Raw genomic sequence first — 519,129 nt, 5'->3', positions numbered from 1 at the left:
GACTGCGATGCTGGCTCAACTTAAGAACCACTGCTTTCTAGTCCAGAGAATCTTCCAGGGTATTAGCTGGGATACAAAAACCCCGTTGCTATCTGATCTCGTCACGCTTCTGCCAAGAGGAAATCTAAGAGCCCAAGTTCTTGATGCCTGACATCTTCTTCAGGTCACTTACCTGAGAACACTTGAGGACACCGAGGTCTGTCTTTCTGTGTGTATGTGTGCAGTCCCTGGGCTCCGAGAGATAGAAAGGAGAGCTAAGTGAAGTGTCAGTCCTTATGACCTTCCATTCACCTGTAGAATGGGGGATTGCCAAATCAAAGACCAAGAGAAACCAAAGACCAAGAGGGCTCCGAATGGTGTGGTTCTAACTGCTTGTGGGAACAGAATGGAAGCGCACACGTTACAGAACTCCCCCCACCCCGCCATCCTTCCTCGATTTTCCATTCTCTCACACCCAGCTGCTGCTACAGCCCCCTCCTTTTCCTTCCTGCTCACTGCCCACCCAGGGTTTACCCTAGTTTTCTCTTTTATTGCCCCTAACCTCCCCCATCTCTTGTCCTATTCCCCCCACCCCATTCTGGTTTTGTTTTAGATCACAGAAGTCCAGGGGGTAGATTCAGCAAGGACAGAGACCCCCGAAGGCAGGGAGAAAGGAGAGAACAGAGTGGACAAGGACAGATTTCGGTTCAGGATAAAGACTGAGAATATCCAAGTGCACTTGGCCATCATTGCTCCTGTCCCTGTGCAGTGCAAGCCTAGGGAAGGGAGACTGCGCTGCAGGCTGTGGAGTGTGGCAGAAGCTCCTGAGGGCCATTGGACTTGAGCTAAGCCTTGGCAGGTAAGGGGGCTCCAGGTGAGCAGAGGGGAGGGAGGAACCCTTCCAGCCCAAAGCAGGAAGGAGCCAGAGTGTGAGGGGCCATGGTAGCCTGTGGGGGCTGAGGATATGATGCAGAGTCGTGGGAAGTGAGGCTGGATGGGTCCCCAGATGGAGGAGGTAACAGATGAAGTTGGAGTTGTTTCCTGAGCAGAGAACTGTGTGGAAGAATGAATTCTGTCGGTACCAAAAAGGCATCCTGTCCTGCAGGAGTCATAATGGAAAGGCATGTGGTGTGAAGCAGGTCAGGTATGAAGCAGTCGGGCTGGGAGGGGCTGTGGCGAACTAGAGACAGTGCCCACTCTAATGTGGGGAATCACTGGGCAGTCAGAAGGCAGAACTCTGGACTTCTTTCTCTTAATGCAAAGTTTCTCCATTTTTTAAAGACTAGGTTTTTTTTAAAATTGAGGTATAATTAACATGTTGAGGTATAATTAACATGTTGTACACCTGAAACGTTAGTTTCAGGTGTACAACATGGCGATTTGATGGATGTATCCATGATGCTGTGTTCCCCACAAGTTAGCTCCCGCCTGCCCCCAAACAGTGCCGTTACTGTTCCACTGACTGTATTCCCTGTGCTGTATCTTCCATCCCCGTGGCTTGTTTATTCTGTAATTGGAAGCCTGTACCTCCGGCTCCCTGTCACCCATCTTCCTCACCAGCCCCAACCTCTTAACTTCTGGCAACCGTCAGTCTTTTCTCTGTATTATGGGTCTACTTCTGCTTGTTTTCATTGGTGTTGTTCATTTGCTTCAATTTTTAGATTCCACATATATGTGAAATCACGTGGTATTTGTTTTTCTCTCTCTGACTTTTTTCACTTAGCCCAATTCCCTCTAGGTCTGTCTATGTGGTTGTAAATGGCAAGATCTTATATATTTTTATGACTGAGCAATATTCCACAGTTTATGCATCATATCTTCTTTATCCATTGCATCCACCAATGAACACTTGATTTGCTTCCATATCTTGACTATTGTGAATAATGCTGCAGTAAAGAAGGACACATATGTCTTTTCAAATTAATGTTTTCATTTTCTTTGAGTGAATACCCAGTAGTGGAATTACTGGATAATATAGTATTTCTATTTTTAACTTTTTAAGGACTTCCATACTGTTTTTCACAGTGGCTTCCCCAGTTTATGTTACCATCAAGGATACACTGGATTCATTTTTCTCGACATCCTCACCAATGCATACTTCTTATCTTTTTTTTTTAAGATTTTATTTATTTATTTGACATAGAGAGATCACAAGTAGGCAGAGAGGCAGGCAGAGAGAGAGAGAGAGAGAGAAGCAGGCTCCTTGCCAAGCAGAGAGCCCGATGCGGGACTCGATCCCGGGACCCTGAGGTCATGACCTAAGCCGAAGGCAGTGGCTTAACCCACTGAGCCACCCAGGCGCCCCACTTCTTATTTTTTTGATGCTAGCTGTTCTGACTGGTAGGAGGTAATAACTCATTGTGGCTCTGATTTGCATTTTTCTATTGATGAGTGATGTTGAACACCTTTTCATGGACCTGTTGACCATCTGTAGGGCTTCTTTGGCAAAATTTTTATTCACATCCTCTGCCTATTTTTTTTTTTTTAAAAGATTTCACTTACACATTTGACAGAGAAAGAGAGCGCAAACACACAAGCAGAGAGAGTGGCAGAGGGAGAGGGAGAAGCAGGCTCCCTAGTGAGCAAGGAGCCCTCCCAGCCCTATCCCAGGACCCCCAGGACTCTGGGATCATGACCTGTACCCAAGGCAGACACCCAACCTACTGAGCCACCCAGGCACCCCCCTCTGCCTATTTTTAATTAGACTATTTGTTTCTTCATTTTAAAATATGATAGCTAATTAAAAATTTTAAAATTTGGGGGCGCCTGGGTGGCTCAGTGGGTTAAGTCGCTGCCTTCGGCTCAGGTCATGATCTCAGGGTCCTGGGATCGAGTCCCACATTGGGCTCTCTGCTCTCTGCTCGGCAGGGAGCCTGCTTCCCTCCCTCTTTCTCTCTGCCTGCCTCTGCCTGCTTGTGATCTCTCTCTCTCTCTCTTGCTGTCAAATAAATAAATAAATAAAATCTTTAAAAAAATAAAAATAAAATTTAAAAAATTTAAAAAATAAACATTTTAAAATTTGGGCCTCTGGCTGTCAGTTCTGACTTGGATTTTTTTTTTTAACTTAAAGGGTTTTTAAAAAAATTTTTTTTAAAGTTTTTATATATTTTTAATATATATATTTCAAAGGTTTTTATTTTTTTTTAAGTTTTTATATATCTATTCATGTAATCTCTATACCCAATGTGGGGATCAAACTCACAACCCCCAGGTCAAGAGTCTCATGCTCTTTCAACTGAGCCAGCCAGGCACCCCTCTGACTTGGATTTTTTTTTTTTTTCCTGGCCTGAGGATTTGTACCATACTCTGAAAATACTAAAGCTAGTGTATCTTCTTAGTTTTCTCCCTCATTCTTTTCTATTAAACCCACATATTATGGACAACAAAAAAATAAGAATGATGTTCACTAAACAGCAATGGTGCACTTTTAAATGCTTCCCTTGGATTACCCCCCATTTAATCCTCACACAACCCTGTAAGATTAGCTATTCCTGTCTTAAAGATGGGAACACTAAGGCTCAGAGGTTGCACAGTAAGTAGGGAAGCCAGGACTCCAGCCCAGGTGGTCACATTCCTGACTCAGGCCTTCAGTCTGTGTATAATATCCTTTCCTATATAGTTTAGTTACTGTGTTTCAATCATGGCTTTCCCCCTTCCAAGTGTGAGTGATATTTGTGAGGTTGCATTTTACCTTCTTGTGTTAAAATATTGGTGTACTTTTTCCTTGCCCATGCCTCGGTGTAGAATGTGGGTCTGCTCTGGTTGGTTTGACAAATATTTACAGAGTACTCATCACATGCCATGTAGCATGCTGGCACCAGTCATTCACAATCATGAAACCATTTTTATTTTATTTATTTTTTATTTTACTTATTTTATAAGTAAACTCTACGCCCCACTGTGGGGCTGGAACTCAGGACCCACCCTGAGATCCAGGGTCATGTGCTATACCTCCTGAGCCAGCCAGGCGCCCCATGAGACTGTTTTAATAGGAAATGCTGACAGAAGCCCAAAAATGTCAACATACTGTGGGATGTCATGTTGGAATAAAGCCATCCCCAGGATGTGGTGAGGTCACACACTGGAGTCCTGCATGTGGGGGGAAGGGTCGGTCAGGGATGACTTCTTGTGAGAAATGTCATGGTGGCTGAGTGTCTGAGAACTACGAGGAGCAGCGAGGTTCAACGGGCCCGCACTGGAAGAGCCAGCGTAGGGTGTAGGCAAGACCCGGAGAGTTGTGGCCAGGCATCAGGACGAGTTGGGGACCTCAGCGTTAGATGCACCCAAGAGGGCTGATAGAAAGCTAGTGCTAGAGGAGGCAGGGTTGGTGGGCTAAGGGGTAGACCCCACAGAGAGAATAGAGACTGGTTTGTGGGTGAATGGATGAGCTAAATCAGTTGAAAGGCTGGAAGAAGGCATCACGTGAGCTCAGCCTGACACATGGAAGGACTGACTGCCTCTTACTGGTGTGATAGCGTAAGCAGGCTGCTTCACCTCTGTGATCCTCCGTTTCCTTATGCAAAGTAGAGTGTTAGTCACACAGTTTGGCGAGTATTGAGTAAGATGCCCCTGGCAGGTCTAGGCCTGTGCCTGGTCAGGGCAGTGACTTAGTGTGAGTTACTATCATTGGAGGCATTTAGTAAATGTTTGTTGAATAAATGAAAAATAGCAATGGTTTAACCCTCCCCAGCGATACCAGTGGGAGTTGGGAGATCGTGCAGGAACTTAAGCTTGAGACTGGCCCGTGATTCTGCTTGACTATTGAGGACTGGGAAATAAGGGCTACGTTCATTTGAGACGGAGCTACATTTTGGCTTTAGCGTAAAGTCCCAGTGAAGCTATCTAGTCCCCCAGAGCAGGAGCCTGCCTCCGCACGCCCATCTGACTACAGATGCTGCAGCTGAATCAGGCGTCACTGGGTGCTGAGGCTGCTGATCTTCCCCAGAGGGCTTATCTGCACTCTGAAGAATCTAGCATTCCTGCAGGTTTCGTCATTCCCTCCAGGGGCTCACAGTCAGGCCAGCAGCACGCTTTCCACCGGGCAGCTGCAGCAGCCTGGCGCCTGGCACCGAGGATCCCATCTGCTGGAAATCTGCATCTGTTCAAGAGGCATGACAGCCTCATGGGCTTCTGCGTGTTGGATGGATACAGCTGCTTCCCTGTGTGCCTTGCTCCCAGAGAACACAGACGGGGACAGTCTCCCAGCCAGCTGGGTAGCTCCAGGTGGCCATGTTCACCTTGGGGATTCCCAGGAAAAGAGGGAAAAGCTCTAAAATAAATACAGTCACACTGTCCCTATCTGTAGTCATTTCCACTTTAGGATCTCAGCAGCTGGAGCCCATGGGAGTTTTTCTCCAAGGTTGCAGTGCTGAAATCTGTGTACCCTGATTTTCAGGTAGTGATGAGGGCCCTAGGCGGAAGGGACATGAAAAGTGCAAGTCTGGCTTATTTTTTCTGAATGAAAGAATTTCTGTAACAGTAGGTCCCACTCTTACCTGTGTGCCAGATTCCTCTCTGGAGTGGGAGACACACAGGGCTGCGAGTTCTGGAAGGGTACATATGTGGCCAGACCCGGACATTTGTATCTTTAATCAGCCCCCTTGGACTTCTCACAGTGTGGTCTGCAGATTGCCTGAATCCAATGACCTGGAGTGATTGTTTAAAAATGTGAGTTCGAGGGGCGCCTGGGTGGCTCAGTGGGTTAAGCCGCTGCCTTCGGCTCAGGTCATGATCTCAGGGTCCTGGGATCAAGTCCCGCATCAGGCTCTCTGCTCAGCAGCGAGCCTGCTTCCCTCTCTCTCTCTCTGCCTGCCTCTCTACTTGTGATCTCTCTCTGTCAAATAAATTAAAAATAATAATAAATAAAAAAAATGTGGGTTCGGGAATGCCTGGCTGGTACAGTTGTTTCAGTGTCCAACTCTTGGTTTCAGCTCTGGTTGTGACCTCAAGGTCATAAGATCAAGCCCCATGACCCACTCTGTACTCAGCGGGGAGTGCTTGAGATTCTCTCTCTTCCTCTGCCCTTCCCCCTCCCCCATGCTTGAGATCTCTCTCTCTCTCTCTCTCTCTCTAAAATAAATAAATCTTAAAAAAATTAAATAAAAATGCAGGTTCCTTGACCTGACCCCAGACTCATGAAATAGACAGCTTTAGGATTTTGAGGCACTAAGTTTTTTAAATTGAAGTGTAATTGACATTCAACATTGTATTAGTTTCATGATTCCATACTTGCATACACTAGGAAATGATCTCTGCAGCAACCCTAGTTAATATCTGTCTTCATACATAGTTACAAAAAGTTTCTTTTCTTGTGATGGGAACTTTTAAGATTTACTTTCTTGGCATCTTTCAGATTTGCAATAGAGTATGACTAACTATAGTAACGGTGAAGTACATGACATCCCGTTACTTATTTTATAACCGGAAGTCTCAGCCTCTTGCCTCCGCTCACCCATTTCACCCGCCCCCACCCCCCACCCCTCTGGCAACCACAAGTCTGTTCTCTATATTTATGAGTTCTGTTTTTTGTTTTGTTTTTGTTTGTTCATCTGTTTTGTTTTGTTTAGATTTCACATTTAAGTGAGTCCATACTGCATTTGTCTTTCTGTCTGGTTTATTTCACCCATCAATAGCTTCATTTTTAACTAGTGACCTAAACCTCAGGTCTTGAACTTGTGGACGTTTGAGAACCACTGCATCAGTGATTCTGACACATCATGACACGTGCAAAGCCATGCTCTACAACCGTTAAGCTTACATTTCCATCTTGCAGACCCTAGATTTTTTCCCCCTGACTCAACTAGACTTCCCCTCAGCAACAAAGAGCAGTATTGGCCAACAGAATAAAAAGAAGCAAAGAAAGTAGAAAAGTGATGTAATCCAAAGCCACATTGAGTCTGAGGCTGAGAGATTGTGATGGGAAAACACTAGGGCGCCTCACCTTGACTGTGACAAAGCTTCAGAGGGTGAGGTGTCATGTGTGAACCTTCTGAAAATTGTCAACCCTACACAGTTCTTGGGCACATGGGCCAGTTAGTTGTAGTTAACAGCTTCCTCCTGGAGAGCAATAAGCTGCTTCTAGACTTAGTTTGACTCCTTGTGGCAGTCTTGGGGCAGGATGGTGTGACCGGAGAGATTGGGAGCTTGGATCCCAGAGGTCAGAGGCCTCAGCCCTGGGCTGAGTCTGCAGTGTCTGACCTTGAGGGAGTCCACGTGCCTGTGTGGTATGTCAGGGCAGGCTGTGCTGCCAGCCCCATGGAGCCTTCACCCTGGTGGCCCCTCTCCTGGCAGTCAGTGAGGGCACTGTGAGTTCCTGAGGACCCAATGCAGAACCATTTTCTTGAAACCTAGCCAGCTGGACAATGGGCACTCTGTTCCTGTGTTCGCTAGTACCCAGCCAGTTAAGCCAGAGCTGCCCTTGTGCCCTGCGGGGCAGGCAAATTTAAAGACTCTCCTTTCAACTTTAGCCCCACCTCTCAGAGGCTGAAGATGCACTCTCCTCCCTCAAAGCCCAATTTTTCCATACTCGTTGACCATGATCTCTTTGGGAGGGTCTCTTTTCTTCCTCTGCAGCTGCTAATCCCTGCAGGATTTATAGATCTTCAGAATTCCCCCAGGAGCTCTGGGGACAAGAGCCACCTATGTCCACCGAGCAGTATGGACTAGGGGCACTCAGTGTCTTTCTCTCTCACCCCCATAAGAGTCAGAGATCAAATAGCCATCCCAGAAGACCATTTTTAAAATTTGTTTTTAACTTCATTTCATTGGTGTCATTTCAAAAACTGAGGCAGCTTACCAAATTGCATACAGTGTATCTCAGCAAGAGGAATAACAGCAAAGCGAAAGCAAAGGAAGGGAAACAGAAGAAACCAGGTAGAAGTTTTTGTATGAATTCCCTGGTATACTTATTAAAGACAGCACACAGATTTGGTTCTGAGCTTTTTAGCAAGCAAAGAAGTGATCAGTTCTAAACATACCTAAATAGCCTCCATCCTACCTTCTGCTTTATTAAAAAAAAATGTTGACTATGGAGCACCTTGGTGCTGGACACTGTCCTAGGCCCTGAGTATAGAGCCATATGAACAAAATTAAGTCCCTGTCTTCCAGGACCTTATGCTCCCCTTGAGGGAAATAAACAATATACTAGTAAACGCTGAAATGTGATAGTATGTCAGGCGATAATAAATGCTAAAAAAAAAAAAAAAAAAAAAAAGTGAAACCGTGTGCAGGAATGTATAGAGCCCAGGGGAGGGTACAGCCATTTCAGACCAGCTGGTGGGGGATGTCCTCTAGGGAGTAACACGAGCCACCTGAAGGGTGAAGAAGTAAGTTTTGTGGATGTAGGGAGGTGCATTTGGGGCACAGAGGGCTGCGTGTGCAAAGACCGCAAAGCAGGAGGGCAGTTGATGTGTCTGAGAAACTTCCAGGACATCAGTGGGGCTCAGACACAGTGAGGGGCACGGGGGCAGTGGTAGGTGGTGTACCATGCCTTTGGGAATCTGTGACCTGGCAGCCCCTGGGAGGAGGTGAGGTCAGAGGGAGAAAGGCATCTTCCAGGCCACATGAAAACTTTGACCCTCACCTGGAGTGAATGAACAGCATAGGGAGTGTTGAGTAGAGAACTGACAGACTTTCAAAAGATCACTCTGGCTGTTGTGTGAAAAATGGGCTGAAGAGGGTGTTGGCTAGCCAACTAGGGCAGGCCACAACAACATACCACAGACCGGGCCGCTGAAGCAACAGGAATAAGTTTTTGCACCATTCTGGAAGTCTGAGATCAAGATGTCAGGAGGTGTGTTTTTTTTCTGAGTCCCTCTGCATGTGTCCTTGCATGGTCTCTGTGCTCACACATCTCTGGTGTCTCTGTGTGTCCAAATTTCCTCCTCCTGTTAAGGAAATCAGTTAGATTGGAGCAGGGGCCACCCTAATGCCTCGTGTTAACTTAAGCTCCTCTCTCAGGGCCCTGTCTCCAAATACAGTCCTGTTCTGAGGTCCTGGGGTTCGAGCTTCAACACGTGAATTTGGGGAGAGAACAGTTCAGCCCATAGTGAGGCAAGGGTAGAAGCAGGACGACCCATTTGGAAGCTAGCTAGAGCTGCCAGTGGTGTGGGGCAGACTGATGGGTATACCAGAGTTCAAAGTGCTCCGATTCCGCAAATATCTTCAAGGTACAGTAGGGTTCTCTGGTAAAGGCTGTGAAGAAAGATCAGATTCAAAGATGGGCAACTGGAAGCCTGGGGTTGACAAAGCTATGAGGAGCAATCACACGGAGAGGCTGAGGTTAAGGAGTTCAGGTTGGTGCATGTTAAGTCTGAAGCATCCAACTTGTCCTTTTCTAGGGTGGCAGCAGAAAATTCAGAATTCTTGCTCTTTTCTCAGGCTGTGCCTTTCTGATCTTCTGTCTCAAGTCTCTATGTCAAGACCACACAGACTCTAGAGGCCTTCCCCCATGCCGCTGAGGAGTCCCTTTTCTTCCAGGCCCCTGATCCATTGACCTCATGGCCTCTACCCATAAATGCCTCTCTGTTGTCCCTCAGACCACTTTTCCTTTCACATGAGATGGATGATCACTCACAGATCCATCTGCTCATGAGATTTCCCATGTCCTTCCCATCCATTCAAGACCATTCTTGAATGTGTCTGTAATGCAGCCAACATTCGTTTTTCCTCTATGTCAGACCAAACTTTGTGTAAACCAAGCCAAGGCTTCTTTGCCCTCCTTCAGCTGCTCTTAATGCCACGCAACACGGCACAGGTGCAGGCCAGCTCAGAGACGTCTGTGCCACGGTGCTAGGTTACCCAGAAGTCTAGACTCTCTGTCCATGCAGCTTGATCCCAAACACACCGTTCCCAAGCAGGACTGCCGCTGGCCCCACCCAGCGTGATGACTTGGTGGACCTGACAGAACCAAGCTCATCAGAGGCACCTGCAGACACCTGATCACTTTGTTCCCAGTGGTCAAGCGTTCTGTCTCCACAGGGTCAGCAATGCATCACATTGTTTCTCCAAGGCTGTATGCTTGTCTGCCATAGATTACATGCCCTTGCTCTAGAATCCTTGGATTGCATCACGATTCTCCCACACGGTCTTTCTGCAATTTGTCTTTGCTTTAAAGGGGATATTCTGGGATGCCTCTGACCGCTGGACCCCTAAAATCCTCCCAGTGGTGTGGCTGGTCCCTGAATCTTGAAAACATTCTTACCCCACCCTGTGGGCTGCACTTGTCTTACCGAGGCTTCCAGTATTTGGCCGCCTCTTCCTCCTCCTGTCTGACCAGCCTGCTGCCCTCGGCCTGATGGGCCTGTGTGATGTTCTGGGGTGTCCCGGGGACCCAGCTGTCTGAAGTGTATGTGACAGAAGGTGAGAGAGTAAAAGAGCCTGGCAGCAGAACTATCATTGTGGTCAGTTTCATGATCATGGCAACTGTTTCTGATCCTCTTTTCTGATGAGAATAAAACACACGTTCAGCTCAGCAGGAGCCATCTGCTGTGTACCTTAGGCCTTACTGATACTGGGTAATGCACATGGCCCCTCCAGCCAGCCGCTGGGCCAGGGCTCCTACTTGGGTGAGCTACAGTCTGCTCCTGAGCCAGCAGGTCTCCTTTTACTGGCTCTCAGAGTGAAGGACTGTGTTCCCTGTGGGCCATCACTTTCTCTGGGCCTCTGAGCGCCGTTGGCTTTGTTGTCAATTGCGGTGGACAAATTTCCCAAAACTTAGTGGCTTAAAACAACAAATATACATTATGTCACACTGTCTGTGGGTCTGGTTGGAAGTGACTTGGCTGGATGCTTCTGGCTTAGGGACTCTCGTGAGCTTGCCATCAAGGCGTCAGCCAGGGGTTATATCAACTGAAGCCTTGATGAGGGTCTGGAGGCCATGCTTCCAAGAAGGTTCACTCACACGGCTGGCCCTTGGTGCTGGCTGGGATGCCTCCATTCTCCTCCACGTGGCCTCTCATCCTCCAGGACCTTTCTTCCCCATGTGGCTTCTCCTGAGAGACAGTCTGAACCTCTTTACATGGAGGCTGGACTCTGGGAGGGAAAGGCTAGCCTCAGAAAGCCCAAGTCATAAGCCAGTCTACTCAGGAAAGTGACATCCCATCACTTCTGCCATGTTCTCCATGGTAGAAGTGAACCCATAAGTCCAACCTATACTCAGTGGGAAGGGGTCCCTCCTGTACCAGGAGGCACAGGGCCATGTTGGAGACTGTCTGCCATAGGAACCCTATAGTAGTTTTGCCTCCACCCCTGGGCTCCTTCAGACATGAAATCCCGTGTCCCAAGAAAGCGTCTCCAAGTCAAAGTATTTTTTTTTTAAAGTGGATGCGGCAGGGGAAGACAGTTTTTTTTTTTTTTTAATTTATTTATTTGACAGACAGAGATGACGAGCACGCAAAGAGGCAGGCAGAGAGAGGGGGGGAAGCAGGCTCCCTGCCGAGCATGGAGCCCGACGTGGGGCTCAATCCCAGGACCCTGGGATCATGACCTGAGCTGAAGGCAGAGGCTTTAACCCACTGAGCCACCCAGGCGCCCCTCCAAGTCAAAGTATTTTTGAGTCCTCCATTCTTGCCCCTTGCTTAAGAACCCTCAAATCTAATCCCCAAGGTCCTTCTCTAGCCACAGGTGATATGTGCTAGCTGATTCATATAGCTCTCTTCGTAGAGTTACTTTCCTCCCTGATGAGGCTCAGCGTATCCTGGAGTTTCAACCTTAGCTATTAGAAAGTCAGAACAGCTTCTTGAGGGCTTTCGGGGAGGGGCCTCTGCAGCACCCTCTGGCCCTGCAGGGGCACTGCATGGGGGAGGGAGGCATCCCCCTGGAGGTGAACAACCCCAGAGCATCCATCCAAATGTCTCCATCCCACATTTCAGGACCAAGGTTTTCCAGCCATGGCTTTGACCTCAGCCTCACAACCAGTCTGAGCTGAGCTTGTGCAAGTCTCTGCAGCTCAGAAGCTCCCAACAATGGAGTTCTGCTTGGGTTCCTCAGCTCTGTTAGCTTTTCCCTTGCAGGAAATAAGAGCCTCTTTGTTAGCTCCCAGCTAAGCCCTCTGGCTGTCATAATTAGCCTTTAACTGTTTGTTTAACTCTTTGTTAATGACCCTCAGTTTCTCCCTCCTGGCCAAGCTTCAAGACAGTTTAGCAAGAACCAACAAACTCTGATGCCCTTGTAGACGGCACCCAAACTGCTCCCCGATATTGCTCAGAAGCCTGCTTCTTCCCATCTTCAGACTGCTTCCTTCCACGGGGACGCTTGCCCAGGCCCCCACCAGTGACACTGCAAAGAGGTGGCCACTTGCACCAGGGACTCTGAACCCCATGATCTACTCAGGATGGTGTCCTCTTTGCCTTCCTGGTGGTGAGTAAGGCAGCTGCCCATCTTTCTGCCCACTTTCTCCAACCATTCCTGTGCTCGTTTGGATTCTCTGGGAAGCAGATGCCAAGATGTGATGAAGTTCACAAAATTTATTTGGGAGAAGGGGAGGGAGCAGAATTGGGCAGGGCAAGCCTTCAGACTGTCCTATCGGTCGGAGATCCGTTCAAAGAGACCTAGGGAAGGAAGATGGTCACGAAGAGTCTCTGACCACAGAGCGGTTCTAAGAAAGTTTCAGGTGGCTAGTGGAGAGTTCTTGAGCCAGAGTCAGAGGCCTCATGCCAACACCACTGTGCACAGTCCTGGTTGGGAGCAGTTCTCGAAAGCGTTTGTCTGGGCACAGACATATGGAGGGGCTAGGGGGCTGTTGATCAACCACACACCACTCCCTCCCCTGCTTCTTGCAGCAGCATGAGAGCTGAGCAGACTTTTCCTGGTGTCCTAGTCTGAGGCTGCCCTGACTGCTAAGAACTCTGGTTGACTGAGCCCATCGAGAATATGTAAATGCCCCAAACCTCCAAGTATCCAAGCAGAAGCCCAGCCATATACCTGTCCTGGGCTGCCTACCCCCACCCCCACCCTCCCCACCCCAACTCTCCACACTGGCCCTGGGTGCAAGCCTGGTCTCAGGGATGCAAAGTGGCAGGACACGGGATTGTGACTTGTACAGACAGATGACAGGATCTCAGCTGTGCTCCCACCCTGACTTTGTGTACTGAACTTCTAACCATGGGAGCCATTCCTCAGTCCAAAACACAATCTTTTCCAGGCTTCGCCTTTTAGACTACACTCCTCACCCCTATCCCCGTCCCACCCTCACTTTCTAAGAATGAAATGATTAACTCTCAAGTGCTTCCATATGAACTCATTTTCCGGAATCCCAGGAAATATCCTCAATCTTGGGCAGGAGGACTTCACTGGCCGTGCATGACAGGGGGTGGGCACCGTGAGGAGGAGTGGTTAAGGGGGCACACGGGAAGCCTTGATCGTGAAGAAAATGGAATATTGTGTAATAGACTACCATTCTTTGCCGGGAGAATGTGAGCATTTCTTTCTTTCTTTCTTTCTTTCTTTCTTTCTTTCTTTCTTTCTTTCTTTTATGTGGCATATGGCTACTTGACGAATCTCCAGGTATCTGAGGAAGACACCCTTGTGTCTTTGAGGCATGAAAACAACCCTTAATGTCATGCAGTGGGTGGGCTAGGAAAAGGAAAAAGTCAGGCACTGTTTATGTCCCCTAGGGTGCCTCCAGCAGGTGTTGGGGACAGAGGAGGACAACAGGCCCAGCTCACTCTCCCTAGGCACTTTCCTGTTGTTGCCTCTTCACGGTGAAAACTATTCCAGCCCAAACCTCTGGAGGAAAGCGATACCCCCTTTGCTTGCCCTGCAGCCTTGCAGGACAGAATGCCTTGTTCCTCCCGGAAAGCAGGTTACTGTGACCGTTCTCTTCCACAGTCAGGCTCGTGGCCTGCCCTTGTTTCTAGCCGCAGGACAAAGAACCAAAGCCGAATGACCTAGGCTGGGGGTTGGCTTTTGAGCAGGGATTCTTCACGCACCTTGCAAGGGGATAAGGGTAGGGATGTGGGTCTCAAGGGGACTGAGCTCAAAGTGGAGCCCTCTCTGGTTGGCAAGGGGGATGCAAGCACCACACTCTACCATGTGCCCCAGACAGACCTGGAGCTGGCTGCCAAGCATCACTGTGTCTCGGCTTCTGAAACTGGTTAATAGATAGGTGATAAATAGATAGATAGATGATAGAAAGAACCTCCTTCACATCTTTATTTTGAGGTTTAAGGGGAGTAAGGTATACAGAGTGCCCAGGCCAGGCCTGGCCCTGGAATGTCTTACTAAATGAAAGCTGCCAGAAGTGTGGGTGTTTCTATAGTAGATATTGGCGCAGTAATCGACTTCCAAAACTCAGATGTGTCTGAAATGTCCCATTACTTGGTTATTTTTGTAAAAAATCAAAAGAAACCCAACTCTAATCCCCCATTCCATCAGGCTTTCAGGAAAGTCAGTTTTGATTATTTCTCCAGTTCCTCCATGCCCAGGTTTCACACAGTGCCCACACACTAGGGACACCACTACAGGTGACACAGCAAACGGAGGCTTGGGCCTTGTCCAGGATCAGGTGAGCACCTGTGACCTGCTGACCTTGCACTTCGTGCCTCCCAGGGTGCAGGAGTCCCAAGCTGAGCCTCCGCACCTGGGGCCTGCATCCCTGAGCCCACCATGAAGCTCTCTCCCCTCCCTCCTTCCACGCTCCGGGTGTCTATGATCCCAGGGATCTGCAAGAGAATATCTCTAAGGCCCCATCACTCACCAATCTGCAGATCCCCCTCTGCTGAAGAAAATCCTGCTTGTTTCCCTAAAGTCAGACCCCTTATGCAGTAGTCCTGCTAAACACCCCTTCCATTGGGTCTTCAACTTGGTAAGATATTCATTAAAAAGAGAAGGACAGGTTGGCTTTGGACAGCTTCTGCTTTTATCCTTTTAAAAAGATATCTATATATCTATATCTATCCATCTGTCTATCTGAGAGGGAGAAAGGGAACATGAGCAGAGGGATAGGGAAAGAGAGAATCTCCAGCAGATTTCCCCACTGAGCACAGAGCCCCAGTGCCCAAGATCATGACCTGAGCCAAAATCATAAGTCAGATGCCTAACTGAGGCACCCGGGCACTCCTGGACAGCTTTTAGCTCCGTGCCGCAAACCATTCCACAGCTGGGAGATGGGGTGGGGGTGGGGGGTTGTAAGAGAGTGAAATTTATATTCATATTTATTTACTTGTTCAAGAAATGTCTTCTTGGTGTCAGATACCACTCTAGTCCCTCAGATTCATCGGTGAACAAGTTGTCTCTCTCCAGAGGCTCCCATCCTCATGTGTGTTTGGGGGGGATTCAGATCACAAGTGCATAAATACAAGTAGAAGGTGATTTTGCCTAGTGTTAAAACACCAGAAAGAGAATAAATCAAAATAATAGGACAGAGAATAGAGCAGGGGAGTTCACATTTGGTTAGGGGTTTGAAGAAGGCTTCTTCCCGGAGGTGATGGCTGAATTGAGCATCACACGCTAGGAAGCCAGCCAGCTGAAGACGTGGGTGGGAGTGGTCCGGGGGAGGGAACACCTTGCAGTAGAAAGGAGCTTGGCCTGTTACAGAATTGTCAGCAAGATGGTGGTGTGAGATGGGGCCAGAGAAGTACACAAAGACCTGATCATGATTTTCAGGCCATGGCAGGGAGTATAGATAGTATTTTAAGTCCATTGGCAAGCCCTTAGGATTGGAAACAGAGTGGTCACGTAATCTCAGTGATATTTTTAAAAGATAATTTTGACATCTGAGCAGAGAATGGTTTATGCAGGGGCAAGGGTGGAAGCAGGAAGCCACTGAGAAGCTGTCATGGTGGTCCAGGGGAGACTGTGGCCACAGCAGGGGAAGGCCATCCCTCCAAGAAGACTTCCATCACTGTTAGTGTTTTGATATTGCCTACAAAAGCAGTATGGGCTCCTTTTCCTGCTTCCAGTAAACATTTGAATTAAACTCTGCCTCATTTCCCTTTTTATTTGGGAATAAACATATGCAGCTTCCCACCAAGTTGTTTGTCGTGATCAGATTAATTTATGTGTATGAATACAAGAGTACTGTCCTGACACGCTCTTTCTTTTTCCCAATTTCCATTCCTGTGGGTGTCGTAGATCCTCACCCATTCTTCTTCCATCTCTCTCCTTTTTTCGTTTTCTTGGGCTTGCCTCGGGGTGAATCCTGTCCCCATTTTTCTGTCCATTCCTCCTTGTACTCTTAAAAGCCAAACTGAGGCATATTAAAATCTTGAAGAGTTTATTTGGGCAAAAACCCTCTGGAATCAGGCAGCTCCAGACTGGAATCGGTTATGAGTGCTCCAGGGCCAGGAGCCAGGGAAAGACAGAGATGCTGCAGAAGCAAAGGAGGAAGGCATTTGATGGGCTCTGGCGTGCAGCCTACATGGCTGTTTGTGAATGGTTGTCCTCCACTTCTGTTCCCCTGCGGCAGTTGCCGGCTTCGATTCTGGTTTGCTTGCTTACTTAGGCCACCAGGGCATTCAAGCCACCTCAGTATAATGTCTCCTTGTGCAGTTCGTTTAACGGGCTCCTTTCCTGTTCTGCACCAAGGAAGAACATCAAAGTCTAAGTAAAGATGGCTACAATAAAAATCAGTCATACGTAGAAGCATACATTTCTTTCTTTTCTTTTCTTTTTTTTTAAAAAGATTTTTATTTATTTATTTGGCAGAGAGAGATCACAAGTAGGCAGAGAGGCAGAGATAAAGAGAGAGGAGGAAGCAGGCTCTCTGTTGAGCAGAGAGCCCGATGTGGGGCTCGATCCCAGGACCCTGAGATCATGACCTGAGCCGAAGGCAGAGGCTTAACCCACTGAGCCACCCAGGCGCCCCTCTTTCTTTTCTTTTAAAGACTTATTTATGTTAGAGAGAGAAGCTCAAGCAGGAGCAAGGGAGAGGCAGAGGAAGAGGGAGAGAATCTCAAGAGGACTCTCTGTGAGCCCCTTGTAGCAGGGCTCTATCTCACCACCCCAAGATCATGACCTGAGCCGACCTGACAGCTTAACTGGCCGAGCCACCGCAGCACCCCCATAAGCATTCACTTAGTGTATGTCAGGCACCCAGCTAAAAATTTGCCTCATTTAATTCTCATGACAATCCTATGAAATGGGTAATTTCACTCTGCCCATTTTACAGAAAAAGAAGAACTCTGGGAAGCTAAGCAGCTTTCCCCAGGTGTCATGCTAGAGTGAGAGGTAGACCCAGCATTCAGACCCAGGGCATCTGATTGGTAAACCACTTCACCCCCGGCCTGCCCCCTGCCCCCCTGGTTCATTGTTCTAGCCTTAGCTGACCCAGCCTGACATCAGAAAGATGTAGAACTAGGGGCACCTGGGTGGCTCAGTGGGTTAAAGCCTCTGTCTTTGGCCCAGGTCATGATCCCAGGGTCCTGGGATCGAGCCCCGCATTGGGCTCTCTGCTCGGCAGGGAGCCTGCTTCTTCCTCTCTCTCTCTCTCTGCCTGCCTCTCTGTCTACTTGTGATCTCTATCTGTTAAATAAATAAAATAAACTCTTTGAAAAAAAAAAAGATGTAGAACTATGGGAGCACAGACTACATCCATTTCCTTTCTCTGTACCTAAGTGAAGCCAACAGCATGCAAACTGAAGTTCTAATGCAAATAAGCACCTATTTTCTGAGTGTAGCCATTTGAGGCATTTTTGGTAGCAAGTCTGTGGCTCTCAGGGTGAGAGCAGGCCTTGATTGAATGTGATGTTGCCGTCAGTCCAGATTTGTGCTTACAGAAGCATGCAGGTCCCTGGAGGCCATGGGACGCTTAGATGCAGCCTTGCGCTGGCTCTTGCGCCCTGTGCCTCCCCTCCAAGTGCACAGAGCGGCTGCAGCTGCCAGGCCCATCTAGCCTAATGACCCTCTTCGTTTTCATGCCTGGCCATTGTTAATGACATTTGGCCATCACACACACCCTAAATAGAATTAGAATGTACTGGAAAATGTGACTTCTGCATAGGAAGTTACAAATCCAAAGCTTGCCATCTGGATCTTATGTCATCTTACACAATAAGACAGCCTCTCAAGACAGTGCATTTTGGGGGCAGCGTGGCAACGTTGTCTGCAGCTCTCTTCCTCCCTGTCCTTCCTGTCCCCAGCTGCTGAGGCTGGCTTTGTAGCTTGGGTGGAGTAGGAGAGGGCTCAGTACTTGAAGAAGCTATGACTGTGCCTTCCGTATTCTCACACTGGGGGCACTGACAGGCCAGGACACTTCTCACTGTCTTTGCTGATTCTGCAGGGAAGTCTGCTTTTCCGTTCTTGGAAACCCTGATGAAACCATCTCCCGGTATCCTCCTTGCCTCTCATTCTATGCAAGGATAACCCTTTAATTGTTTCGTGAATGTTAGGAAGGTGGGTGCAGCTTCCCCAAGGGTGGTCAGTCAGGAGGTGGTAAGCTCACACCCTCTGACTGTCACCATCACTGCACTGGTGCTCCCGCTGCTGGTACAGGAGGGAAGGGCCACTCAGGAGCCAAGCTGACCCAGGTAAAGCTGTTCTGCTCGTGGGCTGACCCTTAACCTGGAAGATAGCAGGTCATATAAAGAGTCACAAGATCCAACTCACGGGAGGCCACGAGACCTCACTCCCTCTGATGGTAAAAACCCCCAAAGTTGAACATTTATAAAAATTGTTCCCTGAGAGGAACTCCACAACCATTAAGACACGGGAAAAGCTAACTGCTCGACATAAGTGATGAACCCCAAGTTAGTCAGCCCCTCCTTGTACGGTTACTTGATTTTTAAAAACTTGTAAAACCCTGGGGGTTCCTGGGGACTCATCTGTTAAGCACCTGACCCTTGATTTCTGCACAGGCCATGATCTCAGGGTCCTGAGATTGAGCCCCGCATCGGGCTCCCAGCTCAACAGGGAGTCTGTTTGTCTCCTTCTCCCTCTGCTCACTCGCTCTGTCTCTCTTTCAAATAAATAAATAAATAAATCTTAAAAAAAAAAATCAAAACCTTATAAAACCCTTAGAGGCAAAGGGAGTAGGATTCTTTTCTCATCTGGGAGGAGAGACTGCAACTTTGTCTGTGAAGGAGCTCCTTTCTTACTTCTGTACTTAGTAACTCTTGGTCCCTGTTTCTAGATGGCTTGCTCTTGAACTCCTTCTTGTGCCAAGCCAAGAACGCTCATGGTGCTGGGCCTCAGCCCCTTGGTGTTACTGGCATTACTACTGTTGCTGCTCCTCCTAGTACTGCTACCACCGCTACCGCCGCTACCACTACTACCACCATTACCTCTACCACTACTATCACTACTACCACCACTACTACCACCATTACCGCTACCACCACTACTACCACTATCACTACTACCACCGCCGCTACCGCCGCTACCACTACTACCACCATTACCGCTACCACTACTATCACTACTACCACCACTACTACCACCATTACCGCTACCACCACTACTACCACTACTATCACTACTACCACCACTACTACTGCCGCTATTACCACTACTACCACCTCCTACTACCTCCACTGCCATCCCTACTACCACCACTGCTACCCCTACTGCCACCACTCCTACCCCTACTACTCCCACTGCTATCGCTACCACTATTACCACCACGGCCACCACTGCTACTACCTCTGCTGTCACCACCACCATTACTACCACCATTACTACCACCATTACCACCACTCCTGCTGCTGCCACTACTGCTAAGATCCTTCATGCAGGGTGCATGCCCTCTGAATCTCTTATATTCTAGCAGAGTGCCGGGTACACAGTAGATATTTACTGAACACTCTGCAGCCTGGTTTTATGCTTCCATTCCACTAGCTGTACATACCCCTCAGGGATCCCCAAACTTCTGTCATTTCGCATTACTTCTGCATATTAGCATACCATCCGTATAATTACTGTTGTCCGTGTTCTTTAAACCTGTTGATCACCTTTGTTGGATTTGATTTCTTTTACAGTCTGTTTATTACATCAGTTCCACAAATGGGAAACCCAGCATGTTCTGCATTAAGTAAAGGAAATTTTAAGTTTATTTTATAACTATTAAAAATAAAAAGGCTTGTTCTGGACCATCTAAAAACTTCTCTGTCACCGATGAAATCAGACATTGATGCCTGAGATTTACTTGAAGTGGCTGTAGCACTGACTGTTGGTATCCTTTAGACCTTGCTGCTTTCTTGTGCTGTCACCCCTTCTCATTGCCAGGATGTGCACCTCTGTGCCCAAGGGCTTTTTTCAGACATAGAGGCCCCTCTGCCCCTCAAGTAGCCTTGACCAGTGACTGATAGGAATTGGTGTAAAAGTAGCCCAGCTCCCCCCTTCCCACTCTGGTGGGATACTTCAGAAGCATGCCTTTTATACTGTTTCCTAGAGTTTCTCTGGAGGGTTGAGTTCCAGTCGCTTGGTGTAGCTGCAGACATACAAACACACTCTTGTTGGCTGCCTGCCTTTCCTCTGCCACCGCCCCGACCCTGACCCAGTGTCCCTGCACCTCCTAAATGAACTATTTGCTCTCAAGTCTTTGTTTCTTGGTCTGCTCTTTGGGGATCCCAAACCAAGTTAAAGGCTGTTTGCAAATCAGGGGATTGTGGCCACTTTTACACTCACCAACTGAAGTTTCATGATGTATGCTTTATACAACTATGTACCGTCTGTGCAAATTTATTAAATGGTAAGTGGGAACAAGTGTGACCTTTTATCGTACATATTTTATCCAGGTAACATTTTCCTACCAAAGTAACAATTTGAAAATATTTTCCAGAAGAAGAAATTAAACTAAGTCTAAACAGTTTCCAGTTGGCTCTTTCTAACACACATAAGTAAACATGAGACAAAAGTTGTATTTGGATAATGTTCTCCCATGGAGAAAAGTCAATATGCTTGAAGCCTGGGCGTTACTAGGCAGCAAAATTGTTGTGCATGAAATTACTTCAGTACTTCGAGAGGCTAGAGATAAAGGAGATATTCCCCAAGCATTACTGTCATCACAATAGTGTCCATGGTTAATAATTCTCAAATCCTCACTATTTTATCATGGTGCTGTCTTTTCAGTGAACCCCTACATAAAAGCTAGCTATGTCATTGTCTCCTGCAAAATCTTACTCCAGGGAATGAAACAGCAACAAAATCAGCTTGGGTTAAAAAGGCAAATATATATTTTACTTTGTTGATCTAGACGTTACTTATTTTCTACTTTGTCTCTTCAGAGACAAATGTCATCAGGGTCTTAGATTCCTTCCAGTTTTCTGATGTGCCATCATTAGTATATAGTCCTTGGCACTTCATATGTAGCCGAAGGATGCTAGAGTGCTGTTCACCATTACAGAAGTCCAGGCTCTGGCAAGGAGGAGGGTCTGAGTGCAAACAGACATAGCCAGCTCACCTGCTGAATTGGCTTTTTAGGGAACCAGAAGTACAAGCTAACGGCTTCTGTTCACATCTCATTCACTCAAACTTTGTCACGTGGTCACCCACTTGCAAGGGAGGCTGGGAAATATACCTTCTAACTGAAACTTCACTAGCAACAAAATGAGGATATTGTCAATGAGAAAGAAGAGAGATGGATCCTGGATAGGCAACTAGCACATTCTGCCACGGAATGAAGGTCGGAGAAAGCACCTTTCAGGAGTGACATGTCCGCTGAGACCTACAAATGAAGAATTACGTATCCTAATGGCAGTGGGACAGTCATTCCAGGAAGAGGGACAGCAGAGTAGGAAAGAGGGAACAGAGAGGAGGAAACAGAGCTTAGATTTCCAGGTTGAGTATCACATCATGAACAAGGTGAGAACCTGCCAGCCCTCTCCTGGCTTCACGTAGAAAGCAAGAGGACTGCAGCCAAATAATAAAAGAATGCTGAGCAGGAATATTAAGTGTGTGTTCTCAGAAAGCAAAGATTATTTATCACCATTCCTCTATGAATCATCTATTCCCAAATATCTTCAGTTTTGAGCCCTTGGTATTTTTTCCACTTTAAGTATGAAGTGGTGGGCCCTCTTCCTGCCAAACTCTTCGTCAGCTTTGTTCTGGACTTTGGAAAAAAGAAATCCTGTTTCCTGTCCTTTGTTTCCTGGCTGTGGACTCTGGTTCCGCCCCCTTCTTGGGCTCACAGGGTCTATTTCCGCCTCGGGCTCTCTTACAAGCCCACAGATCAGTCTTCTTTTCCTCCGTTACTCATTAGTCCCACAGTTATCAAAGAGGAAAATAACATCTCTCGATCCATTTTTTTTTTTCTTTCCCTGTGGATCACTTTGTTTTGTTTTTCCTTTAGTTTCTCAGACCCTCCTCTATGGAGGCAGGAAGAAACTAAGCAGGTGTTGAGAGCCTCATTCTCCCAGGGAATATACTAAAGCAATGTTGGTTTGAGACCAAAAATGATGTCATCAGGTCACTGGCAATACAACGAAGACTAGGAAAACTCCGGGGTTTTAGATCTTGGGTGGGGGTGTTAAGAGACATAGCACTATGGCCAGGAGAGGGGGTCAAGTGTGCCCCGTCTAAAAGCACAGCTTTGAGCTTGACATATTTCTGCTGTTTCTCAGCTGGCTGACCTTGACCTTGGGCAAGTTATTGGACAGCTCTAAGTTTGGGGGGTTTGGGTTTGTTTGTTTGTTTTTCGTTTGTAGAACAGGAGCTTTTAGTTTCTACCTAGTAAATTTGTGTGGACTAAATAAAATGAGAGCTATAAAGTGCTCATTGGGGTGCCACCTAGAAAGCACTCAACAAATGATCACATTATTATTTATTACTAATAAGATTTAGAGCACGTGTGGTTCTTTTATTAAAATAGTAATGTTCATGACATGTACAAGATGGGCATCAACCCTGAGCCCTCCCTCCATGGAGACTTGAGGGACAGATAATATACGCCTTTGATCCTGAAGGCTATTTGGGGGGATGGTATATCCCAAGTGTTCTCAATTTGAGGTCAGCACCAGCTCTCCAACAGACCTGGGCACTGCCTGAGGCTGAGGGAAAAACAGCCTGCTCTGGATTCTCCACAAGGGGTCAGTGGATTCGTCTATCCACAGGTGAGGAGAATTCCAGCTAGAAATACAGATTTGGGAATCATGATTCTCACCCTCACAGTGGCATAGAGGAATATCGCTTTGAATCTTTCCACCAGTCTGTTAAAACTATTGTGTTGTTGACCACAATTCAGAGCTTCATTTCTATAAAACACTAAACTGCTAGCTTCTGGAAATTGTTGACCAAGATTAGAGGATTAGTAGGCATGGCTCTGTGAGTGTGTCTGTTATATAGTCAGTTGGTTTGTACCTTTTCTAATCAGGCAGGATGGGTTAGATTATGCTGTAGAAACCAAGAGCCCTAAAATCTCTGTGGCTGAAAACAACCTAAGGTTATTTGTCTCACATTGGATGTCCAGATCAGTGTCCTCTGTCCCTGGTGGGCAGAAAGGGGACACATAAATCGTATTCTGATTCTTATAGACTATTGCCCACCTTCCAGGAGCTCCCATTCCCGCAGCCATACCTAACTTCAGCAGAGTTCTCTTATCACTATGTTAGTATTTCTCCCTCTCAGATGGTTCTGCCTGGAGGCATTGTGATCTAAAAGGTATCTTGAACTTTTGAAATCATTTGGCTTGAAACTATAGAGGACTGACCAGTGATCTAATGAAAAGAAGTAGGATGGGGATTTTTGAATGCCTGGTAAGAGTCTCTTGTGAGAAAGCGGTAATGTTTCATCTGCTCACTGTGTTCAAAGACAAACCTGCTCCATACCTTACAATGAAGCCTTAAAATAGAACGGAAAGTTTGGGCAATGAAGCAGTCAAGGTATGTCTAATAGCGATGTTGCTTTTCCTTAACAAATGGTCAAAATGATCTTTGTAAGAATAATAGATTTAGTAAATACAACAGGTTATAATTGGCCCAGGAAGAATAATAGATTATGACAGAGCTAGTAAGAAAAATAGATTTAGTAAACCTTTTCCAATGGAGAGCTCAGAACAGAAATGTCATGATAAGTCTATATAGCTTCCTTGCCTTATTCCTATTCCTAATTCATTCTGTTTCTAATTTGGAAGTGGAGAAAGTAATCTACATGGTTGAAGGAGGACATCAGATCACACCTGCCTCTTAAATCACCAAGAATGCACTGGACTCTGACTGTTTTGAATGAAATGTCTAAGTGAAGCCAGCAGAGGTATCATGAAGCCACCATTTACTGCTTGCTTCTCATGTGCCTTGGCATCAAGTTAAGCATTCCATACACATAATGACATTATCATATTCTCCCAAGAACAGGCAAGGTCACTTGGCTAGCACATGGCACAGCCAACACTTGATTTCAGGTTTGCTTGAATCCGTAGGCCAAACTCTGAACTGGTAACAGTGAAGAAATGAGGCCCCACTAAGGGAACCCCATAGACTTGGCAGGAAATTTTGGTGGGTTGTATATGTGGTTATTTGGAGGTTTTCCACATTTGGGGCACAAAAGGAATTTACCCAGGGATACCTCATGGATCTTGTGTCAATCAAAGATTAGCTGTTGTTCTGAGAGCTCCCAGTCCTCAGTGGAGTGCCTGGGACCAGATTTGGACATTTTGTGAGGTAGCCGGTCCTGGAAAAATTTTGACTTGTATGTCAGCCTTTTAGCTTCTATTTTCCCTCTCAGATTTTTAGAAACTTCCCCTCCTCAAACCTAAGCCAAAGCATGACTGTGCCTCAAAGAGAGAACAGCTTTTCTGAAATGGAAAGCACTGCCCAGGACCCCAAATTGAGAATCATCTGTGCTGTTTAAAGGCTTGGCCAAACTTTTCAGTTGGCTGGATTCTCTAGGGGTGATTTGGAATTTCTATTTCCTGAGAAGGGTCCCCTTGACAGGAACCCTCCTTTTCTGTAAGGTCTGAGGACCCTACAAGATAGTCATTGATTCCCTAAGCACTTTTTGAGCACTTCCTCTGTGCCAGACATGATCTGGTGAGACTGCGGTAGACAAAACATGGTTCGTGTCTTCAAGGAACTTATAATTTATCCAGGAAAACAGAACATTACGTGAATAGTCAGCCTAGTTGCCATTTGATTTGAGATGTAATGCCACATTCAGTACTCTTTCCAGTGATGTGTGGACTGAACAGGCACTTTCCACTTAAGGCAACAGGGCACAGTGGAAGGAAGTCTTCAGGACAAATGGGGACACACCAGTAGTAAGTGGTGGATTCTATCCATCATTAGCCCTACGCCTTAAACTCACTGAGCTTAGTTTCTCCCTCTGTAAAATGGGGATGATGAGAATACTAACCTGGAAGGGCCACTGTAAAGATTAAATGTGTAATGCCTATAAAATGCCTAGCAGCATGCCTGGTTCACAGGAAGGATTCACTTCACAGGATTCACAGGAAGGATTATGATAGTTAGAATCATAATCACAAAGATGCCTACCGAGACCAAAACAGCGAGGCATGGGTAGAAATAAGGTTGAGGCTGCTGAGAGGAAAAGGTTCAGTTGCTGAAGCTATTTCCTCTGCACTAGTCACCCTTCCAAGTGCATGTTTGGCTGCAATTTCCAGCCCTCTTTTAGATACTTCAAGAGTAGACCTCATCTTAAATGTGTGTGTAAAAAGGGTGAAATGCAACTGAAGGGGAGCTGGTTTAAACTGAAAACCAGACTCTTTTCCTTTATCTTTTTTTCTCTTGTCCTTTCCTTCCCTAAGGTCCAGGACAATGAACCTCATTTAGATCAAGAGTATTTACCCAAAGCCTGTTTCCATTGAAGACATTTTGGCAGGACAGTGAATAATCCTTTTTCTTATTGAGGAATTTTCACTGTCTATTATTACTGGAACAAAGACGTCATTATTAAAATAAACTCTTCGTGTAGAATGGCCACTTTAGTTATAAGAGCGTCATTCATAATGGCTTGATAAGAGTGGAAGCTCTGACATCATTATCCCGTAGAGTACTATCAGAGAGCTCAGTTCTAAGAATCTGTTAGGATTCTTCAGTGGCAAGCAACAGAACCAATTCTGGCTTACTTAGGCAAAAGAAATGGGCAATGGGGTCACTTGCAGATCCCAAGACAAAGCTTGGCAAACCAGGTTTCAAAAAGCAGAGGAGGCAGGATCGCTCAGGGAGCAGGAACCAACAGACAGACTTTTGGGGTCACTCACACCAGATGAATCAACTTCACTTACTTTGCTCTCTGTTTCACTTGTCTCAAGATTTCATCTCCTGGGAGAGAAAATCTGGTTGGCCAGACGTGAGTCTTGGGTCCACTGGTCAGCTAGGGTGCCTCAGAGCACCTTGACTGACACTCCTACCAAGCCTACCTACTATAGGAGAGGGGTCGTTAGTTGCCTGGGGAGACTGAGGTGCTGCCCCTAGAAGGGGGACTACATTAATGGGAAGGCCAGAAGAACTTTACACTTTGGAGAGCGTCCAGGCTAGAGATGTATTGGAGAGATTACTTACTGAGGAAATTGAGGTACTGAGTTCAAGTACAGTAGTCCCCTGTTATCCACAGTCTCAGTTACCAGCAGTTAATCACAGTCTATAAGCAGATCAACTCCTTCTGATTTAATGTCAGAAGGTCAGTAGCAGCCTAACATTACGTTCCAACATTCACCTCACATCATCTCACCACATAGGCATTTTAGCATCTCATTCATTGCAAGGATGAGTCCAGTACAAAAGCATACTCTAAGAGACAGTTAGAGACCGCACTCACATAACTTTTATTATAGTCTATTGTTGTAATTTCTCTTTTTTGTTTGTATTGTTCTTTGCATCTTATTGTGCTTAATTTATAAGTTAAACTTTATCATAGGTGTGTATGTATAGAAAATAGAACTATAGCTTGCTTCATGGGTTACATTTAATGACAGAAATGAACCTGTTGACTCCTACCAGCCAAATGGGAATTATTTCCTTATTTTTTTCCAGCTTGCTGGAGCAGTGGTTCAGAGACCTGGCAGAGCATCAGAATTACCTGTGGAACTTGTTAAAAATAGAGGAGTTGGGTTTGGCATGAGGCTGGGGTATCTGTATTTTTAATAAGCTTTTTATCTCATTGTATTTACAACTAAAATGGGTTAAGGTAATTCTAGGGAAAAGATTCATGTTTGGTGATAAAAATTTTTTGAGGTCCAGTTAGTGCTTGCTGTCTTCATGGTTTGCAGTTAGCAAATGTGAGGATAGGAAGAACTCTTCCCTGTTTATGTTAAGCCTGGGCCACGTGGATCAGGATGTTTGGGCTGCTATCCTGGGAAGCACTTACAATTGAGCTCTGCAAGGAACAGGGCTGGGCCCCTCTAGGGCTCTCCTGACATCTCTAGTGCTGGAAGGGAAGGATCAGATTATATGGGTAGATTACCCAAGTGCTAAGACCTGGAACACAGAAAAGGGGTGGGAAACAGGCTTGAGCTGGCACAGACAGGAAAGGGATCTGTTACCTTTCTCTTTGTCTCAGCACTACTGAGCAAGACAGGCCACCCTAAGTCTTGCAGCCAACCTGGAGGGAGGAAGAAGACTACTGTTCTTCTGGGGAGCCCCATTCCTCCTGGCTCTTCACCTGGCCACTCCTAATCATCCTTTGGTCCTTGTGTAAATACCACCTCCTCAAGGAGGGCTTCCTGGCCCTCTGCTGTCCTCTCCTGCGGACCCCTGTTCTTTCCCAGGGCCAGCTTCATGGGCATGCACCCTGTGCAATCACACAGGGCCCTGTATGCTGAAGACTGCGTGTTTAGTTTAATATTCTGTTATTGCTGTCTTGAAATTCTTTACTGTCTTAAAGATTTTATTTATTTGAGAGAGAGAAAAAGAGAGCAGAGATAGAAAGCATAAGCAGGTGAGGGGCAGAGGGAGAGGGAGAAGCAGACTCCCCACCGAGCAAGGAGCCAGGCTTGGGGTCATGACCTGAGCCAAAGGCAGATGCCCAATAGACTGGGCCACCCAGGTGCCCTGCTGCCATCTTGAAATAATTTTTTTAATAAGGGGCTCTCCATTTTTATTTTGACTAGGTTCTATACATTATGTAGGTCTTATATCTAAGATCCTACTGTTTCCCTTCCTTTATCTTAGTACCTTTTAATTATAGTGGCCCTAAGTGTCTAGCACCAGGCCTGCCAAGACCTAATAAATATTAATGATAGCCATTTGAAATTTGGCTATGTTTGACTTATTTTTTTAAAAACATATTCACAAAGCAATCTTTTAAAAAAGGGTGGGGGGCACCTGGGTGGCTCAGTGGGTTAAGCCTCTACCTTCGGCTCAGGTCATGATCCTGGGGTCCTGGGACTGGGCCCTGCATTGGGCTCCCTGCTCTGTGGAGAGCCTGCTTCCCCCCTCTCTTTGCCTGCCTCTCTGCCTACTTGTGATCTCTCTCTGTCAAATAAATAAATAAAATCTTAAAAAAAAAAAAAAAGAACATTCTTTTCTTCTGACTCTGGACACTGTCAGTTTTGAATGAGACTCCTAGAACTACTGCAGCCATCTTGCTGCCAGCCAGAGGATGAAACCAGCCCGAAATAGAGAGCAGAGCCAAAGGAATTGCAGAAAAGTTGTATGAGAATATATTGTGCATGGACCCTAATCTATCTCTGAACTTCTTATTATATGAGATAATGAAATTTTCTCTTGTTTGTTTTGGTTGTCTATTGCTATGAAATAATTATCTCATAACGGAGAGACATAAAGCAGCACCCATTTTATTATATTCCACAATTTTGTGGGCCAAAAGCCACAGAGGGCCCAGATGAATGATTTTTCTATTCCATGTAGCATCAGTGGAGCTCACTCAGTGGTATTCAATTGGCTAATGGGCTGGTCTGGCAAATCCAAGATGGCTTCCCTCATACAGTAGGTGTCTTGGCAGTGATGGCTGGAAGCCTAGGCTTAGCTGGGACCTTCAATCAGAGCATGTTTATGTGGGCTCTCCAGCATGGCCATCTCAAGGTAGTCAGACTTCTGAAATGGGGCTCAGGACTTTCAAAGAGAGAAAGTTCTAAGAGGCAGGAAGTGGATGCTGCCAGTCTCTTCTGGCCCAAGCCTTGACAGGCACAGAATCACTTCTGCCATATTCTATAGGTCGAAGCAGGTGTAAATGCTGCCCAGATTCAAGAGGAGATGGCATAGATTCCACCTCTTGATAGGAACGTATCAAAGAGTTTATGGCACCTTTAATTCTCCACATTACTTAAGTCGATTTCTGTTATTTATAGGCAAAAGAATCTTAAATAATTAAAGAAATTCAAGTTTATTTCTACCCTGGGAAGATATATCTTCCTATTCTTCTAACACAGGGTTCTGTCAACTTTTTCCACAAAAAGCCAGATAGTAAACAGTTTAGGTTTTATAGGCCACACAGTCTCCCAGCTCTGCCAATGAGGCATAAAACCAGCCATGGAAAATATATAAATGAGTGAGCATGGCTGCTTTCCAGTAAAAAATTTATTTATGGTCACTGAAATTTGAATTTCACATAATTTTCTTGTGTCATGAAATATTGTTATTTTATTTTGTTCCCCCCCCCCCCCCGAACCATTTAAAAATATAAAAGCCACTCTTACTTTTTTTGGCTGAACATAGAAAGAAGGCAGGCCAGATTTGGTCCCTGGGCCATATTTTACTGACCCCTCCCCTAGCACATCAAGCTTGCTCCAAGCCCTGGGTCTTGGCATATACTGACCTGCTGTCCAGAATGCTCCATTCCATGGACTTTCATATGGTTTATACCTTTTCTTTAGTTGGGTTTTAATCAATTATTACCTCTTCAGTACAACCTTCTCTGATAACTCTCTCTAAAATTGTTCCCTTATACTTCCTTGATAGCACTTCCCACTGTCTGAAATTCTGTTCACTTATTTGTTTACACATTGATTTGCTGCCTCTTTTCTACCCTCACTAGAACAGAATCTAAATGAAGCAGGAGTCTTGCCTGTAGGATTCTCCTCTGTATGCCCTTTACCTAGTCTAGTGCTGGCAGGTAATAGATATTCATTAGACATTTGGTGTATTTGAGTTAAATGATTACAACTCAGTTTTCCAGGGCTGACAAGAAAGCAAAAGACTACTCAGTTTATACTCATTGATGAGAGAAAGGTAGTAAAAGCAGAGGAAGAAGATCATCTGCCCTTGGAAGTGTTGATCCCTCTGTTATTTCTCAGGATTTTCAGCAAAAGCTGAAGGAAAAATTCTTCTCTTGTTTAATTCCGAAGATAGCTATTTTCCTCTCTTGGCAGATGTGAATGACTTGCCTCGCCTGTTTGGAGGCAGGAAAAGGGGAGACAGCTTTAAACAACCTAATTTAGGAGAAATAGTGTCATTATGGTGCTTGTGAAATAGCGTTCGAAAGCTGGATTCCAATAGGCCACTAAGGTATGATTTCATAGGCATTCCCGAGATCCCTGAGGGGATATGATAAAGGTCCTGGGTGGCACAGCAGTGACAGAAATGACAGAGTTGGGGATAGCATCAGGCTAAACTTGTCTTCACGGGGGAGGGAGGGAAAACAGCAACAGGTAGGGCATTCGGGACAAGAAGGCTGGAGCGTACTGGTGCCATTGGGTGGTAGCCAGAGCCCAACAGCCGGGCACTGGGCTTTCCAAGCTTGGGGACAGCAGTGGCTGCCATTCAGTCCTCCAGTCCAGCTTTTGTTATTTAAAAAGTCAGACTGCTATGGTAGAGAGAGAGCCCACTGGAGGTGAACATAATGCACAAGCAGTGTCCCCGGGAAGCAGTGAGGACCACAGCCTAGTGGACCTTGCAATGCAGAACATTGTGGGTTCTGTGAGTTCAGGTGAGGAACAGAGAGCTGAGGCAGAGAGAGCATCAGTTAGAAACAGAGAATGAAGCTGACACAGAAGGTGATGAGAGCACTTACAGATGCTGTGTTATAATGTGGGTTGCAATTCATAGGGTAGTTGGGCTAAGGGAGTTTCTATGACTTTACACAGCTGATTCTCTGTTGGCAGATAAAGCAGAAAAAAACGATGCCCTTATGTGTTTCATCTGGTCTTTTTTGAGTTCAAGAGGTGGGAAAGGTAACAAAATGTGGCCAAAGCTTTAAATGGACTGATCAGCTCATGTTACTAAGAAATACAGCAGTATGCTAGCTAGCTTCAGGTATGGCCAGATCTAGGATCCCAGTGTCTTTTGTACTTGGCCAGTCTCTCTTTCTCTTCATGTCTCACCTCTTCCTTCCTCTACATCAGCATCATTCTCAGATAGGCTCTCCCTATTATATGGTGACTCATATTAGCTCCTGGTATATATCCATATATATCCACCCAACTTCAAGTTCAATAGAGTACCTTTGGTCTGATTGCTCTACCGAGTCCAAGAATTCCATCTCATTGCCTTTGATTGGGTCATGTGGCTGTCATGAGCTAGTCACTGAGCCCAGGGCATCACCGTGTTTTACTGACCAACCCTGGGTCACATGCCTTCCCCTTGAAGCCCAGGGTAGTCAGCTCTACCCAAATCACCTGGACCAGAAATGGGGAAGATGTGGTTTCCCAAGAAAACTCAGATATCATTATCGTAAGAATGGGGTATGCAAATGGATGTTGGGTAGACAAAGACCAAAACAAAACAAAAACAAAGAAAAACTAGTATCATCACACTCACACATCATTGACGGGCAGCTTGCACCTGTGTCACCACTAGATGAATATAATACTAAGTGAATGATGCCATCAGGTCCTGGACATTCTATTGTTTTCACACTAATAAAGTTATATCCTCTGGCTTAAATCAGCATCAGGGAGTTAACACCGAGAATAAAAAATAATCATCGTGTGAGGAAAAAAAAGATTCAAACTGATTTAAGCAAAATCACAGAATAGCACAAATGTGATAATTAAATTTGTTAACTAGAAATGCAGCTCTTGGCCAAATAACCCTTGGATTACAAGGTGACAAAAATCTAAGGAAAGAAAAGAGAGACTTTTTTTTTTTTTTTTGGCAGGGGGCTCTATATTTGTCTAGAGACCCATTTCACTTTCCACTCAGAAAATTCCTGAAGAAATTTTAACAGTGGAGAAGGCTCAGAATAAAGAAGTCTTTCTAATACGTGATAATGTGTATGTACTTGGTTCCTATCTCACTTGATGTTCATGACATGACACCTTGCCCCTCCTCCACACTTCTGACTACTCCATTTCTGTATCCTTTCCTCAAGCCTGAACCACTGGGGTTTTCCAGAGTGTCCTGGCTCATTCACAGCTCTGTTTTTCTTACAAACACTAACTCTTCATTCATTCTTCCCAGCAGGTACCCACAGACAGCCTCCTTTGGGCCAAGCCCTGTGCCAGCCGTCCTTGTGGGTGAACTCCCGATCATCCATGTGCTCATGACGCCCACTCTCTGAAGTCCAGACCTCTCCCTTCACATTCACACTCCTACATTCACATTGTAGATACTTTAGAAATAGCTCTTAAATTAATGGATAAATGAATGAATGCCTTTCCCTTAATATTTTAAGTTCAATGCCTCTAAGATGAAATCCTCTTCCTGCCTGATATTGCTACTTTGAACTTGATAATAGCCTCAAGAAGAGAAACCATAAGGTCACACTTGCCTCCTCCTGGTCTCCTTCACATCAAGTTTCATTAATTTTAACTCACTGTTTCTAAAGTCTGCCTTTCTCCCCCATCTCTGCTCCTCCTGCCTAATTCAGACTTGTATCATCTTCTCCTTGGGTGCTCCCTGCAGTCTGCCTGTCTCCAAGCATGTCCTTACAGCATCCACATTCTCCTTCTTCACGGGCTCTCTGTTGCCTGCTGAACAAAGATCATGTTCCTTGCTTATGTTAAATCAAGTTCTTTGTGTCCTGCTCTCTGCCTTCCTTTCCAGCCTCACCTTAAGAGTATCTTGCCTCAAATGTCTGTGGTTTCCTACACACCGCATGCAGATTCTTTGCTTATGTTCTCCACTCTAATATATGACCCACTGTGTACTTTCATTTGTATACCTCCATGTAAGCCTCAGCATAGCTGCCCATCCCTCTAGGAAGCCTGGCTCACCCTCTTCAGGCTGAGTTGGGTGCCCTCCCCTTGGCTCCCATAGTACGCTGGGCATCCCTCTGTCATTGCTCTGTAAAGACCAGGTTCTCTTGCCATCACCTGGACTCCTTTGTGAGTTCCTTGAAGACGTGGGCCTCCCTTGTTCCTCCTTGACTCCTCAGTGCCTCACCAGCACCTGAAACCTAGTTAGATTTCAAAAGTATCTGTTGAAGGAAGGTCTATGTTTCCTCCTAAGTGGAACAGATGTTTCAGCCTTAGTAGCTTTTGTGGCATGAAAAGATACCCCCTAAGATACTAAAACTAGAGCAGATTGTTGTCCAAGACTGGGATAGAGGGTTACTAGCAGACAGTTGGAGGTCATCTAATTTGCATTTTTGCCCAAAGGGTTAACTCTAGGGACCTAAAGCAATTGCTAAAGACCGTAAACTATGTGCTGGTCTGACACCATAGCATCAGAAAAGTTACTAATAAGAGACAACAGATGTTGGTGAGGGTGTGGAGACAAAAGAGCCCTCATGCACTGTTGGTAGGAATGCAAACTGATAGAGCTCCTGTGGAAAACAGCATGGAGGTTCCTCAAAAAATTAAAAATAGTATTATCCTATGATCATGTTATTCCACTACTGAGTATTTACCTAAACAATACAAAAACAATTCAAAAAAGATACAGGTACTGTGTTTATTGCAGCATTATTTACAATAGCTGAATTATGGAGGCAGCCCAAGTGTCCATCCATAGAGGAATGGATGAAGAAGTTACGATAAACACACACACATACATAAATACATATACATCAGCCATAAAAAATGAAATCTTGGGGTACCTGCGTGGCTCAGTGGGTTAAGCTGCTGCCTTTGGCTCAGGTCATGATCTCAGGGTCCTGAGATCGAGCCCCGCATTGGGCTCTTTGCTCAGCGGGGAGCCTGCTTCTCTTTCTCTCTCTGCCTGCCTCTCTGCTGATTTGTGATCTTTCTCTGTCAAATCCATAAATAAAATCTTTAAGAAAAAAGATTTAAAAAATTAAATTTTGTCATTTCCAACAACATGGATGGATCTAGAGAGCATAATACTAAGTGAAATAAGTCAATCAAAGAAAGACAAATATCATATGATTTCACTCATATGTGGAATTTAAGAAAAAAACAAATGAACAAAGAAGAGGCAAATAAACAAACAAAAAAAGACTCATAGATACAGAGACTAAAGTGGTGGTGACCAGAGAGGAGGTGGGTGGTGGATGGGTGAACCAGGTGAGGGGATTCAGAGTACACTTACCATGATGAGCACTGAGGAATGTGTGGAATTGTTGAATCACTATATTGTACACCTGAAACTAATATAACACTGCACATTAACTACACTGGAATTAAAATTAAAACAAAAAGAAAAATCAGGTATTTCTCCAACTAAAACAGTTTATTAACTTTTGGTCAGACCTTCTATGCCTATGCCAAATTTTCAGACTTATATTATTAAAATTAATTGGGATCCATGTGGATTATCAGCCAGTCAGAGCAGAGTGAGTTGGGGGAGAACAGTAGAAAATGAGATGAGAAGAGTTGCATCCCTGGGCTAGATCATACTTTTGCTTTTCTTTTGGTAAGATGGAAAACTATTGGAGGCTTTTGAGCAGGAGAGTGTTGTGATATAATTTACTGTTCTGTTAGAATCACTCTGGCTGATTGGGGGAGGCTTAACTATAGGCGGCATGGGCAGAGTCAGGAGACCAGTTAGGAGGTTACTGCAATAATCTAGGGAAAAGGGGGGCACCTGGGTGGCTCAGTTGGGTAAGCCTCTGCCTTCGGCTCAGGTCATGATCTCAGGGTCCTGGGATCGAGCCCCACATTGGGCTCTCTGCTCAGCAGAGCTTGTCCCTCTCTCTTTGCCTGCTGCTCTGCTTACTTGTAATCTCTCTCTCTGTGTCAAATAAATAAATCTTAAAAAAAAAAAAAAAGAATAGGAGCTATCTTTAAAAAAATAATAATCTAGGAAAAATATGGTGATAGCTTGGGCCATAGTAGCAGGAAAGATGGAAAAGCAGTCAGATTACAGGTTTGTATTGAAGACTCAGCCAACAGAGCTTGCCAATAATTGGAAGACAAGGCTGCTTGTAAGGTTGTTGGCTTGAACATCTGTGGGGTTGGATTTGCCATTGGAAGGAGCAGATTTGGGGAGAAAAATCAAGAGTTCAGTCCAGGTCTCTTTCTAAGTTTGAGATGCTTATTTAGGTATACAGGTAAAGTGTTGAGCAGTCAAGCTATGTATGCCTGTCTGGAGTTCAGAGAAGAGGTCAAAACTAGGGTAGACATTCAGATTTTAGCTTGCAGATAGAATTTGTGCTTGTGAGGCAGGTTGGAGTAACCTAGGATGTGCGCGTGAATAGAGATTTTCCAGCTAACCTGGGAAAGTCCGGTGATCAGAGGATGGGAGAACAGGGAGGAATCAGCAAAGGAAACAGAGGAAGACGGGACAATGAGAAAGGAGACCCAAGGGCAGTGAGTGGGAGGTGACCCAGAGGCCAAGTGAAGAGAAATTATTGTGCCTTAAGTAACAACCTAGCAAATTCTGATGTACCCTGTCTTTGGATACTGTATTTCTCTCTCTCTCTCCCTGTGTGTGTGTGTGTGTGTGTGTGTGTGTGTGTGTGTGTGTAACTTCTTTGGCCTGGAGTCACCCACATATCACACACTCCTTGTATTCCCTGCCCTAGAAAGTCTGAGCCTCTGTGGTCTAGGACTTCAGTGCTGGGTCTGTGTGGTCACAATTTTATTAGTTTTCTTTTCCTTTTGTGTCAGCCACAAGATCAGTTCCCCTTCCTTTCTACACTTTGAGGGAAAGCCTGAAGCTTCTGCCAGGGCTGCCCATTCATACAGTCATTCATTCATTCATTCATTCATTCATTGGTTCATTCACCAGATAGTTACTGGAACAGCAGGTGCTGTTCTAGGGGTGGGAGGATGGAGCCATGAACCACATGATCCCAGCTCCGTCCTTGCCAATGAGGGGCTTACATTCTAGTGAAGTGAGGAGGAGGTAGGAAGAAGGGGGAGATAATGTGTCTGAGGGGTAGTCAATAAACAAATAACTTGAAATTGTTATGCATGCACTGAAGAAAACAAGCAGGGGTCTGAGATACAGAATAGCAATGAAGACCAAGAGTGAGGACTATTTTCAACTGGGAGGACAGGAAAGCTTCTTGAAGAGTTAGATCTGAATCTCTCCAAAGTAACCAGCAAAATCCTTTTCTGTTTTAGAGTCTGAAATTGAACCTGTGTTCCTAGTTCCTAGAAACCCCTGAGGCTCTTGGTTTCCTCTTGGTTTACTGGAACAATGGAGGAAACCTTTGGCATTTCTAGCTTCAAGCGCACCGTTACTGTTCTAGTTTACATTATAACTCTGAAAAACAGTTCTTTCACACTTAAATCTCATATCCAGCAGAGGAGACAAAAGATTATAAAAATGGATTTTATTTAAGTTCATCTTCTAACAAACAACATGGCCAGCTACTGCTTTATTTGTTTTTGAACCCACGATGCACGGCAGACACTGGTCTAAGGAATGCACACTTTCTGTGCATGCTACTATTTAATTTTCACAACAGCCCTGTGAGGTAGGCACCATTGTCACCCCCATTTTATACTTGAAATGCCGGAAACTTTGGGAGATTCTTTGGCCGTAGTCACACAGCCAGCAGGCAGCAGAGCTGTGGTTAAAAGCTATGTCTGTCTGTGCTTGAGATTTTGTTATTGGCATTACTTTATAGAAGATAATGTGAAGGGTGCCTGGCTGACTCAGTTGGGGGAGTGTGCATCTCTTGATCTATGGTTAGTGAGTTCGAGCCCCCAAATGGGTGTAGAGACTACTTAAATAAATTTAACTTAAAAAGATGATATGAGAACATTCTTGACCATGTCTTTTAACTACTACATCCTTCATCTTCCCCCAATTATTGTTAGCTAAGAAACTTAAATACAAATTAACAAGTGGTAGGGTGTCTCCATAGTTGAATGATTTGGGGGGTATTTCAGTGACCTGTGTTAGTGCTGTTAATCAGATGCCATCCTAAAGAAAGAAAAAGAAAACCTCCATCCTACTTTGTGATTTCAGTTTTAAAACAAGCACTCATCGTCTTTGAGGAATGCTATAAATAGAAATTCAAGGAAGTATTTCAACTAATAAGATAAAAATATGTTTGTTAAAACATCAAATACTTGGCTTTCACTTCTTAGCTCACTTTAAAAGCTGTAATTTCAAGATGTTTTTAGCAAGCATAGTACATTTGGAGGTTTTTAAAATTTCATATAGTAATACAAATTATAATTTATTGGGCATTTATTATGTCTGACAATGTACTAGGTAAATTATTTCATTTTTTCTTAACTATACCTCTCTGTGATAATTACTTACTGTTCATCTTCTAAAGATGAAGACATTGAGACTCAGATAGTTAAGTAACTTACCTGAGATTCGAAATCATTGTGTCAAAGCCAGAATTTGAACCTATGGATGGAAACTGATACTTTTTTCATTATACAACTTTATTTTTTATTCAGCCTTCAGAAGTGTTCTTTCCTTATTAGATTACTTTCGTTCTTTAGGTAAGTGACCTTGGGGAAGTATCTTTCTTCCCTGATACTCAGTTTCCTTGCCTTTAAGACAATGTGATTGAATTGGATATTTTCCATAATCTCTTTTAGCTCTAAGGCTACTTGGTTCTGTGAGTTCATGAATAGCCCAGTTCAGAGATAATTGGTTGGTGTGCAGTGGGACTCCTGGTTTTCTCATTTCTGCCTTTTGGGAAACAGTAAGAAATTGAATCTTCTAAATAAATTTAGTAGGTCTATCTACTATTTTTTATACTGACAGAGATATTATCTGGTCCTTTTTAGTTTCAAAATGTTTCTTCACTGTCATTTATAATACTCCTCACTAACAATAGGCCAAAGAAATGGATTTGAATTGCTTTTCCTTTCTTTCATTTGGTTAGTCCGAGAATTAGGAAACTATGGCTTGCAGGCCAAATCTAGCCTGCTACTTATCTACTTATATGGCTTACTAAGATTAGGTATTATATTTTTTAATGGCTGGAAAACAAAATGAAAAGAAGAGTTTCTGATGCTTGAAAATTACATGAAATTCACATTTCAGTGTCCATACAGTTTTTTGAAACCCAGCCACCATATTCATTCGTGTATTGTCTGTGGTTGGTTCCCTGCCACATCATCAGACTCGAGGAGGTACAATAGAGCCTGAATTGTCCAAAAAGCCTGGAAAATCTTTCTAGAAAAAGTCTGCCCATCTCTGGGTTAGTTTGTGTTAAAGTGATTAAACAAGGAGACCCACTGAGGTTGTTCTAAGGTCTTGATAGCCAAGTAACCAAAACAAAACCTAAGAAGGACTCAATGCACTTGAATCTGAGAAAATGAAACTGAAGAGCAACCAATCATAAACAACCACACAGGCTTTCCCACGTAAAACAACCACTTAAGTTATAACCAAATAATTGCTTTGCTTTGCTTCCAAGTCTTCTCCATAAAAACTTTGCCCTTAACTCCTTTCCGTGGAGCACTCCCAGTCATTCCATTTGGTGCTGCCTGATGGGATTGATGTTTGCTCAAATAAACCCTCAAAGAGTTTAATGTGCCTCAGTTTATCTTTTAACACCTGTCATACTGTATTGATTGCCTCCTGTTGCTAGGCGTTTTACAAGTAAGAGGGAACACAGCCATGGACAAGATACACAAGTTCCCTGGGCTCAAGGAGCCATTTCTAAACTCAAATCAAAAACAGAACAAATGGCTGCCTGGCCTGCTGAGTGGGTAGAACATGTGACTCTTGATCTTGGGGTCTTGAGTTTGAGCTCCAAGTTGGGTGTAGACATTACTTACAGGAAACAAACAACACCAAACAAAGTTGGAGGGACACAGGACTTCCAAATTTAAATTTCACCAAAGAATTTTTTAAAAATACTGCTCCTACCTTCATTTATCATCATCCTACTTTAAACAAAAAGAGTACGTTCATACAAAAAATGAGTATGTTCATACCAAATTTGCAGGAAGTACATAATCTCAAAATAGAAAGTGCTGCCTCCAATGGAATGCATGTTATGGAAAACTCATTGCATTCTCACTCTTTTTCTCGTTCCATGGTGGATCAGAGAAAACTTTGTTCTGTGCTGACAGAGGTCATTAGATCAGCTTTGGGAAGCGCAGGGCTGGTTCACATTGTCACTTTCCAGGCAAAACAGCCTTTAGAAAAGAGCTAGTTTTTAAATTGGAAAATGTTAGTGTGTTCGTGGTGCAATTCTTCAGGCTGAGAGTATTATAGCCACTAATTTTGTAAGTCAAATTTTTCTGCAGATGGTGCCGGGTAATATAAATGTAGTGATGGGAAATCCCAGAAACGAACTAGAAAGGGAAGTGGGGAAATAAATAAAAGAAATCTGCCAACATCTACTCTTGTAGATCCAGCAGATATTATATCCCCTATGCCCTGTGTGTAGATGCAAGATAACCTATTTTTGTACTCATGTTTCATACTGGCTTCTCCTTAGAAGGAAGTGATGGCGAGAATAATTTCTCTACGGAAATGCTGCCCTCTACTACACCACCAGGGCCACTGCGATAGAAAGAGCACCCACTAAAAACCACAGCATCACCACAAACCCCGAGCCATCTAAAGGGGCAGGGATCCCCAGAGAAGAGAACTTACCCACTAATAAGGATTTGAGGTTGGATAGTGAGTGTTTTCTAGTTGCTTTAGAAAGTTTTTAAATTCCCAGTGACAAACCTTCTATTTTGCAACAACTGAAATGGCAACCAAAAGACTAGAAATGACCCCTTTCTCCTTTGGCCCCGTTCTTGGTGTCTAGGATAGTGTTCATTTCCCAGATGTGTTTCATAGAGCACGAACTTTGGGGGATGTGTGGGGGAAACAGGTTCTGTACTCAAAGAAAAATGAAAAGAGCTACGTTCAGAACAGTCTCACAGGATTAATTACTACAGGACATCTCAGGACCTCTAATATGCTATCGTGCACGGTATACAAATGTACGTGAAGATATGGAGGCAAGAAAGAGAGCAAGTGTACAGGACTGCTTTTGTGTAGGTGAATTCACTGAAGTAAGCTATTGCCCTTGGTCATTTCAGCAGCAACAGCTAGGAGAAACAGACCGGTTATTTTTATGGACCCAGATAATCCTGGGTCTGTAATTGAAATTATCTTTGATAGTTTTCTGGTTTCATCTCAGTCTTTGAACAAGCTTATTTTTATTCATGGAGTATCATCTTTCTTAAATATCTTTCTTCATTTAATACACATTCCTGTAAATGTAGATATTATTTTTAAATGTTTAGGAAACCCTCCTTTAAGACCAATGATTCTCAGGACACCTGGGTGGCTCAGTCAGCTAAGTAGCTGTCTTCAGCTGAGGTCATGATCCCCAGGTGCTGGGATCAAGTCCTGTAAGAGGCTCCTTGCTCAGCAGGGAGCCTGCTTATCTCTCGGCCTTGCTGCTCCCCCTGCTTGCGCTCTCTCTCTGACAAATAAATAAATAAATAAAATGTTAAAAAAAAAAATCCTAATGATTTTCCATTTTGGAAACTCCCTAAGAACCATGTATTAATGCAGATGCCCAAAATTCAAGAGGAGGTGATACGATAAATAGCTTTTGTGATTAATGCATCATATCAGTTAGGGTTGTATCTGGCTTTGAGTAACCAAAAAGTCCATTAATGGTGCCTAAATAGGTTGAATTTCCCCCCTCTTCCTGTTCTGAGTAGTTGGTAGTTGGACATCCTAGCGCTGGATGTTGTGGCTTATGGATATCACCAAGGCACCTGGCATGTGGCATTGATCCTCATGGTTGCAAGGTGACTGCTGCTCCTTCACACATTACATCCATAGTCTAGGCAAAAAGAGTAGGGAGGGAAGGTGGACAAAAAGTGTGTGTTAGCTGTCCCTTTATCAAAAAACCAAAATCTTTTCCAAAGCCCCATCCAGTAGATTTCCAGTTAGATCTTGATGGCCAGAAAAAATGGTACATGGCCACCAGCAGCTGTGTAGACGTCGAGGAATTCAATTCTTTAGCTGGGAACTTGGGGTTCTACTAGTAACACAGCTTTAAGTCTGGAGCTAGACTAGTCCGGAGTTAGAATCTCAGCTCTGACTTTATTATTATGACTTTAGGTTAGTCATTTTCAGTATCCTGATAAGATAATAATAGGGTTGTTAAGGGATTAATTGAATTAATTTTTGTCAAGTGTGGAGGAGAGTATCTGTTACATAGTAAATGTTATATATAAGTACTTTCTCAATAAATGGATGAGGAAAGGATAGTGAATAAAAAAGTAGCAGGTGTGAAAAATGTTGATAACATATAAAACAGACCTGTATACTACAAATAACAAGTATACTACAAGTAATATGAATTTCACTGATTTCTTGAGCCAACGAATATTAATTAAGTGCTGCCATCTCCCCCGAAGAACTACACACCAATGAATTTGTAAGGATAGATTACTCTTTCTTCTTCCAAGGAAAATAAGGATTTCATGTCTGTTTTAGTCAATTGCTTCTACACTAATGGTAGGCGCCATGGATTTAAAGCCAAAACAAATTAGAGGCTTGCAGAATTATTGATAAATTGGGGGCATACCAGCAAATGGTCCTGGAAAAACACATACATTTCAGAATGAGATACGTCTTCTATCATTCATGTGTGGTTTTATTCCCGTTTTAGGTTTGGCTAGTATTATTAATTTTTAAAAATATATAAAATATTGGGGCACTTGGGTGGCTCAGTGGGTTAAGGCCTCTGCCTTAATGTATATATATATAAATCTTTCTTATGGATAGCCTACATGCAGATGGTTATTTAAGGCATATGGATTTGAATTCTTAGCCTAGTTCTACAACTAAGTATGTGACCTCAGGCACCTTACTTCTCTAATCTTTAGTTACTTTATCTAAAAATAAGGATGGTAACAGTACCTACTTCCCAGATTATAGTAAAGGTTAGAGTTGCAATAAAGAACTTAGCACAGATCCTACTACCAAAAAAAAAAAAAAAAAGCTCAATAAATATCATCATTAATATCACTACCATCATCATTTCTTTTCTTTTTTAAATTTATTTCACAAAGAGAGAGATCACAAGTAGGCAGGCAGAGAGAGGGGGAAGCAGGCTCCCTGCTGAGCAGAGAGCCCGCTGCGGAGCTCGATCCCAGGACCCTGGGACCATGACCTGAGCCAAAGGCAGAGGCTTAACCCACTGAGCCACCCAGGCACTCCTATCATCATTTCTTTTTTTTTTTTTTTTTAAATATTTTATTTATTTATTTGAGAGAGAGACAGTGAGAGAGAGCATGAGAGGGGAGAAGGTCAGAGGGAGCAGACTCCCCATGGAGCAGGGAGCCCGATGTGGGACTAGATCCCAGGACTCTGGGATCACGACCTGAGCTGAAGGCAGTGGCTTAACCAACTGAGCACCCAGGTGCCTCCTATCATCATTTCTTAAAATTAACTTTATTGAGGTATGATTTAGACACAATAAAATGCACCCATAAATTTGAACAAATGTTGACACCTGTGTAACCATCACCACAATTGAGACATAGAATATTTACAACATAATTCCCAAGTCATTACTTTAAAACCAGAAAACTAATGTCTTATCTGGTAATGATACAAAGGCAAAGTCACTATGTAAAAGCAACATGTGGTAGCAAATATAAAAAAGAATGAGTACATGCTAACTAGGATTACAAAACCATGGAAATGTAGCAGAAGGAGCATTCCTTTTGAGGAGGTTGGGTGACTGGTCAGATATATTGCTTATTATTGCTTCTGCCTATTCAGCATTAATTCCCTCTTTTCCTGTTCACAGACCTTTGTTTGTCCTTTGGGGGAAACAACTCTTCCCCAGTGCTTTACGTTTTAGGAGTGGGACTGTTTTACCCCTGGTTTCAGTCTTGTAATTTCTTGTAATTTCTGCTGTAATTCTTGCTGGGGTTGGGGGGAACCCCACTGTTACTGCTAATATTGCTTGATATAAGTTTGGAGGAGGAGAGAGCAACTGAGAATGAAGGCACCATAGAGGAAGGTCAGCGCATGGAATGGAGAGAAATCTTGTGCTGACATCATCATCCAAGTACCCAGAGGCTACTTCTATTTCTGGTCTTTAGTTGCATGAGGACCTAAGAACCTTAGGTTCTCATCGTGGACCAGCCCTGTTCTTCAGTTTGTGTTGAGGAGCCATGAATGAGTGGCCTCTGCTCACCTCTGCTTATGTGGGCTCAGAGAGAACATCTATGAGAGTGCTCTCCAATTTCTAAGTGGAAGGTCATTGTATGGCAGGTGTAAAATAAATTGGACAACTGAAGTCAGAAGTTACGGATTCAGACTATACTGATACTGAAAGTAGAACTATTTAGAGTAATCGTTTGACTAATTGGAAGGAATTCAGACATCTTCCAAAGAATTTAGACCAAGTTATTTTGCCTAATTTATTTCTATATTTCCTATGAAAGTAATTTTTGTTTTATTTGCCTTCATAGCTACAGCCTATATTGTCACACATGTTGCTGTTTCTTCCTTATTAAACCTGTGTCCCTTCTTTTGGCATTGTGCAGCTCTGAAGTATCCATTGCTGTTCAAAGCTGGGGCTATAGCAGCAGACAACACAAAATCCTCAACTTTGTGGAGCTTATTTTCTAGGAAGAGAGAAAGAACTGCACCTTCCATGTGCCAATTTTGTACTCAATACTACTGCATTCTAATTCTCTTTTTCTGATAATGTTGCCTGAAGTGTGGTAGGTATTTTTGGAAATTCCGGATTAAATTGATAAGAAATGAAATGTTATCCACACATATTTGTCTGCAAATGGGCATATTAAGGTGTATGTGTGTATGTGTCACACACTCTTCTCAGCTAGGTAACCTGGTTTAAGTTACAATTCTGGATCTCAGTTTCTCATCTGAAAGATGGGGATTATCATAGTACTAATATTACCAGGTACATATTAAATGCATATAAATAATTTAACATAGTGTCTGGCACAAACTAAGCGCTTGACAAATGATAGCTAATATTGTTATTATTAATACATTTATTTTAATTTATACACAGTTGCTCAATATTCTGCAATAGAAAATCAATCATTGTGGCCCCCATTTTGTTTCATTCATTTAACATTTGTTGAATATCCTGTGCCAGGCCCTCTGTGACAGATTGTTTTTTTCAGACATGGCTATAACAGTATCTCCCGTTCTGTCACTTCCCCACCTAGAGGCATAGTCTCATTCCCTTCCCTTTGAATCTGTGAGAGATTGTGACTTGCTTGTAGTTATTGACAGTGGTAGAAAACTGACTTCTAAGGCTAGGCCATAAAGGGTGGTGCAGCTTTCCCCTTGTGAGATGGGGCATTCACACTAGAGTCCTGAGACTGCCATGCAGTGAGGAAGTCCAAAGTCAGGCACACACAGAGCATGTGGAGAAGTCCTGGGCCCATCCAAGGAGAGGGAGCAGCTCAGCCAACCACCCTTGCTCCAATGCCTGTCACCATCTGATTGAGAACAGAGGAGACACTCTAAGATGGAACTACCCAGCTAAACTCTCCCCCAGATTCCTGACCCACAGAGGTCATGAGAGAAAATAGAAAGATTGTTGTTTTAGACCGTTAAGTTCCAGTGTGATTTCTTACGTCTCCATAGAGAACAAGAACACCTACCTTTTAAGTGCTCAAAATACAGCATTAAGTAGATTTTTCTCATCCTTGGCAAGTGAGGAGCAACTATTTTCAGGGTTTTAATTATCTATCCCATAGCTGTTTGGGCCCGCTCTCAAGTCTAAATTTGTAGCTACAACACCAAACAGATCACACCCATTCATTCATTTCTGCATTCAATAAACCAATCAATTTATTTCTCAACATAGATGTCTTCCCTGGCTCCTGAGTTGGCAACTTTTCCCTGTGTTTCCCAGCACTGAGGATTTCTCCTGTCTCACCACGCAGCACTATTGCTTTTCTCCCATCTCTCCCACCGAACAGCAGCAGTTAAGTTCATTCTGTTCCTCATCTTAGTATCCCTATCATCTAGTTCAGCACCTGCACACAGCAGACCTATTTAAACAAACAAACAAACAAACAAACAGGAAAACCTTAGCTGAAGGAGAGCCGCTAGTTCCTGGACATACAAAAATTCATTCAGGGACAGTCCTTATCCTCCAGGAATTCACAGTTCAGCACGAGGCACTGTGGGAACTAGAGTGACAAGTGCAGTAAAGTGAGCTGCTTGGTTTGATTCCAGTAGTGGAAGAGAGACAACAGGGCAGCACCCTCGGGGTGGGAGGTGGGGAAAGATTTATTCATTTATTCCACAAATATTTGTCAGTCACCCAGAGTACGTGGTAAGCTCTAAATTTTTGTTACTGAATGCAAGCAGCTGGTCTAGGTGTTGGGAATGCAGCAACGTACAAGAAAACTGCAGTGGTCCGTTCCCTCAGGAAGCTCAACACAGGCAGGACGTAATTATGTAAAATTGTGCTAGATGCCCAGCAGGAAAACAACAGGCGGCTGAAATTCTCCTAAGGATGTTAGATCCTTCGGCTGAGGGCAGCCGTGGGCGGATTTTGAGCAGGAGTGGCCATGAGGGGGACAGACTGTGGGGGGGCGAGAAGACTGCAGGCAAGAGAAGCTGGTAATTCAAAGATGCAAATATTTTCTGCTTGACTGGAATAAGGAGCGTGTGTTTAGAGTTGACATGGTGGTTCGGTGTGCTCGAGGTTCTCCCTGGGTAGGGAGCTGCATTTTGAGTGAAAGCTCGATTGCCCAGCCTTTGCAGGGCGGGCTGAGGGGAACTGCAACCCCAAATCCCAGTTTTTTCATGCTAGGCATATTTAGGGTCCTCTGTTCCCCAGACCAGCAGAAGCACCACCTCGGGTTCGAATTCGGGCCATAGTAAGTCAACAAGATCCGGAGTGGGAAAGGCCCATGCACCGCAGCGATCCCCTCTTTAACACCCGGTCTGCAACACCGTGCGGGCGGGAGGGGGCGGAGCTTGTGTTGCGGACCTAGGCGGTGGCGTGGACCAGCCCCTTACCCCAGGCCCCGCCTCCATGCCCCGCTGATTGGGTCAAGGCCACGGAAGGGCCGGGAGTCCCCGGGAGGCAGGGGGGTCGGGCTGAGGCGGGCGTGCTGATTGGTCCGGCTGGGATTAGGTCACCACTAGCAGGTTCGAGCGGCCCGGACGCCGGCGGGGCTGCTGAGGCTGCTGTGAGAGGGCGCTCGAGGCTGCAGGAGATCTATCAGGAGAAGGAGGCGGGGAGGCGGCGGCTGCACTCGCTCGCCTGCTAGCTCGCTTCCCGGCACCGCTGCGGGTCCGTCGCTGCGTTTCCTGCCCGCCAGCCGCTCCGTGGCGCGCTGCCGGAGCAGCCGCCCCTCGGCCGGGTCCCCACTCCGGTCGGGAGTCGTGCGCGCCGGCGGACACCGCGCGGAGGGCGAGCCGGCGCCACACCTGTGGAGCCGGCGGGCGTGGGGGGTCCCGGTCGGGGTCCCGCCGCGTGCGTGCTCGGGGCTGCGGGCCTCCCGGGCGCTGGGGGAGGCGCGCCCCCCGGCTGGGCGACGCGAGCACTATGGGGCTCCCCGCGCTTGAATTCAGCGACTGCTGCCTCGACAGCCCGCACTTCCGAGAGACGCTCAAGTCTCACGAAGCGGAGCTGGACAAGACCAACAAATTCATCAAGGAGCTCATCAAGGACGGGAAGTCACTCATAAGCGCGCTCAAGAGTGAGTGTCCCGAGTCCGGCGGGGACGGGGCCCTGACGCGTCAGGGCCGTCGGGCGGCTCTCGGCCCTGGGCGTCCGCGTGCCGGCGGCTGCCGTTCCGCACTGGGTGCACTGAGGGCCGGCTGTAGATGCTTACAGTGGGGCGAGAAGGGTTCGTAGGATGGGCGAGCCAGCAGCAGTCGACGAGGAAGGGCACCGGCCCCCTGGCCGTTGGCGTTCTGGGCTGGCCAGGAGGTGACCGAGGGCGAGCGGGGCTCTGGGGCGCGGCGGTTGGGTGTGCGCTGCACACAGGTGTCCCATGAGCCGGACGCCTGTGCCTGGCGCGCCGCACCGGGTTGGGAAATGCTGTCGCGTCCACCACGCCGGCTCCCTTGGGTGAACACTCGCTCACCCCTCGGTACCCAGCCGGGGAAGCAGAGCGTGCCCTGCCCAGGGGACGCTATCTCCCCTCAGGAGAAGGCGGCTCGGGATTGCTTCGCTCTCAGTCCGCCTACCCGCCCGGGGCCGCCGGGTTCTCCGAAAGGCACCGGCGCTGCCAAGAAAGGGCTGGGTGGAATGGTTGGTTAGCTCGCGGTTCCGGGCGGTAGCGGCAGCCGGTGGGTGACCCAGGGCCGTGTACGTGTGCAGGTTGTGATTCTTGTGTTTAGCAGAAGGTGACAGCGGTGGGAGTACAGCATCAGAGTGTTCCTTTACTCTAAACCGTGGGCGAGGGTTTAAAAATAGAACGAACATATCCTGACTCTCTCCCTCTCCCGCTCCCTCGCTCTCCTTTTTCCCTCTCCCATTATCGTTGAAAACTCAAAGGTTTTAAGGGAATGTCCTCTGGCCTCACTCAGAAAGCAGAAGTTTAAGCTCATCCCTCAAGATTCTGGAGCCTTTTGTAAAACCATTTTTACTTATTTCCTTTTGGTGGGGGAGGGGGGCGGAGCGGGACGAAGAAATGAGATTTGCATTCTGTGTATGATTTTCTCTTGGCTTTTGCAGAGCCAGAGAGTTTCTCCTGGGCAAACAAGAGTGTTTTAGGGATGAGCTCCTTGGATTGTGAGGTCGTTTTTGGTGCCTTGTCAATCTGCCCGTTTAAAAATAGTTCGGTCCATCTTTTAGTTTTGAGAACCAGGAATGAAGTGAAGGAAGATAGAAAGCGGAATTGTCTTTGACTTTACTTTTCCTATCTGTGTGATGGATTTCTTAATAGGCCATACCTTTCAGGTAAGACAGGTTGCCCTGACTGTGTGGGGTCCTACCTGTGAAAATTCTTCCCAGGCCTCTTGAAAGGAGACTTCCAGAAATCAAGTGCCTGAGATGTCATTTTTGTGATCCTGTTGCCTCTCAAAATGAAAAGGGAGATAATGGAACCCCAAGACAGCAATTGCCAGTTTTTTGGGGTGAAATACACATGAAATTGTGGTGTGAGGAGGTTCCTCAGAGGCAGGGTCTGAGGAACCTGATGAACTGAAGCCTATGAATAACTCTTCCTTTCTCTGTGTCATTCCTTGGTTCAGGGAACACTCCACCCTGGGTTTGGAGTAAGTTAGGAGCTCCCTCATAGATGGGGCCCACGAATTTTGACTGAATCTCAGGCTGGGTTTAAGTGGGCTTCTGCTTTAGTCAGCAAATGTATGGAGTGTCTGCTGTGTGCTAGGTGCTGCCCTGGGCCCTGACCATGGAGCAGTGAGTATTCTGTTCCCCTGTTCCCCAGACACAGAGACTGACTTCTTGCCAGTGAATTATCTCATGTTATTCATTTTACAAATGAGAACATAGGCTTGGTGGAGTCACTAGTCCAGAGCCACACAGCTGCAGCAGTGGGCCCTAGTTTTGAACCCCTGCATGGTCTGAGCCAGAGTTGGAGTTCCTGCTAATACAGAGCTCTTAATCCTTTCCCATCCTGCTTACCCAGAAAGGACCCTCTGGACCAAGCCTGGTAGATTTTGGAGACTGCACTTGTACGTCTGTCTTGAGTATGTGTAGGGTGCATTTGTGTGACTGGAAATTTATTTGTCGCTACTCTTTTTTTTGCCAGGGGTAAGAATTCCTTGGGTAGGAGGAAAATAATGCAGCGATAGGGTTTAAGAGTTATTTAAGTTGTCTAATGGAATGGAGCAGCCCTGTAACTTGGGGAAAAGACTAGTAAGGAACTTATTGTTCTAATCTCTGTATATCCAGTTGTATGTATTAACTATGCTCTTTGCAACTATTACTTGAATAGGTAATGTGTGACCTCTTCAGTGGAAAGAGAGGAGTTGATCTATCACTCTTTTCCAGGTTTCAGGCATTCCATTATCATTAGGTGCTTGCTACAGTGTGTATTAACTATCTTAAGATTTGTGTACTATTTTTTTCTTCTGTTCATCTTTCTTACTACTGAAAATATATATAAAGTCAGTGTTTTTAAAACTAATTACACAAAATAAATACGTCATTATATAAATAACCCTGGTTTAGATGATTTATAGTCTTAGCCAGCTATAAAATTTTATGGTTTTATTTTATAATTAGTATTCACAGAACTTTGGTTTTAGGTTTCCTTTGTGTGTTAATTCGAGGCAATAAAATTAGCCTCTTGGGATTGCCAAAGTTAAGCTGGATCATTGTTATTACTACTTTTATTTTATGCATGAAGAAACTGAAGATCAGAGAGGTCAGTAACCTGCCCAAGGTGACAAAGCAGTTAGGTGTATTTAAACCCAGGTTGTCTGATTCCAGAGTCTGTGCACTTAACCCTGAAGCAAAGCTGTTGTTGAGGTTAGTTGTCTCTTGAATCCCCTTGAGGATCTGATAAATAACCCCCTTCAAGTTCTTCCCTGGAGTCTAAGACTCTGCTCTGGATACATAGAAGAGAAACAGTAAAATATTTGTGACCTACCTTGGTAACTCTTTGTCAGTTTTTTTCTGTCCTGATTTGTCCAAGTCTTTTCTGTGGGTGCTCTTATGCCCAGGATTGTTCTGTACCCCCATGAATCAGTGTTTCAATCAGGAGGATTTTGTATGTTCAAGACTTTCTATTTTTCTGTAGAGATGATAGAATCTTCAAATGAAATTCAGACTTGTGGAGTTAAGTTTTAGTATTTCTTCAGTTCAAAGCTTAACCCCATCACTTACTGGTTGACTCTTGACAAATCACTGAACCTGAGCTCCTCCTATGTAAAATGGTAGTAGCCACCCTGATCTTGTGTTGTGAGGACTAAACGAATCATTGGTTGTAAAGAAGTACTTAGCTTGGACCCTGGTGCATAGCACTGCTCACTTGCTGGTAACTATAATCATCTTCCAGGATTCAAGGTTGTCAAGACGCAGAGCAAAAGTTAGTAAGAGCAGAGGTATATTTTTTGGTTTGGATGCAGGGAATTAGGCTTATGCCTTCTTCATAATTTATACAGTTGTGTATGTATTAACCACTGGTGGGAAGAATCCTGGTAATCCTGTTTGTATAATGTGGTTATGCCAAAAAAGTTCCACAAATTAAAAAGAAAAAAAAAAAAGTAAGTCTTCCAACATACTTCCTGTTCCTAATACCATTTCAGTAACTTAAATTTTCAACCTTCTTGATATATTAACATAACCCTTCAGTGGCAGGGCTGACTGCCTCTCTCTTGCCTTGCAGAAAAAGCTCGCAGAATGCTTTGGACTTCATGGCTGGTCTCATGGACCCTGTGGCAAACCAAATGTGGTTTCACAGAAGTGAAAGTGAATTAGACTGTTGGTTTTGAGGAGTGGTATGGGATTTCAGGAACTCTTTCTTTCCTTCTTGAGAGTTGGCTTATGGATTTGTTGCTGTATATTTGGCGTCTGCTTTCTGAGATAGAATGAATACCCTTATTCTCATAGTCTAAGGTGGGAGGGTTGGGGTGAAAATTCAAAATTTAAAAATATCAATTCTTTTAAGGTATAATTCACCCTACCATATAGTTCACTTACTTATAGAATCCACTTCAGAGGTTTTTAGTACATTCATAGAATTGTGCAGTAATCCCCGCAGTCTCAGAACATTTGCATCACCACAAATGTTCAATTTTAGTATATGTGCTGCCGAAGCGAGCACACCACAAATGTTCATTCGGAACATTTTCATCACCACCCCAGTGGGAAATTTAATTCCCACTGGCAGTCGTTCCCCATTTTCTCCAGCTCCCCCTGCCTCTATCCCCAGCCCTTGTCAACCACTAGTGTATTTTCAGTCTTTATAGATTTGCCCATTTCGAACATCACAGGTACAATTTTAGTAGTTTCCTCCTAGGTAGTGGTGACCAACTTTAGGGATAGAATTATTTTTTAAAATTTAATTTTATTTTTTCAGTGTTCCAAGATTCGTTGTTTATGCGCCACACCCAGTGCTCCATGCAATACATGCCCTCCTTAATACCCACCACCAGGTTCACCCAACTCCCACCCCTCTTCCCTCCAAAATCCTCAGTTTGTTTTTCAGAGTCCACAGTCTCTCATGGTTCATCACTGGCATTTCAGGTAGAACTTTGAATCCATAAACTGCTTTTTTTCAGGGGGGTTAACTAGGGATGAGATCCCAAAGGTGGAACAGTGTCCCAGGGCTGGGAGAAACCCAGGTATGCCTTTGTGTTTCAAATCCATGGGCAGGGAGTAGATTAGTTTTGGTTCATGGTACTGTGATGGATACAGAAGAGACCAAGATAAAATTAAGAATCTAGCCCCTTCCGTCTGTGAACTTTCAGTCAACTTGGGCAGGGTATGTGCTGCTCCATAATGCCTTACTTTGGGGTCTTATCCTGATGGGTGACATACAAAATGAAGCATTTATACTTCTGTTGTTGAGCCTGTAGTATTTATGAGAATTTTTGGAGATGATGTGCCTTTGTTTATTAGGTCCCACTTAAAATTAGGTCCCTTTTTTGTTTATAAGGCCCCTCTTATAATTAAGAGACTATATTTTTATGGCAGTTTTTTAGGGCACTTACCAAGTACATGTCACTTTGCCAAGTGTCTACATTGTCTCATTCATCCTTATCATCATCCTGTGAGATGAATCCTCTTACTTTTCTGCATCTTAGAGTTGAGTAACTTATCTAAGTTCACATAGCTAGGAAGTTGTGTAACCAGGTTTTGAACCTGGTAATAGACAGTAGGGCCTTCTCTTGAACATGTCTCTTCTTTGCCTTCAGTAACTACACTGGTAGTGAAGATGCAAATTCTTCATAGATCTACACCCTAGAAAGGAGAAGCATGCAGCAGGTGCTAGGTTAAGTAAAAATATTGTCCCATTGGTTTTTCAGACTCTGAGACCTGGGTAGGCAAAGAATAGCTAGTATTTTGTATTGTGCTTTGGAGTTTTGTGTTCCTTTCCATCATAGGATTAAAGATAGACTAGAATGGCAGAGGAGGGTGTCTGGCTATCTCTTGGTTTTATGTAACAGTAGAGTTTCCCTTTGGATATGCACTGAGTGATTATCAGTGATTCTTTTTAAAAATAATTTTTAAAATGTACTTTTATAGCATTAATTCCTTTTTTTAGTTAAAAAATTTTAAATTGAGGTATCATTGATATATAACTTGTATTAGTTTCAGGGGTATAACATGATTCTGTATTTATAGATGTTGTGAATGATCACCAAAATACTCTAGTTAATATCTGTCCCATACAGTTACAATTTTTTTTCTTATGATGAGAACTTTTAAGATCCACTCTCAGCAACTTTCAAACATATGCTACATTATTATTAACTGTAGTCAATATGCTGTACATTACCTCCTATGACTTATTTATTTTATATCTGGAAGTGATTCTCTTTTAGCTGGGTAATAAAGCATGAAACAGGAAGGCCAGAAACCTGTTCCCTGGTCTGATTTGATGTAAGATGAATGGTTTATCCTCTTTGCTCATTAAAATGAGTAAAAAAAAAAAAATCAACATCGGGAGTTACATGCTTTATTATTATTTTTTCTGTTTTGAATTTATTACTTTTTGTTAGAGTTGTATGCTTGAAATCATGTCACACTTTTGTAGTTCTTGAGACTTGGCATAGGCTTTTTGCATTAGTGAGATGAGCCCTGCATTCGAATGGCCTCCCAGAGGATGTTCATTGCCAACCTGCTTTGTTTAGGAATAATTATATTACTTACAAAATCCTAATAGGACAAATGGATATGGAGTTAGGTAGCCAAGAGGTTTTCCCAGTTCCTTTGCTTTGCTTTAGCACCTTGCAAATGAAAAAAGAAGGCGTTTCCTAAATATTTGTAAATGGTGGTAATTTGTAATATTGACATTTGGAATATTACTCATACAAATATAAACAACAATAAATTATATCCAAATATAATTTTGTAGTTTTTATATAACATTGACTGTAAAAAAAGTTCTTCCACGTTAATCCATTCTGTTCTCTACTGGGTTGAATAAATTGCATCTAATTTATAGTTCTCAACCTACTGAGAAAGGTTTAAGGTCCCTCTTATAATTAAGAGACTATATTTTTATGGCAGTTTTAGGTTTATAGAACAATTCAATGGAAAGTATAGTGCATTCCCATATAACCCTACATACCTATTCTTCTCTATTTCCCCATTATTATTATTTTTTTTAAGAGTTTATATATTTGAGAGAGAGAGCAAGAGAGAGCATGAGCAGGGGCAGGGCAGGGGAGAGGGAGAAGCAGACTCGACTCTGAGCAGGGAGCTCGAAGCAGGAGTGCATCCCAGGTTATGACCGGAGCCAAAGGCAGACGCTTAACTGGCTGAGCCACCCAGGTGCCCCTCTATTTCCCGTATTATTGACATCTTGCATTAGTGTGGTGCATTTGGTACAGCAGTGATACAGTGATATTAACTGATGTCCATGGCTCACATTAGGGTTCACTCTTTGTGTTATATATTCTGTATGTTTTGATAAATGTTTACTAATGTGTATTGGCCATTGCAACATCACACAGAATAGTTCCACTGCCCTAAAAATCCCCTTTGTTTACTTATTCATTCCTGTGCCCCTATTCTTGGCAACCACTGCTCTTTTTACTGTTTCCCTAGTTTTGCCTTTTCCAAAATGTCATATGTTGTGCTTGGAATCATAGGGTGTTTAGCCTTTTCAGACTGGCTTCTTTCATTTAGCAATATGCATTTAAGATTCCTTCATGTCTTTTTGTGGCTTGATTGCTCATTTCTTTTTATCATTGACAAATATTCCTTTGTCTGGATGTACCATATGAATGTATCCATTTACCTATTGAAGGGCATCTTGGTTGCTTCCAAATTTGGGCTATTATGAATAAAGCTGATAGACACATTTGTCTGTATTACAGGTTTATATGTGGACATAGGTTTTCAACTCACTTGAGTTGAAATACCTGGGAACACAACTGCTGGATCATATGGTAAGAGTGTGTCCAGTTTTGTAAGAAACTGCTAAACTGGGGCACCTGGGTGACATTTAAGCATCTGCCTTCAGCTTGGGTCATGATCTCAAGGTCATGGGATTGAATCCTGCATAGGGCTCCCAGCTCAGTGGAGAGGCTTCTTCTCCAGGCTTCTTCTCCGTCTCTGTCTGCCCCTCCTGTCTGCTCATGCAGCTCACGTTCTCTCTCTCTTTCTCTTTCTTTCTCTTGTGCGTGTGTGCTATCTCTCAACTAAATCAAATCTTAAAAAAAGAAAGAAAGAAAGAAAGAAACTGCTAAACTGTCTTTCAAAGTGTTGGACCATTTTGCCTTCCCAGTAGTGAAGAAGGAGAGCTCCTGTTGCTCTGTGTTCTCACCAGAATTTGGTGTTGTCAGTGTTTTGGATTTAGCCATAACAGGCATGTAGGGTTGTCTCATTGTTTTTTAAATTTGTGGCTCCCTAATAACACGATGTGGAGCATCTTTTCATGTGTATTATTTGCCCGCTGTGTATCATCTTTGATGGGGTATCTGTTCAGGTCTTTTGCCCATTTTTAAATTGGGTTGTTTGATTCTTTTTTGTTGAGGTTTTTTGTTGTTGTTATTGTTTGTTTGTTTTTTTGTCATGAAGTACAGATAACACAAATTTTACCACTTTAGTCTTCTGTAGGTGCGTACTTCCTGGGTGTTCAGTAAACTCAGTGTTGTACAACCAGCAGTGCTGCTGCTTTCCAGAACTTTTTGATTATCCCGAACTGAAACTTAATACCCATTAAACAATAACTCTTATTTTCCCCTTCCTCCAGTACCTAGTAGCCTCTGTTTTACTTTCTTTTTCTATGAATTTGACTACTCTGAGTACCTTATATTAGTGGAATGATACAGTATTTGTCCTTTGGTGTCTGGTTTATTTCACTTAGCATAATGTCTTCAAGGTTCATCCATGTTGTAGCGTGTGCCAGAATTTCACTCCTTTTTATGGTTGAATATCTTATTTGTTGGGCTTCCTTACCAACAACTATAATTAAGAAAGACTATAATTTCTCCTTTAAATCATAAAAAGCTCTTTTTCTGCTCTTCATCCCCCCCCCCAATGATCACTAAGAGTTGGAATTGACCTGTCAATTTATCATGAGTGCTTGTCATGAACATGATGTTTATGGTTATTTCTTTCTTTCCCTTTTTTTAAAAAAAAGATTTATTTATTTATTTATTTGACAGAGATCACAAGTAGGCAGAGAGGCAGGCAGAGAGAGAGGAAGGGAAGCAGGCTACCTACTGAGCAGAGAATCTGATGCAGGGCTCCATCCCAGGACTCCAGGGTCATGACCTGAGTCGAAAGCAGAGGCTTTAACCCACTGAGCCACCCAGGCACCCCAACGGTTATTTCTTTCTTTAAATATTTATTCATTTATTTTAGAGAGAGCGAGGGAGCACAACAGGGCGTGGAGCCCAACAGGGGCTTGATCTCACAACCCTGAGATCATGACCTGAGCAGAAACCAAGAGTCAGAGGCTTAACTGACTGTGCTGCACCCCTCTGGTTATTCCTTTCAAAATAGCCATTTGTTGTAGGTCAGCCTGTTTTGGGGTAATTGTTTTTGTTTTAAGAGCTTTATTGAATTAGAAAATTCACCAGTTTTAAGTGTACAATTCATTAATTTGTAGTTAGTTTACTACTATCAGTCCAATCCAGTTTTAGAACATTTCTGTCACCTCAAAAAAGCACTTTTTTATTCTTTTTTTTTTTAAATTTATTTATTTGACAGAGAGAGATCACAAGTAGACAGAGAGGCAGGCAGAGAGAGAGAGAGAGAGGGAAGCAGGCTCACCGCCGAGCAGAGAGCCCGATGCGGGACTCGATCCCAGGACCCTGAGATCATGACCTGAGCCGAAGGCAGCGGCTTAATCCACTGAGCCACCCAGGCGCCCAGCACTTTTTTATTCTTAAGCCTCAGACAACCACTAATCTACTTTTTCCTGTCTCTGTAGGTTTTTCTTCTGTGAAAATTTAGGCTGAATGGAATCATACTATATGTGTTCTGGTGCATCTGGCTTCTTTCAGTTAGTAGACTGTTTTTAGATTAATCCACGCTATAGCACGTGTCAGTGGTTTATTCCTTTTTATTATTGAAGAGTATTCCATTTTGTAAATCATACTTTCTTTATCCATTCACCATTCGATGGACATCTGGGTTCTCATTTTTGGCTCTTATGAATAATGCTGTAATGAAGATTTGCGTACATGTCTTTGTGTGGACGTAGGTTTTCATTTCTTATTTCATTTCTTATGTAGGAGTAGAATTGCTGGATTCTATGGTAAACTTAGGTTTAATTTTTTTTTAAAAACCTGCCAAACTGTTTTCCACAGCAGGAACATCCTTTTAAATTCCCATTAGCTTGGGGCGCCTGAGTGGCTCAGTGGGTTAAGGCCTCTGCCTTAGGTTCAGGTCATGATCCCAGTGTCCTGGGATTGAGTCCCGCATCAGTCTCTCTGCTAGGTGGGGAGCCTGCTTCCTCCTCTCTCTCTGCCTGCTTCTCTGCCTACTTGTGATCTCTGTCTGTCAAATAAATAAAATCTTTGAAAATAAATAAATTCCCATTAGCTTTGTACAAGTGTCTCAGTTTCTCTACATTATCACCAGTGCTTGTCATTGTCTGCCTTTTTTATTGCAGCCATGCTAGTGGTTGTGAAGTAGTTAATCTTGGTTTAAATGTTCATTTCCCTGTTCACTAATGATGGTGAGTGTATTTTCATGTGCTTATTGACCACTGGTACATTTTCTTTGCTGAGATGTCTATTTAGATGTTTTTCGTTGGACAGTGTTTTTTTTTTTTTTTTTTTTTTAAGATTTTATTTATTTATTTGACAGAGATCACAAGTAGGCAGAGAGAGAGGCAGAGAGAGAAGAGGAAGCAGGCTCCCTGCCGAGCAGAGAGCCCAATGCAGGGCTCGATCCCCGGACCCTGAGCTCTTGACCTGAGCTGAAGGCAGAGGCTTTAAATCCACTGAACAACCCAGGGGCCTCTGGACAGTGCTTTATGTCTGGGATTTTTCCCTTTTTTTTTTTTTTTAAAGATTTTATTTATTTATTTGACAGAGAGAGATCACAAGTAGGCAGAGAGGCAGGCAGAGAGAGAGGAGGAAGCAGGCTCCCCGCGGAGCAGAGAGCCCGATGCGGGGCTCGATCCCAGAACTCTGGGATCATGACCTGAGCTGAAGGCAGAGCTTTAACCCACTGAGCCACCCAGGCGCCCCAAGGGATTTTTCCCTTTATTTTGTCGCATAAAACTTTTGATGATTAAGTGAACAGCATTCAGTATAGTTTCTCCATTTGTCCTCATTTGGGGATTTTTTTTTTGCTTCTATTTGCTTTAACTTCAGATGCATTTGACTGCTCAGTTATAGGATGCCAGGGCTTAGGATGGTGGTTCTTAGGAGACTGAATTTCAGATTTCTGCTTTTGTAATGCCGAAAGCATCCCGCTGGGCAGAAGCCCCAGACTGGACTTCCTGATTCTGGTCATACTGATGTTAATGATCATATACTAAGCAATGATCACAAGCCCCATGAATTGATGAAATGAGAATGGGCCAGGGAGGAACAGTAATCACCACTGAGCTGTAGGGGAAAGGAACTCAGGAAGGTGACTTTGTTATCCTGTCAAGGCCATTGCATTTTAAAAAGCTAGCCAAGGGAGAGATTCCAGTATGAAGCTAATAACAAAGTGGTTAACAAAGTTAAATTTCTGACTGACCTTAGTTTTGATTTTTAAAATGATAACCCAGTGTGTTTCAAATGATATATTTTTTTGATGTGAAAGGAAGACTTACATTTAACAGATATGGAGCCCTGCTCTGCTCTTACTATGTCCTCCAAGCCCTAGAGTAATGGTTTTTGGGGTGGCAGTCACAGGTGCAGAAGTCATTAGGTGGGAGTGTGCAGGGGGTGTTGAAGACCAGCAGGGAGGCCAGTATGTTTGGAGGAACAGTGATGGCAAAGGAACCGGGAGTAAGTCCAGGAGGCAGGCCATGGTGTGAGTCCCAGAAAGGACTTGGTATTTCATTCTAAGTGTGATGGGAAGCCATGGGAGGTTGTGGTGTAATCCTGGTTGTGTTTTTGAGAGATCGTCAGGCTGCTATGGAGAATAGATATAGTGGGGGCAAGAATGGAGGCAAGGAGACCTGTTAGGAGCTGTTGGAACAGAGGAGGTAAGAGGTAGTGACACCTGGGGCTAGGGTGGCAGCACTGGAGATGGTGGTGTTTGTGGAGCCCACAGGACTACTGTTTAATAGGATTTAGGCCATGAGAGAAAAGAGTCAAGTCAAGAATGATTCAAATGTTTTGGCTAAAGCAGTTATGTGAATGATGGTGCTATTTTTTGAAATGAGGACAACTTAGGGATGGTGAAGTCTGGGGGGGGGGGGATTAACAATATGAATGGATGAATGACCCAAGAAAAAAAGTACACAGTTTGTTCATGAATACATTCTCCGAAGAGCATCAAAGAGTATGGAAATATACAGAGTAAAGAACCCACTTTCCTGACTTAACCAACTGTCAATTTTTTTTTCTGTGCATATTTGGTTTTTTGTTTATAAATGGCATTATACTATATGAATTATTCTTTTGCTTTTCTGGTTAATACTATGGTTTGGAGCTCTTCCATGTCAGTACCTGTATATAGTACATTCTTTTTTTTTTTTAAGATTTTATTTATTTATTTGACAGAGATCACAAGTAGGCAGAGAGGCAGGCAGAGAGAGAGGAAAGCAGGCTCCCTGCTGAGTAGAGAGCCCAATGCGGGACTTGATCCCAGGACCCTGAGATCGTGACCTGAGCTGAAGGCAGCGGCTTAACCCACTGAGCACCCAGGTGCCCCTGTATAGTACATTCTTTCTTTCTTTCTTTTTTTTTGTAATTAGAGTAGGCACCATACCAAACATGAGTCTTGAACTCATGACCCTAAATCAGGACTCACATGCTCTACCAACTGAACCAGCCAGGAGTCCCATAGTACTTTTTTTTTTTTTTTAGATGACTGCAGAGAGTTCTGCTGTGGAGAGTTCCCCATAGCTTATTTACCTACTCTTCTCTTGAAAGATATTTAGATTGTCTCAGTATTGTACTATTAGAGAAAGTGCTTCAGGGATCATTTGCACACCTACCTTTGTGTGTAAGCTCCAGTATTTCCATGGGAGAAAGATTCCCAGGATTCTTGAATATTCCTGGAAGTTTCCTCGATATGGAATTGTTGCTAATCTCCAAGTTTTACAATCTCTTTGTCATCTGTTGTTTAGGTCCTTTGCATCCGTTTATATTTGTCTTGTGCTCTTTTGAGTATGTTAGATTGTTTCTGAAGCTTCACCTTTTGCTTAAATTAAAAGCATCCTTAACAGAACAGGCCCATGGGGCACCTGGGTGGCTCAGTTGATCAAGCCTCTGCCTTTGGTTCAGGTCCTGATTCTTGAGCTCCATGTCAGGCTCATCCGGGTGCCTGCTTCTCCCTCTCCCTCTGCCTGCTGCTCAACCTGCTTGTGCTTTCTCTCTCAAATCAAATAAATAAATAAAATCTTAAAAAAAACACCCCAAAACAGAAGAGGTCTTTCTGTTAGCCACTGACATGGATTCTAAAAGAACCAGGGCATGGGATTAGAAAAAAAGAAGTGTGTGTGTGTGTGTGTGTGTGAGAGAGAGAGAGAGAGGGAAAGAGAGAGAGGTATTGGAAGAGACAGACAGAGAGTGCAATTAATTGGCTGTGTCCTAATTAGCTTTGGACCTGTCCAGTATGTTTTCTGAGCTCTAGGTTCTTAGGGATGAAATGAGAGATGGGATGGGGCTTTGCCTGTATTTAATAGGCTAGTCCAAGCTCAAATTTCAGGGACCAAGAAGGAAATCACATTTACTAGGGTGAGAAAAACAGCATTAGTGGCCAGAGGAATGTTTACAAATTTGAGTCACTGGGATTTACACATTTCTGTAGACACCCAGAGTGGAGAAATAGAGGAAATATTGAGGAAAGCAGCTTGGCAGTGTGGGCCAGAAGCTGTCACGGCATGTTTACATCTGGCTCCTTTCACCTTGGTTGGAAGGCACAGAATGCTTCAGAGGGTGAGCTTGGAGGCTGGGCAGTTGCCTACTATATTTAGAAAAAGGAGATTCCTGAGGTTAGAGTGGTCTGTGTGTGTGTGCATTTTCTTTGCCAGATGGACAAAGGTTTTAGGGGCTTGGGAATTCTGGACCAATCCTTGTTAACTAGCTGGCTTCTCTGAGCCAAGCCAGTAGCTGTACTTTGACTCCTGCTGCTGCTACAAAGGAAAAGCCAAAATAAACCCCATTTTACATGGTTTGTAAAGACATTACAGGTAGATTTCAAAGTGTATATGATCTCGCTATCAGATGTGCTCTTACGTTTACTCTAGGCTAATTTCAACACTTTCAGTCTATGAACTGGCTTCTCCTGTGAGACATTAGGTAGATTTCCAGGCTGACTGAGTTAGCTTGAGGCAGTTTCTGTGCCATGGAGACTGTCAGGCACATAGAACTAAAATCTTAACAGAGTCTTTACTGAGTATTTGTTATTGCACTTTGGGTCAGGTATAGAAAATGATTATTGGTTGAGCAATAAACTAAAATTAGAAAGGCATTTTTACTTTAATTCATACCTCTTTTTCTTTTTCTTTTTTTCTTTTTTAAAAAGATTTTATTTATTTATTTTACAGAGAGAGAGACCACAAGTAGGCAGAGAGTCAGGCAGAAAGAGAGGGGGAGCAGTCTCCCCACTGAGCAGAGAGCCTGATGCGGGGCTCGATCCCAGGACCCTGAGATCATGACCTGAGCCGAAGGCAGCGGCCTAATCCACTGAGCCACCCAGGCGCCCCATCTTTTTCTTTTTAAAAAGGTTTCTCTAAGTAGGTAATACCTTTATATGGTACATAGTTCAAAAGGGGCAAAAAGGGAATGCGAGTGTCCCTCCCAATTCCTCCTGCCTCCTGATCCCAAGTTCTTGTACTGGAGGCAACATTTTACCATTTCTTGTGAATTTTTTAGATAAAATTTATGCATGTGCCAGCGAATACATATTTATGTATTTTTTGGTAGCCTGCCATATGCACTGTTTTGCATAATTTACTTATTGCACAGTTTTAATGTATTTTAGATCTTATTGTACATTGGTACATATAGAGCTACTCATTTTTAGCATTACATTGTACTCCATTGAATGGATAGGACATAGTTCACTTAACCAGTCCCCTAATAATATATGTTTAGATGATTTCCAGCCTTTTACTATTACCAGAACATCTTGGTACTTGTCATGGACACTTGAGTAAGTAGACCTGTAGGATGAATCCTAGAAATGGACCTGTTGGGTTAAAGGGTATGTACAGTTTTTATTTTGATAAACATCCCACAGGAGTGTTTCTGGAAAGTTCTGAGTGAAGTCAACTTTATAAATCATGATTTTAGTGTAGGAAGGAAAGTCACTAGTTTATTACTTACTAAGTAGCCTCTGTAATTATTATTATTATTATTTTTAAAAGATTTTATTTATTTATTTGACAGACAGAGATCATAAGTAGATAGAGAGAGAGGGGGGGAAACAGGCTTCCCGACGAATAGAGAGCCCGATGTGGGGCTCGATCCGAGGACCCTGGGGTCATGACCAGAGCCGAAGGCAGAGGCTTTAACCCACTGAGCCACCCAGGCACCCCAGTAGCCTCTGTGATTAAACAGTGCTTAGAGTTTTCTCCATTTCTTACTCCCCAATCTGTACATAATGTTGATTCTGGGATTAAAAGCCACAAAATCTTTCCCTAAAATGAGACATAGCTGTACTAGGAATTTCTTGAAGGTAGGGCCCCAGAGAACTTGTTGGCATTACTAGTGAGGTTGCTGTTGAATTTTTATCTTTGCACAGCACGTGCATTATTCAGGAAGTTTGGCAGGTGTTAAAGGAGGGCAATCACAAGGACTTTGGGCCAGAAGGCACACCTTGTCTGTCAGCAAAGCTTTTATGGGCAATGGAATTTCTGGGAAGGGGTGAGGGAACAGGGTGTTTTATCCAACGTCTCTCTTGTGGTTGCCTCTCCTACCATGCTTAGCACTTTCCTCCGTGGAGGGTAGGATAGTGCCACCTGTCCCGTGTGGTCTTTACTTCACTGCCTGTGACAGCTCATGTTGGGATGGAAGGTTTCTAGTGGTAGAGTTTCTGGGACAGGGTGGTCATAGTCATTGTCTTCCAGGTGCTCAGCATCCTGGGCAGGGGAAGTACAGATGGTCCACAGTACCATTAGAAGTTTGAGAGTGTCATGGAGAAAGGAACAAAACTCAGGAAAGGCAGGTGAAGGCTTATCAAGTCCACAGAGGCAGTGTTCCTAATGATAAGTCATTTAAAACCACCTCTGTTAGTTTTGCCCCACCTTTACTACTGTTTATTTACTTTGAAAAAGTCTCCTTATTAAAAAGTACATTTATTTCAAAAGGGAACTTTATAGCATTCCAAAATTACAGGTTTATGTAATTGGCAGTATTTTTTCCCTAAAATATGTTCATGTAACCATTAAATCATAATCATTAAACTGAAAAGTATTTGTCATTGTATCACCTAAAATACTCCCATATTGTACCAGTGATTTGAACTTTAATCTGTTTAACACTGTCCCAAGGCAGAAATGTGTGAGAAAATGGATACCATCTGGTCATGGTGCCTGGAAGGAAGGGGAGGGGAGGTAAGGATGTGTTTCTCAGACTAGGTATGGGTGTTGGGGGAGGTGGCAGTGTGCCAGGGAGTATATAAAGCAAGTGACAGGGAGTACACTTTGCTGAAAATCTGGTTCACTCAATGGAATAATTATTTGAATATTCACACAAACACTGATAGATTATGGAGGAGAATGCAAGATTCCATGACATTTTTCTGAGGAGACATGCTGGTGTGGGTGAACAGAACATGTAGTCAACAGCAGACCGAGGGGGGAGGAGGCCAGGGTGTCTCCAGTTTCTATCTTAGGTCTTGGGGTATGGTTGAACTCTGTACCACAGGAGAAATGTGGTGTGTGATAGGGGATATGGGTCTAAGTAAGGTTTGTCTTTGCTGAGTTGTTCCCATGGAGTATATAGGTGGAAGCACCTACAAGGCAGTGGGAAGCAGAGGTCTGATGTTCTGGAAAGAGATTGGTGGGTTATGATGTAGATTTGCGTCTCACCAGGTGCTATCAGAGACCCAGGCAATGGTTCTCAGCCTTAGCTGCCCATTGAAATTGTCTGAGGAGCTGGGACTCATCCCAGGAGATTCTGATATAGTTTGTCTGGGTTGCAATGTGAGCATGGGGAATTTTTTTTTTTTTTTAAGATTTATTTATTAGAGAGAGGGAAGGAGAGAGTGCACTAGTCAGGGAAGGAACAGAGGGAGAGAATCTTCAAGCAGACTCCCCACTGAGCCTGCTTCAGGTCTCCATCTCATGATGCTGAGATGGAGACCTGAGTTGAAACCAAGAGTGGGGTGTTTAACTGACTGTGAACCATCCAGGTGCCCTGAGCCTGGGGAATTTTCACAGCTTTCCTGGTGATTCTACTCTGCATCAAAGGTGGAGAACCACTGGCTTGCAGTGGGAGAAGAGAGTAGAGGCCAAAATCAAGGAGAATAGTAACATTTAGTAGAGCAGGTGGGTTGAAGAGAGTGGGAGAGACTTACTTTTGCTCTGATGACAGGGTGTTTCATTTTGGCTACTTTGGGTGAGGGGTTGCCCAAAGTCCTTTGGATTTGACATTGGAAGTGAAACTGCAGAAAGCCCAAATATAAGGGTGGTAAGTATCCACCTTTTAATATTGTGAGTAATAAATGGGATAGTAGGTATTGTGTTTAAACAGAGTGAGCTTGCACATGGTAAGTGCCCTGTAATTGGAATGTGCCATTACGGACATTTCTACAGATTATCCATGTTCTAAGATGGTGGTTCTTAAACATGAATGTGGTAAGAATTCCCTTAACTGAGGATTCCTGATCTCCCCCCAGGAGATTGTTTTATGTGTGCTCTAGAGCAAGGTCTCGAAATCTGCATTCCTTGCAAGGCCCCCAAGTGATTTGCATGGAGTGGGTCCTTGGAATTGGCTGGAAGAGATTTTACATAAAGTTGTCTCAAATCCTCTGTCCCCCTTTAATGCACAAAACTGTGCCAGCTACCCTCATGCTGGAACCTCTCCGGTTTCTGGAAGGAGCCATTATGATAGGTCGAGGAATGGTTTGAAAAGGTACAAGTTCTAACGCCTTCACATCTCAGCATGTGGCTCCGTGCCTGGGACCTAGTTGTTCCATGAGCTTGGCCTGTGAGTCCGGACCCTTCTGTAGGATTGGGGCGGGCGGGGAACTCCTGAAATGAAACGTTATGTTCACCAGCAATCACAGGGCAAACGTTTTTCCCACAGTGAGTCTTGGGTGCTCTTGTCAGGGTTAAAGTCATTTGGGGTCAGAGCCTGTAATTATGTTGCACATTTTTTTCTTCAAAAACATTCAGGACACATAATGAGCTGGCTGAGCTGTTGCACAGCTCCAGGGGACTCAGTGTCTGGGGGAGATTAGGAGGGAGACTGGTTTGAGGAGGGGGGGGAGGTGCAAACCCAGAGAGCTGATCTCTTCTCCTCCTGTCTCAAAGGTGCCCTGGGGCAACTCATTTCTGGCAACAGCTTCCTCCTTATCTGTGTTCTGATCTTAGATGATTCTCTGCAGTCTGAGGGGGCTGGGTGAAAGAGCACCCCATGGCCCCTGCTGGTGAGACCCCTGGGTGTCACCGGGAGGGGCTCAGTGCTACTTTCCCCTGTTGTTTGCTTCTTAAGAAATTCTCTGGGCTGCTTTTCTACAGGCAGGGCTTTCTTGCATTTGTATCTGCCTTGTGCATTGAGATGTTTGACATATAGCCTACCTAGGCTGCTTATCTAGCAGCTCACCAGCCTCACAACTCCTGCTGTGGGTAATACTGAGGCCAGGCAGGCACTGGGGACGGATGCCTCCACACCTGCAGCCTTGCACTTTCCCTGCTGCACCGGCTGCCTCTGGTTTACAGGCCAGGCCTTGGGGCTACAGACAGCCTTCCCTGTTGAGGTCTCCCAGCCCTCTGACTGAAGCCGCCTTGAGCTCAGCATGCAAGGTCAGTGAGCTACCATGTTGCCAGTGCTGTTTAGAACAACAGGATGGTTCTCTCTCTGGAAAGAAATCCTGTTTCCTCTTTACATAGCCAGCATGCTTGTAATCAGCTCCTCAGCAGGGAAGCTCTGCTCCATTGCATAGAAAATTGGAGTGGAACCCAGAGCTTTTGGCCTTAGTGTCTTTTGGGATAAGACTTTGGCTTCCTTTTCATCTCCCCCCCAGCTCTTCTGGCCAGCATAACTTCACACTATACTGCAATGAAAAAACAAAAACGGCTTGGGGTTTTGTGCTTGGAGCAGCACAGAGTTCAAGCATGAAGATGATCACCAGCTGAAGATAACTTAAAATTGGCTTGTTTTCATAAGTCTGGGTTCAGAATGTTGGGATTTAATCTTCCCCATCCACTTGAATCTGGAGAACTGAGTCTCTTTAAGAAAGAAGAATGAAATGTTTTTTGATGGTTATCTGAAAGGAGAAACTTGTGAAATGTTAGGCAGGAGAAGGATGAGTCATGTCTCTTAATGTGACACCTCAAGCAGTCATATTACCGAACTCCCCAAATGTGCCTGCATAGGGTGAGGCAATGGTGGGTGGAGACCTTGGAGGTCCTTTCTTAGGGTTTCTTTAAACAGCTTTGTTGAGATGTAATTCACATGCCACACAATTCACTTATTTACAGTATACAGTTCAAGGCTTCAGTATATTCACAGAATTTTTCATCCATCTCCACAATTAGTTTTAGAACATTTCATCTTCCACCCAAAGAAACCGAGCACTCCTTAACCATTATTCCTTCATTCTTCCCATCCCCCTGGCCCTAAGCAGCCACTTCCTTAGGATTTTAAAGTGTGGTGCTGTCCTGTCAGCTTTGTTTCTTGATCTTGTTAAGCCACATATCCTTTTCCTTTGGTGTATCCAGACAGTTTGCAGATCCCAGGAATGCTGTGATTTCAATGCCAGGATGTTTGGATCTGGCACTCAGTTTCTCTCTATTCTTCTTCGGACAGACTTGCTGGTGCAGCAGGGCTAATGAGTGCATGCAGGTCTCTGGTTTAAGACTTCTTTTATCATACCTCTCTCTCTCTCTCTCTCTCTCTCTCTCTCGGTTCTGCTCTTGCTTTGGAGAGAACAGTTTCCTGGTGAGAGTAGGAAGGAAGAACCCAAAATCCAGTCATAGGTAGGTGCATTGTTTTGAGCAGAAGAGAGGAACTTTTGTACCTATCGAGGAAAAAATTCCAATAATCTGATTTGGATAGTTGTATTTGGAGGGGTTTATCCCTTTATCTGATTTATCGATTTTTGGAGCTGTTGATAAGTAATTTTCTTACGTGCTGAAATGATGATGGTTTGGGGTGTTGAAGCTTTTAACATGAAAGTCCTTCTTAGTTACCAAAGACCTTATATTGTTCTAAGAATTTCAGCCCAAGTGTAGGTAACTCGTTCTTCACCATCTGTTTTCTCTTTCTCTCATTTGCTTCCTTCCTTTTCATTTCCCTTCCCTTTCTCCCTCTCATTCTTTGACTGCCTGCTCTCTACCCCCCTTCCCCCCAATCCTGGGGTGGCCTTGCTAAAGAGCCAAAGATGGGACTGATCTCCCATCTCTCTTTTTTTTTTAAAGATTTTATTTATTTATTTGACAGACAGAGATCCAAGCAGGCAGAGAGGCAGGCAGAGAGAGGAGGAAGCAGACTCCCTGCCAAGCAGAGAGCCCGATGTGGGGCTTGATCCCAGGACTCTGGGATCATGACCTGAGCAGAAGGCAGAGGTTTTAACCCACTGAGCCACACAGGCGCCCCTCCCATCTCTTTATAATGGGAAAAACAAAGCCTTTTGTGAGTAAGAATGACCTGAAAATGATTTGGGGAGTTTTGGGATTAGAGCTCAAGAGATCAACAGATTTAAGGTGATTGAGAATCTATAGAACCAGGAAGTGTGGGCTGGGAGTGGTCCCATTTTGTTGGGGGGGGGAGCTCTCTGGGGTCTCCTTTCCTGTTACACATCCTGTGTTAGGTTTCAGAGGTAAAAGAACAAGCTCAGAGGCAGGCTAGGTACAGAACGTCCTGCTCACTGGTTGACAGCCGCATTGACCGGGAGCATTTAGGTGCTTATTTTCTGCTTCTCTAATGGCACCTGATACAAGCCTCAAGTTCCCTTTTTTATCATTAGGGTAGAGGGTGCTATTAAAGTTGTCTTTAACAAAGTAGGTCAGTGATTTATATTTCAAGAAGACAAATTTGGGGACACTGAATGAGAACATGATATTTGGGTTAGTTGAACAGCTCCAGATATAATTATGTATTTATAATGCCAATTAGGGACCTAGAAACCTATTTGGGATAGGTCAGAGACGTGGGTGTGATATCTGAGTCTTTGCCAGGTATTCCATCTAGAATCTCCAGGATGATATATTTTGACAAATTTCAGTGAGACCTGGATAACAAGGCTTACTACATGTCCCTTCATTGAGCTGCTACTTGTTAGTTCGCAAAGCTATTAACAGCAAAGTATCAGGGTGCTCCTCTCCCACTTTCTGAGATACATATTTCCTGTTCTTTCTGGTGACATAGGCTAGTCATTTGAAAAGAAAAAAGTCAAGCAATCCAAAGTCAGACTTTTTTTTTCTTATTTTATAGGCGTAATACATGCTCTCCAGTGAAAATTTAGAAATTACAGATGAGGTAAAGTAGAAAATGAAAATTACACCAATACTGCTGATTAGAGACAGTCATATAACCTGTTCTACTCAATAGGTCACGATCATCTTTCCGTATCATTAACTGCTTTCTAAGATTGTTTTTAGTGGCTACACAATGTTCCAGGGATGCTGTGTCAAGATTTACTTAACTGGTGGGGGTGCCTGGGTGGCTCAGTGGGTTAAAGCCTCTGCCTTCGGCTCAGGTTGTGATCCGGGGGTCCTGGGTCCTGGGATCTAGCCCTGCATTGGGCTCTCTGCTCAGCGGGGAGCCTGCTTTCTCCTCTTTCTCTGCCTGCCTCTCTGCTTGTGATCTCTGTCTGTCAAATAAATAAATAAAATCTTTTTTTTTTTTAAAAGATTTTATTTATTTATTTGTCAGAGAGAGAGACAGAGAGAGAACGATCACAAGTAGGCAGAGAGGTAGGTAGAGGCAGAGGGAGAAGCAGGCTCCCTGCTGAGCAAGGAGCCCGATACGGGACTCGATCCCAGGACGCTAGGATCATGACCTGAGCCGAAGGCAGCTGCTTAACCAACTGAGCCACCCAGGCGTCCCAAATAAATAAATAAAATCTTAAAAAAAAAAAAAAGATTTACTTAACTGATGACTTACTTTTGGACAGTAAGGTGTTTTTCTCTCTCTCTCTTTTTTTTTTTTCATGATTGTTGACTAGTCTTAGAGACATACTGTAATTATCTCCATAAGATAAATTTATATAGGCAGCTCTTCTGTTTCTTTCCATCTCTTTAAGATGCAGCTCTAACTCTCTCTGGTTCCTCACCTCTTTCTCCTGCTGGCAGAGCAGAACCTTGGGGACAAAGAGTAGACGTCTTCTCAGAGTGCCACAGAATGAAGAGTCTCATAGGTTGAAAACACGATGTTAAATTTATTTGAACCGCAGTAATAGTAATGGTATAGCTACCACCATTTAACTGTTTATTGTGTGTCATACCCTTTCGTTATATGTTTTACCAACTTGATTTCATTGAACCTTCACAACAGTCTCTTGAGAAATGTACCACTATACTATCCCCATTTACAGACCAGAAGACTGAGGCATGGAAAGTCAAATGAACTCAAATTGTTGCAGCCAGGATTGGAACGTTGTCCATTGCCAGCCCTTTTACTCTTAACTGGTGCTGTACTGCTGATTATGGAACCTGAGCCTCATCCCTTGAATCTTGTTTCCTCATTTATAAAATGGGGATATTAGTCCTCAGTTGAGACCATCATAAGGGTTAAATGAGGTAGAGCATCTGGCACAAAATCACAGCAGCCAGCTACTCTAATGACTAATTATTTTCACCTTTTGTAAGAGAGGACCTGTATGGAAATTTAAAAAATTGTTTTGGTGCTGTCTTTGCATAGAATCTCTGGCTTTCTCACTGGAAGTGAAACATATTAGCACTTATCTCTAGAAATTAGATTGAGGCTTGTACTCTGGCCAGTATTATATTGACCTTAGTCCAGATGTCTTGGTTTTAAAACTTGTCAATCACAACATTCCGTACTTTCTTCAAGACTGTCTTGTCGAAGGCCATTATGAAAGTGACACATCCCATAGGGACCTCTCTCATCCCAACCCCAGCCTCACCACCCAGAGGTGCACACCATCAGTTTCTTGAGCAGGCACCTAAGTAACTTCTAACAGTGAGTTCTTCTTTGACTCTAATGTGAATATCTCTTGCAGTGCTGTTTATGTAAAAGTTGTCTTTTGTGTAAACGTTATTTGGAGGAAGGTGAGCTCCATCCTCTGGTCATGATTTAGGCCTGTTCCCTCCTTTAGGGGTTTGTTGCCCCCACTTTACTCCAAAGTTGGTACCTCTCAGCAAACTTGAACCCTTGGCCAAGGAAAACAATAGCGTGAGCATCCCAAGGCCATATGTAGGCTGTGTTATCTTGGGATCCATGTCAAGGGAACTCTTCTCTCTCCTTACATCTATTGAATTTCTGAGGTCATTTTAGTCCTAACAACCCAGGAGAAGCCATTTGCCCTAGAAAAGAATCCAGAGTTCGGGGCTGGTAGGATATTTTGTTTCTTTCGAGTAGCAGTACAGATACGATCCTATCTTCATTAGCTCAGTCAACAAATATTTAGTGGACACCATCTGTATACTAGGGCATTGTTGTGGGTACTGGGAGCGTAGCTCCAAACAAGACAAAGTTCTGACTCTTGTTTAATTTGTCTGCCCTCTAAAATATAAACTGCACAAGTAAACAAACTGACAGGATACTCTTAGATAAAAGCACCAGGATGGACATAAAATGAGACTGACAGTGATGGATAGTGGTGGGTGGAAGTAAGTGTAGATTATGTCATCAGAGAATGCTTCTCTGAGGTGCTGAATGACCTTATATTCTGGACTAATACTTGGTGACCATGGTTTTTAAAAAAATTGTAAGCTATCACCTGATGGAGAGACTCTTTGCTGGATCATATTTTTTTCCTTTCTGTTTTCATGGGCAAAACCTTTTTTACTCACTGTAGTCATGACCACCCAGAACCTTAGTGGGTTTGGCAAGATAAAAATCTATCCCCATATGGCAGGCAGACTGAGGTTTTAAAACACATAAACTTTATCAAGTCACTCTTATCCCAGATTTCCCAGTGACTTCCCATATCACTCAGAATATAATTTTTTAGAAAGATTTATTTTATTTATTTGCGAGAGAGAGAGAGAGAGAGAGAGAGTAGACACATGAGCAGGGGGAAGGGGCAGAGGGAGAGGGAGAAGCAAATTCCCAAGACCCTGAGATCATGACCTGATCCAAATGCAGATATTTAACTGACTGAGCCACCCAGGTGCCCCATCATTCAGAATATAATTTTAACTCATTAACTGTGGCTTATGTGTGGTCAGGCTTCCGCCTACCTTGTCAGTCTCCTCTCTGTGCTTAAGCTTCTCTGGTCTCAGATTCATCTTACACACTGAGCACTTTCCAACCATAGGATTTTCCATTACTGCTCCTTTGGAGTGTCTTTGCTTCAGATCTTTATGTATCTATGTGGTCATCTGCTTCTTCTCATCTTCAGTTACCTTCAGAGAAGTACTTTGACCACCTAAAGGAATGATCTAACGTCTTAAGTAGCCATCCCTTCTTTCCCTGCTTTATACCATTTCCTGTTTTAGTTGTGAAAGTACTTTGTACCCTCTGAATTCCCTGGTGGAAGTTGAGTAAATAATATCAAATGTGCCTTCAAAGAGTCCAGCTTGACCACTTGCCTTGTATTCTCAAAGTGCCTCTGAGTGTTCACAGCCTCAAGCATCCCTTGGTTCTCTTTAGATTTGTTTTAAAGATTTCACCTTGGACAGATCATGTGTGACTGCTCTAATTGGATCGTGACCCAGTCTTCCTTTTGGGTAGTTCAAGAAATGGGGTCAAAAAAAAAAAAAAAAATCAAGCATCAGAACTAAGAGTTGATTAATGCTGTTACCAGCCTCCTCCTTGCTTCTCATCCCTCAGCCTGTGCTCTTTTTGTTGGATCTCATTCTCTATCTTTTTACTTTCTCGAATGGAAGAAAGGGAAGAAAAATCTAAAGTTTCTAAAGCTGTGTCATAAGTAGCACCGAGCACGAGGTCCCCATCTCCTTGGCTTGGCTAGTTAACCTATATCAATTGATTCCTTTCCTAATCTTCACACCTTGAAGAAATGGATTTATAGCTCTTAAATCAGCAAGGCTATTTACTTATTTTTTTTTTTAAAGAGAGATTTTTGACTCAGAGTATATCTGCTCCATACTCTCTCATTTGAAGATAATTAAGTTTCAATAACTATTTTAGTGACAGTGGTATGAGTGGGAAGGTACCCATTATAAGCCTCAGAATTAATTACAAAAGACTTTTCATTTTCCTCTAAAAAGATTAAAAACAATTCTCCCACATTTGTTCACATTATAGGCCTCTATGTACTGTATGCTGACAGCGTGTTCGTTCTGGAACCACATCTCTTGTTTTTCCAGTGGATACCCCCAAGACATAATTTCTGTAGAAGGTTTTTCTGCAACACTGTAGTGACTTTTTACAAGATTTAATATCAGTTTATTTGGGTAGTTCCATGTGGATAAATGGGTCTTAACAGGAATTCAGCCAATAAAAGACAATGCTTCCCATACAGTGTCTTAACTTTTAGGACTGGAGTCTTGCTAAATAGAATTTAAGTCTGAGAGTCAGTCTCTTATTTGTGTCTCAGGCTCTCTGTGTTCTCCAGAAAGCCAGTCATTCTTAGAAGTTTAATTTAGGAGTGGGCAGAGAGAGAGAAGGAATAGCATCACAGCTATCTTTGTACACGCAGATGACCTGTTTGGCGACTTGCAAGCACTAGAGATTCATTGACCCACATCTTTTCCTCCTTCTCCTGCTGTGTGCAGGCCATTTAGGGATCTGGTACCACAGTTACTACTAAAATGTGTTGCCGAATGCAGAAATCTCCATCCCTGTGGACTTCTCAGTTGTAGGAAATTAGCTCATGACCTAGAGGCAGAGAGCCCTGTGGCTGTGCTTCCAGTGCTGGAATTCTTGGAGGTGGCAGTGGAATGAGAAAGGTCCTGGAGGATTCAAGAAAATCCTGAAAATCCTCCACCTCAAACACCAGCTGACCTGTGGTGTTTTTCTGACTGGACACCGTCCCTTTCACTCCTTGGTAGTTTCTACGTTTTAAATAAATAATAAAATTGGGATGCCTGGGTGGCTCAGTTGGTTAGCATCTGCCTTCCGCTCGGGTCATGATCCCAGGATCCTGGGATCAAGCCCCAGGGCAGGCTCCTTGCTCAGTGGGGGGCCTGCTTCTCCCTTTCTCTCTGCCTCTCCCCTTGCTTGTGTTCTCCTGCTCTCTGTCACATAAATAAAAAAAAGTCTTTAAATAATAAAATTAAAGTTCTTTATGTGTCAGAACCTTTACTCTGTTTTCCTATCAAGTTGTTTTTGACAGTATTTTTGATCTGTTTTGGGGGAATATCTACAGCTTACATTTACTGAGGGCAGAAGTTAAAGGAACTTTGACCAGTGTGGGAGAGGCAGAAGCCCATGGGAGAGCCCTTGAAGACAGCAGTTGCTCCGTCGGCTGTTTGCCACTAGCTTTGTAGAACAGCAAGAGCCCACCCCTGCCTTGGAGTCATGGGGCCATAAACAGGACATGCTGCAAGACCTGGAGGTCTCACTTTTGTTCCCCTGCTTCTCCACTGGAATGACCAGGCTGAGGCCAGTTGCCAGGCAACCCTGGACATAATAGAAGCAAGAGAACTCCTCCACTGGCTTTAAATCTCCTTTGCTTTTTTTTTCTCTGTGATCTCTTCACTTAGTGGGCTTGAGGCTTACTAGTTTTGGATAGGAAGAGAAAAAAGTGTACTAATTGGAAATATTGATTGTGAGAGCTTTGCCTATTTAATTCTTACGAGTGTAGCTCTAATCAGATAACGATGTTACAGTAGAAGGCCCTGGCATCTGTCAGAGAGCCCCATGTCCCCTGATTACTTGGGGGAAAGAGAGGTAAACTCCATTTGGCATCAGCACGGACACTGAGTCTTGGTGAGGCACTCTGCCAACCATGAATGCAGCTTATCTTAATGCCATCCTTTGAGTTGGTTTTAGTAAAGTACTTTGTAGACACAGTGCCTCCACTCTGTGCCAGCAGGCTGCTTTCTGGCATGAAGGAGGGAAGAGCCAATCCTAGCTGCTTAAAGCAGAAAGGAAATTTATTTTGATATGTTGCTGGAAAGCCCAAGGATGTTCTGACTTCAGACTGGCCCGAGTTCTGTGCTCACATGATGTCTGCAGGACCCTGGTATCCCTTCATCTTTCGGTTCTGCTTTCCTTTAGGCTGGTGCCATTCTCAGATGGCCTCTTCCCTCGAGTTGGCAAGATGACTTGAAGCCAAGAGTTTGAACTGAAGCCCTGAGCTTCATATGGTTTCTTGTTGAGTCATATGCTCGTCCTTGAGATAATCCTTGAAGCTCGCCTGGCTTGAACCCAGAGTGGAGTCAACAGCATATGAAATAAATGTTCTGAAAGTCTGGGAGGGATGCTTTCCCAGAGGAATATTAGGGTGCTATAAATACAGAAGAAGGGGGGATAGCTGCCAGGCGGCCAAAGCAACAAAATTCCTCCACACTAGTCTGAGCAAATTGAACAAGGGTCATCCAAGGAAGAGAAAGGGTTCTGCCTCCCAAAAGCCTCATGGTTCTTCTCCACATTTGGATAAGTTAATGTGGGCTATCACAGTTTTTTCTTTTCTTTCTTTCTTTTTTTTTTTTTTCCCAGAGTATGTTTTAATAAAGTTACCCTGGAAGTTCACATTTGGAGAGGAACAAACAAAAGAGAGTTTTGAAGCCACTAGAATTGGGCAGACTGTGGGCAGCCTGAGAATAGTGTTTGGGAGTCAGGTGCCTAGTAAACAAGGAGTGGGGCATCAGGTGGGTGTCAGGGTGAGATGACACCACCTCTACTGGGACAAACTATAAAAAGTGAACGCAGAGCATTGTATGAGAACTATTAGGTAATGTAACAGATCCGTTGATTCCCCAGCCGACCATTGGTTGTCTTACAGCCTGGTCAGTATGAAAGCTAGTTTGCGGTCTTCCAGAGCCTGACTCTTTCATCTTATAATACTGAGGGTTTGGGAGACTATATCCGGTAGACCTTGTTTTGAATCTGCCCATGTCTAGTATAGCGGATTAGACTACAGGGCTTGGCAAACTTCTGTAAAGGGCTAGACAGTAAATGTTTTAGGTTTTGCAGGCCACGTAGGGTCTGTGTTGTAGATGCTTCTTTTTTGCCTTGGTTTTTACAACCCATTGATAATGTAAAAACCATTCTTAGCTCATAGGTCATACAAAAACAAGCCAAGGACCACAGTTAACAGAGTCCCAGTGTAGGTTCCTGGGTTCTAGTCTTGTCTGGATGGTTCATAAACTCTGGGCATTTTAAGCTCTCAGAGACTCACTTGCCCCAATTTTCTCTTCTATGGAGTGGGTCCAAGCAATGTACTCACCTCATGGGGTTATTTTAAGGATTGCTGAGAAAATACCTGCTCTTTGGGATCATGATGTTGGTTCTTTACTACTGCAGAGCATATTCTTGGGGAAATGGGGCTGAGCTTTCAGAGTCTGTAATTTCCATTGTTCTTCCTCTTTTGATGCATACTTTTTCTCTGTTTGGGCAACTCTTCATCAGGTTTTGGGAACTTGATGCCAATCTCAAGTTTCATTTCTGGTGTGTTCAGGAAGTGACCCACATTGTAATCCATATTTGGCAGTAACTGAAATAAATTGGCTCGGTTCATTATAAAAATGCAGAATATGTATTTGTTCTGCTTCCAGCCTGAAAATTCCCTTCATGTCCACTTTTTTACTATATTCCAGTTCATCAGCCTATCAAGGTCTCTTATTACAGGCAAAAGGAGAATTGTTTTTTCCTGCTTTATCAGAAAAAATGTCAGAATTGTGGATTTTTTAAAAGATTTTATTTATTTATTGGACACAGAGAGAGCGATCACAACTAGGCAGTAAGGCAGGCAGAGAGAGAGGGAGAAGCAGGCTCCCCGCTGAGCAGAGAGCCGGATGTGGGGCTTGATCCCAGGACTCTGAGATCATGACCTGAGCTGAAGGCAGAAGCTCAACCCACTGAACCACCCAGGCGCCCCTGGAATTGTGGATTTTTGTTTGTTGAACTTGGTGGACAGATTGAAATATTTGGAAAAGGACTAAATTTCCCCCCCTGAATCTCTGCCCTGCTGCTGTAATTTGTACAGGCAAATTATGATGGAATGGATAGAAATCCTATCACTTCTCAGGCGCATTTTGTCCTGCAAGCAGGTACCTTGTTCAGGTCCTTGCTCTGTTGTCACTTTCTCAGTGAGGCCTCCCCTGACAGCCCTTCTCCCATCCCAGTTTTTCATTCTAGTTTTATCTGTAGTACTTTTTTCATTCTAATATACTATATAATTTGTTTACCATTGTTTCTTTTTGTCAATTTCTCCTTGCTGGAATGAAAACTCTATAAGGGCAAGGTATTTGTCTTTGCTCTTATGTATTCCCAGTGCTTAGAATGGCATCTGGTACATAAATAAATACTCATTGAATGAATGAATGAATGAATGAATGAACGCTTTGATTCCTATAGTGGAATATTAACTACATCCTATTCTTTCTGGCCTAGAAGTCATGGGACTTGGGTTTGAATATTGACTGTGCCACAAATTGCATCTGTCTTTGAGCAAATCATTTAATCTCTGAGCTCTGTAGTTTTCTTATCTTTAAAATAAGGGGTTAGAGTAAATGATTACTAAAGTTCCTACTAGGTCTGTAGTTCTGTGATTATAATCTCTGGTTAAAAGAAGCAATGTACTGCTATTAAAATTGCCACAGATATTTCCTAAAAAGTTTGAATTTCATTGGTGGGCAAAGTGGATTGAAAGAGGCTTTCAGAAAAAGTTTTCAGAGACACGCTCTGCCTTCCTAAAACAGTTCTCAATATTCTAGTATGGTTGCTTTCAAGCACCTTTCCATACGCCCTTTTAAGATAAGGTCCTCTTGTCTGGATAGGGTTTCTGAGTCCTGCAGACTCTGGCCCTGCCTGATTTCCTCCAGCTTCACGCTGCCTCTTTGTCTAGGCACTGCGTTTCAGTCTTTCTTTCTTTTTTTGTTTTTTAAAGATTTTATTTATTTATTTATTTGACAGACAGAGATCACAAGTAGGCAGAGAGGCAGGCAGAGAGAGAGAGGAGGAAGCAGGCTGTCCGCAGAGCAGAGAGCCCGATGCGGGGCTCGATCCCAGAACCCTGGGATCATGACCTGAGCCGAAGGCAGAGGCCTTAGCCCACTGAGCCACCCAGGCGCCCCCATTTCAGTCTTTCTGATTTGTTTCCCTTTCTCGAAGGAATGATGGGTTTCCCAGCTTAAGTGCACTGACTATTTCTGTTCCTTCCACCTGGTGTCCTTGGTGCCTTCCCTATCCCCCTTTGTTTGGCCACTGCCTACCTATACTTTAGGTCTCAACACATAGTGGATCTGGACTTAGGGAGGGATTGGCAATAGGGTTCCAGTTTCACTGGGAATCTCACTACCTAAAATATGGAGACAGGACAGGGCCGGGTTTGCTCAAACTGTAGCTAGTCTGGGTTGGATGGAGCAGCTCTGCATAAGAATGCTAGGGTTTTGGGGATTAGATTGTGGAAGGCTTGGGTGCCACAGTGAAGAGTCTGTCTTTCTTCACTGGGTACTGGGAAGCCACTGCAAGCTTTTTGAGCAGCATGGTGACGTAATAAAAATTTAATGAACTAAACAATATAGATACACCTCAAACAGCATTGAAAACATCATTTCCCTAATCCCTAATGCATACTTGTGGGGGAGTGGGTAGGGATAAATGCTAGGGTTCCTGTTTTGTACATGGGAAAAGCTGGGATACATAGTGATTAAAGGACTTATTTTAGGCGTCACGGAAAAGCAGTATTAAGCCAGTAAGTGTTTTTAATAATTAGATAGAATGGTGGTCTGCAAGACTCATGAATGCTGCCAATGGCTTCGTTCATTTTTCAAGCAGGTAGTGAGGTGAATAGTTGTGTTGAGTGTTGAGAGGCAGTCCGTCAAAGGTGACTCATGGATGCTTCTGGAAGCTTTGGCAGAGGCTTGGATTCTGTTTAGTAGATAATGGGCCACTTTGGAGGGGATGGATACAGGTTGATTCTTTCTATCATTTACTGCTTAGAACCCCTCCTGGCCCCCCATTGTACCCGTGTATAATGGTCCTGCCCATTTGCATTTCCAGCCTCATCTCATACCATCTTTGCATTTTCCAGCCGTCAGGCCTCTTTTTCACCCCTTTTGATGCTCACGTGCCTCCCACTCTGAGCTTTGGCACACATAGTTCCCTCTGATGCAGCACTCCTCCACCTTCCTTCCACTTGCTATTCCTCCTTCCAATCTCAGCTCAAGTGTTATTTCCTGTGGAAGCTGCCCCTGGCTTCCCAGTGTAGTGACCTTTTGCTGCTGCCTCTTGGTCCATTGCCCAGCCATTCTGGCACATAGCTGGAGCCAGCATCGAGGAAATAGGGGGTTTTGTTGGTGCATTGCTGGATATTGTTTTCTAATTGTTCCCTCAAGTGGAACGTTGTGCATCATTTTAGGAAGTTGTAGATTGCACAAGAGGTGCCTTTCAGAAACTACTCTGCTTGGAAGGGTGGTGATGGTGAAAGTGTACTTGGTGTATAGGAGGAAGGGGATGAGCTAAGAGTTTCCGCCAGGAACAACTCTTGTCATCTAAAGCTGGGTTTGGAGGCTGCTCTTCATGTGTACACCCTTGGTGAATCGTCATATGTCCCTCTCCCTACCCCCATGCTTCTCCTTTTTCTCTTGTTCTTGCAGTTTTATAAAAGCAGAAACTAAACCCCAAAGGAAGGAATTGCCTAGTTGAGGGCTGTAAGAGAAAAGAAACCCAGGTCCGATTACAACCCAGGCTTCTTTACCCACCTGGCCATTGCTGGTGTGCATTTGCTTCTTGAAGCCCAGCAGCCTTTGACAGCTTCCTGGGTATGTCAGCTGTCCTGTTTAGGTCATTCTATTTCTTCCCAAACTGGAATGCCTGGAAGAGATGCCTTGAATATGTTTGGCAGAAAATCCAACACACCTCATTAGTTTGGTCTCCTTTCCTGCTGTGTCACTCTTTAAGCAGTGACTACTGTCAGAAGTAACAACTGTGGGTTTTTTTGTTTTTTTTTAAAGATTTTATTTTATTTATTAGAGATCACAAGTAGATAGAGAGGCAGGCAGAGAGAGAGAGAGAGAGAGGGAAGCAGGCTCCCTGCTGAGCAGAGAGCCCAACGCGGGACTCGATCCCAGGACCCCGAGATCATGACCCGAGCCGAAGGCAGTGGCTTAACCCACTGAGCCACCCAGGCGCCCCACAACTGTGGGTTTTTTAGAGGCATCTGTTAATGGTCCTTCCCCACCCCCTGTTCCCACTTTGGAGATTTCTTGTCTGCGTTTTAGAGCATTCTTATAACTTTTACAACTTAGACTATAAGGTACACTTAAATTCTGACCTCGATAGGCATGTGACTATATCCTAAATTGCCTGGGTGGCTCAGTGGGTTAAAGCCTCTGCCTTCGGCTCGGGTCATGATCTCAGGGTCCTGGGATTGAGCCTCGCATTGGACTCTCTGCTCAGCGGGGAGTCTGCTTCCCTCTCACTCTCTGTCTACTGCTCTGCCTCCTTGTGATCTCTGTCTGTCAAATAGACAAATAAACTCTTTAAAAAATATGTATCTAAATTGTCTGTGTAGTGACTGGAACATAATAACCACTCCATACATGGTCATAAGGAGAAATGTCTTAATTTATAATGTACTGGGCAGGCACACCTTCCCCCATCTTTCAGTAGTCCTGGTAGTGATTCTTTGAGGCTGAGGTAGTGATTCTTTGTACCTGTGAAATCCTCAGCAGGATCTGTTCCATGCGCTGTAGGGAGTGACATGAGCCACAGGAGCACATTTATAATTGGCTTCATAGCTGCTTATTCCCTTGCTTGAATTCACTGGCTTGAGCTGTGGGATATACAGTGTTAAACAAGATGGCTTGGTCCACTGGGGCACATCTAAAGGTGGTACCTTGTTATCTTCCTATTAGCCTTGAATGTGAGCTCTGAGGGGGACTGTGCTTATCCCCCTTGTTTGCTACAGTGATTCAGAGAACAGAATAAATAACTCTAGAAAATCCAGACTAAATGGATAAAGGATGAATACATTCATCCTAACTTAAAGGTTGGGGTGCAGAGCTGGGAGGTTGCACAACTTATTCACGTCTGTTCTCTGTGACTCATTGGAGTCCGTTCCTTCCCCTTCTCCCTCCCTCTCTCTTTATTTTGGGCTTCTCTTCCTTAAAACTGCCATCAGAAGGCCAAGCTCTTTTTCTTTTCTAATCCTTTATTTTGTGCTTCATTCCTAGACTTGCTTGTGGTGTCAGCTTAGTAATTTCCTGACTTTCCATGACTCTTCTCAGGAATCCGGCATTGTGTTCTCATGTGCTTTGACCTTCCTAGTTGGTGTCTCCTTGCAAGCTGAGGGGTCTTCGCACCGGGGTGGGAGGAAAGTGGGGGCTATGGCAGAGAGAGGTGGAAATGAAGCTGGTTCATTTCTTGTTCCAGTCTAAGCAAGTGTCCACACCTCCATCTTATATGGCTCCTATCCTCTCTGAGGAGGAACACTGGGTCTCCGATGGAGCGCTGGGCAGAGAGTGTGTGTTTGCATGTAGGATTCAATCATCAACTCACTGTAGGGACCACTTCCTGTGTGAGGAGGCATCTTTGATTGCAAGATGGGTGACTGTGTGGTTTAGTTGGTTGGAGTGCAGGGCTAATTGCTTTTTCTTTCTTTTAAAGATAATTTTCAGGACATTGCTTTGATTCTTTTCTTTGGTCTTGAGCTATGGAATTTCCATAGAAACCTTTTAAATTGTATTTTACATGTCATCCAGTTCTACCTCCTGTCATCTTGAAGTTTTATCAGTGATTCCAGTGCTGCCCTGGGGAACAGTGATGGTCATAATTAATATCTGCTGATGACGCTCTATGTGCCAGACCTTTTGTAAATCCTGTATACACTCATTGAATTCTTGAAACAGCCTTATAAGGTAGTGATAGTATCACTGTTGGTACCATCTCCATTTTATAGGTGAAGAAACCCATGAGATCCATTTGGAAAGATATTAGATGCCCCTTTTTGTTAAAATGAACAAAAAGAAAGCAAAAAATGTAATCATAAGGTACTATGATTCAGTACCTACCTTGGCTGAATCATAGCATATTTTTGAGGCTGCTGGCTAAGGTGTAAGATTCAGTACAGGGTCGTTTCCCCCCCCCCCCCCCCGCCCTTTTCTTTTTTAGAACTGTTACCAAGGAGACATATTGCCTTCCAAAGGCAAATACGATGAAGATTTCCCTCTACTTTTGGCTACTCTTTTGTTTGAAGAATGTCACCATATCCAACTGTTTTCCTTACAGGGAAGAGGGATAAAAATGTCTTGTCATGAACTCTTGTGGCTAGAGTGTTCCAACCTCTCAGGGAAACACTGCATTCTTTAAAAATGAATTCAATCCATGCCATTCCTATTCATCTGTAATGCCAGCCATTGGTAAGAGTGTCCATATACGCATTTGCCTTCTATCTGTTGAGACAAGAGTGGATGTGGGTTAGATTCAGTCACCTTGTGGGAAGTGGATAAAATTGGACTGAAAAAATGGACATCAAGGAGGGTCTGCTCCTTCTTAAATCCCTGGCAGCTCCAGAGGTGATGAGCATTGAGAAAAACTGTTTTATGTTATCTTCTATAGGAATAAGGCATTTGTTCACAACAAACATCCAGGAAATTTTCTTTTTTTATAGAAATGACTACAGTTTTGTCGCTTGTAGCCCAGTTCCATTATCACTGCTAAGAAGGATATACATGAATGTGTTGAAGTTGCCATTTTTCAGATTTCTTTTGATTCTTGTAGTCTCATTTTCAGAACATCCTTTAATAGAGGTATAGCCAAATAGGAAGATTTAACACACATTTAAAGTTTGGTCACCTTTTGTTTTTTCTGACCTTAGTTTTAGTAGAAAGTCTCCTGTGAAGTGAAATTGCTAAGGTCTGGAGCTGGGTGGAAGAGAGAAAAAGGAATTTTTGTCCTTAACTGAAGGGCCTTTAGAGTGCTTTGTGGATTGAAGTTTCTCTGTTTTATTAATAAGTAGGTATTGGAAAAATATTTTGTTAGCTTTGTTGAGCTGTAATTCACATGCCAGTGCCCTGGAAATGTAGAATTATCCCAGGGACACCTGAGGAGACAGTAGACTGGGTCTAAGATAGGTGAAAATGTTCCTAGACTTTACTTTTTGGTTCAAATTCGGTTCAAACTTGAGTTTGATTCTTCCTTCTCTAAGCCTCAGTCCCTCACCTGTAAGATAGAGGTAATAGTACACGGGCCTGCTTCCCAAGACTGCTTTGAGGATTCAGTGAGCTAATAGAGCATGTAAAGTACTGAACTGGCGCACCCTCAGTAAAGGGTAGCCGGTATAGACCCTTAAACCAGCTTCAGAGACGGAGTCATTGAATTTGGGAACTTTATCTTTCTGGCCTATACGGAGGGTGTATGTGTGTGCATGCGTGTGTGTGTGTGTGTGAGAAGATGCATGACTAGTTAATTGAATTGAAAATGCATTGCCTTATGTTAGGGAAATAAAGTAGGTATCTATGGGACCAATTGAACCTAGAGTTACCAATATAATACAGGATGCCCAGTTCAATTTGAATTTCAGATAAAGAACAAGAATTTGGTAGTGTAAGTCAACCTCCAAATATTTGTTGGTTACCTTAACTTCAGCTGCTTGTCTTTTATTTTTATTTGTGAATTCTGGCAATCCTAGTATAACCCTGTTTGCTGTTTGAAATCTTTTGGCTACCTTTATGATTACTACAAGTGAGGCAAGGGATTTCTAATAGGGTGTAGGGATATGCCTTTTTTTTTTTTTTGGGCATATTTCTCCCATAGCCTCATCCTTTGTTGTTGCTAGGAGAAACCTGGCCTTTCGTGAGTAGCCCCATCACGTACCAAAACACTGGTTGCATAGCAGCCAAAAATCTTTGTTGAGAAATAAGCATAAGAAAATCTCTGTGATGGCACTTTTTCTACTTCATAGTATTGCTGAGGTTGTGCTGAGGAGGAGGTTGGGAATGGAATCTTAAATGTCTGGCTGTGATGTTCACTTTTCACCTTGGGGCTCCACAGGTGGGAACTGTGTTCTCAGGCTTCAGTAGCCTTTCAGAAGCCTTACCCTGTGCAGGACTCCAGCAATGAGCACCCCTTGTATGCAAATCTAGGGAACACATGAATACCAAAGGAATGAAAATCCGGCTCCTTGATAACTGAGGAATGTGTAGTTTCATAGAGAGAGAGGATCAGCATGGATCAATAATTGCAGTAGTTTAGTGAAACAGAGTCACAAAGGAAGTGCTCAACGCTGATAGGTGCTTTCCATGTATTGTTATAGTAATTCTCACAGCAGCTCCATTAGCAAGATCCTATTATCCCCATTTTCCATGTTAGGAAATTGAAGCTTAAAATAATGGACTGAAGCCTGGAATCACACACAGGTTGGTCTGATTTAAAAGCCTCTGTTCTGTCTTTTCTCTTGCATCAAAAATTGCATGTATAGGTTGAATCACATGAAATTACCAATATTTTACCAATTCTTTTTGACCTACAAAAATGACAGTTGCAGAGAGAGTTCAACCTAGTCCAAAGAATTATGTGGTATACAGATGTACAAACACACACATGCACACATACACACAACTCAATTCACCATTATTATATGCGACTTGCTAGTTACACATGACTTACTGAGACTGGCTGGGGTGAATGAGATATGTGGACCTAGTTTAAGGCTTATCAGAGACGCTTCTGGGAAATTAGTTTTCATTTCTTCTACTTGTTTACTCACCCACTCACTCAATAGCTCACTCATTGAATAGAAGCTCACAAAATTCTGCCAAGCTTTATATTAAGCATAATTTTTAGCAGTCTCCCCCTATCTACTTTTTATGATAAAAAATTTTCCTCCTCCCTGTTGGTAGTGAATCCTCCTCTCACCCCTAGATAACTACTGATCTATTTTCTGTATGCTGGCCATTTCCGGGTATTTTGTAGAAATGGAATCATACAACATGTGGGCTTCTGTGTCTGGCTTCTTTCACTTAGCCTAATATTTTTCAGCTTCGTCCATGTAGTGTGTGTCACTAGTTCCTTCCTTTCTGTTGCTGAGTGGTATTCCATTGTACAGATACATTACATTTTGTGTTTCTCTTCATCAGTTAACATATATTTGGGTCATTTTTACTCTTTGGCTGTTATGTACATCGATACTATGAATTTTCTATACAAGTTTTTGTGTGGATGTGTATTTTCATTTCTCTTAGGTAATTCGGAGTGAAATTGTGGGGTCATGTGGCAAAATTACGTTTAACTTAAGCAGATATTGAGAAAAGAGAGTGAAAAATGGCTTTATACAAAGGCTTAAAAGTAGAAATGAGGTTTGGGTTAGTCAGCTAGGCAGTGATGACCTAGAGTTAAAGTACCCTGGTACCCAGCAAGTGTAGTGAGGCAGATTTTCAACTGAGAGTGAAGAAGGGCAGCTGGAGTTAGCCGCAGAGATCCTGATGTCCATGAAGACTAATGCTACTTCTCTTTTCATATTTGGCAGCGTGGTCAAAAGGTTTCTCTTTCTATTGTTGTTCATGGACCCAGATGTTGGAATACCATTTCGTAATCTTCCAACACTGATATTCCTTAACAGGAAAGTAGTGATGCCTCCTTCTAGAGCATCAGTTCTCAAATGCTGAGTCCCAGTTTCTGCTGAGAAAAATATAGACAGTATAAGTAATGAGTGTTTCATAAAGCTAAATTTATCTAAAGCAGAGGTCTGTGTCTTATTCTGAGAGTGTATCTTTCTTACTATTTTGGAATAGGTAAGACTTGTTTGTTATATTAAGTGATAGGGAAATATATTTTAAAAAAAGATTTATTCATTTATTTGAGAGAAGAGAATATGCAAGTGGTGAGGAGGGGGAGAGGGAGAGAGAGAGAATATTCAACCAGACTCCCCTGGCAGGCACAGAGCCCCATGTGGGGCTCAAATCCTAAAACCCCAAGATTATGACCGGAGCTGAAATCAGGAGTCGGCCACTCAACTGACTGAGGCACCCAGGTGCCCCACGAAAGACATTTTTTGAATGATTGTGCTTACCAGAATAAAATAGTGGCAAATAAATTCTTGTGTGTGTCTGTGTCTCTGTGTCTGTGTTTAGTTTAAGTTGGTTGTTTAGATTCCCAAATCTGGAAACCACTGCTCCAGAAAAGTTTTGGGAAGGAGGCTGTTGGAATCCATGGTGGCCCTCGTGTTTTGCCTCCTTCCTGGTTTTCTTCTGTAATTGTGGAGGGTAGACAACTGCAGTGAGGCTTGGATGAGACCTACTTAAAAGGTTAGTAAAAATCAAGAAAAGACCCTCACAAGCACACAACCCTGTTACTTACTTAGACATCTGACTCTGTAAATACATGCATTCGTTGGGCACATGCCACTATCAATCGCCTTGGTAGTGTGAGGAAGCCAAAATCAAGCTCAAGTTGGATTTCTTATACATGTTTGGGCTAACCAATAGTTGATTCTGTTCAAGGTAAGTGGTTGTTTCCTTTGGGTGCTGTGCAGAGGCCTGAGGTTCTTCACACAGTACTGTGGTGAGAGGTGTGGGGCAGGATGGCACCGGGTCCTCCTAAGCATGGAGGGAGCCCTCAGTCCTGCTCCAGAGTGCCCATTCTCTAGCATGGGGTTTAGGGAGTGGAATTTTTCTGTAATGTGATCTCGAAGTACACATAACCATTTCCCCAATTAGTAGTAACAATAGTGATGATGCCATGCATGACATTAATAGGAGTGAAGTGCATTGGGCCGAATACTGGGCCAAGTGCTTTCAGGCATGATGTAATCTGACCCTAGCAACAATTGTGTTAGAGAGATACAGTTATTCCATTTTTGTGCGAAGCAGTTTAGGGTCAGGAATGTTTAGTAACTTGTTCACTTAAGTTGCCACTGGATGAGGGATGTGGAGCTTACTGCCAGTAAGGGGACACGCTGGGATTCAATCTCAACCTGTTTTTTGTTTTGTTTTTTTTTAAACCCAAGACTCTCAGATCAGCACTTTCTACCCCAGATTTCATTTCCAGAAGCCCAGCACTTTGGATTCACCTTCTCTGCGGAGGTCTTGTGTATGCAAAAGAAGTCGAAGATGGATTCTGTGGGATTTGCTTAACAAGGCCTGCCTAAGGCGGTCCACACAGCTCTGGTGTATCTAACATGCTTTATTTGCTGCCCCTCTGTGTACAGACGATTCTATTATTCAGCCTTGGGAAGTCTTTGCCCTGGCTGACCTCTTCACCCCTTTTGTTGATACATCCCCAGAATCTTCCAAGTTCACACCCGAGTTGCAACCCCTGGCTCCTGGGGCTGAGGATGGGATGTAAGCACCAGCCCTCCTGCTCATTGGTGTCTGTGGGCCAGAGGGTTCTGCTGGATCTTGTGCAGGTGGCTCCCCCCCTTGCCTGCCCTTGGGAAATGGGGGCTATTTTTATGTTATCTTCACTCAGTTCTCACAGGCCGTATTTTAAATGCTTTGCCATTTTCTCATGAAGGTGGATTGGAAATTCGAAATTCGAAGGTTCTTTTCATTTCTCCTTTAAGTTTAAGAATGTATTGTAGGACAACATTGGACTGAACAACAGTTGCCTCTCTTGTATTTGCTTAATTTCGTCTATGGTTTGAGGTGGTGGAATTCCATTCATGTAGCTGGTATCATTATGCTTACTGGTACTGAAAAACTTTCTCCCTTCCCTATTCTTCCTTTCTACCCACCCCTCCACCAATTTAACATTTACCTTAGTTTTATCCTCAGCAAACAGTGAAATATGGCTGGCATTACTAAGTTTTGGTAAAATGGAGTCACGGAGGCATGCAGTGGTTGAGTTGTGCAGTATTTGGCTAGAATCAGACCTAGAAATCAGGTCTTTTGATTGCTAGCCCAGCTCATTTCCTTCTTACCACTTTGTGGAACAGACTGGCCATTGACAGTGAGATCTGAGCACTGGGCAGAAACAGAGGCCCCTCTTAGCTGGTGGTTGAGCTACATCTAGCATGGTCCATTTGTGTGGGACCAGGGTTGACCTCCAAGATGGACCAACCAGCTCCATGGAGAAAGAAAAGTTCTTTCATCAATGTGGAGGGTACCCTGGCTCCTATGCACTGGTGGAAGTTTCTAGCACTGGAAGAGAGTTGAGGAGCTGCTTTTCTTACCATGGATGAACTCAGAACATATGTCGTATCCATATTTGGCACATGACTTACTCAGCTTGTGTCCTTGTACTTGTTTAATTCTCTGGCACCTTGCCCATCAGTTAGTTGGCCCTTTTTTTTTAGATACGTGCCTGTATGACCGGGTCTTCTGTTTTTAAGTCATGAGCCTTGACTTTTACCAGAAATTTACAACTTTTCAAAGGACTTAGTTGAATACAGTTATATGAAATGACAGTGTTAAATTTTGTAGTGTAGACATGTTAAAATGGAACTTGATAAAATGTGCGCTCAGTGTCCTTTTTGAATGGCCTTATTTGCATGTTTTATCAGTCTGTGTTAGACATTTTTATTACTCTAGTTATCTGTATTCATTTGTAGAATGGTTAGAAGATTCAGATAAGCAAAGAGAAAGAGGAAAAGAAAGGGAAAAAATTGTATACTGTAAATAAAAGCCCCTCGAGAGAAGTCAGGATGTAGAGGGCTTTGAACTTCCCAGGAGAGGTTGAGGCAGTTGGTGCACATCATTATCATTCCCAAAATTGCTCTTTTCTTCCTTATTCCAGGCACTAGAGATCAAGACCGGTTGGGCTGTCTGAACATGTGCTGGAGGAAGTCAAAGTAACATTCATTTTGCTGCATTCTCTTATGAGCCCTGATGACTCTGGATCCAGAAGTCCTGCTTTTAATCTACCACCTACCATAGGTGGCTGTGAAAAGGGAAAATTACTCCTTTGGGGTCTCCTGATTATGCAGTTGCTAGTTCTCAAGCAGAAAGATGGAAATGTAGAGTCCTCCTTCTTGGCTTGCTCCTTCCAGCTCTGCTGGAGCTGTCCATTCATTCACTCATTCATCCTTTAATATTCATCTATCTATCCATTTAGTATCTGATACTGTGCACCTGCTGAGCACCAGACATTGATTGCATTTGGTTCTGGAATACAGCATGAGTAAGACAAGTCCCTACTGTCATGAATTTACATTGGATCGGTACGAATTGTGGTATCATTACTGCCCTTTCAGCTTTTTCTTCTATGGCATGAACGCCTTCTTCTGTCCCCTGGAGTTGATCAGACTCCTTGGTTATGTCTTTGGAGCTCATTTCACCCTCAGACCCACAGCCAACATGAAACTTGATTGTCCCCAACAGGAAAGGTGAGGAGAAGGCAGCAGTTGGCTGGCTGAATTCTTCACAAAATGGAACTTCACTTTTGTTTGGGAGGTACAGGGGAGCAGATGACAGAGGGAGGGGTTCCTGGTTTTATCAGAGAGAGAAAGCCTCATTGTGTGTTGTTGTTGGAACAGGTCCCAGAGACCGGTAGAGTTCTTTGGACAGGGCTGAGCTAAGCTACCATGCCATAAAATAATAGCCGAAAGAATCAGTGTGGAATTTAGGGTAGTATCAAAGGGAGCTCTGTGTTACAGCTCTCTCCAGGCAGAGGGCAGGACTTCAGCCCTGGGTCAAGCCCTGTTGTTAACTTTGTCACATATTAATCAACATGCCTTTTGTATCTTGTGTCTGTTCATACTCTTTCTTGGTCCCTCTTAATCTCTTATTGCTGTCTCTTTAGTCTCTCCCTCATTGTGTAGTCATTTTATTTATTAAAGAATTTTGATGCAAAATTTAGAGTTTAGTGTCTGTAAATTCTCTTTCTTTTGAACTATGGTGTAGTTAGTTGGGTGGATGAGTGAGTTGCAGGGATGGGGGCATTTGACATAGAGAACCCAAGAAAGTTCCAGGAAACTATATTTCCCAACCTTTAGTCACTCACGTATTTCCATCATGATTTTCTGTCACATAGATGTAACACCTGTTCTATTGCTTACCTAATATATTTCTTTAAATGGGAGTACTTAGTCTTTCTGAAAGGACACTCTTTTTTTTAAAGGAGTATTTCATAACTTGGTCATAAATAAAACACCCATATAATTTGCTCGAAATAGAACGTGATCATAAAAATCAATCTATCAGCTCTAATGTTTATTTATTTGCCACCTAAAATGATTTTGTACACCACAAGTTTGTATGCTTGCCACACTTTGGGAAGTTCTTTTGTACATTGTACCAGCTTCCCCAGCATGTTCCTGGAGAGCCCGAGGAATAAATCTCCTGCCCAGTAACTTGCCCTTCCTTCTCCCCTTCCTGCACTAAAGTGAGTCATTAGATGATAACGTAAGTTGGTGTGTGTGAGCCCACGGGGAGTGTCACAGCTATGAGGGAAGGGAACATATTTGCCTGCCCCTTTGTCCACGCATATGTGGTGCTGGCCCTTTGATGAACTTTGCTCTGAACTCTGGGTGCAGAGTAACATCGCCAGTGCTAAGGAACAGAAGGTGCAGACACTGAACTGTGCAGTGGACCAAGCTGTCCACATGCCAGGGGATGTTTCCTGAAGTTCTTAGCAGGTTTGCTCCATCTTGTGTGGTGGAGCAGAAGCTGGCACCAACAGCCAAGTTCACATCCCTAGCCTGCTCCTTCTGTAACATTGACAAGTAATCCCTTTCTTCACTTATTCAACAAATAAACATTGTGTGCTTTCTGTGTGCCAGCCAGTGTTGTAGGTTCTAGGGATATACTAGTTAACAAAACGGGGTGGGGGGGAGCATGTTTTGCAGAGCTTCTGGCTTTTCATGTGCTTAATGGGAGTAATGATGGCTATCCCTCCTCTGGTTATTGTGAGGTTTCAGTGAGTTGGTGTATATTAAGTCTGCTTATTAGTATTAGCCTAGTGCCTGGCTTAGCAATTGCTTAATAAATGCTAGCTGCTTAATTATGTTGTTCAGGTGCCCAGTGTGGTACCAGGCTTTGAGCCCACTTCTGCTTTATCTTCAACAACATCCAATCGAAATTTTACCTCCTTGTTGCTTAGACTTTTAGTAATTCTTTTCTTAATTATGTTAAATTAGCCAACGTATAGTACATCATTAGTTTTGATGTAGTATTGAACGATTCATTAGCCTTTAATTAATTCTTAAAACCCCACAGCCTCTAAAATGCCCCAACTTGGCTTGGAGCCTCCTCACCTGATCACAGGACTCTAAAATCCCCTGGTCACCCCCTGAAACAAGCTTGCTCATCACCTAGCTGCTACGATGAGTTGACATTCTCAGGCCCTGGGTGACATTTTGTCCTCTCTCTCTCCTGCTCCCCTTTCTCCCACTTTCCCTCAATACCACCTCCTTACTCCTGTAGTATGAAGAAGGTTTGGGCAGAAAACCTGGCCCAGCCCTGCGTTCTTTAACACAAAGCTTTATTGCTGCATATGGGAGAAACCCACAATACCATGGCTGGTGTAAAACAGAGGTATTGGTGCTGGGCCTTGGCACTTGTTTATAAAGGGCTTTGGCTGTATTTTAATTCTGTACATTTCTAAAATGAAAATTTGAATGCATCCCCTCTGTAATTAACCACACAAACATAAGGTTTGCCCTGTCCTAGTGGCAGAAGACTCCATAGACTCAATATGCTGTCTGATAGTGACTTTTGTGCCCTGTGGCCATGTTGTATGGGCCATTGCTTCAGAAGGGAAACCTAGCTGGCCTGTACCCTTCGAGTGATGGGACAATTATTTGAACAGTATATATAGTAGCATGTCTTAGTTTGCTAGGGTGGCCCTTACGACATAGCACAGACTGGGTGGCTTAAATGACAGAAATTTCTTTTCTCTTAGTTCTTGAAGTTATATGGCTGAGATTAAGATATCTGCAGGGTTGCTTTCTTCTGAGGCTTCTTTCCTTGGCTTGTAGATGATTGTCTTCTCCCTAGAATTTCATATGGTTTTCCCTCCATCATTGAATCCTAGTCTGTTTTTATAAGGGCACTAGTTATATTGGATTAAGGCCCACCCATATGACCTCAGTTTACCTTAATTACCTCTTTAAGGGCCCCATCTCCGGACACAGTCATATTCTGAGGTATTGGGATTGGGGCTTCAACTTATGAATTTTAGGGGGATACAGTTCACCCCATAACAGTGTGTTTCAAGAAGGCAGTTCTAAGGTACACTCTTTATGTAAGTCTTGAGTTGCTCTAGTGGGTCTTTGAGAGTTTTAGGAAGAACTCAAGGTGAGCCAGCTTCAGGCTAGGTCGCCTTTGCTGATCCTCAGGAGGGTTGACCAGGCCTCAAGTGGGTGTCCACCCACTATCCAAAGTAGGTAAGCTTTGATCATCTACGTTGTGTTCTGGCTACTTCCACAACAGTTTGGGGAAGGATTTGTTGATTGGGAAGGATAATATCGTCCATTGGACAAGAGTCAGAACTTTGTCAAGAGTTGGGAAAACCATGGCTGGAGCTTTCCAGTAATCTGAACCCCCCCCCCCCCCGACTTCCTTCCGGTTAGAGGTACTATAAACAGTGACTGCCTATAAGAGGGGTTTAGACTCTGTTGACTTTGGCCGAGATGTAGTCTGAGAAGATTCATCAGTTTCTAATTCCTGTTCTCTCAGGTTATTAGGTATTGCAATGAACTGGAAAACTTTTTATTAAAATTGGGGGAAGAGTTGGGGAGACATGGAACAGGAAGGGAGCTGACACCAGAAGTTTGCATTCCTTCAGAGATTATTTTATCTTTTTTGCATTGTCGGTGTTTAGTAGCTTAAATATACAGTAATCAGGGGCGGTAAAAAAACAAGTAGGAGTCCAGAAGTGCTGACATTATAGCTAGTTTGTGAGGCAGAATAGTGTGGCTGGTGGCTAACTTCTAATTAAGAATAAAAAGCACTGTATTACTTTGGAGTTACATGGATTTACATGAGTTTTGTCGTGGTCCAACCTTATTTGCTTTTCCATTTCTAGCCAGGTGAGCTTATTTTAACCTTTTTTTGAAAACGAGACTCACATGTAGGCAGGATAATTCTTTCAAATAAGTAACTTTTAAAAAAAATTTTATTTGGTATTCTGCTAAATATTGGATATTAAATATTGGTTAGTTTTATTGGCTAAAAAAATAGTATGGTAATTAAGTGAGGATCATGCATTCATATTTACTCTACACATTTATTTAGATGTCCTGTCACCTTCTTGCATCCTTCCTGTCCTTCCTTTGCATTCTCCAGTCATACTGGCCTTTCTCTCTTGCCCATGACAGGGCCTTGGCACAGACTATCTCTGGATCTGAAACCTTTTTTTGCAGCTTCCCCTTTTTACTACTCATACTTCAGACTCATCCTAGCTTCACTCTTCTGGCTGGCCTTCCTGGTCCCTCTATAAGACACTGATTTTTTTTCATTCTGCAGCATAGAAGCTGTAGCCAACTCTCCATGGAAATGTGGAAAGCATTCAGTAGGGTGCCTGGCAAGTATTGGGATTCAGGTAATGTTCTCTTCCCTGTGCCAGAAATAAGGAATTCAGATGGAGAAACAGGTGGGAGGGGAGGGAGCAAGACAAGGGTGTCAGCACAGCATTGAGGTATGAAGCTCAGCAGGTGGCTGGAAAAGCAGGAGTGGAGATGGCAAGGGAGAGAAATGAGTTTCACCTTTGTAGAGTTACTATTGAAGCAAAGGGAGAGAAGAAGGATGTCTTAAGTCTCTCTAGGCTGCTGTAACAAAGTGCCGTAGACTGGCTGGCTTAAAAGAGAATACATTTAGGGGACCTGGTTGGCTTTGTTGATTAATAATCTGACTCTTGATTTTGACTCAGGTCAAGATCTCAGAGTTGTGGGATCAAGTCCTACATTGGGCTCTATGCTCAGCATGGTGTTTGCTTTTCCTCTTCTCTCTGCTCCTCCCTCCCCTCAAATAAATAAATAAATCTTTAAGAACAACAACAAATCAGACATTTACTTCTCACAGTTCTAGAGGCTGAGTTCAAGAACAGGGTGCCAGGATGGTCAAGTTTTTTTTTTTTTTCTTTTTAAGATTATATTTATTTATTTGAGAAAGAGAGAGTGAGAAAGATCACAGAGGGAGAGGGAGAAGCAGACTCACTCCTGAGTGGAGAGCCTGTTGCAGGGCTTGATGCTAGGACACTGAGATCATGACCTGAGCCAAAGGCAGACACTCAACTGACTGAGCCACCCAGGTGCCCCTGGCATGGTCAAGTTCTGATGAGGGTTCTCTTCCAGGTTGCAGACTGTTATCCTTCTTATTGTATTTTTCTGTGGCAGACTACAGAGAGAGGAACAAAGCTCTCTGCTGACACAAGGATGCTAATCCTATCATGGGGGCTCTACCCCCATGACTTCATCTAATCCTGCTGACTTCCAAAAGGCCCCACCTCCTCATACCATCAGATTTGGGAGTAGGGTTTCAGTATGTGAATTGTGAAGAAGACACATTTAGTCTATAGATGGGATTTGGGCAGAACTTGGAGGACCATCTCCCTCTGAGGGTAAGAGGAAGAAGCAGGGAGCCTCGTGGAGAATAGTCAGAGATTCAGGGGAGGGACCCAGAAAGGATGGTGCCTTGAAAGCCTTGGTTCCTAAGGTGGGTTTTCCTGCTGTAACTTGGTAAAGGCTAAGAGGACCTTGGGCATGTTTTTGGCCTGCCACCTTTGTTATTCCTGTTCCTGACCACAGACTGCATCTCCACCCCTGGGCAGACAGTAAGTGGCCACTGCTGTCATGAGGTGGTATGGACAGACTGGTGCAGCTTCAGTGCCTGACTCCATGCCTTGCCCAGAATGGTCTTTTCATTCATCCTTATCACATTGCACTGTTTGCCCCTCTTGCAAAGATGGTGGCAGGTGGGTACCCCAGCATTGGTTTTGTAGGAAAATCAATCGCATTAACTTTGAAAACTTTAAGTGCCTTGTTTAAAATTCCTCACTAGACTTTGGATCTACTTGGAGTTTGTAGAATCAGAGTTTTGGTTATAATTGATTTCTGAATCTTTGGAAGGTTAGTTTTATGTTCTGATGTTCCGGTTTTAGAAATAAGATATAAATAGGGACACCTGGATAGCTCAGTTGCTTAAGACTCTGCCTTCAGCTCAGGTCATGATCTTGGGATCCTGGGATCAAGCCTCAAGTTGGGCTTCTTGCTCAGGTGGGAAGCCTGCTTCCCCCCACCCCCCACCCCCGGCCCCCACCCCTTCCCTTGCTTGTACTCTCTCTCTCTCATGAATAAATAAAATCTTTGGAAGAAAAGAGAACTAAGTATGAATAAAAGAGGTATCAGAATGGCCTCTGGGATTATAATTAAGGTTCTATTTTCTCACCCTTAGTGTGTCATCCAGTCCCAAGTCTGGGAATGTGGTTTCTGTTCCACTGTTGTTAGGAGTTCAGTTAGCACAGCTTGTGGCAGGTTTCCTTAGATTTGCCTGGCCTAGGAGCATGTAGTCCCTTCCATCCTATGTGGGACCACAAACAGGAATGCCATATACCAGTTACTGCTTTTAAAAAAAAAAATCATTCTGCTTTACCTTCTGGGACCTGGTCCAAGGCCGGGCTCCCCTGGGTCTTGTTCAGTCCAGCCAAGCCACGTCCTAGCCAGGTGACACACCTTCTCTCAGCTTCTTACCTTTATGCACCCTTATTTTCTTAGTGCTGCACCTGTAGGTGTGGTATTGCTGTTTGGGGGTATGGGACTGGCACAGGAGGCAGGGCTGCTGTAGGGAGGATCCTTTGGTGGCTGTGCCTTTTGTTGTCACTCGGACACTAGCTTTATTTGGTGTCTCTGTGCTATCTTTTAATATTATTTCGTAAAGGAAGGTAACATGATGCCTAGGAACTTAGACTCTGGAGTTTGGATCCCACATTTATTAGCTCTGTGGCTTTGGCAATCCCTTAATTTTTCTGAGTCTCATTTTCCTCATGTATAAAGTTGGAAAAATGAAATTACTGCCTTCATTGGACTCTCAGGAAGAATAAATGAAATCATAATTGTGAAGAGCCTAGTTCATATGCTAATATACTCAGTAAATGTTAGCTGTGTGTCATCATTCTTATCTGGGTCCTAACATCAGCAAAGGGTGGAGCTCCATGTGTCCTTATGCCATGTGCCCTTCTTGTGGCTCCTCTCACCAGGTGGTGTGGAGGGGACTCTCATTAGAGCCTCCTTTCCTATCCCTGGGTTAAGCCTCCAGCACCCCCTGCTTCTCTGGATATGTCTGCATGGGGGCCCATTCTGGCCCCGGCCTGCCTTCAAGCTCCACCCGTTTACCTGGGCCAGGGCTGTGCAACATAAGGAGTCTCAGTTTGGCAGCCATTTAGTAGCAAGAAGTAGCTGCCTGTTCAAACCAGCTGAAGCCAAGAGAAGAAATTAATTTCTGGGATACTGGGATGTCCCATGGACCCTGTGGCCAGGAAGTGCAAGCTGGCCTGGAACCAGGAATTGGGAAATCAGAAGCTGGGTTGAGTGTACTTTCTCTCTGGCGCTTTTCGTGTCTCCTGTCACTTGCCTCCACAGACCAGCTTTCTGCCACAGCATGCGCACAAGGGAGAAAGAGAACCCTGCCCCCCGACCCCCGCCACCCTGCCCAAGCCCAGTTCTTAACACTCCTCAGTTTGAATGTTCAGCATCAATTAACAAGCTCCTCTGTGCCCTAATTACAAATTCCCTGAATGGAAGCAGGTTGGCCCAAATAGGCCAGATGCCATCTCTGGTCTGTGCAGTGAGGAGCCAGGGCCAGGGGGTAGGGAGAGCATTGGTAAGGACAGGCAGGTCATAGAGAGATCAGTCACTTCCAAATGTGTCCTGTCTCCTGGCCCTCGCAGGAGAGAAAGTCCTTTCTCTTTTTCCCTTAGTCGACTCTGCCGGGTATATGTAGACTGAGGCTATTAAGTCACCTAGGATTTGCCATATAGATAGCCCCACACATCACAGGCGATGAGTGCCTCATAAAAATCCCCTGGTGGTTCCAGATCTTTGGATCATACAAACCAGCGTTTCCTGGGGAGAGGTTGTACTTATATACAGGTGACTTGAGAGACGGATTTTGGTGTTACAAGAACAAAATGTTTTTGTACTAATAATTAGGTATTTTATTTAGGAAACTTAAACTAAGGATCAGAGCCACAATTTCACAACTTACATGTGACATTTCCTTTTATATAATGTGTAAGTAAAAACAAGTGTTTAAAAATTTTTAAATAGCGTGAATCTGGGAAAAAAAGGGAAGGTGGTATATGAATGACTGAGTTGGGAAGCTGGTTATGTATAGACCGGGGTTTTTACCTGTGATTGCTAGGGAAAGACTTTAGGAGGTTTGTGAGTCCTTTGAAGTTGCAGGCAAAATTTTGTGTGTTTACTTGCCTGCCTTTGTTTCCTAGGGAGTAAGTCTTAGCTTGGTTTAAAAATTTAGTGTGCATCAGAACACATTGGAAGTCTCTGGGGGTTATTTATTAAACATTGCAGTTTCCTTACCCCCAAATTTTGATGTAGCAGTTGGAGTGGAGCCCAGGAATGTGTGTTTTTCACAGACATTTAGGTGACCGTCAACAGTCATTCTCAGATCATACTTTGAGAAACACTTCTTTTTTTTTTACTTGATTTTTTAAAAAAATATTTTATTTATTTATTTGACAGACAGAGATCACAAGTAGGCAGAGAGGCAGGCAGAGAGAGAGAGGAGGAAGCAGGCTCTCCGCTGAGCAGAGAGCCCGATGCGGAGCTTGCTCCCAGGACCCTGAGATCATGACCCGAGCCGAAGGCAGAGGCTTAACCCACTGAGCCACCCAGGCGCCCCTTTGAGAAACACTTCTTAAAGAGGTCCAGGACAATACAGAGTTGGGAATCCAATTGTGACCCATCCCAGCACCCTTAGATTGTTGTGCAAACTGGTAAAACTTTTTTGTCAAGAGGTTTTGAGGTCTATGGACAGGAATTTCCTCGATATATTTATATCACAAATTATTAAGGGCTCCTTAGCAATGTGGTTCTCTTTTCTCAGAACAGCTGTTCTGTGTTTGTGTTTGGCCATGTTAGTTCGAGATGCTAATAAAGTCCAAGGCTTGTGGTGAACAATACCAGCCTGGAGATGAAGGCTTTAGGTAACCTTAAATCCAGTGGTAGAGAGAGACGTGTTTGACCACAGTGGTTGTTAAAGATAATCACACATTTTTTTAAAAAAGGAAAAATTGACCACAGGTTGTTAAAAGATAATCACGCATTTTTTTTTTTAATCACGCATTTTTTAAAAAAAGGATAAAAGACAATCACAAATGTTCGTGTATGGCAGCAGCAGCCACCAGCATGATCCTCTGATGACTGGTGTGTATCTGTGCAATGATGGAAGAGTGGGAGCTGGTCTTTGCCCCAGAGGTGCAGTATAGCAGTTATGCTTTTCTATTGAGAAAAGAAAGGAATATGTATATATATACACACACACACACATTTATTTGTTTATTTGAGAGCACAAGCGAGTGAGCAGAGGGAGAGAGAGAATGCCAAGCCAACTCCATGCTCACCCTGGAGCCCCATGCAGGGCTTGATCCCCTGGCCCTGAGATCATGACCTGAGCTGAACAAGGACTTGGACCCTAGGGAGTAGGCCCCTAGGCACCACCGAGGTGCCCTGGAACATTTTCTTTTGAATAGGTCCTGATCTCTGGATGTTTATAAAGATCACAATAAAAGCATAATAACAATAAAACATTTTTAAAGCAGTTGAAATGTGCCAGACACATCTTGTGTGCACTTTCTTATTCTTCCCCAAAACATTATGAAGTGGGGTCAGTTCCTAATCACATTGTATAGGTAAGGAAATGGACTTAGAGACCAAGTAGGTAGGAGAGCTGAGAGAGAGAGAGGGCTAGCCTTTCCTCCCTCAGTCTAGCCTAGGAATCACATTATCTGGGAAGACAATGCCACATAGTAGTGGGATTCTGGCAGCTTCTGCTTTGCTTAGGGCTTAGAAGGATGCCAGAAAGAGGACTACTTGAGGTGGAACTCAATCTGATGGTGGGGAAACTGTTTTGGACTCCTAGAGGATAAGAGCTTCCTGATATGTAAATATGTATATTTTTAATTTCCCATTTTTTATCCCCTATCTTGAAGGCATCTTAACTATGTTACCTCGGATCAAGGCAAGAGAGGATGAATTGTTCACACATGGGTCAGAGTGGTCAAGGGCTGCATCCCTCTGCCCCACCCGTGTTAGTCTGGTGTTGGCCACAGTAACTGGTAGACAGCTAAGGCAGAGGTTCTTATCTTAAGATCCATGGACCACCTCCCAGAAGTGGGGAGGCTTCTTTGATGGCTTGTGGTAGAATTTTGAAATTTTGTGTGTATATGCTTATGTCTAACCTGCACACGTGTATTTTTCTGAGTAGTGGAGCCCTTGACTTCTACTGTACTCTCTGAGCTGTCTGTAACCCCGAACAGATGGCCTCGCTTTGAGGAGAATGTTCATCCCTGGAGTTTGGCTGGCTGGTATAGGTCCTTGCTTTTCACCTTTAAGATTTATTTATTTATTTTAGCTGGGGAGGAGCAGAGGGAGAGAGAGAGTCTTAGGCAGACTGCACCCTGAGTGCAGAACCCGATGTGGGGCTCGATCTCATAACCTGAGACATGACATGAACTGAAACCAAGAGTAGGATGCTCAACTGACTGTGCCATCCAGGCATCCCCTAGGTCCTTGCTTTTCAAAGTATGGTTTATGGGCCAGTAATACCATATCATCTGATAGTTTGTTACAGAAATCTGGGGCTCTCCCCGCCCTGTACCTACAGAATGAGAACTGGCAGTTTAATAAGATACCCAGGAGATTTATATGAACATTAAACTTTGAGAAGCCATGCTCTGGGTAAACCACTCCATGAGGGAGTCAATTTCTAATGCCAGCTCTGTATTAGGAGGAATTTTTATTAAGAACAGCCGTATTTCCTTATCAAATTGTTTAGGAAATAGGGTACCTTTGCATGTAATAATTCTTATCTCTTTTCTTTGCATATTGGGTGCTTAACTGATTATAGATTGAGCTAGACTTGTACAAAGGTGTTTTTTTTTTACTTACATTGGTTAATTCACATGAATGTTTAGGTTGGCCATAAAATGTCATCTGACTGACTCAGCACTTTGAGGGGAATAAAAAGTTGTAGGTAAGGGATGCCTGGGTGGCTCATTTGGTTAAGCATCTGCCTTCAGCTCAGGTTGTGATCCCAGACCCAGAGCCCTATGTTGGGCTCCTTGCTCACTGACGAGTCTGCTTCTCCTCCCTCTGGTGTTCCCCCGCCCCACTCTGCCCTGCCATGCTCTTGTGCTGTGCACGTGCTCGCTCTCTCTCTCTCTCATTCACAAATAAATAAAAATCTTTACAGAAAATAGTAGTAGGTGACAAACTATTAATCTAGTAAACAAACTCCATTCCCCATAAGGAATTTCTTGTAACAGTGTCACTGTGGTTTTTAAAGGAATCATGACGTTGATTTCTCAGCTTGTCATGGATATCTTGGAGATCTTTACTAGTCCTTTTTCTTCCCCTTCTCACCTTTTGCCCAGGGTTGGCTCACTCTTCATCTTCTGTTATACTGACTTTTTGATGAATTGTCAGCAATAGCCTAGTTTAGTCTTATTTTTGCCCAGAGAGTTGCCTGATGACTCATACAGTTAATAAATGCAGCCAGCTGGATGTCCACATCGTTAGTTTTGTGATTTTATGTTTTCTAGTGACATACACACTGGACTCTGTTCATCACTGAAGGGAAGCCTCTCTTCATTTTGTATATTGATCTGGCAGTCCTTCCACATCATTGTTGGACATAAACCCTTTATTGAACATTAACTGTCTGTGGGTGTGTCGGCAAAATCAGGGTAGGGTGAATCTTAGTATTTTTTACTTTAAATTCCTATGTAGGGAATGAACATAATAGGGTAACTGAAAAAAAATACATATAAATGTATATATGTATATGTATATTTTGACCCATGTCACAATTAAGATTCATTTCTAAAACACAATAAACTGCTTGTACTGTTTTATTGTCCTCATCTGAAACCTAGAACACTGTACTGGTTATGTGACTGTCTCTCCAGCATACAGGAGTTGATGAAGTTTGAGCCCCACGTTATTCAGTGCTTTAGCTCTAACCTTTAGCATGGTGCCTGGCACAGAGGGGAGCAGTCAACAAATACTTGCTGAATGACTGAGTGGGTTAACCACGTTTACTAGTCTGTATTCTGGTTGAGATGTCAGCCCTGATTTGTTGAAATGCTGTCATTTAGTGAGTGCTTTCTATGAGACAGGCATTGTGCTAAGCACGTCAAGTACATTCTATCGTTTATCTCAATGACCTTATGAGGCAGGTGGAATCACTCTTCCCATTTTATAGGTGAGGAAACTTACCAAGGAACTTAGCTGGCGTCATTCAGCTGGTGAGGGTGGAGCAGAGATTGGACCCCAGGCCAGCGGACTTTGGAGCTGGTGCTGAATACATGAGCATCCGGTTCTGTTCAGGTGAGGGGTGCTGACCTGCAGAGAATGATGGGCCATGGCTTCTGCTTGGCTCCTTTCAAGTGATAAATAGATGCGGAAATAAAACGTTGGCTGAGGAGAGGTCTTTTTTTTTTTTTTTTTAAAGATTTTATTCATTTATTTGGCAGAGAGAGATCACAAGTAGGCAGAGAGGCAGGCAGAGAGAGAGAGAGAGAGAGAGAGGGAGGAGCAGGCTCCCTGCTGAGCAGAGAGCCCGACGTGGGACTCGATCCCAGGACCCTGAGATCATGACCCGAGCCGAAGGCAGCAGCTTAACCCACTGAGCCACCCAGGCGCCCCTGAGGAGAGGTCTTTTTGCTCTTTCTCGCTGTAGAAATAGAGCCCCAGACTGGTGAGTGTGTCCCCAGTCCTCCATTGTCTGTCTTAGTCCCTTGTAGGGACTCTGTGAACTTAGACCCTGCTCCTAGAGTTTTTGGAATAAGCCATGCCACCCTGACATTATCTGGTGTTAGTGACAAAGCAGTCTCAAAGTGTTGGTCATAAGCAAGTATCGTGATTAAAAACAGTGTTTCCCTTTTTTTTTTTTTTTAAGATTTTATTTATTTATTTGACAGACAGAGATCACAGGCAGGCAGAGAGGCAGGCAGAGAGAGAGGAGGAAGCAGGCTCCCCGCTGAGCAGAGAGCCCGATGCAGGGCTCAATCCTAGGACCCTGGGATCATGACCTGAGCCGAAGGCAGAGGCTTTAACCCACTGAGCCACCCAGGTGCCCTGTGTTTCCGTTCTTAAGACAGAGGACTGAGAGCCTGGTTTAGAACATTTTTTTAGATTATCCTAAAAATTCATGCTCTGTTGTCTTTACTGTGAATATCATGGTGTGTCTGTTAGCAGGTATTTGACGACAGTAATCTGTTTGGGACAGCTTATAACTTGCTGATGGTTACTTAAAGGCTGTTTCTCTTTAGGTAACTTCCCTTTACCACTGCTTTGGGCAAAAGGATTTGTTTTTTATAAATCTTGTCCTGGCAGAATTTTCATTTTTTAAAAGTGGGCACAACTATTGGTACCTCTAAAAAGATCTTTCAGGGGTTGACAGGTAAATAGCAACACAGTGAATAGGTATTGTATTTACAATAGTTTGCGGGCCATTTACCTTACTTTCCTGTAGTTCTGGGCTGAGTATGACTCATACGTTTTGGGACAGATTCCACAATCACTTTCACGTCATATTTTTTGGATGTTTCCATAAACTCTGCAGAAGTTTCAGTGTTTTGTTGGTATATGTTAGCTGCGTTTCAGTTCACTCTCTCTTCATGTCTTCCCAGTGTGTCCTGCGATGTTTCTGCCATCTGGGATCCTGAGGGTCTGTGTTGTTGCTTCTTGAGCACAGCTGTTAGTCCTGCATTTGGCAAAATAGCAATATTTTAAAATCCCCAAGGAGCTAGGTGTGGAGTACGAGGCTTAGTCTGAGAGTCCCCCCTTATCAAACATCTCACCTCGATTTTCTTCGGCAGGATGGAGCTGGAGAGTGTGTGGGCCCCGAGGCTCTGGTACCTGCTATTTCGCTGACATCCCACGGGGCTGCAGCCCTAGCATCAGCAGCTGTATAAGCTTTAGAGTGGGTGTCCTGGCAGGAGAGCCAGACAGGTGATTTGTTAAATTATTACCCCCGTGCAGCTTCTGGCCTCTGGTGCCAGGCAGCTTGGAGCTTGGCAGGATTAGAAGGAGGCTGATTATATAGCCAGCAAAGGTGGGAGGCAAGACGGCTGCTGCCACCATGCTTAACTGTTGAGACGCCCACAGAGAGTGGTCCCACAGCTGTGTCTCTGGGGGGCTTCAGAGCATGTAAGAAATGAGAGCTCAAAGCACAATGCATTTGGCTAGAAAAGGTTTTCCTAGGAGGCCTTACTATGGGATAGGGTATTAAGAGTGCCGCTGTAGGGGCTAGGCCGTAATAAGCAGAATAATGCATAGGAACTATCTTTTAGAAATTAGGGGGGAATCTGGCATATGTTAAACAAATGTTTATTGGGAGTCTTTGGCTCTATGCTACTGCCAGGAGAGAAGGGAGAACGTGGGCTGGTACCTTATACTGGGATAATTAGTGAACTTGGACCCGCTCCTTTTCCCATTCATTTATATTGATTCACTGGCTTCTGGATTAAAGATGTGGTTCTCCTTCCTTCCAACCAGAACAAGAGGTGTGTCCTTTCTCCTTCAAGCTTGGGAAGTGTGCTCAGCTAAGCAATAGAGGTAATGGTGAAGAAGACCGTTCCCTTGTATATCACATAGCTGGTAATAACATAGTGTCCTTCGTAGGGTAGTTGTGAGGATTTAAATAAACTAATACATTTAAAGTGCTTATTATAATCCTATCCAGCACACAGTACATGCTCTGTGTTACTAATAACATCTGTGTTATTACTGATACTTCCATAGTCATGGAGTGAGGAGGGGGTGATTCTGGAGGAAGAGTGTGGTTGGTTGTCTTTGTCCATCCACTGCTGGAGTGGCCTGGGGTCTCAAGCAGTGCTCCTCCTACTGCAGGTGGACTTAGAGATGTGGATGTGGAGACTGAGAGGGAGGAGCCTGAAGGCTGTCCCTGCCAGCACCCAGCTGGAGGGGGCCCAGGTCAACAGTCCCTTCCTGGAAACTGCCTGGGCATCATAGCCCGGAGCAACATCAGCTTCTTTGATTTAATCTCTCCCCTGCCCACAGGCCACCAAAAATTCAAAGGGTCTTATTTTTCTATTGTAATTCCTTAGAGGGACAATAAATTCCTTTGGGGACATTCAGGACATTTTTTTCTTTTTTTTTTTTTTGAGAAGTGAAGTTGGCAGCACCAGCTGAAGGATAAAGAAAGTAGTAGCTCGAAGCCAGTATTTTAAAAAGGTCTTTCTGTTCGGAGATTCTAGATCAGAGAGGAGGAAACTTTTCCTGGGCTAGAAAGTATCATTTATAGGTGTTCTTGGTGGAATCACTGCTCAGAACACAGTTTTGAAATTTGCCTGTGACAATGTTGCTATTTGTTCTGCAGTCAGCTGGCCTGGGATTTGTGGAATTCTGCATGGGATGCTTGTGGGTATTCAGTTTGTAGTTGCTGATGAGAGATGAGGATGAGGAGGAGGAGGAAGCAGAGCCTGAAGATTCAGGTTTTGACCCATGTCACAAAAAGATTCAGGTTTTGTGGTTGATTTGCTGGTTAACCCAGGGAAACTTAGTGCTATGCTCCATGTCTTCAGTTGTAAATTTTAGAACATCTTTCTAGCTCATAAGGGTATTAATGACCAGTGAGACAGTGTTGAATTTAGGGATTATTTTAAGAGGAAGGGGGTAGATACTTGTTCAATTTGCAATTTATAATTTGACAGACTGAGGAATTTGGGCTTCTTCTTTGCATTATCCTTTGGGAATGGGGGCTGCTTCCTAGGTCTTAGTTCCAGATCTACAGGTTAGCTGTCCAGCTGTCACAGCACAGTGAGCCTTGTATCCAGGTCCTGGAGGAGGCGCTTTGCATAATCAACTCATTAATCCTCATCACTTTTCCATACTGTAGGAATTGTCATTCCTACTTTGCAGCCTGACAAGTTGAAGTTCACAGATAGTAACCGAACTTATATGATCAAGTTGAAGTTCACAGGTAGTAACCAAACTTATATGTTTTGATCATTCATTAAAGAACTATTTATCCATTGTCCTCTGTGTGCCATTTACCAGGATGATTCTCATGAACAAACCAGATATGAGTTATCACTGAGGTGGTTGGGATCAATCCCAGGATGGTCTGGGTCCAAAGCATGACTTACCACCACATTGTGTTTTTTCTCACAGAATTCTGGTGGTGGAAGGGACCTGAAGGCCTGCCCCCTACCGAGTCTCCTGTGGTGCTGTGATTTCCGTGGGTGGGTCCCTGGCTTATAGCTGAGTGTTCTTTACCTCTCAGCTCTGAAGCTCAGGGAAGTCCACTGTCCTTTATTCCTGTTTCCTCCAAGCCCTTCTGCCTCTTACTATTTCAAATTCCAAGACTTGGAAAATTTTAAGTATTTGATGAAAACCCGGCTTAAATGTTAGGCATTTTGCTGCTTTTAAAAACAGAAGATGCTTAGGCAGAAAGCAGTTTTTTTCTTGATGACTCAGGCCTGTCATTATGTGCTTCATTGATGTACCATATAATTTTGCGTCTGACTTTACAGGTTTTCATTTTCTTTCCCTCTGTGTCAGTTGTCACTTACCTGCGGTCATTGAGATTGTCACTGACTGCCTCTCACTCCGTTTGGGTTGTTTCTCACCTGCTGTGAATAAGGAAATTGAGCTTCTGGGGTTTTCTATTTTTTTTGTGTGAAATCAAAAGCAGGAAGTTGCTGGGTGAGACCTGAAGAATGAGTCAGTGACTTCGTGACAGCCACCTCTGGAATTGGCCTCCGTGGTTGTTTGTAATATGGTCCTGTGATCATAATCTTGCTACAGCCCTGGGTTCTCCTGGAGGGACTGAGAGCTCAGCTCTGGAGTCCAATGGACTTGGCTTGAATCCTGGCTCCACCACATACTTGTTTGGGATGTGAGTCAAATGAACATCTCTAAGCCAAGGTTTTCTTATCCTGGCTCAGCAAGCCCTCCATAAATAATGCCCTTAATTATTTATGGTGACAGCAGGGTGTGGTATTGGTGGAGATGGGGCAGCACGGCTGGGGATCATGTTCAGGTAACTGTGGAGAGCTTGGGTTTAAGGGTTAGGAATACCTGGGTTTCAGTCCTAATCTTCCCCTTCACCATTTGGGTGACCGATAACACTACGTAATATAGAGGTCAACAGTGTGAGCTCTTATGTTAATGTGAGGATCCATTTCTTCCTCTGTCACTTAAGTTTTTGGTGACCCAAGTGTGGAAACTGCTTCAGGTTTTTCCTTTCCAAAGTGAAGATGGTAATAAGACCTCCCTCTCAGGATTGCTGGAGGGACTAGCTTAATGCATATATACAGTGCATCAAATAGTGCCTGGTACTTGGAAATGCTCAATAAATGTCAGTCCTTGAGGCATCTGGGTGGTTCAGATGGTTAAGCTTCTGCCTTTGGCTCAGGTCATGATCTTCAGGTCCTGGGATCTAGTCCCATGTTCAGCTCCTAGCTCAGCAGGGAGCCAGTTTCTCCCTCTCCCTCTGCTTCTCACCTCTGCTTGTGCTCTCTCTGTCTCTGTCTCTTTCTCACCCTCAAATGAATAAATAAAATCTTAAAAAAAATTTTTTTTCAGTTCTTACCAGCTAATGACTTACCCTGCCATCCAGGAAATGTTGATGCTCCTTTTATTCCTTAAATGTAGTTTGAGTCCTCTTTCCCAGCACCACAAGTAATTTCAAGATCACTTTTCCTGGTTTTTGTTCCTTTTTTCCCCATCTACCAAGGATTGAAGAAGGACTAATAGATGGTTTGTTCCAGAATCAGTTACATACCTCTTTTGGGGGAATAGATACTTTGCTTTGTGAGGTTCCTTCATGGGTAGGAATTGTCATGCTTTTGGGTCCTCAGCCTGGAAATTCCCTGGGAGCCTCTGGGAGGTGGTGTGAAATGCCAGAGATACTCAGGAGACAAGTATCTGTTAAAAATGGAAAGTGTTGTCCTCTTTGGCATCTACACCCTTTCTTATGCAGGAAACTGAATATACTTTAGTGGAAGGGTTATTCCCATACTCTGTACTACTCTACTTTTAACTCATTTAAATTTTTTTCTTGTATGTTTGCTTGTTTTTTTGTCACAAGAGTTTCTTGGGCTTATAACCTGTTATAAATTAAGATTAGTTGATTAGTTTATAAATTAATATAAATTATAAACTATATTATATATATAGTTATATAACTATTTATTTATATATTATATATTATAATTTATATATTATAGAACTATTATATAAATTACAGATTAATTATAAATTAAGATTAGTCTTTTCGTTAAGCCCAATACATAGATGGTAAACCAGGGACCTTCCTGACCAGTTCTAAAATGGTTGCGAAAACAAAAAGGGAAAGGAAAAGCATAGAGGAGAAAATTAGCAAACATGTTATTCTTTTCCCCAAAGGTTTGTCTTCCTGTGAGTTTTCTTTGTTTTTCCCGATAATTATTACTTGTAACTAAAACACTGTATCTTTGGGTTGATTAAAGGAGAAAGACTTTGTCCTCATGTGCAGGGGACTATTGATAGATTGTTGCTGTGAGACCAGGGATGGTCTGATTTCACAAGGACTTGTATGTGGGATCGTCTCTGTATTTCTGGGGTTTGGCAGCAACCCCAGCACTCTCGGAGAGCTTCCACGTGGCTCTTCTCTGGAGTTGCCCAGATCTGGACTTTGCCTCCTGTACCAGTACTTGGACTACTATGCTAGGTGATTGTGACAAATACCAGGTGCCTCTCATTCCTGCACCAGCCTGACCTTGTCCTCAGCTCAAACCACCTAGTATGACTGCATTTTTGCTTTACTTACCTAAGTGCTTCTGTGCTAATGAGGCCCACTATTGGTGTTATTGGAATTTGGCCACTGTGATCAAGAAAAAGGTGCAGTTTGATATATAGCTTATTTAAGTGCTGATTAGGCATGTGTTTTTGTTGAATCAGGGAAAGACTGGTCATGATAAGGAGGGGAGGAGGCTTTGAGGTTACTGTAACCTTTCTGTCCTTGAGATTTCCCTGGTTGAAACTTGTTAGAAGGGAGAGAGCAGGCTGTATGCCATCTTCCCTGCAAAGGATCTCACTAGGATAGACTGTATGTCCTGGGTCATACCTGCTATCTCCTCATGATTTTTAGTAGTTCTCCTTTTCTCAAAACTGCCCCAGTTTGAGTATGGTCACCCTATGTATGGATCACATTAAGTTTCTTTGAAACCCCCTTATCAGTAGGAATGAACATCAGCCATAAGTGGTATTTCTTCCCTAGTAGATCATAGAGGTGAGGCCACCACTTCCTCCATCCAAAGGGATAAGAAAGAGTGGTTCTGTAGAAGTTTGTGACAAGTTCCACCTTTTATTAACTTCAAAAAACTACAGATCTGCGCAGCAGAGGCCCTTTAGATTCCCATTGTGGGAGAGTGAAATGCATTGTGATATGATTATTTATCTTTATCTTTGGTTAAAAGAGTAAGACTTTGAGGCTAATGGGCTAAAATCGCATGTGATCATTAGGAAGATGAAGCCTAAAGTAAATGAATGATCACCTTTCCCAGTGTTATCAGCCAAGTAAGTAATGGTGAGTCCAGAGTGTATGCCCAGGTGTGCCTGGCTTTCTCCACTGCTCCCTGTTGTCTGCCATATTGGCCTAGCATTTTCAACTCCAGGCTGTGATATCGTTTTATTCCCATCCTGCATAGGATGAAATTGATTCAGAACGTGAGCCACTGTTGCACAGGGAAGTAACAGAAGCAACACTCAGGCTCAGGGCTTATACCCTTACCTTTGGGAGGGCTAAACGGTGGATGGTTTTGACCTGATGAGACTATTAGGATGGGGCAATTAGTTGGTATTAGGATGTATTTGTCCAGGGTGAACCTTTTTAAGCCTTTCTGTGTAAGTTAAATCTTTTCTGTAGAATTCTGGCCAAGCCTCAGGATCACAGCATGTGGGGAGGTTATTCATGTTCAATAAATGTCAGACAGCTTCCACAGATTTATAGCTTTGTAAATCCAGAGAAGCTGCTATTATCACGGTTCCTTCCAAGCCCTGAATTGCTAGCATTATTATTTTTTTAACGGTTCTAATAAAACAGCTCATTACTATCAAGTATGGTTTGAGTATCTGGCTGAGAAAGGCAAGGTGATATATGTATTTTTTAATTAGTGCTATTGAGTGTGGCTGTGGTGAGGATGGAAGATTCTGTGGTAAGAATAAGTTGTGGTAAAGGGTAGGAAGGGGAAATGAATGATTTTCAGAATCCCCAATTTTTCTGTTTGTGTTAAATCTCCACCGGTTTGAGATGTTGGTGAGAGTATACTCTAGCAATCAAGTCTTTTTTTCATAGTTGGGATGAACTGTGAGTGAGTCAAAACTTGATGTTTTCAGTTAATGATCTGGTGAACTCAGACTTTTTAATTAATAGAGCTGTGCAGGTGTATTAAAAAAATCAGCTTGCCAAGAATGTTACTAATAGTACAAGTTTGTAAGGGGCTAATTGTGTCTAGACCAGCATGGTTTTGTGTTTTTCTCCCAAACAGCTCCTGTGGGAGTCAGAGACAGACATACACACACACAGAAGCCCCAAAGCCACTGGGGGTTAAATACATTTGCTGCCATCACAAACATTTTGATCATTGTGATGAGTCACCCAGCCAGGCTACTCCATACTCCACCCCTTGTCGTTTGTATCATTTTCCTTGATATCTGTTTCCACCTACATGCCTGCTCTCAAATCTCCATAGCTACCTCAAAATATGTATGACAGGTTTGTTTTTTCAGATAGGCAAATGTGATCTTGTAGGTACGTTTCGTTCTTTTTTTTTTTTTTTAATACACAAAATGCTCTAATACAAATTATAATAGCGCATACTTTTAGGGGTGTTTGTGAGGATCAAAGATGGTAATCCATACAAAATTCCTCTCATGATGCCTGGCACACACCTAGATGCCTGTTGTCTTGTCTCTGTATCGTTTTCTGCAGCTCACTGCTTTGCACTTCTCACCCCATTGAAACAACTCAGGCAAGGATCCCATTGATCATCATGTTAAGAGCCATTCCTGAATGCTCTGTCTCTGTGTATTTGATGTCTCCGTCCTCTTGCTAGTACCCAGCCCTTCTTTGTACCTGGAAACTTTTCTGATGCATAGCCCTGCTTTACTCTTATTGTTCTACCTCTCTGGCCTTTCTTTTCCTTTGTTCTTTGCCCTCTTTCTCTGTTGTACAGAGAAGGTGGTCTTTGAGTTTCTATGCTCAGTTCACTGAAGATTCCTTAGCTATCTTGTTTACTTCCTTGCATGATATTGAGGTATCTACCTCTGGTCTGACTTCTCTTTGGGCTTCCATGTACCCATTTTCCAACTGTCTGATTAGCATCTCTGCCAGGGTATCTCCTGGCAGATCAGATTAAACCCATGTCAAATGCAAACTGCCCTCCCCTTCCTTCTGCAAGCATGTCTTCCTCTTCCCATCTCTAGGTCTCGGAATGTGTGTCTCTCCTTTCTTCACGTCTTCCCTTTACCTTCCCAGCGTCTTTGCTGCTTTTTCCTTCTGTGTTTCTGATTATCCAGTTTTGGTTAACAGTTTGCTGTGGGTCTGATTGGTGAAGCCCCTCATTACTCTCTCCCTTTGCCACTAGCATGATAGCTGTTTCTCCTACTAGTCCCCACAGCACTCGCCTGACCCTTGGAATGGCTTCTAACAGTAGTGCTCACCTTCTATGTTTGTGCATCTGGATGCAGACTTCTACTGATCCCTGATAAATTCTCCCAAAGCACAGATTTGGGTCTATCTCCTCCATGCCCAAATCCTTCCTTGTCTCCTTATTGTACATCAAATTATGAAGACCTACCAAAGCCTTATACCTGTCCTTTGGTGTACCCCATTTGACACAGGGGATGACATTTTTCAGGCTGTTGTTCTGATAGTCATGGTAGTAGTCTATTCTTGGTATCCTCTCTCTTGGTCCACTGGTGAGCTGAAATATCAGTTTTCATTTAATAATTTTACAGACTGGAATGTGTCCCCTCTCCCCAAATTTACATGTTTAGGCCTTAATCCCCAGTGTCATTATATTTGATAAAGCCTTTAAGGAGGTAATTAAGTTAAGTGAGAGAATAAGGATATGGTTTTATGGGATTAGTTTCCTTATAAGAGGACACAGCAGAGCTCTCTCCCTCTCCCTCCGCAAGTGCACAAAGGAAAGGCCATGTGAACTTACAGCAAGAAGGCAGCTGCCTGAAAGCTGGGAAGAAAGTTCTCCCCAGAATCCAAGCATGCTGGCCCCCTCATGTCAGACTTGGAGTCTCCAGAGCTGTGAGAAATGAATACCTGTTGTTGCAGCACCCAGTCTGTGGTATTTTGTTAAGGCAGCCTGAGCTGACTAACACAAATAACAAGTAACTTACTGTACATCTTTCATGTGGCAGGCATGGGACACACAGGGAAATGAGGCCTTTGCTGCCAAGCAGGTCAGGTAAATCCTTTTGTCCTTTCCCTGACATTCTGCAGCTTCCAGCCAAAATGTATTGAACACTTATTAAGAGCAAGGGACTGTGTTGAACACTGGGTTTACAAAGATAATGAAGAGCTCAGAGCCTACAGGGAAAGAAAGATAGATTTTTGTGATTCAGTGGAAATTGAGTCTGGTAAAATGTTCAATATATGTGTATAGCTAAAGTGATGATTTCAGGCAAGGGATGTGAGTAACAGATAAAGTCATAAATGGATCCCAAAAGAGAAATAGATTATACTGTTAATCATCTTCAGTTTAACACATTTTTTCCAGTTTTTTACTTTGTTTTCCCCCCTCTCTGATTATAAAAGTGAAAAATACCTGCTTCTTAGAGAAAATTTGTGAAGTACAGTAAATTGCAAAGAAGTAGGAATGGTCATAATTCCACCACAAAGAGAGAACTTCGTATCTCTTTTTTAATGTTTTATGTCCTTCTAAGTGTCTCTGCATTAATTTCCGTATCTAATCTCCTATCTTGAAACATTTAGAGTGTTTCCATTAATTTTTTACTAGTTTAAAGAACTTGATTGGCAATTTCATACATAAATCTTTGTCTCTGTTTAAAGTCATTTCCTTTGAATAGACTACTTAAAGGGGTATTCCTTAGTCAAAGGACAGAAACATTGTTAAGGGCTTTGGGGACATCCAGCTAACCACAGACGTATGTTGAGTCTTCTTTGTGTGAACAAGTGACTCTGCTTGGCTTGGCATTTGGGTGCTGGGGCCGGGGACAGTGGGAGGAGAATGAGATGTGGCCTTGGAGTTGGTGTGATCTGTGAAGGGAGACCCATCTGTGAGCACGGACGATCTGAGGACCTTTTCCTTTTATGTGGCTTAAACAGTCTTTCCAAAATGACAAGGAGATTTTAAACCAGCACTTGAAAATATCTTGGCCTAGGTATTCCAAGTTTGCTGGGATTCTGGGGCCATTTTTAGACTGACTCATAAATGGGTCGTATTTTTGGCAAGGAAGAAACCTGCTCATATGTAACAAGTGATGTTTAGTTTTTAGAGCTGATCTTGTGTATGTTATAGGCTTCTCTGAGAAGAATTTGACCAACAGACAGAAAATTGTGAGCATGATTTATTTCCTGAAGGCATATAACACTTTTTTTCAAAGAGATTTTGCCAAGAGAGGCTTATTTTAAATTATCTTAAATGTATGTTCAGTATATATCCAGAAAAAGTATGCAAGTTTAGAAGTGCACACTTGATAAATTAGCACAAAGTGAATGCACCCATGTAATCACTGCTCAGGCCAAGAAGTAAAAACCATCAGCATACCATAAAGCTCCTGTCTTTCTTTTTTTTTTTTTTTTTAAAGATTTTATTTATTTATTTGACAGACAGAGATCACAAGTAGGCAGAGAGGCAGGCAGAGAGAGAGGAAAGGAAGCAGGCTCCCCGCGGAGCAGAGAGCCTGATGCGGGGCTTGATCCCAGGACCCTGGGATCATGACCCAAGGAGAAGGCAGAGGCTTTAACCCACTGAGCCACCCAGGCCCCCTAAAGCTCCCTTCTTAAATCCACCCCATCCCTGCTCTCTGAAGATAACTATTACTTCTGAGTTCCAGCAATCTAGATTTTGCCTATTGTTGAGTTTTATAAGTTTCAAACTGTTTGAAAACTTGTTTTTATTTGTCTGTTTTTAGAGAGAAAGAGAGAGTGGGGAAGGGCAGAGGGAGAGAGAGATTCTCAAGCAGGCTCCATGCCCAGTGCGGAGCCCGATATGGGGCTCCATCCCACAACTCTGAGATCATGACTTGAGCCGAAACCAAGAGTTGGACACTCAACCGACTGAGCCACCGAGGTGCCTCTGGAAACTTTAAAAAAATTTTTTTAAAATTAAGTGAAGTTTTAACAATTAAGTTTTAAAATAAAATTTAAAATAAATTTAAATAAATTTAAAATAAAATAAAAATTAAATTTAAACTTAAAGTGAAGTTTTTAAAAATTAAGTGAACTCCAGCTAATGTACTAGTATCCTTCATCTCTCGCTATACAACAAAGCACTCCAAATGTTTGAGACTGAAGTGAATAGTTGTGTTTCTTGGGACCGACTGGATTGACTGGGGACTTACCTTGGCCTATACTGAGCTCGCTCATGCAGCTGGATTTGGGCTGGAACCAGATCTTCTCCCTCTGTAGTCTTTCTTCCTGGACTTCTGTGTGGTAAGGTTATCTTAGAAAAGTATTCCCAAAGGCCAAAGGTGGAAGTCTCATGTCCTCTGGAATCCTGGACTGTGCAATTTGCACAGCATCAGTTCTGCCACATTCTGCTGGCCCAAGCAAGTCACAAGGCCAGCCCAGATGTAGGGGAGTGGAGAAACAGACTCCACCTTTGCATTAGGAGAATGGCAAAGTCACATTGCAGAGGAGCTTGCATTTAAGTATGTGGCCATTAAACAATGTATACCATATCACTGGAAGAGTACTGGTACTCTGTAGCCCAAGGTTATTATTAAGACAGCTGTATTTACACTGTTGAGGCTCTTCCACCTGGTTCTCATGTGAACGCTGCTATTTGACAGAGCAAAGTAGCTGGGGGCAGTTAAGGTATTCATTTTTATCGTCATTTGCTGTAAGAGGATTGGATCAGAAATAGAAGTGCTTTTAGGGCTTGACCTTTTTTTTTTAAACCACGTTTGATCTTTACCATATCTTTTTCTTTTTCTTAAAAAAGAAACTCAGGTCTCAGCTTATCATAGGAAATGATTTAAAGCTGTTGGTTTACCAACATGAAAACTATTCTGCAGCTTAAATGGGTGTTGTTAAAAGTACACTGTAAGAGAGTATTTAGGAGGCCTAATTCATTTGACTGTTGGATTGGTCCTAGAATCTGTATTAAGATGAAATAATCAGGGTAACAGCTAGGCTGCTTGATACAGGAAGAGTCTCTGACTTGTCAAAAATACTTGATTTATGGGGCGCCTGGGTGGCTCAGTGGGTTAAGCCACTGCCTTCGGCTCAGGTCATGATCTCAGGGTCCTAGGATCGAGTCCCGCATCGGGCTCTCTGCTCAGCGGGGAGCCTGCTTCCCTTCCTCTCTCTGCCTGCCTCTCTTGTGATTTCTCTCTGTCAAATAAATAAATAAAATCTTTAAAAAAAAAAAAAAAAATACTTGATTTACATATTTCCAAAAAGATGCTTAATCGGTGATTTTCTTTGACTTGTTTACCCAGGTGTCTTTTCAGAATTTAGTGAAACAGTGTTTTGGATTTGTTTTGGTAATGATAATCGGAGTGGGTTACCTTTATTTTATTGAACACTTTATTGAAGGCTTTGCTGTGTTTAGGGAGGGCATAGAGCTCAGTGCTTTACATTCAGTGACTCACAGGGCTTTGGGGGACTAAATTAGGCAATGTATGGTTGGCATATGGTACATCAGAAAAGCTCAATAATGGATGGCCAATGCTACGAGGTGGGTAATAATAGCTTTCATTTAATTGAGCACTTGCTGTGATCAAGGTTCTTCAGTTGTATTTTTTTAAAGATTTCATTTATTTATCTGTTGGAGAGATAGAGAGCTCAAGCATAGGGAGCAGCAGGCAGAAGGAGAAGCAGGCTTCATACTGAGCAGAGAGCCCGATGTGGGCCTTGATCCCAGGACCCTGGGATCATGACCTGAGCCAAAGGCAGATGCCTAACCAACTGAGCCACCCAGGTGTCCTTCTTCAGTTGTATTAATGTATATAATTTCATAAAACTACTAAGATTGGTTCTGTTTTTATACTCATTTTACAGATCAGGAAATCTGGGCACGGAGAGTTAAATAATTCACAGAGCTAGTTAATGGCAGAGCCAGGATTTAAACTATGCCATCTGAGTTCAGAACCGCAGTACCCTTTCCTGCTTCTCTTAAGAGTGGAATCTTTGAGTCCTTTGACGTGATGTCTGGATTGTTAGAGAAGGCAGGATATGTGACCCTGTTCCACAGACTCCACCCTCCCCTATTGTTTAATGTCCCAGCCAGGCACCCTGGGCAGCAGTGAAGTCACAGGGGCTCTGCCTTGGCAGTGCCATGCTGCTGTCTCACTCCCTTCATGAGCTCTCTGCTGTGTCCATTTCTCACTGAATCTATAGTTCATTCGTCCCCTCTGAAGAGAGGATCTGGCTTCCATAAAGCCTGACAGTTTTTTCCTGTGTGTCGAACCAGTCCTATAAATCATTTACAACTTTAAAGGTATTTTCTTTGCTCTGCAGATTTTAATTCAATTTCATCTACAAGGTGGGAGCTAAATGCTCTTACTTCTTCATTAGGCTACATTTTCTCTTTTCTGAGTCTGTCACATAATCAGTTGAAATAATTGCATGGCTTTCCTTTGCATCAGTGGCAGTTTTAATGCATCCTCAAGTTTTCCCAGGGGAGGTAGTCCCTGGGTTACTCAGAGTGGGGACTGGAAGAGAACTGCAGGGTGGCCCAGTGTTCTTTCTCCCCATTGTGGTTCTGAGAGGTTTGACACTGTACAGCTAGAAACCAGACTTGTCGGCTCACTTCTAGCTTAACCTTTTTGTCAGTTTAGAAGACCTTGGGGTCAGATAGGCATCTCACATACCCTGCTTCATTTATTTTTAAAACACAGGTCTGTGATGTTAGTGTTATTGTCCCCGTTTGACAGACGTGAAGCCTGAAGGACATTTGTACAGCCTGCCCCATATCAGATGGGAAGTGTCTCATGTGGAATTGGGATCCCAGATCCGGACTTTCTGATTTCAAATCCTGTGCTTTTCCCTGTGCAACTTCCCCCATGCCACATGTCCTTCAAACACCCTTTAAATCTCTTACAGAACAAGTTGGAGACCGAAAGAGCTTTTGTATAAAATCCATTTCTGGAACTTGTCCTCATCGTCTTTCCACTTTGCCTTGGAGTCCCTGAGATGAAGTAATGAAGTTTGGAGTCGAGCAGCCCTGGGATTAGGTTCCCATTAAGTTACTTGGCAAGAGAAAACAAAAGAGTAGACGTCATGAGAAACTTTCCCATTGTATCTCTAAGCTCAGTGGAGGATACTCTGTCGGAAAGTTCTGTTCTTCCCCTGAGAGGAATTAAGAAAGGGAGGAAAGATCTTGGCGAAATTCTGTTTTTTCACCCTCTCCCGCTGACCAACCTCAGTGCTTTGTGTTCACTTCTCTGCTTTTCTCTTCTACCACCTACCTTGTGGATCCTCATACTTAGGGGCGTGATTCTAATACGGATTCTTGTTCCCCTCCTCTCTCACTTGAGCTTCACTTGAGGGATAAGGAGACCTGCTTTTCAGGTTTGCAGTGCCTGGCTGTACCCACTTCTTTCCCCCTTGCCCTGTTCTTGCCCTTTGGTGCTTTGCAGAACTGAAGAGCTTAGGCTTGAGCTTTCATTACCTCTCTCAATTGAACAAAAGAAAAGAAATGCAAAGAAAATGAACTATTTGAACTATTTGTAGTGAGATGGCCAGAGGCATAATGGTGTCAGAACCAGTACTGGGTCAGGTAAGTCTAGGATGGAATGAAGGCTCTTAACAATGTTGGCTGTGTCATCTCAGTCAGGTTATTGAACTTTTCCCAGGTGTTTTTCTCATCTTACATAGACTTCAGATGCTTGAGACTTTTAGAAATGAATTAAGCATCTCAGACAATGTCTTGCATGTAGTGGGGGCTTAATAAATGACAGCTCTTAGTTCATTTGCTGCAAATGCACAAAACAAGATTACCTGAGGGACTTGGTCTAGTATTCATGTTGTAGGATCAGTTTTGGAAAAGGAGGCACCTTTGGGATTATCTAGTTGAACCTTCATTTTATAGATGAGGAAACTGAGACCCAGTCAATGTGTCAAAGCTGTAGAACTAGTTAGGGGCAAAGCTGAGACTAGAATCCAGAACCTCTGACTCTTAGCTAATGGCGTCCTGATTGATACGGCCCAGATATTTACCTCAGCATCTGTAGGGCAGGATTTGCTGGAATCAGCTATGAGGGGATGGAGGTGTTAAGAAAGCAACTTCTTTGGACTCTGTCCCAGACTATTAAATCAAAGTCTCTGGAGGTGTGGCCATAGATTTTCATTTTAACAGACTCCTCAGATGATTCTTAAGCATCTTAGGAGTTTATATTTATAGGAGTTTGAGATGAGTTGTTGGAATTGACTGTGGATTTGAGCCTCACTGCTCTTGTGCTATAATGAGTTGATATTCATAAAGTCATCCCACAGGCATTATGGCCACTGTCATGGGAACTAATCATCATCTAATAACACTAGTATTAGTGATGCTCATAGAACCCACCGCTTAAGGAGTACCCATTGTCTGCTATGTTTGATCTGAGCACCTTAAGCCACTTAGAACAGTGCTTGGTAATGGTAAGCCCTTTATAAGTGTTAACTGCAATAACTTCATTTAATGTTTACAACACCTCCTTGAGAGTTGTTACTAGCGGTTTCACTGACATAATAAACCCATATCAACTCGCCCAAGGTCACACATCTAGCACGTGACACAACTAGTTTTTGAATCTCATGTGTGTCTGATACTGAAACCCATGTGGGATAGTAGATACAGGCATATAAATTATTCTTGCACTAAATGTTAAAATTTAAAGGATTTCTTTCTTTCTTTTTTTTTTTAATTATGAGAGTATCCCTCCAGGTTTAGTTGATAAATTCTTCTGAAACAGAACTAAGAGAGACCTCACACAGGTAAATAATCCTTATTCTGGCTTACTCAAAACAAAAAAAGTTCTGGAATGAAGGTTTCCTGAGAGTAAACAAGCTGGTAAAAAGAATTTGTTCATCAGGAAAATGTTCTCATTTTGTTGTAGTCTCTGTTGGTGCCGAAGATGTGGATGGTGAAGGGAGAATGTGGCAGCTGGTCCAAGAACCAGAGTGCTTCAAAGTCCAAAAAGCTCAGCCTGTGGAACTTGGAAAAACTTAGGTGCTTTGCGGTTTTGTATCTTTTCTGCTTGTTTTATGATGACGTTACTTGACCTAGAGATTTTGGGTTTTTTTATACTTCGCCCTCCAGTTTGTACATGGAGTGAGACCCCATCCCATAGGATGTGGCCATGGAAGTGCAGGTGAGGGACTGTTTTTACTGATGCTTTAAGCTGGCCAGCTACTCTGCCTCCAAAACAAAAAACACCAAACCTGATGGTTTTCCAAGCATACTGATTTTACTGACTGATCTGCAGTGTGGACAGGACTCCTCAGAGTCCACATGGCATTGGGGGATCCTGAGAGATGGGGGCTAAGATCATCTAAATCCTTGCTATTGGTATTTGGGCTCAGAGAACTAAAAGAGCTATTTAAGTGGGAAGAGCTGATCTTCCCTTTATGTGGTCTCTCCATATGGTGGCTTCATCTCCACAAGGTGGCTCTGGGCTCCAAAGTCTTTTGCGTGAGTTGGGGGGTGGGAGGGTGGGAGGGTTTGAGGTGTGGAGTGGTGCATGCCAGAGAGATTCTGTAGTACCTCTTATGACCCAGCTTCTGAAGTCATGCAGTGTCACTTCTGCCATTGTCTTTTGGTTGAGCCTCTTGCAGTGTCCCACTGGGTTTCAGGAGAGGGGGACAGAGGCCCCACTACTTGATGGAGTGTCTATGTTTCATTCATGGTAAGAAGAACAGGTGGAATGGGCTGTGCTAGTGTGACCATCTTGGGACAGTACAATCTGCCTCCAAAGTATTGACTCTACTTTTGCTAAATAGGCTCTTTCAGGTGCTGAGTAGTATACTGAATCCCTTTATTCTCATAGTTAGTGTGATTTATGAATTTGCAGATGCTCAAAAGGCTAACTGTAAGTAGTTTTTGGGTAGAACCTGAGCTGAGTTTACTCAGCCATGTGCATATATATATGATGGGGTGTGGTTGGCGAAGCCTTACCTCATCATGAAGGAATAATCCATAGATTATTTTTTCTTCCACAAGGGAGGGAACAAATTTCTTTGTCCAAAAGTCTAGGCAACTTCTCAAAGCGCTTAGTTACTGTAAGTTCTTTTGACAGGTGTTTAATGGGGCCTCAAAATGTTGGAGGAGCTTATGAACAAGACAGACAAGGTTTTCCTCTTACATGAAACTTAGATTCTTTCAGAAAAGGGAGACTGTACACAAGTCAATGGATAAGAATTTCAAATAGTTACAAGATTCCTGTGTAAACAGATGGGGAAACCCTAGGATAAGTGGTAGTTAGCATTGGTGTCATGTGGTCCGAGTTAGTTGGCCAACAGTCATTAGAAAGGACTTCTGAGGAGTTTCACTTAGCCTTCTTGTTTGGGTCTCCATGTATGTGCACCATCTGTAAGTGGAAATGAAATTGTCATGGAATGGCTGTGGTAAGCATGGGCTTGCTGACAAAAATCCTAGAGTAATAGTTAGATTAGCCACACCTGCACTACCTGCCAGTTTTATTTCCCCCTCCCCCTCTGAAGAAAGGTTCAATAGAGGCAATTGAGGAACGTAAAAAGAAGTATTACTTCCACACAGTAAACACATGTCATTCATTTATTTTCCCTAAGACTGAAAGTATGAAAAGATGTAAGAAGAGATTTTGTAAGTATATGAAAACTGTATCAGTAACAGGTTATTTAGGGAAGTTAGTAATGTTAGAATATGTCTCTTCCCACTTAAGAATCTATAAAGGCTTTGGGTGCCTGAGTGGCTCAGTTGGTTGAGCGATTGACTTCAGCTCAGACCCGCATCGGGCTCCCAGCTCAGCGGGAAGTCTGCTTCTTCCTCTGACCTTCTCCCCTCTCATGCTTTCTCTCTCTCAAATAAATAAATAAATAAATAAATAATCTTAAAAGACTCTGTAAGGGCCTCTACATGATTTGCCTTTCACCATCTTATCCTATCTATACAATAAACAGTAATTGTCAGCTTTCTCTGGTCAGCTTCTGGGCTGAGGATGAACTGTAATCAGGTTCCTGTGTTCATGGAGGGAGACAAAAAAAATTAACGAGACAAAATAAGTCATAAAAATAACCAGGAAAGAAACAAATCCTGGGTGATAGGGAGGGACTGACTAGGTGAGGTATCACCGAAGGTCTCTGAGGAGGTGATCGCGGGGCATCAGTTATTGTGGTGCTCAGCCAGTGGCCTGCACTGGAAGATGTATTGGCCCAAATGCAGAACATCAGTACCAACATCCTTAAAGTATAATTGAGGAGTGCTTAGATGAGAGCTGGTGGGAGGCTGTGCTTCCTGTAGTATATTGAGTCCTTGCATCCTTGAAGTTGAATAAGAACCCTTTACCCTGGCTGGAGTGTTCCAGGGTGCCTAGTGACACTGAATGAAGGTCCCTCTGCAGCTCTCCTCTTGATCTGAACCCAGGTCTGATGGAACCTGTAGATTTGTTGGCTCTACCTGAAGCTTATCCCATGAGTGTAAGGAGCAAGAGATGTCAAAAGCCTGATTTCATCTGACTTCATATTTTTGTTGGAGAGTAGTTGCTAAATGACAGATACTCTGTCTGGAGCAAAGGAGGTGGGCAAAGGAAAAGGGTGGAGGCAAGTGGAGTAGTGTGGTGTGTGAATCCTGCTAAAGGAAGACTTCTAGGAACAAAAATCAGAGAATGAGAGAGAGAGAGAGAGAAAGGAGAAAGAGAAAGAGGGTGTTTCATTTCCAGAGGGAGGTCCTGTTGCAAAACTTCCCACATTCATTGTGTCTACCTTTCCTCACCTCCCTTGTGATCTCTGATCTTGGTTTCGGGGTTCGTAGACTTTTGCTGGCTTGATCAGAGCCCCTGAAGCCTCAAGTCTGGTGGTAATTACTGGAGTGAGGTGGCCTGGTGTGTGAGAGTGCTTTTCCCCTTGTAGAACATTGTACAACCCTTCAGGGGGGAAAGGGTCTTTAAATGGGAACATTTGGTTCAGATTATTTTGATTTGTGTTAACGGGTTGGTTCCAAAGTCATGACTTGCTTTGGGAAATCTAATGGAGAACACTTGCAGGGTGTTAAGGGTTTGCCTTTTTTCTTTTTCAAGTGATTTTTTTCCTGCGTACTTCTGTGGTCACCTTTCCTTGTGCTACAGATAATCCATTAACATTTCCAGAACTTCATTGTCTTGTGAGAAGGCATCTTTTCTTGAAAATATTTTTGAACATAGGAGTGTGGAATGTTTTGGGCATGTGAGTGTGTCAGACAGAAGATTTGTGGTCATATCCCCCTTTCCTATTAATATTCCTATTAATATTCTCACCTAGTGTGTAAGATAATAACTTGTATCATTTATGCCTTTGTCTTGTGTATTTCTGATTATAGGTGACCCCCAGTTAGTGGAGTTTATCTTGGGCTCAGTACTCTGCGTAAGAAGTCTTTTGGATTAGGTTAGAGTGGAATAAGTTAATATGTTTCTGGAAGGACTAGGAGAAAAAGTGTCCAGAAGCCCCATGGTGAAAACCCAGTGTTTTATCTATACGTACATAGTAGTTAAGAGAATGGTGTTTAGAAATTTTTGTCACTTGTCAACCCTGTTACCTTGGATGGGCTACTTAACCTTTCTGAGGCCAATTTCCCATCTGTAAAATGGGTTGGAAGTTTCCTTAAAATGAGATTTTGAGGGTCAGATGAAATAATATTTGGAAAGGGCTAAGCACATAGTAAAATTGTGTAATGCATAAAACAACTTTTAACAGTAACAGGTGCCAATTGTGGAGACTTGATCGATCATGTATATATATATCTATATATATCTGGTGCCGTATATCTGGTGTATATTCTGCCATATATTTGGTGTGTATATATATATATGTACATACACACACACACACACACACACATATGGCTGTGAAGAATGGGACGAAGTCATGAAAATGATCTTCCTTGAAGAATCCCATCAGTTAGATGAATTTCTTGTAGGGATAAAGAGGCTTTGAGTCCGAATTGCCCAAACCTTTATTCTCCAATCCTTGGTCTGCCAAAACCCTGGAGTTGGCATCTGTGGTCTTATGAGGCTCAGAGGTGGACCTGCCTACCTTTGATAACTTCTTAAACTTTGTTTTGTTTTGTTTTTCTGCATCTGGAGAAGCTTGCCATGAATATTCCTTACCTCCCGTAATCACCCTGGAGGTTTCCAAGACCTCTCGGCACCTTGGATGACGTCGAATAGTTGGCTCTGGGACCCGGGCTTGCTCCCAAGTCTTGCTGGCTGCTGCTGCTGGCTTCCTGAGCTTGCAGCTGGGTGGGTGGGGGCAGGGGGAAGAGTGATCACTCCTGGGAGCCAGATTGAGTCCTGTCTCTCACCAGCATCTGAGTGGAGTTCAGGATGCAGGAAGATGATCTTATGGAAGGAAACAGTATAGGGTTCATCAGCATAAAGAGTCCACTTTAGATTGCTAGATATGCTATCTCACCAGACTGTAATATTGAAAGTTATGCCTACCATTCAATGAATGCTTAAACATGCCAGACATGCATAGAGTAGTAATGTATAATCTCTATTTTTCCAGCCAGGAAAGTGAGGCCTTTGGTACTGACAGCACACACTCCAGCTTTTTATATACTATATGGCTTCTTGATTTTTTCTATTATCTAGAAGAATTCTTAATCTCAGTGTGTGAAGACATGGACCAGGATGGGTACAGTGGAAAGACTGTTGACTCCAAGATGGCAAGCAGTTTCTTCTCCCACTCTACTTCCCTGGTGCCCTTCCTTCTAGTTCATAAGACCCGAAGCTTGGCCTGGAGAAGGTGACATTGATGTGGTAATTAGGATCCTGAGCCCTGCCTCAGATGTTCTAGGGGTTGAGTCCTGGCTCTGCCATTTGCTAATTAAAGGGCCTTGGTAAGTGGCAGCCTCCTCTGAGCCTGTTTCCTCATCTGGGGTTGCTAACTGTCTCCTTCCATTATTGTAGGGACCAAGGGAGCTAACCCATGGGAAAGCACATGTGAGCTAAAAATGAGAGATTGTCTTCTGTTACTCATTTTCAGAGATTCTTATTTTCCCTTAATGAGTGGGTCGTTTTTGTTTGTTTGTTTTAAAGATTTTATTTATTTATTTGACAGACGGAGATCACAGAGAAGCAGGCAGAGAGAGGAGAAAGCAGGCTCCCTGCTGAGCAGAGAGCCCGATGCGGGGCTTGATCCCAGGACCCCAGGATCATGACCTGAGCCGAAGGCAGAGGCTTTAACCACTGAGCCACCTAGGCGCCCCGATTGGATCGTTTTAAAGCTTTTTTTTTCCCCCTTTCTTTTGAGGGGAGTGTTATAGACTTTGTTGAGAATTCTGATGATTGTTCTGGACTCCCTCCCAAGAAAATGCATGTTTATCCAAATCACACTCACTTTCTCAGGGTTCAGGACCTTGCAAAGCTTTTTGTCTGTGAACTCCAGAAGGCGACCCCTTAGATGATGGTAGCCTCCTTTCCTCAGGGACCTCTCCGAATTGTCCTTCTGACGCTGCTGACACTTGGCTGAGGCTGGGGTGTGTAGAAAAGCCCTTCTGTGAGGCCTATAGGGACATTGCTTCCTGCTCCTCTGCTCCATTCACTAACAAGCAGCCTCCTGATGTTTTGGCCCTGGTGTTGCTGCCCACAACAAGCACCAGCAGTGTCCTTCAGGAGCTGCAGCTCTTAAGGAAGCTGCCAGGGGAACAGGGAAAATCCGGCTGTGTCTTCCTTGGCTGGGTTATTTCAGAGATGAGAGAGGGAGGAAAGGGGAGGGAGCAGCAGACTGTGAAATGGGAGGAATAATAGAGCTACTGTTTACTGGTGGCCTGCTCTGTGCCAGCAGTTGTGTTAGGTGCTTGGCAGTTGTCATTTCTAGTCCTTAAAGAACCCAGTCAGGTAGATACTGTTCCCTGTCCCACTCCGCAGATGAAGAAGCGGAGGCTGAGAGAAGTGAGACTAGAAAGCAGACAAGGTGGGAGTCAGGTTCAGTCTCTGTCAGTCAGAGAGCTTCTGTGTGCCAAGTTGTTTCAGAGACAGGAGTCAGCCTCTGCGCTGAAGACTAACTTCTCACCCTTTGCTGTTGATCAAGGAAATGCTTTTCCTCCATCTGTGGCTGCCGGCTTTGTTTTGGGTTCTAGATGGCCTTTTCAGTGCCCAACTGCAGACGTGTATTTTTAGAAAGGGAAGAGACTTCTGTGTGCACTGTTTATGTCCAGAGACATTTCAGTTTCTGAATACTGAAACTAGCCAAGGCAACTGAGTGTCAGCCCTGGCAGATGTTCCTCTTGCTGGCAGCCTGGTCTTCTGGCTAGGCAATATTTGCCATCGGCCTCAGGAACAGGACTGACCCTTACGGCTCTTTTCTTGATAGGCTGGACTAAGCGCTAAGTCTGCAGAAGGATCTGTGGCTCCCCTGCCCCAGCTCTGCAGTTAGGGCTTGCCACCAGCACAGCTCTTGGCCTGTCGGCAACTGGTTAGGTGACATCCTTTTCTTCTGTTTCCCTGTTTGCATTTTCCCCATCTTTGTCTCCCTACCCCCAGCCTACCCACAAAACTTTTTCCTTACCTCTAAGACCAGCTGCATTTTGAGTTCTTACTATTGAAGAGGTAGTTTGTGTTCCAAGTGAAATTGGCCCCCTAAGTTATCCATGTACAGAACTGTGCCCTGGCTGCTTGGAGTTCATGGGGCCATGCAACCGCACAGGGAAAGCAAAGACCGTGTATTGCAGTGTTTGGTCCCTCCGGGCCCCCGTTACCTGCCCACATTTATAGCTGACAGAAATAGGCTGCTCCATGGGTTATCTGTTGGCTCTTCCTGCTACCACTGTGAAGGTGGCTCTGCTCTTAATGGATTTTCCGGAGGGGAATGCTGAGGCTTGGACGGGCCAGTGACATGCCTGAAGTCGCATGGGTGAGGTGGTGGCTACACTGAGGTGGGAGCTGCGGTGTGTGTGTGAAGCCAGGACAAGTCAGCACAGAATAGGGTGTGGCATGCCACGTTCGTGCCCGTCTTCTTGCTTCCAGGAGGCTGTCCTTTGGTGTGGCACAGGTCAGCCAGAATTTCAGGTCCTTTGGAGGATTAATCTCTTTGACCTTCTTCACTCTGGCAAAGAGGATTTGGATGGGATTGCCCTCGTGGGGGATTTTGTTCTAGTGAGGGCTGCAGAAGTGGGCCTGCTGCTTTGCGATGTGTTGTGTCTTCCCTGCTCACTTGTGGCTGTGACTCTGAGCTTCCCTACATCTTCCCCTTTTTGGCCCGAGTGAAGACTGCGTGCTCAGAAAGACATTAGGGAGAAGAGGCTACATTTTATGCTGTCCTGTGAGGTCCTGTGTATAGGATGTGAAGTAACCACTTGTAAGACACTTTGTTCTCTTATTTTTGTACTTTAGCAGCTTTCCTTCATTCTTTTCATTTCATTCCTTCCTTCATTATCTGTTGGTTAGTATGATGAAAGCATACACATATGTCAGTAGCTCTCCCTTAAAGGAGGTTATCATGGGGACAGAAAGACCCAGAACCAGCCAACGTGCTAAGGATTTTTCATGTATTATCTCAGAATGACTCTCTGAGGTAGGTACGAAGCTAAAGGAAGTGGGGCATTAAGGAATAGTGATTGAGAGGGATCAAGATGGAGGACTTACAGAGTGAGAATCTCTGCCTTTTGGCTTGCTGTCTGGGGACCTGTGACAAATTATTCAACCTCTCTGACTTTTTTTCCTCATCTGTGAAGTGGGGTTCCCAGTGCCTATTTATCTCTTAGGATTTTGAGAAGCAAATGAGGTAGTGTTCATAAGCATTCCTCTGGTGGATAGTAAGACCTCTGTAAAAGGTGGCTATTTTTCCTTTTATTATTAGTTATTCTTCTCTCCTTGTTTTAAAGATAATGAAACCCTGCCTTGGAGAGGCTGTCCTTGCCCAGGTCACAGAGGTTTCAGCAAACAACAGTAACATTTTAGCTGACATTAAATGGCACAGAGGACCTCATGAGGAGGTCCAAGGGAGGGAAGTGGCACCTACTTTTTGTGGGTGGAGGGAGATGCTCTAGGCAGGCTGGCATGAGATAGAGGAGGACTTCATGGAGGAGATGGCATTTGTAAGTCTGGCCCATCTGGACCAGTGGAGATGGGGAAGCTGAACATTGTCAGTGGAGGGAACAGCAAGGGCAAATGCTCAGGGAATTCAGTGGTGGGTGAGCTCAGGAACCCTCTGATTCACAGCAGAAGAAGCAGGGCTGTGTAAGCCCGGTGAAGGTAGGTAGGGCCTGAGCTGGGTTTGTTCTAATCTAGGGTAGGGCCTGTGCCTGGGAGGGGCTCCATATAAAGTTGTTCAATTCCAACTGAATGGCAGTTCTTCGTAGAGGTGGGAAAGCTTTCATTGTAATGGGGAGCAATCTGGGAGGAAGGAATTTTGAACTTCATTTGGAGAAGGGATTTCTGCTAACAGTGAGAGCTGGGATTGTTTATTTCTGCTGTAAAACATTGACCTTCTCAGACATCTTACTTAAACTATAAGTCACTCTAGACACTAGTTTTGGTTTTCCTTGGACTGTAAATCAGCCCCTCTCTGAGCTATTGGTCAGCACTTTTTTGGTAACAGGAGGTTATAGAACCGGTGGGGGGCATCTTTCTCCTTGGGGTTCTTTGCACTTGAGACCGTAGAACCTTGGACAAAGTAAAAGTTTGTTGGAAGTAAATATCATGTGTGGTTTTGAGGTTTTCCCAATTATGTTTCCCCTCTTTACTCTGTTCCTATTTTTCTATATTGTCTGTGACCACACTCTCACTCTAGGTGGTTCTCAGGCCTTGGCTCATCAGTAAAGGACAAATACTCCTCACTTGATGTATTGTTAGAGAAAAGTTGTGTGCTGATCTCTCCTGCGGAGATGATGTAGATGCTGCCAAGTTGAGCGCCACATGAAAGACTGCAGTGGGTTCTTTAAGACAAAGAATGACTTTTGTTTTGAACATCTGAGCCCTAACATAAGATTCTTTTTCTAATTCTCTTGCACTGGGTCTTTCTAGAGCAGGCTACAGGGTTGGAAGCCGTTCATGAGGGGAACCTGCTCTCTCACTGTAGTCCAGACATGGCTCATAGGAATTAACCAATGGGCTTCTGATTCATGGATCACGCAGTCTGTCCTTCCCTCCTGTTTGGTTTCTAGGTTTTACTAAGTAGTGGCTGTCAGAGGATGAATGTTGGTATTGAAGATCCCAGGAGCAACTAGTTATTTTTGCCCCAAATTCTTTTTAAAATGGAGGTAGTGAGTCAGTTGATCTTTGACTGTCTCTGCTGTGCTCTTTAGCAGTTCCATGACAGTTCCATCCCCAGCTCCAATTTGATTTAAAAAAAGGGGAAGGTTATTACCATCTTTTCTGAGCCACATATAGCACCTTGAAAGGGGCAAATGGATGGGAATGAAAGCCTACAGTTTTTGGAAAAAAGGTTTTAATAGGTTGAAACCATTGAGAAGACAGGGTACTTTTCCCCTTAGCTAAGACAATTACAGTAGGTTTTCATGAATTGGGTTGGACTTTGTCCTCTCTCTAGTAGTTCTCATAATCAGGCGAGATAGGTTCCCATATTAAAAAAACAACGTAAACAGCCAAAAACAATAACTAAAACCTGAAAGACTTTAGCACAGATGAGGCATGGGGTGCCTGGGTGGCTCAGTTGTTAAGCGTCTATCTTTAGCTCAGGTCGTGATCTCAGGGTCCTGGGATTGAGCCCTTCCTCGAGCCCCACATCAAGCTTCCCAACTTGTCACGAAGTCTGCCTCTCCCTCTCCCACTCCTCCCCTCTCTCGCTGTGTCTCTCACTGTCAAATAAATAAATAAAATCTAAAAACAACAACAACAAACAAACGAAAAAGAACAGATGAAGCAGCAGCAGCCATGCCTTTTGTCCCTCCCCTCGCAAAGCACTCACATGTGTATTGACTGGTCTTCACAGAGAAGAAGGGTGCTTGGGCAGGTATGTGTCCATTGTCACATATTACCTACCTTGTGGTTTTTGAACATCTTGTGCTGTATGGGTGGAGAGAAAAAGGAACTGTGACACAGTTACTCAGTAGAACAAGCAGTTCCCCTCCTCCCAAGGCTAACCCACTGGCCCTCTTAATGCTTGTCCTCTTAGTTTTAGCCCTCCTGCCTTTGACCCCTCGTTCCACTAATTTAATGCCCCAGAGCCTCATTCCTTGGTCAGGGCATCACTAGACCACTCTGTTAGTGGTATATTTTCTTCTTTGTCTGCAAACATGCTGGAAGTCTTTATTATCTATGAAACAAGGAGATGGGTGGGGTGGGGGGCGGCAATCCCAACAAAACTTCCCTTTGTACTTTTCCTATTTACATGCTATCCTGTGCTGCTGCCTCTTTCATAGCTAGATTGCTTAAAAGAATATTCTGCATTTACTGTCTTTCTGTCTACCCAGAAATCTGGCTCTTGCCTCTAGTTCTCTTTTTTTTTTTTTTTAAAGATTTTATTTATTTATTGGACAGAGAGAGATCACAAGTAGGCAGAGAGGCAGGCAGAGAGAGTGAGAGGGAAGCAGGCTCCCTGCCGAGCAGAGAGCCCGATGCGGGACTCGATTCCAGGACCCTGAGATCATGACCTGAGCCGAAGGCAGCGGCTTAAACCACTGAGCCACCCAGGCGCCCCTCTAGTTCTCTCTTGAACCTACTGTCTTAGAGTCACTGGAACAAGGTAATTAATTAAACCAGATTGTTCTTAGCATTACCCCCTTTCTTAGGACTCCTTTTTGCCTTCATTTACTGGATGTTCTCCAGGCTTCCTTGGCTCATTCTGAGAATCCCTTCCCAGCTCCTCTTCTGCGTCCTGTGGGTCTTGCCAAGGTTTCTAGCCCCCCTAGCCTTCCAGACCAAATGATGTGTCTGTCTGTGTTACTGATATCTCCAGTCCTGCCCCCTGCCCCCATCATGTGTACCTGAGTCCCAGACTTCTTTGTGGCAGCCCCAGTCCCTTTCCTGTTCTTCATCAAACTGAGATCCGGAGACGGGAGATTTGCCTGAGTCATGTCAAATTGTTCATAGGGTCTGTATATTTCTATTATTTGTTATACATAGGCACACACCCCCTCCTCAACCTTGGAAAAATGGTTCACTTTGGCCAAGAAGATAGTAGTTAACTATTCTAGCAGTAGTTTGGATTTGCCTGCTGTCCTCTCTCCAGAACTTGATAAAGCAATGAAAAGTGCTCCAGAGGATTCTATCTGTTTTCTCCGAAGACGCAGGCAACGCTATGCAGAGAAACGATAATGAGTTGGAAGGGCTTTATATGGAAGTAAGCAATAGGGTGAAGCATTAGTGGATGGTTTACCAGGTATGGGCTCTGAGCAGCTGGAGGTAGTTTGGAAGAGGCAGTTGTCAAATGGGAATTATTTCACCTTTGAGGAGTTGTGGGATGTTCACAGGTGTTAGTGGGTGTTGATAAACAGAGCCCCAACATTGTCCTCTGGGGATCCGGGACCAGCCAGCCCTCTGCAGAGGCATGGCCAGACTCCTCTTTACAAATGTGTCTGCTGGCCAAGGTGAAAGGGTTTCTTGGGAAACAAAGCCAGTGTGGCAAAATGATTCTTTTTTTTTTTTTTTTTTTTAATTTGACAGAGAGAGATCACAAGTAGGCAGAGAGGCAGGCAGAGAGAGAGAGGGAAGCAGGCTCGCTGCTGAGCAGAGAGCCTGATGCGGGACTCGATCCCAGGACCCTGAGATCATGACCTGAGCCAAAGGCAGTGGCCTAACCCACTGAGCCACCCAGGCGCCCCAAAATCTAGATTCTTAAAACCATCCTTGTATCTCTTGAAATTCGGAGTTGGGTTTCTATATGGCGGCTATCTAGGGACAGATATATTTTATTTTTCCCTACATGATACTAATGATAGGGGTCGTGCTATTAATAAATGTGCCTATGCCTTGGAACCACAGGCCTTTTTCCTCACTTCTCACATGCATTCTTGAATGGTGAGGCATTTTGGCTCCTTGTTGCTTGTCAGTTGCCAGCATTTGGATTGATTTTTACATGATCTGGTTGAGTGTCCTGGGTGGGGATGGTACAAAGTTTCTTTGATTCAGAGGAGGACTCAGTATTCCCTTGGACTCTGTGTTTATAACGGTAGTGATCTTGCCCTGGAAGTGTGTTGTCTTACTTGTGCTTTAAAAGACCAACAGAACAGAAAAGTTGACCAGCCAGAAGCCCTGGGTACACCCTGCTGGCAGGTATGGAATCAAGCTGTTGTCTTTCCTCGTCCCATTGAAGTTTCATGATATCCAGCCCTTCCCTTCCCACAAAGAGATGTTGGAGGTAGTCTGCCTTTTGCAGAGGCTTGGTGCTCTGAAACCTTTGAGCTCCTTCACTTCTTAAACTTGCCTGAGTCAAGCTCTATAGGCAGTGGATGTACTGATGGGGAGGGTCAGAGGTTCTGCTTGGCAGAGTTTGGACTGGAAGAATCATTCTGACTATACAGTAGCTTTCTGGGGGCAGTTAATGGGCAAAAAGTTAATGGTGGTGTAGTTTAGATTTTAAAATTGTGGGAGTCTAGAGTCAGGTTCCTGGGTTTGTAGCTTGGTTCCGTCACTTACTGACAATTCTCTCATTTGTAAAAGGGATTTAAACAATAGTACCTGCGTCAAAAGGGATTTTGGGAGAATGAAGAGATATCTTTAAAGCACTCGGGCTGGGCAGATAGTGAGCTTTCAATAAATTGTTGCTTTTCAGGTTGTTGAAAATCCTTCAGACTTAGACTTCACTCCTTGTTTGGAAATGCTGCAGTCATTCTGAGTATGCAGACAGCAGCTATCTTTTCTACTTCAGCGTGCATTTGTAGGAAGCTACAAGTTCCAGGAGACCTTGGTTATATGTGTTTTGTTTGTAATATAATGGACAATGCAAGTGGATGGTAAGTGGCGCATAGTATGTGTTTATTAAGTCCTTTTGGGATGAGTGAGTGAACCTGTGCATGGATCAGTCACAGCAGTGTGGTTGGGTGGCATGTTGCATATAGCTAGGATTTTTGTTAGTTTGTAGCTATAGGATCCTTCATCATCTTGGAGAGTATGTAGCATCTTTGGGGGAAATCCTTTTTTTTTAAAATTTTAACTGCTTAATTAGCACCCAGAAACTACATGTGTTAAATATTGCAGTTTGGTAAACTCTGACATCTGTATATACCTCTGAAGCCATCTCCACAGCTTTGGGGGATTTCTTAATGCCTATGTGTTTTTTTTCTCTGTAGCTGATAAGTCACTTTAGCCCTTTGGCCTGGCCTGGCATTTGACCGGCAGGTGCTTCACTGAGGCGGGGGTGAGGGTGTGGGATGCTGGCATTGTACTTTCCTCCTTGTCACAGCATTCCTTTCTAGCCATCTTGTGCATTTTTATGTTCTTGCTATGGAATTTTAGATGATTATGGGGTGTGTGTGTGAGTGTGTGTGTGTGTGTGTGTGTGTGTGTGTCTTTGTCTGCAGCAGGTTGCATGTTGGGGAACAAGAACTAGATCAGTTTAGTTCGATATTATATTCTCATTGCCTCCCATAGTCTCTGCTATCTAGGAGGCCCTCAGTGGGGAGGTGAAGAGGTCCATTCATTCACCCCATTGCCAGAATGGATACATGGCACTGTTGGGCCTGAATTGGGAACACAGAGGACTGAGTTCCCAGAGACTGAAAGTTGTTCTTACCTTCATCATAGGAAATGAAAGGGAAAAAGGCCTCTTGAGGTCTGAATTACTTCATTACTGATGTGATTCTAGGGAAACCGTGGAAATACAGGGAATCCACCATGACACAAGCCAGGCCCAAAAATGAGGCATGTGGGGACATTTGCTGTCATTCTGAGGCCCAGCTGTTCTGTGCAAGGTTAAACATTTATGTTGGAGCTCTGTTAGTTTGCTTTTTACTGTAAACTGTTTCGATACTACAGGCTGCCATAGAAGGGTGCTTTAACTGTATGCTGTTACAGGGACCCCCAGATATCTTTTTTTCTCTTTCCAGCTTGTGATACAACCCACCCTCGCTGCCTCTTCCCTTCTCTACCGCCCCCCTGTGTCATAAATCACAGTGAAATTTTCAGAGTCAGCTCTGATGACCTCAGAGAGAAGTCTCTCTTAGGCGCCCAAAAAAGCAGCACAAAAATAATAATTAAAAAAAAATGACACAACCAGGTAGTGGTCTTTGGTGTACATTTGGCAAGAGTCAACATTTTAGAGCAGTAAATACTCTCCGTGGTAGAAGAGAACCAGCAAAACCAGCTTTTAAAAGCCCCACTGCAGGAAGTAAGGGGCAGGTGGGAAACAAGAGAGGGTATATTTGTGTTAGTAGGCTGACTTTCTCCTAAATGTTAACAGGAGAGGTGGAGGCAAGATTTATTCACAGTGTTTCTTTCAGGTGCTGGGTGGCAGCTGGTTGCTTTGTGATGAAATGCGGCTGTTCCAGCTACCACTTCCAAAGGGTGTGGCAGCTTTTGTACTTCTAAGTTGTATTTTGTGTACGTCTCATCCCAGGTGCTTTGCTCCCTAGAAAGGCAGCCATTCTTCCATTTGCCCATCACTCTTGACTACCTGTTATGTACCAGGCACTGTATCCATACATACTTCTGTCCATTCATCCATAGGTACCACACACCTTGCCTCCCTACCTGCCTACCTAGCTGCCCACCCTCCTTACCTTCTGTCATCCACCCACGCACCCATCTTCACGCTATTCATTCTCCAGCCGCTCAGCATTATTGATTGCCTGTTACATGGAAGCCACTGTTCTAGGTCATGGGAACCCAGAGTAGGAAATAGAGAGGAGGAAAAAGAGAGGAGACAGGCTTAGGAACAAGATTGTTCTATCATTTCTCCCTCTAATGTGAGGTTATTAATGACTGACACCCTCACCACCATTTGTAATGCTATGAAGACGGAGGCCTGGTCTGATTTTTGCTTACTTTTGTCTCTCGAGTGACCAGTATATCAGGCACATAAGCGTAGTCTGTGCATAGTTTTTTTTGTGTGTTTAATGGAATAGATGAGTGATCTGTATAGGGTGGGACATGCTTTAACATGAGTATAGTCGGAGCTGTGAGACGTCACACAGGAAGATAGTTGCTGACACTCTCTGGTCCAGGTAAGGAAGAACGAGGGATGTCTGTGAATGCCATTAAGTGTACATGCATGTGCTCAGTGGTGTTCTTTCAGTTTCTCCTCATACTGAGGTGTGCTGGTCATTGGGCTCTGTTGGAATACAGAACTGACCTGGTCTCTGCCCACACTGAGCACACGTAGAGAGTGCTTAGCGGGAGACATCCAGGTGTGTCAGCCCATGGTGGGGGGCCAGCCTGGGGGAGGGGCGAGCAGTGTGTGGGAATCTGGACTGGGAAGGGTTCCCTTGAAGGAGCTAGGTGCTGGCAGGGTCGGGCAGGGTGGAAGAAGGTCTCCAAGGGAGCTGATCTGGGAAGGAAGCTGGGGTGGCCTGAATGTGGAGAGCAGCTCTTGAAGAGGCTAGGACCAGGCCATCTTCTAGTATCTGAGTGGCAAGTATTCCTTTGCAGAACCCCTTAGATTCTGGTAACAGTATGACTTTAAGACTCTGGCTTCCTAAGAGGACTTCCTGTGGCTGCCATAACAAATGTCCCCAAACTTGGTGGCTTCAAACAATGTCTCTGCAGGTGCGAGGGAAGGAGCTTTCTTGGCCTCTTCCCAGCTTTGATGGTTCCCGGCAGACTTTGGTGTTCCTTGGCCTGTAGCTGCATCTCTCCAGTGTCTGCCTCTTCCTTCCCTGTGTGTCTTTGTCCTCTCCTCCTCCTCTTAGAAGGATACCAGTCATTAGATTTAGGTCCCATTTTAATCCAGTATGACCCTATCTTAAGTAATTACATCTGCAAGGACCCTGTTTCTAAATAAGCTCAGATGCTGAGTTCCAGGTAGACAAGAATTTGGGGGACATTATTCAGCCCATCTCAGGAGGGAGTGCTGAAGTTGCTAGAACAGTGCTGGGAGGCTTCCTAAGGGTCTTCTCATTCCTCAAGGCTTTGGGTAGACAGCAGGCCACAGACTTGGTTGTGGGGAGGACTGGCCAGCTGTGACTAGAATTCCTGTATCTGGCAAGGACTTGCAGGTATGGGATTCATCCTTTCAGTGCCTAAATGGAGCTGAGAGATTGTAGGAGGTGGCCCTACTCATGCCATCCTCGGTCACGTCATCCTGTCCTTCCTGCAGTGAGGGGACAAATGTCAGGGTTTCTTCCTGACCGTCCCTCAAGCACCTTGAGAGAGGAGGAAGTGTCCACCAGTGTAAAATGGCCACAATAATTAATGACCTGAGCCAACAATGGTCTAGGGTTTTTCCATGGTTCTTCTCTCCTCTCGGAACAGTTTCCTGCTGCTTTCTTGCAGGCATGTTGCCAGGGACTTTCTGGGTCTCCAGGACCTCGCTTTCCTTTTCTTTCTTGTTTGTCTGCTTTCTCAGGTTCAGTGTCAGTCACTTCTTCCAATTCCCTTGTAGTTAAACAAGTTACTCACACTGTCTTCCTATAACAGTGGTTTTTATTTTTTTATTTTTATTTATTTTTATTTTTTTAAAGATTTTATTTATTTATTTGACAGAGAGAGATCACAAGTAGGCAGAGAGGCAGGCAGAGAGAGAGAGGGAAGCAGGCTCCCTGCTGAGCAGAGAGCCTGATGCGGGACTCGATCCCAGGACCCCGAGATCATGACCTGAGCCGAAGGCAGTGGCTTAACCCACTGAGCCACCCAGGCGCCCTAACAGTGGTTTTAAAACTTAACTGTGATTTCCAGGTTTGATTTCCATATCTAATTTCCACATTTGATTCTCAGAATTTCTGATAGAGTGAATCTAGAGTGATGTGATTCGGGTGAACTTCAAAAGCCAACTTGAGAGACATTTCCTCCAAAAGGTAGTGGGGTGTGTGTGTTTGTGTGTGTGTGTGTGTGTTTGTGTTTTCCTACTAGTAATACTTCGTGTATTAGAATGAATGGCTTTTGCATTTACATGACGCAAATTGGCACAGTTTGTCATCAGATTATTTAACAGTCTAGATAGGCTGTCTAGAGGTACAAATGCAAATTCTTTGCCTATCATTTGCCTATAGGCAAAGTGATTTTAAAATAGAACTAGCAGTACCTTGAGAACATAAGCATACTGTTGGGTGAGGAACACGGCGGGGAATGTGTGTTTTGTGGCTTCAAGGCTAAACCTAGGAAATGTGGTTCCGGTTGTTTCATTTTGTGTCTGTAATGGTGTAAATAATGGGATGCCTGTTGGGTCTTCATTTCTGTGACCCAGCTTTCAGCTTTCTCTTTGAGTTAAAAGGGGATTGCAGGGTTTGTCATTCTCCTGACTGAACTCTTAAAGAGTCACCTGCCTATTTGTATTCATTTATTGGTTTGGGGCATATAACATGCTAGAACTGCGAATACTGTCTCCTTTTCTGAACAAAACAGACATTGGTACTGCCTGCTTTGTGTTTATAATCTCATCAGGCAGTACACATTAAACAGTTACCAGAATTAAAGGAAATTAGCTATCGTGTAAAGGGATGGGAAGGGAACTCCTAGGGAGTGGTAAGAGTTTACCAGGGGGAGTGGGTGGAGGATGAGAGAAGGTTACTTCCCAGAGGAAATGACCCTTCGAGTGAAATCTGAAGAGTGGAGAGGTTTGGGGGAGCGCTCCAGTCTGATGAGGGCTCGTGGGTACAGAACTTCTTCCTGGGCAGAGGGAACACGTTGTTCCAGGCTTCGGGGTGAGCATAGTTCCTGCACATTAGAGGATCTGTGTGAGCCAATGGGGCTGGAGCACTAAAGGCAGCCCGGTATGCCAATGAGGCATGTTTTGTGGGCCTTGGGCAGTTTTTGAAATGAAAAGGAGTTACACTTGGGGAGGGTATAGAAGGGGCAGTGACAAGATCACATCTGCTTTTTGGAAGGGCTATCCTGGGCAGCTGAGTGACAAACAGTCTGGAGGGAGACCAGGAGGAAGTGGGGGGGCCAGTTAGGAGTCCAGACCAGAGGTGGTGCTAGCCTGGGCTTGGCGATGCTGAAGGGAAAGGAGGTCTTCCTCAAGGTAACAGTTGGAGGAAATGAGAAAGTTAATGGAGGTGGAAAAGGAATCTCAGGTATTTTTGTGTCCAGGATTAGGTACTGATCCTATGGGCCCTTATTCATAAAGCACAAACATGGACAATATAAAACCTTTCTTTGATGTTACCTCTGTTGACTTATGGTGTTTTTATTTGCTATTAAAAAAATTGGGGGTGCCTGGCTGGCTCTGACAGTGGAGCGTGTGACTCTTGATCTTGGACTTGTGGGCTTGAGCCCTGTATTGTGTATAGATAGATGCTACTTAAAAAAAAACAAAAAACAAACTTAAAAGCTCACACTATTTTTATGAATTTTACTGTTTGTCTTTATCATGCAGTGCCCATTTAACATGTAAACAGAAGATAAGCTGACTTGCATATGGAATCACTAAAATCACATAATTCATATTATATAGCTCAGATGCCTGTTCATTTTTTTCCTACTAGAAAGTTGGAAGCACTGCACAAGCTAACTCAACTGTGTGTATGTGTTTGCAGATCTTTTTTTTTTTTTTTTTTTGAGGTATAATTGACATAACACCAGTTTCAGATGTACACCATGATGATTTGGTATTTGTATGTATTGTGAAATGATCACCACAGTAAGTCTAGTTAACATGTCACCGTACCTAGTTAATTTTTTTTTCCTCGTGATGACAACTTATGAGATCTATTAGCAGTTTTCAAGTATGCAGTACAGTATTATTAAATGTAGTCACCATGCTGTACTTCACATCCTGTGATTTATAATGTGAAATTTGTACCTTTTGACCACCTTCACCCATTTTGCCCACTCCTCCCCCTGCCTCTGGCCATCACCCATCTCTTCTGTACTATGACCTTGTGTTGGTGTTGTTTGTTGTTTGGTTTTTTTTGGATTCCATGCATAAGTGAGATGTTGTTTTTCTCTATCTGATTATTTCACTTAGCATAATGTCCTCAGGGCTGATCCCTGTTGTCACAAATGGCAGGATTTCATTATTTTTTCTGGCCGAATAATATTCCACCCCCCCCCCCCCAACACCACATTTTCTGTTTTCTTTATTCATTCATCCATGGATAGGCACTTAGTTTGTTTTCCTGTCTTGTCTATTGTAAACAAAGCTGCAGTGAACATAGGGATATACGTATCTTCTCAAATTAGTGTTTTTGGTTTTTTTTTTTTCGCCCTTAGAGAGATACTCAGAAGTGGACTTGCTGGATCCTCTGGTAGTTCTGTTTTTACCTTTTTGAAGCACTTGCATAGTGTTTTCCATAGTGGTTGTATCTGTTGACATTTCCACTGACAGTGTAGAGGGTTCTCTCTTGTTCCACATCCTTGCCAAACTTGTTTTAATTTGCATTTTTCTGGTGATGGGTGATGTTGAATACCTTTTCATGTACCCATTGGCCTTCTGTATGTCATTGGAAAAATGTCCATTTAGATCCCTCAGTCTTTTTTTTTTTTTTTTGCTGTTGGAAGAATCTAGCCCCTTATCTAGGATTTGCAAATATTTTGTTCCATTCATTAGGTTGCCTTCTCATTTTTTTAATGGATTCCTTTGCTGTACAGAAACTTTTACTTTGATGTAGTCCTCCTTGTTTATTTTTTATTTTTTATTTTTTTGCCTTTGCTTTACATGTCAAATCCAGAAAATCATCACCAAGATTAATGTCAAGGCGACTCCCCCGGAGGAGTTTTATGGTTTCAGGTCTTCAAGTCTTTAATCCATTTGGAGGTGATTTTTGTGTGTAGTATGAGATAGTGGTCCAGTTTCATCCTTTCATTCATATGGCTGTTCAGTTTTCCCAATACCATTTTTTGAAGACTGTTTTTTTCCTACATTGTATATTCTTGGTTCCTTTGTCAAAAATTGATCTACCATCTATGTGTGGGTCTATTTCTGGGGTCTCTCTTCTGTTCCATTGGTATGTACATCTACCTTAATGCTGATACCATACTGTTTTCATTACTATAGCTTTGTATGGTAGCTCGTGATTAGAGCAGGAGGCCGCCAGCTTTTTTCCTTCTCAAGATTACTTTGGCTGTTGGGGGTCTTTTGTAGTTCCATGCAGATTTTAAGATAGCTTTTTCTGTTTCTGTGAAAACGCCCTAATGCAGCTGTTTTTGTTTCATGTCTTCAAAATCAGACATTTTACGAATGTTCTCTACCTCACTGATGAGTAAGGAAGGACCTGAAGGGGCAAGAGTGTGTGGGTTGCTAAATCTTTCCCTGCGTTGTGTGGTTGACTTAACCAGGGAACTAACATGAGTAAGAAAGGCTATGGCAGGGTCCCTTGGTCATTCATATTTCTCAGAATGCCGACTTTCTGCATTTGCTAAGTTTTGATTTGGAAGGAAAACATGACTTCTCAGGCCTGTCAGCATTCCCACTTACTCAGTTACAGACGTGACACACGTACCTTGCACTTGGTTTTAGTCTAGCTCAACTTTCATACATCATGGGTCCCCCAGAATTCTGGACTCATTGGGCATTGCAAACACCTTATGTACCTGGGGCTGCAAGGGGCCCTGGTGGACACGCATATTGGAGATCTCTGCTCTGCTTTTCCCACCAGATTTCACTTACAAAACACAAGTTCAGAGATACAATTTTAAATGTCAGGGTGGTGGCAGGATAGCATTAAGCCAAGTGGCCCTTCTCAGTGTGGGTTCCAGTGTGACTGCATAGGTTGCATGTCCACAGAGCGATAGTCCTCTCTGTCAGCTGCCTGGGAGCCTGTATCCTGGATTCACTTGAGTCTGTATCAGGTTTACTTTTTGCGTGCTCAGTCGGAGAAGATTAACTGGTTAGATCCTTATTGGCAGCCCTGGCCCAGGCCTGCGGTCCAGGAGTGCTTGGCTTCTCAGGCGCTGCAGGCAGCTCTCACTTCTTTGGGAAGCATGGTTTCCGGATGGGTTTCTAGGCAGGCAGCACGAGGGCCATTCATCAGCTCCTCGTGCCATAAGCATGGTCTGTACAAATCAGGCCCTAAAGAGTGCTGCCTTCCTAGATACTCATGTGGGCTTTGGAATAAGACACATGATTAAGAATATTTTTGGAAAGATGCTAAGTATTCAGCATTTGTGATTTTTAAATTGAATTACGGTGTTCCCTCCTCCCACCTCTACTGTCACTTGGATTTTTTCTTCTACAAGCATTAATTGCCTGCTTTGGGAACATTTGTAAACCTATTGTCAGGAACTAGAAGTTCTGGCTTGTTTCTTGCCACTCTACCTTTGTAATCAGGAGAGGTTCCATTATTGGTACGTGGTACTAGATGTTCCGAGGGCTTAGATAGTAGCGGTTCTCTTACTTGAGCATGCATAAGAATTGCCTGCGAGCCCAAATTCCTGGGCCCCAGCCTCACAATTTTGAGGGAGGTGGCTGGGATATGCTCCCAAGGCAGGTCTATCACCGTTGATGTTCAGTGTATTTGGAGACACATTAATCTGACCTGTTAAATCCTGTGATGGTGTGGAGTGTGGGGATTCTCTGAGAACGAGCTGAAGCACGATTTCTTATCTGACTGGGCAAAGCTGGTAAGGAGGCAACATAGCAGGGAACCTGGGCTTTTCTTGGGAACTGTGTGGAGGGCAGTTGTTGCCCACCTGGACCTCGCTGCCTGGTCCCAGGAACAGCACAGCCTCCCCTAGGTGCAGCAGGAGAGTGGTGCATTGAACAGGGGTTAAAAGAAAGTGAAACTAGTCTCTGAGGATGTTATTAGGTGTGGCTCTGTTCAGAAACACTATGTGCTTTTTTTTTTTTTCCTTCAGGAAACGTTGATTTAATCCAGGGAAGACAGGCAGTTTTTCCTTTTTAAATGGAACTTATTCTGATGCTGAGGAGTGGCTGCCCTACCTCCTGTGTGGGGATGTTTGAACTGTGTCTGAGCATTAGATGGATTCCATTTAGATCATAGTAATGGTCAGAGGTCAGCAAGATAGGGGGGTGTAAAGGTGGGTGGTAGGAGGCCAAGTGGCTGTCCTCTGATTTTTATACGGAAATAAATCACCCTACATATTAGTTATTACGTTCTTGAGTAATACTGAGTACTATCAATATCTATTGTTTTTTTGTTTTGTTTTGTTTTGTTTTTCTTGAGTGCCTGCTGCAGGCTGGGTGCTAAGCACTTCTGAGCATCATCTCTTTACTCACAGGACCAACCCCCCCCCACACCCCCCCCCCGCCCCGCCCATGATTTCATGCAGGTGGAAATAAATATAGAGACCTTATAAATGGCTGAGGGGAGATTTTGAGTTTATTCATTATTCTAGTGCTTACTCATTATTCTAGGCTTGATTGGCTGGAGGAAGGCCTCTCTTTACTCGCAGTGCCTTGTCTTGCTTTGGCTATGCTCACATTCATCTTAGCTGTTGAGAGCAGCTGGAGGTGGATCTGATTTTGTGCATTATTTCAGGGTTCTGCTCTTTGGGATTTTCTTGTTAGCAGAAATTGTTGTTTACATTTGAATGTAATTTAAGACCAGATTCTTTGGGCTGGGTTTTTGGTTTTTCTTTTCTTTTCTTTTCCTTGCTAGAAAAGTGTCAGGGATTAGTGGAAGCTGATGGGTCTTGGCTTCCCTTTTCCTGCTTTTCTTGTGAAATTCTTGCTTGCCTGAATGTGTTCAGAGTGATTGTGATTGTGCAGATGCTGGAAGAGGCAAACCTGGGGGTGCAGTAAGGCCTAAGTTCTAGATCTTCCAGATGTTGGGTTTTTACTTCACAATTCCAGCTTTAATCTCAAGACCTTGGAACAGAAATATCTGCATCCCGGGTGATCTGTGGAGAATTGGGCTTGGAAATCCGTTATCAGCCTGGATGGACTCTTCTGCGATTATCCCATTTTTCACTCAAGAGCTTCATGGTCACTTTGGTAAATCCCTCAAGTCTTTTCTGAGGTAGCAGTATTCATTTTCCTTTTATTATATGCATGAAGAAAGGCACAGAAGAAGGACAAAATGCAGTCGCTTGATAACTCCCTGGTAGAAGTGGTGGCCCTCAGAACTGTCCCTGAGGAGGCGGGAAAAAAAAACAACTGTCCCTAAGGACAATTAACTGAGTTCTGGATTCGGGTGCCTGGGCCTTGTATGCATGGACCTGGACAGGCAGGGCAGTTCTGTTCCAGTTTCTCATCTCCGTTTTTCTGGCTCCCTGTCCCGTCTTCATTTTATTGGCAAGACACCCCACTCCTCCCCCCCCCGCCTTTTTTCTTAAAATCCTCTTCCAAGAAAGTCTGGCTTTTGCTCTAAGTTTACTACCATAAATTTTGAGTTGGTACACGTCACCCTCTTAATCTAATTGAGCCAGCACATCATTGTGAAGACATCATTTTATTTGGGGGTATTAGTTGCTATGGTTATTTGCTGAGACTAACAGAGTCTGTGTTCTCTCAGTTGGGTTTTTGGAAACTGCTATCTGAGAATGACAGAGATGTGCCTCACTGTAGGAAGAACCAGTGTATACCCTGCCGATTAACATATTTTTTAAAAAGCACAGAAAAAATACTTGGGGTGGAATTTTTAGAGCTAGAAGGGACCTTAAAGATCACTGACCATCCTTCTGGTTTCCAAAGTGCTCTCCAAGGCTAAGGTGTTAATTTACTTTCCCTAGGTTCACAGGCATTGTTCCTGGGTGAGCAAGGATGCAGCCCGTTTCTGATTCTTACTCTAGCTCCCGTTCTGTTTTTTTTGTGCAACAGTTGAAGTCCTTTCAAGGAATCCATTCTTCAAATATATACTGAGGTCTTGTGTGCTCTAGGTGCTGGGCTTGGAAGGAGGAAAACACTGTGATCTTGACTCGTAGGGTCTCTGTTGAGAATTCCAGACCTTGACTTAGAGAGTGTGATGCCTGGACCAGCAACACTGGTATCACCTGGAAACTTGTTTGAACACTCCCAGGCTTACCGAATCAGAATCAGAATCAGCATTTAACAAAATGACCTGGTCTTCAGGTGCATATGAAAGTTTGAGAAGTGCTCCTCTAAGACAGTAGGACATTGTAGAAGCAGAAGCTATGTCTTGAGGCCCAAGCTGGGATCAACTACCCCTCCCTCATACTGTTCCTCCCTTCTCTGTTGACCATAATAGTAGTGCCCTGGTGTCGAGCTAGAGGAAGCTCACATTCTCTGCCTGAGTTCTAGCTCTGCCCCATCTGGACCGCCTGGTCTTTAAGTTTTAGTGTGACCTGCTCTTCCTGCAGACTCTTTGCTCTGACTCCTGTGATCCCTTCTTAATCCTTCCCGCCTTTTCCTAAGTGTGCCTATTTGAGAAGTGAAAAAACAAATACCACCTTCTCAGGAAGCTAGGCACTTCAGGCCGATGCATCCTATAAAGCCCATTTATCTTGGATGTCTTTTTTTTTTTTTTTTTTTTTTAAGATTTTATTTATTTATTTGACAGAGAGAGATCACAAATAGACAGAGAGGCAGGCAGAGAGAGAGAGAGGGAAGCAGGCTCGCTGCTGAGCAGAGAGCCCGATGCGGGACTCGATCCCAGGACCCTGAGATCATGACCTGAGCCGAAGGCAGCGGCTTAACACACTGAGCCACCCAGGCGCCCCTTGGATGTCTTGTTGGCATTCTGATTCTATTTAACTTGGGTTTGGCCTCCTTTCCCACTTAATGGACAAGAAGGATTTCATGATATCATTCTTAGCCTCAGTGCATTTAAGAGCCACTACTTAGGTTAATAAACTTTGCAAGAAGACAGTGCACACTACTTTGAGTTACTATTCAGATAAAAATAGTGTCATTTCCTCCAGGGTTTTTGCTTTTCCTTTCATATACAAGGTGTAAAAAGAAATTCAAATTCTCTAGGTACTTTAGAGTTTTCTAAGGATCTGAGGAGAACCTTTAAGGACTCAAATGTATTTTCAGTATCTAGTTCATTAAGAAGGAGGTTACAGCTTTACCCCACTATCCACAGGTAGAGTATTCCTATGAAACCTTTCCTAAGAGAGAATGGGATACAGTGAAGAAGCAATTACTATTAATTTACGTGGAAAAGGTTTTAAGCATCTCTGGAGCCCCAAAATAACTTCAGGCTTTTTGGGTACTTTAGGACATGTCTTGCTAATGGCTGCACAAAATCAATTGAGATAAAATACAGATGCTCACACAGTTCAAAGCTATGGCCGCTCTAGCCGCTCCAGGCACGGCTCACGGCAGAGCAAACACTGAACACTATTTTCCCTTTCCCCGTGAACGGAAAAATCCTTTTGGCTTTCTTTTGTTTAGTGAAAATAGGTACTAAGGGACATACTTAGGTAAAGTGGAGTGGCGTAAGTCGAACTTCAGAAAAACAGGATACCTTTATTTGGTAAGTTTGGTGAATTAATGAGACAAAAATTCCTTAATTCTTAAAGCTAATGAAGATTCTCATTTTGTTGATTCTCTTGTCTCCAACCTGCGTTCAGCTAGCCTGTGCCTGTGTGGGAAGGAAAGAAAACCAGCATCTAGGGACAACCCTGTGTTCTGTTCACGTTTTTTCTTCCATTTAATTCCCACAACAAACCTGTGAGGTACTTGTTACCCTCATAGTGACTTAGACTCTTGGAAAGGTTGAGCCATTTTCCCAGTCCTAGAGCTGGTAATTGGCAGATTCAGGGTTTGAATCGCATTTTTGCGAGTCCACACACTTCATACTCTTCTGAATTGACCTTGACACTATGTGTGTGTGTGTGTGTGTGTGTGTGTGTGTGTGTGTGTGATGTTTGCACTTGAACTGCATGGAAATACCCTTTCTTTTTTGCTCTTTCACTTGATCAGGCCCTCTTAAAATGGGGTTCTTTGTTTTAACCAAGCAAATCACTATTGTTTCTCTCGAGGGAGTTTTTCTTGTACTTACCCACTGTCTTAGAAGGTCTTGGAGCTTTATGCCAATGTGATTGTTCTGAATCCATTCCCTCAGTTCTCTATGTCCTTGTTTTCTGCTTTGTGTTGGGCCTGAGCAATGCACATTTGGGGCTGGGCTCTTTTGGGCTTGAGGTTTCAGTATAGGTCTGATGCTGACTTAATCATTGAAAATAGTGGTCCTTGATGAGCAAATGCTTTTTGAGGACCTATTCTGTGACAATAAGCTAGTCTGGAATTTCTTCATAAAAGATCACATCCTAGGACTTAAATTCCCCGTGTTCTTAAGAGGAACAGATAGGGGCGCCTGGGTGGCTCAGTGGGTTAAAGCCTCTGTCTTCAGCTCAGGTCGTGATCCCAGGGTCCTGGGATTGAGCCCCACATCGGGCTCTCTGCTCTGCGGGAGCCTGCTTCCTCCTCTCTTTCTCTCTCTGCCTGCCTCTCTGCCTACTTGTGATCTCTGTCTGTCAAGTAAATAAATAAAATCTTAAAAAAAAAAAAAGAACAGAAAATTGTAGCCCTTTGGAAATACAGTTGTCTTAGTATATATCTTTGTATATTATTACCTGTCTGTAGTAAGGGTGTTACTGAGCCCTCATAATCCAGATGTGAACTTGGAGTTTTCAGTAAGGAGCAGAGTTTCTTTGAATCCCTCATTTTCTGGTTATCTCCTGGCTGACCTGTGGTCTTTGCATCCAGTGTCAAGGTTGAGAGGTGTCCTGTACCATGTAGTCATCCCACAAGGAGAAAGCCCCTTGACTGTGGGTGTATGTTTTTAGCAGTGAAACAGGATGGGAAGTCAGAGTAGAAATCCCAAAATGAAGTTGTGGGCCTTAGTAAAAGTCATAATGAATGTTTAAGTTGATCTTGTCTTTCTTCTTTACAAAAATATGGTTATCATTTCTTTAGGGATGAAGTCTGTATTCCTTAGCTTGGCATTCCAGTCCTTCCGTGATTCTAACCCCTTTTCCTAGTCTTACCTTCTTTCTATCAAGCAATTGCCTACTGTTTGATGCTGGGTTCTCTGCTTTTGCATTTCTTTGCATCCTGTTGCTACTTCTAGAATGCCTTCTCATGCCTGTTTACCCTGCCCTGCCCCTCCTCTAATTTCACTTTTTTTATTAAATATAATGTATTATTTGTTTCTAGGGTATAGGTCTGTGAATCATCAGTCTTAACTGATTTCACTTTTAAAGCTCTTTTCAAATGCTACTTCCTGTTCTTTTTTTGGTGGGGAGAAGATTCCACCAATGGCCCTAACTGGAATAATAGCCTGCTTGCACTTCTGTAGCTTTTTTTTTCTTTCCTATTCTGATCGCTCTGGCATGTTTTGCCTTAATTTGCAAGTTTGTATACAGTAGTCCTTCTCCCCCTCCCCCCATCCACAAAGGATGTGTTCCAAGATCCCCAGTGGATGCCTTGAAACCACAGATAGCATTGAAACCTGTATATACTATTTGTTTTTTCCCCATGCATTTAGATTACACATACATACCAATGATAAAGTTTAATGTTTAAATTAGGCACAGTGAGATATTAATAACAATAATTACATATACAGTAAAACAGTTAAAAATACATTGTAATGAAAGTTATGTGAATGTGGACTGTGTCTCAAAATATCTTAGTGTCCTCACCCTTCTTGTGATGATGTGAGATGATAAAATGCCCACGTGATGAGATGACATGAAGTGAATGACGTAGGCATTGTGACATAGCATTAGGTTACTATTGACCTTCTGACATTAAGGCAGAAGGAGAGTCATCTGCTTATAAACTGAGGAGGATGGCAGGAAACTGAAATCATAGGTAAGGGAGCACTTACTGTACCCAGATGAGGTCCTTCTTACTTACATCCTTCTAAAGGATATGGAATGCATATGTATTGTTCTTTGATTTCTTTGAGTACATTGATAGAGGAGTCTCAAATATTTGAGTAGGTTAGGCCATGGAGTATAGTAGTTGAGAGTTTTGGAGTCACAGAGACCATGTTTCTTATATTACCATTCATTAGCTATGTGACCATGGCATATTATTTAATCTCTGAATCTGTTTCCCCATCTGCAAAATAGGAATAATAATTCCTATTCATAGGATGATTGTGAGGACAAAATGAGTTAAAGTACTTAGTAGGTACATATTACATAATAAGTACCCCATAAATGAATGCAAAATGTGTTTACACTTATTTTGATGTAGACGAAGATGTGTTTGGGTCTCCCATATTATTCTTGAAGGATGTTTCCATGTAAATAGAATTAGAAACCTTATCTGGAAAAGGGTGAAGCCCCTCTCTTCTATTGAATTTCATTTTAAAAATCAACTTGGAAAATTTCGTTAGCCTTAGTGCTCTGGTTAGAAAAACAAATTCTCCAGAGTCTGTGTTGGCTATGGCCTCATTTAGGAAATAGAATTTTAGGGAAATGGCCTCAGGAAAAGCACATGGATGTATAATCAGGATGCAAAAGATGTGGTGGTTGATGGGCCTGGTGGGCATATCATCCTCGGGTGACACGAATGGTCTTCTGAGTCTGCTCCCACCAGATCTGAAAGAATGTAAGAGATGTGCTGGTGTTGGGTGACTTCATCCCTCCAACCCTTTCTCTCCATGTCTCAGGCTTGAATGGGTAAGATGAACAAGAACGCTCTAATGTATTAGGGCATTTCTTCCCCATGGATGCCAGGGCCCCTCCCTCCATTGCTGATTGAGTGCCCACTGGACATTTCCCTTCTCGGCTGGGTGTCTTCATCAGCAGGACATGGTTTGTGCCCAGCACTACATTTGAGGCTGGCTTTGTCATTTCTCTTTGGGTTATTAGCCACCTTTCCTTGATACAGTCCATCGCCACCTAGTGGCCATAGGTAAGACTGCATCACAGAAACTAGATGAATGCTATGGGGGTATTTTGTTCCACTGTCAGATTTGAACACTGTCTCTTTCTGCTCCTGAAGTGCAGGGTTTCAGGCTGTAGAATGAACAAAGGAACAACACTTGCTTTTCTTACAGTTAAGCAGTGGCACTAGGTTTAAAATGCCACTTGCAGACTGGGAAATGCCTATCCCCAAGCATGGTTTCTGATAGGATATATTTTCAGCTTGCCCAGGTATGGGTTAAAAGAGAAGTGTCTCTGGAACTCTACCTTTGTCTCTTTTAGCTCCTGGCTTGGGGACAGCCTGGAGCTGAAAGGGCACACATGGTTGTGGACAACACCAGACTTTTTTTTTTTTTTAATATTTTATTTATTTATTTGACAGAGATCACAAGTAGGCAGAGAGGCAGGCAGAGAGAGAGAAAGGGAAGCAGGCTCCCTGCTGAGCAGAGAGCCCGGCTCAGGGCTTGATCCCAGGACCCTGGGATCATGACCCGAGCCGAAGGCAGAGGCTTTAACCCACTGAGCCACCCAGGCGCCCCACCAGACAGGTTTATAGCCCATTTCTCCTGGTCTCTCGGTTATAGAGAAGGTTTTACTCCATATGCCTTCTGGTGGCTCTTGCTACAGCCCTGTGGGAATCTTCCTCAACAGACAACATTAGGGGAGGTGGTTTTATGTTAACAGAAAGCATATTCCTAGATAAACAAGCTTCAGCCAGACTTACCTGAGTTTGAAATTCCTCCTAAATATATATCTAATCAACTTTTTTTTTTCAAAAAAAAAAAATATAATCAGGAATTTCACCTTTGATGAGTGCAGGGAGCTAGTAAAGTGCCCAGCTTCCCCTCTCACTTTGTGCTTTCTGTGACTCTTGCTCTCAGTTGGATGATGTGCTAGCTTGTGAGGACGTAATGGTGAGCATGAAGAGACACAGTTCTCACCCTTCAGGAATTTACTAGTTGGGGAGGTACTAATAGAATTATCACCTGAACAATATAAAATTGCTATGAAGAAGGAGGTACCAAAAAAAAAAAAAGGTGCATAGGACTTAGAGTGAGGGGAGGGTAGGGGTTTGCCTGAGCTGGCAGAACCCAGAAAGGGAGTAGGGGCCTAGGCCCTGCAGGGCCTCTCAGACTTTGGGAGGGACTTTGATCTTGGTTTTTAGAACCCTGGGAGCGCTTTGCAGGATTCACTATTGGAGCTGACATGACTGAGGGAAGAACTGATTGAAAAAACAAAAGTGGGTTTGGGGGACTAGAGCAGAGGCAGTTGCAGTTACCCAGGCAAATGGGGGCATTTGATTTAGAGGTTGCTGATGGTGATAGGGACGAGTGAATAGAACTGAGATGCTTAGGAGGCAAGACAGATACACTTGGGAAGGATACCGTGCTACCAGGGATGATACGAGGGTGTGTGACTTTGACTTGTGTGGCAAAGGTAACCCCCTTTGCCAAACTGGGGATGCAAGAAGAAGTCCTTGGTTGGCTGTTTTTTGAGAGGATAGAAGAGGAGAGAGAGTTTGATTTAGAGTGGTAAGTTTACCTGAGAATGGGAGTTACGGCCAAGCTGCAGTCTTGGGGACTCATGTCCATGTTCCAGCCCTCACTGTGGGTCTCTTGTTGTGCCATCTCAGATGTTCCACCTGTAAGCCAACGTCTGTGCCTCTGCCCAGAGATCAGTACAACATGTCTTGAGGGCCGCCTCGTCTGGGCCTGTCTCAGGCACATACTATGCGTTATGCCAGGGAACCAACCACTCATGCATGGTTCTGGAATCATTCCAAATACAAGGTGATCAGGCACAGAGAGTAAGTGTAATTGACTTTCAGAGAAGGGAAAGATAGCTAGGATTGGAGGACTTCAGTGTTTGTGCTTTAAGCAGCCAACAGGCCATTCTTGTCACAAATACTTACCTTGGCAGTTGGATTTCATTAACTGTAATCAGTCTCTAAATCCAGGGAGATGTGACCAAGGAATAAAAAAAGTTTATGGATAGTTATATACAGTTCTGGTAACTTTGGAGATCAAAGAAGGGTAAGAGATGCATGAAATAAATGTAATAGTGAGGTTACCTCGAGCCTTTCAGCTGGTGTGTTTGTGTGTGCACATAGATGTTAAATTTCCCCCCAAAAGAAAATGGGAATGGCTTGATTTGTGGTACTGAGGTAAAACTTGTGTAACCTAAGGTAGAGTCTAACTTTTAAAAAGAAGTATCAACCTTCTTTTACTCAAAGAAGAATTGGTATTTATTTTTTTTTTTTTATTTTTTTTTTTTTTAAAGATTTTATTTATTTATTTGACAGAAGAGAGATCACAAGTAGGCAGAGAGGCAGGCAGAGAGAGAGGAGGAAGCAGGCTCCCTGCGGAGCAGAGAGCTCGATGCGGGGCTCGATCCCAGGACCCCGAGATCATGACCTGAGCCGAAGGCAGCGGCTTAATCCACTGAGCCACCCAGGCGCCCCAAGAATTGGTATTTAGGTTAAATTCTCTTAGCACTCTGTGCGATGAGTATCCGGGGGTAGAGCATGGGCATCCGCAGGAAGGGAAGGGCACTTCCCTCTGTTCCCCAGTCAGCAGACACCTTTGAGAGTGGTCCCTCAATGTCTAGACTTCTAGCTGCTTCTGTGTCGCTTAGCTGCCTGGTCTCCTCACCCAGAGGCAGAGGTGACTTAATTCTGTAAGGCAAATACTTAGCCTCCCAGAAACTGCCAGTTACGACTCCTGTCTGCTCTGGCCGGCATTCTGCCTTTCTAGCAACAGATGTTTCTGCATAGTAAATATCATTGACTTTTGTGTCTTGCTGTATCTTGTACTGAAATGAGGCAGTGGGGTTATATGAGCAGGGTGTCGTGAAGCTTGGTGTGCACTCAGCACCAGTACCAGCCTCTCTGCTTTCTGTACTCCTCTCACTGGCGTGTGCATGTTAGATTCCTGTTGGGTCACAGTGAAAGCTCCAGAAAGAAATCTCCCTATAGCTGTGTGGCAGAGTTGATCATCAACATAAGATTCTACCAGTCATTTTGGGTTGAAGTAGACAAGAATCCGTGTGTTTTAGATGTTCTTTTTGGTGTCTTCTTCATTGTCCCAAATAACAGAGAGGGTTTTATCTTTTTTTTTTTTAAAGATTTTATTTATTTATTTGACAGAGAGAGATCACAAGCAGGCAGAGAATCAGGCAGAGAGAGAGAGAGAGGAGGAAGCAGGCTCCCCACTGAGCAGAGAGCCCGATGTGGGGCTCGATCCTAGGACCCTGGGATCATGACCTGAGCCGAAGGCAGAGGCTTTAACCCACTGAGCCACTCAGGCGCCCCAGAGAGGGTTTTATCTTAACAGGGTGAGACAGCATGGTATATCCACATGCTACAAGGATCTTGGCTGCCAGAGGCTGATAGAGTCCTAGATCTCCATGTTTGAGCTATGTGCTCTTATGTCACTCCTCTACTTAGCTGAGTTCTCAGCACAGATAGTCCTGTGCTTCCTTACCTTCCCTGACTTCGTCATTGCAGGATTCACACATTAGGGAAGAAGAGCCCAGCCTTGCCTAGACCTGAAGCTGATAGTTACAGAGTCCTTGTGTAGCGTGTCTCCCTGGGTCTCCTGACATTCTGATGACTTAGGTGGGGCTGACAACTTATGTCGGGTGAGGCGACTAAGAAGTTAGGCCTAAACTAGGAGTGGTTACACTTCAGGAAATGGTGGAGCTAAATTTTGAACCCAGGAGCCAGATGAGGTTGGGGTGAGGGCAAGGGGCTAGGGAAGGGGCTGACCAGCCTACAACCAGGACCCATGCAAGGCAAATATAAAAGGGGAGGTTCTTCAAAGCAAGCTTGAGGGATGCCTGGGTGGCTCAGTCAGTTAAGCATTTGCTTTTGGCTCAGGTCATGATCCCTGGGTCCTGGGATCAAGTCCCACATCAGGCTCCTTGCTCAGCGGGGAGCCTGCTTCTCCCTCTGCCTGCCTCCTCCCCTGCTTGTGCTTGCTCTCTGCTAAGTAAATAAATAAAATCTTTAAAAAAAATAGAATAAAACAAGCTTGAGCTGCTGTTCCCAAAACTGGGGAGTAGATGCTGAATGAGCAAAATACCTGTTGTCCTCCTACACCTTTACCAAGATTTCTCTCTCAGGCATGAGCCATTCAAGCCCATGATGATTTCCTTTGCAGATATCAGTAATTGGAATTTTTAGTCTATCTAGCTGTGCTCACTGACCTATAACCCAGCATGGACTCCAGACTAGTACTCATTACCTAATTCTTTTGTCAGGGGAGAGGTCTCTTTATTAGCTTTGCGGGGCCCACATGGCTTCTCAGGTTTGTTTTGTGGTGGGGTGTGCTGTGTGTCACTCGACAACGAAATAAGGTTACTTTCTGGTCATAAGCTAACAGTCTCTGTTCCAGGTGAAATGGGTCCTCCTATGAAAAGGCCCCACAAAGGCCCTATTGTGTAGGATTATCCACTCCTTGATCCTCATTGGTAGCTGTCCCTGGTAGCATAGCTTCTCTGTGCGTGTTGGGAGGTTTCCCAAGCCTGCCTTAAGTTTCATCTTTCTTCCACTGTGTGGAGATGGTTGTCTAGCTTGAGTCTTTCTTGCCTATTGAGGAGGCACAGAGGATTGTTAGGTGGATAGAGAAGCAACTCTAGTCTTACTCGTGGCTCCAGCCTTTCTTTGTGATTTCTGATCAGAACATTCTGACTCCAGTGAGACTGAGCACAGCCGTCCCACATTCTATACCTGATACTCCTTGGCCTTCTTGGAGGCTTTGTCTTCCACTCTGAAAGGTGATTTTTCCTTTATTTTATCCTGCCTGCCTGTGGCCTCCTGCCTTTCCTCCTCACAGTGTTCTGACTTTGAGATGAATCTGTTTCTTTCTTGACTTTCCAGGGAATGATTGGTATTCTTAGGGATATCCTCAGCTTGGGTCGGCCAGTTTTAGGAGAGGGCTGACTCCTCTGCCAGGATCTTTGGACTTTTTGCCTAGGACCATTGCATTAAAGTGACTGAACCAGGGAGAGACCGGAGAGTATTGGCTGGTGGCTCTGGATTCTCCTTCTCCACTTCAAGTGTCTTCCTCTTTTGGTGCAGAGCAGAGGGCCTTGCATAAGCTATGCTATCTTGGGATTCATGTCATCCAAGCCCACAGGAGGGTGGTTTTTGAGCAGGAGCCCCTGCTGTCTGTGTGGTAAGCCTGAGCCCTAGACCTGAGAACAGCAGGACTGCTTAGCCAGGCTCTTCCACTGGCCGCTACTGCTTGGAGTAAGCTCTGGGATTGGCGAGCTGCACACCGGTGGTCACATTTGTATACTGCCCTCCACACACCTTATTCATGCACTGAGCATGATGCGCTGCCGGGTACACAGAGAGGAAACAAACAAAACCAAAAGATGGAAAAAAACATGACACCTCACTTGAAGGAACACATCTGGGAACTAGAAAGGAGAAGAGCTGAAGCCCATGGATACTTTTGTTCCATTAGATTATGTCGATCTGTGAAGCCAGAATCCTCCCAACCTCCTCCCTATATCTCATTAAAGCCAGTGCATGTTGCCAGTTATGCCTATTTCCCTCCTCTGGGAATTTGGACATAATACCATTTCCCCTTCAATAAGGGAAACATCTATGAGGGTAATTTGAATGATTAGCCTAATCTGCAGGAAGGCTGCACATGGAATTAAGTTAAGCACATTTGTACCGAGCAGCTGTGTCTGTCAGGCCACTTAAAGGTACCTGGGTGGTTTTATACCCTTAACAGAAGCTGAGGGTTCAGGAGGGATCATTGGCTTTTAATACTGCCTTAAATGAAGGCTTATTTTTTAGATTTGACAAGAGTTTCTAAGAGCTTTCTTTATAGATAACATATGTGGGGTGTGTTTTTACCCCAACTCAGAACAGTGCCAGCGCTTTGTTCTTGTGGCAGTGGGGAACGTGATGACCCAGGGCAGTGGTTCAGACAGGAATTTGTCATGCTGGCTGGCCACTGTCCTCACGAGGGGGAGCTGAGAGGGTTGTGAGAATTCGGCCTCACGTGTGCTGCTGGAGGCAGAATAAGGAGTCCAGGAGCTCCTGTGCCATGGGAATGGAGCACTTTCATGCTCTTTCTTCCTGCTCCTTACCCACTGCCGGACCACAGGGGAGGTCAGTGATAGGCTGCTCTGACCCCCAATTCTTCCTGGATTCCCACCTGTGACCGATGTATGTGACAGGACTCAGTATGTGGCTTGAGGAATTAGAACTGGGACTGGAATGGTTAAAGCAAAGTAACAGAAATAGTAATTTTTCAAGCCAGTAAGAATTTCATGTTAGAAACAGCTGTTCAGTATTTTGAATTTATGTTGTGTTTGAAATAGCCTCAAGACCAAATCTAGCTGCTACATTAGTAGAAGGACTAAAACATTCAGCAAATGTGAAAATCAATTTACGTCAGTAATTCATGTTTTTTACTCTTTTTCTTGCTAGATTTGTCTTTGGCGAAGAGGAAATTTGCTGATTCCTTAAATGAATTTAAATTTCAGTGCATAGGAGATGCAGAAACAGATGATGAAATGTGTATAGGTAAGTCATAACCATGTGTCTGATAAGATGAGTCACTGTTCTTCATAACTGTCAGTGTTCTTACTGAGCCTTTTTCCTGTGATAGGAAGTATCTAAGTGTCATAAATTAAGAAGTCCACACCAACAGTAGAGGGGGCAGAGTGTAGGGAGGGTCAGGGGCCAGGGGGCTATTCTGGGCTTCTCCTCAGAGTTCTGAGACCACTTCTCTCACCCTGGGGCCTGTAGGAGGCAGCTTGAAGGTTTGCAGTGGGGTTCTTCTCTCCACCCTCCTGTAATGTTTTGCTTCTGGCTATTGTTGTGACTTTTCTTTGCCCTGGTACTATAGAACTCAGAGTAAGACCAGAAGACAGGTAGATGAGGAAAGAATTACAAGTTGCAAATGATAGTTTGTGGGCTGAAATGAGAATACAACCATGTTTTCTTTGGCACTCATTCTTAAAATTGAATTAACATATGAATTAACTTTGTGTAAAGTTCTGGTTTTCCATCTCTTTGAAAATTGGAGACTCTGATCAGCTGGCCCCACATTCAGGCCTGGCAGTTGTGGTATGGAGCTCCGTAGCTGCTGCTGCTTTCAGATGGACAGAGGAGCTTGCTGTCCAGCTTTCCTCCCCCTTTCTTTAACCAAAGGCTGAGGGAGGGGTTACTGTTGATTGCTGTACTGGTTCTCTTTTCTGCTTTTTTTTTTTACCTCCTGTGTCTTGCAGGTGGTGCTGAGCACAGAGGATTTGCAGTGTCAAGACACCTGTCTCTGGCAGGGTCTAGTCATTGCCCTTGACTCTTCTTACATTGGTCATCTTGGTTAGCTCCTGGGGTGAGCAAGAATTGAAAAAGTTGTCAAATGCTTATTGAATTCCTCTTGTCACACAGAGTGCCAGGATCTGGGGTTGAGGGAAGGCAGCTGGGAGATAGCTGAGAGCAATGAAAAGGCATCACTGTAGTAACTTCTGGAGCTCCCAACATTTCATGTGTGTCCTGAATATCCTCAGGGCTATTGCACTTACTGCCCTTTGCCTTTAGGAATTATTCTATTGAGGACTCTCCATGTCTGACCACCATGCTGCATTTTTGAGTGTATTATATTCACAAGTGGCTTGAGGACTCAGGAAGGAGAATCCAAGGAGAAGCCAGAGATGTGGCTTGTATTGCAAGCTACATTGGTTCAGTTGTGGTACCAGAGGAAAGTTGATTTCTGACGCAGTCCCACAACCAAAGTTGAAGAGGTCAAATCCTGGGCAGGAAATCCTTCAACTCCTACGCAGAACCCTGCCCTTTTCAGTCTTTAGTCTGGAAGCTGGCCAGCACCTCATCAGCCCTGGGTAGTCTCAGGAACAGGCAGGTCTTTGAAGGAAATCCTTTCCCAGCTAGAGTTCCAGGTGAAATTAACCTGCATTCAGGGGGTCATCCTGAATGGTTAATGATTAAAAGATAAGGGGAGCCTTGGGAAGCAATTGACTTTAGGATTCTGCATGTGCCGAGGGATTTCAGTCCACAACATAATAGCTATACCTGGAAAGGCTCCCAAAGGCCCATTTCTCTATGTCCCTTTCATGGTACTTTCTCTTTTCCAGCAAGGTCTTTGCAGGAGTTTGCCACTGTCCTCAGGAATCTTGAAGATGAACGGATACGGATGGTGAGTACGGCTGGGCTGCTTTTGCTCCCATACAGTGTGATCATGTCAAGAGATTTGTTGTCAGAAGAACTGGGTTTGAGTCCAGCGTCCACCACTTGAGTGTTTTGAGCTCTTGAGCAAGCCTCGTCTTCTCATCTTTGCAGGGTTAGAAACATTTCGCAAATGTTAAGGGATTAGTGTGGATAACGTTAGAACCACGTTGTTGGCCTCCCAAAGATTCACTGTAAGGTGCATCCATAAGGTATGACTCATGGGTGGATCTTTTGAATTAACTTTTGGGGGCCTCCAATTCCCTACAGGCAGAGTGGAAATGAAGGTGTCACACTCGGCTCCCCGCTTTCCTCATTTTGGTAAACTTATGCAAGAGTTTTTGAAGGGCACTCCTTCACTTTTTATTCCGAAACGCCTAACCCTAGTGCGTGCCCTCTAGTATGCACCCAGTATGTAGTGTATGGGCACGGAATAAATGATGACACTTATAAGACGTTCTTCCAAGGGAGGCACTGTGCAAAATCAAGAATCAAATGCTGATCTCCAGGTTCTTAAGAGGTAACCTCCTGTATTCTCATTCTGATGTGGCTCAGCATCAACAGATGAGGGATTGCGCATCTGTAAGTTCTTTTGCATCCTCTTCTTATCACTGAGATACCAAGAATGAAGCCTGATTTGAAATCCCCCTGCTGGCTGCATGCTGGTTTGTCCCTGGAAGGCTTGCCCCAAAGCTAGCACTGCTACTGAGGCCTAGGAAGAATCTATCAATGAAGATTTTCCTGCTCTTCCCATGCTAAGACTGATCATTTGAGACTAAGTCCACTAGCTTAATCTGCGTAGACTGCCATAACAAAATGCCATGGGCTGGATGGCTTACACAGCAAATATTGATTTCTCAAAGTTGTGGAGACTGGGTAGTCCAAGATTAAGGAACCAACTGATTTGGTTCCTGGTGAGGACACTTTTCCTAGCTTGCACATGGCCCCCTTCTTGCTGTGTCCTTAAATGGGAGAGAAAGGGGATGGAATGGCTCTTTAGTCTTTGCTTAGAATGGCTTTAATCCCATTGTGAGGATTCTACCCTGATGACCTAATTACCTTCCAAAGGCTTCATCACCAGATAGTGTTACGCTGAGGGTATTAAATGATAATATGAGGCATATCATATTTTTAAGATTTTATTTGAACAAAAATTGGTTTATATTGGACAGTACCAAACTAGAAATATTTAGGAAAGCTCTACAGATGGAATTATAGAGCAAAGACTTTTGTAGAGAACATATGGAAGTAGCAGGGAAATTACATGATGGGCTATATCGCAGGCTGTTGCCTTATTTGGGAAAGCCTAGTTCTTTCCATTTCTTAACCTTGAGGCATTTACAGCACTGGGTTTTGGTTGGCTTACATAGGCTGTTAGACCATTAGAGTCTCTTTGTTTAATTGATAGAGGTTAGGGCTTCCCTTTATAAATTTCCAGGAGATGCTGCTCAGTCCATAGTCTTGACCAAGACATTATGTATGCACACATTGTAAATTTTAATCCTCATGATGACTCTGTGAGGTGGTACCTATAGCATCCCAGTGTCTAGATAAAGATCTTGGGGTTTAGAACGATTAATGTGCCCAAGATCACATAGTTAAAAACTGTCGCAGTCTGGATTCAAACCCAAATATGTGTTAGACCAAAGAATGGGGAAATTTCTTTGAAATCTCAACAGAGCAGAAGCTCTCACCTTCTGCCCTGCACAGAGAGACAGAAATAGTGTCTCTCTGTTTTCCTTGATTGCTCATTTTTGGGCGCTTGAACCAGAATCCGGAGGCTGATGGCTGCAGCAAGGTTGGTGGTGGGTGGAGGCAGGGGAAGCTTGTGTGTTTGTGCATGTGCTACTGCCTGAGAAAGGGAGGCGATTCTTTGGAGTCTGATTCTTGGCCGAGTCAGTATTTGTGGGTGGGGGGTGTGGTAAGCAAATCAAGCTGAATACTGGGCAGATTGCTGTGGCCTATGGTAAGAGAACAATGACTGGATTATACTCTTCAGTTTGCCTCTGCAATTTTATTATTAATGTCAGTGAACTGAGTTTCTGCTGTGTGCATTGCAAGCCCCTTCCGTACCTCATCAGCTGAGCTCAGCTTTGAAAAGCCACACATTTTTGGGAAGCCTTCTCTGACTCCCTGGGGTATTTGGCCATGCTTTGTATTTTCTTAGTATCCAGGTCATGTCTCTGATTCTCCATTTACCACATTGTGTCTGATAATCATTGCATGTGTCTGTCCCATGTTCTTGAAGGGCATAGAGTGGGCTTCTGTTCCCAGCATCAATGTAGTGCTTGCAACTGGTGGAAATTACATAGTCCTAGAATCTTAGACCCAGAAGAACCTTATTTCTGACTGTCTGTAGTCTTTCATTGGCCACATGGGAAAACTGAGGTCTGGTGAAGGCAAATAGCAAGCAGTAGAAGGACTGGGACAGGGTCTTGGGCATCCTGGTTCCCAGGTGAGTAGGTACTGCTTTTGTGTATTTAGCATCTCCTTAAGGCTAGATTCTCAATCATAGATGCCCATTGAAACAACTTGGGAGGTTTAAAGTATACTGATTCCTAGGATGAAGTACAGAGATTCTGATTTTATTGGTTTGAAGTGTAGCTTGGACATTGGGATTTTTAGAAGCTTCCCAGGTGAGCCTGACATGCAGCTTAGGATGAGAATCAGTGGCTTAGGGGCTCAGCATACCACTGTGAGCTTCAGAGACTTACCCTTGATTTGTGGAAGTTTTAAACAAATGAGCCCATTAAGCAACATCAAATAATAATAAAAATCAAACAAGTTAAACATTGCAACCCTCATGTTAAAATGCTCTCTCCCTAGATAAGTGCTCTCAAAATTGAGAAAAAAGCAAATGGCAATAAATTTGGAGACCTGCCACCTTTTATTCCTCCCATTGCTCAGTTAGTTCCTGGCTGTGTCCATCTTTGTCTTCTGGCATTTACTCTGTTGGTTTCATTGTGATGTATATGCATGTGATTTAGAAAAATAATGCTTTGTTGTATCAAGATTCCTGAAATAATTAATTGAGTGACAAGTGAGCAGTGAATGATTTAAAAGGAAAGATTGTAAAATATTTTCCTGCCTTAGAATAGACCATAGATTCCTAGAGCTGGAACAATCCAGCCTACTCATTTTGCAGATGAGGAAATTAGAGCCCAGAGAAGTTAAATACTTTGCCTGTGGTCACACAGTTGGCAGCTAGTCAAGAAATAATTCATTCATTCCTGTAGTCATTGAAAAATATTCGAGTGCTTCTTTGAGCACTCCTCTGTGTTTGGGGGGAAATGGTAGGCAAGTGAACATTTATGAGGTATGTGTGTGTGTTTGCATAGTGGTAAATTAGAAAACTTTAGCTGGCCTACATCTTCTGAAGAAAACACTTGGTGGTGTGGTGAGAAGTTTCTTTGGAATATGCGGGTGATCTTGGAAGGCCTTCTTAAAGTGGTGTCCTCTAAGCCAGTACCTCATTTAGAATAAGAAATGAGTCATCCATGAGAGCATTTGGGGATCAAGCATATGAGGGATTGTCTAAATGCAAAAACCTGGAAATGGGACTAGTTTTGTGTATTTGAGGTGCATGGGCGCGATGGTATAGTTGGCATCTAGGACCTGATGGAGTGAGTGGTGGGGGAGGTTGAGAGGTAGCCAGTGGTCTGGAGGCACAGATGTCCTGATTCTTGTACTGGTAGGAATACACAAAGTCAGACTTGGAAAGTTTTCATGCCACCCCATGTCCAAATGTGTTTCTTGTTCTTAACCTGGACTCAGTGTTGATCTGCCTAAAATATATCTACCTAAATATAGCTTGGGTGAATGGGCAGTCATAAGATATACCTGAACTGAAATTTAGATTCTACTCTGTCACCAGTTCCCTTCTGCCTTTACATGGTTGCTTATGTTTTTAGAAGTACTTGTTTTTATTACTTTTAAGATTTTTAATTTATTCATTAGAGAGAGAGAAAGTGAGCAAGAGCACGAGCAGTGGGGAGGGTCAGAGGGAGAGGGAGAAATAGACTGCGGGGCTTGATCCCAGGTCCCCAGGATCATGAGCTGAGCCAAAGGCTGACACTTAACCAGCTGAGCCACCCAGGTGCCCCAGAGGTACTCATTTTTTTTTTTTTTTAAAAGATTTTATTTATTTGAGATAGAGAATGACTGGGGGAAAGGGCAGAGGGAGAGGAAGAAGCCGACTCTCCACTGAACAGGGAGTCCAACGTGGGGCTCAATCCCAGGACCCTAGGATCATGACTTGAGCTAAAGGCAGATGCTTAACTGAGTGAACCACCAAGGCGCCCCAAAAGGTACTCATTTTTAAAGAATCAGTCACACACAGGAAGAATTCCATGTTTTGAGATGGTGAGTTTGATCTGACATGCTTTCAGTTCAAGTATTGTGAACAACTGACACATGCAACAGTATTGCTTACTCAGTTTAAAAAAAAAAAAGATTTGTTTTAGAGAGCTTGAGAGCATGGTAGGGGAGGGGCCAGAGAAAGAGGGAGAGAATCCTCAAGCAGACTCCCCACTGAGCACAGAACCTAATGCCACAGGGCCCCAAGATCATAACCTGAGCTTAAATCAAGAGTCAGACGGGGGCGCCTGGGTGGCTCAGTGGGTTAAAGCCTCTGCTTTCGGCTCAGGTCATGGTCCCAGGGTCCTGGGATTGAGCCCCGCATCAGGCTCTCTGCTCAGCAGGGAGCCTGCTTCCACCTCTCTCTCTTTCTGCCTGCCTCTCTGCCTACTTGTGATCTCTGTGTGTCAAATAAATAAAATCTTTAAAAAAAAAGAAAATCTACTAAAAAAAAAAAAAGAGTCAGACGATGGGGTGCCTGGTTGGCTTAGTGGGTTAAGCCTCTGCCTTTGGCTCAGGTCATGATCCCAGGGTCCTGGGATCGAGCCCCATATCAGGCTTTCTGCTCAGTGGGGAGACTGCTTCCCCTTCTGTCTCTGCCTGCCTCTCTGCCCACTTGTGATCTCGCTCTGTCAAATTAAATAAAATCTTAAAAAAAAAAAAAGTCAGACACTTAACTGACTGAGCCACCCAGGTGCCCTGCTTACCCAGATTTTAAAGTGAGAGGTATTTTGTGCCCAAACTGCTAGAATTCTTAACTGATATTTGCTTTGATGTGTATGTGTCTACCCCATTCCCCTGCCCTGTTTTTCCTCACCAGATTGAGAATGCCAGCGAGGTGCTCATCACTCCCTTGGAGAAGTTTCGGAAGGAGCAGATTGGGGCTGCCAAGGTGAGAATTACGCAAGCCTTGCTCTTGGATTTTAGGGCAGCCTTGTTTTTGGATTTTATATAGTGGTTCATCAGTTACTCACAAGTGTCTGAAGTAAGACTGAGTGGTCAACCCCAGAGCAGTCATTCTAATATTTTGTTACCTATCATTTTTTGCTAGTTCATAAATTGTGCAAAGGTAGAAACCATGCCTCCTTGTGTTAGCAGATACCTCTGTGCTTGGGCAAGGTGGAATTGTACTTAAACTGCAGAGTCCAGGGCTCAGAGCTTAGACCAGGGAGTTGCAAAATGGACCAAGGGCCTGGCGACCTTGTTGTGAGCTCATTTTTGCTGAGTGAAAATGTGCCCTTTGTTGCCAGATCTTGAAATTTTTTTTTTTTTTAAGATTTTATTTATTTATTTGACAGAGAGAGATCATAAGTAGGCAGAGAGGCAGACAGAGAGAGTGAGAAGGAAGCAGGCTCCCTGCTGAGCAGAGAGCCCGATGCGGGACTCGATCCCAGGACCCTGAGATCATGACCTGAGCCGAAGGCAGCAGCTTAAACCACTGAGCCACCCAGGCGCCCCCAGATCTTGAAATTTTTCAAGAGAAAGTGAAACGTCAGAGTTTTCTTTGAAACTCTGGTTTTTCTTGGTTTAAAAAAAATTGGCAAATAATTTAAAAGTACATATTCCACATGGTGCAGATCAAAAAATAGGACTGCTTCAACTTCTGTGTCCTGGTTTGTTACCACTGACCAGGAGGGACTGCAGCTGAAATGTGGCTGGCTTGCAGCTGAAATTTCTCTGAAAAGGGTGCAAAGGGAATCTTGTTCATTTTTGAAAGATGGATTCTCCAGGGTTCCCCTGCGCTGTGAGAAATTATAGGTAACCCTAGGTGGTTTGACTGGTAGTAGGGTGTTAGAGGCCACCTGCAGGGAAGGTGTTTGCACGGGGATCAGTGAAAGCAGAAGAATTTTCCAGATACTCTTCTTTTTCTGGAACCTTGAGTCCTTCAGCCGCAGTCCTGTGCGCCACCTGCAGGGGGTTTTGGGCAACATCGCTCTGACGTGTAATTTTACTCTGTGAAATGGCCTTGAGAGGTAGATGCCAATAGGTGGGAAATAGGTAACTGCAATGTAATGAAGTGGGATCTGTCTCCCAACCCCACCTCCCCACCTAAGCACATGTGCTTCTGAAAATGAATGTGGTTAGGGTCTGAAAAAGATGATATGCTGTTCAGTGAACGTTCTTCAGAGGGATGGTTGACTGTAGTTTGAAGGATGGACCACAGCAAAGATTTTTCTTCCAGTTCTGTAGCACTTTCTACCAATTTTACACTTTACATTTATGAAGAAATTAAAGCTCATGGGTTTTGTATTAGAGATTAAGGAATGTAAAATTAAAAGGGAGTCTTGCTCCATAAAGAGTTTGTCCAAGACTTTGAATTTGCCATGAGTGTCGCTGCCCAAGTTCTCATATTTGTAGGCCCAGTGATCAGGCCTTCCCTTTAGTGGCCTTGGGACCTGTGCTTCCTACTCATGATAACATATGGCAGTGGCTCTGGGCGTTCTGAAAAGCTTAGAGGCAGCAGTGGAGCAGACAGACCTCCTTATCGAGTCCTCTTTCCAAGAATCTTTCCTGCCTCTGAGCATGGATGCTTTTCATTCTGCCCTCTTCCCTCAGTCCCTGGTTTTGGGCATTCCCACGTTGTCCCGGAGGTGAAGCAGGAGTCTGAGTGGCCTCGTTTTGGGTAATACCAGTGATTGTAACGACAGGAGCAGTTACTCTTCTGGGCATGGGGTGGGGGTAGGGCTGTAGAAGGTGAGAAGTAGAAGAATGAAAGAACTTGAATAAAACCATCACTCATCAAAACATGTTGCCTCTCATACATACTCTGATCTCTCATTCCTCTTGAAAAGTGTGATGATGTTGGAGATGATTTCTCCTCCTCCTTCTTGTGTCATTTCCTTTTTTCTCTCTACTTGTTCCTCCCCTCCCTCTACATGCACACATTTATATCCTAGTATTGTATACATTTAAGAGAAAGCAAAGAAACAGACTCTTCACCAGACAGTCTAGGCAGCAGACTAAAGAATACCTAAGAGCCAGCCAGGGCTCTTCAGCGGCCAAGTAGAAGTATCTGAACTCCGCCTGTGCTAAAATTACCCTTCCTCCCCCCTCTGGTGTAGCTTCAGTTGCTATAACAACCTGTTGCTACTTGCAAGAAGCAGAAGTTAGTGTTGGGTGTGAAGGCTGCCAGGGAGGAGGACCTGTGGGCATTCTGGTGCTAGCATAGCTGCCCTGTGGTAGGGCACAGCCCTGGAGCTGGGCAGAACTGTGACCCTGGGTTCAGAATTCTGAGTTTAGGGGAATTTGTTTTTCCTCCAGGTGAGGTGCATTTAGAGAGCCGGGCTCTCCAGTGAAAGGAGAAGTTTGTGGTGAAGAGGGGGCCCTAACCTCATTTGTTGCATTGGCATGCCAGCTTGGGGGTAGCTGAACTTCTCTGTACCTGTTTCCTGATCTGTAGGATGGGGACACCGATAATATTTACCTTGTAGAGTTCTTATGAAAAAGACATGAGTAAACACACATACAGTGCTTAGAACAGTGCTTGTCATGTAGGCTTTTTATGTTAGCTGTTAGCTTCAATACATACAGTTCATTCATTTAAAAAAGATAGGTGAGTGCCTGCTTTGTGCCTGGTACCATACTACACACCGGTTTATGGTGGAGAGCAAGTGAAGATGTACTGTGTTCCTGGTGTGGCTGGGGAGAACAACATGAAATAAAAAGATGTAAATAAGCATAATTTCAAATTGTGGTACGTGCTGTGCAGGCTTCCCTCATGGGACCTTAGGCATGGGAAGGAAGTGGTGTTCTCAGTAAGGAGGAGGCACGTTCAGATGATGGGCTTCTTGACCACTATCACTGCGATAGCTGCCGTCATCACAACTGCCGTCATCATCATCATTACTGAATTTTATCGTGCATTTTCTGTGTGATGGGCCCTCTGCTAAGAGTGGTCTGTGGCTTATCTCATTTTATCCTAATAGGCCTGTTTGGGGGGAGGTGTTTTTATTCTTTGTTAAACACTCTCTGAGCTGAAAGAGGAAGGAACCTGACCAGTTACCTCCTGGAGTCCTCCTCAGTTTAATAGATGAGAGAACCCAGTTCTGAAGAGGGACAGTGATTTGTTTAGAACCGATCCATGTAGAATTGGGAATCATTTCCAGAATCCTAATTCTGTCCTTCATCCATTTAGGCGCCCACAGTGGATTCCCTAGAAGGCAAGCACCATCTTATATCTGCGTAGAGAATTTAAACTCACTAAGACTACCCTCTCAACTTAAGACCATTATCTAAATTTTAGTAGAGTTATCCTCAGAGGTCTTGTTGCTGTTTTCCAGGACAGAAACTGCTTCCTTTTCTCGTTAGTTCTGGCAGTCCTCTCGAACACGGAATGTGGCAGCTCAAGTTGCCAGAAAGTCACAGAATGCTGGTGACTCATGTTCACTGGCCTTTTCTCACCTCTGGCCAGCTTGGCTCTTGCAGCACAGGGTTCTCCTTGGGGCTTGCTGACAGGCTGCTGGAGTGGATCTGTGAGCATGAAGTGGAGTTGGGGCTGTAGCGCAAAGTTGCTGATTTCTATGCAGGAAAGAGTTGTTTAAATCAAGTGTCTAGCTAGTATGTACCTTTCCTCAAATTTGAAGGAGTAATGTCTCCTTGGGCTTTTTCCTCACTTGCTTCTGCATGTTGTGTTGTTCTTGTGTAGTAGTCTTCCAAGCAAAATTCAGATTTGTAAAAATGGTTACATGTCAGCTAACAAGGGTATGTGATGAGTCCTCCCACTTTGAAGGCTTAGAATCATGCTGTCGACCAGAAAAATGGAGTTCTGATGTGGCAGGAGATTGTCAGGGCTTCAGGCGAGAACTTCTTGGTGATTCCTGTGCCACTTAGGCTTCCCAGTGTTAAGCCCAGAGCATTTGTATTTACTGCTCTAGTGTTCTAGAACGGTCCACCCTGTCCCTCACATGATTAGCAGCTCACACTCCCTCCCCAGGGAGCACCCTATCTGTGGAATCTCTCACTGCACCTTATTTCCTTCATAGCACTTGCGACTGCCAATAATTATTTGTTTCCTGGTCAGTTGTGTCTGTCCTACTAGAACACCCCCACCACGAGGCTAGGGACCACTTCTGCCTTGACCATTGGCTATAGGAGCATGACACAGAGTGGTTACTTGTTACATCTTTGTGAAATGCATGGAGATGTCTCTGAGCTTCCTTATCTGGCTGCAAAATTTTTTTCTCCTCTTAGAGGCCTTGGAGTTGCAGAAAAATAGTTCCTGTGGGTTCCACCTAAGTCAAGAGTAAGACTGAGAGCTCACTTAGTGAAATTGATCATGTTCATTAGGCCATTGTCCACCATCTTCCAGCCCTCTTGCTTGCCATCCCCACTAGAAAGTGGATGGAAAAAAGAGACCACCCGTGAACATACATCTCAGGTGTGACTGAGAGGTGGGCTTTGGAGGCAGCCTCTCTGGCCTCAGATCCCAGCTCTGTCACTCTCTATGACTTTTTGCAAGTTAACTTCCCTAGATCTAAATTTCCTTATTTGTAAAATGGGAAATAAAAATAAAATCTCAATGACTCAGTGATTTGGTGGTAAAGCAGGGATTATTAAGTGTATTATGATATTTATTATTTTTCATTTTGAAAGCTGTTAATGTAGGATAATAAAAACTTCCCAATGTGAGAAGAAAATCACCCATTATCTTATTTCCTTAACTTGATTATTCTCATTGTGCCATTTAATCTTTGTCTATAGGTAGCTACACTCTATGTAGGATGCACCAAGTTTGTATCATATTAATAATTTACATTACATTATAAGCAACTTGCCATATGACTACCTCACCCTTCTATTTAAATTTATTAGATGTCCAACCCTTTAATGATCTCAAACCCTGTCTATGGGCGGTGATGTTGCTTTGGCTTTTTTTGTTTGTTAGTGAGAATGATGCTTCTGTGAATTCATTTGTCTTCTTTGCTTTCTTTTGAATCGTCATTCATTTTAAAGACCCACATGTGCTACTGTTGTGCCCAGGGATATTAGGTGTATATATTAAGTGCTTTTTGACCATTGTTAAAGCTGGATCTACCCTTATTCTAGACTTGTCCCACTTAAGATTTCAGTTGGATCTTTGTGCTCTGGAATTAGCTTCATAGGTAACTTTGCTCTGTACTTTGCCCTTGAATATTCTTGAACTTAGAAACTAGAAATTTCTGTTTCCCAATTGAGGTTCTCAGGACATGGAATCCTGGCTTTGCCACTATTAAATACTGGTATTTACCTTGTTCCTGGCATTGTAGTGGTTTCTTTATGATAGACACTCAAAACCGTTGGTCTGCTGTTGGCAGGGAGTGGCTTTAATTAATGCACATTAAACAGCTGGGTTGTCTGCTGTTCTGGGTCTGAGGGAATGATGAAGCTGTGAAATTGAGCAGGCAGAGGTCTCGACAAGATTGCTTTTATTCCTGCAACATTTTACTCTTTTTCTCTTTTCCTCTTTTTGCCAGGAAGCCAAAAAGAAGTATGACAAGGAGACAGAAAAGTATTGTGGCATCTTAGAAAAACACTTAAATTTGTCTTCCAAGAAGAAAGAATCGCAGCTTCAGGAGGTAAGAAACTTCAGTAGTATTCTGAATAAGGTGTTTAAGTTCTGTGTGGTACAGGGGATGCGTGCTGGCTCACCTTTGCCAGAAAATCCTGAGGTTTGAAGAGACCTCACAAACCAGGAGCTTGACCTTGATCCCTCATTAGATGTCTGTTGCCTGTATTGCCCTTGTATCTTCCCACCCACAGCACCCCTTTTCTGGCTGTCCAACCTACTAGTGGGATGGGGGCAGGTACTGCTGGTCAAGATCAAGCACCTCCTTATTGGGCAGCCCTAGTCATTAAAACGTGCTTCTTCCTTTCAAACTGAAATCTGGTTTCCTGTTTCTCGTACCCTTTACCTTGATTCTGCACTTCCTGTCTTACTTTTTGTCTTCCTACCTTATATCAATAATTTGAGACATTAGCATCTGGAACACTTTGGTCATCCTTCTTTATTGTTACTACTATTGTTATTATTTTTTAAAGATTTTGTTTATATATTTGAGAGAGGGAGAGAGCAGGAGGGGCAGAGGAGGGGCAGAAGGAGAGGGAGAAGCAGAAGCAGGTTCCCTGTTGAGAAGGGACCCTGACCTGGGGCTCTAGCCCGAGACCAGGGATCATGACCTGAGCCCAAGGCAAAGCCTTAATCAACTGAGCCTTCGAGGTGCCCTGGTTGTTATTTTTTAAAAATTATTTCAACCAACCAAAAAAAAAAAAAATTACTTCAACCAGTACTTGATATTAGTCTGTCTTTCTTGCTTCCTTTTCTTTTTTCTTTAAGTGGATTTTGTTATTCCTATGTTTTATGATTTGGTAACCTTGTTTCTAAAAAAGGTAATTTATCTTACCTATGCTGAGCCATTCTGGATTGACATGAAGAGTATGTTCACTTGGAAAGATAAGTTAGTTTTGCAGCTGTGGATCTCTAATCATTTTTGTTTAGTTCATGGAGATTTGCATAGTGAGGGTGTTTTTTCATGGGCGACAGAGCAGTTTCCTAGTGGAACTCCAAAGTTGACGACATGTTATTTTGCTTTTAACAATTTGCTTGACCTTTCTCAAGTATGGGCTAAAGAGAGGCTGTGACTTCCAAGCTAGCCCTTATTATTATTATTATTATTATTATTATTATTCAGTTTTTATTAAAATTCCAGTTAGTTAACTTATAGTATAATATTAGTTTCGGGTGTACAGTCAGTGATTCAGCAGTTCCATACCTCACCTGGTGCTCATCAGGACAAATGCATTCCTTAATCCTCATCACACATTTACCCCATCTCCCCTCCCACCTCCCCTCTGATAACCTTCCGTGTGGTCTCTTTAATAAAGAGTCTGTTTCTTGTTTTTTCTCTCTCTCTCCTTTCCTCCCTTTTCCTTTGCTCATTTGTTTTGTTTTTTTTTTTCTTAAATACCACACAAGTGGAATCATATGATATTTGTTTTTCTCTGGCTGATTTATTTCACTTAGCATTATACTTTCTAGATCTAACCACATTGCAGCAAATGGCAAGATTTTTTTTTTTTTTTTTGAAGTGCCTGAGTAATACTCCTCTGTAATTCTAAACTGCATCTTTTTTACCCATTCATTAGTCGATGGACACTTGTCAAGCTAGCCCTCATTCTTGAATTTACTTTGTTTTTGAGAAAATACCATGCACTTTTCTGTCAGGTGAAAGTTACTCTGCAGATCCTGTGGTTGAAGGTTGAACGATGATGATTCCTCAGGTGATGGTGGAGTCAAGTCCCCTGCCAGCCAGGTCCTCAGGGACATCTGGTTCTCAGAACTCTCTGCTTTGATATGGGAGTTTAAACCAGTTGCATAAGTGACAAATGGGGCCCAATAGCGACTCTGGCAACAAGTGTTTGTGGTGGGCTTTGCAGACCAGTTCTTGGCCAAGCAACCAAAAGCAACTGAGCACTTGGTGTGAACTGTGGGGAGTAGAAAACACTAACCTATCTCTGAAGATCTTGTGCCTGTCTAGGGAAAAAGCAGCAAATACATGGCAAGGTGATTCTTGAAGATAGCATAGCTACTCAGGTAAATCTTGTCAAATATGCTTGAGAAGGCTAAAGAAAACCTATTTTCAGTGGATTGTATATAAAGTACTAAATTCATTGAATGGAATCCCAGGGGTATGAGCCCTGGAAGATGCTCAATGTGGTCGTTCATGCTAAGTGTGTAAATCCATTCAGGATCTGATGCCCTCACTTTCTAGTTATTCTTCTTTGGGTATCATTTGGCATTTAAGGTTTGGAAACTACATTTAAGGACAGTCTTTTTGGCTGCAACTCAGAATGACCAGAGCTGGCCAGCTCTGTAGTTTCTAAGCAGTTAACAGGAGTCAGTCTTTAAGAGTTGAGCAACGACATGATTATTCCAGTACCTACTGGTGTTGAGAGGCTTGTAGTACAGTTAGTCTGTAGGCATGGCATCCCCCAGAGTGAGGATGCTTCTCTGATCTGTTCCCTCTATTCCTGGATCCTGCTGACATGGTCTGGGATGAGTCTAACATACTCTTTTAAGGCCACACCAAGCCCTCTCCTGAGATAGCACAGTGTCAGGACCACAGAACTGGGAGGCAAAGAGATATCTAACTTCAGGGCCTGCTATGCCATATAGTCACTGTGTGACCCAGGATAAGTGCTCATCTCTCTGAGCTTTTAGTTCCATTTTTTATAAAATACAAACTATTTATTCTGTGTGCTTAATGCATCAGAAGGCAAATTATGATGCTAAACAAATAAAAAGTACTAACCCCAAGACTGGCTTATTTTCCCCCATCCCTGTTCCAAAAGTGGATGGTATTCTCTTCCTCACTGACTTCATATGTTCAGGTTACTAAAATAGAATACCATAGACTAGGTAGCTTATAGAGACAGAAATTTAACTCTCGCAGTTCTGGAGGTTAGAAAGGCCAATATTAAGGCGCTGGCAGATGAGTGTCTAGTGAGAGCTTGCCTCCTGGTTCATAAATGGCTGTCTTCTTGCTGTGGAAGGGCTAAGGGAGCTCTTGGGGGTCTCTTCTATAAGGCCACTGATCTCATTCATGAGGACTCCACCCTCATGACTTGATCACCTCCCAAGTGCCACACCTCTAAGTGCTGTCACACTGGAGGTTAGGTTTCAGCATATGAGTATTGTCAGGGAAACAAACATTCAGTCCATAGCACTGACCTGGCCAGTTATATGTATTAGTGGGCATTTCTTCATTATGTTCTTTTGTTACAGTTCATTGTATGCTTGTCTTTGACCCAGTCATTCTTTCTAAGTACTTTGTAGGGCAAGGAGCAGGCTGCAGGTCTTTCAGAAACGTCTGGGTCAGTTTTCAAGGATTGCTTTTTAGTTGTACCTTAGCTGAATTGAATTGACAAAAATATTATTACAAAAATGATATAATACTTCCACTAACAACAGCAATAATAGCAGCAAATATTTACTGAATGCTTATTTTTGTACTGGATACTGTGTTAGGCACTTCACTTGGAACCTTCTCAAATCCTTACCACCTTCTTGTGAGGTACAGATGTATTCCCTTGATTTTACATATGAGGAGATTAAGACTCGAAGATGTTAAATAGCCTGCTCATAGCTCCTCAATGAGGTTGTGCACGCTGGATTCTGGAGCTCTTTTCTCTTACCTCACTGTGCCCTTCTGCTTGTCTTTCTGTCTTGGGAAGGTGGGATATTGCTGGGCTGCCTGTAAGTCGTTGTTATTCAATGCAGGTGTCATAAAAATAGAATTGGCCTGAAGGAGGGACCTTGATAATCTTCTGGTTGAACCTCCTGTTAATCTATTTGAAGTAACTGGGCTCCTTGCAAAGGTCGATTTGTTCAAGGTCTTCCAGCTGTTTAGTGATGATTTCTTCACATTTATTAAAAAATCAACTTAAGGAACGTGACTAAACACCTAGTGCACTTTTAATGAAATCTTTCTTTGATTATCCAGAATTCTTCCCTGATTGCAGGCCTCAGAACTGAATACCTTTAACATCTAGCCCAACCCCACATCCTGGTGGGTAAAATCATAGCGCAGTCATGTGGAATGACACTGCCATCTAGTGGATGATTCTTTTTTAAAAATCATCGTATTTTTCAAGAGCTATGAAGCTTCAAAGAAAATATTCACTTAACAAATATACACTACACGCTTCTGTGAGTCTATTCGGGTGTTGAACCAATTGTGGAGAGTGAAATGAATGATTGGCTTCCTGGAACTTTTAGTCTAGGACAGTGCTTCTTTTCCAAGAAGCATAGAATGGTTGGTATGTCTCAAACAAGCTGGGAGATTCACTGCTTCTCAGGTAACAAGTGGAGAAACGATTTTGAGTGGCCAGCCAAGTGGGCTGGGCTCTTGACCTATGAGTCCATTGCAGGATGGGGATCTAAAAGATGTGTTGAATTCTGTGGCCCAGATGAGTAGGGACATTAGCAGGAGAAACATATCATTCCACTTGGATTTTTTCTTCCCTTTCCTTTGGAAATGCATTGAGTTAGGCATTTCTTCTGAGAACTGGATCACTATTGGCCATGTAGAGATGAATTCATTCATTCCTCAAATCTCTCTTGAATACTTATTATGGGCCTGGCACTGTTCTGGAAGCTGGGATAGTAAAATGGAAAATGAGACTTAAGTCTTTGCTCTCATTGACATTATATTGCTATAGGCAAAATACAAGAAGAGAGAATCATAGAAAAGCATTTTACATAGTGATAAGGAAACAAATTGGGAGGTAGTTTACTCCAGGAAGTCTTTGTCTTATGTACAATAACGTGGTCAATAAAGTCTTCTCTAAAGAGGCTAATATTTGAATGGAAACCAGAAGGATGAGAAGGACAACCAAGAGAAAAACTAGGACAGTGTCCTTTAAATTGTGGGTGTGTTGGTTTGCCTGGCTGGTTCAGTTGCTAGAGTGTGTGATTCCTGATCTCAAGGTTGTGAGTGCAAGGCCCACTCTGGGTTTAGAGATTACTTAAACAGTTTTTATTTTTATTTTTTTTTTTTTAAGATTTTATTTATTTATTTGACAGAGAGATCACAAGTAGGCAGAGAGGCAGGCAGAGAGAGAGAGAGGGAAGCAGGCTCCCTGCGGAGCAGAGAGCCCCATGCGGGACTCGATCCCAGGACCCTGAGATCATGACCTGAGCCGAAGGCAGCGGCTTAACCCACTGAGCCACCCAGGCGCCCCACTTAAACAGTTTTTAAAAACTGTGTGAGTCATAAAAATCTGAACTACTAGGTCATGAAACACAGTAGAGGAGGCTAGAACAGAAGAAACCTATAGAGGCATGTTTTTTTCAGGTCATAATGTAAAAGGTGTTTCTTACTGTCTTAAAGTTTTAAAAAATTGAGTATTTATCAAGGAAAAGAGGTTTATCAGCAGAAGGAACACCCAAGTGAAAAGACTGATTGGCAGGAAAGCATTTGGAATGTTATAGGGCAGGGAGTCTATCTCAGAGGCTGGAGCATGGTGAGAATGCTTTGGAGGGAGGCTGGGAGGAGGGATAGGTGGGCAGGTCATAGAGTGTCTTGTAGACATGGTAGAAGCCAGATAAAGGCATTGAAGGGGTTGTGAGAAGCTCTGGCTCAAATTTGAAGAAAGCTCTTCTAATTAATTGCTGGGTGCAGACTGGATTGGGGTGGTGGGGAGACAGCGAACAGGGAGACCGGCTGACTTAGGGGAAGAGCTGGGATCGAAGCCCATCTGCTCTGCAGTGCCTGGTGGTAGTGACAGCAACTGTGCACACAGCATCTTTTGGTATTCAGATTGCTCATATCCTTTAGCTCATTTTCTCTTGAAAATAGCTCACCCGCAGAGCAAGGGCAGATACCATCTCCAGCCTCCAGGTGTGGGAGGGAGACACAGAGAGGTTAAGGGACTTGAGCTGGTCTCTATAGCTAGAGAATGCTAGAACTGCAAGTGCATGCCAGTTGTTTGCCGTTAGCTCTTTGGCTGATGCTGGGCTCTGCTATTTGTCTCAGAGGAGTTTCTTCCATTGCTGCTTAACTGCAGGAGCCACTTTGCACATTTCCTGAATGACCCTTTCTTCCGTTGCAGTGTCAGTTGGCAAGCCCGAGCTGGGAGGATGTTGGAGGTGTGTGGGTGGTCTGGGGAAGTAGATGCATCCCTGGTGGAAGTGTGTTGGATTTACACTATGAGGAAATTAAAGGCTGCAGGAACATATGGGGCTTAGCTGGCAGGAGCCCAGGTGGAAGGGATGTCAGCCCAGTGGTCTGAACGGCCATACCTTGGGGGGGTAGGGTGGGGGTGGAGTGCAGCACTTCTGAAACTGTGTCTCCAAATAGCGATCTCTCAGTCCTCAGATGCCAACTTGCTCTGCTTGGAGGCTTAGAAAATGTCCCCAGGCTTAGCCTTTCGTTTTGCTTTTGTTCAGCACTTACTCAGTAGACTAGCTTCTATGTATTAATATGTTGATTTGGGAGGAAGATGCTCACAGGGGAGTGGAATGGACTATTTGTGCTCTCCCAGAGTTTGCAGTCTTCTGCTTATTTACATGATTTTTAAAAACTTTTTAAATTTTTTTTATAAACATATAATGTATTATTAGCCCCAGGGGTACAGGTCTGTGAATCGCCAGGTTTACACACTTCACAGCGCTCACGATATCACATACCCTCCCCAGTGTCCGTAACCCCGCCACCCTCTCCCTACCTACATGATTTTTTTTTTTAAGATTTTATTTATTTATTTGACAGACAGAGATCACAAGTAGACAGAGAGGCAGGCAGAGAGAGAGAGAGGGAAGCAGGCTCCCTGCTGAGCAGAGAGCCCGATGTGGGATTCAATCCCAGGACCCTGAGATCATGACCTGAGCCGAAGGCAGCGGCTTAACCCACTGAGCCACCCAGGTGCCCCCCTACATGATTTTTTAATATCTCTTTTCTTCACTACGCTGTGAGCTCCACGAAGGAAGTTTCTTTTTGTTCATGATGGTTGAATGAATGAATGATTTGTCAAGTCCTTTAGACAGAAAGACAGCAGTGCCATATTTGGTGTAATGGCAACTAAGGTCTGTCCCAAGTTTCTTCTGCAGGGATCTTGACAGAAGGACATGGTTCTTTGGGGGCTTTTCTTGTCTTTGTGAAGTACGTTGTAGAATGGTTTCCGATCCTTTCGTTTCTAAAGAGAGCAGAGTTGTGTTTCCTACTAGCAGGAGATTCATTTCTATTAAAAAATATTGGGTGGCTCAGTTGGTTAAGCATCTGCCTTCAGCTCAGGTCAGGATCTTGGGATCCTGGGATCCTGGGATGGAGCCCTGCGTTAGAGTCCTGCTAAGCAGGGAACCTGCTTCTCCCTCTCACCTCCCCACCCCCACTTGTGCTCTCTCTTGCAAATAAGTAAAATTGTTAAATATATATATGTATAAAGATATACATATATATATATAGTCATCAAAATGTGCATTCAGTGTAATTATCTGCTTTGAGAGATTGAGGTGACAGTGACTCTGCAGAAAGTCTGGAAGCTTTATCGTCATAGTTGCAGTACTTCGCAGCATAACATCTTGCTATTACACATACACACACACACACACACGCGCGCTCTCTCTCTCTCTCTCTCTCTCTCTTTCTCACTCATTTTCTCCTCTGGCACCTACGTCCCACATCAGTGGTTTAATTGTACTCACGTGTGGGCCTTTTCAGGAGTCCCCTCTCCCACATTTGCAAAGAGGGAGGACTAAGGCTAGTTTGGGGTAATGTAATTACTCTGCTGGGGTAAACTGACAGTTTGTGCTTTGAATACAAGGAAGTATGGGAAACTCAGGGGGAAATGGCCTTTTCTGAGGTCCCCTGCCCTCTAACAGCTTATTTGGTTCATTCCTGATGGGATGTGGATATCCTTGCAGGTGGTTTTTTTTTTTTTTTCCTCCTTCAAGATTTGTTTTCCATGGAACCCCGGTCTGCCCCAGGGTGTGGGAGGCAGTACAGACTACTAGGTTAAAGATGGTTGAGGTGCAGGGCATCTGAGTGGCTCCGTCAGGGAAGACTCCGACTCTTGGTTTCCACCCAGGTCCTGATCTCATAATTGTGATATTGAGTCCCGCTGTGGAGTCTGCTTATAGTTTCTCTCTCACTCCCCCCACCCCCCGCCCCTGCCATGCACTTGCTCTCTTTCTCTTTCTCAAATAAATACTTATTATTTTTTAAAAAAGATTTTATTTATTTGACAGAGAGAAATCACAACTGGGCGGAGAGGCAGGCAGAGAGAGAGGAGGAAGCAGGCTCCCCGCGGAGCAGAGAGCCCGATGCGGGGCTGGATCCCAGAACTCTGGGATCATGACGTGAGCTGAAGGCAGAGGCTTTAACCCACTGAGCCATGCAGGCGCCCCTAAATAAGTACTTCTTTAAAAAAAAGTTGATGAAGGGTCTTGGAGGCAGATCCACAAGTACAGAAATCCTAATTCTGCCGTGTACCCGCTGCTTCAGGTTCCCTAATGTCAGCAGTTTTCATTTTCCTCCTGTAAATTAGAGGTAATGAGAATGTTTTCTTCTTAGGAATGGAATGAGGATTAAATAACTACAGTTAATGAGGAGCGAGTAACGTAAAATATGTCCACCCGAGGGCATGGTACCTGACACCAAGTCAGGTGCCTGGCTGAGCATTGTCATTATTCTTATGTCTATTTCATGCTGTTTGCATTGTTTTTTAAAATCATCTCCAGAGATTTTTCTGGCCTGCTTGCTTGAATACTCTCCTTGGGTAGTGACCAATTTTTTTCTCTGAAATTCTTGTTTGTAGGCAGACAGCCAAGTGGACTTGGTCCGGCAGCATTTCTATGAAGTATCGCTGGAGTATGTCTTCAAGGTGCAGGAAGTCCAAGAGAGGAAGATGTTTGAGTTCGTGGAGCCTGTAAGTAGATGCTCAGGGTTTCGTGGTGTACCCACACTTTGGTCCCCAGCCCTCATTTCACTGCTTAGATTACAAAATGCTCTAAGTTGCTGATGAAGAGGTTGACCAGCCCCGGGGCTGTGCCTCCTGCTAAGTCACAGTGCTCTGTTGATCTGGCTGACCCTGGATTGTCCCCAGAGGCCATTCCTGGGCAACCTGAGTGGTAGTCATGGTGCATTCAGGGGTAGTTGCTTCCTCAAGCCCCCCTTTCTTTCTCCCTCAAATAATCCAGATATAGTAGTTGCCCAAGGAAAAAGGGGAATGTGCATACTACTTTCCTCTTTTTGTCTGCTCAACTCAAAGCCCCTCTAAGCTCCTCCCATGCATTAAAATGTGCTGTTACATAAAGTGATTTCTCCTTGTAGTTTGTTAAAACTGGGCAGCCGGGAGATTGTGTTTAGTGAACCATAATGGAATTTGGACTTGGTCACTGTGTCCTAGTGGGTATAAAAGAGTGTCATGTAGAAACAAGTCTGGCTTTAGTTGAGGCCACCTTAGCCTGGTCATGGCTCAGGGGTGTTGCCCTGCTCTACTGTGGCCCTCCAAATGCACATGACCAGGATATCCAGGTACCACCAAAAGAGCATGTGGGCCTCAATTTAAAACTCCTGCAGACTTGGGATTCTTTCTTAAAAGTGCTGGCTGTGATTGAGATCCCAGCTTGGGGTCTCTATAGAAACAAGATTCTTACCTACCTAGATTTAAGAAAGTGATTTTCTTAGGCAACAGAATAAAATTGTAAGAAACTGGAAGAAGTATTAAAGAGTATTCTGTGCTCTATTTCTAACTTATAGACTTCTGGGATGCTTTTTAGGCATGTAGGCTCACTAATAGATTTATCAGAATCCAGTTGGCTTTGGGATCTAATGCTTAGATTTTTTTTTACTATACTGAAACTGTGATCTTGGGATTCCACTTTCTGTCACTTCATCTGGCAAATTCCTTGAGGTCTTGAATTGCTTCATTCTTCCTATCTGAAAATTAGAAACTTTAGAGCCAACTTCCTATCTAGCAGTGGTCTCTGTCACAGCTCTGGTCAAAATCCTCATGTTTCTGCAGAAGCCATCTGTCAGAGAAAATGAGCTTATTGATTTCCCTGCTTAGGACACAGAGCTGTTAAAGCCAGTGTTTCAATGAGAGGTTTACTGAAGACTGTTTCCTCTGGTGTGGGCAGGCATTCAAAAGCTGTTGCAGATTGAGGCTTGGGCGTGTTTAATTGATTTTACTAGAATTTGTAGAGGAAAACAATAGTGTGATTGTAATAATCTTTTGTGCACTTTGATATTATTCTGCAGTTGCCTGCTTTTGAGGACTTGGATTTTAATTGGCCCATCTTCTTGGAGGTGATTTTTTTGTTGTTGTTGTTGCTGTCCACTTTGACCTCCCAGTAGGTGTTCCTAGTGAGTCAGGTGCTATATCTGTTAACTTTTGCTGGGTGACAACCACAAAACCTCATATAGCAGTAGACATTTATTTCTTCTAAATCTGGGTCTGTCTTCTTCAGTCGGGTCTGGACTCAGCTGGATGACTGCTGATCTAGATGGGCTTTCCTTCTCCTCATCCTCCTTTTCTTTCTCCTCTTCCTTTTCTTTTTTCCTCCTCCTTCTCCTTCTTCTTCTTCTCTTACCCCTCCTTCTCCTCTAGCTCTCCCTCTTCCCCCTCCCCACTCCTCTTCCCCCCGCCCCCTCATCCCTCTCCTTCCCCTCCTCTTCCCCCTTCTTCTTCTTCTTCTTTTTTTTTTTTAAAGAAACCTGCAAGGAATAATCCTTCTACTTCCTGGCACTCACTTTTAGTATATCAGTGTCTTGAGTTTTTGAGAGGCAGTATTATCATTGGTAAGGGCTCCAGAGCCAGACGGCCTGGATTTAAATCTCGGCTCAGCCATTTCCTAGCTGTGTGTTCTTGGGGGAAGTTACCTATTTTTCTGAGCCTTAGTTTCCTTATCTACAACATGAGTATAATAATATCACCTACTATATAAAGATGTTAGTGCACCCAAATGTTTATACCAGCAATGTCTACAATAGCCAAACTATGGAAAGAGCCTAGCTGTCCATCAACAGATGAACCGATAAAGAAGATATGGTATATATAGACAACGGAATACTATGCAGCCACCCCCCCCATCTTGACATTTGCAACATGGATGGAACTAGAGGGTATTATGCTAAACGAAATAAGTCAATGAGAGAAAGACAGTTATTATATGATCTCTTTGATATGAGGAATTTAAGAGGCAGGGCAGGGGGGTCATGGGAGGAGGGGAGGGAAAAATGAAATAAGGTGAGGGGAAGACAAATCATAAGAGACTCTTAATCTCAGGAAACAAACTGAGGGCTGCTGGAGGGGAGGGGGATGTAGGAATAGGGTGGCTGGGTGAAGGACATTGAGGAGGGTATGTGGTTGGTGAGCACTGTGAATTGTGTAAGACTGATGATTCACAGACCTGTACCCCTGAAACAAACAATATATTATATGTTAATGGTAAAAAAAAAAAAAGAAAAAAGAATATAAAGATGTTAGGAAGAATAAATTAGTTTATGCATGTATGATGCTTAGAATAGAGGGAATCAACCTACTTAGCACCCAGTTAGTATATAATTGCTAACTAGCACCCAGTCAACCAGGGTCTGCTCAGATGAGCAAATGAGTCAAGTGGCAATATTAATAGGGCCTACCTGTTATAATGTAAAAATTCTTGGTAAATCTGAAAGCATTCACTTACTACCAGAAAAATTGATGAAGATCCCACTGCTGTTTCTGAGGAGTTCAAAGCCTCATGAGGGAAATATGATGAATGTAGTAAAGAGGTATCCAAGGGAGCAAGCCACTCAGTGCCAGTTGGGTCAGGAGGGATCATGTGGAGAAGTGGCAGAGGGGTTTCAAGAGTGGAAAACTGTTATGATTTGTGGATGTGTCCCAGGCCATACAGTGAGGTACCTGGAAAGCTAATGACAAAAATTTCTGGTTGGAATGAAAGGAAAGTGATAGGATCTTGCCCACAGTTAAATGAGTTGGTTGAGAGGCTGCATGTAAAACTCACATGTTCAACCTTCACATTATATAGAAGCAAACATGGCTTAACCCACCACTTCATGGGCCAGTCAGTGCTTCGGGAGCTGTGGATAGCAGGAGGGATTTGATCCAGAACACTGATGATTAGATCTGTGGTTGTCAAAGTCTGAGGAATGCAGACTCTCAGGTTCTAACCCAGACCCAAAAATTAGGGAGTGGGGCCCAGTCATCTCTCTTTCAATAAGCCCTCTAAGGCGATTCTGTGGCACTTTTAAGTTTGATCCCCTGGCTGAGATGATGCAGAAGACCCTGAAATAACAGTTGATGATGAGGTGTAACTGTGTTATATGCTAATGATCCCTTCACCTCCATAATGTCATCCAGTCCTTACACTGTCTCTGAGGGTAAATGATTGCTGTTCTTTGTCTGTTTTCAGATGAGGAAACGGAAGCACATTTGTTCTTTAAGGTGACATCTGGTACCTGGCAGAAGTGGAATGATCTGGCTCTTAGTCTCTCTGAAACAGTATTTGATTGCTTACATGTGGAAAGAAAACCAGCAAAAAATTTATTGAAATGAATTTCTGGGGGCACTTGGTGTGGGTATTTATATTTTGAGGTGGTTGCAGTCAAGGGATGCTTCCAGCCATTCAAGGAACCTCCATACTTACTATGTTCATTTATTTCTTAGAAAGTAACTTCAAGTACCAGGATGTTACTGACCTTCAGAAAAAAGAAACAAAATTTTAGTGTTCCAGGGAAGAAAATTCAGACTTCTGGGATCTAAACCATATTTTTGTGTGCGTGCTCTGGAAGCCTTTATTTTCTTGTTGAGGTACTAAATGTTCTGGAGATTTTGGATTGCAGATAATGACATTCTGATTTCTTGAAGGTGAAGCCACGTTCCATCTGTTCCCTGAGTTTTCATAATTGAAGGTTATGGAGTGCTACGGAGAACTCATTCCCCACATTCATCAGGCATTGCATTCTCTGAGTTGTACCTCGAGAATATTTTTTGGTGCTTTGCCTTCCTGTTCTTTCTCACTACTTCTGCCTCATCGTAGGTCTTCATTTTTTCCTTTGATTTGTTGCATCCTATCTTGGGTTCCCCTCTTCCTTAGGCCGGGCTGGACACTGCCACCACATTGTATCTAACACATCCATCTAAGTATATCCGTCTCCTGAACAGCTCCTGTCGGCACTTCTGTGCTAAGGTTATTACATAGGTGATCCCTGTTTTCACCACCACCCAGTGCAGTAATAGGTCTCATTAGTGTCCTCCTGGAAAAGAGGAGTTACAGGACATTACATGGCTTGCCCCTTGCAGCTTTTCATCACTCAACCATCTGCCCTTCTCTTTGTCATGCAAATGAGCCATTGTTGGTGGTTATATTTGTGAGGGATACCGTAACCAAGTACCACCAACTGGGTTCTCAGAACAAAAACTTACTGCCTCTCATAGTTCTAGAGGCTAGAAGTCCAAGATCAAGGTGTCAGCAGGGCCATGCTCCCTCTGAAAACTGTAGGGAGGTTGTCCTTTCTTCCTTGTAGCTTCTGGTGGTTTGCTGGCAGTATTTGGCATTCCTTGCTTAGTAGGTACATCACTGCTCTCCCAGTCCTTATGTGGGCGTCATCTCTCTGCTTCTCTGTCCAAATATCCCCTTTTTATGAGGCCACTCGTCATTTTAGATCAGGACCTGTGGGCCTGATTTTTAATTTGTGTATCTCCATAAAGTCTCTATTTTCAAATAAAATCACATTCTTTTACTGGGATTAGGACTTCAACATTATTTTTTTGTCAGCGTTGGGGGAACACTATTCAGCCTATAACAGTAGCTTTATTCTATGAATGGAAACAACCTAAATTTATCAGATAGTCCAGAATGGTACAATTGTCACCAAATGGAGCACTTACATTTTTGCTCACTTAAAAAAAATTTTTTTATATATATATTTAGATATGTTGTCTGCTTGAAATAAGAATAGATATTTTGTAGTTATTTTCTGAAGAGAATAAGGAAGGGGGTCCTTGAAGGCAAAAGGAGGTGGGGCAGGTCTTTCTTTGGTATTTCCTTTGTTGTGCTATGATTGCATGTCTCTGACTGTTCAGGGAGGAGCCTATATGACTGTGCTGACTTATCTGCCAACTAAGGAGAGGCTACAATAAGCTTATCCTCATTGTGTTTGAGTACAAGCATTTCTTTGAGGCAGACAGACGATCCCATCTCTGGGGTCTTTCTCTGGGCCTCCCCCAGCCCTCTGCGGAGTGGACTTTCATTTCCCACTGGGTAATGGATTCATGCAGTGTGTGGGAAGGGGATGTCAGGAGGTGGGCCAGGGGAAGAGAGATGCTGCCAGAGGAGAAGGGAAGTGGGCCAAAGATAACAATATCTATGGAATCATTTCCCATAGAGAAGCGGACAATCAAGCATGATAGCAAAGGAAGTGAAAACCAAAATAAATACTAGGAACTCTCTGCCTTGGAGTACTTGTGTGTACGCCCAGGTGGTGTCGTAGGGAGCTGTTGAAAGATATTTAATTACCTTGGGCAAGAGAGGCCCTGTTGACTTTAAGTGGAAGGTAAATCAGAGTTAATAGGAGAAATGACTTTAGAATTAGTTGCTTATCTTCTGTATTATTCTGTAGGAGTGGATGATGCATTGCCTTGGAAAAGTGATGGGCACAGCATTCGAAAATGGAGGGCCAAGGGTGGAGGGAAGGAAAAGATAAGAGACAGTAGTTTTCACTGTGAACGCTGACACTAGGTTTGGCATAAGGGTCTCTTCTTCTCTATTACTGGAGCCATCTAGGAAAGGAAAGCCTAAGCTTTCCTTTCAAAAAAAAGTATTTTATATAGTGGAAGTTCAATAGCTTCCAACATCTTTCAAGAAAAGAATTTATTAGTCATCTTTGGTGATTCTATGTGGTTTACCACTCATTCATTGATTTATATGTGATCTGTATATGGTGTCACAAGATATTTTTTAAGCCAGATATCTTTGACCCAGCAAGGCCTGCTTTCTGACCTCCCACAAGGATCTAAAGGAATAGTTGCCCTGGAGACAGCGGTAGGTTATCATATTATTTAAAAGCAGGGTTTTGCCTTACTTCATGGTACAGAGCTCTTTGATCAACTGGGCTGGGCCTCTGGCTCAATCCAAAAACCATTCTTTGCTCTTAACTCAGGTAAAGTAGCACCTACCTTAGTGCTTCCCAATCCTGCCACAAGCCAGGTGGGAGATGAACGGGGGGGTGGGGTGGGGGGGGGCTGAGTTTCCTTTGCCATCATTGTTAGGACTACCTCTCAGAAGAGGAGAGTTAGGTGAAAAATAAAGTGAGAATATGTTTAATTACTAGTATGTTCATTTTAGGAACTGGAAAATTAAATACCGATATAAAGCAAGGCAGCTGCATCTTGATGTAACATGTGTTAGAGGCAGATCAGGGAAGTCAGAGTAGAGTACTCAGAGAATGTGAGTTGAAAAGTTTGAGTTAGAACAGGGATGGAGTCCCCAAATGCAGTACAACAGAACTTGTGACAAGGTAAAGTTCTGGTTTGTCTAAAACCTTGTTGAGGCTTTAATTACAATCTTTTCTCCAGGTTGAGATTTGGAACTGAGGCAGGAGGCCTAGAACTTGGGAAGGGGCCAGGGAAATTTAACAACAGTAGCTTTGTGTGTAGGTTCTGGGAGGAAATAAGGTAGGGACATTGGTTGAGCCTGGAGAAGTGAAGACTGGCAGGGCACAGGGAGGGAACATTCATAGTTTTCAGAGTGTGAAGGTGTGTTGTGAGAATCAGGCTGAATAGATATTTTCACTTTTCACTGAATACAAGACTACAAAGTGAATGGATTTAGTACCTTTTAGCTCAAGGGGATGATAATTTAGGGGAACCGTCATAACTGAAGATGTGGGAACATGGGAATATTTTAATAATAGCATCCCTAGTGTTTACCTGTGGATAGTTTAGGGACAGCCCAGAAGCATATTTAAGCTGAAGTCTGAGCTGGGTGATTTTCTTTGATTTAGCTTTGCCTGTTACATACTGCGAACTCAGGACATACCATCTTTCTCTTTTCCTCTCTCTGTTGGCTGTCAATATAACTACACTTTTCTGTGTGGTAACCTGATACTACAGATGTATTTGATGGAGACTGAGTTGGACTTGAAGAAGACTGGTCTTCAATTTATGAAGAAATTCTTTTCTTTGAAGGTACTGAGACTCCGATTAAGAGCTTGGACGCTGATGCCGAGGAGACCTGGTTTCAAATCCTGGTTGCTGCTTACTTTGTCTTTTGGAGCAAGTTACTTAACCTCTCTGAACTTGCTTTCTCAATATGGAAATGGAGACAACAGTAGTACTTACACGCTAGGCTGTTATGAGCATTTAGTGAGAGCAGACATATGTTACAGTGCCTGGCGTACAAGTAAACTCAGTAGATGATAGGCATTTTTATTACCGTATTCTAGCTTTTCAGATCAAGGTTCGGAACTCAGGTTAAAGCTGCATAATACCTGTTCAGCATGCTAATGTGCACTCTGCCCTTCTTCTTTCATTGCAGCTACTGGCATTCTTGCAAGGACTCTTCACTTTCTATCACCATGGTTATGAGCTGGCCAAGGATTTCAGCGACTTCAAGACTGAATTGACCATTAGCATACAGAACGTGAGTGGGCAAAGGATAGGCTTCCTTTCCCTGGTTGAGGAAAGGAAAGAACACAAAGTATGGGTCTGATTGCATAGAGATCACTTATTTGGATTGGAACACAGATGAGGACGATAGGTCTCGCTTGGGTTCAAAGGGCAGCTGGGGGCAGGTATTTGTAGGGTGCTTGGTGGCCCCAGGTTAGAGCATCATCCTCTTTTCCATTATTTCTAAGCACTATTTATGTTCTCGGAAGTCCTGCTGATATTTTTGTTTTAAGTCTGTAGCACCAGAGTCAGGATTTCCTTTGGCAGAAGGTCCGGCCTCCCTTCTGTGCATCTAGCTACTTGGCCACAACAGACCTTGGAGGGTGTTCAGGGGTTGGGGGTGGGCATACATGCTGGCCTCCACTCAAAGGATATGATCTTGTTCAACTTTCAATAATGCTCACAGGAAATCCAAGTCAGAGCCTTTTACTCCATCTCCTTCCCCAAATTTTAGCCAGTGGGACCTTTTGTTGCTCAGAATTGTACTAAGGGTCCTTTGGTTAGCAGTTACTGATGTTAAGCCCCTGCTTCACTGTGTGGCTGGCTATATTAGTCTGCATGTTGTTCTTGTCTCTAGATGATACTGTATAGAAAAGAAACCCAAGTGTTTCCTTGTGATTTGTATTGCATGGGTTTAGAAGCCTGAAGCTTGCTCTGCCATGGTTCTCTGTGTTGTTTCGGAAAACCAGGAAGTTGCAGAAGACAAGCTTTCACAAAGCATGGCTTCTCCTTATGGCAGCTTCCTCAGAAGGTAGACTTGGAAGTGGAGGTTTACATGTTGCAGGTTTACAGGGGAGTAATGTCAGCAAAATTGCCTGTGTGAGAGAGGGCAGCAGACTCCTGCAAGAGAAGTTGAGCTGTGAGGCCTCAGTCAATGCCCTGGGGTGTCCTGGAGCTGATACGTACCTTCACAGTGGCCTCAGTAGAAGCAAGGGTACCAGACTTTGGACCCCTTCCCCCTTTGCCCCTACCTTGACTAGTCATGGTGTGCAGGTTGCTTTGGGGGAAAGGAGTTACCTTGAGTGAGGAAGCTCCCTTTTGAGGAAGGAACCATCTATGAACCATCAGCAAGTGGCATTCCTGCAGTTGGAGAAATAAGTCCCTCTGTTTTGAAAGCCAGCCACATAGTGAAGCAGGGCCTTGGGGACCATTCTATGAACTATCTGCATCAGGGTCCCTTGGGATGCTTATTTAAAATACACATATTTGGTCCAGAGGTAATAAATTAATCTTTAGGGGGAGAGGCCTGGACGTTTGTATTTTCTCCACATTCTCCAGGTGACTTTGATGGTCTTGACAGTTTGAGAGTCATTCTGGTATAGGACTTTAAGGTCAAAGGGTATGTCTTGAAAGTGAATATTTGCCCAATTCCTAGGTGGTTGAATGTTCCTTACCTGGTTTTAGGTTTCCATAGGTTGATGTTGTGAATTGTTAGAGATGGGAACAAGGTTTCCTTTCTTTGATTTAAATAAAATGCCTTTCATCCTAGACAAGAAATCGCTTTGAAGGCACCAGGTCAGAAGTGGAATCACTGATGAAAAAGATGAAGGAGAACCCCCTTGAGCACAAGACCATCAGTCCCTACACTATGGAAGGGTACCTGTACGTTCAGGAGAAACGTGAGTGTTGGTGGCAAACAATAGCTTGGGGCACACACATGCCTTTTACCCAGGAGGTAGAGGGTATAGTTGGTAGTGCCTAACCTAGAGCACAGCTTCTATAAATACAGATTTGGGTGAATGAGAGTAGTCGCTAGTTGAGTTTTTTAAGGGAAAGGTATCCAAAGGTCTTGTCTACCTCCTCATAATGGGTTCTATTTTCTTTGTAACTGGAAATTCCCTTCAGAACCTAGAATTCACTGAGGCTCTATGGTGGTGTTTTTTCTCTGTAGTGTCCCACTTGACATGTCTGCACCCTTAGCATGGCTTTATCTATCACACTCTTGGCACAGAGGCTCTAGAAGGGTCTTGCATGCTTGACCTTATCACCTGTTAGCAGTCATATCCTTGGGTGGACTTACTATGGAGTGAATTTGTTCCATTTAAGACTTGTTTCAGCAGGGACCAGTCATGACTTAGGCCCTCTCCCTACGTTATTCAGTTGCTGTCATTTCAACACTTAAATTTTATGAGTAGAAACACAAACTCACTCTGAGTGGTAGGAAGAGAAATCTGTTGTCCTGCCCATGAGATGTCAAGGAAAGAAACACCAGGTGCTGCTCACCCAAACTTCTCTGTGATGACTCACAGACTACTGTGCAAGGCCTGGGGAAAGGCTTTTTGATGGGGCTGCACTATGAGGGTAGCACTTCCAGATTTAGCTCACAAAGTGGTAGTGATAGAAGAAAGTCGATTTTTTTTTCTTTAATGGACAGTTCTTCTAATCTTCCATTCCTCCTTTTTTAGTTGGACGTGTTACTCCTCCCAGATTTTTGTGGGTTTCATACTCTTTACTGTCCTTTTTTTGATTCAGGACAAGGCAAATGTCTTCATTCCTAGAAGCTTACTAATGGAACAAAACACTTGATTTCAGTGATTATTCTAGCTAGCGATTGCTCAAAAGTTTTCTTGGCCCTAAAATTGTTGCCTCGTGACAATGGGGGCAGTATTGGGGTTTGAGGTTGGGCGCATTGGATATCTTGAGGGGTTTTATGCCCTTTATTCTTACAGGGATGAGCTTGTTGAGGTTTGTAAGAAGTGGAAGGTACTGTAATATTGGGTTTTCTGTAAGCCTCAATATAAGATGTTAACTTTTTTGCCTAATGAGAAGATCCAGCCCAAAAAGTTTAAGTTCAGAGTCCATTGAATATAGTTCAGAGTCCATTTACAATACTTAATTTGTTAATATCATTCACTTACATATATGAAATCTACAGTCACATTAATAATCCAATTTTATTCAAACACTTCATGTGCCTTTTGAAACATGAATGTCTTGATTATCATTAGAATGAGATTTTAACTCTCAAACATCTGAGTCTAGAGCATATCAATGGGATATAGCTCTTTTTATTAGAAAGTTTTGGTAACTTATTGCTTAGAAATAATTTGAACCTTGAATAAAAATTTGCAAGAAGAGTATAATGAACAGCCATATGCCCTTTATCTAGACGCATGAATTTTTACAGTTTTCCCACAATTAGAGTTTTTTCTTTTTCTGGGTTTCTGTGTACTCACATAACAGTCACAGAGACATACACACATTGCCATTTTTTCTGAATCCTTTTGGAACAGAGTCCATGCTCCTTTTCTTTAGTGTCTGTTTTCCAAAAATTTTATGTAACCACAGTATAGTTACTGTATCTAGCAAATTTAACATTAATAAAGTATTTAATGTAAATGACAGTTCATATTCCAGTTTTGTCAGTTGTCCCAATAATGCCATCATAAAGCATTTTCTTTTCCTTCTGTCTCGATAAGATTTCGTACTGCATTTACTTGTCATGATCTACTCTGTAATAATTCCTCAGCTTTTCTTTGTCCTTCATGACATTAACATTTTTGAAGAGTTTAAGCCAGTTCTTTTCTAGAATTTTCTTCAGTGTGGGTTTGTCTCATGTTTCCCAATGATTAGATTCAGTTTAGGGATCCCTTGTCAAATCCTACATAAGTAATACTTGTGTTCTTCTCTCGGTACCACATCTAGTGGCACAGAATGGCCGTCTGCCCCTCAGTGATGATATTAATTTTGGTCACTCAGTCAAAGTATCATTTAGTTTATCCACTGTACAGTCAAGATTCTTTCCTTGTAGCTCATTAAAAGTCTATGGGGAGACCTTTAAGATTCTATCTTTCTCATCAAGCTTTGTCCCCACCTAGAGTTAGCATCCACTGGCAGTTCTTGCCTAAACGGATAATTACTGTGATGGTTGCAAAATGGCAATTTCTCAGCTGTGTCACTCCTCCATGTTTGCTAGTTGCCATTTAGTGTACTGCAAGGAGGCGACTGTCCTCCCTCTCCTCGTTCTCTTCTTCTCTCCTTTCCTATCCATCCATCCATCCATCCATCCATCCATCCATCCATCTTTTTGTTGTCAGGATGGAATTAAGGATTTCTGTTCTATTCAGTAGGCTATATCCAAATCCAGTACTATCCTTATTTCTTTGGCTAATCAAATGGTTTAAGACACAGAACTTGAGGAATCTTTGTGTTGTGCTGTCCTTGGATTTTTTTCTCTGAGCCACAAAAATAAATTAGAATGCTTGGTATTTTTGTCTTTGATGCTTCAATGTAGATACTTACTGTGTTGCTTTTTACCTTTTTAGTTTCCTAAGCGCTATTCAACACTTGCTATGGGCACTGAAACCCTGAAAAAGAACTACAAAATCTTTATTAAATCTCATATTACTACTTAAAAAAAACCCCAGAAAACATTTCTGCTTTGTGATCTCTGTGAACATCTAAGGCAAGTGTTGATTGAGGGCCTTGGAGGGTAATAATGCTGATTATCCCTTCTTTTCCCTAATAATATTTTTTTATTCAAAATAAGGTAATTCGCCAACCACCAGGTAAAATCAGAGACTGTTAGGATTTGACTGAAGGGCATTCTCCTTCTTCCCTGAGGGATAATACTGAGGGACAGACTCCTTAGATTACATTTGGGTATTTATTGTTACTTCCATTTACATCTCTGTGTCAGAGTTTGCCTGTCTGCTTTTCAGATCATCTTGACTTCAGCTAAAATACAGATTAGGGGTTTGGCAGTAGGTCAGAACCCCTGTATGTCTTTGCAGAGAGTTGCAGAGCAGCTGTGTGGGAAGCATGAAGTAATCATGCCAGATGGGAACAGTGACAGGCACTTCGAGGAGCTTTTCTGTGTTCTTTCTTCAGTCATCTTACTCCTGTCAGGGGAGAAAGGAAACTTCAAGTGGAGATTGATGATGGGAAAGTGAATTAATTTCCCTAGGGAACCTCTACTTCCCTTGTATTTTAAGACCCATTGGATGCTGCATTTAGTGGGAAACAGTCTTCCTTGGTCCCTGGGGAAAGCTCGTGGTCAATTCCATTTCCAGCCTGTGGGATCAGATTTCTGCCTATTCCAGTCTAGCTGATGGAGACTATATTGCCCCGAGAAATGGTTTAAGGGTAGGTGAGCATTGTGGATTATGGGTTGTGTGTGTTTCCAGTACACATTCAACACATAGAGATGTTTCATGGGAAATACTACCTTGCAGGTCACTTTGGAACTTCTTGGGTGAAGCACTACTGTACATATCAACGGGATTCCAAACAAATCACCATGGTACCGTTTGACCAAAAGTCAGGAGGAAAGGGGGTGAGTTCATGTTTAAAATTCCATGCTTGATTTGCTTGGCTAAATAGGAAGGTTATAATGCGTATGTATAGCAACACCTTCAATGTGTCATTGTCATTTTCTTTTCTAAGTTTTTTTTTAAACCAAAGTATCATTAGCATGCAGTATTACATTTGGTTTTAGGTATACAGTATAATAATTGAACAATTGTATACATTACTCAGTGCTCATCACAGTAAGTGTGCTCTTAAACTCCTTCATCTGTTCCACTCAGCCCCAATTCACCTTCCCTCTGGAAACCACCAGTTTGTTCTCTTTTTAAGAGTCAGTATTTTTGTCCACCTGTTATTTTTTTCTTTGTTGGTTCATTTGTTTCTTAAACTGCACATGTAAATGAAATCATATGGTATTTGTCTAACTCTGTCTGACCTGTTTCACTTAGCATTATACCCTCTAGGTCCATCCATTTTGTTGCAAGTGAGAATACGTCATTGTTTTTCATGGCTGAGTAATATTCCTTTTTATATCCCTGTTTCATTCTTTTGCATGTGGCCAACCAGTTTTCCCAGCACCATTTGTTAAAAAGACTTGTGTTTTCTTCATTGTATATTCTTGCCTCCTTTGTTATAGATTAATATATCATATAGATATGATTATAGATCATATAGATATGGGATTCTCTATCCTGTTCCATGGAGGTGTATATCTCTTTTTGTGCCAGAACCATACAGTTTTGATCACTATAGCTTTTTATTTATTTATTCATTTGACAGAGATCACAAGCAGGCAGAGAGGCAGGCAGAGAGAGAGAGAGAGAGAGGAGGAAGCAGGCTCCCTGCCGAGCAGAGAGCCCAATGCAGGGATCGATCCCAGGACCCAGGGATCGATCCCAGGACCCTGGGATCATGACCTGAGCCGAAGGTAGAGGCTTTAACCCACTGAGCCACCCAGGCGTCCCATCACTGTAGCTTTGTAGTATATCTGGAAATCTGGGATTGTGGTACCTCCAACTTTGTTCTTCTTTCTCAAGATTGCTTTGCTGTAATTTTCCTACTTTTATACAATAATTCCACGACGAATAGTACCCAAGACAGTAATTATAGCAAAGCGAATATTCTTAGCTTAAGGTTCTTTTAAGAACTACAACTAAGAAAGATTCTGGTATTTCATAAATACACACTTTTAAGTATGTCGAATGTGTTTAGATGCTAGAAATCCCTGGATGACTTTGTCCTGTGAAATTGATGGATATCACTCTTACTTGATACAAAGAGGGCTGCCAGCCATCATTTAGGTGTCCCGATTATCTGTTGCTATATAACAGATCACCGAAAAACTTAAACAACTCTTTTTTCCTAAAGATTTAATTTATTTATGTATTTGAGAGAGAAAGCATGAGCTGGGGGAGAGGGGAAGAGGCAGAGGGAGATGCAAAGAGAAAAGCAGAGGGAGAAGGACAAGTAGACTCTCCACTGAGCAAGGAGCGTGACTCAGGGCTCCATCCCAGGACTTGGAGATCATGACTTGAGCTATGAACTCAGAGGCTTAACTGACTGAGCAACCCAGGTGCCCAAACTTAGCAATTTTTGAAACAACACCAGTCGTTTTAGTATTTCTCACAGTTTCTGTGGGTCAGGAATTGGGTAAGCATTTGGATGGGTGCTTTGGGCTCAGGGTTTCTCAGGGGCTTCCAATCAGATGGTGGTAGGAGCTGCAACAGTGAGGGTTTGAAGTCACTAGAGGCTGGTCAGTCATGGCTCTCTTCTTTTCTCCTGATTTTGTTCCTCTCCTTCCTCTCTCCTCCCTGCTCTGTATTGTCTCAGGGCCTGTTCATCTCATTTCTCAGTGGGAGATAGTTTGGGTTTCCTCACAGCATGGTGGCCTCAGGGCAGCTAAAGATGTCAAGAGTGAATATTCCAGCAATGAAAGCAGAGACTGCATGTAGCCTTAGAAGTCAAACAGCCTTCCTTTTACTCTGTTGGTTGAAGCCCACCCAAGCCCATCCAGTTTCATGGGGAAAGCATGCAGACCAGCCCCTTAATGGGAAGAATATTACAGTCACATGGCATGAAGAATGTTAGGATAGAAATACTCTTGCAGCCGGCTCTGACCATAGGCCCTGCTGTCACTGTGCCTTTCTCTTTTCCTCTGGACTCCCTAGCTGTACCCTGAGTGCATTTGCTCTTCTGGTAATGTGTCTTTTCTCTCTGGCTGCTCTTAATGTCTTCATTTTTTTCCTTTTGGTTTCTACATTTCATAATGATGGTCCCATTTCCCCCCCCCCCCCCCCCATTCTTTTGTGCTTGGGAATGTGGGGCCTTACTGTATTTGGAGATTGCTGTCTTTCAGCAACTTTGGGAGATTCTTAGCATTTATTATTTTGAATCTTGCCTTCTCTCCATGTTTCCTTCTGGACATAACTCCTTTGGGAGATAGCTAACTATTTTTAACAGAAGCATTTATATTTTTCATCTGTCGGTATCTCTGGATTCCATTCCACATAATTTCCTTGATTCTATGTTTAAATAATTTTTAAGCTCTGTCTAATATGTTGATGAATTAGTCCCCAATAAGCATTCCATCTCTCATTCTCTCTGTGGCACACTGTGGTGTGGTATGATGGGCTTGTGAGGGCATTACAGAGGGGCAGGCATTGTAGAGGCTAAGAGCACCAGCTTTGAAAGTAGACTGCCCAGCTCAGTAATGTTAGATGCATCTGTCATTACTGTTGGCTACTCTATCAGACTCCCCCCTTAGTCTGTACCACTTCCAATTTTTCTTCCTCGCTTTCTTTTACTTAGGCCACAGTACAGGGATTTATCAGCATCTCTTTTCCTTCCATGTATTACAGAAGAATATCCCAAAGCTCTTTTAATATTTTAAGAGTGGAGTAATGTCAAGAAAACAACATTGTTCAAATATAGAAACAAAGAAATTAAGGAGTCAGAAGAGATATTAAGCATTAATCACTGAGTATTCCCTAGTTCTTATACAATGGAAATAGAGTTAGACTTGCTCCCCTGGCTTGAGCCATAGTCCTTTTCCAATCTGTCTTTCTAGAAATGAGCATCCCTAAATTATTCTCTCGCACTCTTTATTTTGGGAATTTTGACCTTGTGCTTTCTTAAACCTTCAAAGAAGAACTTTTTTCTGTTTGGTCTTATCCCACGGCAAAGTCAAAGACAGAGACCAATTATGGTGGATGTGTGGAACTCCCACATTTTCTGTGAGTTAATAGTAAACACCTCACTGGGCTGTTAAGAAGTTTGTATGAATTAGTATATATACTCTTAGAAGAGAGCTTGACACACAATGAGTTCTAAATTAGGAGTTTAATAGTCTAATAATTAATTTTCCTAATAATTCCTTAAATTTATTTCTATTTTTCCAAGTCCATGTATTATCCTATATTATCCTGTTAATCCAGTTTTCTCCTTCATAGAGGAGGAAATTGAAGTCTCTATAGAGAAAAAGTGATTTATAAAGCCATATAACTGGTGAGTTACAGAGCCAGTACTCAGACCCTGATTCTGGAGTGTGCATCTCCTGAATCAGAGGTGGCTGCTCCTAATAATAGTAACAATAATAATAGAAAAATATATAAAATATTTTTTATTGAAAATACTGACATCACTGTATTTCCTCAACTTTAGGGTGGAGGGAATAGGAAGACTGGCTGTCTGGAGGTGTTGTCATCTTGGTTTGTACAGGAGAATCATTTGACATTTTTATATATGATATATGTGTTTATACAAAGCTCTCCAAGTAGGTGGAGGTAGACTTAACATAGGTAATAGGGTGGATTTTTTTTCCCCCTAACATGCTTTTTCACTTCGCTTTCCTTCACCTTGCTGTCCATTTCATTTGGATTATTTTCCTGTAAAAGTACCTGCTTTTCTCTTAGCTTCAGGGAAGGATATGTGAGCAGATTTGTTCTACCATCTTGGAGATCAGACTGTGTGTGGCGAAAGAGAATTCCCCTATATCCTAATCTCTGAGATGAGGCAACTCTCTCTGTGTGAGGTCTGGAGCAGTCCAAAGCTGACCTTGTCCCTTCCCTTGCTTAAAAACCTTCATTATTTTTCCCATGCTCTCAGGTTGATGGATCACAATGTGTATGATTTGGCTCTTGATTCCCTCAGACTCTTTCATACTAATTTGCCTTTCACTCTGGGATTGAACCATACCAGCTGGCTTTCGATTCCTCCCAGGCTCCATGGACCCTGACCACAGGACCTTTCCACCTGCTATTTTCCACCTCCTTAAAAACACAGTAGATGTAAAGCTGGTGAATATAAAGCATATCTTGCTAGGTCTTCTGTGTTTTGTGTGGTATTTTGATACTAGGGGGTGGTTAAATTTTACCATAGGAAGTCACATTTCCTGTTTCAACAAATTAGGCAAGTTTACTAGTTTTTCCCCTTGTTTAGAGACAAAAATTGGCAAAGGCAAGAGAAACAGGAACCCTACATTCTTATATGGGGAAAAAGGGACAGAAACCCCTATGTTTTTAGGCAATAAAAGAGCACTATGTGATGAAAGTGTTGGATTCCCTTTGTACAAAGGGATACTACTCAGCAGTGAAAAGAAACAAACTCTTGATTTGCACAACATATGTGAATTGCAAAAGAATTGTGCCAAGTCAAAAAAGTCAGAAATAAAAGGGCGCATACTGTGCGATTCCATTTATATGAAATGATAGAATATGTAAACTAATCTGTATGACAAGAAAGCAGATTTACTATTTGCCTGAGGGTAGACTGGGTGGAGGGATGGAATTCAACAGATAAGGAAACTTCTAGGTGTGATGGAAATGTTCATTAGCTTGATTGTGGTCTTGATTTTCTGGAGAGATAAGTTAAAACTCAAAAATTGACATGTACAATTTATTATACATTAGTTACACCTTTGAAGCTGTTAAGAACCTATTTATTGAGCATCTGTTCTGTTCCAGGGCCTATATGGGCTCTGGGAACATAGGAATCAGCAAGAACAGACACAGTCCCCGCCCGCAGGGAGCTTCAGTCTAAGGAGGAGGGAGACATGATTGGAATCATTGCCTTCATCAATGGACAATTCTAGCTACAATGAGTGCTGTGTGGAAGACAAAGTTCATGGTGCTATGTGAACATACATGTCTTGGGATATTTGACCTGGTCCAGGACGGCCTTCCTGAAAAAGTGAAGGCAGTGAAACATAGAAACTCAGAGTCAGGAGACCTGCAGGTCATCTGGTTTAACCCTTATCAGTCCTACAAAAGTAGGGGTGCCTGGGTGGCTCCGTCAGTTGTGTCCAACTCTTGGTTTTGGCTCAGATCATGGTCTTAGGGTCATGAGATGGAGCCCCCCATCAGGCACTGTGCTCAGTGAGGAAACTGCTTGTCCCTTTCCCTTCCCCTTTGGCTCCCCCTCTGCCCATCCCTCTGCTTTTGCACTCATGTTCTCTTTCAAATAAATAAAATTTTAAAAACCCGCAAATTAAACCTGTTGCAAATATTGCCAACAAGAGTTTATGTAGCATGGGTTGATGGTGTACCGTTATGATATTCTAGAACCAAATTAAAACGAGATATTTGGCTCAAAGTAAAACTTGGTTTACAGGTTTTAGCTGTGTGAGGCTGGTGGGTGAGGGACGGTTTTTGGTCAACATTCTACCTTCCTGTGTGTCATGAACACTCAGGCTTGAGAGGATGGGTGATCACTCTGGCTGATGTGGCATGTTTGTGGTATGCTGGAGAGGCACATAGCATTGCCTATGGTCAGGCCTCATTTTGATAGTCTGTATGCTCCCAACAGGGAGAAGATGAATCTGTCACCCTGAAATCCTGCACCCGGCGGAAAACAGACTCTATCGAGAAGAGGTTTTGCTTTGACGTAGAAGCAGTAGACCGGTGAGTAGCTGTCACACTTTGCTCAGGAGCAGATATTACTGGGATTTTTATTTGGATTATTTGGATTTTTTACCTTTTCCATTCATCCAGAGCTTTTCTGTCCTCTGATCCCCCACTACCCCTCCTTTTCCAAATACTCAGTTTAGAACAGACCTCAGGCCAGTTGCTAGTCTGCAAGGATCAGCAGGCTTCTCCTGTCTTGTAAGTTCAGTGCTGAGCCTCTGGTTTGGTTTGCTTTAACATTAGGTCTTTCCTGAGAAGTAATGTTTGTTATCTTAGGAGGTGGAGTAGATGTTTAAAGAAAACTGTTTAGCATGATTATATGAGCTATTTGAGATTTTTTTTACTTTAAAAATACTTATTTTTTTAAATTTAAAAAATGGTCCAAAAGGAATCAGGTAAAATGAATGATGGAATAAGTTGTACTCAGTTAAAAAAAGATAGCTTTTAGTTGTAGGATTTCACCTACCACTGTGTGTATATGCCCAGGAAAGACAGCGAACCACTTGTAAAATCACTTTTTGCAGAGGGAGCTGTGTGTTGTAGTCCTCAATATTTATGGAGTCTCATTAAGTTGTACCATTTCATGGTGTTAAGCTAGTTTGACAACGTTCCAATTCTTTGAAACACTTACTTGGCAACAGGTTGATTCCTTGAGTGAAAGCCACGTGTTATGCTTATTTGTGCTGTCTGTTCAAGATCAACAGTGCCAGCCTTAAAGATCCTTAAATCTTAGCATGATTCTTCTATAATGCCATTTCTCCCCTTTATTCAAACATACCCCCCCCCCCCCACACACCCAGTTTTGTGAAGCCAGTACTTTTGTCCTTTCTGGGACATTTACTTAGGGCCACTTTTTCCCGATTCTAGAAGATGGAGAGACTGAGTGCCTTCTGGGGTGTTGGCAGGTTTGGGATGCCTTCTAATGTCCTGTTGTCTTCCTGCAGTGTGGCTGCTGGAGGCTGCTTGAGCTCCTGTGAAGGGAGCATGCACTTTTGCTTTAATCAGAAGTTCATGGAAACTACCTCATCTCTTCAGCATTTAATCATTATACCTTAGACTCTCAAGTTAGGCAGCCGGGCTCTAAATTTGGACTTTGCTGCTTCATAGCCATGTGACTTTTTGCTATCACTACTTAATCTCTCAGGGCCTTGATTTCCTTATCTGGAAAATGAAGCTAGTAATAGTACCTGGTTCCTAGAATTGTAAGGATTTAAGGAGATAATGCACGTAAAATGCTTGGCAGGGAGGCAAATAATAAACGCTCAGCAAGTGTTAGCTGTTATTTGTTAATTTGCTTGTCCTGACATTCACCAGACTTGATTATTTTATAAGGTTAGACTCTGAATGATGAGAAGTAAACTAATTTATAAAGAAAAGAAAGTACTTCAGGTCTTCACTGTGTTTGGGGATGTGGGAGGGTAATAGGGAAAGGGTGCACGAGGACATAGGCTGAACTACGGTAGCATAGGGGAATTGCACAGTGTCTCCTTCACACTGAAATTGGTTATTCTTGATTTTAAACAAATCCTAACTCAGGATACTCTAAGCACCTGTATGCGTCTCTGTTCTCAGTATGGAATCTAAGGGAATTCACATTGTTGGCATCCATGAACGAGGTGGAGAAGACACCTATGTTTAAAAGCGGAGTTAGTTGTTTAGTGCTTGTCAACTGTTTCTAGAGACTATCATCTCTTTGGTTATTTGGAAGAAGGTGTGCCTCATGTTGCAACTGTCCCTTATTTGAAAACCAGCTCAGAAATGATTTCTGAAACTGAATTGTTTCCTGTTTTCTTCCTCAGAAGTTTTCCCAGAAGTTTTAGAGAGTTGCTTTTTAGGCAATTAAAACTCAACGTGGTGCCTCCGTCTCATTTCCACCTCGCAAGTACTTCCTACCGTCTTTCCCCTTGATTATAACCTTAAAAGCTTTGTATGTCCCAATTATAAGCTGAAGGCAAATGTGTCACATAGAACATACTGAGTGGGTTTGGGAAGTGGATTTCTCCTAAGTTGCTGTCTCTGGTTCCCTGGGGATGACAGGGAGGGGGTTTTAGTCCGGGTTCAGAAAGAGGCTGCTAAATTTCCTCTTAGGAAGCAGGAGGTGAGTAGCTAGTTCTGTTGTATTGCGTATATTTTAAATTTTCTGTATATGTGGTGTTAGGACACCTTAAAAACCCTTCTGGCTGGGGAGAGATTGTCCCTTCCAGAGCTAGCTAATTCTTAGAGATAGCAAAAGGCACAGCCTGGAGCATGCCATTGATATGCAAATTAACCAACTCAGAGCCTGGCTTCCCTCACCAAGACCCTTAATCCCCAAGAGGCAATATTCCTTTGCTTTAATTATCTGAGGTTTGTTCCGGTACCAGGCAAGGAGGGCCACTCCTACAGTTTAGCGGCCCCTGAAATTATTCAAACTAGCGGATCAACTGTTGATCCTGCCGTGCTTTGCCTTTCCCTTGGAAACTCCAACAGGAACCACCAGCTAGGCTGTCCCATCATTACTCTAACAAGTAGCCCTGTGGCGGCTGGCTCTTTCCCATATGGCCCTGTTAGGTATGCCATACATGCATCCTGTTTCTAGGACCCGGGAGTTTAAGAAACTTTGTTTTCTAAGCTTGAGCATCTTCTGTGTCTCTTGACTTTTACCTAAAATAACATAGAACGTGCGTGAAAAGCTTCTCTGTTTTTTATATAGGTCATTATCTTTGATCTCAAAGATTAGGTTATAGTTGGGCAGCATTTTTCCTTATCTGTCTCCTGTTTTGACTTAGTGTCTTTCTGCATTTTTCTTACCCATGGAGGAAGGGACTAAGGAGAGAAGGAAAAACATTTCCATGGGTTCACTGGCAACATTCCTGGGAACTCTGCCCAGAGTTCTCTCCTTTGGAAGATTCCTACACCTTGGTTTTTCCCCAGTGTGCTTTAGCAAGGAGTTGATTCCCACTGCTTTTCCAACCTGGGCCTTCTCCTGATACCTCAGCTGTACCTGGATGGCTAGAGAGGTGGAGGGACAAAATGCAAGTTTAGCACTTAGGAAATGTGGAAGTAGAAGGGAAATGTTCTATTTATAAATGTTTATGTAGCGGCTATTAGTGTTTTACTCTATTAAAGTACACATGCATGCGAAAGTAGTATTTTTTAACTTAAAATATATGACATGGTGGGTTTTTAGGATTATTCTGAATACTTGTATCTTTTAGACTTAGTGCTGATATTTTATGTTTGTGTGGTTTTTGTTTTGTTTTGTTTTAACAGAGGCTGTAGCTTTTAGGAAGTGATATTCCAGCTGGTCAATATTTTTCAGTTGATTATATCAGCGTGTCTGACTGTGTCATGAGAAATACCTGCACTCAGCATCCATGGGGTGCTTGTTAGAACTACAGCTTCTTGGACCCTGCCCCAGACCTACACAGTCCTTCTCACCCTCCTGGAGAGAGACTCTGAAATCCACTTTTGGAATAAGCTCTTCATTTGTCCTTTATTCTCACTAATAATGGGTGCAGTAAACACCGTGCCTACCACAATACAGATTTTTCAGAGTATGAAAATGTTTCCTTACTAAAAACACTGTAACTAGGAATGACAGTAAAAACAGAAACCCAAAAAAATGAGGCTTCTTTATGGAGGAGCTTAAATCTTACCCATATGGAGGAGAAGAATAGCTAGTAGAAGAGGTGATTTCCAGCCTCTCATAACAGATGACCAGGAAAAAAGCAACAGTAGCAACCATGGTAAAATTCACTTTTTAAGCTAAAGGTGGAGGAGTGGTGAGGGATCCAGCAGTCAGAGAGCACTCTGTAGAAGCCGAATGCTCTTCATACATTCTCAGGTTATCCTCACTACAGTCTAGGAGGACTGTGCTCCAGTTAATTCACATTACTGGTGAGGAATCTGTAGTTCAGAGGTGTGAGTCTTCCCCTGGGCTCAGGAGGGATTTGAACCGAGGTGCATGGGCACTCACCGCAGGGCACCTTGCTGCCACAAATTGAGGATATGTTAGAAACGTTTCCAGCGTTAAGCCCAGGGCTGTCATTACTTGGGTTTCAGAGATACCACTGAGTGTTCAACTTGCTAGATGTGAAATCTGAGAAGTGCTTTCTCACTATACTCACTTGCACATAGCATCATAAACAAATGGATGAACTAAAAGCTGCAAACTAGCTTCTGTTCTTATATATACTGCCTTGTGACCTCCAGAAGATCCTCACATGGCTAACAGTTTAAAGAGGCAATACAGATAGAGCAGAAGCACTGGGCACATTGCACACAGGTGTCCCACAAATGTTATGTTTTGGGGGGTACATCTCTTCTCCCCGTTATTTTTAACATGACACTCATTTCTCGTTCTCTAGAGAGACTAGCATGAGTCAGAAAGCTACGGGGTATTTATCAGTTGATTTCATTGTATGCCAGTGCATTGCTGTTAATTTGTTCTTCCTGAAATACTGTTGAAAAGGGGTTAAGCTCTGACATTTATGTCCTAAAGGAAGAAGTATTGTGACTCTTTGACCCATGAACAAGCTGGGAATCAAATTAACTGTTAATTCAGAGATATGAGATTTAGATCCATAGTTCTTGAACTTTATGTCTGAGGTTCTCTGTAAACTGAATACATTTCAGAAATCTACTTTTAATTCTTGTATCTAATTGCTTTTCTTTTGGTATATCAACTAGACCTATCGTCTCTTCTCAGTATGTTACAGCCTTCTATAGTAACTTCACATAATTACCTAATCCCACATATTCACATCTTATCTGTCTCTTATTCTCCAGTGCCTTTCTTCGATTCCTTTTCTCAGAACTAGTTTTAGGGGAGGTTCAGACTCGAGAATTTGTTGAAGACCCCTGGTCTGGTTCTGAGTAAATATGTCACAGGGTGATGTTTTCATATCTTTCCTTCAAAAGGGTTTTGTTGTTACCAGCATTGAAAAGTTAACATTAGTAGAAACTCTTGTGTCTTTCTTCAATTCCAAAGTGAAAGGTTGTTTAGGTCAAGATATCTTGTCCATTAAATTGATGTGATACTGCTTTGAATTTTGTCTTCTGTTTCTGTTTTTAATTCCATTTCAGGACTCTAGAATTAAGACTATTATAAGGCTTTAAATGAGTGTGTATGACTTGGAGTAGTTGTAGGATGTTGCCACAATATGGTACAAAGAGGAGTATTTTCTTACTTTCTTAGAAGTTGTTTATTAAGAATTGAATTGTATATCCCTCAATTCATATGCTGAAGTTCTATTCTAATCCCCAGTGTCTAAAAATCAAAATTATTTGGAAACAGGCTCTTTCCAGAGGTCATCAAATTAAAGTTAGGTCATGAGGGTAGGCCCTAATTCAGTGTAACCTATGTCCTTATAAAAAGGAGAGATTTGGATACTGAGACAGATATGTACTCAGGGAAAACATCATGTGAACATGAAGGCAGAGATAAGAGTGATGTGTCTTCAAGCCAAAGAATACCAGAGATGGCTAGTAAACCCCCAGGATCTAGGACAAAGGCATGGAAAGGATTCTCCTTCACATACCTCAGAAGGAACCCACCCTGCTAACTGCTTGCTCTTGAACTTCACAGCTTCTACACTTGTGAGCTGCTAAATTTCTGTAGTTGTTGTCATGCTGTTTGTGGTACTTTGTTAAATCTGTCCTAGCAGAGGAACTGAACCCAGTATTGAATAGGGAGGACCTCTCTCAATCGAGCAGCAGCAGTATCTCTGACAGCCTTTTAGGTGGATGGGCCAGCACATACTTGTTGAAGAAGCCCCCCTTCACAAACAGCATGTTGACATAAATTATCTTCCTTACTCTGCATCGTCTTGATGGTAGCCTAACCTTTCTGTAGCTTAAAAAAAAAAACCCAACAACAAATCATTCTTATGTCTTCATATAGAAACAATCTTTGGTGTTCTTTGAGTTATCTTGCCATAGCACCAAGCATTTGAAGGTCTGGTTAATGTTGGTTAATGTTGGTTAATGGAATGTTGGCTAATGGAATAAGGACTAGATTTATCATTTTCTTCCTTAAAGTATGCCACCTCTTTTTGTGGAGTTCAATGTAAAATTCATGGATAGAAATGGGATTCCATCTAAAAGTAGCTGTTAGTGGTAGTGGTATGTGAGTTACTAATACTTGCCAATTGGGACCTCTCTTCAGTCACTCTAAATAATTAACTCCACCATGCAGCATCCTATGGAAATTAATGAGCAAAAGTAAGGAAAATATTTGTTCAAGCTAAAGGATCATGGTGGAGTCTTCCTCCCAGCATCTCTGGATTTGTTTAAAGAAATTTCTCCCAGATGTGACACATGGATATTTTCTCCCATATGTTTTCCAGGAGGAGCCACTAAACCATATGGAAAGTAATAGAAACAAAAGGCTTCGTTTTGAAGCACTGAATCAATGTAGTCTCTTGAGAGGAGGTGTTTATACTTGAGGAAAGGAAACAATTAGAATACTTTATTTTTTCCAGGACTAGCTGACTCCAACAGAAGTCCATACATTTGGAGACATAATGTGGAGTACTGCATGCCCCATGCCTGGCATTGGCATGGGGGGCCAAGACAAGCACAGTCCTTACCTGCACGCGGTTTGCTTTTGATTGTAGAAAGAGCAGACACAAATGCATATACATACACATTCATGCAATCAAAGGTATAAACCAGAATGTTGAGTGTTTCAGCAAACTTGGAGGACCAGAAAGCATAGGACAAATGTAACAAACACAGGGACCTAATCCTTCTGTTTGTATGAAGATTGATGGCATGATCAGAATACTCTGAACCTGTTCTTCCTCTCCTTCCCTCCTTCCCTCACTGATGAAGCATAACCGCATGCCACAGATTTTACCAACAGTGGAGGTAGAAAGTTTAACGAAGTACTATGAATCTACTGGGCTTTCCTTCTTAAAAGCTGTCACCTGATTTTGCTTTCAAACTAAACCTGAAGTCCTTGTAGTGCAAGCTTCCCACAAACAGGTAAAGCAAGACAGTTTCCTCTGACCAGCATCAACCCGAGGGGCCACACCCACTATCAACTCTCTTGTCGTCCCACTGTGTGTACTATGCCCTTGCACAGTGTATGAGCTCTTCTTGGTAGCGGTTGGCTGGTTGTCAAATTAGGTATGTTCTGTATACCTCTGTTCAACTCTAAATTTGTGTGTCAAGTAATTTGCTTCCAGAGGCATGATAACATCATTTTCTACAGTTTTTAATTTAGTACTATGTGCATGGGGTTTGTTTTGTTTCTTATGGAAGAGTAATGTTTGAATTAGACAATTTTGTTCTTAATTTTAGGACTTCGGTGAACTGTTTTGTAAGATACTACAAGAGCTTAATCATGTTAGGTGCTATTTAAATTAAGACTTGAGCAAGTACTCACATACTCTGCATTCCAGTATAAGGTAGGGTGAAAAAAATTCCAGGAAAATGAAAGGTTGGTTAAAGTAAGAATAGTGGAGTCTTAGAAGATTTACGGAAGACCTGAGAAAATCTAACCCAAACCCTCCAATCAGCTACCACCCTCATTTCAAGGATCTTTTTATGGCAGACTGCAGAATGCAGGTAAAAGATGCCCCACAGCCTTGAATTTCAGTTTGGGACCTGCCCCTTACTAGCTGTGTGACTCTGGTCCAGGGCTTATCATACTACCTTTGCAGGACTGTTTTGAAGATGGAATATAGTAATACTCCTTCCTGATGCAGTCCTGTGTTGGCAAAAGTTGTGCTTTTGGAATTTTTTTTTTTCCTCAGCCCCAGTACCTTGGAATTCATTGTTCTTATGTTGACCCTTTGCTTTGGTGGATGTTTCTTTGACCGTGTTTTTTCCATTTTGATGTTGTTCCTTTTCCTATAGTCTAATGATTTTTCAAGTCCACTATAAATTAAGAGTGAGTACAGGTGCATTAAGTATATATGCAAAGGGGCTTGTAGAGGAAGATTCCGTTTCCAAATTATATATGTGGTAACCCATTATTTGTATATATATCCTATATAAGATAAAAAGGGTTATGCCTTTCTTTATGACTTATTGTCTCAAAATGGAACTGTACTAAGTTAAAATAATACTGTTGTTTCTAATTTCCTATGTGTCGTGTGTGTATGCACTTGTTTGTATGTCTTGGTGAGGTTGTGTGAATGTAGGATGGTATGTGTTTTCCAAAAAGGATCACATTATGTAACAGACTTGCTGCAGTGCTCAACCTCTAGATGGCAGTTTAGTATATTTATTAGTAACTACTAAGCCGGTCTAGTGGAAAATCAGCTCTCCTTATACATCAACAATTAGGAGTCAGTGGCGGGGGGGGGGGGGGCAGTGTTTTTGCGCTAGAGAAGAAATGATGTGAATTACTCCTTAAAGAAAAGGTATTCTAAATGATTCATTCTTTGTCAAAATTCCTTCCTGTGCTCACCCTTTTGTGATGGATCATTTCATACCTGCTTCCCTGCAAAAAGCAAGCATGCTCAGTTAATCAAGCTTCTGTTTAAACATTACATTTTTACCTTGGTTTCTAAATGAAAAGTGTCAGGCTCTTTGCTTCAGGGACGGCTTATTTCAGGATGGTGAAGAAAACAGATGTGTGATTTTGGCTGTCCGATGTGTGCTGAACACCAGGCCAACCTGCCTTTCCCTCTTGGTGCAGGGCGCCTTTATCTTTTCCAACAGATGAATCTATTTTTCCTGGTTTCAGACTTCCCCTCCCTGCCCCTCCCCTTCTCACCCCTAGTTTGAAATAATATTTGATTTTGCCTTCCTGGTGGTTGGATTAGAGTGCTGGTCTCAGTACCACTGACATTTTAGACAGGAAATGGCTTTTCCTTCCTCAGAGGGTGTTCTGCTATAACTTCCATACTTGGGTGGGGGTAAACTGGGGGGAAGTATTGTGCTTTCTGAATTGCTTCTTGGCTGTTCTGTAAAACAGGCGAGTTGAGAAGTTCTTGGAATCTTAAATATTCATGCAGTTTGAAATTGTTATCGAATGGTCTTCTTCCCCTTTTTCTTTTTTGTAAATTAACTGAGTGTTTACTCTTTGACTCTGGTTTAAGTAAAAATGGGACGTGATGGTTCTTGGATTTTACAAAGGGAAATGGGGGCGACCTTATTTGTACCCTTCGGTCTGCATACTGAAATTTGCATACTGAATTGCTAATGGCAAATGCCAGTTAATTAGCCAACTTCTAAGTATAAAATGAGTTTTTTAAAAAAATCTAAACCAAAATGTTGCAGTTAAATCTGAAAAGAGGAAACAAGTCAATCAGCAAATTCCACTTACTTACATTTTTATGCACTATGAGCTAGAATAATAAAAACAAAAAGTTGATAAATGAACTAATAAATTTCTTAAATTAGATAATTTTTTCAACTTGTTATCAATGGTAGTAACAAGTATTTTTGTTCTCCCTGAGTTTTACTCATTGTGACAATTAATAATGTTGTGTCCTGCTGTTGCTGCTGCTGCTGCTGCTGCTGCTGCTGTGTTAAAATTTGCTTTACTCCTGTGTTCCCAGTACCTGGCATAATGGCTGGGCCATAATAGGTAATCACATAAGTTTCTCTTAGGATAATGCAGTTTCATGTGCCAAAGATTTCTTTATTTGGGCTTCCTGATGTTTTATGACTGAACTTTCCTTTAAAATAAAAATGTAGGAAATTATTTGATATGCTTGGCAGTATTTACTCTTGAGAGTATCACTACTGCTATGGTGCTCATTATTTTAGGACTTTTCCTCTCAAGGGGTTAATGCTGTAGGCAGTGATATATTATAATTTATTCATTATTAGGACAAGATCCTTTCTAGATTGATGAGAAGCCTACTTCTGAAAACTTCTAAGGGGTGTGTGTGTGTGTGTGTGTGTGAGATAGAGAGAGCACATGCGCACAAGCCCTGCTTGCCCTCTTTCCTTCCCTCCCCTTAAGGCTTAAGGATTCTATCACCATGGATCCCAGGGCACATACACTGCATGCACTTGGGGGCAGTATAGTATTGTGCTTCTGTGTAGGCTTTGCTTCTGTATGGGCTTTGCAGACTGGGTTCAAGTCGAGGCTTTGCTGCTTCCTAGTGCTATGACATTCTGAAAGTTTTTAAAATAGGTATAATGATAATACCTACTTCAGAAAGTTATTTTGAAGAATAAACTATATTGCAAATAAAGTCCTTAGCACAGTGCTTGACACCTAGTAAATACGCAGTAAATATTAGTCACAGTTAATGAACCACTAGTTTGCAACTTCTGCTTTCTCTCTCAGTAACTCTGTCTCTTACCTTTAGCCTACTCATATCCTTTTTATGCAGAAGGCTCTGTAATGCACAAGGACCTTCAGTGGGTCATTATCTCAGTGCATGTATAGTTGTGCATATTCATAACTTTTTATCTCCATATAGATTAATGTTGCCCTCCAGTGATGACACTGGGTCCCAAGTATTAGGGATAAAAGAGGAAGTAGCCCATGTTTCTCCCTTTATGCAACGTTGTAGATGCTCTGCTCAATTTGACTGTGAGGTGAATCACAAATAGAGACATGCATCGTTGCTGGTTCTAATGCATCAGATGAGTTTATAATACGTCATGGTAACTTGGGGTGGAGCTCAGAGAAAGACCGACACGGACATTAGACGTTGCAAACTGGCGGTCCACAGACATGTTTGATTTAGCTTGAGAAGTGTTTGAGCCAACATGTTGAAGTTGAAAAAAATCTGTAAATGTTGCTCTGCCTCCCCATGTACCAGCTGTTTATAGAGTGAGGAGTGGATGCCTCCTTTAGGTGGGGCATACACTCTTTACTTTACCGCAGTCCCCACCATGCCCTGCTGTTTCACTCTGATGACAGGTGACAGCTGCTGCTTTGCCTTGTACTTGCGCCATTATTTTTCCCATAGAGGGTAATACTTTTTTTGTTCCTATGACCATCAAAAAGTAAATGTGCAAAAGAAAAAGTAAAGGGCTGCATATTATATGGAAAATGAGAGTGAGCCTATTTTCCTTGGGGCAATAATCTTTTCATTCAATTTCACTGATTTTGCTTACTTCCTGTTCTCTGTGGATGCTTGAGTCTGTAATCTCATAGACAAGAAAGCATTGTCATTCTCCAAGATTATTTGGTATGGCTTTGGCCATATCTTTGTGTAAATGAAGATGTCCTGAACTTCAAACCCTAATAATGGTTGGGAACCTGTTTTCCCAGTAGGATTTTAGAAGCAAAGGACGACTTCCTGTCCCTGGCACTTGTGCACCTCTTTCCCACTATGGATGGCAGCCCATTCTCCAAGGCTTCACCATTCTGTGTCTTCTATACAACCATAACCCGACTCTTACATGTGCTGTAGTGTGGTTGGAGGCTGGGGGATGAACTCTTGCCAACAGAAGACTTAGAGTCTTATGAATGAGTAACCCCTATATCTTTGGATCTTTGGAGGTTAATTTAGAAAGAAGAGATTCTGAGTGTTTGTTTCAGTGGGGTGGAGTCAGTAATAGCATTTCCTCGTCCAGTAGGAAGTAGTGGAGTTGCCAAGCCACTGAGATCACTATTGTTGACTCGGATTCAGGAATAAGATAGAGCAGGAAAGCTGTGGCGTGGCCCTGGACTCAGGGCTGCTTGTAATTCTGCTTGCTCTCTGCTGCTGAGGAGACTGTGAGGTGACATCAGTGGTCCCCGCTCCTGGATGTGACAGTGAAGGGTACACTGTTTTCCATGGGCTCTTTCTGGAGGCCAAAGTGGAAGGGGATATGGTATTGGGGCGCAGTTTGGCCTGTGACAGATGAGTAATTTTTTGCATCTTCTCCCCTGTTGTGTGAGAGGTAGAGTAATTTTTTGCATCTTCTCCCCTGTTGTGTTTTCTTTAGAGAAAATTACAGATACTTGTTCACCATTCTGAAGCTGATAAATATACAGCACTAACCAAGGATTTATTCAGAGGCAAAATGAGTGGCATATCATACGTTGTATCTTAGAATTGAGCTGTAGAAAGGATTGCAGGTCTTCTTTTGTTACTTCTCCTAACTCGTGCGCAGAGGGGGCTCCTTGGCAGATTTTCTAGAATTGCTAAAGACCCCTTTTTGTCCTTATCAGTTATCTGACATTAATTCCAAAAGGGGGAAGTAGGCCACTTAAATGCTTTACTCAGGAGGAAAAAGGAAATGGCCATGATGTCAGAGCCTATGTGTCAGGCAGCCCCTGGCCTGGCTCCCTTTGTGGTAGAGGTGTGATTTTCAGTGCTGTCTATGCTGGGAGTGGGGTCATGTGTATCGGCAGCACCTGTGGCTGGTTTCTTTTCCTTTTTAAGCTATGTACACCTGCCCTTCTTCCTCCATATTTTGACCCTACTGCACACTTGCCATCTTTTCCCCTCCACCTGCCACCTCCATTTGCCCCAGTGATAAGAGCAAATTCTTGGAGCATTTACAGTGTGTCTAACCCTGTGAAACACTTTATGAATATCTCATTAAACTTTCACAATGACTTCTTGAAGTAGGTATTGTTTAAATCTGCAGTGTAAAGAAGAATATGGAGTAGTTCAGTTAGTTATCCACTAGGTACTTACGTAGCTATGAAGCACCAGAGTCAGGATAACTAGGGTGCCTAAGTTATTGATGACAAGGCCTATATCTTCAGTATTTAAAAGATTTTTTTTAATTGAAGTGTAATCACAGTAAGATGCACAAATCTTAAGTGCATATCTTAAGCATATCTTTATGACTGCCCCGCACAATGACTATACCTGTGTAATCACCCAGATCAGATTATAGAACATTACTATTACTTGAGGAGATGGTTTCCTTCCAGTCATCTCATATCTCTTCCCCCAGATGAAGTCACCGTTCTGAATTCTGTCCCCATAGATGACTTTGACTAGTGTTTGAACGTCATATCGATAGAATTGTACTGTTAGTAGTTTGTGTCTGGATTCTTTGTTTCATTATTATAAGATTGATTCATTTTGTTGATTGTACCTTGTTAGTTGGTTCTTTTTTATTTTTGTATGGTGCTCCCTTGTTTAAATATAAACAATTTATTCTCATAGATGGATATTTGAGTTTTTTGTTGTTGTAAAATTTGGCCATTAAGAATAAAACAGCATTCTTAAAAGAGACTTTTAATCTCAGGATACAAACTGAGAGTTGCTGCCGGGGAGGGGGGTGGGAGGGATGGGGTGGCTGGGTGATGGATATTGGGGAGGGTATGTGCTATGGGGAGTACTGTGAATTGTGTAAGACTGATGATTCACAGACCTGTTCCCCTGAAGCAAATAATACATTATATGTTAGTTAAAAAAATAAAACAGCATTCTTGAATGTGTCTTGATGGACGTACACATTCATTTCTCTTGGATATATGCATAGAGGTAGAATTGCTAGTTCCTACAGCAGGTGAGGTATATGTTTGGTTTTAGTAGATAGTGCCAAAATGGTTTTATCAATTCTCTTTCTAGCAATATATGAGAATTCTAGTGGCTCTGTATTCTTGCCAGTACTTGGTATTGGTGGTCTTCTGAATGCTCTCCCTTCCGGAGGGTGTTTCATTGTGGTTTCATTTGCATTTCTTCAAAGAGACATCATGTTGGGCCCTGTTTCTTATGTTTTTTGGCCATTTGTGTGTCCTCCTTGAATTGCCTGTTCATGTCTTTTATCCATTTCATTAATTGGGTTCATTTTTTTTTCTTATTTGTGGGCATTCTTTACATATTCTGCTTAAGAATCTCACTGGAGATACAAACTATAGCATCTCTTTCTCTTTAGTTTGCCTTTTCACTCTTTTAATGGTACCTTTTTATGAATGAGAATTATTTATTTTGTTGAAGTCTTATTTCTTTTTTTCTTTATGATTAGTGCTTTCTTTTAAGTTTTTTTTTTTTTTTTAAGATCTTATTTATTTGTCTGAGAGAGAGCACAAGTTGAGGGGGGAGGGGCAAATGGAGAAGGGGAAGCAGAGTCCCTACTGAGCAGAGAGCCCGATTTGGGACTCCATCCCAGGACCCTGGGATCATGGACTGAGCCAAAGGCAGATGCTTAAACTGACTGAGCCACACAGGTGCCCCCATGTTTGGTGCCTTTTATGTTCTTTTAAAAAAGTCATCACCCGCTGGGTGTTATACACAACTAATTAATTATTGAACACTACATCAAAAACTAATAGGGTACTGTAGGGTGTCTAACTTAACATAATAAAAAAATAAATAACTCATCCTTTCCATTTCTTGAGTATTTTGAAGCAGAAGAAATGTGGAGAACCTCTCCTGAAGAAAAGTCAGCCATAGTCACATTGGACATCATCATATTCTTCTTTTGGATTGGCTGTTTGAATGGTGTTCTAGTGGCGACTGTATCTATGAAACACTTCAGGATTTATAGAACCTTTTATGGTTTGATCTTATTTGATACGATGTAGGAATTTTCTGGTGCTTGGAGGAGGAATGTTTAGTATCTGCTTTCTGTGGGGTAGGGCACTGCCACATTTGCTGTGTTCTTATGTGTAAGGGTGAAGCAATAGACTGCTCGGTTGAGATCCTGGCTCTGTGACTGTAAACAAGATACTTAACCTATTCGAGCCTTTGTTCTTTTTATCTCCCCAGTGGGATAATGAGAATATACCTACCTCGTGATGTAGTTGTCAAGATTAAATGAATTAATTTATATATAGTGATTAGCACAGCATCTGACATACCCTCCTAGGTTATTATTACTGTAGTTTATATCATTATGGTGTTTGATAGTAACACAATTCTTTGTAGAGCTAGAAAGAACTCATTTATTTCAGTTCTCTTTCATTGTTTTATATTTTACCTTGCTCATTGCACACCCTCCTCTGGATTTCTCTTTCTCTTTCCCCCTCTCCATTTTTGTTATGAAAAACCAGATGCATTGAAAACACGAACTGCTGACATGGAAAGTACAGGGTCACAGAGAGTTTTGCTCGTTTTATTTTGTTTTGAGGAATGGTGGCTAGTAGGGACACAGGGAGGGGGAATATGGAAAGAAACTTTTTGCTTGATTCCAAAATAAAGCTGACCCTTTCACCTTGGTCCTTGGAAATTCACACATAATAGATTTATGTAATTATGGTTTAAATTGTTATGAAGGCAAAGAAACTTGGAGCTGAAGGAGTGTTTTCTAGATGCCTAGAAAGGATAGTACTGTGATCCAGGCATACATACACGAGACCGAGAGAAAATTACCTGAACTTGGAATGGAGATAAGATTAGAACTAAGTGTATTAAATCCATTTTATTCAGTTCCACACTACCCTCTTCCACAAAAAAAGGGGAACAAAACCACATATGGAAAAGAACTTACATTTTTATATTTCTTCTTGAAATGAAAACAGATCCTGTTGACTTTCCTGGTTACTAGGGCCAAGTGGCCTCTGAGTTTGTCTGAACTTCCTCCTTGTGGTTCTGGGTGGAAATCTCACAATGTGTGCCATGAGGTTGATGTGATATTTGCAGGGTCCCTGAAATCTTGGTATGCTAGGCAACTATTGTGGTCCCACTGTTTGCTGGTAGGAATCTAGCAGGAAATGGAATGGAGACTTGTTGGCTGCTTGACCCTAGTGTATACTGGGGGGTGTCTTTTGCTCTTTAGTGTGGGGGGACAGGAAGGAAAGGGTGGGGGCCAGGGCAGTGGGTCTCTGACCTAACTGTGCATCGGGATCACCTGGGGAGTTGGTTAAAATCCAAGTTCCCAGACCCAGGCCAGAAATTCAGATTCAGTAATAAGGTAGTTTTAGGCTAAGAATCTCCATTTTTCAGGGAATACCTGATTCTGAAACTGGTGGTCCAGGCACAACACTTGAGCAATACTCAAAGATTCAGGCCCAGGGACTTGAGAGTTCTAAAGCAGACTGCAACTTCATAGACTTTTTTTCCCCTCTAAGCCATTAAAGCATTGCGCTTGAGGTGGAAGAGTAGAATCAGTCCACCAGGCCTGCCAGCCAACGATCAGCTCTGTGGAGCCATGACGGCCAGTAGTCTGCAGACAGTGTCTGGTGCACTGAATGGGCTCATGGTGGGAAATGGGGATTTGGGTCTGAGAATGAGAATTTCTGGGAAGAGGAGGGAGGACGCTGGCAAGAACTGTAGAGAAAAGGCTTACTATATTTTCTGTGTCCTCTTTGTGTTGGGGTGTCACTGCTCAGGATGGCCTTCACAGGAAGGACTGCCTCTGGGGAATTAATGTTTTCATGTTCAACATCTTCACTCATCCATCTGCATACCCAGCTACCACCACTGTTGTCCACCTCCACCCGCACACACACAACATGTACACACACACGCATACCACACCTCAGTGCCCCTTGAGTCCCCACCCCCCTTTACTTAGATGCTTATATCTTTGGAAATGTTTTTCCTTAGAGGATGTTGAGGGATGTGATATTTAAAATATGTTCAACATGAATAGATCTAGCATATCAATGGGACTGTGGAAATAAGTCAGTACGAGGAATTATGTGGGTCAGAATGAATAGACTTGTACTGATCAGGATATGGCCAGGCCCATATGTGTTTCATTACCATACTGTTCTGGGATCATTATGGTACCGCAGACTCAGATGGTAATAAGACTTAATTCTTGCTTAGTGGACCTATTACTTCCTTTTAAGCTTTCTCAGAGTTTAAAAATGAGGATTTAAATCAGTAGTTCTTTTTTTTTAAGTTCTTTTTTTAAGTTCTAAAAAACTTAATTTTTTTAGTTCTTTTTCTTTTTTTTTAAGATTTTATTTATTTATTTGACAAAGATAGACACATCTAGAGAGGGAATACGCATAAGGGGAACGGGAGATTGAGAAGCAGGCTTCCCCCTGAACAGGGAGTGGGATGTGGCACTTAGTCCCAGGGTCCTGGGATCATGACCTGAGCCGAAGGCAGATACTTAATGACTGAGCCACCCAGGCACCCCTAAATCTGTAGTTCTTAACTTTTTGAGGGTTGTGTTTCTTTTGATAATGACTGAGATTGAACTGTTAATTCAGAAAAATATATGTATATTTGAAGATGGAAGAGTGGTTTATAGACTCTCTTGGACCCATCTGTTGACCATAACGACTCCAGCTTTAATGAGCACAGAGCACTTTCAGCTCCACCTCCCAAGGACGTTTTCATTGCTCAAGTCTCTGCTAGTGGAGTGCCGTCTGTAAGGGGAACTCAACAAACACCATTTGATACCATGTGCAAGCTTTCTGGAGGGTTTGTGTTCAGTTTGAGGTCAAGCAGATTTTATTGAGAGGGTGAAAAGAAGTAGTGCATGTAAAGAACTTAATACCTGACATGACAAATATTCACTTTAAAAGTGATATACATTTAGGGTGCCTGGGTGGCTCAGTGGGTTAAGCCTCTGCCTTCTGCTCAGGTCATGATCTCAGGGCTGGGATCGAGTCCCGCATCGGGCTCTCTGCTTGGCAGGGAGCCTGCTTCTTCCTCTCTCTGCCTGCCTCTCTGTCTATTTGTGATCTCTCTCTGTCAAATAAATAAATAAAATCTTTTAAAAAGAAAGATATACATTTAATATCATTATAAATCCATTTACCATCGTAAATCATCTCCATGTCAAAAGGAGTTTAGAAACCTTGGATTAGTGGTTAAGAGGCCAGCGTCCCCTCAGCTTGATTGTTTCCTCTCTTTTTAATCTTGAGTCCAGTAATTCTGTTCACTTTAATACATATGAATTGCTATCATACTGTGAGTAAAGGTCTCTGTTAGGCATTTTGGAGAATAGGAATGAATAAGACCTCAAGGAACAAAAACAGGGTCTAAAGGAATCACTTTAGTCATTTGGGTCCCTTAACTGTAAGTAGGGTAATGCCTGTTGTGTTTTTTCCTAGCTCCCTGAGGGACACAGGTTTATTGAGGGGATTTCAGGAGATGACGTTGCTTTCTGAGGCTAAAGGTGGCTCTGAAAGATGCCTGTGTGCCTGTCTTAATCCTAGCAATCTCTCACTCTATTGTTTGTGTATTTCTTGAAGTTTCACGTTTATCAGGATCTCTCTACCAGTGATACTGGGTTCATGTCTGTGTCCTCCTTTCTCCACAGGCCAGGGGTTATCACCATGCAGGCATTGTCGGAAGAAGACCGGAGGCTCTGGATGGAAGCCATGGATGGCCGGGAACCTGTAAGTAACAATTCAGGGAAGTAGAATAGAAATAAAGACCCTGAGTTGTTTGTTGCTTCCCAAGTGCAGTGATTTTTGCTCTCTATCTAAAGCCTTGGTTTCCAGTGTACCAGAGGATGTCTTTTACTCTTGAACTTTCATCGATAGTGAAACTGTTTCTGTGTGGTTGCAGTCCCTGAGCTTTGGCCTCTCAGTCCTTCAGGACTTTCAGGCTATGTGGTAGCCAAGGCAATTGTAGTGTCCTTAGATCTCTTAGAGGAGGCAGAGTCTGGCTTACTGAATATTGATGTCTCCATGGAGTAGGATGCAAAACATTATCTCAAACCTATCTGAATGGGATGAATGATTTTAGAAGTGTATATAGATTATGTAGTATATTTTCTCATCGCCTTCTGGTTCAGCATTCCCTTGCCATGGTAGCCCACATCCCATTATATACAGTGGGGTTATCAGTGTAGATGGAAGGACTTAAGCTTTGGTAGTATGATCTGTGCTCCCATTTTCAAAATGCTGACCTTTGCTGGTTGATGTAGTCTGGTGGTTTTCCTGTATCGTGTGACATGTAAAACTCATGTCAGGGCCCTGGAGGAGTCCCTAAAGTCAAAAATAGTGGCCTTATCTTGGTGCCAAAGATCTCAGCTGCAGTATTCAGCAGATACCAGGGTTATAGAAATCCTAAGAGTACATCCTAGGAATACAAAAGATAAAAAAGAATCTAGTGTAATAGGGCCAGTAGTTATGAATTGCTATCATACTGTGAGTAAAGGTCTCTGTTAGGCATTTTGGAGAATAGGAATGAATAAGACCTCAAGGAACAAAAACAGGGTCTAAAGGAATCACTTTGCAGAGGCACTATCCAGAGGGGGGAATGTGTGCAAAAGCCATCAGGCCACAGCCTTCATTGAGTATAGAACTCTGCATCAAGATGCAATTATAGATGATTCCAGTTCATTTGTGTGTTTCTCAGCCTACCCAGGTTAGGTGATCTATATTGATGAATGTGTCTTTCTACTTAGCTATTTTGTATATAAATGTGAAACTCCAATCAACTGAGCAGAAACAAATAACTACTGTTTGGATAGCATTTAATAACGTAGAGCAAGATTTAAAGAACCATTTAAAGAGTTTGGAACAGCTAAATTTGAATTGAACATTATTTAATCTTAATTCTTCTGCAGTACCTATAAGTTACCCCCTTGTTTTCTCTGAATACGTTGTTAGTGATGGAAACTCTCAAAGCAGATAGACTTTTTTCTTCCCTTTCTTTCTTTCCTTTTTTAAACCAGGACGTTTATTGTGTGACTGATTATTGAAATCCTTAAGATGAACTAGATGCTGCCACAGCTCCCCTGTTGGGTTGAACTGTTGTTCCTTCACAGAGTCCAGGCCTGAATCTGTGGTAGACAACTTTTAGGTGTGTATTTGACCAGTCCCAGTGGTATTTCATATTTTAGCCTTGGCAATCCAGTTATACTTCCTTTTCCATTTGGCAGGATAGCCACCTTTACCACAGGTCAACTTCTGAAGGTTGTAGGCCTTAGAGCACCGGGGACACAATGTGTGTGCCTTAATGTGATGCTTTTCAAATGATGACGTCCCCTTCCTCATCTGGTTTCTGCAGCCGAGACCAAAGAGGCTGGAAGAGAAGGCACTTCTGTTGTATATATAGAGAAGATAGACATTTCTACCATTAGGGTTTCGTGGGCACAGTAGCTGCTTGTTGTCAGAGGCATTTAAAAGCCACTTCCTAAGTTGTCCTTTATCTTTGCTATCATTACCTACCCTTAATTGAGCTCTTTTGTGTGTGTAAGTCACAGATTTGGCATATTACATGTCTAAACCCATTTATTCTTCTTAGTACCTTATTAAATAAGTATACTCTTAGGACATCACAAAATACTACCATTTTATAGTTGAGGAAAGTGAGACTTAGCTTTGATAACTTGGCTCAGTAGCACAGACAGTAAGTAGCTATAGTGGTAGGGTGCAGGTTAGGTCACTATAACAAGGAGACTCCAAAGTGTAGTAGCTGAAATAACATAGAAGTTGATTTCTCTCTCCAAGCCTGGAAGTGAGAAGTCCATGCTTTGCAGGGTCATTCTGCCATACTCAACTCATGACTTTCGAAGTTGCTCTACTAGTCATTGCTGTTTTTCAGCCAGATAATGGAGATGAAAGTATCCAGGACCTCAAGGATGCACACATCACTTCCACTGGCCCTAACATACTTAAATCGGCCGCATCTATCTACAGGGGAGGATGGGAAATCTAGATTGAACATAGGCAGCCATGGACTGCCAGTACCCTGGGTATTTTATCACTTCCAGAAAGAAGACTGTAGGGTGACTGCAGATTCCATCAAATTGGCAGAGGTAGAATTTGAACCCATGCGTAGTGCTAGATGTGTTTGGTTTTTATCATTAATAGAAATGAGATTGTTTGATTTTTATCATTAATGGAGATTAATAGGCATCTTGAAGATACCTTCGAGAGTTCTCCTCACTCATTTCATTTTTATATACGTTATCTGAGTTTCTTGAGTGATTCTTCAATTCTAGGGGAGGAAGTACCCAGGAAGAAAAAAGTCTTGTCAGGGCATACTATTCTTGGTACGGATAAAAACCCCACTGTTTTGAGGTGTCCCCAGCCCCGTAAGCTGCAGTTCTACAATGACTTTACCAACTCCGTTTTAAACCTCCCCTTCCTTCCTCTCCCTGCCATTTGATATTTGTTCTCTGTCTGTATGTAATTGGTCTTACTAACCACTTGAGTTTTCCTGTAGATTAACATCTGGCTTCTGCAGATGGAAAGCATGCTGTTGAAAGAAAACATCTCCTTGCTCCAGAATGTACACATTAAAACAAGTTTAAACACAAAATAATTCTGTTTCTAAACATAATATAAAATTATTTCCTCACAGGAACATATAGCTTACATTGAGAACAACATCTCTGTGTACTTTTCAGTTTCCTGAAGAGAGAGAAACAGACAAATGGTAACTGCATAAGTGGCAGGAATATTAGGCTTACTTTTGTCTCCCATTGCTGAGAGCCTCTAGGGGACATTCTTGGAGATACATACCCAGTAGAAAATTAGCAGCTCCAGTTTTAATCACAGTCTGCCTAATTAGTTAAATCTATTCCCTTAGAAGTTTTGGCTTTGGTAAGGGAAGCAGAAACCTATTTCCTTAGCTGGTTTTGGAGTGTTAGCCTTGTATCAGGGAGATTACAATGGCAGCACCTAACTTTTGTTTTTATACTTAGAGCTCAGTGGTTCTGTGAATGATTATTCTGTGTTGAATCTTTTTTTTTTTTTTTTGGAAGGGGGTAACTTTGGTTTGTATCCTTTTTGTTTTTTTATCATTTAATAACACCTTAGTATAATTGGTTGGAAAAACAGTCTAAATGAGCCCTGAATTAGTTGATTTTACAGTTTTAGTTAATTGTTACATAAATTACAGTTTTTAGTGTTCAGTGACTTTCTAGTTGAAAAGAAATTTTGAATGTCTTTATGGTATTCACGGATATATAATGGAGGAAGAAATTAGAGTTGTGGTTCTGCAATGAGCATTATAGTTTTTATCTATGCTGTTAATTTAAATTCAAATGAAGGAAGCCTCTTTTATACTTGGCCTGAGAAAAAGCTGAATTTATTGGCTTATGGAACTTAAAATAAGTTGGGATATAATAGTTCCAGCCCATCTGAATCCAAAAACTTCCATAATATTTGGAGTTGGATTCTTCTTTTGTGTTGGTATTTCTAGTGGGTTCTTTCCAGTTATGGTGATAGGCTTTCAGACTGTTCCAGGTTTACATTATATTATCAAGAACAGGAGCCAGGAAACTTAACTCTGTTAAAAGGCCAGAGAGTAATTATTTTAGGCCTTGGGAGCCCTCTGGTCACTATTGTAGCTAATCAGCTTTGCTGTTGTAGCTCAAAAGCAGCCATCGACAATGGGTATGGCTACATTTCAATAAAACTTTATTTATAAAAACAGGTAGAAGCCAGATTTCAGTCATGGGTCATACTTTGTTGATCCCTAATCTATAAGTCCAGTGGAAAGAGAGCCTTATGTAATAATTCTAAAGAAGTCCCATATTTGAATTTTCTTGGACTAAATACTTGGACCATAGGGTGGGATAGTTGAATTGACCAGACCTGACTCCCCTGCCCACTGTGCTAGAACTGTGGTGGTGGAGAAATTTTGGCTTCCCCTAAGGGAAAAATCAAAGCAGTATTATATGAGGAAAGGGGGAAGATATGAGATAGGTAAAAGTGACGGAGTTTCTCCCTACTCCAATATCTATATTGCATTAAAATTTCTATTTGAAGAGCTTATTCTTTGATACTTGGTCAAGAGTGAAAACTACAAGTTTACCACTAACCTCATACTTAATTGTGAAAGACTAAATGCTTTCTCCCTAAGAATGGGAACAAGACAAAGATGTTCATTTCTAACAGTTTTATTCAATACAGTACTGGGAGTCATAGCCAGAGGAATAGGGCAAGAAAAAAAAATAAAAGGCCTACAGATGTGAGTATATAACTGTTTTGTGTTTTTTTTTTGTTTTTTTTAACAATAAGCTAGTAAGTAAGATACAATTTTGAAATGATTCTTCTGGATTTTTCTGACTTTCTGTTAAATATGAGTTGGCAAGCTATAGACTCAGTGTTGTAACCACGTAAGCTTTTGTTTTAATCTTCTGTTACCTGGTCCTTACCTGCCTCCCACCTAGACTGTGGGTAACTTGAGCCAAATGCCCACAGCTGGAGAATTCATCCTTGTTTGTCCATTACCAACATAGCATCTGGTACAGGCACACACACAATCTGAAGTATTTATTATTCTCTTTACACTATGGAAAGATGACCCAGGGACTCAGTGGAACTAATAGGATAACCTGGACCCTCAGAGCCTGAATCAGCCTCTCTAAACTGTGTTCCCGTGTATTTCTCTTAGTTATGATTAACGATGTCTGTCTGGAACTGCTGTTATTACCACCTTATTTTAGAAGTATTAGTTCTCTTTCATATTCCAAGGATTCTTCAGTGAAATTAGGTATTTATCTAATGAACCACTCCTTGAATATCTTTTGATGCCAGAATTATGTAGAATTAGTTTAGGAATATAAGAAACAGGTGGTATAGCATGATAGATGGTGTATAAATCCATGTATAAGTTGAAACTATGAAACTGATACCTTTATAGGTCAGAAAAGGCCCCATACTGGCTTTTTCTTATAGCTGAACCTCCTACTTGTGGAGCAGTGTCACACCCTTTTCATATAAGAGGGACCAGTGCCTGAAAAGGTCAGGCACCTTTGACTGATCTTGGATAGACAATCCAGGTCTGCTAGCTTCCAGCTCTGTGCTGTTTTTACTACAACACACATACTGCTGAATTATTAGGAAGCTGTAATTGAATTGTATCTACCCTCTCTTTTAGGTGGAGCTACTTTATTGTGGCTCCTGCAGTGGTTGAAGAGAAAAGAGGAAGACACTAAGGAAAAACCACTCCTCTCATGAGAGGACAAGACAGTGTGGTTTCCTTCTGCTTGCCTCCATTTTAAAGAAATCTTCTGTTTTAGTCCTCTGGACTTGGAGACTGAACGAAATGTGCTCTTCCTCTCATCTTTTTCTGCTGTGCCCAAACTCTATCCCCTAAGTGCTTCAAGAACTCCTAAAATAAATGAATAGTTACATTGTATTTTACGCTCTGCACCCAGTACCTGAAAGAGCTGTTTAGAGTATTTAAAGGGAAAAGTAAGATTGATTACCATTAAGATCAGATTCTGGGATCAGAAGCAGAATGTTACGGTGGTTAAGAATGTAGTGTAGGTTCTGGGCAGTTGGGTGGCTCTGTTGGCTGAATGTCTAACTCTTGACCTCAGCTCAGGCCTCCATCTCACAGTCATGAGTTAGAGCCCCACACTGGGCTCTGAGCTCTGTATGGAGCCTACTTAAAAAAAGGAAGGTAGGCTCTGTCAGCCCAAGTTTAAATCCCTACTCACCACTAATAGGTCTCTCACCTTGTACCATGACTTAGTCCTTGCAAACAGGTTTCTTTGGTAGCAAAATGGAGATAGTAATAGTATCTTCTTATACAATTGTTTTGTAAGGATCAGTATATATGTCAAGTGATTAGCACAAGTCCTGTACATGGTTAAGCGCTCACTAAAAGTTAGTTCTTATTGTTGTCTTTTTGGAGAGGGGGGCAGATAGTAGGATAACTGGATTCTCTTTCTAGCTTCCATTTCTAAATTACTTGACTCATTTGAGCACAAAATTTATTTAAAGTCACCTCGCCTGGGTTCACCAGAGGGCAGGCAGGGACTGCTTTCACTTGTATGGAAAAAGTGATTTCACTGAGCAGTCAGGCTTAACTTGAAGTCTGCAAGTGGAGGATTATGAAGTAACTGTAGCCTCCATTGCTATAATGCATCCCAGGCCTGGCAGTTCATCAGCCCAGCTGTATGCTAAGCTCACCTCACCATTTCACTGCAAATGCTTAGATTTTCCTTTCCATGGTAAAATAACTGATCAAAGGAATCTGAATAGTTAAGAAGGTGTGGGGTGAAATTGCTAAGCTCTTGTGTGATGATGCAGTTCTCACTCCTTTATGAGTGGTGCAATGGTTTGGAAGGATAGTTCTGCCTAGTTTGTGAGAGCTTTCTTTGTAATAGCACATAGTGTGAGGTAAAGAGTCTGAAGGTAAGGTCTCTGGTTTGCTTCCCTTTTCTCCCACTTGTCCCCCGGTTGCTAGGAAATAGGATTAGACTTCTATATTATTTTCCTTGTGTTTTTTTTTCTCTTACTGGAACAAGAAGCTGGCTGAAAGCTTCCTCTTTGAGGCCTGTGAATGTTTTTATATAGGTAGAATTCATAATAGTATTTAATATTATCATACCAATGTGTACAAGTCTTAAAAGGAATTGAATACTATTCACTTGGTGTTTGTTCCTTTTGGTTAGATATTCTTGTGAAGAGCAGTTTCTCATAAAAGTCAGACTGTTTAATTGAGTAATGTGAGATACAAAGTGGGAGGAAAGAGAAAGTCAGATGAAATTGAGTTTTATGCTGGGGAGTTGATGAAACTTTCCCAAGAAATGGAATGACAGCCAGAAGATTTTTGCTTGGATGTTAGGACTTCATAACATGTTGGCGGCACTTATTCTGGTCGTAGGCATTCTTCTTTTAGCATTTAGCAAACATTTATAGATTGTCCACCAATTACTTTGGTGGACAATGAAGATCCAAGATGAGGGAGGAAGAGGCCACCTTCATAGAATTGGTTGGCTGCTGTTTCCCCATTGCCTTGTACAGTGGCTGGCACAAAGTAAGCACTAGCAAATATTTGTTGAACAACTAGAGTCAAAATTAAAGAGTTGAAGATAACTGAGTGTTAATTATTTTATTTTTTGTTTTGTCTTATTTTATTTTATTATTTTTTGCAGGAAATTGGGTTGCTTACTTTATGTGAGCCCATGTGTGTAACTATATTTCTTGATTTTGTAGTCCATTTATATACACACCTGTCTACTTGTTACCAGAATTTAGGTGAGTTATTGTTAATCTTTTTTGATGCTATGGATTCATTTGACAATCAGGTAAAGCTTTTAGACCATTTCTCAGATGCATAAAATAAAGTAAAATTCCTTTAAAAAGGAAAAAAATTATGTAAAAATAGTTACCAAAATATTAAAACCACTTGGAATATAAGTATATGCTTCTCTAATTATCACATTACTTACTAAAAGGAAGGGCAGGTCTCATAAGTCCTATAAATGATAATTCAGAATATCTGCAACAGTAGTAATGTTATATGGGAACATCTATGATTTTTGTTCGCGACAATGTCACAACCACTGTGGTTTGTTGCCCATGCTCATATTGAAGGAAATGCTAAAGTTCAGTTAAAGGTTAGGGCAAGGGAAGTTAATTTTTTTCCTCCACTATCCAAGTTCATGGACCCCTGTATTCTGTCTGCAGACTCCATTTCTTTGCAAAGCCATTTGGAGACACTTGATTCCTAACTTCCAAGCTCTTTCTTGTCTCACCTTGTAATAGTAAATTGATTAGTTTGGTTACTTGATTCATATCTGTCCCCCTGCTGGATTATCGTATTCAACAGGACAGGAGCATTGTCAGGGTTTTGGGTTTTTTTTGTTTTTTTTTAATTTGTTTTTGTACCTTTTGTACATACTGTTTGGCTCAGAGAAGGTGTTCAGCACCTACCTGTCAAATAATCAGATGAATGAACCTAAGGAAAATTAAAGTATGGTTGGTTTTGTGTGACTTGTTCTTAACAAGGCTGGTTCTTGGCAATTCCCCACCTACCTTTTATGGATCGCCACACATCTGCTGTTTAATATTTTTACTTCTTTGTTCACTTTTTTGGTCTAAGCATAAACATAAAATCCCTTTTGATTGCCTTCAGCATTTTCTGCAAGCCTCAGTTCTCAGCTTGTTGACCTCACCTGCACACTACCACCTTTCTAGGCTTGAGGCCTTTGTCATGGGCATTAGTTACACTTGTATCCTCGTACTTGGTTGTATGAGGATACATACTTGGACCTTCCATCCCCAGCCATAATGGAAGGCAAAAGTCCCTCTCTCTCAAGTTAAACCTGTAGTATGTATCCTTCTAGAACTTTCTGTGTATTTATTCCTGTACATGTAATCTAGGAATAAACTCTTCTGTTTTGTAGAATTTTTGACATAGTATAGATTTCCTATAGATTCTTAAACCTTCAGTGTTTGACATGTAAGCACTTCTCAGCTTTTCCTCATGCCATTGTAATGTGCAGAATGATAGACTGGAAACCCTTGTACGTTGACCTATTTCAGCATTTGTCCAGGGTATATACCAAGTGGAATTGCATGTCAGATGGTAGGCACATTTAATATTTTAATCAATATTAACAGATTACTCTCAAAAAAAGTACTTAATTATACTGCCTCCTGTCAGTTACAAAGGTGCCTATTTTCTCTAATCCTTTGCCAATACTGTATAATTTAAGTGTGTGTGTTTATGTGTCAGTCTGATGGTGGAAAAATGTATGTTGCTTTCATTTGCCTTATTTTTAAAAATTTTATTTATTTATTTCACAGAGAGAGATACAGCAAGACAGGGAACACAGCACAGGGAGAGGGAGAAGCAGGCTCCCCCGTGGAGCAGGGAGCCGGATGCTGGGCTCAATCCCAGGACTCTGGGATCATGACCTGAGCCGAAGGCAGATGCTTAATGACTGAGCCACCCAGGCGCCCCTCATTTGCCTTCTTAAATTACTAATGAGATTGTTGAAAATCTTTCATGTTTCACCTTTTCAGTGCAGCGATATATATAAGGTCGATAAGACAATGTATGGCATGTGATTCATGCTATATATAGTTTTATCATTATTCCTTTTTCAAATTTCTGGCCTTGGGATTGCACCCATCATTTTTCTCAGTTCTGCTTTCTAAAGCCCAGTGTAGAAACCTAACTTATTCTAATGTTCTTTATGACTTTTTCACTTCATCCTCGATGGCACCTCTTATTTTCTAGCAACCCACATCTGCTGCTGAGTTTTGGAGTGGTGAATAACAAAGGCACTTCTTGTGTCTCATCTGAACTGCTCTTCTCCCAGTTCAGCAGGCTACATGAACTAAATGGGAAACTGAAGATTCTCTGTACCTGTGTACTCTTATTAGCAGTCAGCAACCTGTTGGACTTAGCCAGCTCTTACCAAGGTCCTTCTAACTGCTGAGGAGAAAGTGTCCATCCCTTCTCAAGGAGCCACAGTAGCTGCAGTTTCTAACAACTTCAAGGGCTCTCAGCCCAAAGACCCTGACCCAGATGTGCCCCTCCCTGTAGCTGATGGGTGTTGCTCCTTTCAGCCCTCTGACATCTCGATCCATCCCTGAGAAGAGAAACAGGATGCCTGCCGCACTCTCTACCTCTTCAGGGGTTAGTCACTATTCTGCCTCCTCCCAGTTTTGTTAATTACACATAATTTTTTGAAGGGGGGACGGAATATATTTTTATATTTTTGTGTCCTAGGTTAACTACTGCCCAATCTCTGAAGAGGCTGGCATAAGTAAGTCTGTAGCTATGAAGGTTTCTGTCACCACTTAGTTGGTCATTTGAATCAGAATTAAGGCCAAAGTAAGAGTTAGCTGTTTTGTTTCTTCCCTCTGGAAGGTGACATTTTTCTAAGTTAAGAATTTATCAGAGGCGTGTGTATGTGTGTACGTGTGTGTGTGTGTGTATGTGTATTAGCTCATTTTTATTTTTTAACTTCTCATTTTAAAATCACTTCAGACTTACAAAAATGTTACAAAAAGAGAAAAACAGTACAAAGAATTCCACAATACTCTCTACCCAGATATCCAAAATATTAACATCTTGCATAAGTATAGCATAATGATCAAACCAGGAAATTAACTTTGATATAATCTTATATCTATTATACAGATCTCAAATTTCATCAGTTGTCCAGTAATCATATATATATATAAAATCTTTTTTGCGGGGGGGGGATCTTGAATCTTTTCCAGGATCACATATTGCTTTTAGTTGTCACATCATCTTAGTTTCGTTTAACTTGTATCAGTTTAGTGGCTGGGCTTTTTATTTATTTATTTATTTTTAAATTTTTTAATATTTTATTTATTTGACAGAAAAGTAGGCAGAGAGGCAGGCAGAGAGAGGAGGAGGAAGCGGCTCCCCGCGGAGCAGAGAGCCCGATGCGGGACTCGATCCCAGGACTCTGGGACCATGACCTGAGCCGAAGGCAGAGGCTCTAACCCACTGAGCCACCCAGGCGCCCCATGGCTGGGCTTTTTAAAGGCACATTACCAATCAGTAGATGTCAAGATAGTTGAAACCCTCCATCAGGACAGCATCCTATCTCTGTTCCCATCTTGAGGTAGATTTGGGGACTGTTATCAGTATCCTACCTCCATCTAGGTAATAATTCATATCTTTCCACAACCAAACCACTTATGTTTCTGTCTGCTTCCAAAGGTTCTCTGATAGGCGTTCAACCTAGTATTCGTAGGTTTTCTCACAATACATCTATTTCTTTTGAACCATTTGTCTTCTGCCCTAACTACTCACATCATATATTCTTCCTAGTGCAATTTACTATGTTTATTATCTGTGTTGCAGTTGTTGATTTAAAGGCAATTGAGGCTGTAATATCTTAATAGACATTCCGTAGAGTGACCTCCTGCTTCTAGCAGCAGCACCAATTACTGTTGGTCCTCTCTCAGGTGTTACGGCAGTGATTCATGGGAGTGGAGATTATGGTTGGATTAGCTTCAGTTTTTTTTTTTCCCTCTGTGGAAAAGGCAGTCAATAAGAGAAAGATCTTTTTAGAGTGACTTTGTTCAATTTGAAGAATGATTGAACTAGCTCTTAGGTCCATTTTTGCAGCTTTCCCTTACATCATAAAAGCCTGGAAGTGGACATATTTGTTAGTGATCAAATCAAGGATGGCATTTAAAAAAAATATTGACAGATCTGGGGGCATTTTGAATATTAGGAAGTTTGTGAATTAGATTGTTTGCTTTGTGGTGAGGTGTGGAACAAGATAAGCATTTTAAAAAAAGTTATCCTTGGGTTTGCTGAATCGAGCTCCACTCTGGTCAAGTCAAGAGGACTGATGATGCCAATGTGACTGTGTTCTTTTAAGGTGTGTTTCAAAAAATTCTGCCCCATGACCCTGCAAGAAAACACCAGGACAAATATAAACACATCCTAAAAGCAAAGCCATTTTCTAGTATGGTTTTTAAAAGTCTTCCCTTCTGGTAATCTGAAAAATAGTGCGGACATGTGGTCTAGTGGTTACAGCCAAAGGCTAAGCAGAAGGAGAATGACCCTGGCCGTCCCCAGCCAGCTGCCGCCATTGTTCTCTCGTACTGTGTGGTCTTGACCCAATGCCCAGAAATGCGAGTTCTCCCACCTTTCCTCCTCTTCCCACCTTCTTTAATACTCCCCCTCTCTCTCTTTTTAAAGCAAAAAAGAGCACAGGGTGAGGGGAACCAGAAAATGGATTAAGATTCCTCAGGTTAGAAATACATGCACTCTTGTAAGTAATCATTACTAATTAGTTTTGTTGGTTTCAAAACAGATTTATTATAGCCAGACTAAGGAAATCATTACATTCTTGGGGTTAGTGGATATGGGTTTTTTGTTTTTATTTTATTTTTAGGGGAGAGGGTTCCTAGTGTTGGAATAAATTGGAGCATCTTTTACTTTCCCTTTTCTTTGCAACTTCTTGACAGAAATGAGTGCTCTCTTTCTCTTGATAGAATGTTGGATGGATAACAGTATTACTTTGGCACTTTCCCCTAGTTCATACCTCTGTGTATTGTCATTCTAGGGTGATTCAACTTACTGAGGGCAGGCCTTGATAATATCCTTTCTGCTCTGATGCTTAACAGAGTGCTCTGAAACCCAATAAGCACCCATTACTCATTGAATTAATTTGGAGGCAGTGCGTTAAGGGGAGGCCTGCTAGGTAATGCAGAGTCAGATTTGTCTTGCATGTCTTAGGTTCTGGTCATTTTTGGCTCCTCTAAGTAGCTATAAAGACAAGGATCTTGACTTTGTTTCTCTTCACTACATCCCCAGCACCTAGAACAATCCCAGGCCAAAATCACTGTGCCTAAGGATTGAGAACCCATGTTTAGTAAATATCTTTTAAATGAATAAATGAAAAAAAAGAGTACCCGGGGTGTGTGGCTTTTTTTTTTTTTTTTTTTTTTAAACCAACATGTTTTGAACTTACTGCATTTACATCCTTGCTGCTCAGGATTCTTCTCTGCTTCTTAGTAATTGTTATATGGCAGGCACCAGTGGTGCTGCAACAGAGAAAGTCTCAGAGTAGCAGGGTTTTTAGAGACCAAAGATTTGGAATTGATTGAAGTTAATAATCTGTAAACTGTTGTCTCCCGTCTGTAGTACTAACAATAAGGTTAGGATGTATATGTATGAAATTTTATACATAATACATAACATGTGCCTATACTTGTGTGTATATATTATTATATATACTTACATATTTTTAATTTGTCATCTACTGGCTTTCCTTGAATTTCTGAAAAACACATAAATATATTCAGAGCTCTAGTACCTGTGGGTCACATCACCATGTTATAAAAGAAACTGGCTACCAGCATCCTGTGGCCATGCGAAAGAGGCCTATAGTTGATAGCTAAGAGCTGATCTTAGTTGGTCTTCCATTTCCTGAAATCATTCCTTTACTTTAGGCTTTTATTTCGAATTCAGAAATATATACTTTAAGAAAAAGTATGTGTTTATATATGTACATACACATGTTTGTGCAATGACGAGGTATAATAAAAGACTTGGCAGTAGGCATTCATTATAATTTCTCAAATGGGTTTCACTCTGTGTATAGTGGATTCCTTTTGTCTTAGTTTACTTCAGTGGTTGTGGTGAAGTAACCCTTACATTGGCTTTGGAGTCAGCCAGTGTGAGTTTGAATCTTGATCTGCTCAGTTTACCCACTTGTAAAATGGAGAGAGTGATAGTCCTTATGAGACTCCACAAGGTACCACATTGTTAGGTATCCATTCTATAAAGATTAGCTGTGTAATGGATAGTCCATTGTAAAGAGTTACATATTCTATACATGCCTCTGTACGATATACATATGCCTATGTACATCATTGTCTAGGGATTTGAAAGATCCATTCTGACTCTCCATTAACTGCCTTTTGGGCTAGGTACAGTCAGTAGAACTATAATGATTCAGAAAAATCCAAGTACGGTATATTTCATTATTTTTGGCAGCAGAACTTAGAAGAGGATAAAAAACAAAGCAAAAACATTAATACTTAGAATCAATTTAGGACTAAAACTTGGATGAAAATATGCTTCTGAAATTGTCAGGCCAGTTCTGCTAACTCTGTGTCAGAATGGTAACAATACTTAGCAACAACACATTAAACAAGCCTAGAAATGACCTACTGAGGTTTGTAGCTTAATTTTCAAAGATCAGGTTGAAGTGTCTTTGCAGATGGGACTGTGGAGGCTACTTAGGGTGTCCTACCATCCTGTTTTTGTTGCAAAGACTTATATGAAAAGATGCAGGAGCAGAGCTGGATCCCTCTCACCGGTTCCAGTAAGCCTTGTTTTTTTTGCCACTGTTGTCTCTTTAGCACTAAAATCTAATCATGAGTATTGCGTTTCTGCCGTTCTGCAGTTAGCCTGGTTATTACCCAATCGGAATTTGTTTCTAGAGGTTAAGATCAGTTTTACATAGGATGTGGGCTATTTCTTGGATTGGTGTGTCAGTCAGTATTCTTACGGGGTTCAGGACTGTTCAGTGGATTGTTCTAAACTCTGGCCACCATGTAGTTGATTTGGTCTATGAAGTCATCACAATCAAAGAAGGATTAATACCAGCAGAGGAACTAGAGACACAGTGAGCAAGTTGGAGGGGCAAGGAGGGAGGGAAGTAGTTAGAACTTGAATAAATAAACTTGAATCAAGTGATGTGGTTAACAAGGACTTCTCATTTTGGGATAGATTTGGGGAGAAGTGTGGTGGTAGTGTCTGTGAGCCCTTTGATGTGGCAAGCAAGATGTTTGGATATGGATATGCTAAGGAGAAAAGCCCGTAGCATTTCTTCATTTGTCAGAGGGCACTGTGATATACTGTCACCTGGGCACTTTATGTAGACCTGGTTGTTTCATGAGAATAAATATTTGGGGGAGGGCTCTCTTTCTTAATATCTAGTGAAGTAATGACATTGTTTCTTCTGGGCTTCGTTGTGAGTTAAAGAGGTCTTGGAACGCTTCATGGTCAAGTGCATTTGTCTGCCGTCTGCCTGCATTTTGAGCTTGCTCAAAGATAGTATACATTTTCATTTCTTTCACAGATGAGTCATACAGAGGACAAGCTTTGAAGAGTGAGTGAGTGTGTATGTGTGTGTGAGAGAGAAGTGGGGTGAGGGAGTGGGGAGTGACAGGCACAGGGAGAGAGGGCACATGTGCATTTGGAGGTTGTTTTCAGTTTCACTATTGGGTTTCCATGTTGGATTGATACTGATAATACTTACCCCATTTTGATTAGTGCTTATTAGCTTTCCTTGTTTTGACTCCACAATTAACAGTTAAACTGAGACTAGTGGTGTGATTTCTTTTTCCACACTCTTTATGAATAGCTTTAAATATTTTGCTGGTAAGAAAAGTAGAATCAGCATTGCGTTTTCTTTTTCCTGGACAGCTCTATTCCTTTCAGTTTTTATTCCAGTTCAAACAAGAAATTCTTAAGGTAATTTTTCCCCCCTGCATGTTCTTTCTTGTTTGGTTCTCTTTTTGTTACCACAGTGCTCTACTTTTGGCTTTGATGATCAGTCTAAGTCATTGACCAAGGAAGTCAACTTCATGGTTATAAGAAAGTCTGTGAATCTCTGCTTATTCTCATTGAACTTATCCCTGACCAAATTATTATAGAGACCTATTTAGATTAGAGGAGAGCCACAGAGATGGCTGTGGGAGTTACATGAAGAAAAGAAACACTGATTCAGGATTATGGATGGGTCCTCTGTAAGGATAATTTCTGCTGGGAGAGCCTTTCTTGCTAGTTCCATAGTACTTTTCCTGTGAGATAGTTTTTAGGGTGGTAGATGTATGGGAAGCAGAAACACTACTTTCTTTCAAAATGATCATTGTCTTTGGAGGACCTTTGAGGAAGGCTATACATGTAAAATGAGAAGATAGGAGGCACAGTGTCCCCACGTTTATTGCTCTTTTGGGCAGTAGCAGAAGGAGCACCAAATTAGGATTTGGGCTGGGATCTAATCGAGTCAGCTAGACATGGACCTTGAGCGAGTAGCTGACTTTTAGTACTAGAATGCCTCATCTGAAAAATATATATGAGCTCGTCAGGGTGGTAGGTGTGTCAGTCATTAGGATCTTACCAGTTTTAAGGTGATGTGAATCCACATCTTCTGACTAAACAACTAGTCAAATTCTGCAGATCTACAGATCTGCAGCTACTACTAGAGTGGCTGAGGGTCTTTCCTCTGGGAGCCTCCTTACTGGTCTGGATGTTTATTTACAAAGTCATTCTACATCTGCAGTTTGGAGTTGAACACGCTATGAGAGGAATACCCAAGTTGATATAGCACATGGGTTCGTTTCCTAGGGCTGCTGAAAACAAATTACCGCAGACTTGGTGGCTTACAATAATATACATTTATTGTCTCACAGTTCTGAAGGCCAGAAATCCTAAATCAAGGTGTCAACTGGCCAACAGTCCTTCCAAATTCTCTAAGAGAGGAATCTTTTTTGCTTCTTGCAGCCTCTGGTGGCCCTGGGAATTTCTTGGCTTGTGGCTACCTCATTCTCATTCCTCATTCTCTGTTTTCATGTGGTCCTCTCCATGTCTTCCTTTCTGTCCCTTATAGAGGCACTTGTCTTTGGACTGAGGGCTAGCCAGATCACCCAAGATGATCTTTCTTAATTACATCTACAAAGACCATCTTTTTTTTTTTCCCCTAACAAAAGTCATATTTATAAGGTTAGGGCACAGGCATATCTTTACATGGGCCACCGTTCAATTCACCAGAGCAGGTTGATTTCTTTTCTTGGTCTCTGCATTTTAGAGATGGCATATGCAATCTTTGATGCCAACCCTTGGCTGTGGGATTGGGATCTAATTGGGGAGTTTTCTGTTACGGGCATATTTGTTTTGTGTTTTGTTCTGCTGTCTTAGTCAGATGTACTCAAACCTGTTTTGGTGTTTGCCTATAGATTGCTTTCTTTCTGCCCTTCCTTGTTCTTATAGACATTGTAGCCTGAGCCAGAAGCAGAGGAAAGCCTTGGCTCATTACTGGAGGGGAGGGCTTGGGGGTGGGGACAAATTGATAGAAAAGTGGAAAGTAACTTTGAAACAGTGGATGGGAACTTTGTTCCCTGGACTATTCTGTTATTCAAAGGCAGAAGCAGGTATTTGCTCTGAAAACTCCATTACTACTGGACCGCCATTCCCATTGGCCGTTTGTTTTTACTGTATTTGCTTGTTTTTATTAAATGGAAGTAGCCACAATGGCATGGAGAGGATATAGCTTATAATACTTTGTCCCAGCCAGTGTCCTTAAGTCATGCTGGGGTTTAGCTTGACAAAATGAGCACCCACACCTCCCAGGATGTCCCTCACTGGAATCCTACTGGCCCTGTCCTTCGTTAACTTGCGAGAGGAAAGTAAGCTGCTCTTCAAAATTTTTAACCTCTGGAATTCAATTCCAGTGAACATTTTTTTAGTATAAACAGTGTCCTACCCACTGTATGGTGGTGATAGAGTTGACAAGTACACAGGTTAGGCATCTGCCCATGGGTCATGGTTCCTTTTTCCCTTCTCTGGTGGTACCTTATTCCAGTTCCACTGTAGTGGTTAATTCTTTTGAACTGAACAACTGGTTTTGTTTTTAACATCTCAGTGTAGGAAAGTCTGCAGAGGCATTCTGCATATAAATGTATATACCATATGTGTATGGCTGTGGTATTTTGTAGCTTCAGAGCTTGGCTCCTCATAGGTTTATGAGTATCTGTTTCAAGTACCTGCTTGTTTCACCACCTTTTCTAATTGGCTGGTTCTTCAATTCCTGACCCTGGCAGACACTCTGTGTGTCAGGCTAATTCAGTATTTCAGGACTTGACAAAATTAAGGCAGCCTATCCTATATGGACAAGACTGTTTTTTTTTTTTTTTTTCTATTTATTTATTTATTATTATTATTTTTTTATTTTATTTATTTAATTTTTTTTGGTGAGGCGGAGTCCCAGTTGAGGAGAGACAAACCAGAAAAGTTTGACTTTCCCTTTTATCTTAAGACATGCAGCAGTTACATCTCTGTTACATCTTACATGTCTCTCCCTGAAGGTGAGCTTTAACCATCCATGTGGGATGGAGCCGTATAGTGGTTATCATTACGGTATGAGAGATGACTTCCTTCAGATCCTTGGTGGGCACTGTCCAGTTGGGGTGGGATATACGAACACTAGAATTGCTTTTTGCAAACCTGGTCTCTCATGGTATCTGTTCAAAGTTTTTCCCTCCTTTGGACCACGGAGAGGCATGTTCCTCCTATTTGGTTGTAGATGGTACAAAGCAAGCAAGTATGATATCTAAACAGAGGTGTTTTTGTTTTGTTTTGTTTTTGTTTTTCTTAACAAGGGATTTGCAAACATTACATGTTTTAATCCTTTAGCCCATCTCTGGGAAAGGGCACCCAGGCTTTGGGGGATATTACTCAAGTAGTCAAGATCTGTTAACCCCATTCGTTCTATAAAATAGAAGAATGTTAGTTCCTATAAAATGGGATTTTTTCCCCCCACTCAGGACTTGTTACAATATTCACCCAATTGAGAGCGCAAACCAGGCTGTGCTTTCTTTCCCTGGTCCTATGGTCAGAGTTTTAGCTGAACTGGTGTCTGTCCCCTGGCTTCTTTTTTTTTTTTTTTTTTTTTGATAAAGAATTTTTTGTTTATTCGTTTATTTGTTTATTTACAGCATAACAGTGTTCATTGTTTTGGCATCACACCCAGTGCTCCATGCAGTACGTGCCCTCGCTATTACCCACCACCTGGTTCCTCAACCTCCCCCCCCCCCCCCTTCAAAACCCTCTGGTTGTTTTTCAGAGTCCATAGTCTCTCATGGTTCATCTCCCCTTCCAGTTTCCCTCAACTCCCTCTCCTCTCCATCTCCCCATGTCCTCCGTGTTATTTGTTATGCTCCACAAATAAGTGAGACCATATGATACTTGACTCTCTCTGCTTGACTTATTTCGCTCAGCATAATCTCTTCCAGTCCCGTCCATGTTGCTACAAAAGTTGGGTATTCATCCTTTCTGATGGAGGCATAATACTCCATTGTGTGTATGTACCACATCTTCCTTATCCATTCATCCGTTGAAGGGCATCTTGGTTCTTTCCACAGTTTGGCGACCGTAGCCATTGCTGTAATGAACATTGGGGTACAGATGGCCCTTCTTTTCACTACATCTGTATCTTTGGGGTAAATACCCAGAATTGCACTGCTGGGTATTTACCCCAAAGATACAGATTTAGTGTCCCCTGGCTTCTGATAGAGTCCCTTTGTTATTGTAATCGAAAACTTACAATGTTACCTCTCCTCTGTGTTATAAATATATTTTCATTTGGGCTGGTGAATTATGCTCCCCACTCAATCTAGCCCTTTTGGAGTCATTCATTTGGTCCTGTTCTCTCTCCAGCTCTCTATTTTCTTTCTTTCTAAAAACACTCCACTTCCTTATTAGTCTTGATTTTCCACTTCCCATTGAGATCTCTGCATGCTCCCTCTTGGGAATTTGCCGGGTCCTCTGCCTAGATCAGTAATTTTCCAACAGCACAGTATCTGGCACATAGTCCACTCTGGACACATTGAGTAAGTGCATGAAACTTGAATAGTGTCCAGTGTTGATAGAGCATCAACTTAAATGTGTTCCTGGTGTTCTGGTGCCCACTCTGTGTCCCCATGGGACACTGAAGCTTCTTTCTTAGTTTTTTTTTAATTTGTGGTTCAAGAACATGCAGTTTGCCTATTTACTAATATATTTGATGTAGGCCTAATTCTGGTATTGTTTAAATGTCATCAATTCAGAGACCTGTCAATTTAATAATCACTTCAGGGGAGCACGAAGGAAATATTTTATTAAATATAAACAAGGATTATAAGGTGCATTTCAGTTTTAGGAAAAAGGTGTTGTTGGGTCAAGGTAACATGGGGACGCCTAGATGGCTCACTTGAGCATCCGACTCTTGGTTTTGGCTCAGGTCATGATCTTGTGGTTGTGGGATTGAGCCTCACATTGGGCTCTGTGCTCAGTGCAGAGTCTGCTTCAGATTCTCTCTCTCTCAAACAAGCAAATAAAATCTTAAAAAAAAAAAAAAGAAGTAAGATGGTATATATAAATTCCTAGTGATGTACTGTGATTTGCCTGGAGAAAAATTATGTAGATAGGAGGTTTCTTGAGGGGAGGGAGATTAGAGACTCCTTTAAAAATCCAGTGAATAGGACCTTAGCGGAAAAGCTTTCAGTTTTTCTCCATTAAGAATGATATTTGCGGTGGGTTTTTCATAGATGGCTTTGGTAATATTGAGGTATGTACCTTCTATCCCTACACTTTGAAGAGTTTTGATCAGGAAGGGATGCTGTACTTTGTCAAATGCTTTTTCAGCATCTATTGAGAGTATCATATGGTTCTTGTTCTTTCTTTTATTAATGTGTTCTGTCACATTGATTGATTTGCGGATGTTGAACCAACCCTGCAGCCCTGGAATAAATCCCACTTGATCGTGGTGAATAATCCTTTTAATGTACTGTTGAATCCTATTGGCTAGTATTTTGGCGAGAATTTTTGCATCTGTGTTCATCAAGGATATTGGTCTGTAGTTCTCTTTTTTGGTGGGATCCTTGTCTGGTTTTGGGATCAAGGTGATGCTGGCCTCATAAAATGAGTTTGGAAGTATTCCTTCCATTTCTATTTTTTGGAACAGTTTCAGGAGAATAGGAATTAGTTTTTCTTTAAATGTTTGGTAGAATTCCCCTGGGAAGCTGTCTGTGGACTATCTAAAAACAAAAAAACAACAACAACAAAAAAGAAGAATGGACCCAGGAAAGAAATTTTGGCGTAACATTTTGGGGGTTTATAGGTCCTTTGAATCCACCAAATTGCAAATCTCTGGCACCACGAATTATAAAAGAGCATGTCCTTGTTTGACACTGTTGGGAAAACTCTCCCAGGAATGACTGAAGAAGACATCTTGCAATGTTTTATATCAAGAACCTTGTTTAGGTTATTAACACTAAAAGACTCAGTAGGCCTCTAATAGGGAAAATGGAAGTAAATACTGACCAGTTCCAGATGTTAGCCTCCTTGTAGCCAGTCTTATGGTCCAGGACACATCTCATGCTGTCCCCACGCAACATGTAGCACACTCGGAGTGAATCCTTGTGAAGCTTGCTGCTTACTTGCCTTTGCTTGCTCTAAATGCCAGAATCTTGGCTGTGACAGTGAGTGGAGTTCAGCCAGCCCAGTTATTTCTTTAGAACAATCTCTGGAGGGCTTCTTTTATTTAGGACTTTTGAAGACAACAGAGGATTAGTTGAGAATGCATAAACCCACACTTTTTAATGAAGCTGTGCATAAGGTTTTAAGCATAATTACGGGGTTAGGGGCTCTTGTTTATATGTTTTCATTATCTTAGTCCCTAAAGTTAGGAGTTTACTTGGGGAAGCAGAAGGTATGATTAATTGAAAACATTAACTGATGACAGACCACTAATAAAATTAGTCATAGCTCAACCAGTTGTCCTCCTTGGTTAACACTTTTCATTTATTTTTAGGACATCTTCTTTGTGTCCTGGTCTCTCTCCAAATGGCAGATAAACATTAAAAGCAAGAGAAAGAGAAATTGTAAATCTATAAAAGCTGTGGGATTTCAGGAAGTCCACCAAAGTGGACTGACCATCTTTTTGATAATGCTTTTAAAGTTGAAGTTAAAGATTATCTTATCTTACATCATTATCATAAAATCTTAAAGGAAAAATTGTATTTCCCGTTATTGTTCTATTAAGATTTTGTGCACAGTTAAAATAAGAACTTATATCTTAATTAAAGGAACTTTATTTTGATCACTTCATCTTTCTAGATAAAGTCATACTAAGTCACCCTACTACCACCCAAGGGCCACCATTTGACTGTAAAGTATTGGTCTTCATGTTATCGATATTCACCTTATGGCTTTGTCTTTGTACCAATTATCCTATGGTAACAAGGCCCCCTTTCTGGTACATGCATACAAGGATGCATGATACCCGCTGGGTTTGGGTACAGGTTTCTAGATTCTCTCACCCAGGATATATTTTCTGGTTTGATCTAGATTTTTGCACTGCACTCCTCTTCTTACTCCTGTTGCTGTGTATTGGGAAATATCTTCTTGCATTGCAGTGTGCCCTACATTTAATAGAATGTGCACAAGTACTCTTGTGTGACAACTTAGAGCTCAGCTCTAAGTATAGAGAATTTAGCAAGTGAATTACGGAAACTTGTGCCTATCAAACACTGTAAACTCCCGTGACACTCAGATCCTTTCACTTTCACACATTACTTTGTGGACATGATCTAGTTTCTAGTCTAAAAAGGTAATTCAAGTGCAGCATAGACTCCACATAACTTTTCTAGAGAGATTCTTATTTCCAAATGTTTTAGTTCAAAGTAACTTGCAACTTTAATATAACATGAGCTACATTTGAAATAACAGAGGGGAATGCATATAAGGACCCTTCTTTCCATTTGTTTTAAAATAAAAATCTGTGGGGCGCCTGGGTGGCTCAGTGGGTTAAGCCTCTGCCTTCGGCTCAGGTCATGATCTCAGGGTCCTGGGATCGAGCCCCGCATCAGGCTCTCTGCTCAGTGGGGAGCCTGCTTCTCTCTCTCTCTCTGCCTGCCTCTCTGACTATTTGTGATCTCTGTCTGTCAAAAAAAAAAAATTCTTAAAAAAATAAAATAAAATAAAATAAAATTCTGTAATGAAAAATTCAAAGGAGAGGTATGAAAATTTGAACAGAAGTCTCAATCTTTGATAACCATTTTTTATTCAACATTCTTTAGACTTTGAGTCATGTGTTTAGATATAAATCCCTCTCCCTCCACCCTGATTTGGTACCCAGATTATGTTTAAAATAAGTTTTGGGATTGTGTTGACTCAGTTCTTATGCAAAGATAAGCTCTCTAAAATAAAATGCCCAAATATTTAGTTAACTGCAAGACTGAAAAGCCTCTGAGATGCTGGTATAATCAAAGCTAAAAATAAACGTAGCAATCATATATGGAATATATTAAAAAATAAGCAATATTAGCAGATTTTTATTCTGCAGCCTTCTTTAAATATTTGTGACCTTGAGATTGAGATATGCTAATCTGCAGGAGAAGATGAGTATCATTTGAAAAATAGAGAAAAATGGGCATATTTATTTTTAGTTCAGTTTTCTGATGTAATAAGGGATGGTTAATCTCACAGACTGTTGGAGCTGAAAGAGGTCTTAACATTCAATTTAAGCATTTCCTTCATTTATAGAAGAAGGAAAGTCCAGAGAAGGAAAGTGAATTCTTCACCAAATCTCTCAAGCTCTAGGTGGCAAAGCCAGGACTAGAACCCAGGACTGCTGGCTTCTAAGTTGATGCACTTTTTTATGCCATGCTATTAATGGACTTTTTTTTTTTTTTTTAGATTTTATTTATTTATTTGAGAGAGAAAGTGAGAGGGAGAGCACAAGTAGAGGTTGATGAGAGAAGGAGAGGGAGAAGCAGACTTCCCACTGAGTAGGAAGCCCTATGCAAAGGCTCAGTCCCCAGGACCCTGGGATCATGACCTGAGCCAAAGGCAGATCCTCATTCGATAGAGCAACCCAGGTGACCCCTATGTGGACATTTGTAAGAATGATGTAGTAAGAGCTCATTTATCTGTTCGTTTTATCATTAACTTGGCAAACTTTTGGGACACCCACTTCACCCAATGTATTAATTTTCTATGGCTGTGTAATAAATCACCACAAGCTGTATGTCTTAAAACAACCCCTCTGATGCTTAAATATCCAGCATGATGTGTCTGGGTTCTCTGCCCACCCTGAAATCAAGGTGTTGGCTGGTCATGTTGACGTCTGGATTCAGAGTCCTAAACACTGTACTCTTGTGATTGACAGAATTCAGTCTGTCATGGTTATAGGACTTGAGTCCATAATTCCTTGCTTTCTGTCAACTTGGGCCCACTGTATCATCTAGTGGCAGTCCTGCATTCCTAGTCATGGGGCCTCTTCCATTTTCAAGCCAACAGCAGTATGTGGAAACTTCTTATCCTTGAAATCCCTCTGATACTTTCTTTTGCTACCTACCTGAGGAAACTCTGCTTTTAAATAAGGACTTCTGTGAGTAAATTGGGTACACCCAGGTATCCTCTGTATTTTAAGTTTAGCTGAGTTGGGACTATAATTATATCTTCAAATTCCTTTAACCTAGTACTTAAATTAGTGTTTGATTGAACAACCATAGGGCAGAAATCTTAGAGGAGCCATCTTTAGAATTCGGCCCACCATACCCAACTTCCTAATTTACCTCATTGCCAAACAGGACAAACTTTCAACAGACCTTACCATCTGTGACACTTCCGTGAATCCTAAAATAAAGACCACTAAATGAGGTTAGCCTTTTTTTTTCTTTTTTTTTTTTAAATGTTCCAAGGGCCTCGTGATGGAGGTGGCCTCTGGACAGCAATAACTTAAAAAATTCAGGCACTTGATTGCATAGAAAAGACTATGTCCTGCATAGCCTGATGGTCACAGCTGAAGCTATGACAACTTGATGGACATAGGAAGTAATTTTTGGTAGAAGAGAAGGAATTGTATTATAAAAACACCTTTGTCTTCCTCATGGCTACTGCAATCAAATACTAGTAATGAGCCTAAGTCAACAAGAAAAAGTTGTATTCCACATACTCAGTTGAAGAAGAGAAAATCAAATGATAGGATTTGAAATTCCTACCAAAAAATAGCTTAATGTTTGGCCACATAAAAAGGCTAAACTGTATGAGAAAAGTAGTTAACTTAAGCAGTTCCCCAATGGCTCATTGGGGAATTACTCATTTACAGTGAAACCCAAATCCCTGGTGTGACTAGAAAGGCCAGCATCATTGGCTACCTTTCTATTCCCTAGCACACCAAGCTTTTTCCCACCTCAGGATCTTTGCACACATCCTTCTGCCTCTCTGCAATATTCTTTTAGCTTTTAACATGCCTTTTTACTTAGCTCACTCTTTATTCCTCAGATCTTAGGCTAGATGTCACATTCTCAAAAAGGTGTTTTCTCATGGCCCTATTTATAACATTACTGTCTTTTTTCCAGCCTCTGGGACCTTCTGTCACATTACCCTGCAAATCTCCTGTATAGCCTACACTGTGTGCTTTATATGATTTGTCTCCTGCTTTTATTTATTTATTTTTTTTAAAGATTTTACTTATTTATTTGACAGAGAGAGATCACAAGTAGACAGAGAGGCAGGCAGAGAGAGAGAGAGAGAGGGAAGCAGGCTCCCCGCTTAGCAGAGAGCCCGATGCGGGACTCGATCCTAGGACCCTGAGATCATGACCTGAGCCGAAGGCAGCGGCTTAACCCACTGAGCCACCCAGGTGCCCCGTTGTCTCCTGCCTTTAGAATGCCACTTCTTGAATTAGGTTTTATCTAACTCACCATTGTCTCCCCAGTGGTTAGATCAGGGGACGAGCATATAGTAGACAGTCACTATTTGTTGGATGTTAAAGGAGTCTAGAAAGGTTAAAAGTTCCATTGTCATAAAGGGAAATCATGGCATAGCAGGGAGTAGTGCTGTCCCTGAGAGTTTGAGGAATCTCAGCCTGTTTCTTGACCTATTGGTATTCCTAATTACCAGTTTGGTAATTGGGGTATGAATCACTTAATGACTAGCCCAAGGCCATACAGTTAATCCTAGTAGGAGCTAAGATTAGTTTCCAGAATATTTGATATTTTTGTTGATTCTCCCACAAGGAAGAACTGGTCTGTGTTGAAAATACTCAACTTTTGAAGTCCTTGCCTTTGAAATGAAATTAAATAAATGACAGCCATTTCATGTCCCATTTTAGTTTACTCTTCGTAGTCTCTTCATTTTTTTTCTGCTTATATATTCTCTTCCAAATTTGTTGTTTTCATTTTCAGTGTCTATTAAACAAAAATGATGACAGATTCATCTCCCAGTGGAAATTACACATCTTTTGAACTCTGGCCAATGTTCCTCACCCTCAACACTCCTGGCTTTGTTAAAAATATCATTTACCCTTTGAGATACTTGTGTGGTCGGTACTGAGACCGAATTCATGAGGAACTTCAAAGGTTTGAGCAAGGAGAGATGTGAGTGGTGGTAAACTGCATGGAAATTATCTCCAAAATAAAACTTTCTCTGTGTATCTTCTGCATATTTTACCGGGTATTTCATTCTCTACTGAAATTTGACTGAGGTGCTTTGAATTTGGTTAACTCCATGTGAATTTTACCTTGGCGAGTACAAAACTGTGCTCTCAGGTTTTTGTTGGTTTTCATTTTTTGCATCCTTTAGCCTCTTTTCAGTTCTCTGGAATTTTCTTGAGTAAACAGGAATTCACTATGCACTGATTGGGTGGGGTTGCTTTTGGCTTTTAACTATGTGGAAGAATTAGGATTAGGGGGATAAAAGAATGGAAAAACCAAGACCCTTTATGTCAAGTTTCCAGATCATCTGCGTTGTTGGGCAGTGATAAAAAGATTGATACTGGGTATCTTTATAGTCTTATTCAGCTTATAGCCTGCCAGCCAGAAGATTGTCAAGAGTATTCCTAGTTCGATTAATGTGACTGGATGGTGGCAGTTATCGTCGTTGTTGTTGTTGTTGTTGTTTGAAGAGCTGGGCGGCCTCCCATTGATAAAGCTATTTTTGTGCAAAGCATACTTCCACCGGAGTGGTGGGAAAAGCAACCTGAATCCCCCAGACAGGCAAATCAGATGAAGTAGGGGTAGAACAGAGGGTGGGTACAGCCTTTTACATTAGTATGGAGAATGCTTAACTCTTTAGCTGTGAGTATCTTACTTGCAGACAGATACATGAGTAAAATAACTTTACTGTCAGAAGGATTTCCCCATATCCACGCATTATAAAGGTTCACTTTGCCTGTTTATTAGAATATCTGCAGTATTCTTTATAGATCTTCAAATACTTACAGAGAGGAAAACAGAGCTGAAGTGTTCCAAGTCATTAATGATTACAAAGCATTCAGAAACTGAGATAGAGCAAAGTTAAAGTATAATGATTTTTTAAATGGACATAAAGACCAATGAGAAATCAAGATAAAGCAAACATGAAATTATAATATTTTTGATGGTCTTAGTGTGTCTAGTTTAATTGTTTGAAATCTGAACTGCTAGATTGTCTGCTTCCATATAGCATACCTAGAAATTGAAGTAAGACCTGTTATTAAAATACAACCCTTTACCCTTACGTATATCCCTGTCAAGTTAAGGAAATCAGGACATTAAAAAGACAGAATAAATAGGCTTAATGCAGCTTCCCAAAGTTTAGTTGTCACCTCTGACCCTATTGATTTTGGTCATACTTCCATAACAGTTGTTCTGCTTATTATTGCTGTTATTATTACTTCGATTCATTTCACTTTCTTTACTTGCCAGATTACCTTTAAAAAGGTAAATACATTTCTTACTACGTGAACCAGCGTCACTTACTGGACTACAGGAACCCTGAAAATAAATGAAATGGGAACAAAGCTATATAGGTCATTTCTTTTTTCTTTTCTTTCTTTTTTTTTTTTTTTTTTTAAAGATTTTATTTATTTATTTAACAGAGAGAGATCACAAGTAGGCAGAGAGGCAGGCAGAGAGAACGGGGCCGGGGGGAAGCAGGCTCCCTGCCAAGCAGAGAGCCTGATGTGGGGCTCGATCCCAGGACCCTGGGATCATGACCTGAGCTGAAGGCAGAGGCTTACCCCACTGAGCCACCCAGGGGCCCCATATAGGTCATTTCTAATAGATACCTGTGTTTGATAAAACGTTTGCATTTATAGTAGTTTGTTTTGCTTTTTTTTTTCCTGTGTGAAAAACGAGGGATGTTAGCAACTGTTAATTGAAGACATGCTAATACCAAGTGCACTTCTTTTAGATGCTACCACAAAGCTTTGAAGAGACTGGGATTATAGTCAACAAAACTGTATTATAGTTAAACTTGCTAAGAGTAAATTTTAATTGTTCCTAACATTAGAAGAAATGGTAAGTATTGGACTAGATAGAGGTGTTATGCTGCTTTGGCAATCATAGGGCAATACTAAATGTATCAAATCAGTATGTCTATAACTTCAACTTACACAATGTTGTATGTTAACTATAACTCAATTTTGAACAGAATGTGAAGGGAATATCTTATGTTGTGACACAGTGTTTTTCAAGGATGTGTCTCTGGGCCAACTGAAATGTCTTGTATAGCAGCGTAGATCTCACACTTGGGGAATGCAGGCCACGTAGGAAGCTGCTGGGATCAGTCATGGCGATTTCGTTGGTCTTATGTGTGCTGGGAGTAAAGGCAAGCTTTTGAAAGCCTTTCAGTGTAAATAGGTGGAGTGTGGTGATTTAAAAGGGTTTATAAATATTTGTAGTTTCGTTTAATCTTTAGTAGACAGTTCTAATATAAGACTTTCATTTTCTTTCTCCCAGTCCATTCCTTCTTGCACTTTGGACAGGTGGGTTTCTGTTTTTCATGATTGGTTTTGCAGCATGCAGAATGGCGATGATTTTGTACATCTGGAATGGTGGAGAAAAGCATTTAGGTGAGAGTTACTGACACTACTTCCCTTTGTCTGAGGACTGAGGTCTGAATGGAATCACAGCATACTGTAGGAGCAGACATAGATACCTATCCAAGTATCCCTGTGTGGGGATGAAACTTTTGGCTGAGTTGGAATTACATGACTGATGTTCCCGTGCTCCCCAGCAGGGTTCAAATTGTATTGTATTTGTCTTTTAATATTTCAGAATACTTTAACATACTTGATCTCATTTTTTTCTGTATGCTCTCTGTCGGCATGCAAAGCATAATTAAGAAGACAAATAATGTGTAAAAGTATGTATAAATATTTGGCCTCCCAGTTGCAAACAGAAATAACTTGTTAGGCTCAACACTACCTCCTTCCATTAGTGTGGATAATAAAGTGTTGGTTTTACGCATGTTTAATTGTTAACTTTCTTTAGAAAAAGCTGTATCACTACTCAAAGTCTTAAATTTTTTCCATAGCTTTTGCTCTGATAATCCCATTGCTGGAAAAATGTATTTCAAGTCCGTAATCAAAAATAAGAAAAAGGATCTATAGGAGTGGATCATTCATTAATGAATTATCTTTTAAAATGGGAATAATCTGCATTTTCATCCATAGCACAATGAGGGTAAACCATGGTAGGACCACTCTTTCAGTGTTTTTACTGCTATCGACACCATAAATACTGAGTCCAGAAAAGTGCTTAATAAGTAAAGAGGTGATATGAAAGTATATGTGTGTTATGATTACAACTGTGCAGATTCACACAAACACATGCAAAAACACAAAAGACACAAGAAAGCAACTGTTATTAGGGTGATGGATTTTTTTAAATAAAAAATATTCTTAACTGAGGGGTGCCAGGGGTAGGGAGATATGGAGAGGGTGGTTGGGTTTGATTTTGGACATTGGGGAAGGTATGTGCTATGATGAGTGCTGTGAAGTATGTAAACCTGGTGATTCACAGACCTATACGCTAATAATACATATGTTATTATGTTAATAAATATGTTAATAAAAAATAAATTAAAAAAAGATTCAACAAAAATTGAATAAAACAAAAAAATTCTTACTATTCTTTTAGTGCCATTAATATTTTTGTCAGGAATAATATTTAGGAGAAGAAAAAAGGAAACCAAGTTGACCACATATCTGTAAAAACAAGGGGCAGTAAGACAAAGTCAATCTCAGTTGTATAGGGAAGTCGAGCAAAAGTGAATCTTATTAGAACCATTAAACTTCATAATAACTTAGCTCTTGATTGTGTAATGGTACTTCCCAATCTCAGATACCTACCTTGGCTTAGGGTCAGCACAATGCTTGGCTTATTATTGTCATTCATGAAGGGATAGATGGTCGATGGATGGGTGGGTAGGTGGATGATTTTTAAGAACATGCATCCAAATCAAAGTTTAATATTGAAGTGGTTGGGAATAAGAATACCCCTCAAACATAAGTATATTTCAAAGACTAATCTAGGCACTGAGATAAATAGAGTAGAGTAGGATGGGCTAAGATAGGAAACACTAATTAGAACCAAGAGGATCTACTTGGATAAGGCTTAATGTGCACCATTAAAGAGAAGGGTGGAACCCAGTTTGTTAGAGAACTCAGGACTTTCGAGGCTGAAGAAGTCACATTCTTGTGGATATGGAGGTAGGAGAGGGTGGTGCATGGATGCAGATTATCTTGGCTGGGAAGTGAGGTCAGTGATGAGCAAGAATGTGCTAGAAGGTCTTAATACTCCTAGAGAGGTAGACCTTGCTGCTCTGTGAGAAGTGTATCCAGTGAAGGGCCGGATGGTTTGAATTAGCCTTATACCCAGAGTTGTTTCAGACAAGCCTCCTTGTTCATGGGTAGCATATCTGGAGCAGCTTTTCCTCTTTCCTTTATCCCATCATCATCACCACCACCAGTACCACTGTGACTATCATCATCATCATCATCATCATCATCATTTCCTCCCACTTTGTCCCTCATCTAATTCTCATAACACCTCTGAGGTGGGTTGACACAGATTAAGTAATCTGCTTGAAGTCATACAGCTCATAAGTTAGCAATGGTAAAATTTGAGCCCAGATCATCAGGTATGAGAGCCAGTTCTCTTATGCATTATTAAATTGCACCATAGTTTCTGGGTGAACTATTATAATTCAGTTATTAATAATAAAGACCTACAACAACTTCTCAGCCTATCCTCTCTCAAAACTCACTAAAGATCTGCAGATTTTATGTGTGTGATAAATCTCAAAAAATTTTTAACATGCAAATATTATATATGCTCTTAAAAATCCAAATGGTATGGTGGAAGAAGGGTGAGGAAGGTGAAGAGTGATTACCCAAATTCCTACCTTGCACAGATGATTACAGGTAATCATCTATATATAGGTCATAATCATCTAAATTAGGTCATGTTTTTTTTTTTTAATATTTTATTTATTTGACAGAGAGAAATCACAACTAGGCAGAGAGGCAGGCAGAGAGAGAGGAGGAAGCAGGCTCCCCGCGGAGCAGAGAGCCCGATGTGGGGCTCGATCCCAGGACCCTGGGATCATGACCTGAGCTGAAGGCAGAGGCTTTAACCCACTGAGCCACCCAGGCGCCCCTAAATTAGGTCATGTTTTAATGACCACTATTTTAGTCCTCTTTGAATACTGAAAAATTTATATTAATGGGATTGGACTTCATTGTTTGTATGTTTATATGTTTATATACATGTATTTTATGTGTGTGTATATTAATTTGCTTTGTAGACTCTTGGGGTTTTGTGCTTTTTATATGGTTGTCACAGAGATCTTATACTATGTTAATTACTGTAAGCATAGTTCTCTTTGACTTGGAATTGTGTCTCATTTCCCAGCAGTGTGCTGGCACATAATAGATGCTCAGTAAATATTTGTTTAAGGGATCATTTTGCTTCAATTGTTTTAAGCCATAATACTTAAGCAGTCTTTTTAATGAACATTTAGTTTGTTTCCTATTTTTCAGTGTTATTAAATAACACCCTTCCCCTGTTTCAGGTAGCTTGCAATTTTGTGAAGTACCTTTGTAGAGTAGCAGGCTGTTGGCAAGGTGAGGACAAAGCATTTTTCCCTCCAACCAGCTGGGTATTTTCCTGGCTGTCATTGACCATTCCCATTAGGGACAATTACACTTGAAATTATTTCCTCCTCCAGCAGAGGCCAGATTTAAACAAACAAACAAAACTTGATTTTATGTTGGCCTTTTCTTTGGAGACTCTTTATCTTTTGTGGGTAAAGGCACCAGTTGATTTATTTCATGCCTTTTGTTCAGTTATGGTCATTTTCTCCTAACTGGATTAGGGGAAGAGAAATTAAGTGCCAGGAACACTTACTGTACCCTTTAGAGTAGTGGTTCTCACCTTTCTGGAATCTGAGACTCCTGTGAGTTTGTAACCAACCTGCAGACTCGCTCCTTAGAGAAACAGACATGTGTGTTCAGAGCATCATTGTCCCTGGAGATGAGGGGCCCAGGGTGAGAGCCCCCACACCTTGGGGAGCTGTTCTCTCCCTGCTTCCTGCCTCCATCCCTCTGCTCTTTTCATGTGATGGTGTTTCAGGGACACTGCTCTGGAAACTTGGCTCACTTTTAAAAAATTGTTCTTGCTGTGTTTGAGGATTGGGCTGTATATAGAGAGTTAATGATTGCTTTTTGGTAGGCAGAGAGGAAGACTGCATCATTTTATTTTCTGTCAATGTGTGCAAGAGGCCTCTCATCGGATACCTTTTGAGGATACTGTTAGTAATGCTAAGCTAGTGAACAGGTGCTTATGAAGCCTTTCTTAAGTAGCACAGTTGGTTTCAGGGAAACTCCCACCAAGCACAATGCTGCCGCACATGGTAAGCACTCTCGAACCAGTCCTGCTGCTGCTTACCCTTGTAGAAAGCCAGTAAGATCTGGTTTCTGCCTTTCAAGGGCTTGTGGTCTAGTACAGGGAGATGAGCATGTGAAGCTGTAAGTGGAGCAGACTTTGATTTGTGAGCATGGTTTGCTAACAAATACCAGAAAGTGGCTCCAGGCAAAAAAGATAATTTTTTGACTGATGTATCTAAAAATTCCAGGGGCAGACTTTGTCTCTTGAGTGTTTTCCTCTCTGCGTGTGTGACACAGTAGCCGTCCCCACTCCTAGTGGCTCCAGGCTTGCATGGCATGACCCTCACAGTGAGCAAGCCAGTGAGAAGACTGATTTTTTTTTCCCCCTGTAGTTCAATAGAAGTCTTAGAGTTAGGTCTAGTGCTCAACCTCAGCCAGCCACTGTGATCAGTAAGGGGGAGGATAGAATATGCTGACTGACCAGATTTGGTCTTGTGGCTAGGAAGAGGCAGGGGAACCACCTGGACTGACAATTGAGGAGGAGTGGTTCCCTAAAGGAGGCTCAAGGTGTTCTTCCCAGAAGGGGGAATGGCTATGGGGCAATTCAAAACAAGGATCAGCATAATGATAATCTGCTGATAGAAGTCACTGTATGTGGAGGGTGGGTGATGGAGAGAATGTGCCAGTCACTCTAAAGGAAGGAAAGAAGAGGGAAATGAATGAATGAATCGAAGACTAAATTAACCTTCTGTTAGGACATGGAATTTTTTCTGTGAAACTTGTAAAAATGTGATTCTGTTAATATAAGTTCAGATTTCAGTCTTATTTTGGTGAAATTTAAGATTCTGTAAGTTCTTTCTTTGTGTGGTATTTTAAGTTTAAAGACTAAAGTAGAGATCTAAAAATAATTTTTGTTAGAGATAGGTATTATTATGATACTTGATGTGATGGGTCTTTGTATTTGATGGATTTTCAAATGATGGAGGAAAAAAGCCCTAGTTGTAATTGTTTTTCTTTAGCACATGACATTTGCAAGGACGGTGTTAGGTAGCGTATTGCAAACTCTCACATAGTTGGTGGGAGAGAATAACGATAATTAAGAAATAAAATAGCATGCTTGTGAAGAAAAGAGAGAGGAAGGAAAGTGCTTATATTTGAGAAATTTCCATTTGTCTGGAACTTGACAGTAGCCAATAGGTGCTATATACTATTTTCTGTGCCATGGAGAGCCCCCCTCACCCTCTTTCTAGTCTGATGTGTCCTTGCCTTACTGCAGGCCTGGATTAGCTGCTATCTCCTGAGCTGAGGAGGCCCCAGGGTATACATAATTAGCTGTACTGCGGGAAGCTTGAACAGGTTTAATCATATTTCTAAGCAAAAATCTATTTCTTCTGGGAGTCAGAGCTAGAGGATTCTTTTCTGTGCTTGCTCAGTTTTTTTTTTTTTAATCTGACACTGATGATGATGTATGTTGCTGACACTTTTTGAGCACTTACTGTGTACCATGCTTTGTATTAACAATACCACATGTATTGTCTCATGGTCCTGTGAGGGTAGGTACAGTTGTGTATGCCCGTTTTCATTTGAGTGATCTGCAGCACAGAGAGGCCATATCCTGAAATCATTGAGTTCAGCACCAGGCTCATCTGAGGGACGCTGGACTACCTCTCTGACGAGTGACCTTTGAGGTAGACATCTGTCTGTCTCACGTCTGGGACAAAGTCATTTGAGGGAACTGGCATTAAGGAGGACATTAATTTCATTTCCCTTTTATGTGATACTTGAGGTTTTAAGATGCTAAGCAGTGATCCAGAGTTGTGATATCATTTGTTAGAGAGGAATAGAAAGTCAGAAGCAGTGAGGGGCCGGCTGGGCTCACTCTCAGTGGTTGGAAGGCCTGTTCCTTCTCAGCCTCTCTTGCCAGACCATTTGAAGAGAGTAGTTACACAGATACAAGGTACAGCCCATATGTTTCCTTCTAACGTTCAAGGAAAAGAAAACTCACCTGAAGAGGGGACTGCTTTAAAAGACTCCTATCATTTGGGACTTATTTATCTTTATTTTCAAATGAAAGCTTGGTCCCAAACCTTTGTATTACATTGTTTTTACTTTTTTTTATATGACATTTAAAAAATGGTAACTATTTCTGTATATTGGACATAAGGTTATCCAAGTAAATTTTTATTCCATTTATCATCATATTTTAGTATAAGTTTTCACTGTTACTAAGGATCGATTTGTGTTGTTTGAGAGTTGTACTAGCCCACTCCTTTTAGTGCAGTCACCTTAGGGGTACCTGCAAAAGGAAAACAGATCCTTACCATGAAGCATGGTTAGAACAGGTGCTGGGCTTGCCGCTGAGGGTGTTTGTTGCAGCTTTGTTGAAAAAACTAATAGATACAGGTGGGTGGGTAGATGGGTGGGTAGTTACGAAGCAATTGCTCACATTGCCTTCCTAGTACGGGTCCTTCCTGAGGCGCGTCCATACAGTGGTTTGCCACACAGCGCAGCCCGACATGCACAGTGGGAAGAGTGCTGTGGCAGTAGTGGCATCCAAAACTTAGCGGGTCGCGTGGTCTCAGTCAAATCAGTGAAAGGATGTTTGTGAGGTATGCACACGTGCTCCTCCGAGTGTATCAATAGTTTCTTTTCTACAAATGATAGTCAAGAATTGAACAGTTGAAACCTTAGGGGAGAGGCTAGAGGACTTGAGCTTTGCCTTTTTTATATTTCTGTAGGGTTTAATTTTACCCCATGCACCGGTATTAGTGTTACATAAAAAATACCAACACTGAAAATAACACCTATTGGTTATGAATGAATAAAACTGAGATTTAAGTAATAAAATAAGCCTCTCTGCACTCCATAATGAAAACCACCAACATGTTTCAGAGGAACTAAGTCTGTCACTACTGTAAGACCCAGGGTGCTTCCTTTCCCCTCCCTGCCCCAGGCTTTATGAAACTGTACTAAATTATTCCATGGATGTCCAAAAGTAGGTCAGTGACACAATCCAAAAAGACTTTCTTGGTTTTTTGGGGTGGTGGTGGGCAGAGTGCCAGCAGAGGATATGAAGTTTGCTTCTTTTATCTTCCTTTGCTTTTTGTGTTGGTGACTGGTTTCTGGTCCTTGCTCTCCCCTTTTCCCTGTCCATTTTTGAAGAGATTATTTTAGAGAAGGCAAGACCCTAACATTTTAAGCTTTTGCCTTCTGGATTTTTATAGCATGTTTTTTGAGTTCGTTTGCTATCCTATTTTCTATTTGATTACTTACATTAAATTTAATATTTACATTTAATATACATTAAATATTGATATGCATTAAATAAAATTTAGTAAATTTCATTCTGATCCTTACTGCTCTGTTATGTTTAGTGTGCAGGTTTGATTTTGTTATTGCCTTGCTATCCTGTTCCACTCACCTCTTATCTCAGTCCTTCGGTGCTTCTTTCTGAATATTTGGATAATTCAGTATCTCTGCCTGACCTAAATAGTGAGGCTTTTCTTGATGTCCCTGATTACCCCAATAACAAATCTGATAATGGTATAATCAGGAACTGTCATACAAGAAAGGGTTCTTTATTTTTTTTTAATTTTTTATTTTTTTAATAAACATATAATATATTATTAGCCCCAGGGGAAAAGGTCTGTGAATCGCCAGCTTTACACACTTCACAGCACTCACCATATCATATACCCTCCCCAATGTCCATAACCCCACCACCCTCTCCCTACCGGTCACCCTCAGTTTGTTTTGTGACAGTAAGAGTCTCTTATGGTTTGTCTCCCTCCCAATCCCATCTTGTTTTGTTTATTCTTTTCCTACCCCCACTTTGCATCTCCACTTCCTCATATCAGGGAGATCATATGATCTTGTCTTTTCTCTGATTGACTTATTTCTCTAAGCATAATACCCTCTAGTTCCTTCCACGTCATTGCAAATGGCAAGATTTCATTTCTTTTGATGGCTGCATAGTATCAAGGAAGGGTTCTGATTCTTCATGTTGTCTTGTTCTCCTGACACCTCAGTCTTGAATGCATGATGCCTACAAACTCCTTGTTAATGTTCAAGAATTGAAGGCAAGTCCCTTTTGCATCGGTTTTTCATGCAAGTAGATTATTTCATACACAAGGATGACTTAACATTTTATTTTTAAATACTTATATACTGACTTTTTTTCCTGAACATGTGCTCATTTAATATGTTAGGAGCTGCTATTACTTGTCCTTTGTGAGTGAGGAAGCTGAGCCTCCTCCGGAATTCAGGCCTCAGGGCCCTAGGCCTGTGTTTTTCATAGCCACACACTGGCCCTGTGTTACTACTGCTCAAGGAATTTGGCAGGTTCATCTTCAGGAAGTGATACACAGCTTTGGCAATAGATCTTTCTCAGCTGTTTAGCATCCATATATTGTTTTCCACCTTTGTTCCTTTCTCCCTCTTCCCCTGGGTATGTTAGGCCCAGTCCTTAATTGAGACCTTGTGTTCAGTTATGCTGCATCCGCACACCCCACTCCCACCCCCACCACCGCCCCAATCTCCAGTCTCAGGCTTTTCGTTTCACCTGAGGAGCTTTCTCCATTAATTCAGTGCTGACTTGCCTTGGTTTTAAGAGCTAGCACCAAATTCCCCTCTTCCTGGAAGTCTGGCCTTACCTGATACATCCAACTTCAGTCATCCCCAATCTCTGTTAGCCCTCTGCACACAGTTATCAAAGATCACCATCTTAGATACTGGGTGGGAAGTGAAAGGGAACTGGTTTTGTAATGAAAATGATGGCGAAGTGAGTTGGGAAATTTGGTGTTCAGTCCACTGGTAAAAGTGAATTGTATGGCCTTGGAAAAGTCACTCACCTTCTCTGGGCCTGTGATTCTTCTGCTATGAGGTGGAGAAAGGGGAGACTAGAGTTGGACCCCTAGGTCAGCAGTTTTCAAATCCTGTCAGGAACCCCTGGACGTCTGTGTTTGTTTACCTGAAGGGAAGGCTTTCTCCTAGGTTCTCCCAGAGCTGTCTCACTTTCCTCTTTGTAGTGTACTGAGGTTTTACTTTCTTTTTGAAGATTTTATTTATTTATTTGACAGACAGAGATTACAAGTAGGCAGAGAGGCAGGCAGAGAGAGAAGGGGAGGCAGGCTTCCTTGCTGAGAGCCTGATGCGGTGCTCGATCCTAGGACCCTGAGATCATGACCTGAGCCGAAGGCAGAGGCTTTAACCCACTGAGCCACCCAGGTGCCCCAACTGAGGCTTTACATTTGACTGATTGATGGATTGATAAATTTTTGATAGAAGGGTTTATCTACTAATAACTTGAAGATCAGATTAGATGATCCTAGTGTGATCACTCTGCTTTACAGTGAGTTACTCAAAAAAATAGTTTTCATTTGACTTGGCTTTGTTCTTTAGACATTTCCAATGTGTGTAGTGTCCCTAAAGGATTCCGTAGGATAAAGGGAACCCCAATCTCTTTGTCATGGGTCACCTGGATAGTATTAAGAAAGCATAACAAAATTAGATAAATGCATATGCATTTATCATAACTGAATTTTAGCTATCAAGCATTATGTGAAGGGCACAAATACGGTGTGACAGCCTCTGAATGCGTGCAACTGTTGACTTGGTGCCCTGTTAAGGGAACCAGCATGTGCGGAAAACCCCCTCTGTGGAACTTAATGGTGTACAGAGTTTTTTTAGAGTTTAAACAGGACAAAGTACATTTGCTGCATGTGCAGCTTAAGGGATTTTCAAGAGAAATTTTCACTCGATCTGGGTTTTGCTTTAAATGTTACCTTTATAATCTTACACCCAGTTTAGATTGGCGATATCACCATATTCCATTTCACTTCATTGGAAGTTTTTCCTCTATGGATTCTTAGAGGATTCTTATGGATTTTTATTGTGTGGTGATCATTCCATAATGCTGCTTTACTCTTTTAAAACATTTTATTTTATTTATTTATTTTAAAGACTTTATTTATTTATTTGACAGAGAGAGAGAGAGAGATCACAAGTAGGCAGAGAGGCCAGCAGAAAGAGAGAGGGGGAAGCAGTCTCCCCAAAGCAGAGAGCCCGATGCAGGGCTTGATCCCAGGACTCTGAGATCATGACTTGAGCCAAAGGCAGAGGCTCAACCCACTGAGGCACCCAGGTGCCCCAAAAGCATTTTAAAAAATTCTTTTGAGAGAAGAATATTTCAGAAGCATTTGAAAAGCACCTCTGTTCAGGAAATTGTAATTTTGTAAAGTAAATACATGAAATGATGTCAGAATAGCAGTCTGTGCAGAGCAGCTGCTATTTCTAAGGGGCAGAAAATAGCCTTTCACTGACTTTGAAATTAACCCAAGGATAAGGCCTCTGTAATGCCAGGACATTTGCCCCAGTCATTATTACTCTATTTTTTTATTGTCTCTGTGAAGTCATTAACATCTATCCATATAAATATACCCATTCAACATAAATTCAGCCAAGGAAGAAAAACACACCCCTTAAGACCGTGTATTGAAAAATGCAGAGCTCATAAGATATACTGCCAGGAAAAGATATTTTTTACATGCCAAAAATATAAATTGAGACCTTACTAAGCTGGATTGGAAAGACAGTTCTGCAGAGACATCTGGTTCCCTGTAGGTGGAATTTCAACTCTTAAAAACAAGCATACCAACTTAAATAGTGTGTCAACTACAGAAAATTTAGATTCTGAACCTGTTTGCTCATGCTTTTCTGTGTTTGACATCATTCTCAGGTAGGTGCTTCTCATTGTATCATGGATAGGCTCCTGTAAACACAGTGCCTAGTTTACATGCCATCCATTAAGTACCCTCACTGTGGAAGGGTATATCCTTTCCTAAGGGTTCCAGCAAAAGTCCTGTGGCCGACCTTTTCAGTGGCTTGAGCCAGGTTCCAGGTCTGTCCCTGAAGTGGTTGCTGTGACTGTTGGGCCACATCTGAGTCAGGTGCTAGCTCATGGGGTTGGCTCCACCTGACCACATAGAGATAAGGGAAGAAGTAGTTCCCCAAAGGAAAGTTGAGTGTTAACAGTAGAAAGGGGACCGGATCTTAGGCAAGCGGAAGCAACACATGTTTTCACAATGAGCAATTGAAAAAGGGTCTTATAGATCAGCTTCAGAGGGGTCTATTGTGGTGATTGGGTAAATAAATTTATATAGATGTAATGCTTCAGCCCTGTGTTCTTCCTTATGATGATGGTTTTACTTGATTTAGGATCTGTACCTTTTATTGTATGGCATTGCCAGGCCAATAAAGAGAACTTCACACATATTCATTTGGTTATTGATACATAGCGAATCGTCAGTTATCCTGATTTTGCAAAGAAAGTAGGCAAAGGAATAATCCTGTTTTGACTTCATTATTTATTTCAAAAGTATGTGGAAGGTTGGCAAATTTTTGTTGAATTGACATGACTGGAGGTCATGGGGCTGCCACAGGTCAACCCAGGTATATATTTTTTCCCTGTGAAATGATGATCTTTGGATATTTGCCTCAGGTCTTTGTGCTGAACCCTGTAGTTTCCTGGGTACCAGTCAACCTTTGTGTGCTTGGCTTAATCCACTTGGCAGAGCCTGATGTAGCTGCCTTCAGAGGTCTCCTAAACTACTCTTAGTTAGGAAAGAAAATAGAAGGTGGTAGGGAAAGGCAGCAAAAACATTTCTCACTTCGCCTCCCCAGAGACAGATCTGTTACCCTCTCTTGACCACAAAAATTCACTGAGGAAGTTGATGAGTCAGAGATACACTAGGGTGGACATCATTAGCACAGTTTAGTGAGCCTCTGATATGTGTGTGTGTGTGTGTGTGTGTGTGTGTGTGTATTTAATGGGTACTGTTTTCCTTCCAGAGTAAATTCACCAGTATGAAGAACATGAGCAGTATGTTGAAAAGTTTCCTCAGCCCCATGTTTGAGGTGGTTGATAGATTACCCACAGAGGCATGGGAACATGACCTTGTTCCTCTAGACCACTCGAACTTTATTTTCAGTGACTGACATCTCCACAATATTTTCCACTTTATTCCTGGGCTTTTACAGACCTTCCCATAATGAGCACATTCCATTTTAAAATTTTCCTTTCTGCATTAATTGGGGCAGGGTTAGCTTTGTCACTTTCGGTCTTAGCTGTATTGAGAGTGTTTATATGACATGCCTGGGGCTTTAGGGTCATCACTGGGACATCCTAGTCATTGCATGCCTCTTCCTTCATCAGCAGTGCCATTCCAAATTCTTTACCTCTTTTTCTCTCCAGCAATGGGGAGGTATGAGATAATGTCTGAGAAATCCTTGATTCCCTTTGGAGAAGGCACACTGTCCATTTATTTATATACCCATCTACTGGCTATAGTTAACCAGTGGCCACTCCCAACATTGATTTAAGCTCTTCAAACTCAAAATTAAAATGCCAGTAGAGAATGACAGCCAAGAGTGTGGTCTGGTCAGACAGCCTTGGGGTTGAATTCAGGCTTCATCCCTTACTCTTTGATTAATCTTGGCCCCAGATCCATATCAGTTAAGTGGGGTAGTTTTAACACTGACCTCAGAGTTCTTGGTATGTACAGTTAAATGAGATAATCCATCAAAATCATCTGGCACAATACTTGCCACATAAGTGAACACCCTATAAAGGTCATTATAATCGAATTACTGGAGCTTTATATCAAGAAGGGGATTTGCCCTTTTTGTAAGTGTTGAAATTGGGGAAAAATACAAAGGCATAATGTCTGGTATAATGGACAACTTACTTTTACCAGTCAGCTTTATCTGGATTTTTTTTTTTTTTTTTTAAAGGAAATTAAAGCACTGTTTGGGGCACCTGGTTGGCTCAGTGGGTTGGGCCTCTGCCTTTGGTTCAGGTCATGATCTTGGGGTCTTGGGATCAAGCCCCGTATTGGGCTGTCTGCTCAGTGGGGAGCCTGCTTTTCCCCCACCCCCCTGCCCTCGCCTGCCTCTCTGCCTTCTTGTGATCTCTGTCAAATAAATAAATAAAATCTTTAAAAAAAATGAAAATTAAAGCACTGCAGATTAAAGTCCTCCCATAAAGCAGTGCTTTGGCAAAGGACAAGGGAGGGGAGACTGTTGGAAACAGAAGTGACTTCAGATACCTAACCAAATCTAATGTGTGCAACTGGGTTGGACCTTCATTTGAACAAACCAATTTCAGTGTGGGCTGTCAGAAGCTCTTAAGGAATTATCATTAAATTTGTTAGGTATCATAATAATTTTTCTCATAAAATAACACCATTATGATAAAAATAACATTATTACTGATTTAAAGAAGATGGGAATTTTTAAGAAATAAATTTTTCTTTATGTTTTCTCCCCTTCCTCCTTAATAAATAGCAGTTACCTTGGCAGTTTCAATTAGATGTTGTTTCTGTCTTCTCTTCTCCTCCCCTCCCAAGTCTCCTAAGTTCTGAGGTCCCAGCTGGTGTCTGGGTTTTGCTCCACATCAGCTCCATTTGTATCTCCAGCTGGAACAAGTCTGCTCAAAAAGTAGATTATTTCTCTCAGGGAACCATGGTGCATCCAGAGGGTACTGAGCGTGTTCCTTTTGACTCTTTATCTTCACTTAGGATTTGACCCAGATGGATGTATCTCTGGAGGACTAGTTATACCACTGATGGGTTGGTTGCCTTATCAAGCCCTGTACAAGTAAGAAGCAGGGTAGACTGAAGAATAAATGAAACAAGATGGGATTGGGAGGGAGACAAACCATAAATGACTCTTAATCTCACAAAACAAACTGGGGGTTGCTGGGGGGAGGTGGGGTTGGGAGAGGGGGAGCGGGCTATGGACATTGGGGAGGGGAGGCGAACCATAAGAGACTATGGACTCTGAAAAACAACCTGAGGGTTTTGAAGGGTCAGGGGTGGGAGGTTGGGGCAACCTGAGGGTTTTGAAGGGTCAGGGGTGGAAGGTTGGGGGAACAGGTGGTGGGTAATGGGGAGGGCATGTTTTGCATGGAGCACTGGGTGTTGTGCAAAAAGAATGAATACTGTTACGCTGAAAAAATAAATAAAATGGAAAAAAAAATATTTTAAAGTTTCTTCTGCACATAAAGTGAAAAGGACTATTCGGGGCAGAGTCCCAAACTTGTATTCAGGCTGCATTATTTATATCCAGGGCAAGGAGGGTATATGTGTGAGAATGAAGGCAAAGTGCCCCAATGTGAGCCCAATCCCAGGAGAGAATGCCCTGTGAAGTTAACTCTCACAGTCACTGTCGCCGGCACTTAGGAAGGGAGGGAGGGTTGTGGGAGGTAGAGACACTGCTCTGCCTACTATAAATCTCTTTCCAGCTGCATCAGAAACTGGAGAATAAGGTGTCCCAGAGAGGAATGTCACCTGGGTGGGTCATGCTCTACTGTCACTTAGAAACCAAATTTATAAATATATAGCCACCATCTGGATGAAGGTAGAGAATATTTAGAAAAGCTCCCTAGTGCACTCAGTCAAATACCTCCTTCCCTCCCCCACCTTCCACGTAATTACTCTTCTAACTTCTGTCACCACTGATTAGTTTCCGTGTTGTTGAACTTTATTTAAATGGAGTCATAGGGTTGTACTCCTTTTTTGGTGGCTGCTTTCCCTCAAATTAATACCTGTGAGAGTCTCCTTGCTTGCAGGGAGCAGTGGTTTGTTCTTTTTTATTGATCTAAAGCATTTCATATAGAGAATACATCACAAGATTTTCATGCTTTTATTGAGTACATTGGGTTGTTTTTAAATTTGAGCTCTGAGGAATAAAGCCTCTGGGAATATTCTCCTACCTTTCTTTGATCATAAGCACCCATTTCTCTTGAGTATATCCCAGGAAGTGGGATTGCTGGATCATAGGGTGGATGGATGTTTACCTGAGTAGATACTGCCAAATATTCTTGCAAAGTGGTTGTACCCATTTGCATCTCTACCGTGATTGGTTCTAATTTTTCCACATCCTCATCTGTACTTGGAATTGTCCTTATTTTTATATTTTAATTGTCCTTACTTTAATGGCCATTCTGCTTTGTGTATGTTAGGGTTTCACTGGATGTGTATTCACATTTCCTTGACAAGTTGTGATATGGAGACCATGTGGGTATTTTCTTTTGATCAGTGCCTCTACCATCTTTTGGTCGTTTTTTTAGGGCAAGCTTGTCTTTTCTATAAAGGCAATATGGATGTCAAGAGTCGTTGTGAGAAGGAGAATGCAGCATGGCTACGTGTGCTGAAAGTACTTCCTGTTTAGTGATACAAGGCATGGGTGTTGTTGTCTCACACCATGAATTCCAGTCCCAGCCTCCTTACCTGCTGGTTAGATATTTCAGTTTCTAAGTCTATTTTCTCACTCTAAAAATGTGGATAACAACAGTACCTATCTCACCAGTTTGTTGGGAAGGTTAAATGGGAGAGGTGTCACTTACGATATGGTACCTGATAGATTAGGAAGCAGTCAATGAATATTATAAATGAATAGCTATGCCTGTGTGGTGGTGATAAGGAGGAAGAGGGAGAGATTCGTTTTGGATTGTGGGGTGTTATAAGTGAGCATTTAGTCATTTTTAGCACCAAGTGCCTGAACAACTCCATTCTCCTATTCCATTTGTCTGGCCAAGATCTAAATATCCCCCTGCCCATTCCTGCAGTAGCCTCTCCCAGCCACCCATTGTGTAGGGCCTTGGGTCATCATCCTGATTTATTGGATGGCTCAGCTTTTGAACTTCTCATTCTAGCCCTGATCCAGCCTTTTTATTTTTTATTTTTCTTCCATTTTGACTAAGGTTCCTAATGTACATTTAATTAAGAACCTATTCTTTAAAAAAAAAAAAAGATTTTATTTTCAAGTGATCTATACACCCATTGTGGGCCTTGAGCTTAAAACCTGAGATCAAGAATCACATGCTCCATCAACTGAGCCAGCCAGGTGCCCCAAGCACTTTTTAAAATAGAGTGCTAGAGTATATCTAGGGAATCATAACCTAAGAGTACTGATTCCAGCTCTTAGGAAACTTAATATCTAGTCAACTAATAGTAATAAGTAGCTACCCCATCATTTGAGTATTTATTATATGCTAGACACCATTCCAAGTATGTTGATGTATTAGCATATTTCACTGTAACACTATTCTGTAGAGGTATGCGCTTTTATAATCTCTATTATCAATACTGGGAAACGTGACCCCAGGTCATGTAGCCAGTGTCAGAGCCAACCGCTGAACTTAGATCCAAACCCGTTCTCTTACTAGTATTTTGCTTCTCCTAAACCTGCCTCTCCCTGAAGCATCTTGGACCAAATGGACAAAGCATTAACAACCCCCAAGCACAATATGTAATCTAAATGTTCTACTGGTCTTTGTCTAGTTGGGCATGTACCTTCTAGAAAGTAGAAGGTACTTTCTAGAAAGAAAGTAAAGCTTTAGAAAGAAAGCTTTCTTACTCCCAGGTATGATAAGACCATGCGTTACCCTCAAAATTAGATTTCTTAAAGTTAAGAAGTCTACATTATTAGGGAGAGTACAGTTAATCTTTGGAAAGTTCTTTGAAGGGCTGAGTGTGCTCCTGATCATCTCTTGTACAGGGCAGAATTACCTTTTTTTTTTTTTTTTTAAAGATTTTATTTATTTGTTTGTCAGAGAGGGAGAGTGAGTGAGCACAGGCAGACAGAGTGGCAGGCAGAGGCAGAGGGAGAAGCAGGCTCCCCGCCCAGCAAGAAGCCGGATGTGGGACTTGATCCCAGGACACTGGGATCATGACCTGAGCCAAAGGCAGCTGCTTAACCAACTGAGACACCCAGGCGTCCCGGGCAGAATTACCTTTAATCAAATGATCTTTCTGTATACTTTCTACTTAAAAGGACTAACAGGTTTCTTTTTCTTGCCTCCCCCTTTACTTCTCCAGAGCTTCTGGCCAAAATCAAAGTGGAGTTGTCTTTGTCCCTCATTGGGGGAAGGGACCTGGCTCATCTGTGCTGTCACCACACCCCTATCCTGCTTCATAGCTAATTCAGCACCTTCTCCCACCCCTTCTTTTTAAACCTCATGTTACGACATCAAGCAAAAGGTTCACATTTTCCTATTGTCTGTTGCAGGTAAACATCTGCCTGCATTTTACTCTGTAGCCTGTTGACATGGAAAAGAGACTCTTGGAGGCTTTCTTTGCATTCGTGCATCAGAAGTCTTTTCTACAATCCATTTGACCTCATGCTCCTTTTTGGCTCTTTGCGCATAAGCTGGCCTGATCCAGTCCACCTTATGTTGCTCTTGAAGGCTAAAAGAGTCCTGTGACCAAATGTTTAGCAGGCTGTTCAGACATGTTGGACTGACAGCTTGATCTAAGTCCATTCCCTGCTTTACAGCCCCCCCCCAACCCCCAAGCCAAAGGTGGAAACACAGCAAGTTACATAAGTTGTTGGAGCAGTCCAGACGGCTGGCTGCTGGCCCAGGCAAACTCAGTGTTGGAGCACTTGGGAATGCCTGCACTGGCTGTAAAACATGAGCTCGTTTTTAATGAGAACAATCATTTCGTTCAGCTATGTGAATCAGAATAGTAGAACAAAGTCAGAGCTGTGATCTCCTAAACAAGGCTGCCGGCTTAACTCTGAGGCAGAACAGGGGGTGGGGGTGGGTTATGACAGGAAGGGGTCTCTCTCTACTGTTTAGCCTTGACTGAACAAGGAAGAGTGGGCCGAAGGACAGGAGTAACAACATTAAACAGCTTGGAGGCCCCATGGAGTCAGTCAGGGAGGGGGAAGGAAGGAATCTGAAAAGAAAGGAAAGGATCTCATCACCAATATTTGCCAATTCCAGCCTAGATAATCTATATGTGTCTGATCTTTCCCTTTTGTTGTATGCCTTTCTTGTTGCAAGGTTTTGCAAGGACATAGTTCTGGCAGATTTGAGGCACAGTGTGGCTGTAGTTCACTGGCTCCAAAACACAGGCTTGGTTTGTTGTGTCTGCTCTTGTTTGGAAGAAGTTCGATCAGAAACTTCAGGGAAGCCCTGAGACCTTCTATCTGGGTGGTCAACAGTGGGCTCACAGGGAATGCTGTCTCTGGCTCTGCCGTCCTATGTATTGCTTTGATGTGATGCAAAAGCAGTTGTCCAAGGGGCCTTCCCATCTGTGGCTCCATATGTAGGCCTTGTGGCAAGAACTGAAGATAATTTGTCCAGGTGACCTAAGAGCTGCCCGAGACTGCCAGGCCTCTCCAGAGCAGCCCCACAGAGATTGCCTAGTACCCATGCCACTCTCGCCACCGCCTTCATGGGGCTGTGCCTTGTTGGCAGGTGAGGTAGAGTGGGAATGGATCACCTCACTGCTATTTGAGTTCATCTGAAACGGAGATGATTGTATATGCCCTTGATACCTGAGGCTGAGCCTTCCTTGCTGCTCCATGGTGAATTAGGCTCCAGAGATGCTAATCCTCTGTTGCTATTGATTTAGAAATGGTCAAATGTGGGAAATAACTGAAAGCATAAAGATAAAAATGATTATCACTCAACTTACTAAGAGAACAGTGGTTAATTTTTGATGTTTGTGTTTTCAGCCCTTTTTTATATATATGGTTATACATACACATAAATAAAATGATCACTTTCCATATATTGCAATAAAGTAGGATTTTCAATATTTATTGTATTATTCTCTTATGTATCAGTTTAGCCATGAGTTTTAACAACTGAAAATCCAATAAACGTAGCTTAAATTGGGGGTGGGGTGTTTAAGCATTGAGCTGTAAGATAGTGGTTTGGGGTAAATAGGGTAGCTCTATGAAGCGTTGAGGGACCAAATTCTTTCCATCTTTTTCTTACTCTATCCATAGGATGTAGGCTTTGTCTTCCTTGTCACCTCATGATTACAAGAGGGTTGCTGCACTTCCAGGCCTCGTGTCTGTGGTTCAGGCAGGGAGAAGGAAGGAGGCAAGAAGATTGATATGTGTGTGTGTATGTGCCAGAGACACAGCATTTTCCCAGAAATCCCCAGCATACATTGGCTTGTGTCTTACTGGCTAGACACAAGTCACATTCCTATCCCAGAGGATTGTAGTGTTTTCAGCTGGATAAACTTTGTTTCTGCATAATCAAGGGTCTGTTTTTAAGGAAGAAGAAAAGAATGGACACTGTACAGATATCTAGCAGTGTCTGTCACACCTTATTTCTAAATACTGTTCTGCACCGAGAAGTTCTTCGGTGACTTAGAAACTAAAGTCATTGATGGCATGAACAAAATTGTGTATACTGTCCTCAGAAAGATGTTTAAATACATAACACTCTACATATAATATCTGAGAGGTTTATGTAGTCACTGAGACCCCTCTTTGGGCTGCTATCTGGGAGTCTTTCCTTAGCATAAATTCATAAAAGTGCCATGCTTGGTGAATACATAGATCTGTTTTTGAAGCTCGCTCTCTATGAAGACTGTGCCAGTTTATATTTCCATAAGTCCTGTATGGTAGTGCCTATTTCCTTGAGCCTGCATTATAGAAAGATCTGTAATTTTTTCAAAAGGTAAGAAATGCCAGTTATAATTTGAATTTCTTTGTGTTCTGATGAATTTGAATATTCCTCATGTTTATTGACTATTTGTCCTCCTTTTGCAAATAGTTTATCCTTTGTCCATTTGTTTTTCTATTGGTGTATTTACCTTTCTTTTGATTTTAAGAACTCTATGTATTAAGACTGTGAACTACTTTATATGTATTTTATTTTTGCTTGAGGCATCTGCATTCTGAGATTAAATACCTCCAATTTGTTTTGGCCTCAAAATAGTGTAAGGTAGAGATCTACCTTGATTTTTGTTTCCCTCTAAATGATTCTTGTTATCTCAGCACCATTACTTCCTAACTGACCTGAAATGCTCTGAGATGGTTTAAGAAGTGTAGCAGATTTTTAAGCACATGGAGAATATGAGTTAGTTGCTATGGAAGAAACTGCATGAGCTGCTATGCTTTCAGAGATTCTTTTTTTTTTTTTTTTTTTTTTTTTCATGCCTGACACACTTCTGGGAGTGAGGACACTCTGGCTCTGCGTCTTGCCCTGATGCTGACTGCTGAACCTTTTTGGTGTGAGGCACAACTATAAGCATGCAGTTTAATATTTAAAATGCTGGTAGAGAGAAAGTAAGTTATTCCTCCCAGATTTGAAGGGTTCTCTAAGTCCTAAATTCATTTTTAATTGCATAACCTCTTTAGGTGTTAGGGTTGGAACTTACTAAGTTAATGTAAACTGAGTCTAGGGTTTGCATTGATAGCACTTTGTCCTTGGTTCATAATGTCATTCATCAAATGTTTATTTGATGCCAGCTGTGCTCAAGGCCCTCTGGTGTCTGTCACCTTGCTATTATTTCACAGTGGAGGTGATAAATGTGAGGTATAAGCACAGTGCTTTAAAATAGAAGAGATGATTTTAGACAGAGGAAGTTAAAGACCGCTTCACAGAGGAGGGACGTGTGAGTAGGGCTTTGAAGGCTGTGCACAGGTAGAGATGAATAGAAGGGCTCTCTTGGCAGGAAATGTAGAAATGAATGTTCTTAGGAAGACATGGGACAAGTGTAGGAAATAGGCAATTCTATTTAGTTGGGGTATGAAGGTTGGGAGGAGAAAGGGGAAAGTAAGTTAGGAAATCCTGGGGCCCAGCTTGTCAGAGGTCACACATAGAAATTAGGACATTATGCTGTCAGGGACGATATGACCATACAGCTTTTGGAGCAGAAGCGATTTCTGAGCTGTGGTCCTGTGAAGGATAGGTTGAACAAAGGGAGGGCAGAAAGTAAACCAGTTTGAAAGCATTCCAAGCAAGAGGCGCCAAGCTACCCAACAAGAGTTTGGGGAGTGAATGGGGAGGAATGGTTATGATCATCATTTTGAAAGCAAAATATAGTTACTCTCACCTGATTAGATGTGGAAGCAAAAAGACAGAAATTTAAGATTTTAGGTCAAGTTACTGCTAGAAGAGTCTTGGCATCAGGAAGAGAGTGATTATTAGCTGCTATTGACTGAGCATTTACTGTGTGCCAGGCACTGTGCCCGCTGCTTTACTGCTCTTACCCCATCCTTTAGCTTGTATGGAATGATGCCCATTTTATAGATGGGGAAATTGAGGCACAGAGAGGTGTCACAACTGGAAAGGACAGAGTGGCTATGTGAAAATAGGTTTCTGTATTCCTCCCCACCCTGTTAAATGGGCTTGTATCAACCAACTACAAACAAGTTCTAATTTAGCTGCTAGCTCACAGTTTTAAGATATTTCCCCTTTCATTGTCTCAAAAACCCTTCTTGGTGGTGTTAAGAGGAGTAGATGCTGGGTTTGAAGTTCAGGGAAATTCCCAGGTAGAGATGACCAATAAGTAGTTAGAAATGGAGGTGTGCTACTAAGAAATCCAGAAGGAGTTTGGGGTTGTATGTTTAGAGGTAGAGTGCGATCTGCATAAAACATTTGTTGAAGCCATAGGAATGGATGAAATTTCTAGGCGCTGTGCGTAGGAAGAGAAAGTGCAATAAAAGAGCCAGGGAAGGAACTTTGGGAAGTTTTAGAGTTAAGGTAAGGAATTCTCCAAGTATACTGCTGGTGGGAGTGTCCGTTGGTAACTCTACGCAAAACCAAGTAAAGTTGAATGTGTACATATCCTGCAATGGTCATTGTTGTAACTACTCAGCTCTGCTGTTGTAGCACAAAGCAGCCATGGACAATATGTAAATGGTTAAGCATCGCTGTTTTCAAAAAATCTTTACTTGAAAGCACAAGGCAGACTGGATGTGGCCTACAGGCTTTAAGTGGCTGATTTTGCCCCAGGAAATTCACACACATGTACAAAAAGAGACCAGTGAAAAGGTGGTTTACTGTAGTATGGTTTATTATAGTAAAAAAGTGACAATACCTATATTGTTCATCTGTACAGAAATGGATAAAATATGGCTGTTTCATTTTATGGAATGCTTTACAGTGGATAAAGTGAATGAGCTTGATTTGCATGTGTCAATATGGATAAATATCAGGAACATAATAGAAAATGAAAAAGCAAGTTGTAAGATCATATGCATACATGGTATCATGCCATTTACATACATTTTAAAAGTATAGAAACAATATGCTGTTAATGGACGTGTACACATGTAGTAGAAGTAGTAAAACATGCATAGGAATAGTGCACACCATCTTGGGAATAGGGGAAGAAAGAGACAGAGATGGGCCGAAGGACTATGATGTTCAGTTCCTTAGAGATCTCAATTGGAAACAAATTTTGAAAGCTGCCAATAACTCTTAAATCTGCATTGCCAATTCCTGGGTGACTGTTAAATCTTTTCTTTTTTTTTTTGATACTGTTATGTATGCTCAAAATATTTCATATGTATGTTTGACTCTCTACACACATACATACACACAGTTGGTCCTTATTATTCACAGAGTCCATATTTGTGAAGTTACTTACTTGTGAACATTTATTTATATCCCCAAGTCAATACTTGGGGTGCTTTCATAGTCTTGGAGATCTGCACAGTGCAGATGAAAATTTGAGTTGCCTCACACATGTGTCCAGCTAAGGTTGGACAAGGTGGGACCCTCTGCCATCATGTTTCAGCCCTCAGATTGTAAGTCAGTGTCCTTTTTGCTGTGTTTAGTACCACTTATTTTGTGTTCTTGAGCTTTTTCTTGGTGATGTCACTGTTTAAAATGGTCCCCAAGCATAGGGCTAACGTACTGGCTAGTGTTCCTAAGTACAAGAAGGTTGTGGTATGCATTACAGAGAAAACACCTGTTCGATGAGTTGCTGTCAGGCATCAGTTATAGCACTGTTGGTCAGGAGTCCCGTGTTAATGAATCAACAGTATGTATTAGGTAAGGTGTCTTTAAACAGAAGCAGACAGAAAACAAGGTTATGTGTTGATCACTTGATGAAAATGTTATGACCAGAAGCTTTTGGGAACCTAACCCTGTGTTTCCCATAGGAGCAGAGGTTCCATATTCGCTTATTCATTGTTGACAGTGACTCTAAAGAACATTAACTAGAGCGAATAATGAATTGATTATATGTGTGTAAATATGTATGTGTATTTTACATTTGTAAGTATTTTACATTTGTAAACACATTGCATTTATGATTATTTAATATCCATATGTAACATTTTTATAGAAATACTTTTCTCCCAAGTTACAAAAAATAACTGCAGGGTAGAGGAACCTACAGAGTTGCCTGTGGAGCAGGCTTGGGTAGGGTTCAGTAGAGGTGAACATTTAAAGGACACAGGCTAATCACCCATATCAAGTGCTGCAGGAAAGGGCCCCAAAGTGGCCTTTGATTTGTGCGTTTACCTGCCGTGCTCTCAAATTCAGGTCAGAAGTAAGGCGTGTCCTAACCTCTCCTGTCCTCCATTTGGGAGGGGATCCCAGGGGCCTTAGTTCTCGCAGTTGCCTTTGTTCTTAGTTCTCCCAGGAGAACCAATGAACAGTTGCCTTTGGCTTCTGGCTGTGCTGGTAACTAAGCTTGGTGGCTCTGTGTATGGCATGCTTTAGCTCTCTATAGAAGAAGCTAGGGAAGTTTGGGCTGGGCATGGTGTGTTTGGGATACAAATACTCATAACAACCCCTTTCTTCCTGGTCAGCTTTAAACAACATTGTTCAGTAAGCTGAGCTGATCTTTGGTCAGCAGCCTTCTGATCATGCCTCCCTTTCCTTCAAAGTCCTTACTCCTTGTTCTAAATTTACAAGACCTCATTTTTAATCAGTTGTCAGCAAATCCCAGTTTAGCAGGTTGCTGATAAAATATAAGGTGCTACCCTGCCGTTGTCATATGAAACCCTTAAAGTGAATAGACTCTTGATTTGAGCCCCTCAGGACCAAAAGGACTCATTTTTGATGGTGGGATATTAGAGAAGTTAGGCAGTGGAGGGGTGTGGAATTCAAACAGTTTTAAAAATGGTTTCAGGCTCGTGTTCTAATAGATTAGGAAATTAAGATCCAGAAAGAGTGAGAGTCTTAATCAAGATCACATAGGACATCAGTGGCTACTCGTGACCACATATTTGTCAGCTCCCAGGGCTCCCTGCCTCTTGAGATTACAGTTTATAGGTAGCCATATAGTTAGCCATGTATCTCGAAAGTCAGGCTTGAGTGTCTATGTATGTATATATATGTGTGTGTGTTTGTCTGTGTGTGCATGCTCATATACAGATACATACATATGCACACATATGTCTTTACAAAGCTCATTTACTTCTCCCTTGTCCTGTGAGCTGAGTGGGTAGAGAGCAGATAGCAGTTTTGTTAATATTGTAAGAACCCCCAAAAGTTATATATATGGATCCACTCCATATGACCACTTTCTAGCTGGTGGGGAGAAGTGGAGTGAGGGTGGGTTAGTGCTACTTGTTACTGAATTTGTATTTTAAACGAGTGAGTTTCAGATCTGGACTGTGACTCAGAAGCACCTGTAAATTATGTTTGCAAACCAGGGGAACTAGGGAAATGAATTCAAGTCAGGTCATAAACTTTAAATGTAAAAGCTGTAACTATGAAGCTTCCAGAAGAAAACACAGTGTAAAATCTTTGTTATCTGGCATCAGCAGAGGTTTCTTAATAGGATCAGAAAGCAATAGGTCTACACACACACACACACACACACACACACACACACACACACAGACTTTAAAATTGACTCTGAAAACTTGTGCTATTAAAAAGTACCATTGAGGTATTGGCAAACCACAGAATGGGAGAAACTATTTGAAAACATACATCTGACATATCCAGAATGTATAGTGAGCTCATAAAACTTACTAATAAAAGAGCAGCTTCACTAAAAGAGAAAGAAAGAAAGTCTTGGAGAGACATCTCACAAAAGAAGATTAAGAAAGTCCAGTAAGGGCGCCTGGGTGGCTCAGTGGGTTAAGCCTCTGCCTTCAGCTCAGGTCATGATCCCAGGGTCCTGGGATCGAGCCCCACATCGGGCTCTCTGCTCAGCAGGGAGCTTGCTCCCCCCCCCCCCCGCCTGCCTCTCTGCCTACTTGTGATCTCTGTCTGTAAAATAAATAAAATCTTAAAAAAAAAAAAAAAGAAAATCCAGTAAGCTCATGAAAAAGTACTCAACATCATCAGTCATTAGGGAAATGCAAATGAAAACCATGGTGGAATAGTATGACATACCCACCAGAATGGCTAAAATTAAGACTGCTAGCACCATGTGTTGGTGAGTATGTGAGCAGCCAGAGCACTCAAACATTATTGGAGTATAAAACAATCATATGGTGAAGAGGTTGGCAGCTTCTTGTTCAGTAATATTCCCCTCTCCCCCCAAGGTACTGGGTCCCTTAGTTGGTTAAGCATCTGACACTTGGTTTCAGCTCAGGTCATGATCTCAGGGTTGTGATATTGAGCCCTGTGTGGGACTCCACACTCAGCTGAGAGTCTGCTTGGGATACTCTCTCTCCCTCTTCCTCTGCTCCTCCCTCTGCTCGCTTGCTCTCTCCCTCTCCCAAAAAACCCCCCATACCCTGTAACCTAGAAATTCCACTCCTGGTTATTTGCACAAGAGAAATGAAAGCCTATGTTCTCAAAGAGACTTAAACAAAAACATTCAGAGTGTCTTAATCTATGATAGCCAAAGACAAGGAGGGAACACCCTGGGGTCCATGAAGAGCAGAATCAATGAACAGTGATATAGTCAAATAATAAAATAATGCTCAGCAGTAAAACAGATCAGAAGTACTGATTCATGCCACAACATGGGTAAATCTCATGACTTTTATGCTGAGTGAAATAAGACCTCCATAAAGAGTGTATACTGTATGATGCTATTTGTATGATGTTTGGAGAACAGGCAGAGCCAATGCTGGGAGCACACCACGACAGAACAGAGCAGTTGTTGCCCAGGTGCGTGAGCCTATGTGTGTTGAGGGGGTGGGTGTTGGGGGATGTTGACAGGGAACTGCCCAAGGTGATAGAAGAGTTTCTGTCTTAATCTGGGTTTTTAAAGTACATATGAAATCATCGCAGCTCACTTAAGACTTACACATTTCAGGGGCGCCTGGGTGGCACAATCGGTTGTGTTTGACTCTTGGTTTCTGCTCAGGTTGTGATCTCAGGGTCATGAGACTGAGCCCTGGGTTGAGTCCCACATTCAACATAGGTTCTGCTTGAGATTCTCTCTACCCCTCCTGCTTTTGCTCTTTCTCTAAAATACATAAATAAATTTTAAAAAATTGTGCATTTCATTGTAGGCAGCTTTCACTTTAAAAAGGCTGACAAATCAATATGTAACTTTAATAAATGATAAACATACTCAAGATGGGTAGTGTTAATGTCTGCAACAATTTATCAAAAAATAAGTTGGATTGTGGATGATACAGAGAGGTGGCTGCATACATGATCAGGCAAATGTAGTAAAATACCAATAACAGTAGGATGGAAGTGATGGGTTATATGTGTATGTGTTGCTTTTTTCCTGTAAGTTTGAAAATGTTCCAAAGTTAATGTTGAGAGTAAGGAGTGAATATTGCTGCTCTGGCTGACCTGGCCTAAGTCATACTATCTGTCTACCCCCGGAGTCAGAAGTGGACTGACTTCTGCCTGGTGATGGAGAGGTGTAGACCCTTGGAAGGAGAGCAGGGTACCCTTGCCTAATGACTAGTGAATGAACACTGTGGGTAACCAAAAGACAGATCTGCATGTGGAAGGGCTCTGGTGGTCCCAGCGGTACCCTTTACTTTAATCATTGTGTTGGAAATCCTGTGATATCTTGATAAACCTCCTATCTTTGACACTGTCTGGAGATAAGAAAAGGCCCAGTCTAGTAACTTTTTTTTTTTCCATTTTATTTATTTTTTCAGCGTAACAGTATTCATTCTTTTTGCACAACACCCAGTGCTCCATGCAAAACGTGCCCTCCCCATTACCCACCACCTGTTCCCCCAACCTCCCACCCCTGACCCTTCAAAACCCTCAGGTTGTTTTTCAGAGTCCATAGTTTCTTATGGTTCGCCTCCCCTTCCAAATTTTTTTTTTTTTAATAAACATATAATGTATTTTTATCCCCAGGGGTACAGGTCTGTGAATCGCCAGGTTTACACACTTCACAGCACTCACGATAGCACTTACCCTCCCCAATGTCCATAGCCCTCTCCCCCTCTCCCAATCCCACCTCCCCCCAGCAACCCCCAGTTTGTTTTGTGAGATTAAGAGTCATTTATGGTTTGTCTCCCTCCCAAATGAAACAGTCTAGTAACTTTTAACCTTTGTAGAACGAGAAGGGATTCTGGAATCTGCCCTTCCAGTTTGTAAACCCTGTTCTGCTGCTTGGGTGTTGTAGGAAAACAGAGATTCCTCATGACCAAGAGCTAGGGATCCCATCCCTACCGGCTCAGAGCAAAGAAATCAAAACGAATATTCCCAGAACCTCTTGCTGCATATGCTGTGTTAATATCAGGTTTATTCCTAGATTTAGGGTAGGACCTGTATCCGAGGAAACTTGGCTTTGAGTCATCTATCTAGAAGTGCAGTACTCTGACCTACCAGTTGTCTGTAGGGAAGGAAGTCACCTGTGCCTGTATTGGATAAATTTTCCTCCCACCCCTTCGAGAGGCATTGCAGGAATTAATAAGATCATTACAGTGCCACTTGCCTCGATTTGCCTGAAGGACAAATGGACTAGAAGTTGAAAGGAATGAATTTTGTACAGTGACTCACTGTCTGGTTATCCTTTCTCCTGGGCAGGGGGGTCCTGCTCTAGCAGCAGAACCTTACAAGCTCCAGCTTTGGAATCATGTGTACTGTACCAAAGAATTTCTCATTGGCAGTTTTCCAAAGCATAGAAGAACAAGGTTCCCTCCTTTGATGGAGCTGTGCCACTATTTCCAAAGACATGGAGGGGGGGTTAGAGGGGGTGGGGTGGGCAGAGGAACAGAGAAAGACTTTCTGTTTAAAATTACAATTTTTGTCTGGTGAATGGGGAGGTAGAAGCATCGTGCTAATGGGCTAGTGAGTTCATACCCACTTTTTAATGTTAGGTTGGTGTGAAGCCAGGAAATGTTAAAGCCAGAAGACTCCTCGCACTGTGATCTGACCACATCCTACATATGTGTCAGCTCAGATGCCATCTACTTAATTCTGTGCATTTGCTATCAAGTGAACTTGTGTGTGTTTTGTTATTTTTTTTTTCTGTTGCCCTTAAAATTTTCCTGAAATACTCTTCTTACTCGGACATTCCTTAGATTTCATTTTTCCTCTTTTGCGTCCAGGTTTGTTTATATTGGCTGTAACTCTGATCTTGGGTTGGAAGCTAGGGAAGTTGCTTATAGGGGTTTTCAGGATTTCTGAATATGAAATGCAAGGAAATTGCATAATGTTGCAGCATTTCCTCTTCTTGTTGCTCGCTTGTTACCCAAAAATACAGTAGTTCCTTCTAGAAGCTTGAAGGAATTTGGCAGGTCTTACCCTCTGATGGTCTATTGTCGGTCTAGAGAGTTAGTGTTATCCTGACTTGAGGTTGAATTTTTCTTGAGGTCAAACAACAAAGCTTCCTGAATTATAACTATGGCAACAGTGTTTATATAACAGGCAAATCACAGTGTTGTGGGGGAGGAGGAGCACTCACAACAATCAGTGTTAGTAACTCCAGAAACACTGCACTCATGCTTAAAATTCATCAGGACCAGAAACAAGTTAAAATAGATAATCCACCCCTTGACCGCATATCTGCATGTTACCGACCACCTACGTGCCCCCAGGAGGACCAGTTTCACCTTTTCCCTTAAAATTATATGATCTCAAATTGAACTTTCTCACAGGAAGTGTGTTAAGTGTCAGCGACACTCAAAGTGTGAAAGCATCACTCTAAGGATAATTTCTTCATCAAGGTCCTATGGTCCACTTCCAACCCACTGAGAATGACTGAAAGAAGGTTCATCCTTTGTCTTGAGCTCTTTTTCCCCCAATTGGGAGTGACTTCTTAGATGCTAACCATATACCTAACATTGTGTTTGATGCCAGGCAGACCCTATAGAAATGTAAGACCGAACCGGTCATAGGAATTTATTTGTAAATTAGAAATAATGGAAAACAAGAAACTGTATTTTGAAGTATTAGCCTGTGTAGAATAGACTGTCAGAACAGTGAGAGGCCAAGGTAGTGTGGGGGGGTGGGTTCTGCAGCCATGAAGTCAGTCAGACCATCTTTATGGAGGTAGCAGAAAGGGAAATAGCATTTTTGAGTACTTGCAGGCACTGTGAGGTTATTTTAGTTCTCCTAAGACCCCCTCGAAGTATTCTTACTTAGCTCCACTTTATAAGAAAACATACTCAGGGGGCGCTTGGGTGGCTCTCTCAGTTAAGCATCTGACTCCTGGTATTAGCTCTGGTCATGATCTCAGGGTTGTGAGAATGAGCCCTGCATTAGTCTCTGCACTCAGCAGGGAGTCTTCTGGAGATTCTCTGCCTTTCTCTCTCCATCTGCCCCTCTCCCTGCTGTCTCTCTCTCAAATAAATAAATAAAAATAAAATCTTAACAAATAAGAAAACTCAGAAATGTTAAATTGCCACGCAAAGTCACATAGCTAAAATATGGTAGAAGCAACTGTCCAGGGCCACAGCACTCACTACTCTGTCCACCACCCTGCTTCACCTGACGCTGGACCATTTCCCCCAACCTGGAATCCACTGAAGGCTTGTACAGATGAGAGGATAGGATCACAATAATTAAACCTCAAATGAAACTGCATTTGTCAGCCCAGGAATGCTCAGGGCCACCTTCTAGATGAAATGGAGCTTAGTCGTATGTGTCAGGATAACATTCAGCCAGTTTCCCTGTTCTTCTGGACCATGAAGAGCTCTTAACTTTCAGTTATTTGTATCCCTCTGTAATCTGCTGTCCTAGGACTTCACCCTGACTTTCATCCCTGTTTGGAACAGTGAGTCTTACCATTCTTCCACATGACAGCCCTCTGAGTATTTGAAGACTGTATTGTGATCTCTTGATGGCTTTTCTTTAGCAGAAAGAGAGCAGAGCCAGCAAGACCAGGTAGAAGACCAATGCCACAGTGGCAACAAGTGGTCCAAACCTGGCTGAGGGCAGTAGAAGAAGAAATGGGGATGAGGAATAGATTTAAGGAATATGATAGTGACAGAATTGGTAAACTGGTTCTGGTGATTCCCCAAGGAGAATGGGGATGGTATCCATGTGGAACGTGGATGCTAAGATGGTAGAAGTGGCAGGTGTCTAGAGCACTTTGTTTTCCCCCAGTATTACTGAGGAATTATACAAGAAGTAAGCCATTTATACCCTTAAGTACAAAACAGCTGGAAATGCTTGAACAAATGGGAAAGAAAGTGTATTTTTTCTGTCATCGTTGTCATAATCACATTGAACAGCAAGTAGTTGTTCGTATACACAAGTATGCTGGTGTGTTGATATGCAGTAAGATTTGAACAGCCATCAGATTCTTTCTCCAATTGGCTTCAGGAGCACAGCCATTTGGTCACTCTTTGCTGGGACATTTTCCAAGAGACTGCCTGTGTCTGTGGTGCCTCTTCTGTAAAGGAGAGGGGAGACTCAGCACCCTCAGGTATAGTAACCCATTCCTTGGTTTGCAATTTACAACTTCCTGGTGACACCCTTTTGAGTTTTGACAGCCTCGAGTTAAGCCAAATAATGTAAATCTGCTTTATATTGCCTCGTAATAAGGCCTGAATTGTGTATTTTCATTCTAGTCTAATGCAGAGATTCCTGGAACATTCCAGATACTTAGAAGAATGACATATAGGCCCTCAGCAATGTTAGATCTGCTTACCTTTTCTGTCTGGTCAGTGCATCAGGGCATTGTCTTCATCAACTCCAACATGGTGGGGGGCACCTAGGTGGCACAGTTAAGCTGCCTTCAGCTCAGGTCATGATCCCCGAGTCCTGGGATTGAGTCCTGCATCTTGTTCCCTGCTCATTGGAGAGCCTCCTTCTCCCTCTGCCTCTGTTTACCGCTCTGCCCACTCTGCTCTCTTTTGCACACACTCTTTATCTCTCTGTCAAATAAATAAACAATCTCTAGGGGGAAAAATCTCCCAACATGGGGATTGAAAAATAAAAAAAAAAATAAGTCTCTCCTTTATTCTTCTTCTCAAAAACTGTTCACCAGTCACTCTTTATTGAGTGGCCTGCTGTTTTCTAGCCACTGAGCCTTCTTTACGAGTGATTCTGGAGTGTGCAAGAGCAAGGTTTTCACATTTGTTTAGGAATAAGTCATTGGAAAGAGCCATCAGATACATTTTTAATGACTTGACTTTCAAGAGAGCTCCTCTAAGCCAGCAAATGCAATGCTGGTAGTGGTGGAAGGGGCGAGTGGAAGGGAGCATTGCTAGGTGAGAAATAGAAAAGCAGCATCAGCCCTTTACTTCCATTCTCTCCAGTGCATCAGGCTGGGATGATGAGAGGCACTCTTCTAATGGGAGGAGGAGGAAGAGCCTGTACCTAGCTCCAGAGCTCTGCCCTCGCCAGTTGAGACACACCCTTCTTTGCTGCAAGGTATTCAAATCAGTTTTATCTCTCCATGCTTAAGATTCAAACAGTTCCTTCTCAAAGCTATTCCAAGTGTAGCTTGTGGCCCACTGTGACAAGAGGGTCTCTCCTTGATCTAAAAATGCATGTCCACTATTAAGTGGCATTCCACAGACAAAGGTTGTCTTACTAGTAAATTCTGAGGAGTGTCACTTGAAATTTCTAAATTTTAGAACCTGTTAATAGAGTTTGACAAGAATTCGAATGTAATACTCTACTAAGAAATCTGTCCCCCACACGGTCCTTGGCAGTGCTGGCCAGTTCTCTGTGTATGTGCTCAGAGTTTCGGGGAAGGATGTTTTTTGGGCATCCTGAAGTGTCTCAAGCTGGTTGTGGTTTTCAATTACTGCTATGCTTGTATTAATTGGAAGTTTGTGGAATTACTGTTATGTTTAAATTGGGTGGAAATTTTGTTCTTACATAATGGTTGCATTGTTGCCACTTTAATTACTGCTTAGCTTCTTTTGAGTTCTTTGTTAATTGCCAAGGTTTGGTTTTGTTTCCCGCTAGGAAGTGGGACTGAGTGGGGAAGTTGCATGAAGTTGGGGTTGAGCACAGCTAGTCTAGAGCACTCTGCCACTTGTTAGCTTTGTAATCTTTGTAAAGTTCTTTAACCTACATAGTGCTGTGAAGTGGAGGCAGTGCTCTTACCCTGTAGGCTTCAGGATGAAGTAAAATTATTTATCTCAGTGCTTAGTATGGTGCATGGCACATAATTCGTGAAAAAGTGGTTGAACAAGTGGTTGATGGTAGGTGGTTACTTTTGTTTCTGACTGCTGTTTTTAAAAAAATTGAGAACCCATTCCTCTGTAAGTTGGTTTTGGATGGTTATCTCTTTTCCTTGCTCTTAGTCCCTTACTCAGTTTCAGTTGGTTAAATCGAAATGCTGATGAGCCCAGTGTTACTGGCTCCCTTAAACTACATTCCCATCCTTAGCCTTTTATCCCAGAAGGGGATACATGTGAAGAGAATTAATGAGGAAGATGAAAATAATGGTGGTGGAATTTTATCTTTATGGAACTGTAAGTGGGACATGGAATCAGTATTCTCTGCTTTTTGTTAAAGGTTTTATATCTATTGTCTCATTTAATTTTCACAACACCCCTAAGAGGTAGGGAGTGTTAATGTCCTCATTTTACAGGTGGTGTGATTAAGGTTTAGAAATGGTAGGTGATGGGAGAAAGCATATTAACTGAATTAGTCTTCATAGGAGCCATAATTCAGGGACTGTTTAGTGACCCGTGTCCCCTTGAATTAATACAGGAGAGTTATGTTCTCTCCTTTCAAGACAAAGCTTGCAAACTTGACATAATTCTGCTAATCAATCATAAGACAGAAGCCATGGCCAAAGAGACCTTTTATTTCAGGAAGTTGGCCTCACCTCTTTACTTTATTCAGTATTACACTAGTGGGCCACCAAAAGCTCTGTAGAAGAAGATTTCCCCTGAAATTAATATAACAAGTTATGTTAGTTATACTTGAATAAGAATAATGAAAAGATATCCCCGGGTTTATAAAAAAATTTTTTTTAAATTATAAAATTAAAAAAAATATATATTTGCAAAAAAGAGAGAGAGAGAAGATATCCCCAGAACAGAATGACCATTTTTCAAGGTGAATTGCATACTCTCGGCTTCTGCCAGTATGGGAGCTATTTATGAGCTTATAGACTTCTGGTTTTGCTTGGTAGTAATGCACATTTGCTACTGCTTGGAAAAGTAAGAGTATTGTAACTGTAGTATTGTAGTATTATGTAGTGTTGTCCCTGTAGAGGCAAGATAGAATAGGAAGCCTCTCACTTGCTCTCTGTCCTTGGACAAACTGTATAACCTCTCTAGGCCTCGGTTTCATATCTGCAAAATGGGAACAGTCCTGGTACTTATGCCATAAGGTGGTTAAAAAGATTCAGTGATGTGTGTGGTACTTGGTAAGTTAAACAAAGCCATTCTCAGTGCTATTACCGTGCTGCCATCTGGCCTGTGTGGTGGTGAGGCTTCTCCCCCACCCTGGGCCTTCCGTACTGGGCCATGTAGTCACACATGGTTTGTTAGGTTTATTTCAAAACTCATTGTCTTTGGCTCATTTACCAAACTAGCAGAGGTGAATGGCCTGGCTTCAGAGTATTGGGCAGCACATGCTTCTGGCACCATTGGCTCATTGATGACACCTGTCCAATTTGGGGAATGCTTGAGTATTGCATGCACGGGCTTCCTGAGACCCAGGAAACTTTGAAGGGAAGTACTTTGGTGCAATTTTCCTCCTAATAAAGGAGAGCTAAAAGTCTTGCATTTTGTTCTTTTTTCTGGATTTTGCCATTTATAAACAGGAGCAAGTTTCTCTCAGAATGTTTAAATTTAATGGACAGAATGAATTAGTCAGGAATGCTGGAAAATAAAAATACTTGACAAGGTTGAGTTTCTTCCCTTGCACTTGGCTTACCTGGCTTTCCAAGGTTAATGGAATAGATTGCTGGTCCTAGCTTTTATGAGGCTACCTATTTCACTCACAGGTCACAACATCCTGCAGGATTGCATTGCTGCCCCTCTGCCCCTCCTCATCTCCCTCACCTCTCTGCTATGCACTGATTGCCGATTGCACCAGTCTTCTTCCCTCCAAGAGGCTGTGCGCCATGATCACAGTCTTTTGACCCCTCATCTCTAGAATTTTTAAGCATAAAAACTGATGCCTTTGCCTCAAGTACAGAAACCCTTTTCTTTAATCCTCATCCTCCTGACTTTCAAATAGTGGTTGTGCCTCTTTAGTCTTCATTAGGAAATCAGTAATAATGAAATGGAGTGATTTGTCTTACTTAGAATTTGATCATTTGAAACCTTCTTGGCCAACTCCTTTAATTTACAGATGAGGCAGTAGAGGCCTTACCCAGTGACAGAAGTCAGCTGAAGGGCCAGGTTGGAAAGCTCCTGACCAGCTGTTTCCACACACTTGCTAGCAGGGAGAAATCTCTTCTAGGGTTTCATGACTCTCTTTTTAGAGATGCTCGGCTCACTGCCTCCAGAGGTTGAGTAAGTGGTTCTTGGCCAAGAGTAGCCATCAGAATCATTTGGAATAGTAGGTAGGTAGGTAGATAGATAGATAGATAATAGATAGATATGTATGTATGTACATACAAACATACTTATGATGGCCAGCTTTACCCTATGCCTTTTCATATGTAAAGAATTATAATCACCAAAGAGAGATTTGGAAAACTATATCCCCCCCCCCTTAAAAAGGAGGGTTTATCTTACTTACTAATGTCACCACATCAGGGATTGGCAAATGCCCTATAGACCAAATGCAGCACACCACCCGCTTTTTTTTTTTTTAATAACCTGTGAGCTAAATGTGGCATTTATAGATGAACATTTGCAATTGATTTGATGGGAAATACTAACTTTGAACCCCAATTAAGCCAAATGTTATCCTCCTTATGTAAAACCAACAAACAAATAAAACCCAATTCTTTTGATTGGTGGATCTACATTTCAAAAATTATACTCCTTGGAGGAGAGATTCCACAGGATTCTGATGGCCGCTCTTGGTTGAGAACAACTTACTTCACCTCTAGAGGAAATGAACCAAGCATCTCTGAAAAGAGACCCTTGGAACTCTAAAAGGGATCCTAACTTGTGATGAATATTATACCTATATATTACCTATAATTCAATTTCAAAAAATTGCTATGTTTTAAATTTTGTCAACCAAAAATTTGTGGAAATTCACTTTTTCCCTTGTTAAACAAGCATCTGCATAATATTGATTTTGTTTCTTGGCCCACAAAACCTAAAATATTTACTATCTGGCTCTTCATAGGAGAAGCTTGCTGATTCTTGCAGTATGTCATTGTGTATTTTACATTGGGGTATTTTCTCTTTTTCTCTATTGGACCACTTTTCCCTTTTATGATTTCTGTAAATAATTTAAGGGTTTTACATTGTAAAAGTAACATATTTTCCTTACAACTTTCAAATTTCAAAACCATATAAAGCAGAATGTGAATGGTTCCATTTCCCAGTGTTAACACTTAACAGTTTATAATGTATCTTTGTCCTGACTTTGCCATTTACTAGCTGTGAGACCTTAGTTAACCTAAGTCTCAAATTCTCCATCTGTAATACATTGATGAGTTCCTACTCAACTGAATTGTTGTGTAGATAATTTGAGATCATTCATGTGAATTGCTCAACATGTTGCTTTGGTGCCCAGTAAAAGCTTAATGATTGTAACTATTTAAAATTTTTCTTGTTTTTAATTTAAATATATGCATGAGTTTGGTTTTTTTTTTAAAGAATATGATCTGTTTTTAAGTTAAGTTGCACAGGTGATTCTGATATATATATATTTTATATATACACACACACTTAGGAATAGCTGAAGTAAATACTGGGAAGTAGGTAATTTTAGAGAGGATTCATGTTTGGGGGCCACAAATTGCCTTCTATTTTATAGCATAAGTTAGGGAAAGGGGGCAGGTAATGATTTTATTATTTGAACCTGTAGGGTGGTATAAAATTCACACAAGTAAGTGTTTATTTCTGTTTTCCAGGTCTACAATTCGAACAAAGACAGCCAGAGTGAAGGGAGTAAGTATGTCCCTTGGATGATTTTCTACAGCTGGGGTTGGGATTGAGCTTTAAAAGTTGCTATGCTGGGGAAGAACCACCAGGGGGTGCTGTGGGCATGTTGGGTCTGCCCCATTTCCCTGTTGTAGTCAGTTGCTTTCATCCTGACATACCATCTCAGAAACTCCAGGATATTTCAATGAGCCTGACTGGCAAGACCGTAGTGACACCTTGCATTTTGTAACCTTTCTCACTTGACAAAGCATTTTAATGTATATTATCTCAGTTAACCCTAGGTCTTGAGAATGTAGTTCCAAAAACCACTTAAAAGCCACTTGCTTGAGTACTATGTAGCTTCCCAAGAACCTTGTCCTAGGGGAAAGCCAGAATTGCCTCCTACACAGTCTTGTTCAAAGGACTGGTTAGACAACAACTGTCTTAGTGATTGCTTAGTAACTGTGTGTTCTTTGTTACCTTTTTGGAGAGGAAAGAGTAGAGTTGGTGAAGTCTGTAATAATATTCCTCTTTGATGGGAATGACCCTGGGCAGCCTCTGTAGAATATACAGCACATTTCCCCTGCTGCTGACTCTGAGCACTCTGGTTAATCATAATTTCCAAGAGCATCTGTAACCTTGTAAAGATGATGGGATTAAAATGAAAAGGCACTGCTAGTGTTAGGGCTGTTGATGTCCTTGGTGCCTAGGAGTATGAACCAGTTCCTTCCAGGTTGCTAACAAGAGTGCAAAGGAAATCCTGTCCCCTTGCCTCAGATTTGCTTTGTAAAATCCACTTGGAGAAACATTCAAAGAGCCCTCCCGTGAATTCCAGTGATGTCAAAAAAATCAGTAAAGCAGTGTTTCTCCATATGGACAAAAGGATGAAGTATTTTTGTGTGTGTTAAATTCATTAAAGGACAGAGATTTTCCTTTCATTCTTTCCAAAATACAGATTTTGACCAGGAGTTTTATATAAAATATTAGGTAATTTGGAGTGGTTGGTATTGGTAGGTTAAGAGGCCTTTAGAAGAGGGAAAATATTTTTTCCTTCAAGAATTGAATAAGGGAAATTTTTTTTCAAGGAAACAAGTGCTTTTCCCTGCCTCTGTATCCCCAGGTAGGATTGTTTCAGTATATCTGAAATCAATTTTGGCTAACGTATTCTAAGATAACAATAGCAAAAACCACAGTAATAAAAATGAAGGAATGTGGAAGGCTATTGAGTAACTTGCAGTAAGGTAGGAAGAGCTGAAGAGCCAGGCTTGAAAGTATACCAGCTCTGGAGCCCAGGAACCAATAAGAAAGGGTCTTCTGAATAATATCTGCAGGATGACAAAGCTCTAAACTGTTTTTTAGTACCTGCCTCACTCTTCTGAAGATTTAGATTCGTAGAAAGATAACAACAGGTTGGTCTAGCTTAGGCTGATGCAGGGGAAAACAACACACAGTTACTGACAGTTTTAAGAGTATTGCATAAAATGGGAGCAAGGTAGTTTTCCAGTGGGAAATCGGGGAAACCACCAGAACAAGAGAGGATAGATGGCCAAGCAGACTTAAATAACATACCCATGTCATGCCCCAGCCTGGGACACACTATTCTATAATGAATGACCCGAGAACTCTGAGGAATGGGATACGTATGAGTGACTACCAACCAGAAGTTTGCTTGTGACTTTTGATAAACCTTCTCCTCTCTGCTTGAGATCAGTGCCAATAGATTTGAAAAATGACCCTGATTCTCTGGATGGGCACGCCATCTGGTTATACCATTCTGTAGGGCCTTTGGGGAATATGTATTGGAAGCTAGTATCCTTCGAACCAGTGATTTATCCTAAAGAAGTAGACCAAAGTACAAATGTTTGTGCAACAAGGAATTGAACTGGAGCATTGGTAATAATAACAAAAAGAGACAATTAGATGTGCAATAGGAAGTTGATTAAAAATATCAAGATGTAGGGCGCCTGGTGGCTCAATCAGTTGAGTGCCTAACTCTTGGTTTTGGCTCAGGTCATGATGTCAGGGTCCTGGGATGGAGCCTCGTGTTGGTCTCCGTGCTCATTGCAGTCTCTTTGAGATTCTCCTTCTCCTTCTGCTTCTTCACATTCCCTTTCTCCCCCTCTCTCTCAAGTAAATAAATAAAATCTTTAAAAATATCAAGATATTGTGTACTCTTTAAAAAGAACAAGAGCAGTCTAGGTGTATTTGTGGAAATGGTGCCCTCGGTATCTTATTTTGTTGTTGTTTTGTTTTAATTTGACAGAGCACACAAGTAGAGGGAGAAGAGAAGCAGGGGCCTGATGTGGGGCTCGAACCCAGGATGCTGGGATCATGACCTAAGCCAAAGGCGGACACTTAACTGACTTAGCCACCCAGGCACCCCACACAGTATATCGTTAATTGAGGTTTAAAAGATCATGTTACAGAGCAATGTTCTTAGTAAAATATTTGACTTCTCTTGATATATTGATAGAAAAAAGTCTGGAAAGACCTTGATCATGAAACAGAGTAGATAGAGTGAAGATTATTGGGAGGGACTGACCTCCTGTTTTAAATACTTCTCCATGCTTTGCATTGTCTGCAGTGATTATATATTTTAAAATCATAGCTGTTTATCCACCACTTACTATGTTTACAAATGTTTTATGCATATGAGCTTAGTTAATACTTGAAACACTGTGAGATAGGCACTTTTGACCTACTTTGTGTATTAGGAAATTGAGGTTAGTAAACTCAGGCAGCACAATGTAATCTGAATTCTGTCTAATGCTAGAGGTTCTACTGTTAACCACAGAGATACTCTACCTCCCAAAGAAAAGAGCAACACAAAAAGTTCCATCGTGGAGACTACAGACCCATGCAACAGTTTGCTTTTGGCATACCATTATTCACAGAGCCCAGAGAGCTGGCTGCCTGGAGTGTCTAATGATTTTTCAATTGCTTACCCTTTCATTTAGCAAGCTGGAGAGAAAAACGATGGATTAAAACATACTGGCCATTTTTCCAGGAGTGGTTTGGATAGAAACAATTTTTTAAAGTATTATTCCAAAAGTTGTTCTGTTTCCAAGCTGGCAAAACCAGAGCAGGGTTCTGGATTGATACTTTATTACCTCCTCTGGCATTGGGACCCCATTTTCCCATCATATAATGCCTTAGCTCCCTCTCTCTTCTGACATGGTTGAAATTCCCATGTCTGTGGATCAAAGTAATTTTCATTTTCCCTCCACACCCGCCCATGGGCTCAGCTGCCACCATAGGTGGCACTGTTGTCCAGGGTCTGATTGTTCTGCAAACTAATGTTTATGCCACCATCGAAAATGTTTTTGAGGGAAGTCAGTCTGATAAGAATTTCAGAGTGTGGCATTGCTCTTTTTGCCTTGAATATCCAAATTCTAAATACGTAGCCTTTTCCTTTCGAGAAAATGTTTTCATGGGCGTTTGAATGCCGCTATTTTATCCCAGAGTCAGAGTGTTTTGAAGGGGCAGGTAGGAAAAGGAAATTCCTTTGGGGAAACTTCTGAATTTGTTACTTTGATCTTGAAGTTCCTCTCAGGGCATACAGTGCCTGTGGGGTATCAGACAGGTCCATAAATAATGCCTGTCAGCTGCTGGTATTTTCCGAATGGCCCAGTTGTCAGGGAGAGGATGGCAGCCGATAAACAAACACAAATTTCTTTGCAGAGCCTTTTTCCTGTCTTCTTCTCTAGTCTCTGTTTGAATCTCACATGTAGAGGGATTGTAGGAATCATACTACGCAGTTTGCGACATGGGATCATCACAGGCCCCTTGCTTCATATTTACTGATTCTTTCATTTCTTTATTTCTTTGCCTTTAATTCATTTCACAGCTCCTATTTCCTTCCTTCTATATAGACCACCCCTCTAATGTGTACATTAAGTGTGTTTTTGAGCAATATTGTATCCTTTATCTACCATGATGGTATGTCATGTTCTCTTTCTTTGCTCCCTCAGCATTGTATTGGGAGCCATCCCTATTCCTCTGTCTGCTTCTAGACTGTGGCTTCTGTCCGCTGCACCCTCTGTGGTGTGTCACACTCTGTATCTGTTTTTACATAGCTGTACACTGTATCTCCTTAGGACTTCAGCTCCTCATGAGCACTAACAGCACCGCAGTGAACAACTTTGTATAGCTTGTACATCTCCCTGTGTGAGAATTTCTTTGGGATATACCCTTGAGGAGAATTGTTGGCTGATCCAAGGGTGTGAGTATACTTAGTTTGAGGGAGTAATTCTCTGGAGTAATTCTCTGGAGTCTGCCAGCAGTCCCATCAGCCCTACATGAGGATTTCTTCATTTCTGCCAACTTATTCGGCTTTTGAATTTTTTGTCAATCATATAAATATGATAGCTCATTATTGTTTTGATTTGCATCTGTCTGATAATTAGTATGTTTGAGCATCTCTTCATATGTCTTTTGACTGGGTTTCTCCTTCTTTGGATTAACTGTTCATGTCCTTTGCTCAAGTTCTCTTTCATTTGCCACTTTTTTCTTATTGATTTGTAAAGTTTCTTCTGTATTTTAGAAAGCCATCACTTGTTAGCTGTAGACATTTTAAATGCATTTTCCTGTCTTCTCATCTGTTAATATTATTTGTGATATTCCTACTCAAATGTAAAGCCCTCTTATATATTGAAGTACCCTTTTTTTTTTTAAATTTTCACCTTCTGGTTTATGATTTTCAAGTTATGTTTTAAAGGCCTTTCTAGCCCATGTCACAAAGATGCGTGCCTACCTTTTGTTTCATTGGCTTCATGATTCTGTCTTCCATGTTGAGGATTTTAATCCAGCTCATACCTACCATCGTATGTGGTGTTTCCTGAAGATCCAGTTTTACTGTTATCCGTATGAAGAGTCAGCTTTCCCACAAATGTCGTTCTTTCTGCTTTTGACTTACAGTGCCAGCTTTATTATATATTAGATTTGTATATCTGAGCTCTTTCTCTGGGTTCTTTAAGTTCTTGGCCTGTTTGTTCTGGTGGTAATACCTCTCTGCTTTTCATATAATATCTTTGTGGAAAGTCTTTCATGTCTGCTACTCTACTTTTTAAGGTTTGACTTAGCTGCTTGTGGACCTCTATCCTTGGGTAAATTCTAACATAAGTTTTATAATTTTCTCAAAAACTTAAAACTTTCCTTTAGATTTGCATTGGATTGTATAGGTTAATTCATAGAAAACTGACACTCTTATAATATTAAGTCATCTCCAAAAGTTTGGAATGTCTTTGCTTTTATTCAGATTGCCTGTGTCTTGTCTCAGAGTTTTGGTTTTCTACGTAGAGGTCTTGGGTATTCTTAGTTAAGTTAATCCTTAAATGTTAAATTCAAAAATCAATCTGCTATTTATGCCAGTTCTATGGGTCTCTTATTGGGGATCCTCTTGCCATCAGGGGACTTGCCCTGGGTTTGTTCACAGAATGTCCGTAATATACATCAGTGATACTGAGTTTTCTGTAGTTGTCCAAATTCTTGCTTGCTAGAGAAAGGGAGGGAGAAGATGCAAGTAGGAATATTAGAGAGGTAGGAAGTATGGTTTGCTGTTCCCTAAGCTGCTTTGCTGATCACACCCCAATGCTAATAACCTAGACGGCTGATAGCTGTCATGGGTTTGCCCCCGTTCTCATTGTGAAGAACAGGACTCTGCACTGGGCAAGAATCCCTGCTCCCACCCAGCTCTCTGTAGCCCCCTGAGCCACCTTAGTGCATTATCTCCTCATGCCTTAGTGCATATCTTCTCAGTCTCCAGGTCCTGTTGCTTGCCCTGCCTTTGACTGCAGCCATGAGATTTCCTCTCCAGAGGCTCTGTGGGAATGGGTTTATTCTCCTTTGAAATGAGCTCCAGTAGGAATCAGGAGATGAAACAAAGAAGTGGCCTCTTCTCTGCCAAGGCTTCCGTTGTCCTGTAGTCCCATCTGAGGGATGGTTAGAGAGACGAGAACCTGTCAGAGAGGAAACTCCAGTCCAGTGTAAGAAAGTGAGGGAAGGGCAGGCTTTTCTAGTGTGAGTTGATCTCTTCCAAGTTAGAAGTCTTTAAATAATAAATGTCACTGCCTACTTAGCTCCAAAAAGATTAGCGTGTTTACAGAAATGCTGCCTTCCCACCGCTTCTCCTGCTCTTTGAAGACTGAAGGCTGACAGACTGAACCAGACCCTGAGCTCAGTCTCTTAATCTCAACTCCACAGCTAGCCACTTCACTTATGTGAATAGTCACTCAAATTCCATAGGTTGATTGGATTATTTCAAAGGTATATGGCCAGATTGCCCCAGACGTGCCTTCTTGTGCAGTTCACACTCAGGTCAACGTGGACCATCTGGCTTTTCAAGAGGACCTTGCAGTTGATGACGGTGCTTCCTGCTCTTGTTCGATGTGTTCCTGTGTGCTCCGATCTGAACTCTTCGCTGGTTTCCCAGCAGGAGTCCTGCCCTCAAATAATACCTCTCTAAGTTCTTAGGTGCCTATGACGCAGGGCAGTGTGACTGCAGAGAAGGAAGGACTCCTATAAGTAGAACACATGTCTCTACCTTTAAGGAATATATGGTCTGCTTTTGAGGTTCAGACCATGCGGAGTTGATGGCCAGATGGCCCATCACATGTGTGGGTGTGTGTCATCGTCATGCTGTCTGCACATGTACCTGCTGTGCAGACAAAATGCCCCGAGCCCGTTGGTCAGTGATCTCAGAATGGGCTTCCATGTAGGCTAGCAAGAGTTTAAAAAAAAATGGGAACTTCCCCCAGAAGAAGGAAATGCAGCACTTCCTCTGCTTCCAGATATCAATCCCTTCTTTCCTTCCGGTTTGTTTTTAATCTGGTACTTTTACGGGAATCTTTCGTGTTTGTATAATGCTCAAGAGCTCACTCAGGTTGTTATTTACACCGGGACATGGTGGAGAACACATCCCCTGAGCAGCTCGAAAAATGGGTATTTTTGCTTATTATAAAAATAGTATGAATTCATTATAGAATATGAAGGAAATGTAGCAGTAGTTTTCAGAAATTCAATATAAATCATTTCTAATGCCGCCCTAGAGATAATTCTTTCTTGGTTTTTTTTTTTTTTCCTTCATGGTGTCTTATATGGATTTTGTCAATGCCAATATGTATTTTGATTCCCTTGGCATTACACTGAATATACTTTCTTTATCCTGCTTTAAATAATTTTCAAGTATTTTTCCATGTCATGAAAATTGTTTATAAATGCAATTTGCAATGTTCGTTTAATACTCTGTCATAGGATTATATCCAAATTTGTTGAACGATTTCCTGTCATTGGACTTGGATGTCCTCTGCAGATTTTTGCTGTTATGAGTAGCATCAGCCTGAGCATGCATCTACCTCAATCATTCACATACCTCAGATAATTCCCTTTGGGTAGGTCCTGCCTCATGGATTGGAAAGAGCTGTTTCGGTGGAGGATACCATGTGAGTGGTGGGGGTTAGCATGCTGCCACACTGGCTATGGAACAGGTCCATGCTGGGCGTCTCTAAGCTTGCATTGCCTCTTCTGTAACATGGGTGATAAATAACCACACCTGTCTCATGAAGTTGCTAGGATGATTGAAGTTTAGCGAAGTGTCTGGCATATTATTTAATAAATGCCTCATTACTATTGGCTCTTATCCTTTTCATTATTTTGTCATGCCTATTAGTCTGTTGTATAAGAAGGGGGAAGCTCACTGGATTGGCAGAAGTGTTCCTGAGGGGAGCAGGAAGGAGAACGAAGGGTGACAGCTAACATCCCTGCTGTTTTCAGGCTGGTGCCCTATGAGTGTGAGTTCATTAAATCCTCATGACTGTATTTCCCAAAATGGGGTACACATACTACTAGTGGTATCTCAGATAATTTTAGATAGTGCCAGACACACATTTTAAATTACTGTTTAGATTTGTATATTTATTTTCATGTGCATTAGGGGAAAAAACACATGAACATGTAAACCTCTGGTTTCCTGAATGTTATTGCTTATCACAGGGTCTGCCTTTTCAGTAAAGAGCCAGATAGTAAATATATTCAGTTTTGCAGTATTATTTAGCACTTGATATTATAGCGTGAAAGCAGCCATAGACAATGTGAAAACAAATGCATGTTTGCTAGTAGAACTTTATTTACAGATCAGGCAATGGCAAATCTGGCCCACAGATTCTAGGGCTTTGTCAGTTCTTATACTGCCTTTTTTTTTTTTTTAAATATTGTACATATTTACTTGAGAGAGAGACTGAGAACACAAGTGGAAGTCTTTCCTCTGTTTTGCCATCCTGTCATTATGTGGCCAACCCATTGGAGCTGGAAGGCCTTTCATCATCATCATCAAACACCTAACCTCCTCAGCTCTTCGCTTTTTGAGGGGCTTCACATTGCTTCTCAGTGAGCCTCCTCATTAGAACTGTCCGTGGCTCCTCACATGCTCTGCATGACGCTGAGAGATGGTTACTGTGTGTCGTTGATTCCGTAGCTTCCCAGGCACAGAACTATAACATGGCCCACTGCCCTTCTGCAGGCATTGGACAACACAACCAAAGCTGCTTGGTTCCTGTTGCACACATCCACCCTTCTTAGGTCATCATTCAGTCACATTTCCTGATTGTGCTGTATCCAGGCTTTTCTTGTTCCATAAGGAAAAGATTGAGGACGAGGAGAAGAGCTGGGAAGGCACCATTACCTTGCTTGTTGTCTGGCCTCTGATTTATACATTCCCTTCATCTCTGGGCCTCAGCTTCTCTTGATCTGTAAAACAGAAAAAGAGATTTAGTCTTAAAGATAGTAGGGAAAGGTTTCCTGGGATTGTATGGGTCATTGTTTTGGAAAGGTTTTAAAGCCTTCAGACATTACTAAAAGTCCAACATTCTATGAAAACAGCAGAGGACAGAAAGGAGGATTTTCTTTTTCTTGGGCTTCTAGTCATCTTAGGCCTTTTGCTATTAGAACACCCACAGTTGAGAGGCAGGAGAAGGCAGCCACTGGTAACCAGAATCCCTGCGGGATCAGAGCCATCCAGTGGCTGCCAGGTCTCCACTGGTCAGTGGCTTATAAATAGAACATTTCCCTTTTTAAACCCGAAAAGGATGGGCAGCATTAATGGGCATGGCGGCCTGACCTCCTGAGTACTGGCCCAGGAGGCAGTCAGCTGAATACACCTTCCCCTCCAGCTTTCCATCCACACCTTCCAGGCCAGGCCTGATAGGAGACAGGGCTGGATCTCTCCCTTGTCTGAATTTCCTTCCAGATCCCCAGCCCCAACTCCTCTGGGCCCTTTTGCTTTCTCCTTTTTTGTGCTCTTGTGCTATGGCAGGTTTCTCTGGCTACCACTTTTATCTTCTGAGCTATGGGCAGGCAAGATGGTATAATTCTAGCTTACCCAAGTGCTGATTTTCTGCACCTCACTTTGCCTTATGACTTGTGTGTGCAACACAGTGGATGTGGCCTGCACGGACAGTTGTGCTGTAATGCCCTAGCTTGAGAATAACCCTGGCTGAGGGGTTGGGGGCTAGCAAGAGAGAAAAGGGAAAGGACAGCTTCTTCTCTCAGAGATTTTATTATATGGGATCTCAGCCATTTTGTTTGGTGAGACCCCAGTCCCTCAAGGACATGACTGGCAAAGGCGCTCCTCCAGCTAGCCTAGACATTCAGAAGCCTTTCTATTTGTCCTAAATGACACTTAACAAACCATCTTCTCTCCCAGCCAACTTTAGAATGACAGATGCAGCCATGGCGTGACTTTACTGTGGCCTAATATCCCTCTTTCTCTTAGAAATGTAGGCTCTGTACCAATAGCAAGTCATGGCCTGGGCAGGTGTGAACCACCCCTTGGCATTCTGGATTGGGCTTCGGCCAAGCAACAGTGAACAGATCCCTGGCTGTATCTTTAAATTCTAAAGTCCAGTGCAAGGGGTTGTTAAAGCAGAGACTGAAAGATTTTCCTCAAAGGTCTTGATTAATGTTTATTGAACACGTACTTATTACAGGGCAGTGTGCTCAGGGTTTTTTATATATGTTATGTTGTTTGATCCTTATAAAAACCCTGTTTTTATAACCCTGTGAGGTAGGTGGTATTATAGACCCCATTTACAAATGAGAAAGCTGAATCCTTCTCCTCAGTCCCTACTTGTAGTCTCTCAGGGTCGTTCCTTCCCATCCTGACCAGAGTGTTCAGAGCATGCAAGATTCAGCAGAGACTATCAAATCCTGTTGCCTGCAGTGGGGGTAAGTGTGGAGTAGTGCTTGGGAGAGTGGGCTCTACAGTATTACTGCATATATGGGTTGGAATCCCAGCCTCACAACTTACTGAGTGTGTGACCTTGGAAAATTAATTTGCCCAGACCTCAGGAGTTGTTTTATTTTTTGTTTTGTTTTTATTTTTGTTCTTGTTTTTTTGTGAAATCAGTATAGCTTTAGTACTTAGATCATTGATTTGTTGGATGGATTAAATGAGATTTGGATGGAAATCCTTAGGTCAGTGGTGCCTGATCTTCTAAGCAGTCATTAAACGTTATTATCTGCTGTTGTTATTATCAATAATATCATCATTCCCCCAAACCAGAGGCTATTCATGTAAAAGCATGACCATAGACAGTCTGTGTACAGTTCTCAAAGGGCCTTCACAGACATTGTCTTGCTGATTTTCACAGCACCTGATCTGTGCAGATGAGAAGGGTCAGAGAGATGAAGTATGCCTATCTTCTACTACCAGTTAGTGGGGACAGCAGCCATGAATGTCAGTGTTAGGCCTCTGATTATGAATGTCTTTCCCTTCCTTGCCCTTTGCTGCCTCCATTTGTTTTGACCAAAAAGTACCCGAACGATTCCTAGGGCAGATCAAAGTGAGAGGACAGGAGGTAACGTCCGGAAAAGGACCTAGGTGGGCAGAAGAAATTGGTTCTCTACTGAAACACTTCTCTTTCAAAAAGCTGGTGACGATCTCTTTTGGTTGAGAAATCAGTGCACAGCCACCCATGCCTCAAGACAGATAGGAATTGAGGCCTGTGAACTGTAATTCCTTCTCTGGATGTCTGGACCCTTGTGTAGGAGACAGGTAGTCCTGATGAAGCTGGTTGGCATTACCATGCAGTGATTAGGCATTGCTCTTTCATTGCTGTCCTGATTGGGAATTTGAAGGTGGACTGGGAGACTGCAGCTGTCAGAACCCACAAGGAGATAGTTCACTGCAAGGCCATCTGCCACTCTCAGCCTGTACTCTATCAGCCTGGACACTGCCACTTTGGCTGCAGTGTCTTGCTGAGAACTGGAACACTATTTACAGGTATCTTAGAGCCTCTCTTGACTCAGCTGAGAGCTGGTAGGTTTATTCCAGGCCAGGCAGGGATTTCATCTCTTTCCTGCTACCTCGTTTACTTTGTTTATCTATGGTCTTCTTGGCTTATTTTTTTCTGGGTGTTCCCAGAAACCATGAAAAAGAAGATAGTTGCCTTTGTATCTGGTAGGCTAGGGGAAAAAAGTTCCGATGAGCAGTATTAATGCTTAGAGGTCAGGAGATGAACAATATCCTGGTCAGTGGTATTCATCTTGTGCTTCCCGCCACAGCGCCCCTGAACTCTAGAAGGTACCAGTGTGTTCAGCCAGCTGCTAGCATTTGAGGTTCCTGGAGCATGGGGACTTCTTTACCTATTGGTTTCTGGTGTCTTAGCAGGTGAAAATGTGGATTGTATTTGTTGCTTCATATGGGAACTATTTATTGATGCTACAATAATGAACAGGGCAGATAAAGTCCCTGTTCTCATGGAGTTATACTAGTGAGAGAAACTGACAGACAGCAAGTAAACAAAAGTATACTTTCAGGTGGAGAGAGGGACTAGGAGGAAATAAGAGCAAAGGGATAAGAAATAACAAGGCAAGGGGGAGCTGTTCTAGAAACCTGAAACAGGGAGGTTTCTCTGAAGAGGTTCCATTTGAGCAGACACCTGAACAAACGGAGGAAGTGAGGCATGTCAGGAACTGACAGAGGAACCCTTGAAGTGGAGGGAATAAGCCAGCTGTGTTCAAGGAATATTGGGAAAGACTGTGGTGACTGGATTAGAGGAGACCAGAGCAGGAGTGGTCAGGTAGGCTGGTACTAGACCATGTGAGGCCATGGTCAGGAGGTAGGTAAGCTTGTGTCATGAGAAGTCCCTGGAGAGTTGTGATCAGGCAAGTGACATATGAACCAGTGTGTATTTTTAAAAGATGGCTCTGGCTCCTGGTGGAGAATAAACTGTATGGGGCAAAAGGAAAAGCAGTTGGGAGGTTATTGATTAGAGCAATCCAGGTGAAAGATGATGGTGACTTGGGTCAAGGTATTAACAGTAGGAATGGTGAGAAGCATCTGGGTTCTGGATGTGTTTTTAAGTGCTGCCTGATGGGGCTTGTTGATGGATTGCAGGGGGAGAGAAGTCAAGGAATCCACCATGACTGTACTGAAGTAGAAATCTTGGGGATCAAATATGGTACCTTCCCATCTTGTCCTTCCAGCCAGGTTCAGTGTAGTGCCTGGCTGGGGACAAGTTAAGACAATAGTTCTCAAATGTGTTATTTTTCTATCACTGACTTCTTGTTTTGTTTTGTTTTGTTTTTACATATACATATACCGACTGTATTACTATTGACCTACTATTTTTCTTAAATCCATTCACTCTTTTTTTTTTTTTTTTTTTTAAAGATTTATTTTAGAGAGAGAATGAGCTCGGGGCAAAGGGAGAGAGAGAAGCAGACTCCTCTCTAAGTGCAGAGCTTTGCATGGGGCTCCCTCCCAAGACCCTGAGATCATGACTTGAACCAAAATCAAGAGCCAGCTGCTTAGCTAAACTGAGCTGCTAAGTCACCCCTCAGTTCACTGTTTTTAACTTAAATAAATGCAGCATGTCATGTGTGATAAAAAAAAAGGTAAATTTCTGATATTCATTGAAATAAATACATAGCTATTGACAATATTTGTGAATCCTTTTGAATCGTTTCATATACCATGAGAGGCACAAGCAACATTATATATTGAGATATATAGCCCTGATGAATGGCTATTATCAGATAGGAACTGTGATATGGATGTTGATAGCTCATTAAAAGTCAACGATAATTTTTGTTAGTCTTTAGTAACACTAGTTTTAATTGGTTGGCATATAGTGCATTGTTATCCCAAGCATGCTTTTCAAACCTACTGGACTATAATCTGTGGGAGGGTGCCCACAATGTGCTTGGCAACAAGCATGCTCCTCCTTCTCTTGTCCACTAGATTTGAGAGCTCCCCCTGGAGTAGAAAGGGAAGACTCCAGAAAACATGATCGCTAGCAGCCCCCCCACACCCCCGTCCCTGTCTGACTGGTCATGTGAACTTGAGCCGAAGAGTAGGAGTGGATAAAGAATGAGCTCTGGAGTCAGACCGAGTTACAGTCCTGGTTCCAGCACTCATTAAGGCCAGAGTCTTACGAGAATTTCCTCAACCTCACCCGAGTCAAGAGTTCTTGTCTACATAATAGGGGGGACGACAGATGAGGACATGGTACGTTTAAGTGATTAGCCCAGAGCCGTGCAGTTTGTTCAGCTAGCGTTAGCTCTTGCTGTCATTGTTACTACTTAACATTGTGAGCCTGGCTTTTCTCATCCTAAAGGCTTATCAGATACATTGGGAAAATCAGTTAAGTTACAATATTTTAATATATTCTATAAGCAGTAAGGTAATATTGAGCTCATTAATGTGGAAACATAGCAAGAAGTTATTAGTAAGAACAGTAACAGTATTTGCCCCATGGGATTATTATGGGGATAACATGAACTTGGGTATGAAAAATGTTTTATCAACCAGAAAGCTTGATTCAAATGTTGATAATACCGCTAATGACAATTTTTTGAAATACCAAATAAATCAGTATACATTTCCTTTGACCCTTGAACACCTAGGTGAATTCTCCCCACTCTACAGAAGAGGAAGGTTAAGAGTCTGGGGTGAAACACCTCTCCTATGATCATACCAGTCAGAGGTGGCAGAGACCAGAGTTTAATCCAGTTCTGTCTGGTTTGAAAGTTTATCATTCTCTTTCCAGAACATATCACTTATGTCTGCGTGACTTCAGTTAATATTAAAGTTAGTCCACGCTCCCTTAATGTATATAGCAGGGGAGCAGAGTATAAGACAGAGTAGAATAGGGTAAAGGGTCTTGGAGAGCTGAACTGGAATTAAGATCTGGCCATTGGTAATCCCCAAAGTAGGGAATTCACACCTGGATAATTGAAAAACAACTGGCCAACTTCCCAGTGCCACTGGAAGTTTCCAAAACTACCCCCATGAAGACTATTTACAACGGACCACAGCCATGAAGCCCTTGCAACTCTGGGTCTTCACATGATTAGGAGGAAGGACTTGAGCCCCTTGGAGTGTGTGAGCCAACTGGAAAGCTATTCTCCAGATGGATTTGGTATTTAATTCAATGTGGGTGTTTCTTTTCATGGCTTTTAATGGTGTTGAAATTGGTTAAATTCAGAATGAGCGAGGTAGGCCAGACTTTAAAGAGCAAAGCACTCGGGAAATTGAGTAAATATCTGAGGTGAGAACATGCCCCTGGAGCTGTCCCTGAAATGGTGGCCTGCTCATAGTAATTCCAGACAGTTTCCTGTATCCATCCACATTAAAAATGGGGAAGTAACTTAATTTACCTCTCATTTCTCTTATTTTTATGCAAACATCCAGCACTTCCAGCAAATTCCATTTATCCTATAAAAAACTTGAAGGTTTTTTTTTTTTTTTTTTTTAAATGAAAGGAAAGTTGAGTAAGATTCCTGGGGAAAGGGTTTTAGGCTAGGGAAAAAAAAACAAAAAACTGTTGAATACCACCTTAAAGAAAATGGGTAATGTGTTCTAATGTGTGTTGAGACTAATTCAGGAGATTAGTTCCTCTTTTGGAAAAGGATTTGTCTTCTGAGCTTTGTTAGAATTCCCAGGAAGCATGTATTGGGTAACTTGTGGGTGTGCCCCAGAGGGTTGTTTTCACACACTGTATGTCCATCAGTCAACCTGTGGTATGGAAAGGTCCCTTCCATTCAGAATTAGTGATTTGGCTACTTATTGCCAAATTTCTTGATGTTTTGAGTACTAAGGACTGGCATAGGGCAAGAGCAGGTCAGTGATTTTTAGTAAAGGGGCTCCTGGACATGCAGAATGAGGTCTGTTGGGTAGCACACAGCTGTAGGGGAGAATGTTCTTGTTTTCTAGGGCTTTCCTTGACCTCAGGCCTGTCTGATTATGTAGATGGCCTAGACAGTATGACGTGGAGAGAACCATCACACCTTTTGTTTTCACGAGCCACAGCTTCATGCCAAATACAGTTTGGTGATGATAATGCCTTGATGCACAAGCAGAGGATTTCTACAAGTGTACAGGAAAACCAGAACTTGGTTTTGTCTTCAATTTATGTTTTGGCTGGCACACCTTTCTTTTTTCCTTTCTTTTTAACTCATTCTTGGGGCTGTAATGCCATTTTGTGCTGATACAGGAAGAAAGTAGGTAGGTCAGGCCATTCATAGCTTTATTTAACATTTATGTCTTCCCAAAAGATGAAAAATCTAGGCACCAGAGCTTAAATAACTCATCTACTTTTGTAGAGTTTGTAACAGTTGGAATATGAAAGATCATTTTTACTACACCACATGTTCCTTAGTGACCCTCCCCATCATATTTAGTGGCCAACATAGTAGACAGTGAAAGGTAGAGATAGAGTATTGAATAAAACAAATGTGTAAAGATATACGTGCACCATTGCTTTCATGAATGCAAACCTTGTTTGGTCGGCAACATCACAGAAATAAATGTAAACTTACAATTATGTTACATACGCTGAAGGAGAAGTTGATAGTGCTATATCCAAGTTGCAGTGAGGACATAAACCAGGTGGAGAGATCAGGAGGGCCTTTTTGAGGAATTGACAGTTGAGGGGAGACCTGAGGATTTGCAGTTGCTTTGGCCAGTGGGCTTCCAAGTGAAATCCACAGTATGTTCAAATGCTGGAGAGAAGGTATGGTCAGTTGGATGCTTTGAAGGCCCTATGATAGGATGCTTAGGTCTGGAGGGGGTAGTGTGAAAGAGGCGGACTGGGCTAGACCATGCAGGGTTTTGTGAAACCTGTAAAGGATTTGGGTTATCCTCCCGAGAGCAGTTGTGTGCCATTGAGAGATTTTAAACAGGGAGGGCACGTGATCTGGTTTTGTCCAGATTAGGGGAGGGGGCTGCAATGTAGAAGATAGACTAGAAGGAGCCATGGGACGTATGAAGAAGCCAGTTAGGTGATCATCATAGCAAGTCCTGGTGACAGATGATGGAGGCTAGGACTGGGATGGTGGTGGTGAAGATGGGGAGAACTAGATGAAATTGAGGGACCTGGTGATAATTTGGATATGAGGGTAAGAAAGGAGTGCAAAGGGTTTTATACCACCTACACACCTCATTTTCTTTCAAGGTGAAAAGAGCCAGGGAAAACATCTCAGGTCAGGTAGCATTTGGCCACCTGGCCACCAGCCTCCTCTTTTTAGGCAAGAGCATCATTAGATGAACCTTATATAGTATGTTGTTGTTTCAAGCCCTTTGCAGTAAAACTTTTTGCTCCTGGATTTAACTTGCCTCCCTGTTCTTAGAGTTTGTACCCTAGGCATAATAGTGCAAACCCCAGTGGTCTGCCAAGCATCCTCTTCCCTCTTCTATGCTAAGTCCCTCCAAGCTAACTGAGCATCAGCCCAACTCTCAGTGTTCTTGTGTTCTCCACAGAACTTGGAGAAAATAGGTTTGTGTGACCTCCTTCTAAAAGACAAACAAGGCTTCAAAGTTGGAATGAAAATTAAGGTGGTAGTACATTTCTAACTTGCCAGGTTAACCTGGGTATTTGGTGTGAGCTCTGTTGACAGTCATCATATGAAAGCTGTTTGAGCTGTCTGGTGTAGAATCCTGGGCAGAGTTGAAGTTGAGGCTGAGGGTGGAAGAGAAGCCAGTTTGGGCCTTAGCTGCAAGACAGTGGATGACAGGCGTAAGAGCTACTGGTCCTGCACCACCTCATTGCAAGTCAAATTAAGGGAATAATGCAAGTCTAGTAGATATTTAATGAGAGATTATTCCTGGAGATTACAAGGATACAGAAATGGCAAATAAATCCCTGACCTTTTCTGAGCCTTGGCCCAGTAAAAGAGCTGAATCACCTGCTTCAGGGGATTAAGGATAGCCGCGTCCATCTGGCAGGCTGCTCAGACTTTTTCTGTCATTAGCAAACTCTGTTCGGTGGTGATCATGTTCTAAACCTTTTAGTGGGAACTTGCTTTTCAGCAGAGGGATCTCAATTAACTTAGATTATGTACCTGCTGGGCAGAGATCAGAACTAATGATCTCTAGTTATGTATGCACCATAATCACTATTACATTAGTAGTACTCTGTACATACTAAATAATAATGCAGTTGTTAATCATTAGTAACCTAATCATGACATCAGCGGGGAGTTCAAGTTGATGAGAATAGAAGTCAGACTTCTTTGTGTGTGTACGTGTGTGTGTGAGTGTTCATGCTTGTGGGTGACATAGCCTTAGAGACACAGAGAGAAACAGGGATGTGCCAGGGCAGCAGGCAATGTGATAATTGTTCTAGTTGCAGTTTAGAGACTTAGAGCAATGATTGTTAAATTCTATGTCATGAGTTCCTTGTTGGGAACTGTTGTTTGATATGAATTCCGTTTCTGAATGCTGTGTTATCTGCCTCTAAAACTGTAATAATTACATCAGAATGCAACTTGAACAGCTAGAGGCTGACAGAGTTACCTTGAACTCTCTTTGACTTGGTAATATGAAAATGTGTTCTACTTTTGAACACAGACAACTAATATATACTAATACTGTATTTCATGTGTAATGTGTAATGCCCTTATGTGTAACATCTGTGGAAGATTTATCTCAAGTAAAGGAGTTAGCAGGTTTAAAACAAATGAAAGAACTTAGTAATGTTGGGAAAACCAAAGGAGAATTGCTTAGAGATTTCTGGAGGTGGGGGCAGTTTGTTCGCTAAATTCTAAAAGAAGTAATGATAATTAATGTAGGTTAATGGAATTCAGTTTTTTTCTGGATATACTTGGAAGGTTCCATTGCATTCTTTCCCACTAGCTATTACTTACCTAGGAGGGGATCTTGCTTCTTAGGGTCAAACACAGAAAGGTTCAAGAACTCATTTGGACTTGCAGGTCTATCTCTAGCTCTGCCCATCTTTTGTCTGCTAGTTATGCTGATGGCTTTATGAGCAGGTATCTTTTGGCCACTCGGGTTGTCACTGTCAGCTGCCAGGTTATTTCAACTTTCCAAAATTTTTACCACTGTTTATGAGGTAAAGGGAGCAAAATACTTTTTGTCCAAGATAGATGTTGATCAATGCATAGAACAAGATCAGGCTGCAAATGTACTCTTAGAGCATCCAAGGTTTGAATCGGTCCAAGTAGCACCCCAGAGGAAAGTGCAAAATGGTGGTTCTTTCTCTCCTGGACTTTTTTGACCATCACCCCTGTGCATAAATTATGTTGATCACCTCTCAAAAGAAGAACTAAAAAGCTTCAACTATTGAATCACAGTTGTGAATGTTTTGGAAACCTCCTTAAGTACAAAAAATTATTTCCCTCTGACAAATAGTTTCCAGTAGGCTGTATTCTGATTACTATATAAAGGAATGAATATCCTCCCCTGCACATGAAAGGATGCCCAACATCATTAGTCACTAGGGAAATGCAAATCAAAACCACAGTGAGATACCACTTCACGCCCACTAAAAAAGCTATAATAAAAAAAGACAATGACAAATATCGGGGAGGATGTGGAGAAATAGGAACCCTTATACATTGCTGGTGAGAATGCACAGTGGTACAGCACTTTGGGAAGCAGCTTGACAGTTCCTCAAAAAGTTCAGCATAGAGTTACCATTTAATCCAGCTGTTCCATTTGTAGGTATATACTGAAGTGAACATAGATGTCCACACAAAGACTTGTACACAGATGTTCCTAGCCGCATTTCGTAACCAGAAAGTAGAAACAACAATCAATGAATGGAAAAATGACAGGTGGTATATCCAGACAGTAGAATACTACTTAATCATAAAAGGGAATGATATATTGATGCTGCAACATACATGACTCTGGGAAACAGTATGCCAAGTGAAAGAAACTAGACACAAAAAACTATGGTAGTATATGATTCTTTTTATATGACTTGCCTAAAATGGGCAAATCTATAGAGACAGAAAACAGATGATTTTTTTTTAGGAAATGATGGAAGGCTGGGGATAGGGTGTGACTGCTAATGTGTATGAACTTTTATGTGGAAGAAAAGGAAAATGTTATGGAATCAAATAATGGTGCCTGATTCATAACCTTGTAAGTATACTAGAAACCAATGACTTTTGAGCTTTAAATGAGTGTATGTTAGGGTATGTGAATTATATCTCAGTAAAACTCATTTTAGGGATACCTGGGTGGCTCAGTAGGTTAAGCCTCTGCCTTCGGCTCAGGTCATGATCTTAGGGTCCTGGGATCGAGCCCTGCATCGGGCTCGCTGCTCAGCAAGGAGCCTGATTCCCCCTCTCTCTCTCTGCCTGCCTCTCTGCCTACTTGTGATCTCTCTCTGTCAAATAAATAGATAAAAATCTTTACAAAAAAAACACCTCTTATTTTAGATAATCTTTACCTAGATTTTAACAGTTGTTTGGCCTGTGTATCATAGTTTGTTATTAAATTTGGGAAACATCTATGGCACGAGTTGATTGAGTTTCATTTGGGACATTGATCTCAATCTGACTTGCAGCTTGGAGTCACAAAGCTGTGTATTACATGATTTGCAGAGTCAATACTTGGTTTATGCTAGAAAAAGCATGAGAGTAAGTTAGTAAACTCCTTATAGCTTTAAGAGAGAAAGAGCAGTGGTTTGTATAGCAGGTAGTCTCCAGGAAGAAACATACTGTTTTCCTCATTTCTGGTATTTACTGACTATCCTAGAGGTCAAATGTGTTTACATTAAATATCAGTAAGTGGTAAGTATGTATGTAAGAATAAGACTTATTTTGTTTCCTTTGAAAAGAGAATTTTTAATAAATCAGAATTCCTTTTTCGTTTGAGGAATTCAATGATTTTCTTAAGGATTTTTATCTTCAATGAATGTAAGTTCACTCATATGCATAAAGAATTAGAGCAAGGTGCACCCCTATGTTTACTGAAACATTATTTATGGTAGCCAAAATTATGGAAGCATCCCAACTATCCATCGATAGAGTAATGGGTAAAGAAGATATGGCATATATGTATATGTATATATATACACACACACACACATACATACATAACACAATGGAATATTATATGGCCATAAAAAGGAATGAAATCTTGACATTTGCAGCAACATGGATGGAACTAGAGAGTAAAATGCTAAGGCACATAGGTCAGAGAAAGACAAATACCATACGGTTTCACTGATATGGAATTTAAGAAACAAAGGATAAAAAAAAGGAAAGACAAACCAAAAAAACCCAGACTCTCAACTATAGGGAACACACTCATGGTTACCAGAGGAGAGGTGGGTGGGAGTTGGGGATGGGTGAAATAGGTGATGGGGATTAAGGAGTGCCCTTGTCATGATGAGCACTGGCTAATGTGTGGAAGTGTTAAATCACTACATTGTACACCTGGAACTAATAACACACTGTATGTTAACTACATCAGAATTAAAATTGAAAACTTAAAAAAATTTTTTTTTTGAGAAAGGTTCTGTTTGGATTAGATCAAAGAGTGAGTTCAGGTTCTGTGCAGTTCTCGTATTTTTACAAGTTTATTTCTTGCCCAGGATGATGACAAATTATTTAAAAATACTTCCCTTCCTACTTTCTACCATTCTCTTTTCCACTGTGACCCATGAGTTTGTAGAATGTCTTGCCCTGATGTCCCAAGGTGCTCAAAAGCGAACCCGTTCTTAACGATTACCATCCACATCTTTTCACTGGGTAATCAAAGCCTGGAGATGAATCTTGGTGGGTTCCCAGCCTCACTGCCAGGTTAGAAATTGGTTCTGTGCTGTGGAAAATGTTGCTGCTATGTGATCATTAATTTTCTGAGTCACATTAGTGGGGTTTGTAGCCATTGGAGAATTCTTACTACTTGCTGACTGATAACACACAGGCTGGCTCTATTGCCTTATCCTTATTCATCAGATAACTTCTGTGTTCTGGGCTGCTTTTCCTATAGGTCACTTTTCTTTTTACCATTTTTTCCTTCTTTTCTAATCACCTGAGCAAGATTGATTTCTGTCTTTAATTCAGGGTCATATTTAGGGCAGTTATGTCTTCACAGGCTCAGGAGTGAGTCTCCCACCTATTAGCTCTGCAGCTTTGGTCAAGACATTTAGCTTTGCCAAATCTCAGTTATTTCATCTGTAATATGGAGCTAATGATAGTATCAGCCTAGAGGATTTGTGAGGATTAACTGAGATAATCTATGTAAAGCACTTACCTAACATTTATTGTGCCACTTAATTTTTGCTCTTTGAAGGAGACCAGGAAGCAGTTAGTCCTGCCGTTCCTGACAATAACAGGACAAGTGATTTAAAGGATGCCTACTTATTCTTTTGGTAAAGTTCACATCACCCTGTGCTGTAGTGTTTTCAGCTATACATAGAGGATAACCTAGCAGAGTAACCATGAGAAATAAATGAGATAATATAAACAAAGCAGTTAGAACTGTACCTGGCATATGGTAGTCTCTCAGTGAATGCCATCTGGTTTTTCAAAAATCATTTTTATCTGTGGCCATACCATGGGACTGATTGACCCTGGGTCTGTCAGGCCTTGTCTGAGGTTGGTGTGCATGGCCAGCAACTTGACTGCCCTTCTTTTCCTCTTTCAGCTGCACAGTTGGACAGCATTGGCTTCAGCATAATCAGGAAATGCATCCACGCTGTGGAAACCAGAGGTAAAGTCATTCAACAGATGGCATTGTTCTCAGTGAAGGTCACGCATCTGGTGAGGCGTCAGACCTGCTACCTGTTTCCCGATTTTAAGTGACTCATTAACTCCCCAAGTGCCATTGTTGGTGTGTTTCCATCAGTTGCGTTGCTCTGAAGCAGGCGCTCTCAGCTGATTTGGTGTCATCAACCTCTTTGGCTGATTGGTAGAATGTTTCAAAGGCATACATGTCAAATACATAGATAATATGGAGTCTAATTACTGGAATTCAGTTGTGATATAATAGTACATGTATTTCTTTATTCCCACTTTAAATAATAAGAAATGGACATGGGCCTGATAACTAGCATAATTGGAAATGCAGTTGACCCTTGAATAATATGGGAGTTTGGGATCCTGACCCCCTATCCTCCTGTTCAGTTGAAAATCTGCATATAATTTTTTGACTCCCCTGCAAACAACTACTAACAGCTTTCTATTGACCAGAAGCCTGACAAATAACATAAACAATCAATTAATACATGTTTTTGTATGTTACATGTATTATATACTATAATACTACAATAAAGTAAGCTAGAGAAAGAAAATGGTAAAAGATCGTAAAGCACATTTATAGTACTGTACTGTGCTTATTGAAAAAAATCCTTGTGTAAGTAGACCTGTGTATTTCAAATCTGTGTTGATCAAGGGTTAACTGTTATGATATTTCAAGATGTCTATAAAAGTCACAATGTGTTATGAAAACAACTGATTTCTGAACAAGTCCACAGGTATTGATAACACTGTGACTTATACCTTATATCATAATGGAAGGAAATGTTTAATTTCAGTGACAAGGTCATAAAAGCAAAGGTGTAATTGTTTGCCTGCCTAAGTTCATTGACACTCTGAATTCTCTAGTGGACTCCTGGGATCTGTGGATGGCAGGGTAAGAACCACGCTTTGAAAAGCCAGTCCCTGGTTACTATCCAGGTGGGTAGGAGGTGTCAGGGCCCTGGTTTTCTGTAGCCATGCTGTAGCCAGGCCCTGCCTGTTGTGCCTGGGTCTGAAGAAGCAGGACTTTGAGAACCAAGGAAGCTGATTCATCCCAGTGGTCTCCATTCCCTCCTCAGATGTTGCCCCAAAGGAGATTTCTCAGTTACAGCAGTTGGGAGCTTTGAGTGCTTTGGTCTTCGGGACCCCTGAGAAAAGCTGTTAACTCTCTTTGCTGTGGACTTAGTTTGAACCATTGTTAAAGGTGTGAGTCTTAGTATTCCACAGCTTCTCAACCCGCTAGTCTTTTTCACTTGATTGAAAGAAGTTTTATCTTTTAAAGCAAGATCCATAACTCTATTAGTTAAGAAACATAAATATCTTTATAAGGCCTATAGAGCATTGAATAGAGAGGGAGGAAAAAAATCTTAACTGTATAAGCCAGTCAGAAAGTGTTCTTTCCAAAGTAGTTATTTTAATGTGTGCTAAGATTTTTTAAATGTTTGCTTATTTCTGTTATACCTTCCTTAAATAAAGAGTTAAGGCAGCTTTCAAAGAGAAGTAACAGCCAGAGAATATAAAGTAGGAATAGATGAGATTTCTGGGAATTGATCTGGAGGAAATAAGGACACAGGCAGGTTGAGCCACAAAGCTGTTTACACAATGGTGTTAAAGTGAAAAAGTAGAAACTGGTCAAATGTTTTAAAAATTGGTTGAATCACCAGTGGTACATCCATGTAGTAAAAAGCTGTGAGTCACAAAAACTGTAGGAAAATACGTTTATTGATATGCAGAGTTTTCATTATTACATATTAAGTGAAAAATGAAAGTTATAAAACAGCCTGCACAGTATGAGCCCTTTCTGGGAGATCCGCATATGGACAGGTATCCTCGTGTTGTCAGCGGGGCTCTCAGCTTTTCTTTCTGTCTTCCTTTGATTTATCTACCTGCCTTAACTGCAGTTTCTGAATTTTTAAGCTGTCTGTTACTAAGACAGCTTTTCAACAGGTTTTTAAATTTTCTGTTCATTCTAAGAGGAAAGAATGAGGAATAAGAGGTACAGGGTCAACAAAAGTAGAGGCATACTAAAAATGCAGCCAAACGTAAGTTCGAAACAAAAATCTCCTCCTCTCCATTGTGAAATTCATCCACTTGCCTGAGGTGGGCCACCTGTTTGTCTCTGTTCTCAGGGCCAAACCAGTAGGGAAATGTAATTATTTAAAACCCTTCACAGAATCTGTGATAAATGCAGACCAGTGGCTCAGGAGAACAGCTTTTTATGATATAAAGCCAGAAAATATACATAGTAAGTAGTAGAGGAAGAACAAGGTCACCAGCGGTTGGGTGTCCTAGCCTCTGCCTAAAAGGAGGATGAAAATGATACGTTTTAACTTGGGGGAAAGTTTTCATTTGACACAAAAAGGAAAAGAGGGCAATGTGAGTTAAATGCCATTTTAGCATAAATACTTGAAGGAAGTGGTTATTTTCCTACTGGAATGCATGTATGCATATCCATTATTTGTGGTGACCAGAGGTGAACAGACCTCCCATATTTTCTAGGATTTGTTAATCATCAGCAAGCAGGAGACAGGATTGTATCCAATTCTAAGAAAGGTCAAAGAAGAAGAAGTAGAGACACTTCAGAAAGGACAAGCCCTTGGGGCGCCTGGGTGGCTCAGTGGGTTAGGGCCTCTGCCTTCGGCTCAGGTCATGATCCCAGGGTCCTGGGATCGAGCCCCGCATCGGGCTCTCTGCTCGGCGGGGAGCCTGCTTCCTCCTCCCTCTCTCTCTCTCTGCCTACTTGCAATCTCTCTCTGTCAAATAAATAAATAAAATCTTAAAAAAAAAAAAGAAAGAAAGGACAAGCCCTTTAAGCCACAACATTACTGAATAATGGTTCTGCTATTGAATAGTTTGGGGCCCATCCCTTCGTTTTAGACCACAGTGTCCTAGTCCACAAGCCATGCAGGCTGATGCACTTGCTTTTACAGATCCCTTTTAGCTATAAAATCCCATCATTCTAGACCACTTCTTTTTATTCCTTAATTCTACATAGGCCTGGTTGGAGACATTGTAAGAATCAGCCTTTTCCCAAATTTCTTCCAGGAAATTTTGTTTTGGTCCCAAAGTAGTGGCCCTGGAGTATAACTCAGTGTTTTATGCATTATGTCATTATGCATTATGTCATTATTGTGTGCTGATCTAGGTATGAGAGCTATAATGGTGAAGAAGACAGAATTACTGTCTTGGTTATATATATATATATCCAATATATATTGGTTATATATATAACAGAGGTTATACCATAGTTGTAGGGAGAACAACAAAGAAGAAACTAAAAAAGAAGGAGAATTTCACATATTGTTACTCACTACAAAGAAAAGAGGGTAGGGGACCCACCAGTAGGGTTGGTCCTGGGATGCCCTAGGTTGAAGAGGTTGCATTTCAGTTGAGACCTGAATGATAAAAAGATCTGGGAGAAGCATGTTCCAGGGGAAGGAAACAGCTGTGCAGAGGCTGTGATTTGGGCGCACAAGCTTGGTGTGTTGGAGAAATAGGAAGACCAGTGTAGCTGGAGCAGAGTGAAAGTGGTTGATGATGCAGACGTGGGCCAATGCTTAATCCTTCAGGGCCTTGTGCGCCACAGTAAATTTTGATTGTGGTCTAAATGCAATGGGAAGCCTTTGGAAGGTTTTGAGTAAAGAGAGGATTTGAGCCGATACATATTTAAAGAAGTTCATTTTGGTTGCTGGTTGGAAAATGGACATCAGGGTAGTAAGATGGGAAGCAGGAGACCACTTAGTTGAGAGCTATCAGGTTTGGTGGGCCTAGTGCTAAACAGAAAAATCATTTCCAATCACTTGGTCTAAAAGTTCCCTTTTTGTAAATGGTATAGTGGTGATCTAATCCTTGCTTAAGGATTAAGCAATCCTTGCTTAACTTAAATGAAAAAAACCACTGAGGTGGCTTAGTTTTTGTGGTTTTTTTTTTGGGGGGGGGTGTTTGGAGGTAATTCTCTTCTAGTTCAGCTGTATATTTAGTTAGGTTGAATGAAGGTAATTTTCATTTTTCTTCATAAAGAATGTTTACATGACAAACAAATGGATTTCCTCATTTCTAAGTCTTGGTGAATATTGTCCAAAATTAAAAATCCTCTCACACCTCTATATTTTTATTCTGTATTTGAAAATAGATGGTAAAGCATTTATTCTTTCCTATAGTATGAAATTTATATCATGTCAGTTTTGGCTTTTTAAATTAAAAAATTGGTCTAATGTAACTTATTTAAACGTGTACGTTTGGCATCTTTTAAAACTCTTCAGATGCTGCATTTGGCAAGAGAAGAGGAAGGTTTCTTTCCTCTCTGTTGACTGAACTGAACTAACACAAGGACTGAAGTGTGCAGCACACCCGTGAAATCCTAGACAGCTGCACCAAATCCCACTCCTTTGCTAAGAGCAGAGCTGAGTGACAGGGGACTTTAATTAGAGTGGGTTTTAGAAGGACGGAGAAAATGAAAAAAGTGCATCTGGCTGGGTTGGCTTGACTTGTGTTCTGACATGCCTCTAATTAAATCATCACTGTTTCTCTTCTCAGGGATCAATGAGCAAGGGCTCTACCGAATTGTGGGGGTCAATTCCAGAGTGCAGAAGCTACTCAGTGTCCTGATGGGTGAGTGCTGCAGTGACTGTGCCAGCAGGTCCCGATGGGGTCGAGGGGGTCGCTCTGAAAAGTCACTAGTTCTGTGAGTATGAGCAGCCTCTTTGGAAGGAATTGGGTGTCCAAGAGGGAACGCCCAGAAATCAGCTGCCCCACTCACCAGTTTTTATGGCTGTAGGCATTACTGGAAGAGATACTTAGTGGGACTGGACAAAACAAAACAAAAAAAAGGCAGGGCCAAGGCACCACACCCTCTGTTTATAGACTTAGCGGCTGCCAGCCCAAGTGGCGCTGGTCACTCATGTGACCACCACACCCTACTCTGTCGTTAATAGCTTATGACTCCATGGCCCTCTTTGGAGACAGGCATTTGGTGGGGGCACCCGATGCCCAAGGAAGTGCATCCTTATAGCTTGCAGAGCACTTCAGGTGCCATGTTCCCTGTTACCAAAAAGTGTACAGGTGACTGTACTACCTGATTACAGGTATATAAGCAGATAATTCTTGTGATCCTCTTTTCATCTAGATTTCTACCTAGACACTGTTGTTTGAGGAACAGAACCTCCCCTACAGCTAGCTGACATAAATATAAAAGCACTATCTCCACATGTGTAGTGTTTGAATCAAAACCCTGTGAGTCAATGAGCCAATTTGCTTAGGCTGCAGATTTCCTATATTTTTAGATGAGAATGCAGCCAGCTTCAGTGAGTCACATGGATTTATATGGCAAACAGATCAGATTTCACGTATCAGTGGCTGTTACTCATCCCCATGGAAGCCCAGCCGTGCACTTGTAGAGACAATCACTTAGGGTCCTTGCTCATTGTCTGGGCAGGGATACTTCTTTTGTTATATTTGTCGGGGTGTTTTTTATTGTTGTTGTTGTTTGTTTTGCCATCCAGTTTCCAAAAATAGTTTTCATAGGTAAAGAAATCTCCTCTCTCGTATTGTCCAGTATGACTCTTCTCTGTCTCTTTTTCTAGAGAGCTCCTTACTTCTTGTTTGCAAACCCTTTTCTATTGCTAGTCACAGTGACATATTTTGTTTGAAAGTATGATTATTTGTGAGGTACTCTTGCACTGAGAATCTGCTTCATGGTTCATATTTGCAGTGTGGTTAGATTCTTAATAAATTAAACTTTTAATTTTGAGATAATTTTATGTCTGTATGCAGTTGTAAGAAATAAAACATAAGGTTAGTATATATGCCTTTACCCACTGTCCTCCAGTAGTAACATCTTGCTACACTGTAGTAAGAGGTCATAGCCAGGATATGAATACAGTCAAGATTCAGGACAGTGTCATCACCAAGAGGGCCCATTTGCTTAGCCTCTCACCTCCTTCCGTGCCCCTGCTGACTCCTCATCTCTTGTGTATTTCTCTAATTTTGTCACTTCAAGATTATCTCATTGGAATCATATCATATGTAATCTTTTTTGGATTGGTTTTTTTTTTTCATTCAGTATAATTCCCTTGAGATATTTTCAAGTTGTTGTATCAATACTTTGTTCTTTTTTTACTGCTGAGTAGTATTACATAGTTTAACCATTCATCTGTTGAGGGACATCTGGGTTGTTTCCAATGTGGGTAAATTAGGAATAAAGCTGCTATAATTCATTCTGTACAGGCTTTAAATGTGAACATAAATTCGTTTTTCCAGGATAAACTGCCCAGAAGTTCGATTGCTGGGTTGTACAGTGACATAGTGATTTTTTTTCTTTTTTTTAAAGATTTTATTTATTTATTTGACAGAGAGAGACCACAAGTAGGCAGAGAGGCAGGCAGAGAGAGAGAGAGAGGGAAGCAGGCTCCCTGCTGAGCAGAGAGCCCGATGCGGGACTTGATCCCAGGACCCTGAGATCATGACCTGAGCTGAAGGCAGCGGCTTAACCCACTGAGCCACCCAGGTGCCCCTGACATAGTGAATTTTTAAGAAATTGTAATGTATAGAAGAATTAAGATTTTAACAGGTATCAACCCTAAGTCTTTCATTTCATTTTTTTTTTTCAAGATTTTATTTATTTATTTGACAGAGAAATACAGAGCACAAGTAAGCAGAGTGGCAGGCAGAGGGAGAGAGAGGAGCAGGCTCTCAGCTGAGCAGGGAGCCCAAGGCGAGGCTCGATCCCAGGACCCCAGAATCATGACCTGAGCTGAAGGCAGCCACTCAACTAACTGAGCCATCCAGGTGCCCCTCAGTCTTTCATTTCTGATCAGAGTTGCAAGTGTTTGGAGTATGTCCTTGCCATAGCAGACTATCAGGTGCTAGAGTAGAAACTTTAAAAAGATTCAGTCCTTGTGTGCAAAGAGTCTGGTAGGGAGAGATACGTATGCATGAGAATCGTGATGTAAAATAAGACGCTGGCATCTAGTACAAGCTGTATCTGGAAGACTGAGTAGTGAAGGAGAGAATAGGAGTATAATTCAGATTCACGAAATGAGCAATAGCATGAGGGGCAGAAGGCAGCGTCAGTGGTGGCTATAGTGGAAGGTACTAATTTAGTATTAATTATTTTAATATTTGAAAGTGCTTGAGGCTGGATCAGGAGAGTTAACACTGAAATGGTAAGATGGTCTCTTTTGTCAAAGAACTTGAATATTGTGCTAAGAGGTTTGTGAGAGTTTTACTTCCTACAAAAAAGAAAAAGACACTATTAAAGATTTGTAGTGGGGCACCTGAGTGGGCTCAGTTGGTTAAGCTTCTTCTTCTTCTTTTTTTTTTTAAAGATTTTATTTATTTGTTTGACAGAGAGAAATCACAAGTAGGCAGAGAGGCAGGCGTGGGGGGGGGGCAGGCTCCCTGCTGAGCAGAGAGCACGATGTGGGGCTCGATCCCAGGACCCTGAGATCATGACCTGAGCCGAAGGCAGAGGCTTTAACCCACTGAGCCACCCAGGCGCCCCTTGGTTAAGCTTCTGACTCTTGATTTCACCTCAGACCGTGATCTCAGGGATGTGAGACTGAACCCTGTCATGCCCAGCGTGGAACCTACTTAAGATTCTCCCTGTCCCTCTCCCTCTGCCCATCCCTACCTCCCCCAAAGTTTCTAAGTAGTGATGCTATATGTGTGAGGGCTCTTTTGCACACACAGTGTCAAGAAGACAATTCAAAACAATTTAAAGGAAAAATAAAAGGCATTCATTTCCTCACACAACTGCTCCGTCCAAGATGGCAGAAGCATAGCAGGATGTGGTGGCTCCGATGACAGAGGAACCTTTGTTGGAGCCTTTCCTGCTCCTTTCTTCTGGCTTCTCATTATCTGTGATCTCTGCTTGTCTTGATATCAGCTGTTTCCTTTGTGGGACTGTCCCACATTGTTCAGCCTCAACAGTTTGTGAATCTTACGTCACTCAGTAGAGAGTATCTTTCTTGACAGTTCATGGAGGACTTTGGTCAGCATGGGGCCGTTCACATGATTCATATCTAAATCTCAGGGCAGCCACATGACCTACAGCAGGTGGATCTGGATGGCCTGGATTCTGGACCTATCTCCGATGATGTTGGTGAAGTGTAGCAAGTGGAATAGGGAGGGGGTTAGTCCATAGAAGCTTGTGGACTGAGCAGAATTAGTAAAAGATTGTTGGAGGAGAGCTATCCCGAAATAATGGCTGCTGGGAGATTAAAAGCGAAAAAAAAAAAAGTATGTCCAACACAGGTTTAACAAGATCAGACTAGTCTTAGAAGGGTAGCACTGGCAGCAATGGGGAACATGTATTTGATGTGGATATACATGGAGGAGGAAGACAGTTGCAATAATTATATAGTGCATAGCTAACCAGGGCTGGACCAAGTAGATGCTCTGAGGTTAGGGAAAAAGGCTCAAAATGATTGGAGAGAATCAACAGGACTTTGTAACCAACTGGATATTGGGTAGAGAGATTTTGAAGATGACAGATTATTATGTAAGGTGATACTAGTGAAAAGAAATATGACATTTTGGATGGGTTTACTAGAAAAAAGAACCAGTTTATGCTAAGCAAAGTGTGGTGTCAAAGGATCTTGTTTTAATCACTTCTCTTAGTGGCTCTCAAACAAAATATTTGTCCTGTTCTCTTCCTCACTTTTCCTGGGGACAGACAAAATAATCATGAATATCTGCGAAATGTCATGAAAAACTAATAGCCAGCAGCTGAAAGTCACAAGGCCAGCTGCTTTTGCCAGGAGAACATTACAGATAGACTAGCATCCAAACTGAGGCTCAACCAGAGCTGAAAGATGGCCACAGTGCAAGATCTCATCAAAAGTGGAGAATGGTATCGTGATTCTCATGACTAGTTAAGATAACCTGTTTGGATCTTGGAAGTGAGGAATCACCTCTTAGACCAAGAAGACTCAGACCTGAAGGCAGAGCCCTGTCTCTCTTCCCTTGTGTGAACATGCTGCCCTCTTCTTCAATTCCTGGTATTGGTACTAGGCTGCGTTAGCCTAGAGTGTAAAACAAATACGGCTCCTACACTGCAAAACCTCTCGCTGAGGTGGCTGGGCTGCAGGTGAACCATTCTTTCACCATTTCTTTATTCTGTATTGATTGGATGCCCTTTCAGGTTCTAGGCAATGTGTAGGATATGAACTATTTTTCAGAGCCTCTCACAAGTAAAAGTGTGCGTTTTTATTATTGAAAATATGGATTAGAATTAAGTAAAACCAGAGACTTCCTTTCATCACTTTGAGTTTTCTTTGTATGATCTTAGTACATTAGAGGACTTGAGGTTGGAAGAGGAATCTTAAGAGCCAGTGCTTTGAGGGGTGCCTGGGTGGCTTATTTGGTTAAGTGTCTGCCTTTGACTCAGGTCATGATCCCAGGGTCCTGGGATCAAGTCCCGAGGCCAGTTGGTCTCCCTACTCAGCCGGGAGCCTGCTTCTCTCTCTCCTTCTGACTGCCCCTCTGCTTGCTTGAGTGTACATGCACTCTCTTTCTTTCTTTCTTTGGGAGGAAAGAAGGAAGGAAGAAAGGAAGAAAAGAAAAAAAATCTTTAAAAAAAAAGCCGGTGCTTTGAGAACTTTTTCCTTCTATTGATTAGAATTTCTTAAGAAACCATGCTAGAATATGTTTTAGTACATGCAGTGTAGTCTGGTGCTAGTGTCCTACCAAGAGCTACTCTAAATCCCCTTCCTCCTAAGAGTGGGGGTTCTTAATCTGTGAAGAGTGAAAAGTTCTCCGGAACACTTGCAGATTCCAGGAAATAGTCTCTTCCGTGTGTGTATTATTGTTTTTCCTGTCCCCTGAATGTTAAGATAAATTTTTCCAAATTTAACTCAACATTTTTTAATACAAATCATCTATATGCTGATTTGTTCAGTATGTCTGTTTCCCTGTACATCTCTGTATTTGTTTTTAGATAACCTTTTTTCTGATCAAAGGTTGTTGAGTGGGGCGCCTGGGTGGCTCAGTGGGTTAAGCCGCTGCCTTCGGCTCAAGTCATGATCCCAGGGTCCTGGGATCGAGTCCCGCATCGGGCTCTCCGCTTGGCGGGGAGCCTGCTTCCCTCTCTCTCTCTGCCTGCCTCTCTGTCTACTTGTGATCTCTCTCTGTCAAATAAATAAATAAAATCTTTAAAAAAAAAAAAAAGGTTGTTAAGTGGTGATTATAGCAAGTTTGGAGAAAGAAGGTAGAAAGAAGAAAATGAAAGTCTTGCAGACCATTGATAACCTTTATTCTTTATTGACCATTTTATCATACCATTAAAATATATTCTGTAATATAAAATGTTTATAAAGGTGGAATCACACCGTGCATATATATTGCTTATTAATAGGTTATTTTTTTCATGTAACATGACAGTCTATTTTCTGATTTCATTCAAGTTCTTCTAGAGTGTGATTTTTTTTTTTTGCCATGTATTGTGTAGATACAACTTTTTAATTAATCCCTTATTCTTGGTTACATAAACTGATTGCAATTTCTCATCATTCTAGAAGGCACTCAGGCAAACGCCCCCATAGGGGATGCAGAGCTTAAAGGCATGCCTTTTGGAGATAGACAAGTTGCATTTCCACTGCTTATCCATTTGACTTTACACAAATTATTTAAACCTGTCTAGTCTTCTGTCTCATCATCTATAATAATAACTCCTACTTCTGTAATAATGTGAGAATTAAGTGAAAGATGCATGTAGGTTGCTGAGTCCAAAAGCCTCTACATGTTAGGAAATAAATGTTGGCTCTTGTTATTTTTAAGTTATATATTCATATTGAATGATTTCCCTAGGGTATGTTTTAAGATGTTGAATTGCTGGCCCAAGGTATGTACATGTTTTCAAGGCCCTTAACTGATCGCACAAATTTGCTGTCAGCGGTTTGTAGAGTGCCCTGTACCTCACAGCCTTGCCATACACTTTCTTACTTTTTTTTTTTTTTTTGCATATAAATTACAAGTGTATTTTCAGTGTATCTCTTTTTTATTTAACTTTGCATTTCTGTAGTTCTGGGTGAAGTTGTACATTCTCCCTATGTTTCTTACTGATTTATATTTCTTCTCTCCTGAATTGCCTGATTTGGTGTTCTTAGCCTATTTTTCTATTGCTACATTCATCTTCTGATGGTAATAATCTTTTAGATATGGAGACTATATCACCAGTATTTTTTTGCATTTTGCCATTTATCTTGAAGTTTATTTGTGGTACTTTTGCTTTGTTTTATGAATATTTTAAATTTTTATAATGTCCAGTCTTTTATGAAATCAGTCCCTTTCCTAGATGAATTATGCTTTAAAAGACCTTTTCCATCTAGGATTACAAAACCTTTTTCTTTTCTTTATATCTCATTAAGAATATATTTGTGTGAAATGGAAACTAACTCTTTTCCTTAAATACTTATCTGATGGACGAATAATCATATAATAAGAAAATTTCTCCCCTCTATTACTTTTTAATATTACTATATAGTCATTCTTTTATACATTTTGGGATCTCATGATGGACTTCTTACACATATTTTTCCAAAGGAAAATAAAATTTCTTTTTGTTTGTTATTCTGCAACTCTTGATCTTTGAAAAAAAATTTTTTCTTCATTTTTTGCCTTTCTAAAGTTTTTCTGCTAATCCTTTGCATGTTAGCAAAAATTCTCAAATTTGTACCCCCATCCATGTCATTTATTTAAATTTCTTTTGGTCTTGATATTTTTTTCTTGCTGTTTATAATGCAACTTTTAACTTTGTAATTGGGTTTTCTGTGTCTTTGCTAACATTCCTTATTTAGCTCTTTTCATTTATACCTCTGTCATGCTTATTATATCTCAGTCTGTGTCTTTTTACTCTGACGCCTTATTTCGCAGTGTCCATTAGTTTTCTGAATTTCATTTATAGTATAGAATAGGAGCTTTCTGAAATTTTATTAGAGTGCTTTGGTCTTCATATTTTATGCCAAGTGTTACATCAGCTTTTTAATCAAACCTTGAACACAGAAACATTTATTAATCTTTGCCATTAATCACTGAAGATAGGTTCTCCTTATTCTACTACTATTTTCCTGGAAGCTGTTAGAATCATGCTGTCACATGAATTGGAGGGCTAGTATATTTGACTCCATCCAACTTTATGGTATTTTTAAATCTTTCAGTATGGGCCTGTAAGCCTAAATAGATTTATCCTGATTCTGCTACTTGGTCATGGTTCTGGAAGAAGTGGAGTTTAGATTTATTAGGTTGTAACTTTTAAAAATTATTTTTATTAACATAGAATTTATTTAATTATTTAGTAACATATAATTTATTTATTTTATTAATATATAATGTATTGTTTGCCCTGGGGGTACAGGTATGTGAATCATCAGGCTTACACATTTCACAGCACTCACCATAGCACATACCTTCCCCAATGTCCCTAACCCAATCACCCTATACCTACCCTCCTGCCCCCCAGCAACCCTCAGTGTGTTTTGTGAGATTAAGAGTCTATTATGGTTTGTCTCCCTCCCAGTCCCATCTTTTTCATTTTTACCTTCCCTGCCCCCCAAAAGTCCCCAGCCCTGCCTCTCAAATTCCTCATATCAGAGAGATCGTATGATAATTGTCTTTCTCTGATTGACTTATTTTGCAAAGCATTATAATACTCTCTAGTTCTATCCATGTCATTGCAAATGGCAAGATTTCATTTCTCTTGATGGCTGCATAGTATGCCATTGTATATACATATACCATATCTACTTTATCCATTCATCTGTTGATGGACATCCAGGCTCTTTCCATAGTTTTGCTGTTGTGGACATTGCTGCTATAAACATTCGGGTGTATGTGCCCCATCACATCACTACATTTGTAACTTTAGGGTAAATATCCAGTAGTGCAATTGCTGGGTCGTACGGTAATTCTATTTTCAACTTTTGAGGAACCTCCATGATGTTTTCCAGAGTGGTCGCACCAGCTTGCATTCTCACCAACAGTGTAGGAGGGTTGACCTTTCTCTGCATCCTTGCCAACATCTGTCGTTTCCTGACTTGTTAATTTTAGCCGTTCTGACCGGTGTAAGGTTGTATCTTTGTGGTTTTGATTTGTATTTCCCTGATGCCGAGAGATGTGGAGCACTTTTTCATGTGTCCGTTGGCCATCTGGATATCTTCTTTGCAGAAATGTCTGTTCATGTCCTCTGCCCATTTCTTGATTGGATTATTTGTTCTTTGGGTGTTGTGTTTGATAAGTGCTTTATAGATTTTGGATACTAGCCCTTTATCTGATATGTCATTTGTGAATATCTTCTCCCATTCTGTCAGTTGTCTTTTGGTTTTGTCGGCTGTTTCCTTTGCTGTGCAAAATCTTTTGATCTTGATGAAGTCCCAATAGTTCATTTTTGCCCTTGTTTCCCTTGCCTTTGGCGATGTTTCTAGGAAGAAGTTGCTGTGGCTGAGGTCAAAAAGTTTGCTGCCTATGTCCCTCTCAAAGTTTTTGGTGGATTCCCGTCTCACATTAAGGTCCTTCATCCATTTTGAGTCTAGTTTTGTTTGTGGTATAAGGAAGTGGTCCAGTTTCATTTTTGTGCATGTGGCTGTCCAATTTTCCCAACACCATTTGTTGAGGAGACTGTCTTTTTTCCATTGGACATTCTTTCCTGATTTGTGGAAGATTAGTTGACCATAGAGTTTAAGGTCTATTTCCGGGCTCTCTATTCTGTTCCATTGATCTATGTGTCTGTTTTTGTGCCAGTACTATACTGTCTTGATGATTATAGCTTTGTAGTATAGCTTAAAGTCTGGAATTGTGATGCCGTCAACTTTGGTTTTCTTTTTTCAACATTCCTCTGGCTATTCGGGGTCTTTTCTGGTTCCATATAAATTTTAGGATAATTTGTTCCATTTCTTTGAGAAAAATTGATGGGATTTTGCTAGGGATTGAGTTACATGTGTAGATTCCTTTAGGTAGCATAGACATTTTCACAATATTTATAATTCTAATCCATGAGCATGGAACATTTTTCCATTTCTTTGTGTCTTCCTTAATTTCTTTCATGAGTACTTTATAGTTTTCTGCGTACAGATTCTTTGCCGCTTTGGGTAGGTTTATTCCTAGGTATCTTACGGTTTTGGGTGCAATTATAAATGGGATCGACTCCTTAATTTCTTTCTTCTGTCTTGCTGTTGGTGTATAGAAATGCAGCTGATTTCTGTGCATTGATTTTATATCCTGACACTTTACTGAGTTCCTGTATGAGGTCTGGCAGTTTTGGAGTGGAGTCTTTTGGGTTCTCCACATAAAGTATCCTATCATCCGCAAAGAGTGAGAGTTTGATTCTTCTTTGCTGATTTGGACGCCTTTAATTTCTTTTTGTTGTCTGATTGCTGAGGCTAGGACTTGTAGTACTATGTTGAATAGCAGTGGTGACAGTGGACATCCCTGCCATGTTCCTGACCTTAGGGGCAAAGCTCTCAGTTTTTCCCCATTGAGAATGATATTCACTGTGGGTTTTCATTGATGACTTTGATGATATTGAGGTATGTACCCTCTATCCCTACACTTTGAAGAGTTTTGATCAAGAAAGGCTGCTGTACTTTGTCAAATGCTTTTTCAGCATCTATTGAAGGTGTCATATGGTTCTTGTTCTTCATGTATTAACGTATTGTATCACCTTGATTGATTGATTTGCAGATGTTGAACCAACCTTGCAGCCCAGGAATAGATCCCACTTGGTCATGGAGAAGAATCCTTTTAATGTATTGTTGGATCCTATCAGCTAGTATTTTGTGAGAATTTTTGCATCTGTGTTCATCAAGGATATTGGCCTGTAATTCTCCTTTTTGCTAGGGTCTTTCTTTGGTTTGGGAATCAAGGTAATACTGGACGTTTTTCCTTCCATTTTTATTTTATGGAACCATTTCAGGAGGATAGGTATTAATTCTTCTTTCAATGTTTGTTAAAATTCCCCTGGGAAGCCACCTGGCCCAGGGGCTTGTGTTTGTTGGGAGATTTTGGATGAGTGCTTCAATCTCCTTACTGGTTATGGGTCTGTTCAGGTTTTCTCTGTCTTCCTGGTTCATTTTTGGTAGTTTATATGTTTCTGGGGAGGCATCCATTTCTACTAGATTGTCAAATTTGGTGGTGTCTAGTTGCTTGTCATATGTTAAGTTGTTTGTATTTTTTCAGTGTTGGTTGTGATCTCTCCTCTTTCATTCATGATTTTATTAATTTGGGTCCTTTCTCTATTCTTTTTGATGAGTCTGGCCAGGGGTTTATCAATTTTATTAATTCTTTCAAAGAACCACCTCCTAATTTTCTTCATTTGTTCTACTGTTTTTTGGTTTCTGTTTCATTGATTTCTGCTCTGATCTTTATTATTTCTCTTCTCCTGCTGGGTTTAGATTTTCTTTGCTGTTCTTTCTCCAGCTCCTTTAGGTGTAGGGTTAGGTTTTGCACTTGAGACCTTTCTTGTTGCTCGAGAAAGGCTTGTATCGCTATATATTTTCATCTCCAGTCACCTTTGCTGTGTCCTACAGATTTTGAATAGCTGTGTTTTCATTTTCATTTGTTTCTATGTAATTTTTCAGGTCTTCTTTAATTTTCTGGTTGACCCATTCTTTCTTTAGTAGGTTGCTCTTTAGCCTCCATGTATTTGAGTCCTTTCCAACTTTTTCTCTTGTGGTTAAGTTGCAGTTTCAAAGCATTGTGGCCTGAAAATATGCAGGGAATAATCCCAGTGTTTTGGTACCTGTTGAGATCTGGCTTGTGACCCAGAATGTGATCCATTCTGGACAATGTTCCATGTGCACTAGAGAAGAATGTATATTCTGTTGCTTTGGGGTGGTATGTTTTAAATATATCTGTGAGGGGCGCCTGGGTGGCTCAGTGGGTTAAAGCCTCTGCCTTCGGGTCAGGTCATGATCCCAGGGTCCTGGGATCGAGCCCCACATTGGGCATTCTGCTCTGCAGGGAGCCTGCTTCCTCCTCTCTCTCTGCCTGCCTCTCTGCCTAGTTGTGATTTCTCTCTGTCAAATAAATAAAATACTAAAAATAAATAAATAAATAAATAAATAAATCTGTGAGGTCCATGTGGTTCACTGTGTCATTTAAAGCGTTTATTTCCTTGTTGATCTTTTGTTTAGATATTCATTTCATTGAGCGGGTTGTTAAAGTCAGCTACTATTATTGTATTATTGTCAATGTATTTCTTTGATTTGACCAATTGATGAATTGGTTTATATAATTTCCTGCTCCCATGTTAGGGGCATAGATCTTTAAAATTAATAGATCTTCTTTTGGACAGACCTTTTAAGTATGAAATAGTGTCCTTCTTCACCTCGTATTATAGTCTTTGGCTTAAAATCTAATATATCTGCGTAAGGATTGCCACCCCAGCTTTCTTTTGATGTCCATTAGCATGGTAAATTTTTTTCCACCCACTCACTTTAAATTTGGAGGTGTCTTTGGGTCTATAATGAGTTTCTTATAGACAGCATATCAATGGATCTTGGTTTTTTATCCATTCTGATACCCTATGTCTTGTGATAGGGGCATTTAGCCCATTTACATTCATGGTAACTATTGAACGATATGAATTTTATCCATTGTATTGCCTGTAAGCTGATCGTTACTGTATATTGTCTTTGTTCCTTTCTGCTCTATGTTACTTTTAGGCTCTCTCTTTGCTTAGAGGACCCCTTTCAATATTTCCTGTAGGGCTGGTTTGATGTTTGCAAATTCTTTTAATTTTGTTTGTCCTGGAAGCTTTTTATCTCTCCTTTCTATTTTATCTCTCCTACTATTTCCAGCTTAGTTGGATATACTATTCTTGGCTGCATATTTTTCTCGTTTAGTGCTCTGAATATATCGTGCCAGTCCTTTCTGGCCTGCCAGGTCTCTCTGAATAAGTCTGTTGTCAATCTAATATTTCGACCATTGTATGTTACAGACTTCTTGTCTCGAGCTGCTTTCAAGATTTTCTCTTTGTCACTAAGACTTGCAAGTTTTACTATTAGATGACAGGGTGTGTATCTATTTTTACTGATTTTGTGGGGCATTCTCTGTGCCTCCTGGTTTTTGATGCTTGTTCCCTTTGCCATATTAGGGAAATTTTCTATTATAATTTGCTCCAATATACCTTCTGCCCCTCTCTCTCTCTTTCTTCTTCTTCTAATTATTCTAATATTGTTTTGTCTTATGTTATCATTTATCTCTCAAATTCTCCCCTTGTGCTCCAGTAGTTGTTTGTCTCTCTTTTGCTTGGTTCCTTTATTCTCCATCATTTGGTCTTCTAAATCACTAATTCTCTCATATCTCATTTACCCTCGCAGGAAGAATCTCCATTTTTTTATTGTACCTCATTAGTGCCTTTTTTAATTTCAACGTGATTAGATTTTAGTTCTTTTTTAGTTCTTTTATTTCTCCAGAAAGGGATATTTATTTCTCCAGACAGGAGAATAACTTCCATGCCTTTTTCAAGTCCAGCTAGCAGCTTGATAATCATCATTCTAAACTCTAGTTCTGACACATTACCAATGTCCATATTGATTAGGTCCCTAGCCATTGGTATTGCCTCTTGTTCTTTTTTTTGTGGTTTTTCCGCCCTGTCGTTTTATCCAGATAAAAATATATGAATGAGAGAGTAAAATACTGAAAGGGTGGCAAAGACCCCAGAAAAATATATGCTAACCAAAATAAAAGACCCAAAACTGGGGGGAGAGGAAAGAGGGGGGAAAAAATATATATATATGTATATATATATTAGACTGGTGAGTAGAACAGAGCCACCCACTTGATTTTGGGTGTATTCTGGTCTCATAGAAGAAACTATGTCCCAAAATTTTATAGGAAGAAAAACTTATATATATGCAAAAATAAGGGTAAACATGATGAAGGGATGGAATATGACTGTAAAGATGAAAATTCAAAAAGATTCTAAAATAGGAATTGATAAGTTGATTGGAAAAAGAAAAAAAAGGAGGAGAGAATGGTATCAGTCTGGAGCTAGATTTATGGTATATTTTGCTCTATTAGAAGAAATTATATCCCAAAATTTTAAAGGAAAAAAAACTATATATACAAAAAATAAGGTTAAATACAATGAAATGATAAAATATGACTATAACAATGAAAAATTTAAAAGATTTTTTTTAGAAAAAGGTATTGATAAGATAGGAAATAGGAAAGTTAAAAAAAAGAATAAGAAAAAAATAAAATTAAAAAAATTTAACTCTATAAGACTAAAGGATCATGGGAAAAAAGCCATGAATTCTATGTGTTGCTTTTTCCTTGCTCTGGAGTTCTCTAGTTCTCCTTGATTGGTGATCTTGGTCTTGGCTTAGTGTTCTTTCTGATTTCTAGAGGAGGGACCTGTTGCAGTGATTCTCAAATGTCTTTGTCCGAGGCAGAACTGCACTGCCCTTGCCAAGGGCCAGGCTAAGTAATCTGCTCATGTTCTCTCTAGTAAGCTTTTGTTCCTTGAGTGCTTTCTATAGAGCTCTGGAGGACAGGAATGGAAATGGCAGCCTCCCAATCTCTGGTGCCGCAGGATCTAAGAGCTTGGGGCCCCATTCCTCAGTGTGCCCTCAGAGAAAAAGTCAGTCCCTCCCATCTCCCTGATCTCCAGCCGCACTCTGGGTCACCAGGCCTGTGACCGAATGTTTCTATCTCTGGTGCGAGGCCCTGCTTGGAGTCTCCAAACCCAGCAGATTACTGCGGTGCAGACCCCGCTCCTTCCAGAGGAGGAAGGAGGGGGTCTCTCCGGATCTGCCACTTGTGGGGTCCCTGTTCAAAGAGCAGTGGTGTGACTGTGCCTTGCATCACAGTTTAAGTAACCCTGATCTGAGAGCCTCACCTTGGTCCATTTCTATAGCTGGCTTCCCTGCTTCGATACCTGGGAGCTCTGCCACACTCAGGCACCCCCGGTCTTTCAGTGACCCTGAGGGTTCTGAGACCACATTGTCCCCACAAGGGCTCCACCCCCACTTAGCCTCTGGTACGGCATCCCTCAGTGGAACAGACTTCTAAAAGTTCCAATTTTGTGCTCCACTGCTCTGCCGCTTTCTGGGAGCCAGCCTTCCCCTGTGGTCTATCTTCCTGTCACTTTGGATTGGCTTCTCCACACGTTCTACCTTCCTGAAAGTGGTTGATTTTCTGTTCCTAGAATTGCTGCTCTTCTTCTCTTCAATCTCCTGTTGAGTTTATAGGTGTTCAGAATCTGATTAGTTGATCTTTGATAAAGCTGTCAGAGTAGTTCAGTGAGGGAGAGACAGTGATTTTAATGAATGTACAATTGGACTTCCATATGGGGAAAATTCCATCTTAAACTATATGTAAAAAATATCTCAGGCGCCTGAGTGGCTCAGTGGATTAAGCCACTGCCTTCAGCTCAAGTCATGATCTCATGGTCCTGGGATTGAGCCCCGCATCAGGCTCTCTATTCAGCGGGGAGCTTGCTTCCCCCTCTCTCTCTGCCTGACTCTCTGCCTACTTGTGATCTCTCGCTCTCTGCCAAATAAATAAAATCTTTTAAAAGATAAAAAAATAAAAATAATCTCAAAATGAATCATATTCCTAAACCTATGAGCTAAAACTATAAAACTTGTAGGAGAAAATTTAGAGAATTGTGGTCACCTTTGTTTAGAAAAGATTTCTTAAATAAAAAACAAAAAGTAGGAAAAAGAAAAGAAAAATCTGATTAAAAAAAACTTTATCCAAATAAAAAATTTCTGCTTTTTAAAAGTTACTAAGAAAAAGAAATTGAGAGCTACAGATGAGAAACCTTTTGAAGATATGTATCTGGCAAATGAATTGTATCCAGAATTTATTAAAAATAACTCAAGTAATTCAGTAATAAGAATTCAGTAATAAGAACACAACCAATTCAGTTTTTAAAATGGGTAAAAGATTTGAATAGTTTACCAGGGAAGATACACAGATGGACAAAAAGTACATGAAAAGATAAACAATGTCTCTAGTCATTAGAAAAGGAAATTTAAAAAACAGTTATTCCTTCATGTCTACTGGAACAGCTAAAATTTCAAAATTAGATGCCTGACCATATCATGTGTTGATGAAGAGGTGAAGCACCTAGAGCTCTCAGGTTGCTGTGGGAAAGCCAAATAACCCAACTGTTTTGGAAAACAGTTTAGCAATTTCTGATAAAGTTAAACATATTACTATGTGACCCCTCCTACCTATTTTTACCCAGTTCCACTCCTATGTAGTGACCCAAGATGTGAAACTTTAGTCCACATAAAAACCTGTATGTAAATATTTATACCAGCTTTCTTCGTAATGGTAAAAGACTAGAAAAAAAACAAATGTCTGTCACCTGATGAATAGATGGACAGATTGTGGGATATCCATAAAATTGTTTACTACCCAGTAATAAAAAGATCAAGCTACTGGTACATGCAACAACACGGGTGGATTTCAAAAGTATTATGCTTTGTGCCAGTGGTTGCCAGAGGCTGGAGGTGGAAGGAGAGGATTGATTACAGGGGCACAGGGGGATTTTCATGGTGATGGAAAATTACCTTTATTCCGGTTGTGGGTATTACTTGACTGTATACATTTGTCCAAAATCATGCAATCGTGTGCTTAAAAAGGGTGAGTATACTCCATAACCTTGACACATAGGAAAGGATTCTCAGCCTTCCTCCTCCTTTTTTTTTTTCAAACAAGCAAATTAAAAATGGGACTTTTTTCACCTCTCAGACTGGCCAAGATCAAAGTTCTGCATATTGTTCTAGGATCTGGGGAAACAGTCAGTGGTACAGCCTCTGAGGGGTAGTTGAGGAATAGCTTTCAAAATTAAAAATGCATGTACTTGGGGCGCCTGGGTGGCTCAGTGGGTTGAGCCTCTGCCTTCGGCTCAGGTCATGATCTCAGGGTCCTGGGATCGAGCCTCACATCAGGCTCTCTGCTCAGCCTCTCTCTCTCTCTGCCTGCCTGTCTGCCTACTTGTGATCTTTGTCAAGTAAATAAATAAAATCTTTTAAAAAAAATGCATGTACTTTTTGATTTCAATTTTACTTTGAGAGATTTTTTTTTTCTATAGGTAAGGCATGTACATTGAAACAGTAGTTTATATCATTGTTTATGATAACAAAACTCGGGGAATAATCTAATTTCCATTAACAGGAACATTATGATACAGTGAAGTACTTCTGTGAGGTAGATAAATTTGTGTGCCAATGTGGAGCACTTTATCAAGGTACTGTCAAGTGAAAATAACAGTGCACAAAATGACATGTATAGTGTACATGTGTTTATGTTTTTAAAAAGTGGTATGTATTTATATGCTTTTATGTGCTTGTATTTACATGTGCTATTAGAGATAGCATACACACACACAGAACTGTTATTTATAGTTGCCTCTAGCACAGGAAAGGTTTTACCTTTTAATGTTTATCTACTTGTTTTGCTTGAATATTTTTTTGCCAGGTGCACATGTTATTTTCTCAGTTAAAGAGAAAAAAATTAATTTACATACAATTATAATGAATTCTTAGGAAATTTAGGAGTATATAGATGTCTGGTCCTGATCATTTCCTCCAGAATGTCTCTCGTGTTTTCATCAGCAACATAGTACTGGACTAGATGGATCTTTCTAGTCCATCTAATTGTTGAGATGTTTCTGAGACTATTCCCCTTGTAACCGCTGCTTCCAGTCTGTCTCCTGTGGGAGCAGATTCATGAAGAAATACATTCATTTTAGTTTACCCACAGGCTGCTTTTCTGTATGTTGGCCTGATCCTCTGGCTTAGGTCCGTTTCACAGTGTAATGCAATGGTCAAGTGACTTGGTGGGAGAAATGTACTGAGTTCAGAGCATTCTTGTAATTATGCCTTTGCGTCATGTTTGGATGCCACCAGGAAGCTTCTTTGAGTGAGAGGGAGCATTGGTAAGGGAGGTGTGGAAATTGGCAGCACTTTCTGAAAATGAGGTGGTTTGGGAGGCTGTATTCAATTTAGTTTGGATATTAAATGAATTAAAATGGACGTGCTCAAGTTCTAAACCTTGCCTCGTTGGTGCTATAAAAAGCCCTTTAGCCGGGCTGTAATCTGACTCTCCTCTCTGTAATGTTACACAATATTCCTATGGTTACAGAGCCCGAATAAATGGATGCTAATCATTAGTTTGCTAAATGTGGTCCGTGGAACAGTTCACAACTCCTAGACCTGCCAACTGCTGCTTGTTTAGTGTTGTGCTCACTCTTCTTGGGTGGAAGTTGGTGTGTTCCTCAGAAAAATGTACAGTAACAGTTGTCTTGCATCCAGGAACCATGCACTATGGCAGCTCTCCATGTGTCTCGGGTTGGGGAAGGGAAAAGGTCATGCTAAGCAAAGTTTTTTGGTACATGCTCTTCCGCAGGAAGAAACCATTAAGGGAGTGAAAGATGACAAAGCAAGAAGAGAATTAAAGCGGCAGAGGTTTTGGTCATTTGGAGACTCACCCTTGGGTTGGCTTTTCAGAAATTTGCTGTGATAGAGCTTTATGGAGTTTGCTATTCTGTGATCCTAGAAATAAAATAACACTCTTTATGTTGTTTATTGTTTGTTTCATGTGATAAGACAGATTTCATAGTGCTAGGGTCACCTGTGAACACATGGATGTGCTGTCTTTAGGAACTAAATGTATTGGGAGCTGGGGCCTTTTCTATTTCACCTAATACATATGGGGGGTGGGCACCTGGGTGGCACAGTTAGTTAAGCATCTGACTCTTGGTTTTAGCTCAGTTTGTGATCTCACAACCTGATCAAGCCCCTCGTGGACTTTATGCCCAGGGCTGAGTCTACTTAAGTTTCTTTCTCCTTCTGCCCCCCCATAAAATAAATAAATAAATCTTTTAAAAAAATTAAATGTGGGGCCCTGGGTGGCTCCATGGGTTAGAAGCCTCTGTCTTCAGCTCAGGTCATGATCCCGGGGTTCTGGGATTGAGCCCCGCATTGGGCTCTCTGCTCAGCAGGGAGCCTGGTTCCCGCAAACCACCCCCCCCACCTACTTGTGATCTCTGTCTGTCAAATAAGTGAATAAAATCTTTTTTAAAAAAATTAAATGTGTCAGGGAACATACTGAGAGCAGTGGGTATCAGCTGGATTTGTGCCCTTACCTGGGGATTAGAGCCTAACTCCTTAATCCACTCATGATTATTTGGACTCTTCCTACTAGAATGAAAGTGGGTTCTTTCCTAATAAGTAGAAAATATATTGTGCCCACTTGTGACTCATTCTCCCCTTCCAGCTGAAAAGCTGTGTCTCTGCAGGAAGAACCTCTTTTTTCTTTGAGACTATTGAGAGAGAGTCCAGTGGCTGTTTCTGTTTAACTGCTCTATTAGTTAGTTCTCTTCTGATTGTAAAAAAAAGAAAGAAAAAAACAGAAAACCTGACCTTACCTTAAGGAAAAAGGGAATTTATAGGCTCATATGATAAAAAAGGAATGGCGAGATATGAGGGCTCAACACATGTCATCAAGACCACTCTCTCTGCTTCTCTCATTTCTGGCTTTGTCTGTCAGACTTCACTCATGGGCTCTAGATGGTGGCATCTAGAGCAGTTCGGAGAACATTCCAGGTACAAACCCAAAAGGAAATAGCAGAGAGTCTCTCCCCTGTCTCCTAGAAAGGTCCTGACATTCCACTGGCTTAGGTCTTGGGTTCTCCCTGAACCAGCCATGGGACCAAAGAGATGCTGTGCTTTGATTGGTCTGTCTGACTCTCATTTCCCACCCCTGGAAGCCTGGAGCCTTCCCACAAGCATGTGCAGTAGGCATGCAAATCACTAGTCTTGTGTGTGAGAAGGTGGATTCTATCTTCACCGTACTGAAAGCCTTCACTTCCAACCACCATGTCAGTGATGAGATGGGGCTGTGTGCTACCCAGGAAGACTAGCTCTAAGAGTGGTTTCTTCCTTTATAATACATGTGCATTTTAAATACACACATTTGTTGACCAGTCCACACAAGAGGAGACTAAAGAAAAAGTGATAAGGAGCCAGTGTAATTATGGCGGTCCCCATTGCACTTCTTGGCTTAAGGCAATTTAAAAAAAAGACATATAAAAGTAATGGAATCGAGTCATAGTTTAGAAAATATAAAAACAACAGTTCTCCCCCTCTAACACAACCACTATATTAATTTTAGAGTACTTCCTTTCAACCTTTGTTCATTCCATTTTTTCATAAACGTTCAAATCTTGGTTTGTTTGGGTGTTTTTGCTTGACATTGCATGATAATCCAGGCATTTCCCCTACTGTTGCATAGTCAGCATTTTCATGTAAATGCAGTATAGTTTTCCATCAGGGAGCCATGTCAAAATAATAATTCGTCCATCATTGGACATTTAAGTTATTTCCTTTTAGAATTTTTTCTGCTGTTACAGAGAATTAGCATGTATTGAATGTTCCTGGGGTATGTTACTTTGGTCTTGCTTTATCTTATTTTCTGAGGCTAGATTGTGAGAAATGGGATTACTGCTTCAAAGGGTATAAACAGTTTTATGTCTCTTGATACATATTGCCAAATTGCTTTTCATAACTGTTGCATTTTATCTCTTCTGCCTCCAGCAGTTTCTGAGAGGATCCATTTCACTACATTTTTGCCAGCAATAGATACTTGGATTTTTAACCATATTCTTAACTGAACCAGCAAGGAAAATAGGTGTTGTTTTGTTTTAATTTGGATTTCTTTGGTTAATAGGGAGGCTGAATGGTTTTATATACCATGCTTGTTTTTTAGCTGTATTTTCTGCTCCTGTTTACACATTGCCTTTTCTTCTTTTTAGACCCCAAAACAGCTTCTGAAACAGAGACCGATATCTGTGCTGAATGGGAGATAAAGACAATCACTAGTGCTTTGAAGACCTACCTGAGGTAGGGACTTTCCATTTGCAGGGCAGGGTGCCAGCTTGCTATCATGCAATCAGGAAGAAAGCAGTTTTATTTCCAGCCTCCAGAAAGCTGTTGAGTGGGTGTTTGGCTATAGAAACAGCTTATGTGTAGGTGCAATTAGCTCAGCTGGTCAAACCAATTGTAAGCCACCCATCCTTGATGGGTTGCCATTTGCAGGGATACCATGAGTGATTCAAGAAGCTTTGCTCTTTATGAGAAGTTACTATGATGATTAGCCTTTAACAGAACTTAAAATATGGTATTTCCTGAAATCCCCAAATACTCTAATCAGAAAACAAGGAACCCCATATCAGTCTGTTGAAAATGCATAATTACATACATATCCTATGTGTTTTGATGGTTTTGTGCATTGCAATACAATCTATCTACAGATAGACAGACTCCTTGATAGACTGTCCTTATTAGTGGAAGTCCTTTTTGACTCCTAATGCTTATATAGGAAAATGTTATTTTATTGGAGAAGAGACTCTTTATCTCGTAACACTGTGCATGGTATGACTCCTATTTTCTGCCCCTCCCTTGGTTATTAAGGGAATGGGTGATTCTAGCTGCCCCCATATCAGTTTTATGAAGTGACTGAAACTTACCCTGAACTTGAAGGGTAGGTGAGGGTCCAGTCTCAACTAAGAGGAGACCGGTGAACTGCATAAGCATTTGTTCAGGTTTTGTGAAGATTCACTTGGCTCAAAAACAAAGGAGGAAAAAGCCCCAGAAAAGAAATGGTGATGCAGGTTTTATTGGCTATTGGGGAATTGATAGAAGGATTTTGAAGTCAAGAGTAAGATGTAATGCAAGTGATGATCAGGAGTTAAATTGGGGGTTCTGATGAGAATAAAATAGAACCTGAGCCAAGAATAATTTATAGTCTGTTGAGAAGGTTGTTATTTGGACTGTCAGAAAAAAGCTGAAGTTTACAGTTAAACACATTCATTAAACATATTGATTAAACATTCATGCCACATATACTATCACTGAGTTTACACAAAGCCAAATCACAGAGGTTTGTATTTAGCATTTAATTTGTGCATGTTGATCTAATGATTAGCTAACAAACATTAAGCATAAAACATACTTTTTAAAAACTATGTAAAATTTGATTATGTCGTGCTTAATGTTAGGGGTGCTAGCCCTTTTGGAATTCTGGAGCAACCCTCGGTAGTGAATTTGCCACAAAATCACAGAAGTCTCTCATAGTGTTTCCAGATGAACTGATTTTAATTAGAAGTTGTTGGGAAGACAAGAGTTTAAGCACAGGTAATTACCAATGTTTAGTTAGTTTCCTTGTTCTCAGACACATCTTAAAATGCTCTTGTCAATGGGTGAGTCACTGACTGAAAAGGAAATCTCTTGGCTTGTGCTAGACTTTCACATTAGCACTTTCCTAGTTGTAACTAGGAAACATAGTTGTATCCATTCCCTTAAAGAAGAAAGAGCATGAAAATGTCACAGGAAATCTCAGGACCCTTTCAAAAAGAGAAACTCAGTTGGGCTATTGAGTTGCTATTGTGTCCCTTGATCTTAGTCTGTATACAGTTGGGCAGTGTCTATGCTGCTATTTAGGGAGTCTGTTTGTTTTTATTAAACTGACTGGTGTATATCCTTTTATCCCAGAATGCTTCCAGGACCGCTCATGATGTACCAGTTTCAAAGAAGTTTCATCAAAGCAGCAAGTAAGTTTCCTTTTTGCCAGTTTTAAGGGGGAAAGGAATACATTTTTCTATATCAAAGAACAGTTAGTATCCCAAAATAAAAACTTTCTACCCTTCGTATTTTGTATGTAAATACGTACACATGTGCTCATGAGACAGACACAAAATAGAAATGAAACCAAACTGGGATTGTCAAGGGCCCTGCTACCACACTGAATTTACAGTGGAGGAGAGAAACTTCAGAATGTGTTTTTGGGGTGGGGAGAGGAGAGGAAAGCAAGTTTGGCTTTCTAATTTTGATTATTGGAGTTCTAACTCCTTGGGTTTTTTCCCAGCCCTTGAGTAGCATTTTGCAGAATGAATCAGACTTCACACATTACCTAAATTGAGCATTGGAATTGTTTCCTTCAATATAACACCATTTATATAACTTCCCAGTCCCCTTTCCATCATGGCTTCCATTTACAGCTTATGATCATTCTTCAGCTATATCATCCAGGTCCCTTGCGTCATTTTACTGGTATTAAAATACATAGGGATTAGGTGCAAGCTACCCTAAGTATATTGGAATCAGTCTGCTCAGGGCAGGCCTCCTGTAAGAGGTAGTAAGATTCTCTATCAGATTTAAATCTGGCATGAATCTCCACAGAGTTTTTATGTCAATAGTCTCTGTGGTCTCCCTGCTTCCTTTAAGCCTTCAAAGTTTGTTTGTCCTGGTAACTACTACTGGCCCTATTTAGTAGTACCTAATGTTCTGGTAGCCTTATCTTCTCAGAGTTGTCTCCTTAAAAGAGGGAGGAGAAAGACTTGAGAGAAAGCTGGGAGTAAAGATAGTGTTTATGTGATTTCTTTCTCAGAGAAATTCCAAACCCATAGCAGCCATTCTCTAATTAAACCTCTCATCAATCCTATAAATAGGTGTGGTGAGCACTGTCAGTTTATCTCCCAGAGAAATGAAGCAACTTACCCAAATTCAACCAAGCCATGGCAGGGTTTAATTGAGGTGACAGGTTGGCAAGAAGATTTACATGTTTCATCAGCCATTTCCTTCTTCCACTGGGCCGGTTGGGTGTCACACATGACTTGAGAGTGACTGGACATTGCCTTCAATTTGTTGGATGCTGTCTTGAGACATTGTTTTGATATTTGAGACCCTTGTAATGTTGTTCATGTACAATTTGTTCATCATTTGACAAGTGCATAAAGTTCCTTCCTTCCTTGAAATGAAGCCGTCATTCTAGGAAGCCAGCTGCTCCCAGGTTTCTGTCTACTCTAAGTGTGCAATTGACTGGCTCCATTTCTTCCCATCATCATTTGGTTTGAATTCTTTAACAGTCATTTTTTTTAAATGAATTGTTACAGAAAGCACCATTAAAAACACTTAGACCTAGCCATCAGTCCATAGAACAGGTTCTTAAACCTTTGAGAAATCCTCAGTCTGTTAGTGCCCAACCTTTGGTTTCCTTTGATTTTGTTTTATAATCTGATTTGGCTGTGTCATTGATCAAATATTACGTCCGTCCTTCCTTTGCAGAGCTGGAAAACCAGGAATCTCGGGTCTCTGAAATCCACAGCCTTGTTCATCGGCTCCCAGAGAAAAATAGGCAGATGTTACAGCTGCTCATGAACCACTTGGCAAAGTAGGTTTAAGACTGAATGCTGCCCTCTTCTCACCCTTAGAAAGTTCATGTCTTAGTGCTAAAGCTGGTCTCTGTTCTGCTCAGGTTTCCCCCTCCCACTGTTGCATCAGGAATGCTGAAGGGTTAGGAAAGAAATGTGTGAAATGTTAACTGCAGTGGGTAACAGCAGTAAATGCCACATGATCCTTCCAGAGGAGGCTGGGGAAGTGCCCAGGATACCAGGCCACCAGGCAGAGAGGTCAGGGAGCTTTTGCTCTTGTGATGTCCTAGGGTAAACAGGAATATGTCATCCATGATAAACAGATCACAAAGCAGAGTTTTCAGGAGTTGTATGTTCTTGTGATGATCAGAGACAAATAGGAACATGTTGTGGGTTTACAGACACGGGATTTGGAGTAAAGAGGCCTGGGTTCTAAAGTTGACTGTGTTCTTAAGCCACTTAATGAACCCTGGACAAGCAATGGACCCCTCAATTCCTTAGTCTCTTCATCAGTCATATATGGATAGTAGGCTCCTCTTTATTTATCTACGGTGTTAGTGCTTTTGAAAGTTACATGTGTTAAAGCCTAGGGAATAAATCAGCTATCTTTCACAAATGCCTACGTGCCGTCTGAGATAAAGCAAGGCATTCAGCATGGGACCTGATTGTCCTGCTAAGAATATTTACTCTTGGGATGGTTTTGAGTTTTTGTTTATTAACTATTGGTGGACCCTTTTGGAAATGGCCTTCTTGACTTCCCTTGCTGTGTCAGTGACTGCATGTGTGTATGTTCTACCCTTCCATTGACATGAATGAATGTTCTTGGTTGGAGACTGGAGTATTTAAGAAAGACTACAACAGCTAACTTAAACCGTTAAGCTACACAGTCTACGGAACTGGTTGGTGTGCTGTGCATTTAGTCCTTACCCACACTTTTCTTATGCCATTAAGTCATTTCTCTGGGATAAGTCGATAGTCAGCTGAGAAAGATTATGATGGTTTGTTTTCCTGTTTCTACTAAGCACATTGATATCGCCTTATGGAAAGAGAGTATATGTGTTCCCAAAAGATTTCCACAGATTTTAACTATGAAGGAGCAAGAGTGTTTAGCATGTTGGTCAGAAGCAATTAGGCAGAATCAAGGATTTCTCTGTTACTGGTCAAATGTTTTTCTTGCCATGTGATATCAGGACTGCATGTTCAGAAACAATTAAGCATAGCAGAGAACATGCAAGCTTACAAGGAGAATGCCCAAAAAATGTCAAAGAATCCTGATGAAGTGCATTTAAAATAATGAGAACTGGTTTAAAAAGTAACTCCAGATGCTCTCAGATGACATTTTGGTGCCTATTCCACACAACCCAGTCAGGCATTTGTTCAATAGAAAAGATGGTTTAGATCTTAGTTACAAAACTTTGCACACTTGAAGGGCCTTTACTGAAACAGAGGAAGTTCTGGTTATATACTCTGGCCAAGTATGTGTGGGGATACTCGTGGTTGCTCTGTTAGGGCCACTAGGCTTTGAGCCCCTAAGGAGCAGCTGGAGGAGAAGGCTTCAGAACCAGCTGAGAGCAGTGGGCTTTTCAAGCTGTGGAGTTGTGCTGAGAGCTTAACTGGACTGAGCATGACGGAAAGTAAATGGTGATCCAACAGACTCACTACTGCATCTGCCCATTTTAAAGTGCCATGAGGATTGTTAGGAATCTTAAATGGGGGAAGAAAACGATTTTAAAAAACACCAAAAACTGTTAAGGTAGATCTTAAACACTTGAGCCTATTTTTCGCTTGGGTGATATTTCACTTTTTCCCCCTTGTCCACCTCTGTGTTCCATACCCCATTAAATTCAGACCATCTTTGCCCCTGACCTAACAAGAAGTACAACTGGAATATGCAGGTGACATCTGTGACCTTGACTTTTGCCTTCTAACGAATTTAAACCAACTTTGCTGCTGGAGTTACTTACAGTATAGCATTTATGGAGCATTGTGTCTTGCCTTTTTTTTTTTTTTTTTTTTTTTTTTGGTGTGTGTGTGTGTCTTGCCTTTGATTCACAATCACAATGATTTACTTTGGTTCTATGAGGTTATGTGGCATTTCTTTGTTTATTTAATCCTTAATAAATGTACATAGAGGCTATAGTGTGAGTTGGTCAGAGCCAATATTATAACACAGAGACTTAAGTTCTCAGTAGCCTCTGTTCTTGGTCTCAGAAGATAGGGATTAAAAGTATCTTTGTGGAGATGGGTATAAATGTGCATTGCTTAATCCAGTAAGGAGTATTTATTTAGTTCTGAAAAAAGGCTTTGGCACCCAGAGGAGTTCTAAGATTCCATTTAAATGCTATATTCTCATTTACAGCACTGTCCTATTTTAAAATTGACCAGGAAGTGATAGTTAACTTGGGATAAGGGGTTTGTCTGTTTGATTCCAGTTTTCTCAGTTTCAGACTTACCCTCTGATAAGCCTGAACTATTGTTCCTCTGGTCCACTTACTTAATGGTCAACTTCCTTCCTAAGTTTTGGTTTCAGGGCTGGATCTGCTGGAAAACCCGTGTTCACTGCTCTCATTACCTACAGTGTATACCCTGTGTATCTCTCAGTCGTTTGGTTCAAAGGAAGGATACTTTGTGTTGTGCAGTTTTTAAAAGTGCTCTTTTGAAACACTTTCCAAAATTGATTTCTTTTAGCTGTGGAGAGAATTAAGACATTTTATATTTAATCCCAAGTAGAAATGCATTCGAGGGGGGGGGGGGAGTCTTAGGGGAAAGGATAAAATCTCAAAGCCTCCAAGCAAATGCTTACCAGGGTGCATCCAAATCACACAGTTCTTGGGTTTGTTTCAGACCTCAGAGGGAACATAAAAATTACAGGCAACCGTGCACATATTTTTGTTGTTCCAGCTTAAATCCACTATGATAATTAGATGTCTTCTATTTGGATTCTGGAGTCTAGTGTATAATCTGGAGTCATGTTCCTCAAAGCACAGTTCGACTCACCTGGCGTGTTTGTTTACAATTGAATTGGGGGACCCCACCCCTGCTCTACTAAATTGGACTCTCCTTGGGAATCTGCATGTCTGGTTTATTTCTCAGGTAATTAAGAAGCAAACGGTCTTTTAAGAATCACTGGCCAAGAGAATGGGCCACATGCAGGGATTTTCTAGGAGAGAGAAATGGTATTGAGTTGAAAGGATTAGGATGTAAGAAGGTAATAGAAATAGCACAAAGAAGCTCAAAGCAATGAATTCAAAAAGGAGATTTCATAATCAAATTACTAAAAAATCCAGTTTTGATTTCTCATATCCTTACAGTTTGACATTACATTAAATTGAGTGTTCAGCAAGTGGTTTTGTTTTAAAATCATGCATAAAGCATTTTTAATAGTAAAGAAAATGGTCCCTGGATAGCTGTGGGATCTTGTGGAAATTAATCCACCTCTCTGAACCTCAGTTTTCTGAGTCCCCTTCTAATCATGGAGTTCTGTGTTTTCATCAGGTAAAGGGAGTAGAGAAGAGAAAAAAATTCCCAATATTATAATTGTAGAAAGAAATAAGAGTAGATGAAAAATAAAGACAAATTTCATGGTAGTTTCCTAATGCCTACATATTATGATGACTCCAACTATGTTGCATATCCCCACACATACCATTCATAGTGGCTCATCGTCATTTTATTACAGTGTTTATGCTGCACTGGAAGGATTTCAAAGGACTCTCCATACATCAGGAGTAGCTATTAAAAACACCTTTTACAGCTAGTTTTCCCAAAATGCTTATTGAGAAATCAGTCATAGTCTCTTCTCTTTTTTGAAGCAAGTATTCCTTTGTTGCTAGGATGTTGTCAAAGAGGTAGAGACCTTTTCTTGCTTCTGCAAAGAAGTATTCTATCATTTAGGATGTTCTGGGCTGTAAGAAACAGAAAATCTAATTCAAAATGGCTTAAACAATAAAGGAATCTGTTTCTCATTACACAGAATCAGCCCAAAGGGTTGGTTAATTTCTTGGCTCACGAAGTGTCCAGGTTATTTCTATGGTGTTGCTCACAGCCAGCATCATTGTGCTGGCTAGGTCAGGGTCATAAGATGTTGTGTTGCATCCTTGCACATTTGTAGTTGTCCAGAGGCAGAAAAAGCATTAATTTTTCTTCGCTTCTCTTTTTAAGAGCTATGATGATATTTTTCCCGGAAGTTCTCCAGACTTCCCATCACATATTACTGGTTTGAAACACTCTTCAACAAGGGGAATGGGGCCACCATGATTTTTTTATACCGAACAGAACTTCCCTGGGCCACTGGTGGGAAACCTAGATATCAGTATAAAAGCAAAGCTCTGAGTAGGCAGTGCCTAATGCTTACTGCAAGTAGTCTTGATAAAATATGACTCAACAGAGAACATTAAATCTATTGAATGATCTTCATGTGGTATGCTAATACAATTAAGACAAATGGGACAGATAGACCAGTTTGGGAGAGAAGAAGAATACATCTGCAGTATGGGCACACATGCACTAAAATTCGAAGATTTGGGAGGTGGAAGACAGGACAGAGAAATGAGGAGGGCAAAATCAACTTTAGTCTCATTGCCACTTGCTGATTCCTATTATTTTCATTACTCCATCATCTGATGTTTATTTGGATGATCTGTTACTTGTCGTGGCTTTGCAAAAATGACAAGATTCAGTATATTGCAGAAATCATAAAATGATTTAGGGCAAATGCTTGGCATACAAGTGAGATCTTATCAAAATACGTAAACTCCATTGTCACAAGTTATCAAGAGTTGAGCATCTAGTGGTTTGGCTGTTTTCCCCTTGGAATATGAGTACTTCCAGGAGTTCCTGCCAGTCCAGAAGAATATATTCATATTTCCTTAATGATCCAGAAGGAGAGTGAATTGGGTTCACGTACAAATGCTTGTGGTTATAAAGAAAGTCATTACTAGGCCTTAGCACCAAAGAGGATGGACCGTGATGGTTAACTAGCATTCTTTGAAGTTCTTAAGAAATGGTCAAAATAAAAGGAAGTGGGCATGGAGGATACTTGGCATTAACATATCTCTTATAGATATTCTAATATTCCTTCTTCTTCCATTCCAAATCTAAAGATTTGGTTTATCGTCGAACTGTTGAACATGAGAAGAGCTAGTTATTTCCTTGCCCTCAAGACTGGTCCAAACAAAACAGCTGTGGAATTTTACAAAGCACGTTTAAAAGAAAATAGTGCTTTTGAGATGATGACTTTCTAAAATGGAAAGCTCCTGTGAGCTTCTCTGGCAATCTTCCCTCAGCCATACACTCTGGCTCCTAAACCTTCCCTCTCTCTAGTAACCCCTGGACACCCGCTGCTGCCAGTACAGCATTGCTTGGCTACTGGGCCACTGGTGGTGTGCCCCAATACCCCCATGGAGCCATGCTGACCACATTCTCCAGTCCCATTTGGCTTCTACGTCATCGAATCCTACCCTGAACTGGTAGTTCTGGTGATTTTAACTCCTTTCTGCTTCCTGAAGCTACCCACCCCACAAGTCCAAGCTGGCATCATCTCTTTCCCAGACTGCTTGCAAAGGCCGCCTCCCAACTCACTCCGGCTCTCTTCCAGTCCACAGAATGCATGCTCTGCAGCTGGGGAACTTGGAACATTGCAAATTTTAATATGTGATTCCCTTGCTTAAAAAAAATTCAAAGGAAACTTTCCCATTGCTCTGAAGATAAAACTCAGGAAACCACCTCCAACGTCTTGTCTGGGCTGGGCACTCTCACACTTTGCAGCCTCATCTTGTGTCCCCTCATGATCACCTCTGCGTCCCTACTGCATGGCACACACAGACACTCACACATATTTGTCAGGTAGAAGCATGAAGAATGTCTTGACAATTTCTCAAACATTCTCTTTCCAACTCCCTCTTTTTACCTTGTGCAATTCATTTTCCTCTTTTTAGAATGGTCCCTCCCCAATGTCTGCCTGCCAAAGTCTACCTCATTCTTTAGCCCCAGCTCAGATGTCATTGACTACAAGAATCCTTTCTGCCTCAAGGGCCCTCTCGCTTTCCTCAGCTCCCATAGGCTTTGCTTATTTCTCCCTTTTAATGTGTATCACATTCTACCTTGTGAGACAGTTGACTGAGTGACTATCTTCTTAATCCTACTAGGTCATTAAACTCTCAGGGGACAGGCAATCTGTCTTCCTTTATCTTTTGTTTCTTACTTAGAGGTTGCAAACAACAGTGTCCAACCAGAGTAGCGCATACATGCATTATGTCTGGTATTGTTCTACATGTTGCCATTTTAAAATTTTGGACAGATTTCTAACATTTTTAACTGGGGTGATTTTACTTGAAAAAATTCGGACATCTTTGCTCAGAGTTGGCTGCAACTGGGGAGAGGCCACACCCTAACCCCCAGGGCATGCCTTCTTCAGTGCACCAAATCCTAGCTGTCTCTGTTATCCCTTGTGTGTAGTCAACCTCTTTTGTGCCCCCCACCTGCCTGGCCATGGGATAGGCATTTGGATTATCAGCACCTGGCCCATCTATCTGCTAGTCGAAAGAGGGACTCCAGATTGAGTGATCACATAATTAATGAACTAGCAAAAATGGACTGGAAGAATCATTTCCCTGACCAGCTATGTTTTTTCTCCTAAAATATTTATTTCTGGTAAATTAGAGGTCCCTGGAAGAAGTAGGAAGAAGTGCTTCCAGATCTGTTTATGTGCATGGGCTGGAGAGGAGAATGTATTTTTTTTAAGACTAAGAATGGAATTCTCAAAGGACCTTCTCTAGCTATTTTTGGCACACTGAGAGGAAAATCTATTTAAAGGGATACTGCAAAGAGGAGAACCACATATTTTACAGCAAACAGGCAACTTAGCACTTTAAATTAATGGAAATGTAGACAAAATCAAACCTCAGCCCTTATTTAGCCTAGCTGCCAGACCTTCACTTACTTTCAACTTCCAGAATTTCTCTGTTCTGTGACCTTTCAGTCTTTAGGGTTAGGAGAAGGAAAGATACAAGTTAGGTTTAAATTTTTGCTTAAAAAAAAAAAACAATTTCTGAATTCAAAGAACTAAATCCTTCACATCCTAAGAAACACCCATTCTGCAAGGGGAAATGCTTGGCTTCAAGCTGTTAATGCTCAGCAGTCTGGAGCCCCTTTGATTTGGGTCTCCTGTTTGCACTGAGTTGTTCCACTTCTGTTGGGTTAATGTTTTCAGTGACTTTCCTGTTCTCTGATGTACCTCTTCCTCTTCTGAACCCAGTTGGCCATGGAGTTTTCCCTCTCAAATTCCAGCAAAGAGAAGGATGCCATCTTTTCTTCTCAGGGGCTGCCCCCATTTATTGTGAGGTATTATAAAAGTGAGGGTATTAACTAACATAAAAATGACTTTGTTCTTCGTTGCCAGCTTTTAGCAGAACCAGATTTCTTTCCCTCTTCTTTTTTCTTTCTTTCCTTTCTTTTTAAGTCTTTTTCATTTCCGAATTTGTGTCATCTTTCTTTTTCTTCTTGGTGAATGTAGCTAAAGTTCCATCTATATTATCTTTTAAAAAAAGATCTTGTCTGTTGCCTTTTTAGTCCCCATTTCTTTTGTTTCTGCTCTAATGAGCCTTATTTCTTAGGCATTAGGCCCAGGATTGGTTCTGTTGAATTCTCTCTTTGGTGGCACAGCAGTAATGGATTTGCTTCCGTTGTGTGGGGCACCCACGTCTTCTCTTGTTGCCCCTCTTTGCATTGAATGGTGAGCATTACCTGCAGTACTTACTTTCTTACTCTGACCAGTTTCCTAATCGATTCTTCCCAGCTATTGTGGCTCAGACCTGGCAGCTGTAGTTGAGGCAGCTGGCAGACTTCTAGGTAGTCACAGCTCATCACTGAGAGAGCACAGTGCTTAAGAGACCATTTCTGGAGGCAGACTGCCTGGTCTTGCTCTCCCTTCTGAAAATTTACGTGAATTATTTCTCTATGCCTGAGTTTCCTTATGTGAAACCGATCTCAAATAACACTATCAGAAACTTTTAAATTAGCACATGAGATTCTGTTGGCTTGTCCTGTGTGTACTTCAGCCAGCATTGCAGGAACCGGTTTTGTAGGCTGTACCTTGCTTCATGCAGGTGCAGCCTGGTAGCTTGTCACCTCTTCCCATACCAGGGGCCTCCTACCTCTTCCTTCCCACTCCAGGGAGGCATGACACAGAGTGGCATCTACACATGCACAACCTGAAAGCAAGGGATTATTTTTAAAAATTCTGAGGGGAAACCTTTGACTAATGGGGGGGGGGGATGGTGGTGTAGGAGCTGGGCTTCAAACAACAGTCCTTAGCTACCTGCAAGATGATGCCAACAGATGGAACAAGTTCCGGTGCTTGATCCAGGTGGTAACTAACTTCTCTGCCTCACTCCCCCTGCAAAACCCCCAGTAAAGCCTGGAGAAGTAAAGTATAAAAGGCTTCACCTATTTTACTCTTCTTTCTGGGAAACTTAGAGACAGCAATAGCTCCTGCCCTCTCAGGGTTGTTGTGAGGATTAAATGAACTAATTCACATAGAGCTCTTAGAAAAGTGTCTGGCATATAGGACACCCTCTGTAATTGTCGGCTTTCATAATCTGTTGGAGGAGTTGGGGAATGGGGGAGGAAAGATCATGGAGCCATGCCTCATAAAATGAGGGAAAATAGGAGAATTATTCACGTGATTAGGCCAAAACAAGTCATTCTTATTCACGAGATGGGACTTTCTTCATAGTTCCATTATTGGTAAGCAAAAATCTTAGGGCTTGGTGCTGAAAATATAGCACACAGAGCTCTTTGTGTGCATGTGTTTATTTTTGCTCTGATTTTATTATCTTGGCAGTTTGTGTGCATTTGGCCCAAAGGGCTGACTACTGCTTGCACCCTTCCTAGCAAGGGATGTGCCAGCTCAGGGTCATATGGGAGAAAGAGCCCATTAATACCTGCTTTCAGGTCATACCTTAACCAAGCTTCACACTTCCCTGTTAGTGTTCATGGCTTTTCATGAGTCAAATGCCCCGCAGAGCAGTGCACCTGTTTGAAAGAAGCTATGTGAGGCTGACTTCTGTGAAAGATTAGCAACTACTCACCTTCACCCTCCTGCTTCTTAGTGTTGCAAGACTGATTTCATCTCAGAAGCAGCTGTCTGTGCTGCAGTTTAATAACTATTAATTTCCTGGAGGGGATGACACGTTATATCAAGAAGACTCATCTTAGTCTGCATGGACTGGAAATTTCCACTCATCTTTGTGATCTTCAAAATGTTTCTCTTTGTGGGGGAGTCTTTCCTTCATTCTTACTCAGTTTGCCTGCCCTCTCAGATGCCATTCCCAGATTAAACATTGACATCCACTGTAAAAACAGTTCTCTGTGCCTCCAGGTTACCTTGTAGTGGACTCTTGATGTGGATTTCCCTCCCTGAGTTAGTGAAGTCTGTTTTGAAGTACCACTCTACACCCCAAGGAAAGTTTTATGTGTATTCATCTTCATGCTGTCTTGGTAGACACTCTTGGAGCTTAACTCCAAAGAAAGTTTGAAGAAATTGTCAGGGGATTTGAATTTTGGTATGTCTTTTCTGCTTTCTCACATGAGTCGACATGTTTTTCTTTAAGTAGTTTAGCATACTGCTTTAGTGTTTCCAATTTGGTATTGAAAATGGAAAGTATTATTTCTTGGTTCTGGGAAGGGAGCTCAAATTGTTGGGCTTATTGGTATATCAGAAGCTGGTCTTCCTATGCCTTTAGGGATGTACAGGATTTGATAAAATAGAATCACTATTTTATAAAAGTTAGACTTTTCTTTTTAAGATTTTATTTAGAGAGAAATTGTGTGTATGAGTGGGATCAGGGAGGGGACAGAGGGAGAGGGAGAGAGAGAGAATCTCAAGAAAACTCCCCACCAAGCTGGAACCTGATGCAGGGCTTGGTCTCATGACCCTAAGATCATGACCTGAACTGAAATAAAGAGTCAGACACTGAACCGACTGAGCCACCCAGGTGCCCCTTAAAGTTGGACTTTCAGTGAGAACATGAATAATCCTTGGCCTCAAGAAAAAGTTGGTATATCAGATCATTGGTTGTAAACAACAGAAGTCAACTGTGGCTAATACAAAAAAGAATGGAATTTATTGGAAGTCTTCTGGGTCCATCATATAACTGAAAGTAGAGTTGAACCATCAGACATTGGAAAGCAATTTCAAGGGCCCTTATGTGCCTGGTATCGTGCTTCATGTTCCTACACCATTCACTCTTACTCTTGTAAATTGTCTCAGATCTTGCTTTTTATTTCACTCAGGAAATAAAGGCAATCAAGAGAACTTCCAGAAGCTACCACCCCCATGCCTGTGTTTCTACCTTTCCTCCCTGTGTGCTAGAGGACCAGTCCCGCACTTGTACCTAAAGGCGTTCCCTGCCCTGGGGCACTAGAGGTGATTCCTGATTGCATCCAGGAGGACTTCACTCCCAAGAGTTTTCCCCCTGTCTCCTACATGATCAACTTTTCAGTTTCTCTTAAGACTTTCCCATCAGCACAAGTTGTGATTTCTGTGACCCTTTACAAATGAAAAACAAAAACAGTAAAAACCTTTCTTGAGGGTTGCTGGGTAGCTCAGTCCATTAAGGGTCTGCCTTCAGCTTAGGTCAGGAACCTGGGGTCCTGGGATCAAGCCCAACATCGGGCTCCCCGCTCCATAGGGGGGTCTGCTTCTCCCTTTGCCCCTCCTCCCACTCATTCTCTCAGTCTCTCTCTCTCTCTCAAATACATAAAATCTTTTTTTTTTTTTAAGATTTTATTTATTTATTTGACAGACAGAGATCACAAGTAGGCAGGGAGGCAGGCAGAGAGAGAGGGGGAAGCAGGCTCCCTGCTGAGCAGAGAGCCCGATGCGGGGCTCAATTCCAGGACCTGAGACCATGACCTGAGCCGAAAGCAGAGGCTTTAACCCACTGAGCCACCCACGTGCCCCTCAAATAAATAAAATCTTAAAAAACAAAACAAAACTTTCTCAATCTTGCATCTACTCCCCCATTCTTGGTGCTCTTCTCAGCAGAATTTCTCAGATAGTTGTCTGTGTTGCTGTTCCCAAATCCTCTCTGGATCCTACTCCACTTGGGCTTTTACGCCTACTCCTCCCCTGAGAAGTGTCATGTTGGTGTTGCTAAATCAGGTTCATACTTCCCTTCTCTGATCATTCTGAAAGGTTTCACAGTTTCTCACTCCCTCTTTCCTTGAAATGCTTTCTTCATTTGGCTTCCAGGATATCACATCCTCCTGGTTTTCCTCCTGCCTCCTGGCTGCTCCTTTTTAGTCCCGCTTGCTATGCCCTTCAATCCGTAGCCCTGATCTGTCCTCCCTTCCTTCCCCTCCTCAGTGAGGTCTTGCTCTAAGATTGTAACCACCAGCCCTTGTGCTCCCTTCCCACTAGCATTGCTTAATTTTTTCCATAGCATGGATCACTTTAATATACTCTGTATTTGACTTGTTTGTTGTTTCTCCCTGAAATGTAGACTCCTGAAGTTGGAGATTTCTGTCTGTTTCTGTGCCGTTGAATCCTTAACATCTAGAACAGTGCTTTCTATATAGTAGGAGGCACTCATAAATATTTGTTGAATAATAGATAAAATAAGGGGTGGAAAATAACAAGGGAACTCCTGTATAGTGCCTTTGGAGTACTACCTTTGGAATGTCTCAGCTCTGACCACCTTTATCCTCTTGGGATTCCACTGCAGGTCAATATTCCTAGTTAAAGAAAGTTGTAGCCTCTCTTGAGTAATGCACCTACTTCTTTGATGAGGCATTCATGGGGTTCTCAACTGATATTCTTGGTAGAACCACATGTAATGAGAGAGGGGCAATCCAAGGAAAACTGGATGCCATTATTCAAAGGATGCCAGGCAGATAAAAATGCCAGGTGTTAGAGGGGGTGCCTGGGTGGCTCAGTGGGTTAAAGCCTCTGCTTTCGGCTCAGGTCATGATCCCTTGGTCCTGGGATCGAGCCCCACATCAGGCTCTCTGCTCCGCGGAGAACCTGCTTACTCCTCTCTCTCCCTGCCTGCCTCTCTTGCCTACTTGTGATCTCTGTCTGTCAAATAAGTAAATAAAATCTTAAAAAAAAAAATACCAGGTGTTAGAGATTCCCTATTATATATTGAAAGCTTCAGGCCTTGGCACAAATATTAATTCTTTGGTGGATCTTATAAGTTCCTGGAGACAGTGTTATGCATTCTTATGTTGAAGATGGGACCATCATAATGATAAAAACAGCAGACAGAGCGTTTAGGTATTTCTTTAATACCTGGTTACACAGCTCAGTTCCCCAGAATGCATAGTTTGCCTTCTGCAGGAGCTAGCACTTCATAAAAGCCTTGGGCCTCATTTCAGAGAAGGTCTTCAGATCTGCCATAGACCCAGGGTCATCCCAGTGGAGTTTGATGGAATGAAGGTGCTAGCTCGGTGCATTAACCCCCAGAACTGGACCATTTAAGCACATTCCCTTAAGTTACCAGGCAAACGGCAGTTTTCTGTTTCAAGCATGCCTCTCAGTCTAGCTTGCTAATCAGGTTTTCTTGTTCTTTTCAGAGATAACCTTGACATTTTGCCTCTTTAAGAATTATACTTCCCTTCTCACTAGAACTACCATTTAACCTGCTTAGCATGCTGCCCAGATACAAGGTTTTCTTCCAAAATAGTTGGACTATCTCACAGGATCTTTCTACCTGGCCCTGGCCAGAGGGTTAATGAAACAGGAATTGTTGGCCAAGCCTAGATTATCCTTTCTTTGTCATGTCATTAATGCACCATGACTCTGGACATGAATAGGCCCATCAGAAATTGTTTTAGTCATAGTTAAGTCTGATATTACTCAACTGAAAATTAAGACAAACCTTATGCAAATGTCTTGATACTTACTGGTCCTTCTAATATCCCCCTTTAGGACATGGGAAGAATCCAAAAATGAATCCCTCATGAACAAATCCATAAAGGAGCAGAATAATGGTTCATTTTAAAATAAAGTCAAAAGGAAACATTCCAAAGTGAAGCACTTTCCAGTAGCAGATACTCTAAAGTTACATGCCACTTATTATTAAAGGACACTGTCCTTGTATCCATATGGCCTTTGGGATTTGGCAGCCTGTTGAAAGCTATGCTTTTTGGTGTTAGTGATAATAAAGAGCATCTCTGAAAAGCTAGCTTGGCAGAGCTGGGCCAAGACAAAGATCTGGGGCAACACTGTTAGTGTCAGTCATTTCAGCATGTATTAGTTTACCGAGTACCTGCTATGTACAGGAGCTCGGTAAACTAATGTAAATGTAAACATAAGATGTAATTTGCATCTTATTCAAGATGCAAATCTTGAATATTCAAGATTCTTATTCAAGATCTTGAATAAGATGCAAATTATTTATTTCTTTTAGGAGGTGGTAGGAGAGAGCATTGGCTCAAAAGATGAGATGTCCAATGCCTGAATTTTTACAAGCTCATTTTATGCACAATCTTGAGGACGTTTACCAAAAACTAGGTTTCTTTGTTTACAAAATAATGATTCTTTTTGTTTTAAGGGAAAAAAAAGCATATATACACAAAACACTGCAGTTAAGGAAAACGTTCTAGAAGGAGTTATTCACCAGTATCTTATCTCTAGATACCTGGGTTTTCTTCTCTTGGCTGATGCTGCTACCGCTGCTTCTTCCTCTTCTTCTTCTTCTTCTTCTCCTCCTCCTCCTCCTCCTCCTTCTTCTTCTTTTAAAGATTTTATTTATTTATTTGAGAGGGAGAGTGCAAGAGTGAGAGCAAGAGCATGAGTGGAGGTGGGGAGTGGAAAGAATACAGGGAGGGGGACTAGTGGATTCCCCACTGAACAGGGAGCCTGACTCAGGACTCTATCCCTCAGGACTCCGTCCAGGGACCCTGAGATCATGACAGAAGCTGAAGGCAGACATTTAACCCACTGAACCACCCAGGTGCCCCCTCTTGGCTTCTTTGTTTTTGAATTTTTATAAAATGATCATTTCTGCTATTTAAAGAATTTTTTATTTTTAGTGAATGGTGCAGCCCTGTGATTCTTGAGTCCTTTTAATTTTATGCACAGGACTGGGTGGGACAAGACAGGACAGTCAATCCTTTGGTATTCTGAGATAGAATCCCTTTTGTCTGCTTTTGTTCCCAATCTTTTGTCTGCTTCTCTGCTTATTTGTATTTCTACCTGAGAGTGGGCAGCAGAGACAAAGGAGAATGCATTTTAACAATGCTGGAGAGGGTGGTAAAACTTTAACCTAAAAAGGCTTGGGTTTGGTTTGTTTGTTTTTTTCCCCAACTAGTATTAATAATGACTTTTTTCTTTTTTAAGATTTTATTTATTTATTTGACAGACAGAGATCACAAGTAGGCAGAGAAGCAGGCAGAGAGAGAGGAGGAAGCAGGCTCCCTGCTGAGCAGAGAGCCTGATGCAGGGCTCCATCCCAGGACCCTGGGATCATGACCCGAGCTGAAGGCAGAGGCCCCAACCCACTGAGATACCCAGATGCCCCTACTAATGACTTTTAAATATACCAGTTTTTTTTTCTCAATTTCTTAGCCATTAGTTAATTGAATGTGAGCTTCACTGTTACAGTATAACTAGTTTAAAAGAAAAATAATAAGAACCTCATTGTTTTTTGTTTCTGTGTTGTGTCTTTTTGTCCTATTTTCAGGTCTTGTGAGGGTCCATCCCTCTTCCACAGACTCTTTTCTCCTTGTCTGTTCCAACCTGTGTGGTATTCTGAGATTTTCCTACATATCTCTGCCCAGATTTGTTAGCACAGGGGTTAGAAAACCCTGCTGCTGATTTTTGTATGGCTCATAAGTTCAGAGTAGTTATTTACATTTTAAAATAGGTGGGAAAAAATAAGAATAGCTCATGACATGAAAATTATATGAAATTCAAATTTCTATGTATGTAAAGTTTTATTAAAATAGAGCCACACTTAATGATGTACGTGTTACCTGTGTCAGCCTCCAAGTTACACTGGTTGGTTGATAAGCTGTGAGAGAAACCACATGGCTCTCAAAGCCTGAGATATTTACCATCTGGTTCTTGAGAGAACAGGTCTGCCAACTGTGTGCTAGAGACTCCTTTTCCTTGGATGTCATTGAGCTAAGACCTGTTGAGACATGCTAAGCGGTTCAGGAGATACTTACTGAGAGCCTACAGTGTGCCAGACACTGTGCTAGACACAGGTATCAAAGGTGAACACAACGCCTTCCCTACTAGGAGGAACAGCCTGGAGAGGAATGTGAACATGTCCACAGGTAAACCACAGCATGGATCTGTGTGCTCTTGCTCAGGTGTGAGGTGGGGCAATGGGAGCTCTGAGGGGGTGCCCTGACTATACTGGGGAAGGCAGAAAGAGAGGAAGTCTAACTTAGGTAATAGATAACAAGGCTTTGATAGCTTAAAGCTACATTGTTCTTCTTCGGTGATTTTTAACTCTAACGCTGGAAATGTTGCATTAAAGTTCATTGTTACCTAAAATAACTTGTTGTCATAATTTTAACTAAAGCACCTTTAACATTTCAGTTGTGCATAAAATTTACTGTTCTGTTACAGGATCAACATTTTATAAAGCTATGTAAACAAACATTGTATAGAAGGACTTTAGTTTGTCATTATCAAAATTAAAACTTTCTCTTAAGTATCACTGTTAGCTATCCACTTAAGAGGAGGAATAGACTTTCACATGAAAGTTGGAATTTTTATTTGCTTTAAGTTTTTTTTAAGTGATATGAATGCTCTTTTTAATTTTATTTATTTATTTATTTATTTTTTAAATATTTTATTTATTTACTTGACAGAGAGAGAGATCACAAGTAGGCAGAGAGGCAGGCAGAGAGAGAAGAGGAAGCAGGCTCCCTGCGGAGCAGAGAGCCCGATGCGGGGCTCAATCCCAGGACCCTGAGATCATGACCCGAGCCGAAGGCAGTGGCTTAATCCACTGAGCCACCCAGGCGCCCCAAAATTTATTTATTTTTTAAATTTAATTTAATTTAAATTTTTTTTCAGTGTTCCAAAGTTCATTGTTTATGCACCACACCCAGTGTTCCATGCAGTACGTGCCCTCCTTAATACCCACCATCAGGCTCACCCAACCCTCCACCCCCCCTCCCCTTCAAGACCCTGTTTGTTACTCAGAGTCCACAGTCTCTCATGGTTTGTCTCCCCGTCCGATTTCCCCCAACTCCCTTCTCCTCTCCATCTCCCAATGTCCTCCGTGTTATAGTATGTTTTTTTTTTTTTAAGGATTTTATTTATTTATTTGCCAGAGAACGTGTGTGCACAAGCAGGGGGAGCAGCCGGCAGAGAGAGAAGCCTTCTGCTGAACATGGAACCCAATAAGGGGCTCCATCCCAGGACCCTGAGATTGTGACCTGAGCCGAAGGCAGATGCTTAATCAACTGAGCCACCCAGGCGTCCCTAAGTTTTATTTTTTTAAACTGTTCCTCAGTACATTTAAAATGGGTTAATTCTAAGGATGTTTGTTTTTTATATAAAAAGGAGATCACTGGCCCCATTCAAGCTCTCCTGAATCATCATGTTGGAAATTTGGGTAGGGAGGGCAGGGAGTTTTATTTTTAATAAGCTTCCCCAGTGATTTGCATCTATACCAAAGTCTAGAAACTGCTATTAAGTATAATACTGATTAAAGATGCTTTTTTAAAAGTTATTATTACATTTATTTTTTAAATTTTTTTTTTCCCTCTTTCTTTTCATCTGCTCTCAACCCCTGACTTATACAGAGTTTTTTTAAAGTTCCCCAAGACAACATGAAGGAATCTTTGTGATTTCCCAAACATGCCCTCCCTTCCTCTTCGTTTTTTCTTTTTTGGGGGGCTGGGGGTTTGTATGGAAATTAGAGCAAAATGTACAGAGTATCATTTGGAATATAACGTGTATTTGGACTATATTTATATGTTTTGCTATAATTTTTCACATATATATTTATGCATGCATATGAATATATACTTATATCACAGTTAACATTTGGCCTCTTTTTTCTCTCTGTCACATTAACACTGAAATCCTCTTTTGGCTCCTTTCCAGTTCCAATCCCTTTGCCCTCCAGTGGAAAGTTAACATGAATTGTAGTGTGTAACCCTTTGAACTATGTTTTGGTAGTTTAAAATCGATTTTTTGTGTCCAAATATAGTCATCTGGTATTTGTGTGTGTGTGTCTCATAATCTCCATAAATGGTATCAGAGGGTACTCTCATTTTTTAGCTTGTGTTTGCCACTCAGTTTTATCTTTTTGAGATAAACGCTAGTTCATTCCTCTATGCTATGTAAATATGCCACATATTATTTATTCCCTTTCCCCTATTGATAGACATTTGGAGTTGTTTCTCATTTTTTGCCATTATGAACAATGCTGTAGGGAACATCCTTATAGACATCCTTTTGTGCACAAGTGAGTTTTGGCAAGGTATGTATACTTGTCAGTAGAATTGCAGGAATATACATAGCTTGATTTTTTTTTTTCTTTTAAGATATCGCCAGATTATTCTCCATAATGACTAATCCATTTGTATGCTTAACATAGTTTTCATTTGGAGCGATAGATCTATAAAGATACAGAATACTTCATGTGGCACCTCTTGGGTTTCTCGTGTTGCTGTAAGTTCTCTGCATTAAGTTTGTGGGAGTTGGTAAATTACCATCTAACCTGAACTATAAAGATTTAAAATGTAGAATTTAGGCTTAATGGAGGTTTGAGTGGAGGTGGTAGAATGCAGGCCTAGAATATCAGGGAAGAAGAAAGAACCAAAGAATCAAAGAGGTGAATATCTTCATAGGATGCTGGACCAGCTGGTGTTGCACCACTCAGAGACCTGACATAGAAACATTCCAGCACCTCTCCTTCTCATTGTTCTTCCAAGGGCGCCTTAGTAAATCCTATTTGTTCTAGAACGTAAAGGCTCCTGGCCTGTGCCATATCTTCCATAAAATAGCACTGTATTCTAGAGACCAAGCAACTGCAGACATGGCTCATTAAGGCCTCACTGCAGATAACTGGGCTTCATAGACCCCTGTCTGCAGCAGGTCGCCGTGGCTGTGAAGCCACCTTTTCTGGCTTTCAAAGGCCCTGCCAACTTCTTTGTGCAAGTCTCTTTTGAGGATGAATCTGATATTTCTAAGTAATTTGAGGAGTTTCTAAAAGCAAAATGTGCAAAGAGAAAGTCTGTGTTTCAGACTCGGGGTCTACATAGCCATCTAGACCCCCTGCCCCCCAAGAGGTCTAAGGCCAGGAACTCGTGGCTCTGTGGCTTCTCAGTAATGGGGAGGAGGCTCTAGCTGTTGGTGTCTGGGTTCTTCTTCTTGGGTACAGGCCGAATACATTTGTCCCTCCCCAACAGTGTTTGCCAGAATATCCATAAGGCCCTGATTGCCTCTCAGCTTTGCCACCACCCTCTAAAGGCGAACTAGTCTCTGCATGCCCTTTCATAGGTTTTACCACCATTGAAGTAAACCAACATGTAACTAATTATCTTTCCTACCTCCTGTGAAGGGACAGGAAGTGGAAGGAAGGAAGCAAGAAACTTTTGATGAGGGGAAAAAAAAAAGTCTTAATGAAGACTAGGTTCCTACCCAGCCAATAACATTATGGTAACTCAATAAAAAATGTTTAAGCTGCAGGTAAAGTAAGCCAGGACACCGGCATGTGTTTACCAGGGTTGGGACTGGGATGAAGCAAGAGAGACACCTGGGGTGCAAAATCTCAGGGGGTAGTGATGTTTAACAATTCTGAGAGCATGCGCCTCTTTAAGGATGCAGAATTTAAAGTGTGAAATAGGTGCTCACTCTCAGTCTTATTGCAGATGGTCACCTCCCAGTTCTCTCTCCACTTGACCCTCATCCTGGTCCTAGCTGGGTTTAAATTCCTCTTGTGGGCTTTTTGTTAGCGTGCAGACCTCCTGAATCTTTCCTCTTGTTCCCCTAAGCTGTGAACGGTGATTGGCAGTGCTAGAGAATAGATGGGTTTGGTCTGTCTTCGGTTGGCCATCTCTGCTATATCTGGAATTTCCTAACAGGCAGTGGGAAAATGGGATTTCACATACAAACCTTGAGTTTAGAGTGAACTTTTCAGGAATGTGTTTGTTGCAGCTTAGCATGAACGATTGAAAATTGCCACCATGCCTCTCCCCTCCCCAACATCAGTGGTTGAAAGCTGGCTCTGTGCACTGCTATGGCAAAATAGGAACAGGTGGGCTTGATCTGCTTAGGAACTGGGAAAGCAACTTAGAGACCTGTGCAGCCACTGCACTGTCTGGCCTCTTAAGTACTTCGTCAGTGGCTGACTGGTGGGACAGGTAGTGTGGTGGAGCCATTTAAGTGAGTCTGTAGTAATAGAATAAATGAAATTGACATGGTGTTTTCATTTCAGGGAACCAATCCTCTAGTCAGGTACATTGTCCCCTTACCATGCTCTGTAAATTTGGACCCCAAAGGTAATTTCAGCTGAATTGGGCAAGAACAATAGTGGCAATGGAAAAGGTCCTGGGATTATCATAGTATCTTATCACACATGTAATTTTTCCTTGGTTTCTCATAACCAGTCCTGTAGTCCTTCCTCTAATTTAGTCTCTGTTGAGAGTACTAAGAAGCTTAGCCACACTTGAGTGCAAAGTCAATCAACTAGGGAGGAGTAAAGGGTGGGCAGGAAGGGGGAGAATATAAGAGATCTATATAGTTAACAAAACAAGTTAGGTTGGGTAAGCCTGCAGTGGGGGGGGGGGTTAATCCTGATCTACTGTAAAATAAGCATCTTTTCTGCTATAGCAGAAACCTACCTCCCATCCCCTTTACACATCTCTGTTTTTATTCCTGCATACCTGTAAGACACCTTGGCTTGCTGGCCTTCACTTGAGCCTTTACTACAAGGTTAAGGCTCTTCCATATTTGTGCTTAGCATGGAAGAAAGGCAGACAGGGAGATCACCCAGGAAGCTCCATTTGCCATTTCAGAGTTATCTGTGCTGTGCAGCTAATTTGATTATCACATTTAACTGAAAACACCTGCAGGGCCTGCCAGACAGGGTACAACCAGCCTGGTATTATGGGCCCCATACAAACCCTTATCACTGTCAGACTGGATTAAATGAATATGTTTTTTGAAAACATATGTGCCTTATTCAGTCCTCTGAATGAGTACTTGCATCATTTCTGTGTCTCCTTGGGATAGAACTAGGTTGCAAAGGCCCTACTTTGCCTTTGGAGTCATGTTCCTATTGCCTTAGTGTAGTGTTCATGATATTGATCCAATGGTGCAAAATGTCTAAGGAAAATACGCTGGTTTGATGCAGGCTCTAAGGACCTGGGTAGAATCTAGAGGTAGGAAATAAGATTTCAGAATTCTCTCAGTGTCCAAAACCTTGGCTGATAATGCCTCACGTTCTCTCCATCCCAATTTTTTTTTTAAGATTTTATTTATTTATTTGAGAGAGTGAGCATGAGCAGCGGGAGGGGCAGAGGGAGAAGCAGACACCCCGCTGAGTGAGGCATCTGTGGTGCAGGGCTCCATCCCAGGACCCAGGACCATGACCTGAGCTGAAGGCAGACACTTAATTGACAGGGGAGCCCCTTTTCTCCCCCTTCGAATGACAAGATTAGTTATCACCTAGCTTCAGGACATTTGGATGGAAAAGATGTAATGTGAAGCCCCAGAAGTGTGACCTACCTCTGAATAATGAAGTACTTTGAACTACTCCAGCAGGAGTTCAGATGGCAGTTCCAATAAGGGAGTGCCTATCCTTGTTACCTGTGAGAAGGGAGTTGGCCTGATCTGTATAGGACTGATAGGATCCTTTCACTTTTTGAAATATTGGGGTATCTGTTATATGCAACTGCTATTCTAGGCATGGAGATCTAGCAACAGATAAAGTCCATGCTTTCCTAGAACTTAAACTTTGAGGAGAGAGATAGATATTGACAGATACTCATTGAGCAACTACTCAGTGTCCTGTGAATAGAGCAGTGAATTGTTTAAAAATACAGTATTAAGATGCAGACTAAACTTATTAGGAAAATAACTTGAGAGTGTTAAATGCTCTCAGGGAAGGTTTTTAGTTAGAGTGTTGGGAGTATGCAAGTAACTGTTAGATCAGGTGGTCAGAGGAAATGTCATTTCAGTCACTACCTGAATGAGTGAAAGAGTAAAGCCTCATGAAGAGTTAAAGGAAGACTTTTGCAGGTAGAGGGAATAGTAGGTACACATGCCCTGAGAAAGGGACCTGCTCATCATGGAAACACAGTTGGCTGATCCCAGGAATGATGAGGTCAGAATAATACAGGTTGGATTTGGAGCAGTAAGCAGGGGCTAGACCAAGGGAGGGTTCGGGGGGCTGTGGGAAGAAAGTTGAATTATGTTGTGGTTGTAATGGGAAGCTAACATAGTACCAACTAGTGACTGATAGGATGTATTTTTGTTGTTTTCTCCATTTGCTTGGTTGATCCCTGGAGAATAAACTGAATGGGGGTGAGAATGGTTTCTAGGAGAACACCTGGAAGGCTACTGCAGTAGTCCAGACTGAAGACCTTAGAGGCCTGAATGAGGATGGTAATGGTGGGAATGAGGAAAACTGGTCAACTTTGGAATATACTTTGAAGATAGGGCCAGCATGCATAACTGATGGGCTCAATGTGGCAAGTGAGAGGAATCAGGGGTGACTCCTGAGGTTTTGGCCTTCTATAGAGAAGACAGGTCTAGTTCTGTTGTATTGGTGGGGTAGAGTGGGTTGGTATCAGGATGAACATGCCAAGAGTTCTATTGAGAGCCCTGAGCATATAGATGATTTTTCTTTAGTATATTTCAACATAAAACTGCTGAGATCACTGAGAACACGTCTTTGGGTAGAGGAGAAGTCCCAAGACAGAGTCCTGAGCATTACAGTGTTGGGAGGTAGGGGAGAGAAAGATCAAGCAAAGAAGACTAGAAGGACCAACCTGAAATGAGAGCAGAAGCCTCTGGGTGTGTTCCTAGTTAGGGCTCACACCTTATACAGTGAATTAAAATTGAACTCTGCAAATCTAAACCTGCTATCTGGAGAATAAACGGCTTGGTATATTTAAGGTAATGACTATGCAATTGGTTTTCCTTTGATGTTTTGAAAATGGCACATCATTTGTGAGTGGACAGATCTGAGGTCAAATTCCAGTTACACCACTTAGAACTGGGGGGCCACATGTAATTGTCTGACGCCTGGACCTCTGTATCCTCATCTATAAAATGGGGAGAACAATAGGACCTACCTGAGAGTAGTATTGTGAAGAGTAAGTTGATGCATGCAAAGTGCATGTTGCAGTTTCTGGTACAGAGTAAGGGCTCAAAAATGGCAGCTTACACCACGTTAACTCTTAGGGTGTTTTGCTAGGGATGTTTAATACTTTGTACAATACTGAATATTCTGCTTTGCTTTTTTTTTTTTTTTTTGGATCTTCATTTGCTATCTATAACTGCTGTTTGGTTGCTGGCTCTCAGTGTGGTGACAATACCCAATTGCTTCTGCCTTGACACTTGCCCTGATCCCCAGGACAATAATTGTATTATCCTGGAAGTGTTAGGAGAAATTCCTTTATAGTAAATGAATTCTGGACTGTTAAAAGAATATGGGGCTGTGTTGACTCTTGCCATCTGGAGAGAAAATTTCCCCTCACATTTTTGTCGCTGCTCAAAAGTCAAGAGCAACAAGAATTTATACTCAAGTATTTATGAACACAAAGAATTGAATAATAAAATCACTTTGTGTTTGTTGAAGACCCACTATGTATCAAATGCTTTCAGTATACAGTATCTACTATCATTGCCAAAATCCCAAAAAGCAAATGTTGGGATTTTTAGTTTATAGAGGAAAACATTGAGATTCAAGGAGTCATATTATCTTGCCCAGAGTCACACTGCTACCAGGTTTCAAAGTCAAGATTTGTGCACATGTTCCTGTCTGAATCCTGCGCCTAATTTTTTTTCATACTATATACTACCTCCATATAAGCATTCATTAGATCTGAAACCAAGATAATGGGAATGGGTCTGTAGCTCAGTTTAAGCAAACCCCTCCTTGTATTTTACTTATTTCCTTTTCAGTTTCATAAAAAAAAAATATTGCTTTTCAAATCATAAAAATCTAAGTTTTTCTTATAGTTTTTTCCCTACCATGTTGTTCACCTTTGTTTGGTTATTCATAGCTAAATATTTTTTTGGTATTCCTTAAGATAAAAGGCCATCACTGTTGCGTTTACATTTTCCTGGACCATATCAATAAGTTACAGTTACTAAGAATCTCTGTAGCATGTGTAGCCATCAGTTGAAGGCAGTCCTTAATGCACATCAGAGAAACTAGAGAGAGTTCTTTACTTTTTCTTTCCCCCTCACCACTTTAGTCATGGGCTGCATTGTTATCCAGGTGTGGTCTAGTTTACATTATTAGTGATCTAAGACACGGGCAATAGCCACCCTCCTAAGGAAGTGGATTTACCATTTAGAAATACATGTAAATTCAATTTCATTTTTGCCTCAAGTGTATACTCCAGTACTAGTCCAGTGATTAGTTTTGCTATAGCAAAATTGATCTTTGTCTCCCTTTCTCCTTTCTAGTCTTGCATTTTTTGTGGGATAGGGGATCAAGTTTTGTCTGACTGTCCCCAGCATCTGTCTAGTCTGTTGGTTACATCACAGGTCCTCACTAAATATCCCATGAATTGAGAAGAATCTGCCCTTTCTGTTCTCTTGCATCTTAACTCAGATCCAGTACATCTTTATCTGGTCTTACATCTTGGGACTTCCCTCTTTCATAAGAAAGCCTTGAGATACTTCATTTGCAGAGGACATGTTTTAAGTCATTCCACATGATAATGTTATAGCCTAATTTTAGAGCAGGTAAGTTTGTCCAAGGTGAGACCTTTTAGCCCTTTCCATACTTTATTGAAGTCAGGATCCTGCCATTCATGTTGTTGACCTTGATATTATGCCACCAGCCCAGTCCATCTAGATTCATTTTAAAAGCCAAGTTTCTTCATCATATACTATTAAAACAGAAAAAGAAAAGAAAATGAGAATGAGGTTGATTGGACTGTTTGTGCCCAGCCATGGGCTCTGGATTCTCAGTCCCTGCGCTGATTGATTCATGATGGCTCTAGACATGAATTTGGAACACGTGGAGAAGCTGCTCACTCTTTTTTGCTCCCTTAAGGAGAATGCATTTATTGCTTATGGGAAATTTGGCAGGAGAGCAAGGCAAGGATTATGGCCCGAATTTCCACAGAACTGAAAAGAAGCATGTTTGGAACTAAAGGGAGCCCTGCCCTTTGCACTGACCTACTTGAAGCTAATGTCTGCACTCTGCAGCATGGCATACAAAGGCATGCTTGATCTGGAAACTGCTTCCCCTCTAGCTTTGTCTCTCCATTCTGTGCCAAAGACCCGATGCTCTGAGAGTTGCCAGCTGTCTGTCTTTTCATATGCCCGTATCTCTCTCTGAAATGCCGCACAGGCAGAAATAGCTGTTCCTCACTCCAACCCTGTGCATCGTGCATAACATGGTCATAGCCTCTGAAACCCTGGATTCACTGGTTTATCTTCCTCTTTGTTACAGAACAAGCTCCCTGATGATACCCCAATATCTGCCTCATCACTGGTCCTACTCTACCTACCCTGCTATAGGTGCTTCCCAGAGCTTCCTCTAGTGAGAGTGAGTAGGGGAGGCCTTCAGCAGATAATCCTGTATACACATGTAACTACAAACTGCAGCAGAGTATAGGGACTGTCACAGATTGAAGGGTCGGGGTGAACTAAGAGCTAAAGGATCAGTAGAAGTTAGTTGGGTAAAGAAAAAGGACACGAAGGAAGATACTCTCAGATAATGGCATGTGTGAAGGTAGCCCTGGAGTTGGAGTGCACAGAGGAAGAGGCCAAAGTGGAGATTCGCTTAGGGGAGATATGCAGGGGCAATACTATAATTGCATATAATGAATAATTTCTAAGTGAAGTAATCAGTCTGAGTTTCATAACCAAATAGGCAATAGTGAAAACCAGTTCCTGTTCAGGCTGTCCCTGTCCCAGTGTTTGAGGTTGGTGGTGGCAGATGCAGAGTGCTCCAAAGCATTTGTTGAGCTCAACCAAGTGTTCATCCTTTTCAGTTGAGTTTGAGTGAGTACCAAAAGTTAGCTGAGGAGTCTCAGCCCGAAAGTGGCTTGCTGGGTACAAAGAAGGAAACAGGCCTCCTTAACCAAAAGAATGCCTTGAAATTCAAACTCATTGGAAACCATTTTGGTTGTTGAGATTCTTATTTTTTTTAATTAATGCTTTCTTGTAATAGTTAAATAATTTTGGCTGCACTTGTCTCTATCATGCAAGGAAGCTTTCCACTTCTTAAGGTTGATAGATTGCCCATCAGTGCTTTTCACAGAGAAATGAGACAAAACTCTTGTTTTCATCCTAGTTTTTAATTGTCAGAGCTAGCCATATGGAGTTCCATATGGTGGCTGCTCATGTGGCTTCTGCTGACCATAAAAGACCAGGAAGTTGATCCTATCTTTTTTGGAAGAATATTTTTCTCTCCAGAGTGTCTGGGAAAAGAATTGTAAAGCTGGATATAGCCATTCAGAGAACTAGAAAACTTACAGTCATCTCTCATACTGCTAAAATAACACAACCCCCTTTTTTCTAATTTATGTAGAATTTCGACTATAGGGGGAAATGGATTGGGTCTCCATCTTTATTTTTGTTCATCATACAGGCAGCTTTTGCCGATACACCTAGATCCCCAAAGTGATGAGAACATGAGAAATTACCACAGAGCCATAAATCCTAACCCTAGGTTCCCTTTGCCTTAGACATTGTTTCTAGGGCTTATTACCTGGAGATTGAGCCAGTTTTCCTTGAGTTAATCAAGATATTTCCTGCCCATCCTAGCACTTTTTGCTGCTGCTGAGATGCTTCCAGTATAAATTGTCTTCTCCAACCTAAGTGCACATCTTGATTCTTCCCTCATACTGGGGTGGGGTTGGAGGTCTTGGTACTAAAGACCTTGTTTTAGTCAATGCAGAGGGTGTTGCTGGGTATGATTGGTTCTTCCAGTCATCCAATCATCACACATCCATCCGTGCATGCCTCGAGCCACCATTAAGCTTGGGTTCCTGCTCTGACTTTCGCTAACTTTAAATGTGTGTGTGTGCAATGTTGTCTTGTGAGCTTCCCTGCCTCCGTCCCCTCCCTCCCCGATTTCTTTGTCTCTTGTCTCTGCCTCACCTTTTTCTTTTGTGCCATCTCTTTAATGCAGCCCCTGCAGTGAAGTTTGCTGATTTTACAGGCTTGCTAGGTCACGTTCTATGAAGTTTCCCAAGCACTAGATAAATTGTTCATCAAGGTCAGTGGTATTGTGACCCCTGTTTGCTCTCGGGGGATTCAAGTACACTATACCTTTGGATTTATGCGGAATCTGGAGTGTGATCACTACCTCTTTAAAATTCAGACCTTCCTGGTAATGAGTGCCCTCCAGAGCATCAAGATGTGAATAATATTTCTTAGACACAGGCAGATTAAGGTGTTGCAAGGCTGCCCTGTTGTTTCACTGTGGGGAACCAGAGCTGTTACCACTTGTGCTATAAGAACTTGGTTGTTACATTGGAATTAAAGGAATTTGCCCTTCAGCAACTATAAAAGGATGAGTATCTTACTGTTATGTTTGTTTTGAAAGCAGCTTAGTGCCAGAAAGGCCTGTTTGATAGGGTTCAGGAGACTACAGTCTTACTAACCTCTGTTTACTCATGACTGTATTTAGTATATGCCAGCCCCTAACATCTCCTTCACCGATAGGTCTGTGCACACTCCAGCCCAGACACTGTGGCTTTCTTTGAGTTCTTCAGATGTGCCCTCCACTCTCTGGCCATAGGGTCTTGGTCTGTTACCTCTGCCAGAATACTCCTCCTTCATCTACTTAATTCTAACCTTTTTTCAAAATAGTACTTCTGAAACAGGAATCACTTGGAAGTTTGCTAAAAATGCAGGTTTTTCCATTCTAGGCATGGGATCTGACAATTCTGACAAGCTCCCCAGTGAAGCTAGGACTCCTTCTTTGTTCTTCAGTTTAGTTTGAGTCTCATACTTTTCTTGCACCTGACATGGTACACTTTTTTTTTTTTTTTAAGATTTTATTTATTTATTTATTTATTTGACAGATAGAGATCACAAGTAGGGAGAGAGGCAGGCAGAGAGAGAGGAGGAAGCAGGCTCCCTGCCAAGCAGAGAGCCCGATGCTGGGCTCGATCCCAGGATCCTGGGATCATGACCTGAGTGAAAGGCAGAGGCTTTAACCCACTGAGCCACCCAGGTGCCCCGACTTGGTACACTTTTCTAAAGCACTCTTCATAACTATATAATTTCTTAAATGTATGCCATTATCTGATTACTGTTGATCTTTACACTACACTGAAAGCCCTGTAGGGACAGGGCCCATTTAATGATCTTTGTTCACTCTTTTGTTTTCCCATCCCATCACAGTGTGTCATAAAGGGCCCCCTGTATACTTAGGATTAGGCTGAGAAGTAGTTGACTGTTGTATTGGTTGTTGACAGAATGGTTAACTTTATTGGTTTGAAATGACAGGGAGATTATAAAACCCAGAGTTTTGAGACAAACTGTAAAAATTTTGTCATGATCATCTTCCTTTTCAGGGAAAGAGCTTCCTAGAATATTTAAAATTTCATGCCCAGCAGAAATAACGTAAGGTAATTTTAGACTGAGGTGATCTCATGGTGGGTAGTAAATGGTACTTGGTCTTCACTGTTGAAAGGAGAAAATGCGAGATCAGTGGGACTCTTGACTTGTCATTCCCAAGTATTATATTCCTTTTTATTTTTTAACATTGTTTTAATTGACATAAAATTCACATAACATAAATTAACCATTTTAAAGCATACAATTCAGTAGCATTTGGTACATTGACCCTGTTTTGTAATTATCAACTCTGTAGTCTATTTTTAAACTCTTTGATCACCCCCATAAGAAACCTCATCCAAGGTACCATCTTGTTCATCTTATTAACTGAGCATTTCTAAAACTTTGTGGTCTTACCCCTTCTGTACACTCAGAAATTATAAAGACCTCCAATCGCCTTTATTTGAATTATATCTGTATCGACAGAATTAGAAATTAAAACTAAAAAAAAATTAAAGATTTATTTATAAACTCATTAAATGACATTTTACATTTTTGTAAACCTCTTAAATGTGTGACTTAGAGGTAATTAGATAATAGTGCCTTCTTCATTCAGTCTCTTGCTATACATTCAGTTATTGAAGGATAGGGACAAATTCGGGCCACATAGATATATGCAGTTGGAGAAAGAAGAAGTATTTCTACTAACCTTTCAGATAATTTTGGATATTCTTTTTTGTTAATATGCTAAAATTCAGCAAGTGATAATTTTTTTAAAAATGTATTTCAGTGTGGAGAATTGAAATCCTGTCAGGGAGCTTTTCACACAAAATTACATTAAAATCTACTGGCCTACCTTGCACTTTGAATGGCTCTTTTACCCATGCATGATTTGTTAATGTACATTGGTCATTTAGTTCAGGAAGTTATACAACCCTTCCATTGTGGACACATTTCATCATAAAATATTTTAAAAATCATAAGTGTTAGCATCATTGGTAATCTCATTAAAAATAGTTATTAAGTGGGGCGCCTGGGTGGCTCAGTGGGTTAAGCCTCTGCCTTCGGCTCAGGTCATGATCTCAGGGTCCTGGGATCCAGCCCCGCATGGGGCTCTCTGGTCGGCAGGGAGCCTGCTTCCTCCTGTCTCTCTACCTGCCTCTCTGCCTACTTGTGATCTCTCTCTCTCTGTCAAATAAATAAATAAAATCTTTTAAAAACATAGTTATTAAGTATTGGGAAGCTGCCAAGCTCTTGGTGGCCAATCCAAGTTGTCTAAATTGACACTTATTTTTGCTTGAAAGAATAGATTTTATCGTTGCAACACATACTGTCCATTGTTTCCTTGAAGCAACAGACTCACTAGGTTCATTTCTGAGAAAATGTCTGCCAGATACTAAAGTCTGAATAACCATAGTTTGTCAGTTGTTTTTTCAAGTTAAAATGACATTTTAGGTTAAAAAAAAAAAGAGGTTGGTTTAGTTGCGACTAAGACAGTTGCACAACTGCTTTCCCTCAAGTTGGCTTTGGTATGTAGAAGTGTTTTTTGCATATTTCCTACTTCACTGCAGTACTAAAAAAATGTGGGCCAGCAGGTCAAGATTTAATAAAAATAATTCTTAACTGTTTTATCAAAGGTATTTTTTAAGTAAAACAGGGGGTGTTTGTTTGTTTTTAACCTGTTAGTTTGTGGGTGTTACATGGAAACAATGAATCTTGGAACACTACATCAAAAACTAATAATGTACTGTATGGTGACATAACAAAACAGCAACAAAAAAAGAATACAATAACTGTTGGTATAGCTTGGGGCCACTGCCTGGATTAATTCTAAGGCCACAGCAATTTCACTGTCCCTTGTTTTTGCATCTCATGGCCCGGGAAAAGATCTTGGAAACCTCCCAGGAGTCCATGGGCCACACTCCAAGAACTACTATCCTAGCTAAAATAAAAATCACAAATTGCCTTTGAATAAATATACTCACTCCAGGTACTTCTTACGAAGAGTATACCTGATGACAAGGTAAGGTGTAGAAGAAATTTCCCTGTTAGTGTACTAAAGAAAATTAGCCTGATTGTATAGAAGTAGTACCTGAGAATTCAATGAATTCTATCAAAGCAGAACTTGAATATTACCCTTATGTTGCCTGTTAACATCTAGGATTTTGGTTATTTGGTTACCTCCAACATATTTGGTTTGGTGACATGCTTAGTGGGATGTATTTTTTCCATAGGTGATAAAAATCTGGAGATTTTTGAAAATAGCTTTTTGTAGAATTCCAATGTAAAAAAAACCTATAGTTCAGACTTGAGTTCCTAACCTCTCTGATTTCTCCTTACTTTTTATTGTTTAGAAGAACTGTTCTTTCATAGCCTTTTCTCTTTTTTTCTCCATTTTATATTCTTTTTGAAAATTTTTTTATTTTTTTTAATTAATATATAATGTGTTATTAGCCCCAGGGGTACAGGTCTGTGAATCGCCACGTTTACACACTTCAAGCACTCACCATAGTACATACCTTCCCCAGCGTCCATAACCCAACCACCCTCCCCCTACCCCCCTCCCTCCAACAACCCTCAGTTTGTTTCATGAGATTAAGAGTCTCTTATGGGGGGCGTCTGGGTGGCTCATTGGGTTAAAGCCTCTGCCTTCGGCTCAGGTCATGATCCCAGGGTCCTAGGATCGAGCCCCACATCAGGCTCTCTGCTCAGCTGGGAACCTGCTTCCTCCTCTCTTTCTGCCTTCTTCTCTGCCTACTTGTGATCTCTGTCTTTCAAATAAATAAATAAAATCTTTTTTTTTTTAAAAAGTCTCTTATGGTTTGTCTCCCTCCCAATCCCATCTTCCTTCATTTATTCCTTTCCTACCCCCCACATTGCCTCTCAACTTCCTCATTTCAGGGAGATTGTATGATATTTGTCTTTCTCTGATTGACTTATTTCGCTAAGCATAATACCCTCTAGTTCCATCCACGTCGTCACAAATGGCAAGATTTCATTTCTTTTGATGGCTGCATAGTATTCCATTGTATATATATACCACCTCTTCTTTATACATTCATCTGTTGATGGACATCTAGGTTCTTTCCATAGTTTGGATATTGTGGACATAGCTGCTGTAAACATTTGGGTGCATGTGCCCCTTCAGATCACTACATTTGTATCTTTAGGGTAAATACCCAGTAGTGCAATTACTGGGTCATTGGATAGCTCTATTTTCAACTTTTTGAGGAACCTCCATGCTGTTTTCCAGAGTGGTTACACCGGCTTGCATTCCCACCAACAGTGTAGGAGGGTTCCCCTTTCTCTGCATCCTCGCCAGCATCTGTCATTTCCTGACTTGTTAATTTCAGCCATTCTGAGTGGTGTGAGGTGGTATCTCATTGTGGTTTTGATTTGATTTCCCTGATGCCGAGTGATGTGGAGCACTTTCTCATGTGTCTGTTGGCCATCTGGATGTCTTCTTTGCAGAAATGTCTGTTCATGTCCTCTGCGCATTTCTTGATTGTATTGTTTGTTCTTTGGGTATTGAGTTTGATAAGTTCTTTATAGATTTTGGATACTAGCTCTTTATCTGATATGTTGTTTGCAAATATCTTCCAACAAGTATCTTCTCCCTTTCTGTCAGTTGACTTTTGGTGTTGTCGACTGTTTCCTTTGCTGTGCAAAAGCTTTTGATCTTGATGAAATCCCAATAGTTCATTTTTGCCCTTGCTTCCCTTGCCTTTGGCGATGTTTGTAGGAAGAAGTTGCTGCGGATGAGGTTGAAGAGGTTGCTGCCTGTGTTCTCCTCAAGGATTTTGATGGATTCCTGTCTCACATTGAGGTCCTTCATCCATTTTCAGTCTGTTTTTGTGTGTGGTGTAAGGAAATGGTCCAGTTTCATTTTCGTGCGTGTGGCTTTCCAATTTTCCCAACACCAATTGTTGAAGAGACTGTCTTTTTCCCATTGGACATTCTTTCCTGCTTTGTCGAAGATTAGTTGACCATAGAGTTGAGGGTTTATATCTGGGCTTTCTATTCTGTTTCATTGATCTTTGTTTCTGTTTTTGTGCCAGTACCATACTGTCTTGATGAGTACAGCTTTGTAATAGAGCTTGAAGTCTGGAATTGTGATGCCGTCAACTTTGGTTTTCTTTTTCAACATTCCTCTAGTTATTCAAGGTCTTTTCTGATTCCGTATAAATTTTAGTATTATTTGTTCCATTTCTTTGAGAAAAATTGATGGGATTTTGCTAGGGATTGAGTTACATGTGTAGATTCCTTTAGGTAGCATAGACATTTTCACAATATTTATAATTCTAATCCATGAGCATGGAACATTTTTCCATTTCTTTGTGTCTTCCTCAATTTCTTTCATGAGTACTTTATAGTTTTCTGCGTACAGATTCTTTGCCGCTTTGGGTAGGTTTATTCCTAGGTATCTTACGGTTTTGGGTGCAATTATAAATGGGATCGACTCCTTAATTTCTTTCTTCTGTCTTGCTGTTGGTGTATAGAAATGCAGCTGATTTCTGTGCATTGATTTTATATCCTGACACTTTACTGAGTTCCTGTATGAGGTCTGGCAGTTTTGGAGTGGAGTCTTTTGGGTTCTCCACATAAAGTATCCTATCATCCGCAAAGAGTGAGAGTTTGATTCTTCTTTGCTGATTTGAACACCTTTAATTTCTTTTTGTTGTCTGATTGCTGAGGCTAGGACTTGTAGTACTATGTTGAATAGCAGTGGTGACAGTGGACATCCCTGCCATGTTCCTGACCTTAGGGGCAAAGCTCTCAGTTTTTCCCCATTGAGAATGATATTCACTGTGGGTTTTCATTGATGACTTTGATGATATTGAGGTATGTACCCTCTATCCCTACACTTTGAAGAGTTTTGATCAAGAAAGGCTGCTGTACTTTGTCAAATGCTTTTTCAGCATCTATTGAAGGTGTCATATGGTTCTTGTTCTTCATGTATTAATGTATTGTACCACCTTGATTGATTGATTGATTTGCAGATGTTGAACCAACCTTGCAGCCCAGGAATAAAACCCACTTTGTCATGGTGAATAATCCTTTTAATGTATTGTTGTATCCTATCAGCTAGTATTTTGGTGAGAATTTTTGCATCTGTGTTCATCAAGGATATTGGCCTGTAATTCTCCTTTTTGATGGGGTCTTTCTCTGGTTTGGGAATCAAGGTAATACTGGACGTTTTCCTTCCATTTCTATTTTTTGGAACCGTTTCAGGAGCATAAGTATTAGTTCTTCTTTCAATGTTTGTTAAAATTCCCCTGGGAAGCCTCCTGGCCCTGGGCTTGTGTTTGTTGGGAGATTTTGGGTGAGTGCTCCAATGTCCTTACCGGTTATGGGTCTGTTCAGGTTTTCTCTGTCTTCCTGGTTCAGTTTTGGTAGTTTATATGTTTCTGGGGAGGCATCCATTTTTACCAGATTGTCAAATTTGGTGGTGTCTAGTTGCTTGTCATATGTTCTTAAGTTGTTTGTATTTCTTCAGTGTTGGTTGTGATCTCTCCTCTTTCATTCATGATTTTGTTACTTTGGATCCTTTCTCTTTTCTTTTTGATGAGTCTGGCCAGGTGGTTATCAATTTTATTTATTCTTTCAACGAACCAGCTTCTAGTTTTGTTAATTTGTTCTACTGTTTTTTTGGTTTCTGTTTCATTGATTTCTGCTCTGATCTTTATTATTTCTCTTCTCCTGCCAAGTTTAGGTTTTCTTTGCTGTTCTTTCTCCAGCTCCTTTAGGTGTAGGGTTAGGTTTTGCACTTGAGACCTTTCTTGTTGCTTGAGAAAGGCTTGTATCACTATATATTTTTCTCTCCAGTTGCCTTTGCTGTGTCCCACAGATTTTGAATAGTTGTGTTTTCATTCTCATTTATTTCCATGAATTTTTTCAGGTCTTCTTTAATTTTCTGGTTGACCCATTCTTTCTTTAGTAGGTTGCTCTTTAGCCTCCATGTATTTGAGTCCTTTCCATCTTTTCCTCTTGTGGTTAAGTTGTAGTTTCAAAGCATTGTGGCCTGAAAATATGCAGGGAATAATCCCAGTGTCTTGGTATCTGTTGAGACCTGGGTTGTGACCCAGGATGTGATCCATTCTGGATAATGTTCCATGTGCACTAGAGTAGAATGTGTATTCTGTTGCTTGGGGTGGTATGTTCTAAATATATCTGTGAGGTCCATGTGGTCCAGTGTGTCATTTAAAGCCTTTATTTCCTTGTTGATCTTTTGCTTAGATGTCCATTTCAATGAGCGGGTTGTTAAAGTCACCTACTATTATATAATACATAATACTATTTATTATTGTCAATGTGTTTCTTTGATTTGACCAATTGATGAATTGGTTTATATAATTGGCTGCTCCCGTGTTAGGGGCATAGATCTTTAAAATTATTAGATCTTCTTCTTGGACACATCCTTTATGTATGATATAATGTCCTTCCTCATCTCTTATTATAGTCTTTGGCTTAAAATCTAATTTATCTGCTGTAAGGATTGCCACCCCATCTTTCTTTTGATATCCATTAGCATGGTAAATTGTTTTCCACCCCTCACTTTATTTTTTTTAAGCAGTTTTTTTTTTTAAGATTTTTATTTATTTATTTGACAGACAGAGATCACAAGTTGGCAGAGAGGCAGGCAGAGACAGAGAGAGGGGGAAGTAGGCTCCCTGCTGAGCAGAGAGCCTGATGCGGGGCTCGATCCCAGGACCCTGAGATCATGACCTGAGCTGAAGGCAGAGGCTTTAACCCACTGAGCCACCCAGGTGCCCCCACCCCCTCACTTTAAATCTGGAGGTGTCTTTGGGTCTATAATGAGTTTCTTGTAAACAGCATATCAATGGATCTTGTTTTTTTTAATCCATTCTGATACCCTATGTCTTTTGATTGGGGCACTTAGCCCATTTACATTCAGAGTAACTATTGAAGGATATGAATTTAGTCCATTGTATTGCCTGTAAGGTGACTGTTACTGTTTATTGTCTCTGTTCCTTTTTGGTCTATGTTCCTTTTAGGCTCTCTCTTTGCTTAGAGGACCCCTTTCAATATTTCCTGTAGGACTGGTTTGGTGTTTGCAAATTCTTTTAATTTTGTTTGTCCTGGAAGCTTTTTATCTCTCCTTCTATTTTCAATGACAGCCTAGCTGGATATAGTATTCTTGGCTGCATGTTTTTCTCGTTTACTGCTCTGAATATATCATGCCAGTCCTTTCTCACCTGCCAGGTCTCTGTGGATAGATCTGCTTCCAATCTAATATTTTTACCATTATGTTACAGACCTCTTGTCCCGAAGTGTTTTTAGGATTTTCTCTTTGTCACTGAGACTTATAAGTTGTACTATCAAATGACAGGGTATGGACCTATTTTTATTGATTTTGATGGGGTTTCTCTCTGCCTCCTAGATTTTGATCCTTGCTCCCTTCACCAAATTAGGGAAATTTTCTGAATTTCTGCCCCTCTCTCTCTTTCTTCTTCTTCTTCTGGGATCCCAATTATTCTAATATTGTTTTGTCTTATAGTATCACTTACCTCTCAAATTCTACCCTCATGGTCCAGTAGTTGTCTCTCTTTTTCTCACCTTCTTTATTCTCCATCATTTGGTCTTCCATATCACTAATTTTCTCACTTATCCTAGTAGTAAGAGCCTCCATTTTTTTATTGCACCTTATTGATAGCTTTTTTTATTTCAACTTGGTTAGATTATAGTTCTTTTATTTCTCAGGAAAGGGATTTTATTTCTCCAGAAAGGGATTCTGTAGTATTTTCCATGCTTTTTTTTTGAACCTGGCTAGCACCTTGATAATCATCATTCTGAACTCTCGTTCTGACGTATTACTAATGCCCATATTGATTAGGTCCATAGCCATTGGTACTGCCTCTTGTTCTTTTTTTGGTGGTGAGTTTTTCTGCTTTGGCATTTTATCCAGATAAGTGTAGATGAATGAGAGAACAAAATACTAAAAGGGTAGCAACAACTCCAGAAAGATATACAGTAACCAAATCTGGAGAGACCCAAATGGGTGGAGAAGAAAGGGGGAAAAGTAAAAATATGTATATATATAATTATTAGGCTCGTGAATAGAACACAGCCACACACTTGATTTTGGGTGTATTTTGGTCTGTTAGAAAAGATTACCTCCCAAAATTTTAAAGAATGAAAAACTTATAAATGCACAAAAATAAGGGTAAACACAGTGAAGGGATGGAATCTGACTGTAAAGATGAAAATTTTAAAAGATTCTAAAAAAGGAATTGATAAGAAATTGGTTGAAAAAAGAAAAAAAAAAACAGGAACGAATGTGATCAGGCTGGAGACTAGAACAATGCCATGCACTAGATTTTGGGTATATTTTGATCTATTAGAAGAAATTGTATCCCAAAATTTTAAAGAAAGAGAAACCTATATGTATTAAAAAAAATAAGGTTAAATACAGTAAAGGGATAGCATATGACTATAACAATGAAAATTTTAAAAAGTTTTTAAAAAGGTATTGATAAGGTGTAATAGTTTAAAAAGTTAAATTAGGAAAGAGGAAAATTTTTTAAAAATAGAATAAGAAAAGAACAAAATTTAAAAAATTTTTAACTTTGGAAGACTAAAGAATCGTGGGAAAAAAGCCATAAATTCTGTGTGTTGCTTTCCCCTCGCTCTGGAGTTACATAGTTCTCAGTGAATAGTGAACTTGGTCTTGACTGGATGTTCTTGCCGATCTTCTGGGGGAGGGGCCTGTTGCAGTTATTCTCAAACGTCTTTGCCCAAGGCAGAATTGCACTGCCTTTGCCAGGGGCCAGGCTAAGTAATCTGCTCGGTTTTGCCCTCTGTAGTTTTTGTTCCCTGAACGCTTTTTGTACAGCTTAGGAGGACAGGAATGAAAATGGTGGCCTCCCAAATCTCTGGCCCGATAGGAGCTGAGAGCTCAGGACGCCACTCTTCATTGCACCCTCAGAGACAAGCAGTCAATCCCTCCTGTCTCCCTTGTCTCTGACTTTGACCCAGCATTTCTATCTAGGGCGCATGGCCCCCTTTGGAGTCCCCAAACCCAGCAGATTCCTGGCACGTACTCCCAAGCCCTTCCCCCCAGGGGAGGATGGTGAGTCTTCCCGGATCTGCCACTTGTGTGGCCCGACTCAGCCTTGGATCACAGCTTAAGTAACTCAGATCTGAAAGCCCCTCCTTGGCTCCATCTCTGTAGCTGGCTTCCCTGCTCTAATACCTGGGAGCTCTGCCATACTCAGGCAGAGTGTGTGCCTGAGTATGAACTTTTCTGTGACCCTGCGGGTCCTGAGACCACACTCTCCGCATAGAGCCCCACCTTCTGCTTAGCCTTGGAGCGATGCCCCTCAGTGGAGCAGACTTCTAAAATTCCGATCTTGTGCTCCTCTGCTCTACGACTTGATGGTAGCCAGCTCCTCCCACCGCGGTCTCACTTCCTGTGTATCACTTCAGATTCACTTCTCCACATGTTGTACCTTCCAGAAAGTGGTCGATTTTCTGTTCCTAGAATTGCTGCTCTTCTTCTCTTCGATGTCCTGTTGAGTTTATAGGTGTTCAGAATGGTTTGATAACTATTTAGCTGATGAACTCCTGTGACCTGATGACATTTAGGTCTCCTACTCCTCCACCATGTTGCTCCTCCTCCATTTCCCTAGAGAATTAACTAATAGGTCTTGCTGGCAATGTGACTCTTTTGGGCTGGTGGAGGTAGCGGAATGCAGAGTCATCAGTATCCATTAAGTTGGGTTTTAAAACCATATGGGAATCTTGGTGAGACCTGAGGACCATTTGAGGGTAGAGGGGCTCGAGTTAGCTTTGAAACCCCTGCCTTAATCAGGGTTCCTAGACTGATCAGATTCACTGTCACTGAAAATCTGGAGTAGATTTAAAAAAACAAACAATAGCACTCTACTCCAGGGATACATCAGGGATTTAATTTTTCTTTCTCAGCCTGGAATCTGTAAGGAAATTTGTAGCTACATTTAAATTTATTCTGCCACTAGCAGTCAGTGGTACTGCTTGAGTACTGGCCGAAGAATACTCAACCTGCAGTGCCTAGGATTTCCATAACTGGAGCTCCTCTGCAGATGAGTTCAAAATTAAAAACACACAAGAAAACAATCCACTATCAATCAGAGACCATGGAAACAGTGTACGGAAATATCAAACCCCATGACCTTCAAATAATAAAGCAATAATTAAAAAACCCCACAGAAACCATATAAATAACTGTTGAAAATAATTAAAAACATATAAAGAGATTAAAAGCAGAAGAATGGCCAGTTGAAAGACGCAAATAGAACTTAGAGAAATAAAAAAAAATTAAAATAAAAAACTCAGTGGATTAAATAAATACCAGAGTAAACAAAGCTGATGAGAGACTTACAAAACAGGAAGATAGACCTTTAAAAAAGTGCCAGAATGCAATCCAGAGAAATAATGAAATGGAAAATATTTGAAGTCACATGAAAGACAGAATTAAAAGGTCAAAAATATGTCTGTAAGAGTTATAGAAGGTGAGACAGAATGCTAACAGGTATCATTTGAAGAGATAAAGGCTGAGAATTTTCTTAATGATGTGGAACCTCAGATCCAGTAATCGAGACCAGCTTTGAAGAGTAGAAAGAAGACTGAGTCTGCACAAATATACATTGTATAGAGAAGGCACAGAGCCCTCTAGACAATGAGAAAATCTATAACAAAAACTCTTGATTTATAACCTAAGAGCCCAACACCATGGCCCACTTTGCATGAGAAAATAGCAAAAGAACTTCCTGTCACTAGCTTTGCCCTTGGCACCTCTAGCCCCTGTACTCGTACAAATAAGTTGAATGACTACATACATTTTTCTCCTTGAGCTTCTCTTTTGTGAAAGTGGTTTTAGACTGGTATCTTTTAGGTGTAGCATTTTATAGCTAAGCATCATTTGTTAAACTTACTATCTCCTCTGATTTATGCTTAATTTTCTCCATTGGTCCAAGTTTGATGGATTAACCTTCTTTCTTCTAGATTTAGATTTGTGCATAAAACTAGAATAGTTACTATCTGGCAATTGCTCTAGCAACTCCACTGGCTTCATAGGCAAGAAATGAAATCTCTACATTTTTGTTGTAAACTTGACCTCTGCTTCTCTCTGCATATGAACTGATACATGTAACTCCTTTTCCTGGACTGCAATAGAGGTCTGAAGCTATAGCTCATTTTGAAAGCATCCCTGAGAGTAAATCATGTGCTAAGACACCTCACCCGAGGACAATCATAACAGAGTTAAAGAAAAAATGAGAATGAGGGCTGGCAGGAGGATACATTTTTAGAGATAAGGACAATACAGAAAACTCCTCCAATCCTGATACAACATTCCTCATTTCTTTCTCATTATTTTTCATTTTGTGTACCGTGTTAGATATCAACAAGTCCCATGATGTAGGATTGTGACTTATATACCCCTCTGCGATTTCTCTCCAGGGAAATAGTGCTTAAATACATGTTTTTGGTTGGGCCTCCAGATAGTTCTCACTCCTTCCTTTGGTTTCTGTTAACAGAAGGGGATTGTTTTCTCAGCCCCTTGGAGCAACTCTCTGTTATTACCCATCTCCCCATTTGTCTTTCTCAGCATCAGACCACACAGTGCTTTGGTGCGGGTCAGATCTAATGTGCTTCAGAAAATGTCTTTCTTTAATTACTTTTCATTTTTATTCTTTTCCTAACTCAATCACGCACACTGTTGCTTTGAACAGTTTTTTCCTATCCCCCTCTGTCTGGAAACTAGATTATTAATTTTTTTTTGTCAATGCTGTAATTGAAATGGCCACATTTCATTTTCTGCTGTGTACACTACCTAGAATTTAACTGGACAAGACAGAGAGAGAAGCTGGAGAGGAGGTGGTCATGAAACATAAAAGCTTTCTATTTTCAAAATGGCTTGGCGTGTGCCCTTCCTGGGAGGGGGAGAGCAGCTGCCATGGCAACAGGTGCTAGTCTGGGGGTGGGGCTCAGTGGTACTGGCAGTACAGGAGTCTGGAGAGTGCGGAGCAGTACCCAGGAGCAGTGGTAGCCTCCAGCATGCTTTCTTCAAGTGATTACTGACATTTTTCATAATTCAGACTCTATATTATGTACAGATGAGTAGGTTGGTGTTTGGTTTTGCTTCTGAGCTGTGTAGAGAGCTCTGAGACAGCAGAGCCGTAAGTTCAGGACACAGGCCTCTCAGCCCCCCTCCATCCATCACAGAGATCCGATTCAGTACAATAGGCACCTGCGTGAGGAGACTCCTCTGCTTCATGCAGGCAGATTCAAGCCTTCTTCCTCCACCCTCTTCTCTCCTCTTGATGCAGCTCAGGCATGGGGCTCCCTCCTGGTAAATGCCAGTCTGCTCAGCTGGGAGTTATCAGCATGTGCGTCTTCCCTGTCAGGTCTTCCTAGAAATGCCACCTCAGCCACTTTCAGAGGTTCACCTTCACCACAGACCTCAATAATGGCACCCAAGCATGCTTCTTTTTTTTTTTTTTTTTGACTCTTTCATACAGCGAGTTCTTATCATAGGTATTTTGTTTTGTTCCCTCCTAACTCAGAATGCTGAGCCTAATAAAGCCTGCCCAACAATGCTTAGTTCTGCTAATCACGGACTTCCTGATTGAGAGATCAGAAACAGATTCAATAGTCAGGGCGCCTTTCAAAAGGAGAAGCAAAACTAAAGCTATACAGACACACATCCTGCAGGAGCTGCAGAATACTCTAGACCAAGAGAAAATCTATAAAGGACTCTTGAGTAATAAAGAAGAGCCCCACAGCCATGGCCTAGAATTCAAAGTTGGCTTTTAGGACATCGTGGTCCGCTTACACTGTGCATGTTGCATTACCTGCCCAGGCTTGATGCAGAGAGACTCCCGGTACACTGCTCATGAAAGCTGGATTTCTCACCACAGCCTGCTTCACTGACACCATTCTCTGCCATCTCTTCATCATTTCTGCCTCTCTGAGGCTTCTGTTTAAATTTGTCCTCCTCCCCGTCACCATCATCATCATCATCATCACCACAACCACCATCCTGCTCTGCACAGCACTGGGTAGTCTTCAAAGCCTTTTTCACCTCTCCTCGTTGCTTTGTCCTTACAGCATCCCTGTGAAGTAGATGGAGGTAGTAATACGATTCGTGTGTGGACTTTGGCAGCCACAGACATTTACGTGATACCTCGGAAGTGTGACAACACTCACTGGGATGAGCGGGGATATTTTGAAATCAGTGGGGTAGATATTCTGAAGCTTGGGTTCCTGCAAGTCCTTTGGCCACCAGCCTGAAAAATAGTTCTAATAAATATTTATTAAGTACTTGTCCTGCCATTTCCTGGGCATACATTGATAAATAAAGCAGGTATGACGTTTATCTTTGCGGTACTTACAAACCAGGTGAGGAGGGGGTTATGTCGTTTCCTTTCCAGCTGTTTTCATTTGTGGTTCTGAAGTAGACCCCAGGATTATACTCCTGTACCAAATATTGAGCCAGGGAAAATAACCATTATCCAGATTCATAGAGAGGGGTTTGATAGCTCAGTAATATTTTTCATCCCCATTAAAATTCATGAAAGATACCTGGATTATAAGTACAGTAACACCTTAATAGATGTAGAGCTGTATTTATCTTTAAAAATAGAGGAGGTCATCTTTGGTATGTCTTATTATTTAGCTGTTACTTTTGTTCTGCTTGTCTAGAGACTGATTATTATGTCTGGGCCCTTAATAAAGTCACTGGATCAATAAACATTTAGAAAAAGGGCAATATCATTAACAATCAAAGAAATGCAACTTAAAGCCAGAGAGACATGACACTGTTTATTACTTATTAAAAACTTGAAAATAATAATGCCTTGGGGTCCAGAGGAACAGACATACTGAGATATTCTAGGTGAGAATATAAATTGACAAAAGATTTTTTAGGTGACAGTTTGGTAATATTAAAAGGTTTTATACCCTTTCATCCAGGAATTCTGTTTCTGTGAATTAATTCTAGAGGAGTAAAGTTGAACAAAAACATTTATTTGTATATAGGTTTACTGAACTATTACTGGAAACAAAACATGAAAAACAATCTGAATGTCTAATATTTAATGTCTTAAATATATTATGGAAAGTCCATATAGTGGAATACTATAGTACCATAAATATGTTGAGCAAGTCAATAGATAATATTTGAAAAGTTCATGGTAAAGCAGTAAAAACAGGTTGTAAAATTATGTGCAAGCAATATGATTCCACATTGTTTTCAAGTATGAGTGTCTGTGTGTGTATGCCTGGGAAAAGCATAGGCATAATAATATCCAGACCTTAAAACATTGGATGAAATTTAATTTTTTCTGATTATGCGAATTATAGGTGATTTTTATTTTCTTTGTGCTTTTCCATCTTTTTCAGTTATTCTGTGATGAATGCTTTTCACTTGTAATACTGAAAAAGAAAAAAAAAAGGAAAACTTTTGTCTTAGGCTTTTTTTCCTGAATGACAAGCACTAAGAGAAAAAATAAAGGACAGCTTTTTAAAAATGGCCACTACCCTAAGGACAAAATTGACATCTGATGACAATTACTGATTCTTCTTCAGGAAGATAGAAGCATGTTTCATAAGTTTACCCCTGTTTGTGTGTCCTGGGGCCACTCCTATGGGAGTCACACATGTGTGCATATGTGAGGGAGTGTGCTATCCACATGGGGGTTTGTGTATGTGTAGTCATGGGTAATAGCCTTGCACTGCCGTGGTCCTCAAGGGAGTTGCATAGATCTGTGTGCCCAAAAATGCTACCTGTGCTTGGCTGAGCAGTGTAGTTCACACCCCTGAATACCCCAGGTACAGCTAGCTTCAGGCCTCCTGTCCGGAGCCTGAAGAGCTTTCATGTGCTTGGGGGCTTTATGAAGCAGGAAAGAGTGGATGCACTAATTCTTTGTCGAAGCCATTTGCTATTTACACCAGTTTTTTGCCCTTAAATACCAATTCATGGAAAAGACTTGTTTAGGTGAGTGCAAGTACAGGTGACTTTTCTCATATTTTTAGAGTGAACTCTAAACCCTGACCTTTCATAGAGTAGCAGGACTTTCGAACCTTGCTCTTTTCTCCCCTCAAGTTTTCCAAACAAAAATGATCTTTTTTAAAGGCTTACTCTTTTGTTTGTTTCCCGTCCTGTTTAATGATTACATAGCTTTTAACATAACCCAACCAAAGGGAGGCACAAGTCAACAGTTATCTTCTGCTATGTAAATTTTAGGAAGGTGGACTTCCCTTTGCAAAACTGAACAGTAAATCTATTAGCCACTTGTTTTTAGGAGGATCCACTTCCTAACTGGTTTGGGGCAATAGAGATGAATTGCTGCGGGTTGTGGGCGGGTGGCTGCGGGGGTGGGGGGCTGGGGGGGGTGGGGGGGTTAATGAGGGAGTAGCCAGAAGCCACAAGGCATTCTTAGTATCATGTGGGACGATATAGGGGTGGCATAGATTCTGGTGCTTTCGGCTGTGCTAAACAGCTCTTGACACAGACTTCAGAATGCCCATGGAAAGGAAGTGAATTCTTCTAGAATATAACTTTTAAAGAGGTCTCTGGTGGTCATCACTGATGCCTGGGTTTGAAAATAGGACTTCTTAATTGCCATGCGTTTGTGTGTATGATTTGTGGTCTTCTCCTAATTCGCAGACTTCTAGACTGAACTCTTTAATGAAAGAGCTCAGCTCACATGTCTCCCCTTAGGGAGTGGCGTTCCCCAGCTCACCTCAGTTGGTCCCTCTCACCAGTTTTGATCACACACCCATTTAATTTCTTCTTACCACTTTCTCAGCCTCACATTCTTATTGTGTTCTTATGTATTTTCTGTCTTCCTAATTGGAATGCAGTGCCAGTATATTGAAGGAAGAATCTTTTCAGTCCAGTTCACTGCTATATCCCAGTGCCTAGAAGTCATGGCATCTCATAGGTGTTCAGTCCATGAGGAGGAGGGGATGGAGCAGATGTGGTACATTTAGGAATACGCAGAAGGCCCGGGTAGTTGGGAGCTGTAAATGAGGATAGAAAGGCATGATAGCAGGTTGGAGAGTTAGGCAGCATAATAGTCATGTGGGCTACAGTGAGGAGTTTGGAGTTACTTGAGGATCTGATGTTCACATTAAGTTCTTTCATCTCTGAGGATTTATAAATGATCCAGACTGGTTTGCTAAAGTCAGCCATTGCTGGCTTTTCTACTGGGAATTGTGCACCGTGGTGTCCCTGAAGTGCTTCTTAAGCCTGCACTGCTTTTCTCATCCCTGTCTCCACTGCCATCAACTTGGCATTCTTCACCCGCCTTTCCCAATGAGCCCAGCAAAGCAAGGTGACAACAGCTAAGGTGTCAAGCTTTGAGACCTTCACAAGTGAAAGCATTCCAGAACTTTGTCATTAAACACTTTGATTTCCCCACTGAAGGATGCTGGGTTTGGGCTCTGCGAATGACACTCTGCCAGAGCCTGAATGTTGAGATCAGGAACGCGGATCTCCACTCCACTGTTTAAATCATTTGGCATCTCTGTTCCCAGATACTCCCTGCTGTTCTCTGTCTAGCGATAGGTTGGGTTTCTCACACTGGATCCCTAGTTCCTGCTTGACACTGCACATTGTTCTATAATTTGCTTCCAAAGGAGCAGAAGTCAAGGAGTTTCTAGTTTTGTGATGCCAATGAGGAAGAGAAATCAGATTTTGCCAAGCATGCATTGAAGTTGAGAAATTTATTGGCGTAATTCCCTGATGAATCTATTTTTGTGATTAAGGCAGTATTACAACAGAAGGGTTTGTGTTCACTCGTACTCAAACATGTACCACTACATATAAACATAATTATTTTATACATGTAAATAAATAAGATGAGCTACTGTTTCATTTAGGCTTGAGCTTACGTGGAAATTTAAGAAGATAACGGTGTAGTGCAGCAAGGAAATAGGAGAGGTTGGCTCCAAAGTTCAAAAGTAGGGAGACATATGAAGGGGTAATCCACTCAGATTTTTTTCTATCTTTTATGGGCTGTGAAAAAGCATGTTGTCTTTTGGAATTCTATTCTTTAGCATTGGACACATGAACACAGAGAATGTTGAGTTTCTGTTGAAATAACGCTTCATGGATGTTAGAGATCTGGCACTTCCATCATTGTGAGTACTGTCTTATCCCCAGAACATTCCCATGGGGTGTTGGTTCTTGTACATGAAGAGCCATGAACTCTTCAGGACACACTGAAATAATTTTTTTTTCTCTTAGTTGAATATCCACATGGAATTCATAAGTTTGGTTATAGCTCATGTAAGCTTATGAATTTCAGTCATTTTGGTATATGGGCCCTTAAAATGAAGCCAGCTCTTTCAACCTTGGCCTCTCAGTTTGTTTCACACTCACAGTAAGGAATGTAATTTTCTGTCTGTTTCCTTTTTGGGGGTGAAAGTACCCTCATTTTCAAAAATAGGCCTGATGAGCTGTTTCTCTGATTTAAAATGTCTCTGGGAAAGGAGATAGATGACCCAGCATGTATGTATGTGATGTGCCTGCATATCTTTTTCCTGTCAATCTGTCCGTCTCTTACTCTGCAGCTCTCCCATAATCCCATCTGTGGATTTGGAATCTTGGTTTGCCCTCCAGGAAGGAATGTGGTCCTTCCCATAAAAAAGGAGGCTTTGCATATCATAGGACGTGAGGAGGTCTGACTGCTTAGTGTCACAGCCACTGCTATGGTTGGAGCTAAGCCACATGATGAAGGTCCATTTGCTTAACCTTTGACTTAGCCCCTTTTGTCCCTGTCCCTTGATCTGTAAAATGGGACTAGTAAACGGATCTGGCTTCAGGAGACTACTATTTATTTTAATTAATTAAAGGTGGTAAAGATGGCTGAATTCAGTGGGCTTTATAATGACGTGTTTAATATTGGTGCTGTTTGTGGGTGACTGCTAGTTGAGTAATAGGTGACTAGCACCTAGAGGCTGTTACTCTAGGCCTTCATTTCATGTTTGGCTCAACATTCTGTTCTTCCGCCAGCTTCCTAGTGGAGGTCAGCACAATGACTAAGGGAAAAATGTGGATCAACCTCACAGACTTAACCACAGACTTAACACAGACATAGGTCAAAGGCACAATGCCTGATAGATTTTAGTTACTCAGCTAAATCAGAAAAGTGCTGTATTTTAGTCTTTACAGGTCTTAAATTCTCTGAATGGGTTTTATGCTGGTTTGTGAAGTTCTTCTGTCTCATATCCCATGGAGTTTGAGCCTGTAAGTCTTCGTAACTGAGACCTTTCTGAGTGTACAGAGAGGGGTGACAGGTATTGTTATCCCTCTGATCAGAATTTTCTCATTGCTTTTCATCTCATTGAGTCAAGAACAAAGCTCTTAAAGTCTTATAGGATTTGCCAGGCCGAAGTCCATTGCCTGTTTGACTTCTCCTAATACTTTCCCCTGTGCTCAGTATGTGTCAAGCACACTCGCTGGCTTTCCTCAGGTTGTGCCAGCATGCCACACATGTTCCTCCCTGAGGTATCTGCTTCTTTTGTTTACTCTTGGTAGCTTTCTTCCCAGAGATTTGTAAGATTTGTGTGGCATCCTTTCTTCCCTCCTCCAGGTTGTTTGTGCATGTCTCTTTCACAGTGATACCTTCCCTGACCACCCTGTCTCACATTGTTAATAGTCCCTCAGTCATCCCTTTCCACCATATATTTTATTTGCTTATTGTCTGTCCTACCCCAAAAGAATGTAAACTTCTTACAGTGGGAAATTTGGGGAAGTGTCTGTTTTGTTCACTATTCTATCCCTAGCACCTAAAGCAGTCCCTGGCACGTAATGGACAATGGAAAATATTTGATCATTGAAAAATACATGGTACGCTTTTGGCCTCTGTTCTGGATCACCTTGTACCTCTTCCCTTGGATAGAAAGTCCTCAGGCAACTTCTCTATGATCTGACTTTTTGGATAGTGCTTGCCTAAAGATGATAGGCTAACCCACTGAAGGAAGGTGTTGCCACCAACAGGAACTGATAGAGTCGCCACACTTGGTACCATCAGGTTGGCTTGCACAGAGGCAACTTTTAAACCTCCTCTTTTATGTTCTGGCATCTCTATCTCGGTTGGAGAATGTAAGCTTCAAAATAAATAAATCATTGGTAATGAATGTGAAATGACCTTAGAAACTCTAAAATGCTTTGAAAATGATAATTCCATTGGACTTGAGAATGTTTCAGATTGTTATACAATTTGAAATAGTCAAGTAATTTTCCAGGAAGAAGGGTTCTGTGGGCCAGCCTCCCTGTAGATTTTTTTTTTTTAAAGATTTTATTTATTTATTCGTCAGAGAGAGAAAGAGTGAGCACAGGCAGACAGAGTGGCAGGCAGAGACAGAGAGAAAAGCAGGCTCCCCGCCCAGCACGGAGCCCAATGTGGGATCATGACCTGGACGCTGGGATCATGACCTGAGCCGAAGGCAGCCGCTTAACCAACTGAGCCACCCAGGTGTCCTGATTTTTTTTTTTTTTAATGTGAGTGCAGTTTTTCCCCATCCAGGCATGTGAACTGGGTCCTAGAATATAGCTGCAAGCTAGAACCTGAACTGACCATGACCAGAGAGGGGAAAGCTCACCAGTTAACACCTGGATGGAAGGCATGTGCCTTCTTTGTGTATGAGACTATTCAACTAGCAAGTGGCTGAAATAGCGTAGGGCAAATGAGCTCAGATTGGCCTGTTGTTAGTCTTTAAACGACTGTGACTAGTTTCAGAAGATGAGGCAGCTTAGCAAAAGTAAAATTCTCATTCTTAACAAAACCCAGCCTATTCTGAAAGGGGCCAATAATTCCCATGACCCAGATCAGTTTTCTACCAATAGAAAAGTTTAGTTTTTATAATGTTGATGGGCAGCGATGAACCTGAGATTCTTGTTTGCTTTCCAAACAGCCTTTTAAAAATAATCAGGTTCTTCTTTTACCCATGATCTCTTTAAGGTTAGACTTTGTAGAGGCACATAGGACAAAATGGCAACCTGTACACACAGGACACACACACACACACACACACACACACACACACAGAGAGAGAGAGAGAGAGAGAGAGAGAGAGAGCATTTTTCCACAGCATGTAAGAGCAGTAGCTCTGGAATTAAATGCCCTGCTAGACTCCCTGGCTTCAGATTCCATCTCTACCACTTATTTGATATTGACCCTGGACAAATTGCTGAGTTTTTTTAGCATTGACTAGTTCATATGGGATAGTAGTAGAAGTTATTTTGTAGAGTTATTGTAAAGATCAAATGAGATAATCGAATGAGTGCTTCATTCCTGACTTAGAGTGAGTGCTGAGTTGCTGTTATTATTGATGACCATTTTCATATTCGGAGATAGGCAGGAAGTACGGGAGGTTTTCAGGAAGGGATGACAAAAGAAAAAGACACAGGAGACCCTATTCCAGAAGGTTTTGTAAGTATATTAGAAGGAGAATGGTATAATATCGTGAGCTTACAATATATTATATAATGCATATTAGGTAATGCATGTAATAATGATAATCATACCCTATGAGTATTTTATGGTCTTCATACCTTCCAGATTAGCAGTGTGGGCAAGGAGAACTATGTGGTTTGTTATGTGCCTTCACTGTCAAGGTGAGCTGCTCTGGCTACTCCAACAGCTATCCCCAGCTTGGCAAAGACTCTAAGACCCCAATAGGTTACATGGACGTCTACACCAAACATTTAGTGCAGCTGAGCCTTGATACCCTTAGATGAAGGCGGCCTCCCAAAGTGTGTTCATGTCCCTTTTTTCCCTCCTCAATATCTGATATGGACAAACCCTGTCTAGGCCCTGGGGGTGTGGCATTGAGGGAGGTTAATGCCATCTCTTTTCTCTTGGAATCAGTGGGGGAGACAGACAATGACAATTCCATGAATGATGACCTAATTCAGTAAGTGCGTAGAAGGAAAATTGAGGAATTAGCATTGTAACAAGAAACCTGGCCTAGTACAGAATGTCTGGAATGACCTCTCTGAGGAAGCAAGAGTGGTAAGTAGGAAAGAGCCAGATCAAGAGGGGCTGCAGAGCTTCCCTGGTGAAGAGATCAGCATGGTAAAGGAAGGCTCCCAATCCTAAAGAGATTTTTAGCCCACAGATTGATGAGCAAAGGGGACATGGTGGCAAAGGGCCCAGAAAGGTCAGGTGGGCCATTCCAGAATCTTGAAGGCCATGCCAGGGGTTTCCGTCTTGAAATTGAAAATATAATTCTTTGGTGGATTTTAAACAGGTAGTAGTGTTGCATTGGAGGAAACCAGAGTGGAAATAAAGGTAGTTGCACACTCTTTTCCTTTTGTGTGAAGAGTTCTTAGCACCAAGTGTGCTTTTTGTAAGCAGGTAATGGAGTTGACCTATATGAAACTGGGCAATACTTAACACCTTAGCAGTGAGGTTCACTCATCTGAAATATACTTTATACATTTCACTAAAAGCAGAGAAGACACTGAAAGTTATTCACACAGCTTTGAGACCTTGGATAAAAGCAGTGCAGCCTGGATGGGTGGACATATGGCCATAATTGTCTTTGGTGTTGGGGGAGAGAGGGTGGAGAAGGTGCGGTTGGGAAACTATCCTTCCAGCCACTCCTGTTTATTTTTTTGTTTTTTTTTTTTCAATTTGCTCTTCTCTCTGTCTTACAGTGCTGATACTCTTTCGTCAATAGGAAGCAGCTCTCTGTGCCAGCCAACCACAAATGGAATGCCCTCAGATTTGAGGGGTCTTTCCCCATTTCCATGATTGTGTCAGGCATGCAGCCATTTTCACTGCAGGAAAGGAGAAGAAACAGTGGTTAGTCCAGTATCATTCTCAGAGGCATAAACACTTTATCTCCTAAGTTTGGGGATTTTTCCCCCTTCTGCTAATTTTGTAATTTGGGTGATAAATGTAGGAGCAGCATTTTTTTGTTGTTGTTGTTACATTCACTACTTTATTTACCACAGGCTGAAACATATTAATTTCTCTGTATGTTGATTTGTGGTTGAATTTTCTAAGGAAACGTTTGCCTTTTTTAGCCGAGGCTGAACTGACCCTAAGTGGTGTGGGAATTACAAAGTGCCATGATGAAGAATATGGGCTTCCTCTCCTGGCTCTGCCCTTTGTGGGCCTTGTAGCCTCAGGCAAATTACCTAACTTCCCAGCACCTTCATTTCATCATCTGTAAAATGGCAGCGGTAGCCTTACCTATCTGCCTCAAAGGGTTCTCTTAAAGATTATATCCACCGGGGCGCCTGGGTGGCTCAGTGGGTTAAGCCTCTGCCTTCGGCTCAGGTCATGATCCCAGGGTTCTGGGATCGAGCCCCACATCGGGCTCTCTGCTTGGCAGGGAGCCTGCTTCCCCCTCTCTCTCTGTCTGCCTCTCTGCCTACTTGTGATCTTTCTCCCTCTGTCAAATAAATAAATAAAATGCTTAAAAAAAAAAAAAGATTATATCCACTATAAGCACTAACTGAATTGCTCAAAGCATTAAGTATGGCTTCTCACTGGGTGACCATTCCCAGAAGGATGTTGACTGGTGAGCACGACACCAGTCAGTACATAGAACAATTTATTTTACACTCTATTTCTGGAGCCAGCCATTGGGACAACCCAGCAAATCTATATTTATGGCTCTGATGGGTTTCCTTGGCACAGGCTTCCCCAGCACCATTTAGACTGGTCCAGTCTTACCAAGTCCTGGTGGTATCCAGGCAACACACACACACACACACACACACACACACACACACACTGACTGACTTACTAGGAAACTTGTAGCCACTGGGGGCAGGGATTCCCCTCACCACTCCCCATTATAGACTAAGGATGAATTTGAAGTTGTTGAAAGGAACCACATTACCTGTCCTGAAAATTAAATCTGACTTGTTGGCCACAAAAAATGTATAGTTCCAAAGCTTCATCTCCAGCTCACCCTTCCCAGCCCCAGAGTTTCTCTGCCTGTGGATGGTAGTAGAGAGAAGAGTGATACTGATGATAGCTTCAGTGCCCACCCACCCAACCACTTTCAGAATAGGTAACCCTGGGGCCTGCCTAGTACTGCCTGCCTGTATGCTCCAACAGATGTCCTTCAGATCGTGATCCAGCCCCCAGTGCAGAGATGCTCATGAGGGGGGGGAACAGTTGGTATAGAAATATCCCATGGAATGACTGTGAACATAATCATTTAGAGGACCGAGCTCTGTGTGGCCTCCAGGCAGGGGAATGTCTGGAGCCAGGCTTTGCAGGGAGGTGGGCTTTGGAGGGGGAGAACTTGCAAAGCAGGCAGGGACAAAGCTGTGCTCCTAAAGGCCAAGTGAGCTTGGTGGGTTTGCTGTTGGCTGTAAGGCTCCCAGTCTCTCAGGCGAGAGATTCTTGGAGGGAAGTGACGGAAAATAAGTAATACTATCTTCTGAACTTTTCTAAAGTTTTGATGTATTTTGTAATTTTTAAAAAGGAAGAAAGAAAAACAAAATAATAAGAGAAGAAATACAAAGAGACAGGGTAACAGAAGTCCTGAAAATATAGGTGGAGGAGTAAGGGCTCTTTGCCCTAGGCAGAAGCAAGTCCTTCAAGGTTCCTGCGCAGGATACCAAGTGACAGCACCAAACACTGTGACTTTAAAATGGCAGTTGCTGCTACTTCTCCCATTATCATCACCCTGCCTTGACTGCCACCGTGAACATCGGCAGCTGTTTTTTTAAGCCATTATTTCAGGCCAAGAGATTTATTCACCTAATCTTACTTAATCAGCCTTAAAACTTTATGAGGTAGGTATTACTGCTCCTGTTTTACAGGTGAAAACACAGGTTTAGAGATGCCAAGCGACTTGTCTGCTGTCTTCCAGCTGGGAATATCTGTCTGACTCCAACAACTGTGCTTACTGTGCCTTACTGTCTCCTTTAGCCTTTTTTTCCCATATTTGTAAATTGGACATAATATTTTTACTCGATACCAGTAGAGTGACATTTTTCAAATTTTAAGTCATGACACACTAGGGGGACGTGAAATTATTTGAGGATGGAATAGAATCGAAAATATCAACATTCATCACCCTTACTATTCCTGAAATTTTTGTTTCTGGTTTGTGTGTGTGTGTTTCTGTTTATGTATGCATGTCCTAGTGAAATATTACATAGGGAAATGTGTTCCCTACCATGGGACATTGTCAGAAAGCTGCAGAGCTACTGTGTTCTTGAGATATCACAAAGGTCAAATAAACATAAAACGTTGTTGCAGAGCTCCTTAGAAACTCTAAAACACCCTTCAAGTGGAAATTAGGATCATTATTTAACCTTGGAACATGAAGAACAGCATGGCAGGTCAGTGTCTCTGTGCTGTTATACCAGCCATGCAGTCCACTGCAAGGAGAACTAACCTGTCACCACATTGTGTCCAGTGGAGCCCAGGACTTAGCCTTGATACTCCTTCCTTGACACAGCACTCCAGGGCTCAATACAGAAGCTTGCAAACGTAGCAAATAAGCTTATGTTTTGTTGGCGAACGTCAGGACCAGTCTGGTTAAAAATCACCCAAAGATACAGATGTAGTGAAAAGAAGGGCCATCTGTACCCCAATGTTTATTGCAGCAATGGCCACGGTCGCCAAACTGTGGAAAGAACCAAGATGCCCTTCAACGGATGAATGGATAAGGAAGATGTGGTCCATATACACAATGGAGTATTATGCCTCCATCAAAAAGGATGAATACCCAACTTTTGTAGCAACATGGACGGGACTGGAAGAGATTATGCTGAGCGAAATAAGTCAAGCAGAGAGATTCAAGTATCATATGGTCTCACTTATTTGTGGAGCATAGCAAATATCATGGAGGACATGGGGAGATGGAGAGGAGAGGGAGTTGAGGGAAACTGGAAGGGGAGATGAACCATGAGAGACTATGGACTCTGAAAAACAACCAGAGGGTTTTGAAGGGGCGGGGGGGTGGGAGGTTGAGGAACAAGGTGGTGGGTAATAGGGAGGGCACGTACTGCATGGAGCACTGGGTGTGATGCCAAAACAATGAACACTGTTATGCTGTAAATAAACAAAAATAAATAAATAAATAAATAAATAAATAAATAAGCACTGCTTAGCACTTGCAGAGTCATGGCTCTCATTTAAACAACAGGAAAACAGATGTGATACCTATGACAGCACAGGGACTGTCTTCTCTCACAGGGGTTGACTTCTCTCTCTTCCTCTCATAACACTCTCCACCACCATCCTCATCTGGAAATGATTTACCTCCTTCCACCTCTCAAAGGTCATCAGACCAATCCAGAGTCCTCACCCATTTTTCCTTTCACAAAGGTGCAAGAGGACCCTCTGCCACGGCCATTTTCCTTGGAACGTGCTCTTTTCTCATTAATTGCATTTCATGAGGGAACTGCTGGGAACATGAGGTGCCAGTCCCCCAACAACTGCTTGAAGGCTTAAGGAGATGGCCTGCTTTTCAGCTCATATAACAAACTCAGTGGTCACAAAAAGACTGGGTCTCCCCCAGGTTGAAATCACATGTGTAACTGTGTTTCTGCAAGCTGTAAAGGAAGCCTATAGAATTGGCAGTTCATGCAGAAGGCACCCATGGACAGAAAAGTCCATGTCAACCTAAGGATCTGAAAGGCATGTCAAAGACTCCTTCAGTGGAATGTGCAATGCTCAAGAAACTTTTGTGTACAGATTTTAAGTCAAGACTCAACATGACACTCTGGACTACATGAGGAAGAACTCAAGCAGCTCAATTACCAACCCAGGAAGCAGGCTCTCAGTGTTTTACAGACCTCACTAATGAATGAATCCCGTGGCCTCTGCTGGACCAGCCTTCCCAATGCTCTGCCAGCCTGCCTCCCACATATCTGTAAATTTGTCAAGCTATAATGGATGGCTGGTGCCAGTTGAGGCTGAAGTCTATGCCTCTCTCCCCAGGATACATAGAGATCTCAAGCCATTAATAATTCATTCTAGAGTAATGAACATAGGCATATGAACTTGCGAGCAGTAATAGGCAAGTGACAGATCAATTTATTACTTCAGTATGCCAAAAGATAATGGTAGTTAGAAAAGTTACGACTTTCCTCCCTAAAAAGTTTCATAAGCCTTAGATCAATGTGTTTTTTAAGCTCTAAAATAAAATGGATCATTAAAAAGGAAATGAATTATGTTGGGTAGTGGCCTCAAGCCTTGTTATATTCAGAGTTGCTTATCTAGAATCACTGTACCTTTTTTCCCAATGCCTTTGAGCATTGGGGCCTGCAAATTAGAGTAATTGTTATTCATTAATTAAATCTAAGAAATGAAACACAGCTCCAGACTTTGAAAAGGGAGGTTAGAATAGTTGAGATATATTTGCCCCCCCAAATCATCAATAATAATTGAAGGTTTTATGAGTAAGTGGCTGGATTGGGAACTGTTGTTTTATGCCTACCCAAATACATCCCATTTAACACCTCATGAGCATTTGTTGGACTTCTCCTGGGCCAAACACTGTGCTCAGTGCTAGTGTTACCACCTAAATTCAGTGCAGTCTCTATCCTAAGGCAGTGGTAGAGACATTACTAACATGTAATAAAGGTAATACTTCTGGCTCCATTGAGAGCTGGAGGATTGGAGAAAGACCGGACAGAGACTTCAGAAAGGAGGGCGCCATTTGAGAAGAGTAAGATAATACTCTAGGCAGTGGAGTGACAAAGGCAGATAGGTGGGAAAGTGGGAAGAGGATGGATAGTAAATTACTATAATAATAATCACTGTGTTTCCCCCACATTAATATTTAATCTGCGCAACCCCCTCATGAAGTAGACATATTATTCACCTTCCCTCCCCTTCAAAGATGAGCCCAAAGCTTAGACATTGAATCATTTGTCCAGAGACCCAGAGTTGGGAGGTGACAGAGGAGGGCTTAGGGGTGAGTTGGGAAAAGGTGTATTACTTCAGTAGAGTCTGAGCTTTACATTAAAGACAATGGAGCCCATCAAGTGTTTGTAATCATTATCAGAATAGTCAAACAATAGCAGCATTGCTAAACACTTTATACATGCTGTGTCATTGTGTTGTCTCCCAACAACCCAGTGAGGTTTGAGGCCATTGTAGTTTTCAGCAGAGGAATGACTTAATCAAGGTTGCGTTACAAGCAAACTGGTGGTGGCAGTCAGGATAAAGCTGACCCTAGAGATGCTACTCAGAGATCCTAGTTAGGAGGCTGTGGGTTTAGTCAGATGTAGTGTTGATGGTAAAAAGTGATCATCATCCAAACCATATGTTTTTATATTGGTCTCCAGTTTAAAAGTACTTTCATACATAAATAGCTTGTTGACTCATTTACACAAGAGACTTTTGTGGCCAGCGGGGTAAGTCTAATGACTTTGCTCATTTGGGAGGGGGAAGTATAAGGGCACGGAATTTACTTCCTGCACATAGGAGTCCATGATGAAAGGAGTGATGTTACTAGCAGCCTGTAAATAGGCATACTTGCTGATCAACTGAGTTACAGAACCAAAGTCTTTCTCCCTTGATGGGTAAGAACTTGGCCCTCTGCATTTAACGCTTTCAGAAACATGATACAGCTCTGGGTAGATGGGAAGCTATGTAAGTAAATCAAGACATTCCACCAAGACTCAAAAAATGTTTGCAAAATATTTTTATGTGGACCAGAAATAGGCCAGTGTATCAGTGGCAGCTCTCCTTGCTTAGCAGTCAAAAAACAAATTCGCTTAGTACCTGGCTGGTTCCACGGTTAAAAGTTTGACAGACCTAACCACTCCCTGCCCCTTTCAGTGGAGAAAGTTTTTATGGCCTTACACTTTTAGCCCTAGAAAATTATAGAAATGTGTATATCTGTTGATAAAATTGGTTGGTGTAGTAATTTCCATGAAGTCTCAGTTTCACAACCAGCACTTAAGGCAGTAGAACATCTTCTCCTCCTACAAAATAGAAGTATTCACTCTATACAGGCATTTATAGAATTGTGTGAAAAAATACTCTCTATAAATAGCACCAAATGCTAGGGAGGTATGTCTGTGCAAACTGCTATCTCTGTCCAATTTCTCTCTAGTCTCTAGTAATGAATAGTTTCCTTTTTCTAACAGGTGATTTAGGGAAGCCCCTAATATTTTCTTAACAATACTACGTTGGGCTTAACTTTTAACTTATTTATTGTCAGTAGATTATTTGTATATTTTTAAACACAGGGCCCGCAAATGAACAATTGATTTTTATGGCGAGGTCACAGTGGCCAGGTTTGGAGTTCATACTCATGTTTTGAGTAGTATTTATCCAAAAATATGTGTATGTATTTAGCAGATTACATAGATACAGCTACTGCTGACCCTGTGTGTTCCTTAGACTTTGAGTATAAGTGACAGTATAAACACAGCCATACACATGGATACACAGTAGTGCATTTTTATTTGTTTATGCCACATGTTTCCCTTAATGTAAGCCACATGTTTAATGCGATGGGGTTTAATACTCTGAGCCTAAAGTGCTGAATTTCCTAAGATCTTTACATCTTAAAAATTAGGTCTGTTTCATGCCTGTATTTACAAATGTGCTAAAGCCATCAAGAGTTTTTATATTTGCATTAGAGAAAATGCTAAAGATCACAATGGTTTAACCAGCAGCGAAGTAGAAAAGTCATAACTAAGAGAGACGAGCACTTAGCTGGATTTGCAGAGCAGGGATTCAGATGTGCAAACTTTCACATTTTGGAGGGCAGCTGCTTTGGTTGGTTGGTTGGCTGTTGGTTGATTGGTAGGCAAAGCAAAATTGGGTAAAGGAGTGTCATGTCCTGAAAGAGCAAAATAGCTGGAGTACTGAAGATTTTTGAAAACTGTGGAGGACAAAAAATACAAGTAGAGGAGTCTCTCTTTGGACTCGAAGACATCTTAAGGTGTCCCAGAGTCTGGCTCCTATCAGATGAGGAGTCTGAAGATAGGGAAGGCACAGGGAAGTCAACTATCTATTTGTACTGTCTTTCTCTCATCTGTGCCTTTTCTTTTCCTTCCTCCCAGTGTTGCTAACAACCACAAGCAGAATTTGATGACAGTGGCAAACCTTGGCGTGGTGTTTGGACCTACCCTGCTGCGTCCTCAGGAAGAAACAGTAGCAGCCATCATGGACATCAAGTTTCAGAATATTGTTATTGAGATCCTAATAGAAAATCACGAAAAGGTAATATATCATTGGTTACTGTGAGTGAAGAATTTTCCTTGGGGGAAAGCTCAGTTGGAAATGGCATTCAGGTTGATGTATGTTCCTATTGCTAATGCCTCTTACACCATGAAGCTGCTGCTGATGGTGACGATGTTGGTGATGGTCATCATCTTGTCATGGCAACAGGGACCAAATGGAGAGTAGGACAGCAGTGGTGGTTATGGTGGGCAACATTGGTTGAGCATTTCTTCTGTGCTGAGCACTGTGCTAAGTGCTTTATATGGTTGTAACTGTATCCTCATAATAATCCAACGAAGGAGGGACTTTTACGAGCTTCCTTTAGAAAATGCCCCTTACTCATTTTTTACGTGGTTGTCTTCTCATGAATTTGAGGTTTTTTTCTTAATATTAGGGAGACTAAACTTTTTTTTACCTATAATGCAAATATTTTTGCTAATCTGTAGTTTACCCTCCCGTTCTCTAAATGGTGTAATTTTTCATACCGTGTGTGTATTGGGGGGAGTTTGTCTTTTCTTTTAGGGCACTGGAATTTCTTGTCCTTATTAAAATGATCTCCCTCGTCTCACATAATAAAGTATGTCAACACAGAGCTGCCCTTATAAAACTTGGGTGGGGGCCATGAAGTTTTATACATCTGTCCCACCTTAGTTTCTAGTAGCACATCCTTAAGAAGTCTCTCAGAACTTACAGGGTTCCCTAGAACACCATTTGACAGCCACAGTGCTGGGACATAATAAAAAGTAATTTAAAAATGTTGTCCATCCTAATTGAAAACTCTACCTAGAATGGTGATTTAATTGTGCTAGATAACCTGTAAAATAAATCTGTAATCAGACCACTTTTTAATCACTTGTCTGCACTGAAAATACTCTAACATAAGCCATCATCATCTCTTGTCTCAATACTACAACAGCATCCTATTTTATTCCCTTCTCCTACCCTTGGCCTATTTTTTTTTTTAAAGATTTTATTCATTTATTTGTCAGAAAGAGAGGGAGAAAGAGAGCACAAGCAGGGGGAGCAGCAGGCAGAGAGAGAAGTAGGCTTCTGGCTGAACAAGGAGCCTGATATGGGTCTTCATCCCAGGAACTTTGGGATCATGCCCTGAGCAGAAGGCAGATGCTTAACTGACTGAGCCACCCAAGCACCCCTTGGCCTGTCTATTTTGGTAACAGCCACCAGAGTGGAATTTTTAAAGTACTAAATCAAATTATATCATTTGTCTGCTAAGAACCTTCCATGGCTTCCTATTTCAGGGAGTGAAAGTCAGAGCCCTTACAAGAGCCTGGAAGGTACTACACAGGCTGTGCTCTTGCTTCTGTTACTTACCTCATCTCATCTATGGCCTGCTATTTTACTTCATTCCTGTGGCTGCTTTGACTGCTTGCTGTTCTTACACATTGCAGCATGCCCACGTCAAGGCCTTTGCAGTTGTTTGTCCCAGTACTTGGAACAGTCTTCCTCTGTGTAACTTAATAGCATACTTCCTCACTTTTTTTAGGCCTTCTAAGTGAGGCCAAGTAGACCTCTCTATTTATTTATTATTATTATTTTATTATGTTAGTCACCATACATCATTAGTTTTTGATGTAGTGTTCCATGATTCATTGTTTGCGTATAACACCCGGTGCTCCATGCAATAGGTGCCCTCCTTAATACCCATCACCGGGCTAACCCAACCCCCACCCCTTCCCCTCTAAAACCCTCAGTTTGTTTTTTGGAGTCCATAGTCTCTCATGGTTCACTTTTGGGTTTTCCGCATAAAGTATCATAGCCTCACTCAAAAAAATAGAAAAATCCCAAATACGCAAACTATCTCTACACCTTAAAGAACTGGAGAATCAACAACAAAGTAAGTCAAACCCATGCACGAGAAGGGAAATAATTAAGATTAGAACAGAGAAATCAGTGAATTAGAAACCAGAAATACAGTAGAATACATCAACGAAACTAGAAGCTGGTTCTTTGAAAAAATTAATAAGATCAATAAACCACTGGCCAGACTTACCCAAAAGAAAAGAGAAATGACCCAAATTAATAAAATAACGAATGAAAGGGGAGAGGTCATCACTAACAACAAGGAAATGGAAACAGTCATTACAAATTTTTATTAACAGCTGTATGCCAATGAATTAAGCAACCTGGAAGAAATGGTTGCATTCCTGGAAACCTATAAACTACCAAGACTGAAACAGGAAGAAATTGACAACCTGAGTAGATCAATAACCAGTAACAAGATTGAAGCAGTGATCAAAAACCTCCCTAAAAACAAGAGTCCAAAACATCTCTATTTAAAATTGCATATAGTCCCAACTCCAGCATTCCCCTTCTCCCTGATATAGTTTTCTCTCTCCATAACACTTGGCACTTCCTAGTGTAGTGCATAATTTGCCTAGTGATTAAATATGTTGCCTTTCTGACCTCCACTTGGATATATGCTTCTTTCTTTGGATATATCCACTTGGATATATGCAGGACTTATGTCTGTTTTGTTCACTGCTTTGTCCCTGGGTCCTCAGTAGGCACTCGGTACATATGTGTTGAACAAATGGGTTCCTGTGGTATCTGGCCTCCAGAATGGCTCCAAGTGACCCTTGTCTCCTGGTATCCACTGCTCTGTGTGTTCTCCTCTCTGAATAGGGGATCGCAGTATTGATCCCAATTTGATTAATAGGAAATTGCAAAACTAATGGAGAGAGATCAAATAAGAACTTGCAGCATTTGCTTTGACTTCTGGACTTGCTCACTCTGGGGGAGGCAAGCCACCACGTTGTAACGGCAGTCACGCAACCCTGTGGGGCAAAAGTGCGGCTTCTTACCAACAAGCAGACCAGTTGGGCCACTATGTGAGTGAACCACTTTGGATGTCAATCTTTTAGTCCTGTTCAGTCCTTCAGATGATGCAGCCCCAACTGACATGTGTGCAAACTCATAAGAAACCAGTGAGCTCAGCCCCTCCTGAATTCCTGACTCATAGAACCTGGGAGAGATGCTAAATATTTTAAGCCACTAAGTTTTTGAGGTAATTTGCTGTGGAGCATTAATTACTACTAAAGAAACTCTGAATATAACTTTCCCAAAGTAGCAAGTATCCTGCAAAGTTGTTTAGGGCATGGCCCCCTTTTACATGGTTAATAAAGAGATAGGAAATCAAATGATTTATTTGAAGAAATTATCTTTTCTCTATTCCAAATTTTGGACCTCCATCTAACCACCTCCCTCAAATATAGTTAAATCAGGTATAGGTAAACTTTATGTGATATATGAAAACCTGTGAAAAAGGAATATAATTGAATAGCAGTTAAAAATGGTTTCTACAGAGAAACCATCTGGATTCAAATCTGTCACCTCTTTCTAGTTATGTGACCATGAGCACATTATCTAAGCTCTCTGTGCTCATAAAAGTACTTTCAGTATAGTCGAACTGCTGGAACAAATAACCCCCAAATATCAGCGACTCAGGAGGATAGAAGTTTATCTCTTGACCACAGAGGAGTTCTCTGTGGGTATTACAAAGGTAGTAATTAAGCAATCCAGGTGCCTTCCATCTGGTGGCTCCACCCTCTGCTCTGCAGATCTCTGCCATCAACTAGTGCGGGAAAATGAGGGAGTCTGTAAGACTCGGAAAGATTGTATGGACTAAGCACAGAGGAGGCTTTTCCTATTTTCTTCCATATTCCATCGGTCAGAAGTCAGTCCAATGATGACATCTAACTGTAAGGAAGGCTGGGAAAGCAAGCTAACTATGTGCTCAGAGCTAGGGGAAGCGAGTTTGATGACCTACTAGCCAGTTTGCCACATTCCTTCAATTGGTTTTCTCTGAGGATTAAATAAGGTACAATATGTAAAGGACTTAGCCAAGAATCTTACCATGAAGTAAGATTTAATAACTAAACCATTGTTTTTAGCACTCTTAACAAAGTGCTTAGAAAATAGAGCTCAAGTTTATTTCTGAATGTCACATGTCCTCCCTCCCCAAATAATACTTTTTGTAATTTGATATTTTCTTGAATAAAATATTAAATGTTGAGACAGATATGCAAAGAATGAGCCATGTAATTATGTTCCATCTCCCCAAATGGGCTGTATTTAAGCCTATAACAGGCAGTGTCCAGTGACTTTTGAACTTGCAACTCTTTTTGGTGTCTTTGAGCTTTCAAAGCCAGCAAGCAAATTCAGAAGTAGCATGAAAGAAAAAAGGACCAGAAAGTTCTAATAACAATATTGAAACTTGTGTAAACAAGCAGCCATCCTGCCTTGGGCATAAAATGCAGAAATAGAAATGAAATATGAAGTGCATGGCCAGGCCTGTAAGTATATGGGCAAGAACTGGTAGGAAAATACTCACCTGCTTTGGTGGGTTATAAATTATGTTACTCTCTGCTATGTATTTGTTAAGGTACATACAGTATTAAGAGTATTATAGTGCTTCATTATATGTTCCTTTTCATTAGTCTATGCCAGAGAGTGGATGAATCACATTTAGGGTTTATGTTCCTGTGGAAGCCAATGATGAAAGAGTATGAATGAAAACATTTCTGGAATGAAGACAGCCCCAGAGTGCCTGTCCCCAGTCCTGAAGGAGGTAGTGTACCACCTTCATAGAGGTTTTTAATCTGGGGTCCATGATGGGCCAAAGTTTGCAAGACCTGAATACGTACATTCTTCTGGGACAACGTCCTTCATATTCAGCAGGTTTGTCCTTCTGGTAAAAACAATTTAGAGTAAGGCAACTAGACTCCTTTTTAAATATAGCTTTAGGTCTGGTCTGGTATAAAATGAGCAGTTCCTACCTTAGGCTCCTACCTTAGGCATAGACTCTGAAGTTCACCTAATAGGAATCCTAAGCATCCATGGCCATGCTGTGGCCCTGCCTTTCTGGAGACAATGCTTTGGATAAATTCCTTCCAATAGAACTGAACTGTGGTCATCAAATCCAGAGCGCTCTTAATGTCCTCAGATGAATATTGTCAGAGACATGTTCTTTAAAATTCACACTATTAAGATCTTAGTTAATATTTAATGGGCATTCCCTTAGGCTTGGCTGTAATTCTCTAGATATATGAACACACATAGAGAAATGTCCATGAGTGACTACTTTTCTAACTTTAGTGTCACAAGTTGGACAAAATTCTGAAACCTCACTTGAAGAAATGCTTTCCAACAGCATCTTTTCGTCCTGTCTGCCAACAAGAAGCACACGATAGTATATGCCCTCTTCCTTGAAACAAGCCTGAATACAGGTCTTAAGGGTATGTCCCCCAACAATGACTGGTATAATAGTCTCTCAGTTTGTTAAGAACATTTCGTGGAAGGTGTTTACTTGTTCCCTTTGAATAAAATTAAGTAATAGAACTATAGTAATAGTAGATAGAAGTAATAGATATAGTACTGAAAGAGGGTATAGCAGCCCAGGCATCTAGCAACTGGAGCCACTCAGAGACAGAGAGAGAGAACCATAAGATGCCTGTTGTAGTTAAATCTATTTCTGCATAACAGATCATCTCCAAGCCTAGTGACTTAAAACAGCAAGGAATTTTTTTTTTTCCTTTCAATTCTGTGGGTCAGATATTTGGGGAGGGCTCCTATGTCTCCCATATGGTATCTGCTGGGGTGGTTTGGTTGCAGCTGGGAGTTCCAAGATGGCCTTAGTCTGCATGTCTGAAATCTTGGTACTAGCTATCAGCTGGGACACCTTGATCCTCTTCTCTGTGGCCTCTCTATCTCCATGTGCTCCTTCGTCACTTAATAATCTGGGCCAGATTTCCAAGGGAACAAACACAGAAGCCACAAAGCCTTCTAAGGCTTCAGCCTGGAACAGACCAGAGTATTGGCTTTAGCACATTCTGTTGGTCAAAGCAAGTCACCAGGCCAGCCAGGTCGAAGGGGTGGGAAAGAGACTGCACCTCTGTCTGAGAGAAGCCGTGTGCACCTAGAGACGAAGGAGCAGTTGTGAGCTACTATCTGTGCAGGTGTTCTGCCATAAGGGCTCCCTCCCCATGCCTGGCAGGTTTGCTTGTAGTTCCTGTTGGAAAAGGCATTGCTTTCTTTTTTTTTTTTTTTTTTTAAGATTTTATTTATTTATATGACAGAGAGAGGCAGAGTGAGAGAGGGAACACAAGCAGGGGGAGTGGGAGAGGGAGAGAAGCAGGCTTTACCCAGGACCCTGAGATCATTACCTGAGCCAAAGGCAGATGCTTAATGACTGAGCCACCCAGGTGCCCCAAGACATTGCTTTCTTATGAGGGGCTTGTGCTAAACATAGGCAGTTCCTCAGTATTTCTTACGGAAAGCACTCTTCTCCTCAGCATTGCCATTTTTTACACAGCCAGGGGGCATCAGACATTTGGTGATACTGACAAGTCAGTCCTCAAATACCCTTTGAAAGATTCAGTATGGAGAACTAACTCATCAGTGTCTATAACTGGAAACACATCTTTGTCGTTAAAATTGACATTTAAAAGAGGGGGATAGGGAATGTCTGCTAGCCAGAAAATTCCGTTTCTTTTACCTGATGAAACATCTCTTTTCAAAGAGAAGAAAAATTAATAAAAAGAGAGAGAGAAGGAGGTTTCTATGTTTGAACTGGCTAAAGCATATGGCCAGAAACTCTTGTCCTTTGTCTCCCCTTGCAGACCCGGTGAGAAGAGTGATGTTTGGAACAGTTGTAGGAGATAAATATCCCACAGTAAGTGGAGGCAGACAGTAAAAAGCCAGAAGATAGGGATTATGTTTGGGATCTGGTAGGGATCTTCTTTTTCCATGTTTGGTAATACATATTGGTTGACTTACTCTGTTGATGGTAATGGATCTTTGTAAGGTACATAGTTTAGATGTAATAGTGGCAGTAGTAGTTAACTTTCATTATAGTTTCTTATCCACAATATACTATCCTAAGCAGCTTTGCATCCATCATATCATTTAATTTTTATAAGGTCAGTATTTTTGCCTCTAGTTTACAAATCATGGACCTGAAGTCCAAAGAGTTTCAGAAACAGCCTTTAGGAGAGAACTAAGTCTGAACTGCTTTCACAACCCAAGCTACTGAAATCTGTTCTAGTTTATCTCTGTGCCATGCATTTATTGAGCATCTGCTACTGGCTGAAAAGGAGTGAAATGGGACCTTTTTCCCAAGGCCCTCCGATTTTATCAAGATATGGCTAAGCATGATACAGTGTGCTTAGTGACATCCAGTAAGACGAGTCAAGTGTATGGCATCACTGAGGAGAAATCACTTAATTCTGCTTGTACCAGGCTCAGACAGATAGACATTTCTAGGCAGAGAAAGAGTTGAGACATGAGTGACACCCTTCCAGGGATTAATTAACTTATGTGTATTAAAATGACATGGTTGTGAAAGAACGTGGGTTATATGTTAGCAAGTGGTGGGAGATGCTACCACACAGTTGGCTTTAGCCCATTGTCAGGGACTTGGAAAGCTATGGAAAAGGGTTTACGTTTACTCCTGAAAAATGGGAGCGTTCAAGTTTCCAAGTTTAAAGGGGTGAAATGATTATATCATCACTTTAGAAAGACATCCCTGGAAGTCTTTGATTATTGATATCAAACTCTGATTATTGATATCAAAATCACTTGTTAAATAAAGCACAAAAATCATAGAGTTGACTGTACTGTTGTAAACTTGTGACTTTATATATTTTTTAAAAAGGCTCAGAGTGTCACTTTTCACTTACAGCCTTTACTTTTCACAGGGTAGAGTAAGATCCTAATGGCTTCTATTTGGTTCTTCTTGCCAGACTTTTAAAGGGAAATTCTAATTTATGGCATCATTTCCCTTCAATGACTCCATACTTTTGGTTCTTGGTTTAAGTGAGACCTAGAGAAGAATAGTCTTAAGAGACTGGCTTTTTTTTTTTTTTTTTTTTAAAGATTGTAGTCAGATTTCAAAAGGGAAAGACTTTAAGACTTTAGTTCTTTCCATGCTTGTTTTAAGGTAACAATGCATTATATAAAATTACCATTTCTGTATGGAGACACAATCTTTACCCAGTTCATGGCTTATCACTCTGAGCCTTAAAACGTCAAGCAGGCCAATATTGGGGTTATAGTGGAAGTTACCAAAATTTATATGCTTCTAGTTAAAACAAAACAAAATGTTGAGTGCTGTCATTATCTAAGATTCCCCAACACCCAGGAATTTTGCTACTTAAAATAGTTTCCTTTTATTTTTTTGGTTAAAGGTTACCTTGCCAGTAACTTTGAAAATTTTAGATGTTTGGGAAAGAACAACCATACCAAGGAAACAGACTACCCTTTTTTCTAAGATTTTATTTTATTTATTTGACACAGAGAGAGAGGTCACAAGTAGGCAGAGAGGCAGTCAGAGAGGGGGGAGCAGGCTCCCTGATGAGCAGAGAGCCCGATACGGGCCTCGATCCAAGGACCTGAAGATTATGACCTGAGCCGAAGGCAGAGGCTTAACCCACTGAGCCACTCAGGCGCCCCCACACTACTTTCTTTTTATAGTTTCAGTTAAATGTGAAATCTCAGATTAATAATGTATATATGCATGAGTTTTATCTTCCTATTAAATTCCAACCTGTAAGGGTAGGATTGGACCCACTCATTGTGTAATGGTCCACATTTCTTTTGGCTGTGGCACTCAAAAGTGTTTTGTTTTAAGATTTTATTTATTTATTTATTTATCAGGGAGAAAGAGAGCACAAGCAGGGGGAGCACCAGGCAGAGGAGAAGCAGGCTCTCCACTGAGCAAGAAGCCTGATTTGGGACTCAATCCCAGGACTAGGGGATCATGACCTGAGCTGAAAATAGGTGTTTAACTGACTGAGCCATGCACGTGTCCCTCCAAAGGGTTTCTGCACATGAAGCAGAGTGTGGATGTGCTCACGTGCCTACGCACCACATGCTTTTATCACCATTGCCCCTTTTTATGCCTGTTGTTCTTTTACAAAAGAAAGCATCATAATTCCTTCCCCAGGTCATCAGTTTGCTTTGTAAGAAGGAGGAGTGTTGATCTTTGAGTTATTAATTCTTAGAAATGCCCAAAGATCAGTGTCCCCTTTTGAAGTATTTTAACTTTTAATCCTATCCGTAAGGAGAAGAACCTGGTAAGCATGGATGGGACCCCACTGAACACCTAGGACAAGCACCTAAGCAACCTTGCATTCCCATTAAAATGGTAGTGTCTCTTGGTGCTGTTGTCTTGATCTGACTTGATTTGCACCCACAAAGCTACCTTGACCTGCTTTTACCAAAATGTTGGTGGAATTGAAATCCATTACACCAGCGTTGGGGTTTGTGCACCAAATGTCCATCAGTTAGTGAAATATAATTGATTTGAACAGTTTCTGGTGACTGACAAGTGTGTGGCAGTTTTATTTCATGTTCTCGATATTTCAACTTGATGATGATGAAGAATGCCTTGATGCTTTACTACATTAAGATAATCTCTGGTGCTGTTGCCTGCTTGGGAAGCTAGTTTTGTATCTTATGGTCATGGCTTTTTTTTTATGTGTTCATTGATTTTCATTTTTTAATTTTTTGTTACTTTCCCTTCCATTGGTTCCCGAGTATGATCTTTTTGGTCCTGCCCGTGTGAGGTTTAAAAGTAAGCTAGATTTACTTATATGCAGGGCTGGAGTGTTTCTATCACAGGCCTTTTTTCTTTTTTTGAGTGTCAAGTGCTGTGCAAATTACTCTTCTTTAATGCGATAGGGTTGTGAATCTGAACATGTATATTCCCTCCCAATTAGTGCCAGATAAACTGAGCCCAGTTTGAATTATGAAGCTCCTTTAATATAGCTTAAATAAGGATGGGATTTTGTTATGTTTTCATCTATTTCTCCATGGGCAAAGAGAACAGGAAAGAGGAACTTTCTGGAAATTGGGAAAATCACAGCACCCAATGGATGACCATGCATGCCATCTATCTATATATGCCCCCACTTCCTAAATGGAACTGGTTTCTTTGGAAGGAATTTTTTTTTTTTCTCTGAAGGACTTTTAGTAAAACTCCCCAAACTATTTTCTAAATTGTTGATCCCTCTGCCAAAATGCTAATATCAGTAGGGTATTGGGCTCCCACTTGTCCTTAAAAACCCTGTCACTGTAGCCTATGAATTTGGCTTTTTAACAGTTGCTGTAAATGAGCCCTGCTAAATAAGACTTGCCCAGCTTTCCCATGGAAAGGCGCTGGGTTTATAGCTTCTCAGGCCCTAAGCAGCCCTGCTGCTCTGTGTCATGAGAAGGAGTGGGCAGTGTGTGAGCCCTGCTCTGTGGTTCCAGCCCTCCACTCCCAAAGCAGAAACTCCACATTAAACAAGGCCAGATTTGTTTATCCTTTAATACTTGGAACTCGTGCCTCTGTGTCTCAGGAAAATGCTCAGTCTCTTCTGTTTTGTTTTGTTATTCCCAGGCCGCTGTCATTGATTTATTATCTCCGAGCTACTTAGCAGTTATAGACCAGGAACTCTTTATCATGACCTAATTTTCCTCCCATAAATATCACAGCACATAATAAAGAGTGCACCCCACACATTATAGGAAGGCTCCTAATCCTTGTAAATTACAGAAGCATGTGATGAATGGGATCACAAAAGGTGTAAAAATGTGTATGAGCCACCGCTAACAACAAATTTTGCAAGTGGCAGTGGTCTACAATTGTCAGCATGGGCCTCAGGCAGGCAGGGGGATGGGCAGTGAAATTTGGATTTTGTAGACAACGCGAGGGAAAAGAACAGCAAATTTTAACATTGCTGTAAGCAGTTAAGATCGATGTTTTGCAAAGAGCAGTAATTAAATTTGCACTTATAAATTAAATCCTCATGTCCTGACTGCAAATAATTCATTGTTGAGTCTCCAGTTATTTCTTTTCTTATACTTTTTTATTGAATGCAGTAATGTCTCTTGAACATTGAGTGTCAAACTGTGTTAGGTGCTTTGGTCTTCACCACACTCCTGGGAGTTTTTACAGATGAGGCATCTGAAGGTCACAGAGTTATACAACTTGCTCAGAGTCACAGAACTACTAGTAAGCAACTAAAGTCAGATCCATTGGACTGTAAAACTTGGAATCTTCTTATTTTGTCCTATGTCTTTCAAATTAATAATAGGTATAAAACCACACATGGGTAATATCCAGATGGTCATGCTAAGTTCCAGTCCAGCTGTATTCAAGTATGTGACCTTGGACAAATCAGTTCATCTCACTGAGTCTTAGGTTCCTCACCTTCACGATGCCAAGAATAATAGTACCTTTTAAATAGAGTTCTTGTGAGTACAATAATGAGATAAGTCATGCAAATAGCACGATGAACACTCAACAAATTTTGGTTATTTTATTGTCATTATACCACTACCATTTTTTGTCCACTCATTGCTAGGTTCTAGCACTTACTGTGCCTTAACTTTTCAGTGGCTCTGCGAGGTGGGTGTTAGATCCTTGTTTGCACAGGGAAACAGACTCAAGAGACTCAGTCTCTTGCCTGAGTTGAACCCAAGTCTGTCTAGCTCCACAGCTTCTTTGCTTTCTACCCATATGCTGGCTATGAATTCCTTTGTTGGACTTTTTGTGGTGATATGGCAATGGTGCTGCTATCAGTGATGGTGAGATCAGTGTCGCTGTAGGTGTTGCCCACTGAGTAAGCAGCAGAACCCAGACCGGGCCTGGGCCTGTGTGAATCCACAAGCCTGACCACTCTCCCACGTAGCTTAAAGGGAAACAGAAGCTGGTATTTATGGGTCTGCTAATTCCACTTACAGGAAGCTTGAAATTGGGAATACTTGGAAGAGATATGCAGAGTTGTGTGGTTTTGTTTTTTTTTTTTTAATGTTACAGTTTTGTTCCTCAGTAGCTTCCAGAAGGCTTATGGCCTTCCCAATAACTTTTGTTTCTAAAGGTTTCCTAACTCAGAATTAGCAAGTTTGGACAGAATTAATAGGGCACTTGGGGCACAGAATAAATCTCCCTCTTTTATGTTAATTTGGAAAGTCTCTGTGAAACTTGTGAATTGTTCCAGCCACGTGGTAGAGCTCCATAAATCCATTGGTCATAAATGATAGGAACCCACACTTGTATCATTCGGCAGGGTCATTTCTAAAGTGATTCTTCTTAACAGAACGAAGGAAACTTTACTTGATTTTCTTGAAATTACGTCTTCCAAACAAAATAGGCTTGGAATAACCAAGGAAACTGTGAAAAATTCAGGTTGTCATCAGAATTCCAGCTTGAGCTTTTAGCACAGAGACAAACCCTTGGCCTGGCTAGAAAGTGGCCAGACAGTAAGCAGGCTTTAAACAGCTTGCATGTGTTCAAATTTCAGAGTTAAGTGGACAACAGTAATTTGGAGCATGATTTTCAAGACTCCTTAATGTAAGTTTGTATCATCTGCTCTGACTTGTTCACATTTACAGAGGTGCCCTTGCAATCTGGAAACATCTGTAACCATCGCATTGGTAGTCTTGTGTCTGGCACTTGACGTTTTGTGTTGTGAGAGCAGCCGCATCAGAACTCTTGAGCAGCCTGGGCCTGGCTCACAGTGATGGCTGGAGAACTCGCCTTTGGGACTGTTGGTCTCACCTGTGGTGAAAATCTGCTAGAACTGGTTCCGATATGGGCAAACAACTTCTCTTTTAAAGAAACCTACCAGTATGCAGAATGAACGACTCTCCTGGGTTCCATGTCTCTTCCGGCTCGGCTGTGTGTAAACATTGTTTTGGAAGCAATTTTTCGTGCACCAGCCCAAATCTGCATGCTTTCTTCACAATCTATTCTTTGCTTCTCCAACATTTCATACGGTTTTTAGGAAGGACTGTAACTTCACATTCTTGGTGATAGTTGAAATTAAAATGTGTATCCATTCTCTTTGTGTCCACTGTAGTTGCCCAACAAGCTTATTTCCAGTTAGGAAAAGAGAAACAAACCTTGGACACTAGACATAAGGGGGTGGTGGGCCATCACAAGTCTCAATTCATTTTCAGCTAGGGATGGCTGAGAGTGTTATTCTTGAGGACAGAGGCAGAGCAGTGCTAAGAGATACTGTTATTTGTTGAAATCTGTGCTCGTGCATTTGGGGCATGGCTTCTGGAGTGAAGATTGGCTGGAAAAGCTGAGCTGAATGAGTAATGACAGCTGAGGAAGTGGAGAGTGCAGATGTGAGGAGCTGCAACCCTGCATTCCAGGTCCAGCCCCTCTCCTGCTTCACTGTGCTGCAGGTCAGGAGATCTCTCCCGTGGCATGCTCACCCTACTTAATATCTGTGGCTTAGAAGCCATGCAAAGTGCCTAGCACGGTGCCTGCCGGACACAGACACTCACATACAGAAGCATGGTTTAAATGTCAGTGATAATACTGCACCATGAGGTGATCATCTGGGAGTAGGCTTGCAGCTCAGCATTGTTTGGGGAACACAGGAAAGGGGGGGAAAGGCCTCTTAGAGTCTGTAGTCCTTGAGCTCGACAATAACCATAGTTTCTCTTTGCTTCCTTGCAGAACTCAGGAGACTGTACATATACATAGCACCAGTACTTATTTTTAGGGGTGCCAGCTACTCTGGAAGCTAGGACATTTCTGTGTTTTTTTTTTTTTTTTTTTTGCTTAAGTCCCCTTCTCTTCTTACCCCCTCGCCCCACTTGAACTCAGCTATGTTGTGATTCAGTTTATTTTGTTGAAAATTCAGTCCCCTAGGGAAAATATGATAATGCTGTTTTTCAGACAGCTGTGTTTGGGATCGAGATTGACTTAACCAGCTGGCTGGCATCATTGGAGCCCAAGGACCTGCCAGCCCATGGAGACCAGCTGTTTTGGCTGAAATTCTCATCATTCTTTTGATTTTGCTTCCTATATATCAGCTTCAGAGTTCTGCTTTTAAATGCACACACAAAGGAGAGGCCATTGAAAAGAGCATATATAGAGTATATCTAATGCTACCCATAGTGGAAGGAAGTGGGGTGCCCCCACCTTCCTCTTGTTACTCATGATTGTTGAGAAAGTGGAAATCCAGAAGGAGGCTAGCTCCAGAGTGAGACAAATAAAATCAATAAATATTGGTATCTTAATACAGTGTGACTGTTACAGAACCATTAAGAATCATGTTTAAGATTTTTTAAAGAAAGGAGAAATGTTGAAATATAATGTTAAATGTATAGAATACAAAACTGTGTAGATTATGTAATTTCAATTAGGGGAGGTGGGTTTTTGTTTTTTTTTTTTTTGTTTATACATTAAACAAGGTAACTCATACAAAGCTCCTAACCTGATACCTGGCATGGCAAACACTCCGTTAATCGCAGGTAGTGGATGCAAACCGTCCTATCCACAGGGAATGTGTTTACCATGTGCGTGTGATATCCAGAGTCCTTGGTATAAAGTAAATGCTCAAGAGATCTTTCTTGATTGAGGCAGTGTTGTCGTTTATATGCATTTGAAAAAAGTCTCGGGGCACCTGGGTGGCTCAGTCATTTGAGCATCTGACTCTTGGTTTTAGCTCAGGTTGTGCTCTGTGGATTCTGGAATCGAGCCCCCACATCAGGCTCCGTGCTCAGCAGAGAGAATCTCTCTCCCCCTCCCACCGTTTGCTCTCTTTTTCTCTCTCTCTCTCCCTCTCAAATAAATATATCTTTAAAAAAGAAATCAAGAAAATCTAGGGATACAGCTTTCTATGTTATCTGTAATTGTATCTATAATTGTGGCAGCTAACCTCTGCCTTGGTTCTTCATTATAAGTGGTGAGGACAGTACCTCTTGCTCCAGGTCACTGAGAACTGAATGAACCACTTGTAGAACACACTAATCCCTAGGGAGGTGACCTGTGTGGTGGCTATGGTGATCATGGTAAGCACCATGTAAGTGTAGCTGTTATAATGATGCCACCATACTTGTATCTGTAAAAAAAAAGAAATATTGTCAAAATTTTCATCTGTTGTAAAAGCTTAAAAGAAAAAAAGTTCGTAAGAAAGCTCAAATGCTTATAGTGGTTGTCTCTAAATGGTAGAAATAGAAAGTTTATCTCTTTTCTTTCCGATGCTTTTCTACGTTTTCCAAATTGTAGTTTTGGTTACTTTTATCATCAACCTCTTTCTTCCTTTTAAATGAGAAAATGCTAAGCATCAAAGATGACATAGAGCCGCTGAGCTGGAAAGCAGACTCCATCCAAAGGTGACTACAGACCAGGAACTGGTGCTTCTTCTCGGAATGTTATTTAAATGCAGTTTCACATTCTAAGAAAGTTGCAAAGCAGTCATTAACAACTGGTCAGTAGAACCAATGAGGAAAATAAAGGGTTTTGATGAACTGGTTTTGAACAAAGGTACTCAAAATACTCCAAGCCCTATTAATAGACAGTGGCTTGTATTTAGCATACTTCATTTCCCTCACCCCTGGAGAGAACAACAGAGAGGGGATAAGTGTAAGTGACAGCAGAATGACAGAAATGGAAGTGAATGGTCACCAAACTCCGAGATATGCTCCTAAAAGAAAATGTTTAGTGCCAGTTCTGAGAGATGTTTCAAACAAAGTCCTGAGCTAATGCGGGTAGTCTTTTTGGGTCTTTTTGCTGAGTCTTTGATACCACCAAGCTTTCAGTTGTACTGGTTGGGGCTTGCTCCCCGACTCATGGCAGTGTGTAACTCTTCTGTGCAACTTCACTTGCAGATATTTAACACCGTGCCCGATACGCCTCTCACCAACGCCCAGCTGCACTTGTCCCGGAAGAAGAGCAGTGACTCCAAGCCCCCTTCTTGCAGCGAGAGGCCCCTGACGCTCTTCCACGCCATGCAATCAGCAGAGAAACGTGAGTCCCATGGCTCAGGGTGCACACCTCCAGCCTCTGTGTGCTGCTGTCCTAAGTGTCCTTGTGGATGGTGTGTGGTTGGGCCCTGCCTGGTTTCTTTGCTGAGTAAGCCTGGTAGGACAGGAAGCAGAGTTAGGAAAATGAAAGGCCAGGGCAACTTGCTGTGCAAGATTCTCTTTTCCAGATCTCCTCTGGGCAAACAGCGGAACATTGTTTCCTCCTGCAACACAGTAGGAGCTCAGCTCTGGCATCATGGCTTCCGCCCCTCTTTTGTTAGTAGCACAGAACCAGTTTCCTTTTCTCAGTTTGTCATTAAATGCTTATTAGTGTAAGTCACATGCCCCACTCGAATATGACTCTGAGGCCAGGCCCTGCCTTTGCTCATCTTTCTACTCCACCTCTCACAGAACCTGGCATTTAATGGACACCCAATAAATGTGTGAACTAAATGAATGAATTAATTAGAGAATAACACTCTCTTTGTTCCAAGCAGCACAGTGTTATCACCACAGTTTTACTGAATCCGTTTTTCGTGCCAGAACGGAGCTCTTTGCAGTATCAGATGACTGGGCCCTAAAATATTCAGGCTTGTTTCAGCTTCTGGAATAAGAGAGCTGAGTGGTGGTAGTGTACGAGTTGAGGGCTGAAGCTCTGCCTGGAGTCCCGTCAGACCTGGGTTCTGGCACCAACAGCAACACATGGGCAAGCCTTGACTGTTGCTCAGCCTCTATTTGCTCATCTGTAAAGTAGGGATAATAGTGCCTATCTCATAAGGATTTGTTACGGAGTAAGTAAAATTTTACATTTAAGCATCTGGCACAATTCTTGGACTTGGCAAGAGCTGAGAGCTGCTGCTATTATTACTAGTTATTATTTAATCATGCACAAATACCAAGGCTCGCTCTTTCACACAACCGACACTGGCACGTTGCCTGGGAGAGACTGGGAATAGAAACAGCAGACCTTGTCTTTACCGTGCTCACAGTTGAGGGAGGGGAGTAGACAAGTGAATAGATAGCAGCAGGCCACCGTGATAACCAGCCTCGGAGGATAAGTCCATTCACAGAGGCTGCAGAGCACGTGGTGGTTGAGCGCGTGCCCTGGCACCAGATTGCCTGGCTGCTGGTTCCGTGTCTGCTGTCTCTGGCTGCACATGGTGGGGGCAATTTACCTGCATCTTAAGGCCTCAGGCTCCTCTTCCAGAAGGCAGGGGTAACAGCTTCTACCTCATGGGGCTGCTGTGCGGATTAGAGTACTTCACATGGCACCTAGTGCAGAATGAGTGCGTAGTGAATGCTGGGGGGTGCTGCAGTTGTTGTTAACCTCTGTGAGGCACAGTAAAGACACAGATCAGAAGAATGAATCACTTGGCCTTGAGGAAGAGAGAAAATACACATGTGGATTGACATCTTTTTATTTGTCACAAAAAACTTTTTTTTTTTTTTTTAACAAAAAACCATTTTTTATCCCCTATATTTCAGAAGTAATGGCCTCTGTTTTCATTCTGGAAACAAATCCATGCTGCCTCCAGACCATCACTGCATTTCACCATGTCATACTATCCCATAAAATGGCTAGACCTTGGTGAAACATCCATTTGATGTTTCACCATCCATCTGAAACAACCATTTGGGTTGTTTCAGATATGTAGTTTTTATGAGTAAAGCCACTGTTATCTTTGTAGCCAGATCTGTTCACAGGCATGATCATTTCCTTAAGCTAAATTCCTGGAAGAATTTCTAGGTCAGAGGATATGCACAGTTTCAGAGCTTTGACCTCTCTTCAAACGATAGCCTGTGTTGTTCTTCTTAAATATGTGGCTTGGGTCATTCTCTTTGGTCTGCACATGGCTTGGGCTCCTCTGAGTGTAGCAGGGAATACTGGGAACAAAACTGGTGTCCCCATATCTGCCATGAACACAGATGGCATTGGGCTGTGGGGTGATTTGTTTCTCACAGCGCCAGGAGAGCCACGGTCATCTAATGTTCACTACTAAGCAGAGGACAGGGTAGATTAGGACCCATCAGACGGTTAGGTTGAAGCAGAAGCAGCTTTGGAACAGGTTTCAAAGCATATTCTGGGAGCATGTAAGAAAGAAGATAGAGATTAGGATCAAATCAATTAGATCTTGGCCCAAGATTAATTTGATCACACAAGGTAAATGATGAAGGGTTAGGATGTATGAAAACGGACAGACCTAAGCTACAGAACAAGCTGCCGGTGCCTCTGTCTGCAAACAGTTGACAGAAGGATAGAAGATGGGAAGATGGTGAAGCAGCCTCTCTTTCCTCTGAATGTTAGGAAATGCTCCCTGGAAACAGGACTGGAACCCTGGATATTTGAGGGGTGCTTAGCTTTCCTCCTTTTCTCAAAGAAGAAACATTTTCACTGAAAAGTATGTAGGAGGGCATATATACATAGACTTTTTATAGTTTGTTTTGGAAAATCCTTTTTTCCTGAGAAACTAGGATGATATCCAGGCTGGCTTGGAAAGTACCATAGGAGGGGTGGGTGACTGGCCAGGTGCTGGAAGGTTCTACTGGCACCCCACCCCAGCTTGTAACCCAGCCACCTCTCACTGTGAGATGAGCAGGTGACAGGGCACTGTCATGTTTTCACACACCTGACTCTTCCTCTGTCTTGTTTGCAAATAAAGACAGACGCTCCTTTATCAAAGCGCTTTGCCGAGTTTACTCTGTAGAAATAAAATACAAATAAATACTCCAAGTCATTTGTGGGTTAAAAAAAAATTGTGTATTTCCATAACATGATGTTTTTCAGGTTAAGGGAACTTGAAATACGTAGCTCAGTTCCTTCCCAAACTCAAATTTGTGTAAGACTTCATTCATTCTTTAGCCGACAACCACATAACTCATATGCTGTTGTTTACTACAGTTTTTAAATTGATTTGTAAAGCTTCAGTGCATAACATAGTTTCTAGTTTACAGTAGACACTTGATAACATCTTTTTCTAAAGAATAAATAAATGAACCCATAGACCAATGAGATGATAGCACATCTATCCATGACAATCATTTTTTGATACTGTGCTATGGTACTTACTAAAGATGATAAAATTAAGGCCTGAAAGGATGAACTTATTTTCCAGAATCATATAACAGAGAGAAGGAGTGAATTCAGAACAAGGTTTATCTGTCTGCAAACCTACAGTCTTCCTACAACATTATGTCATCAATTCTTGACAGAATCTGAAAGAAAGCAGATTGCAGGAGGAACACAGAGAAAAAAGAATATGAAAATAATTTTGCAATGTGTTATATATGTAGGAAACAAAGGAGAAGAATGTGGAATTTTGAGTTTGAGTCATTGGGAGAAGCTTGGTGCTGTGAAAAGAAAGGAGAGATAATGAATTGAGTTTTGAAACTGCTGAGATTCTATGTAAGGTTTCCAAAGGTTATTTGGAAGAGTGATTCTAGATATACATCCTAAAAGTGGGCATTAGAACATAAATATAGGGCAAAAAAGCCAGCAAAGGGAATATTAAGTTGACAAAAAAATTACCGTTCTGAGAATTTTTCTTTGTGATGCTTCTGGCTTCTCTGAATGTGCTGGCTAAAAATCACCCCACCTGGTTGGCTGGTAAAGTCTAGTACCAGCCATTTTGTGGAAAACGTACATCACTTCTGACCTCAGTAGCCTCAATAATCTCCTTCGTCTATGATTTTCAGGATATTAATTATCCTGTTCCTGTTATCTATATGGGAAGAGAATTCCTTCTCTCTAATATCAGATCATTCTCTCTTTACATGTTCAGCTCTGATTGCTATGTACACATATGTTCATTTTATATGATTCTTCTGAGTTTTTGAAGTAAATGTCCAGTCTAACAAAGCTGGATTATTCAAGTTCAAAAAAAATTAATTTTGAAGCCACTCACTTCTTTACATGGCCTCATCCTACTCAGTAAAATCTCTAAAAACATGAATTTGATGGTCTCACTGTATTATTCTCTATTATACATTATAATAAATTTGTAACCATTAAGATAATGAATGTTCTTCCCAACACCTTACATCCCATCCATGAAATGTGTGTCGCTGTTGAGAGTCCACAGATCTTGCTCTGAATTTTGGGGCAACTCGATTCCTTTCTCTTAAGAAACTCGAGTTTCTTTGGACTAGAACTGGGTTCAGATATTGTCATTTCGCTGTTACATCACTGTGGATGCTCACTGTGTTCCCCTGTCATTTCCATGTTGTGCACTTCGGGTTCCCATGACACCTGTCCAGGTTTGATGTGACCTTACCTTTTTTCAGGTTCTTGCCACAGAGCAGATATTTTGTCAGATTGCTCTTGTGTGGACACACGAGCACACCTCCACATACCCGTTCTCTGCCTTCACACTTGGAGGATGATATTTTTCAGAACCTCATTTCCTCTTATTTCCATCTGTCTGATCTCTTTTGAGTTCAATTATGCTTTTCTGCTCACTGACGCACTTGCAGTTGACAACTTTCTCTGTGTTCCATTGGTTAGCCCTCTTTTTGGTCCCTGTTGAAATATTTAGTGGGCCTAAAACTCCTGGCCACAGCTCACTTGGGTGAGCTCTTTGGGTGTTTCTCTTTGAGAGGTTCCAGCTGTTGATTGTCAGTGCACATTATTCTCTCCCCTCTCTGCAGTGCCCCAACTCTGTGCAGAAGGTGGAGCCCATTCTTTTGGCATAGACATGAATCCATGCCAACACTCTTGGCCTCAGGCTGTCAATCGCCTCCCTCTTCCTGGAGAGGAAGTTCCTGAGAGTCACTTTGGGAATTCATAGGCTCAGTCTTCCGGCTTCATACCTGCACTTCAGGCTCACGGGAGCATGTAACGTAATTACTGATGCTCCCGGATGTGTGTCTTGTTTTCTCGAAGTGTTTTTCTTTCTGTGTACATAGACCAGTTGCGTCTCAGGTACCTCGCTAAGGTTCTTCAGCTTCAGTCTATGGATGTAGTAGAACCTTTCCCAGGTGGCATTTCCCTTTCTCTAAAGGTAAAGATGTCTTTATGATGACAGTGATCTCTTCCCAGAAGGAGGAACTAGATGCTTTTTCCTGCTCTTTGCTGGGTCAGGACTTTGGTCAGCCCCAGGGCATCATGGGCGTCCTCACAGACAAATCAGTGTGTGGTAGAAGTGGGGCTCAGAATGAACAGGAGAAGTCTCTGAGATTAAACTTTGTGTCAAAGAAGGAAGGAAAAGATGAAGGATATACAGGGTTTAAAAAGCATCACAGCAACAAATGCAAGTCATTTGGAAAACACTGAATTTTTTAGTGAGAAGGGACTCGATATCCAAGTTGTATATAGCTGGTCAAGAAATTTCTGAAAAGATATTTAAAAAAAAAAAAAATTAAAAAAAATTGGGGCGCCTGGGTGGCTCAGTGGGTTAAAGCCTCTGCCTTCGGCTCAGTTCGTGATCCTGGGGTCCTGGGATCGAGCCCCGCATCGGGCTCTCTGCTCAGTAGGGAGCCTGCTTCCTCCTCTCTCTCTCTGCCTGCCTCTCTGCCTACTTGTGATATCTGTCTGTCAAATAAATAAATAAAATATTAAAAAAAAAAAATTAAGAAATTTCTGAAAGGTAGAATTTTGAGTAAAATGCTAAAGGAAATGAGTATAGTCTCATCCAAAGGATAGAAGGGTGGGACAGTGATGCTCTACAGAGGGAACTTGGAATAGCATTTGTATATGTAGTTCTTATCTCTAGAACTGAGGATTGTGGGAATATCTCTTTCAAAATTGTACTTAGAAGTACAATTTGGGTGGCTCAGTGGGTTGAGCCTCTGCCTTTGGCTCAGGTCATGATCTCAGGGTCCTGGATTGAGCCCCGCTTTGGGTTCTCTGCCCGGCGGGGAGCCTGCTCTCCCCGTCCCCCACACACCTGCCTCTCTGCCCACTTGTGATCTCTCTCTCTGTCAAATAAATAAATAAAATTTTAAAAAAAAAATTCTCTTAGAAATCAATTTTTAATGTATGTTTAATATATATGGCTCCATAATTTATCAGGTGGTTTCCCATGCTAAGTACTGTGCATAGCAACAACTCCCTTAATTTTCACAATTTCATGACATAGGTACTGTCATCATTTGGGACAACAGAGGAAAATATAATTTTTTTTTTTTTTTTAAAGATTTTATTTATTTATTTGACAGAGAGAGAGGTCACAAGTAGGCAGAGAGGCAGGCAGAGAGAGAGGAGGAAGCAGGCTCCCTGCGGAGCAGAGAGCCCGATGCGGGGCTCGATCCCAGGACCCTGAGATCATGACCTGAGCCGAAGGCAGCGGCTTAATCCACTGAGCCACCCAGGCACCCCCGAAAATATAATTTATATTAATTAATGTACTCAGGATCACACAGCAACAAAGTAGATTTGAACCCATTTGTTCTGACCTCACAGCTGTTCTTTTAGCCAGTGATTACTCTGCCTTCTGGTTTCAACTTGTGTGGTTGTTCTCGAGGAAATGTAGTTCTCTGTGCTTTTGTGACCTAGCCTGCAAACTCAACCTTTATTCTAAAGAAAAATATTTCCAGCATTGCTTATGTACTTGGAGTTTATTCATTCAGTAAACCAGGGATCTTCCTGTAAAGAGACAGGGGTGGGGGGGCTGGTGTGAAATGATAAATGAAGGCATTTGAATCAGAACCTTGAGACCAAGCTAGATCTGAGCCTCGTTCAGTAATAACAGCAATAAAAATTAAAATTATTATACCTCATCTAACATGGCAAGCAGCCTAAGCACATTACCATCTTACTTCATTCTCACAACTGACCATCACCCAGTGAGGTAGGTTCCTCGGAAACCACATTTCACAGACAGGTAAACTCAGGTTCCAGAGGTTCAGTGGTCACACAACTGGTGAAGGGCAGGCAAAGAATTTGTACCCAGGTGGTGTCTGTTCCCCATGCCACGTTGTCTTCAAAAGGGTGCCTGTGTCAATTTCTCAGCCATGGAAGTGAAAATCTGGTTAGACTGAATTACAGAAGCAGTAAAAGCCATCTGTCCTAGCATCCAGTAGTACCATGGGGGTACTTGAACCATCCTGAATGGACTCCTCAATATGCGTACCAGCAGGCAGCAGCCCCTCCAAATCTAGCCCCAACTATGCAGAGAGCAGTATGCATTCAGCAGTACCTTTAATTTGCTGGGCCAAGGTAGTCACTCTCATTTGTGATCACCTCAGAACAGATGGAACAGGGTTTTTTGGTTGTGCTGCCAGATGAATGGTAGCAAGGGAAATTACATTTAATCTCCCAAGTTGCCACATGGATGCATCATATAGCAGAAATGGGAGCAGTATATCTAGATGAAAGCTACCGACATAGAAGCTGTACTTTTTCTGGACCACTGCAGAAGGTGGAGCCAGAAGGATTAGAGAGGACCAGCACCCGGGTCTTGTCCCCTTTAAAGTTCTTCCAAGAGGGGCGTCTGGGTGGCTCCATGGATTAAGCATCCAACTCTTGATCTTCACTTAGGTCTTGATCTCAGGGTTGTTTGAGTTCAAGCCCTGCGTTGGGCTCCACGTTGGGGCGTGGAGCCTACTTGAGAAAAAATAATAATAATCTTCTAAGAGATTACAAAGTGACATAAAAAAATAATCTTCTAAGAGATTACAAAGTGACATTTATCACCGATTTTTGTCTCAGATTTTTAGTACTTATACCAAGGTGTTGAAACATGTTTCTTGGAACAGTAATTCTTAGACTTAGTGTGCATTTGAACATTGTAAGGAGCTTATTAAAAATACAGATGCCTGATCTCCTCCTCCTCCTCCTTGGTATATTCTGAATCAGGAGGTCTTAACTAGAGCTCAGGTATCTGTATTTTTTTTAAAGATTTATTTATTTATTAGAGAGAGAGAGTAGGGGAAGGGGCAGAGGGAGAGAGAGAGAATCTCGAGCAGATTCCACTCTGAGTGTGGAGCCAGACGTGGGGCTTGATCCCATGACCCTGAGATCATGACCTGAGCCAAAATCAAGAGTAAAATGCTTAACCGACCTAGCCACCCAAGCACCCTGGCATCTGTATTTTAAAGAATGCTTTGGTGATGTTAATGCCAGCTAAAGTGAGAGACACACAGGCTTGAGGGGAGGGGCAGACAGTCAAGGTTGCTCATTTCTGTCACTACCAGAACATCTCTTTGACTCTGTTCAGGTTTGCGGCAGCCTGGTGTGGTGCTGGAAAGCAGGGGTTCTGCAGTCAGGCTGCATTGTTTCAGTGCCATCTCTGTCACCTAGCAGCCCTGAGAACTGGAATGCATTACTTTCCCTTTCTGAACCTCCATTTGCTCATCTGTAAAATCAGTCACTAAGAACAGCTTCCTTGGAGGGCAGTTACCATGATTAAGTAAGCCACTGTAAGTGCATGTCATGTACTTGATACTGCGCCTAGAACTTAGTAAGCACCTAATAAACATTAGCTACAATTGTGATGGTTATCATCAGACTATAGTTTTACATTACATTTTGCTAAGGAAATTATTCCCCCTCTGGATCCAGCAGATTCCAAAAAAGAGGCCCATATGTGAGAGGAATGCAGAGTCACCCTGGCCCCAGAGAGAGCTGATTTGCTGCTTGAATTCAAATACATCAGCAGCTGGGATGAGTTGTACAGCATCGCTGGGCCGGGAAGTAGGAATAGATCCTTGGGCTTTGTTAGCTTTGTTCGCACTAACTAGCTGCTGGGATTATAGCTGTCATTAATTCTTTTAGTGCATTTAATTCATCCTGGACCCTCTCCCAGACAGACCCAGTGAGAGGTTAAGAATTCAACTCATAATATACTCATTTGTGTCTTCCTTGTTGAAAAATAACTGGGAATTCATATTATTCAGCTTACATAATGCCTTTCTCCAAGTGCTCAAGGCTGCAGCATGTGCCTATTCTCAGGTTTTGCCTCTGCAGATCCTGGGTACTTTGGACACACCTGTTTGTTTTGGCAGGAGACACATTTATCCACATGGATTCTTACTGTCGCACAGACTAAGGTATCATGTGGCTCTTGGCTTATATACTTAGTTACCATATGTGACTGAAAATGACATAGTTGATGTGGCCATTTAAAAAATGATGCCCTGGAAAGCTAATGGCAAGAAAAATGTTAAGGTAGATCATTAAATGAAAAAAAGTGTATGATGGTCTTATGTGTCTGGCTTTATCAGTTAGTGAACAAAGCAGGTAACTCAATATTGTTTTGGTGTTACACCACTCTGTTAAAAGAAAAGTATATATGTGTGTATTTTTCTATGTATAGAAAAACAACTAGGCATTTACACAACAAAATGCATATAGAATATTTGTATGTTTTTCTGTACTTTCTAAATTGGGAATACATATTTATTTTATATTGACTGATTTTTACATTATTAAAATCAAACTGCCTATTCACACATTTTATATACTCTCTCAAGCCCATTTTGCAGTGAGTCATGGTATAAAAATAAGTAAATATATAATTTTTTCTTTTTAATGAGCAATAATGTAAGCAGCCTATAGAAGTCTCCCTCACTCACCTGGGAACCAGAGACTTAAGGAAGAACATCCCTACTAGAAAGCAAGTTCTCAGATGGAAAAGAAGGCTATGGTATAAGTAGTGGAGTATGTATTTTACTCTGATCGTTCAACTCCCTGTTCAGCCATTATGTAGGGGTTCGTTTCTACATTGTGGTTTTTGAAATGGTGTTGTTTCGGGGATGAACTTCCCGGTTGTGCCTCCATGCCTCTTTCCTGTGAATCATTTCAGCCCTGGGCCAGCTGCAGTCATTCCCCCGTTCCCTCATGAAATCCAGCTTTATTGGCATTTTTTTCCCCTTTGCAAAGAGAAGGGTTTTTTATGAGCACCATGGGAAGGAAGTCAGTCAGTCACTCCACATGGTACCAAAATTGGTAGTTTTTTTGAAGACAACCTGCCAAAAGTTCTAATATTATGTAGTATGTCCTATGGTCGGAACAGTTTGACCACATTTTTTACTTATCAATTCACTATTTAGTCCGTCATCGCCCAAACTGTTTTTTTAAGACTCTTTTTTGAAACATTGCCCAAACTGTTTTTATGTGCCCAAACATATTGCTCAAACTGCTTTTTGAGATTATTTTTATCATAGGGACTGACGCTGGGTCAACACGAAGTCATTCCACCTCAGATTTTAGTGTGGCTTGGCATGCCACTATTATCAGGAATGAAAACTACAGAGAAAAAAAAATACTGCTTCAGAAAATCTGTTTCCAAGCTTCTCATGTACTTGGGTGTTTCCCAGAGATGGTAAACTCAGAAATTGCTGTGCACTCATCATTTTTTATTGCAAAATTCATTAAGCTGCCATTCTATTATCATCCTATCTTGTCAAGATGATATATTACAGACTTCATTGCAAAACTTTAATAAGCAGGAGAAAGTACACCTCTCTCCATACCACAGCAAGGGAAAGCCTCTGGGTATTTTGCTTTTATCTTAATATTTTTTGTCTCAAGCCTGTGTCTTTCCAGAACTTCCGTCAGTCTGGTAACTCCCTTTCCTCCCTGTTTGATCATGTAGCGAGCACGTTCCCTCCTTAGGGCTCTCTGAGGCATCATGAGCTGCTGTTAAAGAACATTTCTCGGGGCGCCTGGGTGGCTCAGTGGGTTAAAGCCTCTGCCTTCAGCTCAGGTCATGGTCCCAGGGTCCTGGGATCGAGCCCCGCATCGGGCTCTCTGCTTGGCAGGGAGCCTGCTTCCTCCTCTCTCTCTGCCTGCCTCTCTGCCTAGTTGTGATTTCTCTCTGTCAAAGAAATAAAAAATTAAAAAAAAAAAAAAAAAAAAGAACATTTCTCTTCCCTCTTTTTGACAGCTAGTCTCAGACATCATGGAAAGATGATGTTAGTCCGTATTCTGATGGACGTCCGTGCGTGGTGGGAAACCTCCCCCGAAGTTACATTGCAAGTCTGTGTTTCCTATTTATCCTCCCACTCTAGATATTCAGTGGGCTAGAGTGTTGAGGCTTGCCGAGACATGTGAATTCGGTTTGGTTCTGCATGCACATTCCTGGCCTTGTTTCTGGGTTCTGTGATAAACAGAGACCCTGCTTTTTGTATGGGGGGGGGGGTGTGGGGATGGGGAGGGATTGTCATTAGAGTAAGCAGGAGTCACTTGGTAAATATGGAAAGTGAAGTTGCTTAGCTCCCAGATTTCCATGGCAACCCCCAGAACAAGTACAATATCACCAAAATTATTCTGTGGCTTTCTTTTTTTAGTTGCAGTGATTTGGTTGCATAGTCATATTTTTCCACTCCTGATTTGTACAAAAAACACAGACTCTGCCCACTGTAACCATTACTTTGGTTTCAAGGACATTAGTGGTCCCTGTCTGAACCACCTGGAAAATTCAGTCACTTGGAACTGCCTCTTTCTGTGCTAGCAGAATACATTTTCATTGCTTATTGTCACCCTATATTTATTATTTGTCTTGTAACCATTTGTGGAGCTTTAGTGTATATTATGCATGGACCGGGTGCCATGAATATGTGACTGATGCCGACCTCGCAGGTCACTGTAACAGATGCTCGAAGTGTTCTGTATGGGCATACGTGCCCCTGCCCTGAGTAGTTTGCATTTCTCAGCACTAGCACCACACCTAATTTATCACTCTTCATAGAAACTGTGTTCATGAAAACATTCATCACTTACCCAAACATGTTTACATTTGCTGGGGGATTTATCATTTCCTTGCTTCTGAGCTCTTGTCTTCTGTGACTAAAATGAAAAGAGTTTCTTGTTGACAAACATGTTTGTAGAAACCAAGCATCCCCACTAACTTCATCCTGTTTAGGAATACTCCTGAGTTGTGGACATTCTTTCTCTTTTGGTCATTTAAGTGGTTCTCCGTGATCCTTTTGCTTTGACTCATAACTGTTGTTGTTTTTCTTATTCAGTCCCCTAGCCTATAATTTCCTTATTTCAGCAATGTAATTGCCATCAGTCTTTCTTATACCTTCTAATGAGGATGCCAGACCTGGTTTGAATCATCAATGTCTCTGAGAAATCCAGGTCTGGTATTGGAACAATTTGGTTAATTTAATTTTTTTAAAGATTTTATTTATTTATTTGACAGAGAGAGAGAGAGAGATCACAAGCAGGCAGAGAGGCAGGCAGAGAGAGAGAGGGAAGCAGGCTCCCTGCTGAGCAGAGAGCCCAATGTGGGGCTCAAGCCCAGGACCCTGAGACCATAACCTGAACCGAAGGCAGAGGCTTAACCTACTGAGCTACCCAGGTGCCCCTAATTTTTTTTTTTTTTAAATAATGTTTTAGGCTGCCTGTTTTCGTTATGTTTTGCTGTTAGGGAAGGTACTCATTTGCCCACCTGACTAAGATCCCCTTGTTTGACATTACTGAATCATGTTCTCTTTTTTTCTTAATTCATGCCAAATGCTTTAGAATTTGTCTTGGTATCGTTTGCCATACCACTAAAACGTGTGAGTTGCTGTGGATTTTACTCTCCACCTCTTCTCTGGAATGACTCTCACTGTCCTGCTCACCCTCAGTAGGGATCGTCAGCATTTCAGCTCAGAAGCCTATCCACCTAGATGTTCTCAGTCTCGCTATTTGTGGTCTCATGTCCAATAAAACTGTGGTGGTCTTATAGTCCGAGAGTGCCAGGTTTCCAGATTTCCTTATCATGTGGCCCATTGAGTCATACCGGTAAAGAGTCTGACTCTTTAGATGTATATTTGGCCATCTTGACTGCAAAACTATGAAATTTTATGATTAATTTTTTTGTGTTGTTTTCTTTTTGGACAAAGACACCTTTCCTTGATCTTTTGCTCTTGTTGTCATTTTGTTAGAGGTTTTGCCATATGTGTCAGGCCCACAATACCTAAATATAGGTCAAAATAGAATCTAAAAAAGGATTTACTTCCTAAAAAAGAGTTCTAGTGTCCTCCACTCAGTGAAATGCTCGAAATCCTCGAGTTCAGTGTGGGGATAGCCACCCATTTAATTTTTGTGGCCTTTCTAGGCCAGGCAGGGTTGGGCTTTCATTGTCCACCCCATCCTCATTCTTGTGTGGGTTCATTTCAGACAACTGTCAGCTTCCATATGCAGCAGTGTTCCTTGCTTAGCTCATGGAGAAAGCCAGTCTGTAATACTGTAACAGAAGATAAGGTCTCAAAAATTTTACCCAAATCCCATTTACAGAATCAGATTCTTAAATGAGGTTAGGATTCTGATAAAGTGTTATTATGTAAAGGAAATAATCTTTATCTAATTTTTTTTCAGTTGTGATTTCAAAGCTTTATCTGTCACATGTTCGATCTTAGGTTGCTCCTAGTCTACCGAGGAAGGTAGACATATGAACAAATAAGTGTGTGCAAGTTACTAATAAATATTCTAGTATACATCTGAATAAAATACCTAGGAATTAGTGTAAGGGTTATCTGGGAATGTGTTTGGTACTCACTGAGCATTCATTGAATAAATGAAAATTGAAGAAACTTCCATCTCTTTTTCTAATGTATACGAAGTCAGGAAAAAAAAAGTCCCAATAATATTATAGGAAAACTAATACGTTTTTAGCAAGGTGTTGTTTTTAATTTATAGAATCATAGTCCTCTTAAGGGCAAGTAAATATAATCACAGGAGAAATATGAGCTATGGTTATACTCTTGGGTTTCCTGTGAATTCAGAGAATTACATCATGCAAAAAAAGTTAGCTTCAGACTAGAGTTACTAAAACTACTCACCTCTCCTTCCCTTGGAAGCAGAAATTGTCTTCATTGAACCCCAGAGAAGTATGTTGAGTGCCCTTTCCTATATGGTGGTCTTGGACTTTTCAGTCTTTTTCAGAAATCTCGACATGAGTATTTTGTGCAAAGGAAAGTTTGCACTGATTCATACTGGTAAGTGGCATATCCATTTTCTCCGTGATCCCCTAATTATGTAATTTTAGAGTTGTTTTTCGTCCTGATAGCAAGTTCCCATTCAAGGACCCTGTTAGTTTGCCTACATCTGGGTGCGTTGTAACTCTTTTGGTTTCTCTTTCTTTGTTGTTCCTGTTTGGAACTTAAGCTCTTGTAATATGAATAGTTCCAAATCCCAGGAATCAAGTTAATAACCTACTTTTTTTCAAAATCTACTTAAGAGTTGAGAAATCTCCCAATAGCCTCATGGAGTTTTTGACTCTTCTATAGGATTTTAGCATGGCATAGAGAATTTGCCAAGATACTAAGTGTGTTGGGGTATTTGGGGTTGTGTGTGTGTGTGTGTGTGTGTGTGTGTATTAAATGTAAAGATTACTATAACATCATTGCATAAGCATGATAAATTTTTATGCACATGACTAGTACAAATGGAAAAGTAATTTTTTTTAAATTACATCACCCCCTTTGTTGCCTGAAGAATTCAAATGTCACCCTCTGAACTACCATGTCAGTGAGTCTAGTCTGTCTAAGGGACATGGTATATCTTCAGCTTGTTTCAAAGGTCCGGTGAGGAGTAACCCACATAGGCTGGGTTTCCTGAGAAATGAATTAATTGCCCACAGCATCAGTTGATTTCATTATGATGTATCTGTAATGAATGTGGGACAAGAATGACATTCCACGTCTCTGATACTTTGCTACAGCAGTGGTGCCTGTGCCATTTAGCTAAATTATCCCAAAAATGTTTTCTTCAGCACATGGTTCCAAGTTTTAAAGATGGAAAGAAACAGAAAGTTCTTGACTTTGAACAGTGTTCTGAAGTTTACAAAATGCATTCTTGCATATGATCCCACTTGATCCTCATGAACTCCTTGAGCTGTGCAAGACAGTTCTCATTCTCCCCATTTTATAGATGCATTAGCCAAGAAACATAGTGAAAACTGCCTGAGGCCACTCAGCCATGCAGGGATGGAGTCTTGAAGAGAACTCAGGTTTCCTCCCTCCAGGCTTAGTAATACTCTCCAAGCACTAATATGACTACATAGACCATGGACTCGGGTTTTTTTTTTTTTTTTTTTTTAATTTATTTGACAGACAGAGATTTCAAGTAGGCAGAGAGGCAGGCAGAGAGAGAGAGGAGGAAGCAGGCTCCCTGCTGAGCAGAGAGCCTGATGCGGGGCTCGATCCCAGGACCCTGGGATCATGACCCGAGCTGAAGGCAGTGGCTTTAACCCACTGAGCCACTCAGGCGCCCCTGGACTCGATTTTTTATATGCAGACAACTCTGTAGCCCTTATAGATCTATTATTTAAAGAACTGACTTGAAGCTAGACATCAAATATCTGGAGCTGGAGGCAACCCAGGAGGGTTTGTCTCAGAGGGGTCAGGAGTGTAGACTGCAGAGTCATAAGGATATTAATGACCAAGTAGTAGATATTTTATGGTGAGGTGCTATAGAATTGGAGGTAGGATAGGGTCTTGACAATTAAGACCATATGGGGGGCAGGAGTTTTAGAATATAAGGTGAATGTCGCAGAAACCAAAATACAAGGGCACTCTGAAGGCTACTCTATGTTCTGCCCATCTACCAGTCAAAAGAAGACACAAAATTTATGGTGCAGTGGTAGGGCCACTCTTAGGAAAATGCCTGGTCTGAGCCATGATGCTGAGCAGAGGTGGGTTTGCTCCAAAATTGCAAGTCACCTTTTCGTCTTCCTTTCCCACCTGTAAATCTTATCTTTCCTATGTCTTCTTCTGAGCTTTGCTGAGATCTCAATCCATTCTCATTATTGGTAGGTTTTTATATATGTTGAAACAGACTATCCTTATGAAATAGTAGTAATATGGGGTTTTTGGCCTTATTTTTCTCCAGAGGAACAAAGAAACAGCATCATCAACTCCAGTTTGGAATCTGTCATCTCATCAAATGCAAATAGCATCCTTAATTCCAGCAGCAGCTTACAGCCCAACATGAACTCTAGTGACCCGGACCTGGATGTGCTCAAACCCACCCGGCCCAACTCACTGTAAGTATGATTTCTGACTACCTTCCACGGTAGGCCTTTGCTCAACCATCCCGCCCGGACTTTATGCTCTGGCCTCCTCTGACTTTGAGCATTGTCCCGTGAACATGATTTTAACCTTCTTTCTAAATGTGGAGCTTGGCTAGTTTGTTGTGGATTTTTTGAGCATCATCATCTCAGAGGGGAATCATTATTCTTAACTGCTTCTTGGCCTTGGTGATCTTTGATTTACCCTCCTGCTGAGATGGCTTTGGTGATGGCTGTTGACTGTGCTGGCTGCTGGGCATGAAAAGCGATTTCTTTTAGTTTTATAAAACATCCCAGGCACTGTAGCAACTCAGGAGATCAGTAGCCAAGTCTGTTTCACTCATTTATGTTGTCTTGGTTTCCCTTCTCCCTGATGATGTGGAATATGTCCAGTGCTACCTCTGTGTCCACTTCTAGAAAGAAAATCTCTCCAGTAGCCCTTATAGTGATCAGATCCTCAAACTTAGCATAACTGTGATGACATACCAGAGACTAGAAAAGAGAAGAACCTTTGTTGCTTCACCCTTGGGTGATAAGCACCCATAGCCGAGACAGGGAGCTTGGGGCTGCTTGTCCAATCCTTCACAGAAACTAGATTCACTGTGCTAGGGCCAGAAAGTCCTCCCTTGTGGTTTCCTCCCACACTGCTTAGCATGCTTCTTCAGACCACCAAATAAATCTTGTCAACTAGAGTCTTTGCAGAAAGAATGTAAGGCCATGACCAGAACAGCTGGACTCTCAGGCTGCGGTTGTATAAGACTTCGAAAGAGCAGAATTGACTTTGCCTTTCTCTAATGAAAATAGTTCGAAGTTCAGCCACAGATTGTCTTCAAGGCAGTCGTTGCTTCTGGTGAGACACCAGGATATCAGAACCTTTTCCTGCCCATCTCCGGGTGGTGGTGGTGTGGTCACACCCTGCCATTCTATCTCTGTAAGATATTTACAGATCAGCAAAATGGGACCAACAATTTTTTTCTCAGAAGAAACTCAGGGATATTAAGGCATAGGGGGAGACGAACTCTAAAATGGACTTAGGGAGTACTTCTACCGCAAATGAAAACGGTAACTAACATAAGATGAAATTATGTACTGGGAAAACTCGTTTTGCTTATGGGCAGTGAGTCTCTTCTGCTTCTCCATGGTGAGACTTGCGTATGGAGTCTCCATCCCTCGTTGTCTGACTTTGTCAAGCACTCCTTTACCTGCTTTCCTCAACTTAAAGAAGATTCTGGTTTCTTTTATATCTCTCTCTTTTTATCCTCCATTTTGTTTAAACTTGTGTACCTGTCAGTTACTGATGTTATTTGCTGCTCAGCATGAGCAAGGTTGCTTACTGTCCTCTGATCTTAGCCAGCAGTACCATTTAATGGTCTTTAATTTTGGTGGTTTTTTTTTTTTTTAAGAGTCTATTTATTTATTTGAGAGAAACAAAGGGACCAAGAGAGAGAGAAAGAGCAGTGGGGAGGGTCAGTGGGAAAGGGAGAAGCAAACTCCGTTCTGAGCAGGGAGCCTTAGTGTGGGGCTTGATCCCAGGACTCCAGGATCATGACCCGAGGCGAAGGTAGATGCTTACCTGACTGAACCACCCAGACGCCCCTCTTTAATCTTTGTTTTTAGCAGCTGGGAGCCCCCTTAGTTACCACTGAGTGTGGTATGTCTAAAGAAGCTGCTTTGATGGCTAAATGGTACAAAAGAGGGCAATGTCTTTATTTATTTTTGTGATTTAATATTTTTTTCAGTGTTCCAGGATTCATTGCAATACGTGCCCTCCTTAATACCTAGGCTCACCCACCCCCCACCAAAACCCTCAGTTTGTTTCTCAGAGTCCATAGTCTCTCATGGTTCATCTCCCCCTCCCATTTCCCCCAACTCACTTCTCCTCCATCTCCCGATATCCTTGGTGTTATTCCTTATGCTCCCCAAGTAAGTGAAACCATATGATAGTTGACTCTCTCTGCTTGACTTATTTCACTCAGCATAATCTCTAGTCCCATCCATATTGATACAAAAGTTGGGTATTCATCTTTTCTGATGGAGGCATAATATTCCGTTGTATATATGGACCATATCTTCTTTATTCATTCATCTGTTGAAGGGCATCTTGACTCTTTGTACAGTTTGGTAACTGTAGCCATTGCTGCTATGAACATTGGGGTACTATGAACATTTGGGGTCAATACCCACTAGTGCAATTGCAGGACACTGTCTTTTAAACAGGTCCTAGAAGAGGGGACTTGAGGTTTTTGTTTTTCAGTTGCCTAGATGTGATTTGTTTTACATAAGACACTGGGGATCACTCTGCCAGTGACCCCCATCCATAGGGACCGTCCTTGCCTGCTCCAGAATTTGGAGGCTTTCCCGGGGCAGGAAGAATGATGCCAGGAACAGTTGTACTTTGTTTGACTTTCAAGGAAAGTTGGAGGTAGGATAGTAGATATTGCCAAAATGTCTGCTGTCCTTCCAGGCTGAGTGAACACCTGACTGGCACCTGTGAGTCTTGAGCCCCAGGCTGCTCCTGAGGCAGAAGGAATGCTGCTGCTGGCACTGATGCCAGAGTTTGCCACAGCCTCACTGAGGCCCACCCCAAAGGCGCCATGAGCTCTGCGGGAGTTTTGCCAACCATTTCTGAGACCCAAGGCCCTGAATGCGCCATATCCAAGTTTGTGCCTCCCTTCTTTTTTCTGCCTACAGTTGCTTGGGTGGGCCATAGACAGAAGCTGGGTGGTCCTGGGAAATAGACGCTGCAGTATTTGGCTATAGAAAATGAATTCTGAGAGGTCTGGGAGCACAGTATGCCATGGTGACTGGGCTCAGTCACAACCATCGGAGACCAGTGGGGTCTCAACCTCAGTTCTGGACCTTTCATTCCCTCTATCATTGTTCACTTTGACTTACACAGAGATCCTTGAGTGGGAGTACTTAATGATGCAGATGAAAACAGAAAACACAGTCAGACGGTGGGGGATTACTATTACTTTGATTATTCTGGTGACTGCACCAGAAACAGTCCATTCTCCTTTTTATTTCGTTCATTTGTTTTTCATTGTTTTCAAAATGACTGGAATGGTCATTATGACCATGTAACCATCATAATGAAAGGAACATGCTTTGTGACTCAGCATCCTTTGGTACTTTAGAGACCATGTTTTACTGTCTCATTGGTAAATCTTTCCTAATTCTCCAAGGAGATCAGGACCCTCTTGTTTGTGTGGACATAATGCTAAATCGGGCATCAAAATTAGAGATGCACTGTTCTGGCCATGGCAGGGCAAGGTTGCAGGGTTTCCATCTTTGGCAGGTCCTCAGCTGGACTTCCTAAAGCGTAGCCATCCCTCTTGAAGATCAAAGACACTTGGTAAGTCAGGACCAAAGTCCAGGTAGTCTAAAATTGTCAGCAAATAATGCTGACCTATTTTGTGCCCAGACCTCTACTGGGCTACCAGGGGTAAATGAGAACAGGAAGATTCCTGGCCTCACCACGAGTTTATAGTCTGGCTGAGGAGAAAGGACAGTGGTATATGGCAGTGCTAAATGGGATTTATAGCTCATAAGTGATTTTAGAGTTCACCAACCATTAACTGATCATGTTGAGTACATGCACCAGTCAGAATATTGGAAAAAGTGGATAGTGAAAATGTGAGGTTGGTGTTAAGTAAGATTAAATAGATTAATATAGATGGATGAAGTTCATTGCAGGTGAGGGGGATGATGGAGAAAAACAGCCTACAGACAACACAACATGTGTGTTGGTAGAGGGGAAGCTTCCTTCCCCTACCACTACCACCAAAAAAATAATAATAACAACAACAAACCACATTTCTTTATTTATTTATACAATCTCTACACCCACTGTGGGGCTTGAACTCACAACCCCAAGATCAAGAGCTGCATGCTTCACCAACTGAGCCAGGTAGGTGACCCCCCTGCCCATTTTAAAGTATAAACCAACCTTTTGTGCTGAACAACTAGACATTCACATGGAAAAAAAAAAAAACCCTAGATATAGATTTTACACCTTTCAAAAAATTAACTCAAAATGGACTCTAGACTGAAGTGTAAATGCAAAACTAGAATTTCTAGGTGATATAAGGGAATCTATAGGTGACCGTGCATTTGTCAATGACTAGGTACATGATCCCTGAAAGAAAAAATTTGTAAGTTGAACTTCATTGTGGTTAAATCTTGTGCTCTGTGAAAGACATTATTAAGAGAAAGAAAAACCAAGCCCAGAATAAGAGAAAATATTTACAAAACTCATATCTGATAAAGGATCAGTATCCAAAATATACAAAGAATGCTTAAAATCCAATAATATGTAAAAAACCCAATTAAAAACTGGTCAAAAGATCTGGATAGTCACCTCACCAAGGAAGACATTTAGATGCAATTAAGCATATGAAAAGATGCTCAGCATCTTATGTCATCAGGGAATTGTAAATTAAAACAATGAGATCTCTCTGTACACCTATTAGAAGGCCCAAAATAAGAAACAGTGACAATACCAAGTGCTGTAGGATATGGAACAACAGGAACTCTTACGCATTGCTGGTGGGTATGCAAAAGCAGACACCCATTTTGAAAGATGATTAGGCAATTTCCTACAACACTAAGCATAGATTTCTCATACAACAGTCCAGGAGTCACACTCAAATATGTTCACTCAAATGAGTTGAAAACTTAAGTTCACACAAAAACCTGCAGCTTTATTTGTTATTGCTTGTTTGTTATTGTTATTTATTTGTTATTGTTATTTGTTATTGCCAATACTTGGAAGCAAACAAGATGTTCCTCGGTAAGTGAATGGATAAACAAACTATGGTACATCCAGACAATATAATCCAGTGATAAAAAGAAGAGAGCTATGAAGTCAGGAAAAGACTTGAATGAGGCTTGAGTTCAGACTATTAAGTGAAAGAAGGCACTGTGAAAATGCCACAGCATGGTGTGATACCAGCTCTACGACATGCCGGAAAAGACAAAACCATAGACTCAGTAAAAAGATGAGTGAGAAGGAAGGGTGCATAGGTGGAACACTGGGCATTTTTAGGGCAGCGATACTATTCTGTATGACACTGTAATAGTAGATGCCAGACATTATTGGTTTGTCAAAACCTATAAAACCAATAGAACACAGAGTGAATCCTAATGTAAGTAATGCTAGTTGATGTAATATTACTAATAAATGCACCTCACTAACGAAATATGTTAATTACAGGGGAATTTAGGCAGCAGGGAGGAATAACTCTGAGTTATTTTGAGCCATTTTTCTGTAAACATAAAACTGCTTTAAAAAATTAATATATTTTTGGGGCGCCTGGGTGGCTCAGTGGGTTAAGCCTCTGCCATTGGCTCAGGTCATGATCTCAGGTTCCTGGGATCAAGCCCTACATCAGGCTCTCTGCTCAGCGGGGAGCCTGCTTCCTCCTCTCTCTCTCTCTGCCTCTCTGACTTCTGTGATCTCTGTCTGTCAAATAAATAAATAAAATATTTTTTTAAAATATAAAAAATTAATATATTTTTAAATCTGTATTTCCAACTTCTTTTGAAAAGTTAGAAGATTTGACCACCCTAAATCTGTGTGTTACTTCGTAACAAGTGATGTTCTCCATGGTGGCTGTCTTCCCACAACTGGCCTGCTTCACTCCTTACCTCCTGGCTATAGGCCTATGATAGATGACATACGGCCAAAGAATCTTTGTAGCTCCCACGAAGAGGTGGAATCCTTGGATCTAGTCTTGGCCTTCATCTCCTGCCTTGATTTGGCCAATAGAATGTGGTACAAATGATACCATGTATAACATCCAAGCCTAGGCCACAAGGCCTTGCAATTTCCCATCTCATCTTCCTGGAATCCAGCCACCATGTAAAAAGTCTAGTCTAGTCTCCTTCAGCATGCAAGACTATTGGAGAGAGAAGCCCAGCTGTCCCAGCCATGCCCAACCCGGGGCCACTTGTTAGTTGAATGCAGCCACATGAGTGAGTCCAGGAAGGACTAATAGAAAAGCTGCTGTTCAATCCACAAATGCATAAGAAATAATACATAGTGGTTTTCTAAGCCGCTGAGTTCAGGTCAGTTTATTCAGCAATAGTTAAATGACATAGGCCTCTGCTTTTGTGACCTCAGAATCCTCAAGCTGCCGTGGGAGGGGGCGGGGTTGCCTGGGTAAGGTGGAACAGTAGGAAAGGCTCTCACCATAGAGAATGGCAGCACGGAGACCAGCTTGTCAATTTTCAGAATCTTCTTTGAAAGCAGATGACTCGTAAGTGAGATTCTAAGAAGTTAAGAAGCAAAACAAAACCCATAGCTAATGACTGAGGCAATCAGAAAGATAGCTCAAACAGTGGCATAGAAAGCAGGAAAGCTGAGGTTTCACTCCTGGCACCGACATAGACTGGCTGGTACCTGACCTTGGCCCTGAGTGCACCTATCCCCTGCTCCCTGTGCCAGAAGAAGTGGGTCTGACCTGTCTCTAACTACGGAGGTTGCTCAAAGTCTGCTTAGAAAGGACTGACAAAATAAAAATCACTCTCCACTACCCCAATGACCAGTGGTGTTAGCCTTGTGGAAGATAGTGATTTCTGGAAGAAATCTGGAAGATTTCTTTCTGGACGATAGTGATTTTTAAGAAGGAGGTAAACAAATGCAAAGAAAAAAATTAGGGGACATCCCAATAGGGACATAAAATACTGCAGTAATTCCCTCAGGTTAAAAACTACTAGGTAAATGCTTTCTTCAGATTTCTGGGGTAGGGATGGAGGGGCTTATTAAGATGGAAAGCATGCTAGGAGGATGGAAGATGATTATAGCCATGGGAGGAACCCAAGCTTGGAGTTCTCCCTGCCTGAGTGGTCCCCACCCCTAAAAAAATAAATAACTCACTGCCCAGTAGCCTCATAAATAAAACTAATTTTTCTTGTCCTTTCCGCTTCTCTCTCTCTCTCTCTCACACACACACACACACGCATTTCCAAGTTATTTCTGGTGACCTAAAAGATGTGCACATGCCAAATGCTTTCAGACTATGCCAGAGTCAACCGTCCTCTACCTCTTAGTGGCCAGTGAGAGGCAAGAGAATAGTTGCTGAAATTCAGAGGATAAACGAGGCCTACTTCCAGGCAGCGTTGTTTCTCTGAAGCACTGTTGGCTCCTGAATTTGATTCAGCTGCTCTCCAATAAAATCTGGGGAAAACCTTAAAGGTATCTCCAAAATTTTACTTGTGTTTTACTTAATTCATTCAACATTCATTCAACAAATACTGTTTGAACACCTTCTGTGGACCAGGCATTATCCTAAATGCGGAAGGTACAGTGATAAACAGAGTTTCTGCTGTAGTTCTTTCTGCCTTCTGTTCTTTCCCCATCTATAAAACAGGAATTATACCTCCTCAAAAAAAAATTATACCTCCAAAAAAAAGTTGGGAAGAGTAAGTTAGATCATCTTGCATTACCTCATATGTTTAGCACTGTGAATCTGTGAAGAGCAGTTAATTTTGTTGTGGAGGGCCTCTTGTCCTCCTCCCTCTCAGAGATTCCCTTTCTCTCCCTCTACCCTCTCAGGCTTGGTATAACTTTCTTGTGTGAAGAGAAATGTCCCAGGCTCTTCTCCTCATCTTCCCCCATGAGCTTCCCACCTGGAATCAGAGAATCCCAGACTGGACGTGTCAGTTCAATCATTGAGTTATCAGTGAAAAGGAGGAACTTCTCTAGGGGCAGGTGCAACCCCACTTTAAACCAAGACCAATTGGGGACTAGGCATGCCTATTGCTGAACAATTTAGAAACGTCCACATCCCACACGGTTGAGCTGTGTGCATAGCTGTTATTTACTGAGACCAAATGAATCACAAAATGCATTCAACGGTGATAATAAATGGAATTTTGTAAAAGTAATTTTATCTCCTCTAAGTGCTATTTCATGCCAAAAGAGTTACACCCAAACAGGCAATATGCTTTTACTACAATGATCTTGATTTGTCATTCTTTGGAATGCAGGGATTTGAAAGAGGAAGTTTTCCTCTGTGGTTGAATCACTTTTCTGTGGAGGAGGATCTTTCCTCTTAGACTGAGGATTCTGATTCTCACCCACCTCCAAGCAGAAAAGGTCTCTTCTGACTGTTTTGCCTGAAAACTTGATGGCATTCCTCACCTTGGGAAATAATTTGAAAGTAGAGTTATTTTTCACAAGGAATCAGTTGCCTCTTCTCATCCCTCCTCACAACCTCTACGGTGCTCCAGCCATCTCGTTCATGGTTGTTTCTTGGACAAGCCCCAAGCCATCCCTCTTACACGTCTGTCTCCTGGGGCCACCATGGTCACAGTTCCTCCAAGTATGCCCCCTTGGCATCTTCAGAGCTTGTCACTGATGCGACCTGTGTTCTTGTTTTCTGAGTGGCTTTCTGTCAGCTTGTCCCATTCCCTAGCCAAGATCTCCTTTGCCAGTCAGGAGCTCAGCTGGCCTCCCTTGGTTGAGGGTGGAGATTCCTTCCTGATGACCCATCTGATTTTTATTGGATAAATGTGTTTGGTGATTAGCAGGGATTTTTTTTAACATAAGAATTGCTCAAGGCAGCTCTCACACTTCATGACCCAGCAGGATTTCTTTCCCAAGCACCAGGGCTGTCAGTGGCACTTGGATCTCTACAGCCTGTCAGCAGAGGGGGTATGGGAGGAGGCGGGGATGGGACACCGTTCAAGGGCTTAGCCGCATCCCACATCCCTGTTTTCCAGCAGCGTGGAAATGGCAAATGAAAAAATGTTTTCCTTCACACAGATTGTTTTTTCTTTCCCCCTTGGTGAGCTAACATCATAAAGGTTCTGTATTTTTTTTTGTAAATGAATTAATATTGCTAAATAATGTAAAACAATTATCCAAATTTATCATGACATACAGTAGATGCTAAGTAAAGTCTTGGTGTTTAATTAAACGTATAAATAAATTAAGGAGGGCACATATTGCATGGAGCCCTGGGTGTGGTACATAAACAATAAATCTTGGAACACTGAAAAAATAAAATTAAAAAAATGTGAATTTAGCTGCCCTCAACTGCATTATGCCATTGCATTTTATATATGTAAGTAGGTGTTAGGCATTTGTAAATCTTGAATTTTTTATTGAATCTTAAGGAAGTAGGCTTAATATTTTGTGAATAGCTTTTAGCACTATTATGTCTGTAAGGGCACTTTGAAGGAACTTTAAAATGACATTTTTCTCACTTAGAGTAGGAATTGTTTCTCTGCCGACATGTATACTTTGGAGGAATCTCATTGGTAGATTTAGATCCTAAATCAAGTAAATTAAAGTCATATTAAAGTACTGACTTTTAAACCTTTTCAGTCAGTCTGGAAGGCAGATGCTTACTTAGCCAGGAACACATTTCTAGTTGGAAAGAGCCTTAGGATCTTGTTTTTAGCTCCGTCTCTGCATTAAGAATCTCATGTACGCTTCCTTTGGTTCCAGGTACACTGGTCTTCTAGGCAGGGTCTTAGGCAGTGTGGTGTTCTCAGTGTGCTCCCTGTGCCACTGTCATTGGCATTATCTGGGAGCCTGTTAGATCTATACTTTCTCAGACCACTGTAGACTTACTGGATCAGCCCCGTTAGTGGAGGAACCCAGTCCTCTGTGTTTCAACAAGCTCTGCAGGTGATTCTGATGCATCCTGAAGTCTGAGAACCATAGGAATAGTGCATTAAGTGGATGTACTTCCATGAGAATAAAAACGGGATTGACCTCACTGTCATGCTTTCAGGACCAAGTCTGTATCATCACTGGCACTCTGTTTGTTCCTGCATTCCTGATTGTAGAGGGCCTTAAGAGCACCCTGTCCCTGGTCTTTGAGGTTAATCACAACATTTGAGGCTGAGGACTGATGGGCTTGCTTCATAGAGGAACCCAGTTAGCTCACCAGGGCTACACTTTTCAATGGCCCGCAGAAGCCAGCCTGCTGCTTTGAAAATGCCTTTCTGGTCACAAATCAAGATAGGGTGGGTGCATCGGTTAAACCAATAGATGTTTTTATTGAGCACCTACTATGCTTGTAAAAGGAGATGATCAAGACCTTTGCATTGACAGGAAAACAGCTTGGAAAGTGTTAGATGATCGTTGTACAGGATATTTGAGACTTCTAAATTGGCACTCCCCAAACTGAGGCAGGAAGAGGGCAGGACAGGTGCAGAAAGGCAAGAGCTCTCAGTTGAATAAAGTTCCACAGATACTTGTCTAGAGAACTTTTGAGCCATTCATATGTCCCTTGTGAATTCGAAAATGGCATGTGTTATGCCGCATTTCCTAAATGTATATTTGACCTTAGAATATGCTCTTTACAACACTTCTCTTATAGCGTCATAAAACAATATTTTGCAGTTGAGGAAAGGCTTTTCCAAATGAATACTCTACTTTTGAGGGGGAAATGTATTTCTCATAATGGATGGCATTATGGGAAACAGTCATTCAGGAGAACAGATGCAGTTTATATATAAACTTAGGGCTACAAATAGCTCTCTGAAGGCTGACGTGGGTTCTATCGTGTACGAAAAGCTTTTGAGATCTGGTGAAGGGAAAAGCCCATGTGGCCTGGTAGTGAAGGTTTGGCTCTGCTAATCCCTAACTGTAAACTTGGACAAGTTACTTGTCCTCTCTGAGCTAAACCTCTTTTGTGAAATGGTAACAATGATTGTAAAAATAATCATAGTAATAAGGAGACCTGTTTTCAGGGTTGTTGTGAGGGTCAGATGAGTTACTGCCAGCAAAACTGACCTGGCTTACATTAAGTTGTTAATAAGAATTGGGTTTCTGGGGTGCCTGGGTGGCTCAGTCAGTTAAGTGTCCGACTCTTAGTTTCAACTGAGGTCATTTTCTCAGGGTTGTGGGTTCTAGCGCCACATCTGGCTCTACTCTCCATGTGGAGTCGGCTTGAGATTCTTTCCCTCTCCCCTTTGCCCCGCCTCTGCTCTCTCTCTGCGCTCTCTCAAATAAAATCTTTTTTAAAAAAGATTCCCTTTTTCACTAAACAAAAATTGGTTTGCTCTTAGACTATCCCCTAACCAATGAACAAATCCTTAGTATTGATTTCTTTTGGTGGCGGCAGTAGACACTCAGTGTTTATTTTTGTTTCTTTGATCCTGGTGTGACACAGAGCAACCCACATCAAAACACAGATAATTTTAAAATAAAACACCTGGGTGGTGCAGTCAGTTAAGCATCTGACTTTTGGTTTCGGCTCAGGTTTTGATCTCAGGATCATGAAATCAAGCCCCTTGTCAGGCTCAGGGCTCAGCACATAATCTGCTTGAGATTCCTTTCTCTCCTCTCTGCCCACTCTCCACACTCCCTCCCATCCCCCACCCCCACTCGCTTGCTCACTTGCTCCCTTGCTCTCTCTCTCTCAAATAAGTAAATCTTTTAAAAATAAATAAATAGGGGCATCTGGGTGGTTCAGTGGGTTGAGCCTCTGCCTTTGGCTCTGGTCGTGATCCCAGAGTCCTGGGATCAAGCCCCACATTGAGCTCTCTGCTCAGTGGGGAGCCTGCTTCCCTTCCTCTCTCTCTGCCTGCCTCTCTGCCTACTTGTGATCTCTCTCTCTGTCAAAAAACAAAACAAAACAAAACAAAACAAAAAAAAAACTTTAAAAATAAAAATAAATAAATAAAGCACCTAAAACTCAGTTAACTACAAATAACAAAATACACTGAGGATTAGTAGCTTTAAGCTTTTTGCACCAAGTCAGCAGGTTTAGGTGTGTACTCTCCAGAGTTCTGTCAAGCCATCTATCTACTCTATTGTTTCTCTGCTGGGTGGAGCCAATTGGAACCATACTAATTAGAGGAGAACCTAACTGCAGTCTAAGTTTTCACGGAGGGGGGGGGATAATTTAGCCTCAGGAATTCCATTCCAGCCTGTGACTCTGTGTTAATTTGACTGTCGTTACGACAAAAAGAAAGAGTTTCTGAAAGCATTCTGAAATTCTGCCTTTCAGTCATTCATTGTATTTGCTCTAGGAGGTTCTCTTTTTAGTGCCTATAAGCTTCTTTCTCAAAGAAGCAGTGGATTTCTCCCCAAGACATTGTTTCAGTGTTCACTGTAATAATCCTTACAAACTGAACAGGTGATTGGGCTGTGCCCCGGCTGTTGTCAAAAATGCTCTGTAAAGGAATAAAAGAGCTGCTGTATGGACTGCCCCATTGCATCTTTTTTTTTTTTTTAATTTTTAAAATTTTTTAGAGAGCACAAGTGGATGGGGGAGGGGCAGAGAGAGAGGGAGAGAGAGAATCCTAGGCAAGGCTCCATACTTAATGCGGAACCCAATGCGGGCCTTTTGCTCTTACAACCCGGACTGAGATCATGACCTGAACTGAAATCAAGAGTCAGACGCTTAACCAACTGAACCACTCAGGCACCCCATCCTCTTTTTGCCTTATGTGAAGAAAATTTGCCTCCAGAGGGAACCAAGATGATATTGTCCATAAGGAAATAAAATGCAAAGATATATGTCCAAGATGATGTATTATCACCATAAGTAGAAACATCACCATGAAAATATCATAATTCAAGGAGAGTTTATTTATGAAAAAGGAGAGGGGGGGAAAATCACGAGATAGTACAGTAAATCAGGGGGACAGTAGCACCCAACCAATTATCCTTAGGCTGGAGGGACTTGAATAGAAAGTGGTTACCACACTCAAAAGGGGAGAGAGGTCTACTGAGTCAGCACCTTGAAAGGAATGTTGGTTAAGGGGTTTGATCAGGGGCAGGCAAGTTCAGAGGGAGACAGGGAAAAAAATACCTTGGCTGCCTCCTTCTTCCTGCTCATCTCTTGCCAGAGTTCCCCCTTCGTTACCCCAACAGGGAGCCAGAGGAGGCAGGGGACCTTGTGACGTAATCCATGCTGGTTAGCTCCCAGAGAAGAGGGCAGGAAAGAGAGTGGATGTTCTCCAGCACAGATGGACATTGTAACACCATTTATAAAAGCTAAAGAGCAGAATCTGAAGGGATGACCATCAGTAAAAGATGGGCAAAATACATGTTAGAGTAGACTGCCACCGATACAGCAGAGAAATTAAGTAGTTTTGTATGTGCTGGTATAGAACAACCTTCTAAGGTACATTAAGGAAAAAGCAAGGTACTCTGGTTCTCAGCCCAGGTTGCGTATTAGAATCACATGGGGAGGGGCGCCTGGGTAGCTCAGTGGGTTAAGCCAGTGCCTTCAGCTCAGGTCATGATCCCAGGGTCCTGGGATCGAGTTCCACATCTGGCTCCTTGCTCAGGGGGGAGCCTGCTTCTCTCTCTGCCTCTCCCTGCCACTCTGCCTGCTTGTGCACTCTCTCTGACAAATAAATAAATAAAATCTTAGAATCACCTGGGGAACCTAAAGTAAAAAAATGTCAATACCTAGGCTCCTTTGCTGGAGCCTCAGAGTTCATTGGTCTGGGGTGGTGTCTGAATTTTGGTGTATTTCTTAAACTTCCTAGGTGATTTTGATACCTAGCTAGATTTTAAAAACTACCTGTGTGCATTATATGCTCCTATTAATATATAAGAATGTGGGGAGATATATATATATAATATATATATACATACACACATACATACATACATACAGATGTGTGTACATATTTAATATTTCTGTAAAGATACAGGGGAACGAGTCTATTTGGTGGTCTCTGGTAGAGGCAGATAGGGCAGTGGCCTTTGGTGGAAGGGAAACTGATTTCCTTTCAACCCTACCCTTTTGTTGTGTTGGAATTTTTTTAATGTGTGTGTGTGTATGGATTGTTCAGTTTGAAAATCAGAAATAGATTAGCTCAGTCTTAAAATCACCATTTTACTTTTTTTTATATAGTTGTGGGGTACATCTTTGTAAGGATTTTTTAAATACATGTGAGCTTCTATTTTCCAGTTTTATTGAAAAATAACTGACATGCATCACTGTGTAAGTTTAAGGCATTCAGTCTAATGGTTTGTTTTTTAAAATATGGAATGTTTATGATTTGCACATCACTTTTGCCCAGGAGCCATGGTAATCTCTGTATCGCTCCAATTTTTGGCATATGTGCTGCCAAAGTGAACACAGGAATTTTTTTTAAACTTTTCAAATTTGTTACATCCTTAATAATTAAGGATGTGTGTAAGATGCTGTTTGAAGAATAAGACTTATACCAAGAACATGTTGCTTTTGGTGTGTTTCAGTGAAATCGAGTCTTCAATTATTCTTTCAATGACCACATGACTCCTGTCCAGGTTGGTCTGCCCAGGGCTCCAGGTCAGTCTGCCCAGGGCTCCAGGTCAGTTCAGAAAATGGTAACTCTGAGACAGCTGAGAAAATTTGTCTCAGGGAACTAAGTAAAGTATTTCCAGTTACATCTCTGCATCTGGCCTTTTTTCAGATTTCTTACTAATTTGAGAAGCCCTAACTTAGGAAACGAGAAAGTCGTTTTTTACATTTACTCATGAACTCCCCCACCATTTCCTAAACCAACATTATGAAATTTAAGTAGTTTAATTTTCTTGAGCTATATATAGTTCTTTAACCTGATCTTCATCTGTCACCCTCCATCTGCTCTCTCCCCAATTTCCTTTAAAAGTCCCATTTTAAAGCAAAATTTATGATTAAAAAAAACTTAACTCCCGACCTTTATAGAGGTACACTATAGTTACTCAATAATAATTAGCAGTTGCCCTGGTAACCTCAGACACACTGCTTAAATCACCTGTATTCCTCACTATCCCCTGCCTTCTAGCCAGTAAGATCACCTGCTTGGTGCTAATGAGAAAAAGAACGATTGAGTAATTTTATAATCCTTTTTAGGTTCTACTATAGGAGTAGGAGAAGTGATACTGTTTGTGATTAGACACACTGAAAAGACGGTTTTTTGTTTTTCGAATGACTAAAGCAGTGAAATAGAGAAATCATCTTAGATTTGCACAAGTTGGCAAGCTTAATTTTGTTCACCACTGTATTCACAACCTTAGAGGATGTAAGCAGGTACGACTTGCGGATTAGAATCTAAGGGTCACAACACTAGAGTTGTAATGAGGAATGACATGGGCAAGGCTGTCATCATGCCATGTCAAACATCCCTGACTGGAATGGCTAAAGCCCACTGACTTCAGCCCTTGGACTTGAAGAATACTACTTGAAAGCTGGAAAATCCAAAGCTGAAGCACAAGAGAGATTTCTTATCTAAAATAAATGTGTTGGGGCGTCTGGGTGGCTCAGTGGGTTGACCCGCTGCCTTCGGCTCAGGTCATGATCTCAGGGTCCTGGGATCGAGTCCCGCATCGGGCTCTCTGCTCAGCAGGGAGCCTGCTTCCTCCTCTCTCTCTGCCTGCCTCTCTGCCTAGTTGTGATTTCTCTCTGTCAAATAAATAAATAAAATCTTTAAAAAAATAAAATAAATGTGTTGACTTCAACTCTATCTTGGAGGAAACCTGTATTCTCCCTTAACTTCCATACAGCGTGCCTTACAGCACAGACTTCATGATAGGAGCGCCATGGAACTCTTTGCTTCCTCTGGGGGAGAAACAGTCCCCACCCCCTCACACATCCTCTTTCCCATTCTTCTCTTGATCCTTTGTGTGAAAGTGGAATTAGAGGAAATATGTCCTTAGTCATCCCATGGCAGCATTTACAATGTGCAATTGTCACAGTGAAAATACACTGGCAGGAGATCAAGAATCAAGAAGTGGAGTCATGGGAATCCTGGACACACTAATCCAACAGAGACAGGATCCACATGTTAGTGACTGGCATGGCCAATATAATCCTCCCAGACAGTTGTTAGACCCAGCACTGTCCCAAGTGAAGACTACAACTGAATAATTACCAGAAGAAGAACACCCACCAACTGCTCTTACATGACCCTCTAACCTTTCTTCAATCTCGGTGGAACACAGACTTACCTTAATCTTATGTGTCCCTTTGGTATATGGCACCACCAGTTGAATATTTGCTGCTGTAGCCTTCCTGCACCCTGGAGGCCTCTTGACCATCAGCACTCGGAGTCGGCCAGATCTGACAGTCCCTTCCCTGTCAGTTAGCAAACACATACTGAATACCACATATTTAAGACACTGTTCTAGGCACTAGGAAAGAGATGAGCAAATACTTTCCCCTCAAATCTCTTACAGCCCAGATGGTAGAAATCAGATCTATATACAGGGAGGGGAGTGTTAGTGCCAGAGCGAGACTGTTTTAAAGCAGTAAATGAGTGGCTTGGTCGTTCACTTAAAAATATTTATGGTTGACTGAATTGTCTTTGCAATTTATGTTGTGTGGGCAGGTTTCCAATTATCTCCCTACTTCATCTTCTAGAGATACCCTGAAGTTTGTAATTTCCTTGTCTGCCTTGGTCCAGCTTACGGAGAGTGGGGGAGGAAGAATTGTAGTTTTATGACCCAACTTTTTTTTTTTTTTTAAAGATTTTATTTATTTATTTGACAGACAGAGATCACAAGTAGCAGAGAGGCAGGCAGAGAGAGAGAGAGGGAAGCAGGCTCCCTGCTGAGCAGAGAGCCCGATGTGGGACTCGATCCCAGGACCCAGAGATCATGACCTGAGCCGAAGGCAGCGGCTTAACCCACTGAGCCACCCAGGCGCCCATGACCCAACTTTTTTATTCTGTTAGCGAGAAGGCTGCCTGTGGCTAAGACTGCCAACTGTCCTTGGGCTTAGAAAACAAAAGATGGTGGAAAGTTCCAAATGTTTGTTTGTTGGCTTGTTTGTTTTTACTAGATGTCTCCATGGACCTCACATTTAAGATGGCATAAAATTTAAAATTTGGACTGTAAGAATGATGGAGAGACAAAAAAATATTTGAAGGAATTAAAAGTGGGAATTTGATCTCATTTAGTTATGTTATGTTTTTGAAGCCTCCCCACCTCCAACCAGAATTTCTCATTAGGACTCTGTACTTTTTTTTTTCCTCCTAAATAACCAGCAGTTTACGAATACTTGCTACACAAATCTTAACAATTTCTTGTATAAAGCCCTACACCAAATACCCTGTTAAGTTGAAATTTAACTTGAGGGATTGTTTTCTGAACTAATGGGGAAAAGGAAAGCTCTTGAGAATTAGTTCTTTAAACTGAATCAGAAGAGCCAGGAAAAGTAGGTGAGCAGAGACTATGCTTTGCATAGTGGGTCAAGAGAAATTTTGCTACCACATTTTCACGCACAGCCAAATCTCTGTGTAGGGGTGCAGGCTCTTTTTTCTAGCTCTTTGTCTATAAGGAAATTCTAAATTCCCTCTTCTTCACAAACAACTTATTAAGTCCTGCCTTTAATTTCAGCATGAGTCAATTAGGTCATATGCCCACAAGCAAGCACTCTGGTTCATCATTACAAAGGAAGAAACTTTTCCTGCTGTATTTTTCTTTATACACGTGACTGATTTTTCCAAGTTCTTCTTCCTCTTGCAGAAATGTCAGTTTCTGGTGTTTGTTCTTTTCAAGGTACAATTCACTAACCAATTCCAGTGGCAGTACAAAGGGAGGCTTAACAACCTAAGTTGAGTTGATATTTTGAATACCACTTGATCTGAACTGGGCTCTTAAGAGAGCTCTGTTAGCAATAATCTGAATACTCTTGTTGAAAGCCAGCTTTGTGCCTTATTCCTCACCTCATTTCTCCACCAAGTCAGGCACATCTTGGGAAGAATTAGGTCTCTATGTACAAAACCATCAGTAGAAATCTAAGATCCTCATCAAGAATATGAATATGTAATCAGTACGTCAGCCCCCACCCCCAAAATAGGAGAGCAATTTGATTTCAAGCAAAACCCCCTTATGTGCTGCCACAGCCTTGGGCTTAACTTTTACTCCAGATCCATGAAGAAATACAAGAATTTGTAGTAAAGAGGAAAGGGAAGATACTTTGTCTGCTCAGATGATCTGACCTGAGTCTTGCCACCTATAAAGATGTCCCCCTTTTTTCTGGAGAGGATATGACCCTATAAAGACTACTCTCTGTGAACCCTGGGTGGCTCAGTTGGTTGAGCATCTGTCTTTGACTCAGGTCATGATTCCAAGGTCCTGGGATCAAGTCCTGCATCAGGCTCCTTGCTCAGCAGGGAAGCCTGCTTCTCCCTCTGCCTGCCACTCCCCCTGCTTGCTCAGTCTCTTTCTCTCTCTCTCTCTCTCTGACAAATAAATAAATAAAATATTTAAACAATAAATAAGTGACTGCTTTCCTGTGCATCACTGTGGGGCTACCTTTACTCCGTATAACAGCTGTGAGATGGGAATATGTGTCTCTGCAAAGCTGGGAGTAGAATCAGGACTCTTAAGGGCGGCGCTTTGGTTTTGTTGAGCAGGGCGTGCAGATTGAGATTTTTGGAGGCTGGGTGGAGAAGAGGGAGGAGAGATGACGGGCTTGTCAGTAGGGGAGGAACTTTGGGGGAAAGAACTATCTAAAAGGAAACCTTAGGAAGTTTCTTATGTTGGTAAGAGGTATGAATGCTCTTTCAAGTCCTCTCATGAGTCTTCAGTAATCAAGTTTTCGTTATTCAGCATGTCCCAGTGTTAAGAACATGAACTCTGGGACAGACTTACTTGAGTTTGTATCCCAGCTTCACTGCTTCTTAGCTGTATTGCTGAGAAGAACTTACTTGGCATCTGTAAGCACCTCTATTTAATAGAAATAGTAATAGATCTACTTCACGGGGTTGTCATTAGGCTTAAAACTTAGCAAGGCTTCTAGTTAATAAATGTTCACTTACTATATATTTATTTTTATTTTTTATATTATTTATATTATATTATTGTTTATATTATTTTATTATTTATATTATTTATTTATATTTGTAATTATTGGGAGAGTTGTTACTTTACCAGTCACTGAGGACGTGAAGTGTCTCTGGAGGGGGTACTGAGATGTTGAATCCCGCCTCCTGATAGGGTGAGAAGGGAGGCTGCCCACAGGATTCCACTGAATCCAGTTCCAGAGTGACAAAACCACCTCCCCTAACTCATCTGGACCAATCTTGGTTACACACCTAACAGGGAGCACTAAAGCACTTTGAATAGCCAGAAGATCCTACACCTTCCTCTGATCACTTCAGAGGATGGAGGGAGTGTGAAGCAGAAGCACAGGCCAGAAATCCAGTCAGGCCGGAAAGAGCTAGAGCTTCAGAGAGGTGGCACCACTTGAAGGAAAGCCAGGAACAGAATGAGGTTGAGCGGCTCTCTTTGCACCAGTCATAATGCTACCTTTTAGCCATTTGGTGTGTTGGTCGTTTCAGCGAGAAGCTGCCTCTGCTTCATACTCACCCCTGACTTATCCTTTCCCACTGTTCTATCTCTGCATCTTTCCCCCACCCCTCGTTTCTGTGACCATAGCTTTGGAGTGCCCATGACCCTTTCAGCCCAGAGCTAGCTCAGAGCTTCACTCTCCACAGACTGTTACCCTCTGCTTCTCAGCCCTGTTTCCCAAGAGCGAGGGTCTGACTGACGGAGATCAGCTTTGCTCTGGGCCCTGTCATTGGCCAGTGGGTGCCTGTGGGCCAGAGATCCTGAGGCAGGTGGTTCTACCTTGTACTCATCTGTGGCCTATCTGTGTCCTGAGGGGCTAGGTTACAGAACCCTTCAGCAGGAACTGAGCAGGGAGCAGCTGTTAAGGTTGCCATGTCCAAGATATATGTTGTTTTGTAACAGGTTAAAACACACTTGGCTCCCAGATTTCCCATCATCCAGTAGTTTGAAATATAACGCTTCGTCTGTTGATTTGACAGAAGTTAATTGCTGATGAGGCAAGGTACAGGGAACTAAGGGGGGAGAAAAGACACAGAGGCTATAATAATGCAGAGGTCTGGATAAAAAACAAGCCATGCTTCATGCCCAACAGCCCCTTGGGTTGACATGTATATGACAACACAAACACTAATTGATGTTTATAATCTTCATCCCTCAGTAAATTCCATTTGATATATTCGATTTGTGAAGGTAGGGAAAAATGCATGCTGTATCTTAGAAAGATTTAACTTGGTTGTAATAAAAACATGGGTTTTAAATAACTAAATTTGTCTGTGGAGTTAAGGGATGGAAAGCCTTGTTGTTGTTCACTGAGGTAGATTTTGTGCCACAGTTCTGATAATAGTGTGGGGAATTGAAGGGAATACATGATCAAGCCAGGTTGACCATAATATTTTCATAGGGATTTTTCTTTAAACTGGAGCTGGGTTAAGAATGTCTCTCAGTGGGGGGCACCTGGGTGGCTCAGTGAGTTAAAGCCTCTGCCTTCAGCTCAGGTCATGATCTTAGGGTCCCAGGATTGAGCCCCGCATCCAGCTCTCTGCTCAGCAGGGAACCTGCTTCCCATCCTCTCTCTCTCTCTCTGCCTGCCTCTCTGCCTACTTGTGATCTTTGTCTGTCAAATGAATAAATAAAATCTTTTAAAAAAAAAAGAAAGAAAGAAAAAAGAATGTCTCTTGGCCTTCAGCTTGATGAGCAGCCCGTGTCTCACACTGCAAGGAGAAAGACCAGTTGCTGTGATTATGTTCTACAGAGAGACAAAATATAGTAGGAATAACACTAGAAAATGACTTTCTGTACACCTTTTCTTTTCTCTGGTTCAAAGTGTCCCAGGCTTCTGCTGCCAAATTATTTCTCAGTTCAGTGAATTACTGAATGACCTCAGTATGTAATCATGTTAGAGGTGATATAGATGGAGACAGTGCCCTGAATAGTGAGAGATAAAGGAAATAGAAAATATATTCATTCATTATTAATATACAACGTATAAACTATAAAACAATACCAAAAGTTCTAGGTGCTACAGGACAAAAGTGCTGCTTAGAGTCCCCAGCTAGAAAGATAACTTTGAGCTAGGATGGTCAAGGAAGGCTTTGTCATCAAATTGGCACTTGAACTGGGTCTTGAAAGGTGGGTTGGCTCCAGACCAAAGGTACCAGGGGTATTCTGGGCAAGGAGAACAGTATGGAAAGACCTAGAGGAAGGAATGTACAAGGCATGTGCAAAGGGCAGCTCATAATTGTCTTTGTCTAAACATATGCTTTTCATCCATAGTATTATAATTGTTTTGTTTCTTATGTCAGTATGATTTTTACTTCTTTAAGGTGCCAAAGCAGGGAAAGCCTATTAATGTTGTCTTCCCATTCCAGAATTCCATCCTAGCTAGATCCCCATAGAACATCTTCTATCAATTTATCTTGTGTAATTGACTTGCCTGAGACATTCCCTACTTTCATCACAGTTTTCCTTCACAGTAAATAGACCTCACCATCTGGAACTCTTCCCTATTTTTTTTAGCCTGAATTTTCTTCCACAAAGGGCCTGTTTTCATTGCTAAGTGTCACACAAGGCCCTACAGCATTGTGCTTCATCCTCTTTGCTTTGAGTTTTATTTTGTAAAAAGCCAACAAAATAGGTCTGAAAATCCGCTGTATTCTTCTTGTCTGTTACAACCCAACCCTAAACACATCAGACTAATTCTGGCACCTTCAGCTTTCAGCAGGAGCTGTTTACCTCGGAGTCAGCCTATACCTCTAAGAGACTAATTCTGGGCTCAGGGAGGGCAGAGTAGTTCAGAGACAATTGTGACAGTCCAGATTCATTAGGGAGCTTAATAAGGAGAGAGTAAAAATAGCCATCACATAGCCTTACAGAAAATTCCTGCTTATTTTTACTCCTTAGGCAGAGTTGCTAAGTTTAGCCTTTAGTTACTGTGCTAAACCTGCTAAAGTGATCCTAGTATTTATTTTCATTTGGATTGGTAACATCCACTCTCTCAAATTTTAGGTGAATTCTAGAAATTGCATCCTAACATTTTAGATGTAGGTGATGCACTGTCACAAAGCACCATGCTCTGTTGAATTCACAGTCCTGGTCTATTTTGGAGCATTTGCATTTCTCTAAATCCAGGGCCTTTGTAGATACTAAGGAGAGCTAGCTATTTCCTGTCCTTCTCACGTGTTTCTGGAAGCTGAGCACTAGTATAAACTGCCCTAACATGACATCTTTTAAATGTACAGGCAGTTGCTCTACTCAAGATCCTCTGTGTCAACTTGAGCAAATTACTAATTAGGATTCTTACCTACAAGTACCAGGAAACTCAACCCAACTAACTTAAGCTAACATGGGAATTTTTGGTTCATTATATTTACTTGAATATCACAGGAATCACAGACTTCAGGCATGCCTGGATCCAGGGGCTCACATGGTGCCATCAGGCCCCAACTTCTGGCATCTCTCAGCTCAGTTTCCTCTCTACTGACTCTTCTCTTAGGTAAGCTCTTTCTTTTTGATTGCAACATGGTTGCCACCAGGTGGACTTCCTTCTATAAACTTCAAGTCCAGGAGAAAAGAAAGAGCCTCTCTTCTGCAAAAGTTTGAATGGTCATTTGGGCTTAACTCCTCTTGGTCCAGATTGAATCATCTCCCCACCTCTTAACCAATCTCTGGCCAGGAGTATATAATACTCTATTGGGCTAGGCCTGAATAACCTGTTCCTCCTTGGCTGTGGAGGGAAGATCAACATGCAGCATTCTTGAATTGTGAGAATTTAGAAGAGGGGACATTCCCAGAAGGAGAGACAGCCTCAAACCAGAGACATCACTACGGTGGGTCTTTCTTACATGGACTTAGTGGAGGATTTGGTAGCTTTACATTCCAAGAGGGAAATCTATACTGATTTTTATTGTTGTTTCCACAAGTTCCTCACATACTCTCTAAAAATGTCCCCTTTTGAGTCTAAATGGTTATTGCAGAATTTATTTTATTCCTAACTGACAGGCTCCTTTGAGAATAACATATTGTATAGTTTTTAAAAACAAAGAAAATTTTGTCTTCTTACTTATCTCTGGACACAGTTGATGCATTTAAAAAATAAATTTCTGGGAAAAGGCTTTCATTCTCAGTGCCCATTACAATCACTAGAGGACACAAATGCCAGTGTGCTGGTGTTTGGCCTCCATTAGTTTTAATGACAGTGGTATAAGGATGCATCTTAGAATGGGATTTAGCAGAGAAAAAGTATCTTAAAGACCTGGCCCCTTCTCTTCTGTGATAGCCAGGAATGTGCAAGAACAGAGTATCTTCTGGCTTGGCAGCTCTGGGAGCTCCTCAGGCACAGGCCTCTGGGTGGTGGCATCTCCTGGTCTGCCAGAAACGGCAGGGTGGCCAACTCATGTGCTATGTGCAAGTCTCCAACTTGTGGTGACGTTGTCCAAAGCCTATAAATGTGGATAAGAACTGATTCTTCTGCCAGAATCACATGGAACTGCTGGAAAATTCCATCTTGATGTGATGCACCCGTGCCTGGTTCATATTCTTAAGAACAAATTTTGCTTTCAAAGATTGAAAATATAATCATGGGACATCAAATCTCCGTAAGATAGAGGAGGATGGTGATGGTGGAGAGGATAGCTAGTAATTCATTAAGGGTGGCTGTGCCAGCCACTGTGCTTGTATTTACTTATAACGCATGAGATACTGTTATAACCCTCATTTTACGTATGATGAAAAAGGTACAGAGAGGGCACCTGGGTGGCTCGGTCAGTTAAGCTTCTGCCTTCGGCTCAGGTCCTGATCTTGGGGTTCTGAGATTGAGCCCCTTGCTGAGTAGAGAGCCTGCTTCTCCCTCTCCCTCTGCCTGCTGCTCTCCCTGCTTATACTTTCTCTCTGTGTGTCAAATAAATAAATAGAATCTTTATCTTAAAAAAAAAAAAAAACCCAAGTATAGAGAGGTTACCTAACGTACCTGAGGGTAGAGGCAGGGTGTGAAGCCAGTATTCCTCTACACCCAGTCACCGTGCCCTGTTGCTGTGCTGGTAGTGGGCGGGTAATGCAAGCTCCTCCGGTTGGGTACATAAGGAAAGACACTGAAGCAGCCACTGGTTGTTCTCTTGTTCTAACCCTCCATGCCCTAGTATCACTCAAGTTCAGATTCTGGTGAGTTTGGGGAGCTAGGAAGAATGTGGGAGAACAGGAACAATGAAAGAGTACCTGAGAAAAGAGGTGGGGCAGGCCAAAATTTGAGAGGAAGAAAAGGAGAGGAGAGCAGGCAATAGTTGGAATAGACTAGAACAAAGAACAGAGAACATAAAGGATGATGATGGGGGGTCTCAGGAAGGGAAAGAGTGGTATGGATGTCTTGTGACCACCTACTGCTGCCAGGTGCTAGTTCAGGGCTTTTGTGGACATTGTCTCTCTTCCCTGCAGCCCAGTGAGGTTAACAGCCATTATCAGTATCCCCACTTTGCAGAGGGGGAAACTGGGTTTCAGAGGGACAGCGTGACTTCATCAAGATCAGAGAGCTGGGAGGCAGCAGGACCAGGTGTCAAACTGAAGCCATTCCTTCACTGTGTTGAGGATGAGTCTCTTATTCGTAGCCATGGTTTGTAGCCCAGAAGTGAGCCTCCCATGAGAGCCTGAGATAGGGGAGATCCTCAGAGATGATGATACTGATACAGCCCTTCCTTTGCTGAGAGACTCCTGCTGTTTTCTGCCATCACAAGGAGCGGGAGGGGAAGGGAATTGCTAGACGGCCCTCCTCCTTTCTTCCAAAGTTTCAGACTTTATAGAGCCAGCTCTTGAGACTTGAAGTATGCTGGCGGACGTGCTCCTCTTCAGCATTTCTTAGCCTCCTCATTTCAGGTGAGCATACTTGTGAGATTTCCTCATAATGGCTCCTTTCTGCCATTAAAAACAAAACTAAAACCTTTCCTGCAGAAGCTGACCATCTGGTTGGCACTGTCATTGCCTCCAAATGGCAGAGGTGGCGGCAGGATGTTTGTAAGTCTAGCGCTTATCTCTGGCACAGGCACCGCCCCAGTGTCTAGTGAGTACAGTCCCAATTCACTCCCAGTTTTGCAGTTGGGGAAATGAACTTCCTCTTCACTTTTTCCCTTTTCTTCCTTTCATTGCTTGGAATCTAGGTAGAATAGACCCCCTCCAGGCAGAACTGATTTCAGTACACTGATGAAAGGATGGCTTTTCAGCCCGGGCGCTGTACCCAGCTCACCGTCTATGCAGGTACCTGCCACGTGCACACCTGTCTCCTGTTGCCAGCTAAAACTGGGGCAGCGTCTTTGAGACTTGCGGCCCTTTCCTAAGTGCAGTCATTTATTTTTTATTTCAAGTCTTTATGTGCTGACAAGTTCAGTATGAGAGTGTGTGTGTGTGTGTGCATGTGTGTGTGTGCGCGTTTAGGACACATTTGGGTGACAGTGCAAGCAAATTGTATTACGTGTCCTAGGTGTCTGATGACAAATGTTCTCTAAGCATTACTGATAACTGAACAAATACGTGAGATTCATTATTCTTTTTCAAAATACATGCACAGCAGAGTAAATCTAGAATAAGACAGAGCAGCAGGTTAACCAGTGGCTGAGAGAAGGGGAGAGTCATTCAGCATTGGCCTGCCCTGAGCTACCTCACAGCCATAACAAAGAAGGGAAAAATATGACGGAATGTACCATTAGGTGGTCTGTTCAAGGAAGGCATGGCAGTTCATCGAGAGTTGCAAATTTTAATAGTAATTTGCCATATAAGTCTGTGTATTTGTGATTTTTGAATAGCATTATGGACTACATCTTCTGTAGCAGTTTAATGCAAAAAATAAATCAGGCTTCCTCTATATAGTCATTTCTCCCATTGCTTCTGATTAAAGGTAGAGTATAATGCTAGGCCGAAGTATTGAAAAGTTCTTTTTACAATGATGCAAGGTGGAGAACGACCTAGTCAAAGCATTCTGGTGGTCTGCCCGAGTCAGGGAGTGATGGGTGGAAGGTGGCTTGCCTCTTACACGAAGTCTCTCTCCACTTGGCTCAGCCATGCTTTGACAGGAGCTACATGACAGGTGATTCTGAATTGAGGCTTTTAAGAATATAAACACCCGAAACGCAGATAACCACACTGTAGATTGTAAGAAGATACCAGAGGTATAGATTATATTCTGTCAAGGGAATTAAGTAGACTGGAATCATTGCCTCCATCGGTGTTCATTTTAATTCAAGCAACAGTTAAGAGGTGCCTACAGTGTGTTAACACGGCTCTGGGAACTTAGTTTATAGGTCCTATGAAGACCCTGCTCTCACATCCCTTCCAGGTAGCATGACAGTGGGATCCAGAGGGAAGGCACTTAGCCTTGCCCTTTGAGCTTCATCTTGGAAAGTGAGTAGAAGTTACCCATGTGAAGATGAGGGACATTGTAGTCATATGGAACTGCATAAGTACAAGGACACAGAGTGTGTGTCCCAAAACTGTGAGGGGGCTTGCAGGGAATGTGGGGGCATGGAAAAGTAAGAGTCAAGAGACAGAAGGATCACCCTGAGTCCCAAATTCACAACCAGTATATTTTTTGGTGCTGCCAAGATGTTTCTCCAAAAAAGAAAAAAAAAGGTCTTGGATTGTTTTACCAATAATAAACATTTTCCTGAGCCTTTAAAAAGTTCAGGCACTTTGCTTAGCAAGTTACATAGGCATTATTTTACTTAATCCTCATACTCACCCTCTGAGGTATGTATTACTTTCCTCATTTTACAGAGAGGAAACTGAGCCACGGGAGGGTTGGGTAACTTGCCCAAAACCTAGCCAGTCCAGCCCTAAAGAGTTGTGACCACCTCACTGTTTGGGAGTTTTGTTGTTGTTGTTGTTTTGTCCAAAGCCTGTGGAAGTTCTAAATTAAGCGCCAACAGAATTGAAATTCTGCATCATGCCATGTGGGAGGGAGGGGATCCTGACCTAGATTCCACTGAGGCTTCCCTAACGTTGGAGAATTTTCATTTGGGGTAGGCTGCCTAGATGCCCAGGCTGGTCCCCTAACATGAGGTTCTTGCAAAGTCTGGTGGTTTCTCTTCCTAGGATTCAGCTGCTGCTTATAGGCAGCACCAAACTTTATCACCTTTAGAGAGGAAAACTGTTACCTTCTTGTGTGTAGCAGCAGGAAGTCTAACAACCGTCTCTTCCGGATAGGCTCTCCTCGTTTAGACATCAGTACTTTTTAAAAGAAGGCAGGCAGTAGGCAGGACAAAATGTTAATATTTATTCAGTGCACCCCCACCACCCCCACGGTCTTAGTCCAGCTCTGATAATTCAGTCCCATTCAAAAGCAAAAGGCAGGAAAGGGCCTTTACCAAGCTTTATGTTGCTTGGTAGTGATCTGGTTGAATAAGGCGTTGTGCTTCTGTACAAGGGAATGTTATCTATATACATAAAGAAATGAAGGGCCAAGTCTTCAAGTACTGATGGAGCAATGAGCAATCTCCAGGATATATTGTTAAGGAAGATAAGTTGAGAACAATGCGAACAACTTACTACTGTTTGTTTTTAAAGATGGGGAAGTCGATCCACCCACCATTCTCCCTCTCTCTCTCTCTCTCTCTCTTTCTCTCTCCCTCTCAAGCTGATGAAGTTTTGGTACTGCTCGTTCCCTCCTTCCCTCACCCTCTCTCTCATAAACGCATACACCTAAGCTTTTCTGTACTATCTCTAAAAGGAAGTAAAAGAAATCCATAACAGTGGTTACTTCTGGGAGGGAGGGGGTTCTCTGGAATGGGAGACTTTATTTTTCCCTTTCAACTTTTTATACTGATACCCTTTTATAATTTTTGGAAATTTTATCAATTGATATAATGGCCATTCAAAATAATAGATCAATGTACAAATTAAAGAGAAAACCTCCCATTCCCAAAACAAGCTGGAAGGTATTCATATAGTTTATTTATAGATACAGATATGTACCTTTATCTCATGGTTGTGAATTATCCATCATAAGAGCATTTTAAATTGGTAGTTTATAACCAGACAACCCTGTAGCAATATAGGATTACCTAGGATCATAAATAATTGGAGACCTCATCCAAATACTTGCTGATACATTACATCTGAATTTATCTAAACAAGGAGTAAAGTAAAGTAAAGTAAAGTCCTATATTGAACTCCTAAACCTCATACCTGTCGGAGACTGATAAACGTACATGGGCAGGTTCTTTGATATGTGTCCAAGTCCCTTATCAGAGATAAGGAAGCTTAAATGTAAACCTGTGATTTAACTACATTTCACATTTGATACAGACTTACAGGAAGGAATGCGGAGAACTTACGTGCTCAGAATACATTGCTCCAACTCTTCACAAGGTTTTCCTTTCCTTTGAAAGGAGCCCAAAACCTCTGTCTCCTGTTTAAGGCTATTTAGGTGACATAAGAGCTAAGTCTTACTTTTTGGTTCTTCCCAGGTAACTAAGTGGTAGTATTATTTTAACCAGTAAAAAAAAAAAAAAAAAAAAAAAAAAAAAATCAGGCATCTGGGCTTTTGTTTTCAGCTGGCAGAATTTATGAACAGTAAATGATCAAAGGGATTGATAAACATCATGAAAGGCAAACTCATGAAAAACATAAACAGATGTTTGAGGGTGTCTGAGGAAGCAGGACTGTGGTACTCTGGTGACAATGAAGGAAAGTGTGTTTGAGATCATCTTGTCATAAATGAGGTATGTCTGCCATACCTCAACTTAACATGATATTTTTCTTTTTGCAAGTACATATTATTGGGAATTTCTAGAGAAAAAATTTTATACCCAATTTTTAGTGTTTACTGGAAAAAAATTATAAACTTATTCTTATGAAGGATAATGGGTACCAAAGTGAGAAGATTCCTAATATACATCTGATCCAGAAGTTTTGGGCTGTTTAATGTACTTGGTGTAGAGAGGAGGGAGTTTTTTGTATTTTTGCAAAACCAGGCTTGCATTTCTTTCTGATTCTTTTTTTTTTTTTTTTTAAAGGTTTGAGAGAGAATTGGCCTAAGGAATTTTTTGTGGGTTTTTTGTTTGTTTGTTTGTTTATATTTTATTTAAATAAATAAATAAAATTTTATTTTATAAAGATAAGTTTTATAAAATAAATTTTTATTATTATATTATAATATTATGTTACAAATATTATAAAATAAAATCTTATAAAATAAAAAAAATTTTATTTAAATAAATAAAATCTCTGTCTTGACAGACAGAGATCACAAGTAGGCATAAAGGCAGGAAGAGAGAGGGGGGAGGCAGACTCCCCACTGAGCAGAGAGCCTGATGTGGGGCTCGATCCCAGGACCCTGAGATCATGACCTGAGCCGAAGGCAGAGGCTTAACCCACTGAGCCACCCAGGTGCCCTTGTTTTTTTTTTGTTTTTTTTTTTTTTAATTTAAATTCAATTAGCCAAAACATTGTACATGATTAGTTTCAGATGTATTGTTTAACAATTCATCAGTTGCATATAACACCTAGTGCTCATTACATCATGTGCCCTCCTTAATGCCCATCACCCAGTTACACCATCCCCCCACCCATCTCCCCTTCAGCAACCTCAGTTTGTTTCCCATAGTTCAGTCTCTCATGGTTTTTTAACCACCCTTACCTTTTTTGTTTTTATTCTTTAAGTTCTTCATCTGAAATACGGCATGTGAAATGAGATGGAATCATCTTCATGAGATGTATATCTTTTCCTATAAGCCGAAGATTGGTCAAGCATTTGTTTCTTTTTTTTTTTTTTAAAGATTTTATTTATTTATTTGACAGAGAGAGATATCACAGGTAGGCAGAGAGGCAGACAGAGGGAGAGGGGGAAGCAGGCTCCCTGCTGAGCAGAGAGCCCGATGTGGGGCTCGATCCCAGGACCCTGAGATCATGACCTGAGCTGAAGGCAGAGGCTTAACCCACTGAGCCACGCAGGCGCCCCAAGCATTTGTTTCTTAAGGAAGATGAAAAGTCACATTGCCTGTATAGTAAGGAATCCACTGCTCAGTAGACTTTGGACAAGAGACTCACCAAGTCTAGTCTCATATTTAGGAACAGAAGTTCACTTCTAATGTCGTAGGAATTAACCCCATGGGACCTTACTTTGATAGCAAATTTCATGTAGGAAATTATCTATAGACCTGGTGGGCACACCCTTTTGTCAAGGTAGTGACTTCCAAATACTGTAAGATGAATGTCTCTAGGATTTTTTTTCTGTCCTTCCTCCAGTTCACCTTAAGGAGGATCAGCTCCATACTCATTCATGTTAAAGTAGAAATTCTTTTACAACTGAATATGAAGAGCCAGTCTAAAAATGAGAAATTAATTTGGCTTAGCCCTAGGGTAGCTTGGAGAATGCTTTGGAAGGTTAATATAAAAAAGCACTTGGAAAGACAGTTCATTTTGGAGCCTAAGGAGAAAATTCCTTTAGATAGAAGTTTAATGTAAACCTAAGTGGCAAGCCTTTAAGCAAAACTGTAGATATGACATGGACCCTTAAATTTCATTACTGTAATGTAAATTTCTGCTATAAAAAAGACTCAGGTATCTCATTATCATCCTTATGCAGTTTTCAGCTCATAATTTCAGAATCCACAAATGCCTTTAGGGTCCAGTATGCAAAAGAAATTATATATTGCCAGGAACCATGAGAAGGAGAGAAATAGTTTCATGGAAAGCAAAAATGTGCATTACATTGAATCAGGCCACAGTCTCAGTATGCTTTGGCATTTGACTGACATCACTTTGAACAAAAATTTGACCTCTCTATTCTTTCTAGGGAGCATATTTCTCAGTGTGCCTGTTAGAGCTATTTCCCAGGTAAAAATTAAGTAGGCCCTCCTCTACCCACTGTCCTGTCTGGGCAGTAAATTCTATGATCACTCTAATTATAGTTAATATGACATTAATCATAATACCTCATCATATTCATGTCCAAGTGTCTTTTTTACTAAACTGATCATCTTTGGACATGGGACCATCTTGTGTATGTCCATGCAGGCCTCATTGGATGCCAAGACTGCTCTGTCACAGTTGATTACCAGACCACAGAGAACCTGAGAGTGACAGCAAGTGTGTGTGTGTGTGTGTGTGTGTAGATGCAACAGACCCATAAACCTTGACCCATAGCTGCTTTGGAAACAAGGTGCCTTCAGCAGGCCAGAAATTTGAAAACATTCCTAGGAGATTTGGAATCTGGCTAGCACTACTGTCAAGAATGATAATGTAGGAAGAAGCAACTAAGGTTTCTATTTGGTAAATGAGAGAAACAGAAGCTGAGAGAGCTTGAGGAGCCTGTTGGAGAATGTATAATGGTCTTAGGTTGGGAGACTTTTGTGGAAACCTGGACCTTATGATTCCAAGCACAGTGTTCTTCCTGTTGTACCAGCACACAGAAAAAGCAGCATTGTGTTCATAGTATGAGGTGAATCACCTGGAGGAGAAATGTAGAAAAATGAGAGATTACTATTCCCTCTGCCTAGTGTTTCTTCTCCCTGCAGGCACTTGCTCATATCTGCTGTGTCTTTGAAGATCCACTGCGGGCTCCTCTAGGGAGCCTTCCCCAACTACATCACCATCAACTACTTTAGGTGCTACTTTGCAGCGCTGTCTCTATAGTCAGTGCCTGGAAACCTGGCCAGCTTCCTTTCCTCTGCTTTTTACTTAGCATGGATTTGTCAGTGATCAAGAGGTATCATTTCTGCCTGTCTCACATCAGCCCACCTGTCTCTGTCCCTGCTGCCCCCACCCTAGCCCAAGCCTTGCCCATCTAGTCTTCCTGACCCTTGGCCAGTACCCCCAGCTTCTTCTCTGTACGGCAATCCTTGGGACTGTTCTAACAGACGAACTTGAACACACCACTTTCTCCCCTCACCAGTGGATACTGTGAGCTCCAGAATCCTTTAATTGACTGAGAGGCCCTAGGTGGTCCACCCCTGCCTGACATTGCAGCCTCTGTTGAAACTCTCTGGGTGGACCCTACCAAACTGGTTTTACATCCTCCACCTTGCCCTGTGGCTTCTCACTTCCAGAGAATGCTATGTTACTAAACATCCCTTCTTGCAGAGAACCCTTCCTGATTCTCCCTCCTCACCCCTGCCCTCTGTCCTAAACCAGATGGGGTAACCCCTGCATATTGGGGAAACACTAAGCTCCCAGTAGCGTGTGATGTCATCAGCCATTTATTTGTTACATTCTCTGAGGTGAATGTCTTCTCAATTATATCTCCTCAGTGTCCAGCACAGCGCTGAGAACATAGGAAAAATAGGTTTCTGCATGAATGAATAAACACATAAAATACATTGAGAAGGCTTTCTGCACAATCCCTTTTGCAGAAAGTGGAATTTCGGCACCCTCCACATAGGAATGCCACTATCTTTGAGATTTTTCATGGTTTGGGTTTGGTTTCGTTACCATTTTTAGTTTTTTAATTCTATAAACACATCAAATGTTTAGCAACTCCTTGTATTCCAGAATTGTTTAAAAATTTCCAGTGCCTTCCATTTGCCCATAGGTAGAATAATATGTAAAATCTCTATCCTGCCTATGTGACCTGGCCCTTGCCTGCCTTACCTGACCTTTCCGACCTCACTTCATCTGGCTGTCTCCCTGGCTTTGCCATGGTCCTATGCTTATTCTATTCCTTGTGTAAACCAGGTTCCTTCTCGCCACTAGGCCTTTGCAACACCTGTTCCTACTGCCTTAGAAGGTTCTTCCTTGATCCTCACATGCCCTAGCCTGCCCTGAACCTTCTGGTCCGCACCCATCACTGTTTGCCACATCACCCTTTTACTCTGTTCGTAACACTTTCCCTCTGATGTGTTCTAACCAGACACATTCACTCAGCTGTTTATTGCCCCCTCTTTCCTCAAGACACTGTAAGTCCTGTGGCAGTGAGAACCATGCTATCTTACCATCTCAAGAGCCTCAGCACCTAGAGAAGATCTAGCTCAGAGTCGATGTTTCATAATTATTTGTTAAATCCATCCAGTTTTTAAAATTTAAAACTTAGTTTTTGATGCACTAAGAATTCCTTTATCCAAAACCTATCATCAACACAGAAGATGAACAAGATAATTTCTCATGTAGCTTAAGTAATTGGCCTAGGAAATAATTCACATAGCAAGTAAGTTTATACTTACTTGCTCATCACCCGGTGTGTCAGGCCAGAATGTCCTGAAGTTTGCTAGTACAGACATTTTTTTGCTCTGTCTGGGTGGTGGCCTGGCCAGGCTAGTTCTTAGGTAGATAATCACTCTGTCTTTAGCCACTCCATTCTCAAATTGAGATCCTATTTAAGTAGTTCTTTCCATAATAATGTCAAGAAAAGTATTTTTTTAGGGTAAGATCCTTTCTTGATCATGGTCTACCTGGTCCTTTATAACACAGGTTCCTTGGAAAGTTGATGGTACCAGTCGATAAGAGCCCAGACACACTCTGTGGTCCTCCAGTTTTGTTGACTCCATGTGAACCCAGCTGCTTGACTACTTTGGTTTTGGTGTTACTCTCTTTATGCCTCAGGTAATTCAAAACTGGTAAATGAGCCAGTTTCTTTTCCTAGATAAGGCCTGTAGGGGAATTTGGCCTGTTACTGGTGACAATATAACCTCGTAAAACATGCGTAAACACAGTGTTGGCCAAGTACTCCATGAGGTGAGGGGAAGGAGTGGGTTGGTATAGGCCCAAAGTAAAATATCCTGGAGGGTTTTCTGTGATTTTCCAAAACCCCACATTCAAAGATGGGTTCTTCTCATCTGCTGGGCCTGTTGTGGGGATTGAGGAAATAATGAGAGCAAAGCAGTCTGTGTTCTGCCTTGTAATATACCTTGGGTAAATGTTACCTAGTACTATTGTTCACTCATCTCAGCTCAGATTCTGGAAGGACACAAGACACTGGGCTTTGTCTCTAACCCACTTAGAGTTTACCCTATCCTGAGTAGTTGCAAAACTCACCGACAATCTGTAAACTGCTAGGGAGCAACTTGCAGAATGAGTTGGCTCCAGGCAACTCATTTTTCGAGCTCTTCCCTGCCCACACGTACTGTGAGTTACCCAGAAAGCAGCAGCTGCAGCCACCAGTGGAAAATCCCCAAGGCCACTCACTGCCTCTGCTTGTGGGGAAAGGCATGGCAAGGGAATGGCCTCCTTCATCAGCTCCTAGGTGTCTGGCCACTGTCTGCAAATCCTGAGGCTCTATAGCAGTCTCCCTGCTCCTCACAGATAGCAGAACAAGTCTTTCTCTCTGCCGTCCTTGTAAGCAGGCAGAGCTTCTCATGGGGAGATAGCAGAAGAGATTTGGGGTTTCCTGGTTTCAGCAGAATTTTGGATAACCTGAGGTTCTTGCAGATTGTTTGTTCTGTCTCTCTTCCTCTCTCCATGATAGTCATAACATTTGAAGTTCCCTTTGCCTCTGATCATGAATTCTGCTTCTCGAATAAGGGAGCAAGTTATTCAGATTGTAGAAATTTCTTTAGAAGGAAAGGGGTTAACGGAAAACAGCATATGTGTCCATGTGCTGATGGTCTGAATATTACATTATCTATTTCCACAAGTAAACTTTAAACCAGACCAGTCTATCACACACAGAGATGACATTGATCTTCCAGGCAGAATTGCTAGCTCCAAAATGTCCGCTGTCCCTTCCCGCCTATTAGGGGGTGGAGAGTGCCTCTTTTCAACTGGCTGAAACACTCATTATAAATATTTGAGCCTCTGACCCAAATTAATTCTTGCTTATCCTTTATCTTCCTTTAAAAAATGAGTAAGAATCGTTCCCCCTTGATTCCGTGCAGATGAAGAAAGGGCATTTTACTTGCTACAGTGTCTCCAGCATTGCAACTGGAAATGTAATGGGGGTATCTGGTTGCATGTTTGGGCTCAGCCTGTGTGGCTCTACTCTACTCTATATAAGCTCATTCATTCCCTTGCTGTAATTCAGCATTCAGACTCAGCTTGCTGCTTGATGGCCTGTAGGGAGCCAGTAATCCTCATTTCAGGAGAAGAGTTAGTGAGAGCAAACCTACCCTCCCTTGTCCCACCAACCCCCTCATTCTGAAACACTGCAGTGGTTCAAAGCAGTCTTTTCTGAGAGCTCTCATCTATTTTGGAGGAATGATTTGAACCCAGGTTGCTTTGGCCCCATTTTTGTCTTAGTACTCTTGATTGGCTCATTTGATGGAAGAAAAAAACCCCATGTATCTAAGAGACCAAAGAAGGGGACAGGTGGGGAAGAAAAAGGAACATGGGTGAGACCAAATTACCCCACTATGAGTGAGATTATACATCAGCATGACCTTTTTTAGCACTGTAGAAATATTGATCATAAGCCTTAAGATGAGCTTATGTTGTGCGCAATTACACTTCTAGTATTCTACCATAAGGACATACATAATGAGAGATTTATGCAAAAGTGGATGGACTTTTATCCCAGTATTATTTACAATTGCAAAAACAAACTTAAATGTTGAAGAATAACGATTATTTGATAATTAACACACAGCTGTGGGCTACAGTGCAACTATTAAAAATTGTGTTGCCAGTACATTTCATCAGCAAGGGAATATTTTCATAATAAAAACCCTTGTTGAAAAAAGCAGAATAAAAAAGTCTTTAAATTTCAATGCCAGTTTAATACACAAACCAAAATACATATGAATGCATATCTACACATAGCAAGGTTCTAAAACAGTCACCAACATTTTAACAATGGTACTGTAGGGTAGTAGTATTGGGGGTTATTTTTATTTCATTTTGTTTTTCTGCCTGTTGTTTCTTCATTGTCTACATTGAGCACAGTTGCTTTTATAGGCAGAAACAGAAACAATGGATTTTCTTTCTGTATTTTAAAATATAAATATGCACTGAAAAGATGTATCATGGGATATCACCCCCTTTTTTTCTTTAAACCAAAATGGGCAGAGGAGGAGGAGGAGCAGAGGAAGTAAGCTGGCTTTAAATATTAGAATTAATCAGAGCCTTGGAGTCCTTACTGGTTAATTTTGCTTTGGATAGGCAGATGTGATTGTGCAAACACTAAGATTTTTGTATTCCTCACTCTAAATCTGTGAGTTTATCAAATTCATTAAGTATCAGTACTTGCCTTTATTTTGGGAGCCCTTTCTACCAGATGTGGTGTCCTGTCCTTATGAAGGTTCGCTTATGCAGTCCTCACAAAGGCCCTTTGGGGTAACATTTTCCCTGGTTTTCAAATGAGGAGAGGAGAGAGAGGTGGGTGGTAAAGGGTCCCACAGTAATTCCACCTGTGTCCATAGGTCTTGCTCTTCCCACTCAACCTAGCATTCCCCACAGAAGTTTCCCAGTCTTCTCTAGGCCTGTCTTCCGCAACATGCCACCCTGTTTACAGAACCAGCCTTTACCCTGATGACAGAGGTATACGCAGAGAGAAGGGAAGTTAGATAGTGAGAGGCCCATGGTTGTGCAGAAAAAGAAGGGACGGAAGCTGTTGCAGTGGCCCACCCGCCACCCCCCAAGAAATCCAGCCATTCATTGAGTCCTGATGTTCAAGGATCCAGCCAAGCCCACCTAGACCAGCTTAGACATAGCAGTTCACACTGCAGAGTATTATAGGAAAAGCCATGCCGTCCCTGGCAGCGTTGTATGAAACCTGTGCAGTGCTGCTTTTCAGAGCATGGAGTCATCCTTGGAGAAAGGCTGAGCCCAAAGAGGAAGTATTATCCTACAACTCTGTCTGTCTACCCACCCTTTCCACGGGGGCTTCTCAGGAAGCATTCCAGAGGAGTGCCTGGGGATTAAGACTGTCTCCACTGACACCCCCAGAATGAGCATGGGCAGGTGGGTAATGCCTATTAGCCCATCTGCCCAGGTCCATTTTCTGCAACATTAAAGCTTTCAGTGACGCCAGCAGCATTTCTTTGAGAGAGCTCGTGGAAAAACAGACATCTCCCGGTAGCCTGCCCTGAAAAAAGAGGGTTTAGTTAAGGTCCATAAATGAGCCAGAGCTCAGTACTGACACCTCCATTTGAACATGAAATTTTGGGCTTTGGGCACCAGTTATTTGACACCCCGGGACCTCTCTGCCCCCAGTAACACGACCAGAGTGCCTGTGAATGTGCCTCTGTATGTTTTCCACTGGGGGCTTTGCTGTGCAGACACAGGTAACAGAGCAGTGCTAAGAGGGGGAATCATCGAAGGAGGGACACCCGAGAACCTGAGGCATATTACTACTTCTTCTCTGTCCTTGTAGTTAGTTAGGTAGTGGTACCATTTTCTCTTCATTTTCACTCCTCTTGGGATCATTTCATTGGGGTTTATAGATGGTGTAAGTCCTACTTTTCATTTTGTAACAGAAAAACTGTTTTCTCAAGACAAGTGAAGCATACCCTAATCTTAACAGCTATCCTTTAGTGAATACTTACTGCATACCAAGCTTTAATACAGTAAGTATATTTATAATCTCCTTAATTATCCCCATTTTAAGCAGGGAAAGAAAATGTGGGACACGGGAGTTAAGCTGCCTGAGGTCACACTGCTGATAAGTGGCAGAGCCAATACTGGAGGGCTGTCTGACCCTAAAAAACTTGCACCTAGCTGTTAATTCACTATTCTTAAGAATACTGTTTTCATTTAGAAGTCTGTTTAGCAAATATGACAGGTGTTCTCATAAAATTACTGAGAAGTTTCCAAACCATTTTTCTTTATTTTTCTCTTGAATGTGTATTTATGATTTCTTGGAACTGGGATTTCACCTGTTTCAACAGGTTCTAGGACATGTCATACAACCCCCTGTAGTTGGCCGCTTGGTGTTGGGCATTTCTTGACTCCTTCTGTCCACCAGGCTCGTGAAGTAAATGTTTTGGGAAGCTTCATTAGCAACCTCTTCGGTGGGAAGGGCTGGAGAGAAGCAGTGGACACAGGCCTTCAGAGAAGCCCAAGTCCCAGAGACAGGCTGCCTCGGTTCAGCTGCAGCACTCCCACTTTCCACCTCAGAAAATTGCTCAATCTCTCCATCTTTCAGTTTACCCCTCTTCAAGATCAGGGCAGGCCTCACAGGGTTATCTGGAGGAGTCCGTGACAAAAAATGCCCAGCCCAGTGCCTGGCATGTTGGAAGTACTCTGTCAGTGGGAGCTGTTAGGTTAGAAGCCAGACTTTGTCCTGTTGCTGCACCTCGTCTTGGCATAGAGTGGGGGCTCATTTTGCCCTTGACAATAATTCTCTTTTACCAGATAAAAGATGATCACAGCTGCCTAATTTTTAACCCCAAAATTGAAAAATGGGAACACCATAACCCCATGGAAATTTTCCCAAACTACTCCAGATTACCAATCCCTCTCTTCTCAGAACCCTTCAGTTCTTGGGATCAGATCAGAGGTGGACACTCAAAGTCTGTTCATTAAGCGGATGAGGGTACACAGCTATGGGGCCAAATATAATGAAATCCATGCAAATAAGTCACATTTCCCAGTAATTTCCAAAGCTGACATGGAACACTATAGAAACCAAGAATCAGTGGTTCCTGTCTCTGCTTGCTTATCAAAATCACAGGGCTGAGGTTGGAGGGAATTGGGACAGCGTGATTTTTATGACCCAGCTGATCCTGACTTATCCATTGACTTGACGCTGGGAGGGCTTTTCAGTTTGGAAAATACATTGTATTTCTTTTCATTTTATAATATGCTAAATTGTGATTTGCAGTGTTCTTCTTTGGTTTCCTTGAGAGGATCCTCCTTTCGTAGTTCTGTGGGAAAATGAAAATCTAAGTGTATGCAAAGTGTCATTTCATCTCTAAAACCCTGGGTGACCATAGGAAGGAAGAATTGACAGGCATGTGGTGCAGGCATTGTGGAAGGCTTGCCTTCATGTTTCATGTGGATGTATTTGAAAGCCTAGGCAGTCATTTCCAAAGGGAACTGAATGGGCTTGTAATACTATTACCACAAATAGCTCTGAAGGTGAATTAATAGAAATATCCTGACAAAAAGTGGTTACATCTCTAGAAATGTTACACCTCAAATGGTGAAAGTCAGAGGGACCTGAAAGAAGGGGTAAGAGAACTGGAGTATCTCGTGTGTTTTGTCCTGTAGCAACCCAGAGACATGGCAGCTCGCACAGAGGAAAGGAAGTGTCTGGGCTGTTGGTTTGTTTGGGAATTATATAATTCCTTTCTTCCAAAAAGGAACAAACCCCATACTCTTTTTAGGGCACATAGAGACTTCGTTGAAAAGGGGAACATTTGTTTCCCCAAACAGAATGACTTTCTAGCTGTACCAGGAAACAATTTCTTGCAGGAAAAGTATGTTTTGCTGTTACCAGCCACTACTGGGAACTGCTGCAGCCAGCATTTGTTACTGATCTTCTTTCGGTAGTCCTCTCTTTGCAAATAGGACCCTTTCCATTAAGTTTACACAGTGTTCTGAGAAAAGCCTTGCAATCAGGCAGAGAGACTGTCAGGGCACTTAGGAAGAAATGGGGCTTGGTTTTTGTTTTAATCTCAGATGTTAAAATAAAACGAAGCCCAGGTATTGAAGAGAATGAGGTCTGCATGCTCTGCTCTGTGGAGTCCTCTGCTCAGACAGGAGTCCTGAGAGCAGTGGCCTGTCCACACAGAATCCGCGTTACCCCCACCCACCCTCTCCTACTCGGGAGCTCACTTTCATCCTGTCCTGATTTTTGTTTTCTTCATAGCTCTTCATACCAGCTAAAATGTCTTGTTTGATTGTTTACTTGTTTATTGTCTATTACACACACTAGGTAACGCTTTCCCAAGAACTGTTTTGGTTACTTAAACGACCAAAATATACTTAGAAAAAATACTGGGGACATGTATCTCCAATATGTATTAGTTATTTTTATTTATTTATTTATAAATTACATGCCTACCTTACTAATTATTATATTACGTATACCAGATGATATATATAAAATACAGATCTTACAAGGATCAGACAAAAAAATGCAAATAGAAACTTTGATATTTTTTCCTCACATGGCCTGCCTTGCAGGATGCTGTGTTTGAGAGTAGAAGCCTCACTCCTCTTGTTTTCTGCTGTGTTCCCAGTGCTTGCGACAGCAACTGCCGTGTATTAAGTGCGCACTAAATATTTGTTTAGTATTTACTATTGAGTAACAAGGAAGGCTAAGGCATGGTTCACTTTCCAGGCTTCCAATAGCTGAGGTTTTATTGCGTCTCTGCAGGACGAGAAGAGAAAAGCCCTAGTTTTTAGGGTCAGAATGCCTTCCTAATACAATATGTGCTGAATAAGGGATTTACTGTAATGATTCAAATCCTTCACCAAAGAGGTAATTACAACTTCCTTGATAAGAGCAGAGCTCAAGCAGACAGACAGGTGGTTTCTAGTTTCTCTTAGAACAGATGGCACAAATGGACCAGCTTCTGAGGCTTTTTGAGGAAACTTGCTCATAAACAGCCTTAAATATATTATTTTTCATGTCTTCCAACACATGCTTTCTAAATAAAGCGAAAAGTCTTAGTAGATTGAGCACAGGAGCACATATGCACAATGCTGCAGAGAGCAGGGCACTTCCAGCTTACCTGAGCAGCAGGTGCGGCGTGTCTGGCATGCACAAGGGAGATTCTGTGCCCCCATGGAGGCCGGATATGCTAAGAAGGTTCACCATAGTGAACCTTTCCTTCTAGGTGCCCTCACAGGGTTTTTTTCCCGGCACTTTAAACTATACATTGCCTTCTCCTATGAGTTGAAAACTCATATTTTTAAATGAAAAAGCTCAGTTTATTTGATTTTAAGATTTTTTCTTTAAGAGAGGGCAGATGGTTTAGTGGCTGAGAGTTAGGACCAGTTTCAGATCCCAGCTCCTCATTGTCCACTAACCACTTGGCCTGAGGCAACCAAGATGCTTAAACTTGATGATCTTCTGTTTTCTCACCTGAAAAATGGGAATAATAATATCTATCCCTGAGGTGGTTTGGAAAAGTTGAGAAGACGCCTGTGAGAAGATTGGCAGAATGACTGATATATAGTAAGTATTTAATAAAAATTAGAACCCACCACTTATTACCATCATCATTTTCACCTTCCCTTTGAAAGCTCTTGGCCTGCTATAAACATGTGAAAACAGGGAAATGAGATAAACACAAAAGACACATTGCATGGTTCCATTTTTGTGAAATGTCCAGAAAAGGTAAATCTCTAGAGACGGAAAGTAGATCAGTGGTTGCCACTGTCTGGTAACATGGGCAGGGCTTCATTGCAAGTGGCCGGAGGGACCTTTTAGGGGCTGATAGAAACATCATAAAACTGGATTATAGGTGATGGCTACACAACTCTATCAGTGGTGTACACTTCAAATGCGTGACCCTTATACTATGAAATTATACCTCAGTAAAATTATTTTTTTCCCATTTTATTTATTTTTTTCAGCATAACAGTATTCATTGTTTTTGCACAACACCCAGTGCTCCATGCAAAACGTGCCCTCCCTATTACCCACCACCTGTTCCCCCAACCTCCCACCCCTGACCCTTCAAAACCCTCAGGTTGTTTTTCAGAGTCCATAGTCTCTTATGGTTCGCCTACCCTCCCCAATGTCCATAGCCCCCTCACCCTCTCCCAATCCCACCTCCCCCCAGCAACCCCCAGTTTGTTTTGTGAGATTAAGAGTCATTTATGGTTTGTCTCCCTCCCAATCCCATCTTGTTTCATTTATTCTTCTCCTATCCCCCTACCCCCCATGTTGCTTCTCCATGTCCTCATATCAGGGAGATCATATGATAGTTGTCTTTCTCCGATTGACTTATTTCACTAAGCATGATACGCTCTAGTTCCATCCACGTCGTCACAAATGGCAAGATTTCATTTCTTTTGATGGCTGCATAGTATTCCATTGTGTATATATACCACATCTTCTTTATCCATTCATCTGTTGATGGACATCTAGGTTCTTTCCATAGTTTGGCTATTGTAGACATTGCTGCTATAAACATTCGGGTACACGTGCCCCTTCGGATCACTACGTCTGTATCTTTAGGGTAAATACCCAGTAGTGCAATTGCTGGGTCATAGGGTAGTTCTATTTTCAACATTTTGAGGAACCTCCATGCTGTTTTCCAGAGTGGTTGCACCAGCTTGCATTCCCACCAACAGTGGAGGAGGGTTCCCCTTTCTCCGTATCCTCGCCAGCATCTGTCATTTCGTCAGTAAAATTATTCTTTAATATCCTCTTCTCCCAAGAATAGTAAACACAATGAGTAAATGTTGACATGATGATGATGATGTAATATTGACAAATGAAACCAGAATTAAGAGGCAAAAATGTTAAATAACCATCAAATCCTTGCCTGGAATGGGCATATAAGCTTTTTATTAATTTTGCTCTTTAGAATAACTAAGTAGGTCTTGGAAGAATAAATGCTGTACTTTGACTAGAGGAAAGAAGAAGATAACCAAGAACAGAAATTTCCAAAATTTAAGTCTTATGACACTGAGGTACCTGAACATTTTAAATAATGCCTGGATGAACCTTTTTCTTCATTTTAATAAGAATGAGGTTTTATCATTTAGAAGGGAATAAGCAGGTGCTTCTGCTTTATTACAGGAATTAATTTAAAGAAAAATATTGGGATATTCTCTATTAAATGTACACATGATGCACAGATACAGCCAAAGTTAGGAAGCTGAGGCAAATGACTGGGTTTGGGTAGGACTCCCCAGTAGTCAGGAGGAAGAATAATGCCAATGAGTGACCAGAATTGAATACGGGAACACAGGAGTCCATCAGAGTACAGCCTAGTGTGCCTGTCTCCCTCCCTGCCAGAAGCAGAAGGTTTGAAACACCCTTTCTGTCGTACCTGTCAGGCACTGCCATCCGAGGCAAGAAAGGGGGTGGAATGCAGAGCCATCATGACAACACTAGACTGAGATCTGCTTACATTTTATGATATCAGATCATTCTGACTCAGGAATATCTAGCTTCCCTGCTTACCAGGGCCTTGCGCTTGGCTTCTGGTAGAACCCTATTTCCTTTTCTTTCCCTAATGACTTTGATCCTGTGGGGTCTTTTTTTTTTTTTTTTTAAATGAAACCTTTATATATTGTCAATTCCAAAGAAACTTAGGAAGCATCATATAGTGTACAAGAGATGTAAGAGGAGGACCATAACTTCCCTTCTGCAAGACCAGAAGGGAAAGGCTAGTGCTCGAGGATTCAGAGAAGTATAGAACTTACTGTGATAACTAGAGAAGCCTCATGTCGGAGTTCACGCTAAAAATGGGCTTTGACTGGTGGATGGGCATTAATTAGGGGCAAGGGAAGAGACACTCCGAGTGGGAAAACAGCACCAGCAAGGAACATGGTGATGGGAAGCTGAAAGCACCCTCGTGGCACAGATAAACCTGTTTGGCTAGAACGTGGATTGGAAAACTAAGGCCCATGGGCCACATCCAGCCAGCTGTCTGTTGTTTTTGTTTGTTTGTTTCTGTTTTCATTTTTGTTTTGTGGCTCATGAGGTGCGAATGGTTTTTACATTGTTCAGCTGTTACATTTTAAATGGTTATGTAAGTAACTACCTAATACCCTCAGTTTTGCCTCTCAGTCCAGGGAGTCTACAATATTTACTATATGACCCTTTAAGAAAAAGCTTGCTGACTCAGAAATCCCTGAGGGCATAAAAGCAAGTAAGGTGGATTAAGAAGAGCAATTGGGGCTGTATTATGAAAGACCTTCAAATGACAGAATCCCAACTGGCCTAAGGAAAAAGTGGAAGTTATAAACTTACAATTTTGGTAAATCTCAGGGTGGATCTAACCTCGAGCACAACTGGACCCAGGAACCCAAATTATTATTTTACTTGGCTCTTCTTCCCTCCTTTATAAAAAACAAACAAACAAGCAAACAAACAAACTTCATTTGCAGACAGATGCTTGCCATGTAATGGGAGAAAAGATCTCTGGTCACACTAAGTCAATGGCTTTTGCTTCCAGAAGAGCATCCGTATGTTGGAACACAAGGAGGAACTTTGGTCAGTTGCATGTCCATCCTTGATCCAGTTTCTGTGTCCAGAGGAAAGGGGCCCTCAGACGAGCCAGCCTGGATCACACGCCTGCCCCTGTAATGAAATCCATGGGACGCTGGCTCCACCTGCATCACTTGCAGAGCAGAAGAAAGGGAGGGGGAAAACTAGTGGCCAGGAATAAACTATGTAACTACATCTTTCACTCTCCCTTATTCTTTGTGCAATAGATAGTCAAAAGTTTATGAGAAGAAAATTGCTATTCATTCAAAATTTGAGCTGTGAGTTTAAGAGTTTCATGTAGTTACAACATGAGGTAGGATGGATTGGAATGGTAAAAAGGTAAAGAGACCAGGCTAGAGAGCCTTTGTGTACTCTTAGGTGAGATGGCCTTGGTCTTCATCCTCGGAGGAAAGAGGAAACACTGAAGTGTTCTAAGCAAAGAGTAGACAGGATCAGATTTGCGAACGGTCCTCTTAAGTATCTGTGTTGAACATCTTGCTTACATTGTAAATTTGCCAAAGATTCTGCAGAGTAATTTGTATCTGCCTCATACTTGAAAATGCATTTTATGTATATATATATAATTACAAATATATGTATTTGTAAGATTAGAATTAATGGTGTTTTGCTGTGTCTATTTTCATTGACTTCTCAGTGGGTTTTTGGTTTTAGAGTATAATAACTAGAGCAGAATAAAGAAATCATTTTCCTTCAGTTTGTTTTTATGCACAGATGTTAAAACTGTCCCCCCCCCCCCCCCACTGGAAAGGGTGACTTTGCTGGAAAATCATTTAAAGTTTTTTTCCAGTCAAGTCAATAAGCAACTCAGACCCAAATGAACAAGGGGCAAAAATCACCACGAAGCCTAGTGAGATTGCATTCCTTTGTTGGGCAGCCTGAGCCAGCCTTTATAGAAACAGAGTGTGGTCCAGGGGAAGATGCAGGTTTTGTGCGTGGTCACACTGAAGGAGCAAGGCCAGGCATAGAAGGTAATAAATGGAGTAGAGAAGATGTTTGTGTGGGTTGAAATCAAATCAGAAATAATTTTCCACATGTTTAGACTATTGAATAAACACTAGAATTAGAGGGAAGTCAGCTATTTGCTTGGGAGGAGAAAAAGAGAGTCAGACTGTTGGCCTTTTCACCAAAGTTCATCCCTGCTTATCTCTCTGCCTCATGCCTTTTGTAGTATCCGGACCAAGGATTTGTAGGCTTGCAGAAATTTAACTTAATCGTCCTGAATATTATCCTTAGCAGAATTGCTTTTTCTATTGCCGAGAGTTCTGAACATAGTGAAATATTTCAGCCTTCTTATTCAGGGAATCTCCTTTCCCTAGGGTTTACTTTTAAGCTGAAGTGTCCTGGGCCACCACTGCTAATTTTAGATACTCCTTTGTTTTCAGCAGTGGACACTGAGATTCTTAATAAATCCTTCTCCCTCCTCTTCCTCCCCCTTGTCCAAACAGGAAATATTCCCTGCAAGCAGACCTTATAGAAAAGTATGCCAGATGGCCAGTGACTTACAGCCCATGTTGTTAACATCTTGTCTAGCTTACTCAAATGTGACATTGGAACTGTCCTATTTGACTTCCCCATGCTCGGGAGAAAGGAAGACACCATTGATTTACTGTAATAATTTTACCAAAATAAAAATGTCTCTCGAGGACCCAACATCATTTCTCAGTGAGGAGAGCAGAATGGGAAAATTAGTTCTTGTATATGGAAGGTACTCAGTAAATATTTGTTGATTGTATTTGACTGAAAAGAGAAAAGAAACAGCACGAACAGTTGGGAGCTGCCAACTGTATTACGCAACCCAAACTACAGACTGGTGCAAGAAAGATGGAACTGTCGCTTTGGCTCTTATATTAAGCATCTCTCCTCCAGAGAATAAAAGGAGCCACTTGTATGATTACAGAGATTGCTTTTACTAGTGACATTTATTTTTTGGTTATAAACATAACAGATTAACTATAGAAAATGTGGAAGATAGTTTAAAGCACAAAAAATAAAAATGACTTTTACTGTCATCATCCAGAGAATGCTGTTAATATGTTGATCTACTTACTGTCTATCGGTATGTTTTAAGATAGATTTGCTCATGTTTTTTATTATACAAAAGGGCATGAAATATGAATGTACAGTTTAAGAAGTTATCATTTAACAAACACCCACCTGATTACACATAGGTTAAGAAGTACAATCCTGCTAAGACCCCAGAAGTGTCTGCATCTCTTGCTCTCCTTCCCTTTTTTAGTCCTCTCTCCCCAACAAAGGGAATCACTGATCGGATGTTTACAGTAATCACTTCCATGTTTTGGGGGTCTGGGTGGCTCAGTGGATAAAGCCTCTGCCTTATCCACTATCTTCGGCTCAGGTCATGGTCTCAGGGTCCTGGGATCGAGCCCCGCATTGGGCTCTCTGCTCAGCGGGGAGCCCACTTCTCCTCTCTCTCTCTGCCTGCCTCTCTGCCTACTTGTGATCTCTGTCAAATAAATAAATAAATAAATAAATAAAATCCTTTTAAAAAATCACTTCCATGTTTTTATTTGCATTTTTGTCTCTTAAATACAGATCATTGTTATGTCCAGTAGTTATGTTCAATAGAGTCAGTACAAATGCTGAATGAACAAATACTGAACCACTGCTCCTAGGGGAAGTATAGGGTTATGCTCCTGTGAGCCTCTGGCTTTACCACATTTTTTTTTAAAGATTTTATTTATTTATTTAACAGAGAAATACACAACTAGAGAAAGAACACAAACAGGGGGAGTGGAAGAGGGAAAAGCAGGCTTCCTGCTGAGCAGGGAGTCCAGTGTGAGCAAGGAGTCCAATGAGGGACTCAATCCCAGGACTCTGGGATCGAGACCCAAGCCAAAGGGAGACGCTTAATGACTGAGCCACCCAGGCGCCCCTTTACCACATTTTTGTCAACTGATCTGTATACGGTGTCTAATATTGTTGCTTCATTTACCATTGAAGGCATGGCCAACAACACAGTAAGTCATACCTGAACAAATCTTACTAAACGCATGTTTCCTACATAAGGCACATCTGTGCCTTCTTGTACTTAGAAGCTTTGGAGAACCGAAACAACATCCCTTCATGCCGCCTCGGCTGGCATTGTGCACATTGGGTACTTTAGAGGGGCTCGGGTGTTGTGTTGCTTTGCGGGTGGGTTTCAACGAGGAACCGTGAAAGCATCATGAGTATTGATTCTGAGGTTAAAATAGACTGTAGCCAGTAAATGAATTCACAAACCCAGCATCTGCAAATAATAAGGATCACCTGTATGCATCCTTAAAACACAATTTTTTGTTTTCTTATGTCTGGCTTCCTTTGTTCAGGTTTTCAGAGTCCTTCATTCATTTGTTAAAATTAGTCGTTAGTTTATTTATTTTCATTATGGTAGAGTGTACTATTAATATACTAAAAGTCGTTCTCCATTCTTCTTTTGCTGAACTTCTGGCTTTCTTGTTCTTGCTTTTACAAATAATTTGCTGTGCACATTCTTATGCATCTCTTCTGAGGCACACATGCATGCCATGCTGGAGGAAGTATGTCTGGAAAAGGAACTGCTGGATCAGAGAGGATGATCTCTTCACCTTCGCCAGATGAAGCCAAACTGTCCGGAGTGGGTGTGGCAGTCTGAAGAAGGGACTGGAGAAGTCCCTCCAGTAAAGTAGTAGAGCTCTGACATTCCACATGTTGGAGCCACTTAATGTTTTCAGCATTTTTGTGTTAGCTGTTTACTCACTCTGGTATGTGTGAAAAACTACCTCATTATGGTTTTAATCTACATTTCTTGGACTACTGCAAGGTTAAGCATTTTTTTTTTAAATTTTATTTATTTGACAGAGAGAAATCACATCTAGGCAGAGAGGCAGGCAGAGAGAGAGGAGGAAGCAGGCTCTCCGCGGAGCAGAGAGCCCGATGCGGGGCTCGATCCCAGGACCCTGGGATCATGACCCGAGCCGAAGGCAGAGGCCTTAACCCACTGAGCCACCCAGGCGCCCCAAGCATTTTTTTTTTTTTTTTTTGCATTTTCTCTCTCTCTTTTTTAAAGATTTTATTTATTTGTCAGAGAGAGCGTGAGAGAGAATACATGAGTGCACACAGAAGCAGGGGGAGCGGCAGGCAGAGGGAGAAGCAGGCTTCCCACCGAGCAAGGAGCCTGATGTAGGTGGGACTTGATCCCAGAACCCTGGGATCATGACCTGAGCCAAAGACTGGTGCTTAACCAACTCAGCCACCCAGGCGTCTGGATGCATTTTCTCTTAAGTCTCTGTTCAAGTTGCTTGCCATCTCCCCCTTGGTTGTCTGTCTGTTTCTTACTGATCAGTAAGAACTCTTTGTTGAGTCTGGTTATAAGCCCTTTATTTATATGTTGTAGGCTGCCTTTTTACTCTCTTTTAATGTTGTCTTTTGATAAGTACAAATTCTTAATTTTAATGTAGTTGAGTATATCTGTATTATGCTTATGGTTACTGCTTTATAGGCTCTGTTGGATATGTTCCAACCTCAAGTTCCCAGAGTTATTCTCTTCTAAAACCTTTATTGTTTGCCTTTGGCATTTGGATCTGTAATCCACCTGGAAATCATATATTAGGTATGATATGAAGGACAGATCAAGTGTTACTTTTACCATACAGATATCCAATTATCCTAGCATCATTTATAGAAGAGTGCTTTCCACTATTACAAAATAATATAGCCTCATGATAAAAACATTAAAACAGTATTTAAAAAAACATTAAAACAGTATAAATAAAATTAAAAAGTGAATATTAAATCCATGCCACCTAGTTCCCCGCTCTCAATCCCCTGAGGTGTAGTTAGAGTTTCCTCCTTGCAGATGTATTTTAAGAATAATGTTTAAATATCCCTAGCATTAGAATGGTGGCCTTAAGCACCTCAGGACAATAGTAAGATTGAACCTGGCAGCACTATTGCTTTCCTTCTCTTTTTAAATTACAGTGACTGCATTTGCTTTTGCGATGTCTTCATTATAGAGGGAATAACAATTGTACTGCACTCAATTTAAGATAGTAAGGAAGTTTGATGATTTCTCAGCAACTGTTCAAATCTTTCAAACAGCAAGTGTGAACATATGCATTCTCTGTAGTGACCCAAAATGCTTCAGCCTTTCTTTACAAATAACTTCAATAAATAAACAGTAAATTGTGAAATTTTTTCAGTTGCAAGAGAGTAAATACATAAAAACCAATTCTCATGTACCTGGAGTGTGGCATTGAAAAAGCCTGAGGGAGTACCCTCAGATTTAACAGAAAAGAATACTCTGCTTATTCAGTATTTTGCACCATGAAGCACAGTGGAGGCATTTGGCCCTCTTAGCCTCGCTGGTCCTTTCCCTTAAGGTTTTTTTCCCCTGCACACTGAGCAACTGAACTGGAGCTGTTGTCCAGTCATCTTTACTTCCAATCCAGAGTTTTCCCTTCTGCCTCCCATTTCTGCATTATTATACATGAAAAGTTTCAAATTACTGACTTGGAGAACCTAAAGGATGACAGATGCTCTATTCTAAGATTTTGAATTTTGTTTAAATCTTGGAATTATTTGCCATTCCCAGCACACTCCATCCGAGTTTAAAATTTGTTTGAAATTTATACTTCGGAAAGGAAAGGGAACCACTACACTCTAGATAAATTGAACTATTTTAAAAGCAAATCACTTAAAAACTGTCTTAAAAGTGATTGCCTATAATTTCTAAGGCCTTAAGGGGATTTTACCATTTTGTCTCATTAAAATAAGAATCAGGACTGTCATTGATGGATAAAAGTGCACATTAAAATAGATAATACATTAAGATAAAAATGCACATTAAGATATATTAGGTAGTATGTTAGATGAGGGGAAGAATCTGTAAACACTATGCTACTGGTAAAAGTCAAAAGAACACAGAATGATACAGCTCAAGGGCATGTGTGTTTTCCCTCTAGTTAGACTCTGAAGCACATACTGAAAATTCACTAGTTTGGGACATATATAGGATTTCTGTGTTGACACAGCTTCAGCAGACACATGTGAAGAATATGTGGTCAGTTTTTTAACAAATTAAAATCATTTTTTGTGTCATTTGCTCGGATTCACCACTATCCATTTTATCAGTATTTTGGCCCTCTTTCCTTGACTGAGGTTTGATATCCCTTCTTTTTTTATGGTGCCTTAAATCAAGACATAAAGGGATATTTTCCAAGAAAGAAGAATTCACTGATTTGAGTTTAGATTAAATAGAACATTATTGGTTTTCATGGAATTTTCTCTGATCTCTCAAAGGAGGAAAGGGCAGGGGGTGGGGGAAAAGACAAGCATACCCCCTTGGATTTAATAGCACCTTCCTATTCTGTACTTAATTGGGAAGAGAAGACTGATGGTGCATTAAGGTCAGCCCTGGGCTAGTGATCTCACAGGCCTTGCCCAGGCCCAACATACGTGACTGGGAACCTGGGCTGTAGATCACAGTCCAGTGCCTGGTAGAAAGGAGCAAATTCCAGTTTTTTGACTTCTCCATAATACACACCTGGCAGAGGACTATCCGGACATCTTTAAGAGTCCAGGAATAGGCTGACCACCCGTCACTCCCACTCTCCCTTGGGTCAGCCACACCATTTGATGACGGCTCTAACTCTCCAGGTTTACATTATCTTCTCTGTCTACCTGCTTGTGTCCTTCCCTACACTACCTTCTTGGCAGAATGCCCTTTGGAAAATTAAACATTGCTTCCAGATCGAAAAAGAACAAGAGAAGGGAATTGTATTCATTTTTACATCACTAGAAGTGCTAGGAAAGAGTAGAGCCCAACAGGGGAAAAGGAAAAAAAAAGTCTAATTTTTTTTTAATGATGCTTCCTGCTGCTCGGGTGACAGTGAGAGGGAAGGGACAGCCTCCAGGAATTGTTGGTGGGAATGCAGTTCAGCAGAACCATTCTGCAAAGCTATTTGCTAGGATGTATCAATACCTTTAAAAAGGACCCTAGCTTTTGACCCACTAATTTAACTTCCAGGAATTTATGCTAAGGAAACAAATACATTCACATTCAGTGATCCTCAACAAGGATGCGAGTTGTACCACTCTTTATGATAGCTAGAGGGACATAATAATCTGAATATACACAATAAGAGAAAGGTTGCATAAATCAGAGTATATACCATATGATAAAATACCCCTCTAGCCATTTTAAGAATGTGATAGCAAAGGCTATTTAATGATATTCAAAAATTTTTTAATAAGTGGGAAAAAAAACGGGCTACTATGTAGTTTTTGGTTTTTTTTTTAAGATTTTTTTTGTTTGTTTATTTGACAGAGAGATCACAAGTAGTCAGAGAGGCAGGCAGAGAGAGAGAGGAGGGAGCCCGATGCGGGGCTCGATCCCAAGACCCTGAGGTCATGACCTGAGCTGAAGGCAGAGGCTTTAACCCACTGAGCCACCCAGGCGCCCCAGCTACTATGTAGTTTTATTCCTCCCAAATGAGAAGATATGCCAAGATATTAATGATGATTACCAGTGGTTATAAATTATGATTGTATTGCTCTTTCTTGTTTTTTGGTATTTTCTAGTTTTCTACAAGGCCATCTATAATTTTGAGCATCAGAATCTTCAAAGATTAGCTTTCTTCTTAATGGTCAGCTTACTACTCATCTTGTACCAGGTTTTAAAAGCCATAGAGTGGAGACTAGCCTGGGTCTGCCACATGCATGATGAGATTGGTAGCCTGCTGGGGCAGCACTGTCCATAGTAAGGCAGACATGCCCTGGCTGGTATACCAGACGTTCCATCATTCAAGTGAGTCACCACAGAAGGGTGTCAAGCTGATGATAATGCCACACACTGTACTTGAACTGTTGGCCACAACCCCAACATGCTGCCAGGCCTTTGAGCCTTATCTTCCTAAACCATTCTTTCTTCACTGTCCAGTGAATGTCAACAGGACTGACTGGGACTGTATGACTCCTTTTGAGGACACTGTAGACCAGCAGACTAAACTATTATAAGCCTTCCAGTTGAATCCAAACTAAAACAGCAAATATTCATTTCATGCTAAAGTTTAAGCTCTTGTTGTGGTGGTGGTAGCTGGGCCTTAAAGGGAGCGGGGAAGGGGGTAGGGCACGAGCAGAACCCCAGGAATGAAATGTGCTGGGGCATTCAGCTCAGATACTCACAGCCTTACTCTGAGGATGGTAGAGGCCTTAGGGGCTCATCTGCTAAGACTGTAGTTACAAAATTACTTTTTCCTATCCCAACCTCAGTCATTTGTTATCTTTGGCCTCCTTAGGGAAAGTGAGAATTTGATAGCAGCTTCAGAGCCAGTAGCAAACTGACCTTTATTGTTTGTGTGTTTTGTTTTGGGTTTTTTTAAGGGCAAGGGTTTTTTTTTTTGTTTTGTTTTTGTTTTTTTTTTTTAAGATTTTATTTATTAATTTGACAGCGAGAGATCACAAGTAGGCAGAGAGGCAGGCAGAGAGAGAGGAGGAAGCAGGCTCCCTGCTGAGCAGAGAGCCCGATGCGGGACTCGATCCCAGGACCCTGAGATCGTGACGTGAGCTGAAGGCAGAGGCTTAACCCACTGAGCCACCCAGGCGCCCCGAGGTGTTTTTTTTTGTTTTGCTTTTGTTTTTTGTCTGCTGTTGTCATTTTTCAGTAAGCTGTGGCCAAACACTTTGGAACTGAAGGGAAATGAAAGATTATACAGTCTTGGGCCATTAGCATCATCTGTGTGATCTTATTTCCCACCTATATGTTCTCTTAGTTGTATCACAAGTAAAATAAAATGTACTCCTTGCTTCTTGGAATAATAGTTATATATTATTGTCATTCTTTTGCTATAGACATCCATCATTAAATAAATAATAAACGTTCTATAGTATTGCTGATCATGAGTTTTATTGACATGATTCTGAGCACAAATGAGTAAAAAGCATAATTCCAGTAGTTTAAAAAATCAGAGTACTGTGAAGTGTGCATTTTATTGTTACACTAAAATGTAGTCGTCATAAATTTTAAATTGTGGTCATTTTATAGCAAATAAATGTCACTGCTATGAGTAAAACACAAGCAAACAAATGAAATTTTATTAGTTGTTAAAAATGACGTTAAGTACTACAATAATTGACATGGAGATTGAAGAGTAAGTTCTTATAATGGTTTCAAATACCTTGGAATTCCAACTGTACCCCCAGATAATTCAGCCATGTACTACTGGCCAAGAACCACTTTGGTAGGCATGGATGTGAAAAAACATTGTGGTCATAGAGTATGTCCCCAACTATGCCTTTAGCCAAAGGCATGATTCTTGTACAAATGAGATAGGAAGCTGGAGGTGTTTTGTACTTATAAAAGCCACTAAAAAGAAAAAAAGAACACAAACAAACAAAAAGTCCTAAGGACTTTTTAATTGTCCTGTGCTGACCACTGACCAGAAGAACAGATGAGTTCAGGCCTCTTGGCCTGGGCTGCTTGCTCTCTTGAACTTACAAATTTTCTCTGGTCAGAGCTCGGGTTCCTGGGCTGGGTTGCAGTTTGGAAGTCATGGCCAGGCCTTGCCTGCTAGGTCATTATCGAGAGGGGAGATAATGTGGGGAGAGGCCTGAGAAAGCAAGGTCTTGCTCACCAGCTGCAGCTATAGAAGAAAAGTGAGGATGACACAGTTAAAATGAGGCAACACTCTCTCTCGGGACTCGAGACAGAGTCAAACAGGAGCAGGTATTCAACTAATAAGAGAGTAACATCCCTCAGCTGCCAAATCTTACTGTCTTATGTTACAGCTGTTTTTTGGTCAGTCCAATCTTGTTAAATAGATTGGGAACTCTTGAGGTTAGGGACCTTGGCAAATACTAAATTTTTTTCCATTTATTGTGTTTGAACATATTGTATGCTCAGTAGCTTTTTGCTGGATTATTTGAGAAAAAGAGAAAAAAGCCATATTTTTAGAATTTAATCTCTTATATTATATGAATTCCATCTGCTATGTGAATCTACCAGAGAGAATACGGGAGGCAGGATTGGGGAATTCACAATGTGTTGAGTCTTATTGAATCTGTCTGTTGCTACATTCCCATTTTCCTTTGCAAATGTGGCAGGGATCTAAAGGAAACTCGTAAATCAGTGGTTAAGAAGGCTTCTAGTGCTGTGACCGGGCCTATAAGGAAGCTTGGCACAGCGTAAAGGAATAGAGCCAGTCCTGCTACCCTAGAGATAGGACACTGTGGTGGCCAGAGCCCATGGCTGAGGGCCAGGGGAATGGGGTCTGAACCTCGGCCCCATCACTTAGAGGCAAGCCTCAAATTGGCCCCAAGTTTCCACATTTGTTTTGTGTGTCTTGGCTTGTTGGGAAAGTTAAATGAGATTTATTAATTTACCCAGTAATTATTTCTTGAATACTTACAGGCACTATTTTAGGCATTGGAGATAGATCAGTAAACAAAATGGATAAAAATCCTTGCCCTTATAGAATTTATGTTCTAGAAATATAATGTACATAATGGCATTAAATAAGTGTTTCATTCATTTAGTCTGTGGATTTCTGGTGAACTCATGTGATAGGTTTTTAACTGTGTATTTCCATGAGAATGTATGTTATAATCATAGGTAATTAGGATCAGTATTAGTTCTCATGTCTGAATTGAGAATGGCCCACTAAGTAGAACATTTATGCATTCTTGCTAAATCCCACTATGTTTACAAAGTCTGTTGCACTGGAATTGTATTGCTGTCATTTCCCCCCCGATAATGTGCTTGGATCAAACATTCCAGCATTCGGCTGAGGCTCAGGACTACAGGGGGTGTTGTGGCTGGGCGATTTCCACATTGTTTTCTCAGTCATTGGTCTTCCCACTATCTGTGATTTAATGTGATTTTATGGAGTTGCTAAGATGTTTGTTTGTGTAATTTGTAGAAATAAGTCAAAGGGCTACCGTGACCAGTTAAAAGTCACAAGCTGTATTTCAGTGAGTAATTTTAACCTTTCCCCTGCAAACTTTTGATCAGCTACCCATCAAAGAACAAAATGACAGATCGAAGATTTCAGTTCCTCATTTTTTCATTGCCTTCCCTGTGGGGCTTTTTCTTAGAGCATCACAGTGCCCAAAATCCACGAAAAGAGAAAGGGCAGGCCTGGAAAGCAAACCTCAGGGGAACCGCATTGCTTCGGGTAATGTGTGCCCTCTCCTGAGAGGTGTGTGTCCAGACCCGTCCTTCACCCGCTATCGTATTTCTGATGCACTGCTTCTCTGAGTCTCCGATGGCACACAGCCCGTTTAGTTAAAAATGTAAACAGGAAATTGTTTTCTGGCTGAATGGGCCGTGTGGCCCAGAAAAATGGTCATTTTTGCTGAGACCCAACTTTAAAAACACTCACACAGCAGTGGAACCTGAAGGCCTCTTAGAAACTAGCCCTGTTCCACATGGTCTGGTGCTAGGGTATGAGTGGGAGCTCACACACATGGGCCCAGGGCATCTTCCACCAGTGCAAGGCACACCATCGAAAAAGCTCCCGTGACCTAGAAAGCAGCTGTTCTGCAGGGCAGAGAGACTCCTTAATACTCCAAGGAATTGCAGAAGAGGCGCTACTTGGAATATACCGAGGTGTGGTCTGGAGAAGTATGACTTGGCACTGACAACACAGCCGGGTTTCAGTGCTCCTCGTCTGCTCCAGCTCCCCATCATTTGGCCTCCCATGAACCTCATGCCCCCATTGTGGTTTCCCTCTGTGCTGACGAGTTTTCTGATTGTTCTGTCTTGCAGCCCCCCGAATCCAAGCCCAACTTCACCCCTCTCGCCATCTTGGCCCATGTTCTCGGCGCCATCCAGCCCTATGCCCACCTCATCCACGTCCAGCGACTCATCCCCCATCAGGTCTGTTGCAGGGTTTGTTTGGTTTTCTGTTGCTGCCGTTGCTCTCTCATTGGCTTGGTCCTCTCTTCATGCAGTGTTCAGCCTCCTCGTCAACTTTGTTCCCCGCCATCCAAACCTGCACTTGCTTTTTGACAGGCCAGAAGAAGCGGTTCGTGAAGACTCCAGGTAAAATCATGGATGATGACCAATCTATTCCTGTTTATCCAAAGCCAGTCAGGAACAATGGGGGTGGCTAGCCTCTGCCTTCCTGTGATTCCAGCCTAAGAGACCGAAGCTGGGAGGGACATGTGCATGAACCAGCATGGCATTTTCTACATCTCTCTGAACCCTTCCTCCAATTTCTGAGTGAATCCGTGATGCCTGGAGTTTGGGGAAAGAGTGCCTCCTGGATGGGCCCCTGTTCTCTGAGTCATGGAGCTTTCTCTGTGCTTTGGTATAAGATAATATCAGAGGGAACAGTGCTGAGACATGTACTGGCCTTTTCTTCCCTCATTTTTATCAGGTAGCATCAGGCAGCATTTATTTGTGGGGTTTGACTGTTGGCCATGAGCATTGACCCCTAGTTGCTAAGACCAGAGTCATGAGAGAGATGAATGTAATGGAATAAAGGATGGAGATGTGAAGCAGTTTCTCTTTAAATCATCATGGCTGCCTCCTTGCCCTCTGTGTGCTCTGATCTCTGATCTCCACGCATCATGGACCCTTAGCACTCATGGGAATAGGCAGCACCTCTTTCTCAGAGTTGATCTAGTTCTTCTCCTCTGGTTTGAGGATGTCTAGACTTAATTCTTTAGAGAAAAGAAGCCATTTAAATAAAAAAAGAATTAATTAATAAAGATTCCCTGCAGAATCTCTCTGCTATGTGGATCCTAAGTCTGTGTCTCTCTCAAATTTAGTTTCTGCTTGCAGACAACTAAAATGTAGAGCCCAATTATAAAGCATCATAAGCCCCTGGAGCCTTAATAGTATTTTTCTTGTCCATCTTTTTCTCATAGCTGTTTTTTTTTTTTTTTCCTGAAGGGTGGGTCCAGCAGAGAGGCTTAAATAATTTGTAACATTAAGTCTCACTTTTAAAAAAGAAAACCCATGTTATTTATATATATAGATATATATTATTAGTTTATTCTTCTCCAGGAACTTTCCAGTCTATCATTGCATCCTATCATCTTGTGAGAATGAGAGGAGAAATGGCCTGAACTGTCTTACAGAGAAAGAAAACTAAGGCACAAAGAGTTGACTGTAGTCCCACCACTGGATAAGAGCCCATCCAGAATTCTGGATTTCTTGTCCTCAACTCAGCACTCTTTCCTTCAAACATGTGGGTGCCCCCAAACCTAAGGTTCCATGCCACTCCCAGCTGCAGAGCCTGCCCTACTCTTCCTGGTTTTCTGTCTAGCTTTGCACTGGAAGGTGGGAAAAGTAGCTTTTTCTTTTTTTTTTTTTTTTTTAAAGATTTTATTTATTTATTTGACAGAGAGAAATCACAAGCAGACAGAGAGGCAGGCAGAGAGAGAGAGAGGGAAGCAGGCTCGCCGCCGAGCAGAGAGCCCGATGCGGGACTCGATCCCAGGACCCCGAGATCATGACCCGAGCCGAAGGCAGCGGCCCAACCCACCGAGCCACCCAGGCGCCCAAAAGTAGCTTTTTCATATACTCTTATCCTCATCCTGGGAATAAAGTTAAAATTCAGACCCTATTTTTCTGACACTCAAGTTATTTCCTCATTATTTCTTAGACATATTCTGGGTGCTTTGGGAGACATTAACTTTCTAGGACATGAGATATTGCATGGATCTAACCAGAGCAGTTCAGTCACTCATTCCCCCATGAAGACCTGAACCACAGCAAACTACAGCCACCTTCCAGTATGCGTCACTACTCATAGAAGAGGCGTGGTCATTAGCAGAATGTGTTTCCTTCATTTTGAGCAAAGGGAAGTAAAACCTTCAAAACACTGGTCCCTTGAACAGAATGGACTGGGGGACTCAGAATGGTAGAATCATTCAGGTAAAAAGCTGAACATATTCTATGCTTTGAGGATGTTCACTTTTTTGTGTCTCTGAGTTTGGGGGCCTGTTGCCTGACCAGTATCTCCACCTCTGTACTCCGTTCCATCACCCAACAAATTTTCAGGGTCTGTTTGTTTGTTTGTTTTTTTTCTTTCTTTAACTACTCCTTTCCATCTCCCAAAGTATTTCATGATTGACAAAGCATGGTGGCAATAGGATCTGCTACTGTAGTAGGTCTGGGGTCATGGTTATTCAGAACTGCCCACTCTGGCCACCATTAAAATAGCACCATTTGGATGATACTATTCCACAATACTTTGGGAATCTGCCATTTTGAAACAGGAAAAGCAGACTGGGGCTTGGAATCGGCTGTCACAGAGCTAGTTTGTGTGCTGAGGTGAGCACATCTTACTGGGAGCTAGCCTATCAGACCTAGCCAGCAGAGAGGATTAAAATCCCCTAACTGCCATTGGGGTATGCAGCCAAGAGATGGGGGCATACCTCTTGTTCAGGTCCAATGGGGCCTTTCCCCCAAATCCACTTCAAGAGCATGAAGCTTCAGATTTCCTTCCCCTGGCAGAGCTTTTAAAAAGTAAATACTCCATAGGACCTAATAAATCGTCCTGTGAACTTCTACGTAATGTCTCCTCTGGGAATGACTCCCTCTCCCCTCTTCCAAGCATTTTCAGTGCTTGTTAGTTCAAGCGCAGGAAGGAAGATGCCTTTAATAGCACAGCAGAGGAAGGGTCGTAGAAACATATTCCCTTCACACTTCCCTTTCCTGTTACCCCTAGAGAAGCTCCCAGCCCCTAAACCATAGCTTCCCTTTACACAGTGGTCCCTGGCAGTGGAGCCTGAATGATCAAACTGTTGCATCCTGTCAGTCTGGCTGGCCCCACCTCCCTGTAGTGTCATCTGATGGACAGAGGGTCATCATTTTGCAAGGTTTGCAAAGGCATTTGAGGGAAGCTCCTCTGAGTGCTTTTCTGGCCTTGTGCCGTGCTCAGAGGTGAAAATTAAAAATGAACCAGCAGAAGGTTCCAAACTTGTTCTTGCCCTTGAAGGCCAGCTGAGGTCTGAAGGGCACTGTTTCAGGAGCAGCTGAAGGCACCTCAGGCTCTCTGTGTCCAGTGTTGAGATGCACTGCAGAGAATGGGGAGCCAGAGAGCCAGGAATGCTTGGTGTGGGGAGTCTTAATTTTTTTAAGTCAGAGCCAAAGCCTAAAAACACATCCTCTGTGCCAACAGGATCTGTTTTGGTAGGAACCCTACCGTAAGCAAACTACTGGGTTTTTTGAGAGCCAATATAACATAGGACCCTGGACCTGTTGGGCTGACAAACTTTTAAAAAAGATAAGACTGTCCCCCAGATAGAATTGCCAGATTTAGCAAATGTTTAGCAAATAAAATGAAAATACAGAATATTCAGTTACATTTGAATGGTAAATAAATAGCAAATGATTTCTCTTACTGTAAGTAGGTCCTATGTAGTATTTGGGACATACTTCTACTACAAAAGCATTTCTCGTTGATCTGAAATTCTAATTTAACTAGCTGTCTTGTACTTTATTTGGCAGCCCTGGTCCTGGAAAACAGGAATAGGAGGTCTCAGGGGAAAAGACCTTCTTGTAGATGGTCAGTCAGCCTGTTAGTCTAAGAAAAAAGCAAGGCGCTTTCCTGATCTTTGTTTTTATTTTTAATGGATTATTTTATTGTCACTTGATTCAATTCCAAAAGCCTAACATTAGTGGAAAATTTACTCCTCTTGAATGATAAACTTCAGCACCTGAGACCATTCCCTCTGCTTGATTCCTGCCAGATACCCCACTTGGCTTCCCTGGTTTGCCCATTTTGTCCCATTCCTTCTATTTAATGAAGTTAATAAGTAACCTCTATGAAAATCCAGCTGGAGGAGGCTTGCCACAGTAATCTTACCCTCACCTTTGATTTTTCTGTCCCTGGTCTATGCACTCTACCCACCTGCTGTGCACTGTCCACAGGGGCCAGTGACCAAGGCTAATGTCAGATGGATTCTCCTTCTACCTTCCAGGCTCTCCTTGCCTGCCATTATGGGATATGGGCCATTTTATCACTTTTTATAACCAGGTAACTCCTCCTCTTGGCTCCCACTCCCTCAAAAACAAAAGCAAACTATTTTGCCCTCCATGGAAAGTTGTACAATGGATGTTTGGCCCTTCCTGACAATATGCAGACTTGGTTCAGTTAGATCACAGAATATGCCTCTGGTGCAGAGCTCTACTCTGAGTTTAATGACAATTACCCCAGAAAGAGCTGTTTTCCAGTTAAAGCTCAGGAATTTTGATGGCTCTTCTTTCTTTGATTCCCAATGAATCCACTTCATTTTCTCCCACTTCCCCAATTTTCTCCCACCTGGCCATCATCTGTTGGCCACTAGAAGACCAGAGAAAAGAATGATAAACTATGCCCAGCAACAAATTCTAGATAATCATTTATCATGATCATTGTGTGCAGCAGAACTTTTAAACTATCTTTCCTTCAGTTTTCATGGAGCCAAGACTAGACCTTCTGATGCCTGGTCCCAGTATAAGTGTCCATCCATCCATCCATGGCTTCTCCTTCCCAAAGAGATGCTGGATTTGGTGACTCTGAGAAATAACAGTGTCATAATGACCCAAGACCCCTGCCTCTTGTGATTTTATCTGGGCTTACCTAAAACCAGACTTTCCTCACCTAAATCTCATTTGGCTGCTAGAAATCAGTGTGCCAGAGGGCATTTAGCATCACTGGCTCCTGGAGTCTTTCTGTTAGTCAAATGAAACTAAAGTTAATAATACATCCCTGGAATAATTGTTTAACCCAGAGGACCTACTTGCTCTTTTGTTATTCTGCCCTGAGCTCCTAAAAGTGCTTCTTCAGAGGGAGAAGAGATTACTTTTAGCAAATAAAGAGTCAACTTCTGACTGTTAAATGTTATTTGTTTTATGACCCTTGAGAAGTCCATAGATCTTTTGGAACTATTTGGATATCGGAGCAAAAATTGATAGAAGGTAATAGGATTTACCAGTTCTTACAATTTACTCTTTAGAACATTGTCAAGTCCAACCTACCACCTGTTTTTTCTAAGTAAAGTTTTGAGGGAACGTAGCCATACAAATTCATTTACGTATTGTCTATGGCTGTTTTTATGCCACAAGGCAGAGCTGAGTAATTGCAACAGAGTTCTTATAGCCCACAAAGCCTAGAATACTCACTGCTAGGCCATGTAGAGCAAGAGATTGCCAACCCCTAATCTAGAACAGTGGTTCTTAGCCCTGGTTGCACCCTAGAGTCACTTTGAGAGCTTTTCAGAAATTATTTTGATGCACCTATATACGTCACGTTCCCCCTCTCTTCCTCCCCACGCTCCCCACACACATTCATGTAAGTGCTCACACACACAACTTGTCTGTTCCCTGCCCTACCCTGGGGGTCGGGGAGTTCCAGCTCTGGAATCCTGCTCCACCAGCCCAATGAGAAATAAGTGACATCTGAGAAAGCGAATGTCAGCCCGTGGCCTAGAGCCGAAACATGGCTGTTAGAATTTCTGCTTTTCGGCTCACTGAGCATTGCCAGTTTTCAATCAGGTCTGTTGTGAGTGCTCTCCAGAGCAACTAGGAAGCTCTTTCCTGCCCATCCTCCCTTTCCCCAAACTACTCCTGCTCCAAGAATGGGTCTCAGCCTATACTCCCACTGTTCAGGTGTCGTAACTCCTAGACAGAGTTTCACATGACACAAGGTGACCCCACAAGAAGTGTGGTTTCTCAGGGCTTATGGCTTGTCTCTGAATAATTCTCATTTTTCTCTGGTGACCTTTGCAACTTTTCCACCTCATGTTTTGCCATCTGGCTGCCTTGTCAGGCTGTTGCCGCAAGAGACAACTAGGTGGCTTGCAGGGAAGTAGATGAGAGAGATTACATATCTGGGGCTTTCAGAAGGTTTAAAAATACTGCTAAATAAACTCCTGTTTTCACACAGCACACCGTTCCGGAAGGCAAAAGCCTTATATGCCTGCAAAGCTGAACATGACTCAGAGCTCTCGTTCACAGCAGGCACGGTCTTCGACAATGGTGAGTTTCTCATCCCCTTGCAGAGCTGTGGGAGGGGTAGAGGAGCAAAAAAAACCCTGCAGTTTTCAAAGTTCCTACGAGGAAAAAAAAAAAAATACAGTCTCTCTTGAATGGGTAAGACTGAAAAGAAGTGTGGTGGGGTGGGGGTGGGGGGGTCTTTCCCCAAAATAGGGGAGTAGCAGCGGGACTTCTAGAGGCATTGTCAAGAGTAGGACAGTGTACAGAAGTCTTCACTTGGATAGACTCAGCCTCACGGAGCTGTATTGGACATGAAAAGTGATTGTGTACCTGGACAGGGCTCCGCCCGCACCTGGCAGTGGCTTTGAGAGTCTGGGAACTGGACAGAGGATAGGAGATAGCAGAGCAGAGAACAGGGATCCCGCAAGTGGCCGGCTCAGGGCGAAGACTGAAGCACACAGGGTCTGTGCCTCTTTTCCTCCTGGGTTCAGTGGCATTCACTCTCCATAGCAGGTGAGGCTTATTTCCAGGCTAGCAGGGCACTGGGCAAGCTCGGGGTCAGTGAGCCTCCATGCAGCCATGCTTGTCCTCCCCCTGACTGTTGGGAGTGTAGAGTTGACTCCCTCGGGGCCATCTCCCAGCAGACTCTCAGCTGTCCTGCTCAAGTATCCTGTATGAAAATGGAGTCGTGGCACCCGCATGGTAGAACTGGGAACCAGTCTTACTTGCTGTACCTTTTTCTTGTTGTTTTTGTTTGTTTTCCTCCCGAAAATAAGGAAAAGGTAGTATTTTTCAAAGTGACTATTGATATCATAATTTGTCATAACTTACCATTTACCTAAGAGAAAAATTAGGATTCTGGGAAAAAGCCAGAGTCTTTGTTGTAGCTGAGATTTTTGCCAGATGAAGTTCTCCTTTGGGGTTAATCTTCCTGGGTCCTTGGGTGAAAGGGTCCCTTGTTTTGCCCACAGGAGAAACCCAGAGCTGCTGCCTGATTTCAGGAAGCAGACATTTTCATGGGCTGCCTTCTTGACCTCCGGTGGGGTAGTGGCACAGTTCCTGAGCAGGGCTGAGTGCCTGTCGCCCCAGCGCTCCCCTTCAGGGCTGAGTGCCCCACTTTGTCCTAGGTCACACCTCCTGCCACCTGCTCGAGAGCCAGAAATACAGAGCAGCCAAGGCCCCCACCTAGCACTGGAGTGCCTGAGCTCTAGATTCAGGCCACCAAAGTGCAAGTCCAGGCTCGACCACCTGCTTCTGTGTGAACTCCAGCAGTGACAAACTCTCTGTGCCTCAGTTCTGTCCCCTGCTAGATAAAGATAAGAGGGTTGTGAGGGAGAATTGTAGTAGTGCACATCACGTATTTAAGAGCATACTCAACACATTAAGCATTCAGTGTTATTATCATGATGATGATTGCCATCATTATGCCCATCTAAGAGCCTGATGTTCTCATAGCTCACCGTGACCCTTTTATATTTGTCCCTCCTATAACACAGGCCTGGCTCTTGCCTGGTCAGTAGGTACCACACCTTGACCCTCTGAGTCCTGGCTGTCTTTAGCGGCCTCTAAACCAAGTAAAGATGGACTTCTGGGGACAGTCTTGAGTGCACCTCCATGCGAAGGGGCAGCCCCTTATTTGCCCAGCCCTGCATTTAGCATTGCAGAGATAATAATTAGGCATGGGGAGACAGGTCACAGAGCACCTGGGGGATTCCTAGGTCACACTAGGACCTTCTGAGCCCGCAGGAGCTGGGGTGAGCCTATGACTGTATGTGGCCTGCTGGGCGTGTGTCCTCTTGTATGGTTCTCTAAGCCCCAAAACACAAACCTTTGCTCCATTAACTTTCATTTGGGTGCTTTACATATCCAAGTGCACAGCCAGCCAGCTGAGCTGCCTCTCCTGTCAGCAGCTGGAGCATTCTGGTCCTGGCAGACCTGAGGTGACATGGGTCCACGGAAGGCTGTCCAGAGCCATGTCACTGACAAGTGTGCTCTGCCTAAATAGGCCCACGTGGTGGAGTCGCAGCACAGCCCTAACATGACGCAGGGTTCCTAGCAGACAGACCTGCGTGGGCTGCATGCAGGCCTTCTGTGTCCTGCCCTGCCAACAGGGGCAGGCCTTCTGCCTAGAGATGGGCAGAATTTGAGACATTCCCACGTTTACAGGTGAATCCAGAACTTAAAGTCTGTCCTCTGAACCCCAGTTCACTGCTCCAGGGACTGTCATGTTCCTATCAGCTATTCCCTGTGACTGCACAAAGGACCCCTGATCTTAGGGGCAAACTTGGTCTAAACTCTCAAAAGGTATGTGTATGTGTGTGTATCTTGTTTGTGACTCCTTTTTTCAAGGGCAACCCTCTTCCTTTTTTTTTTCCCCCAAAAACTTTCTTGAGATACCCACATACCATACAGTTTACCCATTAAAATGTACAGTTCTGTGGTTTTTAGTATATTCAGAGTTGTGCAACCATCACTGCTATCTAATTCCAGAATATCTTCATCACCCCCAAAAGTAACCCTGTGCCCCTTAGCAGCCATGCTCCCTTTACCCCCAGTCCTCCCCCATTTAGCCAGGAAACCACTCCTCTACTTTCTGTCATTATTAATTTGCCTTCCCTGGGTATTTCATATAAATGGACTTACACAGTACATGGTCTTTGCGACTGGCTCTTTCCACCTAGCATAGTATTTTCAAGGTTCATCCGTATTGGAGTGTGCATCAGGACTTCTTTCCTTTCTATTGCTGGGTAGTCTTCCCTTGTGTGCATATACCACATTTTATTTATCCACTCATCAGTTAATGGCGTTTTGATTATTTCCACTTACTTTTTGGCTGTGAGGAGCAATGCAGCTATAACCATGCACGTACAGATTTTTGTGAGACACCTTTCGGGTCTCTTGGTGATAGACCTGGACGAGGGCAGAGGTACTACTGGATCCCACAGAAACGCAGTTAAACAGTTGAAGGAGCTGCCAGACTGTTGCTTCATGTCACCTTCCCACCTTTTTAAGTCTCCTTTTTGAAGCAGCTTAAGTAGGTAACCAAAGAGGAAGGAAAAGAAACCTAGGTGATTTTTAACTGCCAAGTCCTTTCCTTCCCTTTGGGGTGCTCTGCCTAGCATGTCCTGGGACTGCGTGCACCACACAACTTGGTCATCATCGTAAATCCTACAATGATAAAGGAGAGTGGGAAAAAGGTTTGGTTTAATGAGTCAGAGACCTTATCCATGCCTTCCTGTGATCTCTGGGAGTCATGGCAGAGGTCATTGACACCAGCTTGTTTTTAACCAGGAATGCCCTTTCACATTCCCTGAAGAGCAAAAGGCAAAATAAAACCCCAAAGAAAACACCTCTCAGTGTTGACTGAGCTGCAGTCCAAAAAGGATCTGACAAAATGTGAATCCACCTTTTAAAGATTTATTTATTTGTTTATTTTAGAGAACAAGAGAGCATGCATGATGGGGGTGGGGTGGGGATAGGGACATGCAGAGAAAGAGAATCCCAAGCAAGCAGACTCCCCATTGAGCAAGGAGCCTGCTGCCAGGCTTGATCCCAGGACAGACCCTGAGATCACAACCTGAGATGAAACCAAAAGTCAACCAAAAGATGCTGGACTGACTGAGCCATCCAGGCACCCCACATACACTTTTTTGTGGTGATTCCTAGAAAATGCTACACTTATCCCCATTTCCCCCCTCCCTTCACCTCTGTTGGAGAAATCAGGCCTTACAGGAGGAAAAGCTGTTAGCATGGTAGGCAGGGAGATATTTCCCTTGTTCTCTCCCTTGCTAGTTTGTTTCTGGAGACACCAGGTAAGAGCTGTTTAAGTTGGATGCTCTGTAGCTGTGAGATTAAATCATCAGACCAATAGGAAGAAAGTTTCTTAATGACAGGCTTCGAGAGTTAGAGTTCCTCTGTGTTGTGTTTTTTAGGATCAGGAAGAATGAATAAGGAGGAAGAAGGAGGGGCACCCTGAGGGGAAACTCTGTTATTTCACAATGATTAATCAACAAGCCTTTGGATTCCAGGGGCCTGTGCCATGAATCTGAGGTGGCTGCTCAGTCAGCTTTTGGACTTTGTGCAGGGGGGAATGGGTGTGCAATACTCGGAAATAACTCCACTGTCAGCCCTTGCCAGTCTACTAGGAAATAGCCCATTTCACCAGGAGCACCTCAGATAGTAACTGGAAAGAGAAATAAGTTGTGTTCTCAGGAACATTAGTCATTTTATGGCAATGTGATTAGTGGTACCTGGAAAATTCACATGGTAGTCACTAAAATTGGGTTCTTGGGATACTTCCCTCAAGATCTGAGGTGGGCTGGATCCATTCATTCCCAGGGTATGGAGTACTGCCTGAGTGTAAGATAGGGCTGCCCTGGGTTTCCTTTGCAGATAGAGAACACCCTCCCAGGGGACCACTGAGCTACTCCACCAGTGGGGTTTTGCAGGGAGGTCCTCAGTGAAGTCTTTTGGACTCCACAGCTGTCTCTACTTCCAAATCCAAACACAAACCCAAGCCACCTCCATCTCTTACCCAGGTGTTTCCACCAGCTACCTAGATAGTTGTCATGTCAACTCTTGTCCCCATAACCCATTCTCTGTGCAGCAGCCAGAGTGATGTTTAGAAATTACACCATGTTATTCTGTTTCACATACTCCTGGCCTCTTGTTCCTCCCACAGTTATTGGTGGGTGCCTCCACAGACCAGCTCCTAACCCCCAGCCCTTCTCTTCCTCACTAGATACACTGCAGTCTCACAGGCCTTCCCTATGTTCTCAGTTACAGTCAGCAAACTATGACCTGTCAAATCCAGCTTCCTGACTGTTTCTGTAAATGAAATTTTATTGGAGCTTAGCTACCCGTGGCTCTTTGTCTACATATTACCTATAGAGCTACAATGGCACAGTTGAGTAGAGACACACATTTACAATCTGGCTCTTTGAGAAAAATTTGCAGACCACTGTTCTGAAATCATACCAGGCATTCTGCCACCTTAGGACCTTTGCACTTGCATTATCTGCTGCCTGGCTAGCTCCTTCAGATCCTTTAGGTTTTAGCTTTTTTGAGCTCCTCTCCATACCTGCAATCCCTATCCCAGTCTCTTTCTCTTCCCTCATCACTCTCTAAAATTATATGCTGCTTTATTAATATATTGCCTTGATCCAAGAGCAGAATCCTTCTGCTTGCTCAGTACTGTGTCCAGGGTTCCCTAGCACAGTGTCTGGCACAGGGTAAGTGCTTAATAAATGCTTGTTAAATGAGTAAATGTATTCAGCTACACAAGGGTTTTTGCCTCTTCCAGCCAGTGCTGCTTCCTTTTGGAGCAGTCAACCATTAGAGATCCTAGCCACATGCTTGCTGCTTGTCCACAGTGAGAGAAGGAAAGGAGAGAGCATGAGTTGTGTGTGCAGGGGTGTAGGGAGTGTGTATGGCTGGAGCTGAGAGAAAGTGGTTGGCAGAAAGCACATCCATGTCAGCAGCAGCTTATATTAGATGCTTGCTGGACTGGAGAGCTGCCTGGGCAACTCACGGAAACACTCTGTGAGTTTATATAGCACATTGGACATTGGTGCAATTCAGAAAGTTGGACATTGGCTCAGTTGAACTCAACAAGTACTTATGAGCATCACTGACGTCAAAGCACTGGACTAGGCAAAAGCTATAGTGGTTAGACCATAGCCTCTTTGGTCAGATGCCCTGGGTTCAGAACCACCTCCATCCCCTGTCAGCTGTGTAACATTGGGCAAGATGCTTAAATCTCTGAGCCTCAGTTTCTCTTCAGTAAAATGAGGATAATAGCAGAATCAACTCCAGAGTCATTCTGAAGATGAAAAGAGTTGGTGCAGGCAAAGCATTAGCAAAAAGCCACCACTTGGCATGTACATACATATGTATATGTGCGTTCTTAGGATGTGCAAATGTATCACTCTTATCCCCAAAGATCACTCTCTCTGGTTGAATATAGGTGCAGTGGTTTGTAAAAGGGCATGGTCTCTGGAGTCAAACAAGCTGGGTTCAAACACTAGTTCTACCATTGTGATCCTACTGCACAAATTAATTTACATTTCTGAGCCTTAATTTTCTCATCTGTAAAGTACAGATAGTAAAATACAAGCTAGGATCTTTAGGATCAAATAAACTAATGTATGTCTAAAGCTCTCAGTCCATTGGCTCCTTCCCAGGCACTATCTGTTAGCTTCTGTCGTAATTCACCAAGCAGAGGGGAGTCACTGGGTGACTCAGTACAGACTAAGTACAGACTTAGTACAGACTAAGTGTCCTGGGTGAGACAGTACAGACTAAGTGTCCTTTAAAAAGGGGGGAAGTTTAAACATTTAAACAGTGTTAATAGGACCCATGAACAATGTACAGAATGTACAATGAGCATTCCAGGAGTTTGGAGAAAAGAGGGAACAGGTAGACCAGAATCCATGCCAGTATTTATGAAGGAAGTAGGGCTTCAGCTGAGCAATGGGGTGGGACGACAGGAAACAGAAGACAACAGAAGCTGGGAGGACATCTGATGTTGCCTCCCTCCTCTAGCAGTGAATGAGAATTTGCATTTTCTTATTATCACCCTCGTTACAGAGGCATTTTGGCACAGAAAAGTCATAACCCTTACCTTCCTTTGGATGAGTAAAAAAGACAGATCCCTGGGCCTCCCTCCTGGAGATGGTGTTTTAACTGGTATGCGTTAGGGTCCAAGACTGCAGTTTTAATAACCATCTAGGTGATTTGGGTGGTCTGCTACCATGCCTTGATGAAGCTTGAAGACCCCGTGAATCCCAGTCTAACCTGAGGGCTGCACTGTCCCCTGCCGTCTCCTGTGACACAGCTCCTGTTCTTCAATATGGAGGGCCTCCTTTATCCCTTCTCACTCTTCCCTTACTTTGCAAATTCCATTTTTAATGTTTGTAGACATTACTGCCTCAACACCTGAGATGTGTTTGAACAGCTGGCCAGGAAGGGAGAATGTCTGAAAGTGAGGGACTCTGATTATCTGGTGGAGTAACAATTCAACTAGGAGCTCTGCTGTAAAGTGGAAGGGGTCTTTTTTTGTTTTTATTTTGTTTCGTTGGTTGGTCATTCTTTCTAGGCCTTTTATTTTGGGGAGTGTGTTTGTTTGTTTGTTTGTTTGTTTGTTTTGGCTCTGAACATTTGAGGTTCCCCAAAGCTTGGGTGGGTATTGAGACCAGGCCATTACTGGGAGAGAGCCTTGTTGACTAGTCCAAGTGACTCGTGAAATGATTCAGGATCCCCTATTGACTAGCCCAGCTGTGTTGTGGCTCTCTGCTGAGTGCTTTTTCCATGCTGGCCCCTGGAACTTCACAAGAACTCACTGACAGTGTACCAGTTTATAGGTGCAGAAATTAAGTGATCTTAACATTGTAAGCTGGGAGGGCTGGGCAGAAGGCGGTGGTGTTTGGGTGCTAATATCTTAGAGGTAGGTTGAGAGTTTCATCATTGGAGAGGACGGGTTGCTTTTAAGTTGTGTTGTTCCGTGACACTTCTCTTCCAGACTTCTCCTTGTGTGGGTGTCGTGAATTCGAAGTACCCTTACTATTTTTGGTTTATTCATGAAGCCTAGTGATACAAAATTATGCAAGCATTGTGGAGGCCAACTAATAGATGTTTGAGCTTGGCTTTTTCCTGAAGAAGCTTTCAAGATTACATTGACGTTGATCTCCTATAAGCTTCAATGTGTGTCCTTTTGCTACTCCCCCATTGCTTCCTTTTGTTTCTGTTCTTGCTTCTTTCCCCAAAAACTGAAACTAGAGTTATATAGTAGCAATGGGGGCGGAAATGCTTTTCTAAAACAAGCTCAGGAAGTCACTTAATTAGCCTAGGAAGGGAATAAGAGAAAATTCATTCTTTCCAAACAATCTCAGAAAATTGGACTTTTCCTAACACACTAAGAGCAAATACGTTGCCGTTCCCATTAAGAGTGATTTGTATATTCCTAATTTACAAGCATGAATATCCACCCCCCACCCCCGACATTTCTAGGCCCATGATTCTTTCTCTTTTTCTTCCTGCTATTGAACTTTGCAGACTCAGCTGGATTTTATATAATCTTTACACAATATCACTAATTTCCATGAAGATGGATTGTGATAGCACAGAAATGAGTGTATTCTTTTATTTTTATTATTTTTTTTTGGATATTGAAAAATCAAAGAACTGGAGATTTTGAAAGTTGCAAGAAAGAGAGGAAGAAGACAGCTTTCAGTATCGTATGTAGGAGGGAGGAAAATTCTAGAGAACAGCAAAGAAAACTAAGGGTATGGGTGGAACAGAGAGGGGGCTGTTCAAAGGCTATGCAAAAAAACCAAACAGAAGTTGCAGGGAGGTTGGAAGCAGAGGGTAAGGATTTAAAGGGAAGTGAAATGCATAATTAGATTAGTAAAATGCATGCCAGATATCTTTAAAGATTAATTCTTAGCATTCCTCCACGGCATTCCACTGGGTACAAAGGCAATCCTGGGTAGGTAGATGGTTGGGTGGATGGGTAGATGGATGGATGGAGCACTGTAACTGACTTCTAACCTAAGAAAGTAGAGATTTGTCACCTCTTTCTCGTTTAAACCAGCAACTTCAGAAAGTCTAGGAAACTCCTAAAATTCTATGTAAAATTTGGAACGTCTTTGTTTCCTTTTCTGTTACAAAGAACATTTGGAGTAACCTTTATTGAAAAGCTTATGTCCCACAAAAAGTTAAGAACCCCTGGTTTAAAGAAGTCCTAGAAATGTGAAATATAACAAGCGATTGCACTCATTTGTTCTCATGTGCAGACACATCTACCACCTGCCCTACCTGTAACATCTTCACTTCTCGCTCTCTCTCTCCCCTCTTCCGGTACAGTTCATCCATCTCAGGAGCCTGGCTGGTTGGAGGGGACTCTCGACGGAAAGACTGGCCTCATACCTGAGAACTACGTGGAGTTCCTCTAACTGGGGACCCCAGCAGACCTGCTGCGCTTTCCATGGTGTCCATGACAACTGCTGATTCCAGTGTTGTAGGCCATTTCTCTTTGCCACTGAGAAATGCAGGGTCACTGACTCTGTTACCATCTGTCAACATGAATGTTTCTATGAACTCTGGTGTCACCCATCCCCATGATCATGTCAGCTGGCATGTGGTGATACTGCACGGAACAGAAGTAAATCAGCAGTGGAGGCCATTTGATTTCGATAATCAAGAAAAAGGCTTGCGAAGTCGTTCCTCTCATTTAGCTCCCTAAATAGGGAGCATTCATTTTGTTTCAATAGTCACCCAAATCCAAAAAAGGAAGTAAGAAAGATGTATCTAGTTCTCAAGAGCATGCAATGTAGCTAAGTCTAACTGGGCTGGGCATTGGCTCTGAGGCCCAGGCTGGGCCCGTTGCTTCTGTTTACAGTAGACACTCTCTCTACTCCACCTCTAAATACTTGAGACCCACAGTGCTACAGGCAGCTGGGTCTGTCTGGTTGCATGCAGGAGGGAGAGGGGTTACAGCACTGTTTACATAAGATGCAATCTCTCACCATCTCCAAGCAGCCTTGGCCAAACATCAGTAGATTTCAGCTCAGTCCTCTCATGCAAGGGAACACCCCCCACCATGTTCCCCCTCCCAAGCTAGGAACTTCTCTGCCACCGAGAGCTGCCATCACCTCGTAACCACGGCAACCCAACCTACTCTGAAACCAAATCAAAAAAAAAAAAAAAAAAAACACACACACACTCTTTTTGCATGACATATTTTTTCTTCCCCCTTTTTGGTCATTTTTTGAATGATTTGCCAACCACCTGAAGCAGAAGGTCAAGGAATTAGAGTGGTCTGCTTGGAGCAGACAGAATAGCAGCTGGGAACTCTTCCCTTTCTGGTGAATTTTAGCAGCATCAGGTTATATTTGGAACAAACTCTAGTAACCTCTTGAGATTAAATTACATACAGGCTTAATACTTCTGCTCTTCCATGCAACTAGTGTTTGCTTTCTAGGGGGCAATGTGCTGCCTCCTCATGGGCGACGTCCTCTCCTCCCCTCGACTTGTTCACTCATGGTCTCCCATTCCGTGTCCCTTCTCCTGCCCTTGACTGCCTCTAGCCCCTCACTTACGTTGGCAGTGCCCTGGGCTGCTGAGCACTGGTGCCCTCACAGCTTTCAAGGATGATTCCCGGGCTAACTGTATGGCCTGTAGTTTTAAAGGACATATATGTTCACTGCCACTCAGAAAAAGGGAATTGTTTCTCAGGCTTTTGAGGCACAAGACTAATATTGTAAGCCATTTTGATCCAGGAGAACACCAAAAGGTTGGGGCTTGGAAGGTGGTATGGGTACCTTCTAAGAAGGAGAATTTCCTGGTCCAGAAGGGGCTGGGTCTTGTGCAAGACTGCCAGGAGTGGGGAAGTTGGGTCTGGACATACCGCATTCACTTGGCCTTCAAAGGAACAGTTCCCAGTATCTTCCAGTTTAGAATGTCCTTGCAAGAGTGACTCTGGGCAGACAGACTCCAAACTATTGATGGACTCTCAAGCTCCCTAGGAGCCCCTTGGGTTGGCAGCATCACCCCAGAGTGTTTCCTGCTTCTGGAACTTCTCTTTAGGGAAAGAAGAAAAGAAAAACTTGAATTGTGTTGAATTACTGTATCTTTTACTTTTTTTTTTTTTTAAAGATAAACTTGTAAATAGAGTGATTTGAAATATTATATGGTGAAGTTTTATATTTGATAATCTTTAAGCTAGCACTCCACACATTTAAGCTTTGATTGTTGAGTAGGTGTGTGTAAGAGGGAGAGAGAGAAGGCAAGGTTGAAGAGAGTCAAGGTCATCCCTTCTCTGGGCCTTGAGGAAGGAGGACACGTTTCTAGAGACTGCTGGCTCTTGTTGGTGGGCGTGACACACTGATGGTATTCGGTGGTCTTTATCTACATGTGTTTTTGAGCTTTTCTTGGGCTTTGAATTTGGAGAGAGAAAGAGCATTTTCAGGCAATGAATTTTTCGAAGAATTCTTGCTCAGTAGTAAGATGAAGCTCAGGATTCAAGTAGGTGGGGATAGGAGTTAGATTTTTTTTTTTTTTTTTTTTTTCATTTTTCTTCTCAGGTGTATTTCTTGGTACCCCAAGATATCAGGACAGAAGGCGACGGGGTTGTCGCATGTTCCTTATATCTTACTCCTCTGCACATCTTCCGAGGCTATACACATGAGGCCGATCTATTTTGTAAATGTCGTGTGTGTGTCTACATTCTAGGAAAAACTGGCTTCTTAGGATCTTGGGTCCTCAGTATGCTGCTGCTTTCCCTTTCTTTCCCTTCTTTTTCATCTCAAGTTTCGTATAACCCCAAAATAAAAGAAAAACTCCAAAAGGGATGTAGGCTGTGCTGTTGTTAGAGCTTTATAGATGACTTTAAGTTTAAAGGAGTTTGTCATTGTGATTCAGTTGATCAGCTCAAGGATTACCCAGCTATTATGCAAAAGTTCAACCAGCAGCAAGTGAGACACTACCACTACCAATTCATAGAGCAAGAATTAAGACTGGATAAGACCAAAATAGGACTCAGGAAAGCTATCACTGAAAACCCAAGAAAGAACACGCCAACTGGCTACACTTACTCCCTGTAGACTTGGGACAGCTGCAGAACCTGTCCAGTGGGGCTTACGGGGACAAGCATGCTCTGTCCACTGTGCTTTCTAAATGTCAGGAACTTCACATAATAATGTTGTTGTTGTTGTTTTTAACACATTTGATGTTTTAAATTGTCACCTGCCTTACTGGAACCTTAACTAGAGCTAACATGGAGGAGCAGAAGGCCCAGGCCGTGATTTGGGAACTCCTCACTGAAGCATAGCTGTCGACACTTGGCCCCAGCTTGACCACTTGGAAGCCTGTCCCTCCCTCTTCAGTTGGCTCTGATTTGAAGCCGGAGGGAAATAGAACTGCCGCCAACGTGAATTTTTAGGTAGACCCCTTCCCAGCTTCCCTGTGGCCATGCTGGGGCTGTGACAGATGGCTGCTCTGCTCCCTTTCCCCAGCCAGGCTCACCTCCTCCTCATTTGCTGCAGAACTGGAGATACCATTAAGAATATGAGCCAAGAAATAGGGAAGGAATTTGATGACTAAAAGGAGGCTTTACTGTCTATGCCTCTCTCCCATTCCTAATTCTGCTCAAATAGGGAACTTTGAGGGCAGATTAGGAGAGTGAACAAGGTATCAGAATGGAGGACTGTGGACCAAGATCCCTGAGCTTTCCCAGGAACCTTGTGTTTCTTCTGTAAGGCACTTCTGTGATGTACACGGAGCCCAAATCTTTACTTGGGCATCATGATTCATCTCACTCGTCCATCAGGTACTCAAAGAAGTCCATAGCTACAGAATTCCATGCTGTGAAAGATACTAGTTTCAAATCCCTGCCCCCAAATCCCTTGCTCAAGATATTCTCTTCTGTGTTCAAAAATCAATGTATAGGGACGGACCCTGTATAGCACAGCCTTCCTTAGTGTCTTATAATTGGAGCCAGTTTCTCGCTTAGTGTTTTAATATTTCTGCAGCCAATATGCGTTTACTTCCGTCAGACCAAACTGTCTTTTTCAACATAATTCTAGTTCATTCCCTTTTGCTGAGTGCTTTTTGGACAGAGAGGCAAACAGAAAGGAGCTAAGCAATCAAGCATTGGCAGGTTGGCATCAGCAGGACAGAGCCATGCTACTGACAAGACCATTTCAGGCATTCCCAGGACTCCACAGTTGTGTGTGCCAGGCCTGTAGCTCAGAGGGAAGTCCTTTTACGAACTGTGTCTCCTGACAACAGCAAGCCCAGTCACCCCAGAAGTTCTGTCTTGACTACAGAGACTGCAAAAACATCTATGGTTGAAGCCTGGGGAGACAGAAATAACCAGCTAAAGGTAATTCGCTCCCCTATTCATGACTCTTTATTGGTACCTTTCATCCTCTGGCTTCTCTTTCCAAAAGCAAGTCTAGACCAACAGTTTCATAGACAACAGGAGTCCCAGGTACAACAGTGGCCACCATGGCACTCAGAGTTCACCCCAGTACAGAATATTTTATGAGTAACCATATAAATGAATATATATAATAAAATAATCATTTTATGAGTAACCGCAGTAGGTAGCCAGCCTTGAAGAAACCAAATAACTACCTGACTTTAAAAGGAATGTCCCAGGTATTCTATCTCCAGAGTTATCTGTTATCTCTGGCAAACTTGACAGTAATCAATTACCTAGACAACCTTGCCCCACATGTCTTTTAAGTCAACTGGGTGTCCTCTCACACACCCTTAGCTGGTGTTTAAAAAATTTATCTCCCGTTCAAATGTGTTTGGCAGCCACGCTGATTGGCTGGGTGCTGAACCACTTCTCTGTAATTGTAGCATCAAAATGACAACAGCAGAGCAATGAACCTTGCACAATCCTACAGCATGCCTTGAGACAAGACTCCCAACAAGTAATAATTAGCTTTTCTCTTTTCACTGCCTACAGTACTTACCTAACTAAAGAACTTCCCAAAGCAGAGGGCGAGACCATGTAGAGAATCCAGATGTCATTCAGAGCCACCAGCCCTGGCTGAAATGTGGTCTTCTGATGGAAGTTCTGTATTCTGGGGTGAAAAGGTTTGGATGTCAAGTAGTGCAGGGAGTGGAGAAAAAGAGAAAGGTGAACCACACTGAAAAACTGTTGGGGGGGGGTGCTGGTTAGGAGGAATAAATAAAGTTCTTAATAGGGAAAAATCGACCACAGAAAAAGTTCACAATTGATATTTTTATGAAAGTTTTAATAGCAATCTCCAAGATGGAAATGCCTTTCAAGGTAGAATGCTATAGTGACCAAAGCCTTGGCGTAGTCTTAGACCCATATAAGAATAGCAGTTACTATTACATGAAAATTCTTTTGAGTGTAATCAGAACCAGAGTATCGATAATCAAAATGTCCAATTTCCCTGGAACAGTCCTGGAGAGGTCAAGACATTCTACAAAGTTGTCCCTACAGACACTTCAGAGCAACTCCCTTGGGTATCCAGATGCCAGGATCACGCTGGTACCTGTGGAAAGAGGTTCATGTGGTGACTCTAAAGTGTCTGTGTATTAGTGTGTGTTTATGCACACACACATCTACATCAGTAAAGATACAGACACTCATGTAGATACCCACGGAAGCTGGCAGCCGCTGAGCCTTGGCAGCCTTTTAAGATTTCAAATCGGAGAACAAGAGAAACGAGATGCTGTTGATTGTCAAAATGGTCAAAGATGTAAATTAAGTGCCATTTTAAAACTTCGTATTTATCAAATGGTTACTATCTACAGCTGTATTCCTTATTAACTTATTAAAAGCCGTGTAGGAAAACAGATCAAACTCAAACCTTTAGTAGCTACTGCTAGGCTAGTAGTCACAAGCACTCTAAAAGACATTTTGTCCATATTTTGGAGAAGAAAATATTTGCATGTTTATCTCCTAATTTAGGCTACCTTTGAGTATACTGTAAAGTGCTGTGTGATAGATTATCAATAAAGTACTTAAAAATGGCACTTTAATTTTTTTAAACCATAAATTATGCACTGTTTTAAACTTCAGTATTGAATATTGACTGGTGTGTAGAATCCAATTCTGTAATTAAAAAGTAATTTGTGACTAGAATAGAACTTTTTCTCTGTTCTTAGTAAAATAGTCTTGCCATGTTGAGGCTGTTTTTTTAAAATGTGCTTTTGCGTCACTGAGCGTACCTATAAGGAAAATCCAGTTTCTGTTGAGTGGCCTCTGAAACTTGGCTTTCTTTCATTTGCTTGGTTTATGTGACAATCCTTATGAAACGAGTGGAAGTATGATTTTTGAATTAAATGACTTTTCCATTTGGTGGCACGTTTGTTTCTTGAGTTTCTGATAAAGTTTTGACATGATGCCTATTTTCATATTCCTTCAAATAAGAGTGCAAAGACACGCTCACAGTTCCAGGTCTGGGTCCCTGTGGTTGCTGGTAACAACCACAGTGCTGATTTTTGACTTGCTGTGGAGAGCTTCGCTTTCTTTTAGGAAAGAGCTCATGCTAGTGAACTTGAGGAGCTATGAAGCATATCAACCAAGCCCCGGATATACATATTCTATTTAATGTTTCTGACTTTATCTCCTGGAAGCTATAGTTGTTTTTATTCTTCCTGAGTTTGGTTTTCAAAGCTACTCTTTTGTGCAAGTTCATTATACCATGTGGGATAGTCAAAGAGCCACAACACAGGCAGTCCCCCCACACAGATGGGTGTATCCCACAGGTTTGTACATATTTGTTTAGAACTTGTAACGTGTCCCAGCCCAGCTTCTATTACCAAGTCTTCTCATCATGTCCCTTCCGGACATACTCAGAGTTGCAGCCTGGAACCCAGGTTTATAACGGACTTCCCACCTTCTGTTGTGAGCACAGAGGGCTCAGAAGGAGAGGGCAGGAGGAGACTCTGGCAGAGGAGGAGGAGAATGGGGCTCTCCCTAATGCCTGGTATAGGAGGGTGCCCACTTGAGTGCGTGGCTCACATGTGAGCCGCTCACACTGTGCTCACTTGTCACTTAAGAAGGCACTGGCTTCCCCCTGTGAACAGCACAAGCTTGCAGCCCTTGTGCCATCATGGAGCTTACGCCTGCCCTGGAAAATTCTCCAAGCATCTGAAGCCTCCTACATGCATGAGGTCACACAGCACCTAGAGGAGACCTTCTGAGTGGCACACACAGCTGACTATGTCCATCGTGGGAGCATGAGATATATGGTATGTATTTGTGTGTTATCTTTGTCCTTGGCCTTTCTAACAGACGTGGCAATCCTTTCACTTTTGTGACTTTTTAACAGAAAAGATTTCATTTTCATTTTGATTTTAGCAGCCACTCTGCCCAGCTCAAATGGCCCTACTACACCTGGTGGTTGGTTTGGTGTTCTTCCCTTGTTAGCTCTGGCTGCTTGATTGGTTAAAAGAGCACCATGGTTAGAAATGGGCTGGACTAACACTGAAATTAGGTAAACGAAAGATTTTCTTAGACCACAAATATGTATGCTGTCTTGGGAGTTAAATCGGGGCTTTAATTCCTTCTTAGTTCTTGCAGTCTCTGCTCAGGTACCACATATCTCTCCTACTCTAATATGTCAATGTCATTGGCTCGCCCTCCTTTTAATAACACTTAACTAAGCTGCACCTAATTACCTAGGCTGGGTTAGGCAGAATTGCCAGAGTTCCACCAGCACGACAGACGAAGGAGCCTCTAACCAATGCAGTAAGTGCTTGGTGGTAGGGGCAAGAGGTTCCTGCATGGGAGGGTGCAAATAACAGTCTGCAGGCAGGGGCGTTCCAACCAGGGCTGCATCCCTCACACTGGCATCCTACACACCCAGGCATCATTAGTCAGTGGGGACCAAAGCAGGAAGCTTTTAATTTGAAAATCAGAAACCACGGCCCACTGTACTCAGCAACACCAGTCACACTGTGCATCTCATATCCTGTAATTCACCCCATGAGGCAGGCCCCAGCCTCAGTTTGCTAAAACCCTGGTAGCTAATAAGCCTTCACAAGGCCAACCAGCGAATTAATCAAGACTTGAATTCATTTGGGGCCTTAGGTACAAAAATCACATCTTACCCTCCAAGTCTTGAGCCCACCATCAAATTAAAATTTTTTATTCTGACACTATGGCTCTATGTCCTCTTTGTAGTTTTTCTGATAAGTTATTGGAAAGATGTTTTTTAAATGAACTTCTGCCTTCTCTGAACCTTTCTCGGTGAAGCAGCTTGCCTCTCCTGTGTTAAATGCAGTGAAGTAATGGCAGTAAAGGGTTGCCCGTTATTCCCTATCTTTTCTCCTCTCACACCATTTGGACCCTTCATATGTCTTTGTATCATCCATTCAGTTTTCGTCATAAAATGTGTAGTGTCATCTTCTTCTTAGTTAACAGCTCCATAAGGGCCAAGACCAGGTTTTGCTCACTGGTGTCCACTCAGCTCCCAGCCCAGGGCCTGGCCCAGCTCATGCCCAGTAGCCTCTGGGTGGGCTGACCGAGTGACCGAAAGTGGAAGGGCGCTGCTTTGCCCTGTATTCCTCCTTCCTGTTGGACTCTACAGTTCTTGTTGAAAGAAAGAAATTGGGTGTCATTAGACTTGGGTTCTTGAACACAACGTGACTTGTGACCTCTGGCAAGCTCCTCCATTCGCGCTCATCCTGGGATTTCAGCTCCTTGGAAGGGGACTTCCCACCCTTCATCCAGGCACACACAACCACATTCTTTCCCATCCCACTCCCTAGTGCTCGGTACAAGAAGCCATCTGGATAAGCAGATGACCGAGAGCCAAAGACCCTTCACTGTCATCTGAATTGCTTATGGGCAGTTTTATGAACTTCATACCAGGCTCGGGCCTGCCTTCAAGCAAAGCCACATCAGAATCAACCCCAAAATAAGAAGCGTTCTTTTTTGAAGACCCTTCCAGGAAATTCCACATTATCCCATGGGAATTTGATCTGGCATCTAACATTCTCACTAAGGGAATTCTTTGTGTCTAACTTAAGTTTCCCATGATGCAGCTTAATTCCATTTCCTTTCTGTTTTTCCTTAGAGTGGGGAACCGCTTTCCTCATTTTTTTTTTCAGAGAAATCACCCTCCATTTTTGTGATTCCATCCAGCAAACACTTATGGACCATCTCTATGTACCGTGAACTCCTACGACTGGGACTTAAAAGACATGATCTCTGTCCTCAGGGAACTCATAGTTGGCCTTCGCGACAGGGATGTGTATGAGAAGCCACACATGCCATGTGACATGTCTACCTGCTGTGTGGCAGATAGTCCTGGACTCTGTGAAAGAAGGGCCTTTCTGTTTGGGAGGCAGGTACCAGAGAAAGCTTCACAGAAGTGATGTTGGAGAGGGATCTCAAAAGGTGGAGAGGAGTTTGGCACCTAGACCATTGGAGAAGTATCCCAGGCTCAAGGATGGCAAGGAGGGGAGAGAGAGAGAGGGAGGTGAGTTGGCTACGATTGTTCATAAAGAGACAAGAGCTTCCTGGAAAACTGTACGTTTGTCTGGTCACCCTCACCCACTCCCCACATTGATCTCTAGGCTTCTGTTTTCTCCCGATGACCAACAATATCACTAACATGAATTACAGTCTTACTAGGCACAAGACACTATTATAAATGCATTAACTCACTGAATCCTCAAAACTCATGAGAAGTACTGTAATTATTCCTGTTTTATAGATGAGGAAACAGGATCAGGGAGGTCACATAAGCTAGGAAGTGGTGAAACTTAAATTTTAGGATAGGTCTGACTGCTTCTGGAGCCCATGCTCTTAACTTTAAAAAATTTTCCTTATAGGTATATACACATGGTCTTACATAAATGTGTAAGCATTTTTCAATGGCATGGAAGTTTTTCCTTCTGCTTTTGACTTGGTTCTTCCATCCCCCTCCTAAGCATCCTCAAACCTGGCATCAACAACCTCATTATGTCCTTTTCAGCAGTGAGCCCTTCAAAAAGGGCTCTGGCAAGCAGTCTCCCACAAACACTTAGCTTTGGTTCCCTATTGGCCAGAATAAGAACAGGATATGGTTTGAATAAAAACTTTCTTTTCTCCTAGGAGCCCTGTGCTCACTCCTTTTGGGTGAATAGTTTCCCCATTTCTGGAGCTCTCTGCAGACACTCCTGGTTGTCTGGGCAGCCCCACGGACTTCAGCTGCAATCCTTGGCTGTTCCCAGCATCCTTAAGGACACTGTAAGGAGGCAGCCCCTGTGGAAGACCAGCCATGTTTTGTTGGCTGGAAATATGTAGTGCGCACATTTTTTAAAAATTTAACAATTTAAAAACAGTGCCTTTCCCCACCCTGATCCAGCTGCCGGCGAAGGACCATCAGGCTCTTACAGGATTGCCAGGTAAATCCCATGAGCATGTGTCTTTTTGTGGGAGAGCCAGTGTATCTAGCCTGATCTGCGAATGCTTAAAAAAAGAGAATCTCCTTGGCATTTTAACACCCTCCCCCCTTGAACTTAATGAGATTCGAAAAAATCAGAGCTAGAGGAGTTAGCAAGAGAAGTCAAGGCAGACAATGGTGAGTACTTGTGGGACTTCCTCAAAGGCAGGATGGGACTCATCCAGGTCTCTTGCTGTCAGAGGCATAGAGCTGTTGCGTGTCAAGAAGACAGTGACCAAGTAAGTCTCATTTATGGAGCAGTTCCATTGTACTAACTGCTTTCACATGCATCATCTTATTAATCCTCCCATCAACCCTGTGAAATAGGCCCGGTTACTCCCCTCTTCCGCAGATGAGGAAGCCGAGTATTAGACCAGGTAACTTGTTCAGAGTCACTAAGCCAATAAGTAACAGAGCAGACAGGACACCCCAGCAAACCTGATATCTCAGCTTACCCTCAACTCCCACCCTGACCCCAGATGAGAAGGTGTTGGAAGCTCTTGCCCTTGAATGCCCTTTACTTCCCTGGCCCTGTGGGAGTATTTATTGTTTTTGCTTTTTGGCATCCAGTACCCCTTCTTCTGGCAAGGGCATCTCAGATTTCATTTGGGGCTCGTGGGTTTAGGTTCCATGGGTTTGGGTGGCTGGGCATCAACCCTTGATCCAGCAGTGTACCAGTGGCGCTGTTCTGGCCTATGAGATCATCAGATCCATCCAGCTCCAGTGACTGGTTGGTTAAAGAATGGGCATGGGGCCTGGTTAAATCCACAGTGCCAGAATTTTGTCCTGGGGTAAGGCACACAGGTCACCGCAGGGTCACACAGATATTCTTCCTATCAGGGAAGCATAGTAAGTACCATTCCCCTGACCTGCAAATGACTTCTTAATATGAACTCTGTCTGCCACTAGTCTTTATTTGAGGGGCCGCATACTTTATGTTAAGTATGTATTTATTGAGATTTTAGTAGTGTACCTCTCAGGAAAGTCACTTCAGAGAACAGCAGAAGATCTGAAATATTAATTGCAATATGAAATGGGCAAACACTGCTCTAATTTGACCCTCCTGGAATGAGTTCACCTTGATGCCTGAACTCAGCAAGCATAACTTATTTTTAAAATTCCAGTGTGTGTTCTCTGTTCTGGACCGGAAGAAACCATGACTGGATCTCATGAGAACAGGGAGGAATTGTGTCATTCAGAGCCCTCTGACAATACTTTTCCAACCCCAGCTGATTCAAGTCACTGCTTGACAACTCGGCCCATCCCAGTGGTGCATTAGGGTTGACACATTTTACCTTGGGTTTCTCATGAAGGACCCCCAAGTCAGTTGCAGTTCAAAAAATGGCAATAAATCATGCTTAATCATGGTATGGAACTGGATGGCATAAAGTACTCCTCAGTTCACACACCCTGGGGGCCGCACCCAGACCTGTTCAACCATCCCATGAATGTGAGTCTGAGAAACTCCAGTATCAGAGTTCAGACCTTCAACTTCATTTGGGTGGGACTACATAGTTGGAGGCCCTGGAAGGGGGTGGGTGATCTAATCAGACTCAGATACCTGCTGCTGCTCTTTCTCCATGATATGCTCGCAATTTTCTTGTCTCAGGGATTTCCAGATAAAGTGATTACAAATCTTACAGGAAAAACCTTCACAGGCAAGGAGGCCACTCCTGGCCCACAAAAGAAAATGTTTTCACTTTTGGATAATACTTGAAAAATCTCAAGGTTGTTTTCCTACTCCAGATTTTGACCATGGCACACCCCTGATCCAAAAACCTTCAGAAGCTCTTATGGCCTGAAAGGAGGAAAAAAAAAAAAGGCACTATGGCATTAAGAGTGTTTCCCAGTATGGCCCCAGCATCTTTTTTCTCATGTTCCTTTATGCATTTTATGCCCCAGAGGCACCAACTCTTCATCACCTACTATGTCCACATCCAGGTGCTAGGGTACTGTTTCCTTGTACCCTTGAGGTGAACTGGGTCAGATGCCCTTTACTTTTCCCACCCCAAGAAGAATAACTGCTGATTTTGCCTATTGGGCAGCCATTACTCCTTATTCTGATAAAAGCACCTCATTTTTTGGTCTGGAGAGCCACCCCTCCCCTACTCTCAGGTCCCATGGGTTTGGGGGACTTGGCATCATTCCTGCATCCAGTGGTGAACCTGTGATCCCAGCTAGGCCTGGAAATATCATCAAATCCACCCAGCCAATATGTCTGCTTGAGAAATGAGCCAGGACCTAATTAAGTCCAAGAACCACTGAATTTCTTAGACTGCTGTGATAAGGGACTCTCTTTCTCCATCTGAAGCAAAGAGGACTGCTGGCGGCCATATTGTCTCCTTACAGGGGGAGCTTGACTCCCAACTGGGAAACTCAAATAAGCCGCCAAGAATGACACAGCAGAGCAACACTCCATGTCATGGGTCCAGATGCACGTGAGATTTTCTGTTACATAAGCCAATAAACTCTTATTGTGCTCTAAACAGTTTGAGTTTCATTCTTTTGCTAACAAGTGAAGTCCTGAGCTCCAGATAAAGCTTCAGAGTGATTTCTGTGCAGTCCTTTCTCCCACTTGATTGTTGGATCCTTTGCCAAGAAGAAAGAGCACTGGACTTGGAGTCAGAAGACCTGACATTAAGTCTGGTTCTGCTGGTTCCCATCTGTGGGACCTTGAGGTAATCCTTATCCTCTCTGAATATCAGTTACCTCATCTCTAAAATGGGTCTAAGATTGCGTATCCTCTAAGGTTGTTTCCATTAAACAAAATAACACTTATTAGTGAACTTTATAAAATTCACTGTCCTCGGAAATCGTCTGGATGTTTGTTACATGGTTTCATAGCCATTTGGCCTACCAGTCCTGCAATTACATCTTCTGCTCCTGGAGTTCTGCCCATCACCTCTGTGAAGGACAGCCTTAATGTGTCATGCGTTTCTCCCCACCTGCTTCTTCGGCCATGGCCATAAGAACCATACATGGGCAGATGCGTAAGTCTAAGGTTGTCTTAATGCAGTGTCCTGTGACTGGTAGCTTGGCTTAATCACATGATGTAGGTCAATCAGCTGTTTGTTCCTGTGGATCTGACTTCCCACGGAAGTTGCCCTTATAGATGAGTGTACAAGAGGAGACATCCTGATGTCGAGCTGTGACCAGTGGCCATGTTGTGCTGGGTACACATTTAAAGATACAAGGAGGCCTGTCTTTAGAGGAAGAAGATTAATGCAGAGAGAACAAGCCAAATGGAACCAAGAAAGAGAGGAAAGCTGTCTCAACCTTGAATAGCTTTTTAGGTTCCTGGAGTGCCTGAATATTGTTTATGCCCTGATACAGAATTCCAAATGATCCCTCCATCCTTACAATTAACACATTGTGGTATTTGGACTAGTTTGAATAGTTTCTGCTCCTGGCAGCCAGAAGAGCCCTCCTTCGAACCATGATGGGTCCCGACGGCAATGGGGAAAACCAGAGGTTCTGTCAGCAAAATGAGTGGCCCTATGTCACGTTGTGATATGGAGTTTGTACCCTTGGGCTTCTCCTCATTCTAGAGCTCTTGCACTAGGGAACCCACCGTGAGATTTCTTCACACCAGGAGAGACGGTGGTGTGTATACACCTTACCCATATCGCATTCTAGCTAGGGTTAGGAAGGATGGCTTTAGAACCTGGTATGAGCTGGGCTGACCACTAATTCCACAGGCACATTTAGTCTCTTTTTATTGTTCATACAACCCATTGCTCAGAAAACACACACATGAAAGCTCTGGTGTTGCAGAGAGAGCCAAAAAGAAACTGCTATTTTCTATTTCCTCTGCCCACTTGATGTTCTTTGCATCTGTGTTACCTGCAGTGGTTTTCTATTCAAGGCAAACCTGGGTGCACTGTGAGGTCTGTGAAGAGTCTCGAGCACTCTGCCATGTTTGTTCTCAGATGCTAGGGAGCTGCTCTAGGGATCTCAGAGGTCTGGGCTGACTGTCCAGCACTGTTGTGTCCCTCCCTGCGTAAACACCCACCAAAGCTGATGAAATCTTCCACTCACGATTGTCCCTTACTGGAACTGGCTCATCCCAGCTCAGAAGAGCAATTGTTAGACACACAGGTATCCTGTGATCTGGTCGTTAAATTGCTGGTAGCTGGAAAATGACCTTGGTGGGAGCCCTCATACCATGGAAATCGCCAAAGGCTACAAATCAGCCCATCCTTGTGAAACCTTCCCCAGTGCTCCACTACTTGGTCTCCTAGGGCTGACATGATCAGCAACATCTGTCTTTGGCTCTGTCTGCAGCCTAGAGTAGTTTCAGGCTGAGTGGGGGTGGTGGGCAGAGAGCTGGAGAGAAGCTACACATACTCCATTTGGAGTTAAGTCAGTAACTTCACAGTGATCTTGGTTTGGGGATAAAATAACACTTCCTAACTGCAGGCAGTACTTTGCAAATCAACAGCTGTTTTTTGTTTATTTGCACTGGTTTTAACCAGAGCCTAGAAAAGGGGTTGGTCCGCCACCCCCTCCCCCCCCCCCAAACACACTTCTCAGAATTTGGCTCAGGGATGCCAAGAACTATGTACAGATCCTGTACATCACAATACTTGGGGGATGATGCATTCCTTCTGCTGCTCACTTCCTGCAGGAGGGAGGACACAGGAGCCTGCCCTAGGCTCACTCCCTGAGGGCAGTGCAAGGGGCAAATCCCACTTCCTGTGGTGACTGCTTGGGGCCAGAGGCGGGGCAAAGGTCAAGTGGCCCTGAGGCTGTCACTGCTGGACTGAAGCCAGTATTGTTGTGAGCCCACAGGAACCTAGTGTGGTCTGAGGCCTTCACACATCCATTCCCACTTCAGTGAACATCAGGGGCCTCTGGGAAGTTTCTCAAATCCAAGGGATTCTGATTTGATGAGTCTAGGAGGAGGCTCCAAAGTCTGTGTTTCTAATGGGTACCTGTACCAAAGTGGACACAAGCAGAATAATGGAAAAACCCATATACGATAAATTAGAGGGTGACTATATAATGACAGATCTCACCAAAGTCTTCCTTTAAATGCTAGAATGAATGCATTCACTTTAAGAGATTGTATTTTCAGTCATTCTTGGAGCCGTAAACTACTCCAAGAACACCAAAAATTCTAGCAGGATCTAAACCTCCACTACTTCCCAGCTTTGGTGCTGGTTAGAATCAGGGTCGCTTTTAGCTGAAGCAGAAGCTGCTACAAATACAGGTTGTTGGAAAGAAAGAAGGGAAGTGAAAGGAAGGGAGGGAGGGAGGGAGTGAGGAAAGAAGAGAAAGAAAGTAAGTGAGAGAGGAGGGAGAAAAGGAAGAAAAGCAGAAAGGAAGGGAGGAAGGAAAAGAGGAAGGGAAGGGAAAGAAAGGAAAGAAAAAAAAAACCCTATTTCTCTTTTTACCTCCTCTGTTCTGAATAGATTTGAATAAATGGCAAAAAGACTTGCTGCTTAAGTATCCCACCTGCAGAAGGAAATACAGCAGAAAGAGGCAACGTGGTCCACTGAAAACCAACAGGAGATTACAGATAGTCCTTCGAATTCTCATCACAGCTTCTGTGACAGGTTACTTAATAATCTCTCTGAGACTGTTTTCTCTTAAAACAGAGAGGAGAGGATAACTCCTACAGGGCAGACACATCAGGAGGAATAGAGGAGAAATGTGTGTACACACACACACACACACACACACGTATGTATACATATCAGGCATTTGACACAGAAAGTGTGGAGATTCTGTCAATTAAATGTTGCAAAAGTTAATCTCCTAGAGCTTTAGCTTCTTTGTCTAGAAAATAGGAATAACCATAATCCCCACAACATAGAGTTGTTTTAAGAATTCAGTGAAATAATTTACATGAAAATACCTAGCAAACATCTGGGACACTCTGAGTCTCCAAAAAAAAAAAAAAAAGAAGAAGAAGGATAGTAAAGAAGTCTAATAATTGAATGAAGAATTCATGAGTCCATGCTGTTATAAATTTTAAAAGCACAAAAGAAAATTCTTTCTTATAGTTAAAAGCCAACTAACAATTGTAGAAGGAATGGCAGAATTAGACCGTTACCGTCAACCATATGAGTCAGTTGAGAATCATCAATGGATGATTCATATTTGCATAATCTCATAGTATCTCCTCACAGGAGATTTAGTAATCACAAAGGACAAAATAGTGACTTCAGGGTGGTGAAACCCAGGAGACATGACGGTTTATTGGGACTAATTGACATCCTGTCCCTTCTATGAGGAGCTGAGAAGAACTCATTATGTCTTCTGTGGAATTCCTAAAAACGGGGTATAACCTGGATCTCGCCATGAGAAAGAAACCAAACTGGGGAGTCTTCAATAGCATAAGCTGGGGTGTTCATTTCAAAAATGTCCAATGCCGTGAAATAGAAAGAGTCAAGAACTGTTCGAGACGTCCAGAGATGTGATAAGTGAATGCAACATATAATTGTGGATTTTCTTTAGCTGGAAAGGACATTATAGGGACAACTGGCAAAATCTGAGTAAGGTTTATAGACTAAATACGTGTATTGCATCCATGTTAATACCATGATTTACATAATTGCAGTGTGGTTTTTGAGCAGCAGGATTTTTAGGCAGGCTTTTAGGAAACATATGCAAGTATTTAGGGATAAAGGGCATCAGATTTATAGCATCTTAAATGGTAAGGGGTCGATAGATATATAGATACATAAAGCAAATACGTAAATACTAACATTTGAGGTATGAGGGTAAAGAATGATAATGGGTAAAGGGTATCCGGAAATTCACTAGTTAGCAACAGTTCTGTAAGTCTGAAATTACTTTTTTTTTTTTTAAAGTATCCAGCACATACTAAATAACTGATAGCTCTCTCTGTCCTGTTAATATTATCTCTGTATCTGTTAATATTATTAATGGAACTCTGGATCTATTTTGAAGAGTTTAGAAGCCAAGAGGAAAATGCATACATCCCAAAGCAGCACAAAGGTTTGCTTGAAAGCACTTTTTGGTCTTGCAGTACAAAATGTAACTCTCCACCCTCCTTCTAGGATTCACTTTGTTTCAGTTCCTCCGGGCAGCTATAGTCCAAGGATCGGGGGTCCATGGGTGGTCTTACAGGAAATGCAGCCTTCATGAAGTGAGTCCTGCATGAGGTGGGAGGAAGCCCTTGGGGTTCACTCTGACACCATGTCTTAGGTGCATGTCCTGGAAGGGATGGCAGCGTCTCAGCTATTGCGTTCACCTTCCAGCCCCAGAGAACTCTGTAGAAAGCCATTTCAAATTAAAGGTTCAGTCTTGGCCCCATCTCTGTCAATTTGTAGACATAAATATAAGAGAGTGCTCTTAGCAGTACAAAATGCCATAAAATACAGCCATCAGATGCACGTGCTGGGGAGCCTGTGGCTCTGTGTTTACGAGAGCAGCTTCTGGATTCAGGCAGATGGCTTCCAGAACCTGGATAAATCACTCACCAGATAGGTGAATCGAGGGCAGGTCGATTAACCTCTCTGCCCCCAATTTTCCTCATCCATAAAATGGGGATCATCACTATAATATAGAACCAAACTCATAGGGGTGGCATTCAGTAAATAAGGTAGTGCAAATGGCAGGGGCTTTATGCCCAAGCAATCGAAAGCCCCTTTAGGTATAAAATAATGCTATCACAATGTTATTATGAATGATCAAAATCAGAAGGGTTCTATTAAGGTTGCTGGAACTTCTCTAGTAGGAACTGCTCCACCAGGTCCTAGTGAGAACCTTCTAGGGCCTGGGCAGGGGAGCCGCCGCCTCCCCTTCCTCTCCCATCCTAAGCTTCCAGTTTGTTACCTGAACCTGGGGCTCTTGAGCCTTCAGAGATGCTGCAGGGATTCATCCTGCGTGAGCAGCTCCCTGGGAAAGCATGTGCTTGCCCACCAAATCGCAGCACGAGGCCCCAGAGGTGTGACATGTGTTTTCACCTCACCTTCTACCTGGTGCATGGGTCTATGCATGTCCTGACCCCCACGTGGAGGGCGGGAAAGAAATCTGTCCTGCTCTCAGGACAGTGAGACCACACCAAGGTGGTCAGAATGGCAATTCCCCATCGACCCATCCACGGTGACCTTATTAGCCAAACCAGAAGAATGGACGTTTAACAGGAATGTGTCATCAGAAAGATATTCCATTAGCATTCTCTCTCCCCAGCTCCACACCCATATTTCTGCTGGCGTGTTGGACATCTCCAGTCAGAGGACCCACAGGAAGCTCAGACTCAGCATAACCTAAACAAGACCTCACTCCCTTTCTCCCACGCCAGCTCAGAAACCTCCAAGTCTTTCTCCTTGAGCCCCTACCTGTGGGAGGTCCTATCCGTTCCAAATCCCACATGGCTTTGATCCAATTCTTCCTCCCCGGGTCCTCACATGCTGACACTCAGGGCTTGGGGCTTGGTGACCTCTCACCGGCACCACCTCAGCCCCTTCCTGGCTAGTACCCCTACACCAGCTCCCCCACCCTGCTTCACATTCCACATTAAGGGCAAGTTTACCTCTGAGGTAGGAAACGGGTTACTCTCTCACCATGATGAAGCATGTGTTGGCTTCCCAATGACTCAAGGCTGCAGTGTGGACCAGACTTACTAGGCAAGACCTCTCCCAGCCCTCCAGCTTCATCTTGCCCCGAACACTGCACTCTCCTGGTCCTCTGTGTGCACTCTCCTTTGTCCTCCTTTTCACCCTGGAAGAGTCCTACTTCCCTAACTTAGTTCTGAAGTCTCCCCTTCTTCCATAACCCCTGAGCATGCCTTCATTAGTATAACTCACGAATCTGTCTCATGGTTGTTTCTGTGTGACACTGCATGCTTTTCAAGATCAAGGATTCTGTCCGGGTGTTCTGTACTCCCAGCATTGAACTTGGCTGTCGTAGGAAAGGATGGATATAATTCACCTGTCATCCCACAGAGCACCACTGTGTGCGAGAAGCACTGCCCTTTGCTGTCCCTTCACAATACGACTAAGCACTTGAATGGTGATTCTATGAAAGGGGGAGTTCAAGCTTCCAAATTTACCTTTTTCTCCAACTTCTTTCAGTTGAATTTGTATTCTTTTTTCATCTGTTTTCCTGGTCCCTTGCCTTCTCAGCAGATCTCTAAGGGGGTGTTGGGATGTCTCTCTACTGCCAAAAAAACAAACAAACAAAAACTATATTCTGGATTTGCTGGCTGGGAAAACATACTTTCCTATGGGATCAGAGAAAGAGCTGATTTTGTTTAAAAGGCTTCAGCTGTTATCCTTCAGAGGAAGTAGGCACTGAGTAGAAAAACACTGTAAATGGTATAAAATGTTGACACCTGAGGTGTCCATTTCCACACATGCATGTTTTCCTATGATATTTAGAAGCAGGGTTAGGCTGACCCAGGCACTAACTTAACAGCCTTCATTCTGATTTCTTCCACTTTGAGGTTTGTTTCACATTTCTGATCATTTCTACTTTGGCAGGTGGCCACGATCCTGGCAGTGCCCAGTTGGGCTGAGAGTCCATGCCCCTCTGCCACAGGGGCTTAGACGGCCACTGGAAGACTGCACTTTCTGGCAGGTGCGGTGCACACAGGGCTCAGACCCCACAGGTGGAGGAGATGGGAGCCTCCTGCACGGGATCTCATTTTCCTCCATCTGCACAGCCATGTGGGGCCTCAGGCTTCGTGACTCACACAGTGACTATCCATCTGCCCATTTACTTGAGAAAGGAGAAAGGATTTCTTGGCACACAGTTGGCCCAGATTCAGGCATGAGCTGAGTCATCATATCATGTGTTTTTGAGCCACCTGCCTGACCCCACACTAGAACAAAGTTCCATTATCACAGGGCTCCCTATTACATGTCGGTGAGTATTAGTTGCATTCTACCCCCTGTAGCCCCAAACAAAGCTAAAAATCCCAACCACTGGTCAGGGATGGCAGATGCTTGTAGCTCCTGCCCCTGGATTCCCTCCCTGCACCTTGTAGACATTGCCAGTGACTGAAGAACTCTTCTCCACTGAGCCCAGGAGAGGCCTCGGCTTCCTCCTCCAAGACGGCACTCCCAGCAACAGTCCTGCTCAATCCGTCAGATTTGGTACTGGAGGGTGAAATGTACTGATACCCTAAAGTTAGATCAGGAAGATGTGCATGTTTTCTGGATGTTGTCTCTAGAAGACAACTTTTATTTGCCTGTATATATATTTATTTTGGGGGTGTGGGGAGAGTGGGAAGGAAAAATTATGCGTGTGCACGCAAGCACGCTCTCTCTCTCTCTCTCTCTCTGTATTAAGCACTGGGGCTGCCAAGGTCTAGGAGTCTGAGATCAGGAGCCCACCCAGGTAGGTTTCTTAGGAAGGCTATGAGGGAGAGAATGTACCATGCCTCTCTCCTAGCTTCTGGTGACCTGCTGGCAATCTTTGGCATTCCTTGGCTTATAGACGCATCATCCCTGTCTCTGTCTTCACGTTCACATGGCGTTCTCCCTGTGTGCTTGTCTGTGTCCATATTTGGTCTTGTTTTAAAGGTACAGGTCATATTTAATTAGGGCTCAACCTAATGATCCTATTTGGTCTTAATTAGCTCTATAAAGCCCTTATCTCCAAGTAAGGTCACATTCAGAAGTGCTGGGGGTTAAGACTTCTATGTACTTGGGGATGACACAGTTCAACCCACGTAACACAGACATTTAAGTACATGTTAATTTTTAAACAAATGGTAGATGCTCTAAACACTTGTCTACAGCTTGCTTTGTTAATGTGTATTCTTGAGGATTTTTCTCTATCAGTACAAAAAGATCTGCCTGTCTCAGTCTGCATCATATGGCTTATTTATTTAACTTGTCTCCTAGTGATGGACATTTAAACTCCTTTCAATCTTTTGCTATTAAAACAAACTTTCATTTAGTGTTCTTGAACATATCATTTCACACTTGAAGTGCAAGTGTAGCCATAATCAAGATTCTTAAACATGGGATTACTTGTTTATAGGATAAATGCATCTTGATTTCATTATCCATGTAAATCGCTCTTGCTAGGAGAAAGGGCAGTGGAGATGGGCTTATCACATTAGCTAAATGCCACCATGGGTCCCTTTCAGGTTAAAATACAGGAAGAGCCCACAGAAGGAAGGAGGAGGACCTTTCTAAATTGGTGCTTGTGAACCATCAATTTGAAATGACACCCTTAGTCTGTGCCACCAAAAGTCACTTCTCCGATCTGCTGTAAGACTATCTCCTCCCTCTGAGCTCATAGACTGGGGCTGGGTTCAGGCACTCCTGACCTGTCTGAGCCTTGAGCTCAGGATTGGGAGGAGCACCAGCTGGGGACTGAGGGAGTATGGCAGGGTGGAGGGCAGAGTCCTAAACATGAAAGAAGCATCTTCCACTGAAGATCAGGCCCCGGGTAGATACAATGGATGTTATCGTTTGCCCCTGATACACTATCTGAGGGATATCTGCTCAGTTGTTGTGGTATGCCCAGCCTCCAGTTGGATTTTGACCAGGATCCCTCATTCCAGGTGGGCGCACACCCGAAGCTGCACACAGACAACAGCATGGCCCAGCTTTGCCACCTAACTGCCAGTTGGAATCTTGGAAGCTTTCCCTTTGTGCTTCTCTGTGAGAGCCTGTCTTGAGGACGTTAACTTGCTGCTGGCCCTTTCTTCCTGGAATCACGCAGGTTCAACATTGTAAGGGAACACAGAAGCATGTTCTTTATCACTGGGGGAAATGAAGCCCAAAGAAGTAAAGTTCCTCTAAACTGACCTAAGTTCCTCCAAACAAGAGCCTCAGAAGCTGCAACCATCCATCTGCGTGTTCATGCACGCCTCCCACTCATACGCAGCATGCATACCCGCCTGAGGTAGGTTACAGCTGTCATTGAGACAGACCCTCCCCTGGCTCTCGTAAGCCTTGCGGTCCTGAAGACAAGGCAGCCATGAACGCATGATTGCATTAGTAAAATGTGCACAGATACAGAAATTAAATGAACAGAAATGAAAGCTTTCAAGGCTGTGTGAAGGAGACCTCCATGGTGCCAGGGGAGTGTGGGGGTCAGAGACTGCTCCAAGGAAGAACTAACATTTCAGCTGTGACCTAGAAATCTCCATCTTCAGAGCTGCTGAAGGACCCTGTCCCCTTATTCTCTAGGGACCAGAAAAGCACGACAGAAGCGCTTCTCCTCACTGGTCACTCCAGATTTAGAGCATGCAGGAGAAAATTCCCTCTGAAGACAGCCTCCCACTGCAGAAGCCTAATACAGGGAATTTGCTGGCCAAGGAAGAATTTGGAAGATTCTGCCAAGATGTGTAAGGGATTGTTTGCTGCAAGGTCTAGTTCTCCCGCCTCCTATCTAGTAGTAGTAGTTCAACTACTTTTCTTCTGCTGTTAAAAAAAGAAAGCAACCAGGTTTGTGTGGGGTTGGGGGTCCCAGCCTGCAGAACGGCTACTAACTATTCAGGCCCAGCGAACCCTTCCCACCTGTAGTGGAGAAGCCTGCGGGCCTCCTCCCCAGCTGCAGCAGGAGCAGCTGGGGTACTTGTTCTCTGCGTTCTTCAGCCTGACCTTCCCCAGGCTCTGTTTTTTGCCAGGCATAATTACTTAATTTATGTCTTTCTGGTAAATTTGAATGTAGCTCAGAGCCATTAAAGACATTAGTACAGGTCTGGGACTCGGGATGTCTGGAGTTGAGTCCAAACATTACCACTGACCAGGTCAGTGATCCAGCGAGTGCCCCTCAGGCCTTGGTTGCTGGATTGGGTGAGTGTGGAGATGTGGGGCAGGAACTTGGCTAAGAGTGATCTGAACTTGGGATACCTGCTGTCCATGGACATGGAAAAGAACCTGTCTCCATTTCACTTGAGCACCACATGGAGTTCTGAGCTCCATTTTACAGATGAGAAGACTGAGGCACAGAGTTACTTTCCCAAGCTCACAAAGTCTGTAACTGATGAGCAGGGATGTGAGCCCAGATGCTAGCCTTTCCTAGGTCCAAATGGCCCAACAGAAAATAGATCCTAATAACCGTACTTCCATTCCTTGTTCTCCACTCCTTATCATCCAAGGTAACCAGTTTCAGTGGGTTGCTGCCCAGCAAGAGGACATGAATGGGGTGGGCAGAAACCGAAAGTGTCGCCTGTTTGGTTTGCAACTTGCACCGGTAAGAGTGACTACGGGGGAAGATGTTTCAGGAGGATGGGAAATGCAGCGGGGGTAGGACTGTTTCCAACACAGTCATCTAACTTTGTGATCAAGGAGGGGTGAGTGGAGGGTCTCAATCTCACCTGTCTGGTGAAATTACAGCTGCTGGTAGCCTCCTGATTCAGGAACATCTGTACACCGTCTTAGGAACAGTCCCACTAGCTTTTCAATACAAAAGCCCTTCTGGGAATGCCTCATCTTTAGCAGGTGTGTCCAGTGTGAAAGGGGAGCAGGCATTCCGTGGGTTTTCTTCCTTTTCCCGCCCAACTAGAAAGTTGTGTTTGAGACAAGGACTGGGTCCAAGTGCCACTATCTCTGGATAAAAATAGATCAGTGCTGGGGCACCTGAGTGGCTCAGTGGGTTAAAGCCTCTGCCTTTCACTCAGGTCATGATCCCAGGGTCCTGGGATCGAGCCCTGCATCGGGCTCTCTGCTTGGCGGGGAGCCTGCTTCCTCCTCCTCTTTCTCTCTCTGCCTGCCTCTCTCCCTCTCTGCCTGCCTCTCTCCCTGCTTGTGATCTCTATCTGTCAAATACATAAATAAAATCTTAAAAAAAAAAAAATAGATCAGTGCTTTGAGCTGACTGATGTGGCTGAATCCTTTAATCAGAAAGCAGTACACTAAAAAAAATCCCCCACCCATACCCACATCTAGCATCTATTAGAGGATGTGGGAACAGAAATGCCCCAGGCCCACTGTGGGTTTTTATTTCCAGTCGGTCATCTGCTTCATGGGTCAGTCAGGCACGTTGCTTCTCTTTCTTCTTGCCTCTCTGGACCCGTGCAGGTCAGCTCCTGGCCACATTTATTCTCCTCTCCAAGTGTCACTTCCTAATTGATAAATGGATTCACCGAGGTAAGTCTCTCCGAGACCATATGCAGTTCAAAATCTGCGCATGCTCTTCCTCCCCATGCGTGCAGACTAACACAGAGCCATGGAGAGGGGTGAGGTGGAAGGGGAGAGGGGTGAGGTGGGAGGGGAGAGGGGTGAGGTGGGAGGGGATAGTGGGAGCAGTGTGCCCTAGGGTCCCGGTAGGGACCTACATGGTCTATAAAAATTTATACAAAAACAAAACCAACTAAATGCTGGTATGCTTTTTTATTATAAGATGGTAATTGTAAACAAAGTCCTATTAAAATAGTCCTCCCCACGGGGCTTTCTGGGGTGTCATCCTGCTCTTTGTATGCGACTGAGTGAGACTCTTTGAGTTGCTAGTGCCAGCAACTCAACTCAGAAAAGGTTAAATAAAAGAGGATTTTATTGGCCCACAATAGTGAAAACACCAGGAGATGCAAACTGCATTCAGAAATCGTTGCATCCAGATGCTCAGCGTTGCCAGAGATCTGCCCCTCCATCACTTATCTCAGCTTTTCTTTCTTTTTTTTTTTTAGAGAGAGAAAGTGGGTGCACACATGCAAAGGGGGCAAAGGAGCAGAGGCAGAGAGAAACTTTCAAGCAGACTCCCCGCTGAGTGTGGAGCCAGAGGTGCCCCCCCACCCACCCCGAGATCATGACCTGAGACCAGATCAAGAGTTGGGCACTTAACTAAGCCACCCAGGTGCCTCACCTCAGTTCTTGTTGTTTTGTTTTCAGGCAGACTTTGCCCTCCCTGTACCAACACAGCCACCGGTAACTCCAGGCAGACATTATATCTGCTAAAGCTCCTCAGAGAGTCTCTCTGTCCCCAGATTTTCAGCAAAACCCAGGAGTTTTATTCTGGATGGGCTTGGGTCACATGGCCATCTCCGATCTACTGGGATGGGCTTTGCTGACTAAGCATCTGCCTACACAGAGCCCAGGCGGAGGTCAGCACATGTACTGGGAATGGTAGAGGGGTCCTTTCTCCCAGGGAATATTGAGGGGATGTTATTAGAAGAAGGGAGAGTAGATGCTCAGCAGCCACAGAGCAATAATTGTCCATCATACCCCTGCCTCCAAAGATGGGCTCATATTATTCCCGCTTCTCCTCCCCTGCCCACACACCTCCCTCACTTTCTTCTTACCAGAGCTGAAGAGCCTCCTTCTAATCCTATAGTTTTCCGGCCCAGGGCAGCACATCCTCCTTCCAAGTTCAAAGAAGTACTGTGCATGCCCGTCACTTGGATAGTTAGCCAAGATCAACTCTTTATATGTTGCCCATTATAAAGTAATACATGTGTATTTTAGAAAAAGAGAGAAGGAAAAAGAAGAAACAGAAATATTATCTGTGGCCTGACCAAGTCATGACAAATCACCAATTGTTTTTTTCTGTTTTTTTTCCCCCCTAATGTTCTAAGTATAACATGTACTTTACATAACATATACACACAAACAAATAAAATCAATGAATTTTACAAACTGTACATACCCATGTTACCAGCACCCAGAATTAAGAAATAGAACATTATTAACATCCCAGAAAAACCTCACTATGGAAAACAGTATGGAGGATCCTCAAAATCTTAAACTAGAACTACCATATGATCCAGTAATCCCACTTCTGGGTATATATGCAAAGGAAATGAAATTAGTATCTTCAAGACATAATTTGCACTCCTAAGTTCATTATAACATTATTCACAACAGTCAAGATATGGAAGCAACCGAAGTTGGATGAATGCATAAAGAAAATTACTATACATATATAGTGGAAAGTTATTCAGTCTTTTTTAAAAGATTTTATATATTTATTAGACAGAGAGAGACAGCCAGAGAGGGAACACAAGTAGGGGGAGTAGCAAGCAGAGGGAGAAGCAGACTCCTCATTGAGCTGGGAGCCTGACGCGGGGCTCCATCCCAGGACTCTGAGATCATGACCTGAGCCAAGGCAGATGCTTAATGACTGAGCTACCCAGGTGCCCCAAAAGTTATTCAGTCTTAAAAAAAGAAGAAACCTGGATGAACTTGGAGTACATTGTGGTAAGTGAAATAAGCCAGACACAGAAAGACAAATATTTCATGATCTTATTTAAACGTGGAATCTAAAAAAGTCAAACTCTTAGAGGCAGAAAGTAGAATGGGGGATGTGGAGGGTAGGGGAAATGGGGAAATGTTGGTCAAAGGGTATAAAGTTTCAGAGATGCAGGATGAATAAATTCTGGAGATGTAAATGGTATAGTGATTATCGGCAACATTGTATTGTAGTTTGAAGTTTACTAAGTTTACCTTAAGTTTACAACCAGAGTAAGTAGATCTTAACTGTTCTCACAAAAAAAAAAGAAAAAAAAAAAGGTAATTGCGTGAGGTGATGGATATGTTAATTAGCTTGATTCCAGTAATCATTTCACAATGTATATATATATAGCAAAACATTACGTTGTACACCTTAAATATATACAGGTTTTTTGGGTCAATTATACTAAAATTAAGCAGGAAATATATATGTTAGTATTGATGTAAGTTATATAAATATGTATACACACATATACACATGAGGGTCATCAATAGGTTAGCTTTCTTTTCATTGCTTTTTTAAAAAATCAACTTTATTGAGGTATAATTTACATGTGATAGAATGCACCTATTTTAAGGGAAAATATTAATGAGTTTTGAAAACTATATATATATTCTTGTAACCACTACCACCACCCTGGTGAAGATATAGAGCATTTCTATCATCCCTGAAAATTCCCTCTTGGCTCACGCCAGCCAGTTTCTACCCCACCTGTAACTCCTGGCTCCCCAGAAACCACTCATCTGCTTTCCGTTAGTATAAATTCGTTTGCCTTTTATAAGATTTCAAATAAATGGAATTATATAATATGTGCTTTTTGTGCCTGGCTTCTTTCACTCAGCATGTTTTTGAGATTTGTCCATGTTGTTGCTTGTATCAGAGTTCATTCTTTTTATCAGTGAGTAGTATTTCATTTTATGAATATATTACAGTTTGCTTATCCAGATACTGCTAATGAACATTTATTTGGTTCTTTCCAGTTTTCGACCACTGCGAATAAAGCTACTATGTACACTGATGTATAAGCCTTTGCAAGGGCATCTATTTTCATTTCTTCGGGGTAAATAGGTAGATTTTGGATGAAGAAACTTAGTAATAACTTGCTTTGTTGGGGGCAGGGAGAAGTTCAGAGTTTCCTGGGAGGTATCGTCACAGAAAGGGACCAGGTTCCCAAGCAGGCAGCCTCCACTTAGGTGGGAGCAGCCTACCCACCCTCATCCTACCCGCTAATTAGAGGACAGTTTTAACGGTTGTCTCTCCATTTGTGGAACTGTACATTAGCCAGAGAACAGGTACCTTTCCTCTCCTACTTTCATATACAGTTTACATGAAGCTAAAGCTGTCTCGGGATGGATTTATTAGGAATGATAGTAATGGCTAGCATTCATTAAACATTCCGTATGCTTGCTCTTTTAAATACGTTTTATTATTGAATTCTCACAACACTGTGAGGAGGGAAGTATCATTTGTCTATTAGGCAGAGGAGAAAGCTGAGGCCCGGAGAGGTTAAGCAATGCGTAGATTACACACCTAGTAAATGGTGTTGTCAGGATTTGAACTCGGCCCACTCTCACTTCAAATATTGAGCTCTTGCGCCCAAGTGACACTCCATGGAGTGCCTGACTCATGGTACTGGGTTATAGTAATGGTGGCCAATGCTTAAGATGACTATCTCTACGTAATTATGCGGAACTCAAATCAAAGGCAGCCTCTCACCCCAAAGATGCAAAAGTCCTTTAAAAAGAGCACATAAAAAGAGCACATATTCCATTATATTGTAGACTCAGCCATGCATTAGTCCACCGTTCCTCACCGACTATTTATTTACTGAGCTCTTTGCGGCAGACCCTGCGTTTGCTCGTCAAGCATTCCTTCCACCTGTACAACTGGCTTCCAGTCAATCATGATTATTGGGCTCTTCCTCGCCGCTGATTGGCGGAGGGGTGGGCGGCCCTAAGCAAGTGTGGGCCAATAGAAGGTGAGCCCACCGGTTTTGAGGCCTTCTGGGAGCTCACCCTGCTTCTCCCAGACTGCCTGCGGGTGGTGAAACCACGTTGCCGCCTGACGTGGGGCAGGTGTCACACCCGCCGAGGTCTGCAGAGCCGAGACTGCAAGGGCTTCACGTCGTTCTTCCGCATCTCACTCTCTGAGGTACAGCTTTTCTTTTGTATGTTCCATAAGCTGGTTTGAGTCGAGTTTCTGGCCCATGTGCTGCCCTGTTGGAGTACCTGCCCAGGTGCAGCTGGCGTCTGCCCCATGCTGGCAAGGCAGGTGTTGAGCGACGGCCGGCTCTGTGCATTTCCAGCCCTTCTGGCACTCAGAGCCTCCACGCCCCTGCTGGACTTAAGGCTCATGCATCTTGGGCGCGTCGGGCAGGCAGGCAGGGTGCACACGCTGGAAAACAGCTGGGGATGAATTCAGGACGCCTTTATGGAGTGTTTTGTGTGTGTCCTTCCAAGAAGGGACGCTTACACTTTTGTTTATCCGCTCTCTGGGCCAGGTGTTTTACACTTGCGTAAATTACTTTTGTGCTTGCTGCAATCCCAAGAGCCCACTGCCATGGTGAGTCCATCTCTTCTCCACACAGCGTCTGAAGCCTAGACGAGTTGTTGAAGCTCGCAGTTCTTAGTGGTGGAGTGGGAGCCCCCTCCCTGTGCACGCGGCGCAATTACAACAGGGTGCCCTCGTTCTGCTTACACAGCGCCTTCATGATCGGAAAGTAGGTGGTGGCCCCAAGCCCCAGATATCCCACTCCAAGAGTCGCTCAATCTGTTAATGAAACAATTAGCATCTGTCCTCTGCTCTCCCGTCTTGTGTTGGTACTGTGATTTTGTTCTCATGAGTCACATCGTAAACAGATTTGGCCAGCTTGTGCATTGAACCCGAGGACACCAGACTCCGTATCATGGGGTCAGGAGCACAATCAGCCTCTTCCTGTGGGCAGTAATGTTTAATAAAGCATTTAATTTATCCCAGCTCATCCTCTGCCCAAGATGCAAACATGATGATAAACTTCTTTCATGTTTCCTTGTACTTATTTAATTTTCTCTTGGAAGAGTGAAGAGTGAGTGATTATCATCTGGGAATCCTTAAGAACGGAGTTTGTGGAATGCATGTAAAAGTTCTCTCCTTCTGCTACTTTTGTAGGTAGACATACAAGATGTACAGGGTAGGTGGTTTCTTGCATTCCCGGTTTATGGTGGTGTAGGGTCTTTAGTTCAGATTGTGGTTTTCCTCAAACATTAATTTAAGAAATATTACTGGTAAAATGCTAACGACTGTGCTGAGACCTGGGAACGAACGGTGCACATGTAGGTTTCTGCTCAGAAGTGTGTGTAACCTACAGTGCTACAGGGTTGGTGTATGTGTGTGTTGTCCATAAGAGCCCCTGGTGGAGGCCTGGGTGGCCCAGTCTCTTGGGTTTCCCACTCTCGATATCCGTTCCAGTGGTGATTTCCGGTGGTGAGATCCATCCTGGCGTGGGGCTCTGCCCTCAGTAGGGAGTCTGCTGGAGATTCTTTCCCTCTGCCTTTGCTCCCCTTTACTTGCACGCTCTCGCTCTAAAATGAGTAAACCTTAAAAAAAAAAAAAAAAAAAAAGCCCTGCTGACATCCTAGAATTTGGATTTGGGGTGTAAACAGTAAAGAAATAATCTTTTTTTCTTTAAAGTTGGAGTGCTGGAAACCCCTCTGAGTGAATCTTAGTGTTCTGGCTAGTTGGCCCTTTGTTGGCTTTCATGGTTATTGAGTTTTAGCTCTCGGCTGAATTCAGCAGTTCTTTTCCAGACAACTGAACATCCTTGGTGATATTACTATTTTTGAGACAGATTCTTCCCAACTACCCATAACTGGCTGGAGAAGTGAAGAGTCATTTTAGGATCCTACTTGTTGCAAAGCCTTTCCTCACGTTGTAGACATAGAACAAAAAATCTTATAAAACACCTCACTCCATTAGGAAATGTACTATAGTCTGAAACATTTATATTCAAGGTAAAAATAATGTTGAGATTTTCTTCATGTGATACTGAAGGCCAAAAGGTAGATCTGGCTATAGCAAGGAGTGCTTGAGAAAAATGTCTTCTCGGCTCTTTACTTGACTCTTGGCCCCAAGAAGGTGAAATTTGTAGTCTAACATGTTTAAGTAGGAAACAGCTATATACTGTTCGTGGCCCTCAATTCTCAGAGATCATGCCTTGGTTAATCAGATGCAATGCCCTATCATGACACCCTGTGTTTTTAAGGTTTGAGATATATCTCAGCCTTTCAAAGTATGTAATTCACTGGTTTGTAGTGTATTCATTACGTTGTGCAACCATTACCACTGCCTAATTCCAAAGCATTTTCATCACCTGAAAAAGAGACTTTGTACCCATTAATAGTCACTCCCCCATCCTACCTGTCCTCAGCCTTTGACAGCCACTAATCTACTTTCTGTCTCTTTGGATTTGCCTATTTTAGACATCTCTTATAAATGTAGTCATACAATATGTGCTCTTTGTGATGGGATTCTTTCACTTAGCATAATATTTTCAAGATTCACCCATGTTGCAGCATGGAATAGTACTCCATTCCTTTTTACAGGTGAACAGTATTCCATGTATGGATATACCACATCTTAATTATCCTGTCATCATTTGATGGATGTTTGGGTTTTTTCTACCTTTGACTATTGTGTCTACTCCTGCTCTGAACATCCATATACAAGTTTTTATGTAGGCCTTTTGTTTCTCTTCTCCATATACAAGTTTTTATGTAGCCCAGGAGTGCTATTGCTGGGTCATCCGGTAATTCTGTGTTTAACTTCGTGAGAAACTGCCAAACTATTTTACACGGTGACTACACCATTTTACATTAACAGGAATGGTTGGGAATACCAGTTTCTCTACATCCTTGCCAACACTTTTTATTGTTTGTCTTTTTTTTTTTTTTTTAAAGATTTTGTTTATTTATTTGACAGATAGAGATCACAAGTACGCAGAGAGATAGGCAGAGAGAGAGAGAGAGGGAAGCAGGCTCCCTGCTGAGCAGAGAGCCCGATGCGGGGCTCGATCCCAGGACCCTGGGATCATGACCTGAGCCGAAGGCAGAGGCTTTAACCCACTGAGCCACCCAGGTGCCCCTTGTTTGTCTTTTTAATTATAACAATCCTAGTGGATGCTGACACACTGCATTTTGCTGTTGGAGAGGTACAGCCACCATATTTTCACGCCTTCAGGATTAGAAGCCCATTCAACACAAACTGAGTGTTTTAATCTAAGTCTTCGTTTTGTCTTTGACCTTCCTGAAGGCTGCAATTAGAATAATTCTACTTTTATGTTTGTTTATAGGTTAATCTTTGAACATTCTTAATTATAGCTTGAGCGTTTGCCGGCTCTCAGGTGGATTTTATTGAGAGCTTCAGCTGTATCTGTAAAAGCTCATCATTTAGATAAAATTTAAAAATTAATTTCTTGACTATATTCTCCTACCCAAGATTATTTTTTTCCCCAAGATTATTTTTGATACCTTAGATTGTTAAATAATATTACTGAAACACCAGCTAAACACAGACTTTCAAAGGCATCACTAAATGCATGGAGTGCTGAAACTCTCTTCAATGCTGTATAAGTCACCCTGGCTTCTGACTTTGAAGGTAATTTCAAATTATTTATTAACATTATACATTAAACTCTTTTTCCAGAGAGAGCTCTGTGATTCAGAAAAATAGTGATTTTTTTCTACCATCTTAAATTTTTAAGTGTACGTATAATATTGTTAACTAGGCACGATGTTGTTGAGCAGATCTCTAGAAAATATCTGGCACAGTTGAAAACTTATGTCTGTTGATTAGCAATTCTCCATTTCCCTCTTCCCCAGCCCCTGGTAACCACCATTCCACTCTCTGACCCTATGACTATTTTAGGTACATAAGTGGAATCATGCTGTGTTTGTCCTTCAACGACTGACTTATTTCCCTTAGCAGGGCGTTCTCCAGGTTCAACTGTATTTTTGTATATGGTAGAATGTCCTTCTTTTTAAAGCCTGAATAGTATTCCATTGTATGTATGTGCCACATTTTCTTGACCCATTCATGTCCTGATTCTGATTTCAATTCTTTCGTATATATATCCAGAAGTGAGGTTTCTGGTTCATATGCTGTTCCTATTTTTAATTTTTTGAAGAACCTCCATACTGTTCACTATAGGAACTGCACCATTTTGCATTTCTGCCAATAGCATACAAGGATTCCAGTTTCTCCACATCCTCCCCAACATTTGCTGTCTTTTGACTTTTTGATGATAGCCGTCCTAAAGGTATAACACAGTATCTCATCATGGTTTTGATTGGTGCTTCCCTGGTTAATGAAGCTAAGAATCTTTTCATATTTTTTTCTTAATGATTGATTTATTGGGCACCTGGGTGGCTCAGATGGTTAAGCATCTGCCTTTGGTTCAGGTCATAATCCCAAGGTCCTGGGATCAAGTCCTGCATTGGGCTCCTTGCTCCTTGGGGAGCCTGGTTCTCCCTCTCCCTCTGCCTCTCTTTCTCTGTCTCTTATGAATAAATAAATTTTAAAAATCTTTAAAAAATAAAGATTTATTTATTTATTTGAGAGAATGAGCGAGAGGCAGGGAGAGGAAGAGCAGTGGGAGAGGAAGAAAATCCTCAATTAGATTCCCTGCTGAATGTGGAGCCCAATGTGGGGCTCAATCCCAGGACCATGAGATCATGACCTGAACCAAAATAAGAGTCTGACGCTTGATCAGCTGAGCCGCACGAGTGCCCCCTTTCCATATCCTTGTTTTGGCCATTTATATATCTTTTTTGGAGAAATTCAGGTCTTTAGCTTGTTTTTTTTGGGGGGGGGTATTTTTTTGCTCTTGAGTTGTAGGAGTTTCTTACATATATCAGAAATTAACGCCTTATCAGATAAACGGTTTGCAGATATTTTCTCTCATTTTGTTGGCTGCGCTTTTCACTCTTGATTATTTCTTCGGTGCAGAAAGAAACATTTTAGTTAGATGTTATTTTTTCTTTTATTGCCTCTGCTATTGGTGTCATATTCATGAAATAGTTGTCAAGACCATTATCATGAAAATTTTGCCTAAGGTTTTTTCTAGTTTTACAGTTTTAGGCCTGTTTAAATTGTTAATCAGATTTGAGTTGATTTTTGTATAAAGTATGAGATAGAAGTCAAAATGCAATTTCTTTTGCATGAGGATATCCAGTTCCCCAGTACCATTTGTTGAAGAACAACAGTCCTTTACCTGATGTATGTTCTTGGTATCCTCGTTGAAGATAAGTTGACCATATTTCTGGGCTCTTTATTCTGTTCCATTGGTTTGTATGTCTTTCTTTCTGCCACTGCTGTACTACTTAATTAGTGTATGTTTGTAATACAAGAATACCTCATTTTGTTGGGCTTTGCAGTTACCAGAAGTTTTAGTTGAAGTAATTCATTAAGGTAGCTACACCAAACAACAGATTTTCAGTGTAGATGAAACAGCCTTCCGTTGAAAGAAGATGCCATCTTGGACTTTGATAGCTAGAGAGAAGTCAGTACCTAGCTTCAAAATGACAGGATAACTCTCTTGGTAGGAGCTAATGGAGCTGGTGACTTTAAGTTGAAGCCAGTGTTCATTTACCCTTCTGAAAATCCTAGGGATCTTAAGAGTGATTCTAAATCTTCTCTTCTGGTACTCTGTAAATGGAACAACAAAGCTGGATGACAGTGCCTATGGTTACAGTGTGGTTTACTGAATATTTTAAGCCCAGTATTGAAACCTGCTTAAAAGAAAAGGTTCCTTTCAAAATATTATTGCTCACTGACACTGCACCTCGTTACCCAAGTACTCTTATGGACATGCACAGTGACATTAATGTTCTTCTTATGTCTGCTAACCCAACATCCATTCTGGAGCCCATGGATCAAGGAATCATTTTGATTTTCAAGTCATGTTATTAAAGAAATATATTTTGTAAGACTCTAGCTGCCAGAGATAGTGATTTCTTGGGTGGATCTAGGCAAAGTAAACAGAAAACCTTCTGGAAAAAATTCAACATTGTAGATGCCATTTAGAACATTTGTGATTCAGGGTCAAAATATCAACATTCACAGGAGTTGATTCCAGCCCTCATAGATGTCTGTGAGGAGTTCCAGACTTCATTGGAGGAAGGAATTGCAAATGTGGTGGAAATAGCAAGGGAACTAGAAGCAGAAGTGGTGCCTAGTAATGTGACTGATTTGCTGCAATCTCATGATAGAACTTTTTTTTAAAATTAATTTTTTTATTTTTTAATAAACATATAATGCATTTTTATTACCAGGGATACAGGTCTGTGAATCGCCAGGTTTACACACTTCACAGTACTCACCATAGCACATACCCTCCCCAATGTCCATAACCCCACCCCCCTATTCTGGCCCCACTCCCCCCAGCAACCCTCAGTTTGTTTTGTGAGATTAAGAGTCACTTATGGTTTGTCTCCCTCCCAATCCCATCTCGTTTCATTTATTCTTTTCCTACCCCTAAACCCCCCACGTTGCATCTCCACTTCCTCATATCAGGGAGATCATATGATAGTTTTCTTTCTCCAATTGACTTATTTCACTAAGCATGATACCATCTAGTTCTATCCATGTCATCGCAAATGGCAAGATTTCATTT

General features: G+C 42.1%; 1 protein-coding gene and 1 pseudogene across 5 annotated transcripts; one reads left to right on the top strand and one right to left on the bottom strand.

The window, feature by feature from the left end:
• The first annotated feature begins 46,194 nt into the window (after positions 1-46,194).
• Positions 46,195-490,302, top strand: ARHGAP26 (Rho GTPase activating protein 26). 5 transcript variants are annotated; one of them, XM_045998909.1, is made up of 24 exons: positions 46,195-46,708; positions 152,321-152,416; positions 153,988-154,049; positions 159,255-159,326; positions 164,887-164,988; positions 173,726-173,836; positions 181,452-181,556; positions 183,072-183,201; positions 186,757-186,857; positions 192,632-192,726; positions 210,742-210,820; positions 275,109-275,145; positions 297,017-297,082; positions 301,645-301,719; positions 321,875-321,962; positions 323,613-323,671; positions 325,185-325,290; positions 381,964-382,123; positions 397,757-397,895; positions 413,652-413,805; positions 446,954-447,085; positions 469,294-469,404; positions 475,409-475,500; positions 484,321-490,302. In XM_045998909.1, the coding sequence occupies exons 1-24, from the start codon at positions 46,555-46,557 to the stop codon at positions 484,407-484,409; spliced, it is 2,415 nt and encodes an 804-aa protein (XP_045854865.1). In that variant the 5' UTR covers positions 46,195-46,554; the 3' UTR covers positions 484,410-490,302. The 5 variants fall into 5 exon arrangements, with proteins under 5 accessions (XP_045854865.1, XP_045854863.1, XP_045854867.1 ...); XM_045998907.1 differs by having other exon boundaries at positions 469,294-469,569; XM_045998911.1 differs by lacking the exon at positions 446,954-447,085.
• On the bottom strand, positions 212,139-212,428 carry LOC123938003 (annotated as a pseudogene).
• Positions 490,303-519,129: the final 28,827 nt, after the last annotated feature.

The sequence above is a fragment of the Meles meles genome, chromosome 3, assembly GCF_922984935.1.
Source record: "Meles meles chromosome 3, mMelMel3.1 paternal haplotype, whole genome shotgun sequence".
NCBI lineage: Eukaryota > Metazoa > Chordata > Mammalia > Carnivora > Mustelidae > Meles > Meles meles.
The sequence above is the reverse complement of the archived record's forward strand: the minus strand, read 5'-3'. Positions and strand labels throughout refer to the sequence as shown.

What these genes read in the sequence shown, in the direction of transcription:
- ARHGAP26 (XM_045998907.1), top strand. Translation starts at nt 46,555, where the DNA reads ATGGGGCTCCCCGCGCTTGAATTCAGCGACTGCTGCCTCGACAGCCCG. An exon ending in GACGTAGAAGCAGTAGACCG is followed by an intron (nt 192,727 to 210,741) that starts GTGAGTAGCTGT and finishes CTTTCTCCACAG; the next exon opens with GCCAGGGGTTATCACCATGC. An exon ending in CATGCAATCAGCAGAGAAAC is followed by an intron (nt 397,896 to 413,651) that starts GTGAGTCCCATG and finishes ATTTTTCTCCAG; the next exon opens with AGGAACAAAGAAACAGCATC.